Source organism: Pelophylax lessonae, assembly GCF_965119305.1.
Source record: "Pelophylax lessonae genome assembly, chromosome: 9".
Taxonomy (NCBI): domain Eukaryota; kingdom Metazoa; phylum Chordata; class Amphibia; order Anura; family Ranidae; genus Pelophylax; species Pelophylax lessonae.
The window spans coordinates 85,513,843-86,013,048 of NC_138776.1; the positions used below are offsets into that span (position 1 = coordinate 85,513,843).

Here is a 499,206-nt window from a genome sequence, read left to right on the forward strand (position 1 = left end):
CTGCATGTGTGCTTAAATGGCGGGAGGTGCCTATGTTCAGGACCCAAGGAATAAGGTGAATTCATGCATTCTATCGTTCCTGGATACCCTAATGAAAATTTGTACTGAAAGAACAAGAAAGCTGCCAATGCTGACCACTTCTACTGAAAATGCTAGCTGGCTATTCTGGTGATCAAATTGGTTTAAAGTGATAGAATGTTTTATTTTTTTTCAACAACATGTTATTACCTGCCCTGTGCAATGGTTTTGGACAGAGCAGCCCCAATCCACCTCTTCTTGAGACATCCCATCAAAAACTATGTTTAATTAAGCACATATGTGATGTGAATCCTCAAACCCCAGGAACGATCTTTCTATATTTCCAATTATTGCAATTCATACATACGCCTACCATACTTCCAAGTGGGAGGAGGACCTATGATGTGCAATATTCAAATCTGGGTCTCCACCTTCTAACTTTGAAACAAATTACAAAGTTCTTGAGAAGTGGAATTCAGTTGCATCCAGGATATCTAGAGCCAAACTATCTTCTTATTGGTATAGGGGATGTCAAGCAGAAGGTATACTGTCTAGGCTGATCAAAATGTTAATACATTTAGGGCAATCACGGAGAAGGTTTCAGCTGACAGAACCACTGGTGTCCCAAGAATCTTTCACTAATTGTTAAGAGGATTTTTTCCATTATTGCAGGAAACAGAAGGACCCTTTTAAGTGACCGATAATAAATATTCTGACTCAGTTTAGATACACTTCAGTTTGACAAAGACAAAGCACATGCATTGCAAGGCCAAAAAAAACAAAAAAAAAAAAAAAACAAACAATCCTTGGAAAAGTAAAACTAATAACTTTAAACCCAATCAGAGTAATCACAAAGGATGCAGTAAAATGGGTAAAAAAAACTGCCTAGAATGACCATGGCGCACCTCCCAACAAATCTCTGTACATTCTATAGACATTTGCTTTTGGCAGCAACTTTTAACTCAAAATGATTTAAAAAAAAAAAATCTTCTTGAACTCTTAGCTTAAGCCATTGTGCAAGTGTTAAAAATATAAAAATGGCAACCCAATGCTTCAGTTTCTTTCTTGGTGTCACTCAGTCTCCCCTTCTGGTGTATGCTTTGTTACATGGGATGTATTACCAGCAAAATGCAAAACTGAAACGACACAACATTAAGACGGTGTGAAGCAGTGTAAAGAGAAGACGTGTCCTGCAACCCGCTCATTGTTTACAGTACTTATCCTGCCATACAAAAGTGCTTTATTGCATCTTGTGGAAAAAAAAAAAAGAAAAAAGGAAAACCAAGGGCAGCAGCATGTGGTAAATTCCCAGAACTGTGCAATGGCGAGGAGTCACTACGACACAGTAGAACCTTGTGCACGAGATTGTACAACACACACAGATGGTAGTGAGAATTATACTTCCTCTGCTTCTGGGTTGTTGAGGATTTTTCGGTGAGCCTGGCGCAAGTACTGCTGCTGCTTGAAATATACCTTGAAAGCTCCTTTTATGGCAACAAAAGCGATTCCCCCCTAAAAATGTAAAAAAGAGAGCACCACATTAAAACTTGGTAGCAGGTACAATATTTCAAATGCAAAACGGTTTCTGTTGTACCACCATCACAACCCGGGCCAGGCTCTGGACATTTAAGGTTTTACATAATCCTAACAATCAATAAGGTTTAAATTTATTTTACCATCCCTCTCCCTGTATCTTTTTCAACTAATCCAGTACCGCTCAACCCTCAATTTCTATATTTTATTGTGGAGAACCTTGTTCTTATTAACTTAACAGATGTGGCACTGAATTTGTTCCTATGATCAGCTAGCCTTGATACCCTCTGCCACAACTCCTGCTCTGTAATTACATGAGAGATTAGAAGGCTGGCAAACTGCCAAATTACTGCTGCAAGGGATTAACAGGATGAGCCTGAGCAGGCCTAGACACAGACCTATGGTGTGAAATGCTCCACAGTGGCTGCAGCTACAGAGGCCAGTGGAGGCTTGTTTTTAAAACGTACCGGTATTTAATCCTCATTAAGAATATGGTAAAACCTTAATGTTCACTGCCTGGCCACAGGTTGATTTCAATGTATATGCTAAAGCTCAAACTTTTTACTAGTGTAGGGTAGGACTGAAACCCCAGTTAGATTCATACTGCTCTCTACATTTCCTACCTAGAGATCCTGCCGGTAACAGCACTTCCTGTTGCAAGCTGACATTACTAAAGGCCCATACGAATGATCAGAAAATCGTACAAAAAATACAGCTTCTGAAGCAATGGTATGATAAACTGATTGATAGTACACAGCTTTCGAGAGCCGATCATGACAACTCATGCAAAATTATCCGATGAGACAAGCACGAACAATTTTCCTGCAGCTAACAGATAGTACGATTTTCATTTAATCAGCACAGCTTTCGTCCGAAAATACAATACAAATACAATACAACACATCAACAATTACATCACTTCTGAATTTTTATTCTATCAAACAGAACTTTCGGACCTTAAGTAACCTCTTAATATTCAATAAGGATGGCAATATCTTTAAGATTGTACATTTAGTAACCTCTTAATTTTCAATAAGGATAGCATGCAAAAAAAAAAAAAACAGACATTCATTCATCTGATAATCTCATTGTGTGTATCAGGCATAAGTGACTTCCTCACTTTTAGTAGCTGTGTTGTCAATCTGCCATGCAAGCTCCTTCAATAGGCCTTTGGCCATCCTACCTGACAGTGGTGTAGGAAGTGCTGTTATTGGCAGGATCTCAGGTAATAAACTTAGATTCACAAAAAAATGAATGGCTTAAGAAAACCATGTACAAGGATATATGATAGCATAACATAATTGAATATAGATTCTGGGTATATATACAGTTTAGCAACTATTTCCACATGCATGTGATTAAGGCCTCATGCACACTGGGCTTAAAAAAAAAAACGCTGCTTATACAGGCATTCTTTCTTTCAGCCTGTAGAAGCAGCTTTGTGTAGCCTAGGTGTCCATGCACATTTGGGCAATTACAGGCATATACTGAATGTAGAGGAGCATTTTCACTGCCTCAACCTATCCAAAACAGAGCTCATGATATTTCCTCCCCCACCTGCCACTTACCCCGTTTTCTCTGTCAAAATCAACGGCATAACTATCAACCTGTTCCTCCATGCCAAGGTCCTAGGTGTAAACCTGGACTCTGAACTATCCTTTTGGCTCCCAATCCAATTGCTGTCCAAAGCGTGCCGCCTCAACCTCCGCAACATCTACAAGATACGCCCCTTCCTAACCAAGCCATCACAGAGCTTCTAATCCACTCCCTGGTCATCTCTCGATTCGATTACTGCAACTTCCCCCACGTTGGCTTACCTCTAAATAGGCTATCCTTCCTTCAGTCCATCATGAATGCTGCTACCCATCTCTGCCAATCCCTCCATTGGCTGCCACTCAACCAACAAGTTAAATTCAAGATACTAACTTACAGAGCCATCCACAACCTGGCCCCCAGCTACATCACCAACATCACAACCTAATCACCCTCTTCACTCCTCCTAAGACCTCCCTGCTCTCTAGCTCCCTTGTCACTTCATTTCATGCTCGCCTCTAGGACTTGTTCTGAACCTCTCCCATCCTCTTGAATGTTCTACCCCAATCTGTCCGACTATCACCTACTTTTCTCTTTTTTTCAGACGATCCCTGAAAACTCAGCTCTTCAGAGAAGCCTATCTGGCCCCCACCTAAGAACTGTACATTTATTTTTGCCATCAGCACATCCCGCACAGTTATTACCTCTTGTATCTTTTGACCCCCCCTCTTAGACTGTAAGCTCTAATGAGCAGGACCTTCTGATTCCTACTGTATTAAAGTGTATTGTATTTGTACTGTCTACCCTCAAGTTGTAAAGAGCTGCGTAAACTGTTGGCGCTATATAAATCCTGTATAATAATAACTTGTGAGAGAAGCTTTCGGTCAAAAAAAAAACGTTTGATGTGCCTAAATTTGGCGTTTAGGTGTGCCAAGAATTTTTTAGTGTATATTTTTGTAGTGTTTTGGGGGGGAAAACGCTTATAAATGCAAACGCTCCTAAACATGTGTACAATGTGCTCCATAGGACCGGCTTTTATGCAGCTTTTTTAAGCTAGCAGTTCTGGCATTTTTTCTGCTGCCTAGTATGCATGGACCCTACAATATTTTAATTAAATCTTCAGAAATTTATAGAGGCTGCAGAATGTTGCTGCTGAATTTATCATTAAATTACAAAAACGTATGAGTAGCAATTTTACATGATATATTAGCAATTTTTATAGGATTTTTTTTTTTTTTTTAAATAAAAGTGGAGTCTTCCTTCAGGCCAAAACTTTGCAAGCTTAGCATTCACAAACTCACAAAACACTCACCAGAATTGTCCTCTGTAGATTGGAGTTAACACTGCTAAACATCAGTTTGCCAACAATAGTAGCGATGGTGGGAAAGACCAGAGCTCCGCACAGTATGCGAGTAGCAGAGACATGATCTGCTAGAGGGTTGGCCTCAGCTGGTACACGAGGGACAGGACATCCAATTCCTGAAAGAACAGGCAGAATACATTGATGCATAATAAAAACAAGTGTCAGAAAATAGGTGTAAATAATGGATGGAGTCCTATCCAAGATTAACCATTTGAAGATTTACCCCCCTTCATGACTATGCCATTTTTTGTGATATGGCACTGTGTTACTTTAACTGACAATTGTGCGGTCATGCAACACTGTACCCAAATATGTCCTTTTTTACCCACAACTAGAGCTTTCTTTTGGTGGTATTTGATCACCACTGTGTTTTTTTTTATTTTTTGAGCTACAAACAAAAAAATAAATAAATAAATAAAAAAACTGACAATTTTGAAAAAAAAAAAATATATCTATCTATCTATATATATATATATATTTTTAACTTTCTATTTTAGGACAAAAACATTAAAAAAAAATTATTCAAAAAATTTAGGCCAACATGTATTCTGCTACATATTTTTGGTTAAAATAAATCCCAATAAGCGTATATTTATTAGTTTGAGCAAAAGTTATAGCATCTACAAACTATGGGATATATACTGAATTTTTTAAACTAGTAATGGCGGCGATCAGTGACTTATAGAGGGACTGCGATATTGCGGTGGACAGTTGGACACTTTTGGGGGACCAGTGACAGTAATAAGTGCTAAAAAAATATGCACTGTCACTGTACTAAGGACACTGACTGGGAAGGGGGTCAAACCATCAAGGGCAGTGATGGCAAACCTTGGCACCCCAGATGTTTTGTAACTACATTTCCCATGCTGTTCATGTACTCTGCAGTGTAGTTGAGCATCATGGGAAACTTAGTTTTAAAACATCTGGGATGCCAAGGTTCGCCATCACTGATCTAAGGCAATCAAAGGGTTAACTGTGTGCTGAGCCAGTGTTTTACTGTACTGTGTGTGCAGCTTTTACTCAGAGAAGTGATGGATTTTTCTTTGAAGGAACACAATCCATCCCTGCCCCCCTGTCAGAACAGAGATCTGTTTTGTTTATATAGGCAGATCTCCATTCTGAATCTCTCTACCTGATGATCAGCGGGTGCCAGCGGACATCCAGTGATCGTTACCTGCAGAACGGCTTCTGCTGTCAGTAATCACAGCAGAGGGAGTGTGCGTGCCTCCTAGGCAGAAGTTTAGAATCACACACACATACATACATACATACACACACACTTACACAGGTGATTCTGCGCAGGAGGGCCGCCCTGCAGCAGAAAATCTGCTATAGGGCGGTCCCTAACTGGTCAAAGCCACTGCTCCTCAAATTGACAGACACCAGCTGAGGATTTCAGAAGGGCATCTTAGGCCGCCTTCACACAACTGCATTGAACACCTGTGCTTTGTGTGCGGGTAAACACGGCCCTCTGGACGGGTGTATGGCACACTATGTCCGTGTGAAAGGGGCCTTACACAGTTGGGTTTTGGAAGACAAAAAAGAGAAGGCTTTGGCCAGCTTAAAAATGCTGGTGAGATAGTTTTCAAGCTAGTTGGGAATCTCTTAAAACAGCTGGAGCCAATTGCCAAGTATAGAAAGTCTAAGTTTGCTAGTGAAGTCTGCTCAAAACTCCCAAAAGATAATGCAGATAAGAAAAAAATGATCATGAAGCTCCTGATGGTCTTTTGTGAAGTAACTAAAGAGAATTTACACCAACTATTTTTTTTTTTTTTTTTACCACCAAAAAATCTAACATAAAAGCACTCTGTGAAAAAAAGTTTATACCTTGCCTTTCTGGTAGGAATGGGAGTATGAAATCTTACCCTCTTGAATTCTTCATATCATCCATGCAATTCTTTCAGGTGTGTAATGTAATGTGCACTCTCCAGGTGCCGTGGTCCCCCTGCTGACCCCTACATCACTACTATGGCCTGTAGTAATGTAGAGATCAAACAGGGGCAACCAGAGCAGCTGGAGGGTGACATGCCACCTGACACACTGGTAATGTCAGATAGCAGCAGTACTCCTAGCTCCTAGGAACATATGAACACATCAGCAGTGAGAAAGGTGTATAAAGTGGTTTCTTTTACAAGGTGCTTTTGTTCTATTTTTTTTTTTCAGGATCGCTTTAAAATGACCCAGTCGTTTAAAATCTCCAAAACAAAAATTTGAACCCGCAAAAAGTGGATACTTGATTGTGTCCATGTCACTAGAATCTGAGGACCGGGGCCTGGTTCACATCTATGTGTTTTTTTATTGCTTTTTCAGAAACGCACTACAGTCCATTTAACATGATTTCCTCTGGGACGCTTTCACATCCATGCTTTTTTCAGCCGCTGTGTTTTTGGAAAGGGTCAAGGACTTTTTTAAATGCAAAACGGTGCGTTTTTGGTTCATTAGACTTAAACAGAGAAGCTGGCGAAAAGCATGTAGAGTGTTTTTACAGCGATTTTGTGTTTTCTAATGTGTCCAATAAATTGGGCAAAAAAAAGCATTAAAAATGCAAATCGCATGTGCAAAAACGCAAAACGCACCACAGAAAGCACTGTGGAAATGGATCAAAAGCAAACTGCACATGTGTGAATCAAACCTGATCAAGAGAAATCCTCAGCTGATGTCCACTGGGCAATAAACACTTAGGCCCCTTTCACACAGGTGGACCGTTCAGATCCGCCTGTTCGTTTTTTTGGCGGATCTGAACGGTCCCCCCATGCATTCTTATGGGGCATCGGATGTCAATGGAGACATTTCCGCTGACATCCGACCCGATCCCATCCGTCAAATCTGGACGGATGGAAACCCTATTTTCCATCCGTCCAGCGGATGGGATCGGATAAGAACGGACCGACGGTCCGTTGCCATCTGATTTCCCCCATAGAGATGCATGGGGAACTGAGAGCAGTGTCTCCACACACAGCGCGGAGACACAGCTGTCCTCCTGATGCTCAGCGGGGCATCGGCGGCTCGATCCCCTGCTGAGAAAAACGGAATCCGTCCGACGGATGGATAGTGTAAAAGGGGCCTTATGGAAGTGTAATTTTGCTTGGTGCCCCCTGGTTTCTTCCACAGACCCATATGTCACTAAAGCACATAGATGTGACAAAGAAGCATGCATCAAGAGACAGACATTGGGATTTTATCACATTTTAACAAATGATAAAAAAGTATTAGAAACAAGCTCAGCAGGCACATTGCTGTAGGGATCACAATTTCTTCATATGTTTTACCATGGTAGCTAATCCTCACTTACCTGGAAATATGCTGTTAAGAATCTGTAATTTGTTGGAGTATTTACGCCACAATCTGAGCACATAGTCTTCCCAGCGAATCATCTTGCCCAGAATTAACATTACAGGAATGGTGGGTAGACCAATCAGCAAGAAGAGAGGATCTGCCCGTTCCATCACATCTAGACCTTCCTTGTGGCCTACAACCTGCAGAATGCGAAAAACACTCAGATCATTGGACCCATCACCAGAACAATGTCACATGGAGGACAAAAAAGATGGGAAATCCTAACAACTTATATCTGTAATTTGTTAACAAATATCATTCATCAAATATGAACATGGCATATTTTCAGAGTGTAACTGCTAGAACAATTACCCAGTCATTTATATATGTAAATATATACACCAGCACTTCTGTTTTCATTATAACCATCAGTCTAGACATGTCGCCACTACAGCTCTTATCAGCAGAAAGGAGACCTTTATCACTCAGTCCCACCTTTCTGTCTATAGTGCAGTTAGTCTGGAGCTGCAAGGAGCAAGATTTTATAGATGACAAATTTTATATTAGATTATGAAAAGTCATGTGTTAAAAAGGATGTATTTCTGCAGCCAGGTTTCCATGGTATTGGCCTAACTCCAGTTTCTTTCTTTTGTCAGTTTCTTTAAGTGACATGCTCCGCCGTTCAGATATCAGCCCCCTTGTTAACCAGAAGCTTTTATAGCTGGAGACTAGTAAAACACACAACTGTTATTTCAAGGGACTGTAAACCCTTACATACACCAAATGAAGTGACTGGTCTCCGGTGATACAGAGATTAAACAAATCCTTCTACAAAAGTTGTACCAGTTTGTCTGCAGCCCTCACCTTTCTAAAACACACAGATCAAAGGCTCAGCAGGCATAATTGGAGACTTCAGTGGAGGGAAAGGACACCCCCTCCTCTACACAGTCTCATAAGGAAACATGCACAGGCTGGCAACCACCTTCTGTGTGCTGCAGGGGGGTTAAGAGCTGTCTCTTATGAGATTCTTTGGTGTTTGGATTACCAGTCAGAAGTGTCTCATGCAGATATCAGAGGAAGAAGAGGTGACATAAATCACACTCCGTGCTTTGGATTGAGGCAAGTACACACTATAGAGTGAAATGCTCAATTCATTTTTCCATTTCAGATTTTTAAAACAGGGGTGCATGCGGCCCGCAACCTAAAATTAGGGAAGTACATGCCCATTTCTCTGGGATGGCAGGCTGGCAAGCACACATCCCCATGAATGAGTTGCCAACCCAAAGCATTAAAGTGCATAGAGCCACATCGGCCACAGATGAAGCAAGTGGTCGTGAAGGGAGCAGGAGCCACATAAGCTAATGCTTCCTCTGAAGCACTGGCTTCTGTCCCAGGAGTGATGCCAAATGCACTTCACCTGGTCAGTGTTTTAAACATCACATTCACTTCATTTTCGCAATGAGCATATTAGCACTTCTAAAAAAAAATTAATAAAAAAAGCTTCAATGTGCATGCTGCTGCTCCAGGTGGGTCCGCCACACAGTCCACTTCACCTTCAGTGTATTCAGGTGCAAGCACTGCTCATCCAGCCATGTGCAACAAATGCAATTGGATCGAAAAGGCTGAACACTTGAAAACTGCATTGACTTTATTGATAATCTTTAAAACGCCATTTACAGCAACACCATGACACCGTAGGAGCAAGGAAACACAGTTAACGCATTTCGTGCTGCTAGCGCTTATACACAACTATAAAGGAGGATTATTAAGCTGCTCTCACACTGATCTGTGGGTACAGTGCAGTGCACCTGTGGCTTTCCTGCTTCTTAGCCGCACTGAGCCATAGACTTCTATTATACAGTGCACTCGGAAAGTATTCACAGAGCCTCACTTTTTCCACATTTTGTTATGTTACAGCCTTATTCCAAAATAGATTACATTCTTTATTTGCCTCAAAATTCTACGAACAATAGGACAAAATGACAACGTGAAAGAAGTTTGTCTGAAATCTTTGCAAATTTATTAAAAATAAAGAATGAAAAAAAAAAAAAAAAAAACATGTACATATGTAATCACAGCTTTTGCCATGACACTGAAAATTGAGCTCAGGGGCATCCTGTTTCCACTGATCATCCTTGAGATGTTTCCACAACTTGGAGTCCACCTGTGGTAAATTCAGTTGATTAGACATGATTTGGAATGGCACACAGCTGTCTATATAAGGTCCCACAGGTAACAGTGCATGCCCGAGCACAAACCAAGCCATGAAGTCCAAGGAATTGTCTGTGGACCTCAGACACAGGATTGTATGGAGGCACAGATCTGGGGAAGGGTACAAAAAAATTTCTGTAGCACTGAAGGTCCCAATGAGCCCTTACGTAAATGGAAGAAGTTTGGAACCACCAGGACTCTTCGCTCAGATTGGCCAGGTGGCCCGCTCTAGGATCGGGGGAGGGCCTTAGTTGGGGGGATGACTAAGAACCCGATGGTCACTCTGACAGAGCTCCAGTGTTTCTCTGTGGAGAGAAGAGAACCATCAAGAACAACCATCTCTGCAGAATTCCATTAATCAGGCCTGTATGGAAGAGTGGCCAGACAGATGCCAATCCTCAGTAAAAAGGCACGACAGGCTGTGTGGAGTTTGCCAAAAGGCACCTGAAGAACTCTGACCATGAGAAACAAAATTCTCTGCTTCAATGAAAGATTGAACACTTTGGCCTGAATGGCAAGTGTCATGTCTGGAGGAAACCAGGTACTGCTCATCACCTGGCCAATACCATCCCTACAGTAAAGCATGGTGGTGGGATTTTTGAGTGGCAGGAACTGTGAGACTAGTAAGGAATGAGGGAAAGATGAATGCAGAAATGTACAGAGACATCCTTGATGAAAACCTGTTTCAGAGCCCTCTGGACCTCAGACTGGGGCGAAGGTTCATCTTCCAACAGGACAACAACCCTAAGCATACAGCCAAGATAAAGGAGTGGCTATGGGACCACTCTGTGAATGTCCGTAAGTGGCCCAGCCAGAGCCCAGACTTGAACACGACTGAACATCTCTGGAGAGAAAATGCCATAGTTTACAAAATCACTTATGGCGCTTTTCCACTGCATGGAACCGAACGGTTTGGCTCACTTTTGTGCTTTTCCACTGCTGGTACCGCATGGTATGGTGTAGGAACGGTTCAGTACGGTACGGCGGCGCTTTTCCACTGCATGGAACCAAACGGTACGGCTCTCAAAAACAGTACCACCTCGATTGTGGTTCCAAGAGGTACCATACCCGGTACCATATGCCACAATCCTTTGCATGCAGTCACTACTAGCCACTGATTGGTCAGAGAATCGTTGTTATCCCACCCACTTAACTCTAGTACTACTTTAGTGGAAAAGCAAACCATACCGTACCGAACCGTTCCAACACCGTACCATGCGGTACCAGCAGTGGAAAAGCAAACCGGGCCAAGCAGGGCCGAGTAGAGCAGAGCCGAGACTTGCAGTGGAAAAGTGCAATTAGGTTGCCCTTGCTCTTCAAAAGGTTGAGCACCCCTAGTTTACAACCACTTTAACATAATATGAATCCAATCGCTAAAATATCAGCATTAACATGTTATTGTAATTTCAAAATTAATTTTCAGTTTTTTTTTTTTAAAACTAACTCTGATTAAGCCAATACGGTTTTATCCTGCTATGAACGCACTTAAGCAGGCACCTACAATTATAGGATGACAACGCTGCGTTACTGTCTGCCAAATGTTCTGTGTTGTCAACTTAGTTCAAACTCTCTCTTTGGGAATGCTTGACCACTCTTCCAAAAGTGCATTTGTGAAGTCAGGCACTGATGTTGCACGAGAAGGCCCAGCTCGCAGTCTCGGCTCTAATTCATCCCAAAGGTGTTCTATTGTGTTGAGTTCAGGACTGTGTAGGCATGTCAAGTTTCTCCACCACACACACTCGCTCATCTAGGTCTTTAAGGCCCTTGCTTTGTCCATTGGTGCGCAGTCATGTTGGAACAGGAAGGGGCCATCCCCAAACTGTTCACACAAAGTTGGGAGCATGAAATTGTCCAAAATGTATTGGTATGCTGACGATTTAAGAGTTCCCTTCACTGGAACTAAGGGGCCAAGTCCAACCCCTGAAAACAAACCCCTCACCATAATTTCCCCTCCACAAAATGATTTCTCTTCCAACCTCAGTGCCTGACCTCACAAATGCGATTCTGGAAGAATGGTCAAACATTCCCATAGACACACTCCTAAACATTGTGGACAGCCTTCCCAGAAGAGTTGAAGCGGTTATAGCTGAAAAGGCTGGGCCAACTCAATATTGAAGACTGGAATGCCATTAAAGTTCATATGCCTGTAGGCAGGCCAATACTTTTTACACTCGTGTGTGTTTGTTTTCAGCGGGAAAGTGGGGGACACAGCTCCAGCACTGAATGCATTTAACAGCAAGGGGTGCTGAGGCGTGATGGAGGGTACATCCGCCCAATCTGAGTACTCCCCATTTATCACCACCCTCTGAACTCGCACCTGGAGCCAGTTTTCAATACAGGAACTCACCCTATGGTCCCACTAGAGGACGTCTGTCTCTCAGGCTACCCTCATGAAGTCTGTTTCTGATTGTTTGCTCAGAAACATTCACACCAGTGGCCTGCTGGAGGTCATTTTGAAGGGCTCTGGCAGTGCTCATCCTGTTCCTCATTGCACAAAGGAGCAGATACCGGTTCTGCTGATGAGTTAAAGAGGTTGTAAACCCATACAAATTTTTTTTTTTTTTTTTTTGACCTGAAAGAGAAACACATAATGAGCTAGTATGCGTCGCATACTAGCTCATTATGAAATACTTACCTTAGAACGAGCCCCCGCCGTGCCGCCCGCTCAGCTGAATGACAGGCGACATGTCCAGTCGCCCGTCTTGCGGGATCACGGCATCCGGCCATCTGATTGGCCGGAGCCGCGGTGACGTCACCCGCGCGCGGGAGCCGACAGTCACGGCACGGGTCTCTGAAGAAACGGCACCAGCGGCCGTTCCTTCAGAGCGCATGTGCCAGTGACGTCACTGGCTGCATGTAAGGTAAATATCTCCTAAACGGTACACGTTTAGGAGATATTTACAGTACCTATAGGTAAGCCTTATCATAGGCTTACCTATAGGTAAAAGTGTCAGAGGAGGGTTTACTTCCTCTTTAAGGACCTTCTACAGCCTTGTCCAGCTCTCCTAGAGTAACTGCCTGTCTCCTGAAATCTCCTCCATGCTCTTGACACTGTGCTCGAAGACACAGCAAACCCTCTGGCAATGGCACATATTAATGTGCCCTTCTGGGGGAGGTGGACTGCCTGTGCAACCTCTATTGGGTCCAGGTATCGCCTCATGCTACCAGTAGTGACACTGACCCAAGCCAAATGCAAAACTAGTGAAAAACAGTCAGAAAAAGATAAGCAGGGAAAACAAAAAGGTCAGTGGCCTCCACCTGTAAAACCATTCCGGTTTAGGAGGTTGTCTAATTGTTGCCCATATAGATACATACATACACACACACACACACACACACACACACACACACACACACAGTATCTCACAAAAGAGAACACCCCTGACATTTTTGTAAATATATTATATCTTTTCATGTGACAACACTGAAGAAATAACACTTTGCTACGATGTAAAGTAGTAAGTGTACAGCTTGTATAACAGTGCAAATTTGCTGTCCCCTCAAAATAACTCAACGCACAGCCATTAATGGCTAAACTGCTGGCAACAAAAATGAGTACACCCCTAAGTGAAAGTCTAAATTGGGCCGAAAGTGTCAATATTTTGTATGGCCACCATTATTTCCCAGCATTGCCATAACGGTCTTGGGCATGGAGTTCACCAGAGCTTCACAGGTTGCCACTGGAGTCCTCTTCCACTCCTCAATGACAACATCACAGAGCTGGTGGATGTTAGAGACCTTGAGCTCCTCCACCTTCCGTTTGAGGATGCCCCACAGATGCTCAATAGGGTTTAGGTAGGGAGACATGCTTGGCCAGTCCATCCCCTTTACCCTCAGCTTCTTTAGCAAGGCAGTGGTCCTCTTGGAGGCATTAATGGGGTCATTATGTTGGAATACTGCCCTGCGGCCCAGTCACAGAAGGGAGGGGGATCATGCTCTGCTTCAGTATGTCACAGTACATGTTGGTATTCATGGATCCCTCAATGAACTGCATCTTCCCAGTGCCGGCAGCACTCAAGCAGCCGCAGACCATGACACTCCCACCATCATGCTTGACTGTAGGCAAGACACACTTGTCTTTGTACTCCTCACCTGGTTGCCGCCACACACGCTTGACACCATCTGAACCAAATAGGTTTATCTTGGTCTCATCAGACCACAGGACAAGGTTCCAGTAATCCATGTCCTTAGCACCATTTTTAGAGGAGGCTTCCTTCTGGGATGACAGCCATGCAGACCAATTTGATGCTGTGTATGGTCTGAGCACTGACAGGCCGACTCCCCTCCAACCCCTTCAACCTCTGCAGCAATGTGTCCATTTCCCAAAGACAACCTCTGGATATGACGCTGAGCACGTGCACTCAACTTCTTTGGTTGACCATGGCGAAGCCTGTTCTGAGTGGAACCTGTCCTGTTAACCCGCTGTATGGTCTTGGCCACCATCTTCCAGCTCAGTTTCAGGGTCTTGGCAATCTTTTTATAGCCTAGGCCAGTGATGGCGAACCTTGGCATCCCAGATGTTTTAGAACTACATTTCCCATCATGCTCAACTACACTGCAGAGTGCATGAGCATCATGGGAAATGTAGTTCCAAAACATCTGGGGTGCCAAGGTTACCCATTACTGGCCTAGGCCATCTTTATGTAGAGCAACAATTCTTTTTTTTTGTCATATCCTCAGAGAGTTCTTTGCCATAAGGGGTCATGTTGAACTTCCAGTGACCAGTATGAGAGAGTAAGAGCGATAACATCAAATTTAACACACCTGCTCCGCATTCACACCTGAGACCTTGTAACACCAACGAGACACGTGAAAATGGCTAATTGGGCCCAAGTTAGACATTTTTACTTATGGGTGTACTCACTTTTGTTGCCAGCGGTTTGGAAGTTAATGGCTGTGTGTTGAGTTATTTTGCGCGGACAGCAAATTTTGCACAAGCCGTACACTCACTACTTTGCATTGTAGCAAAGTGTAATTTCTTCAGTGTTGTCACATGAAAAGATTTAATAAAATATTTACAAAAATGTGAGGGGTGTACCTGATTTTGTGAGATACTGTGCACACACACATTATATATATATATATATATATATATATATATATATATGTACACACACACTTAAACTGAATGGGTTGTTTTACAAGGTGGGGGTTCATACACACTAACATTTGTGCAGTAATGCACAGCAAAACATCAGGCCAGTGAAAAAGCATGAAAATGTATTTGTGATCATTTAATCAACAGTCCAACATGGAATACTATAAATCTACAGGTAAGCTACAAAATCCATTTAAGCAGAGCTGCATTAAACCACTCTGGAAATACAGACGCTAATGGCTGAATAATGACCCGTGGAGCTTCTCGAAAGTGACAGAACCTGAAACGTGTCGTACATCTGCAATACGGCACATATGGCGCTTCACCAAGATGTATAATGAAGCACTGGAGAGCCTTAAACACTTAATGGGCTGCCAGAACCTAACAAAGCATCAGGAAAACAACCATCCCGCCTCCGCTCTCCTCCACGCCGTCTCTGTGAGTAATCAGTTATATATTTGGTATGCAAATACACACAACAGGAGCCCACAGAAATTGGCAGAAAATCAAAGTCAACATTGACATAATTAGCACAGATGTTAATTAACAATGATAATCATGGTTAGCATTTTCTTTTTTTATATTTTGATTACTCATTAGTGGGAAGAAGGAGATTTTCTTTTTTAAACAAAGGAAATTTATGGTTTTTATGGTTCAGTGGCTAATGCAGTTATTTTTTTCAACGGCTGTATAAACACAAGCATTGTCATTAGATTGAACTCCCTTGTGGCGCCGGAGTAAAAGGATCTCAGGTGATGGGCTGGGACTGTCCTTTACATACTGGAAGATTAAAGCTAAGTGCAGACACCTGAATCGGCCAGCTCCCACAGCAGGAAATACATGTGCTGACAGACACGCATTCCCCTGTGCTTCAGTTTGCATTTACCTGAATGTTCAATAGAATGCAGGTCCAAGCAAAGTGCAATAACCTCAGCACAATCAGCTGTTCCAGAGTTCAGGTACCTGCATTACAGCTTCTACCAACCATACAAGTTTACACACACTACACTGATGCTGAACTATTTGCAGTCAGCCGAAATGTAAATCCTAACTGAATGACTTTAAAGCGGAGTTCCACCCATTTTTAATAGGTTGGAATACATAGATCTATGTAATCCCCTTTAAAACGGCTTTTACCAATGGAAACTTTTTTTTTTTGCTAGTAAATACCTTAATTTCGGCTTTATTCCTCCTCTCCTCACTTCCTGGTCCAATCGGCGATGACGTCATTCGGCGATCCGCAGTGTCTGCTGGGATGTATTCTATTCCAGAAATCTCGCAGGGCGGAGGCGAGGCGGGGCGGAGGCGGGGCAGGCACGGCTCAGTACAGATACAGCTACTGCGAGATTTATGGAATAGAATACATCCCAGCAGACACTGCGGATCGCCGAATGACGTCATCGCCGATCGGACCAGGAAGTGAGGAGAGGAGGAATAAAGCCGAAATTAAGGTATTTACTAGCAAAAAAAAAAAAAGTTTCCATGGGTAAAAGCCATTTTAAAGGGGATTACATAGATCTAAAGTTCCAAAAATGGGTGGAACTCCACTTTAAGGGCTCATTTACAGGAACTTGGCCCTCTGAAGAGCGATCTGCAGTGGATCGCTTTCCAGAGAGTGTTTGACTGGCATTTAGGAGGCATTATGTTGCCCCCTCACCGCCTGTTTTAATCCTCTGCATTGCAGTCACATTCAGTTGAATGGTCTACGTTGAACAAGCAGTACCAGCCGCCAAATTAAAAAATAAATAAACATGTTTTACTCACCTGCTCGGTGTAATGGTTTTGCACAAAGCAGCTCCGATTCTTCTCTTCTTGGGTCCCCTGTGGTGCTCTTAGCTGCTGCCCTGGAACTCGTGTGTGCTTGCTCCCAAGCCGCCTGTAAGTCCATAAGACACACAAACGGTGCTCTGCCCCGCCACTTGCTCCCTCATCACTGGCTCTGATTGACAGCAGCGGGAGCCAATGGTTCCTGCTTCTGTATCAGAGCCTATGAGGAGCGAGAAAAATGAGAGAGCCTCAGCTTTCGTGCACATTGCTGGATCAAGCTCTGGCTCAGAAATGTATTTAGGGGAGCTGCTTGCAAAAAGTTTTTTTACTTTGCTGCATAGAATGCAGCAAGGTTAAAAAACACATTTTGCCTTTACAACCACTATAAAAACAATACAGCTCCACAGGAAAAGCTTGCCATGTATCTGCTGAGGAAGGGAGGTCACTGGAAGAAGGTCATCACAATTTCCATGATAGATTTCATATCAATATAAGAATCCATCCTGCAAAAGAACAGCTATTATATTTTCTCCAGTAGCAGGAAAGCCATATTTGTGCATCAGAAAGAGGATCTGAAACCCCCATGGGTAAACAATTGAAGGTTTAGAAAATTAGATCTGGTTATTTGGGATAAAGCAGCCAAATTGCATAAAAACAATTAGTTATGCAGAAAAGGAAGTAGCCATAAAGGTTTTATTAAAAGTGTTTTTCCTTTGACTGGATTTTATCTTTACGTCACTAAAAAAGATGTAAACTTGCTTAGTAAATAGAAGCACTGTAAAGACTAAATGGTGAAATAGGTGGATCAAAAGATTGGAGCACAACACCGAAATATTAAATTCCAAAAATAGGGTGTTTTTTATTTACAAACATGTGATACAGTAAATTTTAAATGCGTTTCAGGAGCCAGGTTTTTTTCCCCTTCCTCAGGGCTTAAGAGGACTATTAAAGCGGTAGTATCCTGCTTTTTGACACTTTTACCTACAGGTAAGCCTATAATAAGGCTTACCTGTAGGTACAAATAATATCTCCTAAACCGGCACGGTTTAGGAGATATTTGCAGTGCATGCAGCCGCTCGCGCGAGCGGCGCATGCGCTCTAAAGGTCCGGGGGGACCTTTAATTATGTTTGCCGGGAGCTTGCCGGAAAATCACTCCCGCGCCCATGCGCATGTCATCGCGCTGGAGCCGTCTCTTCCGGCCAATCAGCGCCAGGGGCCGCCAAACCCGGAAGAGAGGGCGAGGGATCATGGCAGCGCCCGCAGCAATGTCCGGGGGTCCGTGTCGGGGCTTTGTTCTAAGGTAAGTTACACATAATGGGCTAGTATGCGATGCATACTAGCTCATTATGCCTTTGTCTTGCAGGTTTTTTTTTTTTTAGGGTTTACAACCGCTTTAAGGTTGAATATTAAAGTGTAACTAAAGGAGTTTTGATTTGGATAAAGTTATAAGCCTCTTTAGGTTTTTTTTGCCATCTGCATCCCATTAGGGAGCATTCCCTTCACTTCCAGTTACATTGCCAAAACAGGAAGTAAGAGGATGTCACCCCAAAATTGTCAATAAAATAGCAAACAGAAAAAAATAAAGAGGATGAATATTCCAAAACAGGGGCACAGACAGCAATAAAAACTGACAGGTGTTTTAACCCTTCTCCCATCTATTCAAAACGTTAAAAAAAAAAAAAATTCTTGGCCCCTTTCAACAGCTGAAGACTAAACAGAGGGCCAACATAGCAGCTTAGGTCTTGAATATACTGCCTACTGCTAGGGACACTGCCTACAAGTTTGCAAGCACTCCCTGCATTTATGTGGGTTTATGCTCATCTATGTAGGTTTTCTGCTGTCCTACACTTCAAAACACACAGAAAAGGTAATCAGCTTCTCTCCAAATTGGCAAAAAGCCTTTATGCCTCTGGCAGGGGCATAAAGCTGAAAGCTTCTCCAGAGCAGGCCTGCTATGAATAGACAAAGATTTTTTTTTTTAAGGTGCTACTGAAGATGTTGGAGCTAAATAGAACTATTAAAACTGTTTTCTCCAGAAAGCAGCACCATTTCCCTAGCGTTACTGGCAGCCAGAGGGTTTGTCTTTGGATCTACTTTTCTTTCCTAGCAGAAAGGGCAGCAGCATAGAATGATAGCAGAGTGGCACAGCTGCCTTCACACAGATGTAAATTCTCATCTACTGATTATATCCTAAGAGAACAAATAAAAGAGCAGCTAATGATACTGCTGGGATTTTACATACATTGCTTGCTACATTCCTGCGATTTTGTGGGGCAATGGCTTGCTAACATCTTGAGACTGGTAATTAAAATGCATCTTATTTAAGCAAAGCGCTTTAATGACCCACACAATAGAGGGCCAGCCTAGGCACACAACTGCTGTCACATCAAACCAGGATTTTAATAACTTGCAATGTAAACTTCCATTTGCAATAAAACCAACTTTAATTTTTTTTTTCTTAAAAAGTACAGCGAAACAGGTTGTAAGGTTTCCTTGATCCCTAAGCATCACAGGACACATGCTGGGGAACTGACAAAGCTATTAGCATAACCACTTTGGTTATCTGCACCACCCATGCTTGTGTTCAGAGTGAAATCGGGTCTTCATCTAGTTAAAGTGATTGTGGCCGTTTTCAATATATGAAACTGTAGCAGATGCCCCCTCCAGATTGCACAGGGCATATGAAATGTGAACTGTCTGTCAACAGCTCACATGACTTTCTGTCTGTGCAGTATGAACATAGCACAATCAGAGCCTTTATTTAAACAGGTAAAGCTCCTTAGAATGAAAAATAATGCCATTATGCTAACCCCATTAAACACAGGATTATCAGTCCTCCTCTCAGGTGAACGAAGGGGCGGGAGATGGAGAAGCAGCTGCAGCCACCCTGCTCTGTATGCCGAGTCTGCAGCAGACACAGCACAGAAAACAGAGCAGATCATTCCTAAGTCACAAAAGGGGCCTGTACAGTGGGTACGGAAAGTATTCAGACCCCCTTAAATTTTTCACTCTTTGTTATATTGCAGCCATTTGCTAAAATCATTTAAGTTCATTCTTCTTCCTCATGAATGTACACATAGCACCCCATACTGACAGAAAAACACAGAATTGTTGACATTGTTGCAGATTTATTAAAAAAGAAAAACTGAAATATCACATGGTCCTAAGTATTCAGACCCTTTGCTTTGACACTCATATATTTAACTCAGGTGCTTTCCATTTCTTCTGATCATCCTTGAGATGGTTCTACACCTTCATTTCAGTCCAGCTGTGTTTGATTATACTGATTGGACTTGATTAGGAAAGCCACACACCTGTCTATATAAGACCTTCCAGATCACAATGCATTTCAGAGCAAATGTGAATCATGGAGGTCAAAAGGAACTGCCTGAAGAGCTCAGAGACAGAATTGTGGCAAGGCACAGATCTGGCCAAGGTTACAAAAAGATTTCTGCTGCACTTAAGGTTCCTAAGAGCACAGTGGCCTCCATAATCCTCAAATGGAAGACGTTTGGGACGACTAGAACCCTTCCTAGAGCTGGCCGTCCGGCCAAACTGAGCTATCGGGGGAGAAGAGCCTTGATGAGAGAGGTAAAGAAGAACCCAAAGATCACTGTGGCTGAGCTCCAGAGATGCAGTCAGGAGATGGGAGAAAGTTGTAGAAAGTCAACCATCACTGCAGCCCTCCACCAGTCGGGGCTTTATGGCAGAGTGGCCCGACGGAAGCCTCTCCTCAGTGTAAGACACATGAAAGCCCGCATGAAGTTTGCTAAAAAACACCCGAAGGACTCCAAGATGGTGAGAAATAAGATTCTCTGGTCTGATGAGACCAAAATAGAACTTTTTGGCCTTAATTCTAAGCGGTATGTGTGGAGAAAACCAGGCACTGCTCATCACCTGTCCAATACAGTCCCAACAGTGAAGCATGGTGGTGGCAGCATCATGCTGTGGGGGTGTTTTTCAGCTGCAGGGACAGGACGACTGGTTGCAATCGAGGGAAAGATGAATACGGCCAAGTACAGGGATATCCTGGACAAAAACCTTCTCCAGAGTGCTCTGGACCTCAGACTGGGCCGAAGGTTTACCTTCCAAAAAGACAATGACCCTCAGCACACAGCTAAAATAACGAAGGAGTGGCTTCACAACAACTCCGTGACTGTTCTTGAATGGCCCAGCCAGAGCCATGACTTAAACCCAATTGAGCATCTCTGGAGAGACCTAAAAATGGCTGTCCACCAACGTTTACCATCCAACCTGACAGAACTGGAGAGGATCTGCAAGGAGGAATGGCAGAGGATCCCCAAATCGAGGTGTGAAAGACTTGTTGCATCTTTCCCAAAAAGACTCCTGGCTGTATTAGATCAAAAGGGAGCTTCTACTAAATACTGAGCAAAGGGTCTGAATACTTAGGACCATGTGATATTTCAGTTTTTCTTTTTTAATAAATCTGCAACAATGTCAACAATTCTGTGTTTTTCTGTCAGTATGGGGTGCTATGTGTACATTCATGAGGAAGAAGAATGAACTTAAATGATTTTAGCAAATGGCTGCAATATAACAAAGAGTGAAAAATTTAAGGGGGTCTGAATACTTTCCGTACCCACTGTACCTCTTTGTAGATTACACTTAGGCTCCATTCACAACAGCGCGACTTGTCAGCCTGACAAGTCGCGGTCCCTCGCAGTCCATTGACTGCTACAAGACCCGTTCTAATAGGAGCGACACAAGTCGCTCCGACTTAGAAAAAGGGTCCTGTACTACTTCGGGGCGACCTCGGAGCGACTTGCATAGACTTCCATTATGTTTAGTCCATGCAAGTCGCTCCGAAGTTGTGGTGCATGGGAATGCACAAGTCGCCCCCGAAGTAGTACAGAGTCGTGTCGCCCCAGTGTGAACCGAGTCTTAGGATCTGCTCAGTTTTCTCCTTTTCTTTTTTAAATCCAACGTTTATTAAATAACAAACATTACAGAAAACACAAGAATCGTAGGAGCTATACTGCATCATCTCTTAACAACAGATACAGTGCAAAGTTGATATACAAATTGTGGGATAAATATTTATGCATTAGAACCAACTTTGAAATATTTTTTAATCACACACCAGCAAATAAGTACAGAGGTCCCCGGGGTTCAATCACCCGGCCGCTAGGCCTTTCCCAAGACTACCATAGGACAAACCCCACTATCAGGCAACATATGCAAACCTATGACCACCCACAATAAAATAGTTCAGATTTTTGATCGCACTAAACAGGATAAAAAAAAAAGGAAAAACCGAATAAGTATGAAAAAAAAAAAGGGGGGGGGGAATCAAAAGAGGGGAAAAAAAGCCATCAAGAAGAAGAGAAAGAAAAGAAGACAGTTGAGAGTCTCCCAGAGGTCAAATAGAGAGAATGCTCTGAACTAGACCTGCATGATCCTGTCCATCAACAGTTGAGCAGGGGCTAAGCCCGGACAATCTAACCGGTCCTGCCAAACTGCATGAAACTTCCTGAGCGCATTTCTATGGCGGTATGCCAATTTTTCTCGTAACAGAATCAAGTTCACTCTAGTTATCCTCTGTGCTACTGTGGGGACCGTGGGGCTCATCCAATAACTAGCTAACACTTTTCTGGCCAGGTATAATAAGCGTTGAACCATAGTGTACGTGCCCGGTTGATAGGGCTCCGGGTCTAGTATGCCCAGTAGGCACAGTAGAGGATCAGCAGACAGCGAAACATGGGACACCAGCGAAACACATTGCATAATCTGTGTCCAATATTTGGTCAGTTTTGGGCACCTCCATATTAGATGAATAAAATCGCCCCTATGTTGGCCACATTTTGGACAAAGAGGTGAGTCACACCGACCCAACTTAAACAAATGTACCGGCGTACGAATAAAAAATTGGGAAAGTTTCTGTGAAGCAGATAAGGACACGGTAGGAAGCACTCCCAGAGCTTGATCCCATTGATCCACATCTATAGTCCCCAGGTCCTCCACCCATGCCGCCCTACATCTCAGGGATGGCGGATCCTGTATACATGAGAGAAGCCACTGATATTCAGTTTTTTACTTAAAAAAAAAAAAAAGTAGCACAGGATTTATGCCTGCGCCACTCTTTGTTAATTCCCTCCCATGGGGGTTAACATCTGCAGCTGTAGGCACAATATAATCCTTGTAAGGCAAAAAAAAAAGTCTAGATCAGTGTTATAATGCAGAACCATCTTGGATGCAGTTGTCCACATTGCTCCACTCAATATGGTTAAATGTGGCGTAAACCCTTTATTTCATTATTTGTGATGGAAGGGTTGACATAGAAATACCTGTAAATTGTGCTAAAGACATTGTAAAGCTATTTTTTTTTTTAAATTAAAACAAACATGATATACTTATCTGCTTTTTGCAATGGTATTTCACAGAGCGGATCCAAACCTCCTTTTCGTAGGTCACCTGTTGGTGATCTTGGCTTCTCCTCTTCTCTGCATTCACAGGAAACTAAATTAATGACGCAGTGGTGTGGGCGGGGCATCGCACAGCCACACTGTTTTCAAAAATTGACAGTGGGTGTGGGGAGAAGGTCCCCTGCCCGTTTTCACAGAACAGGGAGTGCTGTTGTTGGTAGGTGGGTACCTAAGAGCATTTTATATCCTAGAGAAGGGTTTAACATGCTCCTAAAAGGTGAACTTAGCCTTTAAGGACACAATGCATCTAAATGGAATAGATCACACACACTAACATAGTTCTATTCCATACAATTAAGAAGCATATATTACAGTTGTCAGTATATAGATTTAAAAAAAAAAAAGAAATAGAGATGCTCAATTGGTTGTTAGAAAAGCTTCAGAGAGATGTCATGGGTAATAATTTGACTTACCTGCATTACAGTCACTGCTCCATATGTGACAGCTGTCCAATATATAGATCCCACCATTATTCCAGCAGCAGCAAAAGGGCACGCTTTGGATATCAGTCTGTCTGCAAGGTCCAGCATGTAAACGACAGGACCTAGAACAACAAAGGAAAAACAAATAGTTTGTTAGATGTACAGAAGCAATCCAAAGACGTCTTACATAATATAAGAAAGCGTGCCACCTGAAATTATCTTTTAAGGTTCATTCAAATCAAGTGCGACTGCACTGGGTGGCTGTTCCAGCTCAGGCCCACCGCACCTCCACTGCTAGACCAGCCTCCCCTCCCATGTGGCCGGTTCCCACCACTGTGTTGCAGTGGTGCGCACTAAAAAAAAGTGCTGCAAGAAGTAAATTTTTTTTTTTTTTTTTAGTGCAGCGCGAGTCACAGCATGCCGGCTGATAGAACTATATGGAAAATATGTGAATAAACTGCGCTAACTTAAAACTAATCTGTAAAGTAAAACACAATATAAAGCTGCTAACACTCCAACCGACAGATATGGTGATCAAAATATTAAAAAAATAGTGCAGCGCTAAAAATGAGTAAATGTGTACGAAGTAAAACGTGAACAATTAAACCAAAATGCAAAAAATCTAAGTCCAGAATGTCCATAAAGTGTAAACTGTAACTTGAAAAAGGTGTTGACTCCATGATGTGAAATAACTGCAACAAATGATAAATCCCTCAACAAAGGAATAAGGGAATCAAGATGTGCTCACCAGATGGTATGGACCCAAAGTACTGTACAGCAAATGGGTCATACAGGCTGTATATGTAAATGTCCTCGGTACCGAATAAGCAGGAACCTCAGCAGCGTCTCTGGATCACAGGTGGTGATGAATATCTTCCAAACCGGTCCGCACGGGAATGCCTAGGAGTCCCCACTCATGGGATTGTGGAGAGGGATAAACCAAAAGGACACCATAGAATAATACTGTATGGGCAATTTATTGGAAGATAAAGGAATACACTTACAATGATACTCCTAACGCATTTCCTTAAAAATAACATCCTCAAAGGAATTAGCCTAAAAGGAATTAGCCTAAAAGGAATTAGGCTAATTTCTTTGAGGATGTTATTTTTAAGGAAACGCGTTAGCGGTATCATGAGTGCCTATCTTTTCTGAATGCTTCTTACCACCTGTGAAGTTATAAGTGTATTCCTTTATCTTCCAATAAATTGCCCATACGGTATTATGCTATGGTGTCCTTTTGGTTTATCCCTCTCCACAATCCCATGAGTGGGGACTCCTAGGCATTCCCGCGCGGACCGGTTTGGAAGATATTCATCACCACCTGTGATCCAGAGACGCTGCTGAGGTTCATGCCTATTCAGTACCGAGGACATCTACATATACAGCCTGTATGATCCATTTGCTGTACAGTACTTTGGGTCCATACCATCTGGTGAGCACATCTTGATTCCTTTGGTGTGGGATTTATCGTTTGTTGCAGTTATTTCACACACTGGAGTCAACACCTTTTTCAAGTAACAGTTTACACTTTATGGACATTCTGGACTTTGATTTTTTGTATTTTGGTTTGATTGTTCACGTTTTACTTCGTGCACATTTACTCACACATTTTTAGCGCTGCACTATTTTTCTTAATATTTCTTAATATGATAGAACTACATGAAATGTCACTGTGTGACATTTCAATAAAATTTGTTTAAAAAAAAAAAAAAAAAAGAAAAAAAACTGAACAGTGCAATGCGTAAGTGCTGTTGCATCAACACTGTGCTGGTCGGACCTCACACACCAGCTGCTGAGTTCCAATGCAGCGGCTGGTATAAACGAGCCGTTACATCATTTTAATGAACAGGGTCACAGACTGAACTGGCCTACCTCTAAAATGGACTTTGCAGTGTGTACTTGTGGGTTGGTGTTAACTGACAAGCTAGAATAGTTATCAATATGTGGCTTTGCAGTACCTAGCGGGCTGCACAGCAATGATCAACAGAGCCTTTGTTTAGGTCAGCATAAGATACTTACTGCTTACATACACATAGCCTCTGACACATGTCAAAAAGGTTAGCACTGACACCTTACTGCATGGTTTAATTCCCATTACAGGCACCATCAGACGAGAGCACAAATGTCCTTCCCTGGTGTGTAAAGGGTCCCTGTTCATTCATATTCCCTCTAACAGCTGCAGTCATTGACCTGGAACTCAGGACATCCTTGATCTCAAACAGCAACTCCGCAAGTAATGAAGCAAAGAGAAGGATGACAGGTCAAGAGTATCCACAACAATGACAGCCCCATACCTTAAAAATTCACGTACACAAAAAATAATTGCACCTGGTGTAAAGTTCCATATATCCCCTTTGCCTATATCTGCAAAGCAATCAAAAAATACTTTCCTACCAAATGCCGGCATTGTAAATGGGTAGTGCTCCTCTTTCCTAGGAATTGGAAACTACAATACTGCCTTGGAACATAATGTGCAAAACCGAACTTATAATTTTTCCTCCACCACGTGCCCCCTTCCCCCAATCTCTCTATCAAGATCGATGTCACAACTATCAGCCCATATATAGATGCCAAGGTCCTAGCTGTAATCCTGGACTCTGAACTCTCCTTCTAGCCCCACATCCAATCACTGTCCAAATCTTGCCACCTCAACCTCCACAACATCTCCAAAATACGCTCCTTTCTAGCCAAGGACACAACAAAGCTCCTAGTTCACTCCCTGGTCATCTCGCCACTCGACTACTGCAATTCCCTCCTTATTGGCGCACCTCTACATAGGCTATCCCCCCTTCAAGCCATCATGAATGCTGCTGCCAGACTCAGCCACCTTACCAATCGCTCAGTGTCCGTTTCTCCTCTCTGTCAATCCCTCCACTGGCTTCCGCTCAACCAACAAATTAAATTCAAAATACTAACAACTTACAAAGCCATTCACAACTTAGTCCCCAGCTACATCACTAGCCTAGTCTCAAAATACCAACCTAATCGTTCTCTTCGTTCCTCTAAAAACATCCTACTCTCTAGCTCCCTCGTCACCTCCTCCCATGCTCGCCTCCAGGACTTTTCCAGAGCCTCTCCAATCCTATGGAACTCCTTACCCCAATCTGTCCGATTATCTCATACTCTATTAGCTTTTAGATGACCCCTAAAAACCCTCCTCTTCAGAGAAGCCTATCCTACCCACACCCAACAACCGCACTTCAATTTTCTCCATTAGCTCATCCCCCAGTTATTGCCTTCTGTTTCACTTGACCCTCCCTTCTAGATTGTAAGCTCTAACGAGCAGGGCCCTCTAATTACTCCTGTATTGAAATGTATTGTAACCCTCATATTGTAAATCGCTGTGCAAACTGTTGGCGCTATATAAATCCTGTAAAATAATAATAATAATTATGTCAGTCTCCCTGCATGTGTGCTGATCCTGCAAGAGGATCTGAGGAGTGTGTTAGACCGGCTCTGTGCAGCAAAGGAAAGAATTAATAAATCAAAAAGCTATCATATAATGAATAGGTTATATAATGTGTCTCACTACTCTTGGTTCACACTGCCGTGCTGTGGGGCAAAAATAACACCCACCACTACCACCACTACCACCACTCTATGGTGAAAAGAATGCAAAATGCTTATTGTACAAAGATTATAACAAGGAGGAGGAAAAGACTATAGCTGGAATGGACATAAAAAGAGAAGATAAAAGTAACCTGTTTATTAGGATATCTAGAAGATTTAATTTAACATGATGTTATAAAAAGAAAAAAAAAAAAACAATACAAATGGACATTAGGAGCAGACGTTTCTAGGAGGAAAAGCTTTGCAAGGTCCAGTACAGGGATGAATTATTCAGAATTAGTACATTTTACAGCGCGGTGCAATTCTGCAAAGGCCAACCTGACAAAATGTAAACATACAACACAGAACACTGCGCAGTGTTGTCCCTGCAGACCTGACCTAAAGTCAGAGAAGTGACTTTGGAGCTGGAGAACTCATGGCTGGCCGCTGATGTGCTGTGACTTGAGGTCTCCTAAGATTTCCATTTTTATCCCTTAGTCAATAAAGAGAGGAGGCTCTATGAACATTTCCTGGCATAATTCGGTTTTTCAAACAACTCTGTTCCAACAGGAAGGTCACATAAAAGATACTTGTGCAAGCAAGAAGACTTTCACGTTCAAGACTCTAAAACTTTAAACAATGATCTCACCTTGTTGGACAGTGTTAATTTCATAGACAAAAATATTTTCGTCAACTAAATGAACGCCATTTGGCCTCTTACACACGATAATTTTGTTTGAGCATCTCCTTTTTCAGCCGTAAATTTCAGGCATATTTGACTTATTGAAATGTACGCATTTTCGCGCAAATGTATTCTCGCGTTTTTGTAAAATATGCAAATTAGCATTTTTTCAGATCAACTGTATGTTCGCATGTGTTCATTTGTTCACAATCGCTTTATTTACACGTCCAAAATTTACTGTCCAAAAATGCAGATTTTTCTATTTTGTGCTTACTGAAGAATGGATGGAGCTCATTTACACGCCTGTGTGCATAGGCACATTACAATGAATGGGCTGAATTTTAGCTCAGAAAAAAAAAAAAAAAGCTGTACTGAGCTTTTTTAAGCTGCAGTGTGCAAGAGGCCTTTTAGTACCACTAAAACAATTCAGAAGACTAAAATACAACTAAAGCTAAAATGGCATTGTAGTCAAAAGACCACGACTAAAACTTAATCAAAACTTGTCAAATACAGCCAGTGAGCCAATGAGGAGAGAGCAGGGGCGGGGCCAAGCCATGGCTCTGTGTGTCTTATAGACGCATACAGAGGGGCTTGGGAGGCACTGGTCAAGGTAGAGGAGCCAGGAGCGCCAGGGGTGAACCCAGGAAAAGGAGGATTGGGGCTGCTCTGTTCAAAACTATTGCATAGAGCAGCTTAAGTATGACATAAAGCAAACAAATCTATCAGAGATGCACCGATATTTTGACGGCTGAAAATCATGTTATGGCCATTTTGCCAAAAAGAGAAAAAGGTGTTGATAATTGCACTGAAAACACGTTATTTTGGTGGGATTTCGCCACCACTTAACTGTGCTCATGGTTCGTTTTTAACGGGTCTCAAAAAACTGCATCAAAAACCTTACATGGGTGCGTTATTGATGCGTTCTTCTTGCATTTTCAATGGGAAGGAGCATTTTTGCTGCTTTATATATAAAAATATGTATACAGTTTAAAAACCTGTAATTTTCGGTTTTCGGGCAATGGCATCCTGCATTTTTGGTATCAAAATTTCCATCCGGTGCACATCTAAAAACCTAAAATATTAATTTAACCACTTGCTGACCGCCCCACGTATATATACTGCGGGGTGGCAGCTCTCCTGCGCGAAATCACACACAGGTACATGATTTCGCCCTTTTGCGTCTGCAAGACCAGCTCAAGTTGTGATTGGACACAGCGAGAGTTGAATGTGCAGGTCCGGTGGACCCGATGTATGCCAGGACTCGCCGATTGTTCCAGAGAGAGGCAGAACAGCGGTCTGCCTAAGTAAACAAGGCAGATCACTGTTCTGCTAGTAGGGGAGACAGATCTAGGAACACAGATCTCGGTCTTCTTGCAGCAAAAGCACCCCCCCAGTTAGAAAGCACAATCTAGGAGCACATTTAACCCATTAATTGCCCCTGACGTTAAACCCTTCCCTGCCAGTGTCAGTACAGTGACAGTGCATTTTTTTTTTTTTTTTAGTACTGATCACTGGATTGGTGGCACTGGTCCCCAAAAAATGTGTCAGATTTGTCTGTCGCAAGGTCACTGTCCAGCTAAAAATTGTTGATCGCTGACACTATTAGACGATTATCATCACTGACACACACACACACACACACACACACACCTATACAGGTTGAACTGGATGGACTATCATATTTATACAACCTTAACTACCATGTTACTATTACCAGTAAAAAAAATATAAATTCCATAAATCTATCCCATAGTTTGCAGACACTAACTTTTGAGCAAACCAAACAATATACACTTAAAGCGGAGTTTCACCCAAAAGTGGAACTTCCGCTTTAAATAGTCCTAACCCCCTGACATGCCACATTTGGCATGTCATTTTTTTGGGGGGGAGGGGGGGGGAGCGGGTACCTAGTTTTGACAGGTACCCGCTCCCACTTCCGCTCAGAGCGCCGCGACGCCCTGAGCGGAAGTTCTCCTCTCTCCCTCCCTCCCTGCAATCTTCTGGGACATGTCAGAGGTCCCAGAAGAGTGTCGGCCAATCACGACGCATAGCGCAACTAGCGCATGCGCAGTGCGTACCCGGCTGTGAAGCCGCAAACTGTCACAGCCGGGTGCCCACATCAGTGATGCCGGCGCCGCAGAGCAGAGAGGGAGAAGACGGCGCATCGCTGGACCGTGGGACAGGTGAGTGTGTGCGGTTAGGCTGGAACTCCGCTTTTAATGGGATTTTCTTTTACCAAAAACATGTAGCAGAAAACATATTGGCCTAAACTGATGAAGAAATTAAATATTTTATTGGACATGTTATATAGTAGAAAGTAAAAAATTTGTCAGTCTTTTTTTGTTTAGATCACAAAAAATAAAAACTGCAGAGGTGATCAAATACCACCAAAAAAAAAAGCTGTATTTGTGGGGGGAAAAAAGACAGAAAATTTTATTTGGGTACATCGTCGCACATCGACCACGCAATTGTCAGTTAAAATAATGCAGTGCTGTATCGCAAAAAATGGCCTGGACATTAAAGGGGTAAAACCCGCTGGAGCTGAAGTGGTTACAGTTTCTAGTATTCCTTTAAAGCTGCTGGAATTATAAGGCTTTTAAAGTCTTTATTATGGAATAAAAAGATAACTGTCAATTCTAAAGAAATACCAAATCTTGGCATTGTGGTTCAGTTTTGCCTGCACGTAACACTCTATAAAGGCTAGGATTTATTTCTCTACAGCTAATGTTCTCTGGCGTGACTTGCACTTTCATCAAGTGACTGAAGGCTATGTGACTAGGCATTGAGAAATTAAGATACATAGATTTTAGAGAGAAAGCAATATTAAACTAGAAAACATACAATTTCCGGGGAAATTGTGTGAAGTGTTCTTGCCGCCACTGGTAGTCTCCAGCTGGAGTGGACGGAGCAACTATGTGTTAGTGTGGTGTGTGTGTGTAAGTGTGGTGTGTGTTAGTGTGGTGTGTGTGTGTGTGTAAGTGTGGTGTGTGTGTGTGTGTAAGTGTGTGGGGTGGGGGGGTGTGGGTGTGTGTGGGTGGGGTGTGTGTGTGTGTGTGTGTGTTGGAAATTTCCGGGGGAAATTGTGTGAAGTGTTCTTGCAGCCACTGGTAGTCTCCAGCTGGAGTGGGCAGAGTAACTATGTGTGTGTGTTAGCGTGGTGTGTGTTAGTGTGGTGTGTGTGTGTGTTAGTGTGGGGGGGGGGGTGTGTGTGTGTGTTGGAAATTTTCGGGGGAAATTGTGTGAAGTGTTCTTGAAGCCACTGGTAGTCTCCAGCTGGAGTGGGCGGAGTAACTATGTGCGTGTGGGAGTGGCAGAAGTTTGTGTGGTGTGTGTCTAAGTGTGGTGTGTGGGGTGTGTGTGTGAAATTTCCGGGGAAATTGTGTGAAGTGTTCTTGCCGGCATTGGTAGTGGGCGGAGTAACTATGTGTGTGGGAGTGGCAGAAGTTTGTGTGGTGTGTCTTTAAGTGTGGTGTGTGTGTAGTGTTGGGGGGGGGTGGTGTGGGTGTGTGTGTGGGGGGGGTGGTGTGTGTGTGTGTGTGGGGGGGTGGTGTGTGTGTGTGTGTGGGGGGGGTGGTGTGTGTGTGGGGGGGGGGGGGTGGTGTGTGTGTGTGGGGGGGGGGTGGTGTGTGTGTGTGGGGGGGGTGGTGTGTGTGTGTGTGTGTGGGGGGGTGGTGTGTGTGTGTGTGGGGTGGGGGGGTGGTGTGTGTGTGTGGGGTGGGGTGTGTGTGTGGGGGGGGTGTGAGGGGGGTTGGGTGTGTGAGGGGGGTGTGGTGGGGGAGAGTGTGTGTGGGTGTGTGTGATGTTTGTGTGGGAGCAGCAGTTAAACTTTGGCAGTTGGAAACAAATGGTCTAGTTTTGAACATTCCACCATTCATTCTTATGGAGCAACTCACCAAAGTTGGAGGTGCCCATCTTCATACGGCTCTAGTGTAAAAGCTCTAAATCTCACAGCTTAGAGACTTATACTGTAGGAATCACAAGACCCCAGTGGACATTTTGTTGTATAGGATTTCTATTAAACATTAAAACTGAAGGCACAGTCACAGGTTAGAACACGGCCTTGAAATTTGAGATGGTTTGAGTGCAGTTTCAATAAATGTCAATGGACGGCATGAGTTGGTAACAAACGATCATAGTGTAAAAACTATTAGGGCTATGGCTCAGATGTGGACATGTTAAGTGGCCGCAGAGATAGGCAAATGTTCTGATGTAACATTTGTGTAGGTGGCCTTAAAATGAGGGAGTGGCAGCAGTAAAGAAATTGTGGCAAGATTTCTTCGCTCACCCTCTAACTATTTTCAGGCCCTACTCTAGTTTGGAACATTCCGCCATTCATTCCTATGGGCCAACTTTGCAAAATTTCGCCACAAAAACAACGATTTTTCGCAAACCATTTGGCAAAAGCTTCCAAAAAGTAATAGCAACGAGATCAGGGATGATCTGCTCGTTTCAGTATATTACTTGTCTATGTAGTGTAAAAACTATGGGAGGAGTTAGGGTGCCAAATTTTCCCATAGGCTTTTACTATAATAAGAATGATATAAATGTGAAAGAATAGTAAGTGTACTTGCCATAGGCAAGAACACTTAACTAGTGATTGACCGATATTGTTTTTTAATGCGGATACTGATATTTTGGTCATCGAATATCTGTATCGGCCGATATTTTCGGACATATAACATTTTTTTTTCTTCTTCAGGTACTCCTTGTGGAGGGATCTTGGGGTCTAAAAGACCCCAATCCCCTCCTCGGCACTAAAAGGCATTCAAAGCGCCAAGTTTGGCTGTTTTGAATGCTGTCAGTTTTTTTAATTTGGTGCAGGAGACCAGCGCATGCGCACTTGCGGCAGAGATACCAGCTTTCATGGGGACACATCTTCATGCTACACTGGGTCTTCTCTTCGGCAGCGGCGGAGGTAGGATGCCCGGGTCTCCCGGTGGGATGGGAGACCTGGGTGAGCAGTGGAAGGCGGTAGACGTCCACTCCCGCTCCTTATAATGACACCTGAGCAGCTTCTGAGCCACATCGGTTGTCATTACAAGACAGCCGACCATCGGCTATGGACGCCGGTACTGGGGTGATGCCTCTAGCTGCAGGCATCACTCCGGTACAAGCACTTTCCCTAAATACTGGCAATATCGGTAACCTCAGGGGCCAATTCGAATATATCGGGGAAAGTGCATATCGGCCCCTGATATATCCGTGTTGCGATAATTGGTTGATCTCTACACTTAACTATCATTAAAAGTAGCCATGTCTCTGAAGAGATTCTGAACGATATGTACAAAGATGTGGTAAGACTGAGAAAATATTTACTAGGACTTCTCCAATGAATATATATATTGCATTCAACAGTGTTTCTCAACCTTTTTCTAGTCACGGCTCCCTAAAAAAGTATTGGGGCACCCCAGTTGTGGGGTGGACCTTGAGTTCCGATCCCTGGAATGCTATTAGTAGTCTCCGCCTTGCATATTTGTCCCGCATATATATAGGGCTAATGCGTCCAGTTGAGGATGACGTAATTTGATGATGAAACACGTAGGGTGGGTTTGGAGACATACAACGCCACTGCATGCTGGGACGCGGCAGCCATCTTGTTGGTTAGAAATGCTGGTTGTTTTTATACAGAGATGCAGATTTTTTACTGCTATCATGTGAGTGTTATCCTAATACTTATTAAACTTGGTTGAGACTTCTACACTATGAGGAGTGTTTCATTTGTTTCCATATGAGATTTTTAAGTCCTGGTGGAGATAATGGAGTGAGTTGGAGAGGAATTTACGGTTATTGGATATTACACTGGATTGATGCCCACTGCACATCTCAATCTTTGTTATGAGGGTCTGGAGTGGAGGGTAAGGGGCAGTGTGATCGGGTGTCGGTGGTGGCTTCTTAACGTACATTTGGCTGCACTTGAATTTATAATTCCCTTCGGACTTCTTTTATGGATTTCTGTGGATGTGGACTTTTATATTTTCTGACTGTTTAGCACTGCACACCATCATTTTCTTCTATATGCTTACGTTGTTGTTCCACAATATTGTGCTAGCAGCTTAATTAGAAATTGTGTATAGTTATCACATATTTTTTACTAAGTGCAGCAGATACGTGCTTGTTTTACCCCAGGGAACATGCGCATAAATCGCACACATTCCTGACACCCCAACATGCTACTCTTTAGCAGACATGCAGGGGTGGCATTAATTCCTAATGGTACCCCCACACATTGGGAAATGTGGTGCATTTCTAGTGCAGCATAATTTTTAACAAATGGTGGGGGACTTCTGTCCTGTGTTCCTGTAGGTAGGGCAGCTTACTGAAATGAATGGGCTGCCGTACATGTAGCCAGTACAGATGTGAACCAAGGGCTTATTCACAAGTGAGGTTGGAGAGCTGAAAAACACTGTTGAGCCATTTTTACCATCCCACCCCAACTGCTCCCCCTTTAGGTGCAAAGGCAGCAGCCAGGATCGTGAAACATGCTGTGTCCACAGGTGAAATATCTGCAAACATCTCCAGATGAAGAGCTCATTCTCCCAGATTTAGCTGTGGATGGTGGAGAAAATCTGCTTGCCAATTAAACCCTGAGCCCCACGTACAAGCTATTACATATGCTACTAATGTATTGTGTTGTTTATTGATTTATTTTTTTGCCTTACTTGCACAGCTTTGATGAGCTTTTTCATTTTGAAATACTGCCTCTACACATGCACATGTGTGGGATTTCACTTTGGCTGCAACTAACAATTATTTTCATACTCGATTAGTTGGCCGATAATTTTTTCCATTAACCGATCATTCAGATAATAACCTTAAAAAAGTGTGCAGTTAATATGCGAGTAAACAAAAAAAAAAAAAAAAAAAAAAAGCAATTTATTTTTAAATATCTCTATGCAGTGGTAAATATAAATAACCAACTATATGGTTAGGGATCAAAATCTCTAATCCACCCTGAGATTAACAGACAGAAGAGATATTCTTTACATACTATTAGAAGATGAATCTGGTAAATATCATCAGACTCCGAGATTACATTTTTTATTTAACTACTTAAAAGGACTGAGCCCATTTTTGACACATTTTGTTCACAAGTTAAAATCAGTATTTTTTGCTAAAAAAACTACTTAGAACCCTTAAACATTATATATATATATATATATATATATATATATATATTTTTAGCAAAGACTCTGGAGAATAAAATGGCGGTCATTGCAATATTTTTTGTCATGCGGTATTTGCGCAGCGGTATTTCAAAGGCCATTTTTTGGATAAATTACAAAAAATTACATTTCACTAAACCGTAAGTTACCCCATTTTTTTGTATATTGTGAAAGATGATGTCACGCCAAGTAAATAGATACCCAACATGTAACTGTTTGCACACACCCGTGGAATGGCGGCAAACTACGATCAATAAAAATCTCCATAGGTGGCGCTTTAAAAATGAACCGTTACCAGTTTAGAGTTAGAGTGTAGCTCTTTTATTTTTTTTTTAATTATTGCTCTTGCTTTGGCGATCGCGGCGATACCACACAGCGATTTGCGGGGCACGACTTCCGTATACGTTTTCTTTCGTGCGCGAGCTCACAGCGACGGGGGCGGCTAAAATTATTTTCTTTTTTCCTATTTTTTTAAATTTTAGCACAGGTACTCTTTATGGAGGAATCAGGGGTCTAAACTTCCATGTATTCAAAACGCCAAAAACTGCATTTTTGAATACATTAACTTTTTAAATCCGGCGCCTTTAGCAGCCGAGTAACCCGGATGTGAAGTCATGGACGCCGCCTCCGGGTTACGTCATCGGAGACCCGATAGAAGCCACATCCGGCTTTGATCGGGACTCCATCCAGCCTGCGTACGAGCCGGCCGGTTGCTCGGGCCTCCCGCTCGCTGGGGTAACGATCGAGTGGCTTCCGAGCCACATTGGTCATTACAGCCGGGAAGCTGACCGCCAGCTCTAAAAAACAGTACCAGGGTGATGCCTTTAGCTAGAGGCATCACCCCGGTACAACCCTTAAAAGTCAGCTGACATAGGTCTACGTGGCTGGTTGGTAAGGGGTTAAAGAAAAAAAAAATTAAAGATGTTTTTTTTCAGCCACGACTAATATATGATGTATTAAGAACTCCCAGGTCATAGGCCAGTGGATTGATAAAAGCTCCCTACGCCTACTGTCTTCCTTCAAAAATTTTCATTTTAAGAACATTCGTTTGATTTTCTAATCGTTAGTAGGGTCAAATTGATGTTCCTTTTGACCCCAGTGATGGAAAAATTTGAGGGAGTAAAATAGAAAACATTTTGGTAAAAGGAATTTTCAAAACAGTGGATGTGGTTTTCGTTCAGAAATTCCATCCATTTTAAAACTGAATGTTAAAAGCAAGTGAAATTTTCAAACATTCTTTGATTCAGCAAATGTACAAAGATTTTTCGTATGAATATTCTTGTCCGAAAATCGATACGTGTATGGCCAGCATAAGGCTCAGTTCACAGCTATGCAGTTTGCTTTTAATCCATTTCTGCAGTGCGTTTTGAGGTTTTGCTTCGATTTGCGTTTTGCATTTTTTATGGGTTTTTTTGGCCAATTGGTTGTTGGACAGATTAAAAAACGCAAATCGTGGCAAAAACACACTACATGCTTTTCTGCAGCTTCTCCATTGAAGTCTATTGAACCAAAAAAGCACTGTTTTCCGTTGAAAAAAGCCATTGACCCTTTCCAAATACGCAGCAGCTGAAAAAAGCATACCATGGTAAATGAACTGTAGGGCATTTCTGCAAAAAGCACCAAAAACGCATAGGTGACTGTGAACCAGGCCAGAGACGTTTAGTAGCAGCAGCAGCGTGATTTTTTTTGTATCACTTGTAATAATGACCGAAAAGTTTAAAAAAAAAAAAAAAAAAAAACTGTTTAGGTTATAAAATTTTGTAAATAAATACGTTTTTTCCTGCACTGACGAGGCCGCACTGGCAGGCACTGATGGGGTGGCAATGATAATGAGACAACTAATATGCAGCACTGATATGCGGCTCTGATAGGAAGCACTGATATGCAGCATTGATGTGCACTGATTATAGATGGCAATGATGGGTGGCACTGATGAGGAGGGCACTAACAGGATCCCTGAGCACTGATTGCATCTCTGGTGGCCATAGGTGGGCAATCCCTGGTGGCCATTGGTGGGCAATCCCTGGTGGCCATTGGTGGGCAATCCCTGGTGGCCATTGGTGGGCAATCCCTGGTGGCTCTAGTAGCATCCCCAAAGGGTCTGCACTGGTAATCAATGCTCTTATTACCAGCACAGACCCACCCCTGTCAGGAGAGCCGCCGATCGCCTGTCAGGAGCAAACTGAGGAAAGCCGATCAACGGCACTTCCTATTTACTATGTGACCAGCTGTTATTGGACACACCGCACCACCAATCGCAGCTCTGCGCATCCCCCGGGGGGGCGCAGAGTGGCCAATCACGCTGGATGTCATATGACGCCCGGCCGGGATGGGACAACCACTTTGCAGGCCTTCATTTTACTATATGATGGTCGGGAAGTGGTTAAACAGCAAACATGTTATACTTACCTGCTCTGTGTAATGGTTTTGCATAGAGCAGCCCCGATTCTCCTCTTCTGGAGTCCCCCATCAAAGCTTCTGGCTCCTCCTGCCTTCAGAGTGCCCCAATAGTAAGGTACTCACTGCCCAGGACTACATGTCCCATGAGGCATTGCTCCTCACACATTCACAAGTTCTCAGGTACTTACTGACATTTATGGATGGTGTAGTGAGCTGTATGTGTGCTGCATTGTATTTCCCGAAATGTAAACAAATAATGCAGTCTGCATGCAGGCCAACTAATCCATTATGAAAATAGTTGACAACTTTTTTCATAATCGATTAGTTGTCGATTATTCGATTAGTTGTTTCACCATAAAAACATGTTATTTAAGGAGACAGCGCAATCTCTTATTTGTTCTATATTATTTTGGATCTGGTGTTAAGGTTTCTCAGGGTGCAGCAGCTCTAACATTTACATAACCAAGTGTAAGGTTTTCTTTATAGGAAGGAAAAACTAGGCAATGGCTTATGATACACAGTGATTTAGCAAACGAAACATCATGCAGTTAGCACTTAAATGTTTATCAACTCCAAATGCTTAGCCATAACGTAACACCCCCAACTAAGCTAATCTTACCTATAAAGTGTTTCCTATAATTAAACTGACCGCTGTAGCAAAATACTTGGCAATACTAGCTCTGAATAAGCCAAGAACCAGATCCAGAAGTAAACAAAGATCAGCCTCTGCTTCCACGGTCTGTCTTGGTTTTGCGGTTTGTGATCTGTGCTTTCAAATCAGCACTAGTAGAAAGTGTGGTTTAGTGTAGTCAATGATTTTTCACGCTAGTAGACCCTTTACTGCAAATCAGATTGAACAATGTAAGTAAAACCTGAGATACTCTTATTTTAATTCTGCTAAAAAAAACTGCTATGAAATGTAGCCATCCCAGTCCAGGCTAGAAGCAGCATCTGCACAGTGTCACTTGGAGGCAGCACTATCCTGCCACCTCTGTCACTGCAGACGGCTCTGCCTTGTGTACAGCTCTGCAAGATCAACAGCTGTGACATTCCCTCAAGCAGCAGCTATTATCTGCATCCTTGACGTGGATACAATCGATTAACATGATCTAACTGCGGCAAGCTGCCAATTCCTAACAATTTAGCCATTGTAGAAAGACTGTTCTATATTTGAGAAGTACCTGCAATGTACAAGATACATCATCAATAAAATGACTGCATTAAGCAGATCAGTAAGTGGCAGAATGAGAAAAGATGTTAGTGAAATGTCTGGTAATACTGCCTGTTATTTATGAAGCATCATCCCTCTGTATTCATGCCAGCTGATGTTCTGTCCAAAACAAATTCCCAGCCAATTCTCTGAAGCTATCTAAAGAGTTTTCAGAGCACCCTGCAGTCATGAAAATGTCAGAAGTTCTGTAGCTGTAAATAAGTACCTGATTTATTTATTTTTTTAATCAGATAATGGGATTTTTGACTTGGCAAAAAACATTTCTCTGATGTTCATTGACCGACACAGCTTCTTATCTTCTTGACAGTTGGGCTACACAACCCCCTACATGAGTAGGACACTAGGCAGGAAAAAGCTTGACTAAGCCTATGGGGCAGTCCCAGGGGGTATACTCCCACTCAGCTATAGGCATTCAGTTTTGTTACAAGCAGTGTCAGAAGAAAACCAACTTCACCAAGGGGTGGGTGCTGTGTCTGTCAATGAACATCAGAGAAATTAATTTTTATAGTAAGTCAAAAATTCCATTTCTCTTTGGTTCATTGACAGACACAGCGTCTCACCTTCATGACAGTTGGGACATCCCAAAGCAGTGTCAAACATGAGGGGTGGTAACCGGAAGAAAAAAAAATTCCCAAGGCTAAACCATAGCCAGCCAGGTAACAAGGAGCTCAACCATAAACAACTGGAGCTCATCTGAAAAAGAAGAAAAAAAAACAATACACCCTCGGAGGACCAGGTCCTCTAAACAGCAGCCTGCAAAACCTTGCTGCCAAAAGAAGCATACGCAGATGCCAACACATCCACCTTTTAAAACTTTGTGAAAGTGTGCACAGACCACCAGATGACCGCCTTGTAAACCTGCAGCACTGATGCCTGATGATAGAAGGCCCAAGAGGCACTAATCGCCAGAGTAGAGTGAGCCTTAACAGGGCAATAGTACAAATAGTGAGTGATTTCGGAAAATACTATAGCTGTCAGATACACCCTGATTGCCCAAACCACATCCAAGGAATGCCAGGACATAGGGAAGGCAACACAATGTCTTCATTCAAATGAAAATCAGAGACGACCTTTGGAAGGAACAACGGACAGGGACATATAACCACCCTATCTCTGTGAACCACCAGGTAAGGTGAATGACAAGACAACGCCGCCAGCTCCGACACCCTGTGCGGAGAAGAGCAACCAAAAAGGCCACCTTCTGGGACAGTGTAGGCAGGGGAACCTCCCTAAGACTTTTGAGAGGGAGGCTCCTGAAGAACAGACAGCACCAAATTGAGGTCTCACGACTGCTATGGAGACCGCACTGCAGGAACCAAGTTTCAAACTCCCTGGATAAAGGTGCAAACTAAGGAATGTGTGGCCAATAGACGTTGAAAGAAAACCGCTAAGGCCGAAACCTGGCCCTTGATGGTACTTCAGGCCAGGCGCTGCTCAACCCCCCATTGGAGGAAAGTCAATATCCGAGCCACCGAAAAGGAGTGAGGGTGAACCCCAAGAGACTCACACCATGCAATGTATGTCTTCAAAGTACGATAGATCTTCCCAGAGGAAGACGCCCGGCTTATGCGGCGTCTTCCGGTGTTCTCAGCCTCGGCAACACTCCGCTCAAATCGGTGATGACGTCACTCCGTACAGAGTTTTCCAATCTACATCATATGCCCATGCTCTCTGCTGCCATGGCTAGATACGAGCAAATATTGCAGTTTATGCACTTCAACGACAATGAACTCTGTTGCCCTGGGGTTGACTCTGAAAATGATCGGCGTCACAAAATTCGGCCTCTTGTAAACCACTTCAACCACATATTTGCAGCCTTGTTTATCCCGCCAACAAGATGTCTGCGTTGAGTACCTGATTACGTTTTCTGGCTGCCTTGCTTTCAAACAGTTTCTCCCCAGCAAGCGTGCCAGATTTGGGGTCAAGATGTATAAGCTCTGTGACAGGGCAACAGGCTATACATGTAGGTTCCTGGTTGACAAGGGAAAAGATTGTTTGGGACTTGGTGTCACCCTTTTCCAGAAAGGGGTACCATTTATACATGGAGAATTTCTACACAAGCGTGCAACTTCTTAGACACCTCTATAGATTAGCAATTGGCGCAAGTGGCACCGTGCGATCTAATCGCCGGGGCTTCCCCCAATGGCTTGTAAATGTACCACCTAGTCAGGGGGAGAGAGCCTGCTTGAAGTGCAATCAATTGCTTGCAGTGAGGTGGAAGGACAAAACGGAACGCTTTCGCTCTGTCTTCCATTCACGCAGATAGGGCAGTGCAAGTTACAATGGCGACTGGTGTTGTTGAGAAGCCCCATAAAATGTGAGGGGTGGACTTAACGACCAGATGATGGGGTTGTACTTTGTTTCCCCTAAGGCCAGACACTGGTACAAAAAATACTGTATACTTCTTCCAATTGGCTCTTTTCAACGCTTATGTACTATACCAAGCGTCAGGAAACACTGGATTCTGCCCAAAATTCCAGGAAGACATCATCACAGACCTTCTGTATCCAGAAGGTGCTGTAGCCCAATTTCCCAATCCAAATGCAGTGAGCTGGCTGCATGAGAGGCCTTTTTCAGATGTCCTCCCTGGTACCTCTACCCAAACAGAACCCCAAAAAAGATTCCGTGTCTGTAGCAAGCACAGATATAGGCGTGACAGCTGCTATTTTTGTACCCTGTCCTGGCGAACCTAGTCTCTGCATCGGTGACAGTTTCTGTCGCTACCACACACTAGTGGAGTATTAGTATAGGGTACAGGACAACAGAGTCTAACGCACACTTTCACACAGGATCTCAAAAGATGTTAGATGGCTATCACATTTTGAGAGACTCTAACCTGGTACGTTTATAGCTACAATAAAAGCGTAAAAAAGAAAAAATGTAAAAAAGAAAAAAGCCAAAATTAGTTGGCATTTTACTGTTCTTATGGTTTTACTGTATTTTATGCTAAACTGTAATGTTTTGTTACTGTGTTTTATGGTTAACCATTGTTTGCTTTGTGGGTACGCCATTCAGCTGCAGCACTGATTTGTTTATTTTGACAGCAACAGGGTTTGCTCTCACAATATGTAAAATCAGTGACTCCAGCGCTGTAGGAGGCGATTTCACCACCACAGTTAAAAAGAGAGCATATGTGGCGAAGAATAGGGGCTGGGGGCGGATTGTCTCTATGCTTCGCCATATGTTTTACTCTTTTTTGGTACAGATTGCAATAATAAAAAAAAAAAGTTGTTTTATTGATACTGCGTTTTATCGTTAACCGTTGCTTTTTGACCGCAAAAATTTTTTTTATATGCCAAAGCATAAGGGATGGGGTGGACAGAGAGGGCAGATCTCCCCTATGCTTCGGCATATATATTTTTTTTTTTCTCACTTTTCTTGGCAGACCACTCATCAGTCCAGCAACAGTACGTTGCTGGTCCCTGTTGGGCATATATTGTAATGTTCTTTTTTTCATACAGCCTGTGGGATGAACGAAAAAAGAGATTCCTCCATTCACATTGATCGAACAGTGGTATGCCCACCATTGGAATACCGCCCTGCATCCACCCACGTCTAATGATGGGCATACATGAACTGTTCTCATTTGTTTTGGAAAATGAAGAAAGAAAAAAGGAAAAAAAAAGTTTTTTCTTTTTTCAACTTTCAAAACTTTGTGACAAAAAGCAAGATCTGCAAAATACTCAACAACAAAAAGGGGGCATTTGGTGGGGAAGGGTTGTGATATCTTGGCATTTCATGGCCTCTGAAACTGATGGGTAGTGAGGAATGAAATCAACAATTTTCACCCTTACAAAGCCTGAAGGCGGTGATTAGTTTTCGGGGTCTTGTACGCAGCTAGACTGCCAAAAAGTCTCATACATGTGGTATCCCCATACTCTGGAGAAGCAGCAGAATGTGTTTTGGGGTGTAATTTCACATATGCCCATAGCATGTGTGAGCAATATATCATTTCAGTAACAACTTTGTGTCATTTTTCAATCACATGTGGACAAAAAAATGAAATATTTAATGGGCTCAACATGCCTCTCAACAAACTCCATGGGGTGTGTACTTTCCAAAAAGGGGGTAATTCGAGGGGGTTTGCTGCCCTGCCATTTTAGCACCTCAAGAAAGGAGATAGGCAGACAAACTAAAAGCTGCGTAAATTCAAGTAAATGTACCATAGTTTGTAGACGCCATAACTTTTGTACAACCCAATAAATATACGCTTATTGAATATTTTTTTTTACCCAAGACATGTGGCTGAATACATTTTGGCCTAAATGTAAGACAAAAAATTAGTTTATTGTTTTTTTTATAGAACCAAAAGTAGAAATTATTTTTATTTCAAAATTTCCGGTCTTTTTTTTGTTTAGATTGCAAAAAATAAAAATCCCAGTGGTTATCAAATACCACCAAAAGAAAGCTCTATTTGTGGGATAAAAAGGACGCATATTTTGTGTGGGTAAAGCGTTGCATGACCGCACAATTACCAGTTAAAGCAGCGCAGTACCAAATTGAAAAAAGTGCTCTGGTCAGGAAGGGGGTAAAACCTCCTGGAGCTGAAGTGGTTAATAGATTGGTTTGGCAAAAATGACCTTTCATAAACCCATGCTGATTACTACTAAAAATACTGTATTTCATCAGCACATTTTTAGATATTGTCCCTGATCTGCCCCTCCAAAAGTTTACATACTATCGATGTTAGACTGACTGGTCTGTAATTCCCAGGTATACGTTTCGGCCCTTTTTTTGTAAATTGGTACCACACTGGCCCTTCGCCAATTAGCTGGTACCTTTTCCTGTCAGTATGCAGTAAATAAAAATTAGGAATAGCTGTCTGGTATAATCTGAGTTCTTTGAGGACTTTTGGGTGTAAGCCATCTGGCCCTGGTGATTTTTGTGTGTTTAAGTGGTTGTAAAGTCAAAAGCCTTCTTTGTGCAGCAGCCACCCTCATACTAACCTGAGTCCATTCTCGATCCAGCGATGTCCACGAATGCCTCCAGGCGTCTCTTCCTCCTAATTGGCTGAGGCACAACAGCAGCGTGATTGGCTCCCGCTGTCAGTCAGTTAACCAATATAGAGAGGGAGGGGGGCGGATCGAACTGTGGATCTGTGTCTGAATAAATACATAGAGCTGTGGCTTGGAGTGGGATCTGGGTTGCCCTGTGCAAAACCATTGCACAGACCTGGTAAGTAAGACATTTGTTGTTTTAATAGAAAAAAAAAAAAAACACACAAGACTTTACAATCACTTTAAGCTTTTCTAGTCTTTTCTGGACCCGGGTTTCTGTTAGCCACAAGGTTACATCCTTACATACATTCGTGGTCATTATACCCCTCCTCAAAACTGTAATAGGAGGGCCAAAATGTCGTCCCTCACGTTCACTAACCAATAATTTTTGATATACAAGTAAATCCCTCCATTTCGTCTACCCTCCCTGTCCCTTCGATACAATGAATATCCCTGGATAGATGCTGCCCAATCATGTAAGCTGTCAAACCAAGTTTCTAATATACCCATGAGTCAAAATCCTCCTCGTATAGCAACAGCTCCAACTCCTCCATTTTGATGGCTAGGCTCCTGGCATTTGTGAACATGCCTCTCAGTTTTGTATGCAAATTATTTCCTTCTTAGTTGTTTTTGATGCTGTAATTTTGTTTTGCTAGCCCACTCCCCTAGGGTTTAGGTATAATATTACCACTAATGCCTCTACTTCTACCCTTTGACCTCCGCTCACTGTTGGCTAACCGCTTCCTCTGAACCCCCCCCCCCCCCCCACCTATCAGTACAGTTCTTCAACACATGCACATTTCGTTGTGAATTTAGTTCTGTTGTCAGCTTTGTCTACAGAACTATCCTCCCAACCATGTCATACTTTCCATGCATTTTTTTTTTCCTGCCTCATAATGCCTATGGGGTTGATTAACTAAAATTGGAGAGTGCAAAAAACTAGTGCAGCTGTGCATGGTGGCCAATCAGCTTATTCAATTAAGCTTTGACAAAAAAAAAAAAAAACTGGGAAGCCAATTGGATTCTATGCAGAGCTGCACCCGATTTTGCAAGCTCCAGTTTTAGTAAATCAACCCCATCAATTTCTCTACTCCCACGAGCTTGCTCACACACTGTATGTAGGTAAAATGAGGTTCTGGGGAAGTTTCTATAATCATTTGAGTTGAGCTCCCATCAGCTGCCACTGCAAGAATTTTAAAAGCTTGCCGTTGATGTCACTGGGAGTTTTAAAAAGGTTAAAGATAAATATAATGATGGGGCATGTTATAGAGGGAGAGAGGAAGGTTTGGCAATAAATTTGGGCAATATCTCAACAGACTGTCCACACAATGTACACCCATTAGAATTTATTATTATAAACCTTCTTTGAATGCTTAAATGCAGGTAAATGCACACAGTACTGTCCATCCCAAACTTAACAATACAAACAGATCTGTCACTGAAAGAGAAGACTTGGGTACCACAATTCCTACCAAACCCATGACACTTGTCTATGAGATCTACATGAAAAACACTTTTTAAAGTATTTCTTTAGATCTTGGAATTGCACACAGGTAATCCCTTTTACTGTCAGGTCTGTACGTGGCTGCAGCCAATGGGATTGTGTGTAAATCTGACAAGCAGGCTCCTGTCTGTCAGGTGGAAGTAGTTGGGCGGCAGCGGTGCCACCTTGCTTTCACACACCCCCAGTAATAGCGCTCTGAACACCCCCCTCCATATATTCTGGGCTTCGTTTGCCCATCTGTGGGCCCTGGACCAGCATGACTGGTGCTGCCGGTTAGGGGGGGGGGGAAGAGAGCTGAGCTGACACACAAACGCTCTCCTCCCCTCCTTGTTGCTGACTTGGAAAGCAATGTGTTTGATATCACTTCTGTGCCTGCCTCTCAGCGTCCCCGGCCAGCATGGCCAGGAAAGAATGTATTGCAAATACATTACATATAGTGGAGCACAGAGGAGACATGCAGAGTCTTCTAGACCCTGAATGTCTCACGAAAGAGAACCGGTCACCTAAAAATCATCACATAGGGGACTTTTTGTCCCCTTATGTGATGAAAAAAAAAAAATTAAAAACAAAATGTTTTTTTTAATTGCAAAAAATTAAATTCACGCCCAAGCACATGAAATCCCCCCAAAAAACGTACGCACTGATCTAAATGCATGCATTGGGGGTAGCTACACAAAAACTTCTATTGCGATACACGTCCCATATCACTGCTCATGCCGGAGAGCACAATTTCTAGCGCCAGATCTTCTCTATAACTGTAAGATGATTATCTAGAATGGGCTTTTAAAGTAGACACAAAATTACTGTGTAGTAGGGCCCATAACCCTAATTATTATGCAAACAAATATGGAGAGAAAAAGATGGGGCTTTGCAGGCCAATGGGAGAAGGATCACAACAATAAAGGTATATAATAAAAAATAATGATTTTATTGTACAATTTTAAAAAATACATGAGCAAAAATTGCGCATGTTAAGAAGACAACAAAAATTAAATATAAAAACAAAATGCAGGGTCACAATGTAGAAATACTTCCCAATAAGGGAGAGCGGGTAGCCTGTATAGATAAGGTGGTATATGGGTCTCAGATGGAGCACGGTCAATGAAGGTCCCCAGCAAGCCGACGCGTTTCGCTCAAGGCTTCCTCAGGGCCGGAGAGACCATAACAGACCGATATTTCCTATGTGACTCAGGGGGTGGCAGGCGATAGCAGGACGCAGCAAAAGATCAGATAAGGACAATAATAGAATTAATTGCCACACTTGGCACCAGTGGCTCAAGGCTTAACTCTCACAGCATACGTGGATATGTGTCCATCTCCTTATTCCAGGCCGGATTAACTACTCAACGTAATTAAGTGGATAACATATAGTCACCCCAAAAAAAGGGCGGAAGGAAATAACTGCAGCAGGTTAGCTAGAGGGTCCTACCAAACGGATGCTCTAGAGACAGCATATAGTCAATATCATATATATGAGACTTCTAGTTAGTCGCCGGTCATGGAGGGAGAAGGAGGCAGTCCTTGTTCCAGCTAGAGGTGCCAGATATATAAGGCCTATATATAGTATATCAATCGCCCCAGGCAGGTAATACTTCAAGACATTACATAATCCTATATTAGGAAAGGGGCTTCAACAGGATACCAGGCCACCAAAAAGCCTTACATGTATCCTCTGTGGGTGTGCCTGCCTTTTAAAGTGTCCCATATGGAAAAGAAGGGTACTGAAGTTTGTCGCCATTTCAAGGCACACACAAATCTAAGGTTTGACATGTTGGGTATCTACTTACTTGAGATAATTTTACATAGTCAGGTTGAAAAAAAGTCCATCTGGCTCAACCAATAAAAAAAAACAAACAAAAAAAAACAAACAGTAATGAAAACCCAACCATACAATCCCATATACACAATCCTATACCCGCAGTTGATCCAGAGGAAGGCGAAAAAAAACCCCAGCAAAGCATGATTCAATTTGCTACAGCAGAGGAAAAAAAATCCTTCCTGAACCCCGAGAGGCAATCTGATATTCCCTGGATCAACTTTACCTATAAATATTAGTACCCGCTTATATTAACCACTTTACCTCTGCTCACAGTAATATTACTGCGGCAGAGTGGCTCGTTATCGTCTGACGACGTAGTACTACGTCGTCAGACACTCCCCCTTCTGGGCGGCGCTTGCGCGCCGCCGGAGGCTCGCTCCCGCTGTTTTCATTCACAGCGGGAGTCGGGCCAGGGGAGGAGCAGCGGCGATCGCCGCTGCTCTTACCCGATCGTCGGGGATCGAGTCTGGAGATCCGCCCGCTGTGTGTAAACTCAGCGGGCGGATCTCCATAGTGACAGGGAGTGACAGATCGGACTGTTCAGCATAGCTGGACATCCGATCTGTCCATGACTCACTCAGTCACCTCCCCCCCTACACGTCAGTAAGCACCAGGCATACATTAACCCCTCCCTCTCCAATAAAATTAACCCCTTCACTGCCAGTGTCATTTTTACAGTAACAGTGCATATATATAGCACTGATTACTGCAGTAATGTCACTGGTACCCCCAAAAGTGTCAAAAATGTCAGTCAAGGGTCCGATCTGTACGCCGCAATGACGCAGTCCCGCAAAAAAAAAAAAATCGCAGATCGCCGCCATTACGCGTTAAAAAAAAACACCAAAAATGACAGAAATCTTTCCCTTTGTTAGTAAACGCAATAACTTTTGCGCAAACCAATCAAAATACGCTTATTGCGATTTTTTTTACCAAACATAGGTAGCAGAAAACAAATTGGCCAAAAATTGTTAAAAAAATTGGTTTTTACATCTTTTTTGGGGGGAATTTCATATAAAAAAATGTTAAAAATATTGTTATTTTTTCAAAATAAACGCTCTTTTATTGTTTATAGCGCAAAAAGTAAAAAAATCGCACAGGTGATCAAATACCACCAAAAGAAAGCTCTGTTTATGGGAAAAAAAGGACGTACATTTCGTTTGGGTACGGCGTCGCACGACCACGCAATTGTCAGTTGAATTCGCACAGCGCCGAATCGCAAAAAGTGGCCTGGACGGAAGACAGCAAAATCCTCCGGAGGTAAAGTGGTTAAGTGCAACCAGTAAAGAATCCAGGCCTTTTTTAAAGCCATCTAGTGAGCTAGCCAGAACCACCTCTGGAGGGAGTCTATTCCACATTTTCACAGCTCTTACGGTGAAGAAACCTTTCCGTATTTGGAGACGAAATCGGTTTTCCTCTAGATGTAAAGAGTGCCCCCTTGTCCTCTGTGATGACCTTAAAGTGAACAACTCAACACCAAGTTCACTATATAGACCCCTTATGTATTTATACATGTTGATCATATCCCCCTTAATCTCCTCTTCTCAAAAGCGTATACATTCAGTTCCTCTAATCTTTTCTTATAGCTGAGCTCCTCTATGCCTCTTATCAGTTTGGTTGCCCTTCTCTGCACTTTCTCCAGTTCCCCGATATCCTTTTTAAGAACTGGTGCCCAAAACTGAACTGCATATTCCAGAGGACGTCTTACTAATGATTTGTACAGGGGCAAAATGATATCTCTCTCTCTGGAGTCCATTCCTCTGTTAATACAAGAAAGGATTTTGCTCGCTTTGGAAACTGCAGCTTGGCATTGAATGCCATTATTAAGCTTATGATCTACCAGAACCCAGATCCTTCTGCGCTATGGATTCCCACAGTTCTACTCCCCCTAGTATGTATGATGCATGCATATTTTAGCCCCCGAGTGCACATATTTACATTTATCAACATTAAACCTCATTTGCCACATAGTTGTCCAATGAAACAGAGCATTGAGGTCAGCTTCTAAGTTGGAGACATCCTGTAAAGAAGTTATTCCACTGCAAAGCTTGGTGTCATCTGCAAAGACTGAAATGGTACTTTTAATCCCGGACCCTATATCATTTATAAAGATATTAAAAAGTAAAAGGTCCCAACACTGAACCTTGGGGTACACCACTAATAACCTTAGACCATTCAGAGTAAAAATCATTAACCACTACTCTGAATTCTATCTTTTAGCCAATTTTCTATCCATCTACAAACTGATCTTTCCAAGCTTGTAGACTTTACCTTACACATTATCCATGTGTGGGGAACTTTGCCAAACGCTTTTGCAAAATCCAAGTATACTACGTCCACAGCCACCTCTCTGTCCAAGGTTTTACTTAGCTTTTGATAAAAAAAAAAAAAAATCAGGTTTGTTTGCCAAATTCTGTCTTTTATGAATCCATGCTGTCGGTTTAAAATATTTTTTTCCAGCGAGAACACATCTATGTGGTCTTTTAATAAACTCTTCAGTATCTTCCCGACTACAGAAGTTAAACTAACAGGTCTATAGTTACTTGGCAAAGACTTTGATCCTTTTTAAATATAGGCACCACATTGGCCCTACGCTAATTCAGTGGTACTATTACAGTCCTTAACGAGTCCCTAAAAATTAGAAACAAAGGCTTTGATATTAGAGCGATCAATTCTTTTAGGATGCATGGGTAGATGCCATCTGGTCCAGGTGCTTTATCCACCCTTAATCTGTCTAAATATTTCTGGACCATATCACTTTTAAACCATTGTGGATCATTTGGGGCTGTGTCAATACCATCCTCATTATGATCATGAGCTCCTCCATGCTCCTTTGATACACAGAGCTAAAGAAAGTATTTAATAAATTTGCCTTCTCTTTGTCCCCAGTCACCCACTCCTGATTATTTTGTAAAGGGCCTACATGCTCAGACCTAACCTATTTACTATTAATATATTTGAAGAATTTTTATGGGGTTTGTCCTACTATCTTTTGCAATCTGTCGTTCATTTTGAATTTTTGCGTCCTTGATTTCCTTTTTACATATTCTGTTATATTGTTTCTAACAGTTTAACAATGATAGTGTTCCTTCATTTTTACATATTTCAAAAGCAGTTTTATTTTCATTTATAGCTTTTTTTTTAACTTTGGCCGTGATCCACACAAGTTTAAAAGGCTAAAAAAAAAAAACTATTAGCCATGGGAATATACTTTGCAGTGAGTTTGCATAAAGTCTTTGAAAATTTCCCATTTCTGTTCTGTGCTCATCAATGCCAATATTCCCTCCAAGTCTAAAACCTGGAGAGCCCTCATCCTTGGAAAATTTGCTCTCTTAAAGTTAAGTGTTTTTGTATTTCCTGTATGCGTTCTTGGCTTACAGCTAACTTTAAATGTAATCATAATTTATTGCATTTGTGTGCCTAGAAATTAACTTTAGTGCATTTTTTAACCAACATTTTGTGTTTTCTAGTCCTTTGTGGTAATATTATAGGACATTAAAAAATGTAACTACCACTATTTTATTCTCTAGGGTGTCTGCTTTCAGAAAATATATAATGTTTAGGGGGTTTTATCATGTAATCTTTAGCCCTAAAATGATATTTTTTCAGCATGCGTGCCAAGAAAAAAAAAAAAAAAAACGGCTTTGGCAGCAAAATGATTAAAAGATGTAAGTGAGCCAAAACTTGACAGGTCAATACATCCGTGGTGCACTTTATTTGTAAATTAAAGATTGGATATAGATAGTAAAACATAAAAGAAAAATACAACACAACCCACACTCAACATAAAACTGCTACATCTGCAAGACAGCTTGTTCTGATAAACCACAGACTTGCTGGCAGGCTCATCAGATGAAAGTAAAGAAAAGCAAGCATAAAAAAAAGAGTTAATGCAACTATCACATCTACCGGTAAGAACTGGTAAAATGCAATATAATAATTGTTTGCTTTTGGGATTAATTTCTTCTTTATGCAGCATTTGACACAAGGCGCTTTCATGACGCTTTGTATACTGAGTATTCTGGGACTAAAACAGCACCCTAGCAGCTGCTCACTTCTACCTTTATCCTGGAAATGGGCTTTAACTGATCCTCCATGCTGACCCACATAAGCAAGAAAGCGTAAGAAAGTGTGTTTCTCCTCTGACATAATCAGTTCTACCTTCTGAGCTCAACAGCAAGGTAATAACAAATTACACCCTTTACAACAAAGACATAAAATAACTACAGAAATATTAAAAGGTAACTATAGCAAATAAAAAATATAGTATATACAATTGCTACACAAGCCATATTGTAATTTATTGGTATCAATTATTTAACTTTCCATTTCAAACTGCAGTCACTAATTTTCTGTAAAAGTCAATGTAATATGGCAACCTGGCAGTTTTATGTAGACAGTTGATGTACAAAACTTCCCCAGAAATGTCCTTCATGTGTGATTGGTTCACTGATTTGCCCCAAAAGTCTGCACCAAGGGACAAGTAAAATTTTAGGCATACTCTGCAAAAGAATCTACTGTATTTTCTGGCGTATAAGACTACTTTTGAACCTCAAAAAAAAAATCGCCCAAAAATGGGGGGTCGTCTTATACGCCGAGTATAATATCTCCAAGGTAACCTAAGTATAAGTATTACTGGTAGATGAAAATTAGGGGGGGTCGTCTTATACGCCCAGTCGTCTTATACGCCGGAAAATACGGTATATTTTTGGTGAGATAATCCCTAAGGGTTAAAGCAGTGTTCCAGCCTCCCCTCTCCCCATCCAAAAATTAAAAGTCAGCAGCTACACATACTGTAGCTGCTGAATTTTAATATTAGGACATTTACCTGTCCTGGAGTCCAGCAATGTCAGCACCCCAGCCGATGTTTCCATCGGCTGTCAGGTGTTGCCACCGCCGTTGCCGGTGAGGGAGCCCGGCAGTGAAGCCTTGTGGCTTCACGAGCGGGTCCCTTATGCGCAAAGCGCACTACGCATTAGGATTGGCATGGCGGCGGGGGAAGGAGGAGAGGGCCAATTTTCAGAGGGACAGCGCTGCAGCGCCGTTTCCCGGAAGTGGTGAAGGGCACCTGTCAAAAACAGGTATCCGTTCCCCGTTCCCCCCCGAAAGGTGCCAAATGTGGCACCGGAGGGGGGGGAGGAAACAAATGAGTGGAAGTTCCACTTTTGGGTGGAACTACGCTTTAAATACATCATCTAAAGGGATGTGGACACTGCAACTTTCTTCATTGGAACACCGAAAGGGCTTTAACTGATTAAACTGAACACAGACCCTCCCATTCAGGAATCAATTTTCCCAAGATATAGCAAAACATACAGCTTTTTCTTAAAGCGGAACTTTACTTTTGTTGAGAAAAAAAACATTCCACCCTGGTTGACATATGTACATTGCAAGGATTGTGACAAACGTTCTTGCAGATTCCCACCTTTTATTATTCTGAAGAAATCCCTGTGTGTTTTTCTGTGATCATGTGGAAAAGTGAATCTAATGCGAGTGGTTTCATAATTATCAATAAGCTGGGCACCTGCAGGACACTAATGAGAAAACTTGCAGGGTCTGCATCCTTTTAGACGTGTTCCTATTGGGAGCATTTCACCAAAAATGAAATTTTTGTTGCAGGGGATGCCTGAAATCTGACTTGTATCTTAGGGCAGACTTCTGGGAAAATCAGTGAGCCAATCACACAAGCAGGAAATTATGTTTTCCTCCAGGTAGCCATATTGCATTGCATTTTCAAAATATTACAGCGGCTGCAGATTGAAAAAGGAAAGGTCCTTTTTAATAACATTGAATTACAATATGACTTGTGTCACAATTGTATACGCTATATTATTTTTTCTTTGAGAAAAGGGGAAGGAATAATTCTGTGCTATGGACTAAATAAATATGGATTAATTAAACATACATACACACACATATATATATATATATATATATATATATACACACACACATATATATATATATATATATATATATATATATATATATATATATATATACTTACATATATACACACACACACACACACACACACACACACACATATACAGTGGTGATCGAAAGTTTGGGCACCCCAGGTAAATATTTGTATTAATGTGCATAAAGAAGCCAAGGAAAGATGGAAAAATCTCCAAAAGGCATCAAATTACAGATTAGACATTCTTATATGTCCACAAAAGTTAGATTTTATTTCCATCATCGTCACTTTCAAAATTACAGAAAACAAAAAAATGGCGTCTGCAAAAGTTTGGGCACCCTGCAGAATTTATAGCATGCACTGCCGCCTTTGCAAGGCTGAAGCCTGCCAGTGTCATGTATTGTTCTCAATCATCATCTGGGAAGACCAGGTGAGGTCAGTCTCAAAGGTTTTAAATGCCCAGACTCATCTGACCTTGCCCCAACAATCAGCACCATGGCATCTTCTAAGCAGTTGTCTAGGAAACTGAAAATAGTTGACGCTCACCAAGTTGGAGAAGACTATAAGAAGATAGCAAAGCGTTTTGAGATGTCAATATCCTCTGTTCGTAATGTAATTAGGAAATGGCAGTCATCAGGAACAGTGGAAGTTAAAGCAAGATCTGGAAGACCAAGAAAAATATCAGAAAGAACAGCTCGCAGGATTGTGAGAAAACAATTCAAAACCCATGTTTGACTGCACGATCCCTCCAGAAAGACCTGGCAGACACTGGAGTTGTGGTACACTATTCCACTATAAAGAGATACTTGTACAAATATGGTGTTCATGGAAGAGTCATCAGAAGAAAACCTACGTCCTCACCACACAAAAATCAGCGTTTGAACTTTGCAAATGAACATATAGACAAGCCTGATGCATTTTGGAAACTGATGGTTCTGTGGACCGATGAGGTTAAAATCAAACTTTTTGGCCAGAATGAGCAAAGGTACGTTTGGAGAAGAAGGGGCACAGAATTTAATGAAAAGAACCTCTGTCCAACTGTTAAGCATGGGGGTGGATCAATCATGCTTTGGGGTTGTATTGCAGCCAGTGGAACAGGGAACATCTCACGAGTAGAAGAAAAAATGGATTTAATAACATTTCAGCAAATTTTGGATGGTAACTTGATGTCATCTGTGAAAAAGCTGAAGTTAAAGAGAGGATGGCTTTTCCGTATAAATGCACCTGCACTGTGATAGTGTCAGAGGTCCGTTTAAATCGCAGAGAGCATCATGAAGAACAAGGAACACACCAGGCAGGTTCGAGATACTGTTGTGGAGAAGTTTAAAGCCGGATTTGGATACAAAAAAGGTTTCCCAAGCTTTAAACATCCCAAGGAGCACTGTGCAAGTGATAATATTGAAATGGGAGTATCAGACCACTGCAAATCTACGAAGACCTGGCCGTCCCTCTAAACTTTCAGCTCAGAGAAGACTGATCAGAGATGCAGCCAAGAGGCCCATGATCAATCATTCGTATACCGCACAAATCTGGCCTTTATGGAAGAGTGGCAAGAAGAAAGCCATTTCTTAAAGATATCCATAAAAGGTGTCGTTTAAAGTTTGCCACAAGCCACCTGGGAGACACACCAAACATGTGGAAGAAGGTGCTCTGGTCAGATGAAACCAAAATCAAACTTTTTGGCAACAATGCAAAACGTTATGTTTGGCGTAAAAGCAACACAGCTCATCACCCTGAACACACTATCCCCACTGTCAAACACGGTGGTGGCAGCATCATGGTTTGGGCCTGCTTTTCTTCAGCAGGGACAGGGAGGATGGTTAAAATTGATGGGAAGATGGATGGAGCCAAACACAGGAACATTCTGGAAGAAAACCTGATGGCGTCTGCAAAAGACCCGAGACTGGGACTGAGATTTGTCTTCCAACAAGACAATGATCCAAAACATAAAGCAAAATCTACAATGGAATGGTTCACAAATAAACATATCCAGGTGTTAGAATGGCCAAGTCAAAGTCCAGACCTGAATCCAATTGAGAATCTGTGGAAAGAACTGAAAACCGCTGTTCACAAACGCTCTCCATCTAACCTCATTGAGCTCGAGCTGTTTTGCAAGGAGGAATGGGCAAAAATTTCTCTCAATGTGCAAAACTGATAGAGACATACCCCAAGCAACTTACAGCTGTAATCGCAGCAAAAGGTGTCGCTACAAAGTATTAACTTAAGGGGGCTGAATAATTTTAAACGCCCAATTTTTCAGTTTTTTATTTGTTAAAAAAAAGTTTGAAATATCCAATAAATTTCGTTCCACTTCATGATTGTGTCCCACTTGTTGATTCTTCACAATAAATTACAGTTTTATATCTTTATGTTTGAAGCCTGAAATGTGGCAAAAGGTCGAAAAGTTCAAGGGGGCCGAATACTTGCGCAAGGCACTGTATATACACATATACACACACACACACACACACACACACACAGTATCTCGCAAGAGTACACCACTCAAAGTTTTGTAAATAATTTTATTACATCTTTTCATGTGACAACACTGAAGAAATGACACTTTGCTACAATGTAAAGTAGTGAGTGTACAGCTTGTATAACAGTGTAAATTTGCTGTCCCCTAAAAATAACTCAACATACAGCCAGTAATGTCTAAACCGCTGGCAACAAAAGTGAGTACACCCCTAAGTAAAAATGTCCACATTGGGCCCAATTAGCCATTTTACCTCCACAGTGTCATGTGACTTGTTAGTGTTTCAAGGTTCTCAGATGTAAATGGGGAGCAGGTGTGTTAAATTTGACGTTATCACTCTCACTTTCTCATACTGGCCACTGGAAGTTCAACATGGCACCTCATGGCAAAAAACTCCCTGAGGATCTGAAAAAAATAATTGTTTCTCTACATAAAGATGGTGTAGGCTATAAGATTGCCAAGACCCTGAAGCTGAGCTGCAGCACGGTGGCCAAGACCACACAGCGGTTTAACAGGACAGGTTTCAACCAAAACAGGCAGGGCCGCTGATAGGGGGGGACCACCAGCCCTCTTGTAGGGGGCCCTAGCACACAGGGGGGCCCACACAGAGAGGGGGATTAGTGATGGAGAACAAATACAGAAATCTTCCTCCAGCACCTGAATCTGATCTGTCCCTCTCCCTGCTATCAGCTTTTATCTGTTGAGAAAGAGACAGTTGTCCCTCACTAATCCCCCTCCCTTGTGTGTGCCCCCCTACCAGCACTTATCTCTGCTCAGGAGTTTATTTGTAAATCGTAACTTTGTTTCTCTCTCTCGGTCTCTCTGAACACTGAGCTCCAACTGCCCTGCCTGTATATTTTTCTCATCTCATCTTCTTTTTTATTTAACATAGTTTTTTTTTTAGATTCAGCAGGAATTATGCGAGTTATGTTATATTTGTTATTAGAACAATGAAAATGGGCGCTGGTAATGATGTGGGCATGTGGAATTGTTTGTGTGGCCATTGTAATTGTGAATGATATATGGGTATGGCTATCTTCTATGTGTATATAAACCTGATATATATTATATCACTATCCAGTGAAGTATGACCAGTGAGTGCAAAAACTCAAATATTATATATTACCTTATTTCGTGTAAAATGTTATGAATAAGAAGTCAAAAATAATATACAAATAATCTGTCACAAGCTATTTGCGAATATGGTGACTTTTTGTGATAGCTTAATAATACATTTGTGTCTGCTAATAGTGATTTTGTTGTAATTTTAGCTAAATATATCTTTTATATTTTCTTGGGGGGGCCCTGCCAGGTAGTCTGTATGGGGCCCCGCGATTTCTAACAGCAGCCCTGAAAACAGGCCTCGCCATGGTCGACCAAAGGAGTTGAGTGCACGTGCTTATCGTCATATCCAGAGGTTGTCTTTGGAAAATAGATGTATGAATGCTGCCAGCATTGCTACAGAGGCTGAAGGGGTGGGAGGTCAGCCTGTCAGTGCTCAGACCATACGCCGCACTTTGCATCAAATCGGTTTGCATGGCTGTCATCCCCGAAGGAAGCATCTTCTATAGAGGATGCAAAAGAAAGCCTGCAAACAGTTTGCTGAAGACAAGAAGACTAAGAACATGGATTGCTGGAACCATGTCCCATGGTCTAAAGAGACCAAGATAAACTGATTTGGTTCAGATGGTGTCAAGCCTGTGGCAACAACCAGGTGAGGAGTACAAAGACAAGCATGTCTTGCCTACAGTCAAGCATGATGGTGGGAGTGTCATGGTCTGGGGCTGCATGAGTGCTGCCGACACTGGGGAGCTACAGTTCATTGAGGGAACCATGAATGCTCTCATGTACTGTGACATACTGAAGCAGAGCATGACCCCCTCCCTTCGGAAACAGGGCTGCAGGGCAGTATTCCAACATAATGACACCAAACACACCTCCAAGACAACTACAGCCTTGCTAAAGAAGCTGAGGGTAAAGGTGATGGACTGGCCAAGCATGTCTCCAGACCTAAACCCTATTGAGCATCTGTGGGGCATCCTCCAATGGAAGTTGGAGGAGCGTACCATCTCTAACATCAACCAGCTCCATGATGTCATCATGGAGGAGTGCAAGAGGACTCCAGTGGCAACCTGTGAAGCTCTGGTGAGCTCCATGCCCAAGAGGGTTAAAGCAGTGCTGGAAAATAATGGTGGCCACACAAAATATTGACACTTTGGGCCCAATTTGAAAATTTTCACTTAGGGGTGTACTCACTTTTGTTGCCAGCAGTTTAGACATTAATGGCTGCATGTTGAGTTATTTTGAGGTGACAGCAAATGTACATTGTCACACAAGCTGTACACCCACTAGTTTACATTGTGGCAAAGTGTCATTTCTTCAGTGTTGTCACATGAAAAGATAATAAAATATTTACAAAAATGTGAGGGGTGTACTCACGTTTGAGAGTATATATATATACATATATACATACACATACATATACAGTGGGTACGGAAAGTATTCAGACCCCCTTAAATTTTTCACTCTTTGTTATATTGCAGCCATTTGCTAAAATCATTTAGGTTCATTCTTCTTCCTCATGAATGTACACATAGCACCCCATACTGACAGAAAAACACAGAATTGTTGACATTGTTGCAGATTTATTAAAAAAGAAAAACTGAAATATCACATGGTCCTAAGTATTCAGACCCTTTGCTGTGACACTCATATATTTAACTCAGGTGCTTTCCATTTCTTCTGATCATCCTTGAGATGGTTCGACACCTTCATTTGAGTCCAGCTGTGTTTGATTATACTGATTGGACTTGATTAGGAAAGCCACACACCTGTCTATATAAGACCTTCCAGATCACAATGCATGTCAGAGCAAATGAGAATCATGAGGTCAAAGGAACTGCCTGAAGAGCTCAGAGACAAAATTGTGGCAAGGCACAGATCTGGCCAAGGTTATAAAAAGATTTCTGCTGCACTTAAGGTTCCTAAGAGCACAGTGGCCACCATAGTCCTCAAATGGAAGACGTTTGGGACGACCAGAACTCTTTCTAGAGCTGGCCGTCCGGCCAAACTGAGCTATCGGGGGAGAAGAGCCTTGGTGAGAGAGGTAAAGAAGAACCCAAAGATCACTGTGGCTGAGCTCCAGAGATGCAGTCAGGAGATGGGAGAAAGTTGTAGAAAGTCAACCATCACTGCAGCCCTCCACCAGTCGGGGGTTTATGGCAGAGTGCCCGACGGAAGCCTCTCCTCGGTGTAAGACACATGAAAGCCCGCATGGAGTTTGCTAAAAAAACACCTGAAGGACTCCAAGATGGTGAGAAATAAGGATTCTCTGGTCTGATGAGACCAAAATAGAACTTTTTGGCCTTAATTCTAAGCGGTATGTGTGGAGAAAACCAGGCACTGCTCATCACCTGTCCAATACAGTCCCAACAGTGAAGCATGGTGGTGGCAGCATCATGCTGTGGGGGTGTTTTTCAGCTGCAGGGACAGGACGACTGGTTGCAATCGAGGGAAAGATGAAGGCGGCCAAGTACAGGGATATCCTGGACAAAAACCTTCTCCAGAGTGCTCTGGACCTCAGACTGGGCCGAAGGTTTACCTTCCAACAAGACAATGACCCTAAGCACACAGCTAGCACACAGCTAAAATAACGAAGGAGTGGCTTCACAACAACTCCGTGACTGTTCTTGAATGGCCCAGCCAAAGCCCTGACTTAAACCCAATTGAGCATCTCTGGAGAGACCTAAAAATGGCTGTCCACCAACGTTTACCATTCAACCTGACAGAACTGGAGAGGATCTGCAAGGAGGAATGGCAGAGGATCCCCAAATCCAGGTGTGAAAGACTTGTTGCATCTTTCCCAAAAAGACTCCTGGCTGTATTAGATCAAAAGGGGGCTTCTACTAAATACTGAGCAAAGGGTCTGAATACTTAGGACCATGTGATATTTCAGTTTTTCTTTTTTAATAAATCTGCAACAATGTCAACAATTCTGTGTTTTTCTGTCAGTATGGGGTGCTATGTGTACATTCATGAGGAAGAAGAATGAACCTAAATGATTTTAGCAAATGGCTGCAATATAACAGAGTGAAAAATTTAAGGGGGTCTGAATACTTTCCGTACCTACTGTACATATACAGTACAGACCAAAAGTTTGGACACACCTTCTCACTCAAAGAGCTTTCTTTATTTTCATGACTATGAAAATTGTAGATTCATACTGAAGGCATCACAATTATGAATTAACACATGTGGAATTATATACATAACAAAAAAGTGTGAAACAACTAAAAGTATGTCATATTCAAGGTTCTTCAAAGTAGCCACCTTTTGCTTTGATTACTGCTTTGCACACTCTTGGCATTCTCTTAATGAACTTCAAGAGGTAGTCACCTGAAATGGTCTTCCAACAGTCTTGAAGGAGTTCCCAGAGATTCTTAGCACTGGTTGGCCCTTTTGCCTTCACTCTACGGTCCAGCTCACCCCAAACCATCTCGATTGGGTTCAGGTCGGGTGACTGTGGAGGCCAGGTCATCTGGCGCAGCACCCCATCACTCTCCTTGGTCAAATAGCCCTTACACAGCCTGGAGGTGTGTTTGGGGTCATTGTCTTGTTAAAAAATAAATGATGGTCCAACTAAATGCAAACCGGATGGAATAGCATGCCGCTGCAAGATGCTGTGGTAGCCATGCTGGTTCAGTATGCCTTCAATTTTGAATAAATCCCCAACAGTGTCACCAGCAAAGCACCCCCACACCATCACACCTCCTCCTCCATGCTTCACGGTGGGAACCAGGCATGTAGAGTCCATCCGTTCACCTTTTCTGCGTCGCACAAAGACACGGTGGTTGGAACCAAAGATCTGAAATTTGGACTCATCAGACCGAAGCACAGATTTCCACTGGTCTTAATGTCCATTCCTTGTGTTCTTTAGCCCAAAGAAGTCTCTTCTGCTTGTTGCCTTTCTTTAGCAGTGGTTTCCTAGCAGATATTCTACCATGAAGGCCTGATTCACACAGTCTCCTCTTAACAGTTGTTCTAGAGATGTGTCCGCTGCTAGAACTCCCTGTGCCATTGACCTGGTCTCTAATCTGAGCTGCTGTTAACCTGCAATTTCTGAGGCTGGTGACTCGGATTAACTTATCCTCCGCAGCAGAGGTGACTCTTGGTCTTCCTTTCCTGGGGCGGGCCACATGTGAGCCAGTTTCTTTGTAGCGCTTGATGGTTTTTGTGACTGCACTTGGGGACACATTCAAAGTTTTCCCAATTTTTCAGACAGATTGACCTTCATTTTTTAAAGTAATGATGGCCACACGTTTTCCTGTACTTAGCTGCTTTTTTCTTGCCATAATACAAATTCTAACAGTCTATTCAGTAGGACTATCAGCTGTGTATCCACCTGACTTCTGCACATTACAACTGATGGTCCCAACCCCATTTATAAGGCAAGAAATCACACTTATTAAACCTGACAGGGCACACCTGTGAAGTGAAAACCATTTCAGGTGACTACCTCTTGAAGTGTGACTCTACAATTTTCATAGTCATGAAAAGAAAGAAAACTTTGAATGAGAAGGTGTGTCCAAACTTAAAGAGGTTGTAAACCCACTTGTATAACTTTTACCTATAGGTAAGCCTATATTAAGGCTTACCTATAGGTGCTATAAATATCTCCCAAACTTGCACCGTTTAGAAGATATTTACAGTGCAAACTGCCGATGACGTCATCGGCGCAGGCGCTCTGAGGGAACGGCCACCCGTGCCGTTCCTTCAGAGCTCAGTGCCGTGAACGGCGGCTCCCGCGCGCAGGCGCGGGAGTGATGTAATCGCGCCTCCGGCCAATCAGATGGCCGGAGGACGAGAACCCGGAAGCAGGACGGCAGGACATGTCGCCGTCCTGTCGCTGAGGTGGCGGCACGGCGGGGGCTTCGTTTTAAGGTAAGTACTACATAATGAGCTAGTATGCGATGCATACTAGCTCATTATGCCTCTCTCTTTACAGGGCTTTTTTTTTTTCTCGACTTTACTTCCTCTTTAAGGTCTGTACTATAGCTATATAGAGATAGAGAGATAGAGAGAGAGAGAGAGAGAAAGCTGCGGTCCCCACTGAAAAACTACCAGAGTGGGTGTCTAAAGTGCAAAAAAGTAGTAATGGGGAGTGGGTGTGGCGTTGGTATTTATCCCACAAATGTGTAATAATAAAAAATACAATCAATGTGCCACTAATGATCAAAAAATATATAAAAAGCATAAATATCATAATAGATCAAATACCAGACAATATAATCAAATGTGTATAAATGGAATTATTAATTTGAAATATATAGACCCTAATTAATAGGACCTCAATTAGTGAAGTGAGATAACATCAGTGAATATTGTGCATATAATACATCACAGTAAGTCCTTTGGTGAAAATAAAACCAGCAAGTCCTCAGGTAAAAGGTGAAAATAATATATATATATTAAGTCCTTGAAAACAAGTGCATGAAAAAACTGCAAACTTCACACAAGCGGTCGGTGTCCCCCAAGATCAATATCCCCCTTAGAGAGCCAACTCATGTTTTCAGTGCCAATAGCTGTCTGTAAATGTCCCCGCAGATACCTTTATACTGCTTTGTCTCAGAGGTAACATGTAAAAACTCAAATGGCAAAGAAACTGCATCCTTCCTGGCCCACTCCTGCAAGTCTGCCCCGGTATCTGTCAATCTCCCTCCTAGACTCCTCCTCCAACCACTGTTCCAGCAGGGGCTCCGCCTCTTCATACACAGTCCCTGAGTGTGTATGAAGAAGGGGAGCCCCTGCTGGAACAGCAGTTGGAGGAGGAGTCTGGGAGGGAGACTGACAGAAACTGCAGCAGACTTGCAGGAGTGAGTGAGGAGGTGCCATTGAGTTTGTATAGGTTACCTCTGAGGCAAAGCAGGATAAAGGGTAACTCGACTTTCATGGGAAAACATAAAATAGCAAAGAAAAAATAAAGCAAAAAAGTAGTGATGGAGAGTGGGTACCGTTTAAGCAGGATAAAGTTATAAAGGCATCTGTGGGGACATTTACAAACCTCTATTGGTACCGAGAAGGCGAGTTACCCCTCTAAGGGGGAGATCAATCCAGTGGGTGCTACTACACACGGGGGGGGGGGGGGGGGGGGAAGCACGAGTGTTACTTGGACACCGACCGCTTGTGGAGTTTGCAGTTTTTTCCATGCACTTGTTTTCAAGGAATTTTAATATATTATTTTCACCTTAACCTGAGGACTTGCTGGATTTATTTTTACCAAAGGACTTACTGTTATGTATTATATGCACAATATTCACTGATGTTATCTCACTTCACCAATTGAGGTCCTAATATTTAGGGTCCATAAATTTCATCTTATGCACGTTTGATTAGATTGTCCGGTATTTGATCTATTGTGATATTTACGTTTTTTGATGATTCATGGCACATTGATTGTATTTTATTAATACACATTTGTGTGATAAATTGCAGCGCCACACCCACTCCCCATCACTACTTTTTTGCATTAATTTTTTCTTTGCTATTTTTTTTTGTTTCCCCACAAAAAGTGGAGTTACCCTTGAAGAACAAAAACAGGTAAGACTGCTACAAAGTTAAAATCCTTACAATGTACATTGATCAGCCAGAGAGGATTGTTTTTACTCAACAAGAGAAGTTACTTTTCAAGTTGGTAGGTTTTAGAACACCAACTGCTTACTTCAATGGTAAACATGGACTATTCATTTGTAGTATCTCACAGATCTTATCTAAATAAAATATTTTTTAATATGTAAATTTATAATTTTTCATAATTTACATAAATATGCTACATAGTACGAAATTTCCTTTAATTACAATATTGTAATATTGTTGCCCCCCCTTTTTATATGTTCTCCAATGGGGCACAATGAGATGTGAATATTTGGGAAGGGGTGAAACTATAATCTAATATGTCAAGCCAGCTTCATTCTATCTTACATTGAAATATTAGATACTTACCGAGATTTGGGAACTCTATCAAATATTCAGCGTTGCACTGTGGACATGCCACTCGAGCTGTACTGTTTCCTCTTTGCTTTTCATCTACCCATCTTTGGAGACACGCCTGATGGACCCATTTGGTGGAGCCTCTGCAGCGGCATGGTCTCACCCATTCTGCTGTCCGGTCATCTTCATCTGTAGCAAAACACACCCAGCAACTCCTGCAGATGCAAATACACAGTGGTAAGCTAGTATATTTTTTAGCACATTTTCAAATCGTAATTGGACAAGAAATATTCTATTTACAATATGGCCATTGAAATGGGGTAATCATCAATGTAACAGGTGGGTGTATAAATGGCCATGGTTATCCCAGATCAATGGCTTAATGCTTGAATTGTCCAGTAAGCATAAGGTATGGCAGATAGCAAATCTCAACAAAGCCAATTGACTTCTGTACAACCACCCTGTAGGATTTTCCCCATCTGATCAGCGCTGCGGGCTATAGCCTGCAATACTGATCTGTGTACTCAGATTGAGGAGGAAGTCTCTCCACTGTCAGAATACAATAGCTCAGCGGGGAGGACATTCCCAACTAACCTATGGGCTGCCTAACTCAGTGTGATCTTGCTGCAGGAGCCTTGCATTGGTCATGTAAGATGGCTAGTGGGAGGACAGATCTTTAAGTAATGGGTCCTGAACCATGGACCATTAAGACTCTTGAGTACTTTTTTCCAGACTTTAAGCAATGTTTTAATGTATCATTCTCAAGCGTGAGATAGACGTTTTTAGCTACTTCAATACTGGGTACATTAACCCTCTTCCTGCCCAGGCCAATATTCAGCTTTCACTGCTGTCACACTTTGAAAGACATTTGCACAGTCTGCAATGCTGTACCCAAATTAATTTGTTAATTTTTTGAAAATAGAATTTTTGTAAAATCTTACCGTAAAATTCTTTTCTCGGAGTCCTCTGACAGTCGCCGCCCATTCATACAGTCTTCACGATTGGGTATTGGCTTTCTCCACAGGAGCAAGCTAGGCAGTAATTTTGTTAATACAGCAAAACATTAACATATAGACACACCCACAGGGGGGCCGTCCCTCTGGCCTATATCCTCCAGCCACTCTAATCCAATTATGTAGCAAGCAGACCATGAAAACCCGTCAACCCCAAAGAGAGGGGCGGGGTCAGCGACTGTCAGAGAAAATAATTTTACGGTAAGATGTTACAAAAATTCTATTTTCTCTTACGTCCTCTGACAGTCGCTGCCCATTCATACAGTCTTCACGATTGGGACATCCCAAAACAGTGTAGTTGTGAGGGGTGGGAGACGCAACCTTAAAATAGGCAACGCAGCACCCAGGTCAGAGAAAGAACTGAACTGAACCAGTGGGGTAAGTAAAGCTCAACAGGAGCTAACCCAGGAAAAAAAAAAAAAAAAAATGAAATAAACCCCATGACTAAGAGACATTAAAAAAATAGCATGTCTTAACCACTGCCGCACTCAAAACCTTGTGGCCAAAAGAAGCATCCAAGGATGCCAACACATCAAGTTTGTAAAACTTAGAAAAGGTGTGTACAGACGACCAGGTCGCCGCTTTGCACACCTGAGCCACCGACGCCTGGTGGCGAAAAGCCCAAGACGCACTAACCGCTTTAGTGGAGTGCGCCTTAACAGGGAAGGGAGGAACCTGACCCTTAATCGAATAGGCCTGCACAATCGTCTGTCCGATCCATTTGGAAATGGTTGCCGCAGATGCCGCTGTACCCTTCCGAGGTTCTTCGGGAAGGACAAACAGACAATCCGACTTCCGGAAAGAGGCAACACAATATCCACATTGAGGTGGAGGGCTGAAACCACCTTAAGAAGAAAAGACCGATATGGTCGTAGAACCACTGTATCCCTATGAACAACCAGATAGGGGGAGCGGCAAGACAGAGCCGCCAACTCAGACACTCTGCGAGCAGATGTGATGACCACAAGAAAGGCAACTTTCTGTGACAACACAGGCAGAGGGATCTCTCTGATGTTCTCAAAGGGAGGTCGTTGTAAAACGGACAGAACCAGATTCAGGTCCCAGGGAGGCAAGGAAGCCTTCCTCGGGGGAGCCAGATGACGCACCCCCTGAATAAAGGTGCGAATCAAGGAATTAGACACCAAAGGGCGTTGAAAAAGAATGGCCAAGGCCGACAATTGGCCTTTGATCATGGTCAGCGCCAGGCGCTGATCCACCTTAGTCTGTTGGAAGGCCAAAACCCTCACCACTGAAAAGGAGCGGGGGTGAAGACCTTGTGACTCACACCAGGCAAAATATGCCCTCCAGGTGCAATGATAAATATTCCCAGAGGAAGCTTTTCTAGCTTTTAGCAAGGTAGGAATGGCAGCCGACGAGGTACCCCTGTCTCTCAAGACTTGGCTTTCAACAGCCAAGCCGTCAAAGCCATTGACTGTAAAAGCAGGATGGAAGATTGGTCCCCGAGACAGAAGATCGTTTCTTAGTGGAAGCCGTCAGGGAGGATCGACCACCGACTGCATAATGTCCGCTTACCAAGACCGACGCGGCCAGTCTGGAGCTCCAAGACTCACCAACATCCGTTCCGAGGCTAACCTGCGGAGGAACCTGGACAACATTTAAGTCGGAGGAAAGGCATATATCAGCCGATACCGATGCCACGGCACCACTGACGCGTCCGAAGCGTCCGCCAGAGGATCGTGAGATCGAGCCACGAACCTTTCCACTTTTTTGTTGAGACGGTATGCGAACAGATCCACGTCCGGAGACCCCCACCGGATACACAGAAGGTGAAACACCTCCGGGTGTAAGGACCATTCCCCCTGGTCCAGGGTCTGGTGACTCAGAGAGTCTGCCTACCAGTTTTCCACACCTGGAATGTGGATAGCCGAAATCGCCGGAACATGCAATTCTGCCCAAGACAGAATCTCGGCCACTTCCCTGGCCGCCCGGGAACTCCTGGTGCCCCTCTGATGATTGATGTATGCCACTGCTGTGGCGTTGTCCGTCTGCACTCGTACAGGGCAGCCCTGAATCCGAGCCGACCAACGGAACAAACAGAGCTTGATTGCACGGAGCTCAAGGACATTTATCGGTAGGGAGAACTCCTCCCCCGACCACGTCCCCCAGGCACAAATCGTGCCCAGAACTCCACCCCAGCCCGACAGGCTGGCATCCGTGGAGAGCCCCGTCCACAATAAAGGCTGGAAGGACTTGCCTTGTGTCAGAATCGGTGACTGGAGCCACCACAAAAGATCCGATCTCACCTGGTGGCTTAGAGAAATCCTTCTGTCCAAGAAGGAGGATGCCTGTCCCACCTGGTAAGGATCTCTGCCCATAGCAGAGCCAACACAGGAGCCAAAACCTTAGTGAACACCCTTGGAGCCGAAGCAAAACCGAAGGGCAATGCCACGAACTGGTAATGCTCCTCTGCGATTGCGAAGCGGAGATACCGCTGATGACCCTCGTAAAAAGGGATGTGCAGATATGCATCTTTTAGGTCGATGGAGGCCATGAATTTCCCTGGACTCAGAGATGCTACCACCGACCGGATGGATTCCATCCGAAACTTATGTACCCGCATGAAGCGGTTCAGTAACTTTAGGTCCAAAATCGGACGCACCTTGCCCTCTTTTTCTGGGCACTATGAACAGATTGGAGTAAAACCCCCGAAACCTGTCCCGCGGAGAGACAGGCACGATGACCCCTTGGGCGAGAAGATTTTGAACCGCCCGTTGTAGATCCTAGAAACAATCGGGAGTCAGATGGAGATTAGATGGAAAGAATCTGTCTGTGGGGCGAGATCGGAAGTCAATCTTGTACCCTGAACGAATGAGCTTGCGAACCCACCTGTCCTGAATGTCGGACAGCCAGGGCTCGGGAAAACAACGCAGACGTCCCCCCACCCCTGATACTGGTGAGGGCGTCCCTTCAGGAAGGGGTGGACTGGGTTGCCTGCCCAGCTTGACCTGTTTAGGCTTATCCGCCCAAAATCTCTTGTGACCACCTTGAAGGACTTACCCTTTTCCTGTGCCCCGAAAGCACGAAAAGACCCCCGGTTAGTCTTAAAGGAGGGACCCCGCTTAGCGTAGGAAGATTTACCTTTCAAGACTTGAGGCAAGAGAGTACTCTTACCCCCAGTAAGCCCCTTGATCAGCTCATCCAGAGAGTCACCAAAAAAACGATCCCCCGCATAAAGGATGTCGGACACTGTCTTCTTAGAAGCGTGGTCGGCGAACCAGCTTTTCAGCCAAATAATGTGGCGGATTGCAATCCCGACTGCAGATAGACGTGCGACCAAAGGTGCCTCGTCCAAAGCCGCATCACACAGGTACATCAAGGCCTTTGCCATTTTATCCAAAAAGTCCAGCGCAGCAGCAGAAACAGACTCTGCTACCTAAGTGCGCCTAAGCACCTTGGCCCATTCTGCGATAGTCTGAGAGACCATCACTGAGGCGAAGACCGGTTTCATCAGGGAACCCGCCACCATATACATGTGGCGGGAAAGCGTTTCCACCCGTCTATCCGCCGGGTCCTTAAACACAGGGGAGTCTTCCACGGGCATCAAGGTGGATTTATTCAGTCTGGAAATAGTGTGGTCCACTTTAGGAACCACAGTCCAGCGATTATCAACCGAATCTGCAAAGGGATAACGGTACTTAAATCTCTTAGGCACTACCAGCATCTGCTTAATGCGACGCCATTAGTCATTTACCGATTCCTGAAACTCCTCGGGACAAGGAAAAACCTGACCCGACTTCAGGGCCTTGCGGGTCAGAAGGAAACCCGCTTACCTGCCATGGAGGGTTCAACATCAATATTTAAAATCTCCTTAACGGAGCTAATAAGTGCGTCTACCTCAGGGCGGTCACGTGCTATCCCAGAGGAAAAATTCTCCTCCTCCACATTTAACTGAGAAAACAGGGACCCCTCAAGGGGGGACGTCGCCCGTGGCAACCAATTCAGGCTCTGAGTCAGAAGACTGAGAGGGCATAGGTCGTTTCTTTGTAACTCGGTCAGACAACAGCAGATCAACTTTTGACGCTAAAGTCACAAGTGCAGCAAATAAAGAGGCTAAGGAAGTGGGATCAGGATTATCTGAACCACCAACTAGGTCTGTGGGGAATTTTCTATCCTGGGACTCCATATTAGCAAAGTGCAAAAAAAAAAAAAAAAAATATGACACTGGTCCTTTAAAACGCGGGTTCCACGGACCGCTATCGCAAACTGCACTACAGGTGGAGACCCTTCTCTTAACTGACAAAAGTGCTAGCAGAAATATAGCCAGAGAAAACCAGTAAAATCCCCCCACAGTGTCCCTATACTTGCCACGCTGCTTTTGAGAAAGCGGATTATAAAAGAGGAAATGACCTCACGCCCCTAGAGGCAAAAGCCAGCCCTGAGCCACAATAAAATGGTGCCTGATAGAGTCAAATGGAGGAAAAGCACTTAGAAAATGGCCACTGCCCAGACAGGACATTCGCCCACACTAAAGATGGCGCCCGATCCGCGCTGGCAATGATGATGGAAAGCCCTCACTCTGAGCCCAAACAGCCAGCCCTTACCAAACATGGCGGCCGGGTGAAACAGCGCCAAACGCCGCAGAAAACGCCCGCACTGGCCCCCACTGGAATCTGCACAGAGCACCCCCGGGGAGAAGGAAGCCCCCACACTTTCCCGTATGGCGGTCTGCACTGCAGGAGCGCCCCCGCAGGGACAGGGAAGGTAACACACAGGGGGCCATACCACGGCCATGAGTGGGATATTACAGCAAACTTTACATGTACCGCCATCCCCAGAGTGGGCCCACTTAACACCCCCTCAAAAACTTGTTCCCAGAGACAGAGGGGTAGTAGTACTCACCATACCGCGAACGTGGGCACCGCTCAGACACAGGAGACCTCCTATCTGGGTGGGGGTGCCGTCAGCCAGGAAGGATGCTAGCAACGCCGGGCGTGCCAACATTGAGACATCCCAGCGAAGATAGAAAAAACTTTGCAGGCTCGTCCCAGCTTCTAGGGGCACTGTCGTTGCGAGGCCTGGGCGTACCAAAAGCCTGCGACGCTCAATGGCAGACAGGGGCTCCATAAGGTTCTATATTAACCAGTACGAGGCCCAGTTCTGCTGACGCTTGGAATCCTCCAAATTCTGACTAACTAGCGTAGGTGAGAAAAAATAAAAAGCTATTCTTAAAAGAAAAAAACACTTTTCAGAAATAAAACAAGAAAAAAAACCTGAGAAACTAGGTCCCAGCAGGGAAGATCTAGCCTACTCCTGATGCTAGGCAGCAAAGAACTGGATTATAGTGGTACTGGCTGGAGGATATAGGCCAGAGGGACGGCCCCTGTGGGTGTGTCTATATGTTAATGTTTGTTGTATTAACAAAATGACTACCTAGCTTGCTCCTGCGGAGAAGGCCAATACCTAATCGTGAAGACTGTATGAAATGGCGGCGACTGTCAGAGGACGTAAGAGAAACAGTTTTCTTTTGGTGGCATTTACCCACCACTGGGTTTTTTTTACTTTTTGTTAAACAAACTAAAAAAGACCAAAAATTCTGAAAAAAAAACTCTTTGTTTTGGTTATACAATTTTGTAAATAAGTAATTTTTCTCCTTCACTGATGTGCACTAATGAGCAGCCTTTATAGGCACTGATAGGCAGCAATGATGGGCATCACTGATGGGCATTGGCAGGCATCTGCCAATCATTGTACTGATTCTCAGTGCAGATCCCCCCGTGAGGAAAGCCGCTTATCAGCTCTCCTCACGTGCTGCCGATAACCAGCCCTTCCTATTAACACTGTAATCAGCTGTGATTGGATACATCTGATCATATGTTAAAGAGCCTACGACACAAGCTCTTTACCGTGATCGGAGATGTGGTGTGTCTAAGAGACACACCACTGATACCCGCACTGACGCCCCCAGGAGTGCACACAAGTGGCTTGTTCTGAAGGATGTCCAGTCAGAACAATTAAACCACCGCCCAGCCATTATTTTGCTATAGGCCGGGCCAGAAATGGTTAAAAAGTGCAATAATAAAAAAAAAAAAAAAAAAAAAAAAAAACACACACTCATCTAGGCAGAAAAAAAAAAAATTTTAGCTGTAGATGGCTGCCTTTGCCAGTCCCAAGTGAAAGGCATGGAATTCCCCTGTACTTAGCTTTCAAACCATACGAGAAACGACGTGTGACAAAAAGGTACACTTTTGTACAGATACGTTGACTGTTTCTAGAGTTGAAATGAAGTTACGAAGAAGTGCCCATGGCTTATCGACTTCAATGCTTGGCTGCTGAAATTTTTAATTGGCATTGGTAGTTTTACAGCGATTAAACCTCTCCCTGCAGGAGTTTAACTGAAGAAGTGATAATCATCCAATATGCAATTTAAAACTCTCGCTCTCGTCTTAAAATGCACAATTGGCTTGGCCTGATCATCACAGGCTGGAACTGCTGAATCGGCAAGAGAAAAGATGCACTCTTTTTTTTTTTTTTTCCCCTTAAAGTGCACCGTTTATGTACAATTGGCAAACGAATATAGGCTGCAGCCGTGGCTCTAGAGTACAATAGCAGCAGACTATTTTACATTGTATGCCTATACGCTAGAGCTGCACGATTAATCGCATGAAAATCGCGATCTCGATTCACCCCCCCCTGACGATCTAAACCTGATGTATGCTCGATTCTTTGCATAGCTGAGGGAGCAGAGAAAACAGCTGTAGAAAACTCCCAGTAACTATAAACAAAATGATTACATTGTATAGTTCCTCCTGCAAACTCCTATCAGCATTAAAGTCTCCCAGTAAATATAAACAAAATGATTACATTTGTATCTTTTCCTTCCCTCTGCCAGGGAGAAAGGAAGTTTAACCTCTTAAAGACTAGAACTTTTTCTGACACTTGTTGCTTGCAAGTTAAAATCATTTTTTTTTGCTAGAAAAGTACTTAGAACCCCCAAACATTTTATATATTTTTTTAGCAGAGACCCTACAGAATAAAATGGCGATTGTTGTAATATTTTATGTCACACTGTATTTGCGCAGCAGTCTTTCAAACGCAATTAATAGACTTTAATGAATAAAAAAAAAAACGTAACAGTAAAGTTATCCCAATTTTTTTTTGTTACACAGAGAATCGTGAGAGAATCGTGATCTTTATTCCAAGCTAAAAAATCGTGATTCTCATTTTGGCCAGAATCGTGCAGCTCTACTATACGCTCACCCTTAAAGCTGTTGTCAAATCACCTGTTCAAAAGTTAAAAGTCTGCACTCTGCAGCTACAAAAGATGTAGCTGCGGCTTTTATTAAAAAAGGACACTCACCTTCCCCAAAATCCAGCGATGTCTTCCCCAGCCAGTTTCTTCATCGGACTTTGGTCTTTTGGGTGAAGTTCCGTTTTAGGACCTTCTGCAAGACGCTAAAGTCCTAAGTGAATGGCAGACTGCCATCCTATGACCATTTGCTCAGCCCCCAAAGCCCAGCCCTCAAACATGCCAAACTACGAGAAAGCAACAAAAAAAAAAAAAAAAAACACAAAAATGAGTACACGCCTGACATTTTTCTAAAGATTTTATTGTATCTTTTTATGTGACAACACTAAAGAAATTACACTTTGCTACAATGTAAAGTAGTGAGTGTACAGCTTGAATAACAGTTTAAAATTGCTTTCCCCTCAAAATAACAACACACAGCTGTTAATGTCTACACCACTGGCAATAAAAGTGAATACAAAAGTGAAAATGTCCAAATTGGGCCCATAGTGTCAATATTTTGAGAGGCCACCATTATTTTCCAGCACTGCCTTCACCCTCTCAGGCATGGAGTTCACCAGAGATTCACAGGTTGCCACTGGAGTCCTCTTCCACTCCTCCATGACGACATTACGAAGCTAGTGGATGTTAGAGACATTGCGCTCCTCCACCGTCCGTTTGAAGATGCCCCACAGATGCTCAATAGGGTTTAGGTCTGGAGACATGCTTGGCCAGTCCATCACCTTTACACTTAGCTTTAGCAAGGCAGTGGTCGTCTTGGAGGTGTGTTTGGGGTCGTTGTCATGTTGCAAATACTGCCCTGCGCCCCAGTCTCCGAAGAGAGGGAATCATGCTCTGCTTCAGTATGTCACAGTACATGTTGCCATTCATGGTTCCCTCAATCAAGTGTAGCTCCCCAGTGCCAGCAGCACTCATGCAGCCCCTCTGGAGTTCATAAGGAGCTCTGGTAATGTAACACTAAGTGCTCCTGTGCCTGTCTTAAAGAAAAAATACGCCAATCTGTACCTATATCAGAGCAACACCCAGCAATCAGCTGACCACTCGGATCTCTTCTCTGCCCCGCTGACAGCTCCAGTGGGCGGGGCAGAGAACTGCAGCAGATGTCACCTGGGAAGGAGGGAAAGGGAGGGGAAAAGAGACAGAGAGCTGAGCAGTTACGTTATCGCTGGGAGCTGCTCTGATATAGGTACAGATGTGCATATTTTTTCAAAAAGACAGGCACAGGAGCACTTAGTGTTATATTACCGAGTGGATGGGAATTATTTTATAATAAATATGAGAGCAGCAGGAGTGGAAGGGTGGGCGCTGACACAGCAGACAGGCAGGGAGGGGGTGAGGACGACACATGAGAACGAGAGGAGAGCTGCGGCTGACGGAGGCATGTACACTGACCACGGTGTCAGAGCTCAGCAGCCATAATTAACTGTGGTCAGTTTACAAGGGGAGGGTAGAAACTGGCAGGATCAGCCAGGTTTTTCTGGTGATACGGGGTGCCATATGACACAGCACAAGCACTGTGCTGTATAGCATGCAAGGAAACAGTATCTGTTTTTTTTTTTTTTTTTTTTTGCTTTTTAGAATAACAAATGCTTTAACTGACCAGATTAATATCCCAGGAGTTTAATTGACTTGATGCTATACTCTGATTAAAAAAAGTGTTCCTTTAATTTTTTTTGAGCAGTGTATAATTGGGACATCTGCCTTTACACATATGAACTTTATTGGCATCCCAGTCTTAGTCCATAGGGTTCAATATTGAGTTGGCCCACCCCTTGCAGCTATAACAGCTTCAAATCTTCTGGAAAGGCTGTCCAAAAGGTTTAGAAGTGTCTCTATAGGAATGTTTGACCATTCTTCCAGAAGCATATGTGTAAGGTCAGGCACTGATGTTGGAGGAGAAGGGCTGGCTCGCAGGCTGCGCTCCAATCCATCCCAAAAGGGGTTCTATACAAAGGTTGAGGTGAGGACTCTGTGCAGGCCAGTCAAGTTCCTCCACCCCCAAACTCACTCATCCATGTCATTATGGGTCTTGCTTTGTGCACTGGTCCAAATCATTTGGTGGAGGTGGGGGGGGGGGGGGGATTATGGTGTGGCATTGTTTTTCAGGGCTTGGGCTTGGCCACTTAGCTCCAGTGAACGGAATTTTTAAGGCGTCAGCATACCAAGACATTTTAGACAATTTAATGCTCCCAATTTCGCAGGAACAGTTTGAGGATGGCCTCTTCCTGTTCCAACATGACTGTGCACCAGTGTACAAAGCAAGGTCCATAAAGACATGGATGAGCGAGTTTGGGTCGGAGAAACTGCCTAGAGTCCTGACCTCAACCCGACAGAACACCTTTAGGATGAATAAGAGCAGAGACTGCGAGACAGGCATTGGAGCTGCACTGTGCAAAACCATTGCACAAAGCAGGGAAGTATAACATTTTTTTTTTTTTTTTTAATAACAAAACTTTACTTTAGTATCACTTTAATATATACCTTAGCACTTCAAGCAGGGGTGTCCAAACTATGGCCCTCCAGCTGTTGAGGAACTGCAATTCCCATGGGGCATTGTAAATCTCTGACATTCACAGACATAACTAGGCATGATGTGAATTGTAGTTCCTGAACAGCTGGAGGGCCATAGTTGGGACACAGCTGCGCGGCGTGAATCTGACCTTGGCTAAAAGGTTCCTATATGCAGACAGCGTGTACCACCAGAAATAAGTTGTTGGTGTTACTTTAAAATTGACATTGACATCTGCTCAAGCTTTCAGTGGCTCCAATCTGCCATTCTGAGCATGCCACATACTGCTAATTTCCAAGCTTGCCCACCAACCCCTTCCATATGCCACAAATTCCTATGGACTAGTAAAGCAGCTCATCATTAAAAACTTGTATGAGGGTATGGAGGAATAGGTAAGCGCCAATGCTACCAAGAATTGTTGGACTTCTGTCCCATCAGAAAAGCTCAGGATTAAAGTAAAGTAGTTGTAAACCTAAGACATGAAATATGAACAAAGCATATCCTTCTATAGTGTATATGTGTCTCAATAAGGAGCAAAAAGTGCGTTTTCTCTGCTGCCTAACCTTTGCTATCAGCATAGATCGCTCCTGACAGGTTTTCCTGACACCAAGAGAAAAATGGTGACAGGGGAGAGAGCTCCAGCTGATTTACAGCCTCAGCTCTGTTCTTGTGAGCTGTGTGATATCCCCACCAGCCTCTAGTTAACTGCTGTAACAGCTTAAAAAAATTCCAACCCAAAAGCCTCAAATGCATACCTAAATATGTGGTCAATGAGGAGCTGTGCTGAGAAGTTGTGCTGGGTTGACGGGACATGCGATTGTAAAGTAAGGTAAGAAGTCTTTTCTTTTTCTTTTCCTCAATCATGGTGAATGGATTGGAGGTTTTTTTTTTTTTCGCCCAGAGAAGAGCTTAAAAATATTGAAGGTTGAGCTTTAAAAAAAAAAAAAAAAAAAAAAAGGTCATACTTACCTGTACAGAGCAGCCCCTATCCTCTTCTTCTCGGATCCTTTGCTGGCAAGCCCCTTACTATAGGGGCACTGGTGCATGCTCCCTCCCGAGCCCTGCTCTAGGAGTCCGTAAGACACAGAGCCCAGGCTCTGCCCCGCCCCTGCTCTCTCCTCATTGGCTCACTGTCTGTGATTGACACCAGCTGCTGTCTCAGCCAATGAGGAGAGGGAGTCCTGGGACAGCCGAGGCTTTGTGCACATCACTGGATCAAGAGGGAACTCAGGTGAGTATTAGGGGGGCTGTGGAGGGGAGCCACATACAGAAGGTTATTTACCTTTATGCATAGAACACACAAAAGTAAAAAACCTTAAAGAGGTTGTAAACTCGGTAAAATTTTTTTTTTTTTTTTTACAACCTGAAAGAGAAATACATAATGAGCTAGTATGCATCGTATACTAGCTCATTATGAAATACTTACCTTAGAACGAGCCCCCGCCGTGCCGTCCGCTCACCTCTATGACGGGCGACATGTCTAGTCTTCCGGGATAGCGGCATCCGGCCATCTGATTGGCCAGAGCCGCGGTGAGGTCATTCCCGCGCACGCGCGCGGGAGCCGACAGTCACGGCACGGGGCTCTGAAGGAACGGCACGAGCGGCCGTTCCTTCATAGCGCATGCGCCAGTGACGTCACTGGATGCATCGAAGGTAAATATCTCCTAAACGGTACAAGTTTAGGAGATATTTACAGTACCTATAGGTAAGCCTTATCATAGGCTTACCTATAGGTACAACTTGCAGAGGAGGGTTTACTTCCTCTTTAAGCCTTTACAACCACTTTAATTTCTGTAACCTTGAGTATATTTTAAGCACAGTAATGCTTGCTTTTAGTCAGAACACAAAAAAATAATCTCACTGACTAAAAATCCAAGGTTGCCCTTCTTTTAAACTTCTCTCAAACAAGCTAGAATCACATGATAACCCTTTGTATAATTAAAGCTTTAGCAAGCAATGAATAATGAATTGAAATTCCCTTACTTTCTCTCATCGGCCTCATCTCTTTCTATTGTTGCATGGTGAGCTAAATAAAAACGGTTTCAACACAAGGATCTTGGTGCTTGCCAGATTTTCCATTTTCCTGCACTGAATAAAACATGACCTTGGTCCTAGGACTGAATCAGGTCAGTGCTCAAATAACAACCTGAATGAGAAAAGTCTGGCTTGTGCAAACAGCAGCGCTATTGTTAGAGTCAGGTCTGGCTCTCTGATGATGCCTGCACAATAAAAGCGCTTGGGTGGATACTGTAACACTTTGGAGGAAATAAATGACAATTCTAAGTCGTTTATTAAAGGGACACAAGGTTTTTTTTTCCCAGTTATCATATATTATGATTTGTTACTGTAAAGTTGTTTAGATATAACTTGCACATTTATAGGCATGCATTTCAGTTACTAATATACATACTGTTAGCTAGGAGGAGGTCTGTATTTCTCTGCAATCACTCAGCCTCCTTATTATGGCAGCGAGTGAGATAGCGGTCACAAGAAGAGTCATTTTAGGTGAGCAGAATGAAAATCAATGTGTAAACAATGCAGCAAAGGGGTGGTTTAATGACGTAGAGAGAGAATGCATTTTCCTGATCACATTAGTTGTGGGATCAACAAATGTCAACATGGCAAACCTGGAGTATTATTTATTTCAGATACACATATAGAGACATTCATTTATGCATCGCTTTACATATGCATTGTACATTCACATTCGTCCCTGCCTTCAAGGTGCTTACAGTCTAAGGTTCCCAACTAACATACCGTCAGGTTCATAAATATTGGGACATCGACACAATTCCAATCTTTTTGGCTCTATAATGGATTTGAAATGTAACAAACAAGATGTGTTTTGACTGCAGACTTTCAGCTTTATTTGAGGGTATTTACATCCAAATTAGGTGAAAGGTGTAGGAATTACAACAGCTTGTTTAAGTGCCTCCCACTATTTAAGGGACCAAAAGTAATGGGACAATTGGCTGCTCAGCTGTTCCATGGCCAGGTGTGTGTTATTCCCTCATTATCCCATTTACAAGGAGCAGATAAAAGGTCCAGAGTTCATTTCAAGTGTGCTATTTGCATTTGGAATCTGTTGCTGTCAACTCTCAATATGAGATCCAAAGAGGCTGTCAATATCAGTGAAGGAAGCCATCATTAGGCTGAAAAAAACAAAACAAACCCATCAGAGAGATAGCAAAAACATTAGGTGTGGCCAAATCAACTGTTTGGGAACATCCTTAAAAAGAAAGAACACACCGGTGAGCTCAGCAACACCAAAAGACCCGGAAGACCATGGAAAACAACTGTGGTGGATGACCGAAGAATTCTTTCCCTGGTGAAGAAAACACCCTTTACAACAGTTGGCCAGATCAAAAACACTCTCCAGGAGGTAGGTGTATGTGTGCCAAAGTCAACAATCAAGAGAAAACTTCACCAGAGTGAATACAGAGGGTTCACCACAAGATGTAAACCATTGGTGAGCCTCAAAAACAGGAAGGCCAGATTAGAGTTTGCCAAACAACATCTAAAAAAGCCTTAACAGTTCTGGAACAAAATCCTATGGACAGATGAGACCAAGATCAACTTGTACCAGAGTGATGGGAAGAGAAGAGTATGGAGAAGGAAAGGAACTGCTCATGATCCAAAGCATAGCAACTCATCAGTGAAGCATGGTGATGGTAGTGTCATGGCGTGGGCATGTATGGCTGCAAATGGAACTGGTTCTCTTGTATGATGTTTGAAGTGTTTCGGGCAATATTATCTGCTCATATTCAGCCAAATGCTTCAGAACTCATTGGACGGCGCCTCACAGTGCAGATGGACAATGACCCGAAACATACTGCAAAAGCAACCAAAGAGTTTAAGGGAAAGAAGTGGAATGTTATGCAATGGCCAAGTCAATCACCTGACCTGAATCCGATGAGCATGCATTTCACTTGCTGAAGACAAAACTGAAGGGAAAATGCCCCAAGAACAAGCAGGAACTGAAGACAGTTGCAGTAGAGGCCTGGCAGAGCATCACCAGGGATGAAACCCAGCGTCTGGTGATGTCTATGCGTTCCAGACTTCAGGCTGTAATTGACTGCAAAGGATTTGCAACCAAGTATTGTTTTGAGATCCCACTTCCGGGTGACTTTGCCCCCTCCTCCGCCACCAGGCCATTCACAAAGCGCATGCGCAGTAGGGAACCGGCTGTGAAGTCGCAAGGCTTCACTGCTGGTTTCCTTTACCCAAAATAGCGGCGGCAACACCTGAGAGCTGACTGAAAAATTGGCTCGGGTGACGACATCACTGGACTCCAGGACAGGTAAGTGTCCTAATAATAAAAAAGTCAGCAGCTACAGTATTTGTAGCTGCTGACCTAATTTTTTCTGACGGAGCCTGGAGAGCCTCTTTAACCACTCCCATAGTGGGCCATTTCTGGCACTCTGCTCCTACATATAAAAATCATAATATTTTTGCTAGAAAATTACTCAGAACCCCCAAATATTATATTTTTTTCTTTAGCAGAGACCCTAGGGAATAAAATTCCCTGCAATTTTTTATGTCACACAGTATTTGCACAGAAATTTTTCAAATGTGTTTTTTTGGGGGGAAAAATTATAAAATTTTATAAATTAAAAAGAGACTAAAAAGTTAGCCCATTTTTTTTGTAGAACGTGAAAGATGTTACGCAGAGTAAATAGATAACCAACATTTTAAAATTGTGCACACTCGTGGAACGACGCCAAACTTCGGTACTTAAAAATCTCCATAGGCAATGCTTTAAAATTTTTAACAGGTTACCGGTTTATAGTTACAGAGGAGATCTTGGGCTAGAATTGTTGTAAGCACTGAGCGCCATTTACATATGTGGCCGTGACGTACGCATGCTTTTGCGTGTGTGCACGTGGGGACACTTTACTTTTTTTTTTTTTTTATTTATTTTTACACATTTCCCTTTTTTTTTTTTTTTTTTTTAAATCACTTTGATTCTTATTACAAGGGATGCAAACATCCCTTGTAATAGGAATAGTGCATGACAAGTCCTCTTCATGGAGAGATCTAGGGTCAATAAGACCTCAGATCCTTCCTAAAGGCTGGAAAGCCTAAAATAAAAAAAATAAAAAAAAAAGAAGATCTTGGCTATCCAGTCAAGATCACGCCAGTATAGACAACGGCCTCCGAGAGTCCTAGAGACTGACGGGGACCATCCGGTCCTTGGCAGTCTCTATGGTGTACTTCTGCCGCCGGTGGATTCCTAATCTCTGGCTCACCAATCACACGGACGAGCACTGTGGGGCGGCAGGGGGGGGGGGGGAGGGGTGTCACAGATGAACAGCCGCTATGATTGTTCTTATGTTGAAAGGAATCACCAGCTATAGAAAAATTATATCATTCAGAAATCCCCACTTAAAGCCCAGGATGTCATATGATGTCCAGTTGTAAGGAAGTGGTTAAATTTGATCCATATAGATTACAAGATATGTTTAACAAATATTGATTCACCTTGATTGTCTAATTCACCACCATTTCATTGACATAGATACTGTATATTTCATTGTTATATGGTTCTTATAGACATACTAGAGTCATGGGCAAAAGCATTGGCACCCCTGCATTTCTGTCAGATAATGCACCACTTCGCCAAGACAATTGTTGCAATTACAAATGTTTAGGCATTCTCATGTTTATTTCTTTTGTTTGTATCTTAATAACACAAAAAAGTGGACATACGAAAAGCCAAATCTGACACATTCTACGCAAAAATCCAAAAATAGACCTTCTCAAAATTGTAAAAAATAATTGCATTCCAAGTTTGTGATGCTCCTTTAATTTGTAATTAAACTCACCTGTATAAATTAACAGGTGCTGACAATATAGACATCACATCAGCAACCAGTTGACTCAACCTTTCTGTTGTATATCTGTGATCCACAAGGAGCATGGAGAAGAGAAACAGCAGCAAAGAATTGTCTGAGGATTGGAGAACAAAAATTGTGGAAAAGCATGGACAATCTTAAGGTTTCAAGTCCATCTCCAGAGATCTTAATCTCTGTGTCCACAGTGCGCAAAATGATGAAGAAATTTGCAGCCCATGGCTAATCTCCGTGGACTAAACAAAAATTGATGAAAGAGTTTGCCAAAACTTACCTGAGGAAGCCAAAATCCTTTTGGGAAAATGTTCTGTGGACAGACGAAACAAAAAATGACAGCTTTTTGGTAAAGCCCATCATTCTACTGTTCTGGTTAAAGACAAAGCGCTGGAGACACTTAACTGGCCAGCAATTAGCCCCGGTTCACACAATAGCGATGACAGACATTGCATGTGATTCGGAGCACACTGCTCTGAAAATCACATGCGATGTGAATTCAGCCATACAGATTGTATGGCTGAATTCACATCTGATTTGGACTGAACACGCACAGGACCCTTTTTTTGCGTCCGCAGAAAAATCGCATCGCATGGTGGTTCAAACCAATGCAATCTGATTCATGTCTATACTGTCAGTTCGCACTGCGATATGCAAACTGATCTGGGGGTGTTATTAACTTTGTATTGACAACCCCAGCAATTTGCATATGGCAGTGTGAACTGCCTGCGATTTGAATGCAATACGGGAACCCGCAGTGGATTCCCAGGGTTCTGGCATTGCATATGTGTGAACCAAGCCTAAAGCTGGATACACACTATACAACTTTTGTTGTTAGATTTCCTTTAGATTTACCTTCAACTATGTAGTGCAGGGACCTGCCTGATTGCCTACAAATTAAAAGGGTTTAGATTTGACCTCATATTATATGGTTTTGGTAAATCTAAAGGAAAAAATCTAAAGACAATTGTATAGTGTGTATGGCCCATTAGTCCAGATCTAAATCTAATAGAGCAGTGATCCTCAACTCCGGTCCTCAGGGCCCACTAACAGGCCAGATTTTAAGTATTACCTTGGGGAGATGCAGACTAGAGTACTGCAATCACTGAGCAGCAAATGATATCACCTGGGATGTATTTCAGTTATTTTGCAAACCTGGCCTGTTAGTGGGCCCTGTAGGCCAGGGTTGAGGACCACTGTAATAGAGCACCTGTGGAGAGATCTCAAAACAACAGTTGGGAAGAGGAACCCTTGGAGCCCTGGACCTGGAGCAGTTGATGAAAAAATGAGTGGTCCAAAATTCCAGTAGAAAGGTGTAACTCACTGATTAAAATAATAATAAACTCATTGATGGTTACAGGAAGCAATTGGTTTCAGTTATTATTTTCCAAGGAGTGTGATACAAAATATTAAATTGAGGGTACCAATAATTTTGTCCAGTCCATTTTAAGAGTTTTGCATGAAATATGTCAGATTTGTAATTGCAACAATTTTCAGGGCGAGCTGGTGCATTATCTGACAGAAATGTAGGGGTGCCAATATTTTTGGCCATGACTGTATATATCACTACATAGTTTATTTATGGTATGTTTCACTTTTATTGTTCTTTTGCACATTAGCCCTGAAGAAGGGTGATGCTGTTCCCTTAAAACACATTCGATGTGATTATTACTCAACCAACAAAGATTTCCAAAAGACCTTTAAGGGACATGAACTTTGTTACTAGGCGCTCCTTCATGCCAGAGTTTATTATCTGCTGAGCTCACCTTTTGCTGCAATCAGAGAAGTAGCAGCCTAGAACCAGAACAAGGTCCACATAGATTATACCTTCACCATTGATCTGCTCCTCAGAAAGAAGATGCACTCCATTGTATAACAATCGGAACCAAATCTTGCTGCTATTGGTCCAGAATTATCAAACGCCTGCCACTAGAGGGGTCAGTGAGAAGTGGCTTTAGCGCTTATTTACTACTTGTTAAGAGATAATAAATATTTGAACTTCCACTAGCTACTCACTGTTACCATTTAATGGTTAAATCCATCCAAAACAGAATATTTGGATCAGCCTTTGTTCACCTCTGGATTCTTACCAGCAGAAAAGGATGCATTTTGGCACCACATTTTAGTTGTACATAGTCTATTACAAAGGCAGGAAAACATGAAACACTTTAGGCAGAAACAGTGGCTTTGGGATACAATCTCAGCTATGAGGAGGTTTGGACCAATGTAACTGTGCATATACCATACCTGTGGGATCCCCGCTGGAAATCACTGTTCTAGGAACTAGAGATCGACCGATTATCGGCAACACCGATATATCGGGGGCCAATATGCACTTTCCCCGATATATCGGAATCGGCCCCTGAGGTTGCCGATATTTAGGGAAAATGCATGTCCTGTGGTGATGCCTGCAGCTAGAGGCATCACCCCGGTACCGGTGTCCATAGCCGACGGTCGGCTGACTTGTAATGACAACCGATGCAGCAGAGAAGCCACTCGGCTCTCATTACAAGGAGCGGGAGGAGACGTCCCCCCCCCCCTCCCGCCGCCTTCCATGGCTCATCTGGGTCTCCCGTCCCACCGGGAAACCCGGGTATCCTACCTCCACCGCCGCCACCGAAGAGAAGACCCGGTGTAGCATGAAGATGTGTCCCCGTGAAAGCCGGTATCCCTGCCGCAAGTGCGCATGCGCCGGTCTCCATGTAAAAAAAAACGGAAGTGATGTCATGACATCACTTCCGGGTACTTGGCACCAAATTTAAAAAAACTGACAGCATTCAAAACTGCCAAACCTGGCGTTTTGAATGCTTTTCAGTGCTGAGGAGGTGTTTGGGGTCTTTTAGACCCCTAGATCCCTCCACAAGAAGTACCTTTAGAAAAAAAAAATGTCCGAAAAGATCGTCCGATACCGATACGTGATGACCAAAATATCGGTATCGGCATTAAAAAAGCAATATCGGTCCATCACTACTAGGAACCACTACCACAGTGATCTCCACTAGCTTCTGGGTCAAAAGGGGACCAATGTAAATACAGTAAAACCCTGGACTGCGAGCATAATTCGTTCCCGAAACATGCTGCTAATCCAAGCTCCTCTGAAAGCGAATTTCCCCATAAGAAATAATGGAAATAATGGAAACTTCCACAACCATTTATTCATAAATCCTTCAGTTTATAGTCCATATAAAAAGATTATAGCAATGTGATAGATCGTGTTACCATAAAATGTACATCCACAAATGGCGCTTCCAAAAGGGGATTAGAAGCAAAATCCAGCAGGAGCTACAGAGTATAAAAGAGAACAGAGGCGCCTCTAAGTGTAGCAATATGGTTACATTTATTGAACAGACAACATTTAGCAACTCACATGGTTGATGAATAAAAGAGGCACATCTATGTGGACAGTGTTACCCCGGATACCTGCATCCTTAGACCATCCTTCTCACAGCTGTCAGTCTGCAGTCGTGACCGGGAAGACTACCCTGCAGTAGAGTGATCTGAAAGCGAGGCTGGAAGCGCTCATGGAGCACAGCGTGGAAGGGATGACGTCCATGGCGATGAGGAGGATGGTCTATGTGTACAGCTTTACCCCGGATGCCTGCATACTTAGATATTCCTGTTTTATTCAACCATGCGAGTTGCTAAATGCTGTACCTTCATTTAATGTAACCATATTGCTACACTTAGAGGCACCTCTCTTCTCTTTTATACTCAGTTTTGACATGACACTACTTTTATATCAAGACATCGCTTGTTTATCAAGTCAAAATTTATAAAAAAAATTAGCTTGCCTTGCAAAAATGCTCTCAAACCAAGGTACTGTCAGTCCAAGGTTTTACTGTATTTAAAAACATCCATACCTAGAATTCTTTTTTAACAGGTTAGGAAGTGAGGCAGGCATGGTAGACGGGGATAATATTTTCACAACACTTTTGCTTTAAAATACCATACCAAAAAGCTCTAAACTGTAATATAGGCAGACCAATAAAAATCGTCTATTGGTCTTGACAAGGACACCAAACAAGGTCTAATGAACAGAGGTGATGAAACATTATTAATGCACTACAGCAAATTGATTTCAATAGATATTTGGTATTTTGTTTCTTTCCACAAGCTCAATAAATGGGAATACAGCAACAAAAGCTCTACATTTTACATTTTGAGGGCAACACAACAGAGCCAAATATTGTCTTTGAAGACTGCAGAGCTCTCACATTTACACAAAATGCTGTTGATTAAGCAAAAAGATATTCCTCGCTTATGTAAAGGAAAATTGAAAGAGCTTGAGATTAAATGGCTAATGAAGGCTGAAATAAAAGTGTGTGCGTGCTAATGGCATACAATTCAGCCTCAGCACAAGGAAATAGAAATATTGGTAAGCATACTTAAATGGGAGGTAAAACTGGCATCAGCATCTGCTGAAAACAGATTGTGTAATATAATAAATAGTAAGGGAAATTACTTTATAGACTTAACCGGTTGCTGACCGCCGCAAGTACATATACTGCGGCGGTCAGCCCCGGCCAGGCAAAGTGACGTACCGGTACGTCACTAGCCTGGGAGCCAATAGCGGGCGAGCGCGCGCCGCCGGAGGCACGCTCCCGCCTCAGCTCGTTCACGGACACCTCCGAGCGTGTGACCAGCGGACCCGATGTCCACCGGTCACTCGCGATCGTCCGCTGTGAAGGGAGAAAGGCAGGCGGCTAATGTAAACAAAGCCGCCTGTCATTCTTCCCTGTGTAAAAGCACAGATCACTCGGTCCTGCTATGTAGGACCGTTGATCTGTGCTGTTACACACACAGCCACATCCCTGCACAGTTAGAAGCACGCCCCTAGGGACACACTTAACCCCTCCCTCTCCAATAAAGTTAACCCCTTCCCTGCCAGTGTAATTTTTACAGTAACAGTAGATATGTATAGCACTGATTACTGTAGTAATGTCACTGGCACCCCCAAAAGTGTCAAAAATGTCAGTCAAGGGTCCGATCTGTCCACCGCAATGTCGCAGTCCTGCAAAATAAAAAAATTGCAGATTGCCGCCATTACTCGTTAAAAAAAAAAAAAACAACAAAAATGACAAAAATCTTTTCCTTAGTTAGTAAACGCAATAACTTTTGTGCAAACCAATCAAAATACGCTTATTGGGATTTTTTTTACCAAACATAGGTAGCAGAAAACAAATTGGGCAAAAATTTAAAAAAATTAGATTTTTAATTTTTTTGGGGGGGAATTTCATATAAAAAAATGTGAAAAATATTATTATATTTGCAAAATTGTCGCTCTTTTTTTATTTATAGCGCATGATCAAAAAAAATTGCACAGGTGATCAAATACCACCAAAAGAAAGCTCTGTTTGTGGGGAAAAAAAGGACGTCAAATTAGTTTAGGTACAGCGTCGCACGACCGCGCAATTGTCCGTTAAAGTCACGCAGTGCCGAATCGCATAATACCCCCTGGTCAGGAAGGGGGTAAAATCTTCCGGGGCTTAAGTAGCAGGGCTCAGGCTGTAAAATAATTTACATGTGACTCCTTAAATAGGAGCTCCTGCCTAATTTTTTACAATTTAAAGTCAGCAGCTACAAAAACTGTAGTTACTGACTTTTAATAAGCCGATACTCACCTGTCCCAGGATCCAGCGCTGTGCTCACCTGAGCCCTTTGTTCTGCCAGTCTTCAGTCCTGGCGGTATCCTAACCATGGGCACTTGGCTGTGACAGTTTGTGGGTTCACAACCGGCAGACCACTGTGCATGCACAAGCCACGCTGCACATTGTGAATGATCCCCCCAGTCTTCTGGGACTTCGAACATGTCCCAGAAGACTGCGGAAAGGGAGGAGAACTTCCGCTCAGGTCTAGGGTGTCAGAGAGTAAAGGCATCTCACGAGTACAAAGAGTGCAAAGAGCTCTCTAACAAACACAGAGATACAAACATAACTATGATTTTAAAGAGGTTGTAAACCTCAGAAAAATTAAACAAACACCTGAAAGACAAACACATAATGAGCTAGTATGCATCGCATTGTAGCTCATTATGAAATACTTACCTTAGAACGAAGCCCCGTAGTACCGCCCGCTCACCTCTCTCACGGGTGACATGTTCGGTCGCCCTTCTTCCGGGTTTGTGTCATCCGGCCATCTGATTGGCATGCGCGCGGGAGCTGACGTTCATGGCACAGGGCTCTGAAAGAATGGCACGAGCGGCCTTTCCTTCAGAGTGCATGCGCCAGTGATGTCACTGGCTGCATGCAAAGTAAATATATCCTACACGGTACATGTTTAGCAGATATTTACAGTACCTATAGGTAAGCCTTATTATAGGCTTACCTATAGGTACAATTTGCAGAGGAGGGTTTACTTCCACTTTAAGGTAGAGGTAGGCAACCATAGAAAGGTGATCTATCTTGGCAGCACTTCAAGGGTAACTCCACTTTCATGAGGAAAATAAAACCGCAAATTAAAGAAAAAATAATATAATTTATACAATTGGGTAGGGCTGGGCGATAAATCGATTTAATCGATTTATCGATTTTTTGGTGTGAAACGATTTTTTTTTTCCAAACTCGAGTTTTTCACTCCCCAGTAACGGACCACCGCCGCGCCTGGATGTGACGTCAGCTGCGGGCGGTGCGTCTGTACAGGGGCTGCAGCGCGCTGTGATAGGAGGTTGTTTGTGTGACGGAGGTCCTGTTGTGGGCATGCGCAGTGTGCAGGATCTGTGTGGGGGAGATTGGACGCGGTAAAACTTTGAGTGCTGAGCAGAGGCGTCTGTTGCTGGAAGCGGAGAATGACATGTGTGTGTGAGGGGAGGAGGCCGAGAAAGTCCCGGGCTGGTGTAACCTGCGTCCTCAGTACTGGGCCTTCCACCTGGACGTATAGTGGTGAGTTCCGCCTGTTCCTCCGGACAGCATCCGGCCAGCCTGCTCCTCTCCTCCCAGATGTACAGGAGAGGCAAAGTCCTCCCTCTGCAGATCACTGCGGGTCTTCCTCTGCCACATGAATTCTTCCCTGCTGCAAATCATACGATCAGATTGCATGGTCAGCTCACACACCTTACTATCTGATTGTATGATCTCTGTTATAAGTATGTAGTGCCAGGGCAGGCCTGCTTGTATGGAGGTGGGTGAGATGGAGTAGGTAGGTCCTTCTATTACATACATACAGTAGATCAGATCTCAAGCTGATGGTGTGAACAGGTTGTAATGTGTGGGGTGAGCCTACAGGAGATCGTACAATAAGATTGTATAGACTCTGTACAGTCTCCTGTAGGGTCACCCAATGCGTACAGGCAACCTCAGATCTACCGAGTCTCCGTAGGGTCACCCCACCTGTCACAATCTGATTGTACAATCAAATTTCAGATCTACTGAATCTGTATAATATACGAGGACCTGGCCTATCCATCGCTATACAGTCAGGCAGGTCCTTGTGCCTGGTGTTGGATGATCTAAGAGTGATTGTACAATCAGATTGTATAGACTGTATCTGCTATACACAGTACAATCTCCTTTGTATCTCCCTTCAGCTGTGTAGTGGGTGTGACGGATTGGATGCAGACTGAATGGATTGTTCAGGTTTGCTCTGATATAACACTCAGTCTTGTTTACAGGGGGGGTGCAGTAAAATCACGTTGTTAAGCCAGGTTTGTACCGCTCCCCTTTTAGCTGCAGTCGCTGGGGAGGGGTGTACATATGCTGCAGATGCAGTGTTTTGCGGTCACACCAGGAATTACCTACTGTCGTGTTTGACCTTTGCTGCTGCCAGGAATTCGCGACCCATTCATGTCCAATGCAGTGTGCGCGGGACACAGGAGTGTGACATTTAGGGGATAAAAAAAAGGCATCCTATCGCCTCACTGCCTATTCAACACTTCTGAAAAGTACAGATCACTTTTCAGAGGAGTCCTTGCCTCTAGCTAGTGTAAAGAAGCCCTTATGGTGGCCATACAAGGGCTTCATAAATCATCAGTTTCTTCTCCCTTCTGATTGGAATAATCAGTCCAGTCTCTCCAGCAGGACAGTCACTAAGAACTGTATTCTGCTCTCTCCACAAAGTCGGTCTACAGACTCTATACTGCTCTCTCCAATAGAATTCTATACTGCTCTCTCCAGCAAGACCGTCAAACATTCTACATTGCTTAGGACAGTCAACAAGCACTCTATTTACTACTCACCCAATAGAACTCTACTATGCTTTCTTCAGCAAGACAGTCTACAAGCACTTTATAAAGTTGCACTTTTGACACTATATCTGATGTCTGCAGTCATTTTTTAAGTGCATTGAAAAAAAAAATCGAAAATCGAATCGAAACTCGAATTTTTCTTTAAAAATCGAAGATTTTTTTTTTAGGCAAAATCGCCCAGCCCTACAATTGGGACAAAAGTCATATTCTAATTGAATGTTATTAAAAAATACCTTTCCTTTTTAATCTGCAGCTCTGTCTGTAAAGGGCAATGTAATTTGGCTAACTGGAGGCGTTATATAAACAGAATGTGTACAGAACATCCCCCAGAAACATCATTTCTTGCTTGTGTGATTGGCTCAACAATTTTCCCAGACGTCTGCACTAAGATACAAGTTGGATTTTTGGCATCCTCTGCAACAAAAATGTCATTTTTGGTGAGACACTCCCAATAGGAAATGCCATCTAAAAAGATGCAACTTTTCTCATTAGAGCCGTGATTCTGCAGCAGCTGGTTGATCATTATGAAACCACTCCCATTAGACTCACTCAGCAGAGGGGCACAGAGGAATAGGGATTTCTTCAGAATAACAAAAGATAGGAATCTGCAAGATCACCCAGAGGGGAATTTTTTTTTTCTCAGCATAAGTGGAGTTACGCTTTAAATATCACCAGGGTTCAACGTTTTTTTTTTCCCTGATAAATTGGTAGGGCCCCATTAAATATTAAGGGGGGTTTGAAGAAAACAAAGAGAAAAAAGAAAAAACAGAGGTCACTGTAAAGTATAAACCTAATCTACTATTATAGCTTCAGTAAGAAACTTACCATTCACTTTCTTTCTTAATTTATTTTTTAATGTCTGGAGCATAATTTATTCACACCTGTTAATGTCTGCACCCCCATCCCAAAGAATTCCTTAGTGGGCAGCATGTCTTCTAGCACTGTGGTGGGCAAAAAATCTGTTGCAGCAGTATCCCGCTCTTTTGGGGTGGGGAGGTGGAATCATGGCCTGGGACCTGGCATGTGCCCCAGATGCCTGGAACTAGCATCTCCACTAGGCAGCACAGTACGGATCTAGATACGCACTGTGTAAAACCAAAAAGCCCTAAGTTAGTCTTCCAATAGATCTCTGTATAGAAATACTATAGAAATATGCAGCCCTCTTGAATCCTAGACCTAAGCTCTACATGGAACCTTGAATTCTAAGTTAAAACTAAGCTCCAATGCTTGCTGGTGGTGCTGAAGACAGTCCAATTACTTTTGCCTCCCCCACATTCCTTCGAACCTTCTATGAGGTCTTGCCTTGAAGGACACAATATACGGAAATGTGCATAATCTACAAAACTTTCCTTTGGAAGGACAAGCCTTAGCTAGGCATTTTCACACAGTAGCACTTAAAAAAGGAATGCCTTTAGGACCATACCAGTCTTAGAAAATTCTTCCAAGGAAGCAACTGCCCTCTTTGCTCCAGATACGGCCATTGACCTTGAGGAGTGCTAAAGCACTGTGTGTCAGAGGTGGTATTCTATGGAGATTCCTAGCAAAATAAAAATATGCAAGGGATTGAGACCTCTATTAGCAAATGGTTGTCTCAATGCTGTCACAAAGGGGTGGTAGTCATGCCATTAATTGCCAATGACTTTGCAAGGGTGGCAGCAGGGGACCAGGACTATCTATAGGCACCTGAAGGTGTCCAGCACATGGTGGGGTTGGGGATTTTATGAAGGTAATCGGTAGTATGGTTTAATACGGTTTGACTAAGTAAAAGATAAGTGCTGGGCAGGTAGCAGTGTCCCTAGTTTGCATATATTTTTCAGTAAATCACAAAAATGATTGCACAGAATTTTGCTCCTCATAGTCCAATTCAAATAATAGATATAGCCATACACCCAACCTTCATTTTTATTGACCCCTCCCACTTTCCTGTTATTGAGGTTGTGCAGAATGTCTAAATATGCCTGTGAATTTCAGTAGGCACCACAGTTACATGCACTGCTCCCTGCAGTGTAAAAGACCTGGTGGGACATACCTCCTCTCTGCAATACATATCTGTGCAAGGGCACCAATGCTAAGGAGTGCAGCCGTTACTCAGCTATACCAGCACACCGCTGCAGTGCAAGAACTGGAAGCAGCATTTGTAGGCCTGTTTCACAAAAGTACAAGAGCAGTGTGAACAGCAAGCTTTTACAAAGCATTTGTAGAGCCCCCAGAAAGCTTTGTTAACATCTTCCCACCAAGCCTATTGTCAAATGATGGCTGGGTGGGACATTCCTCGTTCCGGGTGGACATCATATGACGTCTTCCAGGAACGCGCCATGGCCTGCGCTGCATCGTTATCTGACAACGGCTATGTCCACCAAAAACGGCCAACGACTGATCAGTGTACCAGCCCGCAGCCAGTACATGTGATCGCTGTGACCAATCACAACAGATCTCATAACAATTGTTAACGATGGATGGTTTCCTTTAATGCCACTCATTGTGTACAATTGGGTTTCTAGCTGTGATTGGTCGCAGTGATCATATGGTACAGACAGGGCCATTCACCATCCTATCTATACCATGTGATTAGGTGTGGCCAATCACAACAATACACACTGAATTAATCAGTTTCATTCAGTAAAAATGGTTGCTTAAACCAGTGAGTGAAACAGTGAATTATCATTAAAAGTGTGACAGCACTGAAAGCTGAAAATTGGTCTCAACAGAAGGGGGTGAAAATGCCCGGTATTGAAGTTGTTAAACACAGATCCTATTGGGAGTTCTGATTGACATTTTAAAAAAACTGCTAGCAGACATCAACACAATGAGAAACTTGTTGAAAGCCTGCAATCAGCACTCTCATTAGGATCTATGTATAACATTTCCAAACAGGACCTAAGGGCTTTTTAAAGGCTTTGAGAAAGCTGCTCAAAACTTACTAAAAAAAGTTTCGTAAATGCATGCTGTTCTCACTGATCTTACACAAGCTGAAGCCCAGGTGAAACAGGCCTTACAGATCAAAAAAAGGGATTTTGAGACATTTCCTACCAAAACACAGTCCCAACTAACGTGGGGATACAGGGCTATAAAAAGGTGTGATACCTGAATGAATGGTGATAATTGGAAAGTTGTATAAGGTATTTATAATAAAAAATAAAAATCAGTAAACAGAGGCATTTAATAAAATACAGTATAAAATAGGAAATAATAAGTACATAATAGTCAAATAACTAATGTCAAGGAAAAAAAATGTCAAACCTCTGCAGTATTGGGGTACCAAACGGAATGTTCTGATAACGCGCATGGAAGAAATAACTCAGGCAGCTTAGTGATCTGACGCCATTGACATTTTACCTAGCCACTCAGTAACATATTCATACACAAGAATACTACACGCAGGAGGAGAAAATGACAATTTCAGAAAAGGAATAATAAAGCAATGACCTTGAAAATAGAGAAGGTGGAGAAATCTATTTTTCAACATAGGCAGACACATGACATTTTAATTGGAATCCATGGAAACTATTTTGCTGCAGAAAATATGGATTGTGCATTGCTCTGCATCACTAAACATCTCAAAGTCATGCATTTATATTGCTTCACTGGGAATATATGCCCTGCAGCATCACACTAAAATGTCCATGTAAAGACATTCCGAATCTGTCTTTTACAAGTCATGTGCATCAGTATAATAAAAAAAAAAAAAAAAAAAAAAAAAAAAAAAAAAAAAGTGAAATCTTAAAGGCCTACAAGCTCAGCATTACTAGTAATAATTCTCAAATAGCCATGACTACCATCACTTGTACAAAATTAGATACCCACATTTATTTTATATTTGATTACTACAATTATTAGAGAAACTTGACACAAGTCGATCATTAAACGGGCTGATATGACCTATTATCTAAAATGCCTTTCGGGTCCATTTACACAGCTACTGCTGTACGATGGAATGAGTGCCGGTTCACACTTATGCGCTTGTACTGCGAATGCTATGCGTTCTAAATAGTCTCCAATCGCATGCATTTACAAAATTCATTGAATTCGTGACACTCGTTCACATCTATGCGTTGCGATCCAGATGCGAATGTGATGCGATGATAAAAAGGGTCTTGTGCGAGTTTACAGAGTTGCGTTGCGAATTTAGTCTCCATAGACATCAATGTAAATCGGTCTGGACTCGCATTATCAGTTCAGATATGTGCGAATTCTTATGTGCGAATTTTTATTTTTTGTTTGATTTTCCCCTCAGCTCCACCCCTCCTGAGCTTAATTAACATAATCAACGCAATAAAATTTTCATTACAATCGCGCTGGTACTATTGAAAAACACAAGGGAAACTCGCACTGCAAATTCGCATTGCAAGCGCAAGCGCATAAGTGTGAACCGGCACTGACAGCAGCGCCAATCCTGGCACATTGCAAGGTTTATATTTTTATTTGTAAGGGTTTTCTTTTTTTTTTTACTGCGTCATGCTGCATGCATTGCACTAAAAAAATAAAAATAAAGTACTGAATGATGTACACAAAACAGCAACAGGATGGTGTGAACTGGCCCAACAGAAAACAATGCATTCTGCCTCGTGTTGGAGTGGGCCTGTGCAATCCTACCGCACCAGGCCCATAAAAAATGGTTCTAAAAAGTCACAAGGCATTTTTTGCAAATAAACAACAACAAAAAAAAAAAATTCACCAACTGTTTGCTTCCCTCCCTAAGTATTTACCTCCTGTATCGATTAAGTGCCAGTCTTCCTCCCTGGACTCACAGGGCAGATTGAAAAAAGCAGGAGCCATTGGCTCCTGCTGCTGTCAATCAAATCCAGTGAGGATGGGGGAGGGGACAGACTGCGCTGTGTGTGTGTCTATGGATCCACACAGCCAGGCTCGGGGGTTAAATAATGAACAACTGGCACACCACGGGGAGAAACAGTATCACCAAAGACTATGCCGATAATACTGGACACACACTGATGAACTAGTAAAAAGGACAATCGATGTGATATAAAAAAGTCCATAAGTCCATATGTGACACAGTCCATAAAAAATTCCAATTCCTTAGGCAGCTCTAGTGACAAGGTAGAAGTTTTTGCTTGTCCGACGGACCGGCACCTGAGTGTCCCCGGGACGAGGAAGTACAGCGATATCGCTGCAGCCTGCCCATCGCTACCGCTCTGGCCATCCTGACTCTCCACCGGAGCATTCTCTGATGTGCTTGATTACCTATTACCTTTGTGAGTACCCCACATTCAGTTGCATCCTTTTAATAAAATTCCAGTTACTGCACTTAGAGTGGCGCCTGTGTTTCTTTTCAGTAGGCTCGGGGGTTAGCCCACAGGTCTGCTCCCATATCAAGAGACTTGCTATGATGGCAGACACAAAAGAGAAGGCTCCAACAGCACCGACGGGGGACATCAGAAGAGGAGGTTCAGGGACACTCGCTGCAATGCCAGTGCACAGAACAGGTAAGTATAAACTCTTTTTTCTTTTATTTCGGGTAAAAACATTGGAGCCTTTAGAATCAACTTAAAGTAAACCTGTACAAAGAAAGACAAAGGCTGCCATAGCTTGCATACCTAAATTGGACCTTGCAGTAAGGGCTCATGCACATTGGCGGTTTGGCCCAATCTTTGTGGCTGTGCATTGTTCTGAGTGGTACTCATACTTTGGAAATTCAAGGATGAAGGTCTTCAATGCAAGATCTTGGAGCTCAGAGCACACATTCGAAATGCATATGGCTCTGAATGCAAATACACTAAGCTGTTTAGCTGCTGCAAATGATACCTCTTGCCACCCACAACAGCTGATGTAAGTGGACCAGACATTTGAGAACCTCAACACACAGCCCAAGGACGAAACGCGGAAAAGTCAGAAAAAACTATTGTGGCAAAAAACTCGAGTTTGCAAAATAAAAATCGTTTTACACTACAAAATCGATTTTTTGCCCAGCCCTACTTCCAATGGGATAGTTCTGCTGACAACTAGAGGTACCCTCACTTTAAAGGAATTTCCTATAACTTCTAGTCTGACTATGGAGCAGAAAGTAAAAGGCAAATCTCCCCAATGGGACACAGTTGGGAAAAAAAATACAGGGGTTCTACCCATCCCTTGAGCAGTCCACAGATGGGTCTTTTTTTTTTTTTTTCCAACCAGTGGGTAAAAAAAAAAAAAAAAAAGACAAAAACCTTGATACATTGAGTGTTGTGGATGGAGGAATCCGCCCAGCTGAGCTATTGTTATGTGACAGCGAGGATGTTTACCCTCTGTCAGAATATACTGATCAGTGTCACATGCCATAGTCGGCGGTGCTGATCGAGCAGGGTAAAATCCGACAGCCTGTATTTATTGGTGTAAAAGATAGCATTAGAAAATGAAAATGAACTCCAAGCATCATTATATTTCTTGTGAACACTTTTCAAGAGTAGTGTGTTCACCTTTGGCCGCTCCAACAGTCTACTTCTCTGCTACTTCCCCATTCTAGTGATCAGTCATCTACTCAAACTTTGTAGTCCTGCATGCCATCATCAGTGCCGCAGTGACTAAACCTAGAAGTGCTACGTCCTCTGGTGCTAGTAGCATTACCTGCCCACAGGACTTGCTTAAAACCACTTTTAAGTCCCAAACCTTGATATGACCTGAAAAGGTAGGTATAAAAAAAAAATACTTAATATTTAAAAAAACGAAAAGTTTTGCCTAAAATGTAAACAAACCTCTCCCAATATATACCCATTTTTATCTCGGCTGGAATTCTGGATTTCCCCGCATCCAATTCGCATGACAAGAGAGTGTGACCGACTCTCAATGGAGCCGGTTCAAACAGCTCCGGGATGTCCGCGGTCCGGCTTGTAGAAGGGTCCTGTGCGTCTTTGATTCCGCTTCAGGTCCGAATTCAGGCAAAAATTCAGACCCAAGTTGTCCCTGAAACAGAAAACAGGGACGCACCGCACCCCTGCTGTGAGCCACAGCGTGTGCAAACCAAACCTTAAACATATTCAGATTATATATCTACTTTTTCTGGGGGTTTATCACAGTTTTTTCACAAGTACAGTAACAAGTATAGTGGTGTATATTGTGAAGCGCAATCTCTTTCCCTCCGTTGCACAACACTAAGCTTCAAAGAGAAAAAAAAAACTGCACACGTGGGGTCTGAACCTTACAGAGCCCTCAATCTGGGATCCGAGAGGCAAATATGCAATGTATGGTGCATCCTGGCATCTGGGCAGGTCATCTCTCTCATACTAGGAGTTTTTCAGACAGGCTTAAGCAGGCTATAGACAAGTTGAAAACCCAAACAAAAAATTCTTGACTGTTGGTTTTTCACATAATGTGCCAGCTGCGACACACCATTTTTGTCATGCAATCAAAAGTGCCTGATCCAAAATGCTGGATTTTGTTTAGAATAACAAATGATGGCACAATCGTATGCGCCATTTGTTTTTAGATCAACAGAATTGTTCAGTGTTCTACTCGTCTATGGTCGGCCTTCGGATCGCCACTGTACAAACTAGAGGTACAACACTGAAAATAAGCTTTTTTTTTTTTAAAGTTAAACAGTGCGGTGTACAGGTGATTTTAATCCACTAGGATACTTGAGGGCTGGTTCACACCAGATTCAATCCAGTGCGTTTTTCGGTTTCAATAATTTTTTTTCAATTTAACAAGTCGGTAACATGCCATCTTTCTTCCCACAGGGGGCTAGCATTGACAGTGGTAACAAAAGTAGACAAAATGCAGCAGTATGAAAACAAGAACTGATAAAATAACAGCGGATAGGCTTTTTTCTTCAAGAAATGGGGGCCAGGTGGTCCTGGGGAGGTTCCCTCATTAGCAATTCAGTGCATTTTTAATCTCCATCAAAAACGCATGTGCATTGTTTTCCATGTATTCCAGTGGCCCCTCATCAGCGCAGTCAGTTCTGGTGCAGTCAACAAAAGTAGAACCTGCTGCATTTTCTCTGTATGGAATGCAGCAAAAAGCAAGTAAACTTACCAAAATGCACATGCACATATCAGAACAATGTTCTGATATTCTTCAGGTGTCCAAAAAATAGTGGAAAAATCGTGGAAGCCCATCGAAAATGCATGAAAAATGCATTCAGGACCCAGAAGTTGCACTGTGAACCAGCCTTAATGCAGCTCTTGCCAGGTCAGGGTGGCTACCATCCTTTTCACTGAGCTGCAGTTTTCCAGCTCAGAGGTGACAGAAGAATGAGCCATGCAACCTGGTTCAGGCCCTGGAGCTTAAAACTATGTAATCTGCTAATCTGAGGTCTGTAGTGGCAACAGAGTAGAGAAGGAAAGTATTTTTAAATTTTTTAAAGTATCACCAAAAGCATTTTTTTCCATTTTGAATACACAGAAGGGATGTTTTTTTTTTTTGTCATCTGTGTCCCATTAGGGAGATGTTCCCTTCACTTCTTGTCCCTCAGTCAAAAGAAAGGAGAAGAAATCACTCAAAAGTGAGTGAACCCCAGTGACTGGGGTCACCACTGGAAGATATCCCTTCCATTTTTGTTCTGATATCAGCCCAAAATTTGGAATTTTCTTTTACTTTCACTTACAATGCTAATGATAAACAGGACAAAGAGAGGGCGAATCTCCCTAAGGGGGACACAGACAACAATATATTCCCGACGGTTTTTTTGATCCCTCTCTACTTGGTCAAAAAAAAAAAATGTTTGCCTTTAGTGACACCTAAGAGCCCATTCACACTGCAGCGGCACAACTCTGTACTACTTCGGGGGCGACTTGTGAAGTCCCGTGCACCGCGACTTGCACGGACTTCATATACTGAAGGTCTATGCAAGTCGCCCCGAAGTAGTACAGGACCCTTTTTCTAAGTCGGCGCGACTTGTGTCGCACCTATTAGAACGGGTCCTGTAGCAGTCAATGGACCGCGACTTGTCAGGCTGACAAGTCCCCTGACAAGTCACTCTAGTGTGAATGGAGCCTAAAAGTAACTATAAAGTCTCTTTTTTTTTAAATAAACATTTTATACTTACCTCCTCTGTGCAGTGGATTTCCCTCTTCGCTTCTCCTGGCCCCTCGCTTCTGTCAAGTGACCCCAGAGCAAGCAGTGGGGGCACCCGAGCCAAGCTGCAGTTCCTTGCATCTATTCAGACATGGAGCTGATGTTCAGCCCTGCCCCCTCTCTCCAAATTGGCTAACTGACTGACTGACAGCTGTGGGAGCCAATGGCGCCACTGCTGTCTCAGCCAATCAGGAGGGAGAGTCACGGACATCCGAGGGACTCGTGGACATCAGTGGACAGAGATGGGCTCAGATAAGTATTAGGGGTGCTGGGGCTGCTTTTTATCTTAAAAACCTTATGACTTTCCAACTCTTAAAATGAACCTGTGACTATGATCATTTCTCATTACCTTTGTTGATTTCTGAAGGTACCTAAAACTAATACAAAGATAGCTTAATGATGATGAATAACATTTTATGCTGAATTCATAGGAAAAAATAAGTAATATAGAATAAAAAAAAAAAAAAAAGGCAAAACTTATTGCCACAGAATCTTCCTTTCCCAGGCCAGAACAATACCCGCTGTTATAGGACGCTATGGACTTGCTGCAATTGGCTATGAACCAGCAAACACATTAGAAGCTTGAGTCAGTGACACACCTGATTCAGCCTCACGTTTGTATTTCACGGATTTAAAACAGTTAACAACAAAATTCTATTGACTTTGTTAATGCAAATAGACAAAGTTTACTCAGAAAGTCAGGAACATCAGACAAGACAACAAAAAGATTCATTTCCAAATGTTTAAGCCTGGAACAGGTTAAAGCAGAGTTCTACCCCAAAGTAGAACTTCCGCTTGAAGCACTCCCCCCCCCCCCCCCCTTACATGCCACATCATTTTTTTTTTTTTTTGGGGGGGGGGGGGGTACCTAGTTTTGACAGGTACCTAGCTCCTACTTCCGCTCAGGCCACCTAGGCTCTGTCCTCTCCCCCTTCCTCTCTGCAATCTTCTGGGACACGTCACAGGTCTCAAAAGATTGCCTGGCCAATGAGGAAGCGCAGCACGGCTCGCGCATTCGCAGTGCACACACGGGTGTGAAGCTGCACGCTGTCACAGCCAGGTGCCTACAGATGCTGACTTTTAATAAACCTAAAAACTACTGGAACTCCACTTTATATTCAAAATATTAACATTATTAACCACTTACCGCATATCGACGTATATATACGTCGGCAGACTTTGCGGGGGTATACCGGGATGATGCCTCTAGCTAGAGGCATCATCCCGGTACCGTGGTTTACAGCCAGCGGTCGGCTTTCCATCTGTAACGACCAATGCGGCTCGGGTGCCGCTTGATCGTTACCCGGGTGAGCGGGAGGGGACGTCTCCCCCTCCTCCTTCCGTGACTTTGCTCGGGGCTCCAGTCCCACCGGGAGCCCCTAGCACCCACCCGGCACGTCCGCCGGCTGGATGGAGTCCTGATCAATGCCGGAAATGGCTTCGATCGGGTCTCCGATGACGTAACACGGAGGCGGCGTCCATGATGTCACTTCCGGGTTACTGTGCTGCAAAAAGCAGCAAAATTTAAAAACGGCTGTATGCAAAAACGCCGTTTTCGGCGTTTTGCATACATGGAAGTGTAGTGGAGGGGTCGAGGGTCTTTTAGACCCTCGATCCCTCCATAAAGAGTACCTGTCACTGCATATTGGTGTCACAAGGGAGGTTTACACCGTTAGCTCGCGCACAAAAAAAAACGTATATGGAAGTCGAGCCGCGAATGAAATTGCTGTTCAAACCACACATGTGAGGTATCGCCGCGATCGCCAGAGCGTGGGCAATAGTTTTAAAAAAAAGAGCTACACTCTAACTCTAAACTGGTTAAATAAATTTAAAGCGTCGCCTATTGAGATCTCTATTAACCGTAGTTTGTCGCCATCCCACGGGGGGGGGGGGGGGGGCGCAATTTTAAACCGTAACATGTTGGGTATCTATTTACTGGGAGTGACATCATCTTTCACAATATACAAAAAAAATGGGCTAACTTTACTGTTTAGTATTTTTTAAATGCAGTGAAATGTGATTTTTCTAAATTTTTCCCAAAAAATTGCGTTTTAAAGACCACTGCGCAAATACCGTGTGACAAAAAAATATTGCAATGACCGACATTTTATTCTCCAGAGACTTTGCTAAAAAATATATATAATGTTTGGGGGTTCTAAGTAGTTTTCTAGGAAAAAATACTGGTTTTAACTTGTAAACAAAAAGTGTCCGAAATAGGGCTGGGGCTTAAGTGGTTAAAGGGTTGTAGTGGAATTCCTCAATAAACCGAATCGGAAAGTGTTACTAAACCCAGGACCCTGCATTCACTAGATCTGCTCTCCCACAGTACATAGAACAGTGAAATACAATTATTTTAGTAAATATAAACTGCTAAATACCTTTTCTTATCAGCAGTATAAAGCAGTCTTGTGACTTCTAGCAGTGTCTGAATAAAGCTTGAAGGAGGAGTCTTCATTCTACTCTGACTTGCCCTTTGAGGCTGCGTGACCCCCAACCCTCTGTCTGGACAGTGCTGATTGGCGCTGTGCTAATCATATGCACCCTCCCAAAAAAAAAAGCAACACACACCAAACTGAGCATGTGCAAATTGCCCCAATGTTTTGTATTATCAGCAGTAGTAATGGGTTTGGGTGTGCTCGGATCGAGCCCACCAGGAAACCGTCACTGCACACTGCCAATCATAGGCAGGGAGGCATTTCCCGACCGGCAGCTGCACATACACATGCTGCCTATGATTGGCGGTGTGCAGTAGCGGCTTCCTTTTAAGCTCGATCCGAACAGGCCCAAGCCCATGGCTAATCAGCAGAAAGATTGGGGAGTCTGTGGAAGAAGGGAAGGATCAGAGAAGACAGGATCAAACAGCCTTTTTACAAAATGTGGAGGATTAACCCCTTGTGTTTCACAGTGAGCATAACAAGCATTCTTTACTGCATGTAAAGACTGGTTTTACTGTTGGTGGTTTAGTAACACATTTAAAGTGTTTCCTCTCCCCTCCAAACACCTATTCTGACTAAAGTCGGCCATACATGGATAGAAATTCGGCTGGTTCAGCAGAGATTGGATGAATTTCCATCCATGTATGCGCACCTAGCCTAATCGTTCAGGAAAAATTGATCAACTTGTAAACAACCAGGGTGCACATACATGGATGGAAATTCATCCAATCTCTGCTGAACCAGCCGAATTTCGATCCATGTATGGCCGACTTTAGTCAGAATAGGTGTTTGGAGGGGAGAGGAAACGATTTAAAAGTGTTACAAAACCACCAACAGTAAAATCAGTCTTTATATGCAGTAAAGAATGCTTGTTATGCTCACTGTGAAACCCAAGGGGTTAATCCTTCACATTTTGTAAAAAAAAAGGCTGTTTGATCCTGTCTTCTCTGATCCTTCCCTTCTTCCACAGACCCCCCAATCTTTCTGCTGATTAGCGATGGGCTTGGGCCTGTTCAGATTGGGGTGCAATTATAATATGTTTTGTAGGGGGATTTGAAGGATCAGAGCCAATGCGTTTACAACGTGATTTTCATATTTCTTTCAATGGCACCTTGAAAACACAGCAACAGGTACTGAAATGCGCACTGGAATCGCTTTGTAAGTGGAATTTTATGGGCTTGCAGTGGCCATTCGACTATGCACCCTTTTTGAAATTGCATCCATAGAAACAAACGTTATTTCCCTTGTCATGCAAATCAATGCATTCTGGAGCGCATCTGGAATTGTATCAATGTGAAGCAGAGCACAGCATGGCTGGCTATAGGCTGGCAACACTAATCATTGTGTTCTGATGGTAGGGAAGACTCCCCGCTGGCAGAACCCAATAGCACTGCGCGAGGGATTCACCCATCAACAAAGGGAATCAAGCAAATTCTTTCCTTCTACACGTGGAATAAAAAAAATTGCCTCATGTATGGTCAGCCTAACATGTGTAAAGAAAGATGTATAAAATTAAAGTGATTGTAAAGTCTCATTTTTTTTTTTTTAATTAAAAATAACATATTATACTTACCTCCTCTGTATAGGGGTTATGCACAGAGCAGCCTGGATCCTCCTCTTCTCTGGTCCCTCTTCAGCTCTCCTGGCCACTCCCTCCTGTTGGGTGCCGTACTGATTTTGACTGACAGCAGCAGGAGCCAATGGCGCCGCGCACCAAACTGCACAGTGTGAAAGCGTGCTAAAGTATTTCTAAACCCACAAGCAAAATGTAATAAATATGTGCAGCTCAGTGTACATCCTGCGGAGGATTTTAAACAGGCAGGTAGGTCAATTTTATTGCAGGAGACCCATTTTGTGGTCGATTTACTAAAAATGCAAAAAACGCAAACTGTGGTGCAGCTCTGCATAGAAACCAATCCGCTTCCAGGATTTTTGTCAAAGCTTAAAGTGATCTCTTTTTTTAGGTAAAACATAACAAACATGTCATACTTACCTGCTGTGTTCGATGGTTTTGCACAGAGCAGCCCAGATCCTCCTTTTCTCAGGTTCCTCGCCATCGCTCCAGGCCCCTCCCTCCTGCCGAGTGCCCCCACAGCAATCAGCTTGCTATCGGGGGTTCCTGAACCGAGCTGCTGCTCTGTGTGCCATATCAAGACACAGAGCAATAACTTGGCCTCGCCGCCCTCGCTCTCTTCTCATTGGTTTACTGACTTGCTGTCTCAGACAACGAGGAGGGAGAGTCCCGGATAGCTGAGACTCTCGTGCGTGCAACATTGCTGGATCGAGATGAGGCTCAGGTAAGTATTAGGGGGCTGTTGAACACAGAAGGTTTATCTTAATGCAAGGAATGCATTAAGATAAAAAAAACCTTCTGCCTTTAGAAACACTTTAATATAGATATGTATACCACCGTTCTAAAACCAATCATCATCCAGTTTTCTTTTGTCAAACCAAAAAGGAACAATTTGAAGTTCGAAGCGGATTGGCTACCATGCAGAGCTGCTTCAGATTTTGCACTCTCCAATTTTAGCAAATCAACTGCTTTGTTTCTCTTCTGCAATAGAGTCTCTGTGTTTGCAATCTTTACTTTTTTGCCTTCACTTAACTTTAGTTTTTTTTTTTTTAAAGTAAGTTGCCATCAAATTGAAGTCTGCACTGAGATAACATCTTTACATTAGGTTTATTCAAATTTCTGGGCTCTAACATTTACCATCTGCAATTTGTTATAATAAACACAGAAGAATAAAATGACTACTTCTGGTTTCATGGTATGTACTGGCTGCATGGTATGTACAGTATACACAAGCACTGGCAAAGCAGTTCCCAACTGGTGCTCAGTTAGAAAATCTTGGGCTGGTTCAGACGTCATCACTAATGGGGCATGGCCAGAAGAATCATTAAGTGTTTCAAATTCAAAGCTAGCAGACCCTTCAAACAAGGTTTATCACAGCACGCAGAAAACTCAAAGCTTTGCTTCTTGAATTGAGCCAATTAGCTCAGTTGAACATTGGGGAGTGGCATTCACATTGTGTCCTTTGCGTGAATATTCAAAGCTTTAATCCACCAATACATGGGTCATTTTAGAGCCGACAACGTGCAAAAAGCAACCCTGGCAGTGCAGGTGTTAAACAATAGTTCAAACATGGCACCTTACCTAACTTATGCAGACCTGTGCATCACATAATTCTTATAAAACAAATACCCGGGTAACTGAATTAACTGCCATTGTAATTTGCAGAATGTTGAGCCCTCAGGCAGGGATAGCTGCCCAGGGTGCAGATGAGCAAGGGGGCAAACAATAGATGGAAGGTGGTACAACCATTCTATGGCATGTAATAACAGTGAGGGTAGGGGGTGAAATTCTGGATTCTTGTCCTAGGGCTAGGCACTGGACGACCCTGTCCCAGTACTGCCCTGAAATAGCACAAGTTAAAGTATTAACCCAGTGTTTCTTAACCTTATGACAGTCATGGCACCCTTAAAAATTATGTACAATCTCAAGGCACCTGAAACGTAAAAAATGAAACTAAGGCCCCTTTTACACAAGGGAGTCCGTCAGCAGACAACGTTTATCTCAGCGGGGGATCGATCCGACAATTCCCCGCTAAACAGGCGGATGGCTGCTCTGTCTCCGCTGTGTGTGCGGAGACAGAGCTGTCAGGTCCTCGCTGTTCTCTATGTGGGAATCGGATGGGAACAGACCACGTGTCCGTTCTCATCCGATCTGCGTTTCCATCCGTCCAGATTTGACGAACCGGATCGGATGTCAGCGGACATGTCTCTGTTGACATCCGATGCCCCATAGAGATGCATAGGGCATCCATTCGGATCCGCCTAAAAAACTGACAGGCGGATCTGAGCGGTCCGCTAGTGTGAAAGAGGCCTTATAGTTTTACGCAGCAACATCCACACATGTAGGACACACAACATGACTTATTCATCCAAGCATTTACACCTTTGCACACTGGTACTGACTAGTATTGCAATGTTTATCTCCCTCACTCAGTTAATGTGACCCCAATACTAATAGAGAAAAACAGGAGGAGAGGGGCAAACAAGGATGCCATGCAAACACTTAATGTCCTCCTTAACAACTGACGACTTCTAAGTTGTTAGGACACTGACGGATGGAAAGTTGTAATGGTGTACAATGAAAACCTGTCACTTTGTGTAACTAAAAGGCAGGCTTGCATACAATTTTTGGGAAATTTTTAGGCATTTTGCCAAGGCACCCCAGAGGCACCCTAGTTGAAAAAGTCTGTACTAACCAGTAGTAGCAATTCATAACCCCTCTAATCTAGAATATGAAGAAATCAGAATATGAGGCTGCAAGTCACAGATTTTAAAGTCTAACTATTTGGAAAGGGTGGTGGGGGAGGTAGATAAAACCACTGTCCTTGTCTTCCTTAGTCTAAGCCAGGGTTTCCCACACTGGTGTGCCGTGGCAAAATGACCCCCAACCTATGCATTAAGTAATCTGCTCTTTATTGATTACTGGCTGGTCAGTTTTTTACAGAGGTGCCATTCCGCTGTCTAATACTCGTTTCCCATTGCCACAGGCACTCGGGAAGTTGTGTGGGCCTCCCAACACACGTCCTGCCAACCGATGACGTCATCGGTTGCTATGGGCGGGTCGGGAACACAAAAGCAAGGGCTTGCTGGGCGTTAGAGCCGGGAGACGCTCGCTGGCGGTAGAGGAGAGAAACTAGGAAGGAGGATCTTCTGTGCGAGGTACACAGGATTATGTGGCATAACTTTTTTTTATATTTTACCTACTTAAAGAGGACGTAAACCCTCCTCTGCAGCTTTTACCTATAGGTAAGCCTATAATAAGGTTAACCTACAGGTACTGTAAATATCTCCTAAACATGTACGGTTTAGGAGATATTTACCTTACATGCAGCCAGTGACGTCACTGGCGCATGCGCTCTGAAGGAACGGCCGCTGGTGTCGTTTCTTCAGAGCCCCGTGCCGTGACCATCGGCTCCCCCGCGCATTCGCCGGAGTGACCAATCAGATGGCCGGATGCCGCGATCCCGGAAGACGGGACGACTGAACATACGGGGGCTCGTTCTAAGGTAAGCATTTCATAATGAGCTAGTATGCGATGCATACTAGCTCATTATGTGTTTCTCTTTCAGGTTGAAAAAAAAAAATAAAAAATTTTAATGGGTTTACAACCTCTTTAATAAATTTACTGCTTGGGATTTTTGACCTACCCTTGAACAGTGTTCCTCTCAGCTGTTTTCATTCTCCTTTGTTAGTATACAGGATCACCTTGATGATTACTTTGTAAATGTAATATATACGTAATTTAAATGTTTTGCATGCGGGTGTAGGAATGTTTACGATTTACATACACTCCAGCACAAGTGTGAACCCAGCTTTATGCTTGATACACACAATGAGATTATCGGAAGAATGATCGTCCTAATTTTTTTTTCCATGCTAGTCTCATATCGAAAACGAATACCGTATATACTCGAGTATAAGCCGACCCGAGTATAAGCCGAGACCCCTACTTTTACCACAAAAAGATGGGAAAAATCATTGACTCGAGTATAAGCCTAGAGTGAGAATGCAGGGTGACTGGCATGGTGCAGGAGAATGCAGGGTGACTGGCATGGTGCCTGGCATGGTGCAGGAGAATGCAGGGCGGTGGGCATGGTACAGGAGAATGCAGGGTGACTGGCATGGTGCAGGAGAATGCAGGGTGACTGGCATGGTGCAGGAGAATGCAGGGTGACTGGCATGGTGCAGGAGAATGCAGGGTGACTGGCATGGTGCAGGAGAATGCAGGGTGACTGGCATGGTACAAGAGGATCCAGGGTTGTGGGCATTCTACAGGAGATGCAGTGCTGTGGGCATGGTACATGTGGACCATGCCCGCAGCACTGCATCCCTTGTAGTGTGCCCGCAGCCCTGCATAATGGCAGGTAGTGAAGCTGTTTCACTTACCTGTTCCAGAGGCGCCTTCATTTTAAAAATGGCGCCGCCCGGCGCCGACACGTCATTGCGCACGCGCCGCCGTCGCTCGTATAATTTCGGCTATTCCCGGCCTCTCCCGAGCGGCGCCGGGAATAGCCGAAATTACACGAGTGGCGGCGGCGCGTGCGCGGTGACATGTATGCGACGGGCGGCACCATTTTTAAACCTTAAACCCGTCGGAGCGGACAGGAAATTATTTTTTTTTTCCTTGACTCGAGTATAAGCCGAGGGGGATGTTTTCAGCACAAAACAATATGCTGAAAAACTTGGCATATACTCGAGAATATATACGGTAGGTTACTTGAGTTACGAAAATTCTTGTAAGACAAAATACAACTTCCCGGGATGACATAATTTTGTTTTGTAATGTATTATTTTGTTTCTGAGCATGCGCTGTCTTGTTCAATCAAATTTTTACAGATAAATACTGCACTGGTTAAACGAAAATCGTTCGTTCTCCTAGTGTATGAAAATTTTTTTCATGAATTGTCCCTTCGGATACTTTTGCATTAACGGTCCTGATCAGCTCTCGAAAGCGGAGTACTAATGATCAGATTATCGGACGATTGCTCTGAAAGCGGTATTTTCCATCTGATTTTCTCATTGCGTGTACAAGGCATAAGAGAGATTCACTCTAATTGTTCTGCTCACCAATCTCAAGGGGAACAAAAGTGAAAGTAAGGGTGAAAGTAAAAGTAAGGGGTCATGAATATTATATGAACTACGGCCCAGGTCCTCAATAGGCGGACTCCAGGCCACGTCAGGATTCCGACGCCCTTAGATCTGGACCGCGGCGATTCGATGCCTTTTCCTTTCATCACTGGTTGCTAAATCACCAGCTGCCCAGCGTCTAGCAACCAGTGACGTCACACGCCCGCCCACTGCAGTGAGAGAACAGAGCCGCTACATCCTTTATAGTTCCGGCTCACAGGCCGAGGGATATCAAATGCACTCCACCTGTGAGAGGAACCGTACAGAGGAAGCAGCAGCTTTGCTCTCTACTGTAGCCGCCTGCTTTCTCGGTACAGCTCCTCCTCTCAGAGGCGGAGTGCATTTGATATCACTCGGCCTGCGAGCTGGGACTATGGAGGAATTAGAGGCACCGTTTTCAGTGACAGCCGCAGCCCGCGGGATATCGCACAGGAGCCCAGCACCACAGAGCCAACACCAGCCAGCACCACAGCGCCCAGCACCACAGAACCAACACCAGCCAGCACCACAGAGCCCAGCACCACAGAGCCAACACCTGCCAGCACCACAGAGCCAACACCACAGAGCCAACACCACAGAGCCAACACCTGCCAGCACCACAGAGCCAACACCAGCCAGCACCACAGCGCCCAGCACCACAGAACCAACACCAGCCAGCACCACAGCACAGAGCCCAGCACTACAGAGCCAACACCACAGAGCCAACACCAGATTCTGAGGCCACATGGAAAAAGGCGTTATGGTCAGATGAGACTAAAATTGAATTATTTGGCCTCAACACCAAAACAAACTATTGGATTTCCATCAGACATATCACCATCCAAATAACACCATTCCTACAGTAAAGCATGTAGGGGGTAATGTCCTGTTATGGGGATTTTTCTCTGTAGCCGGGACTGGAGCACTTGTCAGGATAGAAGGAAAAATGTATGGGGCAAAATACTGTCAAATTCTTGAGGAAAATCTGCTGCCCTCTGCCAGAAAGTGGTCAATGGGACAAAGTACACAGCAAAAACAACCACACAGTGGTTGAAGAAGAAAAAGGTGAATGTTCTTGCATGGCCTAGTCAGAGGCCAGACTTAAGTCCAGGTTCACACTTGTGCAATGAGGAACCAGCTAGATTCCTGTGCGGGTTCCCGTATCACATCTCACTCACAAGCAGTGCACACTGCTCTCCGCGGACCACTGCGGGTGTCAATGTAAGGGTAATGACACTCCCAGATCGCAGTGTGAACTGTGAAATCGGTGCATACACCATTGCGATCCAATTCCACCGCAGACCAAAAAGGGGGTCTTGCACCATTGTGACGCAAATGGGATGCAATTTCAGCCTTACAGTTTGTATGTCCGAATTGAATTCGCATCGCACAGACATCACATGTGATGTTCTCAGCAATGTGGTGCCAATCACATGCAATGACTGCCGTCGCACTAGTGTGAATCCAGCCTAAACCCCAATGAAAATCTGTGGAATGACTTGAAGACTGCAGTCCGCCAACAGTCACCATCAAATTTAACTGAACTTGAGCAGTTCTGAAAAGATGAGTGTGCAAATATTGCAAAGTTATTAGAGAGAGACATATCCTAAAAGACTAAAGGCTCCATTTAAAGCAAAAGGTGGCTCAACCAAATACTGATGTAAAGGGGTGATGCTTTTTCCAACTGAGGGATTCGGTTTTAGAATTTTTTTTATTTTTTCTGACCAGTTGATGTTCTATCTTTCACATGGTTTTTATAAGTTGCACTACCAAAGACATCCGGATAAAACACAAACTGTATCTGTCTTCATGTCTTTTAAGGCTGCAAAGCAACATAATGTGATTATTGTAAAGGAGGGTAATTATTTCCTATACCCACTGTATAAACTGCTAAATACCTTTTATCACCAGCACTGTCCTATGAGGATGCAGGACACCTGACCCTCTGTCTGGACAATGCCGATTGGCCCTGTGCTGATCACAAGAACACTCATGAAAAAAAAAAAAAACTCTCTAGCATTACACACCAAACTGAGCATGTGCAGAGTGCCCCCAAGGCTCTGTTCTATCAGGAGATGGATTGGGGACTGTGGAAGAAGGGGAGGATCAGAGAAGAAAGGATCAAGCAGCCTTTTTACACAAGGCAGAGATTAACCCCTTAGGTTCCACAGTGAGTATAACAAGCATACTTTCCTCCATATACAGACTGATTTTATTGCTGTGGATTTAGCAACACATTAAAGCAGTATTAAACCCAAAACCAAATATGTAATATATTGCAGCTCGCCAGTCAATGGATGTGGTGGCTGTATTTGTTTATTTTTGGGGGTTTTTTTCCCTCCGTTTTCACCTAGTGATCTGGTCAGTAACAACTCTGGATGAAGCCGCACAGGAGGCACCTTTGCACAGTAAGAATGGGCTCAGGCATGTCCAAATCATAGTCCCAACCCACCAGGAAGCCATCACTGCACACCACCAATCATAGGCAGTGAGACATTTCCTGGCCCACAGCTGAAAATACACATGCTGCCTGTGATTGGCAGTGTGCAGTGATGGCTTCCTGGCGGGATTGCTCAGGTGGGTTGGGACTACGATCCCAACATGCCTGAGCTCATCCTTATTGGACAGCATTGTCAGTCTAGGGGGGGATTAGGTAGAGCAGCAGATTTAGATACACAAACCAATTGATGACAAACTCCAGTAATACTTTATAATCAGTTATAACGATGCTGTTCCTTTTGGGATAAAGGTTATACATAAATAAAAGCTGATCATTGATAGCACCCCTGACAGTGGTAAATGGTTAGTCTCATCCTTCTAACTGCTACATCTGCAGTAGAGCCTGTTCTGTTGAATAACAACAGAATTAGTAGCTAGATCACTAGGTGAAAACGAATGCCGTCATCACATGCTGCATTCACATGTCAGCGTATTGATCGCGGGCAGAATCGCCGCGATTCCGCCCGCGATCCGGAAATCATTACAAATCGCCAGGCGCCTGTGCGTTGCCCGTGATTTGCAATAGCACCCCAAACGCTGAGCGATGTTGCCGCGATTTCCGCCTGCCGAATCGCGGTAACATTGCGCAAAAAAAAATTGCGGGCCGCATTATTACCCTCCAAAGAAGCTCTAGTACTTTTTTGGGCGTAATGCGTCCCGCGATTTTTTTTTGCGCAATGTTACCATGATTCGGCAGGCGGAAATCGCGGCAACATCGCTCAGTGTTTGGGGTGCTATTGCAAATCACGGGCAACGCACAGGCGTCCCGCAATTTGCAAAGATTTCCAGATCGTGGGTGGAATCTCAGCGATTCTGCCCGCAATCAATACGCTGACATGTGAATGCAGCCTAAGTATTGGTGTTTTCAGTTTGGATACTCTGTAAGAGTTTGCCTTTTATTTAGGAAACAGATATGTAAACGCTTCCAGAACGATCGATCTGCGATGGATGACCTGTAAGTACAGGACACAAGTCATTGTGATTGCTGCAATTACTCTGAATGAAAAGCAAGCCAGAAGAGAGTCTGTTCTCAGTTATAATTGATTATAAAGAATTTACTGGAGTTTGTTTTTAATTGGTTAGTGTATCTAAATCTGCTACTCTACCTAACCCTCCCCCTAGACCAGGGATATATAAACTGTGGCCCTCCAGCTAATGCAAAACTACAAGTCCCATCATGCCTCGGGGTGTCATGCTTGTCAGAGTCTTGCTATGCCTCATGAGACTTGTAGTTCTTCAACACCTGGAGGGCCACAGTTTGCATATCCCTGCCCTAGACTGACCCTGAGAGCTGTGTGATGGGCTCCCCAGTCCTCCATTATACACACATGACACCTCCCAGTGTCAAAGTGACAGGCTAGCACTGCTTAGTGACACCAGACCCCCTTCGTCTCTCCCCTCCCCCACACACACTTGTTTACATGTCAAATAAGAGGCCCTCCATGTCCTACTCTTCACCTGTCCAGCATCTGCTGCAGTGACACGCTGTTCGTCTCAGACATGATGTCTCTTCCACAGCTCTCCCTTCACCCGAGGACCCTCCACACGGCGCTCAGGCCGCCATTCCAATCCTCCTCTCCACTGACAGCTCCCGGTAATTGTTCTCAGGTCACCACTGTCGTCGTTCCCGGACCATGATAGAACGGGCCGAGCGTGTTACGTCACGCGTGCGTCCGAACGCTAACAACGTGCACCGGAAGTGAAGGCTTGTGCTGTGAGGGAGGCGGTAGCTAGGTAACCGCTGAGCAGTGCGCAGTGCTGAGGTAGTTGCTGTATTGCTGTGTGTGTGTGGGGATGATGTTATTCCAGCTGTGCGGTGCCCTGTACCTGGATATAGATGGCTGGACACTCACATTCTGCTTTGGCAACTAATGTATTAAAATTGGCGGCTGCTGGTTTAATTTTGTAAGATAATTCCCTTCTGAGTGAATTGCCACATATTGTACGAGGTGCGTCTTTTAACTGCTTGTTGTTGTGCACGACTTGCGTATTTTCTTACGGCGATTTTGTTTTATTAGTAAATAGCAAAAACTGTCTGTTGCTAGGTATATCAGCTTTTTATTTTTTTACTATTATTATTCTTTTTTCTCTCTTTTTTTTTTTTTTTTTCAATAGGGTAAGGGGTTAGAGTTAAGGTTAGGTGAGAAGCTGGGCTTAGGTTTATTTGTTTATTACATTTTTTTGTGTTAGTGTAAGAGCCGGTTCACACTGGGGCGACTTGTCAGGCGACCTGGTCGCCTGACAAGTCGCCTGCCATAGATTAGCACAGGACCCGTTCTAATAGGAGCGACACAAGTCGCTCCGACTTAGAAAAAGGGTCCGGAGCTTCTTTGGGGCGACCTGCATTGACTTCAATGATATGAAGTCCGTCCCGGCCGCTCCGAGGTCGCGGTGCGAGCTGCACACCGCGACCTCACAGGTCGCCCCGGCAAGTCGGGTCGCTGCAATGTGAACCGGCTCTAAAGCTGGCCATACAGTAGCCGAAAAATCGTTCAAAAACCTGTCATTTGGTCCGATCGTTCATTTTTCACCCAGTTAATGGGCACAAATAGAAAATCGTTTTTTAACTTTTCAGAGCCGAAAAGTGGAAGAAACAGTTTGGAAAATTCTGCCGAAGGAATGATACATTGAAAGGGTAATGTGTTTCTCTGCCGAACTGTTTGCACTAGCTGTATGTGACAAACTGAACAAAAATTCATTTATGTCCATTAAAGCGGAGTTCCACCCTAATATTACACTTACCTCCATCTTCTCGCTCCGGGTCACCTGAAAAACAAATGGATAATCGCAATTTTTTTTTTTTTTACTCCCCTGGTTTAGAAGAAAATATACTCACCTTACTTCCTCTTCCTCCCCTCGGCGGCCACGGAGATTCGTCACTTCCTGGCTTGCAATGATTCCTGGGAGCTGAACGTCATCGCTCCCAGGAATCAATGCGCCTGCACCGGCCCCGACGTCAGTTTCGGTGCAGGCGCCATCATACCTTGCTAAACAGCTGTGCAGGGATGACGCTGCGGCACCGGAAGTGACATCGGGGCCGGTGTAACGTGAGAATTACCTACCCCGTGAGAAAAACCTACCCTCGTCACTTCCGGCCAGGAACAGCTGAGCAGCGCAGCACTGCGCATGCTCACAGCCCCGGATACCTAATGACAGAGCTGAGGACCTGACTAGTGCGCATGCGCACTAGTAGGAAATTATCACGGTGTCCGTGAAAAAAACCTACCCACGCCACGCTTACATGAAAACAAGTGTGCTGCAATACAAGTCATCTCCGCTCCTGTCACTCCCCTGATCTTGGCTAGTAAATATAAAAGCGGGTCTCGGCTCCGTGATTTATGTTCTCATACACCCGCCGCCGCTTTTATATTTACTAGCTGAGATGAGGGAAGTGACAGGAGTGGAGATCACTCGTATTGCAGCACAGCTGTTTTAATGTAAACGCCGAATTACATACAGTGCCGTGCAACCGGAAGTGACGAGGGTAGGTTTTTCTCACGGGTAGGTAATTCTCACGGAACACCGGTGCAGGCGCATTGATTCCTGGGAGCGATGACGTTCAGCTCCCAGGAATCATTGCAAGCCAGGAAGTGATGAATCGCCGTGGCCGCCGAGGGGAGGAAGAGGAATTCGTCACTTCCTGGCTTGCAATGATTCCTGGGAGCTGAACGTCATCGCTCCCAGAAATCAATGCGCCTGCACCGGCCCCGACGTCAGTTCCGGTGCAGGCACCGTCATACCTTGCTAAACAGCTTCTGGGCATGCCCAGAAGCTGTGCAGGGATGACGCTGCGGCACCGGAAGTGACGGCGGGGCCAGTGCAGTGCATCCTGGGACCGAAGAGGACGCAGAAGAGGATCGCGCTGGCTTCAAGCTGCCCACACCTGAGATGGCAGCGCTGGACAATACATTTTCAAGGTAAGTATTTCTTCTTGCAGGTAAGTGCAACCCAGGACAGATCAGAGGCTAGCCATTGTGGAATGCACTAGCCCTGACTGTCCCGGGGGTATTTTTATTAAAAAAAAATTTCCCAGGGTGGAACTCTGCTTTGAATGATTTATCGTTCGAAATTCGGTCATTACATAATGGCACCATTGTCTGCTCTCACGGCCGATTTTTCATTTTTAGAAAATGAGATAGAACGATTTTTCGGCTAGTGTATGGCCAGCTTTAGGGTGTTATTTACCACTTGGCAACCAGCCGCCGTACTTTTACTGCGGCAGATCGTCTCTGTCCCACAAAACAACATACCTGTAAGTCGTTTCGCGGCACCGCTAGTGGGGGAGTGTAATTGGCTACAGGGGGGAATCCAATCAGCGGGTCCAGCGGCAGCGATGTCCGTCAGGCAACTGCAATCACTCCCCGTGGAGACAGAAGGGCTGTCTGCCGATGTAAACATGGCAGACCGCTGTTCTGTCAGTGATAAACACTGGTATCCTGTTTTCCTCCTATTTAGGAACTCAGGTCTCTGTGTTCAGTCAGCAAGCCCATCCCCCACACAGTTAGAAAGCACCCCCTAGGCACACATTTAACCCTTTGATCGCCCCTGGTGTTAACCCCTTCATCCGATTTAGAGTCCCTTCCATTTTTTAAACGGAAGAAAAAATAGGGTTCTGTTCCGTTCCAAAAAACGGAACAGAGCTCAAAGGACACAAATTGGATGTCAGTGGATGGTCATCCGCTGACATCCGCAATCGCATTGACATGCATTATGTCCGTATATCATCCGCAAAAAAATGGGATGATATACGGAAATGCGAAACGCCCGTGTGAAAGAGGCCCTAGGGAGGATTATAACCCGGTTAGGTTTTATTGCCATCTGTATCTCATTGGGGAGATTTCCCTTAACTCCCTGTCCCATAGCAAAACAGGAAGTGAGAGAAAATGCCTCTAAAGTGAGGGAATCCCTGGTTGTCCCTTATTAGAGAATGCTTCTAGATTTTTATTCAGATGACAACCCAAAATTTGGAATTTTCTTTTATTTTCACTTTCGATGGTAAACAGGATATAAAGAGAGGGTAAGTCTACCTAACAGAGGCACAGACAGCAATACAAACCTGACATGTGTTCTAATCCATCTTCAATCTAAACCTGAAAAAAGTTTTGTCTTTATTACTACCTTCAATTATAACTAAAGGCAATGTAGGTTTTTATTGCTGTCTGTGTCCCCGTTTGGGGAGATTTGCCCTCTCTATTTGCCCTGTTTACCAAAGTCGCACGGCGGCAATAGATCACGCAGCTAGTACGTGATCCGACACTACCGAGTCTGGGGCGTACGTGCACGCCGCCACCAGGCCGCTCCCGCTGTTAGTTGAGTGGGAGCTGATCACTGATCCTTCGGTACAGAGGGAGAATGACGGTCTGCCTATGTAAACAAGGCCGATCGCTGTTCTTTCAGTAGGGAAGGCATTGATCTTGTAGTCCTGCAAAGCAGGGACAAGGACCAAAGCCTTCCCCTAGTAAAATCCCCTCCCACACAGTGCACAAAATCGCCAATGTCATTAGTACAGTGACAGTGCATATTTTTTAGCACTGATCACTGTATTAGTGTCACTGGTCCCCAAAAAGTGTCAGTTAGTGTCTGATTGGTCAGCACAATATTGCAATCCCGCCATAAATTTCTTATCGCTGCCATTACTAGTAATAAATAAATAAAAAAAAATATCCCACAGTTTGTAGATACTACAACTTTTGCGCAAACCAATCAATATACTCCTTTTGGGATTTTTTTTTTACCAAAAACATTGCAGAATACATATTGGACTAAATTGATGAAGAAATTTGATTTTTTTTCAATTTCCTGTTGGGTATGTTTTATAGCAGAAAGTATAATATATTATTTGTTTTGTTCAAAATTGGTGGTCTTTTCTTGTTTACAGCGTAAAAACTGCAGAGTTGATCAAATACCACCAAAAGAAAGCTCTATTTGTGGGGAAAAAAGGACCTAACATTTATTTGGGTACAGCGTTGCATAACCGGGCAATTGTCAGTTAAAGTAACACAGTGCCGTTTTTGGAAAAAATGGCATGGTCATGAAGGGGGGCAAGCCTTCTGGAGGGCAAGTGGTTATACAGTACATCATTATTGTAACTCCACTTTTGTGGGTAAAAAAAAAAAAAAAGCAAATAAAAAAAAAAAAATATATATATATACAGTATCACACACACAAGTGAGTACACCCCTCACATTTTTGTAAATTATTATATCTTTTCATGTGACAACATTGAAGAAATGACACTTTGCTACAATGTTAAGTAGTGAGTGTACAGCTTGTATAACAGTGTAAATTTGTTGTCCCCTCAAAATAACTCAACACACAGCCATTAATGTCTAAACTTCTGGCAACAAAAGTGAGTACACCCCTAAGTGAAAATGTCCAAATTGGGCACAAAGTGTCAATATTTTGTATGCCCACCATTATTTTCCAGCACTGCCTTAACCCTCTTCGGCATGGAGTTCACCAGAGCTTCACAGGTTGCCACTGGAGTCCTCTTCCACTCCTCCATGACAACATCATGGAGCTGGTGGATATTAGAGACCTTGCGCTCCTCCACCTTTCGTTTGAGGATGCCCCACAGATGTTCAATAAGGTTTAGGTCTGGAGACATGCTTGGCCAGTACATCCCACTTTTACCCTCGGCTTCTTTAGCAAGGCAGTGGTCGGCTTGAAGGCGTGTTTGGGGTCATTATGTTGAAATACTGTACTGCGGCCCAGTTTCCAAAGAGAGGGGATCATGCTCTGCTTCAGTATGTCACAGTACATGTCGGCATTCATGGTTCCCTCAAAGAACTGTATCTCCCCATTGCTGGCAGCACTCATGCAGCCCCAGACCATGACACTTCCACCACCATGCCTGACTGTAGGCGAGACATGCTTGTCTTTGTACTCCTCACCTGGTTGTCCCCACACGCTTGACACCATCTGAACCAAATACTTTTTATCTTGGTCTCACCAGACCACAGGACATGGTTGCAGTAATCCATGTTAGTGCTCAGACCATACGCCGCACACTGCATCAAATTGGTCTGTCGTCCCAAAAGGAAGCCTCTTCTAAAGATGGTGCACAAAGTTTGCTGAAGACAAACAGACTAAGGACATGGATTACTGGAACCATGTCCTGTGGTCTGACAAGACCAAGATAAACTTATATGGTTCAGATGGTGTGGTAGCAACCAGGTAAGAAGTACAAAGACAAGTGTGTCTTGCCTACGGTCAAGCATGGTGGTTAGGCATAGGGTTTAGGTCTGGAGACATGCTTGGCCAGTCCATCACCTTTACCCTGAGCTTCTTTAGCAAGGCAGTGGTCTTCTTGGAGGTGTGTTTGGGGTCGTTATCATGTTGGAATACTGCCCTGCGGCCCAGTCCCCGAATGCAGGGGATCATGCTCTGCTTCAGTATGTCACAGTACATGTTGGCATTCATGGTTCCCTCAATGAACTGTAGCTTCCCAGTGGCGGCAGCAATCATGCAGCCCCAGACCATGACACTCCCACCACCATGCTTGACTGTAGGCAAGACACACTTGTCTTTGTACTTCTCACCTAGTTGCAGTCACGCATGCTTGACACTATCTGAACCAAATAAGTTTATCTTGGTCTCATCAGACAACAGGACATGGTTCCAGTAATCCATGTCGTTAGTCTGCTTGTCTTCAGCAAACTGCTTGCTGGCTTTCTTGTGCATCATCTTCAGAAGAGGCTTCCTTCTGGGACGACAGCCATGCAGACCAATTTGATGCAGTTTGCGGCGTATGGTCTTGGCACTGACAGACTGACCCCCCCATCCCTTCAACCTCTGCAACAATGCTGTCAGCGCTAATACGTCTACTTCCCAAAGACAACCTCTGGATATGATGCTGAGTATGTGCACTTAACTTCTTTGGTCGACTATGGCAGGGCCCGTTCTGAGTGGAACCTTTCCTGTTAAACCACTGTATGGTCTTGGCCACCATGCTGCAGCTCAGTTTCAGGGTCTTGGCAACCTCCTTTAGCCTAGGCCATCTTTATTTAGAGCAACAATTCTTTTTTTCAGATACTTAGAGAGTTCTTTGCCATGAGGTGCCACGTTGAACTTCCAGTGACCAGTATGAGAGAGTGAGAGAGATAACACCAAATTTAACACACCTGCTCCCCATTAACACCTGAGACCTTGTAACACTAACGAGTCACATGACACCGAGGAGGGAAAATGGCTAATTGGGCCCAATTTGGACATTTTCACTTAGGGGTGTACTCTCTTTTGTTGCCAGCGGTTTAAACATTAATGGCTGTGTGTTGAGTTATTTTGATGGGACAGCAAATTTACACTGTTATACAAGCTATACACTCACTATTTACATTGTAGTAAAGTGTAATTTCTTCAGTGTTGTCACATGAAAAGATATAATAAAATAAAAATGTGAGGGGTGTACTCATTTTTGTGAGATACTGTATATACAGTCAGGTCCATAAATATTCTAATCTTTTTGGCTCTATACACCACCACAATGGATTTGAAACAAAACAAACAAGGTGTGCTTTAACTGCAAACTTTCAGCTTTAATTTGAGGGTATTTACATCCAAATCAGGTGAAAGGTGTAGGAATTACAACAGTTTGTATATGTGCCTCCAACTTTTTAAGGGACCAAAAGTAATGGGACAATTGGCTGCTCAGCTGTTCCATGGCCAGGTGTATGTTATTCCCTCATTATCCCATTTACAAGGAGCAGATAAAAGGTCCAGAGTTAATTTCAAGTGTGCTATTTGCATTTGGAATCTGTTGCTGTCAACTCTCAATATGAGATCCAAAGAGCTGTCACTATCAGTGAAGCAAGCCATCATTAGGCTGAAAAAACAAAACAAACCCATCAGAGAGATAGCAAAAACATTAGGTGTGGCCAAATCAACTGTTTGGAACATCCTTAAAAAGAAAGAACGCACCGGTGAGCTCAGCAACACCAAAAGACCTGGAAGACCACGGAAAACAACTGTGGTGGATGACCGAAGAATTCTTTCCCTGGTGAAGAAAACACCCTTCACAACAATTGGCCAGATCAAGAACACTCTCCAGGAGGTAGGTGTATGTGTGTCAAAGTCAACAATCAAGAGAATACTTCACCAGAGTGAATACAGAGAGACAACCACAAGATGTAAACCATTGGTGAGCCTCAAAAACAGGAAGGCCAGATTACAGTTTGCCAAACAACATCTAAAAAAGCCTTCACAGTTCTGGAACAACATCCTATGGACAGATGAGAGCAAGATCAACTTGTACCAGAGTGATGGGAAGAGAAGAGTATGGAGAAGGAAAGGAACTGCTCATGATCCAAAGCATACCACCTCATCAGTGAAGCATGGTGGTGGTAGTGTCATGGCGTGGGCATGTATGGCTGCCAATGGAACTGGTTCTCTTGTATTTATTGATGATGTGACTGCTGACAAAAGCAGCAGGATGAATTCTGAAGTGTTTCGGGCAATATTATCTGCTCATATTCAGCCAAATGCTTCAGAACTCATTGGACGGCGCTTCACAGTGCAGATGGACAATGACCCGAAGCATACTGCGAAAGCAACCAAATAGTTTTTTAAGGGAAAGAAGTGGAATGTTATGCAATGGCCAAGTCAATCACCTGACCTGAATCCAATTGAGCATGCATTTCACTTGCTGAAGACAAAACTGAAGGGAAAATGCCCCAAGAACAAGCAGGAACTGAAGACAGTTGCAGTAGAGGCCTGGCAGAGCATCACCAGGGATGAAACCCAGCATCTGGTGATGTCTATGCATTTCAGACTTCAGGCTGTAATTGGCTGCAAAGGATTTGTAGCCAAGTATTAAAAAGTGAAAGTTTGATTTATCATTGTTAATCTGTCCAATTACTTTTGGTCCCTTAAAAAGTGGGAGGCACATATAAAAACGGTTGTAATTCCTATACCTTTCACCTGATTTGGATGTAAATACCCTCAAATAAAGCTGAAAGTCTGCAGTTAAAGCACATCTTGTTTGTTTCATTTCAAATCCATTGTGGTGGTGTATTGAGCCAAAAAGTTTAGAATTGTGTTGATTTCCCAATATTTATGGACCTGACTGTATGTACCATATCTGGCCAATGCCTTTGGAAGCTGGAAATTGCTGAAGAAGACACTGCTATTCCGCTGATCTCCACTTGCTTCCGGGGCCCATGCCAAGAGACTGGCCTGCTATATTATGAACACAGGAGGTCAGCTACTGAGCATGACACAATTCAAAGGACACTGTTCATTTGTGAATAAACGCAGTGTTCTCTGATTGGATGGGGCAAAGAGCATGATGTCACTGCCTGCCTCTCCAATTCCTCCAATCAGAGAGCACTTTACATTCATTCACAAGATGCAAAGCATTCTCTAAATGGTGCCCGTGCTGAGCAGCTGATATCCTGTGTTCAGAATGCAGCAGGGCAGCTGCTTGGCACGGAACCTGGAAGCAGGAGCAGCAGTGATTTCCAGTTTCCAAAGGCATCAGCCATATATGGTACATACATGGTTACATGTGTCCAAACTGTCCAATGTAACTATGTATAAAATATCCATACCTGGAATTTTTCTTTAAATGTACACTATATTGTCAAAGGTTTTGGGACACCTGCTTTTACATGCGCATGGACTTTAATGGCATCCTGATCCCAGTTTTGGTCTGTCGGGTTCAATATTGACCCACTCTTTGAAGCTATAACATCTTCAACACTTCTGGGAAGGCTGTCCACAATTTTTAAAAGTGTATCTATGGGAATGTTTGACCATTCTTCCAGAAGCTAATTTGTTAGGTCAGGCACTGATGTTGGACAAGAATGCCTGGCTTGTAGTCTCTAAATCATCCCAAAGATCTTCTATCGGGTTGATGTCAGGACTATGCAGGCCAGTCAAGTTCCTCCACCCAAACTCACTTATCCATGTCTTTATGGACCTTGCTTTGTGCACTAGTCCAAATCATTTGGTGGAGGGGGGATTGTGGTGTGGGGTTGTTTTTTTAGGGGTTGGGCTTGGCCCCTTAATTCCAGTGAAGGGAACTCTTAAGGCGTCCTGGACATTTTGTACAATTTCATATTCCCATCTTTGCGAGAAACCGATCTGCTCCTTCTCCTCCAGCCCTTATCCTCCTGTGTACACCATGGAAAATGTGAAGCTAAGCAGCTAAATTTGATCATTCAGCGGCTGGGCATTACACTTTCCCAGGTGCACACACAGGAGGAGAGGGCGGGAGGAGAAGGAGCAGATCGGCTCTCTCCTCTCCCATCTGTGGGAGAGAGGGGGAACTGTCAGTGCAGGCTCTGGGCTGTATTAGAGAGACACTCTCAGCTAAGAGTTCTGCTAAAGAGGCACTGATAGGTGGCATTGATGGGGCTGCACTGATAGTCAGGGTAGTGATGATCAGTGCGCTGATTATCAGTGTAAACAATGTACTGACAGTCTTGCCTGTTAGCAGCTCTCCTTTCCTCACACAGACACAGTGTGGAAGGAAAGAACTGCGGATACCCAGCAAGTTTGTTTACATGTGATCAGCTAATCACATGGTAAAGGTCAACTGTGATTGTCCCTTTACCGTGATTTGTGATCAGCTGTGTCCAAAGAAGGCAGGGTTCTGGAAGAATGTCCATAGATGCCCTCACAGAACTGGAAGCTCAGATGGAAGGGTAGGGGGGTTCAGGGAGGGGATTTGCACTGCCGATTTATTTAGAGGCTTGTGAAATAAGAAAAAAGTAGCGCAGGAACCATTTTTAAAGTTTGAGCAGTTCCATTGCTGACAATGGGGTGTGACTTGATATGCGATTTGGAACTGTCAAATCACATGACAAATCGCATCGGTGTGAAGGGGGGCGGGGGGTTAGGCCATTATCATCTGATAGGGCATTCATGTCAGGATTCACTTAGCTTGCCTGATTAAAAGCTGGCTCTGCCCTTTGGGACACTGCTGAGAGCCCCACCCAGAGGAGCAGAGACTGGCAGTCACTGTTTTCTGCTGCCAACAAACTGAGAGTTGACTGATCAACATTCACATGATCTGATTAGAGCTGATGTGGAAGAGCTACATTGTCACACAGATGCTGCAGCATGAAGGTGAGTATATGTTTGTTTTTTCTTCCCAAAATTTCTCCCTTAAAGTAGAATTATACGCAAAACTTTTTTTTTTCATTTTGGATATAGCAAGGCAGGATTATAACCCCGCCAGATTTGTCACCATCTGTGTGCCACACCGGAGATTTCCCTTTACTTCTTGTCCCATTACCAAACAAGTGGGAGGAAATCCCTGCAAATTAAGGAAATATTTTGGGGCCCCTTAGGTCACCAGAGCTAGTTTCCTCCTCTACTACATTTCTGGGGACAACCCAAACTTTGGGATTTTCTTTTACTCTCACTGTCAATGATGATGGTAAACAGGACAAATAGAGAGGGTGAATCTCCTTAAAGCGGAATTCCGGGCACAAAAACAAAATTTCAATAAACATACCCTCGGGACAGTCAGGGCTAGTACATTCCACAATGGCTAGCCTCTGATCTGTCCCGGTTCGCACTTACCTGCAAGAAGAAATACTCACTTTTAAAATTTCTTCTCCAGCGTTGCCATCTCTGTTGTGGGCAGCTGAAGCCGGCGCGATCCTCTTCTGCGTCCTCTTCCGCGTCTTCTTCTCCCAGAATGCACCTTCACCGGCTCCTCTCGTCACTTCCGGTGCGGCGCCGCATTCCTCCACTGCTTCTGGGCATGCCCAGAAGCTGTTTAGCAGGGAATGCGGCGTCGCCCCGGAAGTGACGAGCCGGGTCGGTGCCGTCGCATTGATTCCTGGTAGCGATGACGTTCAGCTCCCAGGAATCGTTGCAAACCGGAAGTGACGGCGCGGCCCGCGGCCACAGAGGGAGGAAGTGACTAAAGGTGAGTATTTCTTTCTACAATTACAAGGTAAGTAAAAAAAAAAAAAAAAAAAAAAAAACCTAACTATCCAATTCCTTTTCAGGTGAAGGAGACCAAGCGGATGGGCACAAAAAAAAAAAAGGTTGATTTTGTGCCCGGAACTCCGCTTTAACAGGGGCACAGACAGCAGAAAAGCCTGACATGCCTTCTAATCCCTCTCCACTCTCTCCAAAACTAGAAAAATATTTTGCCTTTTAGTTATACTAAGCAAAATCTAAACCCAAGATGACGTTTAATCTCCATATTTTGTCCTCCCTAGTTTATAATTTTCCCTCCTCATCAACAAGCTAATGAAAACTTTAAAGAAAACGTTTCCATTTTCATTACATGCCTTATTTTACACATTTGGGGGGGTTTTTTTGGGTTATTACTGGGTCTCTGTGCTTCTTTATGAAATGCAGGCAGATTAGCCATACTGCTGCCTCATATTTCCCTAGGCTAGCTGGTATGTAAAATACCATAAAGCAGCCAATATCAAAGGAGACTGAAAATTGAAGGTCTGTTTTTTTTGCCAGTCCCCACCGTCTGAATAAAAAAAACCTAATCAAAGCTACCCTAAATAAAGATTTTTGAGAAAAGAAAAACACCTTTTCCTACTTCTAGGAGGTGCTAGTGACACCAATGTGCCTCTCTGCTGCAATTTTGGAAAGCTGGGTGCTTGAAATCCTACAGGAATGTGATCTTGCAATGTGCTGGTTTGCATTATATCTGGATTTCAATCACCCAGCTTAAAATTAGTTTTTGGCAGGTTTGATTAAGTATTTTGTATTCCGGGGCTGGGGGTCTGTCAGCAGAGTGGACAAAGTATTGTTATGCAAGGTCCACTTTAAGGCTACATTCACACCTGAGCGTAGCGTTTTTCGCGCGTTTTTTACCGCGATTTTACCGCGATTTTTGCGGCGTTTTTTACCGCGATTTTACCGCGATTTTTACCGCGATTTTTGTGCAGGCGTTTTTAGATTGAATAGAGATCAATGGAAAACGCCTGTAATCTGCCCAAAAAGAAGCTCATGTACTTTTTTGAGCGTTGGGCGTTTTGTATACAGCGTCAAAACGCTCAGATGTGAACAGGGGCCATTGAAATGAATAGGATTTGTCTTGTTGGGCGTTTTGAGAGCTGATCCTAGAGCAGAAAAACGCCCCAAAAACGCCCCAAAACGCCTAGATGTGAACGGAGCCTAAAATAAAAATATTTGAAAACAAAATGTTTAATAACATCAATATTTATTCTTACTTTCAGAACAAAAAAGCAATAGATGGCTGAAATATGATTATCCCCAGTGGTGAGTAAACATTACTGCAGTATCTATTTAGTTCATGATTTCTAATAATTTGGTCCCAGGTTCTATTTTCTATTATGAAACCGAAAAAAAGAATTATGACAGTGCCCTGATTACAGTAAAGCCCCAGCAGTGCCTATCAGTGAAATCAATCAGTGCCCATCAGTGCCACCTATCAGTGCCCATCTGTGCTGCCTATAAGTGCTCATCAGTGCCACCTATCAATGCCCATCAGTACAGCATATCAGTGCCACCAAATCAGTGGCCTTCAGCACCATCTCATCAGTGCCACCTCGTCAGTGCCCATCATTGCAGCCTATCAGTCCCGCCTCATCAGCGCACATCAGTGAAGGAGAAAAATTACTTATTTACAACATTTACTGACAGAAAATAAGAAAAACATAATTTTCTTTCAAAATTTTTGGTCTTTTTTCTTTTTCCCAGCAGTAATTAAAGCAGTGAATCCCAGCAGTGATTAAATACCACCAAAAGAAAGCTCTATTTGTGTGAAAAAAATTACATTTGGGTACAGTGTTGCATGACGGCGCATTTGTCATTTAAAGTGTGACAGCGCTGAAAGCTGAAAATTGGCCTAAGCAGGAAGGGGGTGAAAGTTCCCAGTAGGCAAGTGGTTAAAGGGTCATATCTGTTTTTCATGCACTGCCAGCTTGGTATGACATGGGATTTAGTGGAATATCTGATGTATTTAAAACTGGGCAAAGAATCTCTTCATTACATTAGCTATTGCAAGGAACCCTGCTTGGAAAAACAAATAAATATATAAACAAATAAAATGCAAACGGCCCCATGGGTAAGGCTGGTCGTTTTCTACAATGTGGTAGATGGAGTAATCCTAGAGGTTGTAGAAATGGTGAGTAGAGATTGGCTTTCAGATGGGGTCCCTCATGTACCTGTGGGAATGGCGGGATGCCACAAGTCTATCACTGCACAGTCGTACTAGGTAGCGGTACCATAGCCAGTTGTATTCATTTGGCTCCAGGTGTCAGGGACACTCAACAGATGCTAGGAACACTGAACAAGCAAATAATTTTGATGCTCATGTGTGAGGCCCAGCTGAAACAAAGGGATCGGCATCCAGGGGGTGTTAAAAGCGCTTTCCACGCATCGCTGTGTTGTGAAAGAACAAGAGGATGACATCAATGTCATTTTGCTGAGGGCGGGGTAATCATCATGGATGTGATTATAATCTCCTTTCTTGTCTGTTAGAGGACCTTGTCAGCTTTTTGCTTGGAGTATATTTTCTTCAGATAGCGAACCTTTGCTCTTGTGATCAGCTGGTACTGATTGCCTCTACAGGAAATGATATGGGCACACAGTTATTTTTGTTTCTACCTCTCTGCAGCTGGCCACTATGTCGATTGTCATTGTGAAAGCTGGCCATGATCTTTTCAGCACTCTTACCAGCTGCATTTTCACAAGCAGTAGCAAAGACTGTTGCTGAACAGACAGAAAATTTACATAATTCACACTGTAACCTAGGATGCTTTCTGCAGTGGATGACTCTTTTCTTTTATTGGTTTATATAAAATTTTATAATAGAAATACATGAGCTACAACAGCAGTTTATGTTATGATCTTTATATGAAGTATGCACACATTTTAAAGCCAATCTCAAGGTACGGTGCCTTGAAAAAATATTTATACCCCCTTGAAATTTTCCACATTTTGTCATGTTACAACCAAAAACGTAAATTTATTTTATTGGGATTTTATGTGATAGAGATAGATCAACACAAAGTGGCACATAATTGTGAAGTGGAAGGAAAATTATAAAGAGTTTTCAAAATTTTATACAATTACATTTCTCTAAAGTGTGACGTGCATTTGTATTCATTCTCCTTTACTCTGATACCCCTAACTAAAATTTAGTGGAACCAATTGTCTTCGGAAGTCACCTAATTAGAAAATAGAGTCCACCTGTGTGTAATGTAATCCCTGTATAAATACAGCTGTTCTGTGAAGCCCTCAGAGGTTTGTTAGAGAACCTTAGTGAAAAAAACAGCATCATGAAGGCCAAGGAACACACCAGACTGGTCAGGGAGAAAGTTGTGGAGAAGTTTAAAGCAGGGTTAGATTATTGAAAATATCCCAAGCTTTGAACATCTCACGGAGTACTGTTCAATCCATCATCTGAAAATGGAAAGAGTATGGTACAACTGCAAACCTACCAAGGCGTGGCCGTCCACCTAAACTGACATTCTGGGGAAAGAAAGCATTAATCAGACAAGCAGCCAAGAGGCCCATGACAACTCTGGAGGAGCTGCAGAGATCTACAGCTCAGGTGGGAGAATCTGTCTACAGGGCAACTATTAATCAGGCACTCCACAAATCTGGCCTTTATGGAAGAGTGTCAAGAAGAAAGCCATTGTTGAAAAAAAGCCATAAGAAGTCATGTTTGCAGTTTGTAAGAAGCCATGTGATGACGTGGGGGACACAGCAAACGTGTGGAAGGTACTATGGTCAGATAAGACAAAAATTTAAACTTTTTGGCCTAAAAGCAAAACACTATGTGTTGTAGAAAACTATCACTGCACCCTGAACACATCATCCCAACTGTGAAACATGGTGGTGGCAGCATCATGTCGTGGGGATGTTTTTCTTCAGCAGGGACAGGGAAGCTGGTCAGAGTTGATGGGAAGATGGATGGAGCCAAATACAGGTCAATCTTAGAAGAAAACCTGTTAGTGTTTGCAAAAGACTTGAGACTGGGGTAGAGGTTCACCTTCCAGCAGGACAAGGACTCTAAACATACAGTCAGAGCTACAAAGGAATGGTGTAGATCAAACCATATTCATGTGTTAGAATGGCCCAAAGTCTAGACCTAAATCCAATTGAGAACTTGTGGCAAGACTTGAAAATTGCTGCTTACAGACGCTGTCCATCTAATCTGACAGAGCTTGAGCTGTTTTGCAAAAAAGAATAGGCAAAGATTTCACTCTAGATGTGCAAAGCTGGTAGATACATACCCAAAAAGACTTGCATCTGTAATTGCAGCGAAAGGTGGTTCTACAAAGTATTAACTCAGGGAACTAAATACAAATGCACGTCACACTTTTCAGATATTTATTTGTAAAAAAAATTGAAAACCATTTATTATTTTCCTTCCAATTCAGTTATGTGCCACTTTGTGTTGGTCTATCACATAGATACAACCAACACTTTGTGTTGGTTGTAACATGACAAAATGTGAAAAATTTCAAGGGGTATGAATACTTTTTTGACTGTAAATGTTGTCATCCTCTTTCCCTTTACTCCAAAGCCCTTCTTTACTCACCTAAGTCTGCCTTCTCATAATCATTTTAGCACCTCTTCTGGTAGTGAAGACCAGTGATTCACAGTCAGCTACCTGATATTGGCAGAAGAATTATTCTCCTTGGGGTTTTTTTTTTCCAGCAAATCTATTACTTGATATAAGACTGATATACAGTAGATGTTTCTGCACAGGTTATAAACATGCAAGCACAGTTGGTTTGCATGTCTGCACCACAATTGCTTGAACAGCAATTGTATATTGCAGTTATCGTCTTCTGTGTATGTTACCTCTAAAAACAAGTCCTTCTTCTGATTAGCAGAGTCCAGTACTTTGGAATCTGTTTGTTTTATGCACTTGGCTGAGCAGTCCTATCTATAAGTCATTGAAGATAGTTTAACTCTTACAAGGTAAATTTCTTATTTTAATTTTTAATCTGCATGCAACTTTAATCACACCTTTTAAAATAAAAAACACATTTGGATACCTTGCTTTAGGTTTGATATACACTTTGTTATACAGCAGCGCTCAGATCACTCTTCAGAGAGTATTTGACAGATGGCGAGGAGGCAATGTCTTGCCCCTTCATTGCCTGCTTTTTAACACCTTGAATCCTGCACTAGCGCATCACAACCGCATGCATTGCTTGCAGTTTCAGAATGCTTGCAGAGCAGCCCCATTCACTTGAATGAGTTGAAAGGCTACAGGAGGTTTAATTCCTGACGCCCCCCTGAAGCAAAGCATTATGGTCAGAGCTAGTGTACACCCCTGACCGCTGCTTCTACAGCTAAAGGGGGTAATGATTAGGAGTGGCAGAACTGTGGCTTTACTGCAGGGTTTTACCAACCACCAACCTCACGTGTCCAAGCCTAGGCCTTGTTTACACTTGCTTTCCTCTCACATGTGAATGAGCTTAGACCTAATTTGCATTTGCTTTTCTCTCCAAAGATCGATCCAGGTTTGTATCACTGTTCAGAGAGGATTTGATAGGCAGTGAGGAGGCATCGTATTGCCCCACTCACTGCCTGTTTTGACCCATAAATGCCAGACTACCAAGCCACAGCACTGTGCCTCGTGCATGGTTGCAGCGCGGACCCATTCACTTGTACTACTACCCACCATGTGCCACAGAGGGGAATAAATCCTTCTGCGACATGTGTACACCGCCAGCCACTGCCTTCCTGGCTAAATGGAAAGCAGTTGAGGGGTGGTAAAAACATGGCTCAACCACAAGATTTTACATCTCCCCCAACCACAAGTGTAAACCATTTTTAGGTCAGATTATATGATCTAAATGTTTGGCAGTTTAGAAGTGTCCAGGCCTGTTTTTTTGACAAGTGAACAGATAACGCCACAACATACATAGGATGATCGCAGCACTATGCAAAGAATTGCCAACTCTGTATGACTTTAATGTATAGGAAAATAACATCTTAGCATTATAACACAACATCGAAAATAACAAACCTCTCTCTTTTCTGAGACAAAAACATAGCAGTTGATCATTTCAATACACCTTCAGCATTGTGCTTTGTTCCTGCATTTAGACCAAATATGGGGACAAGGGACAATGAACACTTGTTATCTTTCCTTGTAAGCAAACAATTTGGAACATGCTGAACAGCAGTAATATTTATTAAACTCTAATTAACTATCATAAGCTACACTGAGGACAAAAGATTTTATTTACTAAGCAGTCGTCTCCTTACAACTATGGAAAATGATTAAAAACTGAAGCTGATAAAGCAGAGCTCTGTATATATTTGCTATTTTTCTGTTAAATACATTTATAACTTGTGTCAACATACTCCATTTACTTTTCTTTATTTTCCATTAAGGGTCGCAGGAAGATAGTTTCTTAAGATATTTGTATTGCACTGTCGTTTTTAGGAGTTTAAGGCCTCGTGCACACTGGTTTCTTCTAAACATTGCTTACCCTGACAGGAGAAAATCAGTGTTCTAAACCTCACCTAAGCTGCATTTTCCAAAAGAGTTTAACAGAGTTTAACAGAGTGTTTTTTTTATTTTATTGGCCAGAATTTTAATTTAGTCTGGCCATTGAAATAGATAAACGCTGAAGTGCTAAACATGCCTACGTTAGGGGCCTTCTCTCTCTAACCATTTTTTTGGAATTTTACCTTTCGCTGCATTTAACAGGTTTGGGACTAACGTATTTCTATACTGCTTCAAAGATCTGTCTGCTCTATGAAATAGACATGTCCATGGGTCATCCGTGATATTCACACCTGTAACTTTTGTAATAAGAATTCCCACCAAATGTGAAACATTGTACCTTGCAGCTGGCAACCTCTCCAACACAAATGTGATTTCTCTGATTTACATTTATGTGCTTTTACTGGTGTTATATATACCATCTTGATAAACATTTGTAATTCATTTCAATGGTATTCACATCTATTGCAGTGCAATGTACAGCTCTCAGCACAGCATTCACTTAGTGCTCATTTAACCGTGATCCTATTTCTTTTTCTCAAATTTCTATGAATGAAGGATTCCACATACTCGCCATCTCAGATAACATCTTCTATATCTGAGACATACTATGTTTTATTTTTGTTGATGGGTTACTGAGCTTTTCCACTTAGTTAGAGTATCTTGAGAGTCGGTTCACACTGGGGTTGCCTGACAAGTCGCCGTGGGTCACCTGCCATAGAGTAGCACAGGACCCGTTCTAATAGGAGCGACACAAGTCGCTCCGACTTAGAAAAAGGGTCCTGAGCTTCTTTGGGGCGACCCGGAGCAACCTGCATTGACTTCAATGATATGAAGTCCGTGCCGGCCGCTCCGAGGTCGCGGTGCGAGCTGCGCACCGCGATTACACAGGTCGCCCCGGCAAGTCGGTTTGCGCCTGTGTGAACCGGCTCTTAAAGTAAAGATGGGCAGAGGTTTACCAAAGTTCAGAGGTGCTTTTAAAAAACTGTGTTTAAAAATTGTCGAACAATTTCAGAATAATGTTCCTCAATGTTGCAAAGACTTTAAATACATCATCATCTACAGTACATAATATCAAAAGTAGAGATGGGCTTGGGCATGTTCGAGTTTGCATGTGCCCGATCCCGCTAGGAAGCGGAGACTGCAGTCCACTAACCACAGGCAGAGAGACGTTTCCCGATCCACAGCTGCACAGATCGGGAAATGTCTCATTGCCTGTGATTAGCACGGTGCAGTGTCTGCTTCCTGGCAGGATCGGCATACTCGAACACGCCCAAGTCCATCTCTAAACAGAAGACTCAGAGAATCTGTAGAAATCTCTGTGCGCAAGGGATAAGGCTGAAACTTAATATTGGATGCCCGTGACCTTTGGGCCCTGCACTGCATTAAAAACAGGCATGATTCTATGATAAACATCACTGCATGGAATACTTTAAAAAATCACTCTGTGAACATTGTTCGCCGGGCCATACAAAAATGTAAGTTAAAGGTCTATCATACAAAGAAGCCGTATCTGAACATGATCCAGAAATATTGCCGTCTTTTCTGACCCAAAGCTCATTTAAAATGGTCTGCTGCAAAGTGGATAACTGTTCTGTGGTAAGCCTAATCAAAATTTGACATTCTTTTTTGGCAGCCATGGGGCGTGCCATCCAAAAATGTAAGTTAAAGGTCTATCATGCAAAGAAGCCATATCTGAACATCATCCAGAAATGCCGCAGTTTTCTTTGAGCCAAAGCTCATTTAAAATGGTCTGCTGCAAAGTGGATAACTGTTCTGTGGTCAGACTAATCAAAATTTGACATTCTTTTTGGCAGCCATGGGCACTGCGTCCTCTGGGCTAAAAAGGGGGAGGTGTACCTTCTAAATTGTTATAAGTGTTCAGTTCAGAAGTCTGCAACTCTAACAGTATGGGGGAGCTTTAGTGCATATAGAATGGGCAGCTTGCACATCTGGAAAGGGACCATCAATGCAGAAAAAATATATATAGGTTTTAGAGCAGCTCATTCAGATGACGTCTTTTTTTCCAGGAAATGCGTTGCATATTTCAACAGGACAGTGCTAAACTGCATACTGCATCTATGACAACAGCATGGCTTCATAGTGGAAAAGTCCGGGTGCTTAACTGGCCTACCTGCAGTCCACACCTTTCATCAATTGAAAATATTTAGTACATCTTGAAAAACAAAAAATAAAAAAAGAAGACCTAGGACATTCAGGCAAGAATGGGACAACTTTCCTCTCCCAAAACTCTATCAACTGGTCTCCTCAGTTGCCAGGCATTTAGAGAGTGTTTTTAAAAAGAAGGGATGCTGCACAATTGGTAAACATGGCCCTGTCCCAGCTTTTTTGAGACATGTTGGTGCCATTAATCTCAATTTTACCTTATTTTTTACTTGAACTGGTACATTTTCTCAGTTTAAACATTTGCTATGTTTTCTATTTGTGAATAAAATATGGGTGCATGAGATTTGCAAATCATTGCATTCTGTTTTTCTGTAGATTTTGCTCAGTGTCCTAACTTCTTTGTAATTGGGTTGTAAATTTGCTAGTGCATGCATCTAACACTCTCCCTTCTTCCTTTCCTCCAAATTAACAATGCTGTCCAAGGGTATCCCTGTAACCCCCTCATCCAGGGTTTAGGCACTCTAATACATAAAAGTGTGTTACTGGCCAGATCACCAGGTGAATAAAGAGGGAAAACAAAACTCAAAGAGAAAACGAAGGGGGGCGTGGCCTGACCGCGATGGAGTAAAGATGCGTCTTCTTGGAGCTCCCGCTTTCCCCGAGCACTAGCTTTGTCCTGCTGCTGCTGTGTTTCTCCTACCTGCCTCCAGACATGCCTGCGAAGCAGCAACCATCCTCCCAGCCTCCCAAGGGTGTCTCCTCCCGATCCGTGGACCTCAGGCACCTCTTCACTGCCACACCATGCAGACAGCACGTGGCGGCCAAAATGGCGGCGGACCACTGAACAGCTCACTCAGCCCTGACTCTTGAGGTGGCCTCTTCCTCCGGACCGTCACAGATGCAGGTACAGGGGCACAGCCCTGATCCCTTTCTCCACTACACTACTGCGTCCCCCCGCTCCTCTGATTCAGGAGAGCTGAAGGAGGACTGGGACTGGAAGGCCCATATCAGAGCCCTGCCTACTAAGACTGAAACAGTACACCTTATCACCTCTACAGTGGAACACTCGGTAAAACAGGCCTTTGAGGGGCTGCGGGCTGATACTGAGGTGTTGGGGCACAGGGTCGACACACTGGAGACGGGCCATGATGATTTATTACACTCAATGGCAGCCCTGAAGGAACACTCCTTGAGACATGACACTGTACTGAATTCCTTGATGGATCAGCTCGATGACTATGAGAACAGGGACCGGAGGCAAAACATACGCATTCTGGGCCTCCCTGAGGCTACCTGGACCTCCTGCCTACTGTACATTTTCCACCAGATCCTGGGGGACAGGGACCCTGAGAACATTGAAATAGACAGTCTACCGCACTCTGCCTTCAGTCCCCCAAGAGGGGGACAGACCTAGAGATGTGGTCTGTAAATTGCACAAGTACGCGGTTAAGGAAGCGGTCATAAAAACTGCCAGGCCTATGTCTACAATTAACTTTGATGGTGTGCAGCTTCCCCTGTTCCGGGATCTCTCCCACCTAACCCTCATGCAAAGACACTCGCTGCGTCCCCTGCTGGATGCCCTTCACTCTCACCAGGCCATATATGGATGGGGTTTTCCATTTTGTCTCACAGCCTCTAGGAATGGCAAATCGGCCGATCTGCTGAATAAGGATGACCTGCAGCACTTTTGTGAGACATTAGATATCCCTGTTGTAGACGTTCCTGACTGGAGACTGCAAGGATCTATACCACTACCACCTGACAGATAGCACAGGGTCTCCTCCAAGTGTAGCAGGAAACTGTAGCCACCTGACTGACCTCCCCTTCAGCGGAATCCATTTGATGCGGCCTCCCGCCTCTGGGGGCCTGTGCACTACTTTTGTCTATTTGTTCACAATGCTCTGAATTCCTGTTTCTTTCATGGGACTATGGCTTCTCTCCAGGGAGAGGTTCATCTTCTCTTCTTCAGGGCACAAGCTTTACTCCTGTTGCCGCAGGACACATTTTTAAGCAGTTACCTACTTTTGGGTTGTTGTTTGCATGACTTGCTCGGGGGCGCATTGCTCACATTTCCTTGTGCTCAGTCACTACCCCTCTGTAGGCTGATCCTGTTTTTTGGATTTTTTTGTGCCACCTTTTTTGTGGCTGTTTGGGGACATGATCTTTACATGTCTCCTTTTAGTAAAGGTGCTTTTTGCCTTCTTTCTAGTGTCTTTTTTTTCTTTTTCCTCCCATATCTTCTCTCCGTGGTAGCTACAGGGGGACGGAGCAATGCGCTTCCTTGGTTCAATCCTGCACACTGGGGAGCTGGGAAAGTTACTGCCTACCTGCTTGCTTTGCTTTTTATAATACCATATGGCTGATACCTTGAATTTGTTTTCTTATAATGTGAGGGGACTTTGCTCTCCCAATAAGAAGGGGAAACTGTGGCAGGAATTGCGTCATCTGCGTCCAGACAATTTACTCTTTCAGGAGACACACTTCACTGCCACGTCAACCCCCCGGATGCCTACTCGCGTGTTTAATCAGTGCTTTCACAGCTTTTCACCTGTAGCCAAGGCTAGGGGTGTTTATATTGCTATCCATAAAAATTGTCTGTTCGTCCTGGTGTCCTCCCGGTTGGACCTGGAAGGGAGATTTATGTTCCTTAAAGGGACGATTGATAGTCAGATGTATACGCTTGCCAACCTATACGCACCCAATTCTAGGACAGCGGCATTTTGTCTGCCACCCTAAGACAACTTGCCGACCTTAGAGTAGGCATGGTTCTACTTGGGGGGGGGGGGGATTTCAATGTAGTTTTGGATTCTGGCTTGGACTCCTCCTCGGGCAACTCACCTTTATCTTTGTATATTTGTTCCGTTTCCATTGGGTCGATCACCCTCTCTGACCACTCCCTGGTCTCCCTTTCATTCACTCCACCAGGAGCCCACCGCAAGGTTCGAAACGGGAGGCTCAATCTGTTGGACGGCCGTACCGTCCTAGGGGCGGTTGTGGACGCCGTACGTACATATTTTGAGCTCAATTCCACACTGGAGGTGTCTTCTTCAGCGTTGTGGGAGGGCCATAAGGGGGTGATCAGGGGGTGCTGATCTCCCATGGTACCCGGGTGAAACGTCAAAGACAGCAGGAAGATACATGCTCTGGAACTGAAACATAAGGGATTTCGTGCTCCGGCGGATGCCCTGGAACTGGATTCTCCTAGACAGACCTTGGTGCAGTGCCTGGAACGGAAGGCGCAGGATAAATTGCGCTTTTGGGCCCACGGCTTCTATGAGCATGGCAACAAATGCGGCAGATTGTTGGCTTGTATGCTGAAGAAACAACTGGAGGCTATTCATGTTCACTCCCTTGTTACTCCAGCTGGGCGGGTAGCCAGTTCCCCCTTGATAGCCAAGGAATTTCAAGTACTTTACGAATCCCTTTATCATCTTCCCTCCGCAGGTGCGGATTGGATGGAGAGGATAAGGGCGTACCTGCAGGGCTCGGGTTTCCCGCAGCTCCCAGCGCATGTCCTGGCGGACTTAGAAAAGCTGATAAACTAAAAGGCAGTGGACAGGATCGTGGCCGGCCTACCCCAGGGCAAGAGTCCGGGGCCGGACGGTTTCACGAACCTTTACTATAAAAAACTGTTTCCTGTTCTTGGAGACCACGTGCTTGTACTTTAATGCGGTGACCTTGGACGTCCCCCTGCCCCCCGAGGCCCTTATGGCACACATCACTATGTTATCCAAACCTGGCAAGGATCCCCATTATTGTGCCAGTTATAGGCCGATTTCCCTAATTAACTCTAAAATTCTAAAAATCACTAAAATTCTGGCTAAGGCTCTCACACTGCACCCACAGGACCACATGGCCGCCTTGATCCACCCTGATCAGACCGGTTTTATGCCATGTAGAGAAGCCCACGACAACACCATACGCACCCTTCACGTCCTGCATTGGGCACAACATGGCCCTGATCGGGCCCTTTGTGGCAGGCGCAGCACTACAAAGTGCCTTATGCGCTGTGGCATTAGAAGAATTGGATCTCTCTGACTTCAGTCTAACCAGACTGTCTGTTACTCTATAAATTCCTCCAATACCGTTCTATGGAAAGCAGTAGGTTTAAAGAGCACACCAAACACTTAAGATATCTTCTTTATTAACTTCAACTTTTCTTCATAGATAACAGTGACACTTTTGCAGCAGACAGTCCATGTACAACATGTGCTGAATACAGTATAACAAATGGTGGATATATTTATCTCTCTATTGCTGTTTGCTGTTTGAGTTTGTTTGCTTGGGTTTGGTTTTGAGTTGTTAGAGCTGTTTGGGTTTGTTCGATAGTTTGAATTCGATATAACTTTTGAAGTTTGATAGTTTGTTTGGTGGAACTACAAGTGAACACATAACTAGTTCAGTATACAGCTCTAATCACATTACTAACAATAGGAACATGTATAACTGTTAATTACCTATTTTTGGCCACTTGCTTCCATAAAACTGCTCTGTGGATCTGTGTGTCTATTCAGTTCTTTTGCTCTGTAGTGGAATGAGAAGGTTGGCTGAAAGCATGAGGCTTCAGAGAAAAAAAATGGGTGTAAGGCTGGCTGTGATTGGCCAAGACTGTTGCTGAGTGTGAGATTGGCTGTGATTGGCCACAAACTCCTTATGGGTAATAAAGTTTAACCCTGTGCTTTCTGGTTTCAACTCTGCTGTGTCTGAGCGTACCTTACATGCATACAAATGAATCTTACAGGCATATTTTTCCTTTGCTTCTGTGAACACAATATACAATTGTTATATGACATCCAAACATGAAATCACAGTAAATAACTCTGCTTTTGTCTCTCACACATAAACATATGCACTAGTATTGAGGTTATTAGCAGGTCTAGCTGTATATGCATGTAGGTCATATTAGCAACCTAGGACAGGTTATAGCTGGCCAGCTACACCCCTACTCTGGTCTTGTCGCTGGATACGGAGAAGGCCTTAGACAGGGTTGCCTGGACGTACCTGTCGCAGGTCCTCCGCTCCCTAGGCCTCGGCGCGCGGATGCTTGGGTGGATCTTGGCGTTGTATAGTGGACCGGGAGCCAGGGTCAGGATGAATGGCTTTCTTTCGGACCCCTTCAGTATTTATAATGGCACTAGGCAGGGGTGCCCCCTGTCCCCATTGCTTTTTGCCCTGGCTCTGGAGCCCTTTTTGAGGACGGTGCTTGGTAATGGAGATATAGGGGGGATCACGATAGGCTTTGTGGAGCACAAATTATCAGCCTACGCTGATGATCTCTTGTTTTATATTGGCAGACCCCAACTCTCACTCCCAGTACTCTTGCGTGAGCTGCGTTGCTTTGGAGACCTTTCCAACTTTAAAATTAATTATAACAAATCAGAACTACTACATATTCACTTTCCCCCAGAGCTGGCGAATGCCCTCCAGCATGCCTTTTGGTTCAAATGGAGGGAGAAATCCCTTCGGTATTTAGATACCCACATTACCTCAGACCCGACGACTCTCTATGACAAAAATTATGGGACCCTCATGGACCGCATCAATGTTGACCTGGAGACCTGGACCGCTTACCCCTTGACTTGGTTCGGACGCATCAATGTATTTAAGATGAATATCCTACCCAGACTTATATACTTATTAAACATGATCCCCATACATCTACCACAGGTTTTATTTCGGCTCCTCAAACAATCCTTTTTGAAATTTGTCTGGAATGGCAAACACCCCAGACTGGCTTATGCCATCTTACGATGACACAAGAGGGAGGGCAAGGTGGGCCTACCTGATGTCTCCTTGTACTACAAGGCTATGACTCGTGCGAACCCTTAATTAGACTAAAGGCTCCTACACCAAACCATGGGTCCCCCTTGAGAAAACGATGGCGGGAAGGAACCTAGCAGGTTCGCCTTGGATCCCAATGGGCAGCAGAGGTCTCTCAGAGTGGACCTCTCCTATGACAAGATCCACTCTCCGGTTGTGGGATAGGCTTAACGTACGAGGAGACTACTCCTCCGAGGTTTCTCCCCTAGCTCCCTTGGGGGCTTTCCTGTGGTTTGCCCCTGGGGAAGATCCGCGATTTTTCGGACCTGGGGTGAGGACTGAAAGACATTCTGTGGGAAGTTTGCACCTGTGGGGCGCCTACTGCCTCTGGACACCCTTAGGTCCTGCTTTGGAGACTTCTTGATGTCTTTGTGGCGCTACAGACAGTTGACCGACTTTGTGACTAAGCTCCCCACATCTCTACTCTTGATTGACATGCTTTCCCCCTTTGAATTGTGGTGTAGCCGACCCCCAAAATCGAGGCATTTACTTTCCCATATGTATAGACTGGTCCTTAGCTCGCTTTCTCGCATGGTTCCTTACTATATCAGAGAATGGGAGAGGGAGCTGGGTGTAGAATTCACATCCCAGCAAACCACTAAGAACATGCATCTAGCCCATGTCTCCTCTATCAGCACCCGGGTCCAGGAGTCCTCATACAAATTGCTTTCACGCTAGTACAGGACCCCTTCAGGACTGGCACAAATGTTCCCTACTGCAGACCCCAACTGTTTGAGGGGCTGTGGCCTATGAGGAACATTCCTACATACTTGGTGGGACTGTCCCCTTATTAGACCCTTTTGGGACTGTCAAATCCTCTGTTAAGAGATATAAACGCAGTGTCACCCCATTTTTACTGAACGCCACTAAATGTTTGATTCCAAGACATTGGAAACAGGCCTCTTGTCCCACCCTGGCTGAGTGGAAGCGAGAGGTGAATGGAGTTATAAGTCGCTGTTTATGGATATATGGACGGGTTGGATGTTCTACTCTGATGAGGATCCCCGATACCTAAGTAAGAATGGATTGGGACCACACATCCTGTAGACTCTCTTCCCCTGGGGTTGGGCCAAGATGTGCTGTCTAGGCGGCCTGGGACAACTGATGCTACACTACAGTGGAGAATGGTGCTCCTTCCCCTCCATACCGTCTGGTTCAATGATTCTTCATTTGCCTTGTTGCCTCCTTACCACCTGTTTCTCTTCTTATTTCTTTTTTTTTGTTCTTCTTTTTTGTTTTCTCTTCCTTTACTCCTCTCTTTTCGTTGCTCCCTCGGGCACAACCCTCTCTCTTTTCACCTCTTCAGTCTCATTTTCTAGCAATCTATAAACGTTTCTTACTCATACCATGGCAGTAATATGATATGATTATACTTGATGGTTGTCACGGGACACCCAGGCCGCCCCAGAGGATTCTTCCTTGGGGGCCTGGCCGCAAACACCGGGCAGGTTCTGAATGAGGTCTTCCTCCGTTTGGCCGATTGGCACACTCTGTCTGTTAAGCACACCTGCCATTATATACGTGACTACTGGTTGTTACATGAGCGGCCATTGTTGTTTGATGTTGCACTTTCCTTTCACTGTTATTTGTTTTGTTGTACTAAGCTCTGTCTTTGAAAGAAATAAAGATTATAAAAAAAAGAGAAAATGAATGCAGCTACACCATTTAAAGTTCAATAGGCTGCAATATGTTACATTTTTGGTACAGTATTGAATTTAATACCGCTTTAAGCCAACCCAAATATAACCCGCCTCTGACCATCATACTTCAATTTGTTCTAGGTGGAGCTCTGCCTAAACTTTTTTCTGTGTTAAATGTATTTTTTATTAGGCCTTTTCTTATGTTTTGTGTCCTATTTTATTCCTCAATCGAGATACTCTCTTCAATGGCTTCAGTCAAAACTTTAAAAACCCTGTTTAAACTAGTCTCCAACCAGCAGCTATCAGGGCTGATTTATCTTCAGAAAAAATTTGGAAGGCTGCACTTGAACCCCCACTGGATTGAGAATTTAGGGATTTATTTGGAATGTGACTTTTGCACACTGAGCTCTGATTGTGGCACTTTCCAGACATTTATGTGCTGTGTTAGCTGCAGAGCGCTCCTCATGGGACAAACTCTGGTGTGACCCAGTCTCTGAAGACACACTGTAAGTAAGCCTCTGGTCACGGCGAGTCTAGCTTGGAGTGTCATCTTTGAGCACGAGGCTTTGCATTGTGGCACTTTACAAACATCTGTGTACTGTGTTGATTAGCCACAGAGCCTTCTTCAGTGGTAAGCAGTGGCACAGTTTCTGGTGTGACACAGTCTCTGAAGACTTACATAGGTAGTAAAGCCAGCCATTGACAGTTTGAATCTCGGCCAGTCCCTGCTGGACTGCCTTAAATTCGAACCATATATGGGTAGGCTGAATGTACCCAAGTCAATCCATTGATCGACTTGGGTACAATCAGCATGTAAGATTTTGATTATTGCCAGCAGCTATAGCTGTTAGCAATAATCACTGGGGGTTCTCCCAGCAGGAACGGCTCCCGGCGCCCCTCACCAGGAGAACACCCTTGGTTGCAGGAAAGAAAATCGCATCATCCATGGACAGCTTAGGGGTTCTAAAGTCAGATGGTTTTTTATCTTAATGCATTCTATGAAGGCAGTAAATTCACCCTCAGACCCACTTAGACTGACGCCTGGACCGTCTGGATCACAGTCGCTGGCTGCAATTTCAGCAGCCCTGGAAAGCCTGGAGACCAAGGTAGATTTTGTCATGAAAAAGTTTACTAGCCGAAAACGGCCACTGCCTTCTCCATCATTGGTGGGGTCCTCTGATTTAGAGGCTGATTTGGTCGCCACGGACGCCCCCCTACCTGAGGGGTCGCTGTCCTCACAGTCAGATGGTGAAGAGGGCCTGTCTTCTTCAGCTGCAGTGCGGGAACGCGCTTTCGTGGAAGCCCTGATTGTTTCAGTAAAGGAAACTTTAAAAATGGCAGATGAGCGGGGACACGGGTATCTTTTGGCTCCCGCAAGACCCAAAAATCGAGCAAGGTTTTTCCTTGTCCTGAGAATTTTCATGATATTGTTTAATACCAATGGCGGCACATCAAGCACGTGCTAGTAGTGCCTAAGCGGTTTAAATGCTGTTATCCCTCTGCTAAGGCGGTTTTCAACCATTGGTCGGTACTGTCCTGTTTCCAGGTTGAACAAATCTACTATAGTGCCTGTGGAAGATTCCCCAGTTTTTCGGATATGGTCGACAGGCGGGTGGAATCCCTTTTCTGCCATCTTCATGTGTTTGCGGGTTCTATTCTCAAACCGTATTTTGTGTCTGTTTTAGTATCACAAACAGTTACGGAATGGGTAAAGGTTCTGAAGGGGAACTTGGATCCTGACATAGTTCCCCGGAGCTGATGGACCAGATGGCCCAGGCCCTGGTGTTCCTGTGTGATGCGTCCTTGGATGCAGCTCCCCTGGTGGCCAGAGTGTCGGCTGTGGGGATTGCATTAAGACGCATGGTTTGGCTGAAGAGCTGGTCGGCTGCCCAGGCTTCCAAGAAAGCCCTGACAGATCTTCCTTTTCTGGGAGAACGATTATTTGGCGACTCGCTGAATGAGTTGATCAAGGGTCTGACTGTCTTCCTCAATCCTCCAAAGGTAAAGCGGGGGCCTTCCTTTACGGCTCAGAGATGTTTTTTTCGTGCCTCCGAGGCGCAAGAAAAAGGTAAGCCGTTCAGAGCTTCTGGAGGGACTAAAAAGCACTGGGGCAAGCCAGTCAGCCTGATTCTGCAGACAAGTCCTCTTCAGCATGAAGGGCACCCTCACCCGCTTCTGGGGTGGGGGGACGTCTGCGCTTCTTTCAAAAACCCTGGGCTTCCTTCATTTATGACAAATGGGTTCACAAACTGATTTGCTCCAGGTACAAGATAGCATTTTGGTCCCGGCTGGTGGATAGGTTTTTTTCAGTCAAATCTTCACCTGTCTCTGGATCATTTTAAAGATCTCAGGGAGGCTGTGCAGGATCTTCTTGCTCAAGTAGTGATTGTGACGGTTCCTCCGCAGGAACGCTTTCAAGGTTTCTGTACAAACATGTTCACGGTGCCAAGAAAGGAGGGCAAGGTGCGTCCAATCCTGGATCTCAAAGCTCTGAACCACTTTGTGCGGGTGCAGAAGTTTCAAGTGGAGTCCATTCGGTCGGTGGTGGCCTCCTTGAATCAGGGGGGATTTTCTGGCCTCCATCGATACCAAAGATGCGTATTTGCACGTCCCCATCTTCGAGGGACATCAGCAAATCCTCCGCTTTGTGGTGGCAAAGGAGCACTTTCAGTTTGTGGCGTTACCCTTTGGTCTCGCCCCTGCTCCCAGAGTTTTCACCAAGGTCCTGTCCCTGGTGCTGGCATTGTTACGTCAGAGAGGAATTGTGATTTTGGGATATCTGGACGATCTCCTGTTGCGAGCAAACTCTCATTCGGATCTGTTGGGCAACATTTCAGTAACGGTTCAGACCCTTCAGGAATTTGAGTGGACAATCAATTTTTAAAAATCTGCTCTGACGCCATCTATATGGGTAACTTATCTGGGGCTGACTCTCGACTTTGCTCTGGCGAGGGTCTTTCTTCCGTTTGGAAAAGCTTCAGAAGTTGCAAAGGGCAATCAGGTTGCTGATGGAAACCGATCGGTCTTCCCTACGGACTTGCATGAGGGCCCTGGGTCTGATGGTATCGACCTTCGAGGTGGTCCCACTTGCTCAGTCTCACTCGAGGCCTCTGCAAAAAAAAATTCTTGCAAAATGGAACAGGAACCCTCGGTCGTTGGACCAGAAGATTAGTTTGAGCAATCACATGAGATCGGCTCTCTCCTGGTGTATCCAGTTGCCAGCTTTTTGTCAGGGCAAGTCCTTCCTGCCGCTGTTCTGAACGGTGGTCACCACGGACGCCAGCCTGTCGGGCTGGGGCGGAGTGCTGGGGAAGCTCTGTGCCCAGGGGACTTGGTCGACAGAAGAGTCTTCCTTGCCGATCAATATTCTGGAGCTCAGAGCGATCAAGCTTTGCCTGTTCCACTGGACGAGTCAGCTACGCGGGTCTCCGGTTCAGGTACAATCGGCAATGCCACGGCCGTGGCTTAGATCAATCATCAAGGGGGCACTAAGAGTGCCCTGGCAGCCACAGAGGTGGCCGTGATTCTGGTTTGGGCGGAAGCCAATGTCCTGGCTCTTTCCCCAGTCCACATTCCGGGTGTGGAGAATTGGCAAGCGGATTACCTGAGTCGTCAGGTGCTGGATCAAGGGGAATGGTCCCTTCATTCGGAGGTATTTTTATCTCCTGTGTGTTCAGTGGGGGACTCAGGAGGTGGATCTGTTTGCATCTCGCCTCAACAGAAAAGTCCAGCGGTTTGTGGCCAGGTCTCGGGATCCTCTGGCCGATGCCACAGACGCTTTGGTGGCTCCTTGCAGCCAGCATTGGCTGATTTATGTATTCCCACCGCTTGTACTCCTGCCGAGGTTTCTTCGCAGGGTGGCGGTGGAAGGAATTCCGGTCGTTCTGGTAGCACCAGACTGGCCTCGGCGGTCTTGGTACACCAAACTGGTAAAAATGGTCGTAGATTCTCCATGGAGACTTCCTCTGTGGGAGAATCTGCTGTCTGAGGGATTGGTCTTCCATTCTGCTTTACGGTCTTTGGCTTTACCGGCTTGGCTGTTTTAAGCAAGGTGTTGAGGAATAGAGGCCTTTCTGATTCAGTGATTCCTACACTTTTGAAGGCCAGGAAATCAACGTTCAGAAAGATCTATAATCGTACGTGGAAATCGTACATTTCATGGTGTGAATTTCTGCAGCTGCACCATCGCTTGTTTTCCATAGCTAGGGTTTTGGCCTTTTTACAAAATGGGGTTAAGCAGCGTTTGGCTTTGGGCACTATCAAGGGCCAAGTGCCAGCCTTGGCTATTTACTTCCAACGTTCGTTGGCTACTAATAGCTTGATTCTCACCTTTATTCAGGGGGTGCGCCATCTGGCTCCTCCAACGAGATCCTCGTTGCCTCCATGGGATCTCAATCTAGTTCTGTCTGTTCTTCAAAAGCCTTCCTTTGAGAATATTAAGGAAATTTCTCTGCTTTCTTTGTCACAGAAGGTTGCCTTTCTGGTGGCTATTACTTCTGCTCACAGAGTGTCTGAGTTGGCGGCGCTGTCCTGACGTTCACCTTATTTGGTGGTCCACAGAGATAAAGTGGTCCTCCGACCTAATCCGTCTTTCCTCCCTGATGGTATCGTATTTTCATCTCAATGAAGACATTGTGTTGCCTTCCTTATGTCCTAAGCCTCAGCATCCCATGAAAATTGCCTTGCATTCTCTGGATGTGGTTCGGGCGATAAGGGTTTATCTGACTGTAACTGAGTCTTTTAGGAGATCAGACTCTCTCTATGTGCTTACTGAAGGACCTCAAAAAGGTTTGGCTACGTCTGCTGCGACCATATCCACATGGATCAGGCAGATGGTTGTTCAGGCTTATTCACTTAAGGGTCAAGTTCCTCCTTTCCCTGTGAAGGCTCATTTTACTAGAGTGCCTCTTGGGCTTTTTCGCCATCAGGCCTCAGTAGTGTAAGTTTGTAAAGCAGCGACGTGGTCGTCTGTGCACACGTTTACAAAATCCTACAAGGTTGATTTGTTGGCATCTTCGGATGCTTCCGTTGGCCGCAAGGTTTTGCAGGCTTCTGTTTTCATAAGAGAATCGTTTCTTTCTCTTTAGGGGTTTTTTCTCCTGAGTGAGCTCCTTTTGTTCTTAGTTGAGCTTCATGTTACCCAGTGGGCTAAGTTTAGCATTTGGAGTTTACGTTACTGTCTGGTTGCGTTCTTCCCACCCCTCATGCCTACACTGCTTTGGAACGTCCCAATGGATAAGAAGTATAGAAGCTGGGTCTGTCAATGGATGATAGAGAAAACTGGATTTTTGTAAGAACTTGCTGTAAAATCCATTTCTCTGAAGTCCATTGACAGACGCAGCACCCGCCCCTCTGTTATGGGGATGGTTTTAGTATCTTCTTTACTGTTTACAACGAAACTGGTTTGCTGGAGCAGAGGTTGTGGGGTTATGCCTGTGGGGACAGCCCCGTGGGTGTGGAGAATTACTTTTTTCCTGCCTAGAACTACTCCTGCAGGGGGCAGCATAACCCAATGGATAAGAAGTATGGAAGCTGCGTCTGTCAATGGACTTCAGAGAAACGGATTTTACGGTAAGTTCTTACAAAAATCCAGTTTTATCCTAGTGCGCTTTCACAACCTTCTCTTGAGGAGCCTGTACTTCAACAAGCTCTACTTTTCAAGGACTCCTTGATATTCTGATTAATGCAGTGCTTTCTGCCCTACAATTGGAGGATCAACTTTTTGTTTCAGGGGCAAGGACTTTTAAAGCACTTGCTCATAAATCTTCCTATGCACTTGGCTTGTAAATCCCTCCTCTTTGTGCATTAGGAACTACCTATTGTGTTAAGGCAGGGCTTGACAAATTTGCCTGAAATCTAGGAGCCAGCTAAAAAAGTTAGGAGCCAGTTTTTTTTTTTTGTTTGTTTTTTTTTAAACAACCAAGCTTTAGTTAATAAAACGGATACTAAATTTACACATAAATACGACTAGAACCCCACTCTCCTCTATAGTGCAAAGGGATGGAAACAGACCGTCTCTTTCCATCCGCTGCCATCTGATCCGATCCACGGTCGGGATGGATAGAAAATAGAACAACCATCCGTCTGTTTTTGGCGGACAGGATCTGATGGCGGCAGATTAGTGCTCCATAGAGGAGAATGAAGGGTCCGATCAGGTCTGCCTGAAAAACTGACAGGCGGACCTGATCAGACAGCCCGTGTGAAAGGGGCCTTCGGCTGTGGCATGGCGATGAGGAAAAAAAAAAAAAGATAATTTTTTTTTTAATAACAATAATAATTGAAAAAAAAGAAAAATATTATTTATTTTTTTTTTTCATTTAAAAAATAAATTAATAATAATAACCACACTCCCTGTCCACCTACCTTTAAGCAAAGGTAACTGGATAGGGAGATGAAGCCTGCAAAACTTCCCTCTCATTGCATTGAGAACAGGCAGTGGAAAGTCATTACTCCCGGCCACCACAAGAGGGCGTCAGTTCCCCATTGGAAGCCTCTCTCACTCACAGAAGAAGGCCGAAAAGCCGTGCACTCGGGGAGGAGGTGGGGGCGCAAAAGGGACAGGACACCTCCTGCAGGGCGCCCCAGGCGCCAGGTCGCTAATTCTAGTCGCAAATGCGACCTGGCGCCCGGGGTTTGTCGAGCCCTGGTGTTAAGGCTTCTCTTTGACCATGTGAAGGAGCTTTTTCCCTTTGAAAAAGAATTGAATGGCAGGTGGTCTTTACCCACTGTGTACACTCCAGTTATTCACTTCAAACATACTATTAGGTAAGATGTTTTTACTTCTAGGGATGTCACTTATTCCCCTACTTAGGTCTCTCTTAAGACATGTGTTTTGCCAGGGTGCAAATGCCAGTGGCAGGAATCTTCTGATGCTGCTATGTTTGACACCTGTGAGCAGTTAGCTGTGCCTGTGGAGCCCGTGCACTTCAATGACAGGTTGTCGAGGGCCACAGCTATGCAAGGCTGTTCTCACGTCCTAGCATAAGACCTCCCTAAACTAGATTCCACAGTCCATATTTTTAGTGGGCTGTTGTCCTCAGTTGGAGTGCATGGCGGTTGGAGGCAGGCTTATACAGGAACTGGCTTAAAGTGTATTTTCACTTTTGCAGTCAGATTTGAGAAAACCCTACTATACGTTTGTTATGTGCGCCTATTCACACAGCATACTCAACAATTAAAAAAAATATATATTTCTTACCTTTTATGTTTCTGAGGAGAAGGTGTCATGACCGACTGCAAGAATTTCTCAGCTAGCTCAGCATGATCTGTCTTAATAGCCTGAGTCAAGTTCTCTTTAACATGCGATAGAGAAGCACAGCTCCTAAACCTCTAACCTTGTGTTTAGACAGACACCATTCAAATCTAGTACAATTAATGAGATATCTACCTCCAGACAAAGTTCATTATGGTAAACACAACTTCCCAGCACTTCCATAACAAAAAGCACTAAGTAGAAATCTTCTTTTCTGGAAGTTTCCAGAAAGAGCATCTAAAAGATAAGCTGCAATTTTTTTATATTTTTGTTATGCTATGTAAATATGGACATGTAACAAATATAAGGCCCCTTTCACACGGGCTTTCCGATCAGGTCCACCTGTCAGTTTTTTCAGGTGGACCTGATCGGATGCTCCATGCACCCCTATGGGGCAGCGGATGTCAGCAGTGATATCTCCGCTGACACCCGCTGCTCTCCGATCTGATCCTGTCCATGAAATACAGATGGATGGAAACCCTATTTTTTTATTATTTTCTGGAGGATCGGATAGGATTGGATGAAAACGGACAGGCAATCCATTTTCATCCAATCTTCGATTGAGGAGAGTGGGGATCTCACAGGTCTGTCTCTTCACACAGAGCGGAGACGGACTTGTCACCCGCCTGGTCAGCGGGGAGCAGCGGATCGATCCCTGCTGAGCAAAACGAAGTCCGCCGGGCCGGAAGCCTGTGTGAAAGGACCCTAAAGAAGGTATTATCCCAATTTGGCTGAAATAGTGAAAATGCATGTTACCCATATTTAGGGTGCATGTTCTTAAGCAGGCAAAATAGGCACTGACCTGGACACCTGTACAGGTAGTCCCCGGGTTACAAACATCCGACTTACAAACGACTCCTACTTACAAACGGAGGGAGAGAACAGGAAGTGAGGAGGAAGTGAGGAGAAATCTCCTCCTAGGAAGGAAAATTCACTCCTGTAAGAGTTCTCATGGAAAAAATGTTTCTCCACTGAAACATTATCGCCAATCCTTGTTTCCACAACAACCAAACATTTTCAAAATCTAGTTGTCATAGGGACAGAAAGTGAGGTGAAATCTTCTGAACAGGGGTACAGACAGCAAAACAAATGGTACAGGGGTGTTAACCCTTCCCTATGCTATCCAAAAAAACTAAAAATCATTCTTTTGGCTGGAGCTACACTTAAAAAAATGTACCTGTTCCGACTTGCAAACAAATTTGACTTAACCGGTTGCCGACCGCCGCACGACTATATACTGCGGCGGTCAGCCCCGGCCAGGCAGAGTGACGTATGGGTACGTCACTCGCCTGTCACTGACTTGCGAGCCAAATGCGGGCGGGCGCGCGCCCGCCCCGGCTCGTTCACTGACAAGTCAGTGCGTGTGACCGGCGGACCCGATGTCCGCCGGTCACACTACGATCGCTCTGGTGAAGGGAGAAAGGCTCTACTATGTAGGACCGTTGATCTTTGTTTTTACACCAATAGCCATGTCCCACTACAGTTAGAAACACGCCCCTAGGACACACTTAACCCCTCCCTCTCCAATACATTTAACCCCTTCCCTGCCAGTGTCATTTTTATAGTAACAGTGCATATGTATAGCACTGATTACTGCAGTAATGTCACTGGTAACCCCAAAAGTGTCAAAAATGTCAGTCAAGGGTCCGATCTGTCCGCCGCAGTGTCGCAGTACCGAAAAAAAAATCGCAGATCGCCGCCATTACGCGTTAAAAAAAAACACCAAAAATGACAAAAATCTTTCCCTTTGTTAGTAAACGCGATAACTTTTGCGCAAACCAATCAAAATACGCTTTTTGCGATTTTTTTACCAAACATATGTAGCATAAAACAAATTGGCCGAAAATGTTAAAAAATTTAGATTTTTACATTTTTTGGGGGGGAATTTCATATAAAAAAATTTGAAAAATATTGTTATTTTTGCAAAATTGTCGCTCTTTTTTTGTTTATAGCGCATGATCAAAAAATCGCACAGGTGATCAAATACCACCAAAAGAAAGCTCTGTTTGTGGGAAAAAAAGGACGTCAAATCCGTTTAGGTACAGCGTCGCAGGACCGCGCAATTGTCCGTTAAAGTCACGCAGTAAAAAATCGCAAAAAACCCCCTGGTCTTTTAGCAGCCAAATCCTCCGGGGCTTAAGTGGTTAAGAACAAACCTACAGTCCCTATCTTGTTTGTAACCCGGGGATCGCCTGTATATAACATGTGCGTCAGCTGCAGAACATTTACAGGTCCAAGGCTGTGCTTCACCTGTTATAACCTGTCCCCAAGGATCCTGTAGAGCAGTGTTTCTGAACTCGGGTCCTTAGGGCACACTAACAGGCCAGACTTTACGTATTCCCTTGGGGAGATGCAGACTAGAATACTGCAATCACTGAGCAGCAAATGATATCACCTGTGATGTATTTCAGTTTTCTTGCAAACCTGGTCTGTTGGTGTGCCCTGAGGACCGGAGTTGAGAAATACTGCTGTAGAGGGTATTTCCACTGGAGGGAAAAAAACTGATTGGAAGGGGATATATTCCCTGCATCCTGTCTAGCATTCTCCAGATTACACTGCCTATGGCTGTGGAGCGCCTTCTTGACCAACACTGCAAAGAGCCAGGGTTTTGCCTTTTCTTTGTGTAGGGCTTAGTGTGTGCTTATGTTCCAGTCTTCCCTCAGGAGTTTATTAAGTGGACTGTTCCCATCTGGCCATTTTTTTTTCTTAACAAGATTCTGACTGTCCTTCTTGAGGAGTCATTGGTGTTTAAAGACCCTATGGATAAAAGATAGAAGCCTTTTCTAAGGCTGTATTCTCCCTCACAGTCCCTGCCCTGAAACCTGCCTGTGCTGCCAGATCCATCTGCCTCACCATAGCCATTTGGTCCAAGAACATGGATCTATCCTAATGGATCCCTCTGCCCTCCAACAATCGGAGCTCATGCCTGTGTCTACTGTGTTGACGACTAGTGAATATTATAATCCAAGTATCTAGAATGGACCTCGTTTCAGTACACTCTGGGAGAACCCTTTGGCTTCAAATATTTGTCTGTGGTATACAAAACACCTCATAAGTATGCCTTCTTTGGTGAATCCCTGGACAACTTTATCAAGGAGTTCACCAGGTACCTTTTTGCCCCACAAAAACAAGGAAAATCTCATGCTGGGAACCAAGTCCCAGGGTTTTCTATTCAAACTTTTTCACTGTACCCAGGGCCAAAAGGGGGCATCTGCACCATACTGGAGCTAAAGGTCCCTAATACTTTCCACTTAGTACAAAAAAATTAGCATGGAAGCCACCAGAACCGTCACTGTTTCCCTCAATCCAGGAGACCTTCTGGCCTCTGTGGAAATCAAGGATGCCTACTTGCATGTCCCCATTTTCCCAATGCCCAATTTCACTTTAGACCACTGCAATTCAGAATTCAAGCGGGGTGGGACAAACAGGCTCAGTCTCTTGGACATCACATATGCCTCACAAAAACTAGGCTTGCCTTCATCTGGTGGATCACAAGTCTAATGCTGGAGTCAGAGAAATATTTCCTTACACTGGTTTGGAAGGTTCTCTGTTAGTCTATTGAGGTGAGAGGAAGTCCTGGATTCTCTCTTGGTGCATGAGACCAGGTTGCCAGAGGAAGCTTGTCTCCTGATCAATATTCTGGAACTCAGAGTGATTTGTTTTTTCCTCTTATGCTGGGCCTCCCAGTTTTAAAGTAATTTGACCAGGATTCAGCCAGACATTGCCATCAACCATCAGTGAGGAACCAGAACTCACAGCTCAGCCCAAGAAGAAGCAAATCACATTCTGGCTTGGGCAGAATGTCACATTCTAGCCCTGTCTGCAGTACACAACTCAGGAATGGAAAATTGGAAATCACACTTCCTCAGTCATCAGTGTCTAGATTTTAGAAATTGGTTTGCTCACACTGAGGTGATTAAATGCCTATGTAGAGGATCGAGGATGCTGGGCGTGGACCTACTGGCTTCTAGATTCAACAACACCCTGAGCAGCTTTGTCGTCAGGTACAGGGATTCTCCAGCCTTTGCAGTGGACACTGTTGAGACTCTACGGGATCAGTCCAGCCTGATCTACGCCTTTGCTCCTCCCAAACTCCTTCCTGGTCTGCTCTGCATAATAAAGATAGAAGGAATTCCAGTTATTCGTACCAAACTGGTCTAAGTGTACATGGTACTCTGTCCTCATCAGACTCCTGGCAGACTCTTCATGGGATCTCTTAGATCATACAGATCTTCTTTCCCGAGGGCCTGTTTACCATCCTGTTTGTCAGTCACTGGCTTTAACAGCTTGGATGTTAAAGCCCAGATCCCAAGTAATAATCCTGGATAACCTGTCTGATTCCTTTACATCTACGCTTTTAAAAGCTAGAAATTCAACTTCTTGCATGTCTACCATCAGAAGTTAAATATTGGCCCTCGTGGTTTGCCTTAACGGGTACAGAACCTTTCCTTTTGCTACACAGAGATGAGATTTTCTTGAGGTCGCAAGGAGGCTTCTTCCTTTCACTGCATATGAGCACCACAAACCAAAAAAACACTATTTAATTAATTTTTAATATTTTAAGCAAACTCCCCCATCTATCCCTATTAAACCACTTTGAAAAACACCCCCTTAGCATTTCTGACCATGGCCATCTTGAGTAAGAGCAGATGATTCATGTAGCATCTACTTCCTGGATTCCATCTGCCCTTAGCTCAGGCATGCATGCTCGAGGGTGTGTTTAGCTAAGAAAACCCCTCCTCCCCTCCGGAAGACTTCTGAGATGTATAACACCTTAAGCCTAGGCAGGAAGTAACTGAAGAAAGGTTAAAAAAAAAGTATAACACAAGTAAATATTATATACTTTCCTATCTATTTACTAATGTTAGCAACATAAGGATTATAAATAATGTTGATTGGGAGAGTGGAATTCCACTTTAACCGGGATATTGTTCTTCCTTCTCTACATTCCACTACATTCAAAGGTGATCTCCATTCATTGTCTGGATGGAGTATATCACTCAGTGACAGTTCCCTTTCGACCAGGGGTCTCCAACTTTTTAAGCAAAGGGCCAGTTTACTGTCCTTCAGACCTTAGAGGGCTGGACTGTAGCCATTAGGAGTATTAAATGTCCCAGCGTCAGTGGGAGTAAACAAGCTCCCATCATTGGTCTCAGTAGGTATTGTGCCCCATCATTGGTGTCTTTGGGCCTCATTGTTGGTGTCATTGGGAGTTACTGTGCCTCATCATTGGTGTCATTGGGCTCCATTGTTGGTGTCCTTGGAAGGAATTGTGTCCCATCGTTGGTGTCATTGGGCCCCATTGTTAGTGTTATTGGGGATAACTGTGTCTTGTCATTTGTATTATCCGGCCCCATTGTTGGTGTTATAGGGAAGAATTGTCTCTCATCATTGGTGTCATTGGGCGCTATTTTTGTTGTTATTTTGAGGAATCCCACCCCATTGTTGATGTCATTGGGAGGAATAGTGCCCTTCATTGGTGTCAGAGAATGTAAAAGCACCTTTAAGGGCCATATAAAAGCAAGTAAAGGGCCACATCTGGCCCCCGAGTCTCAATTTGGAGGACACTGGAGACCAAACATTCTCAACCTCTTTACCGTAGTGGAACCCTTGAAATAAGTTTTTGTCTCCGAGAACACCTACTAATATTTACTACATCTATAGCTCACAATATATTAGTGTGATGGTCAGTGGGAAGAATAACCCCAAATAGCTAAAAAGATTATAAAGATATAAAGAACATTGGTTTCTATGGTTACTTATCTAAGTGGCAGAAATTTCTCGCTGCATAAGGAGCCCCTGTCAATCTTACCCTGTCAAAAAGCACTCCACTAGATTAGTTAGCGCATCACGTGCTTTTCAGCATCAAGCTTCTGTTTTGCACCATTGAAAGTCTTGGGTTCACATATTCATTAAAGCGGAGTTCCACCCTAAAAATTATTTTTTGCTTGTCTGCTTACTTTAAAGTACCTGAAAAAGAATTGGATAATGCCAATTTTTTTTTCTTTTCACTTACCCTGTTTTTAATGCGAATATACTTACCTTCCTTCCTCTTCCTCCCTCTGCGGACACGGCCGCCGACGTCACTTCCTCCTTCGCATTGCGTCCTGGGAGATGAGAATCATCAATCCCAGGATGCAATGGGAAGGGCTGGCCGCTATTGAGAATGCCGATCACAATCTACAGCGCATGCGCAAGATTGCGATCAGCATTCTGGGTAGCCAGTTCCAGGAAGAAGCACACAGCGGGGGAAACACAGCGGCTTCAGACGCCCACAACGGAGATGGCCGCGCTCTGCAATCAATTTTAAAGGTAAGTATTTCTTTATTTGTTTACTGTAATGACTTGTAATGTGGGGTTAGTGTTAGGGTAATTAGGGATAGATTAAGATTAGGGGGGTATTTTTATCTAAAAAAGTTGTATGTGGTCGGAACTCCGCTTTAGGTTTTACCAAGTGGAAGTTCAAGTGATTATAAAGTTTAGTTTTTCTCGTAAAAAAAAGTCTCATTTTCAGACGAGGCTGAGGGAGGCAGCCTAAGAAGCAGAAGCTGTCCCAGAGTGCGCTGAGGCACGTGGCGCAACATACGCAAAGACGTCACTGCAATATCGCCAATATTGGTAACCACCGGGACCGATTCCAATATATCAGGGAAAGTGCATATCGGCCCTCGATATATCGGCCTCGCCGATAATCGTCGATCCCTAGTTTGTAGCACTGCCCCCGTAAGGACTGCCAGATTTCACACCTGCGGGCCCCCTGAGTTACCAACAGCAACCTCGACATGAACAGTTTATCACTTTACGCCCTTGGCTCCAATAACTAGTCCAGGCTTATTTGGTTGTTTTGTGTTTTATTATAAATTAGGGATAGGGGAAGGGAATAGTGGGATACTCACTAACAGATCATGCTCTCTGGTAAGCAAAGAGAAATATAGATTTGCCTGCAGCCCCTCTGGTAAGCAGACAGAGCCAAAAACTATACTCTCTTACTAGCACCTACCAATGAGGGTGCTACATGTTTATGTAGACATCGCTACAGTAGAGATGTTATAGCACTATACAAGAGGGTGTACCTACATTAAGGACGTGGGGCCACTACATTATATCATAGTGTCTATGTTCTATACAATAGTATATTCTGGGCCAGAGCTGCAGAGGCAGCTAGGTCATTCACATGATGACCTGCAGCACATTTTATGTGCAGTGTTTATGGGTATTTCAGTCTATCATTATTTGCTATCACTCGGACCTTTGAGCTTGGGTTGTTATGGCACTATATTCAAATGTAGTCAATATGTATCTTTTTATATGGTCCCTGAGCAAAAGTAAATCATAAAGCCTAACAAATGCCCTCAATTTAGTTTTCTAAAAAGTTACATTCCTGAAATGCCTGGATTGGTAACGGTCACATGCTTGTCACAAACTGTCACAAACTGTTAAACCATCGACCATACTGTTAAACCATCGAATGGCTGGTGTCATGACTGATCGCATGTGCAGCACCATGATGGTTGCAGATCAGACAGAAGCAGCTTCTTTGGCGGTAACAGATAATAGGATTTAATTCTGCTTTAAGGCTTCCAGCAGATTGGTCTACAATCTCGGCAGTCCCTAAAAATGCCTAAAATGGGCAGCAACTGAGCATGTGCAAAGTAGGATAAATCAGTGTATTACTGAATTTTACACAGTATAGACTGTTATTTTTAGCATTTTACATAGCTATACTTGCAGAAGGGGCCAGTCTGAGGTGATATAACAGGAGTTTTGTGACCACAAAAGGTCCACTGTAACAGAACGTGGTGTAACAATCAACGTGAATGGGTTATCCCGTTACTGATACAGACCCAGTCTCTTCAAGCAGGTATCTACCCAACTCAACTCATACCAGTATCACTAGTGCCACAGTCCTTGGGGGGACTCAGACTTAATACACTGGAAGAACACCTGACATTTGCATTCAGATATTCAGATGAAGGGACAGTTATATTGCGTATGCAAGAATGTACTGTATGATTGTCCTTTCATATTGCTCATATGCGTAGTAACTTATTGGCAGTCTAGCAATTTCTGTGTATTTCTCTCTTTTGTGGTCAGAGCACTTTCCTGGTCACCCCTTTCTACACTGATGGTCAAGGACATTGTTTGTTAGTCCATGCTTTAAGTAGCTATTTGGACACATTGGGAGTTGCAGTGGAAATTATGGTCTAGGTACTTTGGAATTCTACTATACTGTTTTATGCTCCAGTCTCTATAGTCCTTACAGTAGTTCACTCCGACTCCCAGGGCCATTGGCACTTAGCAGGCCAGGTGACATTGAAGCAATGGTTTTTTGTGGCCACTTTTTAAGATGGCATTCTGATCTCCACTGTAGGGGTTTTTTTGGTTCCTATTGTCTCCAGTTCTTGAAGCATTATTCCCATGGCCCACAGATTAATCGATTTCAATATGATTCCTCAAACTGATTTAATTAGGGTTTCCCTGCTACTTTTCATAGTTATATGTAGAACCTCTCAGTGGAGTCAGAAGTCATTTCCCAAATCTTTGACATCAGTATGGACAGAGGAAGGGTTTTGCCTCAATAGCTCCACAGAGCTGGCAGTTAGATCAGACTAGCATATCTTACATCTACTAATCTCAACCAGGTACCATCCAAGAGGATATCAGCCCATTCTTCCAGGGCCTGACCATCTTTATATATGGAGAAAGCAGGAACTACGCCAGACAAGATCAGCCAGGTGGCAACCTGGTCAAGCTTCAGTACCTTTACAAAACATTACAGGTAGATTTCCTGTCCAGTCAAGACCAATCTTTCAGTGGAAGGGTTCTTCAGACTGTAGACCCCCCTAGTAGTATTACTTGGTAAATCCTCTCAGATGCTGCCCTAGAGGAACGACTTGAGAAAAACAGAGTTAGGTACCTGGTAACTCCTTTTCTAGGAGGTCTTCCAAGGCAGCACTTATACCCATCCCTATTTTTTATTTTTTAGGCTGAACTTTTATGGAAGGATAGTGTATATTTGCCTGTTGTTCCTCCGGTACTTGTATATTACTGAGGCACTGAAGTATGTGATGGCCTTTTAAAATGGTGGATGATGCGTTTCCTGTTTTCGGTGGGAGGAGACCTATCTCTCAGGTTCTGCCCTGCAATACTTCCTAGAAAAGGGGGTTACCAGGTACCTAACTTTTTTGTTTTTTTACCTTACCCTGCAATAGTAGTTGTACGCCCCCCCTCACTAAATACTTACCTGAGTCCCCTCTTGATCCAGTGCTGTACCCATCTGCAGTGGTGCTTCTCTCTCTCCCTCTTCTCACAGGACACATAGGCAGCAGTGGGAACCATTAGCTCCTGCTGCTGTCAATCAAATCCTGTAAAGAGAGAGCTGTGTGTGTGTGTGTCTGTGTGTCTGTGTGTCTATAGGCATCACTCTGTTTAGCCACCAAGAGCAAAGTAAAATAACCAGAACTTCCAGATATGAGTGAGTTTGTGACTTACTTTCCCTCTTCCATGTCACAGCTCTGGTGCCTTGTATGTGCCCTGGAAACCTGGTAACATGTCTGGTCCACAGGCATGTGTAAACTCCAAAAGGTTTGTTTTGGCAGACCAGAACTTAATGAGAGCAGTAAAATGTAAATATATGGTGCTGGAGAAGGGTGGAAAATATCTTGCATTATACAAATCAATTGGGGATAATCTAGGATACAATGAGGTAAGTATGCTGGTAACAAACCGTAAATATCAACATCAGGACTACAAAGGCAGCTCAACAAATCGGAGCATTTATAATGTGACGAGTTCCAAGTCGGGGAGATACAAACGTAACTGGGTGGGCATAGTAGTAAATATCTCCAAAATTTCCAGCCTATATAGAAAATGGTAAAATACCTAACGTATTAATGCAATCCTGTGGGATATAGAGGAACACAAACTCATAAATTATAATATAATAAATAACTATAAATAAGTTAAAGTGTATATATATATATATATATATATATATATATATATACAAACACACATATATGTATATATATATATATGTATGTGTGTGTGTGTGTGTGTATATATATAAAATACAGTAAAACTGAAGGCAAGGGCACTGGGGGGCAAACTAAAGGTCAATTTATTTTATTTAGTAATGTATTCCAACAGGATTACAATATATCAGTGTGTTTTACTTTTTAAATTTGCCGCCGGTTCCACCCCCCTGCGACGCGGCGCTCGCAGGGAACGGAAGCCGGGGCACACAGCATCAGGCGAAAGATCCGGCCGCCGTACACTGCCGGAATACATTGCGGGATCCTGGGGACAAGGTAAGTACCCTCTTCCAGGATCCAGCTACTTCTCCCTGGCGGTACCCCGAGTGTGGCTCGGGGGTTACCACTAATGGCACTGAAATTCCACCCCGAGCCACACTTGGGAATACCGCCAGGGAGGTTAAGCAACCCATTATGTTTAGCTTACCTTTATGTTATCATTATTGTATTAATTATTTGCTTACGTTTTTAAGTCAATTTTACGACCATGATGTAGAAAGTTTATTTTTAATCAATAATACACAACAGGGCAAGCCATATTACTTAGGCATGCTTTCCAGGTCTTGTTCATTGATAGGCCAATTCTAATACTTGTTTGTTTTTTCAGGGGGGAGGGGAGGGTTTTTCAATTTTGTTTTTGTCATTTTCTATTTGTTCGTATCACCCTTGCTGTACTTTGAGGGTTAAGACTTCTGTAGTCTACTCTAGAGCTTAGTATTTAAGCACAACTAACGTCATATAGTCAAGTGAACCATGGCGGAAGACTTGCATAAACAAACATTTGATATAAGGCAGTGCACTGAGCTAAAAGGTCTTATCGGTTTTGTGCTGTAAGCAATCTGCCACGTGGCCAGTGTGGACCTTAGCCAAAAACCTGAATGTGTTCACAAGTGACATCACAGGTTTTTTCTCTCTGAAACTGCTGGGCTGCTCTGCAGGTAACTACAGTTCAAACGTAACCCTGCTATTGCCTGCATTTAAAAGGCAAGTCTGATAAGAATGCTATTGCCCAAGTATTATAGAATTTGATTGGTAGGAGAACAATCAGCTAAAAGAATGTTGGGACTTTAAATGAAGCACTCTGCACTAAGGGAAAAAATGCTTCCATCCCTGTCAATTGAAAAAAGGGGGGGAGGGGGAATGGGAAGGGTAATAATGGGTACTATGGACAGCTGACGTATGTTAGAAAAGGTATAACCATAAAAATATAAGGGTTTATATATGATGATATGTAGTAAAGTCAGCTGTTACATATAGAGGAATTAGGATAAAGGAGGGGGAACGTGTGGGACTTTAAATGAGGTGTGCAAAAGATAGTAATACATAAACAGGCAATTCAGTAAATAAAGAATATATTTAGGCGGGTCTGGTATAATCCTACAAAAGCAATTGAATGCACATACATAAAAAGACATCATGGCGTAGTGAAATGGCACAATAAATAAATAATACTGTGACAAATCAGATAGGTTAATACATAGAGGCTGACTGGTTGTAAACTGAAATGGAGCATATATAGTCCATAAGTATAAAGGATCCAAAGGTATCGAGATAAAAAGTGCACCACGGACAAGCTCTACGCGTTTCGTGGAGTATGTTCCACTTCCTCAGGAGCAGGTGCATCACATTGCTGTGGACAAGAAGGAGTCCTTTTAGACAGCGTATAAAATATAATACTAATATAATAATATATTCATATATTCATAGGAAGGGGATGTAATCATCCCTAACCTAGGGATGTCTCCGACTAGTGTACTCACAGTCAAGCCTGATGTCAGCATAAATATGTTGAGAAAACCAGAGATCCCTGGGGAACGTCTGGGTCGCGGACTGAAGAAAAAGTATGTTTACAAAAAGTAATGCATATATTTTACAGGCAGCAGTATGCTTTAAAAAAATATATATATTTTTTTCCTCCGTAACCTTATGTGGGAAAAAAACCCATAAATAAGCACCATAAACTGAAAATGCTATTTAATACATTATTAATATTCAAAGCACACTCACCCACCCATGTCTCAATGCTTTATTTTGTTGAGAAATCTCTTTAAAAAATTGAGAACTGCATTTCTGGCTGTGGCAGATGATTTCTCTAGCAATTACTTGCTGGAATCGATATACCCTCAGCTCAGGCATGCTTGCAGGAAGGCATGCTTAGCTGAGAAAGTCCCTCCTACCCTCCTACAGATGGAAGAAACAAATTGCCCATGAAGACTCATGGGATGTATGACATCATTTTGGCCTAGCCCAGAAACCAGGAAGCAACTAAAGAAATGTATAAAAAATAAGTTTAAAACAAGTGAATAAAATATACTTTCCTATCTACTTGCTAATGCATAATGATCAAAAATAGTTCATGTTTTTTTAAGAGGGTTTAGTATCCCTTTAATATAGGCTAGTGGTGTTGTTTGTTTGGTTTGTTGATTTCTCAAAAAACTTTTTCCCTGATTTAAAAAAATCTAGACTAATGGGAGAAAATTGCCATTTTTGGAAATTCAAAGCTTGAGGCAACATGCTATAGTGTAGTTTACACATAATGATCTGCTAAGTTTTGCACAGATCCCTAACAATACTAAATCTGATATGATTTCATTCAGAACCTTCCCCTCAGTGTGCTGACTTGTTTGATTCTGGTGCAGCTGTATGTGGTAGCCAATTGACTTCTAACTTCAGCTTGTTCAATTGAGCTTTGACAAAAAAAAAACCTGAAAGGTGATTGCTTTTTATGCAGAGAGAGTTGCATTAAATCAACCCCATTGTATTTGTCTATACACTGAAGAACATATTCCTTGGTATCTAAATGACCATTCTGCCTAATTTGGGGCAATGAACAGGTAAAAACACGGTTTAAAGCGGTAGTATCCCGCTTTTTGACACTTTTACCTACAGGTAAGCCTATAATAAGGCTTACCTGTAGGTACAAATAATATCTCCTAAACCGGCACGGTTTAGGAGATATTTGCAGTGCATGCAGCCGCTCGCGCGAGCAGCGCATGCGCTCTGAAGGTCCGGGGGGACCTTCAATTATGTTTGCCGGGAGCTTGCCGGAAAATCACTCCCGCGCGCATGCGCGGGAGTGACGTCATCGCGGCTCCGGCCAATCACCGTCGCCGTCTCTTCCGGCCAATCACCGTGCCGGAGCCGCAGAACCCGGAAGAGACGGCGAGGGATCATGGCAGCGCCCGCAGCGATGTCCGGGGGTCCGTGTCGGGGCTAAGGTAAGTTACACATAATGGGCTAGTATGCGATGCATACTAGCTCATTATGCCTTTGTCTTGCAGGTTTTTTTTTTTTTTTTTTTTGGGTTTACAACCGCTTTAAGACTTTCTGAAAATGGTGAACCACTGTGCAGCTGACTTAAAGGGGAGCTCCAGCCACCTATAAAAAATAAATAAATAAAAGTCAGCAGCTACAAAAAGTGTAGCTGCTGACTTTTAAAAAACAGGTGCTCACCTGTCCCACTGTCCAGCGGTGAACTCACCCCAGCCGTCTTCATCCGCCGTCCACCCTCGGCAATACCGGCATCTTTACTATGGGCACCGGGCTGTGACAGCTTGCAGGCTTTTATATCATAAAGAACAATGAACAGGAATATTTATTGCTTAAAAGAGACGTATGTTTTTTCTTTTTGTTTGTTTTTTTAAATTCATACTTACCTAGGTGGATGCAGCATCGGTCCTCTGGTGTCTCTACACTGGGAACTGAGCGTTTGAACACCGCTGATACCTCAGTTCTCACAGCTCTCTGCTTTGCCACCTCCTCGCTCACTGGAGCTCTGAGCTGTGGAGGGGGCAGGAACTGCCGGCTCAGGCTCTCAGCGCTTCACTGAGGGGCTGAGCCGGGTGTCGGTCCAGGCATCTAGGCGGATCTTGACTCTGTGGTCGTGATGACACAGAGCCTGGACTGACCCTGTGATGTCAGCAGAGAGCGAAATTTAGCCCGCTCTCTTCTGAAAACAGGTCACAGGAGTGCAAAAATAAACTGCTCTCCTGCGATCCATAGAAGTACAGCCAAATGAGCTTTGGCTCTTACTTCTACTTTAAGGAGAAGGGCTGGTTATATGACTAACACCAATGAATTGGTTGGATATTTAATGATGATGGGGAGTTTATTATGATTGCGACTGACTTTATTGTTGAAGAGGGCATTATTATTGCTGACACTGCAGCTGACACCAATAAGTAAGGGGTCGCTGCCATCGATTTGGGGAGGGGGGTTATTATTACTGACACAAATAAAAGGGGGTTTAATATTGCTACATCTTTACCAAGCTGAACACCACTTCCCAGAATCCCTTGCACAGCTATGTCTGTGGCATGGTGTTGCCTCCATACAGGCTTTTATTTTGCATGGAAGGCTTTGCTTAGTTAAGGTGGTGAAAATTTGCTTTGCAAAGAATCATATGCAAGGAAAATTAGAAAAAAAAAGCTGATTATTGCTTGCACATGATTGGATGATATAAGTCCACACAGCTTAATCTCAAATAAACCAAATAAAAATTCTCTTGCAAAGTGAAAATTCTCATTGTCTCTGCAAAATGAATACCCTTTAATCCTTAGGTAAATCCGCCACAGTGTGTATGGGTGTTTGTACAGCATGTTTCTGAGAATCAAAACAGGATATGGAAGAGCTGCTGTGTGCCCTGTACTGCTTTTTGTCAACCAAGGACTTTGTAGTGTGCCCCTTCTGCTTTGAAATTTGCTTCCTATGTATGAATGCTTTTTTGGCTTTGTAATTTTTTTTTTCTGTGGCTTTAAAATTGAGAAGCCACTTTTGAGACACTTTACGTAATGTATATTGAAATTCCTGGACATACAGATATACATTTGCAGGGTCATTACTCAAATTATTTCATATGGGAAACTTTTATTAATGATGCTCTAGTGGCACTCCCAATATATATTGTTGCACAGAGGCCTACTGCTAAATGTATCATTCACCGAGTCACTCCAGCAGATATTGAGCTATGTCTTTTCTGTTAAAGCTATTTGCCAGCATTTACAGGCCATATATTACATATTTTCTGCTAGAAATGTGAGATTCGAGCAGTCCAAGAAAGGTATAGCATGGAAATTAACAGCAGTGTCCTCCTCTGCCCCCCATCCTCACTCCCCCACAGTAATGTCCTCCTCTGCCCCACCACAGCAGTGTCCTCCTCCTCCACCCTTCATCCCTAAAAGAAGGTTGTCCTCCTCCGCCTGCCCCCCCCCCCCCCCAGCAGTGTCCTCCTCTACCCCCCCTTTTCACCCCCACTGTCATATACCATGTCTGAAGTTTCTGTCTATCTCTTGTATCATGTTTGCAGTCTCTGACCATCTCTTGTATCATGTCTGCGGGTTTCTGACCATGTATTTGCAGTCTCTGACCATCTCATATACCATGTCCTCAGTTTATAACCATCCCACTTACCATGTCCATAGTCTCTGACCATCTCATATACCATGTTTTCAGTCTCTGACCATCTCATATACCATGTCCGCAGTCTCTGATCATCTCATACACAGTTAGGTCCATATATATTTGTACACAGGCAAAATTTTAGATTTTTTCAGGTATTTACCATGACGTGTTCAAGCTATAGTTATAAAATGGATATGGGCTTATAGTGCACACTCTCAGGTTTAATTTGAGGGTATGTACATCCAAATTGGAGGAAGGATTTAGAAATTACAGCTCTTAAGAATAGCCATCCCCCTTTTTCAAGGGACCAAAAGTAATTGGACAATTGAATCAAAATCAGTTTCATGGCCAGATGTGGGCTACTCCTTCATTATTTCTTCATCAATTAAACAGGTAAAAGTCTGGAGTTGATTCTAAAGGCCTGTACAGTGTACACACAATAAGAAAATCGGAAGTAAAATTTAGTCTGACGAACAATCTGCCGATTTTAGGATCGCTTTTGACAGCCAATTATGAATTTTCGTAAGACAAAAGCTGAATGTGCAAGTTATAAAATTTCACAACGTCTGATTTTCGTTTAATTAGTACAGATCATACAAATCGTGAGAGCAAGACTACGCATGCTTGGAAACTAAATAATACATACAAAACAATTCAACACATGACATCACTGAAGTTGAATTCTGTCGTACGAGAATTTTCATATGTTGAGTAACCTCTTCACTTTCGATATGAGACTAGCATGCAACAAAAAATGGACAAAAATTTGTCTGATAATCTGATCGCTTATACGAGGGTTCAGTGTGGTATTTGCATTTGCAATCTATTGCTGTGAACCTACATCATGCGTTCAAGGGGCTATCCATGCAAGTGAAACAGGTCATTGTGAAGCTTCAAAAATTAAACAAATCCATCAGAGAGCTAGCAGCAACATTAGGAGTGGCCAAATCAACAGTTTGGTACATTCTGAGGAAAGAAGAATGCACTGATGAGCTCAGCACCACAAAAAGGCCTGGACTAGGGATCGACCGATTATTGGTGGGGATGATTATCGGAGGCCGATATTTTTTTTTTTTTGAAGTTTTGGTATCCGCCACAAACTTGCCGATATTGCTTCAAGTGGTTGTACCGGAGTGATGTCTGCAGCTACGGACATCACCCCGGTACTGTTTTTTAGAGCCGACAGACGGCTTTCTTGTAATAACAACTGATGCGGCTAAGCAGCTGCTTGGCTGTTATACCAAGCAGCGTGAGGGGACGTCACCCCCCCCTCCACTGGAAGGCCTGAGCGACCAGCTGGCACGTACGCCGGCTGGCCGAAGACCCGCACAAAGCCGTAATCGGCTTTGATTGGGTCCCTGATGTAGTAACCCGGAAGCGATGTCATGACATCACTTCTGGTTACTGGAGCCTTAAAGGCGCCAGATTTAAAAAAAAAAAAAAAAGACCGTATTCAAAACAGCCAAACTTTAGCGTTTTGAATGCTTTTAAGTGCAGATGAGGGGTTTGGAGTGTTTCAGATCCCAGATACCTCCATGAAGAGTACCTGTGACTGCCTATTACTGTCACAAGGTAAGTTTACATTCCTTGCTAAAGCAAAGAAAGTGATAAAAAAAAAAATAAATAATAAAAGTGTAAAAATAAAAACTTTAAATGTGCAGAATATCGGCACTTAATATCGGTCTGAAGAGTGGCCGGAAAATCGGTATCGGTACCGACCCTGAAAAAACTCGGTCGATCACTAGCATGGACACCCATGGTAGACAACAGTGGTGGATGATCACAGGATTCTCTCTATGGTAAAGAAAAACCCATTCACAACATCCAGACAAGTGAAGGACGCTCTCCAGGAGGTGGGCATATCATTGTCAAAGTCTACAATCAAAAGAAGACTTCACGAGAGCAAATAGAGGGTTCACCACATGCTGCAAAACATTCATAAGCCTGAAGAATAGCAAAGCCAGATTAGACTTTACCAATAAACATCTAAAAAAGGCAGACCAGTTCTGGAAAAGCATTCTTTGGACAGATGAAAACGGAAAATCGTTATCAAATACTTACCGTAATTTTCCTTTCCTGATGGACTCCATGGCAGCTTATGTGTGGGTTAGTCCCACCTCCTCCTACCTACTCCCATAAATTTTTGCTCCGGGCCAGAGGCCGTGTTCCATAAATAGCCTACTCCAGCAGATTGGAGGGGACTCCAGCTGCCATGGAGTCCATCAGGAAAGGAAAATTACGGTAAGTATTTGATAACAATTTTCCGTTTTCCTGACAGACTCCATGGCAGCTTATGTGTGGGAAATAACTAGCCAAACACAAGGGTGGGCAACTGCTGGACAAAAGGAAGTTTAATTTGCACCATCAACAGATATTATTTGCAAAGTATCAGAAGACAACGAGGCTGGCTCAATGCAGTAATGAGCCATAAAAGTATTAATGGAAGACCACAAAGCCTCCTTGCATATTACTTCAGGGGCAACGTGACAAGAGGCCACCCAGGACGTGGATACACCTCTCATCGAATGCACAGTCACCGCTTCTGGAGGAGCCAAGTCCTTCGATTTATAAGGCCATTGAATGGTCTGAATGATCCATGCTGCGATGGACCTAGAAGAGGCACACAAGCCCTTATTCTTCCCGTGGAAGAGAACAAACAGATGATGCGATTGTCGAAAAGGAGCTGTCGTTTCTAGGTATAATTTTAGAATTACTCCCACATTCAGTGGATGCGCATCAGGGTCATCTGAAGACTTGAAGGTTGGAAGGACAATCTCCTGGTTCTCGTGGAAAACAGAAGCCACCTTGGGGTGGGAGCCTAGCATGGGAATAAGAACCACACGATCTGCAAAAAATGTCAAAACTGGTTCTTTACAACCCAGAGAGCTGATCTCGGATACTCTTTAGGCCGAGGTGATGGCTACCAGGAAGGCAGACATCAGAGACAGATCTTTGATGGAGAGCTGGCCCGTATGATCCCATCTAATCTCTGAAAGAAAGTTCAAGACAAGTGGAAGTTCCCACTTAGAACTGTGGCTTTCTCTGTGGCCTAAGTCTGGAAGCTCCCTTGAAAAATCGGTGAACAAGGGGATGAGTTGCCAAAGAAGTTCCCGTGAAGGTTGAAATGGCGGAAACCTGCACACGAAGAGAACTGACCGATAATGACAGGTCCAGTCCCGACTGCAGGAAGCCAAGGATGTGTTGTATATTTAGATCATTACATGAGCCCCCTTCCTTAGAAACATGTGCCATGAACTTGGACCAAATCCTTCCGTAGACTTCGTTAGTGCCCGCTCTTCTGGCACTTAAGAGAGTAGAAATCGCTCCACTTGGGCAATCTAACACCTCCAGCCTTTCCCTTTCAAAAACCGGGCCATCAGGTGCAGATGAGCCAGGCATAGGTGTAGTGTTGCTCCCTGGGACAGGAGATCTGGCCTGATGGGTAGAGGAACTGGGTCCCGAAAACTGAGGAGCATCAGTAGGGGAAACTATGGCCTGTTCGGCCAGTAGTGAGCGATCCTTAGAATCTCTACATCTTCCATCCTGAGCCTGCCAGGAACCAGAGAATAACGGGAACTGGGGGAAAGGCATATGCACTGCGAAATCTCCACTGGCCCGTCAGGGTATTTATCCCAAGGGCTTGGGAACAACGGAACCTCACATAATACTTCTCTAGTTTGTAGTTGCACGGGGATGCAAACAGATCCACTTCCGGGAGATATTCCAGGGATGTGAGCCACTGGAAGACTTCATTGTGGAGGCTCCACTCATTGTCGTAGGAAGTCCGCTTAAACATTTTGAACCCCTGTAAAATATACTGCAGTGAGGTTGGACAGGTGTTTCTGGGCCCAAGTCATGATTGGTTCTACCTCCCTTAGCAGGGAGCGCTTGCGAGTACCCCCTTGCCATTTTACGTAAGAGACTGCTATTGTGTTGTCCAGCCTCAGAACCACAGAAGCTCCCACTATTAGGTGGTGGAATGCTTGTAGGGCGCAAAATGCAGCTTGGAGTTCTAAAGTGTTTGAAACCTCCCTGCGAGCTCGGAAATCCCAGCTGCCCTGGGCTATCTCCGTCCGACAAAGAGCGCCCCATCCGGTGTTGCTGGCATCTGTGGTAATCGTGATCCAGGAAATGGGCAGTATCGAGTATCTCCTGCGATTCCTGCGCTGCAGCCACCATGGAAGACTCTCCCGCATTGAGGACGTCATGCGTATAACATGGTTCTGGTCAACTGTTGCCCATTGTTGGAGAAACCCCACCTGGAAAGGACTCATATTCCACTGCGCCCACTTCACCATTGGAGTTGTGGCTACCATGGTGCCAACTATCCTCAGACATTGAGATGTTCAGAGATGAGTAGCCGACATGGCTAGGCGTATCCTGTCCCTGACAACTGTGATCTTTTCTAGAGGCAAGGAGATCGTGCCTTCGCCTGTCTTGAACTGAGCTCCCAGGAAAATTAGCGACTGGGTAGGTTCCAGGTGACTCTTCTCCTCGTTCAGTAACCAGCCAAATTTTCAAAGAGTGGTTATTACTTGAGCTCTGTGCACCAGGAGCTGTTCTCGGTCTTGCGACAATAGAAGCAGATCGTCCAGATAGTGGGGGAGACGAATGCTTTTGGTCCTGATCAAAGCGACCACTGCCAATAAGACCTTTGAAAATACCCACGGCAATGTAGTAAGCCCGAAAGGGAGACATATAAATTGGAGGTGGATCTGATGTACCGCGAACCACAGGAACTTCTGAAAATCTGCTGCTACTGGCACATGGAAATAAGCATCTTTGGATCGATCGACAAGCCAATCTGCTGGCTGCACTGCTTGTCGGATCGTGAATAGTGTCTCCATTTTGAATTTTTCTTTCTTGATGAAAGAATTCAGGTGCGTAAGGTCTTCCACAGGTCTCCAAGCATCACTCTTCTTTTGAACTAGAAAGAGAGGGGAATATAGGTGGCGGGATCTTTCGTCGGCTGGAACCGGTACTGCTGCACCTTGGGCCATCAATAAGTTCACGTTAGACAGAAGGACCTGTCTTTTTTCTTCTGACTGTGGTAATGAGGTTGGAACGAACCTGAGTGTGGGTGGACTGCAACATGTCCAGGAATGGCCTACCGACACTGTCTTGAGGACCCAAAAGTCATGGATCGAGGCTGCCCAGACGTGCTGAAAATAAAGTAAAGAGCACCGACTTGCTCTGCCTAGGCAGGCGCAACATCAAAAGGACTTTGTGGCGTCCCAACCACCAGAAGACCCTCCTTTAGTCACTTTCTGTCCCGATGACTGATGTCTTCTCCAGTTCTTCCAGAATTCATGGCCAGGCTTATAGAGGCGAGCATCCCTTGCCCGATCAGACCCTTGCCTGGGCGGAGTCCTCTTCTGGCCCAGCAAGCGCCTATCCTGGGGTAGGAACCCCGACTTACCACCCATGGCGCGGAAAATGGCGCTTTCCAGCTTGTTGCCGAATAGGGAAGACCATTCAAATGGGATTCGACACCAAGCCTGCTTTGAGGCAGGATCGGACAACCAAGGGCGCAGCCAGAGAGCGCATTTTGCAGTAACCGGGGAAAGCATAACCCGCGCCACTAAGCGGATAATGTCAAGGGAGGCCTCCACCAGAAAGGCAGCCGCCAGGCTTAGCTCGTACAGCCGAGTTCCTGGCCACTTCTTCAGAGACGCTTCTAAGCGTCACATCCACGTTGTCTGTCCAGACTTTCATCGCCTTGGATAGGGCCGCCAGGGCCAAAACTGGTTTGCAGGCCATGCCAGCTGACACATAAATGCGCTTAAGGTCAGTGTCGATATGCCTCTCAAGGCCATCTTTAAAGGTCTTGTAAAAATGAACTAGTGTGGAGACCTGTAGGGCCAATTGTGACTTGCACATGGTCACTAAACATCCTAGGACCCGACGGGAATTCCCAATCAGTCCATTGGTACGCAGGGAGCCACCGCAACCAAAAATAACTGGAAAAAGAAGGATAAAGGAACCAGAGAGACTGTTCCTGAAACAAAGGAATGCTCACAACTGCTAAATATCAAAAATGATCAACTTTATTGAAAAATAAGGCACTATATAACATATTGGAACACGCCCCAGATATTGGGCTCATGACACACATAGACAGATCAAATGCAGTGAAAACACATGTGAGACAGCATTAAAAACATCACAATGACCCAGCGAAACGCGTTGACATCACATGCTGCTGACCACGCACCTATGGGAACTTCTTACTTGCCGAAGCCGTTCTGACGCCTCGAGGTGGATGCCGCTACCTGCGAGTATAGCGGAAGTGACGAGCGTGACTGAGCAAACCACTAGGATCCTGACCATCTGCTGGTTGCTATCTTCTCTCTCATTTGCAGCATGTGCAAATCAGGGACCTATGATCCACATCCCCAGCAGGACCTCCTGTCAGAGTGGTGGTGTCCTGATGTAGTTCTGGAGTCTTCGCCATGACGCCTGGAGGATGACCGATGGCGTCTGGAACCTGAGGATTACTGCCGACGTTGTGACCTGGGTGGATCTTTATCTTCACGGGCTGAATATAATCTTTCAGACCTAGAAGGGCTTTAGGAGAAAAATAAAGACTCAACAGAACAGGAAAAACCCAAACACTACAGGGAGAGGAAGAAAACCAATCTTACCTGTAGTGTAAGGGCTGGCCACCAGGGGGCGGTGAGCCATCCATATTCACAAGGTGAACTGCAAGAGATCCAGGTATGAGGGAAGGCACACAAGCCTATCATCTACACACAGCCAACTCTCACCTTTAGCAGACCACTGCAGAGCACGGGTAAGCCGCTAGGAAACTGCTGAGCAAACCCACAGATAGCTGAGTCTGACCGCTATTTAAATCTGCCGGCAAAATGACGTCACCCCCCCCCCCAGCGCCTGTGCCGTAAGCTGCACTTCCCGGCTGTGCTACTGCGCATGCGCAAACACCGCTGCTCCACACGCACTGCGCCTGCGCAAACCAAGCCTCGATTCAGATCGGGACTTCGACAGCAGAAGGAAGCGGAGGGGAAGGACGTGGAATGGAATGCCGCACGTTCCACAGCCGAACTAGACCCCAGGGAAAGATAAGAAACATACAATAGAACACATAATACAAACTGCTGCCATAGAATTAAAGCAGGGGTACATTACCGCTCCACGACCAGACCTGGAACCGACATGGACACCGCAGCTGCACGCATGATGGGGCGCATTAATGGGCCTCCCGCTAATAGCTGGGACGATTGGCCAGGCTTGTAAGCTCTTCCGGCAACTGATTCCACACCAGTGTCCTACCCCACTAATAGCTAGGGCATACTGGAGTTCCAAGGGGACACCACCAGGATCCATTGTGCAGACCGCCAGGCCTGAATCAGAAATCTTCATGAGGTAAGATTTGACCACAATCCACTTAGGAGGAGGACAAAAAAGGAACATGGCCTTTGGCCCGAAGCAAAAATTTATGAGAGTAGGCTCCTATGACGTAGAAGGAGGCGGGTCTAGCCCACATGTAAGCTGCCATGGAGTCTGTCAGGAAGATTAATCTGTACCAGAATGATGGGAAGAAAAAAGTGTGGAGAAGGCTTGGAACAGCTCATAATCCAAAGCACACAACATCATCTGTAAAACATGGTGGAGGCAGTGTGATGGCATGGCATGCATGGCCTCCAGTAGCGCTGCGTCATTGGTGTTTATTGATGATGTGACAGAAAACAAAAGCAGCTGGATGAATTCTGCAGTTTTTAGAGATATACTGTCAGCCCATTTTCAGCCAAATGCAGCAACGTTGATTGGATGGAGCTTCACAGTACAGATTGACAATGATCCAAAACACACTGCAAAAGCAACCCAGGAGCTTTTAAAAGAAAATAAGTAGAATATTCTGCAATGGCCGAGTCAATCTCCTAAACTCAACCCAATTGAGCATGCATTGCACTTGCTTGCAAAAACTAAAAGGCAGGTGATGGTCTTCATTATTAGGCATCGTTCTCCATTGTTAGGAATATCTGTTTATTTCATGTCCTTTGTACCACAATGTACACTATAACCTTGTTGTGAAAAGTTTGTTCTCAATAAAAAATTATTTCTTTAAAAAAAAAAAAAAAACTAAAAGGCAGGAAGACCCTCAAACAGAGAACAACTGAAGACAGCTACAGTTAGAGCCTGGCAAAGCATCAGAAAGGAGGAAACCCAGTGTTTGGTAATGTCCATGGGTTACAGACTTCAGGCAGCCATTGCCAGTAAGGGATTCTCAACAAAATATTAAAAATTAACATTTTATTTATGGTTATATTAATTTGTCAAATTACATTTAAGCCCCTGAAAATGGGTGACCATGTATAAAAATTATTGCAGTTCCTAAAATTTGCACTTGATTTTAAGTTCAACCCCTTCAATTCAAGCTAAAAGTCTGCATTTCAAATTAATTTGGATTGTTTCATTTTAATTTTTTCCTGGTGGCATACAGAGCCAAAAGTATGAAAATTGTGCCTGTGTCCAAATATATATGAAACGCATACCTCGTACACACGCAACGATTATCGGCCGACCGATCGGCCGTCTTTTGTCCAGTGTTGTTGTGTTGGATGAAATGTGCTCTAGACTGCACACAAATTTTCTCGGCCAACAAAAACCAACTTCAGAAGTGATGTCATGTGCTGGTTTACTTTCCGTGTGTTTTTTCTTCTCTGAGCATGCCCAGCCTTGCTCATCTGATTTTTGTCTGCCGAAATCTGTACTGACTGACGGAAAATCGGCTGTTCTGTTGACGGCCAACAAAAATTTTATAGCCTGCACACCAGATTTTGTTCGGCCGAAAAGTCGGAGTCGGTTGTAAAAAGCATCATACTAACAAGCCGAAAATCGGCTGATCGGACTTTGGCCGAAAATTCACGGCCAACTATCGATGCGTGTGTACGAGGCTTAACTGTACCATGTCCGCAGTCTCCGACCATCTCATATGTCTTGGACCATCTCTTGTATTATACCCATAGTCTTGGACTTTATCTTGTTGTGTTTCTGCTGTCTCTGAATATTAGGTGAATTTTATGTGCACCCCTTTGGTGATGTTGGGGGCTGCGCTTGAGGACCCCCATACCAAGAAAGTTGCACTAAATTATCTGCCGGCAGCCCGACACTGAGCTCATAACTAGATTGGACCATGCAACTATCATCCCACGTCTGGAGGTATCTTGGGTTCTTTGTCAAGAATGATCCATGCAATTCTGAACCTGAGAATCATAGATTGGTACAAAAACAACAAAAAGATACAATTACTATACAAGTTGATACATAAAATATATTTTTTTACATTCTGGCAGGTTTCTTTGTCAGGCATGATACAAGAGCCATATGTATATACAGTATGTATTATCATTGTGTTTTATTACATTCGACTGCTTGCTGCTGCAGATTACACTGGTCAGTATGTGCTCACAATCACAAGATGAATCAGACTCAGATCATGTTGTCATTCTATATATATATATATATATATATATATAGCAGTAGGTTTGCTGTGTATCTGCCCCTTGCTATTGATGGACATGTGATCGTGTCATTGTCTCCCCAGCCTGCCCCGTACAAGTGCTGCTTGCGCAATGTATCAGCTGATGAGCGGTAGGCAGGCTCAGCTCGTTTACTGCAGTTCTGGAAAGCTACCCTCGCTGTCATGCGCTTGTGTCTGCAAAGACTACATCCCCCAGGAGCCTCTGAGAGCGCCTGCGCACTTGCATTCTAGTTGTCAAAGTGCTCTTGGCGATCGGTCGTTCTCTGGCAGTAAGCAAAGCGAAAGAAGGACACATTGCAATCTTTTATCGATCTTTAAAAGTGATCACAAAAAGGTAACTATAACCAATCACCGCGATCTAATGCATGTTAAAAAAAAATCAATTTTCACTGCCAGTACATTGGATTTAATTAGTGGGTTAATCTCCTCTGGTCATCTGCATCAAGCTGGTCGGAGGTGATCTTTCTAGATCGGTGTTATATGTAAAAGTTACCGGTTGCCCGGTTATAAAGCCCACCAGGCTGTGGCTGATGAATGATGGGACTTGACCTTGAGCAGGCAGGCGAGTTTGTTGTGGGAGATAATGAAGTGGTTGATTACATATTGACCACTGCCTGCTATGCTGGGGTGTCCACTTGCTGTTTATCGGTAGAGGAAATTTCCCATTAGCTGTGCAAAGCATTATAAGTGATCTGTCAGAGACAGGAGTCACATTGTCACATATATTACAATGTTATAGGTGTTTTCATAGTTTTTGTTGTAACATAAGAAAAACAAAACAGGTTTTATTAGGTGGTGCATATACATCAGCACCTGTCATTAGCCATCTAACCATAATACAAAAGCTTTATTTTTATTGCTACTTTGCACCTTCATGTTGGGTGTTGTTATTGACAGATGAGCATACACCCTATTAAACAAGTATGCAAGCTTCCTCTCATAGCATACATAGTTCATGATGAGTAATGTCAGTGGAAAACTCTAGGGCTTAGGTTATTTTAAGTACTTCATATTAAGGAAGCTGTAATGGAATGCTGTTCTATTCTGTGTATATTACTACATGCTTTTACATTCCAGTGGAATGCCATTATTGTTTTTGCAAAACACAAATAATATATCCAAAATTCCCTTCCCTTCCCAAGCAGAAAGGTATGATTAGTGTAAGCCTGTTTTTTAAACATTGTGACTGCTAACTGTGGTGTCACTGTCAAAATATTTCATAATAACAGGTGACAAGGCAGCTATTTGCATATCTGCCAGCATAACAGGGTTATTTCAAAGGTTATATGAATAGCAGCCCTAGTAAATGTGTGAGAGTTCATTACGTAGGACTTTGTCACACTGAACTCATGGAAGGTTTGTGGGGCCTCAGGGTATTATGTATACTGTGCCAGCATTGAGGCAGCTGATCCTGGTTTGCTGCAGTGTTGTACTGCAGCAAGAAGATGTGTGAGAGGATCTCTGTGTACTGTGCCTCTCTGCAGACCCACAGGACTTAGTCCCTGGCTTCATCTAGCTGGATGCCCTTCATGTCCTACCAAACGTCAGCCAGAGCTAATGCCACCCAGGTCCTGCAGATTAACACATGTCTGCTGCTGCCAAGAGTAGCATTGACAGATCAGTTTGCTTTGTCCAAACTCATGTCTGCCAAGAGGACTAATTACATTTCTCTTTTATTTCTGACAACACATAGGCAATCCGTTGAAATATGTGTGGGTAGTAGAACAAAGATGTAGCTCACAGTTTAAATGTCCTTCAAGATATTTGTGATTATTCACTTAGATAGTGCTGACAAAACCATATTTTTTAACTGTACCTATTACCTGCACATTAGAATTGGCCAGTTTGTGGAGTGAACTAGTGTATAACAAAATACAGAGTATCAGATCATGTTTGGTTCACTGTGGTTAAATCGGACCTTACTCAGTGAAGATTGTTGATTTTTAAAGTGAAGCAACCATTTGTTGGGAATCCTCAATGATTTCCAATTGCCAGGTCACACTAGAGAAGCAGTAGCCAGGGCCTTATTTCAAGCCCCAAGAGTTCTTCTACAGGACTGGAAGGCTCCAGATCCACCTTCCCAAAAGTAATATCTGCAGTGTATAGGGGATACTCTTAGATTAGAGAAATATATCAACATAGGGGCTGCTTCCATAAATTTGATAACCTTTGGGGCCTTTTGTGGAACACCCCAAGCCTGAGTTAAAGGGCCATACACACTATACGATTTTCTGAAGACTTTTTCCTTGACTTACCAAAACCATATAATATGAGGTCAAACCTAAACACTTTCAATTTGTATGCAATCTGGCGGGCCCTTGCACTACATAGAAAAGGTAAATCTGAAGGAAATCTAACCAAAAAAGTTGGATAGTGTGTATCCAGCTTTACTTTGACTTGGTCATGAACAGACTCCTTGCAGGTAATGTACAATATACCCCTTCAGTTAGTGGTCTTAGATAGATTGTTGAATACCCAGAGATATTCTTCATGCCATTAAGGGGTCTTTTGTTTGTTGCATCATTTGTATGGCCTGTGGCTAGTCTTTAATCTTTATTTATAATGTGTCAATTCTTTATCCTTTGATGCTTTTTACTATGTACACATTATAGCGTATACATACTATAATGTTTATCTGCTCTGGAATTGCCAGAAATTTGTTTCTTATTCTCAATAAAATCAACTCTTGATTTAAAAAAAAAAATGACTTGGCTGAGCTCAGAGCAGCACTACCTGATGTCTGATTGGTTACTGCGCTTTACTAAAGCTGTTAGCGTTTCAGCCCTCGTTCACACTGAGGGCGGGTTTGAAGTCATGCAAGTTCAGCTGAACTTGCACGATTTCCAACCCGCATTTCAGTCTCACTTCGGGGGCGATTTGAAAGACACATGTGTGGGTTCATGCACAGATATCTATTAAAATTGCCCCTGAAGTTTCCAAAAGTAGTGCAGGAACTACGTTTGGAAATCGGTGCAGCGCTGCAAAGTCAGTGGTGCTTGGATTCAGACAGTGCCATTGCCGGCAATAGGCTCCGATTTGAAAAGTGATTTGACATTTTAAATTGCACGTCAAATCGGCCTGATGTGAACGGGGGCTCATCCAGATTTTGTAAACTGTTTTACAGAAGAGGTAATCCTTTGTTATAATAGGAGTGATTTGTGAACAGCTGGGTGTTATGAATATGGGATATGTTGCCTTTAAAAACAGCACCTTTGTCATCGCAGAGCAAATTGAAGAATTTAGGTTGAAACCTAATTAGTTCAAATAAGAAAAAGCCCTATTGTGTTTTCCTGTTGCTATTCAAAAGATCCTAGCCACCACTGAGATTTATAAGCACTTTTCAGTTAGCTAGATAAATCTCTAAAACTGCAACCTTAAAGAGATTGTAAACGATCCCCTTTTTTGCCCCCGTTCACATTAGTTCGCTCCGACTTAGGGGGCGACCTGTGAAGTCGCGTGCAGCGCGACTTGCACGGACTTCACATAATGGAAGTCAATGCAAGTCGCCTCCAGGTCGCCCCGAAGTAGTACAGGACCCTTTTTCTAAGTTCTTAGCGACTTGTGTCGCTCCTATTAGAACGGCTCCTGTACTACACAGTGGGAGCGGGAGGACCGCTACTTGTCAGGCTGAAAAGTCGCGGCAGTGTGAATGTACTCTAATACAACACATTCAGTTTAAAATACAAATGAAAGGCAAAACATTTTTGAATAGATAAATAAAAACAAAACAAAAAAAACATTCTAAATACCCTTTTTCCCTTCTTTTTTTTATATAAGTGATCTCATTCCCTCTGTTCTCAGCTTTATAAGAGCTGGGGGGAGGAAAAGAAGCAGCAGCACACTGAGCTTCCCAATGAATGGCTGTGCGAGGGGGGGGGGGGCGTGTCAGGATAAGTATGATCATTGGATAAGAGCAGGCTGAGATCCCACCCAGCATAGCTAGGGAACTGACCACAGTGTGTGTTCTCCTGCTTAGTATGGCCAGTTTCTAATAGGAAAGCAGGGATCTGGCAGGAACATGGGGAATTTCTCATAAAGGAAGCCATACAAGGAGAACTGGATCTTATACAAGTACATGGTACAGCAGGCACATAACAGGAATGTGGAGTGTTGGAGTAACAAATGCTTTAGGGTGATTGTAAACCACCTTGTAAAACAACCAATTCAGTTTAAAATAGAAATGAAAGGCAAAACATTTGTGTATAGATATGAAAAAAATTATATACACCTTTTTCCATTTTTTGTAAGTGATCATATATCCTCTGTTCTCAGCTGCATAAGAGCTGGGGGAGAAGGAACAGCAGCACACTGAACTTCCCATTAAATCTCTGGGGGGGGGGATAAGTCTGAGCATTAGAGGAGAGCAGGCTGAGTTCCCAGCAAAGCTGTAGAACTGACCATGATGTGTTCTCCTGCTTAGTGTAGTCAGTTTTTAATAGGAAAGCAGAGGGCCTGGCAGGATCACCAGGGGTTTCACACATAGGAAGCAATATAAGGAGGACAGAATACTTTTTTTTACAAGTACATGGTACAGAAGGCACATAACAGGAATATGAAATGTTGGGTACACATTGATCTTGAAATTCTTCCATGTTGCATTTCTAGAGACTTGGTAAGAAGTAATTTGATAATATTCCAGGTATCTTATTACAATACAGAGTATCCTAAAATTTGGGAAGGGTATTAAAAGAACGATATTATGATTCTTGAAACAAAATTGCTATATACAGAATTGTTCTAATGATGAGGTAGTCTCTTGTCCTGTATATTTTCTCAAATCCTATTCTGGTGCCATCTTTTCTATGCTCATCAGTAGAAAATGCAGGATGAACTGTCTTGTTATCAGCAGCTGCATACATTATCATTCATACCGTGAAGTATGATAGGAGGCTGCATTTCAGATGAATTTCTTGTGTTCTACAAGTTCTCTCCCTTCCTCTTCGGGTGCTCATTGATAAAGAATGCAGAAGGATCACCTTGTGATACACAAATATTTTGTAATCATTGGTTCCTCCAGTAGTGTAGCATGCCGGTGACTAAAACTGGTATGTGGACTAGACAGAAGTAGGGAAATAATCTCGCACCTTCTACCATCTATGACTTTCCAGTTCCCGAAAGAAAAATTTTTACTCTGCAGCGTTTCTGCAATGAGAAAGAAAGCTGAAAATTGACAGCAAAATGAAAGATGCGGTTGGGATTTCTTTCCCTGTTTAGCTCCGTTTTCTATTGTTTATCATTCTGTCCCTATCTCTCACTTCAAAGAAGGAAATAGTAATAGTGGTCACTGCATGCTTCCCTGTTAAACATCATTTCCTCTCTTATGTATCTTGGAAGGTAAGGGGTGGCAATCGCTTGAGGGCATGTGACTCTTATGTGAATGTAGGCTAGTCATACCTATTACCCCGGTTTCCCAAAAAACGTCAGGAGAGCAAATAGTCATTAATTTGATTATAATGATAGCAGCTATATAAGGGCTGCTATGTCTACATTCCTTACTATAATCATGTGGAGATGAAGAAATCTAGCTTTGTGGTGTTGTAGGCCAGCAATACCTTATTAAGAGCCATAATGTGCTTCCAACTAATCCCACAGTCAAAACCGTATGGAAAGGTACAGATATAAAAGTTGAAGCAGAATAATGAATGCGTTCCTTGCATATCATAAAATAGCAACAGTATTGTTTACAAAGCATTAACAAGTAATATGTAAAAGCAGTAATTAAGAGCCGGTTCACACTGAGGCTATCTGACTTCGAGGGGCGATCTGTGAAGTCGCGGTGCGACTTGCAGGGACTTCACATAATGGAAGTCGATGCAAGTCGCTCCCAGGTCGCCCCAAAGTAGTACAGGACCCTTTTCTAAGTCGGAGCGACTTGTGTCGCTCCTATTAGAACGGGTCCTGTACTACTCAATGGCGAGCGACCGACCGCGACTTGTTAGGCTGACAAGTCACCTGACAAGTCGCGCTAGTCTGAATGGGGTCTTATAGGCTTCAGTCATGGGACTGTGTAAAATGTGTAATATAGGAGAATAAAGCCATCCTGCAGGCAGGAGACTGTCTTCTTTCACTCAGACCAGAGGCGTAACTAGAACCTTCAGGGCCCCGATGCAAGAAACCATGAAGGGCCCCCCAGACCCCTGGCCGGGGCCCTTCCCTTCAAGCCCGGGGCTCTTCCCACTAATCCTGGGGCTCTTTACTCTCATTGCATGGCCTTTTATTATGGTCCCGCATCAGGATCCTTTCACAAGTTCTGCAGTGGGCCCCCTTCCTGCAATCTTGGGGCCTCCCCACAGTGGTGAAATGCCAGGGCCCGGTCGCAAGTGTGACCTGTGAGATCCTAGAAGTTCACCCACTGGTTTGCTACCGGGCCCCCTGGAGCATGGGGCCCGGTAGCGATTGCAACCCCTGCAACCCCTGTAGTTACGCCCCTGACTCAGACTGTACCTGGTAACGAGGTGTAAGATTGAAGCAGAGGTGTGAGGCTACCGTACATACAGTCATGGATTTAAAGTTTGCTGTGCAGGCACCAGGATTTAGATGATCGTATCACCTGTGGGGCAAAATCTTAGATGCTACCCCACGGGGTCAAGAAGCAGATACTGGCCGTAGCTGATGCCTGAAAAGAGGTGGTGTCAGACAAAAAATACCTACAGTTGTTACCCTAGTATGCCTTTACTAAAAACAGAAATAAGGATCATCTGCTTTATATTTCCCTATAGACAATTTAGTCTTCAGTTATTCCAAAAACCTAACATAGTCCAAAAAAGTATCCAAATGACAACAATGCCAAAGTGCAGACACCTTGTAGTGTCTGAAACTATATGCTTCACATTTCTGATTCAATGTTCTAGTAGAGCATTCTTGGACCCTAGATATGGGCTGTACACAGGACCCCTATTTAGAATCAATCGACATTAAAGTGAAGCCCCCTTCAAAAGGGGAAGCTCCGCTTTTATGCCTCCTCCACCCCCCTCCGCTGCCACATTTTGCACCTTTGGGGGGGGGGAAGGGGGAGCAGGTACCTAGTTTTGAAAGGTACCCACTCCCACTTTCCAGGTGTGTTTGCTGCTGTGAACTCAGCCAGAAGTTAGGCCCCCATCCTCCTTCCCTGCAGTCAGCCCATTCACAGAGCGCAGTGCGCTTCGCACATGTGCAGTGGGGAACCAGCTGTGAAGCCGCAAGGCTTCACTGCCGGTTTCCTTTAGTCGAGATGGCAGCAGCACCCAATAGCCAATTGCAAAATTGGCTCGGTTAGGACACCGCTGGATTCCTGGACAGGTAAGTGTCTTAATATTAATAGTCAGCAGCTACAGTGTTTGTTGCTGCTGTCTTTTAATTTTTCTGAAGACGTCTGGAGCAACTCTTTAAGACACAAAGGAGTGCACTTGTGCTCTACCTTGACGCAGAATTAACTTACAGCAGGCTAAAGCCGTTATGGGCTGACATCACAGAGCCGCTTCAGGCTCTGGAAGGATCCCAACAGTATTGTTTGGATCCACCCAAATGCCTAATCGGCATCTGTCTTAACTTCTCAGTGCGTGGCTTAGAGCCTACAGCTTCCGCCCCTCCCCTCCCCAGACTGGTGCTTCAGTGTGTGCTGGAGGGGCAGGGCAGAGAGTGGTGACTGACGGTCACCGCTCTCTGCTCAGAGCTGATTGAGAACTGAACAATCAGTGGTCATGTAACTCGGGCTCAGGCTTAGAGCCCATGGGGGACCACTGCATTATCAGACCATCATGGAAGTGAGCATATGTGTTTATATATTTTTTTACCACTCCAAACTTTTCCCTTAAGATATATCCTTACTATGGATTAAACGGGCTTCTCCAGCTGCGCAGGAACATTTGTACCACATGGCTGTCATCACTCCCATGCCTTGTTCCGTAATGTAGCCTTTTTTGTGCGTCAGCCTCAGTACAATTCCCTCAGGGCATTGAGAGCCTGGTGAATCCATCCAAACAGTGTCACATTTTTTGATAGTATGTTTTATCAAGCACACATGTTCTAAAACAGCTACAAGAACTGCTGGGAGTTGTAGTTTATATGTCCGCAGATATTTTTTGTTTACAAGCATTCCACAAGACAACTTGTGATGGACTAATGAATCTTGTCTTGAAGTCAGACGCCTTGTTGAACACTTGAATAGGTTTTAGCTAGTTCTATTTCAATATTTGTATACATTTTTAGTTATTTCACTCCTCTGTATATTTACTTTTCAGTACTATTGCTATGCAATATTTTAGCTTGTACCTGAAGTTACACTTTTACATAGCTCCCAACTGTCCCTGATTTCGAGGGACTGTCCCTGATTTGGAACAAAGTCCCTTTGTCTCTCTTTCCTACTCATTTTTCCCTCATTTTGGTCTAATCTATATAGTTGTATATAAAGCTCACTATTTATCTTTCAAAAGTGTTTCCCAGTTCTATAAACTTTAATCCAATTTCTAAATTGCTGCATTTTGAACATTTCAAAAGCCAGTATAAAGGAATAGTAATGGTAAAATGAAGCACTTGCGGCTTCTTTATCTACTTGGACATCATCACTGGTGTTTTTCATTGATATGTTTATGAACTTTTTCACATTATACAATTATTTATGGACATTTTAGTATTATTGATAATGATTCATATTATATAGCGCAATTTTTTTGATATTAGGTCTGCTCATTTGCCACAAACAATATAGAATGGGTTTACACTCCCTATTAGGTTTTTCATTCATGTCACAGGGAAGACAACGCCGATAATGAAATGTTTTTTGGCAACAGAGGAAGTGAAATTGAATGGGGCAGAACCAGAAACATCCATTGGGAGGTTTTCTCCCTTTTTTCTGTATTCCTTGAAAGGCAGAGAAAAATCCTGGGCAAGGCATAACCGTTTTAGGACTGACCCTTTAATTCACTTCTGTAGTTTACATGGATCCTATTTTGTATTGAACTGCTAAGAATAGGTAATTTTGACAGCAAATTTCGTTTTGATTTTAACCATAGTCTTTTGACTAAAATGGCGTTTTTAGTCGTATTTTAATTGACTAAAATCTCCAGTACCCACCTGAACTTCTGTGTTCCTGAGAGCTCTGCCTGTCTGTTGAAGCCCCTACCCCCTGACTATCAGCAACCTGTATTGGCTGGGAGACATAGGCTCCGCCTCTGTCTGTCTTCTGTCTGGAGCAATGGCCTGCAAACCACAGAAAAGGAACTGCTCTGTTGGATTTGCGTCTATCTGGATGTGAAGTGGTAAATGTTCCACCCCCAAGCAAGGTAGCAGTGATTAACACTGTGTAAAAAAACAGCCTCCCCCAGACCAGTTATCTGCCCTGTGCATTCCCACACTCCCATTTACTTCCCCATCCCCACTTGCAGCCTGGCATTACAGCCAATAGAGTTTACAGTTTTTTGTTTTTCTTTTAGATTTTAAACTTACTCTTCTGTTTGTCAAAAAGCAATATTTTTGTTTGTTTATGAAACACGTTATTAGATTTTTACTCCAGGTGTATATAATGAAATTGGAAATTCTAGATAAATGCTTTAAAGGAGAAGTACAGCCAAAGCTTATTTGAACAAACTGCATTCCTGTTACCTGTTTTCAGCTGACGGCAGGCTTAAAGAACTTGTAAAGGCAGAAGGTTTTTTATCTTAAGGCATTAAGATAAAAAGCCTTCTGTCTATAGCAGCCTCCCCAGCACCCCCCTAATACTTACCTAAGCCCCATCTCTATCCAACGATTCTGAAGGGCTGAGACACCATTGGCTTCCGTGGCTGTCAATCAAAGTCAGTTAGTCAATCAGGAGAGAGAGGGGGTGTGGCCAAACTGCAGCTCCGTGTCTGAATGGATACACTGAGCTGCAGCTCGCCTTGGGTGCCCCATAGCAAGTTGCTTGCTGTGGGGGCACTCGACAGGAGGGAGGGGCTAGGAACAGAGAGGAGGGACCCGAGAAGAGGAGGATCTTGGCTGCTCTGTGCAAAACCAACTGCACAGTGCAGGCAAGTATAACATGTTTGTTATTTTATTTATTTATTTTTTTAAACAAGACTTTACAATCACTTTAAGCCAGCTTTTGGCTGATGTCAAAGAGCTGGTCAAGGCTTGGGAAAGACCACGACCATATGGTCGGTATTCACCCAGGAGGCTGGACCAGCACCTTGTTCAGCCTCTCAGCAAGTCGCTGTGAGCCTGAGTCAGTCGTTCCTGCCCCCCCCCCCCACACCTCTCTAATGAGCGTGAGGAGGGGGGGGGCAGAGCAGACAGCGGTGACTGACACTCACCCTCTGTCTGCTCAGAGAGCACTGAGAACCGAGCAATTAGCAGTGTTTAATCGCTCGGTTCTCAGTCTTCGAGCCGGCAGGGGACAGATGCAGCATCAGACCAATGCTGTATTCACTTAGGTAAGTATGATTTCTAGAAAATTAAAAAAAAAGAAAACCCCCAAGCTTCTCTTTTTCTAAATCATGCATTACAATTTCAATAAAATCATTAACTTTTAGTCGACTAAAATGTACCGGAGATTTTAGTTGACTTTCATCATAGTTTTCATCAATTGACTTAATTCTAATTTTATTTTCACTTAGTTTTGTCACTGAAAACATGCAGCTGACGAAAACTATGAGGAAAATATTTTCGCCAATGGAATTAACACAACTAAGGCTTAGGCACGGTTCACATTGGGGTGGCTTCAAAGTCGTCCGACTCAGCGCGACTTCAGCGTGGCTTGCAAACGTCTTCTATAATAGAAGTAGTACAGGATCCTTTTTCTAAGTCAGAGTGTCTCATTACAACTGTTCCATTACGCTGAATGGAGCGCGACTTCTCATCCGACTAAGTCGTCTTAGACTTGGTTCACATACTGGCTTGTCGGATCGTGGGCAGCGATTCTGCCCGTGATTCTGAATCCTTTCAAAAGAGGTTCTTGTACTTTCTTTTGGGCAACAGTCGTCCCGCGATTCTCTTTGCGTGATTTTACCGCGACTCATCGGGCGACAATAGTGGCAAAATCGCACTGCATTTTGGGGTGCCATTGCAAGTCATGGGAATCGCATGGGCGTATTTTCCATATGAAGCCAAGATGAAGAACATGGGGACCACAAACTAGCAGGAGGAAAGTTCAAAACTAATCTTAGTAAGTATTATTTTACTGATAGTAGTTGATGCTTGGAATCTACTTCCAGCAGAGGTATTCAGTCAGTCAATAGTACGTGGATTTAAACATGCTTAATACAAACCTAGATCTATACTACATAATAAATTAAGAAAAAAAAAACATTTTGATATTGGGATTGGGGGGTTGTTAGCTCGGTGGTAGAAGCATTTTTAGTGAGTCCATGTCAGTTTGAATTGTTTTTTGGGGTTTGTCGTCCCACTTTTATTAAACAAAATCAAAGTTCAACAGAAAAACTTTTTCCCATGCAGAGGTTTTTCACAAAGCAGGCACAGTAAAAGTACAAACTAACAACCTGGCTGCCTCAGCAGTGCCTCTGATTAGGCCTTAAACCTTGGCCTCTGGTCCTTTAGCTGATCCCTTAGACCAGGGATCCTCAAACTACAGCCCTAAAGCTGTTGCGGAACTACACATCCCATGAGGTACTGGAAAACTGACATTCACAGATATGACTAGGCATGATGGGAATTGTAGTTCCTGAACAGCTGGAGGGCCATAGTTTGAAGACCCCTGCCTTAGACCATGTCACACAGTACCTCTGCATTTCCGTGCCCCTCTCTAAGCTCCCTCAGCTTTCCTGGGTCTCTCAGCTCTCCTGAGCCTTCTAGATTCCTATTCCTCCTCAGTCCTTTGGACTTGCCTGGTCGCCTCAGTTCCCGAAGTCCTCCAGACTTGCTTAGTTGCCTCGACTCCTTAAGTTCTCTGGACAAGGAATCTCCGGTCTCCATTATGGAGTAATGTCTCTTGAGTGTAGCACACCTGTCTCCTAATGGGCGCCCTGAGCTATGCCTAGGCCTAGCATTATAACAGGTGTGCAAACCTGGACACTTGGTTGGAGATTCCTCCTTCCCAAAACTCTTCAAAGACTCCAAACTCCGGAATACAATCGGGGAATACCAAAACCTTGAGTGCCGGTTCACACTATAGCGTGTGCGGCGATCGCATATAATATCGGAGCGCACTGCTCCTTCATTACATGCGATCGGATGTGCAGTGCGAATTCAGCCATACACTTTGTATGGCTAAATTCGCACTGCACCCGCACAAGAGTCGCACATGACCCTTTTTTTCAGCTGCATAAGGATCGGATCGCACAGGGGTTCTCACTTGTGCGATCCGATCCTGTGCGAACTGTCAGATCGCACTGCGATATGCGATCAAACTGGGGGTGTCGTTAACATTTAATTGACACCCCCTGCATATCGCATATGGCAGTGTGAACTGCCAGATGTGCGTTTGCAATACGGGAACAGACTGCGAATTCGCAGCCTTCCTGCATCGCACAAGTGTGACCCGGCACTGAGAAAACCAAAAGATCAGTTTTCTGGAACACCACACTCTGCATATGTGCGAACACTGCATCATTTGTACTTCCATTTACACTGTGGCTGGTCCTCACACTGTCACGATATAAATATGTATATAAATTGGGCAGACTGACTCAGTGGATCAAATTATCTCTTTTTCTGCATTCACTTTCTATGTTTCTAGGTTTGAGTCCCAGTTTACACTTGTGCGATGCGGGAAGGCTGCGAATTCGCAGCCTGTTCCCGCATCGCAAACGCACCTCTGGCAGTTCACACTGCCATATGCGATATGCAGGGGGTGTCAATGAAATGTTAACGACACCCCCAGTTTGATCGAATATCGCAGTGCGATCTGACAGTTCGCACAGGATCGGATCGCACGAGTGTGAACCACTGTGCAATCCGATCCTGATGCGGCTGGAAAAAAGGGTCATTTGCGTGTTTGGTGCGGATACATTGCGAATTCAGCCATACAAAGTGTATGGCTGAATTTGCATCCGCACCTCCGATCGCATGTAATGAAGGAGCAGTGCGCTCCGAATTACATGCGATCGGCTCACTCGCAAAAGTGTGAACCGGCTCTGAAATTCTTTTTCAATTACTATTTGTTCCCTCAAGATAGAGTGCCTTGAAAAAGTATTCACACCCCCTGAAATTTTCCACATTTTGTCATGTTACAACGAAAAACGTAAATGTATTCCAGGAAGTAAATGCTGCATGAATAATCTCAATATTTCTGTGGCTGGAAATTCTAGGTGGGTGTTTATTAAAGTGATTTCTAAACTAAATAAAACATGAAGACATTAATAGATGGGAGAGTTTGCTTTTAAAATAAGATGGATTAAAGTGATTGTAAAATCTTGTTGCTTTGTTTTTTTTTTTTTTTTCAATCAAAATAACAAACATGTTATACTTACCTGCTCTATGCATTTGGTTTTGCACAGAGCAGCTCCGATCCTCCTCTTCTTGGGTTCCTCTTCGGTTCTCCTGGCCTCTCCCTCCTGTTGAGTGCCCCGTAGCAAGCAGTTTGCTATGGGGGCACCCGAGCCAAGTAACAGCTCCGTGTATCCATTCAGACACGGAGTTGCGGCTCGGCCCGCTCCCTCTCTCTCCTCATTTGCTAACTGACTTTGATAGCAGCGGGAGCCAATGGCCCTGCTGCTGTGTCTCCGCCAATGAGGAGGGGAGTCCTGGATGGCTCAGACAGTCGTGGACATTGCTGGATAGAGATCAGGCTCAGGTAAGCATTAGGGGGCTGAGGGGGGCTGCTGCACACAGAAGGTTTTTTTATCCTAATGCATAGAATGCATTAGGATAAAAAAACCTTCTGACTTTACAATCCCTTTAAATAGCATTTTTGGTTTGTGTCGCTCAGATGCAGTTTAGTTCTGCTTTAACCACTCTACTACCGCTCACGGTAATAGTACTGCGGCAGAGTGGCTCGTTCCCGTCCAGTCACGTAGTATTAACGTGACTGGACTCCTCCCCTTCTGGGCGGCGCTTGCACGCCGCCGGAGGCTCGCTCCCGCTGTTTTCATTCACAGCGGGAGTCGGGCCAGGGGAGGAGCAGCGGCGATCGCCGCTGCTCTTACCCGATCGTCGGGGATCGAGTCTAAGTCTGAGTGTAAACACAGCGGGCGGATCTCCATAGTGACAGGGAGTGACAGATCGGACTGTTCAGCATAGCTGGACATCCGATCTGTCCATGAATCACATAGTCACCTCCCCCCCTACACGTCAGTAAGCACCAGGCATACATTAACCCCTCCCTCTCCAATAAAATTAACCCCTTCCCTGTCAGTGTCATTTTTACAGTAACAGTGCATATATATAGCACTGATTACTGCAGTAATGTCACTGGTACCCCCAAAAGTGTCAAAAATGTCAGTCAGGGGTCCGGTCTGTCCGCCGCAATGTCGCAGTCCCGCAAAAAAAATCGCAGATCGCCGCCATTACGCGTTAAAAAAAAAACACCAAAAATGACAGAAATCTTTCCCTTTGTTAGTAAACGCAATAACTTTTGCGCAAACCAATCAAAATACGCTTATTGCGATTTTTTTTACCAAACATATGTAGCATAAAACAAATTGGCCAAAAACTTTTAAAAAAATTGGTTTTTACATCTTTTTTGGGGGGAATTTCATATAAAAAAATGTGAAAAATATTGTTATTTTTTCAAAATAAACGCTCTTTTTTTGTTTATAGCGCAAAAAGTAAAAATCGCACAGGTGATCAAATACCACCAAAAGAAAGCTCTGTTTGTGGGAGAAAAAGGACGTAAATTTCGTTTGGGTACGGCGTCGCACGACCGCGCAATTGTCAGTTGAAGTCGCACAGCGCCGAATCGCAAAAAGTGGCCTGGACGGAAGACAGCAAAATCCTCCGGTTGTAAAGTGGTTAAGAGAATTCTAATGCAAATTACTTCATAACTCTTGGGAGTTTCTGTAGTGCAAGGTATGTTAGGTGTTGGTATAATTAAGTTTATTAGATTTTTCTTTGGTGATGTCACGGCTGTCAGCGTTTTCTGAAAGACTTACAGTCAATGTCAGTTCCTAAAATAGAATTCCAGAAATAAACACTTTTTTGAAGTATAGTAGGGGAAGTTACAACCTCGGTCATGATGTTATTGTTGTCTCCACTGGAGAGATTTCCCCCCTCTTATTGTCCTTGTAGCTGAAATCTTTAGTATAGTAAGTGAGGCTACCTATAGACATCTCTGCAGCAAAGAAGAAACATGCAATTTCAAGATGACTATTAGTTTATGTAGGAAGGCTCATATGAAAGATGTTTTGAGGGCAAACCTCCGATCTATAGAGCAGGATTTTACTTGGCCATTTTCCTACAGTTGAACAATCTTTTAGTCCCCGTTCACATTGGGACGACCTGTGAGGCGACCTGGTCGCCTCACAGGTCGCCTTCCATAGGGAAGCTGCGGACCCGTTCTAATAGGAGCGACACAAGTCGCTCCGACTTAGAAAAAGGGTCCGGAGCTTCTTTGGGGCGACCGGGAGCGACCGTCATAGACTTCAATGTTATGAAGTCCGTGCCGGCCGCTCCGAGGTCGCGGCGCGCTGCTCGCACCGCGACCTCGGAGATCGCCTGGGGAAGTCGGATCGCCCCAGTGTGAACGGGGCCTAAGCCTGTCCGTTCCACCTGAAAATATACATTTATTTGTATACAGTACACATGTGAACTTTCTGTACCCATATGCATCATTTTTGACTATCTGTAATCCCTACACTGGCTTCCGATCGCCCAGCAAATTAAATTCAAAATAAAATACTAACAACAACATACAGAGTCATTCACAACTCTGCCCCAAGCTACATTTCCAATCTTGTCTCCAAATATCACCCAAACCTGTCCTCTCCACTCCTCTTAAAGCGGAGTTCCACCCTGGGAACGTTTTTTTAATAAAAATACCCCCGGGACGGTCAGGGCTAGTGCATTCCACAATGGATAGCCTCTGATCTGTCCCGGTTCGCACTTACCTTTTAGAAGAAATACTTACCTTGAAAATGTATTGTTCAGCGCTGCCATCTCAGGTGTGGGCAGCTTGAAGCCAGCGCGATCCTCTTCTGTGTCCTCTTCCGTCTTCTTCGGTCCCACGATGCACTGCACCGTCCCCGCCGTCACTTCCGGTGCTGCAGCGTCATCCCTGCACAGCTTCTGGGCATGCCCAGAAGCTGTTTAGCAAGGTATGACGGCACCTTCACCAGAACTGACGTCGGGGCCGGTGCAGGCGCATTGATTCCTGGGAGCGATGACGTTCAGCTCCCAGGAATCATTGCAAGCCAGGAAGTGACGAATCGCCGTGGCCGCCGAGGGGAGGAAGAGGAAGTTAGGTGAGTAGATTTTCTTCTAAACCAGGTAGGTAAAAAAAAAAAAAAAAAAAATTGTCATTATCCATTTGTTTTTCAGGTAACCCCGGGCATGAAGATGGAGGTAAGTGTAATTTTAGGGTGGAACTCCGCTTTAAGTCCTCTTGCTCTCAAGCTCACTTGTCTCTTCCTCCCATGCTAGTCTCCAGGACCTCTCCAGAGCCTCTCCCATCCTCTGGAACGCTCTACCTCAATCTGTCCGGCTATCTCATACTCTGGCTACCTTCAGGAGATCCCCGAAAACTCATCTCTTTAGGGAAGCCTATCACTCCTCCAACTAATCTTTTATCACTTCCATCAGCTCATCCCCCACAGTTATAACCTTTTTTTACCACTTACCCCACCCTTTTAGATTGTAAGCTCTTTTGAGCAAGGCCCTCTTAACACTTTTGTATTTTATTGTATTGTAACTGTACTGTCTCCCTTTTCTATTGTAAAGCACTGCATAAACTGTTGGTGCTATATAAATCCTGTATAATATTAATAGTAATTATAATCTAACACACTGTCGCCTGTGTAGAAACAAATTATATTTTTCTAAAGATTAGACACTTGGGGGGGGGGGGGGGGGGTACTTACTAAAATGGAGCAGACAGAATCTGGTGCTGCTCTGCATAGTAGCAAATCAGATTCTCACATCAGCTTGCTCAATTACGTTTTGATAAAACATAGAATCTGATTGGATACTATACACAGCTGCACCAGATTCCTTGTACTGCAGTTTTAGTAACTCCTCCCTTACTGTTCATGGACAGATCCTGTGTGTGAAAGATCTATTACAAGCCTGGCAATACGGTCTTACATCTTTGGGTAGCCTTGGGCAGTCCATACACAGTGCGATTTTCTTTCCTGCTGTGACTTTTGCACAATTCCCCCATCAACACAGTGCTAACAGGGGAATGAGCAATTGTCTTCTCCCGGCGAGGGCGGGCGGGGAAGCCTTTTCTGCAAGGAGAAGTTGGTGATCATAATCACAAGAGAATCTGGCAGGCTGGTTGTACCCAAGTTAATTGATCAAACGATCGATCAAGTTCGTACATTCAGACTTGCTCATACACGGTTCAAATCTCCGCTAGTTCCTGCTGAACAGGCAGAGATTTGTACCGTATATGACCGTCCTTAGGGTTATTCAGTAAGGCTTATGAAAAAGTAATGGTAATGTTCAAAAGGACAGTTAGGCTGGCCATACACGCTGTGAATTTCTTTCCTGCATCCATGGGTCAGACAGTGTTGACAGGGGAATCAGCATTTGTCTACTCCCTGCATTGGAGTGGGGGCAGGCAGGGAAAGCATTGATCGGTCAACTTGGTACATTCAGCCTGCCCATTAACAGTTCAAGCCGTGTATGGCCGGCCTAACCCGTAGCAGCCAGATTTCAGTTTACTGATGACATCTCAGTTAAGAATTGATTTGTGTTCTTTTCAATTGCTGTAATTAGACTCTAGTATGTAATATAACTCTGTTTAGCGAGGGGTCAGTTAGAACTCGTCAATTACTATGCTAGTTGCTGACGATTCCCCCTTTTTTAGTAACCGCATCTTTTGAAATTTGTGTCCCTGTATGAAATTATTTTGCTACCAGACCAGTTTTCCAACTAAACCATACAACAGTCTGCATATAGCAGACTTCCATATTTTTATTTCAGACATAATACAACTAGATTCTAGGTTGTGACCACAGAAGCATTTTAAAGTGTACATTCAAAATGGAGAATGATTGGACATTGTTTAAAACTTTCCTAGCCCTCAGTCTGAAGAGGCTGTCTTTTGCCATAATTTATGCTCAATTCACTATCCTGGTATCAAAAAATATTGCTAAAATTTCAGATTTAAGTGGGAATGCCTCTCCCTCTTTCACATATGTGTGTGGAAGGTTTCATAAATGATTGGTTTCTCATACTCATGTGATTGGGAAACCATCCTCTGACAGCCCACACAGGACCCTATGTTTGTCAACTCAGCATGGGCAAAGCACTTAGGAATTTTCAATTAAGAAAATTGCAGCATCTCTGACCTTTCCTTAATTTTCCTCTGGGAGCTTGAGAAATTGCACCAGCTGACAGCATCCATCAACTTGCAAGAGGTCATTGGCCTGGTCTTGCTTAATGTAAATTTATTTTCTCACAGACTATCTTCAGTAGAGTCTAATCACTAAATTGTATTTTGTTTTTTTGTTACAACCTGTAAGTTCTTGTCACATACCAAATATCCCATAGATAAGCATTCTTTATTTTTATTTATCTACTTATCATCATACTTCTCTGCTTATCACTGAAAGCCATTATTTCTCATTTATGGTTTACTTACCTGCTCTGTGCAATGGTTTTGCACAGAGCAGCCCCAATTCTCCTCTTTTGGGGTCCCCTGCCAACACTCCTGGCTCCTCCTGCCTTTCGGGTGCCCCCATAGCAAGCTTCCTGCTATGGGGGCACTTGTGCAGGCTCAATAGATGTGTAGCACTGCCCCCTAGAGGGCTGCTGCAAATTGCACTTTCTGGATTCCCCTGGGTTACCCGTAGCAACAGTTTGTAGAAACGTATTACTTTAGACATTTGGCTCAGACAATGAACAGTCCAGGGGATTTGGTTTTTGTGTTTTATTTTAGAACTGGGATGGGAGAAGGTATGAGTGGGATTCTCCAATTATGCACAAATCTTGAGGACAACTGACTGTAGTGTGTGCGGCAAGACCGCTGCTTCACCTTACCACTGAAGTGAAGATAATGAATACAATCCTGAATTAGTTACTTTTCAGGGTACTAACTTGGCACCCCCTCTCTCACTTTCTGTGCGTGCTAGCCCCTCTCTACTGTCTCACCACTGGAGTGGTCCCCTTCCTGGGCCGACCCCTGGCAAGCTTCCCGGTACTCACGGACACTGTTTTTTTCTAAAGTTGCTCTGCCTTCAGCTCCACTCGTCCGTATCCACTGGACCTCCTGGCTCAGCACCACACTTCTGACTCACTAGGCCGGCCGCCTGTAACCACCTTCCATACAGACAGGAGGAGAGACAGCCATTACCCTCCTCCTGGGACTTGGCTTCCCGCTCAAAGACACCCTGTCACATGTGCCCCTGGCTTTTATAACATATCCAAGGATGCACCACTGTTGTGCCAACCCACTGGGATAGTCATAAAAGCAGCACATGAAAGGTCTTTTATCCTAATGCAGAGAATGCATCAATGTTAAAAACCTTTCACCTTTACAACCACTTTGACTTCACATGGCTTAGATTCCTTATCTGTTCTCTTCAATAGACTTAGTATATGGAATCACAGTTAATTCCAGGTAGGTGATGGTGTTTTTTAACGAGTGAACACCGCCAGAGATAACTTTTGTATCTCACTTGAACAACAACACTTCTGGCAGAGATAAAGCAGCTTAAAAAATGAGTCTAAAACTGTATTGCACACATGTTTAGATGCGTTTAGGCATGTCAAGCCTTTGAGCGTTAATAAATATTCTGCCCTTTGGAATAAAGTAACGCTCAAACGCATTTACATGCGTTTAGGTGTTTCAAGAGTTATATTTTATTTTTTCTGCCCATCATTTCTTCTCCTGAATGCACCTTTTTTTTTTCAATCTGGAAATGCTTCTATTCTAATACGCATGGACACGTAGGCTAACGTAGAAGTGCTTACAGGCTGAAATGCACCTCCTTTTTTTCAATCTGGAAATGCTTCTATTCTAATACGCATGGACACGTAGGCTAACGTAGAGGTGCTTACAGGCTAAAAAAAACCTGCCAAATGCCTGCAAGCAGTATTTTTTTTAACCCAGTATACATGAGGCCCAAAACTCCTCCTCTCAGCACCTCTGTAGATCAGATAGCAGGCTCTGTGAAATGTGTGATACAACAGGGTCTTCTTATAAGGCAGTGATGGCCAATCTTGGCACCTCAGATGTTTTGGACCTGCATTCCCCATGATGCTCAGCTACACTGCAGAGTGCATAAGCATCATGGGAAATGTAGTTCCAAAATACCTGGGGTGCCAAGGTTCGCCATCACTGTTATAGGGCATAGTGAATAAAAGTTATAGAAATCATGGAAGGAAATTTGTGGGATCGTCTCAGGGTCCATGCACTTTGCTTAAAGAGGAAGTAAACCCTCCTCTGCAACATTTACCTATAGGTAAGCCTATGATAAGGCTTACCTATAGGTACTGTAAATATCTCCTAAACATGTACCGTTTAGGAGATATTTACCTTAAATGCAGCCAGTGACATCACTGGCGCATGCGCTCTGAAGGAACGGCTGCTGGAGCCGTTCCTTCATAGCCCTGTGCCGTGACTGTTGGCTCCCGTGCGCATGCGCCAATCCCGGACATGCAGGTAAGCGGGCAAGCACGGCGGGGGCTCGTTCTAAAGTAAGTATTTCATAATGAGCTAGTATGCGATGCATACTAGCTCATTATGCGTTTCTCTTTCAGGTTGGAAAAAAAAAATGTTTTAATGAGTTTACAACCTCTTTAAAAAAAAAACACCAGTGCTCCTGGCAAAAAAAAACACTAATTTTGAGCGTTTTTTTTTTGTACTAGCATTTAACTTTTTTAAAAAAAAAAAAAAAACTTCCTAAAAACGCAAAACAGAAGGTGTTTTTTTTTCTGCCTCTAAATGCTAACTTTACCCACCTCCTGACCGCGCTAGGCTACAGTGCAGTTGTCCAGTTCTGGGAGGGGGCGCCACGGATGTCCTCCTAGAACCATGCTCCTCCTTTGGCCATTCACAGTGGCCTTTTACCATGTGTTCAGCTGTGTCCAATCACAGTTAAATCATATGTAAACAGACTTGCCGGTTATAGGCATTCCTGTCCTCATGCGCTGTCACAGCACGAGGAAAGAAGAGCCGGTAACTGGCAATTCTGACAGCACAGATTTAGGTCCCTTTCACACAGAGGAGTCCAGCGGGGGATTGATCCGCCGATCCCCTGCTGAGCAGGCGGATGGCAGCTGTGTCTCCGCGCTGTGTACGTAGACACAGCTGTCTGGTCCCTGCTGTTCTCTATGGGGAAATCGGATGAGAACGGAAGGTCTGTCCGTTCTCATCCAATCCCATCCAATCTGATCCGTTGGATGGATGGAAAATAGGGTTTCCATCCGTCCAGATTTGACGGATCAGATCGGATCGGATGTCAGCGGACATCCGATGCCCCATAAAGATGCATGGGGCATCCAAACAAATCCGCCTGAAAAACGGACAGGCGGAACTAAACGGTCCGCCTGTGTGAAAGGGGCTTTACACTGATCATCAGTGCAGCCAAAATAATTTTTTGCAAAATTCTAAAACCGAAACTAAGCAAAACGTTGTTTGTTTTTTCAAAATTTGCGTCCTTTTTTATTTAGCAAAAAATAAAAGCCCCAGTGGTGATTAAATACCACCAAAATAAAGCTCTATCTGTCCTAAAAAAAAAAAAAAAAAATGTTTTATGTTGCATGACTACGCAATTGTCTTTCAAAGTGTGACAGTACTGAAAGCTGAAAACTAGCCTTGACAGGAGGGGGGGGGGGGGGGTGTGAATTGCCCTGTATTGAAGTGGTATAAATATGCCTTTAATTGTCCTAATGTGCATGGACACATAGGATAACTTTATCTGCTTCTACAGGCAAAATGCTAAACTCCTCAAAGCATTGTTTGTTTTTTTAAAGCCAGTGTGCATGGACCCTCAAAGTGAGTTTACAGACTTCAAGATTAGTAGGAGCAGGCTATAAATAATTTAAATATAATGTGGAAATGAATATATGATTTCAATTTTAGACTGTAGATATGCTTTAATATTACATGTGTGTGCTAGGAGATAACTCATGCACACAGTTATATAAATGAAAAAAAATGAATCAGAGAGATACAGTTTATTCCTGGTGATTGCAACTGCATTGTTTTTCCGGTAAAAAGTACATATTGCAAAACAAATCCATATTTGCAGTTGCTTTAGCTTGGCAAACATTATGGGTAAATATTTTTTTAGGCTAGTTTCACACTGCTACAATCCAGTTTTGATCTAATTTTCAGTGCGATTATGTAGTGCAACTTGGATGTGGTTTGCAAATACTATGGGGACAAAATTGTGCTGGAATTGCACCACGGTAGTTCAGGAACCTTTTTCAAAACCGTGCCGTGCTGAATTGCATTAATATGGACGGCCACCATTGAAAGCAATGTGATTTCACATTGTCTGCGAAATTGCAACTCAAGTCACATATGAAATAGCGTTAGTGTGAATGGAGCCTTAAGGATACTTGACACCTGATGCATTTGTTTTTTAGCTATAGCCGTTCATAGATGGATTGAATTTTGGCCTGTTGAGCAGGGACCAGCAGAGATTCAATCCATCTAAGGGCAAGCTGGTTGTACAGAAGTTGATCCATCAATCGACCTCAGTACAACTAGCCTGTCCGATTTTTTATTTTTTTTTTGCATGTGATTACTGCCGGCAGCAACAGCTGCTAGCAGTTATTATGTTCTGTTGGCCAGGAAGGCTCCCTCCCTGGAGAACACAATGGTGCTGCAGAAGGGATTCCCCCATCAACCCCAACTGTGCTGATGGGTTAATCTAATTATTTTCTCTCCATCGTCTATGGCAGTGATGGCAAACCTTGGCACCCCAGATGTTTTGGAACTACATTTCATATGATGCTCATGCAATTTGCAGTGTAGTTGAGCATCATGGGAAATGTAGTTTCAAAACATCTGGGGTGCCAAGGTTAGCCATCATTGGTCTATGGATTGTTTTAGAGCAAAGAATTATCTCCTTTAATTCCCTTAATTTTCCTTGATACAAACAAGGGGTTAATGAACTTAAAAGGTAATTTTGATTTTAAAGCAAAATACCTGCGAGAGAGGTCTCAAATGCTCTGACTGCTGGCCCACATCGCAAGGCAGTAAAGCTTAACATTTCACCTTTACTGTGAGTGGCTTCCTCAGAAATAGTAAACCGTTAATAAGAAAAATAAGAAAATGGCGATTTTTATTTGAGCAAGCTATAAAATCTCCTAGGGTTTACTCCTAAATGGGCGCTTAAAATTTCCCTTAAGGGACCAGTTTACCCCAGAACACAGTGCGGGAAACCCACGTTCTGTATGCGTTTCCAAACCACGCTCAAAACACACTGAAGTTGAAATCTGCAGTGGATGTCAATATTAGGTCAATGATACCCGAAATGGAGGTTGCAAATGCACTGCGTTTGCCTCCACCGGAACGCATTGTACAGAAGTACCATGCAATGCGGTTGCATGCACTTCTTTTGGTGGGGTGCGATTTCAGCCCATTCAATATTCAAGCGGCTGCAGCCACTGATCGAGAACAATTTTCCAGCACTTCCCTTTGACAAAAGTTGATTGGGGTCAGCCACACACTGGTCAAAATTTGTCCGGTCCCTGCTGAACCAACTGAATTTTGATCAATGAATGGCTAGTCTTAGGGCTCAGGTACACAGTGCTTTTTGGCATACAATTTACTTTGCAAGAATATTAAAGGCCCGTAAACACGATACGAAAATCGGAAGGAAAATTGTGTCCGACAAACGATTTGCCGATTTTCGGATCGTTAGTATAGTGCTTTCGACAGCCGATTTATGAATTTTCAGAGGACAAAAACTGGATGTGCAGGCTATAAAATTTTTATCGTACGTCAACACAACGTCCAATTTTTGTTTAATTAATACAGTTTGCATCCGAAAAAAATTGTAAGAGCAAGACTAGGCATGCTCAGAAAATAAAGAACAAAAAAACATGTGACATCACTTTTGAAGTTGATTTCTGTCGTACGAGAATTTTCGTATGAAAGCAACCTCTTCACTTTCGACATGAGTCTATCATGCAACAAAATACGGACGAAAGATCGTCCGATAATCTGATTGTGTACGAGGCTTTAGTCCAGTGGTTCTTAATCTTGTTGGAGGTACTGAACCCCACCAGTTTCATATGCACATTCACCGAACCCTTCTTAATTGGAAAAATAAAATAGGATTTTTTCAAATTCAAAACATAGGTATATATTTAGGACGGTATATATTTATACATAGGTGCACAAAATGAACAAAACCATTAAAGAACAAAACTATTGCATTAACACTGACCGCTGACCATTTCCATTAATACTGAGCGCTGACCATTTCCATTACCAACCAACTAACCAAAATAAAAAATGGCTCTCCTAACTTAAAAAAAAAAAAATGTCATACCAATGTTATATAATATAATATAATGTTATACACAGTGGGTGGGCACCTTTTTAGTAAAACACTTCTCTAGAGAACACCACACCACCACATCTACCTACCTTAGTCCTCCTGATTCTGGGCTGGCTGCTGCGCTGGCCTAGTAGTGCATAGCCTGTGGGCGGCCTGCTCTGGCCTGGGTCTGGTGTCAGACTCACTCATTGAGCCACCACTCACTAAGCCTCCACCTAGGCCTAGGAGTTGGACCTCTCTCCCCTCTAGTCTCCGAGTCCCCGCTCTCACTCCGCTCAGTCTGTCCTTGTCCTCGCCGTCAGAGCACTGACTCAAAGCGTGTCAGTGTCACATGACATTTGAATCACTCAAGCCAGGTCCGGGCTCTGTACTGTGGGGATGTTGTGCGTTTCCATGACGACCGCGCAGAGCGGGAGCGGAAGGACACGCCCGAAATTGGAGAAATAGTCCCTGACAGTAAAGTGGTACTAGCGGAGGGTGTGCGTGTCATCACGAATCATATGAGTCCCCTGCCGAACCCGTGAGACTGACTCACCGAACCCCTGGGGTTCGATCGAACCCAGGTTAAGAACCACTGCTTTAGTCACTTAGTAGACAGTTTCTGTGTACATCAGTCATAGTAATGAATGTGTAGGAATACATGGGTACTTGCAGAAACCTGCGCATGCATATGGGCATAAACCCCTGGATGCAGGGGTGATACTATATAATTTGTGGGCATATTTTGCTTCCTGAGAGACGCTGCTTCTGCATGCAGCTGTTCACGGTAATGACCATACACAGGAATACACTGGTATAAACCAACGCATGTGTACAAGCATACATCCCTATGCGCAGTCTCTCTGCATCCAGTTGTTTTTGTTTTTTTGTTTTTAATTCCTTTTTTGACCAGAAAGTTGCATCATACAAAAAGAGGCAAAAACCGAGCCATAGCGAACTAAGATACAGAAAATTTTTGGATGGTAAAAGTGGATGGAAATAGTAGTTAGAGTAGCTTGGGAACATCAACAGGTGAGATTACATTCAAATGATAAAGCGATTCCAGAAGTAGCTTAACAGATCTAAATATACTTTTCATTTTTTTTTTTTAATTTTATAAGTATGGATAGGCAGACAAAGTACAGCAAGGGTGATATATTACACGAAAACAGACTGTGATGCTGCTAGGAGAGGCTGATGCATGGTAGACTTATCGGGCTAGGGGCCAAATAGCATGTCTAGGTAATTTGGGGGGGGGGGGGGGAGTGTTATGAGCAAGAAAGGGTGAGAGAGAAAAAAGGGGAAGGGGGAAGGTGGAGAACACATGAAGGGAGGGAAGGAAGGGAGTGAAAGGTGGAAAGGCAGAAAATGAGGATAATTCTCCCTGCAAGACCACCAGGTGGATTGTGATAAGGTGAACGGCTTTATGCAAGTACTGGCTTATTCCTTTGTGCAGCCATTCATTACTATGTGCGACTGTACGCAGCAGCTGAATCTCCCCGAAGAGGAAATAGGACCACAGCTATATGGCCTTATGTGCCCATATGCATTGCGGGATAAGAACATCCAGTTCAAAGGGCAAAGATGCCAAATTGCGCGCCCCCCCCCCTCCTTATGTGTGAGCTTATGCGGAGGAAGGTGAGAGAGAGCATAGCCCGCAGCTCCTTCCGAGTCTCTCCTCCTTTCCTTGTTGCTTCCAGCGCTGGGCTGACAGAAGTAATGATGCTGCTGTCACTACCCCTGTCAGCCTTTATAGTTTAAGGAGCTTGCGGCACCCCCATCCCTACAATACATGCTACGCCCAGCTGACCCTTGTCCCAGCCCTGCCCATATGCATGAGGCCTTATAGGTGATTTTTTAGATCCTTGCTTTCACAATGGAAATAGTGATCTATCTAAAAAGATGCAACATGCTCCCTCCGTAGCCAGAGCTTCAATCAACATGGAGCATGAGCTTTGCTGATGGCAAAGCTATTGGTCTGACTCAGTAAGGGATGTATTGGATCTATGCAGAGAGATCACTGCTTCCACTCAGAACAGAAAGGCCACATAGTATAAATGTGCTTTCTATTGTAAAACATCTGTGTTTACTGCAAGAAAAATTACAAGTGTGAAAAGGCCCTTATGAAGCTTGTCCTGATAGAAAATGAAGGGCTTCCATTACTGAGCTACATAATGTGCTAGTTGTCTGTTATGATGATGATTCTTTGATTTCAGTGCTAGGGCATTGTAAATCACAACCAGTTGTTGTGTTTTTTATTTTTTTTTTAAATGTTTATGTTCATCCAATCTTGCATCTCATTGCTACTGATTTCCTGCAGCCACTACCTGTCTACGTGCATGTACACCTGTGGCTGGTTTCCTGATGGTGACATTGGTGGAATATGCCTGCATGGTCAGCATGTCCACTTTTAGTTGCCACTGGAAGATCTAAACTAGGGACTTTCATGACACGATCACTAGATATTTTTTTAAAGAAAGAAAAGACTTTAGAATTTTCACTAGTGTGTTAGCATTTTAAAGATTATGAGATTTTAGTGGTTTTTAGTGAGTGCACTGTTGTTCTGTGACTTGTCACATGTGATCACATATCTTCTTTTTAACACTATAGAACAACATTGCTCATTAATGTAAAGATCCTTTTGGTGGCATTTTTCCCCCCAAAGCATGTAGGAAGAAAAGGTAGTGTAAGTATCCTCCTTGTACAGGGAGTGCATTGATTGGGAGTTTCAGTTTGGCGAAAGGGCCACTTTAAAGTAGACCTAATGTAAGATATGTTTTCAAGTTAAGAGCATTATTGCTAAATAATGTGTAAGTGTAAAACAGGTATTTTAAAAAAGATCACAGTACTCCCAATGACAACACTGCCATCTTCCTTTCTCTTGAGAAGGCCAGCACTATCTTTTTTTTTTCAGGCATCATTAAGGGTCAAGCATCATTTTTCTGGATTACCATGCTGGCCTGTGATGGGATACACATACCTGCACAAAGTTCTAGTGTTAGAACAGTCACAGTGAGAAATGAAATGGAGAGGAAACACTGAGGAAGTGCCACCTCCTACCTGCAGCATACTGATGAAATTTTCCCCGGTTTCTCTTCAGAGGCAAAAATTTCGATACTGAACATTGTCCAGTGTAATTACAATAAAAGTCATTTATATTGTGACATGTCAGAACCTATCTTATTAGAACTAATTTAAGTGCTTTTTGCTTAGTTTCAGAAATATTTTTTTTCTTAAAAGGCTAAAAAGTTCTTTCATTTGACCATGCATCTCATTATCCTGATAGTAGGGGGTGGGGTTACAGGACACTGTGCAGACACACAGTGTGCCTGTATTCTGTTGTCTGTTAAATCTGAGGCAAGATACAGGCTGTGCTTGAGAAGGAGGCATGACCAAGAGGCAGGCTGTGATTGGAATAGAGTGTGTGCCAGAGATAGGCTGGGATCATGGTGGTTGAACAATCTACCCAATCCAGGCATGCTGTGTGTGTCTGCACAATGTCCTGTTCCTCTGAAGGACCAGCCAAAGGATGAAAACTAACCACCTAACAGCTAACACAGATCAGCCTCTGTGCTTTGTGTAATCAGCTTTAAGCAGTGGTTCTCAACCAGGTTTCCGTGGAACCCTAGGGTTCCTCCAGGGTTTGCTGAGGGTTCCTTGAGCATTGAGCAATTTCTGCATCTCATATAAGTTCCCCTGACACCATTGATCTTTATAGCTATCTGGAGAAGGTAATTCTATCCACTAATATAAGGAGCATGTGTTGTAAATATTGTGATTTTTAGCAGGGGTTCCCTGAGCCCTGAAAATTATTTCAAGGGTTCCTCTGTGTTGAAAAGGTTGAGAAAGGCTGGTTTAGGGCAAGGAAAAAAAACTGACTGGCAGGATCAACAGGGTAATTAAAAAAATACATGAGAATGACAGAGACTATATAAAATGCACATATGTGAACACACACATAGAATATTACATAATATTTTATAATATTTGTTTTTTAACATACACTTTAACTGAACCAGCTGAAGCTAGAAGCTGATTAGTTGCCATGTAAATTCCTTCCCAGTGTACATTACTTGTTTTTCCCTAGTGTGGCTGAAAAGCATCTAGGTGCTTGCTGATTGGGTTTATATGCATTACTTCACCAATGTCTTAAGCCTCTTGCACACCGGCTTATGAAAATAAGCAGAATTTTTTTCTGGCAGAATTATAAAAATAAAAAACATGTATATAGAAAATACACATTTATGTGCCTATAGGGTTTGAGTATAAATGCGTTCTACTGGCCAGAATATGAATAGCCAGAATGAACTGGCCAGAAAATGAATTTATCCTGGCCATTGTAATACATTTACGCACATACAGTATATGTGATTGAGTATTCTCTGCAAGGTGCAGTTACCATATTTATTTATTATTCTCTGGGGAAAATTCCCTTGCACTGAATAGTACCCCATGCTTTAAGGATCACAACTTGAAGACCTTGCCTCGTCCTGAAATATTCAACAATATTCCAGTAAAATGAAACTGCTTTAGGGTCCTTTCACACAGTCCGCATCCGCCAACGGACTCTGTTCTGCTCAGCGGGGATCGATTCGCCGATCCCCGCTGAGCAGGCAGATGGCAGCTCCGTCTCTGCTCTGTGTGCAGAGATGGAGCTGTCATATCCCCGCTGTCCTCTATGGGGGAATCGGATGAGAACAGACTGCCTGTCCGTTCTCATCTGATCTGCTGGACGGATGGAAAATAGGGTTTCCATCCATCCGGATTTCACGGATAGGATCGGAAGCGGGTGTCAGCGGAGATGTCACCGTTGACGTCCGCTGCCCCATAAGGATGCATGGGGCATTCGATCAGGCGGATCTGATCCGATAGTTCATGTGAAAGGACCCTTATTCCCTTGTTTGTCTTGCTTAACTGTGGGATTTCTTGTAAATATGTACAGACATGCACAGAAAAACAGACACCAAAGAAAAAGCCAACTATAAGGTGGAGCTCCCCCTCTAAGCAGGCTATATACCAGTAGAATTATGTTTGAAATTTGCCATTTTCAGAACATTCAGTCAATTTCCTAATGCTTGGTGGGCTCAAATCGATGATAGTGTTTGTTGTAATTTGAAGAAGCAGGAAGGAACATTTTTCTCGGACAAACTAAATTAAAACTGCTAATGTTTTCCATTCGGGAAAAATCATACATATTGTAATGAGCATGTTCTAGGAACAAAATATACCTTTTTAAAGGGTTAGTTCACCTTTACCAAAAACCTATGCAGATAAGGAGCTGTAAATTGAAGCAAATTGTGCAGCTCTGACTAAAGTTGAATATTGTTCTTGCAATAGGTGTAGACCATTTATGCACCTCATGAAGCCTAAACTGAAAACTCCCTGGATGTTGCAAGGTGAGGCCTAGTTATTACTGTTTACCATCACAGGAATGAGCTTGTTCTCTGAATCAAACCTCCTAACATGCTCTTTCTCTTTCCTGATGAAGTAGTTCTAAGCTCAGAGTTTGAGAGCTCATTCCTATGATGGTGAAGGTGAACAGTATCAGCTGGGCCTCCCTTAGCAACGTCCTGGGAGTTTTCAGGTCAGCCTTTATGAGGTATGTAAATAGCCTACACCTATAATAAGGGCATTATTCAACTTTACTCAGAGTTGCAGTTCAATTTAGGCAATTTTTTGGTGAAGGTGAACCAAACCTTTTAATATGTTTGGGATTCCAGTCAAGTAGTAGGTCTAATTAGGTTTTTAAACCTAATTAGTTGATCCAAGGATGAAGGTTAAATGCTCTGATGAACAATTTTTCAGAATTTCTGTAAAAAGCTCAAACAAAATCCTACTGCTGTTTAGGGGCAGCATTACACAGGTTTATATCATAATTCACCTCTTCGTAGCCAGTACTCCATTCAACACAACTCTGGTAAAATGAAACCGCTTTATTCCCTTGTTTGACTTGCTTAGTGGTTAAATACCTTGTAACGGTGAAAAGATAAACATCAAAGAAGAAACCATGATGAGTTTTGCACAAAGTGCTTGCGATTAAGTGCTTTGCAGAGGATCACTGCAGGACAAGGCTGGATCCTCTGGGCTGGTGAGAATGTGATAAAGGGCAAAGCTGCTTGGGAGGTAAGGCCCCTTTCACACTGGCAGACCACCAGCGGATCCACCTGCTCAAGGGGATCTCTCCACTGATCTGGCGGATGACAGGTCCGTGTCCGCTCTGCTCATGCAGAGCGGACACACACACAGCCCACTTTCTTTAATGGGCGGTTGAATGGAAACAGACCGCCTGTCCATTTCGACTGTCATTCGACCCGCCAGACAGATTGGGACCGATCCCCAATCCATCTGTTTTTAGCGGATATGATCAGATTGGATGTCGGTGGGTGTCAACAGACACATGTCCGTTGACATCCACAGCTCCATAGAGGGCAATGGGTGGTCCAATCAGGTGTACCTGAACAACTGACAAGTCCGCCCATGTAAAAGAGGCCTAATAGGGAGGAAATCGGGATTGAAGATTTAAAGTTGAGCTTTAGTTAGAAAATGAAGTCCTGCTACATCACTTCAGGCTGGCCCCTTTTGCAGGTTTATGTAAAACATTAAAAATAAATGCCTATAGTTTGTAAAATTATGTAATACACTGTCTCACCCTGCTCTGCACATGCTAAGTTGCTCTCCATTTTAGGCACTTTTTGGCACTGCCGAGTTTGTAGAGCCTGATCTGCTGACAGCCTTAAAGCAGAATGAATCCTTCCTATCCTTTCCAGCCAAGGATGCTGCTTCTGTTTGATCTGTACCTGCCATAGTTCTACACATGTGATCAGTTATGACACCAGCTAGTTGATGGTTTGACAGTTTGGTTGAGAGCGCAAGCAAATGTGACAGTTAGCATTCCCGGAATCTATCTGTTTTTTGAAAACAGTAAATCAATGGGTTTAGTTCTGCTTTATAATTTACTGCTGTTCAGGGGCTCTGGGCTTCAGCAAAATGGCAGCCTCCAGCAAGAGGAAACAGGAGCAATGCTGGAGGCAATTTACAGCAAGCACTGATTTTGGTAGCATAATTATGATTATGGAGTGTATGTTCCTTGCTAAAGAACATTATTTTTTATCAAGTTGTTGTGGGTAATGTTATTTTTTAGGTTCCTCTTTGAAAGATAACAAAACGAAAGAACTAAAATGTTATCTATTGTAGCTTACCAGCCCTTAAATACATTGGTTGCATTAGTTTTATTTTTCTAGGGCTGGAACATTTCAGCAATTGCAGAGAATGCCTGTTCTGATCACAAATGATGTGTCCCTGTTGTTTCCTATAAGGTCCACTGCAAACAAAACAATGTTATCTTTTTTCAGTAAACTACTATTTACCCCATCCCCAATGTAAAGGAGATAAACAAAGGCAGACCTATCAGTAGTCCAGCCTGGGTGGGAACCATGGTTCTACATAAATACAATGGAAGATTTGACATAGCCACCCTAGTGTATTATTGGCAGGATTATCAAGTAAAAATAAAGATGAAAATAGCCTAAAAAAACAAATGTAGAAACATTATCCTAGGATTGGTAAACTACAATATAATAAATCTTTATTTCTGCGTTTAGTACGCTTTAAGGGCTAGAATACATTTCTTTAACTGAATGATTTAAAAAGGCATTGTTTAGAGACTTCAATGCATTGATCCATGACAACCAGTTAGAAATTTTCCATTAATTTAGAGCAGTGCTGATCAGTTGCTATGGAATCCTGCACATTGCACATTTTCTCTTTTTTGCTAGGCTTCTTCAGACAGCTATAATTGACATTTGCAGTATGACAGATGGTGTTGCATATAAAGGGAATAACTGATGGGCAGCAATAGGATGCTATTGTGACCCCCATGTAAAGGACAAACAGGTATTAGCAGTGGGGGTTGGGGGCAGTGGTGAATTGTCAGGTGTGGGAACAGATCACAGTGTAGCGCTGGTGAAATATTAAGTCTAGGAGACGGATCACTGTGTAGGGGTGGGGGCAGTAAGAAATTACCTGGTCTGGGGGGAGATTACAGTGTGGCAGTGGTGAATTACCAGGACCGTGTGGGGGAATCACAGTATAGGGGTGGGGGCAGTGGTAAGTTTCCAGATTTGGGGGGGGGGGGGGGTAGGGTTGCCACCTCATCCCTTTAATCCATCCAATGAATAACACAGGTTCTGAGGCTGATACAATGCAGATAAGGCACCAAGTGAGTTTAATTACAACCTTAATCAGCCACAGAACCTGTGTAATTAATATGTATCCTGGTTTAAGGGATGAGGTGGCAACTCGAAGGGTCCTTTAACACGGGCGGAGATCAGTGGTGAAGTGTGTGTGTGTGGGGGTATATGATACAGTGGTGGTGAATTTGGTGGGGAGATCACAGGTTGGGGTAAGGGGGGGGGGGTGTTAGTGGTGAAATGTTAAGGGTGGTTGACACAGCAGTGGTGAATTTGGGGGAGATCACATATTGGTGGGGTGTCAGTGGTGAATTGTGTGGTGTAGGGGGGGTGACACAGCGGTGGTAAATTTGGGGGAGATCACATATTGGGGGTGTCAGTGGTGATATGTGTGGTTTAGGAGGGGTGTGGGCACAGCTGTGGTGAATTTGGGGGAGATCACATATTGGTGGGGGTGTTAGTGGTGATATGGGTGGGGTAGGTGACACAGCAGTGGTGAATTTGGTGGGGACATCTCATATTGGTGGGGGTTTCAGTGGTGATATGTGGGGGAGGGGATGACGTTGCGGTAAAGAAATGGGGAGAGATCACATATTGGGGGTGTCCGTGGTGAATTGCGTGGTGTAATGGGGGGGGGGGTGACACAGCGGTAGTGAAATTGGTGGTGGGGAGATCACATATTGGTGGAGGGGGGTCAGTAGTGAATTGTGTGGTGTATGGGGTGGCACAGCAGTGGTTAATTTGGTGGGGAGATCACATATTGGAGTGGGGGCTGTCAGTGGTGAATTGTGTGTGTGTGTTTGTTGGGGGGGGGGGAGTGTATGATACAGTGGTGGGGAGATCACAGGTTGGGGTAAGGGGGGGGGGGTGTTAGTGGTGAAATGTGTGGGGGGGGGTGGCACAGCGGTGGTGAATTTTGGGGAGATCACATATTGGTGGGGGTGTCAGTGGTGGTGTGGGGGGGGGAATGACAGCGGTGGTGAATTTGGGTGAGATCACATATTGTTGGTGGTGTAGGGGGGGGGGGGGGGTAAGACAGCGGTGGTGAATTTGGGGGAGATCACGTATTGGTGGTGTGGAGGGAGGGGGGTATGACACAGTGGTGGTGAATTTGGGGGAGATCACGTATTGGTGTGGGTGTTAGTGGGAAGGGGGGCTGATATGACAAAGCGGTGGTGAATTTGGGGGGAGATCACATATTGGTGGGGGGGCGGATATGACACAGTGGTGGTGAATTTGGGGGAGATCACATATTACTGGTGGTGTAGGGGGGGGGGTAAGACAGCGGTGGTGAATGTGGGGGGAGAACACGTATTGGTGGGGGTGTCAGTGGTGGGGTGGAGGGGGGGGATATGACACAGTGGTGGTAATTTGGGGGAGATCACGTATTGGTGGGGGTGTATGATATGACACAGCAGTGGTGAATTTGGGGGAGAACACATATTGGTGGGGGTGTCAGTGGTGGTGTAGAGGGGGGGGGTATGACACAGCGGTGGTGAATTTGGGGGAGATCACATATTGCTGGTGGTGTGGTATGACAGCGGTGGTGAATCTGGCGGAGAACACGTATTGGTGGGGGTGTAGAGGGGGGGGTATGTCACAGCGATGGTGAATTTGGGGGAGATCTCGTATTGGTGGTGGGGGAGGGGGGTATGACACAGCGGTGGTGAATCTGGCGGAGAACACGTATTGGTGGGGGTGTAGAGGGGGGGTTATGACACAGCAGTGGTGAATTTGGGGGAGATCTCGTATTGGTGGTGGGGGAGGGGGGGTATGACACAGCGGTGGTGAATCTGGCGGAGAACACGTATTGGTGGGGGTGTAGAGGGGGGGTTATGACACAGCAGTGGTGAATTTGGGGGAGATCTCGTATTGGTGGGGGTGTCAGTGGTGGTGTAGAGGGGGGGTATGACACAGCGGTGGTGAATTTGGGGGAGATCACATATTGCTGGTGGTGTGGGGGGTATGACAGCGGTGGTGAATTTGGGGGAGATCAGATATTGCTGGTGGTGTGGGGGGTATGACAGCAGTGGTGCATTTGGGGGAGATCACATATTGCTGGTGGTGTGGGGGGGTATGACAGCGGTGGTGAATCTGGCGGAGAACACGTATTGGTGGGGGTGTAGAGGGGGGGTTATGACACAGCAGTGGTGAATTTGGGGGAGATCTCGTATTGGTGGTGGGGGAGGGGGGGTATGACACAGCGGTGGTGAATCTGGCGGAGAACACGTATTGGTGGGGGTGTAGAGGGGGGGTTATGACACAGCAGTGGTGAATTTGGGGGAGATCTCGTATTGGTGGGGGTGTCAGTGGTGGTGTAGAGGGGGGGGGGGTATGACACAGCGGTGGTGAATTTGGGGGAGATCAGATATTGCTGGTGGTGTGGGGGGTATGACAGTGGTGGTGAATTTGGGGGAGATCATGTATTGGTGGGGGTGTCAGTGGTGGTGTAGAGGGGGGGTATGACACAGCGGTGGTGAATTTGGGGGAGATCACATATTGCTGGTGGTGTGGGGGGGTATGACAGTGGTGGTGAATTTGGGGGAGATCATGTATTGGTGGGGGTGTCAGTGCTGGTGTAGAGGGGGGGGGGGGTGTATGACACAGCGGTGGTGAATCTGGGGGAGATCATGTATTGGTGGGGGTGTCAGTGCTGGTGTAGAGGGGGGGGGGGGTGTATGACACAGCGGTGGTGAATCTGGGGGAGATCATGTATTGGTGGGGGTGTCAGTGCTGGTGTAGAGGGGGGGGGGGGGTGTATGACACAGCGGTGGTGAATTTGGGGGAGATCAGATATTGCTGGTGGTGTGGGGGGTATGACAGTGGTGGTGAATTTGGGGGAGATCATGTATTGGTGGGGGTGTCAGTGGTGGTGTAGAGGGGGGGTATGACACAGCGGTGGTGAATTTGGGGGAGATCACATATTGCTGGTGGTGTGGGGGGGTATGACAGTGGTGGTGAATTTGGGGGAGATCATGTATTGGTGGGGGTGTCAGTGCTGGTGTAGAGGGGGGGGGGTGTATGACACAGCGGTGGTGAATCTGGGGGAGATCATGTATTGGTGGGGGTGTCAGTGCTGGTGTAGAGGGGGGGGGGGTGTATGACACAGCGGTGGTGAATTTGGGGGAGATCACGTATTGGTGGGGGTGTCAGTGGGAAGGGGGGGCTGATATGACACAGCGGTAAGGGATCACAGTCCTCTCCGGGGTAGGTGTCGGGTGCCGGTAACCTTGCTGAAGGACGCACAGTCTTTATTGACGTATGTAAATGTGAGAAGGGATGGGGCGTGGCCTGGCAATAACAGGAACCAGAATGAGGCGGTGAGTGCGGACAGAGTTCCGGTAGGGGAGCGCACAGACGTGGCGGACTGGCAGTGTAATTTAGTGTGTGGGATCCCCCGGGGAGGGCTGACACTTAGTAGTATTAGGGGGGTTCGGTACCGGAGATGCGATGCTGTACGGTGTGCTGCTTGTTGTGTATTAGGGGAGGCCGCTCCATCAGCTGACATAACCCACATCTGCTTTTTTCTCTCCTCCTGTTCCAGCCGTACAAGCCATGCAGGATGATTTACTGATGGACAAAACCAAATCCCAGCAGCGGCACCAGCAGTCATCCTCCCAGACCCAGCAGCAGCAGCAGCACAGCGGTAATAGCAGCAGCTCGGAAGCCCCGTGTGTCGCAGAGCCCCCCAGCTCGGAGAACAGTGTCAGCGCCCCCACCCTGAAGGAGAAGATGCAGATGGAGTCTCCGATCCTCCCGGGGCTCAGCTTCCCCCAGCAGGACCCCCCCGCCGGCCCTTCCCTGTCCCCATCGTTCGGCAGCACCTGGTCTACCGGAGGGACGAGCAGTGCTGTGGATGACAGCTTCTTCCAGGGGATCCCCCCTGTCAATGGGACGATGCTCTTCCAGAACTTCCCCCACCACCACGTCAGCCCGGTGTTCGGGGGCACCTTCTCCCCGCAGCTGGGGCTCGCCCACCAGACTCAGCAGAGGAGGTCCCCAGTGAGCCCCAGCAATCATCCCCCCTACAACCAGAGAAACGCTTATAGCCACCAGGCCATCCTCACCAACAAACCTTCCTCCTCCTCTTCCTCCTCCTCATCCCCTTCCAGCTGGAACAACCAGCACAACGCTGCCTGGAACAACCCCACCAACCCCTGGGGGGGTCTGCAGCCTGGGAGGGATCCCCGCCGGGCAGTGGGGGTCGGAGTAGGTGTGGGGGTTGGGGTCCCCTCACCCCTCAATCCCATTTCTCCACTCAAGAAGCCTTTCTCCAGCAATGTGATCGCACCACCCAAATTCCCCCGAGCCTCACCAATGGCCCCCAAATCCTGGGTGGATGACAACGTCTTCAGGACGGATAATGGAAACAACCTACTGCCCATGCAGGTAATCCATAATATATATATGTGTGTCTTTCTACCTATCCTAACTGTCATCTCTGGGGTTCCTGATTTACAAGACACCACTGATCAGCTCCTGTTAGAGGTGGCTGGCTCCTAGACAGTGCTTAGCTTGCATATGGGCCATGTGAGAGGCAGTGCAAGTTCAGCACTGAGATCCCTGACATCTGCTGCAGCTTCTCATCTATTTCTATTCTATACACCATGCGGTACAGCTGAGCTGTCAGGGTGGAATTTATTGTCTGCACTTTACTGATGAAGAACAGGGAATCTGCCGCAGAAAAGGGATGGTGGAAAAATACGATGACAGTTTTCTAATATAGCCATGATTGTCATTTTGTAACAGGAAAAACTGGAGGGATTGTTTACCCTTTATTTTATTTTATTACAGGTACTTGTATAGCTCCGTCAATTTACGCAGCACTTTACATACATATTGTACATTCACATCAGTCCCTGCTCTCAAGGAGCTTACTGTCTAAAGTCCCTCACTCACATTCATACATATACTAAAGCCAATTTAGACAGAAGCCAATTAACCAACCAGCATGTCTTTGGAGTGGTGGGAGGAAACTGGATTACTGGGGGAAACCTGCAAAGGCAAACTCAGTGCACATTATTGCTTTTAGAGACCCCATTCACACCTTTGTAGCTTGAAGCTTTAAAATTATGTAGTGTCCAAAATCCAATGGCTTTCTGTCATACCTGTTAACACCAGAGTGTAGTGTTTTTTTTTTGTTGGCCCCAGTAACGTTGAATAGGAAGTAAGAATAAAATTTCTAGCAAAATCTCAAACGCCAAAGATATAAAAAAACTATATAAGAAAACCAACGGAAGACACTCAGCTTAAGTGTGTTTGCGCAGCCTTATAGTAATGGGTTACAAATAATGGCTGTCTATGGCTTGCTTTACAATCCGATGCATATTAAACATTAACAAATCAGGAAAAATGAATTATTTACTTATTACATCTGTATAATTTAAAAATGTATTTCCCAGTGCACTTACTAGCTAGCCAGAAAAAAAATAAATTGCACTGTAACCATTTTCATATTTGCAAGTATATCTGGAAGCAGCAGTGCCGCATCAGAGCCCCTCTGTATAGTGCCGTCCTATGAGAGTCTCTGATGGAGTGTATATATAGTAATGGATAAATTAAAGGCAGGTATGTAGGAAGGCAGCCCATTTCTCTTTAAGGAGCAGGGACACACCAGAAGTGCAGCAGAGCACAATGTCATCTGAAAGCATCTGATGTATCCCTCCTGCTAAATCCAGCAAGCTAAACACCCCAATATATTATCATTTTGTGGCACAATATCCCAATGATTGTGGTGTTAGCCCCCATTTACACTAGTGTAGCGCGATATCCCCCACAAGGCATACTCAAAATGCATATTGTGCTTGCAGTTTCAGCCATTGTTAATGGCACCCCAATTGTGCCAAGCAAGATTGTGAGTGCAGAATGCAGGACAATGTAAACCCAAAGCTCAAAAATGCACATGAGCTTCTTTGGCATATCATGCTATATTAGAGTGATTGGGGGCCTTGAGTAAAATGCAAAATGTAATTCTAGATACTAAATCTATCTGTTGGACATATTTTGCTATTTCAGCCAGTGGGTAGATAAGACAGCAGTACAGCGTTTTTGGGTTTACTAGACTTGACTTCTGTTTCATGCAAGCGTTTTGGTATAACAGTGTTTGGAATTCCCAATATGACATTCAAAGTCAATTTGTGTATCGCAGAGCCTGTGATTGTTCTTCTGAGAATCCAGCATGTTGAGAAATTATGAGGACCCCAAGATCAGAGGCAAATGTTTTTATAATCCTGTAACAGCTGTTGGGAAAAAACCTGCTCTAAAAAGCCATTCATATATATATATATATATATATATATATATATATATATATATATATATATATATATATATATATATATATATATATATATATATATATATAGCACAGTATGCTTGACGGTACATTTCATTTACTCATGTGACCGCAGCGTTCAAGGCCTTCTGCTTTAGCAAAAAATTTAAATGTCAGAAAAATTACACTATGGTGCTCATTTTGAAGGCATTCAGGACACCATTTTAGAAGGGCAATGGAAAGAATGTATGTATGGTCGGGTTTGTGTATGGCAAAATATATTTGTATTTTGTTGGCAAGCTTTGTCGGGTTCAATTTGCAGCACCTTTTTGTACCGCTAGCCGTTTCTCATATCTAATAGGAAATCCTGCAGTGAGACCTTCGTACCGGCTTTGCCTACATGCCACAGCTGTTACAAGGGGCATTCATATCACTCTCTCCTTTGTTTGTTCTGCAATCCAGCAACCTACTGGAAGGTTAAACTATTTCTATTCAGATTGGCTATAGTATGTGTCTATCGATAGGAATGAGGCAGCACTAAAGAATTAGTCATTCGGTATATCTAACCTATAAATATTGCCAGCGAGGTAAAATTGTTTCTTGTTGATAATTATAGGATAGTATCAAGAGTTTAGAAAAGCTGGCAGGCTATTGGCTTTGTAGAACACGGCCTGTAGTTTTCCAATGGTGAGGAGGATGTGTACATTTCTCATTGGATACAGTGGATGCTGCAAAAGACTGTACAGGTGTGATGGAAGGAAATTGAAAGTCAAGGCTATACCAAAAATTTGATCTCCTCTACCTTGCCTTGCATTATTGCCCTTATCATATAGTTAATGTCTGATACCAGGCCTTCATCCTCTTTAACTACATAATAATCGCTGAATTTGGCCTTTTTTTTTTTTTTGCTGGTTCACAGGGCAATTAGTCCAGTGCATTTTTCTTTTTCCTGCATCAAATGCATGGATAGTAAGTTATATGATTTCCAATGGCAAAGTTCACACCAGTGTGGTCAGTTCCAGGAAAAACAAAACTGGAACATGATGGATTTTTTTTCTGCAGTGAACTGTAGTGGAATGCAGTAAACTGCATCCAAAATTCACTGGAACGCACATGCCCCAATTTAAGGTGAAAAGAGGGGGAAAAATGCACTGGAAAGCATCAAAAACGAACTAGAAATGCAAAAAAAGTGCTTGCAGAAATGCATCTGGACTGCATTTCTATGGTGTGAATTGACTCCTACCATTTGCTAATGTGTCAGGTCCTACCCTTCCAATGTTCTCTTATACGTGAGAATAACTTACCCTCTACTGACCGCAGCCTGCTGTGATACTCACATCATGCATCTCATGAAGCTTTAGGGCAGGTAGAGACAGCTGGTCAGGGTTGCCAACCATCAGTAAAATCATGGATAGTTTGTAAAATCTGTGACTTTTACATCTGCCTGTGAATGTCAGTTTTGGAGATGCAGAGCGCATGTCCATTACGGACATTTACAGACAGATGTAAAAATCGTGGCGTATTACAAACTGTGAATTTAATGATGGTTGGCAACCCTGCAGCTGGTCCACTGTTGATGTTTAATTTGTAAGATGGCGGCGCTGGTCCTGGTGTGCAGCACCAAAGTGGTGGATACACAGGGCATGTAAGTAAGTATGTATGTATGTATGTTTATAGAGGAGAACCAATTAGGAGGAAGGAAAAAAAATGGTGGGTTGAAGTTCCTCTTTACCTTGTTTGTTCTCAACTCATGAGATGTTAAGAACACAAGATTGAGAGAAGAACATAAGTTTGAGAGAAGCTATCTAAAGCCCAAAAAACAATAGGAATCAATTTGTAGCAAGCAGTAATGTTGTGGCTATGCATACAGCTTCTGATAGCTCTACCCAGACTCTCCTATATGTTCAGAATTGTTTCCCCCCTATAAGACCTGTTTTCATAGCTATTACCTATTGGATAGAGCTGGTGTGGTGTTCCGGGTTTTGTTTTTTTTACAGTAGTTTGGGCGGTCATCACCCATGTTAGGTCTCATTCAGAGCGGCAAGCTAAACTGTTGGAGATATTTGACTTGACATTGCTGTCTTGAATGTTCTGTGTAGGACAGATTCCTTTCTCCTCTACAAAGAAAGTAGCTGTCCGATAAACAGTGCTGGTCAGCTATTTAGTGTAGTTCAATGGGCCACAACTGTACTAATATCTGCCCTGGTACCAGCTATGTTGCATAATAACTTGGGCTCTGTTATTGTGACAATCTGTTGAGCATGGCTACAGATCTGGATGTAGCAAGGAGAGCACTGGTTCAGGTGTTGAGTAAACCAGTAACCTATTTAAGTGCCTGTTCACATTGGTGCGATGCAGGAACCCTGCGAATCTACTGCGGGTTCCTCCATCACACCCGACTAGCAGGCAGTTCACACTGCCATATGCGAACTGCTGGGAGTGTCAATACAAAGTTAATGACACCTCCAGATTAGTTTGCATATTGCAGTGCGAACTTTCAATTCGGACAGAAATCTCATCGCATAGGTGTGAACACCCATGCAATCCGATTCTAGTGCTGACAAAAAAAGGGGCCTGCATGACTTTGGCCTGAATGTTATGGAAATTCATCTAATCTGTATGGTTGAATTTACCAATCCCATCGCATGGGATTTGCAGAGCAGTGCGGTGTGCATCACAGGCAATGTCTGACATCGCTACAGTGTGAACCCGTACGAAGCACAGTTATTGGATAGCAGATGTTTTAATGCAGCCACCTCCCAGTGCCTTCATGCAATCATCCCAGTACTAAGAAAGCCCAGCTTGCTCCATTTATGAAATGGTAACTGAAATGCTTATGGTTGCGGTATGTCTTGCCTCATACTGCAACACTTGTATCCTTATTGTCCACAAAGTGTGATAAATACGAATAGGGATACTAAGATCATTAGAGGTCAGGCCCCAGTTAGATTATGTGACACGTGAATGCTATTTTCAATATAGAACATGGTGTTGCTACGACTATAAATAAAAGCAAGCATTGGGAGGTTCCTGCATTATCACACTAACACCCAGTTTTTCCACTTAAAAGGGCCTTGTGCTACATATTTCCAGCATTAGCGATGATTAGACTTGTCAGCATTATGTTGCAGGTATGTGCAGTAACGCACTGCAATATTGCATGTGATTTTCAACTAGGTGTGAATAGGGCCTAAGGCCTCATGCACACAGGTGTATGCAAATATGCTGCATTTTTCTTCTACCAGAACTTGGCAAAGAAATGCCTCTAGAGTTGCATTTTTTAATTCGTGTTTGCAAGCGTAAGTATGTGCTTCTACGCATGTATGAGCGTGAACCCGTTTTGCTGTCTAGAATATTCGTTTATTCTAGCCCATTGAATACATTTATGCACACATAAGCTCTTTGAATGCAGGTTTAGGCCATGTTCTTGGTGTGTTTTTTTTTTTTTTTTGGGTCTAAAATTTTCAAGTAAATGACACAATGTGCATAAGTACATTAGATGACCTAGAGCCGCTTTCAGGGGCATAACAAAAAATAAAAATCCAGATGCCTCTAAGGCTCCATTCACACCTGGGCGTTTTTGAGTGTTTTTCAGCTCCAAAAATGCTAAAAAAAACGTTCCAAAACGCCCAATAAATAAAACCCCATTCATTTAAATGGCCCCTGTTCACATCTGAGCGTTTTGCAAAACGCCTGTAACTGAAAAAAATACATGAGCTTCTTTGTGGGCTGATTACCAGCGTTTTTGATAGATGTCAATGCCTGCCTCAAAAAACGTGTAAAAAAACACGCGAAAACGCTACGCTCAAGTGTGAATGCAGCCTAAGGGTAGATGTCTGAATCTGTTTCCTCTGAAGCCCAATCCCCTTTTGCGCTTCAGTGGCTACTGGAAGGCAGTGAGGTACCACTGCACCCAGCTGCCCATCGAGCAGACACTGTGTCTGATCTGCAGAAAGGGAGTGGACATGGACCTGTCATCTGCCCGCTTTGCTACGATCAGTAGGGAATGCGCAGACCAGGTCCCCTGCTGATCAAGATGGAGTTTGCCCCATGTGAAAATGGCCTTATTGCTACCAGCTTGACTGTGGCTGTATAAATAAAATAAACATTCTTTTTACAGAGTAGTGTTAAATTGTAAGCTTTTTAATTTTATAAAATGTTGCAGTTTGCTTTTAAAGTGATACCAAACCCACTGTTTAATTTACATTACATTATCCCTTCTATTTCTGTAAGTGTATAATGGCACTGTAATTATTAATTAAAAAAAAAAGATACCTTTTTTCTTAATCGATATACAGCGGTCATATGACCCAGATCTTTCCTAGGCTCTCTGCAGGAAAAAGATAAGCAGGAAGAGCTTCTAGTCCTCTGCTTCTGGCCACATGTTCAAAATAAAAAAACAGCCTTTAGAAAACGGAGTAAAAAGGAAATCATTCATATCAATAAACTGTTTTAAATGGCATACAAATATATATTTGAAATCAAACCTTTATTCTTTTGTGGAACTAACATGGTGTTGGCGGATTTCTGCCAGTCACAGGGTGTGTCACAGCCCACCAGCCTATCTTAGAATCACAGGGAGCCGAAGCCTTCATTAATCTACATGTAAAATCCCACCCCCATTGTGTTTAGCTTGTTAATGGGCATGGAGGAGGGAGGGAGTGGGCTGTCTTTTACCACTGTGTACACACTCACATGTGTGTCTCTATAGTTACATGGGCTTCTCAGATGTGATAGGGAGGGAATGCTCAGTATAGAAACGCAATGAAAACTGAGCATGTGCAGAGTTGCCACCACAGCTGCAAAATCCCTAGCTGATTTGGGGACCTGGGCAGAAGGTGGAGATAGAGAGCAGCAGGATCAACCAGGTTTTTTGCAGAATCCAGAAAACAAATCCCATAGTGGTATGAGTATGAACAGCATGTAATTCATCGTTGTATTGTTAGTTTTTTTTTTTTTTTTTTAATGTGGGTTTAGTTACACTTTAATGTATTCAGTTCTGCATTGTTTATTTTCATAATGTGTTCTCCCATCATATTTTTTTTCCAACCTGGTGGGTGAAACAGGAAAAAAAAATGTAATTAATAACCATTGAAAAAAAACATATAGGAGCAATTGGTAGCATACTTGCTTATCCATTAGTGCATTGCAGATTTATTCTGTCAAATGTCACAAACCAATAATGTGGGATGGCATTGGATCCCTTTTATGCAAGTGCAGACTAAAGTTAAATCGGCCATCACTGAATAAAAGATTGAATTGTTTAAAAAAAAAAATAGGAGCAACAAATAAACATATGTCATTATGAGTGTCAAGCCTAGAACCAACCTAGAATTATTTTCATTGCAAGGTATTTTGAAATCTGCATTGACAGATCCCCGCCAATTCCAGGTTATGGAACATAAGGCAATTATCCCCCCACCTTATGTGAATGAATGGCGGGGCTCCAGTCTCCTTGTATACCTGATGTCAGCAGTGCTCGGCATTTGGAGTATATAGTCATAGCGGTCCCATACAGCCAGATTCTTCTGCTAGAATCATTGTGACATTTACTGGTGCAGTAAGACTCTCAGCTTAAAGAAAACAAGGCTTCCTGTGATCGTCGAAGAGCTGCTGCTGCAGAAGCCACAGTGACCTATGATGGATACCGGCCAGGCTAAAATTCACAAACTATTGAAGTTTATTGTGCCTTTAACTCTTTCTGTAACCTAATAAAGCCTCTTGCTATACAGAATATTCAAACATTTAGATGGTAGTGTAATAATTTAGATGGTAGTGTAATCATTTAGATGGTAGAGTATGTGATGGAACTGACCCATCTTGTGCTTGTTTCCATCAATATACTGCTTCCTTCAGTCTTGAACATGGATATCAGATATTATAGCCACATAACATACAAGACTAGCTGGAAACTTGGCTTGTATGAGATCTGGAACTTTTTTTATTAAATTCACGCAGAATATTTATCCCACAGGAGGACACCCCCCCCCCCCCTCCTGATCATATTACCCAAACTGTACACAGGAAAATAATTACCATAGCTAAATATTAGTTAAACTGATCCCCTGGACAATGAGGGATCTCATTCCAGGTCCGACTTGCTGGCATCAAACTCAAAGTACAATACACATTATCCTAAGTATAAACCTTGAACACCTTATTAACCACTTAAGCCCCGGAAGATTTTACCCCCTTCCTGACCAGGGCCTATTTTGCGATTCGGCACTGCTTGAATCTAACGGACAATTGCGCGGTCGTGCGACGCTGTACCTAAACGAAATTGACGTCGTTTTTTTTTTTTTTTCCCCACAAACAGAGCTTTCTTTTGGTGGTATTTGATCACCTGTGCGACTTTTTTTTTTTTGATCATGCGCTGTAAACAAAAAAAGAGCGTCAATTTTTCAAAAATAACAATATTCTTCACATTTTTTTTTTTTTTTTTTAAAAGAAATTCCCCAAACAAAAATGTAAAAATCAAAATTTTTAACATTTTCGGCCAATTTGTTTTATGCTACATATGTTTGGTAAAAAAAAAATCGCAAAAAGCGTATTTTGATTGGTTTGCGCTAAAGTTATCGCGTTTACTAACAAAGGGAAAGAATTTTGTCTTTTTTTTTTTAAACGACTAATGGCGACGATCTGCGATTTTTGCGGTACTGTGACATTTCGGCGGACAGATCGGACCCTTGACTGACATTTTTGACACTTTTGGGGGGACCAGTGACATTACTGCAGTAATCAGTTCTATACATATGCACTGTTACTGTAAAAATGACACTGGCAGTGAAGGGGTTAACTGTATTGGAGAGGGAGGGGTTAAGTGTGTCATAGGGGCGAGCTTCTAACTGTGATTGGACATGGCTACTGGTGTAAGAACAGAGATCAACGGTCCTACATGGAACCGTCTGATCTCCATTCTTACACAGGGAAGAATGACAGGCGGCTGTGTTTACATCAGCCGCCTGCCTTTCTTCCGGTGTCACGGACGATCGCGAGTGCCCGGCGGACATCGGGTCCGCCGGGCACACACGTGCGGGAGGCCCGTGACCACGCGGGAGTGCGCCCGCTCCCTAGAAGCCTCACAGGCTAGCAACGTAGACCTACGTCTCTCTGCCTGTGAGGGGGCTGACCGCCGCAGTAAATCGTCGTGCGGCGGTCGGCAAGTGGTTAAACAGACGATAGCGGAAGACCCCAGTAGCAGACTATCCGGCTCCTACCTAAAATAGTCTGAGGCAAAGCGCATACAAAGTTCCATCATTCTGATACAGTAGAATTAATGTATCATCAATTTCTTGAGGGATATTGTGGATAAATTTTACTGCCCCATTTGAAGTAATCCGAGCCATATTCTCAGTGTTCATTAGGTAGTTGTCCATTTTCTTGGTCACCCTGTGGACAGGGCTTTCCCAACCTCTCTAAGGAAGGCTGGGTTCCAGCGCCCCCCAACCAAAATGACTCCTGACTGACAGGCTGTCAGTCTACTCATACTCCCCCCCCCCCCCCCCCTTTTTTTTTTTATAAGGCAAGGGCCCTTCCTAAGAATAGATCTTGAGCTGCCAGCTGTTACCTCTTTTATTTGCCATTCTAATTAACTTTCAATTTTTTACAGGTCTGACTTTCCATCCTTGCCAAATACAGCTTGTACAATCTCTTGTATAAAATTTGTTTACAAATTTCAGTAGCTCAATGTAGATCAATACTTGCAGATATGGCTGGAAACCAATAATTTGGAGGACGCATTTTCCTATTTATTCCACGTTGTATGTACAGCCATTATTTTTCAAACGCTGCATGTAGACAACTTTTGATCTCATTTCCTGACCACATTGCAAATTTCACAATTAATGAGTGTATACTCTTGAACTGGCTTATGTTCTACTATAGAAATAATAGTTATATTTTAATCTTTCTTTGACCATACTAAAGACAAGTACAGGCGTTGCAGGTAAAGCTGGCTATACATACCGTATTTTCCGGCGTATAAGACGTCTGGGCGTATAAGACGACCCCCCTAATTTTCATCTACCGGCAATACTTATACTTAGGTTATCTTGGAGATATTATACTCGGAGTATAAGACGACCCCCCATTTTTGGGGGATTTTTTTGAGTTTCAAAAGTAGTCTTTTACGCCAGAAAATGCAGTACATTGAAAATTTGGCTGCTTCAGCTGGGATCGGTCATATTTCTGTCCATGTATGGCTGGTTGTATACAATCTATTCTGTTTAAAAATATTTGTTGCTGGTGTAGCGCGTCTCCCGTGCCATGCCAAGCTGACCAAAGCTCTCACTTGACTCTGGTGTTCTGCTCCTTTCCACTGCATCCTCATTGGCAGGAAGAAGGGAGCCACTCATGTAGTCCTCACCTGCAATGACTCCATAAACTTATGTTAGGACAGAACTACATATCCCAGGGTTCTCTGAAAGGAGGACGACAAGAGGCATCCACCTTGGCTGGTAGGAGAGTTCAGTTCCCCATGAGGCAGAGAAGAGACTGGATGCAAGATAGAGGGAGAGCTGCTATCTTCCCAGTCGACCCACCGCTGTGCTTCAGATGACCAGCCTGATTACAGGAGAATCTCGGGTGCATGTCTAGACGCACCTGAATCGGTTGAGTGGATAGTTCCAGGTCACAGTCCAGTCGGGTCACCTGAAGAGACTGTTCCTGAACGTTCGCTGGGGATATTACTCCAGGATTGGTGAGAGGGCACCGGTCCAAATCTCTCAAGACAAAGCACTGAACCACTGCTTTTATTTCTGCATCGCTCTATCAGGAGAATCTGTGTGGCTGATAAATTCTGCTCAACAGTAATAGTGTTGCCTGATTTATTTGAAGATCCCTCACACAAGTCTTCTCTGGATGTACTCTATTCTTTCATCAAAGACGGTCATCAAGTGCACCAACTTAAAGTAATTTAACCTCTAAAGGGCCCTGTCTATATTTGGGACTTTAGTTACTACACATGTGGGTTAAATCAGTGCACTGAATAGGGTACTGTGTTCAGGTTGGTTATTTGGGACTGTGATTCTGGGGTGAAAAAGGGCGAGTACTCAGGAACAGGGTCATTCCTTTGCCCTCCTCCTGCCTAGGCTCATATAGCCCACTTTAAGTGAGATTGACAATTGTCTCTGTGGGTTGCTATTTACTATTTAAATCTGTTCCGCTTAAGGCTCCTTTCACACGCTGCACTGCCTGCTGCGGTCCGTTCTCTGCTCAGCGGGGATCGATCCGCCGATCCCCGCTCAGCAGACGGATGACCGCTCGGTCTCCGCACTATGTGCGGAGAGGGAGGTGTCAGAGCCCCGCTGCTCTCTATGGGGTAATCGGATGAGAGCGGACCGCCTGTCCGCTCTCATCCGATCCCTTGGACGGATGGAAAATCGGGTTTCCATCCGTCCGGGTTTCACGGACAGTATCGGATGCGGATAGCAGCAAGTGTCAGCGGACATGTCTCCGCTGACATCCGCTGCCCCATAGGGATGCATGGAGGATCCAATCCGCCTAAAAAACTGACAGGCGGATCTGATCGCATCGTTCGTGTGAAAGGGGCCTAAGTGAGTTTACCTCTGCTCTTGGGGTTGTTCACTTAAAGGAGTTCTTCGATAGCAGACTTGATTGGAGGATCCTTTTAGTAACCTTATATTTCCTTTAAAAATACTTTTGCGTATTTTATATTCTCCTCTTCAAAACGCCCTTTTCTTCTCTTTAACCACTTACCGCCCGCCCGCCGTCATATGACGGTGGGACGGTGCGGCTATTATCCTGGGCGGACGTCATATGACGTCCGCAGGAAATGCAGGGCAGGCGCGCGATCGCGGGCGCGCCGCCGTGCACTGCTGGTGTCGGCGTGTCCCCGGGACACAGCCGGTCACCGGCAGGGGGGAAACAGCCAATAGGCATGGCTGTTTCCCACGTGATCGGCTATGTTGCAATGACATAGCCGATCACAACAGTAGATGCCGGCAGAAGACCGCGCATGCGCGATCGGGAGCGCGCAGCGCTGTCATGTCGGTGGCACTGTGTTCCGTAGGAACACAGCTGTCACCGGCAGTGGTAAACAGTCACTGATGGTGACTGTTTACTATGTGATCGGCTGTGAATCCATTCACAGCCGATCACAAAATGTAAACGAAGAGCAGTAACTCAGTGTTACTAGCTCTTCTCTCCTCATACAGTTTCCAGTGTGAGGAGAGCAGAGCTAGAAATAGTGAGTTACTGCTCTGTACACCTGTAAAAGTAAAAATCACAGTAAAATCACACAAATAAAGGTCCCCACACAGTCCTCAGCCCCCCCCCCCCCCAATTGCACCTGTCACCCAACAGTCACCTCATCAGTGCCCAGAAATTGACACCCATAACGCTCACATGTGAGCGCAGCTATCGCGGGCAGAATCACCGCGATCCGGAAATCATTGCAAATTGCGGGACGCCTGTGCATTGCCCGTTTTTTGCAATAGCACCCCAAACGCTGTGTGATGTTGCCGCCATTTCCGCCTGCCGAATCGCGGTAACATCGCGCAAACATCGCATGACGCCCAAAAAAGGTACAAGAGTTTCTTTGGGGCGTCATGCGTTGTTTGCGTGATGTAACCTTGATTCGGCAGGCGGAAATCGCAGCAACATCGCACAGCGTTTGGGGTGCTACTGCAAATCACGGGCAACGCACTGGCGTCCCGCCATTTGCAATGATTTCTGGATCACGGGCAGAATCGCAGTGATTCTGCCCGCGATCGCTACGCTCACATGTGAACGTAGCCTAAAGTTCACCGGTCACCAGAGACTGCCATCAGTACCGCCGTGCACCATCGCCGTCACCTGTCACCCCATCAGTGATCGTCACCTGTCACCCCATCAGTGATCGTCACCTGTCACCCCATCAGTGATCGTCACTTGACACCCCATCAGTGATCGTCACTTGACACCCCATCAGTGATCGTCACTTGACACCCCATCAGTGATCGTCACTTGACACCCCATCAGTGATCGTCACTTGACACCCCATCAGTGATCGTCACTTGACACCCCATCAATCATCGTCACTTGTCACCCCATCAGTGATCGTCACCCCATCAGTCACCGTCGCCTGTCACCCCATCAGTCACCGTCGCCTGTCACCCCATCAGTCATCGTCACCTGTTTGCCATATACATGCAATCACTTACTGACCGCCTAACGACTATATGCGTCGGCCATTAAAAGCTAAATACTGGGGTTATGGCAGCAGATAGCCCCCATAACCCCGGTATTTTTTTGAAACGGCGGGCGGTCGGCTTTCAGATAAGGGTGGTCCCAGTGGTGGATTCGCCGCGGAATTACCCTTACGGTGCAGGGGAAGAGGTGCCCCCCCCTCCTGCCGCTTCCCAGACGTTTTCCCAGCTTACCGGACCCGCCGGCAGCGGGGAAAACTATCCGGTCCCGGATCCTCAGAGACAGGAAGTCGAGTGAGGGCAAGATGGCCCTCACTCAACCCAATGGTCTTGGAGGACCGGAGCTACATCAAAAGACGTTGACTAGCAACCGGTTTAAAGGGCCGCTTTTTTTTTTTTTTTTTTCCTCTTTCAACAATTTTTTTTTTTTTTTTTTCTTTTTTAGTGTAGTTGTGAGGTGTGAGGTCTTTTTGACCCCAGATCTCACAATCAAGAGGACCTGTCATGCCTATTTCTATTACAAGGGATGTTTACATTCCTTGTAATAGGAATAAATAGGAATAAATAATAGGAATAAAAATGATAAAAACATTTTTTTTTTTTAAAACTGTTTAAAAATAAAAAAATAAATAAAATGGGAAAAAAAAAAATTAAAGCGCCCTGTCCCCGTTAGCTCGCGCGCAGAAGCAAACGCATACGCAAGTCCCGCCCACATATGTAAACGGTGTTCAAACCATACATGTGAGGTATCGCCGCGATCGTTAGAGCGAGAGCAATAATTTGAGCCCTAGACCTCCTCTGTAACTCTAAGCTAGTAACCTGCAGAAATTTTTAAAATGTTGCCTATGGGGATTTTTTGGCGCCAAACATTGGTACTTTTCTGTGAGCATGCGCAATTTTGAAGCATGACATGTTGGGTATCTAATTACTCGGCGTAACATTATCTTTCACATTATGGAAAAAAATTGGGCTAAATTTACTGTTTTCTTATGTGAATTTTTTTCAAAAAAATCGCATTTGGAAGACTGCTGCGCAAATATGGTGTGATAAAAAATATTGCAACGATCTCCATTTTATTCTCTAGGGTCTCTGCTAAAAAAAATATATATAATGTTTGGGGGTTCCAAGTAGTTTTCTAGCAAAAAAAATGATTTTAGCTTGTAAACACCAAGTGTCAAAAATAGGCCCAGTCTTAAAGTGGATAAATGGACAACTTTGTGTAAAGCGCTACTTGGATGTTAGGCCTATGTATGTGGCCAGGCTGTGAAAAAGGGTTACACATTTGGTATCGCCATACTCAGGAGGAATAGCAGAATGTATTTTGGGGTGCAATTTTTGCTATGTACATGCTATGTGTTAGAAATATTGCATAAATGGACAGCTTTGTGTAAAAAATGTGTTTTCATTTTCTTTCCACATTTTCCAAAAACTTGTGGTATATAAAAAAAAACCCAGTATTGATCAAATACCATCAAAAGAAAGCTCTATTTGTGTGAAAAAAAGACACAATTTTTGTATGGGTACAGTGTTGCATGAGTAATTCTCAGTCAGTGTGAGAGCGCTGAAAGCTGAAAATCGGTCTGGGCAGGAAGGGGGTGAAAGTGCACTGTAGGCAAGTGGTTAAAGGAATTTCAATAAGTCATTTTCGTGTTAACTACAACCTTTGTCTATTTTTCTTCTGTTACACTCACATTTTACCAGGCGTGTCAGTGGGGTTGAGTCTGTTCTGGGGGTTGAAAAGACAGTGAGGTACCAACAATATTCAATTGGCTCCTGCGGGGGTAGCGCTGCACTGGTGCTGATTGGTGTATTCTGATGGCGGGGGAATCTCCCTGCTTTCAAAATACCGTAGTGCCGCATGAGGGATTCCTCCATCCACATTGAGTGTGTGGAAGGGGCAGTCATTGTTAAACAAAGAAAATGACTAGTCTATGGTCAGTCTAAGGCTGGATACACACTATACTATTTTCTTAAGGTTTTATCCTTTTAGTTTTACTAAAACCATATAATATGAGGTCAGACCTAAACACTTTCAATTTGTATGCAATCAGGCAGGCCCTTGCACTACATAGTTGAAGGTAAATCTAAAGGGAATCGACCAACAAAAGTTGTATAGTGTGTATCCAGCTTAAGTGACAGTTGGCTTGTGTATGTCGCTCTATGTGACTAGACCGGAGCTCAGTCTGAAAACAAAACTTTATAAGATGTAGGAAGAGAAAACTGTTCTTTCACAATCCTTGCACATTTAAAGCACACAGGAGCTTTAAATGTTTTTTTAGTTTTTGAGAACCAACATGTTAAATCATTTTGCAGAGTAGAAAGCCATCGTAGGGAGACTTCACTTTCTGTTCCAGGTTGCAGCAGTAAATGAGAAGGAATGGATAGGAAAAAGAAAAGAATAGAATCCTAAATGCTCTGAAAATTTCCTACACTGGAAAACAAAAATGTCAGTGTGTTGAATTCCTCCTCGCATCTTTTTACTGACCACAGCTGAGATTTTTAAAAAAATGTCTGTGTGGACCTCCCAAGCACGGCTGCTGGTGTGCGCTGTCAGACCTAGCACCATGTGCTAATCCTGACACAATGCACTATGTTTTTTTTTCCCGTTGGGATCAGGAAGGAGGTCTCCTCTAATATATGCACTTTAAAACCACTACATCAAGTCCTGGAAATCTCTATCTTATAGTTCCATATAGAAATAACCCACTAAGGCCCTTTTTACACAGGCTTTCTGATCAGGTCCTCCTGTCGGTTTTTTCAGGCGGACCTAATCGGATGCTCCATGCATCCCTATGGAGCCGTGGATGTCAATGGTGACAGCTGCGCTGACACCCACTGCTTTTCGATCCGATCCAATCCTGTCCTGTCCGAGAAACCCTATTTTCCATCCGTCTGGAGAATCGGACGAAAACGGACAGGCGGTCCGTAATCCTCCAATCTCCCATACAGGAGAGCGGGGATCTGACAGGTCTGTCTCCACACACAGAGCGGAGGCGGATCGATCCCCGCTGAGCAAAATGGAGTCCGCTGGGCGTAAAGTCCGTGTGAAAGGACTCTTTGTTATTTTGTGGAGATGAGCATAGCTTTAGATTGATGTAACCAAATGATGCCATTTGTAAGCTCTAACGAGCAGGGCCCTCTAAATCCTCCTGTATTGAATTGTTGTACTGTCTGCCCTCATGTTGTAAAGCGCTTCACAAACTGTTGGCGCTATATAAATCCTGTATAGTAATATTAAACCAATTTATGACCACCATATTGAGATCCCTAGGGTTGCATAGATGTCTTGTATCCCTTTCTTTGCCAGTCCTGATAAAGGGGGAGTTATCTACAATATGCACTGACTGCAATCTATTTGTGAAATGGGACACTGTATCGTTGAAATATAGTGGTCTTTGAAGTGTGTCCCAAAACAAAAAATACTGCATTGAACATCATATGTGACTTTTGTATAATGTGATTAATAATGCGGTTTTTGAGTCACATGACCTATAACAAAAAGAACCATAAGCACAGGAAAATCGCATGCATTTTTAGCGCGGTTATCTGCACCTTTTTCTCTTCAGCAAAAGGCTGATAACACCAATAAATTAACTTAACCACTTGCCGACCTCCAGCAGTACAAATACTGTGGCAGGTTGGCTCTGTCCCGCAAAAAGATGTAGCGGTTTGCTGCTTCACAGGACCGCTAGTGGGGGCACGCATATTCGCCACAGGGTAGGCAAATTCACGGCTCCTGTGGCTGCCATTGCCGCTGGGCACCTGCGATCGCGCACGTGGAGACAGAACGGCGATCTGCCATTGTAAACGCGGCAGATGTCTGTTCTGTCAGTTATGAACTCAAGGATAAAAATCGCTGATCGCCACCATTACTAGTAAAAAAAAAATAATGAAAAATAAATCTTTCCCCTAGTTTGTAGAAGCAGAAACTTTTGCATTTTGGCCTAAAATGATAAAATGTTGATTTTTTTTTTTTTTTTTATTGGAAATGTTCTATAGCCGAAAGTAAAAAGTGTGTGTGTGTGTGTGTGTGTGTGTGTGTGTGTGTGTGTGTGTGTTTTTTTTTTTTTTTTGCTCTATTTATTTTTTGTTTATAGCACAAAAAATAAAAATCGCAGAGGTGATCAAATGCCACCAAAAGAAAGCTCTATTTGTGTGAAAAAAAGGACATCAATTTTATTTAGGTACAGCGTTGCACGACCGCACAATTGTCTGTTAAATAACTCCGTGCCGAATCTGGTCATTAAGGGGGGAAATCTTCCGGTCCAGAAGTGGTTAATTTCAGAGGGGTTTGCTCCTACTACAATCTATTTCTGTTTACTTCAGACAAATTTTTGCTGTAGCATATTTAGCTGTATGTGGAGAGTAGTCAGAAGCTTCTCTGCTTACTGCCATGAAATGGAAGGCAGGGGATATTAAGATAGTATATCTCACTTAACAGCTCAGGCATAATGTTTTCCCCACCTGCTCACTAATAGGCTTCCATGAGAAGCTGCTAGAAAACCTTCTCCGAGTTTTATCCTCGTAAATTCATTTTCACTACAGCTATGATAATTTTAGTTCCTGAAGGAAAAAATTAATTTGCTTGTGTCTAATTAACTCTAGACCGGGCATCACGAAATAGCAGACCGCAGGCCAAATGCGTTACCATTTGGACCGCCGTGGTACTGCTATTTTTCAGCCTTTTCTTCCCCAGCTGTCGCTCTGTAATCCTCACAGAGCAGACAGCAGGCGGCAGAAGAGTTCTTGATGGAGGGCGGAGCTGCACAAGGTTAACAAGCAGGTGATTGGCTGCTAGGATGAAAGGCAGTCCTAGCAACCAATCACGATCTTGCAACACCCCCCCTCCATCCAGACATGGTGTTCCTGTGCCTCCCTCATATCTTCGATCTGTGATGTGGTAGGCCGAGGACATCATAGTGCGGGGGCCCTCAGAACTGTGATGTGGGGGGGGGAGGGCTGAGGACTGTTAAGTGGAGAGAGCTGAGGGGGGTGGACAACATTAAATTAGGGGAGGCTGATGTCTGTAATGTGGGGGGCAATAAGCACAGTGATGTGAAGAGGACTGCAATGCGGGGTAGCTGAGGACTATTGTGGGGGGGGGTTTGGGGGACCGAGGACAGTAATGTGGGGGGGGGATGATGTAAATAGGAGCAGAGGATGGTACTGTTTGGGAGTCGATGACAAGGAAGTGTGAGAACGTTACTGTGAAAGGAGTGGAGGGGGATGATGGACAGGGGGACCTGAGGACACTTCTCAAGAGGGGATCTTGATGTGAAGGGGATGGGACTGAGGACGTTGATGTAAGAATGGGTTCAGATCTGTGCATGTGGCGCACACATCATGGGTAAGTAAACCCATTTTAATGGGCTGAACTACCCGCGAGAAACATACCAAGCCGCATGGTGCTGCGGCAACATGCTGTTTGGCACTTGCGAAAAGATGCCACGGGTACCGACATGATATTCGGACCTCTGCTAGAAGAAAATTTTTACTTCGAGGACCTCGGTGAATTTTAATTCAATACCCCTGCTCTAGACAATAAGTTAACTCTTGCTAATGTCCAAAACACTGTAACTGTTTAGGTCCATATAGCTCTGTTCACGTTTTTGTGACAACAAAGTCGTGCCTTTAGACTTAACCCTGCGACTTATTTTTGACTTGAATACTATTTAGGAGCCTGTGTAAGGGCTGAAATCACACCCAAACTGGGCCAAAGTAGTGCAGAAACTTTTCTAAAGTTGGAGCGACTTGTGCAGTATCAGCGCTTATAGGGAAACATTAAATTTGAGATGAAATGCAATTTGGGGTCTTTAAGTCTGATCCAATTTCGCAGCAGTGTGAACCGAGCCTAAGTTTGCCTAATGTACCCAGTCTATATGGAGTTTCTGTGATCCCATTTCTGTTGGGGTGTGCAGGTTTTTAACAGTGCCATAGCTTGGTACAATGGCCTTTTTTTTTTTTTTAAGGTCCATTTTCTTTTCTGCTTTCCAAAATTCTCTCATTGTTGAAAGCGAAACTTAACTTACTACATGAACTAGGCCCCTCTTCACCACCCACAACCTTCTGGGACTCGTCGCAGATCCCAGGAGGCAACTAGACAGTTGGGAGTAAAGCGCAGCTGGCGTCTGCGCAGTGGGGAGCAGGCTGTGAATCCGCAGGGAGTTGCAGCCGTCTTCCCACAGTTAACTTGGCAGCACTGGAAAATTGAAGACCATCAAAGAACTGGCCCAGGTGAAGACAGCGCTAGATCTCTGGGCTTTAATGTCACCTCATCACTAGAGAGAATTCCTTTCCTCTGGACCTCTCTACCCCAGTCGGGAGGCTATTTTCCCTATCCAATTTGAGGCTAGGTTAATACTGCTGATTTTGAGCCGACTTTTAGTGTGATTATGTAGTGCTATTTCGATAAGGTCTGCATATTCTGTGGGGCCAAAATCAAGCTGGAATCGCACCAAAGTAGTACAGGAACCTTTCCCAAAATTGTGCAGTGCTGAATCACCTTGATATGAATGGACACCATTGAAAACCAATGTAAGTTCCATTGTCTTATAGTTTGTGCGATTGAAGTTGCATCTCTAGTCACACACTAGCTTTAAGCAGTCCCTGAAAACTCATCTCTTAAGGCATGGGTGCTCAACATGTGGCCCTCCAGCTGTTGTGGAACTAAAAGTCCCATCATGCTTCTGCCTATAGAAGTCATGCTTGTACTGTCAGTGTCTTGAAATGCCTCATGGGACTTGTAGTTCTGCAACAGCTGGAGGGCCACAGGATGAGCACCTATTAACCTCCCTGGCGGTCTGATTACCTCAAAGCTGTACATTGTTTTGCATGGAAATCTGTTTTATCTTTTAGGCCTGTAATTCTTAGGAATAACTCGCTTAAATCTTTCCAAACAAGAGTCTAGTAGACACCCCGGGTATGATAAAGTTTGAAACACGAAATTATAATATAATGCATTTTATTCAATAATCAAACCAAAAACACTGAAATGTGTACAAACAAGGGGTGCGATATTACTAGTCACTGTAATAATGGTTTAGTAAACATCTCGGGTATGAAAGATTTGGAAACACGGGACTGCATTTAAGTCCGGCGTCACAATCGGGACAATAGAATCTGGTTTCCTTTTATTATTTTCCTTCCACTGTCATCTCTCCGAGTAACAAACCACACACATCCTTGTCAGTGCTGACTTTTTCTCAGTTGGTAGGATGTACAGTAGTCCACGAAGTGACGACTAGTCAGGCGGTCTGGGTTGACAACCGACAGCATGACGTCCAGGTCTATTCCCAGCCATTGATGGTGTTGGGTGATTTAGAAAGATTTGTTCAGCAACTTTCCAAATGAAGTCCGAATGAATCACAGGCTTGTCACTCTTTTCTTATAGCAGAATGTAGGCATTCCAAAAGCATTGCTCAAGAAGATGTCTTAAGATCGTCTAGTAATTCTTTTGCGGTTTCCTCGTTGCTGGGTAGAATGTCATTGCTTGGTTGGCTCTGTCGACCCCCTCCCATGGTGTTATTGTAGTCTATCACTACTTGTGGTTCATGACTTCTTTCCCACCTTCCATGCGTACCATGACAGTGGAGGTATTATGCACTGTACTCATTAGGCACACATGTTCCTTGTCCTGCCATCGCAGTGCCATCATTTTGTCTTTCTGCCTGGCAACTATTTCTCCTGTTTTGAGCTTCTTTTTGACAAACATTGGTGGCTTGTTACGGTTCCATAGGCATCGGTTTTGTTTTGCAGTAGAACCTCAAAATTCAGGAGATATGTAAAAGTTGTCAGTTGTTACACAATAGCCCTGACTTGGCAATGGCTTAATTAGTGAAAGAACAGATGTTGCCATTCAATAATTGCTGTATTTTTGATCAAATTTTGTTTCTTTTCCAGTGTATATCACTGAATACCAAATGTTGCCAGTTGACGATTCACATAGCATCGTGCCCTCTTTGATGCAATGTATTGCACCCAGCGGAGCCTTTCCTTGTAGGCCATTAGACTTTCATCTATGCGGATGTCTCTTTCTGGCACATAGCTCTGTTGGAAATGCTGTAGAATCATTTGATATACTTTCCCAAATTTTCTTTTTTTTTTTTTTTAAAGGTTTTTTATTAAACAAACAAAACACAGTACACCAAAAGAAAAATGGCAGTGCAACATAAAAGAGAGGATACAGAACATACAAAGCATCCTCTCCAATCATCTAACAAAATAAAACCACAGTACAGAGAATACCCAGTAATCGTGGTAAAAGGGGGGGTAACACATTATTATAAGCAATATATAACGACACATGCTGAGCAAAAGAAGGCACTGTAGACATCGCCTAGGAGGCGTCAGACACCGAGGAGGCAGTAAGATCAGAGTCTACCCAGAAGGACCAGATTTTATTGAATTTCTTCGGACATCCTCTGGCCTCATACGTCAGTTTGTACAGAGGCAGAGCCTGATTAACAATAGAGATCCAAAATGGAACGTCAGGGGGTGTGGAAGATTTCCAACGGAGAGCAATAGCTTTCCTAGCATAGAAAAAGAGCAAACGCAGAAATAGTTTCGTGCGAGCCGGAGCATCCTCATCATCCACATATCCTAGGAGACAACGAAGGGGGTTACAGACATTGGACAATTGAGAGATATCAGTTATAAAGGCCGTCACCCCTGACCAAAAGGCACGGACAGGGGGACATTCCCAAAACATGTGAAAGAAGGATCCCACACCATCAGAGCACTTAGAGCAGAGAGGGGAGGATAATGTACCAATTTTATGAAGGAACAGGGGAGTGTAGTAAGCCCTATACAGGAATTTTAATTGTATGACTCTATCCCTGGAGGAAATTACAACCGGGATTTGTTCAGGAAGGACGTCATGCCAAACCTCCTCCGTCAAGTCCGGGACGTTTTCACGCCACTGGGACTCAACCACCGCCAAGCGCTTAGACTTAGAATGCAAAAGCCTACGATAATATGTGGAGACCAGTTTCTCATGTGAAGAGTCAGAGAGGAGATATTCCAAGGGGGATGGCTCCAGCGAGACATCCCGGAGGCCAAACTGCGCAGCCGCCGCATGTCTCAGCTGGAGGTAGCGAAAATGAGCCGTAGATGGTACAGCAAAAGTGGACTGCATGTCCGCAAAGGACCGGAAGGTTCCCCGGACATACAGGTGATCAACAGACTTCACCCCAAGACGGGCCCAAAAAATACCGTCGTCCCGACCGAAAAACTCCCGAAACCGAGGATTGTGCCAAAGGGGGGCATTAGGGGAGTACGACCCCGGAGGGTCGGCCTCACCCAATGCGGTAGCCGCAAAAACCCGTAGAGTGACCGAGATAAGTGCAGTGTTCGGCCTGCCCATAGTAGATCTACGGTGCAGCAAATTTTGCAGAGATTCATAGGACGTGAAAATAGCCGCCTCCAAGGCCGCCGCAGCATGATTGTCCTCGGGATGGAACCACCAATGTGCGTGTGCCAACTGGGAGGCAAAATAATAAAGGCGTAGGTTGGGCGCTGCCAGTCCCCCCGCTAAGACAGGTAACTGCAACGCATCTCTGGCCACACGTGCCGGCCGACCCCCCCAGATAAATGAAGTAAAGAGCGAATCGATGACCTGGAAACGACGTTTGGTAACATATATCGGGGAGTGACTCAACACATACAGAAATCGGGGAAGGAACATCATTTTAAAAATATTGATCCTACCCAAAACCGTGAGAGGAAGCTGGGACCAGAGCTGCAAAGAAGATTTAAGTCGGGCAACCAAGGGATCTAAATTATTGGGGAGGAAACGAGACAAGGGAAGTTGAATGTCAACCCCCAAGTATCGAAACCGATCTACCACCTGGAGAGGGCATAATGCGAGAGAAGGGGGCAGAACCTGGGGATCCAGGGGGAACAGAGTAGATTTACTCCAGTTCACCCTGAAACCCGAGAAGTGACCGAAGCGATCAATAATGGACAATAGAGTGGGGAGGGACTGATGTGGATCCGCTAGATATATCAACATATCATCCGCATACAAGGAAACCTTTTCCTCCAAGCCATTGATCACAAAGCCCGCAACAGCCGCACACTGGCGGATCTGCGCAGCCAAAGGCTCAATGGCCAGGGCGAAAAGTAACGGGGACAGCGGGCACCCCTGCCTAGTACCCCGAAAAATGGGAAAGGAGTCAGACACGGAATTATTGACCCTGATACGGGCACGAGGGAGATAATATAGAAGTTGTACCCATTTTATGAACCCCGGTCCGAATCCAAATTTCGCCAATACCTCCAAGAGATAAGGCCACTCCACTGAATCAAAAGCCTTGTGAGTGTCCAGGGCCACCACAACCCTGGCCCCCACAGAATCATGAGTCGTCTGAAGGTTGGTAAAAAGTCTACGCAAGTTGATCGAGGTAGACCGGCCAGGAATAAACCCCGACTGGTCCGCCCCGACCAAGTCCGTGACAACCGTATTCAGCCTCCTCGCGAGGACCTTGGCCAAAATCTTCACATCTGTATTAATAAGTGAGATCGGACGGTACGATTCACAGAGAAGAGGGTCCTTGCGCGGCTTCGGGATGAGTACTATAAGGGCTTCCGTCATGGAGGGTGGCAGACGTCCTTCCCTCAGAGCACAAGTAAACACTTTCAACAAATGGGGGACCAGCAATTCCCTATAGTGAAGATACCATTCAATGGGGAAACCATCCAAGCCAGGTGTCTTATTATGTGCAAACGTAGCTATGGCCTTGTCAATCTCCTCTGTGGTCAAAGGGGAGTCTAAGAAGCGAGATTGGTCGACCGACAATGCGGGCAATTCAATATCATATAAAAAATCATCAAGTTCGATAATAGTGTAATGGGCCTGGGTGCGGTATAAAGAGGAATAAAATTCAACAAAACTATGAAGAATAGCAGGAGTTTGTTCTACAATGACACCGGCCTGGCTGGTGACCCGGGGAATGATACAAGGTTGAAAATCCGGCCTAGCCAAGTAGGCCAACAAGCGACTGTTTTTGTCCCCCATTTCAAAAATTCTTTGATTCTGATATAACAGTTTTTTCTGGGTGCGCTCAATAAGGACGAGATCCAAATCACGGGCTCTGGCCCGCCAAGCGGCGTGATTCTGAGGGGAGGGGTCGTCAGAGTATTGCCGTTCAGCCGTATGCAATGCCCGTTCGGCGTCAACCAACTTGGTCTGACGCGCCTTCCGAGCATGGCCTATGGCAGACGAGAAGGTGCCCCGCATAGTGGCCTTGAAGGCGTCCCAGGTCAGCAGTGCCGACCCCTCCCGTCCATTGAGCGCCCAGAAAGAATTCAATTCCGTGAGCCCCTGATCAGTCACCGCAGGGTCCGCCAGCCACAGAGGGCTTAGTCGCCACAATTTATAATTAGGTGGGGACCCCAAAGCAAGGTCCACCAGCAAAGGGGAGTGGTCAGATACCGCCCGAGGGAGGTACCTGATCCCCGAGAGCGGACCCAGCAGTTCCCGAGAGAGCAAACAGAGGTCAATCCTAGATAGAGTGTGGTGTGAGCTCGAATAACAAGAAAACTCAGTAATCCCCCCATGTTTCCACCTCCAGGCGTCCGTGAGGTCCAATTTGTCTTCCCAAATTTTCTTTAGTTTTGGTGCTGGATGAGTATTTTCATCAAATTCTTCATTATTTTTGAAGTGGAGATATTTCATTACAAGGGAAAATCTGTACTCTGACATAACCGTGCCAAAGAATGGAGTGGCAAGTAAAGTATTGGTTGCCCCAATACATTTTTACAAGAATTATTAGGCCCAGAAATTTCCAAATGTCATCTTAGGTCACTGGTTCCCACATTCTGCATCTTGCAAACTTCTGATATGTAGCCAACTGTTGCCCTTCGTACCCGTTTGTCTCGGTAACTATTATTTCAATAACCTTATCGGCCAGAAATAATTGTAAGTATGCCAAGGGGTTGTCATGGTCAACGTCCACTTTCATACCAGGTGCTCCAGTAAATGGGAGTCTTGGGGGCGCTGCCTGATCTGTACCACAGTCAGAGCACCAAGTTCTCACATCGCTGAGCTCATTCGCGGAATCGTCGCTGTCATCACTTTCAGTACCTGATGACGAATTTTCCCACGAATCACTATCGCTCATTTCTTCAAAAAATTCAGATTCATTGTCGCTGTTTTCCAGTTAGTCTAAAAGCGCTTTTGAGGTAAAGGAATGCTTTTTGGACACCATGATGGTTCTCCATTTTCCAGGTACAAAGAACCGCAAAAGTACAGGCAGGGCACTGGAAAAGCCACTAGGTAAAAAGCTGTGGTAAAATGGCATGATACAAAGTTGTAATCCAAACAGATTACACGGTATCATGTCATTTGTGTTATTTTTTTTTTTTTTAATTTCCCGCCCTACAAGCAAAATCCCATTCATTTTAATGGTCCCCTGTTCACATATAAGCGTTTTGTCGCCTGAAGCAAAACGCCTAAAGCAAAAGTACAAGAGTTTCTTTTTTGGCAGATTACAAGCGTTTTGGGTCAGATGTCAAGCACTGGCTCCAAACGCCTGCAAAAAAAACGCCTGAAAAGGATACGCTCGGATATGAATGGAGCCTTAGGCGTTAATACAAGTCATTCCTTGACTTTTAACAATTTTGTGGGGAAAAATTTGGTTACAGTGGAGGTTTAGGTTTTGGGAACTGCTCTATAGCCGTCTAAAGTAAATGGTACCTGATGTGTATGTGTTTTTTTTTTTTTTTTTTTTTTTACCACCTTAAACACTAACAATTTCTGCCAATACTCAAAGGCTCAAGGTTTTTTTTTTTTTATCTTTATTTTTATTTTTTTTTATTACCTTAATGCATTCTATGCACGAAGCTGAAAAATCTTGTGTGCAGTAGCCCCCCCCCCCCCCCAATACCTACTTGAGCTATATCACGATCTAGCAATGTGCACATGAGCCTAGGCGATGTCGAACCCCCGGCGCTGTGTTTGAGTGGAGACACAGAGCAGCGGCTTGGAGCGAGGTTGCGTGGGTGCCCCCACAGCAGGCTGCTTGCTCTGGGGGCACATGGCAGGAGGGAAGGTTAAGGACTGCTGGTGGGCGACCCCAGAAGAGGAAGATCGGGGCTGCTCTGTCCAAAACCACTGCACAGAGCAGGTAAGTACAACAATGTTGTACTTAAAACATGTTTGTTATTTAAAAAAATAAACAGTACCTTTTTTAATACTTTGGGATGAATGCCTTTTTTAAACATTTTTTTTTTTTTTAAATGAATGTGTTGGTTTTATTTTCAGAAATAGTTTTCGGAGCTACCACTTTAAATAGAAATGGTTTACTGACTCAATATTGGTTGTGTCCATGTAAAAATAGCTCTCCTCCTAGGTTAGTCATTAAGTAGTGACTCAAGGATCACAATGACATACCTGTAGCATGTGCCTATTAAAGCAAATCCTTACATACCATCATTCTATCCTCATAGGTTCCTAGTGCATTTACTTAACTATTAACTGTCAAGCAGGGGAAAGGTAGTTGAAATGTATGTGGAAGGGAGGACATGGCTTTGTTTGCCTTTTTTAGAATGAGAAGGTAGACTGATGGAGAAGGATTTCCTAAAATGGATTGGACAACTGCGCCAGTTTAGTTTGATACTTTGCTGTTGGGATTCCTTTTTGTTTTTCTCTTTAGTAAAGCCTTTTTCAACCAGTACCATTAAAGAAACCCTCTCTGGCATGTATATTTTAACATATAGATGGTCCCTCTCAGAGACCATAGAAGGAATAGAAGAAGAAAGAGACAAAATAAGAGTTAAAAAAAAAAAAAAAAAAAGAGAAAAGAAAAGAGCAGGAGGTGAAGGGAGGAGAGCATGGGAGAGGGGGAAAGAAGAGGAGGAGAAGGGGGATAAAGGATAGGGGGGGGGAAGGGGTCTGCCCCCCCACACAACGGTTCATGCGGCTGTCTGTATAAAGGATTGCTCCGCCATCAGGCGCACCCTTCACCGTACGTGACAAAGGTCCAGATCCTCCATTTATCCGCATGCTTGTCTCCCCTATCCTGAGAAGTTGCAATTGGGCTCTCCAACCTGTTAATATCATCAATTTTCCGGAGCCAAAGGGCAACTTGTGGGGGAGCAGTCTGCTTCCACAGGAGGGGTATGCACGCTCTAGCAGCATTCAGCATGGGGCAAATCAGTGACTTCTTAAAAGTCCCAAATGGAATGTCTGACACCTGGATTAGGAAGAATGTCGGGTCATCCAGGATCACCCGTTCTGTAAACATCGCCAGTATTCTCTTGACCTCTCCCCAAAAGTGTGCCAGGAGAGGGCAGGACCAGAAAATATGTAACAATGTGCCTCTGGCATCTCGGCACCTCCAGCACCGGTCGAAGGCTTCAGGAAAAATGATGTAGACGTGCTGGTGTATAGAACCAGCGTGTGAGGATCTTCCGGGTCATATTTTCATATGAATGTTTTCTTCTTCTGTATGTAATGGCTTTTGTTGTGTAGACTTATCCATGAAAATATTTCATTTTAGAACTGCCAATGCTGTGGTTTTTGTACTTACCGTGTGTTCTCTTTTAAACAAAGTATTGGGGGAAGAAAAAAAAAACGCAGAATAAATGCCACTTAAAGTGATACTAAAGTCCAGTTATTAAAAATAACAAACCTTCCTATACTAACCTGCTCTGTGCAGTTGGTTTTGCATAGAGCAGCCCGGATCCATCTTTTCTCAGGTCCCTCTTCGGTGCTCCTGGCCTCTCCCTCTGGTTGAGTGCCCCCTCAGCAAGCAGTTTGTTATGGGGGCACCTGAGCCGAGCCGCAGCTCCCTGTGTTCAGACACGAAGCCACGGCCTTGCCCCACCCCCTTTCTCTACTCATTGGTTCACTGACTTTGACAGCAGCGGGAGCCAATAATACAGCGCTGCTGTCTCAGCCAATGAGGAGGGGAGTCTCGGACAGCCTAGATTCTCGTGTAACAAAGCTAGATCTAGATGAACCTTAGTCGAAGTTTTAGGATGGCTGCTGCTTTTACAACCACTTTCAATGTGGTTTTCATTTGGGGAAAGTCCATTCATTCCTGTATTGAATGTTAAAATTAAATGAAACCTTTAACTATTTTTGAAGGACATTTGTTTTGTCTTCAATTGTCCTGAGAATTATAGTGTGAAATTTCCTGTGAATTTTCGTATGAAAATCTACCAGTGTGTGGCCAGCTTTTTACTTGTTGCAGTTAAACCATTAACTTAATGACTGCAGAGCTGCATTTTTATATTATACCTTTTTTATATGTATTATTTCTATTGTCTTTTTTTTTTTATTATTATGATGGAAATGCTATGATATGAAAGACCTGTGATGCTGTTTTGCAGGGTCAGGTGCCTCCCCCTATAAACACTACCATACTAAGCTTGGATGTGGCGGATTTTTGTTTTTCTAGGTTACGCACTTGCCACTCCAGCTATTTTTACAAAGCCAGAATATTTAGTCTATCTTACTATCCCCACAAACTAGCAAGTAGGTCATAAACACACTAGTTTGAATATTTAATGCAAAGCCATGTTCTTTCAGAACTTGGCACTAGATGTATAAATAAATGAACTTCGACAATATTATTTCTGGCAAATCCAGTCAGATTTGTGTAGCAGAGAGATGGTGCCAAGAAAGGAAAATAAATGCCATTTTATGGAGATTCTTTCTATTTTTTAATGACTGCTGTTTATCATGCATGAGTTTCAAGCAGACATTTCTTTTTATTTTTGCTGTTGGGGGGAAGATAGCTTTACAATCTAATGAAGAAAAGAATTATGTATTTCTTAATTTCACTCTTAATTTCTGCATAGTAAAACCTCTGACTTTAAAGCTCATACGCACTGTAAAAAAAGAAATCGGGCGAACATTTTCGTCCAAAGAATTTTCGTATAGTGTGTACATAACTTTCGACAGCCGATTCTGAATTTTGATACGAAAATTCTTGAAGGGACAAACTCCAAAATTTTTCTCTATGTAAAAAAAAAAAAAAAAAAAACGATTTTCGTCTTTAATGTGTACAGTTTACGTAGGATTTTCGTACAAGAAAAATCTGAAAAGAGACTGCGCATGATCTGAAACAATAAACAACAAATAAAAGCTTTTGTCGTATGGGAATTTCTGTTCATCGGTTCCGATTTTGCTTTGAAATAACGAGGAAAGACCGTACAACCGTAAATATCCGTAAAGCCACACTCTGCTGTCACTTCACCTGTCCAAGGTGTGGTCTCTAACTTTAAACCCATATGAGCTCTATTTTTAGGAGATATATACTGTATATTTGTATAGCTTTCCTCATAAAAGGTACAGTGGCATTCCTCTAGATCAGTGGTTCTCAACTCCAGTCCTCAGGGCCCACTAACAGGCCAGATTTTAGGTATTACCTTGGGGAGATGCAGACTAGAGTACTGCAATCACTGAACAGCAAATTATATCACCTGTGATGTATTTCTGTTATCTTGCAAACCTGGCCTGTTAGTGGGTCCTGAGGACCGGAGTTGAGAACCACTGCTCTAGATTGTACTTGGAAATAAAAAAACAATTACTGCACTGAAATTCAACTAAAAGATCTATTCGAAGTTGAGTGATTCACCTGAACAATGGTTTCAGTTTTGGGTGCTGTTGACCTTTAATTCTTTGACTGCAAAGGACATGTTACATATCAGTCAATGGAATACAAGAAGCTCATAGCTGGCTATTATAGTTATGAACCCTATACGATTTTAATTGCATCTACAAACTGATATGCCTTCAACAAACCAGTGCGTGAGATAAAGATACATATACCCTGATCGGCCATAACGTTATGACCACCCACCCAAAATTCAGTAGGTCCTGCTTTTGCTGCTAAAACAGCCCTGACGTGTCGAGGCATGGATGTCACTAGACCTCTAAAGGCATGCTATGGTATCTGCTACCAAGCCGTCATTAGCAGATCCTTTTAAGTCCTGTAAGTTGTGAGGTGTGGCCTCCATGAAACAGACTTGTTTTTCCAGCACATCCCACAGATGCTCAATTGGATTGAGATCTGGAGAATTTGAAGGCCAATCAACACCTCCAACATCGTGTTCATCAAACCATTCTTGAACCTTTTTTGCCGTTTTGCAGGGCACGTTATCCTGCTGAAAGAGGCCTGCCATCAGGAAATACATTTTTCATTAAGGGGTGTACTTGATCAGTAGCAATGTTGGGTAGGCGGTATCTAGTAGGTGTCAAGTAGCATCTAAGACCTGGTTTACACCTGTGCCTTTTTTTTTGTTTTCAGTTTGCAGAAACGCACTACAGTCCGATTAACATGGTTTACTATGGGTCTCGTTCCCATCTGTGCATTTTATGGAATGGGCCAGGGACCAAAAGGTTGTGTTTTTGGTTCCATAGATTTCAATGGATAAAAAATTGTTTATTTCAAAATACACCTGGAATATGCATCAACTGCAACCTGCATAGGTGTAAACCAAGTCTAAATGAATGTCAGGCCCCTAGGTTTCCTAGCAGAATATTGCCCAAAGCATCATGCTGCCTCCGCCGGATTGCCTCTTTCCAATACTGCATCCTGGTGCCTTGTCTTTCCCAGGTAAGGGATGCACACGCACCCGGACCCGGCCATCCACATGATATAAAAAACTTGATTATTTAGCGCAGGCCACCTTCCTCTATTGGTCCAGTTCTGATGCTCATGCGCCCATGGTACACGCATGGGCATCCTGACCAGTATGCAGCTATGAAGCCTTTTACACAACAGACTGCAATGCTCATTTTTCTGCTTTTAAAGCATTGCCTTCAGGGTCAACATGTTCGCTTGCTGCCTAATACATCCCACCTACTTTTTGGTGTGTGTGTGTGTGTGTGTGTGTGTGTGTGTGTGTGTGTGTGTGTGTGTGTGTAAAATGTTTTTATTTATTTTTTTTGTGTAAATTCTGTGTTTTTTTTTTTTTTTTTTTTTTTTTCTTGTTTTTCTTTAAGTGAATTTATGCTGCAACCACAGCTCATTATACCATTAGTCTTTATGGGACCTATCTTACCTGCCAAAGAACGTGTAATTTTCTCTACCTCTGGTTGAGGTCTAGGTACTTCTGTCGGGGTGCACAACCTGATGCTGTACTCACTGCGACTTCTTTGCAGACTATTCTCTCTCCCTCAAATTGTGATTGCACAATCAATGAGCTACGTCATGCTGAGGACATCACTCCATCTTTTGTTGGAAAGCTCCCAAAGATTAGTGTGTGTCAGTGGCATCGCCAATGGGGTGCAGGCCGAACCCAGGTGACACCCACCAGAGGGGTGACTGGACTCTGGTCCTCATGCAGTGTGCGCGCCCCCCCCCCCACACCCACCCACCCTGCTGTTGACTGTCCTCTGTACACAGCATTCCTCAACACTTCCAGCCCTCGCCAGGAAGTCCAGGACCTGTTGGACAGCAGAGGAAATCGCAGAGCTGCACAAAGGCAGTGACGCTCCAACATGTTCTGCACCAAGCTGAAGGAGGTGAAATTGTTGGGAAAATGTCCCTTCTCAATGTTGAAAATGTTGAGCCAGCCGTCAGGAAATTAAGTGCCAGGCACTGCTGCAGCAGGAGCCTCGATCTGCAGCGAGGAGTGCAGCATAGAAGAGTCGCCGAGTATCCTCCACAGAGCAAGGGCAACCACACCAGGGTCTACCTTCACACAAGTTATTCTTCCCGGAAGTAATCCACATGAATTCTATTTATTCCACATTGCATACCACAATTTCTTCTCTTAGGGCTGTGGCAGCTATGGGATTTAGGCTGAAATGTTTGCAATGATTCCTTTTTTTCTCTTTATGTGGAATAATCAATATAGATAGTCTAGGTCAAAGGAGGAAATTAAGTAATTCTAAAGCTGACCATATAATGGTAGAGTGAACAACAAAAATTGAACAGGTTCCTCCCATCACGCTAAACCGCCTAGATAGGTGAATCTCCCTTTGAGGCTACTGGAGAATGAAAGTCTGTGTGGTCAGCATTCAATCTCATGCAGACGATGTTCGACCAACAATTTTCCACCTGGCCCCTTCAGTTCTTTAAAGGAGGTTGGGTCGGTGGGTGGGTCAACAGGGCTACTTACAGCCTATAGCAAATGTTGGCTGGTTCATCGGGAGTTGGATGAAATTTGCTTAGTGACGTCACTATGTGGGAGGACAGACTGCACTGTGGCAGGCTAGCGGAGGGTAGGGGATGACACCATGTTTTACCGCACTAGGTGACACCAGTCCTAGTAATGCCACTGTGTGTGTGTTGGCATTGATATAAATATATTCTTCTGGAGGAAGTATAATGGATGCCATTGGTGACCACAATGCTGCCTGGCTTTGTCTGACCTGCTTTCCGAGTCACTGACCATGAGGATGCACGCAGTCAACCAAATCAAAACTTGTTTTTGTGTTTTGACTCGGAAGGTCCTGATGACCTTGGATGACCTTGACAATCAGTGAACTAGCATTTTCTGAATCAAGTGTAAGCACTGATGACCTTCATACTGTCTTAGTACAGTACCTTTTAAAGAAACAAAGAAAACTTTGTGCAGCTGGAGCGTGAATGGGGATAGGATGCTGAGCTAAAACTTCTGTTTTTTTTTTCTTTTTTTTTTTTTTTTGTGTGCGCTTTGGATTCAAAAGGAAAGGGTAAGAACCTCTGTCAAATATGATTGCTGTATATGTCCCCAATTTAATGATTTCTCCTTCCTTCTTGTCTCTGTGACAGTTGGCAGGCAGAACAAACATATTAAAGCAATAAACCTTTTTGAGCACATTGAGGAAGATTTAGACCTCTGTCAGAATATTATTTCTGTCTCTGTTCACCTGAGGGAGATGGACCCTCAAATCCTGCCCAGGTCATGCCTGTCAGACAGAACAAAACATTTTCCTGCTCTATATTTATTATTATTATTATTATTATTAATTATATATATATATATAAAAGTTTTGGCTTAGTTTTGGTCTTTGACAAGATCAGCAGCATATAGTGGGCATGGCCAGAATCTTTACAGGAAAACACGTGTGCAATGTTGTTACAAGTTTACTGAAAACTCTGATTTCTGGCAATTTTTTTCAAATGATTTTTCTAATAAAATTAAACCACAAGAAAAAAAGTAGCAAGAGCTAGAGGCCAAAATCTAGTTCTCTTAATTGTCTAATTCTCTTCAGTCAAGTGTTTGTGTAGTCAGACTGTAACCTAATCTTACAATTTTTTGGAATGCAAGGCACATGGCCGACAGATTCTTTTATACATAATTTACAGAACTTCCAAATGCAACTGAAGCTGCCTGCAGACACAGATCTGCTCAATGTTTTCATTTTTGCTTTTTCTTCTCTAGTTCATTACACTGGCTCTTTGTGTACTGTTTTTGTTTCCAAATGGTAAGTCCCCTTTTTTATTTTTCTCAGTAATTTTCTAGGAAATGGTCTTCCCTGTGTGTCAGTGTTTTTATTTAGGATTCCAAAAACATTAGTCCACTACTTTTTAATTTTTAAAAATATTAAGTATAAAAAAATATATATATAATTAGAGTTTTTTTTGTTTGTTTTTTGTTTTTTTTTTCCTTTTTTCCTCATACGATAGTTTTCATTTGTAAGTATTTTGTATAGTGTCTGCATGCAAAAGCTGTTTTTACCCATATTCACCCAAAGTGAGGGATAATTTGACTTTTCTTGCCATTTGTCATGAGTTAGCATCAGCAAATAATTGTGAAATGTAGTAGTCCAGTTGACATATAAAATGGCAAACCAAAGCATCCAATATGATTCATAACGTATGAAGTAAAAAGCATGCCTTTTTTTTTTTTTTTCTCTCTTTTACATTTATTTAGCCTTTTGTAGAATTAAAGCGTACACAAAACCCGGTGAACTCTCATTTGCTCCCTTTTTGCTTGCTTCCCATTTTGCCCGGGTAAATACTTTCAGATAAGATAATCCTACCAATATGTGTACTATACATATGTTTGGTAACATTAAGGGGCGATTCACACCAAATGCGATAGGACTGCATTGGTGGAACTTCTCACCGCAGGACAAGGCAAAATGCTTGGTCTCCAACCTGGCTGATTCACGCCATTGTGTTGCAGTAGTTTGCTCTGAAAAACAAAACAAAAAAAAAACGCTTGTTCCTCCTCACACACTGGGGTGCATGCTAACAGTTACTTGTGCGAACCAGCCCTCAAGCTGAACTCCAAGCAACTGATAAATACAAAGTTGAAATACGTGTACAGGAGACATTTTAGCTGCTAAGGAATTTTGTGTTGCTTTTCTTCCAGTCCTAAAATCTACACAACTCTTAGGCCACATTTACACATCCGGGATACCTTTAGGCCACCAGATTCTAGCAGCAAGGTGCATGTCTAAAGCCTCGTACACATGATCAGATTATCAAATGATCTGTCATCTGTTTTTTTTTTTTTTTTGTGGCATGCTAGTCTGATGTGGAAAGTGAAGAGGTTTTTCCCGTACGACAAAATTCTACTTCAGAAGTGATTTAATGTGTTGGATTGTTTTGTATGTGTTCATTCGTCTCTGAGCATGCCTAGTCTTGCTCTTAAGATTTTTTTTTCCGTCCAAAATCTGTACTAATGAGACGAAAATCGGAAGTTGTATTACGGACGACAAAAATTTTATAGCCTGCACATCCGGATTTTGTCAGCCGAAATGTCGAGTTGGCTGTCGAAAGCACCATACTAACAATCCGAAAATCGGCAGATCGGTCGTCGGACGAATTTTCCCTACAGATTTTCTTATCGTGTGTACAGGCCTTTAGCCTCGACGCAGTCAGCTTTGTCCCGGCTCAGTTACCTTTCTCTAACCACAGATATCCAATTTTTGCAGTTTAGTGGCTGCTGTTGATCGCATGCCTTGGTCATTTTCAGCCACAAGAATCTTATTCCTGCCATTGGAATCTTGTGTCTGCAGGTAACCAGCTGTATGAAAGAGGCCGAATAGACAGTAGAGCCAAGCTTGTGATCTGACTGTTTGTTTTTGTCCTGAAATGTAGGTTTATCTCTAGTGGGGAAATAAAAAAAATAAAATATATATATATATATATATATATATAATATTTTGTAAATAAAATACATTTTTACTTGTCTTGTCCATTGAGGGGCGCAAGAAGTCTCAAACCTCCAGATTATACTGTACTGCCGCCTACTGGAGGAGTGGATACTGACAATAAAAAATAAAAACTCCCAAGTCTTCTATCAGCATGTTTTTTGCTAGTGTCCTAGATGGAGTATTATCTTTTCCTGAGCTTTGTTGTTGTATTGATAAACTTGTTTATTTGTTTTCTTCAAATTTTTGGATTTTTCTTCTGCACCGCTGCTGGAGGTCCCTCCCTGATCTGGAGCTATCTAGTGCAGTATTTCTCAGCCTTACTTTTGGATCGTACAGAACCTGGTTCCTGCTGAGCTGAATGTTGCAGGGCTAGCCTGGAAGTGACCACCTGACACTGGGCTCCCCTGAGATGCTTTCCACCTGGTTAAAGTGGTTGTAAAGGCAGAAGTTTTTTTTTTTTTTTTTTTTTTTTATCATAATACATTCTATGCATTAACCTTTTGTGTGCAGCTGCCCCCTCAGCACCTCCTAATACTTACCTGGGCCCATTCTAATCCAGCGTTGTCCACAAGTGCCTTGTCCATCTGGGACTCTCCCTCCTGATTGGCTGAGATGCAGCAGCGGCGCCATGGGCTCCCGCTGCTGTAAGATTCAGTTAGCCAAAAAGGGGAGAGAGGGGGTGGGGCCAAACCGCGGCTCTGTGTGAATGGCTACACTGAGCTGCATTTTGGCACGGGTGCCTCCATAGAAAGCTGCTTTCTGAGGCACTCAACAGGAGGGACGGGCTAGGAGCTCCAGCCAGGGACCTGAGAAGAGGAAGATTTGGACTGCTCTGTGCAAAACCACTGCACAGAGGAGGGAAGTATAACCTGTTTGTTATTTCAATAGAAATAAAGACTTTTCGTAAACTCCTGGCCAGGGGTTGGATCCAACAGGCTGCGCCTACTCTGGCAGCATGGATTAATGAGGTTAATAATACTCTCCCCTATAAGAAAATCATCTGTTAACAGGGGTTGCCCAGGGAAATATCATAAGGTTTGGGACCGGTGGCTCAACTCTCCCACTACTTGTACGTCATGAGTGTTGCTATACTGTCCAGTTATTGGATGCCTGCAGACAGTTTCATTTGTTTGACAACAATTTTCTTTTTGGTGTTTTTGCTGACCTGAGTATTATGTCTCTGTCTTTTTGTTTTTTTGCTGTTGTTGTCTATTGCCATTTTTTGGTGTATATGCCTTGTGGTGTTTTCGGTACACAAAGTTGTAAGCTATTTGCCGATCTTTCCTGGTACTGTGTGACAGAACTCTTCCTTCCAGTTGTACTCCGTTTTATCATTCTGTCAGATGTCTGATGGGAGACTGCAAGTTAAAAAATATGTGAACCCTTCTCTTGTAAAACAACTAGTTTAAAATGGTAATGAAAGACAAAATATTGTGTATAGGTATATAAAGTCCCAAATTCCTTTTTTATTTTATTTTTTTATCACATAACACTCTCTTCTCAGCTGCATAGGGAGCTTGGAGAACTGGGGTAGGAGAAGCAGCAGCACACTGACCTATCCAGTGAAATGGCTGTGCAGGGGGGCGTGTCAGCACCAGCTTGATCCATTGGAGGAGAGCAGGCTGAGTTCTCAGCACAGCTAGAAAACTGACAATGTTGTGCTCTTTTGCCTAGTGTGGTCAGTTATTAACCACTTAAGCCCTGGAAGATTTTACCCCCTTCCTGACCAGGGCCTATTTTGCGATTCGGCACTGCGTGATTTTGACGGACAATTGCACGGTCGTGTAACACTGTACCTAAACGAATTTGACGTCTTTTTTTTCCCACAAACAGAGCTTTCTTTTGGTGGTATTTGATCACCTGTGCCATTTTTTTTTTTTTTTTTGATCATGCACTATAAACAAAAAAAGAGCGTCAATTTTGCAAAAATATTTTTCACATTTTTTTAATATGAAATTCCCCCAAAAAAATGTAAAGATAAAAATTTTTTAACATTTTAGGCCAATTTGTTTTATGCTACCTATGTTTGGTGAAAAAAAAATTGCAAAAAGCGTATTTTGAGTGGTTTGCGCAAAAGTTATTGCGTTTACTAACTAAGGGAAAGATTTTTGTCTTCTTTTTTTTTTTTTTTTTTTTTGCGGGACTGCGACATTGTGGCGGACAGATCGGACCCTTGACTGACATTTTTGACACTTTTGGGGTTACCAGTGACATTACTGCAGTAATCCGTGCTATACATATGCACTGTTACTGTAGAAATGACACTGGCAGTTAAGGAGTTAACTTTATTGGAGTGGGAGGGGTTAAGTGTGTCCCTAGGGGCGTGTTTCTAACTGTGATTGGCTGTGGCTACTAGTGTAAGAACAGAGATCAAAGGTCCTACATAGTAGAACCATGTGATCTCCATTCTTTGTTTACATTAGCCGCCTGCCTTTCTTCCGGTGTAACGGACGATCGCGAGTGCCCAGCGGACATCAGGTCCGCCAGGCACACGCGCGGGGAGGGGGTACGTGACCACGCCTCCGGCGGCGAGCGCTCGCTCCCTAGAGCCTCACAGGCTAGCGATGTAGTCCTATGTCGCTTTGCCTGTGAGGGTCTGACCGCCGCAGTAATTAGTCGTGCGGCGGTCGGCAAGCGGTTAATAGGAACGCAGAGGGACTGGCAGGAACACAAGGGTAACAATACAAAGAGAACAGAATTATTTTTCATACAAGTACATGGTGGTACAGCAGTCACATATCGGGAATAAAACACTTTGGTTTGATATATTGAGCATTTTAACCAGCATTCTGTAGGCATTGTACACTGTTAACATCAGGAAGCCTGCTCCTGGAAAGAACATTAATTTATCGCTGGAATGTATGCATCTCTGGCTGTCCGAATACCCAAACAGTGGCTTCATCTTAGTCCCTGCTCAGCTGACAAAAATCAACTGGCTCCTTCAATCTTCTAGTCAAACTTTTGTAGAGCTGTTGACAATGCCACCCACACTTCAAATTGCTGCCAATTGAATCGGAATAGCTCAGCATTTGAGCCGTGTAATAGCCAGTTTAAAGCTGAGTTCCAATCACCTGTGAAAGTCAGCAGCTACAAAAACTGTAGCTGCTAACTTTTAAAATACAGCCACTTGCCTGTCCCACTGTCCAGCGGTGAGCTCACCCCAGTCGGTCTCCCCTGCGGTCTCCAGTGCCAGTCACGCTGCACATCGTTAATGGTGGATGCAGTCTTCTGGAACCTATCGGTGTCCTAGAAGACTGCAGGGAGGTAGGAGAAATTCTGTTTCAGAGCGGCACTCGGATTGGAAGTGGGTACCTGTCCCAATCGGGTACCTGCTGCCTCCATCTCTACTCAAAAGAGCCAATTGTTCAAGAGAAGCGAGGAACGAGTCCTAAAGCGGAGCTTTCCTTTTTGGGTGGAGCTCTGCTTTAAGTTCTTGTAGCATGTGATCTTAGTCCCAGTCTAAATTTTGTCCTTCCATTGCATATATCCATCCAACTACTATCTAATATCGAAAGCCAGGTTTAGTAATTTATCTTTGCATATAAACGCCCATATTCTTCTACAATTTTTCATGTCTTGGCTATATTTAGAGCTCTGGGGGGGAGATGTGTGTTTGTATTGTCTCTTTACATTTACCAGGATAATTGTAGCCCTCTTTCAGGAGCAGCAATATTTATCTGTTCTCATTGTGTCTGGGTGAGTAAACCCTTTCAGATGAAATCTTTTGTTTGTGTCAGCAGAGAAAGCTTTTAGCTTTTATGACCTGTGCTTGCAGAGCACAAACTCTTCTTTCCATTAGGTGATCATAAAGTGACTGACACCCCCCCCCCCCCCCAAACTACTGACATTCTATCAGCACAGTGCAGCAATTTCAATTGCAGACGTCAACATTAATTCAGTTGTAGGTGGTGTGGCACAGTACCCCAAAAAAAAAAAAAAGGAAAGTAATAAATAGGGTTGAAGTACAAAGGCAAAACTCAGTTACTATTGCTGTTTGTGCCCCCAATCGAGAGCTCACCCGTTCTATTTGTCCTGTTTACCATTATTGAAAGTGCAAGTAAATGAAAATCCTAAAATTTGGGTTGTCCCCCCAAAAAAATAATAGTGGGGACTTTCCAATAAGGGACGCTAGTTCTGGTGACCTGTGGGTCCCCAATGAATTCTTAATTTCCAGGGATTTCCTCTCTCTTCCGGTTTTGGCTATGGGACAGGAAGTGAAGGGAAATCTCTCCAATTGGACACAACAGATGGTGAAGAAAAAAAAATCTGATGGTTATAATCCTCCCTTACTGTATCCAAAGTGAAAAAGGTTTGCCTACAGTTCCGCTTTAACCTTTCAAGCAAAGACCTTTCCACCGGCCTTTTTTTTTTTTTTATCCCAACTTTAACAAAATTGTTACATTTAATTTTAGATAGAGAGATGGAAGGTTAAGCTGGCCATACATAATTCCGCTTTTTTTTTTCTTAAGGAAAGAAGAAGAAAAGCAATAGATATTTCCATATTCACAAACGGAATTGAAAACTTCCTGCTGGGATATTTGTATTTGGACAGTGGAACCTGGTACTGTTCACAGATATCAGTGACTGCTGCCACTTAACAAAAGTTTTCCAACTTGTTCATTCGGAAGATGTGACCAAACAATTGACTTCTGTTGAGCTGAAACAGTCACACACTGATTGAAATTCAAACATAATTTTGATTTATCTGTGGCCATATTTTAGACGTTTTGGTGAATCTTGCCAACAGGCATACTGACGACCTATTTTTAGAAGGGCTAGGGGCCTGTGTCTACCGTCTTTGAAGCGGAGTTCCACTCAAAAGTGGAACTTCCCCTTTAAGGCCTCCTGACCCCCGGACATGCCACATTTGGCATGCCATTTTTTTGGGGAGGGGGGTACCTAGTTTTGACAGGTACCAACTCCCCCTTCTGCTCGGACGGCCTCTAGAGGATGTTCTCCTCCTCCCCCCCCCCCCCCTCCCTGCAATCTTCTGGGACACATCATAGGTTCCAGAAGATTGCCCATCCACTCAGGAAGCGCAGTGCGACTCCGGCTCTGAAGCCCCAAGCTGTCACAGCCGGGTTCCCACTGTAGTGATGCCAGTGCCGCGGGGAGAAGAGGGAGAGAACCGGGACTCCTGCTGGCTGCATCGCTGGACCGTGGGACAGGTGAGTGTGTGTTAAGTCAGTAGCTACACTTTTTGTAGCTGCTGACTTTTAATTAACAAAAAAACAATGGAACTCTACTTTAAGCTGCGTTTTGAGTGTACTTTCATCAGTATAAACATTAGTATAAAGTGAAAAGTGATTTTAAATCTTTTTTTTTTTTTTCTATTGTTATACTTGCCTTTTTCTGTGCAGTGGTTTTGCCCAGAGCAGCCCCAATATTCCACTTATGGGGTCCCCTGCTGGCTTTCCAGGATACCCCTTTTTCCCATTAAATGCCCACCATAGCCAACTGCTTGCTATGGGGGCCCTCATGCGGGCTTGCTCCTGAGCCAGCTGTGTGTCCATAAACACACAGCACGTGGCTTGGCCCTGCTCCCTCCTCCCTTGCTTTGATTGAAACTGACGAGAACCGGTGAGGAGGGGGAAAACTGAGAGCATCTGCTCTCGTGCACACCTCTGGATTGATATCAGGCTCTGGTAAGTGTAAGGGGGAGGAGGAGCTGCACTCAGGTTTTATTTTTATTTTTTTATCCTTAATGCAGGGAAAGAATATAGGTAAAAAAAATTCTGCCTTTAGAACCACGTAATGTTCTGAGATCATTCGTAACTCATTGCCAGGTGCATTTGATGACCTGCAGTATGCCTGTATTTCTGCCCCGTATTAACCTCTTTCCAAGCTTCTCTTAGAGTCGTATAGCAATAGAAGCAGTGCTGAGGTCCATAAAAGCCCATTATATAGGCCCTTAGAACTTCTTATGCTGTTTTTATTGCTCTTCCTTTCCAGGTACCACGATTTCTACCATAGGAGTCAAGACAGGGAGTAATGGAAAATCTCCACAATGAGGTCAAAAACTGATAAAAACCCAGTGGAAATTTTAAGTCTTCCCTCACTATTCAGTACTAAAAAAAGACTTGAAGGATTTGTAAAGTGAGGAAGGTTTTTTTTTTTTTTTTTTTTTTTTTTTTTATATATTTGTGCATTCTAGGCATCAAGATAAAAAGCCTTCTGTGTGTAGGAGCCCCTTCAGCACCCCCTAATACTTAACTTTGCCCCCTCTCTGTCCAGAAATGTCCATGAGTCCCTTGGCCGTCCTGGGACTCTCCCTCCTGATTGGGTGAGATACAGCCGCGTCGCCATTGGCCCCCCCGGCTGTCAGTCAGTGAGCCAATCAGGAGAGAAAGGGGGCGTGGCTGAACTGCAGCTCTGTCTCTGAATAGACACACAGAGCTGCAGCTTGACTTGGGTGCCCCCATAACAAGCTGCTTGCTGTGGGGGCACTCAGAAGGAAGGAGGGGCTTGGAGCAGGAATGAGGGACCCGAGAAGAGGGGGATCCGGGCTACTCTGTGCAAAACCAAACTGCACAGAGGAGGCAAGTATAATATGTTTGTTTTTTTAAAAACGTGACTTTACAATCACTTTAAACCACTTGGGTACAAGCCTGTAATACCCCATGCATGTCAGTTTTCAGTGCTGTGATTGGCTGACAATTCATCTTGCAACACTGTACCCAAATACATTTTGTTTCTATGTTTTGGTGGTATTTAGTAACTGTTAGGATGTCAAATTTATAGTAATAGAAACTACATTGAAGAGGTCTGCAATGATGCTTTTCTGGCCTACAAAGCTAACAGCAAGCATCTATACCTGCTCCCTGGCTGGACTTATTGTTTAATTTGTTACCATTCCAGTAATTTATAATTACATTGCAATACATTAGGTAAACTGTATTGTTGATCCTTCTTCTGTTTTTACAATATTGATGTAGGCTTTTTCTGAATCTGAATGAGGGAGGAGGGCTTGCCTTGACTATGTTCAGAGAATTGTGTGTGTTAATTAAAGCTGATGCCCCACGCCAATTTACAGGTACATGGACTGAAAGATGAAATTGCTACTGAAGGAGATGTATGGAATTAGACCTCAAGGGCTGTCCAGATAACTAAGGAAAGCAGCAAGCTAATTATGTAAGCAGCGATTAGAATTCTGAGAAGTTATTTACAAGAAATGGAAATTTTATTTGATTTTCATTTAATAGAAAACCATAGCTAGACAGAAACCATAATTTTAAAATGAGGTGTGTGTGTGTGTATATATGTGTCCGTTTTTTTTTTTTTTAGATTCATACTTCATTACCTAGGTGGATGCTGCATCTGTTTCCCGGCACCTCTAACCCTGAGAACTGAGCAATCAAACACTGCCAATTGCTCGGTTCTTGCAGCTCCCTGCACTGCCACACCCCCCCCTTCCTCCCCACGCTGGGCTGTACAGGGGGTGGGAACGGCTGGTTCAGGCTCTCAGCGCCTCGCCGGGTGTCGGTCCAGGCATGCGGGTGGATACCGACTATATTGTTGCAATCTTGTCCGAGCCAGGACCTGCTCTGCGATGTCAGCTGCTGAAAATGGGTCACAGGAGTGCAGAGCGAACTGCACTCCTATGATCCGCAGGAGAAGTACAGCCAAAAGATCTTTGGCTGTACTTTATATATAAAATTGTAATGTATAATAAAAGTATAGCTAATATTCATAAAGCACATGTAAAGACCACCATTTTTTTCTCTTTTTTTAATTGACGGACACAGCTCCAGATTCTTCTTAACCATTGGGTTATGCTGCCCTTAACAGGAGTAGGACACTTGGCAGGAAAAAAAACTTGACTATGCCTACGGGGCAGTCCCACGGGGTATACTCCCACTTCCTGCTATGGGTACTCAGTTTTTTTTTCCTGCCTGGTCAGGAGTAAGGATCTAGTTCCTTGCTGGGATCTCCTGGCATTTTTCTTTTTAAAGGGAATTTATTCACTATTTTGTTCCTGTGAGAACTACATCAAGTGCCGGACTGGGCGACAAACTGGATAATATAGATCCTTAGGGTCCCCCTAGTTCGACCAACGAGTGCGTGCAGACAGCAGCTCCTTGCTAGGTTGGCCGCGGCGTCTCCCTCTTGTAGGGGGATAGCCTTTTTAGGAGCTTACTTGGATGACCTTGTTAAAGGTCTCATGAGGGAAGAGTACTTTTCTTTCACAGGCTACCAAGAACAAAGAGCTCCATCATAGATGTGGGCCATTCTCCTCGGCTCCTAAGCTGCCTCTTCATCTCTCAGGATCTCAAGACAAGGGATCGAGTCAGGGCCTCCACCGGAGGTTCCAAGAGGACCTGGTCTGGCAAGCCACGAGCGAGCTCTTCCAGACCTGTGGACAAGGCTGCCTCTGCATGAAGGGGTGCCTTCACCCCTATCTGGGTGGGGGTACGTCTTCGCAGGTTTCCAGATACATGAACCTCCCTGGTACAGGACAAGTGGGTCCATGAAGCTATACAGTCAGGCTACGAGATCAAGTTTGGTCCTGTCCTCCGGAAAGGTTTTTTAATTTTTTCCCCCTTCCAACCTGCATTTGTCTCCAGTTCGCTTACGCCATTTTGCTGTGGACGGAAGAGCATTATCAGTTTGTGGCGCTGATCTTTGGTCTCACCTCTGCACCTCGGGTCCTCACAGGAGTGTTGGCCCTAGTGCTGGCATTGTTTGAGTCAGCGGGGGATTGCAGTACTTGGGTACCTGGATGATCGTCTTCTGCGCTGTCACAGAAGGTGCAAACTGATAAGAAAAAAAAATGGATTGGAGATGGAGTTTTTTTGGTCACAGCCGGTGCTTCGTTTTCTAAAATTAGCATGTTTTATAGCAATACAAACAATGTTGACAATCCAAAATAAGCTTTTTTTTTAAAAAAAATCTCCTATATGTTTTTGAGTTCTGACTGTCTGCTGGCCATCTCTTCTCACGGGTTTCTGAAATTCCTGCAAGATTTGCAGCCTCTTCTCTACTGTTTTTTTTTTTTTTTTTTTCCTATGACTACTGGTCCAATGGCAAATCCTGTACTGACTCCACCTCCTGTAACTCCTCCTTTCGGTGCCTCTGTAGTTCAGAAAGCACGCTCTGAAATGCGTGACACAGCAGTGCCTGCTCGCAGGTTATAGTAAATAAGTGTCACAGAATTCCAGGAAGTAAATGTGTGTGGATCTTCACAAAACAAATTTTACAAATTCGTTCAGTTTTTAAAGACTAGAAATAAAGCTAAAAAAACGATTTAAATACAACCTGGAAGTTAATATGATTTAACCATTCTCTTCTCCATCCCAAACAGGTTTTTTTTTTTTTTTTTTTTTTTGCCTTTGTGTTCTGTTTGGAGGGAGATTCACTCATTTTATTTACCCTTGAGTTCACGTTCACTGGGATAGAAAGTTTGGTAAAATCCCAAAAAAATAGGTTGTCACCAGAACTGACGGGTGAGGGAAACGTTCCAATGAGGACCTCACTGGCCATTTTTTTCCCTTGCTTTGCCAAGATTTTTTGCTCCACCTACTGTGCCTCCAGTGGGGCACATATGAAAGAAAAAAACTAACCCCTCACTGCTCTATCCAAAATGACAAAGTGTTGACTTTTTTTTTTTTTAAATACTATAAAACAGGTGTAAAGGTAACTGTGTGTGTTTTTAAATTTAAAATAGCTTGCTTGCTCTGTGTAATTGTATTGCACAGAGCGCCCCCCTTCCCTGCCTTCTGGGGTCCCCCACTATTGCTCTCCACACCTTCTCTTTTGTGTCTGCCCCTTTTGTTATGGGGGGCATCCATAGACACACAGAGCATGATTTGGCCCCTCCCCCTGCTCTGTTCACAAGATTTGACTGAGAGCAGCAAAGCCTGTGAGAATTGAGAGCAGCAAAGCCTGTGAGAATTGAGAGCAGCAAAGCCTGTGAGAATAGAGGAGAGATAAGATGCAGTCGGGCACAGCGCTGGATTATTACAGGACTCAGGTAAGTGTTTTGGGTGGGGGGCGCACAGTTGGAATTGGGCAAGTGAGTGCCTTAACCATATTTTCTCAGCCCCCACCCCCCCCCCCCCCCGAAAATTTAGATCTCTTGCACATCACCATCTGAACCTATGCTATTTAAATAGTGCATTTCCCCAGCTTGGAGAGCTGAGGTACTGCATAAAGACTTCCTTAGGCATAAATGCTGTGTGCAGCTGTACTCAGGTATACACAGGTGCGCACGTTAACATGAGTATAGTAAACAGACCTAGGCGAAAAATTGTAAACTTTGGACATCTGAGCCTGTGCAATGTAAAGTTCGTTGTATTTTCTCTGCCCGGAAAACCCAAGTACTTTTGTGTGTGCCAAAAATATCAAATTGGAATGTACAACCCATTACCAATAAAATAAACCCGCACACTTTTTTTTTAATGGATGTTTTTAGGTATACCTTTTGTGTACAATGCTGCTTTTAAATGCAGATACAAGCCAAAAGCCCAGAAGCCTGTTGGATGATGAGCAGTTGCACTGAAATGAAACTGTGACCACTCCTCCACTGTTTCTTTGTATAGGTAGAATGAAGCCTCAGAATAACTGCATTGTTGGTTGTCATGGTGATGTAAGAAGAAGAGATCTAAGGCCATTTAATGTAAAATAAAAAGCCTCTAAAAATATAATGTTGAGCAATTTCACATCTTGGCTGGATGCTGGTAACACAGATATCTTCCTATTCACTGGCAGTGCCAGCCTTGACCTAATAGAGTATTGTAAAGGAATCTGAAATCTCCACATCTCCATTTCTAGCAACCCATCTTCCCTGAAGAACAGCTTGCTTTTTCACTTCCTGTGTTTAAAATAATTAGCTAGCCTTTTTACCTACCCTCCTGTCCCAGCAGTGAGCAATAACTTTGTATTAAGCGAATATTGGATTGGTTAATGGAATGAACGAAATTGGCTCCATTAATTTACAGGTGCATCAGAAAAATGTTACCTGGGACCATCCTGCAAACTGGGAAGTTTTTTTGTAGGGTGTTTTTAATTATTTATATTTTTATGTAAAGAACCATGCGAAATACATTTGTACAACCATTCTAAAGTGACAAACACCCGGTTTAAAAAAAAATATAAAATAAAAATCCGTTCAAGCACTAAACTGTCAACATTACTTTTGTGGATAAAAATAATTAGTCAGGCGCTATTCTCGTGCAAAATTTTGTGTAAACTGTACCTTGTACTCAACAGTGAACTCCCTCCATTCAAGGCTGCTCAAAATCTCAGTATTGGTAGTAACGTGACCATTCTAATCAAAAAAATTAAATTGGTGTACAGAAAACAGCACAACAAATCATATACTGCACTATTAGAGTGTAACAAGTGATGCAAAAAAAAAAAAAAAAAAAGTTTGCGTTTGCTACACTTTTTTTTTAAATCAGAAATCAAGTTTATTATGATTAACAACCACTACAAGGAAAAGAGGCAGCTGGGGGTACATGCACCACCCTTCAGAAGTGTGTATACAGTACAAACATGTAACAGTGTACAGCAAGTAACACTACCAGTATACAATACCAACATCCCACTCCGCTCAGTAGCACATCCACAGTACTATGATGCAGCAAGGTAATCCGCAAATATACAAAGAACACAGCAAAACCATGGTACATGCAGAGGTAGATGCCTAAGTCGTCATGAGATGGCCCATGACAAGTTCCGTAGGAGACAGCCCCGGGTGTCCAACCAGTGGTGCCATCATTTCTCCAATTTGGCGGGACAGCCCCTGTGTTGCCACATATTTCTCCAGTCGTAGGGTAATCTCCATTGTTACACTTTTTAATAGTGCAGGATTATATGTTTTGTTCTGTACCCAAATTTAATTTTTTAGTTTTTTGATTGATTTTAATGGTCACATGTTACTACTACTTTTCATGATTTTACCAGAGTGGGATTCATGCTTAAAGGGGCAGCTGACATGTGTGCACAGAGTCTCGTATGGTTGGCTCCCTTTTACAATAAGATTTTATTTAGCTATTTTTAATCCTTACCCTGCTAGCTTTAGTAAATGGATAGGAAAGTAGATTATATTTTACTTCAACTTTTCCTTAGTTGGTTTCTGGCCTTGGACAAAATTATGTTGGTAAATATCTCAGGTATCTTCATGGGTGTTTTTTTTTTTTTTTCTTTTCATCTTGATGTGGGTAGGAGGGTCTTTCTCAGCTAAGCATTCCCTCGTGCCTGTGCGCATGTGCTAAGTGCAGATTTAAGAAAGTAAATTTTTATTTATTTATTTATTTATTTTTATGATCTCTCAATAAAATAAAGAATTGAGACATGGTGGGTAAGTTTGCTATGCATATTACAAATGCAGTAAATTGCATTTTCATTTTGTGGATCTCAGATGTGGTTTAGTTCATACTTTTTCTCCCAGGTTTTTTATATTTTTGCTCAAGTGATCTGACTTCTTGTTAGAGGGTGGTCCAGCGGTATGTAGGGGCGTAGCCACCCCATCTTGCTTGCTTCTGTGATAGATTAGTTTAGGGGGTCTGATTTTTGTTCTAGTGTGCACCTAACTTGTATTGCTTGTTTTAAACAAATGGAAGTGGGGGGAGAAGAGATGCTGGAGCTCACAGAGAACATTACAAGGAGGCAGGCAAACACAGTAAGAGCCAATTGCATGAAAAATAAATTACAGGTTCATGAAATGGTGATTGTATATGGATTAATTTTGGAAAATAAGGATTTTTACAGTTAAATTGGTCAAACTTCTGTCGATGGCAATGTCGCAGTCCCGCTAAAAATCCCTGATCCCCGCCATTACTAATAAAAAAAAAAAAAATAGTCCAAAAATCTATCCGTAGTTTGTAAGTGCTATAACTGTTGCGCAAACCAAATAAAATACGCTTTTTCTGATTTTTTTTTTTTTTTTTTTTTTTTTTTACCGAAAATATGTAGCAGAATACGAATTGACCTAAACTGATAAAAATTAGATTTTATTCAAATTGGGATTTTAAAATAGCAGAAAGTAAAAAAAAAAAAAAAATTTTTTTTACTTTTTTTCAAAATTGTTGCTCTTTTTTTTTTTTTTTTGTTTTATAGCGCAAAATCGAAAAACCGCAGTGGTGATCAAATGCCACCAAATGAGATTTCTATTTGTGGGGGGAGGGGGGGTGGGGGAGGAAATCCCTGTATTTGGGTACAGCATCACAAGACGCAATTGTTAAAGTAACGCAGTGCCGAATCGCAAAAAATGGCCTTGTCATTAAGGGCGTAAAACCTGGAGCTGAAGTGGTTAAAGTTAATTCTAACATTTATTGGAACTAACCTTTTTTTGGAATTCTTAAAATGAATGTAAATCTTCATGTCCTTTTTGGGCTATCAGGAATGTAAAGTATATTTTTTTTCCATGCAAGACTCCCAAGCTTAATTGGGGACCCTCTGGGTGCACCTCTGCTTGTATTCTTGTATAATAATTTCTGGGTAACTGTGTGGGATGCTGGAATTATCCCCCCATGTATGTGTGTTTGTTTATAAACAAGATTACTGCACAATGGGGTCCATATTTTATTTACCACTATTATAAGCAGGCAGTTTTCTTAATGTTTCTATGTACAGCTGTCGTCACACCATTTTTGTTCATGGATCTGTTTAGTGTTTAAACAGTGTCATTCACTCCAAACCAAGGTTTTCTGCTCTAATCTAAGGTTATTAAATGGCCTATTATGGTAAGGTTGCTCTTGTGGAGACTTCTGTCTGCTGGATGAACTTCTTTTGTTTTTTTTCTAGGCACTGATGACCTTAAGATGTCGGTGTTATTTTCATAGAATAAGGTTGTGGTTTTTGAATATGTAGTGCTCCAGTGAACTCAGTGTAGAAATCTTTTTAATCCTTATGACTTCTGTAGTTTCAACGCATAAACTCTGACACGTGTAAAAGGAAACTTGATCTGAAATTTGCATTACCTTTCTATATTCACCACCCACAGCAATGCTTCCTTCTTGGGAACGCTTTCAACTATATAATTACTTACTGTTTTAAAGGAACCTGTGTGGATACAAACATGGACACTGCCACCTATCTTTTGTATCAGAGTTGTTTGCATTTCCATACAAGTCTACGGGAAAGCAAAACCCACTTGAAACAGGTCAGATGTTGCCATTATGCCATCGCCGACGAAGCAAAGCCCCTAAACTCAGGTACTTGGGGCTCATGTACACAAAGCAGGGAGTGGATCTATGGAGTTGGGTTCCTTAATTCTGGCAAGGGTTTTCCACACAAAGGAATAGTCTGTTATAACGGTGTTCCCAGTTACTGCAATATACTGCAATTTTCTCTGTTCTCTGTCCACTTCTGGACTGGAAGGTTTTACCCCCTTAATGACCAGGCCATTTTTTGCCATTCGGCACTGCATTACTTTAAAGGACAATTGCACAGTCCGACACTGTAGCCAAATAAAATTGATGTCCTTTTTTTTCCCACAAATAGAGCTTTCTTTTGGTGGTATTTGATCACCTGTGCGCTTTTAAATTTTTTAAAATTTTTTTTCTTTTTTATTTTGCGCTATAAACAAAGGGGGACAATTCTGAAAAATAACATTTTCCACGTTCTGCTATTATATAACAACATTCCCAATTTAAAAAAAAAAAAGTAGAAATCTCTTTTTTTTTCGTCAATTTAGGCCAATTTTTGGTAAAAAAAACCCAATAAATGTATTTTGATTGGTTTGCTCAAAAGGTATTGTGTATAGAAACTAGGGGAAAGATTTGTCATATTTATTTTTTTACTAGTACTGGTGGCGATCTGCGATTTTTAGCGGGACTGCGACATTGCGGCAGACAGATCGGACCCCTAACTGACATTTTTGACACTTTGGGGGACCAGTGACACTAATACAGTTATCAGTGCCAAAATATGCACTGTTACTGTATAATGACAGTGGCAGGGAAGGGGTTAACCCAGGGGCGATCAAAGGGTTAAGTGTTAGCCTAGGTGGGTGCTTTCTAACTTTGAGGGAGATGGGCTTGTGCAAGCCCATCACCCTCATCTGTGATCCCAAATAGGAGGATCTCAGCCGCTGTGTTCATTCCAGAGAGAACAAACGGTCAGCTGTGTTTACAACAACAGACGGTCATTCTCTCTACACGGGGAGCGATCGTGGGTGCCCAGCGGCAATCGTGCCCGCCGTCCCTGTGGCTCGGCTTCCCCGCTGCCTATCGGGGGGCGTGAGCGCGCCCCTAGGAGTGCTCCCATTAACCGACGTATAGGTATGTCGGTTGGCGGTCGAAAAGTGGTTACATTTCTGACAAGGGAAACATGTTCCTAAAACTGCAGTACTGAAATAGTCTAATTAAAATGCTGTTTTTTTTGTGGACTTTTACCAAGGATTAAAGTCCCCAGCAATATTTTATTCAATACGTGTACCATGTGCATCCAGGTTTTTTTTTTTTTTTTTTTTTTTGTATAGCTGCATCTGTTTTAAAGGGCTCTCCAGCTTTACTATTTAATCATTTTAGGAATAAACTGCCCATTATCTGTTACAAAAAAAGAGAAAAAAAAAAACTATTTCTGTGTTACTTTTACTTACTTTTACTTATCTCTTTGGTACTGTTTCATGTGCTCCCGGTCCTGGCCACAATTCTTCCAATTTGAAGGATGTCCAGTGTCCTAAAACTCACTTGCTGCAAGCCCAGGGAGTCAAGTGATCTGCAGGAATGTGATTCATTTCAGCTGTCCTAAGCACACACAACATAATTTATTTCACACCGACAATACATTTTTTTAAGACTTGCAGCACACATATGCACTACTGTGAGTTGTGGTGCATTGTATTGCCATTAAATTGTGCAGGTCCAGTTTCTAGGTGTGTTTTGGTACATTGGAAGCCCAATCAAATGTGTGCTTTAAGTTGGGTTCATACTGTGTACAGAGCGGCTCGCAGCAGGGGGTCTGGTGCGTCCACAGTTTCAGGTCCAATTTCGGTCCAACTTTTTGGCTGAATTTGTACCTGAAACAGACTAGAAGACGCACAGGGCCCTTCTGGAAATCGCTCTGCAGCCATCCCAGGGCTGTGTGAACTGTCTTCATTGAGAGTCGGTCACAGTCTCCTGACATGAAAATTTGGATGCGGGGAAAGCCGTATCCAATTCGAACCAGTGTGAACCCAGCTTTACACCCTTCAGGGGGCCACATAGTCCTGAATGTACCTTAATGGTTTACTGCATAAAAGTACACTTTTGATTACATTTTAACGCCTGGCTTTGCAGCAAGAGCCACAATGAGATAAAGCTTTAACCTCCCTGGCGGTATTCCAGAGTGTGGCTCGGGGTGAAATTTCAGTACCATTAGTGGTAACCCCGAGCCACAGCCTTGCGTGTGTGTGTGTGTGTGTATGTGTGTGTGTGTGCCTTCAGGTTTATTGGCTCCTGCCTCAATTTGCCCTAGTATGTGTGTATATATGAATGGGAGTTAGGGACCTTAGATTGTAAGCTCCTTGAGGGCAGGGACTGATGTGGCTTAATAATATACAGTATATGTGAAGCGCTGCATGAATTGACAGCACTATACAAGTACCTGTAAGAAATAAATACCATCAATCAATTGAACCAGAAAGGGCAAATCCCAACCTAAATTAAACTTTAGCATTATGCTCCCCTTGCTCTTAACTTTAAAAAATAAAGTGCAATGGGCATGAAAAGATGCCACAATCACGTTATTTAAGCTGTCGCCACTTTTTGCTTAAAATCTGTTTTGCAGTAAAACCTACTTCGGCTTAATTTTTTTGTTTGTTTAGCAGTATCTGATTGCTGTATCCTAGCATTATCTTCTGAAGCCGAGGGATTGCTCTTTGAAATGTTTTTTTTCTTCGATTCAATGAGTAGATAATAGTTTATTGATCTGTGCTGAATTCAGAGGTTGAAGATGGAATATGTGACTAAAATGCAGGATTGCTGATTTACTTGTAAGGCTGCCTGCGGAGGTGCTTAACCTATTCTGATAGACAGCTGATCGGACAAAATGTTCCGTGAAGTTAATTGCTATTCTAAAGGAGGACTTACTTTTGTCTGACCTTAGTGTGTTATTTGATTAGGCATCTATGGATTGTGCGATAGTGTTTGCTGCCAAACACCAGCCTCTTCACAGGAGGCAGAATCTCATTTAGCAAACACCTATTCTATAAAAGCTTTATAAGTGTTTAAAAGCACAGCTGGAGCACTGACCCCAAACACAATGCGATTTCTTAAGCCTGTGTTTTTTGTTTTACATTTCTCTTCCCGCTATGCTTTTCTGACATGATAAACTCTTTTTTTATGCATAAGTGTACTCGGGTCTTGACTAAAAGGTGCGGATTTGACAATGTTTCCCAGAAAACTCAAAGGAGGGAAGGCAAACATGTAAATATGGATTTGATGCTCATTCTGTGCTCCTATTACTTTTTCACGACTTGGGGAAATAGGGCAATTATTATAATAGTATGTTGCATGTTAAAATACTTTTGCAAAAGTGTATGATCTGAATGTTTAGGCTGGGTTCTTCCCACTGTTGTAGTGCTTTAGCACCCACCGGTTGCATTAACAGCACTTTCATAGTGGACTACAAATTGCACTACAACACACTGAAAATGATGCAAGCTTATTTTTGTAACGCTGCATACTATAGCCTTCAGTAGTGCATTCCTTTTGAATACCACCCACACTTGTAATGTTCATTAAAGTGTGTTACTGCAGCGCCATGGTATAAATAAGAAATGAAAGAAACAGAAAAGCGCATTTAATTACGATTAGAAGTAGCAAGGGTAACAAACTCACTAGACAGATAAAAGCGAAGGCTCATCTGTGAGGAGTGAACGTCCCTGTGAAGGATAACTCGCCAATCCAGATCACACAATGTGGCGGTCCGACAGGAAGAGGATCTGGGTGGATAGGGGGGACAGCAGCGTGAGAAGCAGCACTGTCAGCAATGTGTGACGTCAGCGGGAGGCTCAGAGAACACAACGCGCTCCTTCATCAGGTGTAGCTGAGGTAGGGGGGAGCCAGATTAATGTTTTTAGCCACTTTAAGAAGGATTTGCCCCCTTAATGACCATGCCCTATTTTGCCATTCGGCACTGCGTTACTTTAACGGACAATTGCACGGTTGTGCGACGCTGTACCCAAATAATTTTTTTTTTTTCCCCACAAATAGAGCTTTCTTTTGGTGGTATTTGATCACCTGTGCGTTTTTTTATTTTTGCGCTAAAAACAAAGAATGACCGTTTTGGAAAAAAACTATTTTTTACATTCTATGACATTCTCAAAATAAATAAATAAATAATTAATTGTACTTTTTTTAACATTTTAGGCCAATTTGTTTTCTGCTACATATATTTTGTAAAAAAAATCGCAATAAGCGTATTTTGATTGTTTTGTGCAAAAGTTATTGCGTCTACGAACTACGGGAAAGATTTGTCATTTTTTTTTTTTTTGCAGGACTATGACATTGCGGTGGACGGATCGGACCCCTAACTGACATTTTGACACTTTTGGGGGTACCAGTGACATTACTACAGTAATCAGTGCTAAAAATATGCACGGTTACTGTAATGACACTGGCAGGGAAGGGGTTAACCCTATGGGTGATCAATGGGTTAAATGTGAGCCTAGGGGAGTGATTCTTACTGTGGGGGACGTGGCTTGTGAAATGACCATAGAGACATGTGATCCTATATAGAAGGATCGCATGAGCTCTGTGATCATTTCAGGGAGAAGAGCGGTTGGCTGTGTTTACAACGGCCGACCGTCCTTCTCTCTCAGCGGGGAGCGATCGCGGGTGTCAGGCGGCAATCGGAGCCGCCTGACCCATGCATCAGCTTCCCCGCTGCTGTTCGCCCCCTAGCTTACCATGCGTGACCAACGTAGGTCTATGTCGGTTTGCGCAGGAGAGCCACCCTGCCGCAGTAAATCTATGGCGGTTAGACCGGAAGTTGTTAATCTGGCTCCCCCCTACCTCCGCTACACCTGATAGAGTGCACATGTTCCCGCTGACATCGCATGCCACTGACAGTGCTGCATCTCTCACTGCTATCCACCCGGAAAAACAACACCGATCCTGCCAGCTTCTCTTCCTGTCAAACCGTGGCATTGTGTGATCTGGATTGGCATGTAATCCATCTTCCCCCAGCGGGATGTTCACTCCTCACAGACAAGCCTTCACTATTATCTGTCTAGTGAGTTTTGTTACCCTTGCTACTTTTAATCAAAATTCTTCACTTGGAGGCGCTTTTCTGTTTTTTTTCATAGCCACAGTGTTAACTTTTCTCTGATAAGAGCCTTTCCCTAAAGTATATCAGCATTGGATATTTTTCTACTAACCATTTGATTGCTTATGGACCCTCCTTTACAGATCTAATCCTTTTTCTATATGGATCTCTTAGAATTTGCTTTTTTATGGACTTGAACAGAGTTGGAGTGAGCACTTGTTTGTTATATCTTCTTGCCATGGTATGACTAGGGCCTCATTTCTGAAGTCAAACCTCTGTATTTTGGGGGGGGGGGACAATTCGTAGAGAGGGAACATATGCAGCACAGAACCATAATCTGTTGTGAAAGGAGGCTAAAGTCCCAACCAGCCATCCTAAATAAAGAATGCTAAACCTGGATTTTACCATAAAAATATCTCCTAAATGGGTATAAGTAGATTGATTTCCTCCTTTTTAACTTGCAGGTGATTGGTTTCTTGGTTGCCATTAACAACTCCTGAATGACTGACTTTTGTTGCTTGCATTTGCTTTAATCCGTTATTAAAATCATAAAATTCTACGCTCTGCTTTTTCACATGGTTGTGCAGCTTCTTGCTAAGAAGTGTTTATTTGTTTAGTGAAAAGGTTGACATGCATGTCATGGTTTGTAATACGTTACTGAACTGTTTAGGCCTCATGTACTCTGCTGCTGATAAACCGACGTTTAGGAGCAGTTGGGCGTTTTTTTTCAGCAGCCACTCAACGCTCCTCTGTTCTCTATCCATGAACACTGAGACGTTTATACTGCACTCCCCTGGACCTGTATAGCACTCTGCAGGAAAACACCTTGGTCAGAACAAACACTGCACAGGGTTCCTTACACATGGTTCAGCGCCATAAGCCTGCATTTACAGTCAAACCTCGAGAAAGCTTCACTTCTATCCAATGAGGCTCGGGTACCATCCATTTTGGCTGACCGCTTTTTTGAATGGATCCGATTGAAGTCCCTGATAAAGAACCGTCCAGTCCTCGAAGTATGCACATGTATCCCATTCAGTGACCACCACCTTACAGACACTGGCAACAAAACTGAGGTACTTCCTGTGTTGGAGGGGTTGTATAAAGGACTTCCTGTTTTTTTTTTTTTTTTTTTTATATATATCTGCCAGTGTCCATTCACCTATAGGTAGCACATAACCCGCATACTAATTATTATAGCTGCTCTGTGTCCCGTGATGTACGATAAAGAAAATAATTTTACTATTCATTAAGGAACACAGGAGTTCAGAGACTGTTTTACTACCATTTGAGAATTAAACACTGGCAAAGAAAAAAATGTGGCCATCGAAGTATAACCCCTTTGCTAGAGTCCTAGGGGAATGGATGTCTTCTCTGCTTCCTAGCTTGTTTTGTACTATTTTTTTCTTATCTGGTTTCTTGCTATATTACTGCTGAGCTCTTTATGTAGCAATCAAGCTTGACCTTTCCTAAGTCTGACTTTAGAGATACCACTAGGCAGAGGGCATATAAGGCTAACGTGGAACGTGACCTTTTAGGTGCTGGATCCTGCATTGTGGTGCTTTTTTTTTTTTTTTTCACCAGCATGCACTGGGTTAGCCACAGAGTGCTCTCTATGTCCAAAACCATTGGCACAGTCCCAGGAGTGACCTTGTCTCTTTAGACTCGCTCTGCGAGTAGACTGAGCACCAGTAGCTAACTCATTACTAGACCTGTTGGGCACTAATTACACTACCTGCTTTCTATCGGTTTACCAACAAAGGGGGTTATTACTGAAAGGATGACCTCATCCCCTGGATGAAGTAATGCTGTTTTCTGCTCTAGAGCACTAAGAGTACCTTTCTGTAGCTGCTTCAGAGAGCTGCTACTACTCTGATTACCCAGTAGATGAGTTAATGAGCATTTGACGCTTAGCCTCATGAGCTATGTTGCCTTCCTCCCTGCTGTGCAACATGTTTGATCCTAGACACAGGGAGGCCTTTTCCCTGCTCTGCCTGGTAATGTAGACTCCAATGTTTTCTGAGGTACCAGACAGTGAGGTTTGGAAATTTTTTGTTCCCTGCCTAAATCTCTGCCATCGTTTGGAGTCTTGGCTCAGCTGGGTGTGGCTTCCACCTCTGTCCTATCCTGGGAGTATTTTACAGCTGTCATGTATAATTGTTTGGGCCACATTGCAAATTTAAATCCTAACTGAACACAGAGGCCACAAGCATGCTTCATAGCTTGCGTAATCCCTAGCTCATCTGCTCATGTCCTTAAGCTGCCTCTGTACAAACTATGAGAATATTTAACGAATGGTCGTTTTTTTTTTTTTTTTTTTCTTTTCATGCTAGTCTCCTGATCGAAAATGAGGTTACTTCGGAAATGGATGTATTGTGTTTTCGGATGAAAACTGTACCGATTGAATGAAAATCGTACAATCTGTTTTTTTGTGAGAATTTTCGTGTTTTTGTCCCTTTTTTTGGATAATTTCGGATAGATGAACTGTCATGATCAGCTCTTGAAACTGTGTACTAAGGATCAGATTCTTGTACGATCGCTTTTAAAGCTGTATTTTTCAACCGATTTTTCTGATCGTGTATACTAGGCTTAAGGGGTCTCTGAGCCATCAGATTTTGGGGCTCTTGATACAGAGTCCCTGAATTCCTTAATAGATAAACCTACACAAGGGGAGTCTCTTTCTATCTCCAGTCAAGGCTTCTATATGACTCCCAAGTCCTCCAAGAACTTCCAGTGCATTCACTCTTCTCAACCTTCCTTTAGGGAGAGTGGAAGAACTTTTGACAAGCTTTTTGTCTCTCCCAAGCACCTATTATTATAACTCTACCATTCTGCATGCCCTTTTGACAATCATTTTTCTGCGGAACTACCCTGGACACTCATCAAAGATCTTACCCTGCGGGAGGGGAACTCTACTTGAACGTGTTTCTTTATCTTCCCCAGCAGAAGAAACCTAGGGCTTCATCTAGGAAGAATCTATCACTGATGGGAGGCCAAGAAAAGTTTTTTATTTATTTATTTTTTTCCCTTCAGGCTACCTGCAAACCCTGGACTTCCAAGTACTCCTTGCCCTCTTCAGCACTGGCACTTTGTGAGACATCCCCACTCCAAAGTGAGGGAGGGGCCTGGTACCATTTGTGGACACTTGGACATCCTGAATATCAGATGCTTGGGATGGGAGTTAGTTTCCAGAGGCTACAAGCTTTTCATTCAGATTTGTCATTCCAATCCCCCTCACCAGTTCATGGCTTTCATTCTATCTGCATCACCATAAAGATTAGTAGATCTTAATACAGATGGGTCTACTGGTGAAGGGTATCATGTCATTCCTGTGGTAAAGAGTTCTAGAGGTTTTACTTCAAACGTTTCACAGTTACTTGAATTCCAAGGCACCAAATGTATATATTCAGGCTTAGAATTTCCATATGGAATTCCTCAGATCTGTTGTAGTCTGCCTTCATCATGAAGATTTTCTAACCTCTATAAAAATTAAGGAGACCTACCCTCATAACATCTATCAAGGATATAGTATGCAACTGGACAAAATTTACAAGGATTGAATGCCAATTCTAGAAGTCGGGCTAACAAGATGGGAAGACTGGAGCTGCTAATGTATGAGCAGGATTTTGATTTTGTGGGAATTTTGGAGACTTGGTTTGACAGCTCTCCTGATTAGCTGGCAACCATTAAGGGGTATTCCCTTTATCGCAGAGATAGAGAGGGTAAAAAAGGTGGAGGGATATGGCTGTATATCAAGAACAAGGTGCAATGAATATGAGGGACGATATCGCGAATAGAGCTAGGGAGGAGGTAGAATCCCTATGGGTAGAGATTCAAAGGGAAGGTACTATGGTGAAAGTAATATTGGGTGTATGCTATAGGCCCCCCAACCAGAAGGAGAGGGAGGTGGACCTCCTATCATAGCTTGGAATGTCAGCAAGGATGGGAAATGCCATTATAATGAGGGATTGTATTTATCCAGATATAGACTGGGCAGAAGGAACCACGCTTTCATCGAAGGCTCGTCATTTGCGAAATGTTTTGCTGGACAGTTTCATGGGTCAAATGGTAAATGCAGCGACAAACAATGTGTTACTAGACCTACTGATTACTAACCATACAGACCTGATCACGAATAAAGAAATGCAGGGTAACTTAGGAAACAGTGACTACAGGTCAATTAGTTTCAGTATAAATCCTAAAAATAGGAAACAAGGGTAATACAAGGACACTGAATTTCAAAAGAGCTAACTTCCCTAAACTTCGCTCTTATAAAATGGGATAGAATCCTATGAACAAAGAGCACGGAGAAAAAAATGGGAGTGCTTTAAGAACATACTAAATAAAAAGGATTGACCAGTGCATTCCAAAGGGGAATAAGTTTAAAAGAGCTAAAATAAACTCTGGGTGGCTAAACTCTAACTTTAAAAATGCATATTAAAACTAAAGAAAAGGCTTTAAAAAAATACAAGGCTGAGGGGGCATTCCAACATTACAAAGAATGCAATAAGAAATGTAAGCGCTCAATCAAGGCGGCTAATATAACAAGAAAGGCACATAGCAGAATAGAGTAAAAAAAAAAAGCCCAAGAAATTCTTTAAGTATATAAATAGTAAGAAAGCGAGACCAGAACACATTGGCCCCATAAAGGACGACTAAGGGAATCTGGCTACAAAGGACAGAGAGAAGGCAAAGGTGCTAAATTCTTCAGTCATCACAAAAGAATTGAAAAGAAATATGAACGCAAGTTACTCGCTAGGGTGAATCTATGATGGGGGTCCTAGTAGACAACAAGCTTGGCAATGGCATGCAATGCCAAGCTGCTGCAAGCAAAGCCAATAGAATACTGGCATGTATTAAAAAAAAGGGGATTCACTCCAGAGGCAAAATAATTCTCCCACACTTGAAGACTGTGGCCAGGCCACATCTCGAGTATGCCATCCAGTTCTGGGCAACAGTCCTCAGGAAGGATGTGCTGGAACTGTAGAGAGTCAAGAGAAGGGCAACAAAGATAATTAGGAGAATGGAGGACATCAGCTATAAGAAAAGACTACAAGCATTGAACTTATTCTCTCTGGAGTAGAGACGCTTGAGAGGGGATATATCTCAATGTACAAATACCGTACTGGTGACCCTAGCATAGGGAACAAACATTTCAGCAAAAGGTTATTTATTGGATTAGAAGAGAAGCTGTTTAATCTTAAACTGAGTAAAGGGTTTTTTACTGTAGAGCGGTAAGGATGTGGAGTTCTCCACAAGCAGTGGCATCAGCAGGGAGCATTGATAGTTTCAAAAAACTATTAGATGGGCACCTTAAGATCACAACATACAGGGGTATACAATGTACTGTTAACAGCACACACACTCATAGGTTAAACTGGATGGACTGGTGTCTCTTTTCAACCTCGCTAACTTTGTAGCCTAATGTTTACACCTCTTTCCAATCGCAATTTCTTTACTTTGGGTGACAAGCCACAACCGTTAAGACTTTGCAGAGGTTTGGCTAGGTCCCTAACCTTCAAAAGTCCACACTCCCTGCTTGGAAAATCTACTGTAGGTGTTTTTGTTTTCTGCTACTCAAGCCAGACCTTCTTCTTTTTTTTTTTTTTCTCTTCAGGAGAAGCTTTAAAACTTATCTTCCAAGCTCAGAATCTTCTGTCCTTGAGTCAGCCGACTCTTTGCTTCATTCAGCATGAGAGTCCTGGCACGCATTGTTCGAGGCAGTCTTAGCTAGTCTGGCACCAAAGACCAGGTTCTGGTGGCTTAGGAATACTCTGGATTTGAGTCTTTTCCAGTCCTCTGGAAGACTACAGATAACCTGCAATTTTGGAGGAATCTTGATCAACATTCTGGGATTTCTCTTTATTTGGCAGGCCCTGCAAAAATGGACCTACTGACTGGAGGAGGGTAATCTGATCCAGGTTCAGTTGGACCAAGCTGCAACTGTGGGATTCATAAACCATCAGGGAGGTATAGCAGATCCTGTCCTGACCAGAACTTAACATTTCAGACTTGTTTGACATTTACAATTGATTAGAAGACTTCAGCTGTCAAAGCCTGGGAATGGTGGAGTGCTCCCTACATTTAAAGGTGTTGCAGTACCTGTGTGACAGGTGGAGGACACCGGATTGTTGCACCTGGCTTCCAGGTGCAGCAACAAAATTAGACCGGTTTGTCCCCAAGTAAATGGGTCTTCTAGCAGAAGCAGTAAATGCTGTGGTGGCTCCATTCGAACAGTACATCCTGATCTATGCTTTTCCTTCACCAAAACTCCCTAATCTGCTTTACAGGATTGAGATGGAGAGTCTTATGCTTATCCTGAGTGGCTCAGATGGATGTTGTACTCCAACATGATCAGACTTCAGGCAGATGCTCTGTGGCCTCTCCCAGATCAGCTGTATTTATAGCCTACCATAAAGGGGAAACTGCTTCTCACTCCATTTCTCAGTGGCTCCAAGAAACCATCATCCAGGCTTATGTTAAGTATTGGGTGCCACCTTTACTTTCAGGTGGCTCTTTTTATGTAGGCATTTCCCAGTTTTGTTTTGTGGTCCTGTTAGTATTACTGTTGTTGCCCACTCCTCCATTGGAATGCTTTGTCCCAACAATCTTTGAATTCAGGTGTCCCTCAGTGAGGAAGGAAGAAAATAGTACATACTGTAAAATCTATTTCTTGGAGTTCATTGAGGGACATGGTTCCCAATAACCTGACAGTCGCTGAATTTCTATGTCCCCCAGGGAACTCCAAGAAATGGCTTTTGTTAGTGTTTTTAGATGTCTGTAAAAATGTGATTAGATGTAAAAATGTTTTGGGCTCTCCTGAGCATAGTGCCTGCTCTCATCAAATAAGTTACACCTTGGCCCCTGGTCCGTTGGGTTTCAGAGGTTGTGTGTGCATTCAATGGTTACCGCAAAATTGTTTCATAGAATCAAGTGTGTTCATACTGTAGTTCAACTTTTTTGATACGACCAGAGCAAGGACAAGTCACTAGATTTGTTACCCTACAAGCCACCTTCCCCCCACCTCAAGTCGACACCACTGATTTTAGTATCAATTGTAGAGACAATTTTCCTAAAAGACTATCAATGTAGCTGCCTCTTGTTTGCACAGTAGTAGTGTTCTACCTCAATTACACACTACTTGTGCTCCAAAATCAGATTTATGTCCTAGACTTTTCCACTGTGGTAACCTCCTATACCATTTTTTAAAAACCAAATTATGGCTAGGGATTCTTTTTTTTTTTTTTCGCTTCAAGCATTGTTTGATATTGTAGAGTAGGAAAGGGCTGGAAAAGAATCTCTGGCGCCCAAAAGGGGTCTTAAGACAAATATCAAGTTTGCCATATTTATTACAGTCATGCATAGCAGCGGTTCATACTTTTTTAGGTTACAAATGCAAACCAAGTCATACACAAACTGTTGCTATATTGAGGAGAATTTTATTTAAACTGAAAAGGTTGGCTCTACAAAAGCTGTAGGGGAAGTGTGCAGAGATGCTGATATGTGATTGGACGCTTCATTTGTGTGTCCTGTGTGCTGCAGCATGGAGTAGTGAAAGGCAGTCAGATTTTCTTACAGGAATATCTGAAAAGTCTTTATTGTTTGAATTAAGGTCAGTCACCTGAAGGCAAATTCAGAGAGGTTATTACAGGATTATATGCAGATATGTTCAAAGTCGGTTATTGTTAAGTAAGGGCTCGAAGTTCACTTTGTACATAATTACAGGCACATAGTCAAAAACATTTATGATTACTGTTTCTATGACAAAATAAAAAAAAAAATAGTTTTAGCTGATGAAACGTATTTAGACGGCATCAAAATCATGTTGTGAATCAGGTTGGAAATGGCCTCCACTATACTCTGCCTCTGCAGTCTAGAAATACTGAACAGATTATCAACGCAACACTTTTGTTTTTGCCCCCATTTTTCATGAGCTGAACTCAAAGATCTAAGACTTTTTCTATGTACACAAAAGGCCTATTTCTCTCAAATATTATTCACAAATCTGTCTAAATCTGTGTTAGTGAGCACTTCTCCTTTGCTGAGATAATCCATCTACCTCACAGGTGTGGCATATAAAGAAGCTGATTAGACAGCATGATTATTGCACAGGTGTGCCTTAGGCTGGCCACAATAAAAGGCCACTCTAAAATGTGCAGCTTTATCACACAGCACAATGCCACAGATGTCGCAAGTTTTGAGGGATCGTTCAATTGGCATGCTGACTCCTGTACCATGCCCGCAGCCCTGGTTTTGGGTCTGTTGTTGGCCCACTTGGGTCCAGTAGCTGCTGCATTTCCCACCCTAGGCTTATACTCTAGTCAATTCATTTTTTTTTTTGTGTTAAAGTTATGTGCCTTGGCTTATATTCGGGTCGGCTTATCCTTGAGTATATATGATAGACAGATTTGTGACCATATTTAAGAGAAATAGACCTTTTGTGTACTTGAAAGTCTTAGATCTTTGAGTTCAGCTCATCAAAAATGGGGGCAAAAACAAGCGTTTTATAATTTTTGTTCAGTGTAAAAGTGGCTGGAGAGCTGCTTGTATCCATGAAATACTGTCACTGTGTTAATGTCATAAAGTTACCTCAGTTTACCTTTCGAGCTGAACCAGGGCACAAAATTTAAATAAATTCTTTAATAGCCACAAAGAGTGTACATCTTAGTGTACATCAAGTTGATTTGCAAACTCAGATATTACCTTATAAATGTAGCAGTGGAATCATTGTGCCATGCAGAGCTCTGGGGGGGCAGGGGGGGGGGGGTGTTAAGGGTGCGGAGCGGACATTGCCCACTCCTAAGCTTTGAAAGCAAATAGATCTATGTTGCTTGAATGTAGTCAGTGCCATTAGAGGCATACCTCAAGGCTACTACTACTTAAATGGACAATTACCGCTTTTTCACAAAGGACACCCTACTTCAATGTCACCAGTGCACGATGGATACGAAAAACCTGACTGCTGGAGAAAATCCCTTTCCACCAAATCAGTAGGAGTTTCATGGGCATTTTGGCACCAAGCCCCTATAGCCCAGTTGTGTGTAAGGCCAACACCTGGCCATTCATACTTTTTAAAGTTTACCAGGTGGGTGTCCAATCTTCTGCTGATGCAATATTTGGCTGCAAGATTCTCGCAGTGGCAGTCTGAGGCTAGGTCTTCTGACTCTTATTGTTGGGCCTGTTGGTTTAATTTTGTTTGCCTCATGGTTGCCCACCCTTCCTATTATTTGCTTAGGGATGTCCATGGTGTATAAATATACTGCCTCTGTTCTGTACGATATAAGAGGAATTTTGACTTGCTTGTTGGCGTACAATACAGGTCACAGACCACCACCTGCTCCATTCTTTGGTTTACTCTCCATTACTTGCCACAGAACTGAGGATTCACGGAGTGGGTAGAGTTTTATAGGGGAGGCACCCAGGGGGTATTTTCTATAAAGCTTTGCCAGTGTCCAGTCACCTGTAGAAGACTATAATTAAGGGTGTATACAGTGGATATAAAATGTCTACACCCCCTGTTAAAATGTCAGGTTTCTGTGTAAACAAATTAAAGTTAAATAATTTCTGAACTTTTTCCACCTTTTTTTTAATGTGACCTATAAACTGCACAACTCAATTGAAAAACAAACTGAAATCTTTTTTTTTGGGGGGGGGGGGGGGGTAAAATTAAAACTAAAACAATGTGTTTGCATAAGTGTGCACACCCTCCTATAACTGGAGATGTAGCGGTGTTCAGAATTGGGCAATCACATTTAAACTCATGTTAAACAGGAGTCAGTACACACCTGCCATCATTTAAAGTGCCTCTGGTTAACCCCAAATAAAGTTCACCTGTTCTTATAGGTCTTTCCTGACATTTTGTTAGTCGCCTCCTACAGCAAAAGCCATGATCTGCAGAGAGCTTCCAAAGCATCAGAGGGATCTCATTGTTAAAAGAATATCAGTCAGGAGAAGGGTACAAAAGAATTTCCAAGGCATTAGATATACCTTTAAACACAGTGAAGACAGTCATCAAGTGGAGAAAATAAGGCACAACAGAACTGGACGCCCCTCCAAAATTGATGAAAAGACGAGAAGAAAACTGGTCAGGGAGCCAAGAGGCCCACAGCCACATTAAAGGAACTGCGGGAATATCTGGTAAGTACTGGCTGTGTGGTACAAGTGACAACAATTTCCTGTATTCTTCATATGTTTGGGCTATGGAGTAGAGTGGCAAGACAGAAACCTTCTTTTATGAAGAAAAACATCCAAGCCCGTGTAAATTTTGCAAAAACACATCTGAAGTCTGCCAAAAGCATGTGAGGAAATGTTTTGGTCTGATGAAACCAAGGTTGAACTTTTGGCCATAATTCCAAAAGATATATGTTTGGTGAATAAACACTGCACATCCCAAACGAACACCATACCCACAGTGAAGCATGGTGGTGGCAGCATCATGCTTGGGGCTGTTCTTCATCTGGAATAGGGGCCTTCGTCAAGGTAGAGGGAATTAAGAACAGTTCCAAATACCAGTCAATAATGAAACAAAACCTTCAGGCTTCTGCTAGAAAGCTGGACATGAAGAGGAACTTCATCTTTCAGCATGACAAAGACCCAAAGCATACATCCAAATCCACAAAGGAATGGCTTAACCAGAAGAAATTCAAGTTTTGCTATGGCCCAGCCGGAGCCCAGACCTGAATCCAATTGAAAATCTGCGGGATGATCTATAGAGGGCTGTGAACAGGAGATGACCTCGCAATCTAACCAATTTTTGAGTGTTTTTGCAAAGAAGAGTGGGCAACTATTGCCAAGTCAGGATGTGCCGTGCTGATACACATACCCAAAAAGACTGAGTGCTGAAAAAAAAACAAAAGGTGCTTCAACAAAGTATTAGTTTATGGATGTTCACACTTGTATATATATTTTTTACGTTTTTTTTTTTTTTTTTTTCTTCACTCCACCCAAAAGATTTCAGTTTGTTGTTTGAGTTGTACAGTTTATAGGTCACATTAAAGGTGGAAAAAGTTCTGAAATTATTTATCTTTGTCTCTTTTATTTTACATCATAGAAACCTGACATTACCAGGGGTGTGTGGACAATTTAATATCATGTACTATAAAGTGCCCTGTACTACACTCAAAAATAATTAAGATGAGTCAAAATGTTCTTGTTTTGTTTTTTTTGTTTTTTTGTTACTGCATTTGTTTCTATTGGATGAACGTTACTTTAGCATCTTTCCCTTTTGTAACCAGGACAGAAAAGAAAAAATATCATTTTAATAGAGACAGACTGCATTAGAAAGAACTCTTCCTTTTGCTATTTAAAAAAAAAAAAAAAAAAATATATATATATATATATATATATATATATATATATATATATATATATATATATATATATATATATATATATATATATATAATATAAAGGTTTTTCTTTGTTTATATAATATATATATATATTTTTTTTAATACAAAGTGCTGTATTGCATTTATCCGTATTGTTTTGTTAACAGAAGTTCTCTTATCTCCAGTAATATTCTGTGATTGGTTGCCGTGAATTCTTGCCTCGGATTGCCCTGTGTATTTTTAGAGTTTGACATGATGTTCATGACATGATGTTCTTCAAGTAGCTTCCACATCCTTTGCAGTCTGATAAAAATGAACGAATAGAGCAAGCAAGTACTGTCTTCTATAATTCCAGCACCACGGACAGCGATTAAACTTAGATTAGATTTAGATTTTGCTCTTTGTGTGGTTTTTAAAATATTTATGATGCTAAAAGGCAGTATTGCAAAAAAAAAAAAAAAATCTGGTTTTGGGACACGCTAGGCTGCTTTCTAAAGCTTTGTAAAAATGATTTATACGTCCTTGATCTGTATTATGAATTTGTTTCAAAACAAATTTGTGGTAAATGTTGCACACAAAGAAGCACAACAAGACTGTATAGTATTGCAGTGGGTTGAATCCTTTTGTAGGCTCGCTATTCACACTTGTATGACTCTAAATTCGCGACAGATTGCAAGTTTGTTGATGCTCCATTCACACTTTGTTTTCACCCAATTTACCCAATGTTTTTCAATGTGCTACCTAAAGTCACAGCGACCTAAAATTTTCTTTCTCTCGCTTTCTCCATTTTTCTCTCGCTTTCTCCATTTTTCTCTCGCTTTCTCCATTTTTCTCTCGCTTTCTCCATTTTTCTCTCGCTTTCTCCTTCTTCTTTTTTTTTTTCTCTCGCTTTCGCCTTCTTATTTTTTTTCTCTCGCTTTCTCCTTTTTTTTTTTCTCTCGCTTTCTCCTTCTTTTTTTTTTTTTTCGCTCGCTTTCTCCTTCTTTTTTTTTCGCTCACTTTCTCCTTTTTTTTTCCGCTCGCTTTTTCTTTCTCTCGCGCTCGCTCCCCCCCCCCCCCCCCCCCACACACACACACGCGCGCGCACACACACACACACACACACACTTTTAGAATCACAAGTTAGGAAAATACTTCTTTATTAATAATATATTTTTGTGTTTCTTTTTGAGAAAAGTTTCATAACGTTTTTTTTATTTTTTATTATCTTCCAGGACCGAAATAGGCCATATGACTCCTTTAACCTGCACTCTTTGGAGAATTCATTAATGGATATGATAAGGACTGATCATGAACCTCTGAAAGGTAAATATACCTTGGGTACCTACAGTGGCCTTTGTCATGGTAGACTTCAGGATGGATGGTAATGACAGCACTAAAACAGCTAAAATTCCTTTTTTTGACCCATGCAGTTGATTCCTGCTCTGGAAGTGAAGAATAACAAAATGGGATGCCTGTAACCCTTCCAATGCGGTTTTCAGGAATAAGACTATAAGGGCATTAGTTATGCAAGGCACAGCTATGCTCATAGTTTCCTATAAATGATTGTGGGATAGTTTTCTCTACCCTAGTGGTGTGATTAGATAACTCATGTCGTCTTTAGCTTTGTAGGTTACCTCTGTTTAGAATTAAATCTTGTACAGAATCTGCCATGTTTTCAGACTCACCAGCTAATGTCTACATATTTTATGCAGTGGAAAAGGATTAAGTGCAGGTTCACACTGAGGGCAGGTTTTAAATCGTGCAAGTTTAGCTGAGCGCACACAGTTTCAAACTGGCATTTTCAGTCTGACTTCGGGGGCTATTTAAAAGTCATCTGTGAGGGTTTCTGCACAGATGTCTATTGAAATCGCCGCCCCCCCCCCCCCCAAGTCACCAAAAGTAGTGCAGAATCTACTTTTGGGAATTGGTGCAGCGCCGCAAAGCAGGTGCCTTTCCCGGCTATAGGCTCTGATTTTACATGTTAAATAGGCCCAGTGTGAATGTGGGCTTACAGTCAACCCACAATGAGGGCTCCAAAGCTTCCAGAAACAATAGACCACAGATGTACCTAATTTAAATCCCTATCTGAGACTTCCACAACTGATGAAAGTTCTTGAACCCACTGTGTATGTGTGTATAGATAGATATAAAGTACAGACCAAAAGTTTGGACACACCTTCTCATTCAAAGTTTTTTCTTTATTTTCATGACTATGAAAATTGTAGAGTCATACTTCAAGAGGTAGTCACCTGAAATGGTTTTCACTTCACAGATGTGCCCTGTCAGGTTTAATAAGTGTGATTTCTTGCCTTATAAATGGGGTTGGGACCATCAGTTGTGTTGTGCAGAAGTCAGGTGGATACACAGCTGATTGTCCTACCGAATAGACTGTTAGAACTTGTATTATGGCAAGAAAAAAGCAGCTAAGTACAGGAAAATGAGTGGCCATCATTACTTTAAGAAATGAAGGTCAGTCAGTCCTAAAGATTGGGAAAACTTTGAAAGTGTCCCAAAGTGCAGTCACAAAAACCATCAAGCGCTACAAAGAAACTGGCTCCCATGTGGACCCCCCCAGGAAAGGAAGACCAAGAGTCAACTCTGCTGCGGAGGATAAGTTCATCCGAGTCACCAGCCTCAGAAATCGCAGGTTAACAGCAGCTCAGATTGGAGACCAGGTCAATGGCACACGGAGTTCTAGCAGCAGACACATCTCTAGAACTGTTAAGAGGAGACTGTGTGAATCAGGCCTTCATGGTAGAATATCTGCTAGGAAACCACTGCTAAAGAAAGGCAACAAGCAGAAGAGACTTGTTTGGGCTAAAGAACACAAGGAATGGACATTAGACCAGTGGAAATCTGTGCTTTGGTCTGATGAGTTCAAATTTGAGATCTTTGGTTCCAACCACAGTGTCTTTGTGCGACGCAGAAAAGGTGAACGGATGGACTCTACATGCCTGGTTCTCACCGTGAAGCATGGAGGAAGAGGTGTGGGGTTGCTTTGCTGGTGACACTGTTGGGGATTTATTCAAAATTGAAGGCATACTGAACCAGCATGGCTACCACAGCATCTTGCAGTGGCATGCTTTTCCATCCGGTTTGCCTTTAGTTGGACCATCATTTATTTTTCAACAGGACAATGACCCTAAACACACCTCCAGGCTGAGTAAGGGCTATTTGACCAAGAAGGAGAGTGATAGGGTGCTGCGCCAGAAGACCTGGCCTCCACAGTCACCGGACCTGAACCCAATCGACATGGTTTGGGATGAGCTGGACCGCAGAGTGAAGGCAAAATGGCCAACAAGTGCTAAGCATCTCTGGTAACTCCTTCAAGACTGTTGGAAGACCATTTCAGGTGACTACCTCCCTCTTGAAGTGTGACTCTACAATTTTCATAGTCATGAAAATAAAGAAAACTCTTTGAATGAGAAGGTGTCCAAACTTTTGGTCTGTACTGTATATACAGTATCTCACAAGTGTGAGTACACCCCTCACATTTTTGTAAATATTTTAATATATCTTTTCATGTGACGACACTGAAGAAATTACTCTTTGCTACAATGTAAAGTAGTGAGTGTACAGCTTGTATAAGTGTCAATTTGCTGTCCCCTCAAAATAATTCCACACATCGCCATTCATGTTTAAACCATTGCCAACAAATGTGAGTACACCCAAATGTCCAAATTGGGCCCATAGTGTCAATATTTTGTGTGGCCACCATTATTTTTCAGCACTGCCTTAACCCTCTTGTGCATGGAGTTGACCAGAGGTTGCCACTGGAGTCCTCTTCCACTCCATGACGACATCACGAAGCTGTTGGATGTTGGAGACCTTGCGCTCCTCCACCTTCCATTTGAGGATGCCCCACAGATGCTCAATAGAGTTTGTCTAGAGACAAGCTTGGTCAGTCCATCACCTTTACCCTCAGCTCCTTTATCAAGGCAGTGATTGTCTTGGAGGTGTGTTTGGGGTCGTTATGTTGGAATACTACCCTGTGGCTCAGTGTCCGAAGGGAGGGGATCATGTTCTGCTTTGGTATATCTCAGTACATGTTGGCGATCATGCTCTGCTTTAGTATATCTCAGTACATGTTGGCATTCATAGTTCCCTCCATGAACTATAGCTCCCCAGTGTTGGCAGCACTTATGCAGCCCCAAACCATGACACTCCCACCACCATGCTTGACTGTAGGCAAGACACAATTCTTTGTGCTCGTCACCTGGTTGCCACTACACACGCTTGACACCATCTGAACCAAATAAGTTTATCTTGGTCTCCTCAGACCACAGGACATGGTTCCAGTAATCCATGTCCTTAGTCTGCTTGACGGCCGAGGCATTCGTGGACATTGCTGGATAGCGATGGGCTTAGGGGGAACTGATACACACAGAAGGCTTTTTATCTTAATGCAAGCCCTGAAAAAAAACTTCACACTGTAATCCCCCCCCCCCCTCCACCAAATGATTTGGACCAGTGCACAAAGCAAGGTCCATAATGACATGAATGAGGGAGTTTGGATTGGAGGAACTTGACTGGCCTGCACAGGGTCCTGATCATCTAACCGGATTGAACACCTTTGGGATGAATTGGAGCGGAGACTGCTAGGTCAAACATTCCCATAGACACACTCCTAAACCGCCTTCCCAGAAGAGCTTAAGCTGTTCCAGCTGCAACGGGTGGGCCAACTCAATATTTAACTCTACGAACTAAGACTCCATTAGAGTTCATGTGTGTTTTAAAGGCAGGCCTCCCAATACTTTTGACAATCATATAGTGTGTGTGTGTGTGTGTAGATAGATATCAGTTGGTATAGAAAATCTTCGCTTCCTTTAAAATAACATTTCTCTTACATCCTCCGACAGTCGCCGCCTCTTCATATTCGTCACATATGGGGTATTAGACTTTGCTCCGAAGGAGTAGCTAGGCAACAGAATATGTTAACAATAAAGCTTTTAACATATCCCACCCTCAAGGGGTGGTCCCCTCAGTCAATACCCTCCTACTTCCTGCAACCATATCTCAGTTTTAATGTCTAGCTTGTCAGGAGTGGCTGGCTCTCTCTGTGCTGGGACTTTCTGCCCCAGACTCTTTCTTCTTTTTAAAATTTTGTTTGAGTTTTTCTCTCTACCTTTACTTAGCTGTTATTTTGTCAGCGTTAGTTAGTTCTTCGGATGAAGAGGATCATGCGGACTGGGTCTCGGGCTGATCCCCCTGGTCGCAGGTCGTGGGTCAGTGGCTTCCCAGTCTGCCATCGAGCGTTCAGCCAGGCAACGCTCCTGGCACAGTGAACGACCCATCCCTGTTCGGTGCAGGGATGATTGGTGAGGTGGCTACCTCACTGGACGCTGTGCGGTTTCTTAACCCCCATTGTGTGCGTCTTGAATGCGACTCTCCCTGCCTCATGTGCAGCGGCTTGTTCGCCTGTGCGGGTCCCCCACGCCATGTGAGGTAAGTGTATTTATGTGGGGACCTGTCTGTCTGGGGGGGTGTCAGTCTGGGACTGTGTAACCTGCCTCTATTCACACTGCTTGTCTCCCTATCTCTCGGCTGCATGCTGTGGGCTGCAAGGGGGGGGGGGAGCTGTATGACACTGTGTGTGTCAGACTGGTCAGTGTGAGAAGCTGTGTGCTGTGGGGCATGTTTTTTTGGCATGTTTGGGCATATACAGCGATCGCTGCGGCGATCTGACATGTATTCTGATTTTGGAATGTAATGTGTGTTTTAATGCACTGTGGAGCGGCGGTTTCGGTGCCAAACGACGCCATTTTGCCTACACTCGCTCCGGCCGCATGTTTTACATGCATGGCGGCCATTTTCTTGTAGCCTCCATAGGCTTACATAGAGCGCCCTGGCAGCATCACTTCCTCTTCCCAGGAACACCGATCGAGGCAGCAGCAGCGGCGAGGGTCTCCTCAGGTTTTATCCTTCTGTTCTTGCTATCCATTGCCTGTGTTCAGTTTGCATATTCCCTGTGGGGGTCTTATTGTGCTTGAGTGTGGTGCGGTGGGCTGCGCTTGCCGCGCTTGCTTAAAAGGGGCAGTTAACCCTTTGTTGTCTGGCATTACAGGGGCAATGGATTCTCAGGAGGGCAAATTTCCTACAGCATTGGTGGAAAGCCAGGGGACCGCTGTTTCCCCCCCAGGGGGGGATTTAGCCACTATTGTGGCTGGCCTTGCTGCTCAGGTGCAGATGCTGGTGGCTGCTCAATCTACTAAAAGGCCCAGAGTTGCTCTTTCCTCTGATTCTGAGGGTGAAGGTGATGGGGCTGTTATGGCGGGGGCCTCCTTATCGGGGTCCCGCTCCTCTCTTGATCTAGTGGGGTCTGAGGTGGAGGCTGAAGTTGAGGTGGTTGATAATTCTCCCCCTGGCTCGCCTGAAGAGCTTGCAATCATGGATGAGTTGATTGCTTCCATTAAGCAAACGCTGCGTTTGCAGGACGAAGTGTGTCCCCCCGCTGCCTTGGCGGCTTATGGGACGCAGAGAAAACGCAGGACGCCGCAGGTTTTTCCCTGCAATGATGATTTTCAGCGCGCTGTTAAGGATCAATGGCGCAATCTGCGCAAACCTTTTGCGGTACCAAGTAGATTCAAGCTGCGTTATCCTTTTTTCGCCTTCCACTGATGAAAGGTGGTGTGTGCCTCCCCCAGTGGATCACGCAATTGCGGTTTTGAACAAAGCCACTGCGATTCCTGCAGAGGATTCCCCTGTGTTCCGTGATGCCACGGATAGGAGACTGGAGTCTCTTGCCCGTCATACTTATTCTGTTACGGGTTCTATGCTTAAGGCTCTGTTTGCTTCTCTCATGGCGGCCCAGGCGATCGCAAGTTGGACGCAGATGCTTAGGCGCGTCCTAGTGGCCGACTCGGCCTCGCCGGCGACCCTGGATATGGTGGATCAAATCCACCAGGGTGTCATGTATCTGTGTGATGCGGACCTGGACCTGGTTCCGTTGGCTGCACGTGTGCACAGCGTGGCGGTGTTGTCTCGCCGCCTGGTTTGGTTAAAATGTTGGTCGGTGGACCAATCTTCACGTAAGACCTTAGCCAATCTACCTTATGATGGGTCTCGCCTTTTTGGGGAGTCCCTGGATGTGTTGATTAAGGGGATCACCGGGGGTAAGAGCACTCTCTTGCCCCATTTCCCCAAGGCTAAGGGGGCTTCTGGGAAGAAGCATGCTAATTTTCGGCCCCCTCAGGGGTCCTTTCGTGCCTTTCGGCCGCACTACAAGGGCAAACCGTTCAAAGGTCAAGGCTCTCAGAAGAAGCCCTGGTCTGGTAAACAGAAGTCCGGCCAATCCGGATCGGCAGCCCATAACAGTTCAGCCTGAAGGGGCGCCCTCACCCAGTTTTGGGGTGGGGGGACGCTTGCTCGGTTTTCTTCAGCCCTGGTTGGCCCGTGTGCGGGACAGATGGGTTCAGGAAATCGTTCGATCTGGTTACAAGATCGAGTTTCTCTCTCGGCCGGAGAGCAGATTTTTTCCCTCAAATCTTCAACTGTCTCCAGAGCGCTTGCGGGACCTGCACCTGGCGGTGCGGGACCTGAGGGCTCAGGGAGTGGTGGTTCCGGTGCCTCATCGGGACAGGTTTCGGGGGTTTTATTCCAATCTGTTCACCGTGCCCAGAAAGGAGGGCAAGGTTCGTCCAATTCTGGACTTGAAGGCTCTGAACCGCTCTGTGCGGGTTCGCAAGTTCCGCATGGAATCCCTGCGGTCGGTGGTGGCTGCCCTGGTTCCGGGGGAATTCATGGCCTCCATCGATTTGAAGGATGCGTATCTTCACATCCCCATTTTCGAGGGTCACCAGAGATACCTTCGATTTGCCATTGCGGAGGATCACGACCAGTTCGTGGCGTTCCCCTTTGGTCTCGCCTCGGCTCCGCGGGTCTTCACCAAGGTGCTTGCACCGGTTCTGGCATTATTGAGGGCCCAGGGCGTTTCTGTCCTGGGCTATCTGGACGACATTCTGGTTCGGTCTGCGACCAGCCAGGGTCTGGAGAAGGACCTGTCTGTCACGATGCAAACTCTGCAGGAGTTTGGTTGGACGATAAATTTTCCAAAGTCGACACTGAGTCCGTCTGTTCGTCTTCCCTATCTGGGAATGATTCTGGACTCGGTGCAGGCGAAGGTCTTCCTGCCGGAAGACAAACTCAGAACTCTTCAGGAGGAAGTCAGGTCCCTCAGGGACGTTCCGCACTCGTCTCTGCGGACGTGTATGAGATGTCTGGGATTGATGGTCTCGGCCTTCGAGGCGATTCCATTCGCCCAGTTTCACACGCGGGGTCTCCAAGCGGAGATCCTGTCCAGGTGGGACGGGCGACCTCAATCTCTGGATCTTCAAATCTCGTTGAGTCATCGCACCAGAGGAAACCTTCTGTGGTGGCTCCAGTCCCCGTTGGTGTCCGGGGGCAAGTCGTTTCGTCCGATCTCGTGGACGGTAATCACCACGGATGCCAGCCTGTCGGGCTGGGGTGGAGTTCTGGGCGTTCTGTCCGCCCAGGGGACTTGGTCGGAGGGGGAGTCTTCCCTTTCGATCAACATTCTGGAATTGCGTGCGATAAGTCTCTGTCTTCATCGCTGGATGGACCGGCTGCAGGGCTGCCCGGTTCGGGTGCAGACGGACAATGCCACGGCGGTGGCCTACATCAACCACCAAGGGGGCACCAGGAGTGCCCGAGCGGCTCGAGAAGTGGCCGACATTCTGTCTTGGGCCGAGACTCATGTCCCGGCGATAACGGCGGTTCACATTCCGGGGGTGGAGAACTGGCAGGCGGACTATCTGAGTCGCCAGACCCTGGATCAGGGGGAATGGTCTCTACACCCGGCTGTCTTCCAGATGTTGTGCGCGAAGTGGGGTCTTCCAGATGTGGACCTGTTCGCGTCTCGTCTCAACAACAAGGTGAAGAGGTTCGTGGCAAGGACGCGCGACCCTCGGGCAGACGCGTCGGACGCGTTAGTGGCCCCGTGGCATCAGTACAGGCTGATGTACGCGTTTCCACCGATTCAGTTGCTGTCCAGGTTCCTTCGCAGGTTACACTCGGAACGCAGCACGGTGATTCTTGTGGCACCGGACTGGCCTCGCCGGTCCTGGTACGCAGACCTCGTGAATCTGGCGGTCGACGCCCCGTGGCGTCTGCCTCTTCGAGACGATCTACTGTCTCAAGGACCGATATACCATCCTGCTTTACAGTCGCTGGCTTTGACGGCCTGGCTGTTGAGACCGAGGTCCTGAAGGAGAGGGGTCTCTCTCCAGAGGTCATTCATACTTTAATCAACGCGAGGAAGTCTTCCTCAGGGAAGGTTTATTACCGTACTTGGAAGGCCTATTTTGCCTGGTGTGAGTCCAGGGGGTTTTCACCCCGCACGTACTCGGTTTCCCGTGTGCTGTCTTTCCTTCAAACGGGTGTTGATCAGCGTTTGGCGCTGGCTACGATAAAGGGTCAGGTGTCTGCACTGGCCGTTCTGTTTCAACGTCCCGTGGCTTCCAACTCCTTGGTTGGCACCTTTGTTCAGGGTGTGCGGCATCTGGTTCCCCCTAGGCGGGATCCTCTGCCCCCTTGGGACTTGAATCTCGTTCTATCTGTGTTACAACGTGCTCCTTTTGAACAGATCAGGAAGATCTCGTTGTCTATGTTGTCCAAAAAGGTCGCCTTTTTGGTGGCGATCACTTCGGCTCGCAGAGTGTCGGAGCTGGCGGCTTTGTCCTGCAAGTCTCCGTACCTGGTTATTCATTTGGATAAGGTGGTCTTGCGACCTAATCCTTCGTTTCTTCCGAAACGAGTTTCGGAATTCCATCTTAATGAGGATATTGTCTTGCCTTCGTTGTGCGCGAAGCCTAAACATCCGAAGGAGGTGAGATTGCATTCTCTGGATGTTGTTCGGGCGATAAGGGTTTACCTTAAATCGACTGAGTCTTTTCGAAAGACGGACTCCTTGTTTGTTCTTCCAGAGGGTCCTCGGAAGGGCATGGCGGCTTCGGTCTCTACCATCGCCAAATGGATCAGGCAGACCATTGAACAGGCCTATGCTTTGCAGGGGAAGGTTCCCCCTGTGCCTGTGAAGGCGCACTCTACTAGATCTCTGAGTACGTCTTGGGCCTGTCGTCATGGGGCTTCTGTAGCCCAGGTGTGTAAGGCGGCGACTTGGTCGACCGTGCACACTTTCACAAAATTCTACAAAGTAGATGTTCAGGCATCGGCGGATGCTTCCTTTGGCCGCAAGGTTCTTAGTGCGGCTGTTCCCTAGGGTCCCTTGTTGGGGACTCCTGGCTGTTGGGATAAGTTTTGTATCCCCTGGTTTTTTGTCTTTTCCTGGGTTGTTGCTCCTGTTGAGCACCTGTTTTTTGCTGTTGCCCAACTGGTTTCCTTCCTTTGGTAAGGTTCCTTTCTTTGATGTGGAGACTGCGTTGCCTTTTCGGCGCGGATGCGTTTCCCACCCCTCATGTTTGCACTGCTTTGGGACGTCCCCATATGTGACGAATATGAAGAGGCGGCGACTGTCGGAGGACGTAAGAGAAAACTGAATTTTTGTAAAATCTTACCTGTAAAATTCCTTCCTCTGAGTCCTCCGACAGTCGCCGCCCCCGCCCCTCTTTTGGGGTTTGGTTGTATACTCTACTGCTATTCCACTAAAACTGAGATATGGTTGCAGGAAGTAGGAGGGTATTGACTGAGGGGACCACCCCTTGAGGGTGGGATATGTTAAAAGCTTTATTGTTAACATATTCTGTTGCCTAGCTACTCCTTCGGAGCAAAGTCTAATACCCCATATGTGACGAATATGAAGAGGCGGCGACTGTCGGAGGACTCAGAGAAAGGAATTTTACAGGTAAGATTTTACAAAAATTCAGTTTTTTGTTGCTTTGCAGCCTAAAATGAAGACCGTTTTTTGTTCTATCTAGCAATGTATATGTAAAGCGCTTTGTAAATTGACGGCGCTATAGAAGTACCTGAAATAAATCTTTCACTTGGATGTTATAAGTTACACTAGTAAATAATACAGCTGGATAAAACAAAAACGATGTCTGCCTTTATTTCAAGCTGCAAAGCAACAAAATTTGATTATTCTAAAGAAAGGGGTGATTAGTGTGTGTGTGTGTGTGTGTGTGTGTGTGTGTGTGTGTGTGTGTGTGTGTCTATCACATTTTATTTCATTTTTTTTTTTTTTTTTTTTTTTTTTTTGCAATCCACATACAAGGGAAAATACATTCTGTATGCAATACTCCTTTGGCAAACTGCTGAGGTATTCTTCCAGGTTAAGATAGTCCTATGAATATCTGTACATAGCTGTCACTTGCACTGCTATTCCTTCTGAAACAGTGGAGTTATGTTTAAATTTTCCACTTGTTGATGACAAAGTTGCATTTGCTACAACCCTCCTAGGGCAATCACCTAGTTCACTCTAGCAAACACGAATGGCATTTATCAAAGTAGACCGTTTTAGAGCTTATTTGGCCCATAATCAGTATTTTTAATTTGGGTTTATAATGACACTCAATCTTTAGTTGGTTACTAATAGACTGGCAGTAAAAATTTCTGTCTGGATTTGAAATAAAGCCTTGCTAGACTGTATAAAAGGTCACTCATCCATTTCAAAGCCAATATTCTTTCCCCTTATTAGGGGGCTTTGGGTGCTCAAACGAGGTTTCTGGAAGAAATTTGTAGAACAAATACGCCTTAAAAGGACATGCCTACAATGAACATATTGAGCTTGGGATAAGCAGATCATTGCTGAAAATCACATGGTGCTGCTTGGCCTTTCACCTGCTGTGTGTACAGGCTCGGCTCATCGATTAATGTCGGATGATTAGACAAAAGCACAGCAATGTAGACTTTGTGCTCAATATGTTATAGCAGTGGGCAGTGCCTTATTTTAGACATCTGCTTGCTTATAAGGGAACTCTAGAGCATCGTGGAGGACATGGGCATACGTCAGTTTACTCCATGTACGTCGACAGTGTCTGTAGGAAGGTTAAAATAGTGATTTGATTTCTTTCTGGCTACAGCCATTTTGAATGCTTACTCCCAACTGTCTAAGCATAGAACAGTGCCAGGATCTTCTGACTTTGTGTTTTTGTTAGTAGAGTGTGATGTTTAAATTAAAAGATCTAGAACTGATTTTTTGCTTTTTATTAGCCAGCCAAATAAGTTACAGATAACCCTATATGTTAGAGCTGCACGATTAATCGTATGAAAATCGCGATCTCGATTCACCCCTCCTGACGATCTAACCCTGAAATATGCTCGATTCTTTGCATAGCAGAGAGAACAGCTGTGGAAAAAAAAAAAAAAAAGCCTCCTGGCAAACAGCTATCAGCAAAGTCTCCCAGTAACTATAAACAAAAATGATTACATTGTATCTTTTCCTTCCCTCTGCCAGGGAGAAAGGAAGTTTAACCTCTTAAAGACTGGATATTTTTCTGACATTTGTTGCTTGCAAGTTAAAATCAGGTTTTTTTTTGCTAGAAAAGTACTTAGAACCCCCAAACATTTTATATATTTTTTTAGCAGAGACCCTACAGAAAAAAATGGCGATTGTTGTAATATTTTATGTCACACTGTATTTGCGCAGCAGTCTTTCAAACGCAATTAATAGACTTTAATGAATAAGAAAAAAAAAAACGTAACAGTAAAGTTATCCCAATTTTTTTTTATTACACAGAGAATCGTGAGAGAATCGTGATCTTTATTCCAAGCTAAAAAATCGTGATTCTCATTTTGGCCAGAATCGTGCAGCTCTACTATATGTGCAATAAAGAGATCTTCCTCCGTGCTATATTTTCTTTATAATGATCCTGTAAAGCAGTGGTCCTCAACCCTGGTCCTCAGGGCCCACTAACAGGCCAGGTTTGCAAGATAACTGAAATACAACCCAGGTGATATCATTTACTGCTCAGTGATTGCAGTACTCTAGTCTGCATCTCCTCAAGGTAATAATTAAAATCTGGCCTGTTAGTGGGCCCTGAGGACCGGAGTTCAGGACCACTGCTGTAAAGGAAGAAATGTAACAGTTCTTTTCGGTGGGAAGGGTGTTTAAATCTTTGCTTTTTTCTTGAACTATGGCTGCTGCTCCTATCCAGCACTTCCAGGTGTGTCAGTTTTCCCTCCCAACTGTGTGCTGTGGTTCCAAGTGTCAGTTTTCTCTCTGCTTCGTGCTGTGGTTCCTTCCGCCGTGTCTTTACATCGCTACTGTATCCTGTAACATTGAACGCCCACCTGCTATAAAGTGAAGTAATAGTTTTCTTCTCTCTAGGCCTGTTTCACACAGGCTAAGAACAAGTAAGCAGTAAGCTTTTACAAAGGATTTGCAGAGCTTTCAGCAAGCTTTGTAGAAGCTTTAAAAGTACCATTCAGCTTCTGTTCGGAAATGTTTATACACAGATCTTAATGGGAGTGCTGTTTGCCCTTTTAACCCTTTCGCTGCCTGGTCAGTACATTGTACAGACCTGACAGCAGGGGGTTTTACACACACTGTCTGTGGCTGCAGCCACCAGGAGTGTTCATATATCTGACAAGGAAACTGCCGCATGACAGATGAAAGCAGTCTGGCGCCTCCTGCCATGCCAGATTGCTTTTACACCCTCTATGCCTGCCCCTGCCATGTATCCTGGGCTCAACTTGCCAGCCAGGGAGGGAGCTAAGCTGACACATATCTATTCGCCTCCCCTTCTGTTTGCTGACTTGGAGCGATGTGTGATGTCATTTCCGGGTCCGCCTCCTGTCAGTTTCCTTGGCCATTATGGCAGGGAAAGAATGTAATGCAATGCGCTCTGCACTGTATTACATTCCGGGAAGACATCCAGGGTCTTTTAGGGAGAGAGTGTAACCAAAAAACCATCACACAGGGGACACTTTGACCCCTATGTGATGTAATAAATGTTTTAATTTTAATTGTAAAAAAATTTACATCCAAGCATATAAAACTATCCCCACCAAAAATCTGTTAGGCCCCACCCCTACATATATGCATGTATGAACGTAAATGCACTGTGGGGTCTACGCATGAGGACTTTGATTGCGATACACGTTCCATATCGCTGCACACGCCGAAATAAGAGCAAATTTCTAGCACCAGACCACCTCCACAAAGCTAAACCCAGGGCCTAAAAGGGGCCTTTAAAGCATCAACTAAAGAAAATATAGGGTACTGAAGTTTTTCACCCTTTCACAGGCGCACGCAAATTTTAAGATTTTATATGTTGGGTACTTATTTACTCGGTGCAACTTCATCTTTTGTATTTTTCCAAACAATTGGGTAATTTATCGCATTTGTGTGCCCTAAAATTTAACTTTGCGGTATTGTGTAGTGTAATAAAAAAATTGGAACTACCGCTCTTTTGTTCTGTAGGTTGTCTGCTTTCAAAAAATATATTATGTCTTGGGGGTTTTATGCAACTTTCGGCATAAACTTTTTTTAAACATGTGCAAAAACTTGAAAATGTCTATGGCAGTGAAAGGCTTTAACAAGCTGCTTCAGTGCAACTTGAAGCTTATTGAAAGCTTGCCAAGGCCATCTAGCAGCTTTTTTGCAGCGAGTTAGTACTCCTGAGCCAGCTGCCAATCTAGGCATTTGTGTGGAACCCAACCTTAAAGTTGGGATCTCTAAAGAGTCTGGACCAGCTGAGTGAAGGCTGAGAACGAATTGCACTCCTGTGATCCCCAGAAGTAGTAGAGCCAAAAGGCCCTACTTCTCTAATATTTATATTATTGAATTCCTGATTTGCTTTTGGATATACAGTACTGATTTTTATTTTAATTTTTTTGATATGAGGTTTTCACTGTAGGTCAACTCTGAGGCAGTTTTTTTTTTTTCTAATATAAAGAGCATCGGTGTTAACAATGTCCATTTGTGCCACTTTAACAAATGACACCTTTTTGGTGCATATTTGTACATTTACTTTTATCCAAATATTGCAGTCCAGAATACAAAAAAATAGGGATGCACCGAAATGAAATTCTTGGCCGAAGCCGAATAATAATGAAATGCTTGGCCGAAGGCCGAATACCGAACGCGGTGTTGCGCATTTTTTCCATTTATTTTGCCAATTTTTAGGGGGCACGCTGATGGGCACATTTTATGTTAGGGGGCACGCTGATGGGCACATTTTATGTTAGGGGACACGCTGATGGGCACATTTTATGTTAGGGGGCACGCTGATGGCCACATTTTATGTTAGGGGGCACTCTGATGGGCAAAACAAAACATTATATCAGCGTTGCTCTTAACATAAAATATGCCCATTAGCGTGCCCCTTAACATAAAATATGCTCATCAGCATGTCCCTTAGCATAAAATAAGGGGCACGCTGATGGCCACATTTTATGTTAAGGGAGCACTCTGTTGGGCACATTTTTTTTCTTTTTTTTTTTTAAGGGGCACTTTATAGGGCACTCTAATGAGCATGGCAAGTGGCAACATATGGCAAAATATGCCAGTCTGCACACTAATGCTTGTGCAGCTACCGTATTCTCCCCCAAATGTGCTCCACATACCTGAACCGCAGCCAGGTCGGATCCAAAAGCCGCGAACAGGGGGGCGGGGCGTGCACATAGTGTCACGCTCGCTGGACCTAGTGTGAAGGAGCCGCAGTCAGGAGCAGGGGGCGGGACGCGCGCGTGACGTCACACCCCCTACTCGCGGCCAGACAGGACACCGGCGGCGTGTGAGCAGGGAGCCGCAATGAGGAAGGGGACTGAAGGACTCCTAGGTAGCGGGCTCGCGGTCCGGGCGGAAGCATCGCGCGGGCCTGCCATTTAGTGACCGCCGCTGACATTGTTCGGCACAAATATATTCAGCCTTTTTACTTATTCGACCCGAACACCGAAAGTGCTATTTTTTCTATTTTCGGCCAAATAATGTTCGGCCGCCGAACATTCGGTGCATCCCTACAAAAAAATAAAAGTTTAAGAGACTGAGTATTTCATTACAAATAGAATAAAGCAGCACACCCCTTACAGCGTTCATCAAACAAAATGTATCAATGCCAAATATATCCAAAATTGTCCAATCAGTGTTGAACAAAAACATTTTTTTGCATCAAACTCCTAATTTTTAAATCCATCTGGTGTCTATTGGCACATGTATTGCAATATATGCAAACTAAGAATCCATTTTTGTAAGGAAGAGTTTAAGGGGCAGGGATGTCGGAGGTTGCTGTGTTTTTGATGAAGTTAACATGTTATTATGTTCATGGTCTTTTTTGAGAACACCCTTTTATGTTCATAGATAACTATTTCTCTAGCGCTCATCGACAGACGTAGTCCTCGGTGATACACCACCTTCGGGTTATGTTACCTCCGCAGGAGCAGGACTAGACAGGAAATTAAAAAGCTCTGGCCACACCCTAGGGGCAGTCCCAGAGGGTATATCCTCTCTCTCTCTGCCTCAGCAAATCAGTTATTTTCTGTCTAGTTAGGAGTAAGGACCTAGACACCTTGCTGGGATCTTAGGTCCTGGCAAGAATTTTTTCTTAAAGGAGTACACAGCCTGAAGGTGCGCCCCCACCCGGTTTCAGGGTGGGGGGACGTTTTCACCGGTATTCAGGACATTAGATCGAGCATCAACCACTACTACCGGTGCGATTCTTCCCATCCAACATTTAAGTACCACAGGAAGCGGTAGTTACCGTTCCCTGAAAAGATCTTTTCCTTTACCTTTTCCTAAGATTAGTCCCGATACCTCACAGGAATCGGATCTGGTTGACCAGATAGGCCAAGTAGCCTCTAGTCGGGTGACTTCGGTCCCTGAGGTTCAACCAGAAAAGATCACCTTTCCTGATAACTATCAGGTATCTGATAAATGTGTGGGAACAGAAAACGACCAGACTTTCTCGGATGGTCGGGGCCAGATAGCTCTAGGGACGCCTGGTTCAGATCCAATCAGCGCCAGTGGTCCTAGAAATTCTAGGCTGGCCTCCTCAAGCCGGCCTGGCCGACTTGGACATGTTAGTCGCAGACGTTCCGTGGGAACTTCGTCTCAGGGAGTGTCTGTGGTCTCAAGGACCAATTTACCTTCGTGCTTTACAGTCGCTGGTTTTAATGGCCTGGCCATTGAGACCCAAGTACTGAAGGACAGAGGTTTGTCTACTTCAGTCATTCCTACCCTTATTAAAGCAAGGAAAGCGACTTCCAGCAAAGTCTATTATCACACATGGAAGACTTATATTGCGTGGTGCGAATCTTTAGGATTTCCTCCACGTACCTATTCGGTGACTCGAATATTGGCCTTTTTGCAACAAGGGGTTGAGCAAAAGCTAGCCTTGAGCACCATCAAGGGTCAAGTTTCAGCATTAGCAATCTTCTTTCAGAAGCCTTTAGCTACCAAATCCTTGGTGCGGAATTTCATCCAGGGGGTGCGGCACCTGGCTCCTCCAGTCCGCGCGCCCTTACCGCCCTGGGATCTTAATTTGGTTTTGTCGGTTCTACAGAAACCTCCCTTTGAAAACATCAGGGAGATTCCCTTGCTTACTTTATCCCAGAAGGTGGCCTTCTTGGTGGCTATTACTTCTGCTCGCAGGGTGTCAGAACTGGCTGCATTATCATGCCAGTCACCATACCTAGTGATTCATAGGGATAAGGTAGTACTTCATCCTAAGCCATCTTTTCTTCCCAAGGTGGTTTCAGATTTTCATCTGAATGAAGATATTGTACTACCTTCCTTGTGTCCTCAGCCCAAGCATCATCGGGAACATGCGTTGCATTCCTTAGATGTGGTTCGGGCAATCAGGGTATACCTGAAAGCTACGGAATCATTCCGTAAGACGGATTCACTTTTTGTGATCACGGATGGCCCCAGAAAGGGTTTGCCTGCATCTGCCGCGACCATTGCCAAATGGATTAGACAAACGGTGGTACAGGCTTATTCTATTAAGGGTCAGAGTCCTCCGTTCCCTGTTAGGGCGCACTCCATTCGAGCGCTCAGTACTTCCTGGGCCTTTCGCCATCAGGCGTCAGTGGTCCAGGTATGTAAGGCGGCCACCTGGTCGTCGGTACATACCTTTACAAAATTCTATAAAATTGATGTGACGGCATCGGCGGATGCCTCATTTGGCCGCAAGGTTTTGCAGGCCGCAATTTGAGGAGACCGGTGGTCTACCTCGAGGGTTTTTTTCTGTTTGAAAAAAAAAAAAAAAAAAATTGTTTTCTTTTTTTTTGGTTGAGTCTCATCATTAAGGATGAGCATTGTAAACTTCTAGTTGGCACCGGTTGGGCCTTCTAGATTGGGATTTGATTTCCATTTCCCACCCCTCAGTTGTGATACTGCTCTGGGACGTCCCGAAAGGTGGTGTATCACCGAGGACTACGTCTGTCGATGAGCGCTAGAGAAAAATGGATTTTTGTAAAATCTTACCGTAAAATCCTTTTCTCTTAGCTCATCGACAGACGTAGTCCCCGCCCCTCTGTTTTGGAGTTGGGTTGGGTTAAATTCTCTAAGCACTGCTTTTTCACATAACTGATTTGCTGAGGCAGAGAGAGAGAGGATATACCCTCTGGGACTGCCCCTAGGGTGTGGCCAGAGCTTTTTAATTTCCTGTCTAGTCCTGCTCCTGCGGAGGTAACATAACCCGAAGGTGGTGTATCACCGAGGACTACGTCTGTCGATGAGCTAAGAGAAAAGGATTTTACGGTAAGATTTTACAAAAATCCATTTTTTTACCTGCTGACGTCACCTGATGACGTCATCTGTGACATGAGGGGGCGGGGCCTCCCAATGTCATCGGGGGCCATGCCCACAATGGCTATATAACAAGCTGCAGAGACCGGAGACCGGCATAATCACCGGAGACATCGTCGGAGGAGGACCAGAAGAAGAGAAGAGCCGAGGGCAAAAGAGCAGAAGAGCCGACAGCAAAGGAGCAGAAGACCAGGAGAGGGAGAAGACCAGAGCAGAGAACAACAGATGAAGATTTTTAATAAACTTTCCAAAACGTCTCCTGTCATTTACATACACTGCCTTTTATGGGCTGAATGGGTAGGGGTACAGTGTACCCCATAGCCATTCACATAGGCAGGGGGTTCCGGGATCTGGGGGGCCCCCTTGTTAAAGGGGGCTTCCAGATTCCGATGAGCCCCCTGCCCGCAGACCCCCACAACCACCGGCCAGGGTTGTGGGAATGAGGCCCTTGTCCTCATCAACATGGGGGCAAGGTGCTTTGGGGTGGGGGGTGCAGAGCTGCCCCAAAGCACCAACACCCCCCCCATGTTGAGGGCATGTGGCCTGGTATGGTCCAGGGCGGGGGTGGGGCCGCTCGCTCGTCCCCTTCCCCTTCCTGCCCTACCAGGCTGCATGCTCGGATAATGTCTGGTATGGATTTTGGGGGGGATTTTTCGGCCTGGGGCTACCCTCAAACCCCATACCAGACCCGAAGGGCCTGGTTTGGAACCTGGGGGGGGGGACCCCCACGCAGTTTTTTTCCCATTTTTGGTATGGAGTTCCCCCTTAAGATTCTCACAGCGCAAGTCGCGCCGCAAGTCGGAGCATCCTGAACCGACTTGCGGTGCGACTTCCATTCAAATCAATAGGCTCCCATAGGGAACCATTGATTTTTGAATGGATGCAGAAAAAACGCTGCTAAAAGCAACGTGGCCAAACGTGCAATAACGCAAATGGAAAAAGCTACTGAAAGCACGTTTAACAGCTGCTTTTTCCCGGCGTCAGAACTGGCTTTGCAGCACGTTTTTTCTAACGCCCCGTGTACATGGAGCCTTAGGGTAGTCACACCAAATATTTGATTAGGATTTGTTTTTCTGTTCCTTCACTTGGCATCTTGTAAATTTGATAAAAAATAAGCAATTAAAATCCTATATTTTTGAAAGCTTTTTTTATAGCATTTCTGCACACCTGCCTAAAACAAACATATGCACAGTGCTATGTGTATGTTTACTGTATATGTATTTGTTTTTCCTCTTAAAAGTTTCACTATAGTGGTGTTATACCTGTACATTTTATGGAATCGCTTGCAAGGCCCAGTTGTATATTTAGTCAATTAGCTATTTGTACAGTGTTGAATAATTTTGACTTATCATTGTACTATACACTTGTGTGAAAGTGAAGTGTGATACTGTATTTTCCATTTTCTATAGAAAGATTTAGATTGCATTCATTTTTTTAGTGTTGTATTTCAGTGGGACTACAATTCAGTGCTAGCCGCAGGTTTAGTCTGGTGTTATATGTGCTTCCTTTAGATTCTCCTGTGTATTAACACAATTTTTTTTTTTTTTGAGATGTAAGAAATTTTTATTACGGAGCAGCCCCGAACCTCCTCTTCTCGGATCCCTTGCATGGGCTCCTGGCTCCTTCTCTGTCCATTGTTCCCACAGGAGGCTGCTTCCCATGGGGGCACTTGTGTGTGCACTCTCCTGGGCTCCAGTGCTCTGTCCATAGACGCAGTCCCACAAAAACCTGTGCAAGTCCCCTAAAAACCTCTTGCGCCTGTCCGTTAAGTCTGCCTTATGTAGCAGGATGTGATGCTGCACTGCCCCGTGAATTCAGGGCAAAACTGCTGTTCTCATGTAGGCTGTGCCAGCTAGCACTATAGGGGACGAAAGGTAGTATTAAATGCATTTCCGACCTTGAGATTATGTAAATCACAGCAACATTCCTCACTGCCCAGTGTGCAATTGCCCTGCAACTCCCAAATCATTCATACAAACTTGTTAATTTGCTTAATTTCATGTTCTAGTAGATGTTGCTGTGACCCAGATAAGGTCACAGAAACTGACCTATAAAGAGTGAAGCAGAAGTGCTGCATTTGCCCACAACCTATTGGATATTTTGCTTTGAATGAAATAGTTTCTTTGGTTGCTTCACTTTTCTTTGTTTTTCCTTGCATACATTTTTTTCTTTATTCCATGGCCTAAGCATAGAAAGCGGACTTAAATAATGTAGGCTATGTGTGACTTTAGGTGAGACACCAGCAGGTAATGCCCAGCGTCTCTATCCCTGTATGAGAAAAAACGAAAGGATTAAAAGAGGTGTATGGAGCCAGCCCCCAGTCTGATGTACTCACCCTCCAGTCTGCCACCAACCAAGTAGACCTGTCTCATGATATAAATAAAGAACAGGGGTTTAGTTGACACGCATTTGCAAACGCATGTGTAAGCTGCAGGGCCACTACACAGCACCCTGTGTTACCTGCAGTCCTAACACTATCTAATTTGAGTGTCTCCACAATGGAAGCACATAGCTGTTTAACACTGCATCCGCCAAGGGTAATGGAGGTGTATGCTTCTCAGCTGGTCCTTTCCAGTTTGTACCATCGCTACAATATCGTTATTAGAGTTTTGATATGCTAGACCAGTCATGGATGGGGGTGGGTTGGGGGAGGTTTGGGCTGCTCCCTTCCACCTGTCTCCCATCAATCCATTAGCAGCCATGTTCTTCCATTGTGGAGACACTTAAATTATAAAGTGTTAGGACTGCAGGTAACACAGGGTGCCGTGTAGTGGCCCTGCAGGCTTACACATGCGTTTGCAAATGCGTGTCAACTAAACCCCTGTTCTTTATTTATATCATGAGACCGGTCTACTTGGTTGGTGGCAAACTGGAGTGTGAGTACATCAGTTTGGGGGCTGGCTTGCTTCCATGCACCTCTTTTAATCCTTTTCAACTTTTGTTTTTTTAGAAAGCGGACTTTGCCTTTCCAAAAACAAAAATGTCTCACAGATGTTTTTAGAGCCACAACTGACGAAGAAAAAACAGTTTGAAAATCTAGCCACATTATGAGCATTATTTCAATGGTCCAGCTTTATCCTGATTTTCTGGACTATACAACAAATCTACACTGCTTGCTATATAAATATAGCATTTATTATAAACTTGAGAAATTTTCTGCTACAATATTTTTCCTAAACACACATTTGGTCATTTGTATGGCATTGAACAAAGCTCTCTGCTCCAAGCAGCTCCTCCCCACCGCCTCTCCACATTTATTGTGTCAAACGACTACAAGCATTGCAATGACAGACCTTGCCTTAGGACTGACCCCCCCCCCCCAGCTTATTTGTAGAAGTTTCATTTAAATTTGAACGTTGGTGACTTTTTTTTTTTTTGGTCATTGTTATGCTTGCTAATTTTGTATGGTTTACCTACAAACCTAATTTTTTCTTAGGTTTGTGTTGTAACTTTAATTTTCTATAGAGTTCAAGGTTGTAGTCTCACATCTTGTGCAGCTGGTATTTTATTAATGAAAAGTGATATCTTGTCACTAGCTTGAGTAGTCACTAATGAATTAACCATATGATTCAGCTATGTCAACATAAGGCAGTTTGTCAAGACACTTTACCAAACTTTATTTAGGGTCAGTACATGGTATCTCTAAAGATCCCTAGACACCAGAATGTCCATTCTTTCAGAAGCATGAACAGAAGAACCTGATTATGATGGGCAACACAGACATTCTATGTGTATGAAGGATCCTTAAGCCCATATCCCCCCCCCCCCCAATGCCCCTTTCCCCGACTTCTCCATCATGTTCAATGGTACATGTACACTGCTCAAAAAAATTTAAAGGGACACTTTTTAATCATACTATAGCATCAAGTCAATAAAACTCCTGGGATATTGATCTGGTCAGTTAAGTAGCAGAGGGGGTTGTTAATCATTTTCAGCTGCTTGGTATTAATGAAATTACCAACAAGGGCACTAGACGGGCAACGGTGAGTTGACCTCCAAAACAGAATGGTTTTACAGGTGGCGGCCACTAACATTTTTCCCTACTCTTTTTTTGACTGTTTTTCATTAGTTTTGCATTTGGCTAGAGTCAGTGTCACTACTGGTAGCATGGGGCAGTACCTGGACCCTAATAGAGGTTGCACAGGCATTCAACTCCTCCAGGATGGCACATCAATACGTGCCATTGCCAGGTTTGCTGTGTCTCCCACCACAGTCTCAAGATCATGGAGGGAGATTCCAGGAGACAGGCAGTTACTCTAGGAGAGCTGGACAGGGCCAAAAAAGATCCCTCACCCATCAGTAGGACCGGTATCTGCTCCTTTGTGCAAGGAGGAACAAGATGAGCACTGCCAGTGCCGTAGAAAATGACCTCCATCAGGCTACTGGTGTGAATGTCTCTGACCAAACAATCAGAAACCGACTTCATGAGGATGGCTTGAGGGCCCAACATCCTCTAGTGGGCCCTGTGCTTACTGCCTGGCATCATGGAGCTCGATTGAATTTTGCCATTGAACGCCAGAATTGGCAGGTTCGCCATTGGCACCCTGTAATCTTCACAGATGAGAGCGGGTTCACCCTGAGCATATGTAACCGACCTGAAAGTCTGGAGAAGCCGCGGAGAACGTTGTGCTGCGTGTAACATTGTTCAGCATGATAGGTTTGGTGGTGGGTCAGTGATGGTCTGGGGAGGTCTATCCATGAAGGAACACAGAGACCTCTACAGGCTAGACAATGGCACCCTGACTGCCATTAGGTATTGGGATGAAATCTTTGGACCCATTGTCAGACCCTACGATTGTGCAGTGGGTCCTGGGTTCCTCCTGGTGCACAACAAAGCCGAGAGGCGAGAGTATGCAGCCAGTTCCTGGAGGATGAAGGAATTGATGCCACTGAATGGCCCCCATGCTCGTCTGACCTAAATCCATTAGAACACCTCTGGGATATTGTTTTGGTTCATCTCACTCCACCAGGTTGCACCTCAGTATGTTCCGGAGCTCAGTGATGCCCTGGTCCAGATCTGGGAGGAAATACCCCAGGACATCATCCGGCATCTCAAAAGGAGCATGCTTAACATTGTCAGCCATGCATACAAGCACATGGGGGTACATACAAAGTACCATTTTGAGTTGCTGCAATGAAAATTCTGCAAAATAGACTAGCCTGCTGCATAGTTTTTTTCACTTTGATTTTCAGGATGTCTTTAAATTCAACCCCCTGTAGGTTGATGATTTTCATTTCCATCCAATGATGTGGCATCCTTTCATTCCTAACACATTACTTGTCCATATCGGTTTGGATATCCAGCATATTTTTCCCCATGTAGATCTGATATGTTTTCATAGTGTTCCTTTTATTTTTTTGAGCAGTGTATCAGCCCCTTCCCTCCATGTCAGAGTGGCAGGTGAAATCCTGGAATCTGATATCTCCTTTCAGTCCCATGTTCGCTTATATTTGAATTCTTGTTATCTTAAAGTGATATTCAACCTTCTTTTTTTTTTTTAAATAACAAACATGTCATACTTGCCTGCATTGTGCAATCCTGATCTCCTCTTCTAGGGTCCCTTGCTGAAGCTCCAGGCCCTTCCTCTTTGGCCATTGCCCCCATGGAAACCAGCTTTCCATGGGGGCACCTGTGTGTGCTCGTTCCCAAGCAGCCCTGTCTATTGACACAGAGGGGGCAGCTTGGCCCTGCTGCACGCTCATTTGTCACAGCATTTGATTGGCAGCAAAGGAAGCCAATGGCTCCCCCAGTTCCAAATCTGCCCAATGAAGGAGGCAGACAGAATACATTTAAAGTGGTTGTAAACCCTGACACATACCCAGTAAATTGACTGGCCTCGTGATGGAGATAAAACAAATCCTCTTACATAAGTTGTACCTGTATAGCTACAGATGTCTTTTCCCTACATCTTTTCAAAGTGCAGATTTTACACAGGATCTCTTTGCTCTTAAAAGCAGGGGGTGGAGAGCTGAAGTTACCTTAGTGAGGAGAGCTCTGAAAGCTGATTGGAGGGAAGGGACACCCCCCCCCCCCCCTCACACAGCACACAGGAATGGAGCTGAGGTTGTCAATCAGCTGGAGGTCCTTCCCTGACAACAAATTTTCTCTGTCAGGAAAACTCCTCAGAAGTGACTTGTGTAGCCGAGGAATGAATAGGCAGACTGAAATGACAATTGGTGCTCTGGATTGAGACACTATAGAGGGATATGCTTTGCTCATATTTCATGTCTGAGGTTTACCGCTTTAACCTCCCTGAAACACTTTAAAAAAAGTGTTCCTTAACACCATAAAACTTCTAATTTACTCCCTGGTTATTTTTCGCCTTGACTATTGCTACTTCGTGCCATGTAGCTTGTCATGACTTCAAAAACACAAAATAAACTGCTGCTTCAAAGCGTCCTCAACTGAGCTTAAAGTAGAATTCTGGGTAACCCTAACTAATCCCTAAAATACTTGGCTTTTAAAATTAAAAAATGTTTAAATTCATGTTATTGCCCACTGCAGAGAATGTATTTGTTTATCGGACTAGGTCTCCTAGTGAGATAAGGAGAATTGCAGTTCACAATTAAACACTACTAAACCAGTTGCATAGAAAATGACAAAATCTGATGGCCCTCAAAGAGGCGCTTTAGTCAGATGTGCAAAAATTAAGTCCGCAACTACAGAAACTGTACTGACTTTTAATGAGCACACTCACCTGTCCCAGGATCCAGCGCTGTCCTTACCCGAGCATGTGTCTTCATTGGTCTTTGCTCCCAGGTTTGGGAATGTTAAATGCCTAGGTGACCTGAATGGAACTGGAAGCAGGTATCTGTCAAAAGTGGGTACCTGTGTAAAATATACATAAAAATAAAATGCAGTGATTTGCAAATATGATAAAGCCGTATTTTGTTCACAGTAGAAAATATAGCATCAAATGTTTAAACTGAGAAAATGTTCCATTTTAAGAAAAAAAAAATGCTTTTCAAACTGATGGCACCAGCAAGCCTCTGAATTGGGACAGAGCAACAAAAATCTTGCAAAGTAAGTGGTACTAACAAGGCAAAGTGCTAGCACATTAAGTAACCAACTCTGGTCAGTATTTTGTTTTTATGTGTATTTTACAGATTGTCACAACCTTTTAGAATTTTATTTAGTCAATTGACTTGAGCTCTTTCACCAAAAGATATATCTGGAGTTCTTCTTTATTTATTTAAAAAAAAAAAAAATATATATATATATATATATATATATATATATATATATATATATATATATATATATATATATATATATATAATATCTCTCAGGCCAAAGGCAGGTGACAAATAAATCACACAGGCAGCACCTGGCATCAAGACCCATATGGAAACCAAAATCTCCAGATGTCACACTATCAATTCTATTTTTGTCATAGTAGCGACATTCCAGTATTTGAATACATTTCATGAGCTCAACTGAAAAGAAACCTTTCAAGTACCACTGCTGCTAATTATAAATTGTGGTAATTTGTCTCACAATGGAAAGAAAAAATACTTTTCTCTTTCGTTCATTGATGGACACAGCTTCTCATATACATAACCATTGGGTCATACTGCCCCCTACAGGAGTAGGACACTAGGCAGAAAAGAATTCTGGCTACACCTATAGGGCAGTCCCAGGGGGTATACTCCTTATCTGCTATAGCCACTCTTTTTTTGTTCTGCCCAGCAAAATTTTTTTAGTTAGAACATTTTTTCCTCCTGAATTTTTTTTCCCTGTGAGATCTACAATCAACTGCCGGACTGGGTGACTGGTTGGATAATCTAGATCCAGTGGTCAACCCAGTCTGACCAGCAAGCGCGCGCAGACCTCCGCTCCGCGCTAGCCACACTGGACGGGGGCTAGCCTGCGAGTTAAATGCCTCCCGGGTTTTGACCCGAGTCGCGGCAGTACTCCTGGATGACAGCCACCCCTATTTCGATGGAGAGGGGTTCTGTATGGAGCAGTGCCCCTTGGTTCCTGGTATGGTGAGTAGCTGCCCCCCCCCTCTCCCCTGGAGGTTATGGTGAGTAGCTGCCCCACACTCTCCCCTGGAGGGTTTTGGGATGGACATGGGCCCCTCCTTGGGACTGTTGGACCCCTGGGTTCCACTCCTTTCTGCAGGCACCCCCCCCCTGCCAAGTCCCTCATCCCGCCCCCCCTCCCTCTATGCTGGGGCTGTTCAGGTGGTCTGGCCACCTTCCTGGGATGGGGGCCTGTTGGATGCGCCGCTGGCAACCGGACAATCGACTTTGCGGGGGGAGGAGGGGGGGTTGTACCTGGCTTGGGGCTCCTGCTAGGGACCTACAACCTTCCTGGATCTGTCCTTGAGGCCTGGTCTCCCTCCTGGGTCCCTGTAAGCCTCTTGGTACCGCCATTTTGTTGTAGCCTGTGTTTCTATACACAGCAGCCATGTTTGTGTAGTCCAGCGGCCATTTTGTTGTGGTTTGCTGTTGGAAAGAGCGGCGGCCATGACAGTGAAGTCCTGTGGGCGGCGGTGGGAGCCCCCCTCATCAGCCTGGTGCTGATTCCTGAATTATTTTACTTCCTGATCACTGCATGTGTAATGCAGATTCTTCTGGTTGCTGCAGGTGCCTGTTTCTGTGGGTAGTGAGTCTGGTGGGGTTCTCTCCCTCTCTGCTGAAGATTGATTGGTACTTTGTGCCTGGCAACCGGGTGGTGCTGCCAGTGTGGTGGGGATTGTCGCTTTGTCGTGGTTTCACACTTTGTGGGGTTCCCCTGGTGACTCATGTCCACCTTACCTGGTGATTCACAGAGATAAGGTGGTTCTTCGTCCATGTCCGTTGTTCCTTCCAAAGGTCTCTGATTTTCATTTGAATGAAAAGATTGTGTGGCCTTCTCTGTGTCCCAGGCCTAAACATCCACAGGAAATTGCCTTGCATGCTTTGGATGTGGTCCGGGAAACTATGGTGTACCTGACAGCTACTAAGTCTTTGAGGAAGTTACTCTTTGTGCTCACGAATGGACCTCAAAGGGTTGTCCGCTTCCTCTGCGACCATTTCCAGATTGATCAGACGGTGTTTCAGGCCTATTCCACCAGGGGTCAGGTTCCTCCTTTCCCTTTTATGGCGCACTCTACTAGGGTGCTTAATGCCTCTTGGGCTTTCTATCATCAGGCGTCAGTGATGCAGGTTTGTAAGGCGGCCACCTGGTCGTCGGGGCACACTCTACAAAGTTTTATAAAGTGGATGTGTTGGCGTCTGCGGATGCTTCTTTTTGCAGGCTGCTGTTTAACCACTTCCTGACCACCCGCCGCCTATTTACTTTGACAAGGTGGCTCTCCTGCGTAAACCGACGTAGACTTACGTCGGTCGCGTGCACGAAGCTAGGGGGCGAGGGCGCTCCCGCCCCCATTCGGCAGCGGGGAAGCTAATGCACGGGTCAGGCGGCTGTAAACACAGCTGACCGTTCTTCTCCCTGAAATGATCATCCCATGTGATCCTTCTATGTAGGATCACGTGTCTATGGTCATTTCACAAGCCACGACCCCCCCACAGTTAGAATCACTCCCCTTGGCTCACATTTAACCCATTGATCACTCATAGGGTTAACCCCTTCCCTGCCAGTGTCATTATTACAGGAACAGTGCATATTTTTAGCACTGATTACTGTAGTAATGTCACGGATACCCCCAAAAGTGTCAGAAATGTCAGGCGTCCGATCTGTCCACTGCAATGTCGCAGTCCCGCAAAAAATCGCAGATCGCTGCCATTACTAGTAAAAAAAAAAAAAAAAGACAAATCTTTCCCATAGTTAGTAGACACGATAACTTTAGTGCAAACTAATCAAAATACGCTTATTGCTATATATATATATATATATATATATATATATATATATATATATATATATATATTTTATTATTTTTTTTTTTTTTTACCAAAGATATGTAGCAGAAAGCAAATTGGCCAAAAAATGTTAAATTTGGATTTTCTACATTTTTTTTTTTTTTTTTCATTTTTTTTTTTGAGAATGTCATATAGCAGAATGTGAAAAATATATATATTTTTTTCAAAATTGTCGCTCTTTTTTTGTTTATAGCGCAAAAAATATAAATAGCACCGGTGATAAAATACAACCAAAAGAAAGGGCTAAAAAAGGACATCAATATTATTTGGGTACAGCTTCGCATGATCGTGCAATTGTCCCTTAAAATAACGCAGTGCCGAATTGCAAAATAGGGCCTGGTCATTAAAGGGGCAAATCCTTCCGCTCTTAAAGTGGTTAAGAGGACCGGATTCTCTTTGAGAGTGTGGTTTTTTTTTTTTTTTTTTTTTTTTCTCCTCTGGTAGGCTCCAGTTTGGTTGAGCTCCTGTTGCCTGGTTGGCTATTTTTGTCTTGGGAATTTTTTTTCTGTTCCCACCTCTCATGTTTAACACTGCTTTGGGACGTCCCAATGGTTAGGAGTATCAGGAGCTGTGTCAATTAATGAACGAAAGAAAATGGGATTTTTGACTTAACAAAAAAAAATCTATTTCTCTGATGTTCATTGACAGATACAGCACTCACCCATCTGTGGAGTTATACCCTGACACTGCGTATAACAAAACTGAGGGGCTTTAGCAGAGAGGGAGAGTATACCCCCTGGGACTGCCAATGGATGTAGCCAGAATTCTTTTCTACCTAGTGTCCTACTCCTGTAGGGGGCAGTATAACCGATTGGTTATGAATATCAGGAGCTTTGTCCGTCAATGAATATCACAGAAATGGATTTTACGGTAAGTCAAAAATCCTTTTTTTTTTTAAACTTTTTTTACTTTTTAACATTCTTTGCATCTCGGTGGTCCTAACTTCCTGCAGCCTCTTTGCAGTTTAATTCCTGTCAGCATGCTCTCCTGCAATGGCTACATTGCATTTTTCATAGCCTTTTCCCAACTTTTTAGAGAACTACAGCTGCAAGAAAAAGTATGTAAACCCTTTGCAATGATATGGGTTTCTGCACAAATTGGTCATAAAATGTGATCTGATCATCATCACCATGTAAACATTCACAGTGCAGGTGGAAAAAGTATGTGAACCCCTAGACTAATGACATCTTTAAGAGCTAATTGGAGTAAGATGTCAGCCAACTGGAGTCCAATCAATGAGATGAGATTAGAGGTGTTGGTTACAGCTGCGCTGCCCTATAAAAAATACACACCAGTTCTGGGTTTGCTTTTCACAAGAAGCATTGCCTGATGTGAATGATGCCTCGCACAAAAGAGCTCTCAGAAGACCTACGATTAAGAATTGTTGACCTGCATAAAGCTGGATAGGGTTATAAAAGTATCTCCAAAAGCCTTGCTGTTCATCAGTCCACGGTAAGACAAATTGTCTATAAATGGAGAAAGTTCAGCACTGCTGCTACTCTCCCTAGGAGTGGCCATCCTGTAAAGATGACTGCAAGAGCACAGCGCAGACTGCTCACTGAGGTGAACAAGAATCCTAGAGTGTCAGCTAAAGATTTACAAAAGTCACTGGCAAATGCTAACATCCCTGTTAGCGAATCTACAATACGTAAAACACTAAACAAGAATGGATTTCATGGGAGGATACCACAGAGGAAGCCACTGTTGTCCAAACAAAACATTGCTGCATGTTTACAGTTTGCAGAAGAGCACCTGGATGTTCCACAGCAGTACTGGCAAAATATTCTGTGGACAGATGAAACCAAAGTTGAATTATTTGGAAGAAACCCACAACACTGTGTGGTGAAAAAGAGGCACAGCACACCAACATCAAAACTTCATCCCAACTGTGAAGTATGGTGGTGGGGGCATCATGGTTTGGGGCTGCTTTGCTGCCTCAGGGTCTGGACGGATTGCTATCATCGAAGGAAAAATGAATTCCCAAGTTTATCTAGATATTTTGCAGGAGAACTTAAGGCCATCTGTCTACCAGCTGAAGCTCAACAGAAGATGGGTGTTGCAACAGGACAATGACCCAAAGCATAGAAGTAAATCGAAAACGGAATGGCTTAAACAGAAAGTACGCCCTCTGAAGTGGCCCAGTCAGAGTCCAGACTTCAACCCGATTGAGATGCTGTGGCATGACCTCAAGAAAGCGATTCATACCAGACATCCCAAGAATATTGCTGAACTGAAACAGTTCTGTAAAGAGGAATGGTCAAGAATTACTCCTGACCGTTTGTACACGTCTGATCTGTAACTACAGGAAACGTTTGGTTGAAGTTATTGCTGCCAAATGAGGTTCAACCAGTTATTAAATCCAAGGGTTCACATACTTTTTCCACCTGCACTGTGAATGTTTACATGGTGTGTTCAATAAAAACATGGCAACATTTCATTCTTTGTGTGTTATTAGGTTAAGAAGACTGTGATTGTCTATTGTTGTGACTTAGATGATGATCAGATCACATTTTATGACCAATTTGTGCAGAAATCCATATCATTCCAAAGGGTTCACATACTTTTTCTTGCAGCTGTATTGCTGCCATCTCATTTCTCGTGTAGGTGTAATCGGAACTAAAATTTCAACTATTCTCTGTTAAGAGAAGTATGGACTTTCCTCAAAAAAAAAAAATAAATAAAATAAAACGTTTATACTAAGCTAGGAGGATGCAGCAGCATTGATCCCCTACTGGCTCTGCACTGAGAACTTGGTGTTCAAATACTGCTGGTCGCTCAGTTCTCAACATTCTGTGAGCAGAGAATCGGGGACTGTTCGTCAGCCTGTTTTCGGCTGAAAAAGGATCACAGGAGTGCAGAACAAACGGAGTTAGTTTTTGGTATCTGCATCCACCCAAAGCTTCTTCCAGACAGCCTGTACAAGTGGATAAAGACGCAGCAGCTGTAAAATGTGTGCCTGTCTGCATCCACTTCTATAGGCTGCTCTCCCAGCTCGGGACAAATGCAGACGCCAAAACAAACACCGCTTGCACGCAGTAAGAGTGCCGGCACCCGTGAGGCCTAACAAGACCTCAGCAAAAGAGTAACAGAGTATTGGCTTACTGGTGCATTACTGGTACCAAAAAAGGAAAAAGTAATTACATGCACCATCCCAGCAGGCTATTTCTTGCTCTTGCTGGAAGTGCTGCGCTTTGGGATCCTGTCAAACGAGCAGAATAAACACCCTTTTTGGAGGCAGAGAAATAAAAGCTCACACCCTGTAAAAGCTTTTTTTTTTTTTTTTTTTTTTTTTTTTTTTTTTTGTTCTTTGAGCAACAGTGTGCATGAGCCCTTAGTCAGAATAGTGTGTAAAACAGATCATTTGTAATACTTTGTAGCATGTTCATTGTTTCATTTCCTGTTTTGCACAAAACTATCCAGAGTGTAGGACAATGGGCTGCTGTTTTTTTTTTTTTTTTTTTTTTTTTTTGTCCAGTAAATGATCTAAAGTAAAAATGGTTAAATGGTTTTGGCTCATATTTTTGAACAGGGTTTTTTTTGTTTTTGGTTTTTTGTCCCCCCCCCCCTTTTTTTTTTTTTTTGCCCCCCCCCCCCCCACATTTTTTTTTTCATGATATCTTTTAAAGTACTTATTTTATTAGTATGTCATTGTTTACTTTGACGTTTGGTTTTTAGTTTTTTTTTTTTTTTTGCACCTCTATCTAATTCAGGAATCTCCAAACGACGGCCCTCCAGCTATTACAGAACTACACGTCCCATGAGGCATTTTAAAACTCTGACATTCACAGACATGACTAGGCATGATGGGAATTGTAGTTCCTGAACTGGAAGGTCATAGTTTGGGGACCCCTGACCTAACTGAAAGCCCATAGAAATCTACATCTGCTAGAGGTGGGTTTGTGTGTTGCAACTCTGTCTTTCATCTGTGTCTGTATTCTTATGGAGAGATAGAGATGTCACCAGCACACCCAGATCTCCAAAATGGGTCCAAAGCTTTATTCGACGATCGCATTGTTACAGCAAAAAGCAACGTTTCTGAGCCACGCAGGACCCCTTCATCAGGCATGTCCATTTTGGTGTGCTGCTAATTTCTCTCTCTCTTATTATGCAGTCTTTTCTGGCCATTCACCACTTAGCCATAATGCCTCATTGCATTGGCGCAAAGGAGCCCCATTCCATTAAACAAACAGGCACCACTAATGGACAAGGTGACAGTATTTCTTTGAGAATTGTAGGCAAAAAAAATATGTGCCCATTAACCACTTGCCGACCGCTGCACGACTATCTACGTCGGCGGTCAGCCCCTCACAGGCAAACTAACGTAGGGCTACGTTGCTTGCTTGTGAGGGTCTAGGGAGCGAGCGCGCGCCCCCCGGGGCGCGCTCCCGCGTGGTCACGGACCCCCCCGCGCGTGTGACCAGCGGACCCGATGTCCGCCGGTCACTCGGCGGGGGAGAGGGAGAATGTCAGGCAGCTTGTGTAAACAAACTGCCTGTCATTCTCCTCGCTGCAAAGACACTGATAAAACGGATCTGGTATGTAGATCCGTTGATCAGTGTCCTTACAGCTAGAGCCACAGCCAATCACAGTAGAAACCACGCCCCTAGGGACACACACAGCCCCTCCCTTCCAAATAAAGTTAACCCCTTCACTACCAGTGTATTTTTACAGTAACAGTGCATATGTATAGCACTGATTACTGTAGAAATGTCACTGGTAACCCCAAAAGTGTCAAAAATGTCAGTCAAGGGTCCGATCTGTCCGCCGCAATGTCGCAGTACCGCAAAAAAAATCGCAGATCGCCGCCATTACGCGTTAAAAAAAAAAACAACAAAAATGACAAAAATCTTTCCCTTTGTTAGTAAACGCGATAACTTTTGCGCAAACCAATCAAAATACGCTTTTTGCGATTTTTTTTTTTACCAAACATAGGTAGCATAAAATAAATTGGCCGAAAATTTTTAAAAATTTTGATTTTTACATTTTTTTTTGGGGGAATTTCATATTAAAAAATGTGAAAAATATTGCTATTTTTGCAAAATTGACGCTCTTTTTTTGTTTATAGCGCGTGATCAAAAAATCGCACAGGTGATCAAATACCACCAAAAGAAAGCTCTGTTTGTGGGAAAAAAAGGACGTCAAATTCGTTTAGGTACAGCGTCGCACGACCGCGCAATTGTGCGTTAAATTCACGCAGTGCCGAATCGCAAAATACCCCCTGGTCGGAATGGGGGTAAAATCTTCCGGGGCTTAAGTGGTTAAAAACATTAGTTCTATATTCAGGGATTTAAGCAGTTCCTCATTTTAAAACCAATGTCTACTTTTACTTTAATATCTTATTTGTTACGGGGATGGGTGATTTGCCAGTGATTAGAAGCACCCAGTGAACTATACCCACCAATGGCAAGTTGACACTTTTCTTTGACATCATGAGGGAAACCTCTATAAAACTGCTTTGTGGTTGAGGGTCATTAACCACCATTTACTGCTACACGAAACTCTTGGATTATGTGTTGTTTTCTCTGTTAAATTCTTGCCAATTCTTGTTCAACCACAAGGCATTTAGTAGTTTCCTTCGATGTGTTTTTTTGATTTTGGTTTTTTTTTTTTTTTTTTTTTTTTTTACAATTAACGGTTACTATGTGTCAAACGAAAGCTATATTCAGTATAAGCTTTTCAACGTGTGTAATTCTGGAAAAATACAATTTCTGCAGACTGAAATTAAAGTGCCAGAAGTTTTTATCCATCTTAGCAGTGCTATAAATGTTTTTTTTTTTTTTTTTTTGTCTGTGTCCCCTTTGGAGATATTTCCCATCCTTTCTTATCCTGCAGGAAGTGCGGGGAAATCTCTCCAGTAGAAATCTAAACTGCAGTATAAACCTGTCAGACTCTACCCCCTTCTCTGCTCTGATTTTAAAAAAAAAAAAAAAAACGTGGCCTGTGTAGTACTAGTTTAACAAATCATAAACTGTTGGTGAAAGGTAAGGGCAGGTGGATACATCTAACACCATACCAATGAAATGTACGTCCGTGGTGGAAGTCCTGACCCATAGGTTGTACAACTCTAGTGCAGTCCTTGTATTAAAACTTATTTCTAGGTATGGATATTTTTGCAAGGTTACATCATTGGTCCACCTTGAATTATTGTAATATTATATATACAGGATTTATATAGCGCCAACAGTTTGTGCAGTGCTTATAATGTAAAGGGGGGGGGGGGCAGTACAATTCCAATACAGTTTAACCACTTGCCGACCGCAATACATATATTTACGTTGTTTGTTTTTGCCGGCGGCTGGCTTTGTCTTAGAAGCGGTCATCCCAACGCTCACCGGTGTTTCTTGTGCATTTCCACCTGCGCACTTGAGAAATTATCCTATGGTGGGGCAGACTGGTCACAGAGACGATAAAAGACTAGATTCTTTCATCACCTCTATGGCCTTGGAGGACCGAAGCGACATCATAAGGTCCCTTTTAGCATAAGGTCCCTTTTAGTCCAGGATGGATGTAAACTTATTTGTTAACTTTTGCTTTAAAAATAAAAAAAATGTTGCTTTTGAAGGCAAAGGATTTGGGGTTTGGGGTCTTTTTGACCCTAGATCTCCCCAAAAAGAGGACCTTTGGATTCTTATTTCTATTACAAAAGATGTTTACATTCCTTGTAATTGGAAGAAAAGTGATGAGAAAAAAAAAAAAAAAATTAAAAGGGGGGGGGGGGGGGGAATAAAAAGTTAAGCGCCCCCATCCCAGAAGCGAACTAATACATAGGTCTCACACACATAAAAGGTGTTCCCATCGCCACGAACGCAATAGTTCTAGCGCTAGACCTCCTCTGTAACGCTAAACTGGTAAACTCTAAAAATTTTGCCTATAGAGTTTATTTAAGTACCGCAGTTTGTTGCCATTGCACCAGCGCGGGCAATTTTAAAGCGTGACCTGTTGAATATCTATTTCTACATATGTAACATCATCCCTCCTATTTTACAAAAATTGAGTATTGGGTGTTTTTTTGTTTTTTCCATTTATTAAAGTGTGACATGTAACCATCGCCATTTTATTCCCTAGGGTGTCTGCTAAAAAAAAAAAAAAAAAATTTATGATGATAGGGGTTATGTGTAATTTTTCTAGCAACAAATACTGATTTAACCACCTCCCTACCAGCCAATGTATATATAAGGCCTGCGTTTAAACCTAAATACCGGTGTTATGGCAGCAGATAGCTGCCATAACCCTGGTATTTTTTTAAACTGCAGGCGATCAGCTTTCTGATAAGGGTGGTCCCAGCGGCGGATTCGCTGCGGGATCACCCTTTCCAGGATGGAGGAAGAGGTGCCCCCCCCTTCTCGCCGCGTCCCGGTCCTTTTCCCCGCTTACCGGACCCGCCAGCAGCGGGGAAAAAGATCGGGTCCTGGATCCTCACAGGCAGGATGTCGAGTGAGGGCAAGCTTGCCCTCACTCGACCGGAGCTATGGCAAATGTTGTTGCCTAGCAACCGGCTTAAAGGTCCCTTTTTTTTTTTTTTTTTTTTTTTTTTTTCATTTTATTTTATTTTTTTTTCTATCTTTAAGTGTACTTGTGAGATCTGAGGACTTTTTGACCCCAGATTTCACAAAAAAGAGGTCCTGTCGTGCCTATTTCTATTACAAGGAATGTTTACATTCCTTGTAATAAAAAATAAAAATGATCAATTTATTTATTTTTTTAAATAATAAAATAAATGGTAAAAAAAAATAAAGCGCCCTGTCCCCGTTAGCTCGCACGCAGAAGCGAACGCATACGGAAACCCCGCCCACATATGTAAACGGGGTTCTGCCTGTGAGGGTCTAGGGAGCGCCGCCTTTGTTAGCAATCACGATAACTTTTGCGCAAACCAATCAAAATACGCTTTTTGCGTTTTTTTTTTTTTTTTTTACCAAACATATGTAGCATAAAACAAATTGGCTGAAAATGTTAAAACATTTTGATTTTTACATTTTTTTTGGGGATGAATTTCATATAAAAAAATTTGAAAAATAGGAAAAAAAGGACGTCAAATTCGTTTAGGTACAGCATCGCACGGCCGCGCAATTGTCCGTTAAAATCACGCAGTGCCGAATCGCAAAATAGGCCCTGGTCAGGAAGGTGGTAAAATCTTCCGGGGCTTAAGTGGTTAAATTATGCAGCACCAAGCTGTGCTGAAGTGTGGCGTGTTCCTCTTCGGGCCGGGAACATGTGCAATTTCACCTGCAATCCCCAGCTGCAGAGATGGGAACCCTAGGAGAGGGTGCTGTAATGTAAAGGATCTGAATCAAATCGCAAACATATGATTCGGACTTCCGCTGGAAGAAGATTTTACTAAGCGGACCTCCGTGAATTTTAATTCAGTACCCCTGATCTAAAGAGGGGGGGGGGGGGGTGATACAAAAGGTGATAGCTGCGAGGGCTAATCTGATGGCGGTGGCTTGAGTACAGTTTTTAGGTGGAGAATAGGGTAAGCATCTCCTGGGTAAACAAGTTTTCCAGGATTTCCTAATGGAAGACAGGATAGGACCTGACAGGACATACTTGGGTAGGAAGTTCCAGAGGATGGGAGTGGTTCTGGAGCAGTCATAAAGGCGAGCAAAGGAGAAGGTAGGAGGGGAGCTAGAGAGCAAGGTGTCCTGGGAGGAACAGAGTGGACAGTTTAGCGTTATCGCAAGATGAGGTTGGTGATGTAGCTGGGGGCAGTGTTGTGGATGTTGTACATATTCATACATACTGCATGCCTGGCAGATAGCTGTGGAAGTGAAGAATCGCTAAGTGGGCACAACGAGTACATTGATGCACGCTGTCTTCATAAATCACATGCTGAGTGGATAATTACAGGGAATTTCTTGCTCATCATGGTTGCCAGTCAGAGGACACCTTGCATTTGTCACAGTGAATACAAGGTGTTCTTCTATTGGATGGTGTGAATATTGTGATGTCACTGCCCCACCTCCCTACCGTGTCCAGTTAGAAAACGCCTTGTATTTACTGAGAAAGATACAAGTTGTTCTCAGAATGGCACTCGCGCTGAGCGAGCACCCCCTTATGGCTTCTATGTAGGCATGGGATCCAGCAGACAGCGAGGATCACTGCAATGATTTCCGGCTTCCGCAGGGATCTACCAGCTAATAGAATATGCAACCTTACTTTGGCCCAAAATAACTATGCAAAAATAATATCCTGGAATTCAGCTTTAAAGATGGCATTGGTGTTATCTGATCTGTAGTATGTGCCGTAATTTATAGAACGCTGATTTTTTAAAAATATTTCCTTTTTTTTTTTTTTTTACAGCTCGAATGGGATTAAATTTCCATCATCCAGCAACAGATAACATAATGGCACTTAATAGTAAGTATTCATCTTGCATTACTCTATCCTGGTATGGGTTGTCTGTGGTGACATAGGTGTATGTATGTGTATGTATCTTTGCCTTCTCCAAGGCAGTGTTTTTTTTTTTATTCTTTTTTTTACTTTTGTATCAATTGAGTTTTATAGCTGCTAAATAATTTTTACTGTGTGCACATTTTCTTTTTATTATAACATGTAGCATTTCATGGCTCATCTTTTACCTTTTAACCTACAGTGTTACCTTTCTATGACTGCTGATCTCTAACCTAGACTGTAGACCACATTGCTAAATGAATACAAGCCTTGATGTCTCGTGGGTTTACTTATTGAAACTGATAAAAAAAAAAAAAAAAAAAAAAAAAGCAAGCTCTTGCATAAGTTTAGCAAAGCCATGTTGATGTCTGCTAGGGTGTTATCTCCACCGGTCGTGTGTAAGCATTGCTGCATAAAAATGACTCCTGGCATTGAATTAGGAAAGGTTGGTAGAGCAAACATCGTACTTGTTATTTGTGTCTGCAGTTTTATTTCAAGCAGCATCAAAGGGGAATGTAAACAAAGCGGTGTTTACACTAAGGCTCTGTTCACACTGGGGGGGGCTTCAAATTCGCCCGACTCTGAAGCCGCCCAGTGCAGCGTGGCTTGCAAACGACTTCTCTAATAGAAGTTAATGCAAGCCACTGTGAAGTTGCCCCCAAGTAGTGCAGGAACCTTTTTCTAAAGTCGTTCTGATTTGAACGGTTCCATTGCGCTGAATGGAGCGCGACTGGTCAGGCGGCTAAGTCACCTGACAAGTTGCCCCAGTGTGAACAGGGACTAACCTAGGCCTGGGACCAGAAAAAGGAAAAAAAAAAAGTTTTTATAGGTTTTGTTGACATAGTTGCTTGGTGTTCCTGTCATATTTGTCTTTAGAATGTATGTCTTTCGAAAACCTTTTTCTTTTCATTTTTGGATAGTGTGGGGAAGGCTTAGTACCAACATAAGGAGTTTATTAATATTGGGGTTTGATTAGAGATTTCCCCTTACTTACTGTTCCGGTGCCAATGAACCAGACAGGTAGTGATGGAAATCCACAACCAATACTAATATGAACGGAAATAAAATACTTTATTTTATTTAGCAAGTTTTTTTTTTTGCTTTTGTGTAATAGAGGAAGACTTTTGCCCCTGGCGACTTGTTTTTGAAGTCTGTGTTTTTGATGCAGATTTTTCCATTGCTTCCAGTCTGGTAAAATAATTGTCACAAGGACGTAAGTCAGGTGCTCTTAACAGCGCTCTGGATAGCCGTAAAAACCTCACAGGGTTCTAAAGCCTAGTACACACAATACATTACATTACTCCCGAAGTTGTATTCTGTCATACAAGAGTTTTCGTAAGTTGAGTAACCTTGATTTTCAATATGAGAAGCCTAGCATGCAAAAAAAGCCAGATGATCATTCAACTGATATTCCTGTCTTGTATGAGGCTAAACTTTTTCATCCTCACTGTATCCAAAACTGAAAAATCTTTTGGCTTTATACTTTGGCTATTTATACTGTTTTTTTTTTAGAGCCGGTGGTCGGCTTTCAGGAGAGAACGATGCGGCTTAGCAGCTGCTTGGCCATTATTCCAGCGAGAGGGAGGGGACGTCCCCCCCCCCCCCCCTTCTGCCGCCTTCTGCTGGTCTCCGTCCCACTGGGAGACCTGAGCAACCAGTCGGCACGTCTGTTGGCTGGTTGGAGGTCCCCAACGAAGCCGAATTCCGATTCGATCGGGTCTCCGATCATGTAAGTCGGAAGAGACGTCACGGTTTACTCGGCTGCCAATGGCACTGATTTAAAAAAAACTGTCAGTATTCAAAAATACAGATTTTGGCATTTTGAATACTTTGAAGTGCAGTGGAGGGGTTTGGGGTCTTTTAGACACTAGATCCCGCCATAAAGATTACCTGTCACTGCCTATTACATTCCTTGTGACCGCAAGAAGTGATCCGATTTTTTTATTTTTTTTTTTAAAAAGTGTTAAAAAACAAAATAAAATAAATAAGAAAAAAATAAAAGATTTTTAAAGCGTCCCTGTGAGCTCGCACACAAAAGAAACGCATATGTAAGTCGCGCTCGAAAATGAAAACGGTGTTCAAATCACACGAGCTATCGTTGCGATTATCTGAGCGAGAGCTATAATTTTAGAAAGACGTCCTCTGTAACTGTAAACTGGTAACAGTTAAAAAATTTTTAAAGTGTCGCCTATGAAGATTTTTAAGTACCATCGTTTGTTGGCATTCCACGAGTGTGCGCAATTTTGAAACATAACCTGTTGGGTATCTATTTACTCGGCGTGCCATCATCTTTCACAATATATAAAAAGAAAATTTGCGAACTTTACTGTTTGGTTTTTTAAATTAATTGACATTTGTTTTTACCCAAAAAAATTGCGTTTGAAATACCTCTGCGCAAATACCGCATGACAAAGTATTGCAACGACCGCCATTTTATTCTCCAGAGTCTTTGTTAAAAAAATATTTGGGGATGCTAAGTAATTTTTTAGCAAAAAATATTGATTTTAACTTGTAAACAGGTGTCAAATAGGCTTGGTCCTTAAGTGGTTAAAGTTCAAAGATGCTCTAGTGTTTCTGCGTGAACTTGTGCTTTTTAAAAGAAAAATTCAAGGGGCAGATAGTATAGTTGCAGTCCACCTACTTAATACTATTGCTTAATCTAAAGGGCATTTTTCTTTTACTTTAAAAAAAATAAAATAGTTTTTGCTTTTTAACTGTACAAAGTATACGGGTAGACACAAGTACAAGACCAATAAATCTAATAACATCTGTAGCAAAAGACACCATTCTTGTGCAGTAGCCTAGGATGTGTTGTCATTGAGAAGGTGATAGGATGGGCGGAGCTAGCCCCCCCTCAAAAAAAAAAGCCCAGTGCTTAAAGTCTGCAATACTAATAAATCAATAGTGGAATGTTTCACCAAGGTGGGCTCTGTATTTCAGGTAGGCAACCATAGCATTTCATTGCAGTTCAGGTATTGAGGCATTACCTGGGAATGATTGAGTGTATAGATAAAAGAGAACAAAGAATGATTATATAAAGAGAAGAGCACAAAAAAACCATAGTGTGGGAAAAAGGAAGGGTAATAAGGAAGGAAAAGGGGTGGGGGGGGGGGGGAACTAGTTCTGACTGCCAGTGTGAAAAAGAGGGTCAGTTTTGGATAACAAGTACTGAAGTTTCCATAGTTCACTGTGCTTGGCGAATGTATTTAATCTGGGAGAGTGGTAATTTGCTTCCATTTGAGAGCTATTAGACAATGACTTGCTGCTAATATGTGTGATCGGCTTTCTAGTGAGTTTAGGGATCCCTTTAGGGGAAGACCTAGTAAAAATGTTGTTTTTAGTAGTATGTGTAATGTAGAATGTAACTGAGCTATGTGTAACACATTAAATCGATCACTAAATAATGAAAGAATTGCAGCCCAATTCATTATAAGTGGTATGCAACCGTCCCCCCACATCTGCAAGCTTTGAATCAATAGCGCCCTGAGTGTGGGAGAGAGAGAGACTCAGACTTAATACACAGGAAGAACACCTGGCATTTGCATTCAGGGGATGGGACAGTTAAATTGCGTATGCAAGAATGTACTGTATAATTGTCCTTGCATATTGTTCATATGCGTAGTAACTGATTGGCAGTCTGGCAATTTGTGTATTTCTCACTTTTGTGGTCAGAGCACTTTCCTGGTCCACCCCTTTCTACATTGATGGTCAAGGGTGTTGTTTGTTAGTCCATGCTTTAAGTAGCTATTTGGACACATCAAGTAGCTATTTGGGCACATCAGAAGTTGCAATGGTCATTATGGTCTAGGTACTATGGAATTCTACTATACTGTTTTATGCTCCAGTCTCTATAGTCCTTACAGTAGTTCACTCTGATTCAGGTATAGGTGATCTTAGTTATTTTTAGACCATGCATATAAAGCGGCATCTCCATACTTTGTGACTGATTGGCTGCTCATTGGATGGTGCCTGGGTGGTCCTGGCACCAATGACACTTAGCAAGCCAAGTGGCATCAGCGATGGTTTTTCGTTACCACTTTTTAGGGTGGCATTCTGATTACCGTTGTAGGGGGTTTTTGGTTCCTATTGTCTCCAATGCGTGGATCGTTATTCCCATGGCCCAGAGATCGATTTCAGTATGATTCTTAAAACTGATTTAATTAGGGGTTCCCTGCTGCTCTTCATAGTTAGTTATATATAGAACCTCTCAGTGGAGTGGAGGTAAATTTACCAAATCTTTCACATCAGTATGGACAGAGGAAGGAGTTTGCCTCAATAGCTCCATGGAGCTGGCAGTTAGATCAGACTAGCATATCTTACAGCTACCAATCTCAACCAGGTACCCCCCAAGGGGATCACAGCCCATTCTACCAGGGCCTTAACATCTTTTATACGTGGAGAAAGCAGGAACTATGCCAGGCAAGATCAGCCAGGTGGCAACCTGGTCATGCTTCAGTACCCTTTCAACACATGACAGGATAGATTTCCTGTCCAGCCAAAACCAATCTTTCAGTAGAAAGGTCCTTTAAGCTGTAGATCCATCTCACCCCCCCCCCCCCCCCCCCACTAGTACTACTGGCGAAATCCTCTGATTCTGCCCTGGAAGATGACTTGAGAAAAACAGAGTTTGGTACCAGGTAACTCCTTTTTTCTAGGAAGTCTTCCAGGGCAGCACTCATACCCATCCCTATTTTTTCTTTTATAAGGGGAAGTTTTATGGAAGGATAGCTGTATATTTGCCTGTTGTTCCTCCGGTACTGTATATTACTGAGGTATGTGATGGCCTTTTAAAATGGTGGATGAGGCGTTTCCTGTTTTAGGTGGGAGGGGACTATCTCTCAGATGCTGCCCTGGAAGACTTCCTAGAAAAGGAGTTACCAGGTACCTAACTCTGTTTTTTGCAATTGAAAACAGTATCATTAGTAGTAATCCGCATGGATTCATGAAGGATACTTCTTGCCAGACCAATCTATTATCTAGATAATGGAAGGCCTGTGGATTTGGCATATCTGTATTTTCTAAGGCATTTGATACAGTCCCCCAAAAACATTTGCTTTACAAACTGAGGTCTTTTGGCATGGACCATAGGGTTATGTACCTGGATTGAAAACTGGTTACAGGGGCATGTCCAAAGGGTGGTGATAAATGGCCAGTACTCAGAATGGTCCGCTATCTGTGTCATTGGACACAGCAACATGACTCTGGAGGAAAGCTGCTTTCCATGGGGGAACCTGAAGAAGAGAGACCTGGATTGCTGACGGGGGACCCCAGAAGAAGAGGCTCGGGGCTGCTCTGTGCAAAATCATTGCACAGAGCAGGTATCTATAGGCATGTTTTTTTTTTGTTAAAAAAAAATAGATTAGTATTTAAGTTCAAAAATATGAATGGGACCATTTGATAGAGCCAGTGTTTATTTCTGCCAGTTCCCTAAACAAGCTCATTGTGTTATACATGTTGTTTCCTTTTCTTTGAATTATTTATTACAGGGCTTGACAAATTTTCCTGAAATCTAGGAGCCAGCTAAAAAAGTTAGGAGCCAATTCTTTTTTTTTAAACTAACAACCAAGCTTTATTTAATAAAACGGATACTAAATTTACACATAAATACGACTAGAACCCCACTCTCCTCTATAGCACAATTGGATGAAAACAGACTGTCTGTCTCTTTCCATCCGATGCCATCTGATCCGATCCACGGGATGGATAGAAAATAGAACCACCATCCGTCTGCTTTTGGTGGACAGGATCAGATGGCGGCAGATTACTGTGTATATATATATATATATATATATATATATATATATTATAGAGAGAGAGATAGATAGTTATATATAGATAGATAGATAGATATAGATAGAGATAGATTTTTTTTTTTAATAATTGGAAAAATAATTTTTTTTATTTTTTTTTTAATAATTAAAAAAAAAAAATATATATATTTTTTTTTTTTTACATTTAAAAAATAAATTAAATAAATAATAATAACCACACTCCCTGTCAAAGGTAACTAACTGGACAGGGAGATGGTAATGAATTGAGAACAAAAAGGCAGTGGAAACAGTCATTACAACAGTCATTACTCCCGGCCTCCACAAGAGGGCGCCAGTTCCCCATTGGAAGCCTGTCATCTCAAGTAGGCCGAAAAGCCGGGGCCTCAATTTTCGGACGGCCCGGAAGTCCGTGCACTCCGTGCGCGGAAGTCCGGGCAGAAATGACAGGACACCTTCTGCAGGGCACCCCCAGGCGCCAGGTCGCTAATTCTAGTCGCAAATGCGACCTGGCGCCCGGGGATTGTCAACCCCTGAATTATATGTACAAAACATTACTCCATATCCCTGTGTCATCATTAGTGTTAAACGCTTTTATTCTGATAAAACAGTGTGATCATCACATCCCCAGGTGGGCACTGTGCAAGATATTCATGCAGCCATAGCGGGACTAGGTTAGGATCATCATCACCGCAACAAATGGTGCTGTTAATCCTTCTACTGCACATGCCTATTACTATTAAAGCGGAGCTCCAGCCCCCCACCAAAAAATTAAGTCAGCAGCTACAAATACTGTAGTTGCTAACTTTTAATATCAGAGCACTTACCTGTCCAGGCATCCCGCAGTGTCAGAAACCCAGCCGTTTTTTATTTTATATCGGCTCTCGGGCGCTGCTGCCGCCATTCATTTTAAGGGAAACTGACAGTGAAGCCACATGGCTTCACAACTGTTTCTCTATTGCACATTTCACTTTGTGAATGGCTGGCGGCAAGGGAAGGTGGAGGGGGGGGTTCGAACTTCCGGGTGATAAACACCGGTAAAAACGGGTACCCCTCCCTTTCCCTGAAAGGTGCCAAATGTGAGAGAGGAAGCAAACAAGCAGATTTTATATATTTTTTGAGCATTCTCCAGTGTAAGCAAGTTTTTCCAGGCTCCTAGATTGGACTGACTGCTTCCTGAATTCTCTGCTTTATCTTCTCCAAAACAGAATTCCAATGCGTCTTGCACTGATTGAACTGGTCACTTTGCTTGCAAATATTGAGTAGTTTAATAGTTATTTTTAAATTGTACAAAAGTCATTTCACTTTGGAGTTTTTTCCCCTCTCCAGAGTTCCAGCAGATTATATAATTTATAGTTTGTTAAACTTCTTTTTATAGTGCAGCTATGTTCCACTTCAGGTTGTAAGACATGTTCTCTGGGTCTTTGAAGTGTTATCAGAATAATTCAGAGTTCTGCATTTCCACAGTTCCTTCTGTCATCTGCTTTATTCTGATAAGCCCTAGCTACAGATTTTTTTTTTCTTTAGCAAGCCCATAGGACAGCTCCATTTTGTTCTTCATTTTATCTTTATGTAACATGCATTTCACAGGTCTGATGTTCATTATTATGCTCTAAAGTCCTATCCATCCTCTTTCTGGACTTCTCTTCATTTCTTTGCTCTTTGTTGCATCATTAAGTTGTAGGTTTTGCTTCTACATTTAGTATCTTGTAGGATGTGTTTACAGTGTTTCAGCACACCATCAGTTTTCCCATTCTAAAAACACTAAACACGGAGATGGCTTATTGCAAGCCCTGAAAATAGTGTTAAAATGTTGACGAACATTACCATAAAGCAAATTTTTTGGGGCATTTTATTTTTACTTAAAGCAGAACTTGCATCTAAAATGCAAGGTCCCCTTTAGAAGTGCCTTCCTCTGCCCTTTTTATAAAATTCAGAATAATCAATTAAAAAAATAAATTGAAAAAAAAAAAACCTGTAGAGGGAAGATGGATAATATACTTACCATTCCCCTGGCTTCCACATGCGGCACCCAGAAGAGGTGACAACATCCTTCTGGCGAGATCTAGGGACTATAGAGTACTTTTTCTGAGGAGACTTTTTTTTTTTTTTTTACAGTGTGGTTACAGCATCATCTTGGAAGATTTGTTGTACTTGCCATTATATTTTTATGTATATGTTATCAAAAGAGGTGTGCACACTTAAAGTGATACTACTCATTTTTTAGAAGTTTAACCACTTAAACCCTGCTCACATTGCTGCTACTGCGGCAATGTGGCACGCGCCGCCGGAGGCTCGCTCCCGCTGTGTTCAGTCACAGCAGGAGTCGGGCCAGGGGAGGAGTAGCGGCGATTGCCGCTGCTCTGCCCCGATCGTCGGGGAATCGAGTGAGGAGATCCTCCCGCCTGTGTAAACAGAGCGGGCGGATCTCCATAGTGACAGGGACTGACAGATCGGAGTGTTCAGCATAGCTGGACATCCGATCTGTCCTTCTGTCACTCAGTCACCTCCCACACGTCATTAAGCACCAGGCATACATTAACCCCTCGCTCTCCAATAAAATGAACCCCTTCCTTGCCAGTGTCATTTTTACAGTAACAGTGCATATATATAGCATTGATTACTGCAGTAATGTCACTGGTACCCCCAAAAGTGTCAAAATGTCAGTCAAGGGTCCGATCTGACTGCCGCAATGTCGCAGTCCCGCAAAAAAAATCGCAGATCACCGCCATTACGCGTTAAAAAAAAAAACACCAAAAATGACATAAATCTTTCCCTTTGTTAGTAAACGCAATAACTTTTGCGCAAACCAATCAAAATACGCTTATTGCGATTTTTTTTTTTTTTACCAAACATAGGTAGCAGAAAACAAATTGGCCAAAAATTAAAAAAAAAATAGATTTTTACATTTTTTTTGGGGGGAATTTCATATAAAAAAATGTGAAAAATATTGTTGTTTTTTCAAAATAAACGCTATTTTTTTGTTTATAGCGCAAAAAGTAAAAATCGCACAGGTGATCAAATACCACCAAAAGAAAGCTCTATTTGTGGGAAAAAAAGGACGTCAATTTCATTTGGGTACGGCGTCGCACGACCGCGCAATTGTCAGTTAAAGTCGCACATCACCGAATCGCAAAAAGTGGCCTGGACGAAAGACAGCAAAATCCTCCGGTGGTAAAGTGGTTAAAAATAACAAACATGCCATACTTGCCTGCTCTGTGAAGTGGTTTTTACAGGGCGGCCCGGATCCTCCTTTTCCCAGGTCCCTTCCCGGCGCTCCTTGCCACTCTTTCCTGCCGAGTGCCCCCACAGCAAGCAGCTCCCTTTGGGGGCACCCGGGCCAAGCTGCTGCTCGGTGTGTCCATTCAGGCACCGAGACGGGGTTCGGCCCTGCCCCCCTCTCACCTCATTAGCTAACTGACTTTTTTACAGCAGTGGGAGCCAATGGCACCCTGCTGCTATCTCACCCAATGAAGAGGGAGAGTCCCGGGCAGCCAAGACTCTCGTGCCCTTCTCTTAATCGAGATAGACTCAGGTAAGTATTAGGGGGCTGAGGGGGGCTGCTGCACATTGAAGGTTTCTTAATACATAAAATGCATTAAGATAAAAAACCTGACTTTAGAAACCCTTTAAAATGCAAATCTTGCATTCTGGGTGCTTAACCACTTGAAGACCAGGCTTTTTCTAGCACTTTTTGTCCACGTGTAACCATTTTTTTTTTTTTCTTTTTGCTAGAAAATTACTTGGAACCCCCAAATATTATGCTCTAGTGAATAAATTGGTGGGTTTTTAAATTTTTATACGTCACACGTTATACGCAGTATTTGCGCAGCGATTTTTAAAATGCAATTTTTGGGAAAAAATACTTTTTTTTTTAATCCAAAAAACCATACATAATCCAATTTTTTTTTTTGTAAAATAAAATAGAATAGAATATCATGCCGAGTAATACCTATCGTGATTTAAAATTGCACACACAGAGGCGACAGATGGCTTAAGTTTTACTATTCATGGGCGATGCTTTCAAAGTCTTTACAGGTTACCACTTTATCTCTATAGAGGAGGTCTAGTACAATAATTACTGCCCATGATCTGACATTCGTGGCGATTACTTATGTGTGTGGAACGATTGCTGTGTGTGTCACCTTTACACAGGGGACAGGGGCGCTTTACTTTTTTTTTTCTTTTTAATTATACTTTTTTTTTTTTTCTCTTTTTTGCTCCTTAATGGACACCGCTCCTGGTCTTCGTGACCATAGAGTTATACTGCCCTTACAGAAGTAGGACACTAGGCAGAAAATAAGCTGGCTTCCCAGGGGGTTTACTCCTTGCTGGCATCTCTGGTCCTGGCCATTTTTTCTTTAGATATTTTTTTCCTGTGAGATCTGCAATCAACTGCCGGACTGGGTGACGGGCTGGATAATCTAGATCTGGCCTGCGAGTTAAACTCCTCGCAAGGTTGCATAAGACCGAGTCTTGTCCCAAGTCGCAGCGTTCCTTCTGGCCGACAGCCCCCCCCCATTTTGATGAAGAGGGGGTTCTGTCTGGAGTGGTGCCTGCCTGGTTCTTGGTATGGTGAATAGCTGTCCCTCCTTTCCCCCTGGAGAATTTTGGGGTGGACATGGGCCCCTCCTTGGGATGGTCGGACCTCTGGGCACCTCCAATCCTACCCCCCCCTCCACTTATGCTGGGGCTGTGTGGTTGGTCTGGTCCACCTCTTAGGGTGAGGGTAGGGTGCCATGCTGGCGATGGGGGGGGGGGGGGGGGAAACCGTCGGCGACCGGACGATCAGCTGTGCATGGGGACTGTACCTGGTGGGGGCTCCCATCCTGCCTGGGCCTGTCCTCGAGGCCTAGGGATCCCTCCTGGGTCACTGGGAGCCTCATGGTGCTGCCATTTTGCTGTAGCCTATGTGTTTCTATACATGGCAGTCATGTTTGTGTAGTTCGGGCATTTTGCGGTGGTTTTCCATTGGAAATAGCGGTGATTTCGGTGGTGGGAGCCCCTCTTCATACCCTGGTGCTGACTCCTGGATCTTTTGAATTTCTGATCGCCGCTTGTAGAGTGCAGATTATCCCGGTGGCTGCAGGTGCCTGTTTCTGATGGGTGTTGAGTCTGGTGGAGTTCTCTCCTTCTGCTAAGGATCGCTTGTTTTGTACCTGGCGACCGAGTGGTGCTGCCGGCGCTTTGGGGGGTTGTTCCTTTGCAGGGTTTTACACGTTTTGTGGGGGTCACCCTGGTGACTCATGGAGAGTCTTTGGAGCACATCTCCCCACCTGATCCCCCCACCTGAGGTTGTGGGTCCCTCCGGGTCCCAACCATCCATCGATGCACGGATGGCAGGCCTGGAGTCCTTTGTGTCCCGGGTGGAGGTGGCTTTCAGGGGACGGGCTAGCAAAAAGCACCCCCCACCTTCCCCTGCCTCATCTCTCTCAACAGTTCTTGAATCTGATTTGACTCCGCAGACGTGGATCACCCTGCTGGGTCTACGACCACTCGCCTAGTATCCTCAGAGTGAGGATGATTCCGCCACATCTGCAACCATGCACGAAAAGGCGCCGGTAGAAGCACTGATTGGATCTGTGCATGAGACCCTGAAGATGGAGGATGCAGCTACGACGAAGGCGCAGGTTCCCTTTGGCACTTACAAGCCATCTGGAGCGGCAAAGGCATTTCCTTTTGTTTCCTATTCCCCGGCCTTTAATATCCGGCTGACAGAAAGGTGAAGGCTGTGGGCCGCAATATGTACATTCTGGCTGCTTTGGCACTGGGGCTGGTATTCACCATTGTCCTGGTGTCACAAACTCTGACTGAGTGGGCTAAGCTTTTACGCCATGACCTGAAGGGAGACCAGCTGCGGACAAGCTGGTTTCAGGGGCTGCAGTTTATCCGTGATACCTCTTTGGATGCGGTTCCCCTAGTGGCTCGACCCTCCATTTTGGCAGTGGTACTTCAGTGTGTCTTTTGGCTTAAATGGACCACACTTCTAAAAAATGCCTTGACTGAGCTCCAATTTCAAGGGGATCACCTGTTTCGGGCTACCCTAGATGACATCATTAAAGGTCTAACAGGGGCGAAGAGTACCTTTCTTCCGCAGCCTACTAAGTGCAAGTACTCTCATCGTAGACGTGGGCCCCCCTCCTTGGCTCATAAGAAGTTTTTTCGTCCATCAGGATCAACTGACAAGGGCTCAAAGCCTTTCAGGGACTCCTCTGGAGGATCCAAATGAACCTGTCCTGTCAAGGCGAGAGTGGGCTTCTCCAGACCCGTGGACAAGGCTTTTTCAGCATGAAGGTGCGCCCTCACCCGTATCGGGGATGGGGTGACGTCGTCGCTGGTTTCTGGACATGTGGACTTCCCTGGTACAAGACAAGTGGGTCTACGAAGTCATTCGGTCCAGCTGCAAGATCGAATTTTGCTCTTGTCCCCCGAAAAGGTTCTTTTCTTCCAACTTGCACCTGTCCCTGGACCTTACAGGGTCTGTTTGGGGCGGTACAAGACCTGGTACTTCAAGGGGTGATTGTCCCAGTTCTTGCTTTGTTACATTGTCAGGGTGTTTACTCAAACTTGTTTACAGTTCCCAGGATGGAAGGCAAGGTGTGTCCAATCCTGGACCTCCAGGCGCTGAACTGCTTTGTGTGGGTGCAGAAGTTCAGGATGAAGCCCATTCGCACGTTGACGGCATCCCTGCATCAGGGGGATTTTCTTGCCTCAATCGACATCAGGATGCTTACCTTTACATTCCAGTATGGTGCCGGTCACCAGCGCTTCCTCCGCTTTGCCGTGGGAGAGGAGCATTTATCAGTTTGTTGTGTTACCCTTTGGTCTTGCCTTTGCTCCTCGGGTCTTCACAAAAGTGTTAGCCCCGGTGTTGGCATTGTTACCCCAATGGGGGATTGCGGTACTGGGCTACTTGGACAACCTCCTTCTGCGAGCAGAGTCTCCTACTGCTCTGGTGGAAAACCTGGAAATCACCATACGAGCTCTGAGGGAGTTTGGCTGGATTCTGAATTTTCAGAAGTCTGCTATGGTTCCGTCCACAAAGCTGGACTATCTGGGTCTGACTCTTGACTTGGCCTTAGAGTGCTTCTTCCTCTGGACAAACTCCAGAAATTTCAGGCTGCAATTCATTTCCTGCTGTCCAGCAGATGGTCATCCCTCCAGACTTGCATGCGGGTGCTGGGTCTGATGGTGTCTACCTTCGAGGGGGTTCAGTTTGCACAGTTCCAAAAGGGGTCCCTGCAAAAGGGAGATTCTGGCCAAATGGGACAAGACTTTGCAGTCTCTGGACAATTAGATCCAGCTGAGCCGGGAAACGAAGAATTCTCTGATATGGTGATTTTGCTCTCCAGTACTTTGGCTCTGCAAATCCTTCCTCTCCTTGTATTGGACAGTGGTCCCCCCGGGTGCCAGCCTGTCCAGCCTGGGAGGCGTCCTCGGCAAAAATTATGCTCAGGGGATCTGGACACGGATCTAGTCTGCACTCTTCCAATATTTTGGAACTCCGAGCGATCAGACAGTGCCTGGACCATTGAACGGATTGTCTTTAGGGATGTCCAGTGCGCATTCAATCGGACAGTGCCGCGGCCATGGCTTATGTCAATCACCAAGGGGGCACAAAAAGTGTTCTGGCGGCTCTGGAGGTAGCTGGCATTCTAAGGTGAGCAGAACAGTTTGTTCCAGCCCTCTCTGCCGTGCACATTCCCGAGGTGGAAAACTGGCAGGCGGATTACCTCATTCTGCAGGCGTTGGACCATGGGGAGTGGTCCCTTCATCCGACGGGGTTTCATCAGTTGTGTCTCTGGTGTGGCATCCCCGAAATGGATCTGTTGGTGTCTCGGCTCAACTGAAAGGTGCAAAGGTTTGTGGCTCGGTCATGGGATCCTCTGGTGGATGCCACAGACGCGCTGGTGGCCCCATGGGGTCAGTATCGTCTAATTTACGCCTTCCCTCTCAAGCTTCTGCCAAGAATTCTAACACCGGATTGAGGCAGAAGGGATTCCGGTCATCTTAGTGGCCCTGGACTGGCCTTGCTGGGGTTGGTACGCCGATCTGGTGCGGCTGGTCGCCGATGTTCCTTGGAAGCTTTTTCTTGGAGGATCTGCTGTCCCAAGGACCGATCTTCCATCCTGCTTTACAGTCAGTGGCTTTGAAGGCTTGGTTGTTGAACGCCAGGTTCTGATGGATAGAGGTTTATCTGTGTCGGCAATTCCAGTGCTGTTAAAAGCTAGGAAATCTACTTCTAGGAAGATCTACTATCGTATGTGAAAGACTTGCATTGAATGGTGTGAGTCTCTTAATGTTCATCCTCGCTTCTTCTCGGTGGCTCGGATCTTGACCTTCCTTCAACAGGGGGAGTTGAACATAAATTGGCCGTACCATCAATGGCCAGGTGTCGGCTTTGGCGGTCCTCTTCCAACGAACCTTGGCCACACACTCCCTGGTGCGTACCTTTCTTCAGGGGGTCCAACATTTGGTTCCTCCAGTACGGGCTCTGTTGCTGCCTTGGTACCTTCATTTGGTGCTTTTGATCCTCCAGAAGCCTACCTTTTGAGAATCTTCCAGAGATTCCCTTGAGCAAAGATGATGTTACGCTGAGGAAATGGATACCCAACATGTCACGCTTTAAAATTGTGCACACTCGTGGAATGGATCCAAACTTCGGTACTTAAAAATCTCCATAGGGAAAGCTTCAAAAATGTTTATAAGTTACCAGTTTCCAGTAAGAAGAGATCTTGAGCTAGACTTGTTGCTCTCGCCCTAATGTTCGCGGCAATACCTCACATGTATGGATTAAACGTAATTTACATATGTATCTGCGACGTATGCATGCGTTCGCTTCTGCGTGCGGGGAGGGGGCACTTTTTATTTTATTTTTACACTTTCCATTCAACTTTTTTCACTTTTATTCCTATTACAAGGACTGCAAACATCCTTTGTAATAGGAATAGTGCATGACAGGTCCTCTTTATGGAGAGATCTGGGGTCAATAAGACCTCAGGACCTCAGATCTCTCCTACAGGCTGGAAAGCCAGAAATCGGGGGGGGGGGGGGGGGGATGAGCTTGGCTATCCAGACGAGATCACGGCAGTAGTTTGACAGCTGCCAGGTTGGGCATGACGTCATAATGATGCACCGGGCCCCCGAGAGTCAGACTGCCAGGGACCATTTGGTCCTTGGCAGTCTCTATGGTGTACTTCCGCCTCCGGCGGATTCTTTCTCTGGCTCGTCGATCGCACCGGCGAGCCAGTAGAAGCACCGGAGGGCCATAGGAGGGGGGTGGGATTTCCCCTCCCACCGCCTGTAAGAACGATCAAGCGGCTGAACAGCAGCTATCAATGTTTTTTCAGTGCAGGGAATCCCCAGCTAACAAAATATCTGAATGATGCCTGCAGCTGCAGGTATCATACAGATATTCCCACCTAAAGCCCAGGACGTCTTATGATGTCCAGCGGTAAGGAAGTGGCTAATATACTTTAGAAAAACTGGGTAGGTAGGCCATTTTGTAGGCGTTTTAAAGAGGTCTATACTGTGAAAGCTGAGCTAAAATTAAAAAAAAAAAAATTAGATGGTAAAAGGCTAGTTATCGGAGTTGCCTTAACACTCTTGCTGCTGATCCTTTCCTCATTACTGACTTTCATATGCCTTGTTATGCACTATCTCTCTGTGTGGGTCAGCCATCTTGGTAGACTTCCTTTCCCATGCCAGAGCTGTCAACTGATGTCCAGTGATCTGATTACTGGTGAAGGAATGTTCAAGAAGTAGCAGGAGAGCTTCTCTTAACACAGATCCAAAGCATTGCAGATTCCTCTCCAGTAAGCAGCACAGTTGTGATATCACCAAATCTCTCACAAAGGAGACTCCACAGGCAGCAGTGTCTCTCACCTGCAAATTTGCAGCTATGAGTTGTGTCAGCATAGGAGTGCCTAAGCACACTCACATACCAGAAAATGTAGTAATAAGTACTGCAGACTCCACTGGGATCAGCGGGGGATAGAACATTGACCAAAGTATTTATGCAAAAACATCCATACCTGGTATTTTACTTTAGGAGGCACCTGTACGCAATAGAACAGGGATCCTCAAACTACGGCCCTCCAGCTTTTGTGGAACTACACATCCCATGAGGCATTTTAAACTGACATTCACAGACATGACTAGGCATGATGGGAATTGTAGTTCCTGAACAACTGAAGGGCCATAGTTTGAAGACCCTTACAATAGAAGTAGGTTTATTCCTTTTATCCCCTAACAAATCTGGACTTCGCCCCCTGCTCTGACAGCACATGCTGGGGAAATTCCGACAAAGCAATATGTTGATTTTTATCCCCTGTATACTCTCAGCCCTGGGCTTTTCTTTGCTCCCACTAGCTGAATGGAGCAGCTGGGGAGTGACCGGGAAATAAGCATGTGCTACATATTCAAAAGACAGACCATAATGAAAACAAAGTTAATTATGAGAATTAAAGGGCATCGAATTACTTAAAGTATTCAAATATATCCATTGTTACAATCATTTGTGGGAAATCGGAGATTTACAGAAAACACCTTGACCCTTCACAATCATTACAGATTTAATAATTATGTTTGACTGTATGATTATCATAGAATTTTTAAAAACCTTTCCTTATTTCTTCTGTCCTGAAAAGCCCTTCGAGATAAAAAAAAAAATTACATTTGACTAGAAAAACAAGCCTGTGCTGCTCAGAACGGGGGCATTAAAGCGGAACTATACTGCATTGAGCACCACAGAGAAAAAATGCTGTTGAATTCATTTTTAATATTCAAAACAAACTCCCCAATCCATCCATGTCTTCATGCTTTATTTGGCTAAGCAAGAAACCAGCTAGTAAAGGGAGAAATCTAAAAAAAAAAAAAGTTTGAAACAAGTAAATATGATATGTTGCTATCTTTTTACTAATGCTGGCAGCATAAGGATTAAAAATCGTCAATGTCGATTTAAAAGTCAAGTTCCAAATCCAAGTGAACTTGATTTTGTACTCTGAGCATGTTAAAGTGGTATTAAACCCAAAAATATAAATGATATATTGCAACCTAACAAATTTTACATTTCCTTTTGGCCTGGTAATACTGTCTGTAAGTCCTGTTTTTTTAATTTTTTTTTTATTCTCTTTAACAGACCAAATTATCCGGCAATATTTTTTAGAGAATTTAGACACAACATTTAATTACTGACAAGGGTGCTTACAATGGTCTGTTTATTATTTATGGAAAATCTTTAAACCAAAAAAAAAAAAGAAGAAATGTTGCAGTAACTGCCTAAAAAAGTCCCAAGAGTCGCTCCATTGCTTCTCCATAGAGTGGAGTCACTCCAAAATAGGAAGAGTTTTTGAGATTAATATCACTTTAACTTTAAGAGTTTCTTTATCGGTTAGCAAAAAAATGAATGGCTTAATTATTTTTTCCCATATGTATTTTATATTTACTAATTTGCTTGCTCATCTTAGAAACCAGGCTGTGTTTACTGCATACAGCTCACTTGTTGCTTTATGGCGGATGTAAATATATTGTAGAGATGAGTCATTTGTGACTCACAGAATCCTAGCTGCAATCTGTGTCAAATGTATTCTTCTCTTTCTTTCATTGACAGACACAGCTTCTGGTATTCTTAACCATTGGGTTATACTGCCCACTACAGGAGTAGGACACTAGGCAGAAAAAAATTCTGTCTACGCCCATGGGCAGTCCCAGGGGGGTATACTCGCTCTTTCTGCTTTAGCCACTCAGTTTTTTTTTTTTTTCTGCCTAGCCAGGAGTAAGGACCTAGTTCCTTACTGGGATCTTTTTGCTGGGCATTTTTTTCCTTTTCAAATGGAATTTTTTCTTATCTTTGTATTTTGTTCCCGTGAGAATCATCAATCAACTGCTGGACTGGGAGACGGACTGGAAATTTTTTACAAAATCCAGAGGGTCCTCCAGTCTAGTCCAGCGAGCTGGCAAAGGCCTCAGCTCTGCACTAGGTCGGCCGCAACCTAGCCCCACTGGACGGGGGCTGGCCTGCGAGGTAAACATCTCGCGAGGGCGCATACGACCTGGTCTTGGCCTGAGTCGCAATGTTCCTTCTGGCCGACAGCCCCCCTATTCATAGGGATATGGTGGTGGTTCGCCCCTGTCCATCATTCCTTCCTAAGGTGGTCTGAGTTTTAATTTGAATAAAGACGCGTTGCCTTCCCTGTGTCCCAGGTTTAAACATCCAAAGGAAATTGCTTTCCATGCCTTGGATGTGGTGCGGGCAATTAGGGTGTACCTGGCAGCTACGGAGTCTTTCAGGAAGTCAGACTCTCTATTTGCGTTTACGGATGGACCTCGAGAAGGGTTGTCCACTTACTCTGAGACGTTTCTAGATGGATCAGAGAGACAGTGGCTCAGCCCATTCAATCAGGGGTCAGGTTTCTCCTTTCCCTGTCAAGCTGCGCTCTACTAAGGTGCTTAGTGCCTCCTGGGCCTTCCATCATCAGGCGTCAGTGACTCATGTTTGCAAGGCGGCCACCTGGTCGTCCGTGTACTTTTTCTACAAAGTTTTCTAAAGTGGATGTGTTGGCATCTGCGGATGCTTCCTTTTGGACCAAGGTTTTGCAGGCTGCTGTTTAAGAAGACCTGATCCTATTTGAGTGTGTACTGTTTTTCTCAGATGTTTGTTTGGTTGAGTCCTGTTGCTGGTTGGCTAATATTTAGCATTGGGAATTTTTTGGTTGTTCCCACCCCTCTTGTTAACCATTGGGACGTCCCAAAGCAGTGTTAAAGAATAGCAGGAGCTGTGTCCCTCAATGAACGAAAGAAAATTAGGTTTTTGACTTACCGTAAAATCCATTTCTCTGATGTTCACTGACCGACACAGCACCCACCCCTCTGTGGAGTTATAATTCTCCTGACTCTGCTTGTAACAAAACTGAGTGGCTATAGAAGAGGGAGGGAGTATACACCCTGGAACTGCTCATGGGTGTAACTACAATTTTTTCCGCCTAGTGTCCTACTGTGGGGCAGTATAACCCAATAGTTAAGAATACCAGAAGCTGTGTCCGTTAATGAACATCAGAGAAATGGATTTTATGGTAAGTCAAAAATCCCATTTTTACCAGACTCAAATTGAATGTTAACCGCATATGCCAGTGGCTGCAATCTGTGTGTTTGAGCTGGTCAGTATGTTACCCAGTGAAGGTCTAAGGTGGGCACAAATACACACACACTCATTGGTGGTTAGCTTGGAGTTTTTAAGGGCACTCTGTCATTCCTTGGGCTCCACCACCCATTAACTCACACATGGGTTTTGTAAGACATAAAGTAGCCTGGGGGTTGTATTGATAAGTTATCAGATACAGCAAGTAGGATTTGAAAGAGACAGGCCAGCAGGAACAACCATACCTTGTTTATAAATAAACCAGGATAACCTATGCATTTAACACGATAACCCCTTTCCAGGAAGCTCCATCCTCACGGGCCACTCGGTTCACCTGTGTACTGCAGCTGTATCCCCCCCTTTACCAGCCTGTGTAAAAGTGACTCCTTGCCAAACACATGGCTGTGTAGGGGTTTCTGGGAGGTGTTTGGATCAATGCAGAGGAAAAATAACAACCCCCCCCCCTTCAGTGGTGTCAGTGCCAGCAATAATAAACCCTTCCCTTAACTGATATACCTATCAGCAGTAAACCCTCCACTTACTGGTGGTAGTGACAATAAATGTCCCTGTTCATTGGTGTCAGCGTTACGAACGTTAACAAACCTTATTTATTGGTATTAGTGCCATATAAATCCTCCTGTAGCAATACAAATACCCCTTCACTGGTGTTCAGTAAAATAATTATGTGAAAAAACACTCCTGTGTTTAAAATTAGATTTTATCTACATGATATAGCCTATTCATTTTTTTATTTTTTAGATTTATTTACACTTTAATGTGCATATGTAGTTTATGTGAATTGGGGGAAGTTTTTAGTCTTTTAATAGGTAGTCTGTGACACCCCCCCCCCCCCTAAAAAAAAAAAAACTTTGCTATTCTACACCCCTTTACCAGTTGAGGGTTGTCTCCCGTGGAAATGAAGTTAAAATGATAAATACGCCCCTTTTGTAGAACAGTTGTACGGAAATTTTGTTTGTTGAGAAAGTTGGGCGTCACGATGATGCTCAGGGGTAGACGCGAGGAGAGGGAAGTGGATGACTGCCTTCGATGGTTGAAGCACTCCAAAAATGCGTCACATGTTTCGTGCTTACTCATAATTGGTGTGCGCTGGTTTCATTGGCACCATTAAATTCGCTCTGGTCTTACCTGGAGTGGTGTTACCTGCTTGTATCTAGTTTATTTGGATGCTCAGGGGTAAGTGAAGAGTTGTTTGTCACACTAGCACTTTTATATGCTAAACTCCTAGAATTGCCATATTGGGTGTACAATAAAAAGACTCATAGGACTAGTGTCAGTTCTACAAATTACACTTTTAATCCATCACTTGAGGACCCAGGTATAATGTCATTCTCCTCTACCTTTATGTGCAGCGTTCTGGTTTATTAATAAATTACACAGACTGTGTCTGTTACCAATGATCATTTGCATATTCATCATCTTTACATACAAAAGAGTTCACCTCTACAAGCACCCACTATATGCTTCCCCAATGTGAATACATGCACATTTAAAGAGAAATTGTTAGTCCTTAATGAGAGGCACTTCAACCCATTGTTAAAGGAGATGTACAGCCAAAGCTGTACATCTCCTATGAATCACAAGAGTGCAGTTCGTTCTGCACTCCTATGACCCATTTTCAGAAGAGAGCAGGCTGAAGTCTGCTCTCTGCTGATGTCGCAGGAGTCGTTCTAGGGACTGCGTCTTCACGACCCCGGAGTCGGGACATGCCAGGTGCCTGGCCGACACCCATCTCAGCCTCTCAGCAAGCCGATGAGAGGCTAAACCAGCCGCTCCCTCCCCTTCACAGCCCAGCACTCCAATTAGCGAGGAGGGGGCAGAGCAGAGAGCTGCTGACTGTCACCAGCTCTCTGCTCGGGGAGCTATCAGAACCGAGAGAATGGCGGTGTTCGATTGCTCGATTCTCAATGCAGAGGCGCTGGGGGACAGATGCAGTCTTGGACTGATGGTGCATCCACCTAGGTAAATGTAAACGGGGGGGGGGGGGGGGGGAACAAACGCCATACTTTTTTTTAAATTTGTCCTATTTTTTTTTTCAACTTTGTTTTCAGGTGAAAACAAAGGAAAAATGTGTTATTATAGTTTTATTATTTTATTTTTTTCTAACATTCTGCAGAATGCTTAATGAGAGGAAGCTCTGCGGTCTCCTTACATCTGATACTTCCCACTGACTTACTAGAGTCCTCTTTTATCTTGTGCAGAGAATAGTTTAACCATACAAGATTTGGTAGAGATAGCCCAGCCTAACTTTTCAATAGTGCTTTGAAGCATTTAACGTAAGTGTTCTGCTATCTTGTTAGATCTGTAATGCAAGCAGAAAACTACTTTGGACATATTTTCTGCAGTACAAAGTTACTTAAGGTGGAACTAAACTGTGTCTGAGCAGCATAAACTGAAAACACTATTTAATTCATATTTAATATTCACAGCAACCCTCCAAAAATCCATCTCTCTCCAAGCTTTTTTTTTTTTTTTTTTGAGAAAAAAACCATCATTCCTAGCAATGGCCATCTTGAGTAAGGGCATACTCGTATAGCATTTACTTCCTGTAATCTATCTGCCCTTTGCTCAGACATGCAGGCTGGAGCATGTGCTTAGTTGAGAAAGCCCCTCCTCCCAGATAAAAGTAAAAAAACCCATGAAGACTCTTAGGATATATGACATAATTTTGACCTAGGAAGTAATTTAAGAAATGTAAAAAAGTAATAAAACAAGTGAATATAATATACCCTTCTATCTGTTTACTAATGCTAACAGTTTAAAGACGTAAAACATTGAAAGAGCATGTCAACCCAGAATTTCATATTCCTGATATATGCCTGCTATATATCATGTACTTGTATAAAAATGTATCCTGCTTCCTTTTCTGTGCAATACTTGGTATTTGACAGTCACTCTGCTTCCCTGCTAAAAAGTGGGCATACTAGGCATGAGAGCACAACATGGTCAGTTCTCCAGCTATGCTGAGAACTCAGCCTGCTCTCCAATGATCAGACTGGTACTGTCAACCCCCCCGCGCACAGTCATTTACTGGTAAGACCAGTGTTATGCTGGTTTCCCCTAGCGGGGGATCTGACTGCCAATCCCTGCTGAGCAGGCAGATGGCTGGACTGTGTCCACTCTGCTTATGCACAGCGGACACAGACACAGCCCACTCTCCTTTATGGGCAGATTTAAACAGACCACCTGTCCATTTACCACCCGACAGCCATCTGATCCCCATCCATCTGTTTTTAGCAGATCGGATGGGATGTCTATTTACATACCACTGCTACATAGAGCAGAATGAAGGGTCTGCCTGAAAAATGACAGGTAGACTGATCAGTCCGCCTGTGTGAAAGGGCCCAAAGATCCCATGCAGCGAAGAATAGAGGGTATGTGATCACTTATTTAAAAAAAAAAAATGGGGGGGAATTTATAATGTTTCTATTAAGTATATACACAAATGTTGTGCCTTTCATTTCCATTTTAAACTGGGTTATTTTACAAGGTGAGGGTTTACATATAAAGTACTTTAATGTTGATAGAGTGAATTTAGTTTAGCTGTAACAGTACATATTTGGAGCATATTGAGGTTTGCTTTGAGAAACCATTCATAGTCTTTAACTGTTAATTTCGTCAAAGCAACTTTTTCTCAATTAAAATTTTATTTTTATGGATTACAGTGAAGTAATTGTGTTTGTTTTTTTTTTGTTTTTTTTGTACTTCATTTCATTTAATTGTAATGTGTTATTGGTCCAAGTACAATGGGTTACAGTACAATATCCATTCAAAACACACCAGCTCAAAAACTTGATAGGTGGATAATAAAGCAGGTACATGAATATACAGAGCAAATAACGGACCATTACCTAAAAATGTAGAACTACCTACAGGCTATTTTAATAGGTAAAAGTGAAAGAATAGCAAACAAAGCCAAAATGTAAAGGAGTGTACATTGCAAATTGTTGTGCAACAAATAAAAGGATTGAAAATATTGTGTGGTGCAGAGCTGCGCAAGATTTTGCGCACTCCAGTTTCATAATATTAACCCCACAGTGCCTTGGAATACCTAAAAGCTAAGTTGTGTTATGCAAACCTGGACAAGAGCTCTGATGGCCTTTTGGCCCACCGAAGATTTGTTTTCTTCCTTATTGCGCTCAAAGTGTAAACGGGGGTGATCATCCTTACCAGTTGGTTTGACTACAGCTCAGCCATGAGAAGCTTTCTCACGGTTTACATGACTCTCCTGTTTTTGGGGTACTTGGGGATTTTGCAAATGAGTGTGTAACTGAATGCGAGTGATCCCATGGCCAGATTAGCAAGTATATCGAGCCCACAGGTTTGCTTTAAGATCCTTAACGTACTAAAACCAGTAGTCTGACTCATGGCAACTGTAACTTTAGAAATATTTCCTCTATAGTCAGAACCTTAAGCCAAAATATATGTAAATCAGGAACATGAATATGTGTGTGTATGTATATGTTTTAATTTTCCAACCATTTCTCTGTTTTCATGCAGCCAGGAGCTATGGTCGCAGACGAGGTAAATACATTGAGAATTGTTTGGGTGTTCTTGCTGTCTAGATTCTCAGGCCAGAAAAAAATCAAGCTTTTTGGGGTGATGCAGTAATTGAGCTCTAATGATTTATGTATATATTTAGAGTTACTTTAATTATATGTGATTGAAAGGACTAGAAAATCTGAAACGCGTGCTTGCTCAAAAAGAATTGTGAATCACATTTACATAATTATATAAATTTAAATGAGCATGGCTCAAAGCACAGCCTGAAATGGCTAATGACATTAAACGGTAGACGTTTATGCCACGGGAAATTTCATATATCTTCATTTTATGTCTCTTCAATATATGTAAATATGAAACTTCTTTAATATGTGCAATCGTGTGTTTTAGATTTTAAAGACCCCTTAACTTTACCCCTTACATCAGTGATTTTCTAACCCTTGGCTTTGAATCATTTGCTTCTTTAGTGTAAATTTCAGAAAATAAAATGTAAATTCTTCTGTTTTATTTGTAATTATTTTTGTTCTTATTTTGGCATGGAACCTGCTGTTTCATTAGGGTTACTAAGCTAGGATTAAATTTGCTTCAAAAGAAACCTTTCCAAGTTTTTTTTTTTTTTTCTTTTTATCTCTAGTGGCACCTTTCTAGGGTGCACTCACACTAGCGTTTTGAACCAATCCTGGGCATGGTTCAGCTTCTTGGGCCAGTGGATTTGTGTAGTAAGTGCAAATCGTGCCAGTGGACAGCTCTCTCTGTAGAGGACTGTGTACTGAAACGGGGATCACTGGTCTGAGTGTGCCCAGGAGTACTTCCTTAATAGTTCGGTGTGAGTGTGGACCAGTGGGTAAGTGGGGAAAATGAAAAATCTCGGGTCTTATTTCCCCAGTTTAATCAACCGGAACCTCCGCAAAGAGCTTCTTGCCAAAAGAAACAAGGATCTACAGTGGCTGGACAATCTGATCCTGTTGAGCCGGGGTACGAGAGGGTCTATGATATGTTGGCTCTGCTCTCCGGCGCTTCGCCTGGGGAAGTCTTTTCTTCCCCTTTAATGGACAGTGATTTCCACGGATGCCAGTCTGTCTGGGTGGGGAGGTGTCTTGGGAGTATACTCGGCTCAAGGTTTTTGGACTTCATCGGCAGACTAGACCCCTCTCAACATCATGGAGATTCAGGCGATCAGGCTTTGTCTCAGTGGACAGATAGTATGCAGCGATTCCCGGTGAGGATATATTTGGACAATGCTACGGCTGTGGCATATGTCAATCATCAAGGGGGCACAGGAAGTGCCCTGGAGGCCCGGGAAGTAGCCGGCATCCTGAGGAGGGCAGAACGATATGTTCCGGCCCTCTCTGCTGTGCACATTCCAGGGGGTAGAGAATTGGCAAGCGGACTATCTGTCGGCAGACAATGGATCAGTGAGAATGGTCTCTTTATCCGGAGGTGTTTCATCAACTGTGTCTCCGGTGGGGGATTCCCGATGTGGACCTGTTGGTCTCCTGTCACAACAGGAAGGTGCAGAGGTTTGTGTCAAGGTCTCGGGATCCTCTGGCCGGCGCCGCGATCACCCCGGTGACACCCTGGGGTTAGTATCTGATTTACAGTTACAGAGGGAGAAAGGCAGTCGGCTAATGTAAACAAAGCCACCTGTCATTCTCCCTCCCGCCCCCGCTCGCTCACTGGGATCCTCGTGCGCGTGACCGGCGGACCCGATGTCCGCCGGTCACTCGCGATCGGCAGTTACAGAGGGAGAAAGGCAGGCGGCTAATGTAAACAAAGCCACCTGTCATTCTCCCTCATACGGTCCTGCTATGTAGGACCGTAGATCTCTGCTCTTACATGAAAAGCCACATCCCTGCACAGTAAGAATCACTCCCCTAGGGACACACTTAACCCCTCCTTCTCCAATAAAGTTAACCCCTTCCCTGCCAGTGTCAGTTTTTCAGTAACAGTGCATATGTATAGCACTGATTACTGTAGTATTGTCACTGGTACCCCCAAAAGTGTCAAAAATGTCAGTCAAGGGTCCGATCTGTCTGCCGCAATGTCGCAGTACCGCAAAAAAAATCGTAGATCGCCGCCATTACTCGTAAAAAAAAAAAAAAAAACTATAAAAATGACATCTTTCCCTTAATTAGTAATCGCAATAACTTTTGCGCAAACCAATCAAAATATGCTTATTGCGATTTTTTTTTTTTTTTTTACCAAACATATGTAGCAGAAAACAAATTGGCCTAAAATGTTAAATTTAGATTTTTACGTTTTTTTGGGAATGTCATATAAAAAAAATGTAAAAAATATTGTTATTTTTGCAAAATTGTCGCTTTTTTTTGTTTATAGCTCATGATCAAAAAATCGCACAGGTGATCAAATACCACCAAAAGAAAGCTCTGTGGGGAAAAAAGGACGTCAATTTCATTTGGGTACAGCGTCGCACGACCGCGCAATTGTCCATTAAATTCACGCAGTGCCGAATTGCAAAATACCCCCTGGTCAGGAAGGGGGTAAAATCTTCGGCTGCCATTTTCTTGTAGTTTCCTATTTCTATCAATCGGCTGCCATGTGTTTGGAGTCTTTGGGGAGGTGGTTAGGTGGTGGGGCTCTAGTGTGGTAGTTCTATAAACTTCCGCTTCCTCTCTGATCACCGCATGGCGTGCAGCCTGACACACTACATCCGAGAAGGGGGTGGTGAGTCTCTGCGGGGGTTATTTGGCTCGATCTTGCTGCTATAGCGATTTTGGTGCACTGGGAGTACTGCTGTTGCAGCAGTGGGTTGGTATTTTTTACAGCAATTTTACACATTTTGCTGGTGTTTCCAGGTTAACGCATGGAGTCCCCAGGAGCACGTGTCACTACCTGACCCCCTCTCTGAGGCTGCGGGACCTGCGAGGTCCCAGTCCGCCTTGTCTACTATGATGGCAGTCCTGCAGTCACTGGTGTCTAAAGTAGATTTGGTCCTCCAAAATAGGACAAGTAAAAACCGGCCTCCACCTTGACCTGCTTCCTTTGCCTCCTCAGATTCTATGGTGGATTTTGCAGCTGTAGATGCAAGTCACCCTATTGGGTCTTCATCCAGGCACCCTGTGAGCTCTAATAGTGAGGATGATTTCTCTTCCACTATGGCTGTGCATGAAAAGGTGCTGGTGGATGAATTGATTATATCAGTGTGGGAAACTTTAAAATTGGAGGACGCAGCTACTACTGCTTCAGGGGCAAAGGTGCTATTTGGTACCCGCAGAGCCTCCAAGCCGCCTCTTTCCCACCTATTTCTACAACATTGTCGCAAGTCAGTGGGGTTCCCCCAAACACTGTCTGAGTCCCGATGTGCTTTGCTAGAAGATATCCGTTTGAAGAGTCCACGCTTAAGAAACTGACAGTACCACCTGTGGTAGACTCTCAGGTTTCCAGGTTGAATAAAGCCATCCTCCTTCCGGTGGAGGACTCTGTCATTTAAGGATCCCTTTTGACAAGAGAGCTGAATATCTTGTACATTTCTTTATCAGCATGGCTAGTTACCTTCTGCGGCCATTGTTTGCCATAACCTTGGTTTCACAGTCATTAACAGAATAGGCTAAGCTCGTGCGCCAGGATTTGGATGGTGGACAACCTCCTCCTGACCTGGCAAGGCTGACGAACCAGTTGGTTCAGGGGTTACAGTATCTGTGATGCCTCTCTGGATGCGGCCCCCTAAGCCTGCAGGGTGTCTGTGATGGCAGTGACTCTGGGCAGCATGATATGGCTGAAATACTGGTCTGCAGACCTGGCTTCCAAGAAGGTATTGACTGATCTCCCTTTTGTAGGAGACCGCTTGTTTGGAGCTTCTATGGAGGAGATCATTAAGGGTCTTACAGTAGGTAGGAGTACTCTTTCCGCAGTCTGCCAGGAGTAAAGAGACTCGTTGCAAGCGTGGTCCTTTCTTCTCGGCCCATAAGCGGTCCTTTCGGGATCTAAGGACCAGGTATCAAAGTCCACCCAAAACCCTGCAGCGGGTTCAAAGAGGCCCTGTCTGGGTAAGTCGAGAGCGGGCCCCTCCAGGACTGAAGACAAACTCGCTTCAGCCTGAAGGGACACCCTCAAATGTACTTGGGGTGGGTGGACATCTTCGCTTCTTTCCAGGATCGTGGCCCTCCTGGATTCAAGACAAATGGGTTCACGAGTTGATTCGGTCCGGGTACAAGATCGAGTTTCGATTCTTGCCTCTGGCAAGGTTTTTTTCTTTCAATCTGCATTTGTCCCTAGATCGTCTACAAGGTCTTCTTTGGGTGGTACAGGATCTGCTCTCACAGGGGGTCATTGTACCCGTTCTGGAATCCCAATATATGTCCTGCATCAGCGTTTCCTTCGATTTGCCGTGGGCGGGAAGCACTATCAATTCATTGCATTAACCTTTTGGTCTCACCTCGGCTCCTCGGGGGTTTACAAGTTGGCTTTACTGAGGCAGAAGGGGATTGTGGTGCTTGGGTACCTGGATGATCTCGTTCGTAGGTCCTGGTACGCAGACCTAGTATGGCTGGTCACCGATGTCCCTTGGAGACTCTCAGAAGATCTGTTCACTCAGGAATCGATCTTCCATTCTGCTTTACATTTGCTGGCTTTGATCGCCTGGCTATTGAAAGCCAGGTGTTGAAGGATAGAGGGGTGTCTGAATCGGTGATTCCTATGCTGTTAAAAGCTAGAAAATCCATGTCTAGGAAGATTTTGTATTGAGTCTGGAGGGCATACATTACTTGATGCGAGTCTCAGGAGGGGGTTCCCCCCCCCCCCCCGTTCCTTCTCGGTGTCTCATGGCTTGGAGTTTCTCCAGAGGTGTAGTTCAGCGTTTGGCCTTGGGCACCATCAAAGGCCATATTTCGGCCCTGGTGACTTTCATTCAAGGCCCGTTGTCCACAGATTCCTTGGTCCAAACCTTTGTTCAGGGTGTCTGCCACCTGGCTCCCCCTATGAGGTCTTCGCTGCCTACGTGGGACCTTAATTTGGTGCGGTCAGTTCTTCAGAAACCTTCCTTTGAAAATATTTGAGATTCCTCTGCTCACTTTGACACAGTGTCCTAAGCCTTAGCATTCTAAAGAGATTTCCTTTACATTTTCTGGATGTGGTTATAGCTAGCAATCGGGGTGAACCTGGCGGCGACTGAGTCCTTCCAAAAATCTGTTTTTTTTTTTTTTTTGTCCTTACGGATGGACCCCGTAAGGGGATGGCCGTGTTTTCTACAACCATTTCCAGTTGGATCAGACAGATAGTGGTGCAGACCTATTCGATTAAGGGTCAGGATCCTTTCCCTGCTAAGGCTCGTTCTACGAGGGCGATTAGTGCCTCCTGGGCCTCCCATCAGACGTCAGTGATGCAGGTATGCACGGTGGCCACATGGTCGTCTGTACACATTCACAAATTTTTATAATGTGGATGTGTTGGCATCTTCGAGTGCGTCTTTTGGCCGCAAGGTTTTGCAGGCCGCTGTTGGAGAGGTTTAGTCCTCTTTGAGGGTGTATTTTTTGTTTTTGTTAGGTGAGATCCATTTGTTCCTGGTTGAGCTCTTGTTTTGCCTGGTTGGTTATGTTTAGCCATTGGGAAGTGTTTGTTTTTTTTCTTTCTGTTATTCCCACCCCTCATTGACCTTGACTGATGGGACGTCCCACAGCAGTAAGATATGGAGCTGTGTTCGTCAATAAACGAAAGAGGAAACTGGATTTTTGTCTTACCGTAAAATCCTTTTCTCTGATGTTCATTGACGGACACAGCACCCGCCCTCCTATGGAGTTGGGTTTTATGTTCTTCTGACACTGCTGGTTACAAAACTGAAGTCCTATAGCAAGAAGTGGGACTATACCCCCTGGGACTGCCCTATAGACGTGGTCAATTTTTTTCTGCCTAGTGGCCTACTTTTATGGAGCAGTATAAACCCATCAGTCAAGTAGATATGGAGCTGTGTCCATCAATGAACATCAGAGAAAAGGATTTTACTGTAAAACAAAATCCAGTTTTTTTTTTTTTTTTTTTTTTTCTGCAAGAAAAAATAACGGGCCTTTTAAGGCAGTTGGGAGGAAACAACATATGACGTCGCTCCAGGTTCTCCAAGGCCAAAGTCGAGTGAGGGCCAGCTTGCCCTCACTTGACTTGCTGTCTAGGACTCCCTCGGACTGGATCGTTTTCTCCGCTACCAACCACTCCGGTAAGTAGGGAAAATGACCAGGAAGCTGAGGGGGGCACCTCTCCCTCGCCACCCATAAAAGTGATCCCGTGGTGAACCTGCCGCTGGGACCACTCTAACGTTATAACGGACCGCCCGCCATTTAAAAAATACCGGGGATATGCCAGCAGTTAGCTGCCATAACCCTGGTATTTAACGCCAAAGTACCGACGTAAAACTTCGGCGGGTGGTCCGTAAGTGGGTAAAAAAAAAAGCACTTATCCTATATGGCAGATTGCAAAGCTCCATAGCATTGCTTTTGAATGGAGGAGTCTGGTTTTTCCGTGTTCTCTGGGTTTTGTTATCCAGGATTGGGGCCAAGCACTTGAAGGTTTCATAGGGGGTTATTTACTAAAGGCAAGTGCACTTGGAAGTGCCCTCACTGTAGATATGAGCGGGACATGCAAGGAAAATAAAAACCGCTTTTTTTGATTGCGCATGATTGGATGATAGAAATTGGCAGAGCTTCCCCTCATTTCAGTTCTTCCCCTCCGATCTACAGCGACTGCACTTCCAAGTGCAAGTGCAGTGATTTACCTTGAGTAAATAAACCCTAGTGTCCAGGCCAGGTTGTATATGCATGTTGAATATGCAGGTGTGCATGCTCATTAATAGCCAAACTTGATGATAGCTCAGGGCTCCCATTCTGAAGACAGAGCTGTGTGCTTCAGCCAGAAGGGAAGTGTTCTTGCTAGGAGACTTGACCAAATGTTAGGGGGATTCCCTGCCCTTGGAACTGGGAGTGTTAGGACAGCTGTGCAAGTCTGTCGAAACTAAGAAAGCTAAGTTGGCTAGCGAGTCCAAGGGACTGGAGGGAGTCCAGGAGGAGTGAGAGGCCAGTGTAGCACGGATGCTGCTTTTTAAGGAGTCTGATGAGCACAGGTGTAAGAAACCAAAGTAAAGAGAGAAGCAGTCCTGCTGAACACGAGAAGTCATATGGCTTAGTATTTTCTATTGACGGTTTCATTGTTGGAAAACCCCCTGCATGGGAAACTTATTGGACTTTGCTCACTACCGCTGTCAGACATGCATACAAGCACGTGGGGGCTATACAAACTACTGCGTACCATTTTGTGTTGCTGCAATGACATATCAGCAAAAAGGACTAGCCTGCTGCATCATTTTTTCACTTTAATTTTCGAGGTGTCTTTGAATTCAGACCTCTACGTTGATGATTTAATTTCCATCAAACGATGTGGCATCCTTTCGTTCCGAACACATTACCCAGTACATATCAATATAGATATCCAGCATAATGTTTTCCCCCCATTGAGGTGTGTGTGTGTGTGTCTGTATGTATGTGTGTGTATGTATATATATATATATATATATATAGTGTGTGTGTATGTATGTATATGTGTGTGTGTGTGTGTATATATATATATATATATATATATATATATATATATATATATATATATATATATATATATATATATATATATATATATAAACACATCCCCCCCCCCCAAATCAGCCATATCTTTATGACCAGGAATCTAATATTGAGTAGGGGCCCCTTTTGCCACCAAAACAGCCCTGACCCGTTGTCATGGATGCCACTAGACCTCTGAAGGTATGCTATGGTAACTGGCATCAGCCCATCAGTAGTGGCAGGGTGAATTATCCTGCTGAAAGAAGCCCCTGCTATCAGGGAATACCATTTTCATGAAGGAGTGTACTTGGCCAGCAACAGTATTTAGGTGTGTGTCAAGAAAAATCCACATGAATGGCAAGTTTCCAAACAGAACATTGCCCATAGCCCATTTCCCATACTGCATCCTAAAGCCCTCTGCTTCCCAGGTAAGCGACTCTCACATCCCGGCCATCCACATGATGTAAATGAAACCTAATTCATCAGACTAGGCCATCTTCTTCCATTGCTCCGGTGTCCAGTTCTGGTGAACTTGTCCATTTGTAGGTGCTTATGGCTGTAGACACGGGCCTGACCAGTCTGCAGCTACACAGTCCCTTACACAGTAGACTGTGATGCCCATTTTTCTCCTTTCAACACATCCACTTCAAGGACAATAATGCAGTGAATATTTTAGCAAAGTCTTTGTGCTGGCTGTCCTGTCCACAGCTGGCACAGTAGTTACTAACCCCAAATGACATTGCTACTTTCATTAGAGTTGGCATTAAGCTGTGGGGCGGGGGAGAGAATCTGTATCCATGGATTGTAATGAAAACTATCCAGCCTGACAATGACCCCACCCTCTGTGTTCCTCTTGCAGTGTCCGGTTCATTTAGAAAATGGCTTTGCTGATGTCTAAAAGCTGGCCGAACACTATATAATGTACAATCTGATTGTGAAATCGCATTTAGCTTTATGTAAACTGTATAATAGGACACACCTAAACAAGCCATTCAAATGTGTATGCAATCAGGCAGGCCTTTGTACTACACAGTGGATGTAAAATCTGAAGCAGATTTTACAATTGGATTGTGTATATACCCAGTTATATGAAGTGTGGTAGATGGCGGTCTGCCTACTGTCCCCCCAACAATTTTAACAAAAAGTGCAGTTATTTTTTATTAACCTGGAGCTGTTATTTAAATAAGCGTATGTATTGGGTGGTCTTTTTTACTTTTTATTTTTATTTTTTTATATTTCGTCCCTTTGAGCATGTGTGGAATGTTAACATTATATGGTATTTGAGAAAAAGTGGAGCAGTTGTTTGCAAACCCCTTATAATCCACAAATAGAGTTGCAAGTACTGCTGAAACTAGTAGTAGATTTTAAGAGTATATAATTTTACCAACAATTACAGTGTTTCATTAAAAGAGAAGTATGGGGTTTGTTTGTTTTTTCCCCTATTTATACTTCCCTCGGTGGATGCAGCATCAGTTCGATGCTGCATCTGTCCCCCGGCACCTCTGCAATAAGAAGCGAACGATCACACACCCCGGATCGCTCGGTTCTGACAACTCCCCGAGCAGAGAGCTGCAAATGGTCAAACAGCAGCTCTCTGCTCTGCTCCCGGGTGGCGGTTCAGGCACCTGGCGGATCCCAGCTCTCTGGTCCAGATGAAGCTGTGCCTGGACCGACTTCTGTGTTGTCAGCAGAGCGGACTTCAGCCCCCTCTCTGCTGAAAATGGGTCACCTGAGTGCAGAATGAACTACACTCCTGTGATCCATAGGAGATGTACAGCCAAATGAGCTTTGGCTGTACATCTCCTTTTTAATGTGTCTCTAACCTATTAAAGTGCTTGCTGTTCCTTACTTTTTTGAGCTGTGTTGTATATTCTTTTCTATAGGCTCCCTCTAGTGGATATCTCTAGATCCAGCAGGGTATTTGGTATCCCTTTTGACCTGCTGCTTAAAAGAACATCCATGGATGAATAGTATTGAGAGATATTCAGAACTGCAGAGAAGAGGCTGAATAATAAATTGTTGCTCTGCGTGCTTCTAGACTATGCATACACAATAATGATTGTGTTTATTTTAGATTAATATTAGACCTTTCAGCAAGTAATTGAATGTTCATGAGATAGTGGGGTGGGTGGACTTGGCACTAAGCTAGGAATTTGTTCACAAATTTGTGAAATCAAGGTTTTACAATGCACTTAATGGGCTCATTCACATGAGCATCAAAACATCACATATAGATGTGTATCGTTTTTTTCACGTTAGGTTGTACGCATGAAGGTTATGGGCCCATTCACACAGCTACACCTTCGGTGAAATGTTGTGCTTTGTTCAGCAACATAAAAAAATAGTACAAAGGTGTGCCTGGGCCTATAGTTCGGACCATATTTTACACTGTACACATGTAAATGTTTGCATATAGCTTATATGGGCTGTTGTGCCCGCCACCGCTGCTCAGGACCAAAATGTTATCACCAAAGAGTAGCCAGCACCACTGCTGATTACACACTGATTATTTGATGGCTCTGAATGAGTCATCTGTGTGGCAGGGCATATGCAGAATGATTTTGGTCTTCAGCCAGTCAGAATCACCTGAGTTTATTATGTACGTGTGCTGCTGATGCACAACTGGCTAATTCAGGGTCGATGTGTAAACATCAATAGTATGTCATCAGCAACAGCTTTGTTGCCGTCCACACATTATTTAAATGGCAACAACACCCACTGTGGGAAAATGTGTAATTTTGCACACATTCCTGCACCGCACCTGGTGTGAACGTATCCTTAAAGAGGTTGTAAACCCTCACATACAGTATCTCACAAAAGTGAGTACACCCCTCACATTTTTGGAAATATTTTATTTATATCATTTAATGTGACAACACTGAAGAAATGACACTTTGCTACAATGTAAAGTAGTGAGTGTACAGCTTGTAAAATAGTGTAAATTTGCTGTCCCCTCAAAATTACTCAGCACACAGCCATTAATGTCTAAACTGCTGGCAACAAAAGTGGATACAACCCTAAGTGAAAATGTCCAAATTGGGTACATAAAGATTGCCTAGGCTATAAGAAGATTGCCAAGACCCTGAAACTGAGCTGCAGCACGTTGGCCAAGACCATACAGCGGTTTACCAGGACAGGGTACTCTCAGAACATGCCTCACCATGGTCGATCAAAGAAGTTGAGTGCATATGCTTAGTGTCATATCCAGAGGTTGTCTTTGGGAAATAGACGTATGAGTGCTGCCAGAATTACTGCAAAGGTTGAAGGGGTGGGGGGTCAGCCTGTCTCCATGGCTGTCCCAGAAGGAAGCCTCTTCTAAAGATGATGCACAAGAAAGCCTGCAAACAGTTTTGCTGAAGACAAGCAGACTAAGGACATGGATTACTGGAACCATGTCCTGTGGTCTGATGAGACCAAGATAAACTTCATTGGTTCATATGTCAAGCCTGTTTGGTGGCAACCAGGTGAGTAGTACAAAAACAAGTGTGTCTTGCCTACAGTCAACCATGGTGGTGGTAGTGTCATGGTCTGGGGCTGCATGAGTGCTGCCGACACTAGGCAGTTACAGTTCATTGAGAGAACCATAGAGGGGTATGTCTCTATGTCAAGAACAATATAAAGGTGATAGAAAGGAGTGACATTACGGATGGGATGAGCATGGATTTAGAATCTGTGTGGGTTGAACTCCATAGGGAAGGAGAAAAGGGAAAAGTAATTGTGGGGGTTTGCTATAGGCCACCTAACCAAGGGGAGGAGGTAGAGCTGGAATTCTTAGCACTAATGAGTAAAGTGGCAAAATTGGGATCAGTCGTCATATTGGGGGACTTCAATTATCCCGACATTGACTGGGACAAGGGGACTGCACACTCACAGAAGGCCCGCCTATTCACGGAAACCTTACTGGATAATTACATGTCACAGTTGGTGGATTCTCCGACTAGAGAAAATGCAGTCCTGGATCTATTGATCACTAATGACCCAGACCTAATCTCGCAGGTAGGAGTCCAGGACAATCTGGGCTCTAGCGATCACAGGATGATCACATTTAGTATAAATAACAATATAACAAGGCAAGTGGGGAACGTAAGAACCCTAAACTTCAGAAGGGCAAACTTTCCAAAATTGTACTCATTGATGGAAAGGGTAAACTGGGACCAAACCCTGGGATCCCTGACCAAAGAGGAAAAATGGGAATGCTTTAGGAACATATTAGGCAAAGGCATCTTGCAGTGCATTCCTATGGGAAATAAATTTAGAAGAGACAAAGCCAAACCTGGCTGGCTAAACCGTAGCGTCAAAAAACTTATTAGGGGAAAAAAATTGGCCTTCAAGAAGTATAAATCAGAGGGCACAGTATCGGCTTTCGAGCAATACAAGGAGGCAAATAAGAAAAGTAAACAAGAAATCAAGATGGCTAAAATCAACTTTGAGAGACAAATAGCGGAGGATAGTAAAAAAAACCCAAAGAAATTCTTTAAATATATCAACAGCAAAAAAACTAGGGCAGAGCATATTGCACACATAATTAACAATGATGGGAGGATGGTTACAGAGGACACTGAAAAAGCAACCGTGCTGAATGCTTTTTTCTCGTCAGTCTTTTCACAGGAAACGGAGGGGTACACTGACCATGACTGTTTGGTTAGTAGTAATACACAGGACTTGCCACTATGGCTAACAGAGGGTGAAATCAGGGAAAGGCTGGATAAACTCAACACAAACAAATCACCAGGCCCGGATGGCGTACATCCGAGAGTACTCAAGGAACTCAGTAAGGTTATATCCAGACCACTGTTCCTGATCTTTGCTGACAGTATTAGGACAGGAGATGTACCAGGGGATTGGAAGAAAGCTAACGTGATTCCGATATTCAAAAAGGGCCAGAGGCATATCCCGGGAAATTATAGGCCTGTCAGTTTGACATCAATAGTATGTAAACTTCTGGAGGGGATGATAAGGGACTATATCGTAGAGTTTGCTAAAGACAACAACATCATCAGCAGTAATCAGCACTGGTTTACAAATGGGCGTTCTTGTCAAACCAATCTATTAACATTTTACGAGGAGGTGAGCTGTGAGCTAGATAGGGGGAGACCAGTGGATGTGGTGTACTTGGATTTCGCTAAGGCGTTTGATACAGTTCCCCACAAGCGCTTAATTTATAAAATAAGATCTGCAGGTATCGACAGCAGGGTTTGCTCTTGGATACGGAATTGGCTTAAAGGGCGTGTCCAAAGAGTGGTAATAAACAGCGCATACTCAGACTGGTCTGAGGTAGTAAGCGGGGTGCCCCAGGGCTCAGTCCTGGGACCAACCTTGTTCAATTTATTCATAAACAACATTGAGGTCGGGATCAGTAGTTCGATATCAGTTTTTGCAGATGACACAAAATTGGCCAGAGCAATAACTGCACAGCATGAAGCAGATATCCTACAGAATGACCTGGACAAAATTAGAGTGGGCACGGACATGGCAAATGAGGTTTAACGCGGAGAAGTGTAAGGTTTTGCACTTGGGGACTAAAAACATAAAAGCACAATACACGTTAGGAGGGGAACCCTTGGGGGAATCAAAAATGGAGAAGGATCTGGGAGTCTTGGTTGATGATAGATTAGGCAACAGCATGCAATGTCAAGCGGCAGCTGCCAAAGCCAGCAGAATATTGGCATGCATAAAGAAAGGGATGTATTCCAGAGATAAGACTATAATCCTTCCACTTTATAAAACTCTGGTCCGACCGCATCTGGAGTATTCTGTCCAGTTCTGGTCGCCAGTCCTCAGGAGGGATGTGTTGGAGCTGGAGAAAGTCCAGAGAAGGGCAACTAAACTAATTAGGGGATTGGAGGACCTTGACTATGAAGAGCGTCTACAATCGCTCGATTTATTCTCCCTGGAGAAGAGACGTCTGAGGGGGGACATGATAGCAATTTATAAATATCTTAATGGGGATCCCAGCTTAGAAAAAAGCTGTTCATTCGAAGGGATTGCATGAGGACTCGAGGGCATACAATGCGATTAGAGGAGAAGCGTTTTAACCTCAGGCAACGTGGGGGGTTCTTTACTGTTAGGGCTACAAGATTGTGGAATTCTCTACCACAAGAGGTGGTTTCTGCGGGTAGTATGGTGGCTTTCAAAAGACTCTTAGACTTGCATCTCAAGGATCAGAACATTCAGGGGTATGTGAGATGATTACAGCCACACACACCTACACAGGTTGAACTGGATGGACTATTGTCTTTATTCAACCTCACCTACTATGTAACTATATGTAACTATGTAACTATGTAAATTCCAACATGTACTGTGACATACTGAAGCAGAGTATGATCCCCTCTCTTCGGAGACTGGGCCGCAGGGCAGCAGTATTCCAACATCCAAACACTCCTCCAAGACGACCACTGCCTTGCTAAACTGGTTAAGCATTTTTCCAGACCTAAACTTTATTGAGCATCTGTGGGGCATCCTCAAACGGAAGGTGGAGGAGCGCAAGGTCTCTAACATCCACCAGCTCTGTGATGTCGTCATGGAGGAGTGAAAGAGGACTCCAGTGGTAACCTGTGACGCTCTGGTGAACTCCATGCCCAAGAAGATTAAGGCAGTGCTGAAAAATAATGGTGACCACACAAAATATTGACACTTTGGGCCCAATTTGGACTTTACTTAGGGGTGTACTTACTTTTGTTGCCAATGGTTTAGCCTTTAATGGCTGTGTGCTGAGTTATTTTGACGGGACAGCAAATTTACACTGTTATACAAGCTGTAAACTCACTACTTTACATTGTAGCAGTGTCATTTCTTCAGTGTTATCACACAGATATTATATTTACAAAAATGTGATGGTTGTACTCACTCTTGTGACATACTATATCCTGATGAAGTCAACAGCCTCAGGTGATGTAAATGAAACCAATCCTCCTACATATGTATTAGTTTATCTACAGTCTTCCCCCTGCTCTACACCCTTTCAGAAGTGCAGATTGGGTTTAAAAATCTAGTTCCGAAAAAAAAAAAAAATAGAACATGCTGCATTTTTCCTGTACTGGAACGCTGTACAATGCATACAAAATGCACTGTAATGCACATGTCCTTATTTAAGGTCAGGAACAAAGGGGGGGGGGGGGGAATGCGCTGGACTGCATCAAAACATGTGTCAAAAATGCGTCAAAAACATGCATGCAAAAAAGCATCTGCAACGCATTTGGACTGCGTTTCTATGGTGTTAACTGACCCTTAGTCTGTCAGCACAGAGGTGGGGGCAGAGAGACTGCAGTTACACTGTGCGAGAGCTTATTGGAGGAAAGAAACACACCCCTCTTCACACATAACAGAACTGTGTTGTGAATACATAAGCTTCATTCTGAACATTCGCCCCCCCCCTCCAACTCCCTCCCACCCAACAAAGTTTATCTTGTGTCAGGGAAACTTCTCAGAAGTGACGCATGCTAAGAGGAACGAAGCACCAGAGAGAGGAGACACTTAGAGCTTTGGAGAGAGATAAGTAAACTCTACAGATACAGTGGATACGGAAAGTATTCAGACCCCCTTAAATTTTTCACTTTGTTATATTGCAGCCATTTGCTAAAATCATTTAGGTTCATTCTTCTTCCTCATGAATGTACACATAGCACCCCATACTGACAGAAAAAACACAGAATTGTTGACATTGTTGCAGATTTATTAAAAAAGAAAAACTGAAATATCACATGGTCCTAAGTATTCAGACCCTTTGCTCAGTATTTAGTAGAAGCCCCCTTTTGATCTAATACAGCCAGGAGTCTTTTTGGGAAAGATGCAACAAGTCTTTCACACCTGGATTTGGGGATCCTCTGCCATTCCTCCTTGCAGATCCTCTCCAGTTCTGTCAGGTTGGATGGTAAACGTTGGTGGACAGCCATTTTTAGGTCTCTCCAGAGATGCTCAATTGGGTTTAAGTCAGGGCTCTGGCTGGGCCATTCAAGAACAGTCACGGAGTTGTTGTGAAGCCACTCCTTCGTTATTTTAGCTGTGTGCTTAGGGTCATTGTCTTGTTGGAAGGTAAACCTTCGGCCCAGTCTGAGGTCCAGAGCACTCTGGAGAAGGTTTTTGTCCAGGATATCCCTGTACTTGGCCGCATTCATCTTTCCCTCGATTGCAACCAGTCGTCCTGTCCCTGTAGCTGAAAAACACCCCCACAGCATGATGCTGCCACCACCATGCTTCACTGTTGGGACTGTATTGGACAGGTGATGAGCAGTGCCTGGTTTTCTCCACACATACCGCTTAGAATTAAGGCCAAAAAGTTCTATTTTGGTCTCATCAAACCAGAGAATCTTATTTCTCACCATCTTGGAGTCCTTCAGGTGTTTTTTAGCAAACTCCATGCTGGCTTTCATGTGTCTTACACTGAGGAGAGGCTTCCGTCGGGCCACTCTGCCATAAAGCCCCGACTGGTGGAGGGCTGCAGTGATGGTTGACTTTCTACAACTTTCTCCCATCTCCTGACTGCATCTCTGGAGCTCAGCCACAGTGATCTTTGGGTTCTTCTTTACCTCTCTCACCAAGGCTCTTCTCCCCCGATAGCTCAGTTTGGCCGGACGGCCAGCTCTAGGAAGGGTTCTGGTCGTCCCAAACATCTTCCATTTGAGGATTATGGAGGCCACTGTGCTCTTAGGAACCTTAAGTGCAGCAGAAATCTTTTTGTAACCTTGGCCAGATCTGTGCCTTGCCACAATTCTGTCTCTGAGCTCTTCAGGCAGTTCCGTTGACCTCATGATTCTCATTTGCTCTGACATGCATTGTGATCTGGAAGGTCTTATAAAGACAGGTGTGTGGCTTTCCTAATCAAGTCCAATCAGTATAATCAAACACAGCTGGACTCAAATGAAGGTGTAGAACCATCTCAAGGATGATCAGAAGAAATGGAAAGCACCTGAGTTAAATATGAGTGTCACAGCAAAGGGTCTGAATACTTAGGACCATGTGATATTTCAGTTTTTCTTTTTTAATAAATCTGCAACAATGTCAACAATTCTGTGTTTTTCTGTCAGTATGGGGTGCTATGCGTACATTCATGAAGAAGAATGAACCTAAATGATTTTAGTAAATGGCTGCAATATAACAAAGAGTGAAAAATTTAAGGGGGGTCTGAATACATTCCGTACCCACTGTATGTGCTTAGTACAAAATCCATGACTGGGCTTTACAAATACTTTAAGAGGTAAATGAGGTAGTATTTACCTAGGCACATTTGGGCTTGATAAATTGAAATATGCTAAAGGTAACATTTCCCCATACAACCTACCTGCTTTATTCACTGTGGTCCCCTACAGCTCTCACTGGTTTCTCCTCCCCCTGACCTCCCCTGTCATTACTATTATCTGTAGTGGGTGAAGATCAGAGGCGGTCATCTTAGAATCAGAGTGCTGTAATGTAGCATGGGTTGCAGGAAAAATGTTTTTCTATCTTTTTAGTGGTATGCATTTCCTGAGATCTGAATACAGCTACTCCCTTTGAAAGGACAGAAATATAAAAGCTGCTGTTGCTGACTTGTGAAAGGTTCATACTCCAGGGCTGTCATCCTGATTGTTTCACTACTGATTAATTCACACAAACCAGCAGGTGCATGTTTTCGAATAAATCCTACACGCATGTTCTGGGTCACTGACTTACTAAGAAGTGAAGGGAAAATGAGAATGACTTGCCCCTTTTTGGTTAGCAATGGCAGCACCCAAATTGACAAACTTGCACCCCAAAGAGAAGTCTTCAGTAATAACACAACTGGTGTCACAGCCTTCAGCTATCCATTAGTGGTGTTTGAACAATGGATCTATAGTTGTACAAAAGCTTATAGAATATATACAGTAATGATAGGGAAGAGCTGTAAAGCCTATTTCTAACACCAAATTAAACTTTGTGGATTTTTGTTTTACCCCTGACTTGTTTAACTATTTAATCCATGACAGGCCAGAAGTCCAATGTGCAATTAGCACAGAACAGTAGATACTCCGAAAATGTTCCAACCAAAACTATTAATGCTGAGGGACAATACAATAGTCCCTATAATCGGATGACACTTATTGTGTCAGAATCATTTTATATTGTTGAGAAACTTGCAAATTTTGTATAGGAATACATTTGCTTTAAACATTAGCTTAAAATGCATTAAGCTGGTGCTCTGATAGAGAAGACATTGGATGATGCTGAACCAAACCATAGAAATAACTTTGTTCCAAAACACACTCATGGTGTGTTGCTATGTGAAATCAGCGCATTGCAAAACCTGTTTTGGTGTACTGGTCATGTGATATATCTAGTCAGCTGCACTGTATTTCTGATAGTGGTCCACAACCGCTAAGCTTTGTATAGTAGCCTTCCAGCCTTTAATCACAAGGTCTAAGGAAAATACCGGTACTTGCCTTCTAGTTAGACTTCTAGTCTGTTTGCCTAGGTGTTGCTTGGTGTTCTCATGGGATCCACAGACCACCTTAGGTTGGGTCTGGAATCTACTATTAAGAGCTAATTTTTTGACTGCAAAGACTGAAGTCTCGCCAAGATTTTAGAGTTTGTGGAACCGGGAGAACGTAAGCTTTCTATGCATGCTGAAACTACCCTGATATGGCTGCTTTAGAATGTGCTATTTAAAGGGATAATGCAGTACTTTCTGGAACTAGTATCCATGGTATGCACAATGATTGCATTACATATAAATTGTATATATATAAAGGTGGTAGTCTGCTTTTTTTCCATGTGAATGTAATATAAGGTCAGCATAAAGGGAAATTTTAAACCTATAGAACTGTTGCTTGAGGGTTCATTCTCACTACTACATATAAATCCGTATGCGTTGCTTTAATATGTGTTGACAGGCATTTTGAAATATGCTGCATTGCATTTTGAAAGGGTCACGTTCTGTTGACTTGATGATATGTTCAGCAGTACAGCTAATCAAAAAATACAGCACTTTAGACCTTGCACAATGTTGGAATGCATTGTTTATACGAGAACATGCGCCACTTAAATGCATAGGTTTCTGTTTTTCACCATTTTTTGCTTTGTACCAATTTCATAGATTCTTCATGGGTCTGTCTGTCCAGTAAGACCAATTGTACAAATTTACAATGCTGATTTATACCAACTTTATACCAACTTTTTAAAGCATGTCTAATTGGTATGCTTAAAGTCAATTGTGCCTGGCTAGATGTGCTGTGCATTGTAACCGCTTTGATCCTATAACTGCCATTATGAATGATTCCGTTAGTGGTAGTATATACAGTATGTGCTCAATAATTTCCTGTATTTTAGAGAAATGGCTGGAATCCATAAATTACCTTTACTAGTTAAAGGTTTCCTCCTCCTCACTCTACGTTTGTAGCCCAACTTTGTTTCAAATGACAGGATTTCTGATTTTCACTTTTTTTTTTACTACAATTTTTTTGCGATCTTCATGCGTTTTATGGTTGAAAAGATGTAAATTTACTCTTTCGTTCATCTTTGGACACAGCGCTCCATAAATCTTAACTAGTGGGTTATATTGCCTCCTCCAGGAGTAGGACTAGGCAGAACAAAAAACACCTGGCTACGCCCATGGGCCATCCACAGCTTGTATATAACCCCCCTCTCTGCTCTAGGTAATCAGTTTTAATCTGTCTAGTCAGGAGAGGGGATCTAGGCTCCCAGCTGGGATCTCTGGTCTTGGCAAGTTTCTCCTTCCTTACATCTTTTTGTTTTCTCTTGGGAGATCTACAATCAACTGCGGGGCTGGGTGACGGGCTGAATAATCTAAATCCACCAGACCGCCTAGCCAGCGAGGGTGTGCATACCGCAGCATAGCCTCACAGACAGAGGCTGGCCCGTGAGTTAAACGTCTTGCATGATCTCGTGGGACCAGGCTTGGGTCTGAGTCGCAGCCGTCCATTGGCCAACGGCTATCCTACTTTGATGGGGAGGAGTTCTGTCTGGAGCGTTCCTCCTATCCTTAAATCGCTCACTGAGCTGGGCTTCCTCCACTCCCATTCCCCTCCTGTCTGGACATAGTGTGGTGGGGTCCCCAGGGCAGAGAATGCAGGTCTCCCCCCGCTATCCACACTCTGTAAGGGTCTTAGGATAGTGTGCGCCCCGCCCTGGTAGTCTGGAGGGGTCCAAGTGTAGAAGACCCCTAGATGCATGCCCTGCAGTGCACAGCAGTGTCTCCCCTAAACCTGTGTCCTACCTTTATGGGGGGTGGTTCCTTTGCAGAGGGTGCAGCATTGCAGAGAGTGCAGGAAAGACCCTGGCAGCATGCTTTAGTGGTTGTATTCTGGCTGGTCTCCGGAATGGCGGCCATATTTGTGTAGCTGGATGATGTCACGGGGCCATTTTTCCTTAGTCTGGGAGATGCTGGGAACAACTGAAGCCTCGTGGGAATGCCGAAGCTCCTCCTCTTCCTCCTTAGTTTCATCTTCCTGTGCCCGGGACAAATGAACAGGGATAGCGTCCAAGATGATGCTGGGTTTGAATTCTCTGCGCTCCTCCTGTCGGTAGGGTGAGTCTTTGGGGGTCCCTGTTATCTCTCTCTCTCTCTCTCTCTCTCTGCTGATAGGTACCCTGAGCCTTGAGGGGGATCATTTTGTGGTGCCAAAAGATCGTTTTTATACTGCAATATCTTCCTTTACTTATGGAGCCTCAGGGTCACATCTCCCACCCCACTGACCCCCCTCATGAAGGTGGCAGGTCCCTCAGAACCCCTGCTTCCCATGGTTGCACTGACGGCAGTCCTGCAGTACTTAGTGTCCTGGGTGGAAGTGGCCTGTGGGAAAATGCCTAGAGGAAGCATCCCCCTCCTTCCCCTGCTCAGGCTGTCTCATCTGATTCTAAGCCCGATGCCGCTGTGGACACGGCCAGTCCAGGGGGATTTAATATCCCACTCCCTAATCCATCAGATAGTGAGGATGATTCCTCCATTGTCGCAGCAGTGAATGATAAAGCGCTGGTGGGGGCATGTATCACTGCACTTGCGTGACACTTTAAAAATGGAGGATTCGGCTGATGTAGCCACGGACCTGGCTGTGTCGTTTGGTACGCCAAAGTCGCATCGTACTCCAAAGTACGTCACCAGCCCATCGGAGTACCTGTCACCAGCCCATCAGAGTACCCGATGGGCTGGTGACAGGTACTCTTTATTGGGGGGGGGCAATCAGTGTGTTTTGGGGTGCACTGTGATCGGTAACTAGCTGTTACCACAATCTCCTCCTCACACAGGATCAGTGTGTGAGGAGGAGAACACGGTAACAGCTAGTTATCATTGTCTCGGTTGACATTCTGTGACCGCCTGTGATTGGACCCAGCCCATCGAGAGGCGTGCACGAGGAAAGTGCATGTGGCCGGCTGTGATTGGACACAGCCGGTCACATGGTAAAGAGCCTTTTTTTTAATGGCTCTTTACACTGATCGGGGATTGGCTGTGTCCCGGTGGACACGCCGCATTCCCAATCGCCGGGCTGTGTGCCCCCGGGGGGGGGCGGGAGAGCAGCGGATCTGGGCAGATGTCATATGACACCTGCCCGGATCGAACCAGTGTTCCTGCCGACGTCATTTTATAATGCACTGGTATGGAACTGGTTAAAGATATACGGTATGGCATGCATAGAGTATCACAACAACCCGGCACCTTGTTACTGGTTTTAGGGTGCATCTTTAGTTTTAACACATATGGCCAAAATTCCCTTTATGGGGTTGCACATCCAGCGTGGGACAACATCCAAGTGAGGGTATCGCAATGATTGGAGCATATCTGTTGTTGCTATGACAGCGGCATAGTAAATTGGTATACAATGCAGTGAAGAAAGATGGCCGCTAGAGACACACCTACGGGTTGCTGGGATACCGTATAGTATAAATATCCGGAGGCACAGCAAGATGGCACTACTCCAGATGTCAGATGCTGAAATGCGTAGGGCGGGGGTTAGCGTCATTGCGATACTTTCGGTGCTGGTCTGTGGAGCGCAGTGCGTCCCAGACTTCCTGTATGCCTTTGGATCAAACCAGTGGTCTTTCTTATGTTCATGTAAGTGGATATTATTTGTTTTAATAAAATGATACTGCGGTTTTACACTATGGGGGCTATAATTTTGTGTTCCATTGAGCTGTAAAGCGGATGCAACCATACAGAGAATACGAGGGGTAGTTTAAGGGAGGACCTCGCAGGGAAGAGAAGAGCAGCTTTTCCAATTAAAGGTGAGACGCCCCTGTTGCAATGGGGGTAGTCATATGGTGAGTGAACTCCTGGGGGGGGGGGGGACACTGGAGGATTAGGGGTTCACTGCATGTTTGGGTTTCTTATCTTTTCTTATCGTGCTTGAGTAGCACTGATGCACAGATTTATTGGAGGCACCACAAGGACCAACAATATCATGTGAAGATTATTCAAAACGACAGCGTATGCGGTTTTGAAGGAAATTTTTTATTATCACTACATATTAATATTCAATCCTAAGCACATTTGTATACAATTAGCACTTGCACTTTTTTCTGCGGCGATTGCTCATATGTTCTTTGCACAGCATTAGATATTTTTTTGCACAGTATTGTATGTGGTTTATCTATTTTACCAATTTTATTTACCTATTCGGGAAGAAGCATCTGCACTTATCTTATTTGGAGTAGCGCCATACCCAATTCTGTAAATATTCCAAAACCGCTCCTGTGCTGTCCAAACTTTCTATTTCAGCGCTGGGGATTAGGCATGTACTGTGGCTTAATAATTGGTCTGCAGACCAAGCCTCTAAGAAAGCCCTCCTTTAATTGCCCTTTCAAGGCCATCGCTTGTTTGGGGCTACCCTGGATAATGACATTAAGGGTATAATTGGAGGGAAGAGTACCTTCGTGCCACACTCAAGGAAAAAGAGAAGGAGCCTCTCTGAAGATGGGGGCCCTCCTTCTCAGCCCATAGAGAATTATTTTGTGCTTCTGGGACGCAAAATAAGGGAAATGGATCTTTTAAATCTTCCCTGGGGGATTCCAAGCATCCTTGGTCTGGTAAGCCCAGAGCTAGCTTCTCTGGACCCGCAGACAAGACCCCTTCAGCATGAAGGTCTGCCTCACCCATTATTGGGGTGGGAGGTCATCTTTGCTGGTTTCGGACCCCTTGGACTTCTTTGGTGAGCGTCAAGGAGATGCTCAAAATGTTTCTTTTGGGGGTACCTTTTTCAGGTTTTTTTAGGTCCTGAGTCTCCTTGTGCAGATTTAATTCCTGCAAAGGTTCAGGTGATGTCCGAACTAACGAAAGGTCCCCCCTATACTTGTCCAGGGATTTGATTTACCTACAGTGCCTTGCAAAAGTATTCACTCCCTTGGCATTTTTTTCGTGTTTTGTTGCCTTACAACCTGAAGTTAACATGGATTGTTTGAGGATTTGCATCATTTAATTTACAGAGCATGCCCACAACTTTTTAAGATGTTTTTTTTTTTTATTGTGAAGCAAACAACAAATAGGACAAAATAACAGAAAAAGTCAATGTTTATAACATTTACCCCCCCCACCCCAAATTCAATATTTTGTAGAGCCACCTTTTGTGGCAATCACAGCTCCAAGTCGCTTTGGATAAGTCTCTATGAACTTGCCTCATCTTACAACTGGGATTGTTGCCCATTCCTTCTTGCAAACCTGCTTCAGCTCCTTCAATTTGGATGGTTTGCGCTTGTGAACAGCAATCTTTAAGTTTGACCACAGATTTTCTATTGGGTTGAGGTCTGGGCTTTGACTAGGGCATTCCAATACATTTACATGTTTCCCCTTAAACCACTCAAGTGTTGCTTTAGCAGTGTGTTTGGGGTCATTGTCCTGTTGGAAGGTGAACCTCCATCCTAGCCTCAAATCGCGCACAGATTGTTACAGGTTTTGCTCAAGAATATCCCTGTATTTAGCACCATCCAACTTTCCCTCAACTCTGACCAGTTTCCCAGTTCCGGCTGCTGAAAAAGATCCCCACAGCATGCTGCCACCACCATGTTTCACTGTGGGGATGGTGTTCTTTGGTTGATGTGATGTGTTGGGTTTGCGCCAGTCATAGCATTTTCTTTGATGGCAGAAAAGTTAAATTTTAGTCTCGTCAGACCAGAGCACCTTCCTCCATACATTTTGGGAGTCTCCCACGTGCCTTTTCGCAAACTCAAAATGTGCCATTTTGTTTTTTGCAGAAAGTAATGGCTTTCTTCTGGCCACTCTGCCATAAAGCCTCTATTTGGAGTGTATGGCTTACTGTTGTCCTATTTGCAAGATACTCCAGTCTCTGCTGTGGAACTCTGCAGCTCCTCCAGGGTTACCTTAGGTCTTTGTGCTGCCTCTCTGATTAATGATCAGTGAGTTTTGGTGGGCGACCATCTCTTGGCAGGTTTGCTGTTGTGCCATGCTCTTTCCATTTGGTTATGATAGATTTGATGGTGCTCCTGGGGATCATCAAAGATTTGGATATTTTTGTAACTGTAACTGAACCGCTGACCCACACTGTACTTGTGGTCTTCCGTCAGTATACGGCTTCCTTGCAGACATGCACATATATACCAGATTATTCCAGCTGCCCTGGAACCTTCTCCTTTTATTGAACAGTTTCACACTCAATTAATACACACATGAGCACATCCCCCACCTGATCAAAATACCACACACAGGTCAGGGGTTACCTGATTACATTATCATATGCAGATGAAATTGTATACAGAAAGAGAATTAACTTAAACTAATTATCTACCAATCTGGACAGAACAATGTGGGCTCATTAACATTTAACAGGACAGGCAGACTTAACACAATCCACATCCCACCTCAAAACAGACAATAGGACAAGACTGCCAATGACAGTCTGTCTGTCTCCTACATTAAAGTACATGGAATGCACAATTATGTATTTCTATGATTATTTAAGAGTCAGACTTCATGGCAACTGGCTATAGGTCTCCCAGTGTAAAGTGGGATTAAATCTTCATATTTCTTGAGGGATATTGCTGACAAATATTACTAATCCACTTGAAGCAATCCAAACTATTAAGTATCTGTCTTTCACTCCTAGTGACGGTAAGTACCGTCACAATAACCTAACCCTGACTTGTACTTCTCAAAAACATTGTCCCTTACTTGTTTGGAGAGTTCCTTGGTCTTCATGGCAGTGTTTGGTTAGTGGTGCCTCTTGCTTAGGTGTTGCAGCTTCTGGGGCCTTTCAAAAATGGTGTGTATATTTAATGACCGTTCATGTGACACTTAGATTGCACACAGGTGGACATCATTTCAAAAATGATGTGACTTCTGAAGGTAATTGGTTGCATCAGAGCTTTTTATGGGCTTCATAACAAAGGGGGGTGAATACACACGCACATGCCAATTTTCTGTTTTCTAAAAAATAGTTTTATGTATATATTTTTCTCATTTCACTTCACTAACTTAGACTATTGTGTTCTGATCCATCACATAAAATTCAGATTGACAAATCAATGAACTTAAGGCTGTAATGTAACAAAATAGGTAAAAAGTCAAGGGGGTGAATACTTTTGCAAGGCACTGTATGTCTGATTCAATTTCTGACCAGCGTGGTCCTTCCTCTGCACAAAATTCAGGGACCACAGGCTGTGATTCACCGACTGCTGTCACACAGTTCTCTCTCCCATTTTGCATATAGGTTCTGAGTCTGGTGGTATCCACCTTCAAGACACTTCTGTTTACACAGTCTTCCATGCAGCTCCTTTAGCAGGTTTGGCTCCACAGGAGGATACCAAAGTTCGTGACTAGGTCACCGGGTCCTCTGACAGGTGCCCAAGGGCCATGGAAGGCCAGTATCATCCTCTACTAAGGCTTCTTGCGCAGTTCCTGCAAGGAATCAAGAGTGAAGATTTTCAAATTATTCTGGTGGCTGTAACCGTCCCTTGGGGGCTTCCTCTCAGAGAAGACTTTGTTCTCCCAAGGGCTGATTCACCATCCTGCTTTAGTCGCTGGTTTTAATGGCTTAGATATTGAAAGCCAGGTAGTGAGGGATAGAGGGCTGTCTGGATAACTGATCCCTACTACGGTGAATGTGAGGAAGTCGTCTTCCAGCAAGATATACCATCGTACGCGGAAAGCCTACATTTCTTGGTGTGAGTCGATTGTCGCTCATCCTCGATCCTTTTCTGTGGCTCAGATGTGGCTCCGATCTTTACCTTTCTTCAACAGGGTGTTGATCAGAATTTGGCGTTGAGTACCATCAAGGGGCAGGTGTCTGCTCCGGCAATCTTCTTTCAGCGACCCCCTAGCCACGCACTCTTTAGTTCGTACCTTCATTCAGGGGGTTCGACATGTGGCTCCCCCGGTACGGTCTCTTTTGCTGCCATGGGATTTAAATGTAGTACTTTCAGTTCTCCAGAAACCTCCATTTGTGAATATTTGGGAGATTCCCTTGTCTACGTTATCCTAGAAGATGACATTCTTGGTGGTTACTACCTCAGCCCACAGGGTATCGGAATTGGTGGCATTATACTATCACAGTCCCTATTTAGTGGTCCATGTGGATAAAGTGGTGGTTCGTCCCTGTCCATCATTCCTGCCCAAAATTGTTTCTGACTTCCATTTGAATGAGGACATTGTGTTGCCTTCCTTGTGTCAAAAGCCAGCTCATCCCAAGGAATTTGCTTTGCATGCCTTAGATGTGGTTTGTGCGATTTGGGTGTATCTGGCAGCTACCGATTGCTTTCGTAGGTCAGACTCGCTTTTTGTGGTTATGGACGGACCAAGAAAAGGGCTGGCCGCTTCTTCAGCTACCATCTCCAGTTGGATTGGACAGATGGTGACTCAGGCCTATTCCATTAAAGGTAAGGTTCCACCTTTCCCTGTCACGGCGCATTCTACTCGGGCGCTGAGTGCTTCTTGGGCCTTCAGTCATCAGGCTTTAATATCGCAAGTTTGCAAGGTGGCCACTTGGTCGTCCACGCATACCTTCACAAAATTCTATCTGGTAGATACTTTGACATCTGCGGATGTTGCTTTTGGCTGCAAAGTTTTGCAGGCTGCTTTTTAAGAGGGGCTGTTCCCTCTTGAGGGGTGTTTTTTCTTTAACCACTTACAAACAGGAAACCGTGTACTTATGCCGGCACTTTGATGTTAAATACTGGGGTTTGCCATAACCCCGGTATTTTTTTTTAAATGTCAGGCGGTCCGCTTTAATAAAAGTGGGTTTCCCAGCGGGATCATCCTTATTGGCAGCGGGAGAGGTGCCCCCCCCCCCCCCCCAAGGCAGGATGTCACTCACCTCACTCTTTGGCCTTGGGGGACCGGAGTGACGTCATGCGTCGCTTCCTAGCAACGGATTTAAAGAGCCCATTTTTTTTTCACCATGAAAAAAAAATAACTTTTTTTTTTTTTTTGTGTAGATGTGAGATCTGAAGTCTTTTTGACCCCAGATCTCACATTAAAGAGGTCCTGTAATGCTTGTTTCTATTAAAAGGGTTGGTTACGTACCTTGTAATAGGAATAAAAGTGATCAAAAAGTGTAAAAATAAAAGCTATAAAATAAATAGGAAAAAAATTAAAGCTCCCCGATAGCTCGCTCTCAGAAGCGAACACATACACAAGTCACGCCCACATAGGTAAACGGTGTTCAAACCACACATGTGAGGTATCGTTGGAGCGAGAGCAATAATTTGAGCTCTAGACCTCCTCTGTAACGCCAAACTGGTAACCTGTAGACATTTTTAAAATGTCGCCTATGGGGATTTTTAAGTACCAATTTTTGTCACCATGCCACGAGCGTGCGCAATTTTGAAGCCTGACATATTGGGTATCTATTTACTCAGCGTACATTCTTTTACAATACAGAAAAATTGGGTTAACTTTACTGTATTAATCCTTATTTAATTAAAAAAAAAAAAAAAAGTGAATTATTTCCAAAAAAATTGCGATTTTGTAAAACCGCTGCGCAAATACAGTGTGATAAAAAATATTGCAACCATCTCCATTTTATTCTCTAGGATCTCTGCTAAAAAATATATATATTTGGGGGTTCTAAGATTTTTGTAGCAAAAAAAAAAAAAAAAAAAAATCTTTTAACTTGTAAACAGCTGTCAGAAAAAGGCCCGCTCCAGATGTGGTAAACCTTTTTTTTTATTTTTTTTAGAAGGGGCTCCTGTGTACTGGTTGAGGGCTCTTATGTGCCCTCTTATGTGCCACTGCTTTTGGAAGTCCCAGTAGTTACGATTTACGGAGCGCTGTGTCCATCAATGAACAAGAGGTTTTTGTACTTACCGAAAAATCTATTTCTCCGAGTTCATTGACGGACACATCACCCACCCCTCCATGGAGTCCTGATTCTTCTAATACTGCTTGCTGCTTAACTGATTGCCTAGAGCAGAGGGGGGGTTATATACCAGCTGAGGACGGCCCATGGGCGTAGCCAGGTGTTTTTGTTCTGCCTAGTCCTACTCCTGGAGGAGGCAATATAAACCACTTGTTATGATTCATGGAGCGCTGTCCATCGAACTCAGAGAAATGGATTTTGCGGTAGGTACAAAAATCCCATTATACCGCATTACTAATTGTAAAGAACATCTCCAAATACAAGTGGTTTACAAATTCCTAGAGACAAATAGGCAAAGTGTTTAATGGATAAGTTCACTTAATAAATAAATGTACATTTTTTTGCAGGTAAATGGTCGGGTAGATACACTGGAAAAATCAATGAAGCTCCACATCATTGTGGTTATTCAAAGGATGTTGGGGCTTGGAGTTTATTCACGCAGAGAGCTGTGTAAATTTATGATGCGGGTGTGTGGGCGGAGCCCCGCACAGTGCACTGATTTCAAAAAGTGACCACTAGTACAGAGAACTTCTCTAGAAAGGAGAGCTAAGAGTTGGCCTTCCCCAAAAAAAACGTTTTTTTTACTCAAAATTATCAATTAAACCCCTTTCTGAAGAAAATGTGAATATTTTTCTTGACCAAAGTTTATCTTGTCTCTAGGTCGATCTTCACTCTTCCCATTTGAAGATGGCTTCCTCAGTGATAGTCATGGAGACCAATCCTTGTCATCTGGTCTGAGTTCTCCAACTCACTGTCAAAATGGTGAACGGGTCGAACGCTACTCTCGGAAGGTGTTTGTTGGAGGGCTACCTCCTGACATTGATGAAGGTACTGTTGCTTTTCTGATCTGAGCGGTTCTTACTGTACATTTGAAGCCATCCATATATACATGTGAAAACTTGTGGATGACCCATTCTCCTTATGTTTGGTCAGACCTAATGCTTCTAAAACTCTCCTAAAATGTTTCATTGGTGGAGGGGGGGTGGGTGTTTAATACTTTTGTTGGCACATCCAAAAATATCAGTGCAAATTCATGTTGATTAAGGGTGGTTAAATTGCCATAGAGATCTTGAGCTATCCAGATTTAAGGTGGACCTGGACTCAAGAAATGAAGATATGCTATGCTATAGAATTTAGTATGGCTTAAAGTGGTAATAAACACAAAAGCACACATTTATTATATTGCAGCCACCCCATCCCACACTCCTTGTGGCTTTCCGAAATATCATGACAGACCTCTGGTCCCATTCACAGTTTTCTGTATTACATTTGAAACTACAGAACAATTTATGGTTAGACTGAAGTTTATCATAATGTCCTGTCAATATAGTTGCTCTTTTGTATTTTTTGCTCTCTGTTTATATTATGTTGTTATTTCCAGATGAGATCACAGCAAGCTTCAGGCGGTTTGGACCTTTGGTTGTGGATTGGCCACATAAAGCCGAAAGTAAATCTTACTTTCCACCAAAAGGTAATATATTTTGAGTTCTGTAGTGCAGGTTAATTCACTAAAATCGAATGCATGTGTTGTCGCTGTACTTTGGCTTTTGTTTTAACCACCTCAATACTAGGCACTTTCACCCCCTTCCAGCTTTCAATGCTCTCGCTCTTTGAATGACAATTACTCATGTTACACTGTACCCAAATTAAATATTTATTTAAAAATTTGTTCACATAAATAGAGCTTTCTTTTGGTGGTATTCACCACTGGGTTTTTATTTTTTGCGAAAAAACAATATTTTCGGTTTCAAAAGAAATCCAATAAAGTCAAATTTCGTCATAAATTTAGGCCAAAATATATTCTGCTACATTTCTTTGGTAAAAAAAAAAAAAATCCTGATAAGTGTATGATAATAGGTTTGTGTGAAAGTTAGCCTACAAGCTAGGCTACTTATCATTGAAGCTTGATCAATCCTGATGTACTTAATACCTATCTCATTTCTTGAGGCCCTAAAATGTCAGGACAGTATAAATACCCCCCAAATGACCCATTTTTTGTAAATATGATAGTCCAAGGTATTTAGAAAGAAGTATAGTCTGTTTTTTGAAGTTGCAATTTTTTTACCCACAATAGTTTGGGTAATGAATACTTTTTTCCCCACAAAATTGTCATATTAAGTTATTTCTTACACATGGCATAGATAAACTTTCAATTACACACCAAAATATATTCTGCTACTCCTGGGTATGGCGATACCACATGTGTGAGCCTTTTTCACAGCCTGGCCACATACAGAGGCCAAACATCCAAGTAGCACCGTCAAGCGTTTTAAAGGCATAAATTACACATTTCATTTCCTGAGTACCTATCAAATTTTTTAAGGCCCTGGAGAATTACTCACAAAATGACCCTATTTTGGAAAGAAAACACCACAACATATATTTTACGAGCATAATGAGTCTTTTGAACATTTTTTTTTCCACAAGTTTTTGGAAAGTGTGGAAAGAAAATGAAATGTATTTTCTCTTTTGTTCATTGACGGGACACAGCTCCTGGTTCTTCTTAACCATTGGTATATAGTGCCCCCCACAGGAGTTGTACACTCGGCAGGAAAGAGCTCAACTATGCCTGTGTGCAGTCCTGGGGGTATACACCCACTCTCAGCTATAGGCCTAGTCAGGAAAAAGGACCTAGTTCCTTGCTGGGATCTCTGGTCCTCCTTGTATTATTATTGTTCCTGTGAGAACTACAATCAAGTGCCGGACTTGGGCGATGAACTGGATAATATAGATCCTTAGGGTCCCCCGAGTCCGGCCAGCCAGCGCCTGCAGACTTCAGCTCAGCGCCTGGTCGGCCATGACATAGCCTCACTGGACAGGGGCTGGCCTGCGAGTTAAACGTCTCACAAGGATGCATAGGAACTGGCTTCGGCCTGAGTCGCAGCATTTCCTCCTGGCCGGCGGCACCCACATTACGAGGGAGCGGTGTCCTGTCCGGAGCACTGCCCACCCTGTTCCTGGTGTGGTAAGTAGCTATCTCCGCCCCCCCCACTACCCCTGGAGGGTTTTGGGGTGGACATGGCCCCTCCCTGGGATTGTTGGACCCCCGGGTTCTCTCGCCCCCCCCCCCCCCCAGCCCCTCGAAAAATTCTGGTCACTGTGGGTCTTTCGCCCAAGTTTCGTCAAGCTACGAGATTGAGTTCGGTCTTGTCGTCCTGAAAGGTTTTTTCCCTTCCAACCTGCATTTGTCCCCAGAGGACTTATGGGGTCTCTTTGGGGGAAGTGCAAGAACTGTTTATTTCAAGGGGTGATGGTTCAGACTTTGGAACATTTTCAAGGGTTTTTTACTTAAACCTCTTTACAGTCCACAGGAAGGAAGACAGAGTACGTCCAAATCTGTGATTGTCATTTTTAAAAATATTTCTAACAAATAGCATTTACATACCAAGAATGACACCCTAATGAATATTAAACTACTCCTCCTGAGTATGGCGATGCCACATACATTGGCCCAACATGCAAGTAGCACCTTCAGGCTTCGAACAAATAGCATGTACGTACCAAGAAATACACCCCAAAAAACATTCTGACGAGCAAAGGGTAAAAAATTAATTACTTGTGGTTTTAGCAGACAGGAATACTGCCCCAGCACATGAAAAGCATTGGTCCAGACAGCCAACGGAAATGTCCAGGAATTTTCTAGCCAGCAGGCAGAGATGCTGAAGCATTGGTCCTGGCAGTATTTCGGGTGGCAGGCAGAGGCATGGCCAGTTTAGGTGGCAGCAGGCAGCACTATAAGGCTTAGGGCCTTGGTCAGGTAAGACCTGACGACAGGGGTAGAGGCTTCTCCCACCCAAATCTCTTTGAACCCTCCGAGTCTCCAGACCCTAATCCGAGAACACCCGGAGAAAGTTTTCTCCATTTGGAATTCTATTCTGGATCCCCTCACACATGTGAGACCCCTGTGCTGTCTTGAATCCCACTAATACAGTGGCAGAGCAAACGATCAGTTCAGGAGGCAGGCAAAAAGCATGGTCATTTAACAGGCTGAGGTCAATTCACATGTAAGGCAGAAACATGGTTGGCAGAAGCATTGTTTATAAACTGTCCGGGTCATACACAGAAATAGCGGAAACTGGGAAAATGTCTTTACTTCACTAATAATGTAGTAAAGTGTGGTAAATCCGATAGCACTCTTCAATACAGAAGCCTGGCTGGGAGGGACATTGGGAACAGTAGTATCGGGTGTCATGGCGAATTCCTCAACTTGAACATACACAACGTGTTTTTTGGGGGTTTGTGGCCTGTGGGGGTAGGAGGGGGGATATCGGTGAAGTGCCTTTCATGAAGTCTGGTTAATGTATCGGTTGAATTTGTTCAGGGGCATGGTCATGGGGATAGAGACGGGCTGTAAAACCGTCGTCTTGAAATTTTAGATAGGTTAGGAATGTTTGGGTGCACTTGGAAAAAATAACATATGAATTGAACAGGGCTAGTTGAATCAAATAAATGGCGACTTTCTTATACCAAAAAATTAATATGTACATTTTGGCTTCTGGATGGGACCTCGTCTTGTCTAAAGTTCCAGCAAGGTATATTCATGTATTGTGGAAAGGATGTAGATGTCTTTTTTTTCTTTCTCCATTTTAGGGCTAGTACCTCTTAATCTCATCCCCCACCCCGATTCAATTTCTTAGTGACCAATCTCTGTGGGAAACCCTTGCAGTTGGACTGTGCTGTCCCACAGGCCACAGTCATCTTTAGGTAGAGATGGCAGAAAAGTGGATGACTCGTGTAGAAATTGTCTACATATAGATAGTAACCCTTCCCAAACAGTGGTTGGATCAGTTGCCAGGCGATTTTGCCACTTGTCCCCATATAGGTAAGGCATATGGGGGGGGGGGGGGGTAGCTGGCTGTCCTTTTCCCGCATAAATTTTAAAATCATATGTGTAACCCTTGGCCCTGTCGCATGCCTTGTAAAATGTTACCCCATATTTGGCCTGTTTACTGGGGAGGTATTGCTTGATGTCAAGTCTTCCATTGAAGTGGACTAGGGATTCATCTACACAAATATTTATATCCGAGGGGTAAACATTTGCTTGAAGCCCGAAAATTACGTCATAAATCCCATTTTCTCTTTCGTTCATTGACGGACGCAGCTCCTCATCTTCATGACCATTGCCTCCTACAGGAATAGGACACTAGACAGTCAAAAAAACTTGACCATGCCTATGGGGCAGTCCCTGGGGTATACTCCTACCCTCTGCTATGGCTATTCAGTTTTTTTCTGTCCAGTCAGGAGTAAGGACCTAGTTCCTGCTGGGATCTCTGGTCCTTGCAATTTTTTCCTCTCTTTATTATTTTGTTCCTGTGAGAACTAAAACGAAAGGGCCAGACAGGGCGACGAATTGGATAATATAGATCCTTAGGGTCCCCCCAGTCCGGCCAGCGAGCGCGTGCCGAAGGCAACTGTACAGGGGCTTGCCTTCAAGTAAAACGTCTCGCGAGGGCGCATATGAACTGGCTTTGGCCTGAGTCGCAGCGTTTCCTTCTGGCCGACAGCACCCACATCTCGCTGCTCCGTGAGGACATCACATGACGAAACTAGTAGGGCGGGACCATGATGTTGAATGCACTGCGCAGGTCAGATTCATCTCCGGCTGTTACAATCCAAGCCGCAAGACGAATCCGTCCTGCGCAGTGGGTTCAACAATCCCCACACAAAGGAGTATGTTACACGGATCGTTTGCATATTTTAAAGTCGCATTGGAACCCTTGGTGTCAGGATGACACTTGTGAAATGTAAGTGGAACTTTTATTGAATAAAACCTTTATGTTTTATGGAATCACGCTATGTAGATTCATTTTTCCTCCTAACATATGGCACATCCCTGCATGATATGAGATTGCCTGTCGGTGGATGACCATTCAAAGTGGATTATGAGACTACCTGCTGGATATACTGTAAGAAAAGGCTTAATAGCTGGTTTATAACCTTACCAGCCACTCCATCTGGTGAGTCAGTTTGGGGTGATTGGTGGAAGCAGCACACAGGGTGTTTCTCAGCGCACACCGCTCTTGGAAGATTGGCTGATACAAATATTCATTTCTATGCACTAATTTGCACTTTATTGAACTTTCCTTGGGACTTTTTTAATCACAATTGTTTGTATTTTTTATGAACTTTATTTATGACTTTATTTGTAACGTATATGCATAGTTCCCCACATATATGAATTTTTGATGATTCACACAGACCTTTTTGCACAGATTGCACAAATATTTTGTGTATTACTTTAAATATTCATTTTTGTATACTAGATATATACTTGGGCTAGAATTAGGATTCAATAGCAATATTTTTAGCACATCTCACTTTATTATAGTCACAATATTTTGAGTAATATATCATTTTTAGAGCACTTACTAGATAGAGGATTTTTGCACTGATGTTTTCGTTCTAACTTATTGCCACATTTAAAGTCTATCAGCAGCATTTATACCTTCAAGCATACAACTAACATAGCCATAGATTTTTTTCTAGCGCCAGATCAAAAACTTATACTACACTGTTAAAACTGTTTGTAATTCCCAGCTAACTGGAAAAATATATAGCGCTTGCTGATGCGTGCAGGAACTAACGGTATTTACTATAATGTGTATAGTATAAAATCCTAAGTTACTAAAATCATTAAAAATGGGCTGGTCCCCTAAAAATTACATATATATAAATAAGTGGTAGGTGTGCCAATAATCAAGTCCAAAAAGTTCAGTGTATTCTTAAAGTGCAAAGTGGTAGAAACAATTTTTTTTTCATAGGTGGCCCATTTATGATTGCTCAGAAACAGCCAGAAATAACAAAAAAGCCAAAAAATATATAAATGAAGGGGCTGGTGCCAAAAAAAAGCCAGAAAATATGAATGCTGGTGCTTGGTGTTGGTTCCTCCAATGAGATAAAGCTGTCCAGGTCATACAAACAATGAGGGTAGATGTACACTCACCAGATGCGGTGGGTCTCTACTACCTTAGGGCAAAGAGACCATCAGAGCTTTAGTGACCCTCCTGGTCTAGACAGTGGCAGCTGCTGGGCTCGTCTCCTCCTTCAGCCGGGGTCCTCCAAGTGGGATGTACAGACTTTTCAGCGGAGATCCCCCGAGCGGGGTGTGTGGACTCCGTGCAGTTCCTCCGGTGATTTGTGGGAAAACAAGAGGAAGGCTCCAGATAGTGCCGTATCATTTAATCATGTTTATTTTGCCAGATAAAATTTAGATAAAAATTTGCTGTGCAATCCCTGTAGTGGAGGTCTGTAGCGCGGAGAGCGGTTTGCGTTCCAGCTGACTTCTGAACTTTTTGGACTTGATTATTGGCACACCTACCACTTATTTATATATATATATATATATATATATATATATATATATATATATATATATATATATATATATGTAATTTTTAGGGGCCCAGCCCATTTTTAATGATTTTAGTAACTTAGGATTTTATACTATACACATTATAGTACATACCGTTAGTTCCTGCACGCATCAGCAAGCGCTATATATTTTTCCAGTTAGCTGGGAATTACAAACAGTTTTATCGCATACTTTATAGCAGCTGCTTAGTCTAATCTGTTTACATACTCACCCCCCACCCACATTCCAATTCCATTAGGCACTCCTAGGCGCGAGAAATATATTCTATTGAATATATAAATTTACACTGTTAAAAGCTAGAAAATCTACTTTTAGGAAGATTTACCATCGTACGTGGAAGACTTACATTGTGTGGTGTGAATCCCTCAGGGTTCACCCTCGTTCTTTCAGTGACTCGGACCTTGGCTTTCCTTCAACGAGAGGTTGAGCAGTGCCTGGCCCTGACTACCATTAAGGGCCAGGTCTCGGCCTTGGCGGTTTTCTTTCAAAGCCCTTTGGCCACACACCTTTATACAGGATGTTTGGCAATTGGCTCCTCCAGTGTGGTCTCTGATGCTGCCATGGGGCCTCAATTTGGTGTTGTCAGTTCTCCAGAAGCCTCGTTTTGAAAATATTCGGGAGATTCCCCTGCTTGCGTTGTCCCAGAAGGTGGCTTTTTGGTGGCCATTACTTCTGCGCGCAGGGTGTCTGAACTGGCGGAGCTGTCTTGTCCATCTTACCTGGTGGTTCTTTGTCCATGTCAGTCGTTCCTTCCGAAGCTTGTCTCTCGGATTTTCATCTGAATTAAGTCATTGTGTTGCCTTCCCTGTGACCCAAGCCTAAGCATTCTAAGGAAGCTGCCTTGGGACGTCCCGATGGTCATGAGGATAAGCTGTGTCTGTCAATGAACGAAAGAGAAAATGGGATTTTTGACTTTCCGTAAAATCCATTTCTCTGATGTTCATTGACTGACACAGTGCCCGCCCCTCTTTGGAGGAGTTTTTTTTTCCCCCCCTGACACTGCTTGTTTCAAAACTAAATACCTATAGCAGAAAGTGGGATTTTTTTTTTCCGTTTGCCTAGTGTTCTACTCCTGTAGGGGGCAGTATAACACAATGGTCATGAAGATGAGGAGCTGTGTCGGTCAATGAACATCAGAGAAATGGATTTTACGGTAAGTGAAATCCCATTATTTCGTAATGGGTTCTGGGCATCAGAGGAGTAGACTGGCATATGATGGATAGGTTGGGTGGACCAGTAGGAATGGAGTTCATTTTTTTTTTTTTTCGGTCAGCCCCATGTTGATGGTTAGTCCAAGGAAAATGTTAAACTCTTCCACGGTGAGGGGTTTTCAAACAAAAGGGCGGGCATAGGAAGAATCAGGATTGCTGGCATAATATTAGCTGGTGTACAAATTACACTGCTCCACAATGTAGTTCAGCAGATTAATATCTGCAGATACATCCAGGAGGGCTAGTATGGGCCTGCCTTGTTGTGGATGGGACGCCCCATTACTAGCATATGGCCTAACCTGTAGGAATGTTGCCTTGCTTGTGCTTGCCACTGCACAAGGACTTGCAGAACTGCTGGTGGATGCCTCAGGATTTGTTGCACTGCTGGTGAATGCCTGCTCAAATCTCCTAAACCTCTGTTAGGATTCTTTCCTTTCAGTTTCCATTTCAGTGCCACTGCTTTCTACTGGCTCATACTTTCCTCCAACATACTCTGGAGCATATAGAAAGCCTCCTCGTTTCTAAATTATTTTTTAGCTTTGTGGACAGATGTCAGATGTGTGACAGATGTTGATCACTGGGATGTGGCAGATGTTCCCTGGGACAGATGTGGCAGATCACTATGGGCAGGTGTGGCAAAGGATTAGAGGCTGTTTTGGCTAATGGCACAGATCGGCTCTGCTTCTCCTCACACAAAGCCTGTCAGTGAGAAGAGACGATCGCCATTACAACAGCTTTGTTGACATTTCATAATGGCTGTGATTGGACGCAGCCATCATGTGGTCAGGAGGGCCAATCACAGAGCCCTCCTGCCGAGCGTTGTTGCGCTATGTTCAGGGTACATGGGCACACCGGGATCGCGCAGCTGTGCAATCTCCCTCCTTCTGAAGGACATTCAGGAATGTCCACCCAGGAGGAAGCTCCCACCCGGCATTTATATGCAGTGACCGGGTGGGAGGAGGGTTATTTACTGACGGTGTTAGCCATAAGCTAAATTAAATTCACCAATGTGTTTGTATGTGAACGTTCATTTACAAGATTATGGTACTCGAAAACATTAGCTTTGCCTTGTCATTGACTTTGAGGTTTTATTATCGTGCCCCATGAGAAAGTCTTTCAAACAGAACTACACTGCATCTGAGCACCATAAATGCTATTTAATTCATTTTTAATATTCAAAGTCAATTCATCCATCCATCCATGTCTTCATGCTTAATTTTGCTGATCATTTTGAAAAGCACCCCTTAGCATTTCTGGCTGTGGCCATCTTGAGTAAGGGCAGTTGATTCTTGTAGTATTTACTTCCTGGAATCTATCTGCCCTCAGTTCAGGCATGCAGGCAGTAGAGTATGCTTAGCTAAAACAACCCCCCCCCCCTTTCATTTGTCTAGGCATCGAAAGCAGAAAGTAGCTGGATAAATGTGAAAAAAAAATTAAAAGGTTATTCTTTCCTATCGATTTACTAATCCTAGCAGCGTAAGGATTAAATATGATCAATGTTGATTGAGAGAGTGAAGTTGCACTTTAACTACTCATGCAAAGAACAAATGGTCATTTATTACTATAATTATTTTTATTATCCACTTCAAATCCGGAGGATTTTATCCCATTCATGACCAGACCAGTTTTCGCTTTTCAGCACTGCGTTACTTTAATTGGCGATTGCTCGATCATGCAATGCTCTACCCAAACAAAATGTATATAAAATGTTCACACAAATAGCTTTCTTTTGGTGGTATTTGATAACCATTTTTTTTTTTGTTTGCTATTTTTTAAATGAATAAAAAAGAGAAATTTAAAAAATATTCTATTTTTTTTTCTTTTTCTTTTTTTTTTTTCAACTTGCTATAAAACATATCCAAGAAAAACATTCTAAAAAATCACATCTCTTTTTTATGCCAAAATGCTACTTGCTTTTGATAAAAAAAATCCTATTAGATTTATATTGTTTGGTTTGCGTGATAGTTATAGCGTCTACAAACTATCGTATGTATACCATACCTCTTAACCATCCCTTATTCCGCGGGACAATTGGATGTAAGTCCCGGGGCCCCGCAAACCTGGGCTGGAGTCCCAGAGCCCAGTGTTTGGGACAAGTTCCTGCACTGGGCTCCACTCACGTGCTATAATCCCTCTCCCACTAGCTGTCACCGCTGCTCCATGCCTCCCTGCCTGTGAGACTTCCTTCACTCCTCCACCCACCACTGCTTGCACACCTACACAGCTAATAGTTTTGGATCCCCTCACCAGCTGTCACAACCCCCTCCTCTTTATTGCTACCCCCCTTCCAGCATCTTCTTCCATTCCCACACACCAGCCATTGAAATCCATCCTCTGGCGCCAGTGCTCACCCCCCACTAGCCGGAGGCATTCTTTTCAGAGATCCTCCCCAGCCACCAAGTGATCTACATCAATATTTTCTATTTCAAACACCCTTTCCCCCCCCCCCCCCGTCCCACCCCATCCCCTCTTACCCTTTCTCCATCCCTGCCCCACCCCCACCTTCCACCTATAGCATCTCGCACACCTTCCCACAGACATGACAGGGCTAGGGGTCTCTCCCACCAGCCTCTCTCACTCCTCTCTCTCCTGTCTCTTTCTCACTCCTGTCTATGGCTCTCTCCTGTGTGTCTCTCTCTCTCTCACACTCCTGGCCCTGGCTCTCGCTCCTCTCTCTCTCTCTCTCTCTCTCTCTCTCTCTCTCTCTCTCTCTCTCTCAACCCCCTCTCCACTTTTTCTCACCTCCCTCTCTTTGACTGCAGCACTCCCTCTCTGCTTTGCAGGGATGAGAAACTGACAGATCACTTCCTGTGTACAGAGATCTGTGTTGAATGTCAACACAAAGCTCTGGCTGTGAATGTACACTGCTTATCAGCAGGTCCTGGCCAAGAATCTTTTGCTGGGAAGTGGGCAGTGATGTACCAGTACGTCGCTTTGCCTACAGTGACCGCTCATCTGCAGTACGATTCGGGTGGGCAGTCATTAACTGGTGGTTGTTCTGTATTTATATTGCGCCAACAATTTTCGTGCAGTTCACAATTTAAGGGGAGAAAGTAAAATTACTATACAAGAGGGTTAGGAGGGCCCTGCTCCTGAGAGTTTACAATCGAAGCACAAGGGGCAAGTGGTACAAAAGGTAATAACGGATTGGAGAATAAAAAAAAAAAAAAAAAAAGTATACTTATGTATGCAAATTTAATATTTAAATAAAAATCTATAATGGTGGGCAGAGTGAAAGGAACACCTACAACATTGTCAGTTGACTCCAGTAGTCTTTTGCTTATTTCGGATAACTCTATGTAGAATTTTCTGAAATGTTTGGTTGGTGCTGCATATGCAGTTATTATTGCAGATCCACTCTAGGCTGGAAATTAGTTTCATTCTTTGTATTATGCTTTCTTGCATTTTTAAGTTGCTAGCAGAATTCCACAAATTACTGTAATAGACATTCATAATTGACTATAGTAAGTAACTTCTCCCTGCACTGTTTGCTTTAACGGTTTATAAAAAATATTGCAGTACCAGCCAGGTGAATGGTGAGCCTGTTTTCTATTTCTGTCCCAAATCTAATAAGGGAAACTGCTTTAAATTCTCTGCCAGTAGCCTGTGTCATGGAAGGTACTAGACAAAATTCTGTATGGCGCAGCTGTTAGCATTTATTAATAACCTGCTTGTTTGTCATCAGGCTTCAGGATAAAGACTTTCCACCACTACATGTTTATTGTAGCAGCTGTCTTCCTTACATTAGGCTTTGTTTGTACACGTGAATTAAAACCAAAATGAAGTTAAGTACATTGTGCACATGAATTGAAATGAAGCCTGCACACAGTGACACTGACCCTATAGTTCAAGACCTGGAATTTTCCTGTTCCAAGGGGACCTGACCTTTTGCCCTGAGTCCAGGCCTATTTATATGCTTGGATTTGCTGGTGACTGGAAAAGTAAAGATTTACCTTTTGCCCTTTTAAAAAAAAAAAAGTTTTAAAGAGGTCTGTGGTCACAGGTAAATTTATTTATATTCTAAAAAGAGGGTCATGGAAGGATAGAAATTTGTTTTCTGTAATTTCAGCTAGACCGTCTGCACCTAAATGCTCAGTGTAAATGGCATTGGAAAATGATTACATGCATTTCAGTACGATTGTAGTGTCCTCTCAATGCATATACAATACAGATATCAGAGGAGGTTGGTCGATGGAACCTCCCCCACTCATAAGTCTTTACAGAGTGCAAAGTGCTTTGTGATTAGAAGAGGGACAAATATACGTCAGTCTCCCTAAATAACAGCCTAATAAGTCAACGGGGGATTGCAGGTTAAATAGACGTAAAAGTTCTAACATACGCTGCAGCAGCCAGACATCAGGAACATTTCACTGGGGAGAACTGATTTTTGCTATGAAAATGGCTAAAAATTGTTTTTGGCTATACTTCAGTTTTAAGAATGTTCGGCCAGGCTTGTAATTTGGGCATCCATGATCCGACAGCACACCAACCTGAGACTTCCCTGAAAGCTACACTGTAATTGAGCAGTACAGCCTGGTCTAGATTCACCTTAGCTTATAAATGGTCAATGAAGGAGCAGCAGCATGCTGAAAGCATCCTTTTGTTCTCCACTCCTGTAGGCATGTTCATTGTAAGGTTGATAAACACTATGTAAAGCAATAGAGCCTCATTGGCTTACAGTTCTGCAACTGCGATCATGTGTTTCCAATTCTAGCTGTTCTCTGTGTATAAATAATTTAAAGTCAGAGCTTTACTGAAACTCTAGAAATACCAGCATGTCACCTAGAAAATGGTTTAGGTATATAACCTCCAGTAACCATTTTTTTCTGTATCCCCTTCTGGACTGTTAAACAGACCATTGAAAGTGTTTTATTATTTCTGTTAAGTGCAATAAGAAAAATAGCTGTTCGTCCAGATCAAAATCTTGTGAGCTGATAATTTCCTGTCTCTGGATTGTTCTCGGTTTATGATTGTTCCCTCCTATTAATGTGGACTACATAGTTTATAGTGAGGTTGAAAAAAGACACCAGTCCATCCAGTTCAACCTATGATTAGTGTGTGTATGTGTTTATGTCAAAAGTACAATGTATACCCCTATATGTTGTGGTCGTTAAGGTGCCCATCTAATAGTTTTTTTAAACTTATCGATGCTCCTCGCTGATACCACTGCTTGTGGAAGAGAATTCCACATCCTTTACCGCTCTGATGGTATATAAAACCCTTTACGCAGTTTTAGGTTAAACCGCTTCTCTTCTAATTTTAGCGAATGGCTGTGAGTCCTTTTAAATTCCCTTTCACTGAATAGTTTACTATGCTAGGGTCACCAGTGCGGTATTTTATACATTGATATCATATCCCCTCTCAGGCGTCTCTTCTCCAGAGAGAAAAAGTTCAATGCTTGCAGTCTTTCCTCATAGCTGAGATCCTCCAGTCCCTTTATTAGCTTTGTTGCCCTTCTCTGGACTCTCTCCAGTTCCAGCACATCCTTCCTGAGGACTGGTGCCCAGAACTGGGCGCATACTCCAGAAGCGGCGGGACCAGAGTATTGTAGAGTGGGAGAATTATTTTATTTCTGGAGTGAATCCCCTTTTAAAAACATGCCAATATTCTGTTGGCTTTGCTTGCAGCAGCTTGACATGGCATGCCATTGCTGAGCTTGTCGTCTACTAGGACCCCCAGGTCCTTTTCCATCTTAGATTTCCCCAATGGCTCTCCCCCTAGTGAGTATTTTGTATTTCTGGCACCTTAATGTGTTATCTTGCATTTTTCAACATAAAACCTCATTTGTAGATGCCCACTCCGTTATTTTGTTCAGGTCATCTTGTATGATCTAATCCTGCGTATAAGTTATTGCCCTGCTTAATTTATTATTGTCCGCAAATAGAGATTGTGCTGTTAATTCCATCCTCTAGGTCGTTTATGAATAAATTAAATGGAATTGGTCCCAGGACAGATCCTTGGGGGACCCCACTTTCCACACCAGACCATTCTGAGTCCTCCCCATTTAGCACCACCGTTTGGACTCGCCCCTGCAGCCCGCTTTTTATCCTGGTGCTCCCTCTATGGTCCATACCTACGTACCTTAGTTTGTACAGTAAGCGTTTGTTGGGAACTGTATCAAATGCCTTTGCAAAATCCAGATACACCACTTCCACAGGCCTTTCTTTATCTAGATGGCAGCTAACTTCTTTGTTGAAAGTTAACAGATTGGTCTGGCAATTTATTTTTTTTTTTTTCATGAATCCATGCAGATTTCTACTAATGATACAGTTTTCATTACTAAAGTCTTGTATATAGTCCCTTATCATCCCCGCCAATATCTTTTTTTTCCAATCAGCTGGCACCATTCCCGTCGGTAGACTATCCACAAAAATTGCGAACAATCATCTGGCTATCACCTGGCTGAGTTCTTTAGGGATCGTCAGGTGTAAGCCATCTGGACCCGGTGACTTGTACGTTTTTCAAGTCTAGTTCGGAGTCTGTCTTCTGTTAACCATGAGGGTGCTTCCTGTGACGTGTTATTAACTTTACCATTACAAGCTGGGTTAATGTAGCCCCCCAATTCTTTTGTGAAGACTGAAGAGAATTCAGCACCTTCTCTCTGTCTTTTGTAGCCAGATTCCCTTTGTTGTCCTTTTATTGGGCCGATGTGTTCTGGCCTCACTTTCTTACTATTTATATACCTAGATAATTTCTTCTTCTTTTTTTTTTTACTCTCTTCCACTATGTGCCTTTTGTGTTTTATTTTAGCCACCCTTATTTTCTTATTGCTTTCTTTGTATTTTTGGAATGCTGCCAATGACCCCTCAGCCTTATATTTTTTGAAGGGCTTTTCTTTAGTTTTTATATGCATTTTTACGTTGGAAGTTAGCCACCCAGGGTTTATTTTAGCTCTTTTAAATGTTTTCCTTGTTGGAATGCACTGGCCAATATCTTTATTTAGTATGTTCTTAAAGCACTCCCATTTTTCCTCCGTGTTCTTTGTTCCTTGCATTTTATCCCATTTAATATCCTCTAGCATAAAGCGCAGTTTAGGGAAATTGGCTCTTTTGAAATTCAGTGTCCTTGTATTACCCTTGTGTTTCCTATTTCTATGATTTATACTGAAACAAATTGACCTATGGTCACTGGTTTCCTAAGTTGCCCCTTCTTTCTACATCTGTATTATTCTTAATCAGTAGGTCTACTAACGCATTGTTTCTTGTTGGTGCGTTCACCATCTGACCCATTAAATTGTTCTGCAAAACATTTAGGAAATGGCGAGCCTCAGATGACTGCGTGATTCCTTCTGCCCAGTCTATATCCAGGTAATTAAGTCCCCCATTATAACGACATTTCCCACCTCCTCCCTAGCTCCATTAGTGATACCGTCCCTTATTTTCACTTGCAGATTGTTCTTAATATACAGGCATACCCCTCCTCCTTTTTTACTCTCTCTATCTCTGTGATAAAGAGAATACCCCTGAATTGTTTCCAGCCAATCATGAGAGCAGTCAAACCAAGTCTCTGAGATTCCCACAAAATCATAATCCTGCTTCTACATTAACAGCTCCAGTTCTCCCATCTTGTTGGCCAGACTTCTTGCATTGTTATACAAACCTCTTAATTTTGTCCGGTTGCATATGTATCCTTGTTAGATGTTATGAGGCTTCATTTTCTTCTCTGATATGCAATGGTTGCAGTTTCACTTTCCTAGTTTAGACTGCGTGTATCCTCAATACTTTATACAGCACTTACTGCCAGTTTTCCCCGAGGAAGCTGGCTTTGTCCCTGTGAAACAAGTCATAGGCCTTTGTATGCAATACCCTGATTTATCTGGGGATCTGTTAACCTGTAACTGGCCAAATATGTAACTGCAACTCTTTTAAAATCCACACCTATGTGTTTAAGTGATGCTGAACATACACTGTTTAATTTACATTGTTCCTTCTATTTCTGTATGTGGATAATGGCACTGTAATTTTAATTTAAAAAAAAGTCTTAAGTACCTTTTTTCTAATCGATATACAGCTGTCACATGGCCCAGATCTTTCCAAGCCTGTCTACAGGGACACATAAGCAAGAGTCCTCATCAATTTTAGAAAGGTATAGAAGGTGATTTTTCAGGTGCAAAAAAACATATAGACAAAAATTGTCTTTTTTAAAAAAACATACTAATTTTATTTTGATCAAAATTAAAAAAAACATATACCATTTTAAAAACTTCATTTTCTTGCAGTCATGATGTATGTACAGCAGTTTCTGCTCGACATGTTTCACCAGAAATATGGCTGCTTCAGAGGATTCATGTAGCACTGTACAGAGTGTTACTATAATTTAAAAGAAGACATTACACTGTAAATGCAATTTATTTATTTGTACATTTTTTTATTTAAAGGTATGCAAAATATACAGAAACAGTAGTAAGACATGGTATCCTAGACCAAGTATCTATTCTATGTGGTAAATAACAGGAAGTGAACTAGTGTGGGTATTAACCAAAACATTTGCCCAATATAGGTTCATAAACCAAACATACTGGACACTTCAAAATATTAGGTTATTAAAACATACATTGCCATGTGATACATAATAGTAGAAGGGACAAACAGCTTGTGAACTTATTGGCAGGGCCACGACCTCCACCGGCACCCATCTCCTGGCCGGTATAAGGAGGCAATGAACCCTCAATCCTATGGGTAGTCGTGACTACATGCAAAATATTCCTACTAGCAGATGTGTGCATACCAAAAGGCATTTTCAAATTCTTTCAGACAGAAAAGACGCAGACAGTGTCATAGTATCCAAAGAGGGGAGAGTTAGTCCATCAATGTTAATGCAATTTAATACAAAGTGCATAAACAATATTTAGGAGACACATCTATAGTACATACAAAAGACAAACCAAAAACAGCATATTTTAATAGATCATGTGATGAAATTTCTCACCATGCATGCATGCATATACAGAACCACATGTGCTGGAGAGAACACCTGAGGAGCCTTTCCACCAAGGAGTATAAGCGGTCATAGAGGGAGCACCCTCATTCAGGATAAACGAAACAAGGGCGCCAGGTCAGAGTAGTGTTTAAATTAAAAACCTATTTATTGCAATGCACTTAAATTTAAGAGAATCAGCATTCAGGTGAAAAGCATGGATCCCCAACGATAGGTGCCGAGGGGTGGTTGGGACGCAAGCACCCAGCCACCGGTGTGTTCACAGATCCAGGGATGGAGGATGGGGAGTAGATGGTCCGGATCCCGAGGAAAAAGGATCTCGCTGAGCCTCCTCCTCCTGGGGACATCCGCGGCGCACAGTCGCAAGCCGAATGCAGGGTCACAAGACACTGCCGGTTCCTCCATGGAAGCCGGCAGGTCACAGCTGAGACTGTGGAGCGGCCCGTCCTCTCCAGTCTCAGCTGTCTCCTGCCGGCTTCCGTGGAAGAACCGGCAGTGTCTTGTGACCCTGCATCCGGCTTGCGGCTGTGCGTCGCGGACGTCCCCAGGAGGAGGAGGCACAGCGAGATGGGCGGTACCGGACACCACGTTTGTCACGCCCCTCTTGATGCCGGCTTACTCCACTACCGTGGGACGCCGCGATTTTACGATGTCTGCCTGTACTTGTTTTATGTAATGTAAGTAGAACCTTAATAAATTCGAGTGACCATCATTACTGGATTACGCTATGGTTTCCTTCCTTTTCCTTCTTATTTGGTTTACCATTAACATCGGAGCTACTCACTAGCCTTTCCACGGCTGTGTGTTATACTTGGGACACCTAAGAAGTGTCTGGAGGTGATCCTTGTCTATTCATGTGGAGGAAAGAGTCTACCCTGGGTGTGCTTGTCTCAAGCCTGAGTGGCCTGTCCATTAAGTTGGGGGCCCATTCCCTTCGGTAAGCAGCCACTTTTATCTAGTCACCACGGGTGTTTTCTTCCTGCTCACCATATCTTGGGACCTCACCCTCTGTTTGGACTTTTTTTCTCTCCACATCAGATCCATGTCTGGGATTCATGATCCTTATGGACTTTTATATGTTGGTCTTGTTTGATTTCACTGCACCAATGATTTTTGTAATTTATTTATCATAGTTATTTTCTAGCGCTGCACTATTTGATACGCATTATTGTTTGGATTTCTATAGGTCCAGTGTTCTAGCTGCTAAACATTTTTTATCTCTATCATTATTTAGCGCAGGATTCCCCCCTTGATTGTATCTGTTTGTAGACTATTAGCAGCTCAATCTGATAAGATGATAAATGGAGCGAACTCAAGAATTTCATGGCTCAGTAGATCTTAAGGGGATAAGTATTACAAAGCCACAGTCAGTACTCGATCCAGATTGACTAAATGTTCCTCTTAAATATAAATACAGATATGCTCATTTGCTTCTTGAGAACAGCGTGAACATCAGCCTCAGGTGTCCAGGTCAAGGCAGGAGGCCGCAGCACTGAGAACACTTCCGGATGGGTCTTGTATACCTCCTCCACCTCCCCGGCGTCTTATTTCACCAGGAGAATGCGGATGCCTATTGGGTGCCTCTAGCATGTACACGATCACAAAAACCGGAAATGATGTCCCTCACATGCGCCGCCCCATCGCAGCCATCTTTGAAAGTCCTAGTCAGTATATTATGGGCACCGTTCAGTTCCTAGGCAACAGGGGGCCACCAGGGAACAATCCTCGCCCACCACATCCAACAAACACAGCCGACCACGGCCGAAAGCTGGCCTAACTCCTCCAGGACCACTATGCATAAGTAAACACCATGGCACCACCCGCCAACAATGCTCTGCACATGGCGCAGGCCCAATGTACCAGGTGGAGAATGGGTGGGAAGGGTCCCGATCGGTGGCATCACCAAGGAAACCACAGGAGCCTACCAATGGCGGTACACAAGGAGGAAGTAACCCGGACATGACGCAAGACGTGGTCTTGTTTCCTCAGCAGTCTGTTAGAGAGGATCCATCCTGTGACTTTTTCACCTATTCAAGTTTCAGAACACAGGTCTGAGGATTTTATGCAGGGCTTATCACTGTTTTACTTATGGATGCATACTATATTCATGGATTTGTCTTTAATAAACTTTTTATTGCTTGACCTAATAGTGTTCTTTCACCATATATGACATTTATTGTCCACTCCCACCACCTGGTGGTTTCATCGAGCCCTTTTTTGTGGTGGTTTGTGTACCTTGAGCACCCATCAGGGTGCATCATTTCCACATAGCTGCTCCATTACCCCCATGTGGTTTCTGGCTCTTTATCACGGAGGGGTACAGGTTCCGTCACTCTTGCGCTGGACAATATTTTTTTGTTTTCTTTTTTGGGATTTGTTTTTGGAAGCTTTTTAGTGGACTATAAGACCTTACTTTCCCACTTGGTAATTTTATCCATTACCGCCTTTGAAGGTTTTTTTGACACTGTTGGTATTTTACACATGGCACATTTGTGTATTGCCATTTTATTAACATTGGTTTTGCAATGTTTTATTTAAATACATTTAGGTCTATTACCTAGGTGTTTAGTACCAGAGCTCATACAGGTTCCCTTCTCCTTTCCTCCCCCCCCCCCCCCCAATACCCTCCCTTCCTTTATTTTCTTGTTTTTTTTTTTTTTCCATGAATCACAATAGAAAAAACAGACTCTACACCATTTTTATTAAATTCAGCCACCCATGGCACACCAATAGCCCTTCTTCAGACAGGGGCAATTCAACACATAGGCAGTCCATTCCCCTACCCCATACCCAAGAATTCAAAATTCACATGTGCAAGGCATTTCTTCTAGCACAAAATGCCAGGGAATCAGAATGTAAACAATGGTGGGATCATTTTTTTTTTTCTCTCAATATTTAGAATTGAACATCACTCGCAGAGGACTTGGAATAAAAAAAAACAAAAAAGCAAAAAAGAAAAAAAATTTTTCTTGAAACAGATCTTCAAAAAGAGTGGGAAGTAGTAGCAGAATTCCGTACTATCAAGTGGATTAAAATACTGATATCTCAGTAGGAATGCAAATTAGCCTCTGCCCAAAACAAGATGAAATGTGGGGAATTCCTTAATTTTTCTCCTACATCAGTCTCTTTCAAAAAAGAACCACTGTCCTCAAAAATAATATACATAAGTTAGAGGACAAACTAATAGCTCAAAAACGGGTAAATTAGAGAGGGACGTTAAGGATTACAAACTTGGTCGCATATTCAGTTGGAAGTCCCACAAGGCCACTGACGACTATAGGACCCACTCAGGTGGCGGCCAGATTTACAGTGGGTACGGAAAGTATTCAGACCCCCTTAAATTTTTCACTCTTTGTTATATTGCAGCCATTTGCTAAAATCATTTAAGTTCATTCTTCTTCCTCATGAATGTACACACAGCTCCCCATATTGACACCTTCATTTGAGTCCAGCTGTGTTTGATTATACTGATTGGACTTGATTAGGAAAGCCACACACCTGTCTATATATGACCTTCCAGATCACAATGCATGTCAGAGCAAATGAGAATCATGAGGTCAAAGGAACTGCCTGAAGAGCTCAGAGACAGAATTGTGGCAAGGCACAGATCTGGCCAAGGTTACAAAAAGATTTCTGCTGCACTTAAGGTTCCTAAGAGCACAGTGGCCTCCATAATCCTCAAATGGAAGACGTTTGGGAAGACCAGAACCCTTCCTAGAGCTGGCCGTCCGGCCAAACTGAGCTATCGGGGGAGAAGAGCCTTGGTGAGAGAGGTAAAGAAGAACCCAAAGATCACTGTGGCTGAGCTCCAGAGATGCAGTTAGGAGATGGGAGAAAGTTGCAGAAAGTCAACCATCACTGCAGCCCTCCACCAGTCGGGGCTTTATGGCAGAGTGGCCCGACGGAAGCCTCTCCTCAGTGTAAGACACATGAAAGCCCGCATGGAGTTTGCTAAAAAACACCTGAAGGACTCAAAGATGGTGAGAAATAAGATTCTCTGGTCTGGTGAGACCAAAATAGAACTTTTTGGCCTTAATTCTAAGCGGTATGTGTGGAGAAAACCAGGCACTGCTCATCACCTGTCCAATACAGTCCCAACAGTGAAGCATGGTGGTGGCAGCATCATGATGTGGGGGTGTTTTTCAGCTGCAGGGACAGGACGACTGGTTGCAATCGAGGGAAAGATGAATGCGGCCAAGTACAGGGATATCGTGTACAAAAACCTTCTCCAGAGTGCTCTGGACCTCAGACTGGGCCGAAGGTTTACCTTCCAACAAGACAATGACCCTAAGCACACAGCTAAAATAACGAAGAAGTGGCTTCACAACAACTCCGTGACTGTTCTTGAATGGCCCAGCCAGAGCCCTGACTTAAACCCAATTGAGCATCTCTGGAGAGACCTAAAAATGGCTGTCCACCAACGTTTACCATCCAACCTGACAGAACTGGAGAGGATCTGCAAGGAGGAATGGCAGAGGATCCCCAAATCCAGGTGTGAAAGACTTGTTGCATCTTTCCCAAAAAGACTCCTGGCTGTATTAGATCAAAAGGGGGCTTCTACAAAATACTGAGCAAAGGGTCTGAATACTTAGGACCATGTGATATTTCAGTTTTTCTTTTTTAATAAATCTGCAACAATGTCAACAATTCTGTGTTTTTCTGTCTGTATGGGGTGCTATGTGTACATTCATGAGGAAGAAGAATGAACCTAAATGATTTTAGCAAATGGCTGCAATATAACAGAGTGAAAAATTTAAGGGGTCTGAATACTTTCCGTACCCACTGTACACTAGATATGGCCCAGCCGAGTCCAGTCTGCATTTAGATATTCAGCATAAGCGACTGTTAAACCGCAAATGAGCCTCCAACCGCTCTTTTCATTAAAGTCTACCTAAACGGTCGATAAGTAATAATATTAAGAAAAATATGGCCAAACATACGGTCCCAGATAGGCATTGCCCTACACTAGTTACTCCAATCGATACCAACATGGCAATGAGCTCTTCTCTAATACCCCAGTCAAACATCAGGTCTCAATTTCGGACGGCTCCATCAATTTGGATGGGACCCTTATTGAGGAAAGCTCTGACTCCACATCCAAAACTAGTCCACCCAGTACATAAGTCTGTGAAATCTTACATGGGACTATTGGACTTTCCTCACAGATTTCCACTTTGCATGATAGGGCTAAACAGAACACTGCTTCACTCAAGAGAAAACACACAGTGGAACAGTGTTTTGGTTCCCTCTATGTTCACGTACAATAGATATAGCCCTCTGGCTAGGGACCTCGACTGTTACCGCTTAGGAGCACATCTTAAGAGTCTACACCTGAGGGACTCTCTCACCCGCAGTACCCATGGCGACAGTTGGGAATACACCCATTACCATGGTTGCTGGACAATCCTTTTTTAGTCCAGTCTCCGACCAGTCTTGAAAAAAGAAAACTAGAAGAGGTAAAGAGGCGGATGAATCACCAAGGATAAAAAAAGGATAGAAAGTCCCTCACCCCTTCATTAAACACCATAAAAATATATAATCTCTCTTCCCATGAGCAAACCACAGCAGAACATTCCTTATTAACAAAAGGCCTTAGTTTTGCCCCGTCCCAAGGGCCTAACAAATCTGGCCCTTTTAAAGATCTAAATGGTTTTATCCGCAACTTAACAGTTAAAAGATGTTACAACGAAGATCAAGTATGGAAGACCATACACAAGAGGCATTGCAGACAAACAGGAACCCAGATACTCATGCCTCCAGGGGTCAGGAGGCCTTATCCATTCTCATGGAGTTATGGAAAGAGGGGGCTTTGGATTGGTCCCAGGGTGACTGTTATCACATTCCTGATGTTGAATATACAGGTTTCAAACCAGTATCCACCTTCTATCCATCAGCCTCCAAAGGCCCGTATGTAGAAACCTATTACCAGGCCACATACAGAGACCTCTTGTCCTTGTGCAACTCCAAGACCAGCCAATTATCCAATTTGACTGGTTTGGAAAGCATAGCACTTAAAAACTTACAAGAAAATGACACCATAGTGGTCAAACAAGCAGACAAAGGGAGTAGCCTGGTAATACAAAATGGAAAAGATTATAAAAAAGGAAGCCTATCCTTTGCCATCTGACATTAAAACCTATGGCACACCGAAGTATCAACTGGAATCACAACATCTGGTGGATGAGACTTTCAAAGATGGGGTGTTTTGTAAAAGAGAGAAACCATTCTTGTTGCCCCCTTTATGCAGCACCCCATATTTTTACCACCTGCCCAAAATTGACAAATCCACTGTATGCCCTCCAGGTAGACTGATTGTGACCAGTACGGCTAGTTTCACTGCAGGTTTATCTCACTATATCGACTTCTTTTTACAGCCTATAGTTTCTACACTACCTTTTGCTCATTAAGCATTCAAGTTATGTGATCGATACCCTTCTTAAATACAGCTGGGAGGCTCATTACATGTGGGCATCACTGGATGTTTGTTCTCTCTGTACATCCATCCCACATCATGTGGGCCTTGAGGCTTTACAACATTTCCTTTACAAAGATCCTAATGTGAATTAGACAGGCCCAATTTTTGATGAATGCCACTAGTTTCTGTTTAGAGCACAATTACTTTGTGTTTCATGACAATTCTATCTACAAAAACATGGGACAACAATGAGCGCGAGTTTTGCTTCTTCGTATGCCAATATGGTCATGGGATATTGAGAGAAACAATTTATCTGGCATCATAATCCTTTTGCAAGACACATTGTGTTCTTTGGGCAATATATATCGACAACATTCTGGTCATTTGGAGTGGCGGTCCAGAGACTTTAAAGGGGTTTGCATCTTTTTGCAACACCAATAGCCTTGGGTTACAATTTACCCATGTGGCAGATCCGAATAGCTTGGTCTTTTTAGATCTGAAACTTTTCAATGAGAATGGGTCTATTTATACGAAGAACTATTGTAAGCCCACTAGTGGTAATTCATATTTGCACTATACCAGCTGTCACCATCCTTCCTGGATAAATAATATTCCCAGTGGTCAATTCCACGTAGAAAATTTACAAAACAGGAGGAATATGACAAACAAGTTTGTTAAAAAAGTTTTTCCAGACAGCTTATGAAAAACACTTGCAGGGCCAACCATCCTTCAAGAAAGATGATAGACCTAATATAAATGCATTTAGGTTCGTAACAGAATTTTATTTATGAATATTTATTTAATTTAATTATGAATATAGGTCCATTATTAAGGTTTTAAAGAAACATTGGCACATATTAAAAAAAAATGGATCCGAGACTATGGCCTACTCTTCCTTCAGCCCCTCAGGTGACTTTCAAGAAAACCCATACTTCAAAAACATCATCGCTTCTAGTAAACTAAAAAATTCTGGAGTAGAGAAGCATGGATAATCCAGTCTTATTTTGAAACCAAAACTGGCATTTTTTTAATGTAGAAAACAAGGTTTTCTACATTAAAAAAACATCCCAGTTCATCCAACATGGCCAGCCTTCCTTTACAGATAGAGCAGGTAACACCTATGGTATCAAGCAGTTTATAACCTGCTCCTCTGAATATCTTATTTATTTACCTAAAAGTCCATGCAACCTTTTATATGTAGGGCGCACCACGCATACTTTGCGAAACGCGTGGGTGAATATCGGTGCCTCATAGAAAAGGGTTTCCCAAAACGGTGTTCCCTGCCATTTTCTGATCCACCATGTAAAGGCTATTCAGGGTCTTAGGGTAGCAGTCATAGAAACTTTACTTATAGGGTCCCTAAAAACCAACGAGAGGTTCTCCCTGTTGTGCAGACGGGAATCCTTTTGGATTTAAAAACTAGCTTCATTGTCCCTGAACGGCTTAATGAAGGGATAGAGGTGTATAGCATTCTGTGGCTCGTGGAACTTCATGTTCCTCAGCCTTTGGGTAATTGTGTTACTTCTGGTTGTTCCCTTACATTGTTTTCAGCATTTTTTCCACCCCCGTTTCTTTTTGCTTGACTTATTTTTCTCTTTATTTCTCATTTATTTTTCATGTTTGTTTATTATTCGTTTTCATTTACATATTTTCTAAAGTTGCCTTTGTCATTCCTATTTTTAGTATTGTGTGTTTTTAATTTGATTGGTAATAGCAAAACTATTCAGGACTGTGCAGCGGTGGGTTGTTTTTTTTTTTTGGGGGGGGGGGGCTTTTTTCCTGCGGCCAGCCCCTATTTAAACTCTATTCGTTGTCCCCATCACATAACTGAAAAAGGGCCAAGCCCGAAACGCGTTGTCAGAGCAACTGAAGACAACCGTGTTCTCCCCCTTCCTCCTCCTGATCCATCTATGTTCCATCAGATACAGCTGCCCATCACCTGCTGCCCAAGTCTCACTTTGGACAGCCACTCTCCAAGGGTCTGACGTCACGTCCGGGTTACTTCCCTGTTGTGTACTGCTGTTGGCAGGCTCCTATGGTCTCCTCGGCGATACCACCGGTCTGGACCCTTCCCACCCTCTGGTACAATGGAATCCTACCCGTCTCTCTTCATGACTTACCTGGACCCTCCTTTATCATCGTCCCATGGCTTGGAGTTCATTATGGCCACCTGTACTGTTACATCGTCCTGGCTGGTCTTGTCTCAGCAGCCGGTCAGAGAGGATCCATCCTGTGAGTTTTTCACCCATTCGAGTTTCATAACACAGGTCTGGGGATTTTATTATTAATATACAGGATTTATATAGTGCCAACAGTTTGAGCAGCGCTTTATGCAGGGCTCATCACTGTTTTACATATGGTCGCATTCTATATTCATGGATTTGTCCTTAATAAACTTTTTTTCTCTGTCGCTCATTGACAGACGTAGTCCTCGTTGATTAATAACAACTTGGGTTATACTGCCCTCTACAGGAGTAGGACTAGACAGGAAAGAAAACATTCTGGCCACACCTTAGGGGCAGTCCCAGAGGGTATATCCTCTCTCTCTCTGCTACAGCAAATCAGTTTTTTTCTGTCTAGTTAGGAGTAAGGACCTAGATGCCTTGCTAGGATCTTCGGTCCTGGCAGGAATTTTTTCTTAGATTTTTTTAGACAGCTTTTTTCTCCAGTGTTCCTGTGAGATCTTCAAGCAAGCAAGCAAGCTGTAACTGGGCGACAGGCTGGATGTTGAGATCCAGTGGTCACCCCAGTTCAGCCTACGAGCGCGTGCAGGCCATAGCTCCGTGCTGGGTCGGCCGCGACATAGTCCCACTGGACGGGGACTGACCCTGCGAGTTAAACGTCTCGCCTGGACACCAATGACCAACAGAGTCACGGCGTCCGTATTGGTCGACAGCCCCCCCACCCCGGTGGAGAAGGGTTCTGTCAGGAGTGGGCGCCCGCCTGGTTCCGGTATGGTGAGTAGTATGTTCCCCCTCCCCCCCCTGTCGGGTTTGTGTTGGACGCGGGCCCCTCTCTGGAATGGTAGGATGGGTCTCCCCTCTATCCTATAACAGGTCACAGATCCCCCAATTGGAGTGTGATTTTTTGTGAACAAAAACCAGGAGGCTTGGTTTGGGAGCTGACTATCTAAGGTCATTGCAAAACTGTAAGGGTGACTGAAGTCAGTGGCAGTACTATAAGGGGCATTACTATTGAAGTAAAAGGTATCCTACCTGTCAGAGGTGTACACAGGCCGATGCCTAATGGGGAGGTGCCTGAGTCACTGCAGTCCAGATCGCCATTCCTCCAGCAAAGGGTCACTTCGGAAGGACAGAGGGCTGCCTCCCGACGGCCCACGGACCGCATGCGGCCCGCCAGGGTCCTGTACCTCCGGCCAGGCTTATCACCATTCAGGGTGAAGGTTGTGGGGCCGAGATACTCCCGCAGGCCGCCAGGCCGAACATAGACATCCTGCTGGCCGCTGCTAGCGCCGCTATCCTTTACAGGCCGCCGCCATTGTCTTACAGATCGCACGAGGCCGCCATATTGGCGTAGCCTCGTGTCTCCAGCATGGGGGCGGCCATGTTTGAGGTGACCAAACACCTCGAGGACCTAAGGGGAAAAGCCAGCCAAAGACTTCCTGTCTGTAATAGACAGTGCTGGAACAGTTTGTATTGAAACTTCTGAGCATCAAGTGGTGAGCCTTTGGGTCTCTCTCTCTCTCTCTCTCTCTCTCTCTCTCTCTCTCTCTCTCTCTCTCTCTCTCTCGCTCTGTAGGGGTCCCTAAGCAGGTAACACTGAGGGGCGCTGTGGCGCTGGGGGTCTAAAGAAAAAAAAAAGTTTTATTTTTTTTGGCAAATTAATTTTTTCCGGCAAGTGTCTGGAATAATCATGGACCCTGCCACACAGGTACCCCCACCTGTTTCCCTCGAGGTGGCCGCAGGACCCTCCAGTACCCTCCAGAGTATGGATGCATTCACAGCAGTTTTGGAGTCTTTGGTGTCTCGGGTGGAGACGGCCTGTCCGGGACGGGGGTCAAGAAAGCGACCCCCGCCTACCCCTATGTCATCTGATACTTCAGATTCAGATTCTGAGATGGTCATTGCAGCTGCAGGTCCCTCTGCAGGGGCTGTTGTGTCAGGTAAAGTTCCCTCAGATAGTGAGGAGGACATTGCTGCCTCCGCCATAGCACAAGAAGAAGCATTGGTGGACGCACTAGTAGTGGCGGTCCGGGAAACCTTAAGACTTGATTTTTTACCGGCAGAGGCAACTGAGATGGAAATTCCCTTTGGTACTAGTAAACCTACCAAGACGGCAAAGGTTTTTCCCTCTCAAATGTTTTGGTAATAAAATTAAAGAGGAATGGGATCATTCAAAACGTACCTTTTCTGTTTCCAAGCGCATTGCTAGACGCTATCCGTTTGAGGAATCCCTCATTAAGAAATGGACAGTACCACCAGTGGTGGATCCACCTATTTCCAGACTGAATAAAGCCACTGTTTTCCCGTTGGAGGACGCTCCGTCCTTTAAGGATCCGGTGGATCGGAAGATGGAAGCGGAGTCCCGCACTATTTTTTCCCTGATAGGGTCAGCCTTTAGACCAGTGATTGTCATTGGTTTAGTTTCACAGACATTAACGGAATGGGCAAGATTGGTACGCCATGACCTAAAGGGGAAAGGTATCCCCCAGGCAGCATCTGATTTGATGGAACAAATTATACAAGGACTGCAGTTCGTCTGTGACGCAGCCCTGGATGCCACCCCCTTGTTAGGGCATGCATCTATGTCAGCGGTAATCCTCAGACGTGTGCTGTGGTTAAAATGCTGGTCAGCGGACCTAGGTTCCAAAAAAGCCTTGGCGAATCTCCCCTTTCAGGGGAATCGCCTATTTGGGGCCACCCTAGATGAGATCATTAAGGATGTCACTGGGGGCAAGAGCACTTTTTTGCCGCAGGCTGCTAAAGCTAAAGGACCTCGTAACAAGCGTGGACCTTTCTTTGCCGCTCATAAAGGGTTCGTTCGCTCCGCTGGGGCGAGCGGGAAAGGCAAAGCCCCTCTAGGAGGGTTCAAGAGGCGCTGGTCGGGCAAACAAAAGGCCGACTCAGCCAAACCTGAAGTTAAGGCTAATACAGCCTGAAGGTGCGCCCCCACCCGGCTTGAGGGTGGGGGGACGTCTTCACCGGCATTCAGAGCTAGAGCCTTCCTGAATCTCGGACTAAGGGGTTCAGGAGATCATACGATCAGGACACAAGATCAAGTATCGATCACTGCTACCGGTGCGATTCTTCCCTTCCAACATTTAGGTGCTACAGGGAGCGGTAGTTACCGTTCCCTGAACAGATCATTTTCTTTACCTTTTCCAAAGATTAGTCTCGGTTCCCTACAGGAATCGGATCCGGTTGAGCAAACAGACCAAGGAGCCTCTAGTCTGGTGACTTCGGTCTCTAATGCTCAACCAGGAGAAACCATCACTCCTGATAAGATTCAAGTTTCTGATAAATGAGTGGGAACAGAGAGCGATCAGACTTTGTCGGATTGCCTGGACCAAGCAGCTCTAGGGCAGCCTGGTTCGGATCCAGTCAGACAATATCAGGGTGATGACTTAGGTCGATCACCAAGGATTTCACCATCTGTGTCTTCACAGAGCATCCCGTAGGTGGATCTGTTGGCATATCGGCTCAACAGGAAGGGGCGGAGTTTGGTAACGCGCGGCCGCGATCCTCTAGCGGACGCAGCAGACGCGCTGAACGGCCTACAAAGGCAGTATCAGCTACTATACGTCTTCCCCCCTCTCAAGTTGCTGCTGAGATTTCTCCGCAGGATAGAGATGGAGGGAACTCCAGTTATCCTGGAAATTCGAGGCTAGCCTCGTCAGGCCGGTCAGGCCGACTTGGACATGCTAGTCGCGAACGCTCCTTGGAGACCTCCTCTCAGGGAGGATCTGCGGTCTCAAGGACCGATCTTCCATCGTGCTTTACAGTCGCTGGTTTTAATGGCCTGGCCATTGAGACCCAGGTACTGAAGGGCAGAGGGTTGTCAGCTTCAGTTATTCCTACTCTAATTAAAGCAAGGAAAGCGACTTCCAGCAAAGTCTATTATCGCACATGGAAGACTTATATTGCGTGGTGTGAATCTTTGGGATTTCCCCCACGTACTTATTCGGTGACCCGAATCTTGGCTTTTCTGCAAAAGGGGGTTGAGCAGAAACTATCCTCGAGCACCATCAAGGGTCAGGTTTCAGCATTAGCAATCTTCTTTCAGAAGCCATTGGCTACTCATTCCCTGGTGCGGAATTTCATCCAGGGGGTGCGGCACTTGGCTCCGCCAGTCCGCGCGCCCTTACCACCTTGGGATCTTAATTTGGTTTTGTCGGTTCTGCAGAAACCTCCCTTTGAAAATATCAGGGAGATTCCCTTGCTTACATTATCTCAGAAGGTGGCCTTCTTGGTGGCTATCACTTCTGCACGCAGGGTGTCAGAACTGGCTGCATTATCATGCCATTCCCCATATCTAGTGGTTCATAGGGATAAGGTAGTTCTTCATCCAAAGCCATCCTTTCTTCCTAAGGTGGTTTCAGACTTTCATCTGAATGAAGACATTGTGCTACCTTCCTTGTGTCCTCAGCCCAATCATCCTCGGGAATATGCGTTGCATTCCTTGGATGTGGTTCGAGCAATCAGGGTATACCTGAAGGCTACGGAAACTTTCCTTAAGACGGATTCACTTTTTGTGATCACGGATGGCCCCAGAAAGGGGTTGCCTGCATCTGCCGCGACTATCTCCAAATGGATTAGACAGACGGTGGTACAGGCTTATTCTATTAAGGGTCGGAATCCTCCGTTCCCTGTTAAGGCGCACTCCACTCGAGCGCTCAGTACTTCCTGGGCCTACCGCCATCAGGCGTCAGTGGTCCAGGTGTGCAAGGCGGCCACCTGGTCGTCGGTACATACCTTTACGAAATTCTATAAAGTTGATGTGATGGCATCGGCGGATGCCTCATTTGGCCGCAAGGTTTTGCAGGCCGCAATTTGAGGAGACCGGTGGTCTACCTCGAGGGTTTTTTTCCGTTGGAATTTCAGTTGAGTCTCATCGTGTGATTGATGAGCCTTTAAAACTTCTAGTTGGCACCGGTTGGGCCTTCTAGATTGGATTTTGATTTCCATTTTCCCACCCCTCATTTGTGGTACTGAGTTGTTATTAATCAACGAGGACTACGTCTGTCAATGAGCGACAGAGAAAAATGGATTTTTGTAAAATCTTACCGTAAAATCCTTTTCTCTTAAGCTCATTGACAGACTTAGTACCCGCCCCTCTGTTTTTTGAGTTGGGTTGGTTTAAATTCTCTAAACACTGCTTTGTGACATAACTGATTTGCTGTAGCAGAGAGAGAGAGGATATACCCTCTGGGACTGCCCCTAAGGTGTGGCCAGAATGTTTCTTTCCTGTCTAGTCCTACTCCTGTAGAGGGCAGTATAACCCGAGTTGTTGTTAATCAACGAGGACTACGTCTGTCAATGAGCTTAAGCAAAAAGGATTTTACGGTAAGATTTTACAAAAATCCATTTATTGCTTGACTTAATACACAGTGTTCTTTCACCATTCATGACATTTGTTGTCTACACCCACCACCAGGTGGTTTCATTGAGCACTTTTTTTGTAGTGGTTAGTGTGACCGTATACCTTGAGCACCTGTCAGGGTGCTTCATTTCCACACAGCTGCTCCATGACCCCCATGTGGTTTCTGGCTCTTCATCACGGAGGGGCGCAGGTTCCATCACTCTAGCGCCAGACATTATTTTTTGTTTTTTCAATATATTAAGGGTGGTATCCAATTACTGAACAGGGCAATCACCACTTGTTACAACCACAGTATACAATTACCTATGGCAATAAATTGGCCCAATTCCTCCAGGATGGTAATCCTTGCATGTAATGAGACACTAATAGTGCCACCCCTAAAGGCGACTGGCAACCAATAATGTCAGTCGCCCAGCAGGACAACGCCCTGGGTTTCCGTATGACCACCCAATCCTATACGGATGGTGTCCCCCATGCCATACACAAGGTGCACAAATATAATTCAATTTAAATACCCAAGGAAAACATCACATGATCCTTACACAAAAATATCAACCAAACCAAATCAAAATTGCAAGCTATTTAACACACTATCCCCGTAGTGTATGCAGAAGGAAATATAATAATTCTTACATTAATTCCAAAAATTTTCAAGGATCAAAATTATGGTATAGACCCATATGGCAACTTATTTGTTTCAAATTTTATACTTGAGACCACTTTTACGCGGTCTCTTATTCTATGGAAGAAAGGCCTTTTTGTTTTGCCTATGTAAAACGTACCGCACTCACATTCCATGTAGTAAACGACACCCACCCAGTGGAAACTTGCAAAAAAAGAGGTCTATACATCCTTTGTTAGGCCACATTATCTCCTGTGCTTTCCATATATATTGATAAAAATATTTACCACACGGTGATGTGCCCTTAAGTCTATGGGGTCGTTTCCCCACATGGAACGGATAGCTATGGACCAACTGATTCTTTAAGTTTGTGATCTTCTAAAGGTAATTTCAGGATAATTTTTTATATACTTAGATACGGTATCATCTGCCTCCAGAAGATACCAAACTCTGTTAAAAATTTCACAAACCTGCTTTTGTTGTTCTGCGTGTATCGGGTTGAAAGTCTAACATTTTGGGTTTTGGATCTTTTTTTCTGGTTATGTAGTATGGCATCTCTACATTGATCATTGGCCCTCTGGTAGGCTTTCTTTTAGGGATGATTTATTATAACCCCTATCGGTTAACCATTTTTGTAAGGTCTTTGCCACTACTTCAAAGTCTTCTTGTTTAGTACAGTTTCGTTTAAAACTAAGATAATGGTTATATGGTATGCTTGACAGGAGGGGGGGGGGGGCGGTTGGATGAGAGATTGTGGCATGGAAAATGGTGTTGCCAGAGGAGGGCTTTCTATATAGGGTAAACCCAATCTGCCGCTGTCATTCTCATAAACTTGGATATCTAAGAAATGTATGACCCGTTGATATGTCATTGTGAATTTTCAAGTGGTTTACTCTCAATCCTTTAAAGAAGGTTTCTAGCTCTTTAAAGGAGCCAGTCCAAATCACAAAAATATCATCTAGGACTCTTCTAATAGGAGGAGCTTCTAGCTCTCTGCTGTTGGTCACATGTTCCTTTGGGATGCAGAGTGAAAATAATTTCTATAGTGTTTTAAGATGTCATACAAATATATATTCAAAAACAAATCTTTATTTTGTGGCAATAACCTGGTGTCAGTGAATTCCTAACAGTCAAAGGCTGTCATGCCCCTCCAGCCTGTGTCTTGGAATAACAGGGAGGTAATGTCACCATTAATCTACATGCAACATCCCACCCCCATTGTGTTTAGTTGGTTAGTCGCCACTGAGGAGGGAGGGAGTGGGCTGTCAATTGCCCATACTGTATACACCCATGTGTGATTCTAAAGTCACTTGGGCTGCGATAGGAAGTAAATACTCAGCATAGAAACTCACTGAAAACTAAGTATGTGCAGAGTTGCCTCAACAGCTGCAAAATCTTTTGCTGAATTGGGGACATGAACAGAAGGTGGAGATAGAGAGCAGCAGGAACAACCAGGTTTTTTGCATCAGACAGAAAACAAATTTCATAGTGACTGAGCATGAACAGCATTTAATAAACTGTTTATTGATCGTTTAATGATTTGGGATTCCCACTTAGTGTCATTAAACCCGCAACACACCTCCCGCTTTCCTTTTATCATCCCACTGTGGAACAATCCCACCATTACTCACTTCCACTTGCTTTCCGACCCCCACAGCTGGGCTGAATTGAAGGATATATCACAAGTGATGGGAAATTGATGTCTTTCAAAGCCATCAGATCTAAATTTAACCTACCACTGTAATACCAACTTAGATATATTCCGCTATTGTATGCCTTCTGTAGCCAGTTTCCTCGGTCTGCTCTTCCTTAGAAAATTTGCTACACACTGACTGTCTCTTCAAAACAGCCACCACTTTACCAACTAATCTTTAATATTCTTTCTGATCTTTCTGGGATATTCAGGTCATTAATGACGAGGACTGATCTGACATTTGGAAAATCCTGTTTGAAAAATTAGTCTCTGCAAGAAATAGGCTGGCCCCCACAGGGCATATTAAAACCTTTTCAGGCTTTACAAGTTGAACCCCTCTTCTTGCTGGCGTTGTCCTCAACCTGAGGGAGATGTCTTTCATGATTTGGACAGAGGTGCTGGACATAATTAATACAGTTGATTGTCTCACCTCACTTTGGATCCAAAGCTGTGTCTGCTGTGCCTTTGTGGAGCAATTGGCCCCCGCGGATGTTGAGAGAACACTCCTAGGCCTGCTACTGCATTGAAAAAAAGCAGCCCCTCCCATTATCTTTTAGAAATGCCAACCTCCCACTTCACCAAGATACCTATGGAAAGTGTGGGCTCAGTGGCTGGAAGATCCTTCCACAGCAGTGGATATGGTTTGCCCATAATAGTGCCCCCCCGCCCCCGCCTTTCGACTCTGGAAGTCTGAACCAATGCTCTTGTATCCCTACATACCCAACCATCCTGATGTCTTAAACTGATTGTAAAAAGTCTCTAATGTAAAAAAAAAAAAAAAATGTTATACTTGCCTCCTCTGTGCAGTTGGTTTTGCACAGGGCAGCCCAGATCATCCTCTTCTCGGGTCCCTCGTTGCTGCTTCTGGCCCTCCCTCCTATAGATTGCCCACACAGCAAGCAGCTTTCTATGGGGGCACCCGAGCCAAGCTGCAGCTCCGTGTGTTCATTCAGGCACCTAGCTGTCGTTTGGCCCTGCCCCCTCGCTCTCCTGGTTAACTCACTGACTTTGACGGCCGCGGGAGCCAGTGGCGCTGCGGCTGTATCTCAGCCAATCAGGAGGAAGAACCTTGGATGGCCGAGAGACTTGTGGACATCGCTGAACAGAGAGGGGGCTCGGGTAAGTATTAGGGGGTGCTGGGGTATTGTTACACAGAAGGCTTTTATTAATGCATATCGATGTCAGACTTCGCAACTCATTCGCACTGCTCTGCAAATCACATGCGACGTCTGTGCGATGCAAATTTAGCCATGTAGATTGTATGGCTGCATTCGGACGAAAGTCACGCAGGACCCTGTTATTTTTTGATCCGCACCAGAAATGTATCGCATTGGTGTTCATCTATGCGATCCGATTCCTGTTTAAATGGACAGTTCGCCCTGTGATATGCAAACTAATCTGTGGGTGACATTAGCTTTGTATTGACACTCCCAGCAGTTTGCATATGGCAGTGTGAACTGCCTGTGAGTTGGGTGTGATGCGTGAACCCGCAGTAGACTCGCAGGGTTCCCGCATCACACCAGTTTGAACCGGCACTTGAATATGAGAAGGCAGCTTGTAGCCTGTCCTGGCATGCTGTGGACTGTTACATGAGCCAATTGATTATTTTTGTAATTGTCAACCCTCCCTCTGTTTAAGCGTGTTTCCTTGCATAGGTAGTTCCGGTAGAAGTACAGTAACTCACAAAAGTGAGTACACCCCTTACATTTTTGTAAATATTTTATTATTGTTTCATGTGACAACACTGAAGAAATGACACTTTGCTTCAACATAGTAGTGAGTGTACAGCTTGTATAACAGTGTAAATTTGCTGTCCCCCTCAAAATAACTCAACACAGTCATTAAGGTCTAAACCGTTGGCAACAAAAGGGAGCACATCCCTAAGTGAAAATGTCCAAATTGGGCCAATTAGTAATTTTCCCTCCCCGGTGTAATGTGACTTGTTAGTGTTACAAGGTCTCTCATACTGGTCACTGGAAGTTCAACATGGCACCTCATGGCAAAAAACTGAGGATCTGAAAAAAGAATTGTTACTCTACATAAAGATGGCTTAGGCTATAAGATTACCAAGACCCTGAAACTGAGCTGCAAGACCATACAGTGATTTAACGGGACAGGTTCCACTCAGAACAGGCCTTGCCATGGTTGACCAAAGAATTTGAGTGCACGTGCTCAGCCTCCTATTCAGAGGTTGTCTTTGGAAAATAGATGTATGAGTGCTGTCAGCATTGCTGCATAGGTTGAAGGGGTTGGGGGGTCAGACTGTCAGTGCTCAGACCATACACTGCCCACTGCTTCAAATTTGTCTGTGTGGCTGCCGTCCCAGAAGGAAGCCTCTTCTAAGGATGATGCACAAGAAAGCCTGCAAACAGTTTGCTGAAGACAAGCAGACTAAGAACGTGGATTACTGGAACCATGTCCTGTGGTCTGATGAGACCAAGATAAACATATATGGTTCAGAGGGTGTCAAGCATGTGTGGCGGCAACCAGGTGAGGAGTACAAAGACAAGTGTGTCCTGCCTACAGTCAAGCATAGTGGTGGGAGTGTCATGGTCTGGGGCTGCAGGAGTGCTGCCGGCACTGGGAAGATACAGTTCATTGTAGGGTTAAAGCAGTGCTGGAAAATGGTGGCCACCCAAAATATTGACACCTTAGGCCCAATTTGGACATTTTCACTTAGGGGTGTACTCCCTTTTGTTGCTAATGGTTTAGGCAATAGCTGTGTTCAGTTATTTTGAGGGGACAGAATTTACACCCTTACACAAGCTGTACTACTTTACATAGTAGCAAAGTGTCATTTCTTCAGTGTTGTCACATGAAAATATATAATAAAATATTTACAAAAATTAAAGGGGTGTACTCACTTTTGTGAGAGATTGAATGTTTTAAGCCAATAAGAACAGATTTATAAGGGAAAAGGAAAAAAGATTTAAAAAAGAAATGCAATGAAAATGGGGAAAGCTACAAACGCTCGGTATTGAGGCATCTTACGGATGCAGCGAAATTGTGTGTTCATTAGTCTCTGCTGGAAAAGCGAGTCCCCCCCCCCCCCCCCCCCCTACGATTGCCCTTTGGCTGCAGAAAGTGAAATGGATCAACGACTTGGAGGACCTGGTGCTCACCGCACAGGGTAGAAGAGAACAATACTCTAACACTTGGGCTTGCTGGAATACGTTTATTCTTTCTGACGAAGGACGGGCCTTGAATGGGTCCCTTCCGCGGCCCGGAGCCTGAATGCGGAGGGGGTCACCCGTGTGGGACGCACATGCGTTCATCCCTCCATTGTCAACATCCCACAACCTTCCTCCCTCCCTTCTTTACCTGACACCCTCCTTTCCCTATGCTCCCGAGATGTATCTTCCTTCCTTTCTCTCACTCTTCTTTTACTGTCTGGTACATCTGGTCTAGATTCTAAGTGTATCCGCTTACAAGACACACCGGACCTATGCATCACGCTGATCAAAGTCATCGTTTGTTATGCTTCTTACACTGCGGACTCCAATCTCGGTGACCGGTATTTTTGAATGTTTTATGTATACCTGTGTAAAAATTCCTTCACTACTATGTCATTGAGCCCATGTCTCTTGCACTTTATAGAATTCATGTTTGCTGACTCTTTTGACTCTGTTTTTCGATGCACTTTGTATCTTTTCATTGTTTAAATAAAGAATTTGAAAAAAGAAAATGGGGGGGGGGAAAATTGTCATCTTGAATCTCTTTCCAAGCTTGGAGCCACTGGAAATAATGAATTGGTCCATTTAGAAGTGGCGACAATCATTGTCAAGTTACTCAGAGAACATGGGCAGTCTATAAATCTAAGCACAAAGAAATAGGCTGGAATCATTTGGAGAAATATGTACAGAAACTGCTTGTAGTGGTTTAAAAAGTTGTCAAAACTGTCTGAATCGGGGTCAGAGGTGACTGTCTGCTACTGCAGATGATTTTTATTTCCTTCAGGGTTTTATGAATGCACCAGTCTATAGTAACAGGACCTTGATGACTTAAACTGATGAACAGGTCCATTTGTCAGAAGGGCAACCACTTGTGCTTGTCCAATATATAGCAAACCATAGTAAGTTTAAGGTCTTTATTGTTAGCAGTATGGAGGCGGATTACACAGTGCACATTCTGCTACAAGTGACTGTTCTGGTACATGGCCATGGTGAGGGTTTTATAGTTTGCTCAGGAGAACCGTTCACCAGAAATAATAAAGAAATGTTGGAATGCTTTGTGCATTCCTACTGCATTACTTGACAAATTGTTACGATTTCACTCTTTAGACTTGGAAAAATCAGTTCTAGGGCCAAAACACTGTAGTCTGCTGTAGCTAAGTGTTTTGCCATGTATTCAAAATATCTACTTTTTTTTTTTTTTTTTTTTTTTTTTAGCAGAAGGAATAGTTTCTAGGTTTTGGCAGAATGTAAACTATAATTTTCCAGTAAGGTTGATATGTTGCTCTAAGCTGTGTTACTTAACCAAGAACAAATTCACTAAGTTTATCTAATAGGTTTGTTGAATAGCCTGTCCTGTCCACTGCTGATACCTTCCCCACACATCTTTCTGCTAAATATGCCCACCAGAGCCAAACTTTTGAGTATTGGGGTGGTTTGGGGGGACACATGACTCTACACAGCTTTTACACTGGGTACCTGAGAGACCAGCAGCAAGCTGGAGCTTATGGAGCTTTTCCACTGCATGGAACCGAACAGTTTGGGTCGCTTTTGTGCTTTTCCACTGCTGGTACCGCATGGTACGGTTTAGGAACAGTTCGGTACGGTACGGCGGCGCTTTTCCACTGCATGGAACCGAACGGTACGGCTCTCTAAAACAGTACCACCTTGATTGTGGTTCCAAGAGGTACCATACCGGTACCATATCCCACAATCCTTTGCATGCAGTCACTACTAGCCACTGATTGGTCAGAGAATCGTTATCCCACCCACTTAACTTTAGTACTACTTTAGTGGAAAAGCAAACCATACCAAACCCTACCGAACCGTTCCAACACCGTACCATGTGGTACCAGCAGTGGAAAAGCAAACCGGGCCAAGCAGGGCCGAGTAGAGCCGAGCCGGTACTTGCAGTGGAAAAGTGCCATTAGTAACTCCTTTGTATGCTCTGCCTTGGAGCTGACCAAAGACCTGCATAGGAATTTTGAAAGGGGCTCTGAAATCTAAATAGGTCAGTATCCACAGCAAAGTGAATAGACTGTCCAATGAACATGTTACTTTGCCCTGAATGGGTGAATTGAGTTTGCTGTAAGGTTAGTTCTACTTAAAGCACAGTAGATCTCCTTTTTTTTTTATATATATATAAATCTATAGAAATCCAACTGTGTAAACATTACCACTAATTGTCCATTGTACTTAGATAGTTGTCATGACAGTCCTAGATAAGTGTAAACATTGCTCTGTGTATGTTCAGCCTGTCTTCCAGCTGCACTGTAGCTGCAGACCAGGAGTGAGAAGAAGGGGAGGCTTCTGCCCCACATAACCTAAACTTTCCACATGCTGCTCCTTGTGAGAATGCACTCCACACACCATGTTTGATTCGGTTTCTTCACCAACAGGAGTCGTACATGATTTGCGGTCATTGGAGATGACAAATTCCTTAAAGCAGGGAAGCTCCCCTGGCTTCTGGCAGTGAAGGTATTAAAGGGTATCAGAAGCAGATTCATATGAATTACATTTTAAGCTATTCTCTGAATCAGCTATGCTTTTAATGTGGTTATAAAATGTTCATCCTTGAATTTGAACAAATGCCTGCACAAAAGACCCATTTCCCCAATGTGTTTTTTTTTTTTGACAAGGCACAATAGCATGCTTGAAGTTTGTGGGAGATGTAGCCTTAATTCATTATTTAGGGGGGGAAAAAATGAAAATTAAGTGCTGACACAAATATGTAGTATTTTTTTTTTTTTTTTTCAGAAAAGATTTTTAGAAAATAAAAACCGAAAATACAACAGTAGTGCAAGTACAAAATTTTCCAAGAGCATCATCAAATGACATCATACAGGTTATGCACATAAAACAGTATTGCAGGTAAATGGAACAAAAGAGGAACAGTACCTCTGCTGCCACCCTAAATAATCTTAAACAGTTTGGCGTAAGCAGTCAGTTTTTAAATCTAGAACCACTAGATAGGTGAATCATACTTACCTTTTTATTAATCTATTTAGCATGAACTCCAATGGGCTCAAACCTGGTGTGTCCAGCCACGGGCCCCACAGGGTATCAAATTTGTGTGGCCTGCCCCTATGCTGATATACTTCTCCAATCTGAGAATTTCTCCCATACATTGTAAATATGTAGTTTTTTAAAAACATGATATAGTTAAAAGCGAGCTCTACTCAAACTTTTGGATTGATTGGGAAGGGCCATTTGGAGGTCTACAGTACTTCTGGGTAAAGGACGCTGCTCCAGGTTGGTCTACTATTGCTGAATCTCATACACTCTGAACAAGTGCCAGCCCAGCTGGCAGAGCTACTTACTCTGCCTGCTGGGCTATGATTAAGCGATGAGACAAGTGAAACACATCAACCTATTCTCCCACTGTGGTATTATTGCTTGTGTATGCTGAATTACATGGGTTTGTTACTGTAAAGGGCTGGTGCACACCAGATGCAGTCCAGTGCATTTTTAATCTGCATCAAAAACTCATGAACAGTGGTTTCTGTGTATTCCAGTGGCTCTAGTTCACACTAGTGCAGTGCGTTCCAGTGTAGTCAACAAAAGTAAAACATGCTGCATCGGAAACGCGGCAAAACGCATACAAAAATGCTCCGGAACACATTTAAAAATGTCTGTGACTGTGCATGCAGAAATGATTCTGGAACACCTTGTCTGCAATATTTCTGAGGAAAGTTTTGAAAGGTGCGTTTGCTTATAAAGTTATGTTAAGGTGTGTGTAGTTCCCCAGTCTCCTAGAAACATTAATGACCCTTTCTAACTGATGAGCTTTTGGTGCAATCCTATTAATTTACAATGGAAGGTGCCTTTTTGGTGCGCCTTGAGCCCCCCTGGCATGTGGCAGTGAAGGCAATTTGGATGTTAGTGGGGTCCAAAGGCTCAATTATTTTTTAAACCTATGTTGGCCTTGCACAAAATAATTTTACTCTTTCGTTTGACGGACACAGCGCTCCATCTTTGCTGGTTTCCGGCCTCATGAACTTCCTTCATGAGCATCAAGGGCATCCAAAAAATGTTACTTTAGTGGGGGTACCCAGAAAGAGGAACAAAGCTTGTCCTTTTCAGGTTTTTTAGGTCCTGAGTCTTTGTGCAGATTTAATTTCTGCTGAAGGTTCAGGTGATGTCTGAACTACCTAAGGTCCCCCCTGTCCAGGGAATTGATTTACCTAGCTCTGATTCTTATTCTGACCAGGGTGAACCTTCCTCTGGACAAACTTCAGGAACCACAGGCCGTGATTCACCAGCTGCTGTCACACAGTTACCTCTCCCATTTTGCATATAGGTTAGGAGTCTGGATGTATCCACCTTCAAGTCAATTCTGTTTGCAAAGTCCTACATGCAGCTTGTTTTGCAGGTTCGGCTCCACAGGAGGATACCGAGGGTTCTTGGCGAGATCACAGGTACCTCTTTCAGTTGCCGCAGGCATCTTAGGGCCACTGTAAGGCCAGTATCATCCTCGGCTAAGGCTTCTTCCACAGTTCCTGAGAGTAATCAAGGGCGAGGATCTTCCAATCAGTCTGGTGGCCATAAATGTCCCTTGTGGGCTTTCTCTCTGTGAAGACTAGTTGTCCCAAGGGCTGACCTACCATCCCGCTTTACAGTCGCTGGTTTTAATGGCTTAGCTATTTAAAGCCAGGTACTGAGGGATAGAGGTCTGTCTGGATCAGTGATCCCTACTAAGGTAAAGGTGAGGAAGTAGTCTTCCATTAAGATATACCATTGTACGTGGAAAGCGTACATTTCTTGCTGCGAGTCGATTTGTCGCTCATCCTCAATCCTTTTCTGTAGCTCAGATCTTAACCTTTCTTTAACAGGGCATTGATCAGATGTTGAGTACCATCAAGGGCCAGGTATCTGCCCTGGAAATCTACTTTCAGCGACCCCTAGCCACACACGCTTTAGTTCGTACCTTAATTTAGGTGGTTCGACAAGTGGCTCCACCTGTACGGTCTCTTTTCCCGCCATGGGTTTTAAATTTCATACTTTTGGTTCTCCAGAAACCTCCATTTGAAACTATTCAGGAGATTTTCTTGCCTACGTTATCCCAGAAGGTGACATTCTTGGTGGCTATTACCTCGGCATGCAGGGTATCGGAATTGGTGGCATTATCCTGTCTCAGTCCCTATTTAGTTGTCCATAGGGATAAAGTGGTTCTTCGTCCCTGTCCAAAGTTGTCTCTGACTTACATTGGAATGAGGACAATGTGTTGCCTTCCTTGTCTCCCAGGCTGGCTCATCCCAAAGAATTTTCGTTGCATAACTTGTATGTGGTTCGTGCGTTTCGGATGTATCTGGCATTTCCTTTCAGGGGTAAGACTCACTTTTTTGTAGTCACGGACAGACTAAGAAATGGGCTGGCCGCTTCTTTGGCTACCATCTCCAGATGGATTAGACAGACGGTGACTCAGGCCTGTTCCATTAAAGGTCAGGTTCCAACGTTCCCTGTCACATCGATTTCTACTCGCTTCTTGGGCCTCCCGTCATCAGGCATCGATATCGCAAGTTTGCAAGGCGGCCACTTGGTCGTCGGTGCATACCTTCACAAAAATATAGATACTTTGGCATCTGCGGAAGCTTCTTTTGGCCTCAAAGTTTTGCAGGCTACCGTTTTAAGAGGGGCTGTTCCTCTTGAGGGGTGTTTTTTCTTTAAACTTTTTTATTTTTCAGTCGGGGCTCCTGTGTCCTGGTTAACCACTTTACCACCGGAGGATTTTGCTGTCTTCCGTCCAGACCACTTTTTGTGCTTCGGCACTGTGCGACTTTAACTGACAATTGTGCGGTCATGCAATGTGGTACCCAAACGAAATTTACGTCCTTTTTTTCCCACAAACAGAGCTTTCTTTTGGTGGTATTTGATCACCTCTGCGCTTTTTATTTTTTGCGATATTAATAAAAAAAAGAGTGAAAATTTTGCAAAAAAATGACATTTTCAACTTTGTCTTTTAAAAAATATCCAATATACTCAATTTATGTCATTTTTTTTGGCCAATATATATTTAGCTACATGTCTTTGACAAAAAAAAATTCAATGAGCGTATTTTTATTGGTTTGCGCAAAAGTTATAGCGTCTACAAACTATGGTGTAAATACTGAAATTTTACGCAGCTTTAATTTCTGACTGCCTATCTCAATTCATGAAGTGCTAAAATGGCAGGGCAGTACAAGACCCCCCCCAAATTACCACTTTTTGGAAAGTAGACATCCTAAGGAATGTTCTGAGAGGCATGTTGAGCTCATTGAATATTTAATTTTTTTGTCACAGGTGTTTGAAAAATGAATAAAAAAAAAATTTTTTTTTTTTTTAACACAAAGTTGTCACTAAAAGATAAATTTCTCACACATGCCATGGGTATATGTGTAATTACACCCCAAAGTATATTCTGCTGCTTCTCCTGAGTACAGGGATACCACATATGTGAGACTTTTTGGGAGCCTAGCTGTGTACGGGACCCCGAAATTCAATCTCCATCTTTAGGTTTTCTAATGGCGTAAATTTTTGATTTTACTCCTCACTACCCAACACTGTGACAGGGAAGTGAAGGGGTTAAACTGGGGGAGATCAAGGGGTTAAACCTTTATAGAGGATAGATGGCGGGTGGCCTAAACCTATTCGGGCCTAGCGCAAGCGCAAATTAGGGTCACCAGTGACACTAAATACAGTGATCAGTAGTTATCTGATATACTGTATATATTAGTGCACTGTTTTATATGGAGTGAAGGGGTTAACTGGGGAAGATCAAGCGGTTAAAAGTTTATTAGGGAATAGGTGGCGGGTGCCCTAACCCTATATGGGCTTAGCGCAAGCGCAAATTAGGGTCACTAGTGACACTAAATACAGTAATCAGTATTTACCTATATACTGTATTTAGTGCACAGAGTAATAGGTAGTGAAGGGGTTAACTGGGGCTGATCAAGGGGTAAAAACTTTATTAGGGGATAGGTTGCGGGTACCCTATCCCTATTTGGGCCTAACGCAGGCGCAAACTACGCTCACAAGTGACACTTATACAGTGATCAGTAAAATATCTGTATACCACTGTATATAGTGTTCACTGTGAGGGGTTTGGGGGTGATCAGAGGTGATGAAGGGGTTAAATGTGCCTATGTGAGGTGTGTCAGTGTAGTGTTGGTGGAAACTCACGTTTTTGGTGTGTCTGTCTCTCTCCTGGAACCGAAAGGACTTCAGGAGGGACAGTGACATCACTTCCCCTGTCTGTGTTTACATTACACAGACAGGGGACAGATTGCCATTGGTGGGGACCGATCTACAGACACTGACCAAAAATCATTGGTCAGTATCTGGTGATTGATCGGTTCCCTACCGAATGCCATCGGTATCGGGACCCGCGGCGCGCGGGAGCGCGCTCTGGAGCCGCGATCGCGCATGACGTTAATACTACGTGGCTGAGCGGCATCGTGCCGCACTGCCGCAGTAGTATTACCGTGCGCAGTCCTAAAGTGGTTAAGGGCTCTTATGTTTAGCCCTGGGTTATTTTCCCCACTCCTCATTTTCCTTTTGGCACTGCTATTAGACGTCCCAGTAGTTATGATTTATGGAGCGATGTGTCCGTCGATAAGAAAAAATCTGATTTTTGTACTTACCGTAAAATACATTTCTGAGTTCGACGGACACAGGACCCACCCCTCCTATGGAGTTCTGATGCTTCTAATACTGCTTGCTAGCAAACTGATTACCTAGAGCAGAGAGAGGGGGGTTATATATGAAGCTGAAAATGGTCCATGGGCGTAGGCAGGTGTTTTTTGCTCTGCCTAGTCATTATCCTGGAGGAGGCAATATAACCCGCTAGCTATGATTTATGGAGCGCTGTGTCCATCGAACAAAAGAGAAATGTACTTTACATTAAGTACAAAAATCTAATTTTTGGATTGGTACTCTGCCCTAAATCGATTTTCAGGACACACCCTGCTTTCATCTAGTGGCAGATTTAAGTAAGTGTATTTTTATATGGGGAAAGTTGTGGGCAAAAATTCTGTAATCGTAGCACAATTTTTCTGTAAGGCCATCACCACATAAATTTAAAAAAAGCGAGTTTAATTTTAGTATGAATACCTAAATGTAGCACAGCTTATTATAGTGCCCCTATTTATTTCTGATTTTTTATTTTTTTTAATGCTGCAAAGTGAGTGCAAAGAATCTGATGATCTGAATCATTGCAGCAGCATTATGACTGGAGTGAGTGTTTCCAGTAGAAGTTGGGGCTAGGACTACATTTTGGGGGAATTTTGTGCCAGGAGAGACATGAAGACTGCTGTTCCTAACTGTTAATGTTAAAATGCTAGTTGGCTGATTGGAAAACTTGCCCCATCCTCTGACTTGCGTCTCGCTAATCTGGAAAACACTTGCAGATGACAGAGATCATTAATTGCATGTTTCTTGTTTGGCCAATGACTCGGGAGGTATTAAAGCCACTAGATCAGCATGACAGCCAAGTAACATATTCCATAAGAAATCTATAGGGCTATCTTTATAAGCTCTGCACCTGAAATAAGTAGTTGCCGGACTGTGATACAGATCAAATACCTATCATTACTTGGATTTACTGACCTTGCATATTTTCCCCCAACTCAGTCGGGCATTTATTACTTTCTGAAGGAGCTGAATTGGGGAGTAGTAGCCACTTTTCTTTTAGTTTGGCTTTGGCAGATGAACAGTTGGGGGTTAAAATGCTAGTCCTTGATTGTGTTTGGGAGCTAGGGCTCTGAAAAATGTCCACATTAAATTTGGGCATTGAATTCACACCCCAGGGATGAATAGCAGTGGGTGACCATAAAAAACTTTGTTTCCTGAGCTAATTAAATTTTGCATAAAAAATATACCGGTATTTCATGGTGGTCTCCCGTACTGAAATCTTTCTTGTTCTTGGGATTCCTGAGGTCCTGGTCTGGCTTTGTGTTCTAATTTAAACTTTAATACATTGTAAATTAAGTTTTTATTGTTTGGAAAAAAATAGAGGTTTAAAAAAAAAAAAAAAAAGATGCCATTACACATAGTACATTATCTAATTTGGGAGGCAATACTTATTGCGGACTTGCATGCCTGAAGTTGTGGCTTCCGGGACACAGAGATCCATAGTCATACATTCTCTGTTACAGCTTATGGCTGCAGTTCTAACACAAGCAATTATCTCTACATAAACCTTTTTATGTTCTTTAAAATGAAGGGGAACTTGGAGCGTGACTCCACACGCTGAAGCAGATCAATTAAGATCTCTGGTAGGAGATCCATTTGTGTTGTTTACTGTGGAAAAGCAAGCATACAATCCGAGCACGCCATAGATTGTTCCCAGCGTGTGCCTTTTTTTCCAATTTCACTAACTTGTTGTTGGTTAAACAATGATGAGAGAGTCAGCAGGCAGCAGCGGCTGTTAGCAAGAATTGTGTGTACTGTAACTACAGTGTAGCATAATAAAGATGGTGAGAGGGGGGTAAACTAATTTTATATACAAACTAAAGAAAACCAGATCAATAGGGGGGACATGTTGATATTAGTGGTATTTCTTTTTAGTTCGCAATGCCATAAAGCTACCTAAGCTTTTTCCACTTGTATAAACCTAAACCCAGTAGTTATGATAAAAACTATCACAGTGGATTTACATTTTTAAAGTTTGCTATTTTTTTTTTCTTTTTTAACACAATAAAATAAAGGTTTACTTTTCTTGATCAAACTTAAAGTAAAGTGATTTTAAATTGCAATGTGCAAAGAAAAAGAAACTGCATAACTATACACCCCCTTCAAATCAGTATAAGTATATTAATCTTCGTATAGTATCATGCATAAAGTCCAATTGTGTTAGCTTTTTACATTGGGACTCTGAACACTGTCATTTCTTTCATTTATCTCTACAAAATTGCTGCAGCTATGTCGGGTTATATGGGTATAGTGTATGAACCGCCACAGATCTCCAGATTCCTCTGAATATACTCACTGGTCTGATGAAGTCACAGGAGTTTTCAAGTAAAATTTCTTAGTTGAGAGATGTGGGAAATACTTTTAGAGCACAATTTGTAATTTCTTCAAACATTTTTATACTTCTATGCCAATGAAATTTTGGAGTGGCCAAGAACAGATTTTTTTTTTTAGCAGAGATGCTTTTAATTTTTCCGGAACTTTATCTTTCTGTTTTCACCAGTTTTGGTGAATTTACTCATTGTGCATTATTTTCTATACCTCTGCAGAATTTTGTGTTAACATCTTAATGTAATGTTTTACAGATAACAGTAAACCTGGCTATAGATGGATTGAAATTCAGACTGTTCAGCAGGGACCCATAAATTCGATCCATTTATGGGCATTCCTGTTAAAGAGCAGTTGAACTACTGCTCATGCATGAGCTTGCTGGGGAAAAAAAGGCTGCAAGTGTATAGCCCAGTGCTCCTAGTGTTCTCATACCTAATAAATATTGTGTGTGTATGTGTGTGTGTATGTGTATATATATATATATATATATATATATATATATATATATATATATATATATATATATATATATATATATATATATAACCAAATATAAGTGCAAAAAAATTGTGTCCACTCTAAAACAATTCCTATTCTTCCAAGACCATATTCTTGGTGGTTGGGACAAACGTGTTTAAACAGTTTATTACTCCTCTGTCTTTCGCCAATTTTGTGAATTACTCACCACAGTGCACACCCTAATGGATAAGCATTCACTATTTGGTATTGAACACTTTTATTTTGAAGTTGGTCAAAATTAGCATTTCAGCTTTTGGACTTCTTTTGGACTTCTTTGGACTCCTAAAATGTGTGTTATGGCGCAATCCATTGCATTAGGGTGTGCACCCCAAATGTATTAAAATGGTGTTAGGACAGTGGATGGTGTCAGTGGAGCAGTGGACTTGTCAGTAGGGCAGAGGCTGATTTCAGTAGGTCAGTGGACAGTATCAGTAATTTTTTTTAATTTTGTATTTTTTTTTTTGCTTTTTTTTTTTTTTTTTTTTTTTTTTTAGGAGCTCCGTTGGGGCGGGGGGGGGGGGGGGCGGCTTTAGTGAAATAGCAGGGAGAATCTGCATCTCATGGGGTGATTAGGGTGTGCCCAAGCACATTTGGCACCCCTATGGCGGTATCAATACATTCCTTGATAGAACGTCTCCTTTGGTATGTCTGCAGTCTGGGTCATTTATAGCATTATGTACAATGAATATTCTGTGAAACCCTTTGATGCTGTCAGGGGTAGCAGTTGACTAGCTACCCTCTTGTGGGGTAGCCCTGTCTTGATTGCTCATGCAGACACTGCTGGCTAGTAACCCTCCCAGTCCAGCAATTAGCTTCCCTACATAGATTCGCACAGAAAATACCTTTTTTGATTCCATTCAAGGTTCTTCTGTTAAATGAAGCCCTATGGAAGAGTATTGGTGCTTTTTTTTTTTTTTTCCTTCTGGCCCCTGAAACACGGCTGGTTTTTAAAGTAAACCAATAAATTAATTTGGCTTTTTAATTTGGTCTGCTGTTCCTTCGGTTGCATTTTTTTTTCTTTTTTTTTTTTCCTAGCAATCATTTGGTAAATTCCTGGAACATTCATATACAAATAGAGAAAGGTTACTTGCTGCCAAAATGAGCTATCCTTTTAAAAAGCATATATAGTGTTGTCAGTGCTTTGATGCCTTAACTGTACTTCATGGACCAGCTATAAAGTGAAATTGCATGAACATTTGCATCTACTTGCTTAGATTACCTGAAGCTATATCAGAGGAAAATGCTACTACTTCCAGCTCGTAAATCTAAATATATATAATTGTAGTTTGGATTTGTTTTTGTTTTGAATTTTGCTTTTGTTTTATTTTTTCCTGGTCTTGTGTATCCTGCACTAATGTGCCTTGCTCTCTCCAAGTCTTTAATTTGGGAGCAATGAATGCCATTTTAATGTGGTACTTTTGACTCAATAGGCATGTAGAGCTATCTCATGAGATGTCAGCCTTGGCACATCTTGGTTACTGCGTTTTTTAAAAATATGTGCAGTACCAACTGTACACCCTTTTCAAAGTTTATTCGTTTCTTTAACCAAAACAATAGTTCAGTTTCTGAGTCTGCAAGCTGAGTCACCCACTGACAGTGTATATGATTTATGGTTTCACTCTGGTTAAAAAGTTTTTCATTTGCAGCTCCCACCTCTGCAGTAAATGACAATTAACTTGTTTTATTTTGCATAGCAATGCACCTCTGTGTGGGTGCTTATGGGTGACGACAGTACATTGAATTTACTGAAGGCTAAGCAGTGCTTTAACCCTCCTAGAGGAACACCTGTCGACTGTTAGGGTCACCAGGCATATATGTTCCTTTGTGGCCACGTTCCTTCCGACAGTTCACAGAAGGATTGGGAAACATCTTTCGGAGTTTCTCTGGAATTTCCCTCCCTGCCCCTCCTCCTAGCACAAATTCCCCCCATGCCCCTCCTCCTAGCACAAATTCCCCCTATGCCGCTTTTTCCTAGCACAAATTTCCCCCTATGCCCCTCTTCCTAGCACAAATCCCCCCCCCATACCCCTCTTCCTAGCACAAATGTACCCCTCTTCCTAGCACAAATCCCCCCCCCTACCCCTCTTCCTAGCACAAATGTACCCCTCTTCCTAGCACAAATCCCCCCCCTACCCCTCTTCCTAGCACAAATGTACCCCTCTTCCTAGCACAAATCCCCCCCCCCATACCCCTCTTCCTAGCAAAAATTCCCCCCCCCCCCCCATACCCCTCTTCTAGCAAAAATTCCCCCCATGCCCCTCTGCCTAACACAAATTCCCCCCCCCCATGCCCCTCTTCCTAGCACAAATACCCTCCCCCCACCCTCCTCTTCCTAGCACCAATCCCTTCTTTTAGCACAACATTGCCTCCCCTGAATCCCTTTTTCTAGCACAAGTCCCCCCCTCCATCTCTTCTCCTTACACAAATATCCCACCTCATAGCAAAAAATCCCTTCTGCTAGCACAAGTCCCATCCCCCCAATCCCTTCTGCTAGCACAAGTCCCGTCCCCCCAATCCCTTCTGCTAGCACAAGTCCTGCCCTCCCAATCCCTACAACATTCCCCCCCCCCCCCCGAAACCCTTTTATCTAGCACCACAACATTACCCCCCAATCCTTTTTTCTAGCACAACATTACCACCCCCCCTCCCACCTCTTGAATACCTTCTTCTAGCACAAAATCTCCTCCCTCTGAATCCCTTCTAGAACAACGTCCCCCCCCCCAATCCCCAGCTCCCCCCTAGATACATGTGTGTCGCTTCCTCCCAACAGCTGAAAGTCAGCAGGAGGTGAGAGGGGGAGAAACCAGCTTTCTGCTGCTGCAGAGAGCAGCACAAGTGCATGGTTCTGCAATTGCTCTTCCTTACCCCACCAATCCCCCTGCTGTCAGGGGGACCCCCCTGTGTGTCCGGGCCCCCTACAGAAGTACCGGTGTTAGCCCCCCGATTGGCAGGCCTATGCGCCAGTTTGGCAGGGTGGCTGTTTTTGATTAAATTGCATTACTTTTGAATCACTGACCGGGAAAAACAGTATGTAAAGCTAGACGAACGTCAAAACTCCTGATCTGCACACTTATTCTTGGTTAGTAACTTCTAATATTGAACAAAGACGGTTATCCTGACATCCAGGCAGATAGCACTTGTAGAGTGCAAAGTTGCCAGTGGGGACATTTTCTAAGAACTAGTTGGGATGCTTAAACAGTGAATATGTTTCAGGCTCCTGCGTGGTGTTGCATGTTTCACCCATGGTCAGTCCATTGTTTTGTTTTTGGCAAATGAAGCTCAATCATTCCCTACAAAAGTGCTCATAGAAGTCCATTTTCATGTGAGTGAATGGACCGAAATACATTTTTTCTGCTGTAGCAGGTAGTTTTTTTTTGTTTTCCTGGAATTGGGAGCTCCAGTCTACAGTTTAAAATAGGGCTATGGAAGAGGGTATCCCACTGAGTTGCACTATAGTCCCTGGAGTGCGGGATTAAGGTTGCAATATCCCATCATCATTTCTTTTGCACCTGACTGTCACAGGGTAGAACATTCATTTTTTTTTTTTTCTCGGTCTTAAACCATGAGAAGCTCAGAAATAATTGAATAGCATATCTGCTATTTAAAATAGCGATTTATGAATCAAAGCAATTGTTCCTGTGTCGATATCAGTGGTAAAGCGTCTGTGCTGGAAAATTGGATTGATCTATTAATAGTGCAGTGTGGTTTTGACATGCCTGACGTGGTTTTCTCCATTTTCTGTAAAGGTTATGCGTTCCTGCTCTTTCAAGAGGAAACATCCGTACAAGCTCTGATTGATGCCTGCTTAGAGGAGGATGGCAAGCTATACCTGTGTGTATCCAGCCCCACCATCAAAGACAAACCTGTAAGAATCATTTGATCTAACATGTAACGAAGAAAAAAAAATGATAAATTATATCCAGGGCCTATTTGCCATAAAACAGTCCTACTTTTTTTTTTTTAACTTTATATGGCCACCTCTGTATATGTACATATGTCAGATGATCTGAAGGTAAAGTGTAGTGTAACCACTTGCTGTCGAGGTAAAGTCTGCCATTTCTCACATTCATGTAAAAATCTGCAATTTCTTTTTTTGCTAAAAATTTACTTAGAACCCCAAAATATATTTTCTCTGTCGCTCATTGACAGACGTAGTCCTCCTTGATTAATATCAACTCGGGTTATACTGCCCTCTACAGGAGTAGGACTAGACAGGAAAGAAAACGTTCTGGCCACACCTTAGGGGCAGTCCCAGAGGGTATATCCTCTCTCTTCCTGCTACAGGATATCAGTTTTTTTCTGTCTAGTTAGGAGTAAGGACCTAAGTTCCTTGCTGGGATCTTTGGTCCTGGCAAGATTTTTTAGAAATACTTTTTTAGGCAGCTTTTCTTCTCCAGTGTTCCTGTGAGATCTTCAAGCAAGTACGCTGAAACTGGGCGACGGGCTGGATGTTGAGATCCAGTGGTCACCCCAGTTCAGCCTATGAGCGCGTGCAGGCCATAGCTCCGCGCTGGGTCGGCCGCGACATAGTCCCACTGGACGGGGACTGACCCTGCGAGTTAAACATCTCGCCTGGACGCCAATGACCAGTTGCAGACTGAGTCACGGCGTCCGTATTGGTCGACAGCCCCACCCCGGTGGAGAGGGGTTCTGTCAGGAGTTGGCGCCCGCCTGGTTATGGTAGGGTAAGTAAAATGTTCCCCCTCTCCCCCTGTCGGGTTTGTTGGTGGACGCGGGCCCCTCTCTGGGATGGATGGACGTGATCCTAGCAGGTGTCATTGATCCCCCTCTTAAGAGCTTGGTTTGGGAGCTGACTATCTATAGTCACTATCTGACACTATAAGGGAGATCACTGAAGTCAGTGGCAGACTGCTAAAAGGCATTACTATTAAGGTATAGAGGTATCCTACCTGACATAATGTGTATACAGGCCGATGCCTATGCCTGGATTACCGCATCCGAAAGTCGCCATCCTTCCATAAAGCCGGTCACCTCCGCAGGCCGCACAGGCCGAAGGACTACCTCCCGCAGGCCGCACAGGCCGAGCGCACACTCCCGCAGGCCACACAGGCCGAGGACTACCTCCTGCAGGCCGAGCGCACACTCCCGCAGGCCGCACAGGCCGAGCGCACACTCCCGCAGGCCGCACAGGCCGAGCGCACACTCCCGCAGGCCGCACAGGCCGAGCGCACACTCCCGCAGGCCGCACAGGCCGAGCGCACACTCCCGCAGGCCGCACAGGCCGAGCGCACACTCCCACAGGCCGAGCGCACACTCCCGCAGGCCGCGCAGGCCGAGCGCACACTCCCGCAGGCCGCGCAGGCCGAGCGCACACTCCCGCAGGCCGAGCGCACACTCCCGCAGGCCGCGCAGGCCGAGCGCACACTCCCGCAGGCCGCGCGGGCCGAGCGCACAGTCCCGCGGGCCGAGCGCACAGTCCCGCGGGCCGAGCGCACAGTCCCGCGGGCCGAGCGCACAGTCCCGCGGGCCGAGCGCACAGTCCCGCGGGCCGAGCGCACAGTCCCGCGGGCCGAGCGCACAGTCCCGCGGGCCGAGCGCACAGTCCCGCGGGCCGAGCGCACAGTCCCGCGGGCCGAGCGCACAGTCCCGCGGGCCGAGCGCACAGTCCCGCGGGCCGAGCGCACAGTCCCGCGGGCCGAGCGCACAGTCCCGCGGGCCGAGCGCACAGTCCCGCGGGCCGAGCGCACACTCTCGCAGGCCGCTGCTACTTTGCTCAAGCCGCCGCTATCCTCCACAGGCCGCCGCCATTTTCCTGCAGATCGCACGAGGCCGCCATATTGTCGTAGCCTCATGTCTCCAGCATGGGGGCGGCCATGTTTGAGGTGACCAAACACCTCGAGGAGTAATTGGGAGGCGCCGGAAGGCGTGTAAAGGGGCGGAGCCGCCTCCTTGGCCCGGGAAAGCAAGCCAAAGACTTCCTGTCTGTAACAGACAGTGCTGGAAGCAGGTTGATAAGAAACTTCTGTGCATCAGGTGAGCCTTGGGGTCTCTCTCTCTCTCTCTGAGGGGTCCAAGCAGGTACACTGAGGGGCGCTATTGCGCTGGGGGACTAAGTAAAAAAAAAAAAAAAAAAAAAAAAAAAATGTTTTTTCTTGCAATTAATTTTTTGTGTTTGCTGGCAAGTGTCTTGTTAATCATGAACCCTGCCACACATGTATCCCCACCTGATCCCCTCGAGGTGGCCGCAGGACCCTCCAGTACCCCACTTGTGATGATGCATTATCAGCAGTTTGGAGTCTTTGGTATCCCCGGTGGAGGTAGCCTGTCAGGGACGGGGGTCAAGAAAAGCGACCCCCGCCTACCCCCATTTCATCTGATACTTCAGATACGGATTCTGAGCTGGTCATTGCAGCCCCTTTTCTGGGGTTGTTGTCTCAGGTACGGTCTCCTCAGACAGTGAGGAGGACGCTTCTGCCTCCGCCATAGCACAAGAAGCGTTGGTGGAGGCACTAGTTGTGTCTGTCCGGGAAACCTTAAATCTTGAGATTACACCGGCAGAGGTAGCGGAGACTGATATTCCTTTTTTGATACTAGCAAGCCTACCAAAATGGCGAAGGGTTTCCCTTGCCCAAATGGGGTCGTCCGAAAACGAACCCCTGCTATTTCCTAACGCATTGCTAGGCGCTATCGGTTTGAGGTATCCCTCATTATAAGATGGATGGTACCACCAATAGTGGACTCACCGATTTCCAGACTAAATAAAGCCACTGTTATCCCGTTGGATTGACAGAATGGGCCCCCACCCATCTCTAGGATGGGGGGACGTCTTCACCGGTTTCCGGATCCATGGCTTTCCAGAATCCCGGATAAAGGGGTTCGCGAGGTCATACGGTCGGGATACAAGATCGAGTTTCGATCACTTCCACCGGTGCGATTCTTCCCTTCCAATATTCGACATCTCCGGGTCGCTTAAAAAGCTTTGCGGGGGACAGCTTGATGCAACAGGGAGTGGGAGTTCCCATTCCTTGGACAGTTTCAAGGGTTCTAGTCGAACCTGTTCACAATGCCCAGGAAAAAGGGCTAGGTGCGTCCAATTCTGGTCTTGGGAGAGATGGAGTCCATCCAAACAGTGGTGGCCTCCCTGCATCAGGGGGATCTCCTGTCGTCCATAGACATTTAGGATGCCTATCTTCAGATCCCCATCTTCACAGGCTGGTTCCCACCAGGACACTGAACGATCTGGGCCTAATTTTGGATACATCCTTGGCAAGAGTGTTTCTCCATGCGGAGAAACTCCAGAAGATTCAGTCAATGATTCGGATGTTGCTGTCCGTCAACTGGCTGGGACTGATGGTCGCCTCCTTAGAGGCAGTACCGTTTGCCCAGTCTCATACCCGAATTCTCCAAGAGGAGATTCTTCTCAAATGGAATCGGAATCCCGATTCCCTGGACAATCTGATCCGATTGAGCGAGCGGACCAGGGAGGCTCTGGTCTGGTGGCTTCGGTCTCCGATGCTCAGCCAGGGGAAGTCCTTTCTTCTGATAAATTCCAGGTTACCGATAAATGTGTTGGAACTGAGAGCGATCAGACTTTGTCCGATTTACTGGACCGAGCAGCTCCAGGGCAGCCCGGTTCGGATCCAATTGGACTATGCCACGGTCATGACTTAGGTCAATCACCAAGGGGCACCAAGAGTGCCCTGGCGGCCATAGAAGTGGCCAACATTCTTTATTGGGCGGAACAGTTGTTCCAGCTCTCTCCGCGATATTCATCCCGGGCAGGCAGATTATCTCAGCCGTCAGATTCTGGATCAAGAGGAATAGTCTCTTCATCCAGAGGTATATCACCAGCTGTCCCTTCATTGGGGCACCCCGGATATGGATCTGTTGGCAGCTCGGCTCAACAGGGCTCGCGCCCGCGATCCTCTAGCGGACGCAGCAGACGCGCTGAGCGCCCCGTAGGGGCAGTATCCGCTATTATATGTCTTCCCCCCTCTCAAGTTGCTGCTGAGATTTCTCTGCAGGATAGAGGTGGAGGGAACTCCAGTTATCCTGGAAATTCTGGGCTGGCCTCGTCAAGCCGGGTACGCCGACTTGGGCAGGCTAGTCGCGGACGCTCCTTGAAGACTTCCTCTCAGAGAGGATCTGCGGTCTCAAGGACCGATCTTCCATCATGCTTTACAGTCGCTGGTTTTAACGGCCTGGCCATTGAGACCCAGGTACTGAAGGACAGAGAATTGTCAGCTTCAGTTATTCCTACTCTAATTAAAGCAAGGAAAGCGACTTCCAGCAAAGTCTATTATTACACATGGAAGACTTGTATTGCGTGGTGTGAATCTTTGGGATTTCCCCCACGTACCTATTTGGTGACCCGAATTTTGGCTTTTCTGCAAAAGGGGGTTGAGCAGAAACTATCCTTGAGCACCATCAAGGGTCAGGTTTCAGCGTTAGCAATCTTCTTTCAGAAGCCGCTGGCTACTCATTCCTTGGTGCGGAATTTCATCCAGGGGGTGCGGCACTTGGCTCCGCCAGTGCGCGCGCCCTTACAGCCCTGGGATCTTAATTTGGTTTTGTCGGTTCTGCAGAAACCTCCCTTTGAAAATATCAGGGAGATTCCCTTGCTTACGTTATCCCAGAAGGTGGCCTTCTTGGTGGCTATCACTTCTGCACGCAGGTTGTCAGAACTGGCTGCATTATCATGCCATTCCCCATATCTGGTGGTTCATAGGGATAAGGTAGGTCTTCATCCGAAGCCATCCTTTCTTCCTAAGGTGGTTTCAGACTTTCATCTGAAGATATTGTGCTACCTTCCTTGTGTCCTAAGCCCAATCATCCTCGGGAATGTGCGTTGCATTCTTTGGATGTAGTTCGGGCAATCAGGGTATACTTGAATACTACGGAATCGTTCCATAAAACGGATTCATTTTTTGTGATCACAGATGGCCCCAGAAAGGGGTTGCCTGCATCTGCCTCGACTATCTCCAGATGGATCAGACAGACGGTGGTACAGGCTTATTCTATTAAGGGTCGGGATCTTACAAAAATCCATTTTTTTTCTGAAAGCAAAGTCCCTGGACATTAAATGGTGGATGTTGCAATTTTTCATGTCACCAGGTATTTGCACAGTGGTTTATCAAACGCACATTTTTGGAACAATACACTTTAATTAATTTTAGTGCACACACAAACAATATAATGCCCAATTTTTTGTTAAAATATAAAAACGGATGTCACACTTTAGGATTGCGCACGCCTTTTACAGGTGACCTGTTTATAGTTAGAAAGGAGGCCTGGCACTAGAATTATTGCTCTAACTCTGACATTTGCAGAAATACCTCCCCTCATGAGTGGTGTGATTTCTATTTACATGAGTGCGGGACCTATGTGCACATTCACATTTGTGTGCCATCATGGGGGGATGGGGGCTGTTTAAAATGATTTTATTTATTTTTCTTGCTATCACAAGGGGTGAACATTCCTTGTAATAGCATTGGGGGGTCGTCTTTAGTGCCCTCCAAAGCAGCTGATTAATCAGAGATCGGTCTGAGTGGCTACTTTACAAGATGGTAACGGCTTGTAAATAAACCAAAACTGGAATCCTTGGCGCTTCCACATTCTGACGTCTCAGGGGGAGGAACAACAGAAATTCCTCTACACTTTGTTGTGCATCCAATGCGACAGGTCAGCGGTCGGCAGTGGGAGGAGGGGGACCCTTTAACAAGCCAGAGACTGGCTTCTTCTGTGATGTATTATGCCCTAACATAAGGCTGAGTTGTAGTGCCCTATGAGTAAGCCCTACTTTAAGGCAAAATGCATTAGAGAGAAGGGTCTGGCAGGGTCTGAAAGCTTGTTGAACTAGTAAGAAGCAGTGGTGCAGCCTTTTTCTTTACATTACAAACAGTCGAATATTCTACTCCTAATTTCTCTTTCGTTTCTCGACGGACACAGCGCTCAATAAATCATAACTAGTGGGTTATATCGCCTCCTCGTGGAGTAGGACTAGGCAGAACAAAAAACACCTGGCTACGCCCTTAAGCTATCTTCAGCTGGTGTATAACCCCCCCCCCCCCACTCTGCTCTAGGTAATCTGTTTTAATCTGTCTAGTCAGGAGTAGGACCTAGGCTCCCAGCTGGAATCTCTGGTCCTAGCAATGTTCTCCTTCCTTACATCTTTTTTGTTTTTCTCTCAGGAGATATACAATTAACTGCCTGGCTGGGTGATGGGCTGGATAATCTAGATCCAGTGGTCGCCCAGCCAGCGAGCGCGTGCAGGGACTGCAGCTATGCACCAGGTCGGCCGCGACATAGCCTCACGGACAGAGGCTGGCCTGTGAGTTGAATGTCTCGCAGGGTCGCATACGACCGGACTTGGGTCTGAGTCGCAGCGGTCCCTTGGCCGACAGTTCCCCTACTTTGGTGGCGAGGAGTTCTGTCTGGAGAGTTATCCGCACCATGGAAGGGTAAGTACAGCCCCCCTCTCCCCTTTTTGGCAATTATTTTTTTTGGGGTGGACGCAGGTAACCTCCAGGGACTGTCGAACCTGCCTGCAGGTTCCCTCCTCCCATCTTTAAAAATCACTCATTGAGCTGGGCTTTTCCCACTTCCTTTCCCTCCTGTCTGGACCTGGAGTCTGGTGGGGGTCCCAGGGCAGAGGATGCAGCAGAGAGCCCTGGGGTCTCCCCCACTATCCCCACTCTGTAAGATGCCTGGAATAGTGTGTCCCCCGCCTTGGTAATCAGAAGGGGTCCCAGTGTAGGAGACCGCTAGGTGCATGCCCTGCTGTTTGCAGTGTGGATATAGTGCAGGGGGGTCCCTGTGCAGAGAATGGTGCAGAGTGCACAGCAGTGTCTCCCCTAAACGTGTCTAACCTTCAGGGTGGGTCCCCTTGCAGAGGGTGCAGGAAAGATCCTGGCAGCATGCTTCAGTGTTTGTAGCTGATGGTGGCCATTTTCCCTTATTCTGGCTGGTCTCGGGTTGGCGGCCATGTTTGTGTAGCCGGATGATGTCAGAAACTGAAGTCTTGTGGGGATGTCGAAGCTCCTCCTCTTCCTCCTTAGTTTCCTCTTCCTGTGTCCAGGACACATGAACAGGGATAATGTCCATGTTCATGCTGGGTTTGAATTCTTGGCGCTCCTCCAGTTGGTAGGGTGAGTCTTTGGGGGTCCCTGTTATCTCTCTCTCTCTACTAATGGGTCCCCTGAGCCTTGAGGGGATCCTTTAGTGGTGCCAAAAGATTGTTTTTGTACTGCAAGGTCTTCCTTTCCTTATGGAGCCTCAGGGTCACATCTCCCCCACTGACCCCCTCATGGAGGTGCCAAGTCCCTTGGTACCCCAGTTTCCCATGGTTGCACTGACACCGATAGTGAGGATGACTCCTCCATGTTCGCAGCAGCACATTAAAAAGCGCTGGTAAATGCGCTTATCACTGCAGTGCGTGAGACTCTAAAAGTGGAGGATGCTGCTAATGTAGCCATGGACGTGGGTGTGTGCGGTTTGGTACGCACAATTTGCATCGTGCTCCAACTGTGTTTCCTTTTGCGCCTTATTTTGACAGGTTTTTCTGTAAGGAATGGGAACAACTAAAATTGCCCTTTGTGGTCCCCAAACGTTTTGCTGTACGTTACCCTTTTGAGGAGTCACTTTTAAAATATTGGGCTAGTCCACCAGTGGTGAACCCTCCTGTTTGCAGGTTGAATAAAGCAACCATAATCTCAGTCCCCGTCCTTTAACCAGTTCTGGTCCAGAAGGATTTGCCCCCTTAATTACCAGACCATTTTTTTGCGATTCGGCACTGCGTTACTTTAACGGAAAATTGTGCAGTCATGCGATGCTGTACCAAATAAAACATTTTTTTCCCACAAATAGAGCTTTCTTTTGGTGGTATTTGATCACCTGTGCGGTTTTTATTTTTTGCGCTATAAACAAAAAAGACCGACAATTCTGGAAAAAAAAAACAATATTTTTCACATTCTGCCATATATCATTCCCAAAAAAAAAAAAATTTAAATTATCAAAATTTTTCATCCTTTTAGGCCAATTTGTATTCTTCTACATATTTTTTGGGGGAAAAAAAATCGCAATAAGCTTATTTTGAAGCTTACCCAAAAGTTATTGCGTCTACGAACTAGGGGGAAAGATTTAAGTCATTTTTCTTTATTTTTTACTAGTAATGGCAGCGATATGCGATTTTTAGTAGGACTACGACATTGCGGTGGACAGATCGGACCCCTAACTGACATTTTTTATACTTTTGAGGGGACCAGTGAAATTACTACAGTAATCCGTGCTAAAAATATGCTTATGTTGATTTAGCAGACAAGTTAGTCCATGGGCTGCAGTTTATTTGTGATGGAGCTTTGGATACAGCTCCTGAGCCGTCCAAACTTTGTTTTATTGGTGGTGATTAGGCATGTGCTGTGTCTTAAGAATTGGGCCGCAGGCCAAGCCATTAAGAAAGTTCTCATTGATCTGCCCCCTTCAAGGTGATCGCATGTTTGTGGCTACCCTGAATGACATCATTAAAGGTATCACGGAGGGAGAGTACCTTCCTGCCACAATCCAGGAAGGGGGAAGGAGCCTCGTCGCAGATGGAGGCCCTCCTTCTCATCTCATAGAAAATGTTGTGCTTCTGGTATTGAGAATAAAGCCCCGTACACTCACACAGATCGTCGTCATACAAATGTTCGTCTTTTCTCCCCGGGATGTCGGTGTCTGTTGAAAAGTGCAAAGACAGCACAAGGACAGCACAAGAATTTTGTCCGCAGACTTCAGCTGACTGCAGAAGTGATGTCATGTAATGGTTAACTTTCCCTGTGTTTTTTATTTTCTGAGCATGCCCAGTCTTGCAAATCTGCGGTCTGTCGGCTGATTTCTGTACTGACAGGCGAACAATCGTCCGTTCTGGTGTCCGCAGACAAAAATTTTCATGTTTGCAAGAAAGACTCTTGTCCGCGGATTGTGTGCAGACAGCTGTCGGAGGCACCATACTAACAGCGTACAATCGGCAGATCTTTCGTCCGCCGACGTTTGTATGACGACGATCTGTGCGTGTGTACGGGGCTTAAGGGAAATAGATATTTCAAATATTCCCCGGTAGGTTCCAAGCTACCTTGGTCTAGTAAGCCTAGAGCTAGCTTCTCCAGACCCGCAGACAAGACCCCTTCAACACGAAGGTCTGCCGTCACCCATTATTGTGGTAGTTATCACTGGTTTATGGCCCTGTGGATGACTTTGGTGAGCGTCACGGAGATTCTCGAAATGTTTCTTTATGGGGGTACCCAGAAAGGGGGGGAAAGCTTGTTTTTTACCTTTTTTTAGGTTCCGAGTGTCCTTGTGCGGATTTAATTCCTGCCAAGGTTCAGGTAATGTCCGAACTACCGAAGGTCCCCCCTATCCCTGTCCAGAGAACTGAATTACCTTGGTCAGATTTTAATTCTGACCAGGGTTGTCCTTCCTCTGGACAAATTTCAGGAACCACAGGCCGCGATTCACCAGCTGCTGTCACACAGATAGTTCTCTCTCCTGATTTGCATACAGGTTCTGAGTCTAATGGTACACAGTCCTACATGCAGCTCCTTTAGCAGGCTCGGGTGGCTCCATCTGTAAGGTCTCTTTTGCCACCATGGGATTTAAATTTAGTACTTTTGGTTCTCCAGAAACGTCCATTTGAGAATATTCGGGACTCAGCCCGCTGGGTATTGAAATTTGCGGCATTATCCTGTCGCAGTCCCTATTTAGTGGTCCATAGGGATAAAGTGGTTCTTTGTCCCTGTCCATCATTCCTGCTCAAAGTTGTCTCTCACTTCCATTTGAATGACATTGTGTTGCCTTCCTTGTGTCCTAAGCTGCCTCATCCCAAGGATTTTGCTTTGCATACCTTGGATGTGGTTTGTGCGATTTGAGTGTATCTGGCAGCTACTGAGTCTTTTTGGAGGTCAGACTCTCTTCTTGTGGTTACAGACGCACCAATAAAAGAGCTGGCTGCTTCTTCGGCTACCATCTCTAGATGGATCAGTCAGACAGTGACTCAAGCCTATTCCATTAAAGGTCAGGTTCCACCTTTCCCTGTCGCGGCACATTCTACTTGAGCGCTGAGTGCTTATTGGGCCTTCAGTCATCGGGCTTCAATATCGCATGTTTGCAAGGCGCCCACTTGGTCGTCTGTGCATACCTTCACAAAATTCTATAAGGTAGATACTTTGGCATCTGCTGATGCTTCTTTTGGCTGCAAAGTTTTGCAGGCTGCCGTTTAAGAGGGGCTGTTCCCTCTGGGTGTTATTTCTTTAAACCTTTATTTTTTAGACAGGGCTCCAGTCACCCGGTTAAGGGCTCTTATGTTAAGCCTTGGTTTATTTTCCCCACCCCTTTTGGACGTCCCAGTAGTTATGATTTATGGAGCGCTGTGTCAGTCGAACGAAAGAGAAAATGGGATTTTTTGTACTTTAAAATCCATTTCTCTGAGTTCATCAATGGACACAGCACCCACCCTCTATGGAGTTCTGATACTTCTAATACTGCTTGCTATTATATAGAGCAGAGAGGGGAGTTATATACCAGCTGAGGACGGCCAATGGGCTTAGCTAGGTGTTTTGTTCTGCCTAGTCCTACTCCTTGAGGAGGCAATATAACCCACTAGTTATGATTTATGGAGCGCTGTGTACGTCAATGAACTCAGAGAAATGGGTTTTTCAGTAAGTACAAAAATCCAATTTTTTTACAGTGGTATTCATTTAACATGGTTGTAGATAAGCGAGACGGAATCTGTACGAAGAAGTGTAATTATGTTGTGCTTAGCGCATCAAGATCATAAAATTTTAAGCTACCTATACACATGAAACAACAGTTGGTCTTTAGTGAACTGTTGAGTATCAAGAGAACAAGATGTTAGGGTTACACCTTTTTATACATTGAGAACAGTTAGGAAAAACTAAAACTTATAACCCCTACATCAAGCAGTGTCACACCAAGAATACCTGCTGTAGATATGTGTCCCATATGCTTATTTGTTAATACTTGAACCACTGTTTGATGATGCATATCTGATGTGTATCCATATCATTAAACATTTTGTGGCACCACTCCAAAACTGCTGAGACTAAAGAGTTCCTCCCTAAATTTCTCCTCCTTTTCAGAAGCCTGCTGTCTATTTGTAACATGTCTACTTAAGTGTTAGCCTACTTAAGTGTTAGCATTTTACGCATCTTATGATCATGCAGCAAAGTAAACCCAAGCTTTATCCCAGAGCCTCCACATTTTTTTGTTTTTTTTAAATGCAGTGTCGGGGTGCCACAAATTGTCTGCCAAAACATAAAGGCAGGTCTTTGAACTTTCATTTTAATGAAAGATAGAACATTTTTGTTTGTCCATTCTGCCCTTGGCAAGAGGTACATAATACTGTACATGCTAGTCTAACAACAACTGCTCTTCAAGAAAAGCAGGTTAAAACAGTATGGTTTATAGCAATTCCAGTTCTACTTTAATGAATGAATATATGTTGTTGCAGGTTCAGATCCGACCCTGGAATCTCAGCGATAGTGACTTTGTGATGGATGGGTCTCAACCTTTAGATCCAAGAAAAACTATATTTGTTGGGGGTGTCCCACGACCCTTACGAGCTGGTAAGCACTATGTTTTTCCTGGCTCTGATGATGTGCCTAATGTAGTTGCTGCTTAAATTCCATCAAATATTTTCAGGAAAAGATTCTCTTAAAGCAGAACAGAACACTTCTATCCAAGTTGCCATGTTGCTTCGCATGTGATCAGTGATAACACCAGCCACGTGGGAGATCTTTTGAAAGCTGACATAAGCACTGGAAGCTGCAGCAGTCACCAGAGCCTTGCCTTGAATGTAACATAAACTGCACATGCATTAGTAGGCATATTTTTAACAAAAACACTGCAGAAAAGATTGTTTTTTTTATGTAAAAACATTTATATACTTCTAACTTTAACCTTGTTTTTGGTAAATAGTTAAATCGTTGGGTTTTGTTCTGCTTTAGGCCCCTTACACACAGGGGAGGCTCCGTTGGAGTCCGCCTACTGAGCAGGAAATCTGTCCACTGGTCCATGTCTGTTCCACTTATGCAAAGCAGCCACAGCCTGCTCTCCTCTATGGGCGGTCAGATGTAAACGGACCTCCTGTCTGTTTAAACCCAACTGCCATCCGCCCCGTCAGACAGATGGGCAACGAACCCCCCACCTATCTATTTTTAGGGGATAGGATTGAGCCCCGGTTCACACTACTGCGTGTGCGGGGTTCGCATGTCATGTCGGAGCGCACTGCTCCGACATGACATGCGATCAGCTGTGCGGTGCGAGTATAGCCATACAGTTTGTATGGCTAAATTCACATCGCACCCGCAGCAAACACGCACAGGAGGCATTTTTGCTGCCGCATCAGGATCGGATCGCACAGCGGTTCACACTTGTGCGATCCGATCCTGTGCGAACTGCACAATCGCACTGCGATATGCGATCAAACTGGGGGTGTCGTTAAGATTACATTGACACCCCCAGCGGATCGCATATGGCAGTGTGAACTGCCGGGGGTGCGTGTGCGATGCGGGAACAGGCTGCGAATTCGCAGCCTTCCCGCATCGCATCAGTGTGAACCGAGCCTTAATCAGATGTTTGCGAATGTAAACGGACACATGTCCGTTGATACCCTGTGCTTCATAGAGGAGATTGGAGGGTCCACCTGTGTGAAAAGGGCCCTTAGGCCTTCAAGAGTCTATGGGAGGTAAAAAATAGGTGACTGTACTTTGGCTAATAATTGCAGGTGGTGTGTGTTGTGTTTTTTTTTTTTTTTTTTCTTTCATTGGATTACATGGAACTATCACACATGAATCAATAAAGAGATGATAAAATCTCCACGTTTTAGAAATTTAGCAACATTTGCAAAGAGATGTTTGACTTAAGAATGTGAACAGTGTTCCTTTAAATATTTTACCTTGGTGCACTCCTTGGACGATTGTATATGGGGCTCATCTAGAAAGTCTGTCCTCTAGGAAGGGACAACCAAGATGTATGTCTTTTGATCACCATCTATTTTGTTAACCTGTCTCTGTTTGACAACTGGGTATTCAGGCTGAGCACTGTGTATTTTTTGCTCCAATTTATTTAGGACTCTGTATGTAAGAAGTTGCGGCTAGCTGCTATAATAGAAGAATTAAAAAAAAGTGTGTATAAACAGAGGAAAAGAGGAAAATGTCGTTAAGTTGGGGATTAATTAACTAATGGATAACTTTAAACATACAATTTAAATGTTTAAATGTCTTTCTAACCTGTATTGGCTTTCTGCTATAATTTTAGTTGAGCTGGCAATGATCATGGATCGTCTCTATGGGGGTGTTTGCTATGCTGGCATCGATACGGATCCGGAGTTGAAATATCCAAAAGGAGCTGGTCGGGTGGCATTTTCCAACCAACAGAGCTACATTGCTGCCATCAGTGCTCGTTTTGTTCAGCTACAGCACAATGACATTGACAAACGGGTAAGATGCTAAGCAACATGGAGCTACATCATATAGAGGAGAGAACCCCACACATTCCACACCTCCTGGCCAGCCAACTCAGAGCTGTAATGATATCTGGCTGATAACTAGTGATCCAAGACTCCATTTCCTACACAACAGTAACATCCCTTATCTGTTTTTTTAATTTGAGGTGTACGATGGGGTGACATTGTCATAGATGGGCCATCCCCTTGTCTATAATCCTCAAAAAGAGAACTACCAGCTGTCCTTATGGTGTAACACCTTTTCCTGATTGTAACTTTTCCTTCAAGGTTTACTGGTCCTTTAAGGCTGAAATCTAGGTAAATTACAACTATATGCTCCTGTTTGACAGTCTAAACAAGTACCAAATCTAGTTACTTTGTGATGTACAAGTGTCAAAAAGTAACAAACTTCTTTTATTTTTCGGCCTCCAGCACACAGGAAGTTTTTCTTTGACGTTTTTGCAGAAAAAATGCCCAACGCTTGTGAAAGTGTCTAAAGCTTTTAGGAGTTTTTACAGGTGTCAAGCTCTTGGGCATTAATTTCATTGGCCAGAATAAATAATTTATAGTAGCCAATGAATTTAATAAATGCTCAAGCACTAGCTTTTAGGCACTTTTAGCAACTTTTAGTAGCTTGTAGTAGTCTGTGCAAAGGAAATCCTGTCAAGAGAAATGAGCTACTGCTGTCTGGCTTTTATGCTGATCCCCAAGTTTGATATTTTCAACATCTCTGACCCAGAATGGTTTAGCAGTTATGACTTCACTTACTGCCTGGTTTTTCTGAGTTAGTGAATGAAAATACTCAAGTTGAAGACCACACACAGCAAAAGCAGCGCATGTGTACATGTAAAAACATTTAAAAGTAGACGTTACCATAAAAAAAAAAAAAAAAAAAAAGAAAAACTGTAACCAGTTTGGGGCCTACGGTTTAAGGTGTATGGAGATTTTGTTTTAACAAATTCTTCTCTGTCAGCCAATTTCTAGAAAATCAAAGATTTTTTCCCTAAAGCGTCCCTTTTACCAGTCTCTAGTGCTCACATTTTTTTTTTTTAACTAAAATACCAACCCCAGCAGCACACCTCTAAGGATTAGAACACGTTTTCTTTATATTTAGAACTGTCGTGCAGCTCACTTGAACTCCTTTTCCATCACCTTTAGAGCTTCTTATTGCCAAGATTATTGGATCTAATCCTGCTAGCATTACACATCACATCCACACAGGAGTAAACTTTAATCCACTCTTATGTCCCCTGATAACATGATGGAGTGCCCACACATGGTTGATCTTAGCAAGTGAGGCTCTGATTTGTTGCAATGTCTGAGCAAGATAAAGCAAGCCATTGGGATCCCTAGAGGAGGTTAATAAGTACATCTGAGCTTCAGAAGCACGCTTCGTGCGTATTTTGTAGGAAGATCTTGGCGATTGGGCACAGATTTCTCCTTTTAATGAAAAAGACAGAAAAACATGCTCAGTAAGCACGCTGTTCATGTTTGGTCATTTACCGCTCCCAAGTACACCTTAAAATGGATACCAATCCATTGGGTTTCCCAGAATACTGCAGATTGCAATTGAGAAAAAAACGAAAGTAAAAGATATTTGAAAGTATTGCCATAATGTATTTGTGGAATTTATTTTTATAGAGCGTTTTGCAAAAATGCATTGCTTCCAGTTTCTCTGTCTGTATCTGCCTCAAGTAATTCTCTCACAGCTACCTTAAAAGCTGACTATTCAGGAGACATGTTAACAGGATTACAGGTTTCAAGTGGCATGTGTTCTTAGAGTCTCTCCTTTATGTGCATTAGAGTTTGGTGAATGGTTCAGGCCCAACATTGGGTGTTCGCTAATTTAACGAATTACCGGGGAGTTCAAACCATTTTTTCATTGGAATCCCTGATTGGCTGAAGCATTATAAGCTTTGCCCAATCAGGGCATGTAGCACTGTCAGAGCCATAATTGGACACTATCCAATCATGGCTCATTGTTCTTGGTCCCACCCCACACTACAAAAATATTCTTCTATTGCGGTCATTTGCAGTGTGATATTGGCATGGAGAGAGATAGAACAGGGCTCTGTTCAGTGCTGCTAGCGAGTTAATGCGCTATAGTGTACTATAGTGATTCTATTATCAGTGTAGAGTGTCAAAATAGTGTTAATCTAGTGGTAGTACAGAGTGAGTAGTGCCACCGTTCATTTTTACTTTGGTGTCATTTTATTTTGTCATGGCAGGTTTTAGTTCAGTGTATTGAAAAGCGTTACTGCACGTTTAAGTCACTAGTTTGCAGTGCGTTATTGCACATTTTAATGAAGTATATTGCGGTGTGGTGTTGCAGGTTTACTCATCCGTGGCCACCCATGGCTCTTCTGTGCCACGTCAGTGCCCTACAGTGCCTTACAAAATTGTAATGGGAAGTCAGGAAATTAGGATGCTTTCTGTATGTGGGCAGGCTGTGGTATCGCCATACTCAGGAGTAGCAGAATGTATTTTGGGATGTATTTGCAAGTATGCCTTCACAGTGTGTGAGAAATAACTTGGTAATATGACAATTTTGTGTGTGTGTGTGGGGGGGGGGGGGGTATCTTAATTTTGGTTTTGTTCATTGACTGACACAGCTCCATATCATCTTTGACCCTTGGGTTATGCTGCCCCCTACAGGAGTAGGACACTAGGCAGAAAATATTTTACTACGCCTACAGGGCAGTCCTAGAGGGTATACTCCCACTTCCTGCTATAGGACTTCTGTTTTTTTTCTGCCTAGTCAGGAATAAGGACCTAGTTCCCTGCTGGGATCTCTAGTCCTAGCATTTTTTCCTTTTTAAACAAGATTTTTTTCTTTTATTTTCTGTTCCTGCATGAACTGCAATCAAGTCTGTTCCATTGAGAACTATAATCAAGTGCTGGATTGGGCAGTGCGCTGGATATCCTAGATCCTTACGGTCGTCTGGCCAGCGAGTGCGACCCGACCGCGGCTCCGTGCTAGGTAGGCCGCGACATAGTTCCACTGGACAGGGGGTTGGCCAGTTAAACGTCTCCTGAGGACACATAGCCCTGGTCATGACCTGAGTCACAGCGTACCTCTGGCCCGCAGGATCCCCATTCCAAGATGGTGTGGTGGTCTGCCCGGATTGGTGCCCGCCCGGTTCTAAGTGTGGTGAGTAGTGTCCCACCCTCCCCTCTGGTGATTTCTCGGGGTGGACTTGGGCCCTTTCCTGGGTTGTCAGGCCCCCTCACTATTGGGTTCTCTCTGTGGAATACCTCCCATTCACCCTCACCTAGCTCCCCCTTAGTCTCTTCCCTCCCCGGTGTGGCCATGCTGTTATACTTGTGTTGGGGTGTGAAGCGGGTGATGGGGGCCGGGCGTGCCGCTGGCTGCTCAGTTTGCAATTTTTGGGGGGGAATAATCCTGGTGGAGGTCCCTGCCAGGGGCTCCCTTGCTGGCTAAATGTACCTGGGGGACCCCGTGGTCACCGCCATTTTGTCATAGATGGCTGCCCTCTGTACCGGTGGCCATGTTTGTGTTTCTCGGCAGCCATGTTTTGCTAGTTTACAATTGATTTCAATGCAGCGGCCATTTTCTTGTAGCCTGTGGAGTGGAGAATCAGCAGTGGGCCTCTAGTGTCAGTGCCTGTGTCTCCTCTTTCTCTCTGATCGCCACACGGCATGCAGCTTGGCACTCTGCGTCCCTCTTGAGTCAGTGGTGGTAAGTCCCTGTGGGTGTACAAAGCCCCTTTTTCTGCTATAGCAGTGTTTTTGTATTTTTGCGTTTAGAACAAGCACGGTGTGTCATGTGAAATGTTAGCCTGTCTACCTGTGTCCCCTGTCTGTCTGAACTGATGATGAATAAAGGAACTTCATAATCTTATCTCAGCTGTGGAGTGCGGCCATATCTTTCTCTGGGATCGTCGTGGTCTACGGTGGTGAACCGAGGCGAGCACCTGAAATGCATAGGTTGTCATTTCCCTTTCTGGCCTGAGCGGTGTATTTATGTATGTTTGTCGGACTAGTGTTTTTGGTAAGCTGGGACCTGTAATGCCACTGGTGCAGCAGTGGGGGGGGGGGGGGGGGGGGCGGTGATTTTCACAACAATTCTATTTTTTCTAGATTTTGCTGGCGGTCCTCAGGTTAACTATAGAGTCCCTGGAGCACGTGTCACCACCTGACCCACTCTCAGAAGCTGCGGGATCCTCTGGGTTTCAGTCCGCCCTGACTGCTATGATGGTGGTCTTGCAGTCACTGGTGTCCAAAATTGATATGGCCCTTCAAAATAGGCTGAGCAAAAATCGTCCCCTGCCTTCACATGCATCCTCTGTCTCCTCAGATTCTGATGTCGATTTGGCCACCGTGGACGCGAGTCACCCTACTGGGTCTGTGTTCACGCACCCTGAGTGCTCAGATAGTGAGGATGATTCTTTAAAATTGGAGGACACAGCTAATGCTGCATTGGCTGTGCAGGTACAGTTTAGTGGATTCTCAGGTTAAATAAAGCCACCCTGCTACCGGTGGAGGACTCTCCGTCTTTTAAGGACCCTGTTGACAAGAGAGCTGAGTCTCTGCCCTGATGCCTTTTTACCGTGGCGGGTTTAATTTTAAGGGCTGGTGTTTGCCATAACCTTGTTCTCGCAGACCTTAACGGAATGGGCGAAGCTTCTGCGTCAGGATTTTGAAGGGGGTTAGCATCCTGAGCTGACAGAACTGGCGAACCAGTTAGTACAGGGGTTACAGTATATCTGTGATGCCTCTCTGGACGCAGCCCCCTTAGCCTGCAGCATGTCTGTGAGGGTGGTGAATCTTCGCCACATTATTTGGCTGGTCTGCGGACCAGACTTCCAAAAGGGTGCGGACTGATCTTCCCTTTGTAGGAAACTGCCTGTTTGGAGCCTCTATGGAAGAGGTCATTAAAGGTCTTACAGGAGGTAAGAGTACTCGGCTTCCACAAGCTACCAAGAGCAAAGAGCTTAGTTGAAAACGTGGTCCTTTCTTCTCGACCCACAAATGGCCCTTTCGTCCCTCAGGATTGCAGGACAAGGGATCGAAATCCACAAGTAACCTCGCGGGAGGTTACAAGAGACCCTGGTCTGTTAAGCCAAAAGCAGGTTCCACTGGTACAGCAGACAAGTCCACTTCTGCCTGAAAGGGGGCCCTCACCTGTATCTGGGGTAGGGGGACGTCTTTGCTTCTTTCCAGACCTGTGGACCTCCTTGATTTAAGACAAGTGGGTCTGTGAGTTGATTCAGTCCGGTTACAAGATTGCTTTTTCGGTCCTTGCCTCTGGCAAGGTTCTTCCCTTATAACTTGCGTCTGTCCCTGGATCGTTTGCGAGACATTTCTCAGGGCGGTACAGGATCTGCTCTCACAAGGAGTCATTGTACACCAGAAGTAACCCCAGATTGTACCAGTTCCAGAGTGGGAAAGTTTTAAGGGGTTTTGATCAAACCTATTTACTGTTCCCAGGAAGGAAGGCAAGGTCTGTCCAATCCTGGATCTCAAGGCCTTGAATTGCTTTGTGCGGGTTCAGAAATTTCGGATAGAGCCCATTCGCACAGAAGTGACATCCCTTCATCAAGGAGTTTTTCTGGCCTCTATCGATATCAAGGACGCTTACCTTCATATGCCAATATGTCGGGCATCAGCGCTTTCTGCGCTTTGTTGTGGACGCGGAGCATTATCAATTCGTGACATTACCCTTTTGGTCTCGCCTCAGCTCCTCGGGTGTTCACACAATTTTTGGCCCCGGTGTTAGCCTTGCTAAGGCAGAGGGGGATTGCGGTACTGGGGTACCTCGACGACCTTCTTCTGTGAGCAGAACAATCTGGATATCACTGTGCAAACCTTGCAAGTGTTCGGCTGGAAACTGAATCTTCAAAAATTGGCTCTGATTCCATCCAACAAACTGGACTATCTGGGCCTGACTCTGGATTCAGCCTCAGCCTTGGTGTTTCTTCTGGAGGAAAAACTCCAGAAGTTGCAGGATGGTTTTCTGCTCCTGTTGTCCAATCAGTGGTAATCTCTCAGGACCTACGTGCATGTGCTGGGCTTGATGATCTCCACCTTTTTGAGGCGGTTCCAGCCATTTCCAAACCAGGCCTCTGCAAAGGGAGAGTCTTGCCAAAATCCTTTTTTCCCCTGTTCTGGACAGTGATAACCGCAGATGCCAGCCTGTGCTGGTGGGGAGGCATTTTAGGCACGAATTGTGTCCAGGGGGTTTGAACCCTGCAAGAGTCCAGTCTGCCGATCGATATCCTGGAAATTCGGGCGATTGGGCTTTGCCTGTCCTTGTGGACAGATCGTCTGCAGGGGTGTCTGGTAAAGATTAAATCGGACAACGCCACCGCTGTGGCATATGTCAGTCATCAAGGGGCACCAAAAGTGCCCTAGCAGCCAGAGAAGTGGCCGGCATTCTAAGGTGGGCAGAATGCTTTATTCCAGCCCTCTCTGCTCTGCATATTCCAGGGGTGGAAAATTGGCAGGCGGACTTCCTCAGTTGGCAGGCGCTGGATCAGGAAGAATGGTCTCCCCATCTGGAGGGGTTTCAACAACGGTCTCCAGTGGGGGACTCCCGATGTGGACACTTTGGCCTCTCGTCTCAACCCGGAAGATTCAGAGGTTTGTGGCAAGGTCTCAGGATCCTCTGGCCGATGCCATAGATGCTCGCTCTGGTGGCCCCTTGGGGACAGTATAAACTAATATATGCTTTTCCTCTACTGAAACTTCTGCCCCTTCTGCACAGACTCGAGGCAGAAGGGATTCCAGTCATTCTGGTGGCCCCAGATTGGCCCCGCTGGTTCTGGTACGCATATCTAGTAAGGCTGGTCGCTGATATCCCTTGGATACTCCTTCTCAGAGAAGATCTTTTGGCTCAAGACCCGATCTTCCATCCTGCTTAACGGTCGCTGGCTTTAATGGCTTGGTTATTGAAAGCCAGGTGCTAAACAGAGGGTTGTTGGAAGCGGTAATTGCTACGCTGTTAAGCTCGAAAATCTACTTCTAGGAAGATTTATTATCGAGTCTAGAGGGCGTACATTACATGGTGTAAGTCTCTAGGGGTTTCCCCCTGTTCCTTTTCGGTGTCTCGTCTCTTGGAGTTTCTCGAAAGAGGTGTAGATCAGGGTTTGGCCCTGGGCACCATTTAAGGGCCAGATTCCCGCCCTGGCAATTTTCTTCCAATGCCCATTGGCCACAAATTCCTTGGTTCACATTTTTGTGTACGCCACCTGGCTCCCCCGATGAAGTCTGTTGCCTTCCGTGGGACAGTCTGGTACTGTCGGTTCTTTAGAAACTGCCTTTTGAAAAAATATTCATGATCTTCCTCTGCTTACTTTGACCCAGAAGGTGGCCTCCTTGGTGGCTATTACTTCTGCACGCAGAGTGCTGGAGCTGGCTGCATTGTCCTGTCTGTCACCTTACCTGGTGGTTCACAGGGACAAAGTGGTGCTACGTCCCTGCCAGTCGTTCCTTCTTAAGGTTGTCTCTGGTTTCCACCTGAATGAAGACATTGTGTTGCCTTCCTTGTGTCCTGAGCCTAAACACCCTAAGGGGATTGCCTTACATTCCTTGGATGTGGTTTGTGCAATCAAGGTGTACCTGGCGGCGACTTTTGAGTCGGAAATCAGATTCCTTGTTTGCCCTACAGATGGAACTTGTAATGGGCAGGCTGCATCTGCTGTGACCATTTCCAGATGGATCAGGCAGACGGCGGTGCAGGCCTACTCCATTAAGGGTCAGGTTCCTCCTTTCCCTCTTATGGCGCATTCTACGAGGGCGCTTAGTGCCTCCTGGGCCTTCTGTCATCAGGCGGCAGTGGTCCAGGTTTGCAAGGCAGCCACCTGGTCGTTTGTGCACACCTTCACAAAAGGTGGATGTATTTGCATCTGCGGATGCTGCTTTTGGCAGCAAGGTTTTGCAGGCTGCTGTTGGAGAGGCTTTATTCTTAAGGGTCAATTTTTTTTTTTGGCCAGGTTGAGCTCCTGTGTTATTTGGTTGGCTATGTTTAGCCTTTTTGGGAAGTATGTTTATTGCTGTGTTTTTTCCCACCCCTAATGTTGACACTGCTTTGGAACGTCCCAAGGGTCAAAGAAGATACGAAGCTATGTCCATCAGAGAAAAGAGAAAACTGGATTTTTGTCCATGAACGAAAGAGAAAACTGGATTTTTTGTCTCAAATCTTTTTCTCTCATGTTCATTGACTGATATAGCACCCACCCCTCTGAGTTGGGTTATGTATTCTTCTGACAGTGCTTGTTACAAAACTGAAGTCCTATAGTAGGAAGTAGGAGTTTTTACCAAAGATATGTAGCAGTATAACTTTTGGCCAAAATTTATGAAGAAAAATTACAAATTTTCTGAATTTTATGACCGAAACAAAGAGAAATTATTTTTTTACAAAATGTTCAGTCTTTTTTAATTTATAGCTCAAAAAAAAAAAAAACAGTGATTAAATAGCACCAAAGGAAAGCTCTATTTGTGTGAGAAAAGACAAAGATTTCATATGGTTACAGTGTTGCATGACTGAGTAATTGTCATTAAGGTATGAGAGCACTGAAAGCTAAAAAATTGGCCTGGTCACGAAGGGGGGGGGGGGGGCGTATAAGTGCCCACTAGGCAAGTGGTTGTACACCTCAGACATGACATTTGAACAAAGTATACCCCTCTATATGTCTCAATTCAGAGCACAAAGTGTCATTTTTGTCTGCTGCCTTCCTCTTCTCTCAGCATAAGTCACTTCTGACCAGCTTTCCTGAGACAGAGAGAAAAAGTGCCCGGGGAGGGAGCTCTAGCACACCACGTGAGATTGACGACCTCAGCTGTGTTCGTGTGTGCTGTATGACAGTGTGTCCCCCTTCCCTCCATTTAGCTCTTACTAAGCTCTGCAGAGTGTAACTTCAGTTCCACACCCCCTGCTTTCTGGAAGCACAGACAAGCTGTATAAATTCTGCACTTCACTTTGAACAGATGTAGAGGAGAGAGGGCTTCACATAAAACCGATACAACTGATGTAGGAGGATTTGTTTCATCTGTGTATATCCTGAGGTCAGTCATTTCACTGGGTATATGTAAGGGTTGTCAACCACTTTTAAAGGAAAGGTTCACTTTTTAGAAAAAAAAATAAATGCATTTTACATTTTTTTGAGCCTGTAAAGCAGATTGCTGATGCCATGCAGGTCTCCAGCAGATCTGCCAATATAGTATCTGTGTGGCCGTAGTTTATGGGCCAAGATAGTTCATTGAAAACTACAAGCTGACAGTTCTCCATTTACAGGACACTGAATGAGTGACGTGGGTGGGGGGAGCTAAGTTTTTTAAAAATTGACAGCCAGTGGGGGGGAAGTGGCAGGGTTTAAGAATATCCCTGTAGCTGTCAGATCAGGTAGGTGCGGGGACTGGTCCGTTTGCAACATGTTTCACCCTGAATATGGGTGTGTTACGAAAGGTGAGCTTCTCCATAAGGAGTAGGCATTGCATTGGGGTATGGGGCAGGAGGAATTGTGATTTTTGCATTTCTATTTAAAAAAAAAAGTTTAAGAAGTTATTACATTTGTTCTTTTTCCTAGGTGGAAGTGAAGCCATATGTGCTAGATGATCAGATGTGTGACGAATGCCAAGGCACGCGCTGTGGTGGGAAGTTTGCCCCCTTTTTCTGTGCCAATGTGACCTGCCTGCAGTATTATTGTGAATACTGCTGGGCTAGCATCCATTCCCGTGCAGGCAGGGAGTTCCACAAACCACTGGTGAAAGAAGGAGGTGATCGGCCTCGTCATGTCCCTTTCCGTTGGAGCTGAACACTGCACCCGTCACTCACCAAAGGTCTGGGAGATGTGCATCATCTAGGCTCCTCAAGATCTACAGAAGAATTTGGTCTTTATGTTCTTTTGTATTATAAATATTAGTTACAGCCACCTTACTGAGTGTAACTGTCCTGAATTTTGCACTTTGATTTCTACCTATATATAATTGAAAACATCTGCTTGGTACCTTAACTTTCCGTCACAGGAGTGTTGTAAGTAGAGACATCTCATTAGGCTGGTGCAAGTTCCTCTCTCTGCCATGTTGTTGTGGGTGTGGTGAAGAAATTCTCAACTGGAGCATGCACTTAAATATCTGATTCACAATGTATCTTACTCTCACCCCATAGAAGATGACTTACCAAAGGCCTCATAAGTGGATAATGTAGCAAAAACCTTAGCAATCCATCAGTCTTATCTCATTCATGCAGTGAAGTATAGTGAATGTCATCACTGCTTTATAAACCTACAACATCTCCAGCTTGTATGGGTATTTAAGAACCATGTATTTTGTAACCTAAGTTAAAAAGAAAAAGTATATCTTATAAAGTGAATCAGATTTTTTATATGTATATTTTATTTTTTATCTTATTTTGCTGTGTTTTATTTTTTATTTTATTTTTTTATTATTGAGCAGGTTATGTTTGAAAGATGTAGACCTTTTTAGTGTTATGTACATGTATGCTGCAATAGCTTTTGCTGCTATTTAAACAAAAATGGTGTTGGTAGTTCCAGAATACTCTATTCAGGCTAGGGTATCTGTGATTTAAAAATACAAAATGAAGTTAAAAAGAGCTGCTGGTAAATTGATTTAGAAACTTCCGAGGAAGGTCGTCCTAATTTTTATTTTATTTTTTCCTACTGCATGTTTGATAATCTTATAGTTGCATGCAATAATAAACCATCATATTCAACTTGACCACAATGCACAAATAAAGTGTCTATATAGACTAACAATACTGAATAATTATATAAAATAAGACTGGAGGAAGGCATGTCAGATTATCTGTAATGAATCTAAAAAAAAAATATGGTTAGTTCATTACAGATTTTTTTTATTTACAACCAGTAAGTAAAATAAATGTAGGAAATTATTAAGTAAACGAAAAAAGTATAGTAGAAAAAAAACATAATTAAAGATGCGGTGCTCTGTTATATTGTGCAATTTATTTTATGTAGTAAAGTGATTATGTCCTGTACTGTGATCAGATGTAACTTAAGGCCTCTGTGTTTATCTGACAGCTTGTTAGTTGATCGTTAAACAAAAACATGAGCTCTTTGTTAGTTACAAATCCCTTTATTTTGTGTTTTTTGTTTATTTTTTATTTTTTATTATATTTTCTGTAGAGTATTTTTGTAGTTATTTTAGCCCAAGCTCGGCACACTAATTATTCCGTAATCTGTTGTTCTCAGACACTACCAAAATGATTGGATATATTATCTGTTGGACATGCAAGGCACAAAAATGCTAAATTAATGTCTGCCTTGAAAATGTATCCGGGTAAGGTTTAGTTTTTTTTTTTGTAAGACAAACTAAACTGTTATCCTATGTGTATCCTGTGAAGCTTGAAGATTTAGTCCTGCTAACAGTGGGCATTTTTTTTAGCACAAGGCTGTTCTGCAGATAGTATTTATTGGTGTACAAGTCTTTAAAAGTACCCTGACTCCCTTTAAGAAAAGGAGCTTCCCAAATTAATAGATTATACACAGGTAATTTACCTGCAAAAGATGGCATGTCTGTGCACAGAGAGCATAATAATTTTTTTGTTCCCTGAAGGATTTTCTGAAATTTTAATTCTTTGTGGGCACAAAAAGTATTTATTTTTCTCATATTTGTATGTTAAGTTGCAAATGTAAGACATAAAGTAATTATTTTTTTACATTTTATCTTTTTATTTTTTTGCTTTTGAATGTTATATTAAAGCTGAAAAATGTGGGAGCTACATCTTTGTGCCCTCTGCATTGCATATCCTTTTGGAGCTATTTGAAGCTATAACTTTTGTTAAAAAAAATAAAAAAAAATCTGTCATCTGTAAAAATGTTTTGTTATGCACTACTATTTGTACCTGGGCAATTTTTCACAGTCCACTTTTGTTTTGGGTTTTTGTGTTTTTTCTTTTTTTTTTTTTTTTCTTTTTTTAATAGAATCTTTTTTTGACATGATCTTTTGCAATACCTCAAATTTTGAATATAGGAAAAATATTTTCTAAGTAACTTTATTCAGAAATATATATTAATTTAATTTTTTTGAAGATAATGATTTATTACTATTTTTTTGTTTGTTTCCACGCTTTATTTGCTTTTTTGTTAAGATAATTTGAAAAAAAAAATTAGAGCTTTGTAACTTTATATGACAATTTAGTGAGACTAAAATCTACCTAATTGTGAGAATAAAGCCTTGAGATCATTAGTCAAGGAAAAAACAATAGCAGAGACCCACAAAATTATATATAATAACCATGTTATAGTTGGTGCTCAAAGCAAGGACTGGTAGATTAAAAAAAAAATATTTGTATGTTAATAATCAAGTGTTGATTATGCATGACTGACCAGAATTGTGAAAGAATTCTTCTATTTGTCTTTTTTAGAAAACTTATTTTTTAGTTTGTTAAATTATGGTGGTCTTTACTTTGTTTTCCCAATTTGTAAACCTGTAAGCCCCAAATTCTGTTAATAATTCATGTTAACCTATTTGCTGTAAGAGGAATCCGCAATTGGTTTTTTCTTTGCCTGACCCTCTTACAACTAAGTGGTTTAGCAGGGTCCTTTGCGCAAATAATATTTTTTAAAATGCATTTTCAACTGCAACTTAACTAAAAATGTTGGATGTATCAGTTCAGTTGGTTGCCTTTCCTTGGTGTTAGACTTGAATTAGTCAATATTTTGAAGGCAGACTTAATCTTGATTATTTGTTGTTATGTGCAATACTGTTTGTACTGTTTATATAAAAAAAGAAAAAAAAAAAAGAAAAAAATGCATAAATCTTATTGCAGATTTATTTTCATTGCAAACATTGTGGGTTCCGTAAGATCATTTTTCTACTGTCAGATATGTACCTTTTTCTTCATGCTGGTATTTTTTCAATAGTAATGTAGCCTTTGTACTGAGACAAGATTTTCATTGTTATTTTTAGAAAGATTTTTTGCTAAGAAAAAAATGAAAACATATTTACATATTTTTCATTTTTATTTTGTATTCTCCCTAGAGTGCTTTCTCAACCATAAATAACTGTTGTTCCTCGGAGGTACTTTCAGATCTGGTCAATGTCATTAATATTATTTTGTATTTTTACTTGGAATAAATTAATTTTATTATGCTAATTGTTTAAAAAGTTTATTTTTTTCATTTCAGTTATTTTTGACGCTAAAGAAACCTTTGTAATATTGTTACTAAAGTGTCTAATTTTTCGAAAAGCAAAGCTTTATGTATTAACATGCTGATGTGGTTTACAATGGTGTGGCAGTGATGAAAATGGTTGGTTATGTAAAGTGATTTAAATAATGTAATGAACAATTGGGCAATAAAAAATTTGAGTGAAGCAGAAACACATTGTACTGTTTAGCAGCATTTAATTTCCCTTATATATCTTGGAGTAATATAGTGGGCGTGTTAGTGTTTTTGTTTTTTTAAGATCTCCCCACATTTGCCCCAAAGTTTCAGGATGCTGTGATAACATGCAATGAACTTCTTAAGGCAGACTCAAAAGGAGATTTAATAAGTTGTTTTTTTTTTTTCATGATAGTTTGTGTTAGTTTTTTATTCCTAGCTACTTTTATTATATATATATATATATATATATATATATATATATATATATATATATATATATATATATATATATATTGAGAAGGGAAAAGTTAATACTTTTATGTCAGATTTTAATTGATACACCTAAATAATTGTTAGATATAGGATGCTGTTAAGACCTTATGGCCCAAAGAGACCTTTCAGTGGAAAACAAAATATGTGAAAATTGAGGTATATTCCAGGTCTCAACAGATACTGGAAATTGGGGATTTTGGTATGCCTAGATAAACAAATAAAGCACTGAAAAGCCATACAGTTTATTAAGTAACAAAATTAAAATAACAGACCAACATTATACATTGAAATTCCTAAGTATATTAAATGGAATCATGCGATACAATCCTTTAAGATTTGGATGGTTCCAACAAGGAAAGTGTAAGGATCAACGTGTTTCTCCCACTCTGAGCTTCTTCAGGATCCAATTTTCCCAAAAATATATAAGCCTTTCAAAAAACAAATAATATCAATATTTCATAGATACACGTAAAAAAAATCACATATTGGATCTATACACTTCAAAATACAACATGAATATACCAAGGATGAGGAAAGGAGACGCGTGAAGGAAGAAGGAAAAAAAAAAGGGGGGGTGGGTAAGGTACAAGGTAGAAGTGTGGAGGACCATAATGGTTCAACACACTGGGGGGACAGTTGGCAACTGGGAAAGGAAGGCGGAAGAGCCACCCATAAACCCATAAATCTTTACCTACCACAATCATCCACTAAGGACTGTGTATAAGGGAAAGTCCCAATGGCATAGGTCTTAGGAAGACAAAAAGGCCCTTGGATAAGGATCTGTATAAAAGGTTGAATCCTATGAATGGGAGACATCAACTAAAATATAATAATTCGAAATACCATGACAGACAAGAATCAGGTAAGTATAAATTAAAGTGAGTGAGGGAAAAGTAAAAAAGGAGGGGAAAAAGACATCCCCAAGTAAAAACACCATATGGAATACAATACCAGTGAAGGATACAGTGTGTTCAGTCTATATACGAGTGGAAAAAAAAAAAACCCTGGGTGATCAAGGTTCGGAATAGCTGAATTTATGATTGTGTTAAACTTACCAAAAAAAAAAACAGACCTGTCAGAGCATGAAGTGAAAATTGGGGCAAATAGTCCCCAAATGAGCCCAGTCAGGTAAAAAAAGAATCCAACAGCCATGTCCAAATGATATGGCCCTGAATGTAATAAAATCAAATAAATAAGAAATATCATTACAAAGATTGTGAACTCTCAAAAAATAGGGGTTTCCAGATACTGAATGTGTCTAATCAAAGGCAATTATTTTCCTTGTCCTCAGTTGAGAGTAGCAGGCCAAACTAAGGCTTCTGTGTCTCTCTATTTACATGGGGTAATGTGTGGCCCCTCCCTCCCCACATGCCTCCCATTCCCTATGTCCTGTCCAGGGTGGTGCCAGAAATAGCGTGCACGTGAGGACGGAGCCGGAAGTGACGTCTAATCCTCCTCAGAAGATAGAAGCAGGAAGTGACTAACAAGGAGCGTGATGCGATGAAAAACAGAGCATCAAGCCAAGACATACACGGGGTCAAGAGATACAACCACCACATCATCACCAAAGCGAGAGCAGGGGCCCCCAGCATAATGTGAGGACCAAACCCCCCCCAGTACAGGCCACCAAAAAATACATCAACGAACCAAATCCGAAATCAACCCTATTCCAACCACATCAGAGGAAGAAACTACAGGAAGGACAGTGTACAGACCCAAAGAGTCTCCCACACAAAGAAAAAAAAAAAAGGGGGGGTAAAGAAAAAAGGGGGACAGGTTAATAAATACAAAAGTATATAAAAAATATAACTGAAAACTTTTATGAAAAAATTGATTTGTTGTATTAAAACGCCACCTGTGTCCTTATCGTTCCCTCATCCTTTTGCAATATAACCAAATATCAAAAGAATTTGGAAAAAAAAAAAAAAAAAAAGCGGGGAAGAGGAAGGAAAGGGGGGGGGGGAAGGTGTTACATTTTGAATTAACCATCTAGGAGTGGGGCAAAACTGAGTTTATCATTTAAGCCCAGTTTCCTACATGCATGCAAGTTCTAAATCCAGCGACCTTCTCTTTGTAATATTTTATCAAAGTGACACCCTCGTGGGTGTGGGTGGGCACATTCTAGTGCAAAGAATTTTATACTTTAGAATTTGTAATCGTGACATTTAGCAAAGTGACGGGCTATGGGGCTTTCCAAATCACCCCCTTTTGCGTATCCGAAATGGTCATGTGTTCGTTACCAGAAACAATGTTTTGTTTTACCCACAAAAAGCTGAGCATGTGCATTTTATTAAGTATACAATGCCTATACAAACATATACAATATGTGCACAATCAGATGAGAAAGATGATTGTCTGATTGTGCACATATTGTATATGTATGCATTTATTTTAAGCGATGCTTATGTGATACTTCCTTGTCCTGGACCTTGAGGCTATTCACATCTTCTTATCAAATTTGTATTTATTAAAGCAGCTGCTAGATATTGCCATTTATTGCATTTACATAGTTTAGCAAGTCTACATCCTCCTACCAGCGCAGGGTGATAGAGATATTGGGCTTTTGGTTTTATATTCTGTCTTTTGGTTTTACTATACAATGCCTATAGTTTGGCATAATACAAAATGTTGAGAAGAGAATTTTCTGCCATTGGGTAGAGTTTGAGAGTATTTATCAGCTACATATCGACAATAGCCACAATTACCACAAGGGAAAGTACCTAGGGGGAGTCTGGAACAAGATCGTTTTTGCTTCCTCTATGGGAGTGTCACCAGATCTTTAATAGACTGGTTAAGTTTATATAATATGCTTAGTTTAGAGTCAGCAAATTCTTTTAAGCACTTCATCTTCAACTAAAGTGTGCCAAAGTTTCAAGGCCTTTCATATCTGTTCTGATTATTGAATTTCATAATTTAGTTTTGTTGGGAGATGTATCCTTTCCACCCTGAAAAAGTCCAGAGGACTTCTTTTAACTCTCGGATATGCTCTTTTTTGATGCTTTTTTTTTTTTTTTTTAACTATAACCTCTAATCAGACACCACTGCTGCAAATCCTGTGCCTCCCACTCAAAATTTTCAAATTCCGAGCAGTTTTTACGAATCCTACAATATTGTCCCATTGGGATCCCCTGTATTACAGGTTTCGAATGACTGCTGTGAGCAGCAGAAGGTGAGCACCCTAATCTAGAGGGACAAAGTCTACTACAGATGAGGGTGGCTGAATTATTCTTATTGAAAGATTTTTTTATTTGATTATCACATCCAATGACTTTAGGTTTTTTTTTTTTATATTACCCAGAAGATCCTGTGCTCAGAAGATTGACCTTTTCGGTTTCTTCTGGTGACTTTTGTAATCGGGACCGAAAGTGACAGGAAAGCTCTCATGGTATGGTTGACAATGTGGCAAGTCATCTGATGGGGACATTTTTTTCTGGTAACTATCTCAATTCCTGCTGGATCTCCAAAACAAGAAGCGATGGGAACAGTGGCGTAGCGTGGGGGGTGCTGCAGGTGCGGGGCCGCCCTGGGCGCAATTTTCATAAGGGCGCAGTCAGGGCGGCTGTGCTGTCCCTGAAATGTCAGTTACCGACATCCTTTCACTGCGAAGATTCAGAGGATATAGCTGCTCCGCCTCTCCACTGCCTCCTCAGCCTATGGGATCACAGTGTACACGCCCCCTTCCCCATCGCGCCTTGTTTGATATCAAAGCAGGAGATGCGGACAGCTGGAGAAGAGGAGAGGGCGGGCTGCAGCCTCATAGAAGAAGGTGAGCTGGGGAAGATAAACCAAATATATTCTTGTCAGTACTTACCCTGCTGAGGAGGGGGAAGGGCAAGGGCCTCTTGCAGGGCTCCTCCTGTTTTTCTGTATGTGCATACTTTATATATACTGTATATATTCTGTGTGTATAGTGTATGTGTATACTGTATATATACTGTGTGTATAGTGTGTGTATACTGTATGTATACTGTGTGTATAGTGTATACTGTGTGTGTGCGCGAGCATACTGTATGTATACTGTGTGTGCATACTGTATGTATACTGTGTGTGCATACTGTATGTATACTGTGTGTGTGCATACTGTATGTATACTGTGTGTGTGCATACTGTATGTATACTGTGTGTGTGTGCATACTGTATGTATACTGTGTGTGTGTGCATACTGTATGTATACTGTGTGTGTGTGCATACTGTATGCACATACTGTATGTATACTGTGTGTATGTGTATACTGTGTGTATGTGCATACTGTGTGTGCGCATACTGTATGTATACTGTGTGTGTGCATACTGTGTGTGTGCATACTGTGTGTGTGTGTGTGTGTGTGCATACTGTATGTATACTGTGTGTGTGTGCATATTGTGTGTGTGTGTTCCATGTGTCCCCACTGCCGCTCAATGGAAGTCAATCTAACAATGCACTTCTGTTGAACAGACATGTTGGAAAAAAAGCCGCTCAATCAGTGGCTGTGTTGGCAACCATCCACAGAGAGGAGAAAATCCACTTGTTGCCATTTGAAAGCAGCCAAATGGTGCACTGCTGAGCTCGGCCTTGGATCAGGCAGCAGGGCAGGTCTGGGTGCATATAAAATGAGAAATAAAATATAGTCCATGCAGTATTGCTTGTGCTTGTAAAGTGCTCAGTGCAAAATCCTGATGACACCTTGAGTAATTGTGCCCACACAGTGCTGTGATCCTCCACCAGATGTACCAGCCTCTCACCTGAGGAGTGTATATATGAGCATATAAATCCATCAGGCAACCTCCAGGGATATAAGCCGTCACTGGGAAGAAGGTATGGACTCAAAGCACCTCTCTCCACTGCACACTGTGGTCATCTCCAATCCCCCAAATGGAATAAGAAGGGACAGACCATAGTGTTACTGTATGAACTTTCACATTTATTGTAATAGATAAAAGCCACTTACTTGATAAAAGACATATTCCAGCATAAAATACAATGCAATCGGCGTCCAAGCGCCGCTGTTCGCTTCCTTATTGACTGCGGGTGACGTCAGACTCTCCTCCCTTCCGCATGAGTTACGTCCCTCGGGCAGGACTTCCACAGGTGGGGGGCGCAAATTACTTGCCTTGCCCCGGGCGCTGACAACCCACGCTACGCCACTGGACGGGAAGTCTCCTAAAGCACATACAGAAAAAAAATAACTTTTTCCCAAAACTAACCAAAAAAGCCCATACACTTTAGGTACAGAAGTTGTGTGTATGAAAATCTTTCAATACAATAGAAAATTCATGTCTGGTGTGTTTGGTAAATAAGCTTAAAAAAAACATCCTTTTTAGCTGATGTTTGTCTATATAAACATTTTCTGATTGATAAGACAAGGGGGAGAGAAGGCGGGACTTTAAATGAAGCGCACGGTGGGATTAGCCGTGCGCCTCCATCCCTAATATCAATTGAGACAATATAAAAAAGGTTGGGACTTTGAGTGAGAGACAGGACTGAGTAAAAAATTATATCATATTTATTGATGCATAAAAAGGGAGTAATTATGATGTAATGCACGTATAGGCTGACATGATATGGTAACAATAGGGTAATAAAGTACATGGTGTACACCCCAACAAATACAATCTCAAAAGAACCACCATGACAATGAAACAGTAGTAACAGAGTAACAACATGACATCATAACATCCATAGACTGACGCGTTTCGTGGTCTAACGCCACTTCTTCAGAGTCGGTGTATGATATATCTATAAATAAATGAGTATAAGCGTATAAGTACATTGCATTAGATGGTAATTTGGAAATTGGGGGAGAAGGGGAAAAAGGGGGGGGGATAGGAGACAAAGTCCCCATAACCCCAACACTTACACAGTAGTTCCAACAGTGACTGGTTCTGGGGGTGGGGGCAACAACCCTTGATGTCTCCCCCGGAAGCTGAGGGCACGTGGGGCCCGCGGGCAAGGCGATGGTGTCGCATACAGAGTAAGTTTGTAGAAGTATTGCTGAGTAAGCGTAGTATATCTGGGTAGAGTAAATGATAATAGTTGATGGTAAATAATTGTATTAAGTACACAACTTGATGTTACTGAACTAATGTGTGTGGTGTAGGGAAATAAAGGTTGATGTGAGGATAGAAAAAAAAGTGAGGTAAAATGGGGGGATGTGATGAGAAACTGAGATAATGAGAGATTATAAAATGGTCATGATTATGATTAATATATAACAATAGCCAGAGTATATCTATATAAAATGAGTATAAGTATGTACTATATAGGGAACATAAGGCTACTCGGTAAGTATGTATAGTAATAAAATACCTACATGACTATATACTGTGTGGAAATCATAATGTTAGTAAATGGTATATATAGTAAGGGAAATGACAAGACATGTTGAACCTAAAAATTATATAAAGTGAATGGGTGTGGGGATAATATGTGGTAAGATAGACTAATAGAGGCAAGAAAAGGGGGGGGGGGGTTTTGATGTGATAGTGAACTGGTAAGAAAATATAAATGAAGTGATAAATTTAAATAAGGTCGGAAGCAACCCGACTGACAGCTGTGCCTGATTTGGGAAGCGTGTAGTGGTGACTAAATGAAGAGCGGAGTAATAAGGAAAGGGAAATTGTGTAAGAATAGAAAAAAGGTAGAAGGATAATATGGAATAACCTGTAGAAGAAAATAAATCCAGCCAGAAAGGAGAGTGTGACACACAGGGACGCCCAAGCCCGCCGACCATCAAGCGCCCAGCGTCACGAGGTGCATAGATATGGAGCCGCAGAGCGGAGGCAGACGCCATACCGCCCAGCTGGCTTCCTCTTAGGCACCGGATGAAACAGCAGCCATCGGCGTGCGGCGCCAAATGACGTCACACGTTGGCGCAGGGCGTGACGCCGATGTGCGTCGGGACCGCCCACCCGATCCGCCATGCTCGAGGAGCATAGGGGGAAGGGGAGGGCACTCGATACACATCACAGCTCCCGAGGAATGCAGAGGGGAAAGAGCCATCACCGCCAGCCAGCATAGTTGGAGCAAACTGGAAAGCAATTGTATGATCACATATTAGCCCGTGAAAATCAATATGTATCAAATATAGAGTATATAGTATATATAAATATATGAATAGAACAGGGGTTGATACCTGTGACTAAAGTGCAAAGAAACCCCCAGCAAGCCGGAGGGAATCTATATTGACACAGCAACTTTAGGCTAAAAAAATGTAATCCAATATGTGCAGTCAATGCACAGTGACACAAAATTGTATCAACCTGTCATGTCTCTCCATCCCTAATTCAGATAAGACAAGGGGGAGAGAAAGCGGGACTTTAAATGAAGCGCACGGTGGGATTAGCCGTGCGCCTCCATCCCTAATATCAATTGAGACAATACAAAAAAGGTTGGGACTTTGAATGAGAGACATGACTGAGTAAAAAATTATATCATATTTATTGATGCATAAAAAGGGAGTAATTATGATGTAATGCACGTATAGGCTGACATGATATGGTAACAATAGAGTAGTAAAGTACATGGTGTACACCCCAACAAATACAATCTCAAAAGAACCACCATGACAATGAAACAGTAGTAACAGAGTAACAACATGACATCATAACATCCATAGACTGACGCGTTTCGTGGTCTAACGCCACTTCTTCAGAGTCGGTGTATGATATATCTATAAATAAATGAGTATAAGCGTATAAGTACATTGCATTAGATGGTAATTTGGAAATTGGGGGAGAAGGGGAAAAAGGGGGGATAGGAGACAAAGTCCCCATAACCCCAACACTTGCACAGTAGTTCCAACAGTGACTGGTTCGCTTCCTTATTGACTGCGGGTGATGTCAGACTCTCCTCCCTCCCTTCCGCATGCGTTATGTCCCTCGGGGCAGGACTTCCACAGGTGGGGGGGGGGGGTGCAAATTACTTGCCTTGCCCCGGGCGCTGACAACCCACGCTACGCCACTGGACGGGAAGTCTCCTAAAGCACATACAGAAAAAAAATAACTTTTCTCTGTCGCTCATTGACAGACGTAGTCCTCTTTGATTCTCATCAATAGGGTTATGCTGCCTCCGCAGGAGTAGGACTAGGCAGAAAGAAAAACGTTCTGGCTCCACCCTAGGGGCAGTCCCAGAGGGTATAGCCTCCCTCTCTCTGCTACAGGATGTCAGTTTTTTTTCTGTCTAGTCAGGAGTAAGGACCTAAGTTCCTTGCTGGGATCTTTTGGTCCTGGCAAGATTTTTTTTAGAAAAAATATTTTTTAGGTAGTTTCTCCAGTTTTTTTCCTGTGAGATCTTCAAGCAAATTACGCCGGATCTGGGCGACGGGCTGGATGTTGAGATCCAGTGGTCACCCCGGTTCAGCCTATGAGCGCGTGCAGACCAGAGCTCCGCGCTGGGTCGGCCGCGACAGAGTCCCATTGGAGGGACTGACCTTGCGAGTTAAAGGTCTCGCTTGGACGCCAGGAACCAGAGAGTCAAGGCGTCCGGATTGGTCAACAGCCCCCCACTTCGGTGGAGAGGGTACTGTGAAGAGAGGGTGCCTGTCGGTTCGGTATGGTGAGTAAATGTTTCCCTTTCCTCTCTATGAGGCGTTTTGGGATACGGGCCCCTCCATACATGGTCGGATTCTTTCTGACACTAAAAGTCCCCCTTGTAATGTTAAAGTTCACATATCCTCAGTGATAATGTGCTCGGTGGGCAAGCGGACTTGGTTTGGGAGCTAACATTCTAAACCAGCAGGCTTGGTTTGTGACTGACTGCAGTATTACAGCATACATAGGAGGTATAAGCCTACCTTGACTGTAGTGGACCTCCCGCAGGTCGATAAGCCGCCATTAGCTTGGCATGCAGGTTGCTGTGCTGGGAAAACGCTACTTCGGCAATCCGCCGCCATTTTGCTGTAGACCAGGTACACGAGCGTCCGCAGGTCACGCCGGCCGCCATTTTTTTGGAGTCTACGGTCTCCTGCATGGGGGCGGCCATGTTTGAAGTGCCCAGCTAACCTCGAGGAGCAGCTGGGAACGCCGGAAGGCGTACACAGGGGGCGGAGCCACTTCCTTCTACCCGGGAAAACGAGCACAGTACTTCCCAGTCTGCACAAGACAAACGCTGACTGCAGTTGATAGGAAACTTCTCTGCATTGGGTGGTGAGCCTTTGGGGTCCCCCTCTCTCTCTGTGGGGGTCAAGAAGCAGGTACACTGAGGGGCGCTATTGCGCTAGGGGGATACAGATAAAAAAAAAAAAAAAAAGATTTTTTCTGGCAAGTGTCCTGGATTAACATGGACCCTGTGCCACACATGTATCTCCACCTGATCCCCTCGAGGTGTCTGCAGGATCCTTCAGCACCCCGCTTACTATTGAATCATTGTCCGCTATTATGGAGACCTTTGTATCTCGGGTGGAAGTGGCTTGTCAGGGACAGGGCGCAAGAAAGCGACCCCCGCCTACCCCCATTTTATCTGAAACTTCGGATTCAGAATCTGAGCCTATTCCTGCAGTTGCAGGTACCTCATCTGGGATTGGTGTCTCGGGTACTGTCTCTTCAGACAGTGAGGAGGATGTTTCGGCATCAGCCATAGCCCGAGAAGAAGCGTTGGTAAACGCACTAATTGTATCTGTTCAAGAAACCTTAAGATTACAGCGTACACCGTCGGAAGTAGCTGAGGCTGAAATTCCCTTTGGTACTAAAAAACGCATCAAAGTGGCGAAGGTATTTCCATTGCCCAAATGTTTTGGCAATCCGATCAAAGAAGAATGGAGTCTGCCAAAACGCACTTCTGCTATTTCCAAACGCATTAGCAGGCGTTATCCGTTTGAGGAAGCCCTCATTAAGAAATGAACAGAACCACCAGTGGTGGATTCACCAATTTCAAGATTAAATAAAGCCACGGTCATTCCATTGGAAGACGCTCCGTCTTTTAATGATCCGGTGGATCGCAAGATAGAAGCTATGTCTCGCGCCATGTTTTCCTTGATTGGATCAGCTTTCAGACCAATAATTGCTATTGGGCTGGTTTCGCAGACTGTAACTGAATGGACCAAGTGGTTACGCCGGGACTTAGAAGAGGTCCCTCAGGCGGTATCAGATTTGTTGGAACAGATGATACAGGGGTTACAGTTTGTGTGTGATGCGGCGTTAGACGCCACTCCATTATTGGCGCGAGCATCAGTTTCAGCAGTGGTCCTCAGGCATACGCTGTGGCTAAAATGTTGGTCAGCTGACCAAGGTTCCAAAAAAGCATTTGCTAATCTTCTTTTTCTAGGAGAGCGTCTATTCGGAGCCAACTTAGATGAGATCATCAAGGGGGAAAGAGCACTTTTTTACCACAAAGTACTAAGGGTAAAGGACCTCGTCAAAGACGGGGGCCTTCTTTCTCCGCTCATAAGAAATTTTTTCGTCCACGGGTGAGAAAACAAAGTCCTCCAAAGCTCCTTCGGGAGGTTTCAGGGGACGCTGGTCGGGCAAGCAAAAGTCCGATTCTTCCAGACCTGAAGATAAGACTACTAAAGCCTGAAGGTGCGCCCCCACCCATAACTGGGGTGGGGGGACGTCTTCGCCGGTTTCCGGATCCATGGCTTTCCAGAATCTTGGACAAATAGTTCGTGAGGTCATACGGTCAGGTTACAAGATTGTATGTCAATCTCTCCCAGTGCGTTTCCTCCTTTCCAATATTCGACTATCCCCGGATAGCTTAAGAGCTTACGGGGGGCAGTCACGGATTTAATGCAACAAGGAGTGGTGGTCCACGTTCCTTGGACAGAGCATTTCAAGGGTTCTATTCAAACCTTTTCACAATACCCAGAAAAGAGGGCAAAGTGCGTCCAATTCTGGACTTAAGAGCACTTAATCTTTTTTGTCAGGGTACAAAAATTCAAGATGGAGTCCATTCGCACAGTAGCGTCCTCCCGGCATCAGGGGGATTTTCTGGCGTCCATAGACATCTAGGATGCCTATCTTCACTTTCTTATTTATGCAGGACATCAGCGTTTCCTGCGTTTTTCCGTAGAAAGAGTATTATCAGTTTGTGGCGTTACTCTTTGGTCTCGCCTCGACTCTCCGGGTCTTCACAAAGGTGATGGCCCCAGTCTTGACGTTGTTATGACAACAAGACATATCGATTCTAGGTCACCTAGACGATCTTCTGCTCGGTGCGGCTCTATTACTAAACTTAGAGATCACCATGACCTCTTTTACAAGAGTTCAGGTGGCTGGTGAACCTGCAGAAGTCATCTTCGGTTCCCACCAAGAGACTGGAATATTTGGGTCTAATTTTAGACACATCCAGGCTTGCATGAGGGTCCTGGGTTTTGATGGTGGCTTCCTTTGAAGCAGTACCATTTGTCCAGTCCCATATCCGAATCCTTCAAGGAGAGATTCTTCTCAAGTGTAACCGGAATCCAGATTCCAGGACTATCGGATCCGGCTGAGCAAGCGGACCAGGGAGTTCTTGGTCTGGTGGCTTCGGTCTCCGATGCTCAGCCAGGGGAGGTCATTCCTACCAATATTTGGACGCTTATCACCACGGATGCCAGTCTATCCGGGTGAGGAGAAATTCTCGACTCGGGGGCTTGGGTCCCTGGAAAAGTCCAGGTTACCGATAAATGTATTGAAACTGAGAGCGATCAGACTTTGACTCACTGGACCGAGCAGCTCCAGGGCAGCCCGGTTCGGATCCAGTCGGACAATGCCACAGCAGTAGCTTATGTCAATCATCAAAGGGGCACCAGGAGTGTCCTGGCGGCCATAGAAGTGGCCAGCATTCTTCGTTGGGCGGAACGATTGTTCCAGCTCTCTCTGCGGTATTCATTCCGGGGGTGAATTGGCAGGCAGATTATCTCAGCCATCAGATTCTGGATCTAGGGGAATGATCTCTTCATCCAGGGATATTCCACCAACTGTGCCGCCGTTGGGGCACCCCGAATGGGAGCTGTTGGCATCTCAGCTCAACAGGAAAGTGCGGAGGTTTGTGGCTCGCTCCCACGATCCTCTAGCAGACACCGCAGACATGCTGATCGCCCCGGGGGGGGCAGTATCAGCTACTGTATGCCTTCCCTCTTCTCAAGTTACTGCCGAAGCTTCTTCGCAGGATAGAGGTGGAGGGAATCCCAGTTATCCTGGTAGATCAGGACTGGCCTAGTCGGGTCTAGTACGCCGACCTGGTCAGGCTGGTCGCAGACGTTCCTTGGCGACTTCCTCTTAGGGAGGATCTGCTTTCGCAGGGACCGATCTTCCATCCTGCTTTACGATCGCTGGCTTTAACGGCCTGGCTATTGAGACCCAGGTGCTGAAGAACAAGGGTTTGTCCGCTTCAATTATTCCTACTCTAGTTAAAGCAAAGAAAGCGACTTCCAGAAAGATTTATCATCGCACATGGAAGTCTTATATTGCGTGGTGTGAATCCCTTGGGTTCCCTCCACGTTCTTATTCGGTGGCCCGAATATTGGTTTTTCTGCAACAGGGAGTTGAGCAGAAGCTGGCCTTGAGTGTTATCAAGGGTCTGTTTTCAGCATTAGCTATCTTCTTTCAGAAGTTTTGGCTACTCATTCCTTGGTGCGGAATTTCATCCAGGGGGTGCGACACCTGGCTCCGCCAGTGCGCGCGCCATTGCCATCCTGGGATCTTAATTTGGTGCTGTCGGTTCTTCAGACACCTCCCTTTGAAAATATCAGGGAGATTCCCTTGCTTACTTTATCCCAGAAGGTGGCCTTCTTGGTGGCTATCACTTCTGCACGCAGGGTGTCAGAACTGGCTGCATTATCCTGTTGTTCCCCAGATCTGGTGGTTCATAGGGATAAGGTTGTTCTTCATCCGAATCCATCCTTCCTTCCTAAGGTGGTTTCAAAGTTTCATTTGAATGAGGACATTGTATTGTCTTTCCTATGTCCTAAGCCCTATCATCCTCGAGAATTGCGTTGCATTCCTTGGATGTAGTTCGGGCGATCAGGATATATTTGAATACTACGGATTCTCTTTTTGTAAGACGGATTCACTGTTTGTGATCACGGATGGCCCTAAGAAGGGGTTGCCTGTTTCTGCCGCGACCATCTTTAGATGGATCAGACAGACGGTGGTATAGGCTTATTCTATCTAAGGGTCGGGATCCCCCGTTCCCTGTTAAGGCGCATTCTACTCGGGCGCTTAGTTTCCTGGACCTTCCGCCATCAGGCGTCAGTGGTTCAGGTTTTCAAGGCGACTACCTAGTCGTCGGTTCATACCTTTACAAGATTGTATAAGGTTTATGTGAGGGCATCGTCAGATGCCTCTTCTGGCCGCAAGGTTCCTGCAGGCCGCTGTTTGAGGAGACTGTTGGTCTACCTCGAGGGTTTGTTGGGTAGGTCTCATCTGTTTGCTCGATGAGTCCTTTGATACTTCTGGTTGGCTCCGGTTGGGCCTTCTAGATTGGATTTGATTTCTGTCAATCCCACCCCTCATTTGTGGCACTGCTTTGGGACGTCCCTATTGATGAGAATCAAAGAGGACTACGTCTGTCAATGAGCGACAGAGAAAATTGGATTTTTGTAAGATCTTACCGTAAAATCCTTTTCTCTTAGCTCATTGACAGACGTAGTACCCGCCCCTCTATCATTGAGTTGGGTTAAAATTCTCTGACACTGCTTTGTGACATAACTGACATCCTGTAGCAGAGAGAGGGAGGATATACCCTCTGGGACTGCCCCTAGGGTGGAGCCAGAACGTTTTTCTTTCTGCCTAGTCCTACTCCTGCGGAGGCAGCATAACCCTATTGATGAGAATCAAAGAGGACTACGTCTGTCAATGAGCTAAGAGAAAAGGATTTTACGGTAAGATCTTACAAAAATCCAATTTTTCCCAAAACTAACCAAAAAAGCCCATACACTTTAGGTACAGAAGTTGTGTGTATGAAAATCTTTCAATACAATAGAAAATTCATGTCTGGTGTGTTTGGTAAATAAGCTTAAAAAAAACATCCTTTTTAGCTGATGTTTGTCTATATAAACATTTTCTGATTGATATGGATGGAGTTTATTATTTTAGCTGTATTACAATTGTGATTGTTTCCTCAACATTCAGATCTAGTTTTGAGTACCGAATTAAGAGAAAATAAGGAAAAATATAGATGATATCGGTAGCCCATAAACTTCAAAATGTTTTGTGCCTTTTACTGAGTGGTTTCTGTCTTGCCACTCTACCATACAGACCTGATTGGTGGAGTGCTGCAGAGATGGTTGTTCTTCTGGAAGGTTCTTCCCCCCCCCCCCCCCCAAAATCGCTCAGTTTGGTCAGGTGGCCTGCTCTAGGAAGAGTCGTGTTGGTTCCAAACTGCTTCCATTTATGGATCTTGGAGGCCACCGAGCTCATTGGGACCTTTTCTGTTCCTTTCCCCAGATCTCTGCCTCAATACAATCCTGTCTCTGAGGTCTACAGACAATTCCTTGGACTTTGTGGTGTGGTTTGTGCTCTGACATGCACTGGTAACTTTGGGACCTTATATAGACAGGTGTGTGCCTTTCCAAATCATGCCCAATCAACTGAATTTACCACTGTATATGTGAGTAAAAAAAAAAAAAAAGATGCATCCTAAAATAGGATTCTAGGATGTGTCACTAGGGAGATCACCAACCGGAGGAAGGAGGTCCTGGTTTCCCTATAATAGATCTGTAGTCAGGCCTCATTTTAGAATACTATGTCCAGTTTTGAAGAGCTCACTTACAAAACGATATTGAGAGAACCAATATTCTACTTATTACCTACACTATGTGATTAACCACGTGTGTCTCTCCTCCGTAGCTGTTGCTCAAAAGGGGTCCAAACATTTGTATAGATGGATAGCTTATACCACAGTGCATACAGTGTATATCCCATATATATCAACTAAAATTAAAAATGGAAAAATAAAGTGAATTACAAAATCCGTGACAAATAGTCCAGAATAGATTATGAGTATTTGTTACTGATTTTGTAATTCCCTTTTTTTTTTCTTTTTAGTAGGTATAAATGAGATATACACTGTATGTGCTGTGGGATAAGATAAAACAAGTCCAAAATGGTAAAAGGTCTGGGGCATTGAGAAGTGACTAAAGGAACTTAACCACTTTAACCACTTTACCCCTGTTCACATTGCTGCTACTGCGGCAATGTGGCTCGTTATCGTCAAGCGACGTAGACCTACGTCTCTGGACTCCGCCCCATGTGGGCGGCACGCGCGCGCCGCCGGAGGCTCGCTCCCGCTGTTTTCAGTCACAGCGGGAGTCGGGCCAGGGGAGGAGCGGCGGTGATCACCGCTGCTCTTCCCCGATCATCGGGGGAATCGAGTGTGGAAATCCGCCCGCTTGTGTAAACAAAGCGGGCGGATCTCCTAAGTGACATTGCATGGTTCAGCATAGCTGAACCTGCGATCTGTCCCTGTGTCACTGTCACCTCCCCCCACACATGTCAGTAAGCACCAGGCATACATTAACCCCTTCCCTGCCAGTGTCATTTTTACAGTAACAGTGGATATTTATAGCACTGATTACTGCAGTAATGTCACTGGTACCCCCAAAAGTGTCAAAAATGTCAGTCAAGGGTCCGATCTGTCCGCCGCCATGTCGCAGTCCCGCAAAAAAAATTTGCAGATCGCCGCCATTACTCGTTAAAAAAAAAAAAACACCAAAAATGACAGAAATCTTTCCCTTAGTAAACGCAATAACTTTTGTGGAAACCAATCAAAATACGCTTATTGTGATTTTTTTTTTTACCAAAAATATGTAGCAGAAAACAAATTGACCAAAAATTATAAAAAATTTAGATTTTTACATTTTTTTGGGGGGGAATTTCATATAAAAAAAATGTGAAAAATGTTATTTTTTCAAAATTTTCGCTCTTTTTTTGTTTATAGCGCAAAAAGTAAAAATCGCACAGGTGATCAAATACCACCAAAAGAAAGCTCTGTGGGAAAAAAAGGACGTAAATTTAGTTTGGGTACGGCGTTGCATGACCGCGCAATTGTCAGTTAAAGTCGCACAGTGCCGAATCGCAAAAAGTGGCCTGGACGTAAGACAGCAAAATCCTCCGGTGGTAAAGTGGTTAATATATACAGTCTGGAGTAGGGAAGGAAAAGACATGATTGAAACCTTTTAATTACATCAAGGGGGTGAATAAGGAGCAGGAGGGCAGTTTTTTTTTTTTTCAATATAAAATCAAAAACACGGGGACATGACCTTAAACAAATTGGAAGACAGTTCAAAACTAATTTTAAAAAGCAATTATTTTACTGTAAGGGAAGTTGATGCTTGGAATAAACTTTAGCAGAGGTAGTGAGACAGTCAGCAGTAAATGGTTTCAAACATGCTTAGGACAGACATAGATCTATAATATAAAAAAAGTGAAGGAAAAAGAAAAAGGCAGACTCGATGGGCTACTGTCTTTCTGCCATCACTTTTCTATGTTTCTCAAAAGATGTGCCTTACCATCATGGCATGAAGAGCTCCCAATAAATGTAAACAAATCTTAATATAGAGTATACCATAATCCTAAAAAGTTGATGTAACCGGTAACTGATGCCTAATGTATCCTTGACATGTTTTGCGCAGTTATCTACTTCCTTGGGAGGAAAAGGGTGGCATCAAAATTGATTCTAAATGAGAAAAAAAAACTTATGTAAACAAATTCACAAACATGTTGTTACATAGATTTGTGAGGTTGAAAAAAGACATCAGTCCATCCAGTTTAACCTATGATGTGTGTGTGTGATTTGATGTTAAACGTACATTGTATACCCCTTTATGTTGTGGTTTTTAAGGTGCCCATCTAATAGTTTTTTGAAGCTATTGATGCTCCCTGCTGATACCACTGCTTGTGGAAGAGAATTCCACATCCTTACTGCTCTGACAGTAAAGAACCCCTTACGTATTTTTAGGTTAAACCGTTTTTCCTCTAGTTTTAGTGAGTGGCTCCGTGTCTTATTGTATTCCCTTTCTCTAAAAAGTTTGTTCCTTATGCTAGGGTCCTCACCAGTACAGTATTTGTACAGTGATATCATATCCCCCTCAAGCGTCTCTTGCCCAGTGCCCGGTGTCTTTCCTCATAGCTGATGTCCTCCATTCCCCTAATTATTTTTGTTGTCCTTCGCTGGACTCTCCAGTTCCAGCACATCCTTTCTGAGGACCGGTGCTCAGAACTGGACGGCATACTCTAGGTATGGCCAGACCAGGGACTTGTAGAGTGGGAGAATAATCTCTTTATTTCTGGAGTGAATCCCCTTTTGTTCATACGGTTTGTATCCAATATCCAAAATTATACCTGTATTGTAAGAATCCTCTTACAAAAGCCAAAAAACGGAAGAGAAAGCAAATCAAGTTGCAACATCATCCCCAATTCGAGTGTGAGAGCGTGTGTCTACTGAGGAAGAGCTGCAATCCTTAATCCGGCTGTACATGGATTGAAATTCAGCCAGTTCAGCCAAATGGACCCATGTATGGGCTAGCTGATGGTGTACAAGTCTATTGATCGACTTGTGTACAATCAGCCTGTCCAATTTTCCTAAACTATCAGTGGCTTTAGCCAGCAACATTGATCATTGTATTCTGCTGGTGGCGAAAGCAGAATGTGGATATGGGAAATATGTATGGGCTGCCTTTTATACATGAAAAAGAAAACAAAGGGCCAACAACAGATCCCCCTATCAGGGTGAGTACTCCATTCAAAAATACTTACAGGTTATTGTCTTTATTTTTTTTTTTACTTCTAAGGAATGGTGATTTATCTGTAGTTGGGGGACTCAGTCCTTTCTCAGTAGACGCATGCTCCCACGCTTTCCCCGGGAATGATGTCGCTACTTGAACGTGCCTATCGATTCTGCTTTTGTAAGCCGTTATAGTATAGGTTTGGATACTCTACAAGGGGCATACAAACCTAGGATCTTTTAATTTTACAGGTATATAAAGGGATGCTAGCGTGACGGTACTACACGCAGTAGTAAATGGCAAAATCGTCCTATTACTGATAGGTGGTGCACATGTCTCGGCTCAGTCCAGAGAGCGTTAAGAAGGCAGACAACAGTGTTGCGTGCATGGAACAGCATGTGGTGATGTTTGTTGTGAACAAAGGCGTAAAACCTGCGGATATCTACAGAAGACTCAAAGCACAGTACGGTTAAGTAATGCTTGGATGATTGGCTCACTGATTTTCCCAGAAGTCTACACTAAGATAAGAGTCAGGTTTTAGGAATCTTCAAAAAAAAAAAAAAAGGCCATTTTTGGTGATTTACTCCCAAAGGGTTCATTCTGAAGGGATGCAGATCCCGCAGTTTTCCTCATTAGAACAGTGCAACTGCATCAGCTGATTAACCACTTTTGCCCCGCCCACCGTACATTTACAGTGGCACCCGCCGCTTACAGGCAAAGCGACGTAGCCCTACGTCGCTCGCCCACGAGACTGTAGGGGGCGAGTGTGCTCTCGCCCCACTCGTTCCCTGGGGAGCCAGCACATGTGACCGGCGGCTCCAATGGCCGCCGGCCACTCGCGATCTCCCGCAGCAGAGGGAGAAAGACAGACGGCTGATGTAAACACAGACATCTGTCATTCTCCCTGAAGTAAGCACAGAGGCTATGCGATCCTGCTATATAGGATCGCATGTCTCTGTGGTTACTTCACTAGCCACGCCCCCTGACAGATTCACGCCCCTAGGGACACACTTAACCCCTTGATCACCAGTAAAGTTAACCCCTTCCCTGCCAGTGTCATTTTTACAGTAACAGTGCATATTTATAGCACTGATTACTGTAGTAGTGTCAATGGTACCCCCAAAAGTGTCAAAAATTTCAGTCAGGGGTCCGATCTGTCTGCCACAATGTTGCAGTCCCGCAAAAAAAAATTGCAGATCGCCGCCACACTCGCCGGGGAGACTAGTTATGTCACATCAATAGCCACCTTTTAACATCAATTGACCATGTTTTTCCGGAGATGTGCCTGGGTGGGGGAGGTGTAGATATGGGACCACCTTTGTTTGCCTTTGCACTTCTAGAGCTACCACATCATACTCAATACTAATTACTTGTATTTGATATTTCCATAGATGATAATCTTTATTGAATTCTGTTTGCCCCTGAGGAAGCAATAATCTTTTGCGAAACATGTCGGGCTAGAATTCCAGTGGAGGCACCTTAAACCTCGTACCTCAATAAGGAGAATCTTATCAATGACATCTGTGAAAAGTCACTAAGTGTACCAATGATTACAAGTGTATTGTTGTCTATATATGTTCTGTGTATGTTTGATAATCACATGTCAATTGTCAAAATAGGTTTTGACTTTTTAAAGGAAAAATTTAATAAAATATTTTTGTTTTTTATATTTATCTAGTCTTATATGAATTGAGTAAGATACCATCAAAGTCCCACTAAGCCCCCCCTTCTTTTCCCAATGTGCACTTGCACATTGGTAAATATTATTTTATATGGGTACAGCATTGCACGACCATGCAATTGTCCGTTAAAGTTGCGCAGTGCCCAATCGCAAAATAGGGCCTGGTCATTGAGCAGCTAAAGTGGTTAATGAAGAAATCTTATTCCCATTCAGACTCACTCTGCACACAACAAACATCTATTTCTTCCAAGCAGGACCAAGGAGGAATGATCAACAAAGTTTGTTAAAAAAAAAAATCAATGCAATGATGATGGGATTGTTTTTACTCAACAAAAATGGAGTTAGTCTTTAACCACATCTGGACCGCCCCACTTACATATACTGCAGCAGGGCGGCCCTTAAGTGTAAAATCCTCTACCTTTCCCGTTGTGATCTCATTCCCGAGAGAGGCAGAATGGAGGTCTGCCTATGTAAACAAGGCAGATCGCCATTCTGTGAGAGGGGAAGATGTGTGTTTTTGCTAAGCAGGAACAGGGATCTGTCGTCCCCCAGTCAAAGCACCCCCATATAGCCCGCACTCCCAGGGAACACATTTAACCCTTTGATCGCCCCTAATGTTAACCCCTTCCCTGCCAGTGTCCTTAGTACAGTGACAGTGCATTTTCTTTTCTTTTTTAGCACTGATCACTGGTCTCCAAAAAGTGACAGATTTGTCCGCCGCAATTTTGCAGTCCCACTAAAAATTGTTGATCGCCGCCATTACTAGTAATAAATAAAATTAAATAAAAATTCCATAAATATATCCCATAGTTTGTAGAAAATATAACCTTTGCGCAAACCAATTAATATACGCTTATTGGGATTTGTTTTTACCAAAAACGTAGCAGAATATATATTGACCTGAATTGATAAAGAAATTTGATTTTTACATTTTTTTATTGGATATGTTTTATAGCAGCAGGGAAAAACGTTTTTTTTTTTTTTTTTCACCTGTAGGATTTTTGGTTTATAGCACAAAAAATAAAAACTGCAGTGGCGATCAAATGCCACCACAAGAAAGCGCTTATTGGGGGGAAAACAAGTACATCAGTTTTATTTGGGTACAGCATCGCACAACTGCACAATTTTCAGTTAAAGTAGCGCAGTGCTGTCAATCAGGGGATGTGTGTGATCCCTGCGCTGTCTGAGGTGGCCAGAGACTCCCTGCTGCAGCGCCACTGGGACTGATACTAAAGCAGTAAATGATATAATTAAAAGGGTAGTGGTGCGCTTCAGGGATCAGCTCTAATGGATCTCTATTTGGGTTGGTGGCAGTGATGTGTACAATTCTTGCTTTAAAGGTGCTCCGCGTGATAAATATAATATTTATATTTTTAAAATGATTAGGTGATGAAAGTGCAGGTGTGTTAATCAAATCAGTAAATATCAAGGTTTTTCTTAAAATAAATAAATATATGAGTACGGTGTGTATCAATAGATAAATAAATAAATATCAGAGTGCTACTTCTTTACCAGTGACATCAATAAATAAATTATATAAATCCAGTGTTGGTCTTCAATCTGATTCATAAACAGTAAAACAAATATATATTGTGCTCAAAATAAAGTGCTACATGCAATTTTCTATTAAAACGGTGCTAGAAAAGATATCTGTGAATAGTTCAATTGTAATCCTTCAAAAATCAATATTTAAATGAGATAGTCCAAAAGAAAAAATTATATAGAGAACATCCAAAATAGCTTGTGTGAATACGTTCCTCGCTTATATCCGTGCTTCACTCATGCAATTAAGTGACTATGATCTCCTTCACCTTGTGTGTCACCTCTGAGTGCTCTAGCCTCTCACCTTATAGGCAAGATCAATTTGCCTTTGGTATCTATCCAAGCTCAACGATAGACTCAATTTCTCTCAATCCGGATCCTTTCTTATTTAATGGAGCTGCTTTCTTGGATCCCTCTAAGTGTTTGTCTTGATCGAGGAGCCGGAAGTGACGTTACAACGGAGCCCGATCTCCACAGCGGCGGCTGGTTTTTTGTTTACATGCTGAAGCATCATGCCTAAATTGTAAGTGTAAATCTTTATATTTTAATAAATGAGTTGGATATACTGCACCATGAATAGTCTTTGTCTCTGAGGCACACTAAAGATCGGACAAAGAGGATAGTACTAAAAACGATCAAGACAAACACTTAGAGGGATCCAAGAAAGCAGCTCCATTAAATAAGAAAGGATCCGGATTGAGAGAAATTGAGTCTATCGTTGAGCTTGGATAGATACCAAAGGCAAATTGATCTTGCCTATAAGGTGAGAGGCTAGAGCACTCAGAGGTGACACACAAGGTGAAGGAGATCATAGTCACTTAATTGCATGAGTGATGGACGGATATAAGCGAGGAACGTATTCACACAAGCTATTTTGGATGTTCTCTATATAATTTTTTCTTTTGGACTATCTCATTTAAATATTGATTTTTGAAGGATTACAATTGAACTATTCACAGATATCTTTTCTAGCACCGTTTTAATAGAAAATTGCATGTAGCACTTTATTTTGAGCACAATATATATTTGTTTTACTGTTTATGAATCAGATTGAAGACCAACACTGGATTTATATAATTTATTTATTGATGTCACTGGTAAAGAAGTAGCACTCTGATATTTATTTATTTATTTATTTATCTATTGATACACACCGTACTCATATATTTATTTATTTTAAGAAAAACCTTGATATTTACTGATTTGATTAACACACCTGCACTTTCATCACCTAATCATTTTAAAAATATAAATATTATATTTATCACGCGGAGCACCTTTAAAGCAAGAATTGTACACATCACTGCCACCAACCCAAATAGAGATCCATTAGAGCTGATCCCTGAAGCGCACCACTACCCTTTTAATTATAGCGCAGTGCTGTATCGCAAAAAATGGCCTGGTCATGAAGTGGGGGATAAGCCTTCCAAAGCTGAAGTTTTTTAAACTTCCATTTCTCTTTCGTTTATTGACAGACACAGCTCCCGATTCTTCTTAACCATTGGGTTATACTGACCCCTACAGGAGTAGGACACTAGGCAGGAAAAAGCTTACCTACACTTTTGGGCAGTCCCAGGGGCTATACACCCACTCTCGGCTATAGGCACTGCCTAGTCAGTTCCTGGCAATTTTTTTTTTCTTTTTAAATGAATTTTTTTTCTTTTTTGTTTCTGTGTGATCTACAATCAAGTGTCGGACTGGGCGATGAACTGGATAATCTAGATCCTCAGGGTCCCCTCAGTGTGACCAGCAAACACTTGCAGACCTCAGCTCCGTGCTAGGTAGGCTGTAACATAGCCCCACTGGACGGGGGCTGGCCTGCAAGTTAAACCTCTTGCAAGGGCGCATACTAACTGGCTTCGGCCTGGGTCACATCCTTTCCTCCTGGCCGACAGCACCCACATTCTGATGGAGCGGTGCCCACCCTGTTTCTGGTATGCATACCTCCCAACCTTCACGGATTCAGTGGGACTGTCTCGGAATTTCAAGCAAATCCCGCTGTCCTGCGAGTCCGCGCTAAATCCCGCAGCAGAGCCCAGTACCGGAACAAGTTCTGGTACTGGGCTCCACAGATCCCCCTGTCCGATGCACGCAGAGCTTCCACGCTGTTCTCCAGCAGTCAGGCCCCGCCCACACTGAAATTCACAGTGTGCTGAGGGTGCGAGTGTCGGTTCCTCTCACACGCTGATGAGAGGCTTCTGCTTGGCTGGAGCTGCTATCAATCATCACCTGCACTCCCAGAAATGCCCTCCGAGTCCCGTCCTCCTATTACTGTATGTTTTCCTCTGGTGCCGCCTTCACTAAATGCTGAGCTCCCCGCCCCTGCAACGTGCTTCTGCTCCCAGCGCTCGAGCTACAGGGACCCTACTATACTTATCTATGGGGGACTCTGATAGGGGCTCTACTGGTCTATGGGGGACTCTGATAGGGGCTCTACTGGTCTATGGGGGACTCTGATAGGGGCTCTACTGATTTATGGGGGACTCTTGATAGGGGCTCTACTGGTCTATGGGGGACTCTTATAGGGGCTCTACTGGTCTATGGGGGACTCTGATAGGGGCTCTACTGATCTATGGGGGACTCTGATAGGGGCTCTACTGGTCTATGGGGGACTCTTGATAGGGGCTCTACTGATCTATGTGGGACTCTGATAGGGGTTCTACTGGTCTATGGGGGACTCTGATAGGGGCTCTACTGGTCTATGGGGGACTCTGATAGGGGCTCTACTGGTCTATGGGGGACTCTTGATAGGGGCTGCCCTAGTTTGGTTTACCAAGGCCCTTAAACCCCTCCCACTATAATGTGTGACCACACCCACTCTCTCCCTAAAATGTCCCTCATTCTCAAGTTCAAAAGTTGGGAGGTATGGTAAGTAACTCTCCCCCCCCCATACTCCTGGAGGGTTTTGGGGTGGACGTGGGCTCCTCCCTGGGATGGTGGGACCCCTGGGTCCCCCCCCCAGCCCTTCTAAAATTTCGGTGGTCACTGTGGATCACCCCCTCACTCCCCCTGGGTTGAGGTCATGAGCTGGCTGTTGCCACATGCTCTTAAGGGGGGGCTAGTTGGAGTTGCTGCTGACTGGGTTTTCCTGGTGTGCAGCTGGGGGTTGAGCAGGGTTCCTGCCACCCTGGGGGTTAGGGACTAGGGCAGGGATGTCCTCTGGGCTCCCTGTGGCGGTTGTTGGGCTGGGGAGCAGATAGTTTAGCATCTGTGGGTAGCGCCTCACGGATCCGGCCAAAAATTGAGGCCGCGGCTTTGCGGCCTACTAGTCAGAAACTATGTGAGGTGACCCCGGTGAGGATAGCTGAAGCCACTGCCTCCTGTTTGGGCATACGCCTTACCCTCTGCTGCCCCTGGGCGGTCAGCTCCGTGGGGGCCCGCGTCCAAGTGGCTGGGCGCTCACAGAAATTTAGGCCGTGACTTGCAGCCTACTAGGCCATGCAGCTGAGTTGGGCACCTCCGTTGTGGGGCAGCCCTTGTGCATTTAGCTGAAACCACCACTCTTCCTTTGGGCATCTGCCGGGCTGGGATCTATGCACTTGCGGCTGGGCCTCCACAAAAATTTAGGCCACGTTTTGCGGCCTGCTAGGCCATGTGGTCAGCTTGGCACCTCCCTTGGAAGGGGTGGTGCTGTGGGGGCGCTTCATTTTTAATGACCGCCTTGCCGCCATTGTGTGGGGCACCTGCCCCTATTCGCGCTGCGGGACCATCAGGGTACCCCACCGGCACATCCGCATCATGGAGGGTGGCCCCTTTTAACCACTTCCTTACCGCTGAACGTCAGATGACGTCCAGGGCTTTAAGTGGGGATATCTGAATGATGCCTGCAGCTGCCCTATGAACAGAGGCGAGACCAAAGGGTAACACCACAAACTGATAATGCTCCTCTCCCACGGCAAAGGGGAGGAAACGCTGGTGACCAACACATATTGGAATGTTAAAGTAAGCATCCTTGATGTCGATACAGGCAAGAAAATCCCCCTGACACAGGGATGCCACCACCGTGGGAATGGACTCTATTCTGAACGTATGCACCCGCATAAAGCAGTTCAGTACCTTGAGGTCCAGGATTGGACGCACCTTGCCTTCCTTCCTGGGAACTGTAAACAGGTTTGAGTAAAAATCCTGAAAACGTTCCGAAGTCATCCTTTGAAGTAACATGTCTTGTACCGCCCAAACAGACCCTGTAAATATTCGGGCACAGGCGCAAGTTGGAAGGAAAGGACAAGAATAAAACTCGATCTTGTGGCTGGACTTAATGACTTTGTGCACCCACTTGTCTTGTACCAGGGAAGTCCACAGGTCCCCCCAACCCCGATACGGGTGAGGGCACCCCTTCATGCTGATGGAGCCTTGTCCGTGGGTCTGGAGAAGCCCGCTCTCGGCTTGCCAGACCAGGTTTGTTTGGATCCTCCAGAGGAGGCCCTGAAAGGCTTCGAGCCCTTGTCAGTCGACCCCGAGGGAAGAAAAATCTTCCTATGAGCCGAGAAGGAGTGCCCACGTCTACGACTAAATTCCTTGCTCTTAGTAGCCTGCGTAAGAAAAGTACTCTTCCCCCCTTTTGGAGCTACACTGGATGACATCATTAAAGGTCCCAAACAGGCTATCTCCTTGAAAGGGTAGATCAGTCAAGGCCTTTTAGAAGTCTAGTTCGCAGACCAGCATTTGAGTCAAAAAACATGCCGAAGGACCACTGCCAAAACGGAGAGCTGAGCCACTAGGGGAGCCACTTCTAAAGAGGCATCACAGATAAACTTCAGCCCCTGGATCAGATGGTCCACCAGCTCAGCAAAGGCAGGGGGGAGCTGTTCTCCCTCCAGGTCACAGTATTCAACTGGAATCAGGTTTGCCTTGTTCAATCTGGAAACCAGAGGGTCCACTGCCTGTGGAACAGTCCACTTCTTAATAAGGGACTCCTCATAGGGCTAACGCCTGGGAAATCCCTTAAGGACCACTATGGATCGCGTTGATTGCCCCCACTCTTTAGTGACAATTTTGTCAACATAGGCGCGGTGTCACCAGGGGGACCCCACAAAAATGGTCTAAAACACTGCAAGGTACAACCCCCAATGCGCTGGCAGCACCACCCGGTCGACAGGCACAAAGCACCAAGTGATCCTCAGCAGAGAGAGAGAGAACCCCACCAGACTCACCACCCAACAGAAACAAGTACCTGCAGCCACCAGGATAATCTTCAATGCACACGTGGCGATCAGGAAGTAAAAAGATCCAGGAGTCAGCACCAGGGGATGAGGAGGGGCTCCCACCCCCAGGGCTCCACTGTCATGGTCGTCACTATTTTCAATGGCAAACCACTGCAAAATGTCACTGGACTACACAAACATGGCCACCGTGCATAGAAACACAAAAGCTACAACAAAATGGCTGTCCCATGAGGCATCCAGCGACCCAGGAGGGATCCCTAGGCCTCAATGAAAGACCCTAGCCAGACAGGGGGTCCCGAGAGGAGCCCCCACCAAGTACATCCCCCCGTGCACAGCCGATTGTCCATCGCCAGTATAGCGTCTTGCCCCCACCACCTCGATGGACCAGACCACCCAAACAGCCCCAGCATAAGTAGAGGGGGTGTAGGATGGGGGACAGATGAAAGGGGGTGGCTGACGGGAAGGAGGGGAATCCGGGGGTCCGATCATCCCAAGGAGGGGCCCACGTCCACCCAAAAACCCTGCTCTAAGGGGGAGAGGGGGGGACAGCTACTCACCATACTAGGAATTGGATTGTGCACTGCTCCAGACAGGACCCCTCTCCATCGAAATAGGGGGGGGGGCTGTCTGCCAGGAGGAACGCTGCAACTCGGGCCGAGACCCGGTAGTATGCGACCTCCCAAGGCGTTAAACTCACAGGCCAGCCCCCATCTGGTAGGGCTATGTCGTGGCTGACCTAGCGTGGAGCGTGGTCTGCACGCATTCACTGACCAGACTGGGGTGACCACTGGATCTAGATTATCCAGCCCATCGCCCGGTCTTGCAGTTGATTGTAGATCTCACAGGAAAATCCAGGAGAAAAAATTTGCCAGGACCAGAGATCCCAGCAATAGCAGGGAGAGGGCGTATACCCCCTGGCACTGCCCATAGGTGTAGCCAGATTCTTTTTCTGCCTAGTGTCTTACTCCTGTAGGGGGCAGTATAACCCAATGGTTATGAATATCGGGAGCTGTGTCCGCAAATGAACAAAAGAGAAATACACTTTTTTGAATTAAAAAATAAAAAAACAGTAAAGTTAGCCCATTTTTTTTCTAAATTGTGAAAGATAATATTAAGCCGAGTAAAAAGATACCCATTATGTCATGCTTCAAATTTGCGCACGGTCGTGGAATGTCGACAAACATTGGTACTTAACCACTTTAAGACCGGAAGATTTTGCTGCTTAATTACCAGGCCCTATTTTGTGATTCGGCACTGTGTAACTTTAACGGACAATTGCATGGTCATGCGATGCTGTACCCAATCGACATTGGCGTCCTTTTTTTCCCCACAAATAGAGCTTTCTTTTGGTGGTATTTGATCACCTGTGCGATTTTTATTTTTTGCGCTATAAACAAAAAAAGAGTGACAATTTTGAAAAAAATATATATTTATCACATTCTGCTATATAACATTCCCAAAACAAAAAATGTAAAAATCTAAATTTTTTTCTACAGGCTACCAGTTTAGCGTTACAGAGGAGGCTAGAATTATTGCTCTCTCTCTAATGATCGTGGCAATACCTCACGGGTGGTTTGAACACAGTGTACATATGTGGGTGTGACTTGCTTTTTCTCTTATTTATTTTACCTTTTAGTTTTTTTACACTGTCCCTTTTACAAAAAAATTGTTATCACTTTTATTCCTATTACATGGAATGTAAACATCCCACATAATAGAAATAAGCAGGACAGGTCCTTTTTAATGTGAGATCTGGGGTCAAAAAGACCCCAGATCTCACATCTACATCTAAAAGCAAAAAAAAAATGTAATTTTTTTTTCAGCATGACAAAAAATGGGCTCTTTGGAGGCCGCGGCATATGATGTTACTCCTGTCCTCCAAAGCCATAGAGTCGAGTGGGGGCCATCATGCCCTCACTCTACTTCCTGCCTGGGACATGGACAGACCGGATAGTTCTATCCATGACCAATGGTTCCAGTACGTGGTGAAAAACTACCAGGAAGCGGCAGGAGGGGAGGGGGGGGGATGGGCACCTGTCCTGCTGCCCATAAAAGTGATCCCATGGCGAATCCGCCGCTGGGACCAATTTTTTTGTAAAAGAGGACTGCCCGCCCTTTAAGAAAATACCGGCATTATGGCAGCTATCTCCTGCCATAACACCGGTATTTAACGTCAAAGTACCGCCATAGAACTGCGGTGGGCGGTTCGGAAGTGGTTAAAAAAATTGTACAGTTTCAAGTGTTTTTATTATTTTAAAATGGTATTCTTGTAGTTATATTTCCTGAGTCATTGTCCTACCTTCTAATGATGGGCTCACATATTGTGGCTGCAGTTTGTAGTGTCATATCTGATGGATTTCTCTATATCAATGTATTCATTCTCCTGGCTTGCCCCAAAAGGACAAGCAGCTTCTTATTCCAGGTCACACAGCGTCCAAACAATGCCTCACCATTTCTTTGTGTTGCATCACAAATGTGGAAGTCTTAATGTTAGGATACACATCTCTTTCCTTCATTGTTGGGCCTGTATCGAATTGAATGGAACTACTGTTATGCTCTCAGACCCATGCTGACAGACCCATGTGTTGTGGGATATGTGGTTTCTTTACAGGAAGTGTTAGTTCTTAGACTACAGACAGAGGTCATACATTAACCTGTGCAGTGCCATGGGGTATGCCTAACATTTGAACACCCCTTCCTGTGTTAAGTGATTTATCTCATCCATGTAAACTGATCTATTCTGCTGGTACTTTGAAAAACAACAGACTTGCTGGCTGGGTCATCAGGTGAATATAGAAGAAAGAAAGCCTAAAAAAGGACACTAATACAGCTATCACATCTAAGAATTGGTAAACTGCAAAATAATAAGTTTGCCTCTGGTTTAATACTATTTTAAGAAAAACTTTGAAATTTTACACACGAGCTCTTTCTGTAAACTTTTAATATTAAAGCAGTTAAAAAACTGTCACAGACAACATCAAGATCCCAAATGCAACATGTTCCATAAGATTGGTTACGCCACCTGAAAGACTAAGACCCCGTTCACACTGGTCGCCTGCCATAGAGAAGCTGTGGACCCTTTCTAATAGGAGCGACACAAGTCGCTCCGACTTAGAAAAAGGGTCCAGAGCTTCTTTGGGGCGACCTGCATTGACTTCAATGTTATGAAGTCCGTGCCGGCCGCTCCGAGGTCGCGGTGCGAGCTGCGCACCGCGACCTGTGAGGTCGCCCCGGCAAGTCGGATCGCCCCAGTGTGAACGGGGTCTTAAGCTCTTATTTAATGGCTAGTCGACCTTTTGAAACAAAAAATAAATACATTATAAATAAATAACCTTTTGTGAAAAAGGTGAATTTATTATTATCTTTTATTTTGTAAATGAGCCTGCACCATAGCTTGGCACCATATTGCATGTTACCCTGGAAATATGGGTATAACATGCTCTAAAAAGTTGAGTTAGCCTTTGATTTCTCTAGGTCACAAGGACCTGAAAATACAGTACCTAATCTTTCAATCCAAACCATACATTGTAGGTTTCTCAAGGTCACAAGGACCTGAAAATACAGTACCTAATCTTTCAATCCAAACCATATATTGTAGGTGTGACAAACAGTACATGTGTATTTATTCTGAACATAATATCAGGATGTACTTGAATCAGCTGCTGTAAAGCTGTATATTGGCAAATACAGTGTATTTAATGCCCGTTACATTACTCATACTCCTTGTTCAGGCGAGAGCCATCATGAAGGAGTATTGACTAGAATGTAAGCAAGGGTTAATTCTAATGTTCCGTAATCTAATAGCATAATAACCTCTAACATACTTGTTGAAAATCCAGTATGACTAAATTACTAGTTATATCGTTTGAAAGATTACTTATGCTGTAGATTCTAAAAGTTTGCTTTTCCATGAACCCTCTATCCTTAAAGCTGCTGGTGAAAACAAGATCCGAGTCTTGGTGATAAAAGTTACCTTTTCAGGCAAAAAGCTTGGTTAAGCAGCCATAGCCTACAGGTTAAGTGCTCTGACGGTCAGTGAAGCCATGGGAGACTTCCTGAAAGACATGGGTTCTAATCCCGGTGTCTGCTTTGACCAGTGAGGCCACAACTCACAGGTTAAGTACTCTGAAGGCCAGTGTAGCCATGGGAGTCTTCCTGAAAGACGTTGGATGTTATCCTAGCGTCGGCTCCTTGTGACCTTGGACAAGTCACTTTATCACACCGTCCCAGCTCTCAATCCTTAGATTGTAGGAATAATAATACTTGTGTTACTGCTGAATAGCATATATATGAGCTCTTCTATATAAAAGAAGCTGCTTCCTGTCAAGGCAGCAGCTGTTATAAAATCATTCTTACTTACGGTCCAACCTTCTAGTTTAATATATTTGTCTCCCTTCAGAACATTACACAATCCATTGGGGTGCTGGAGAGGCACTGACCAGGATTTGAACTGGCGTCAGCTCGAAACCTTTTGGTGCTGATGCCTGGAGGCTTAACCTGTACACCAAACCTTCAGATAGCTTTCCAGGCTTCTAATTACTTATGTAGTAAGTGTAATGATTGATTCATCAATGGCAACATTTACACTTCATTTTTTCTTCCCTGTTTTTCCACCTTATTACCATCAAGCCTGCTAGAGTAGAGGTTATGTGCTTCATTGACTCTAAGCAAGTCTTTGGTAAGATCTAGGTTCAGATCTAGGTTCAAATCTATGCAATCTATCTTTGAGTTAAGGTCAACAGTGACTTTATTAACATCTTTGCCATTTTTTTAAATCAGATGGCACTAATAGAAAGTACTTATATTGTACACAATATAAGTGTAGCTATAATATAAACAATCTCAGTAACTAAAATTCAAATATAGGATGTTTTATGATCATATTTTATTTGAGGAAATAAAACACAATTTCAGGCTCCTTACATAGTGAGGATACCTGAGTATGTTGCCGTTCCGTATGGGTTTGTCCTGCCTGGCATATTTGATAGAATAAGATCCAGAATATCTTTAAAATAAAAAATATTTTTATATATATATATATATATATATATATATATATATATATGAATCTAGATGCTTCTCTATCTTGCAGCATTAGGAAAATTGAAAGTTTAGAGGAGTGCAATGTTTCTTTATATTTTATGGTTTAATTTTATAAAAGAGAAAATGTATATCTACTAAAATGTGCATACATACTCTCTTTATTTCCCTTTAATGAAAACACAAAATCATCTTTCTTGTTTTATTCACACTAATCACTTCTTTTCTTTTTTTTTTGTTTTCTTGAAATAAAAAAAAAAATATTATTTATTTGTTATTCTTTACTTTTATTTCTCACAAAAGGACATGGATAAGGCCAAAGTTTATCATACATCAACTTTAAAATGTACAGCTATCCTCTATGAATCTCAATTTGGTGATTACTATTTCTAGAGCTCTTTTCATAGCTCATAGGCTGATTGTGCTCAAATGGACCTTGCCTCACCCACCAACTCTTTCTGACTAGATAACAAATCTCAATAAATATATCCCTTATAAAAAATATATATATATGTATTATCTGAGAAACTCTATGCATACATTTAACACTATGTTGTCCCAATGAATATAATATACACACCCTCCCTTCTCTTAGGTCTTCATATGGCTCATCATGGGTATATCTGCTATGAACTCTTTGTATCTGTATGGCTGATTAAGGTAGACCTTTAGCTCTGGTCTATCTGTATGGCTGATTAAGGTAGAACTTTAGCTCTGGTCTAACTAAGTATTTTGTATTTTTATTTCCTTTATTGCTGGTTTGGTTGCACTTTCTACTTTTTTTTTCTCCCACCCTGTTAATTTACAAAGATTCTTAAAGAAAATCTGTTAAAAATGGACAGCTATTAAGGATGATTAATCAAGGGAGCAACCAGGTAGAGACAAAATAGGAGAGAAACATGAAAGTAGGAGGGGGAGATGGAAAGAAACATGGAAGGGAAAAAAAGGGGGAAAGTGAAGGATGTGTCTATTTAAAGTCCAAGCGAAAGGGGTGCAGCTAATTAATCTCCCAATCTCAATCTGTACAAGGGTATTCCAAGTTTTCCCAGAGCACAGGTGTCTTCCAACCACTAAAGGCAAGAACTCCCAAATTTTTCATTGCGATATTTTAAGAGAGCTGTGAGATTTTCCAAGTGACTGATATCCACAACCTAAGAATAGGAGGCGAGTCCCGCTTTCAGCGAGCTAGGAATCAGGATCTAGCTGCGGTGAGGTGAACCACAAGGGGGCACTCTGTTTCTGCAGAGATTCAAATGGTGAAGGAGAAAGGCAGCAGGGTTAGGATTAAGAGCAGTGGGCTCCATTCACAAAGAGGCATGTACTGCTTTACGATCTCCAGTAAAATACCTCTTAACGTTTTTCAAACATTTTTTGTAACTCACTAAAATACGCTACTATAATACCACATGAACTATTTTATAAAGTGATGCAGTATTTTAATAGTGAAAGCTACTGGTATTTTAATGCCAGAATGTAAACAAAAGAAATGCCACATTAAACAATTAAAAAAAAAAAAAAATAAGTCTCCGAAGTAGATCCAATGTCAATCACAAGGAATTCTGGCTGCTGGCCCACATGAAAAGAAAAAAAAAAAAAAACCTGTACCAATGCTTGGCTTCAGCCGAATGACAGCTCCGCTGCCTTCCCACTGCTAAATAGACTCAGGGATGGGGCCCCCAGATGACATCACCAGGTAACCCTCGTCCCCTGATGACATCATTGACCCAGCATGCCCTGGTGGATGATGGCAAATGGGTGGTGGGTACTAACTGACATCATCAGGTGACCCCGCCTTTTTTTTTTTTCCGCGTGAGTTGGCAGGTGGCATTCATTGTGATGAACATTGGATCTACTTCAAAGGACATTATTTTGGGGCTTTTTTGAATAAAGGACAAAAACTGCCTCTGGATTTTTATTTTCTTTGCATTTCTTTTGTGAATGAGTGGGGGTACTATGTATCCCATACTCATTCATATGGGGGGCAAGATCTGGGGGCCCCTTTGTTAAAGGGGGATTCCAAATTCAGATAAGCCCCCCCCCCCTGCACCGCCACAACCACCGGGACAGGGTTGTGGGGAAGAAGCCCTTTTCCTCATCAGCATGGGGACAAGGTGCTTTGAGGGGGGGAGGGGATTCCCTGTCATATGGTGTATTTACTTAGCGTTTTTGATGTAATTCCCACATAAAGTGATATTGAATTGACATTTTCAGCATTGCATTCAATATTTGGGAAAAATGTCTCAAATCAGCTATGGTTTAGTGAATGGAACCCAGTGTTAGTCATTTTGTGATTATTTCACCTACTTTTGTCCAGAAGTTTATTGCCAAAAATATAAAGAAGCATGGCCTCAAGCACTCCACATCTCCAACACAGGCAGGAGATTTGTGGATTGCTTTTTTGGAGAACTACATGCGTCTCGCACAACCACATCAAGATCTTATAGTCGGACTGCTATAATCTTCTGGGTATTGAAGAGGAGTAGAAAAAGTACAGGATACCCTCTCTTTGTTCATAGATGAAAGTATCATTTAGGTCCCTTTCCCATTTAAGCAGGAAAGGGGGGGGGGGTATGACGGCATCTGGGAGGTTGGTGAAAGTTAGAGTGGCTTGGTGTGCCAGACTCAGAGCACATTCTTTCAAATGATGTGGTTCCAGAATTCATATACCTTTTTGGGAATGACAGAGACAGAAGTGAAGGCGCTGTTGGAGTCCCAAATTATCTAATGGGAGGTCAAACATCGCTTGGATGGCTGTTGGGGATTTAAGCCATGTGTCTTTATGGAAGTCCTCTATTCTAAAAGAGTCTGGGGACAAAGTCAGGATTACCTATGATGGTTATGATGTTGGGGTTGGGTGAGTAATAGAGGTTGCAAATACTTATTTTTCATGAGCTGAACTCAAAGATCTAAGACTTTCTATATACATATAAGGCCTATTTCTCTCAAATATTGTTCACAAATCTGTCTAAATCTGTGTTAGTGAGCACTTCTCTTTTGCCAAGATAATCCATCCACCTCACAGGTATGGCATATCAAGATGCTAATTAGACAGCATGATTATTGCACATAAACAACTGAATCGAAAATTTGGGGCTTTTGAATGGTGCAAAAACACACAAAAAAATATATAGTATTTTATTGGTACAAAATATAAAAACATCAAATATTAAAAAAGAGGGCATTTTACATAATGTTGAACAGTAGATCCAATACACAACATGTTTCGCTATCAAATATTATCTTCTTCAGGAGATGGTTGGAAACTACATATCTAAACTATAGGAAATGCAAATATTTGGTTACACATCAAAACAATACTCATTTATAACCAAAAATCAAAAAATCATTAGAAGGAAATCTAACCACAAAAGTTGGATAATGTGTATCCAGCTTAAGAGATGATATATCACAACATAATCATTATATCCAAGCCAGCCACATAACAAATAGTAATCAAACATAGTATGCCTTTACGGATTAGTGTTAGACATTATGCATCAAATTTACTTTCACTTTAAATGCAGGACAGAATAGGACCGCAATATGGAGCCCAAACCAATCATATCTGTCTAGTACAGGTAATGACAAATCTTCCTCCTGCTGTAGGGACTGACCACAGGAATTCCCATAGAGTCACTACAATGAAGGCAATACTGGTTTACTAACTATAACTCTCCTCTTCAACAATTTGCATACAACTCATTGTTCATAGTTACCCAAGTATCTCTCTTTACAATAGTCTTCCTCCACGGGTGTTACCATGCCAAAAAGGCGCCTACTGTATATGGTCCTATTTATAGCGTCTAATTGGCCCAATGCGCATTCGCAAAATGGCCCCCACTCCGAAGTAATGCACCTCAGCGCGCATGCGCCGTGAAGCCGTCGGCGCCATCTTGAAAGTTCCTACACCCCAAATAGGGCCAGATAGAGATGCCAGAACTCCTGGCAAGAACAGATGGAAGGGGCACTATGCCTGGCTTAGGTGTCCAGTGGGGAGCCCTTAATGCTATGAGACCAAGGCATATTGGCCATCTTATTCCCAATGCAATGATGTCCTACGCGTCCGTATGAGTGCCTATCACTAACAAAGGCAGATAAACAGAAAATGGTGCCATCTAGTGGCCATAAACTAGAATTTATTATTGCTTAACTGATTCTCCAAATGGCCTTGATGTACTGCGGTACGTAAATATTCAAACAATTAACAGGGTACATTAGAACATTGCATTAGCCTAATATTAATTGACCATTTTCTATAGGAAAACATTAATCATCAATTGACTTTATTATAAAAACCGTATAAACCTAAAAAATTTCAGTCATTTGGCAAAAATTGAAGTTACAGTCATTGGACAATGGACAAAGCTTCTAATATGGACCATAAAATGAATGGTTTGAAACGAATGGGCTCATTGAGCCCCGGAAATTTGGTAGCAGTTCGGGTGAATATCCACTTTTATTCCCGCTGTAACTGCTATCAGGAATAAAAGGGGATATTCACCCTAACAGAAGTTGGTCTATGTCCCCTACTCTCTCATGTTTCGCGATATGCTCCAGGGCAAAAAATTTCATTTTGGAAGCATCAAAATTATGGTAGAGGCCACTGTGTCTACTGATAGGTGTCTCTAGTTTCCCTTTGGAGATCAAGGACATGTGGTCTCTAATCCTATAAAAATGGCCCTTTTGTTTTACCAATATAAAAAGCCCCACAATCACATGCATGCCATATAATACACTACCCCAATAGACAATTTGCCCCATACTTTGGTTTATATGTTATCACCATTATGCAAAATCAATGCTTTGGAATTCATCAAATACAGTAGCTGCAAAAATTGCACTTGCCACAGGGCCCCAAAGTCTGAAACAGGACCCTCGTGTTTAATAGTATAATGACGTTTCACTAATTGGTCTGTCAAAGATAGAGATCCTCTGGAGGTAATTTGGGGCCTAGAATTGACATATCGTGAGACAGTATCATCGGTCACCAAGTCAGGAATAATGATTCCATCAAGTGCCCATAATAAGTCCATGGTATTTTGAATGTAGGAACTGAGGGACCTAACATGGGGATGCAAGTTTACTATGACATGTCACCAGCAGTCTATAAACTACTTGAATATACAAGTTTTTGTTGACTCGGATGGAGGATTGGGTTCCTATACAGGAAATCGTCCTTGGGGGAACACAATCCTCCATGCCGCTAGCTCACATCCTTCATTGGTTGAAAGTATCCCCATTAGTCAATATTTAAGACTTAAAAGGAATTGTAGTCACCAACAGGATTTTCAAAAAGAAGCAAAGGACCCTTACTCTCTAGGGGTTATAGTCAGTCTTGTCTTAAAAAAAATAAGCTCATCATAGGGCTAATAACTAAGACAAAGATAAATTATTACATCAGAAGAGCAAAATGATGTTAGATTAATTATCAGATATTTTGGCCACTAAAAACAAATGTGACAAATTGCTGAAAAATATTGGTGATACTGTCTCAAAATATGTCAATTCTAGGCCCCAAATTACCTTCAGAAGATCTCTATCTTTGAAAGACCAATTAGTGAAAAGTCATTATACTATTAAACATGAGGGTCCTGTTTCCCGGACTTTGGGGACCAGGCAATGTGTGGCAAGTGCAATTTTGCAGCTATTTGATGAATGCCAAAACATTGATTTTTGCCTAATAGTAATACATATAAACCAAAGTTTGGGGCCAATTGCCAAACTATTGGGGTAGTGTATTATATAGTTACATAGTTTGTGAGGTTGAAAAAAGACATCAGTCCATCCAGTTCAACCTATGATGTGTGTGTTTGCTGTTATCCATACATTGTATACCCCTGTATGTTGTGGTCTTTAACCACTTAAGCCCCGGAAGATTTTACCCCCTTCCTGACCAGGGGGTATTTTGTGATTCGGCACTGCGTGAGTTTAACGGACAATTGCGCGGTCATGCGACGCTGTACCTAAACGAATTTGACGTCCTTTTTTTCCCACAAACAGAGCTTTCTTTTGGTGGTATTTGATCACCTGTGCGATTTTTTAATCATGCGCTATAAACAAAAAAAGAGCGTCAATTTTGCAAAAATAACAATATTTTTCACATTTTTTTTATATGAAATTCCCCCCCAAAAAAAAGTAAAAATCAAAATTTTTTAAAATTTTCGGCCAATTTGTTTTATGCTACATATGTTTGGTAAAAAAAAATCACAAAAAGCGTATTTTGATTGGTTTGCGCAAAAGTTATCGCGTTTACTAACAAAGGGAAAGATTTTTGTCATTTTTGTTGTTTTTTTTTTTAACGCGTAATGGCGGCGATCTGCGATTTTTTTTGCGGTACTGCGACATTGGGGCGGACAGATCGGACCCTTGACTGACATTTGTGACACTTTTGGGGTTACCAGTGACATTTTTACAGTAATCAGTGCTATACATATACAGCGAGGAGAATGACAGGCAGCTTGTTTACACAAGCTGCCTGACATTCTCCCTCTCCCCCGCCGATCGCCGAGTGACCGGCGGACATCGGGTCCGCTGGTCACACGCGCGGGGGGGGGGGGGGGGGTCCGTGACCACGCGGGAGCGCGCCTCCGGGGGCGCGCGCTCGCTCCCTAGACCCTCACAAGCTAGTGACGTAGCCCTACGTCACTTTGCCTGTGAGGGGCTGACTGCCGACGTAGATCGGCGTTAGGCAGTCAGCAAGTGGTTAAGGTGCCCATCTAATAGTTTTTTGAAACTATCAATGCTCCCTACTGATACGACTGCTTGTGAAAGAGAATTCCACATCCCCACTGCTCTGACAGTACATCCCCACTGCTCTGACAGTAAAGAACCCCTTACGTATTTTTAGCTTAAACCGTTTTTCCTCAAGTTTTAGTGAGTGGCCACGTGTCTTATTGTATTCCCTTTCTCTGAAAAGTTTGTTCTTTATGCTAGGGTCGCCAGTACAGTATTTGTACATTGTTATCATATCCCCCCTCAATCGTCTCTTCTCCAGAGAGAGTAAGTTCAGTGCTTGTAGTCTTTCCTCATAGCTGATGTCCTCCATTCCCCTAATTATTTTTGTTGCCCTTCTCTGGACTCTTTCCAGTTCCAGCACATCCTTCCGGAAGACCGGTGCCCAGAACTGGACAGCATAATCCAGATGTGGCCGGACCAGAGTCTTGTAGAGAGGGAGAATAATCTCTTTATTTCTGGAGTGAATCTCCTTTTTTATACATGCCAGTATTCTGTTGGCTTTGCTTGCAGCGGCTTGGCATTGCATGCCACTGCCAAGCCTGTTGTCTACCAGTACCCCCAGGTCCTTTTCCATCCTAGACTCACCCAGAGGTTTCCCCCCCCCCCCCAGAGAGTAGCTTGCTTTCGTATTACTGATGCCCAGGTGCATTATTTTAAGTTTTTCAACATTAAACCTCATCTGCCATGTAGTTGCCCACCCCATTATTTTGTTCAGATCCTCTTGTAAGGTTTCCACATCCTGCATAGAAGATATTGGCATGCTTAGTTTAGTATCGTCCGCAAATACTGAGATTGTGCTGGATATCCCCTCCTCTAGATCATTTATGAATAAGTTAAACAGGATTGGCCCCAGGACAGAACCTTGGGGGACCCCACTTTCCACACCCGCCCAATCCGAGTACTCCCCATTAATCACCACCCTTTGGACTCTCCCCTGGAGCCAGTTCTCTATCCAGGTACTCACCTTATGGTCCATACCTACCTTCCTTAGTTTGAACAGTAAGCGTTTGTGGGGAACGGTGTCAAAGGCCTTTGCAAAATCTAGGTATACCACATCCACAGGCTTACCTTTATCTAGATGGCAACTCACTTCATCATAGAAGGTTAATAGATTGGTTTGGCAAGAACAATTTTTCATGAATCCATGCTGATTACTACTAATAATACCGTTTTCATTACTAAAGTCTTGTATGTGGTCCCTTAACATCCCCTCCAAAATCCTATGGCATGTGATTGTGGGGCTTTTTATATTGGTAAAACAAAAAAGCCCTTTTTTCATAGGATTAGAGACCACATGTCTTTGATCTCCAAAAATAAACTAGGAGACACCCATCAGCAGACACAGTGGCCTCTACTATAATTTTGATGCTTCCAAAATGAAATGTTTTGCCCTGCAGCATATCCCGAAATATGAGAGAGGAGGGGACAGAGACCAACTTCTGTTACAGCAGGAATCCAAGTGCATATTCACCCAAACTGCTACCAAATTTTCAGGGCTCAATGAGTCCATTTGTTTTAAACCGTTCCTTTAATGGTCCATATTAGAAGCTTTACCCATTGTCCAATGACTGTAACTTCAATCTTTGTCTATGGACTGAAATTTTCTAGGTTTATACTGTTTATTTATAGCAAAGTCAATTGATGAGTAATGTTTTCCTATACAAAATGGTCAATGTTAGGCTAATGCAATGTTCTAATGTACTCTGTTAATCTGCCTTTGTCAGTGATAGGCACTCGTAGGACATCATTGCATTGGGACTAAGATTGCCAAAATGCCTGGCCTCTGATCTCATTGCCTTAGGTGTCCAGTGGGGAGCCCTTAATGCCCCTTCCATCTGTTCTTGCCAGGAGATCTGGTGTCTCTATCTGGCCCTATTTGGGGTGTAGGAGCTTTCAAGATGGTGCCGACGGCTTCATGGCGCATGCGCAAGGACGCACATTACGTCAGAGCGGGCATCATTCTGCGCATGCGGTCAATTAGATGTCCGCACCTCCAACAACGTCATTTGAAGCTGGGAGGAAGGGAAAGCTAAAAATAGGACCATATAGGTGCTTCTTTGTGGTGGTAACACCCGTGGAGAAGGACTAGTGTAAAGAGAGACACTTAGGTAACTATGAACAATGAGTTATATGCAGATTGTTGAAGAGGATAGTCATCATTACTAAATTATTATTGCCTTCATTGTAGTGACTCAATGGGAATTCCTGTGGTCAGTCTCTACATCAGGAGGAAAATTTGTCATTACCTGTACTAGTCATATATGATTGGTTTGGCTCCATATTGTGGTCCTATTCTGTCCTGCATTTAAAGTGAAGGTAAATATGATGCTTAATGTCTAACACTAATCATTAAAGGCATACTACCTTTGATTACTATTGGTTATTTGGCTGGCTTGGATATAATGATTATATTGTGATATATACTCTACTCTCTTAGGATTGCTTGGTGGTCTAATACCTTCCCTGATGACTGCTGATGTCCCTCCACAGGCAGAATTGTGAATAAAAAGCCTAGGTGTTTTCTATAAACATTCAAATTTGGTTATATAAGCATTCATTTTTGCTACAGGATTCTCCCTGTGTGCCCTGCGATATGTAAGCATTGCTAATGATTTTTTGATTTTCGGTTATACATGAGTATTGTTTTGATGTGTAACCAAATATTTGTATTTCTTATAGTTTACATATGTAGTTTCCAACCATCTCCTGAAGAAGCTAATATTTGATAGTGAAACATGTGGAGTGTATTGGATCTACTGTTCAACATTATGTAAAATGTCCTTTTTTTATATTTGATGTTTTTGTATTTTGTACCAATAAAATTATATATATATTTTTTTTTTTTTTGTGTATTTTTGCAACATTCAAAAGCCCCAATTTTTCCATTCAATTGTTCATGTTGATTCAAGGGGTGTGGTGCTGACTGGCCTACAGACACTCAATCTTTCTTTAATGATTAATGCACGGGTGTGCCTTAGGTTGGCCACAATAAAAGGCCACTTTAAAATGTGCACTTCTATCACACAGCCCAAAACCACAGATGTCGCAAGTTTTGAGGAAGCATGCAATTGGCATGCTGACTGCAGGAATGTCCACCAGAGCTGTTGCCCGGAATTAATGTTCATTTCTCTACCATAAGCCATCTCCAAAGGCATTTCAGAGAATTTGGCTTTACATCCAACCGGCCTCACAACTGCAGACCACATTTAAAAACACCAGCCCAGGACCACCACATCCAGCATCTTCACCTCCAAGATCATCTGAGACCGGCCACCCAGAAAGCTGCTGCAACAATCAGTTTGCATAACCAAAGAATTTCTGCACAAACTGTCAGAAACCATCTCAGGGAAGCTCATCTGCATGCTCGACATCCTCATCGGGGCCTCAACCTGACAGCAGTTTTCTCACATTCGATGGTCTCTGGCACTTTGGAGAGGTGTTCTCTTCACAGATGAATCCCCCGGTTTTCACTGTACAGGGCAGATGGTAGACAGTGCTGTATTGCATCATGTGGGTGAGCGGTTTGCGGATGTCAACATTGTGGATCAAGTGGCCCATGGTGGCGGTGGGGTTATCATACAGGAAGGGGTATGTTATGGACAACGAACATGGGTGCATTTTGAATGCAACGGGATCATGAGGCCCATTGTTTTGCCATTCATCCACGACCATCACCTCATATTGCAGCATGATAATGCATGGCCCCATGTTGCAAGGATCTGTACACAATTCCTGCAAGCTGAAAACATCCCAGTTCTTGCATGAATATAATCTAAAAAGTCCTGCGCCGTGTACTAAAAGGTGTACATGAAATGTTGAACTAAGTGAGATATATGAATATTATATAAATAAAATGATGATCAGGTTGTTTATTGTGGTCTGTGGAAGTTGCTGGATATTGGCAGGACCTGGAACACGCTGTCGTATATGCCGATCCAGAGAATCCCAAACATGCTCAGTGGGTGACATGTCCGGTGGGTATGCTGGCTGTGCAAGAACTGGGATGCAATCCGGGATCCTGTGAGCAACTATGCCTAAAAGCCTGCAGCTTGCACTAATCACTCCCTAAACACTGAGTGTGAAAACTAAATATAATCTTAAAAGTGCTGCTAAAAGGTGTACATGAAATGTTGAACTAAGTGAGATATATGAATATTATTTAAATAAAATAATACAACTAAATAGTAAAACAAACAATGTAACTTCATGCGATTAGGTGCTAAATCACTGAAGCATATATGGAAACTAATCTCTATTTTCCAAAAATGTAAAGATGTCCATAGTACTACTATCAGGTGATGAGGTGATTAGACTACAGTACAATAGAGATCCTGTGAGCAACAATGCCTAAAAGAATGCAGCTTGCACTAATCACTCCCTAAACACTGAGTGTGAAAAACTAAATATAATCTAAAAAAGTGCTGCACAGTGTGCTAAAAGGTGTACATGAAATAGTGAACTGAGTGAGATACAGTGCCTTGCGAAAGTATTTGGCCCCCTTGAACTTTGTGACCTTTTGCCACATTTCAGGCTTCAAACAAAGATAACGAAATTTATTGGATATTTCAAACTTAGTTTTTCAGCTCATACAAGGAGAAGACTGATCAGAGATGCAGCCAAGAGGCCTATGATCACTCTGGATGAACTGCAGAGATCTACAGCTGAGGTGGGAGACTCTGTCCATAGGACAACAATCAGTCGTATACTGCACAAATCTGGCCTTTATGGAAGAGTGGCAAGAAGAAAGCCATTTCTTAAAGATATCCATAAAAAGTGTCATTTAAAGTTTGCCACAAGCCACCTGGGAGACACACCAAACATGTAGAAGAAGGTGCTCTATTCAGATGAAACCAAAATCAAACTTTTTGGCAACAATGCAAAACGTTATGTTTGGCGTAAAAGCAACACAGCTCATCACCCTGAACACACCATCCCCACTGTCAAACATGGTGGTGGCAGCATCATGGTTTGTGCCTGCTTTTCTTCAGCAGGTACAGGGAAGATGGTTAAAATTGATGGGAAGATGGATGGAGCCAAATACAGGACCATTCTGGAAGAAAACCTGATGGAGTCTGCAAAAGACCTGAGAGTGGGACGGAGATTTATATTCCAACAAGACAATGATCCAAAACATAAAGCAATATCTACAATGGAATGGTTCACAAATAAACATATCCAGGTGTTAGAATGGCCAAGTCAAAGTCCAGACCTGAATCCAATCGAGAATCTGTGGAAAGAACTGAAAACTGCTGTTCACAAACGCTCTCCATCCAAGCTCACTGAGCTCGAGCTGTTTTGCAAGGAGCAATGGACAAAAATTTCAGTCTCTCGATGTGCAAAACTGATAGAGACATACCCCAAGCGACTTACAGCTGTAATCACAGCAAAAAGGTGGCGTTACAAAGTATTAACTTGAGGGGGCTGAATCATTTTGCACGCCCAATTTTTCAGTTTTTTTTATTTGTTAAAAAAGTTTGAAATATCCAATAAATTTCGTTTCACTTCATGATTGTGTCCCACTTGTTGATTCTTCACAAAAAATTACAGTTTTATATCTTTATGTTTGAAGCCTGAAATGTGGCAAAAGGTTGCAAAGTTCAAGGGGGCCGAATACTTTCGCAAGGCACTGTATATAAATATTATATAAATAAAAAAAATTAAAAATTAATAAAAACATAGATGGGACAAAAATAAGCCAACAATGCAAGTTCATGCGATAAGTGCTTAATCGCTAAAGCATGTATGAAAACAATTGTGAAGGGTTCCTTCCAAAAAATTGTGAACTAAATGAAATATAGATAAATAAATGAATAAATAACCGTAATCAATAAAACCTACAGTAGATGGGACAATAGTAAATCAAACAATACAACTTTATGCAATTAGGTGCTAAATCACTGAAGCATATATGGAATCAAATGTGAAGAGTAATTTCCAAAAATGAGCAATCAGACAGTCCCAATCACCAGTGATGGATTGTGATACAAAAATAAAATAGCGGCTTGCCTGATGCGTCACCTCCACTCAAAGGGTGGGTGCTAGCCTCACTGAATGTGACCTTGCAATTAAGCTTGGTCCAAATATGCAGATATATCCTCAAAGGTTTATGATGTACAATCTCCTTTGTTTCTTGTTCGAACCAGACTCCAATATTACGTGTATAACATCAGCTGTTCTCTCGTATAGGAGAAAAAACAGACAACCATAGTGCAAATAACATCTGATGAAAGAGACTTTATTAAAATAATTCATTCCACTCACATACTATGGGTACTAGAGTGCACCACTCTATTCATGCAGAGTATATTCAAATGGCATGGGATGACGAATGGCCGAGCATGGACCTGTTTCTGTACGATCCGATGCAGCTTTTGAGCCGCTGTGGTAAGTCTACACCTAATATTTTTTAGATTATATTTAGTTTTTCACACTCAGTGATTATGGAGTGATTAGTGCAAGCTGCATTCTTTTAGGCCTAGTTGCTCACTGGATCCCCTATTGCAGTGGTTCTTAACCTGGGTTCGGCGGAGGTCAAGACACACACCCGACTCATATGATTCGTGATGACACGCCCCGCTCATTGGCTGCAGGTGATCACGCAAAATCACTTGGCCTATCTGTGCTGCAGGGAATTTGGCGCGCCCAGTAGTCGAATTGTAACTGCCATGATGGTATGTCGTGTGATTTCTTTCTTGATATTAATCCCTTCATGTCGAGCAAAAAAAGAAAGTGGTCGGACGAATATGTACAATATGGATTCACATGTATAACGGAACGTGATGGGAGTCAGCGTCCTAACTGCATGATTTGCAAAGCCAAGTTGAGCAATTCTAGTCTAGCACCGGCAAAACTAAGAGAACACTTCCTTAAGCTGTATGGAGATGGAAAATACAAGAACACAACGCTCACTGAATTCAAGGTGATAAGAGCCAGATTCGATGAAAAGGCTAGTCTGCCTTGTTCTTTAATGGTTTTGTTCATTTTGTGCACCTATGTATAAATATATACCTAAATATATACCTATGTTTTGAATTTGAAAAAAATCATATTTTATTTTTCCAATTAAGAAGGGTTCGGTGAATGCACATATGAAACTGGTGGGGTTCAGTACTTCCAACAAGGTTAACCACTTCAGCCCCGGAAGATTTTACCCCCTTTCTGACCAGGCCCTATTTTGCGATTTGCCACTGTAACTTTAATGGACAATTGCGCGGTCGTGCGACGCTGTACCCAAATTAAATTGACGTCCTTTTTTTCCCACATAGCTTTCTTTTGGTGGTATTTGATCACCTGTGCGATTTTTACTTTTTGCGTTAACAAAAAAAGAGCGACAATTTTGAAAAAATAATATTTTTCACAATTTGTTTTATATGAAATTCCCAAAAACAAAATGTAAAAATCTAAATTTTTTAACATTTTAGGCCAATTTGTTTTCTGTTACATATGTTTGGTAAAAAAAAAAAAAAAAATTAGCAATAAGCGTATTTTAATTGGTTTGCGCAAAAGTTATTGCGTTTACTAAGGGAAAGATTTTTGTCATTTTTATTGTTTTTTTTTTTTAACGAGCAATGGTGGTGATCTGCGATTCTTTTTGCGGGACTGCGACATTGCGGCGGACAGATCGGACCCTTGACTGACATTTTTGACACTTTTGGGGGTACCAGTGAAATTACTACAGTAATCAGTGCTATACATATGCACGGTTACTGTAAAAATGACACTGGCAGGGAAGGGGTTAACTTTATTGGTGATGCAGGGGTTAAGTGTGTCCCTAGGGGCGTGCTTCTAACTGTAAAGGGGTGTGGCTAGTGATGCAACCACAGAGACATACGATCCTACATAGCAGGATCGTATGATCTCTGCAGTTAGATCAAGTAGAATGACAGACGGCTTTGTTTACATTAGCCGCCTGCCTTTCTCCCTCTGCATTGGGAGATCGCGAGTGATCAGCGGGTCCGCCGGTCACACGTGCGGACATGTCAGGGAATGAGCGGGGGCGGGTGCGCGCCTCCGGCGGCGCGCGCTCACCCCCTAGAGGCTCTAAGGCGAGCGACGTAGTACTACGTCACTTTGCCTGTACGGGGCTGACTGCCGCAGTAAATAGTCGTGCGGCAGTCTGCAAGTGGTTAAGAACCACTGCCCTATTGTATTTGTAGTCTAAGCACCTGATAGTAGTACTATGAACGTCTTTGCATTTTTGGAAAATAGAGATTTGTTTCCATATATGCTTCAGTGATTTTGCACCTAATCGCATGAAGTTGCATGGTTTGTTTTACTATATAGTTGTATTATTTTATTTAAATAATATTCATATATCTCACTTAGTTCAACATTTCATGTACACCTTTTAGCAGCACTTTTAGGACTCTTGCACACGGGTGGTCCGATCAGATCCGCCTGTCGGTTTTTTAGACGGATCTGATCGGATGCCCCATTCAGCCCTATGGAGAGCGGATGTCAGCAGTGACATGTCCGCTGACACCCGCTGCCATTCGCATCCGATCCAGTCCGTGAAATCCGGACGGATGGAAACCCTATTTTCCATCCGTCCTGGGGATCGGATCGGATGAGAGCGGACAGGCGGTCCGCTCTCATCCGATTCCCCATAGAGAGCAGCGGGGGCTGTGACACCTCCCTCTCCGCACTGCAAGCGGAGACGGAGCTGTCATCCGCCGGCTCAGCGGGGATCGCGGATCGATCCCCGCTGAGCAGCACGGATCCGCCTACGGAGGCGGACCGTGTGAAAGAGCCCTTAAGATTATATTTAGTTTTGCATTTCAGATGCTTTTCAGCATGTACGTTTTTGGTGTAATCCAGTGCATTTTCCCTTTTCTTTCTTTGCTTTAAATAAGGACATGTGTGTTTTTGGTGCGTTTTACCACGTTCCAGTACAGTTCAGAAAAAAATGCAGCATGTTCTACTTTGATGTTTTCAGTACACGGTTGGTTTGTTTAACCGCTTGCCGCCCGCCCGCCGTCATATGACGGCGGAGCGGAGCGACCATTATCCTGGGCCGCCGTCATATGACGGCGGCACTTTAAGCAGGGCAGGCGCGCGATCGCGTGCGCGCCGCCCTGCACTGCCGGTGTCGGGGTGTCCCCGGGACACCCCCGTCACCGGCAGGGGGGAAACAGCCAATGGGCGTGGCTGTTTCCCACGTGATCGGCTGTGTTCCAATGACACAGCCGATCACAATGAAGGCGCCCACTAGATGACCGCGCATGCGCGATCGGGAGCGCGCAGCGCGGTCATGTCGGTGGCACTGTGTTCCGTAGGAACACAGCTGTCACCGGCGGTAGTAAACAGTCACTGACAGTGACTGTTTACTATGTGATCGGCTGTGAATCCATTCACAGCCGATCAGAAAATGTAAACAAAGAGCAGTAACTCAGTGTTACTAGCTCTTCTCCCCTCATACAGTTTCCAGTATGAGGGGAGAAGAGCTAGAAATAGTGAGTTACTGCTCTGTACACATGTAAAAAGTAAAATCACACTAATAAATGTCCCCACACAGTCCTCAGCCCCCCCCAATGTCACCTGTCACCCAACAGTCACCTCATCAGTGCCCAGAAATTGACACCCATAACGTTCACATGTGAGCGCAGCGATCGCAGGCAGAATCACAGCGATTCTGCCCACGATCCGGAAATCATTGCAAATCGCAGGACGCCTGTGCGTTGCCCTTGATTTGCAATAGCACCCCAAACGCTGTGCGATGTTGCCGCCATTTCCGCCTGCCGAATCGCGGTAACATCGCGCAAACATCGCATGACGCCCAAAAAGGTACAAGAGTTTCTTTGGAGCGTCATGCGTTGTTTGCGCAATGTTACCGCGATTCGGCAGGCGGAAATCGCAGCAACATCGCACAGCATTTGGGGTGCTATTGCAAATCACGGGCAACGCACAGGCGTCCCGCAATTTGCAATGATTTCTGGATCACGGGCAGAATCGCAGTGATTCTGCCCGTGATCGCTAAGCTCACATGTGAACGTAGCCTAAAGTTCACCGGTCACCAGAGACTGCCATCAGCAATGCACCATCGCCCGTCACCTGTCACCCATCAGTGACCATCGCCCGTCACCTGTCACCCCATCAATCACCGTCACCTGTCACCCCATCAGTCATCGTCACCTGTCACCCCATCAGTCATCGTCACTTGACACCCCATCAGTGATCGTCACTTGTCACCCCATCAATCATCGTCACATGTCACCCCGTCAGTGATTGTCATCTGTCACCCCATCAATCATCGTCATCTGTCACCCCATCAATCATCGTCACCTGTCACCCCATCAATCATCGTCACCTGTCACCCCATCAATCATCGTCACCTGTCATCTCATCAATCATCATCACCTGTCACCTCATCAATCATCGTCACCTGTCACCCCATCAGTCATCGTCACCTGTCACCCCATCAGTCATTGTCACCTGTCACCCCATCAGTCATCGTCACCTGTCACCCCGTCAGTCATCGTCACCTGTTTGCCATATACATGCAATCACTTACTGACCGCCTAACGACTATATACGTCGGCCATTAAAAGCTAAATACTGGGGTTATGGCAGCAGATAGCCCCCATAACCCCGGTATTTTTTGAAACGGCGGGCGGTCGGCTTTCAGATAAGGGTGGTCCCAGTGGCGGATTCGCCGCGGAATTACCCTTACGGTGCAGGGGAAGAGGTGCCCCCCCCCCTCCTGCCGCGTCCCAGACGTTTTCCCAGCTTACCGGACCCACCGGCAGCGGAGAAAACTATCCGGTCCCGGATCCTCAGAGACAGGAAGTCGAGTGAGGGCAAGATGGCCCTCACTCAACTCTATGGTCTTGGAGGACCGGAGCTACGTCAAAAGACGTTGCCTAGCAACCGGTTTAAAGGGCCGCTTTTTTTTTTTGCTTTTTTTTTTTCCCTCTTTCAACAATTTTTTTTTTTTTTTTTCTTTTTTAGTGTAGTTGTGAGGTGTGAGGTCTTTTTGACCCCAGATCTCACAATAAAGAGGACCTGTCATGCCTATTTCTATTACAAGGGATGTTTACATTCCTTGTAATAGGAATAAAAATGATCAAAACATTTTTTTTTTTTTAAACTGTGTAAAAATAAAAAAATAATAAATAAAATAAATAGGAAAAAAAAAAATAAAAAAAAATTAAAGCGCCCTGTCCCCGTTAGCTCGCGCGCAGAAGCAAACGCATACGCAAGTCCCGCCCACATATGTAAACGGTGTTCAAACCATACATGTGAGGTATCGCCGCGATCGTTAGAGCGAGTGCAATAATTTAAGCCCTAGACCTCCTCTGTAACTCTAAGCTAGTAACCTGCAGAAATTTTTAAAATGTTGCCTATGGGGATTTTTAAGTACCAATGTTTGGCGCCATTCTGTGAGCATGCGCAATTTTGAAGCATGACATGTTTGGTATCTAATTACTCGGCGTAACATTATCTTTCATATTATGGAAAAAAATTGGGCTAAATTTACTGTTTTCTTATTTTTTAGTTCAAAAAAGTGAATTTTTTTCAAAAAAATCGCATTTGGAAGACTGCTGCGCAAATATGGTGTGATAAAAAATATTGCAACGATCTCCATTTTATTCTCTAGGGTCTCTGCTAAAAAAAAATATATAATGTTTGGGGGTTCAAAGTAGTTTTCTAGCAAAAAAAATTATTTTAGCTTGTAAACACCAAGTGTCAAAAATAGGCCCAGTCTTAAAGTGGATAAATGGACAACTTTGTGTAAAGCGCTACTTGGATGTGAGGCCTATGTATGTGGCCAGGCTGTGAAAAAGTGTTACACATGTGGTATCGCCATACTCAGGAGGAATAGCAGAATGTATTTTGGGGTGCAAGTTTTGCTATGTACATGCGATGTGTTAGAAATATTGCATAAATGGACAGCTTTGTGTAAAAAAAATGTGTTTTCATTTTCTTTCCACATTTTCCAAAAACTTGTGGAAAAAAATGACATATTCAAAAGACTCATTATGCCTCAAAAATTATACGTTGGGCTGTTTGCTTTCCAAAATGGGGTCATTTTATGGGGGTTTCCATTGTCCTGGTGCTCCAGGGCCTTCAAAAGTGCGATAGGTTGTCAGGAAATGATATGTGTAATTTGTGCTCCTAGAATGCCGGACGCTGCTTCTCGGATGTTAGGCCTCTGTATGTGGCCAGGCTGTGAAAAAGTCTCACACATGTGGTATCGCCATACTCAGGCAGAGTAGTAGAATGTGTTTTGGGGTGTAGTTGCAAGTATACATGTGCTGTGTGAGAGAAATAACCTGTTAATACGGCAATTTGTAAAAAAAAAAAAAATAAAAAAAAAAATCTTCATTTTGCAAAGCATTGTGGGAAAAAATTACAACTTCAAAAAACTCATCATGCCCCTTATTAAATACCTTGGAATGTCTACTTTCCAAAAAGGGGTCATTTGGGGGGTATTTGTACTTTCCTGACCTTTTAGTGTCTCAAGAAATGAGATAGGCCTTCAGTACATCAGGTGTGATCAAGTGTGATCAATTTTCAATGAATAGCACCATAACTTGTGGACTCTATAACTTTCACAAAGACCAAATAATATACACTTACTTGGGTTATTTTTACCAAAGATAAGTAGCAGTATAAATTTTGGCCAAAATTTGTGAAGAAAAATGACTAATTTGCAAAATTTTATGACAGAAACAAAGAAAAATGCGTTTTTTCACGATATTTTCAGTCTTTTTTTATTTATAGCACAAAAAATAAAAAACCCAGTATTGATCAAATACCATCAAAAGAAAGCTCTATTTGTGTGAAAAAAAGGACACAATTTTTGTATGGGTACAGTGTTGCATGACTGAGTAATTCTCAGTCAAAGTGTGAGAGCGCTGAAAGCTGAAAATCAGTCTGGGCAGGAAGGGGGTGAAAGTGCACTGTAGGCAAGTGGTTAATCCTTCCCTTGTTTGCACCTTGCAAAAGATTTATTTCAATCATCACCTTATTGATTAGCGCACCTGATACACCATTCCCTATCAAGTTCACTATTAAGCTCTAAGGTAGCAGCTTCTCAATACCTAATCAGCGCACTTTCATTTTTTCACTCATGTTCTACTTTAACATCTGGAACTGACCGCACTGGTGTTATGCCATTAAAAACCATTGAACCCACTATCCATGCGTTTTTGCTGCAGAAAAAAAATGCACTGGACGGCATGTGGTTAACTGGCCCTCATAAAACACAAAACCTTCTGTAAAAAGGCTGCGTAGAGCTCAGCAATTGCATAAAGAAAAAGATAAAAAAAATCACGGAGTCCTCACCGCAGCTGGAGATATGAGAGTATCCTATAAGGCAGGGGTATTACATTACAATTCGCCGAGATCTGGTCAGTAAAATTTTCTTTTAGCAGAGGTCCGAATACCATGTTGGTACTGTTGTGCATTTTCACATGCACCAATGGCATGTTGCTGCAGCACCATGCAGCTTGGTGCGGCGCTATTTTATAAAAACAAAGGTAAAGGACTTCTTTCTTGCGGGTAGTGCAGCTCATGACGTGTGCACCTAATGCCAGAGGTGGGGAACTTGAGTCACATGACTTGAGGACTTGAGACTTGCTTGACTAAAATTAAAAAAAGACTTGACTTGACTTTGACTTGGTATTCATGACTTGAGACTTGACTTTGACTTGAGACATACGACTCAAAATTACTACTTTTTTTAAGTTATTAAATATTTGCATTTTCTCAAGATGTGTTAAAGCAAAATTATTGTGCCTGTTATGTTTCTGACACCACAGTCACTTAAAACACCTCAGTGTGTTCTGATTTTTAGGACACTGGCTGTTTAACAATGGAAATACTTAACATTTTTAGTGACTGTGGTGTTGAAACATGACCTGACGAAGGATTTTGAGCGGTTTGGGCATTCAAAGTGTTTCTTTAATATGCCAAGAAAAAAGCACTAAGCAGTTTTGTTAATGTTGAAAATAAAACAAAACCTTTCCTGACCACTGACTTTTAACTGATTTAAAGGTGAAAATTGGGGTGGATCAGTATTTTGACTTGATTTGCTTGACTTCTAGCAGGGACTCGACTTGACTTGCTTGCTTTTCGCCACAGTAACTTGGGACTTGCTTGAGACTTGAAGGTTAAGACTTAAGACTTGCACATGTGTAACTTACTCCCATGTCTGCCTAATGCACATGCACAGATCTTAACCAATTCTTACATCAGCATCCTGAGTTCCCACTGAACATCACAGTCCCCTCCCCCTTTACATCAAGATCCCCTCGAGGAGTATCCTCAGCTCCCCCTTTACTGTGAAAGGGGTGGAGGGGGATGATGTAGTCTTCTCACACTTCATTGATATCAACACCCATTAACTGTAATGTCCTCTGCCACTAGTTACACCATTCCCCCACATTATTGTCCTCAGCCCCCCCCCATATTCCAGTCCTTAGCTCCCTCCACATTTCAGTCCCCAACATTCCCGTCCTCAGCTCCCCCCCACAAATCTTAGTCCTCAGCTCCCCAATATTCCGATCCTCAGTCCCCCCCCCCCCCACCTTGAAGTACTCAGCCTCATCACTGCAATCCTTGGCATCCCCCTTGTCTCCATATTCAGTCCTTAGTCCTTTTTAACTTCATCTCCCTCACTGTCCTACCTTACACAGACAGATCGGAGGGAGACATGCTGCACTATCTGGATGGAGGCGGGCGCTGCAAAATAGTGATTGGCTGCTAGGACTGCCCTTCATCCTAGCAGCCAATCACCTTCTTCTTAACTTCAGGCAGCTCCATCCTCCATCCAGAACTTCCCCGCCTCCTGTTGCTGGCTCTGTGAGAATTACAGAGCGACGGCAGGGGGAAGAAAAGGCTCCTAACTGGCGGGACCGTGGTGGTCTAAAAAGGGAGAGTGACGTGGTCCGCATCTGGCCCTCGGTCCGCCATTTAGCAATGCCTGCTATATGGAATCAGACACCTCACACTCTATCTCATGCCCCATGAGTAGAGCTCAGCTCAACTTGATTTTGTTCTAGAAACAGAAGTTCCCCATACTGCTGCCAGAACACAGCACTGCATACTGTGTGTAGTTGATGCTTCATACAGTATTATTATACAGTGCTCCCAGCAAGTGCATCAAGTCCAGCTTGGTCTAAACAAGCTCCCCCCACCCTAAGTTAAATCTATACTTCGGCTTTAAGGTTGCCAGATTTTCAAAATGAAATCCAGGGGCATCCTACTGACCATGCCTACAAAGCCACACCCTCTTTAGTAGCCACACCCACAAAATCACCCTTTTTTTTTTATAATCGAACTGAAAACAATTGGTAACAAGGGAAATGATAAAGCGCAGTGTGTCACAGCAAATTGTGGGCGGGGCTGAAAAGGGTATGTTAAATGACACCTAAACCTATGCTGCTATGGGTCAAGAGACTGTAAATCACAGAGCACAGGGTTCAGGATTAAGTAAAATTCAGGGGTCAGGTTAGCAGCATGTGTCTACATTCCCAAGGCCCAACATCGTTCCAAGTAGCTGAGTAGTGTAGCGTAAACTTTACACAACGGGGGAGATTTATTAACCACTTCAATACCGGGCACTTTCACCCCCTTCCTGCCCAGGCCAATTTATAGCTTGTAGCGCTGTTGCATTTTGAATGACAATTGCGCGGTCATGCAACACTGTACCTAAACCAAATTGCTAAACAAAAGAACGAAAAGTTTGAAAAAAATAAGTTTTTTTGTTTATGTTATACAATTTTGTAAATGGATACGTTTTTTTTCCTGCCGATTGGTTTCTATGCATAGTTGCACCAGATTCTGTGCGCACAGTTTTTGTAAATTACCTCCTTTAGGTTTGTTTTCAGTTGGTAAGAGTAGACCATTAATTGTAATGTTTCCAGCACCCTGTGTCTGTAAGAGGGGTTTGGAGGGGAGGGTGTACAATCTGTCCTACAGAGGGTTCAGCGTAAAAAAAAAAAAAAAACACTGGCATTGATATCTTTACATAGGTCCCCATCTAGGTGTGAGGAATTGTAAATTGCTATGCAAAAAATGTGTTTCCTATACACAGCATGTTACAGTGCAGAATATCATCTAGTCAGCAAAGAGATAAAAATTCAAAATTGCATGTTTAGGTTAACCAAAATGGACACTTCTAGGAGTATAATGAATGCTTTGAGTGGGAACCATTTATAAGACAAGGTCTTTTGTGTTAGAATTTTCTGGCCCAGAAATTGGGTTTCTTGTAGACAGATAATTGGTGTCCGATTTTTCAAGCTCTTAACCACTTGCCGACCGCCGCACGACTATATACGGCAGCGGTCAGCCCCTCACCGGTACGTCACTAGCCTGTGAGCCAATAGGGGGCGGGGGCGCGCTTCCGCCCCCGCTCGTTCACTAAGCAGCTTGCGCGTGTGACCGGCAGATCCAATGTCCGCCGGTTACTCTCGATCGTCAGATACAGCGGGAGAAAGGCAGGCGGCTAATGTAAACAAAGCCGCCTGTCTTTCTCCCCTGTGTAAAAGCACAGATCATACGGTCCTGCTATGTAGTTGACATTTGAGGCCCTAAAATGTCAGGACAGTACAAATACCCCAAAATTTGAAGTTGTAATTTTTAGTCACAATTTTTTGGAAAAAGAAACATTTTTTAAATTTTTTTTAACATACAGTCACCAAAGCATTGACACGTCATCATAGGACTGGTGTGGCAGTTTTTTTGTTCCATACTGGTGACCTGAGCAGTACAGTGTTGTCACCATGACCCTACTACCCTGGGGAAAAGATCAGGTTTTTTTTTTTTTTTTTTAACAGTGATCACCGCTGTTCTTAGTAGGGATCTACCGATTATCGGCAATGCCGAGATATCGGGGACCGATATGCACTTTCCCTGACATATCGGAATCGGCCCCTGAGGTTACCGATATTGCCGATATTCCAGGAAATTGCTTGTATCAGAGTGATGCCTGCAGCTAGAGGCATCACCCCAGTATCGGCATCCATAGCCAACGGTCGGCTGTCTTGTAATGACAACCGATGCGGCTGAGAAGCAACTCGGCTGTCATTACAAGGAGCGGGAGGGGACACCCCCCCCCTCCTGCCGCTTTCTGTGGCTCACCCGGGTCTCCTGTCCCAACGGGAGACCTGGGCATCCTACCTCCATGGCCGCCGAAGAGAAGACCCGATCAAAGCCGCATTCGGCTCTGATCAGGTCTCCATGTAAAAACCCGAAAGGGATGTCATGACATCACTTTCGGTTATTCAGCACCAGATTAAAAAAAAACACAGCATTCAAAACAGCCAAACTTGGCTGTTTTGAATGCTTTTAAGGGCAGAGGAGGGGTTTGGGGTCTTTTAGACCCCCAAATCCCTCAACAACCGTACCTGTGAAAAAAAAAAAATTTAAATTTTTTTTAAATGTCCGAAAATATTGGGCAATATCAGCCGATACGGATATACGATCACCAAAATATTGGTATCGGTACTAAAAAAACAATATCGGTCGATCACTAGTTATAAGCACTAATTTTTTTGAATGACATCCATTCATTGTGTACTATTTTGAAAGCTGCGATTAGCCACAGCTAAGCACTGCGATTGGTCAGTGATTGGCTGTCTGGTTATGAATGAAAGCCATTCATTGTGTACAACTGTCATATGATTGCTGTGTTTGATCTCCATAATCACATGGTACCGAAGCTGGTCTGAAACATAATCTGTCCAGTGGACACAGCAGGTGACAGTTTGCATGAGGCACGTGACTGGTAGGAAGTCATATGACGACCACCCAGAACCAGAAAGTTCCTGTTCCGCCTTCATGGTCTATAGGGCGGGAAGAAATCAGTTAAGAATTACCTGAATCTGCCACGTGTTGATAGAGATTTTTGAATTTGGTGCAGGCCATTTTAATGGGCCATGATGCCAAAAACAACTGTCCTTATTTCTTTATTAAATCCCTCCCAGGCTCTTTATTTTATGCCATTGTTTGAAAAATTAACTATTGTCTTCTCCATCATTATATGGTTTCAATCGCCATCATTCAACACAATAAGCTGGGGCTAGGGGAGAATAGAGACCATCACACTCACCACATACATACAAAACTACACATACACATACATATAAACCTTATTGCCTCTGTACAGTTTCTCCTTACCTAGAGGGTGCCAAGCCAGCGGAAGACCTTTTTTCACACTGGCAATTGACTCGCCGATGAACTGAGAATAGCATGATGTTCAGGTTTATGATGGGAGGGCTTTTCTTGCTTCATTAAACTTGGCTCTGGCTTTTCTCATTTCTGCAAAGAAGTCCCAGTAGATGGTGTCGGGCTGTTGAGTTGTAGCAGTGCTTATTCTATGGCCTTTTTTAGGATGACGCCTCTGTCTCTGCAGTTAAGATGTTTAAGGAGCCCTGTCCTTGCAGCTGAGTCCAATGGTGAAAGTCTGAAACCTTGTGTGCTCATTCAACCCTAAAGCTAGCAAGAGGAAGAGCTATGATGAAAGGGCGAGATTAAACCATTTTCAAAAACAGGGTTACTGCCTACTCAAGATTGTTCTGCAGGGCAATAACTCTGACTACATGTTCTCAGCTCTTGCCCACACCACAGCAATCTTGCGCTCCAAATCTGTAAATCTATGTAGGGACTTGATGACCAGGTTTAAGTTACTAACCCTCCTTTCCCACTCCTGTACTGTATTCTCTCATGCATAGCATATCTTGCCTTAGTAAGTCACTTTTAACCATCAACTTTACACAGGAGATGAATGTCATGTTTACATAGCTTTAGGCATTTCCAAGATGGGTGGCTGCACTACAGTATCTGAGGTGGTGTAAATAGCAGGTGAGGGGTGACCACGGCCTGTGACTTGAGAGGGGGGGGGGGCAGAAGAGGAGATCTCAAACAGTATAAAAGATAATAGATACCTGTGCAGAGGGGAGCAACTGGTTTGTAGGATCTGGAGTCCCTGCGCCGCATGGGTTCCCCAAGCTTTGACTAGATACCGATGACCTGCCTCTCTCACTGACTTAGTTAAGAAGCCCCCCTCCCGAATGGTCGCTGAGCGGCTCCATCCACTTACAGAGGAGAGTCACTGAAAGGACCTGGTGTGGCACGATCTTGTTTATAGGCCTGCAGGTTGCACACTATAATCCTGTGCACTAAACAACGTCTCCCCATTCACCTCCAAATGGGTTAATGGCTGTGGGCAGAGCTTTCAAGTGCTGACTGGCTGTGATTCAGCTCAGGATGGAGGTGTGCCTTAGCTACCTAGGAGTGCTGCTTACCGCATCGCGGTCCAGCTATATCCTCTCATATTTGATGAATTCTGTGCAAAATGATAAAATTACTTACTTTATATTGAATGATAGGTTTATGGAAAACGTCACAAAAGGTCACAATTCACAGGTCAAACCTAAATGTGCTATGCTAACTGGCTCAGGAAAAAAGGGATTTTTTGACTTACCGTAAAATCAATTTCTCTCATGTTCATTGACGGACACAGCTCCTGTCATTCTTGACCATTGGGTTATACTGCCCTCCTACAGTAGGACACTAGGCAGAAAAAAAAACAACAACAAAAAAAACTTCTGGCTACACCCATGGGCAGTACCAGGGGTTATACACCCTCCCCCTGCTATAGTCACTCAGTTTTGTTACAAGCAGCGTCAGGAGAATTATAACTCCAAAGAGGGGTGGGTGCTGTGTCCGTCAATGAACATGAAAAATGGATTTTACAGTAAGTCAAAAATCCCATTTTCTCTTTCGTTCATTGATGGATACAGCTCACATCCTTCTTGACCATTGTGACACTGATTATTGGGACCGGAGTGTTAAACATGAGGGGTGGGAAACCGCAAAAAAAAAAAATCCCAAGGCAAAACATTAGCCAACCAGGCAACAGGGGCTCAACCCAAACAACTGGAGCTCATCTGAAGAAAACAATACACCCTCAAAGAGGATCAGGTCCTCTTAACAGCAGCCTGCAAAACCTTGCAGCTAAAAGGAAGCATCTGCAGATGCCAACACACCCAATTAATAAAACTTTGTAAAAGTGTGCACAGATGATCAGGTGCAAACCTGCGTCACTGATGCTCGATGACGGAAGGCCCAGTAGACACTAAGCATCCTAGTAGAGATTGCGCCTCGACAGGGAAAGGAGGAACCTGACCCCTGATGGAATAGGCTTGAACCACCGTCTGTCTGATCCATCTGACTTCCTGAAAGACTCCGTAGCTGCCAGGTACACCCTAATTGCCCAGAGCACATCCAAGGCATGCAAGGCAGTTTCCTTCAGATGTTTAGGCCTGGGACACAGGCAAGGCAACACGTCTTCATTCAAATAAAAGTCAGAAACCACCTTAGGAAGGAATGACGGACAGGGGCGAAGCACCACCTTATCCTTGTGAACCACCGGATAAGATGAACAACAGTATAACGGCGTCAGTTACGACACCCCGCGCGCAGAGGTGATAGCCACCAAAAAGGCCACCTTCTGGGACAGCGTAAGCAGGATGACTCTCCCCAAATATTTTCATAGGGAGGCTTCTGTAGAGCTGAAAGCACCAAATTAAGATCCCAAAGCGGCAACGGAGCTTGCACTGGAGGAACCAAATGTAGGACACCCCGAAGAAAAGTACGCACAAGCGAGAGTTGTTTTGAAAACAGAGCGCCAAGGCCGATACCTGGCCCCTGATGGTACTCAAGTCCAATTTCTGTTCAACCCCCCTTTGAAGGAAGGTGAAGATCTGAGCCACTGAGAAGGAGCGAGGATGAACCCCAAGAGACTCACACCACACAATATATGTCTTCCACGTACGATGGTAGATCTTCCTACAAGTAGATTTCCTAGTTGTAGGAATCACCGACTCAGATAAACCTTTATCCTTTAGTACCTGGCGTTCAACAGCCAAGCCGTCAAAGCCATCGGCTAAAGCAGGATGGAAGATCGGTCCTTGAGAGAAAGCCATCAAAGAACGTCGGCGACTAGCCACAGCAGATCAGCATACCAAGCCTTGCGAGGCCAATCCGTAGCCACTA

At 43.7% G+C, this 499,206-nt stretch overlaps 2 protein-coding genes across 6 annotated transcripts; one reads left to right on the top strand and one right to left on the bottom strand.

The window, feature by feature from the left end:
* Positions 1-828: 828 nt before the first annotated feature.
* MARCHF5 (membrane associated ring-CH-type finger 5) lies at positions 829-110,512 on the bottom strand. 2 transcript variants are annotated; one of them, XM_082267604.1, is made up of 6 exons: positions 110,249-110,512; positions 63,405-63,607; positions 23,657-23,787; positions 7,740-7,923; positions 4,397-4,563; positions 829-1,530 (listed from the first exon to the last, which is right to left on the bottom strand). In XM_082267604.1, exons 1-6 carry the CDS (start codon positions 110,269-110,271, stop codon positions 1,414-1,416), a joined length of 825 nt encoding a protein of 274 aa, XP_082123730.1. In that variant the 5' UTR covers positions 110,272-110,512; the 3' UTR covers positions 829-1,413. The 2 variants fall into 2 exon arrangements, with proteins under 2 accessions (XP_082123730.1, XP_082123729.1); XM_082267603.1 differs by having other exon boundaries at positions 832-1,530; positions 110,286-110,511.
* Positions 110,513-170,242: 59,730 nt separating this feature from the next.
* CPEB3 (cytoplasmic polyadenylation element binding protein 3) lies at positions 170,243-439,918 on the top strand. Of its 4 annotated transcripts, none has more exons than XM_082267592.1 (11): positions 170,243-170,359; positions 206,265-207,109; positions 273,922-274,012; positions 310,521-310,577; positions 334,035-334,058; positions 362,527-362,694; positions 363,248-363,337; positions 413,108-413,226; positions 424,825-424,939; positions 426,633-426,814; positions 436,368-439,918. In XM_082267592.1, exons 2-11 carry the CDS (start codon positions 206,276-206,278, stop codon positions 436,593-436,595), a joined length of 1,908 nt encoding a protein of 635 aa, XP_082123718.1. In that variant the 5' UTR covers positions 170,243-170,359; positions 206,265-206,275; the 3' UTR covers positions 436,596-439,918. The 4 variants fall into 4 exon arrangements, with proteins under 4 accessions (XP_082123718.1, XP_082123721.1, XP_082123720.1 ...); XM_082267594.1 differs by lacking the exon at positions 170,243-170,359 and adding an exon at positions 195,544-195,563; XM_082267593.1 differs by lacking the exon at positions 170,243-170,359 and adding an exon at positions 205,972-206,040.
* Positions 439,919-499,206: the final 59,288 nt, after the last annotated feature.

Excerpts from the sequence above, each read along its gene's own strand:
- MARCHF5 (XM_082267603.1), bottom strand. The coding sequence starts at position 110,329 with ATGTCTGAGACGAACAGCGTGTCACTGCAGCAGATGCTGGACAG. Across the intron at positions 4,564-7,739 it reads TCTTAACAGCATATTTCCAG|GAATTGGATGTCCTGTCCCT; the intron begins GTAAGTGAGGAT and ends CTGTTCTTTCAG. Across the intron at positions 1,531-4,396 it reads ATCTACAGAGGACAATTCTG|GGGGGAATCGCTTTTGTTGC; the intron begins GTGAGTGTTTTG and ends TTACATTTTTAG.
- CPEB3 (XM_082267592.1), top strand. The coding sequence starts at position 206,276 with ATGCAGGATGATTTACTGATGGACAAAACCAAATCCCAGCAGCGGCAC. Across the intron at positions 207,110-273,921 it reads ACAACCTACTGCCCATGCAG|GACCGAAATAGGCCATATGA; the intron begins GTAATCCATAAT and ends ATTATCTTCCAG. Across the intron at positions 426,815-436,367 it reads ACAATGACATTGACAAACGG|GTGGAAGTGAAGCCATATGT; the intron begins GTAAGATGCTAA and ends TCTTTTTCCTAG.